At 40.8% G+C, this 567,140-nt stretch overlaps 47 protein-coding genes and 6 long non-coding RNA genes across 82 annotated transcripts in view; 22 read left to right on the forward strand and 31 right to left on the reverse strand.

Annotated features, from left to right (window-relative positions):
* Positions 1-10,425: 10,425 nt before the first annotated feature.
* On the reverse strand, positions 10,426-10,657 carry LOC116656065. Its single transcript, XR_004311079.1, has 2 exons — positions 10,608-10,657; positions 10,426-10,550 (listed from the first exon to the last, which is right to left on the reverse strand). It is a non-coding gene; the product is annotated as an uncharacterized LOC116656065 (long non-coding RNA).
* A 13,960-nt stretch (positions 10,658-24,617) lies between these two features.
* Positions 24,618-25,653, forward strand: LOC123257409 (salivary glue protein Sgs-3-like). Its single transcript, XM_044716350.1, has 2 exons — positions 24,618-24,772; positions 24,832-25,653. Exons 1-2 carry the CDS (start codon positions 24,745-24,747, stop codon positions 25,467-25,469), a joined length of 666 nt encoding a protein of 221 aa, XP_044572285.1. The 5' UTR covers positions 24,618-24,744; the 3' UTR covers positions 25,470-25,653.
* A 7,048-nt stretch (positions 25,654-32,701) lies between these two features.
* LOC6503386 lies at positions 32,702-35,491 on the reverse strand. Of its 2 annotated transcripts, none has more exons than XM_001965295.4 (4): positions 35,192-35,491; positions 34,313-34,853; positions 33,261-34,093; positions 32,702-33,194 (listed from the first exon to the last, which is right to left on the reverse strand). In XM_001965295.4, the coding sequence occupies exons 1-4, from the start codon at positions 35,421-35,423 to the stop codon at positions 32,827-32,829; spliced, it is 1,974 nt and encodes a 657-aa protein (XP_001965331.2). In that variant the 5' UTR covers positions 35,424-35,491; the 3' UTR covers positions 32,702-32,826. The 2 variants fall into 2 exon arrangements, with proteins under 2 accessions (XP_001965331.2, XP_014760386.1); XM_014904900.3 differs by having other exon boundaries at positions 32,702-33,200.
* A 1,382-nt stretch (positions 35,492-36,873) lies between these two features.
* On the reverse strand, positions 36,874-38,179 carry LOC26515181 (MAM domain-containing glycosylphosphatidylinositol anchor protein 1). 2 transcript variants are annotated; one of them, XM_014905184.3, is made up of 3 exons: positions 37,912-38,179; positions 37,302-37,836; positions 36,874-37,246 (listed from the first exon to the last, which is right to left on the reverse strand). In XM_014905184.3, exons 1-3 carry the CDS (start codon positions 38,129-38,131, stop codon positions 36,991-36,993), a joined length of 1,011 nt encoding a protein of 336 aa, XP_014760670.1. In that variant the 5' UTR covers positions 38,132-38,179; the 3' UTR covers positions 36,874-36,990. The 2 variants fall into 2 exon arrangements, with proteins under 2 accessions (XP_014760670.1, XP_014760669.1); XM_014905183.3 differs by having other exon boundaries at positions 36,874-37,243; positions 37,912-38,178.
* Positions 38,180-42,129: 3,950 nt separating this feature from the next.
* LOC6503385 (hemicentin-1) lies at positions 42,130-120,194 on the reverse strand. Of its 2 annotated transcripts, XM_032455494.2 has the most exons (10): positions 119,982-120,194; positions 118,638-119,152; positions 82,009-82,210; positions 77,067-77,327; positions 76,801-76,997; positions 58,408-60,594; positions 57,350-57,853; positions 50,774-51,142; positions 44,974-45,020; positions 44,468-44,608 (listed from the first exon to the last, which is right to left on the reverse strand). In XM_032455494.2, the coding sequence occupies exons 2-9, from the start codon at positions 118,699-118,701 to the stop codon at positions 44,992-44,994; spliced, it is 3,813 nt and encodes a 1,270-aa protein (XP_032311385.1). In that variant the 5' UTR covers positions 118,702-119,152; positions 119,982-120,194; the 3' UTR covers positions 44,468-44,608; positions 44,974-44,991. The 2 variants fall into 2 exon arrangements, with proteins under 2 accessions (XP_001965332.2, XP_032311385.1); XM_001965296.4 differs by lacking the exon at positions 44,974-45,020 and having other exon boundaries at positions 42,130-44,608.
* Positions 120,195-150,982: 30,788 nt separating this feature from the next.
* Positions 150,983-151,739, reverse strand: LOC116656053. The gene is made up of 2 exons (XR_004311070.1): positions 151,391-151,739; positions 150,983-151,328 (listed from the first exon to the last, which is right to left on the reverse strand). It is a non-coding gene; the product is annotated as an uncharacterized LOC116656053 (long non-coding RNA).
* A 14,133-nt stretch (positions 151,740-165,872) lies between these two features.
* On the reverse strand, positions 165,873-166,447 carry LOC26515059 (nuclear transcription factor Y subunit beta). Its single transcript, XM_014905181.2, has one exon. The coding sequence runs from the start codon at positions 166,366-166,368 to the stop codon at positions 166,012-166,014; it is 357 nt and encodes a 118-aa protein (XP_014760667.1). The 5' UTR covers positions 166,369-166,447; the 3' UTR covers positions 165,873-166,011.
* Positions 166,448-170,240: 3,793 nt separating this feature from the next.
* On the reverse strand, positions 170,241-170,577 carry LOC26513821. Its single transcript, XM_014905142.3, has one exon. It carries the CDS (start codon positions 170,496-170,498, stop codon positions 170,295-170,297), a length of 204 nt encoding a protein of 67 aa, XP_014760628.1. The 5' UTR covers positions 170,499-170,577; the 3' UTR covers positions 170,241-170,294.
* Positions 170,578-171,538: 961 nt separating this feature from the next.
* LOC6503382 (forkhead box protein G1) lies at positions 171,539-172,397 on the reverse strand. The gene has a single exon (XM_001965297.4). The coding sequence runs from the start codon at positions 172,007-172,009 to the stop codon at positions 171,692-171,694; it is 318 nt and encodes a 105-aa protein (XP_001965333.1). The 5' UTR covers positions 172,010-172,397; the 3' UTR covers positions 171,539-171,691.
* Positions 172,398-172,550: 153 nt separating this feature from the next.
* LOC6503381 lies at positions 172,551-173,225 on the reverse strand. The gene has a single exon (XM_001965298.4). The coding sequence runs from the start codon at positions 173,111-173,113 to the stop codon at positions 172,820-172,822; it is 294 nt and encodes a 97-aa protein (XP_001965334.1). The 5' UTR covers positions 173,114-173,225; the 3' UTR covers positions 172,551-172,819.
* A 440-nt stretch (positions 173,226-173,665) lies between these two features.
* Positions 173,666-174,122, reverse strand: LOC6503379 (leucine-rich repeat extensin-like protein 3). The gene has a single exon (XM_001965299.4). The coding sequence runs from the start codon at positions 174,007-174,009 to the stop codon at positions 173,755-173,757; it is 255 nt and encodes an 84-aa protein (XP_001965335.1). The 5' UTR covers positions 174,010-174,122; the 3' UTR covers positions 173,666-173,754.
* A 12,782-nt stretch (positions 174,123-186,904) lies between these two features.
* LOC6507231 (hemicentin-2) lies at positions 186,905-282,570 on the forward strand. 6 transcript variants are annotated; one of them, XM_032455316.2, is made up of 10 exons: positions 186,905-187,172; positions 189,018-189,567; positions 232,356-232,557; positions 250,156-250,416; positions 250,677-250,873; positions 261,313-263,568; positions 263,702-264,400; positions 265,895-266,281; positions 270,399-270,764; positions 279,882-282,570. In XM_032455316.2, the coding sequence occupies exons 2-10, from the start codon at positions 189,477-189,479 to the stop codon at positions 279,908-279,910; spliced, it is 4,488 nt and encodes a 1,495-aa protein (XP_032311207.1). In that variant the 5' UTR covers positions 186,905-187,172; positions 189,018-189,476; the 3' UTR covers positions 279,911-282,570. The 6 variants fall into 6 exon arrangements, with proteins under 6 accessions (XP_032311207.1, XP_044572286.1, XP_032311208.1 ...); XM_044716351.1 differs by having other exon boundaries at positions 186,905-187,093; XM_044716352.1 differs by having other exon boundaries at positions 186,907-187,019.
* Positions 202,405-202,923, forward strand: LOC116656050. Its single transcript, XR_004311066.2, has 2 exons — positions 202,405-202,508; positions 202,566-202,923. It is a non-coding gene; the product is annotated as an uncharacterized LOC116656050 (long non-coding RNA).
* On the forward strand, positions 266,893-270,032 carry LOC6507242 (putative folylpolyglutamate synthase). The gene has a single exon (XM_032455318.1). The coding sequence runs from the start codon at positions 267,121-267,123 to the stop codon at positions 269,755-269,757; it is 2,637 nt and encodes an 878-aa protein (XP_032311209.1). The 5' UTR covers positions 266,893-267,120; the 3' UTR covers positions 269,758-270,032.
* A 113-nt stretch (positions 282,571-282,683) lies between the features above and the next one.
* LOC6507263 (protein cappuccino) lies at positions 282,684-314,772 on the forward strand. Of its 7 annotated transcripts, none has more exons than XM_014905122.3 (10): positions 282,684-282,911; positions 292,819-293,257; positions 296,882-297,268; positions 299,497-300,306; positions 302,468-302,980; positions 308,191-308,366; positions 312,057-312,975; positions 313,032-314,024; positions 314,090-314,393; positions 314,461-314,772. In XM_014905122.3, exons 1-10 carry the CDS (start codon positions 282,684-282,686, stop codon positions 314,570-314,572), a joined length of 4,881 nt encoding a protein of 1,626 aa, XP_014760608.2. In that variant the 3' UTR covers positions 314,573-314,772. The 7 variants fall into 7 exon arrangements, with proteins under 7 accessions (XP_014760608.2, XP_032311210.1, XP_032311213.1 ...); XM_032455319.2 differs by having other exon boundaries at positions 299,722-300,306; XM_014905125.3 differs by lacking the exons at positions 282,684-282,911; positions 292,819-293,257 and adding an exon at positions 296,574-296,672 and having other exon boundaries at positions 296,727-297,268.
* Positions 314,773-314,907: 135 nt separating this feature from the next.
* LOC6507274 (probable RNA-binding protein EIF1AD) lies at positions 314,908-315,760 on the forward strand. The gene is made up of 2 exons (XM_001965304.4): positions 314,908-315,180; positions 315,250-315,760. Exons 1-2 carry the CDS (start codon positions 315,012-315,014, stop codon positions 315,567-315,569), a joined length of 489 nt encoding a protein of 162 aa, XP_001965340.1. The 5' UTR covers positions 314,908-315,011; the 3' UTR covers positions 315,570-315,760.
* Positions 315,761-315,970: 210 nt separating this feature from the next.
* Positions 315,971-319,497, reverse strand: LOC6503378 (centrosomal protein of 97 kDa). The gene is made up of 8 exons (XM_001965305.4): positions 319,173-319,497; positions 318,683-318,846; positions 318,168-318,625; positions 317,750-318,108; positions 317,423-317,689; positions 317,187-317,363; positions 316,632-317,085; positions 315,971-316,571 (listed from the first exon to the last, which is right to left on the reverse strand). The coding sequence occupies exons 1-8, from the start codon at positions 319,177-319,179 to the stop codon at positions 316,013-316,015; spliced, it is 2,445 nt and encodes an 814-aa protein (XP_001965341.1). The 5' UTR covers positions 319,180-319,497; the 3' UTR covers positions 315,971-316,012.
* A 169-nt stretch (positions 319,498-319,666) lies between these two features.
* Positions 319,667-321,649, reverse strand: LOC6503376. Of its 2 annotated transcripts, none has more exons than XM_032455230.2 (4): positions 321,468-321,649; positions 321,224-321,409; positions 320,984-321,169; positions 319,667-320,927 (listed from the first exon to the last, which is right to left on the reverse strand). In XM_032455230.2, the coding sequence occupies exons 1-4, from the start codon at positions 321,531-321,533 to the stop codon at positions 319,749-319,751; spliced, it is 1,617 nt and encodes a 538-aa protein (XP_032311121.1). In that variant the 5' UTR covers positions 321,534-321,649; the 3' UTR covers positions 319,667-319,748. The 2 variants fall into 2 exon arrangements, with proteins under 2 accessions (XP_032311121.1, XP_001965342.2); XM_001965306.4 differs by having other exon boundaries at positions 321,224-321,412.
* Positions 321,650-321,665: 16 nt separating this feature from the next.
* LOC6503375 lies at positions 321,666-324,841 on the reverse strand. Its single transcript, XM_001965307.4, has 4 exons — positions 324,681-324,841; positions 324,514-324,605; positions 323,492-323,780; positions 321,666-323,429 (listed from the first exon to the last, which is right to left on the reverse strand). Exons 1-4 carry the CDS (start codon positions 324,686-324,688, stop codon positions 321,740-321,742), a joined length of 2,079 nt encoding a protein of 692 aa, XP_001965343.1. The 5' UTR covers positions 324,689-324,841; the 3' UTR covers positions 321,666-321,739.
* A 470-nt stretch (positions 324,842-325,311) lies between these two features.
* Positions 325,312-335,114, forward strand: LOC6507285. Its single transcript, XM_001965308.4, has 6 exons — positions 325,312-326,185; positions 333,519-334,035; positions 334,102-334,296; positions 334,362-334,493; positions 334,559-334,817; positions 334,877-335,114. The coding sequence occupies exons 2-6, from the start codon at positions 333,691-333,693 to the stop codon at positions 335,065-335,067; spliced, it is 1,122 nt and encodes a 373-aa protein (XP_001965344.1). The 5' UTR covers positions 325,312-326,185; positions 333,519-333,690; the 3' UTR covers positions 335,068-335,114.
* Positions 335,115-335,650: 536 nt separating this feature from the next.
* On the reverse strand, positions 335,651-339,871 carry LOC6503372 (39S ribosomal protein L13, mitochondrial). Of its 4 annotated transcripts, XM_014904898.3 has the most exons (7): positions 339,728-339,869; positions 339,542-339,665; positions 337,730-337,956; positions 337,525-337,673; positions 336,719-337,457; positions 336,321-336,649; positions 335,651-336,260 (listed from the first exon to the last, which is right to left on the reverse strand). In XM_014904898.3, exons 1-7 carry the CDS (start codon positions 339,749-339,751, stop codon positions 335,798-335,800), a joined length of 2,055 nt encoding a protein of 684 aa, XP_014760384.1. In that variant the 5' UTR covers positions 339,752-339,869; the 3' UTR covers positions 335,651-335,797. The 4 variants fall into 4 exon arrangements, with proteins under 4 accessions (XP_014760384.1, XP_014760385.1, XP_001965345.1 ...); XM_014904899.3 differs by lacking the exons at positions 339,542-339,665; positions 339,728-339,869 and adding an exon at positions 338,129-338,207; XM_001965309.4 differs by lacking the exons at positions 339,542-339,665; positions 339,728-339,869 and adding an exon at positions 338,049-338,168.
* A 790-nt stretch (positions 339,872-340,661) lies between these two features.
* Positions 340,662-340,932, forward strand: LOC116656071. Its single transcript, XR_004311084.1, has 2 exons — positions 340,662-340,770; positions 340,891-340,932. It is a non-coding gene; the product is annotated as an uncharacterized LOC116656071 (long non-coding RNA).
* Positions 340,933-341,088: 156 nt separating this feature from the next.
* LOC6507296 (aprataxin and PNK-like factor) lies at positions 341,089-341,659 on the forward strand (the record flags this gene model as incomplete). Its single annotated transcript, XM_032455455.2, has 3 exons — positions 341,089-341,138; positions 341,197-341,360; positions 341,417-341,659. Coding segments are annotated over 3 exons (444 nt in total), but the record flags the coding sequence as incomplete, so codon positions are not given.
* Positions 341,660-342,406: 747 nt separating this feature from the next.
* Positions 342,407-345,184, reverse strand: LOC6503369 (cytoplasmic aconitate hydratase-like). Its single transcript, XM_032455332.2, is given in 8 exon segments — positions 342,407-343,259; positions 343,321-343,334; positions 343,336-343,928; positions 343,984-344,104; positions 344,137-344,440; positions 344,443-344,857; positions 344,913-345,106; positions 345,160-345,184. Coding segments are annotated over 8 exon segments (2,463 nt in total). The 5' UTR covers positions 345,170-345,184; the 3' UTR covers positions 342,407-342,447.
* A 464-nt stretch (positions 345,185-345,648) lies between these two features.
* On the reverse strand, positions 345,649-347,488 carry LOC116656022. The gene is made up of 3 exons (XM_032455143.1): positions 347,456-347,488; positions 345,750-346,422; positions 345,649-345,688 (listed from the first exon to the last, which is right to left on the reverse strand). Exons 1-3 carry the CDS (start codon positions 347,486-347,488, stop codon positions 345,684-345,686), a joined length of 711 nt encoding a protein of 236 aa, XP_032311034.1. The 3' UTR covers positions 345,649-345,683.
* A 335-nt stretch (positions 347,489-347,823) lies between these two features.
* On the forward strand, positions 347,824-349,265 carry LOC123256978. Its single transcript, XM_044716354.1, has 6 exons — positions 347,824-348,040; positions 348,105-348,194; positions 348,256-348,612; positions 348,670-348,923; positions 348,982-349,074; positions 349,193-349,265. Exons 1-5 carry the CDS (start codon positions 347,849-347,851, stop codon positions 349,067-349,069), a joined length of 981 nt encoding a protein of 326 aa, XP_044572289.1. The 5' UTR covers positions 347,824-347,848; the 3' UTR covers positions 349,070-349,074; positions 349,193-349,265.
* Positions 349,134-349,794, forward strand: LOC6507307 (the record flags this gene model as incomplete). The annotated part of the gene is made up of 2 exons (XM_032455144.2): positions 349,134-349,192; positions 349,264-349,794. Coding segments are annotated over 2 exons (483 nt in total), but the record flags the coding sequence as incomplete, so codon positions are not given.
* LOC6502747 (zinc finger protein 91) lies at positions 349,788-353,676 on the reverse strand. The gene is made up of 8 exons (XM_014904885.3): positions 353,560-353,676; positions 352,929-353,500; positions 352,837-352,857; positions 352,748-352,780; positions 352,548-352,690; positions 352,336-352,486; positions 352,176-352,279; positions 349,788-351,788 (listed from the first exon to the last, which is right to left on the reverse strand). The coding sequence occupies exons 1-8, from the start codon at positions 353,658-353,660 to the stop codon at positions 350,925-350,927; spliced, it is 1,989 nt and encodes a 662-aa protein (XP_014760371.2). The 5' UTR covers positions 353,661-353,676; the 3' UTR covers positions 349,788-350,924.
* A 381-nt stretch (positions 353,677-354,057) lies between these two features.
* Positions 354,058-359,085, forward strand: LOC6507328 (intraflagellar transport protein 140 homolog). Its single transcript, XM_001965319.4, has 5 exons — positions 354,058-354,260; positions 354,334-354,932; positions 354,994-355,154; positions 355,217-358,492; positions 358,549-359,085. Exons 1-5 carry the CDS (start codon positions 354,114-354,116, stop codon positions 358,887-358,889), a joined length of 4,524 nt encoding a protein of 1,507 aa, XP_001965355.3. The 5' UTR covers positions 354,058-354,113; the 3' UTR covers positions 358,890-359,085.
* A 1,454-nt stretch (positions 359,086-360,539) lies between these two features.
* Positions 360,540-367,184, forward strand: LOC6507338 (DNA-binding protein D-ETS-6). 2 transcript variants are annotated; one of them, XM_001965320.4, is made up of 3 exons: positions 360,540-362,071; positions 365,873-366,113; positions 366,207-367,184. In XM_001965320.4, exons 1-3 carry the CDS (start codon positions 361,303-361,305, stop codon positions 366,742-366,744), a joined length of 1,548 nt encoding a protein of 515 aa, XP_001965356.2. In that variant the 5' UTR covers positions 360,540-361,302; the 3' UTR covers positions 366,745-367,184. The 2 variants fall into 2 exon arrangements, with proteins under 2 accessions (XP_001965356.2, XP_014760612.1); XM_014905126.3 differs by lacking the exon at positions 360,540-362,071 and adding an exon at positions 362,092-364,726.
* LOC6503363 (acetylcholine receptor subunit beta-like 2) lies at positions 367,083-369,088 on the reverse strand. The gene is made up of 4 exons (XM_001965321.4): positions 368,832-369,088; positions 368,577-368,770; positions 367,746-368,385; positions 367,083-367,684 (listed from the first exon to the last, which is right to left on the reverse strand). Exons 1-4 carry the CDS (start codon positions 368,935-368,937, stop codon positions 367,287-367,289), a joined length of 1,338 nt encoding a protein of 445 aa, XP_001965357.2. The 5' UTR covers positions 368,938-369,088; the 3' UTR covers positions 367,083-367,286.
* A 671-nt stretch (positions 369,089-369,759) lies between these two features.
* On the forward strand, positions 369,760-371,840 carry LOC6507349 (minor histocompatibility antigen H13). Its single transcript, XM_001965322.4, has 3 exons — positions 369,760-370,091; positions 370,162-371,012; positions 371,339-371,840. Exons 1-3 carry the CDS (start codon positions 369,882-369,884, stop codon positions 371,445-371,447), a joined length of 1,170 nt encoding a protein of 389 aa, XP_001965358.1. The 5' UTR covers positions 369,760-369,881; the 3' UTR covers positions 371,448-371,840.
* A 309-nt stretch (positions 371,841-372,149) lies between these two features.
* Positions 372,150-373,516, forward strand: LOC6507360 (SUMO-conjugating enzyme UBC9-B). Its single transcript, XM_001965323.4, has 2 exons — positions 372,150-372,328; positions 372,415-373,516. The coding sequence occupies exon 2, from the start codon at positions 372,465-372,467 to the stop codon at positions 372,942-372,944; it is 480 nt and encodes a 159-aa protein (XP_001965359.1). The 5' UTR covers positions 372,150-372,328; positions 372,415-372,464; the 3' UTR covers positions 372,945-373,516.
* Positions 373,517-374,012: 496 nt separating this feature from the next.
* Positions 374,013-433,860, reverse strand: LOC6503362 (zinc finger protein ush). 4 transcript variants are annotated; one of them, XM_032455549.2, is made up of 8 exons: positions 433,279-433,860; positions 390,741-390,785; positions 377,706-378,673; positions 377,219-377,628; positions 376,890-377,156; positions 375,358-376,786; positions 375,152-375,291; positions 374,013-375,093 (listed from the first exon to the last, which is right to left on the reverse strand). In XM_032455549.2, the coding sequence occupies exons 1-8, from the start codon at positions 433,319-433,321 to the stop codon at positions 374,655-374,657; spliced, it is 3,741 nt and encodes a 1,246-aa protein (XP_032311440.1). In that variant the 5' UTR covers positions 433,322-433,860; the 3' UTR covers positions 374,013-374,654. The 4 variants fall into 4 exon arrangements, with proteins under 4 accessions (XP_032311440.1, XP_032311439.1, XP_032311442.1 ...); XM_032455548.2 differs by having other exon boundaries at positions 377,219-377,631; XM_032455551.2 differs by lacking the exon at positions 433,279-433,860 and adding an exon at positions 392,126-393,518.
* Positions 433,861-434,111: 251 nt separating this feature from the next.
* On the reverse strand, positions 434,112-440,722 carry LOC123257410. 2 transcript variants are annotated; one of them, XR_006507464.1, is made up of 3 exons: positions 437,301-440,722; positions 436,391-436,516; positions 434,112-435,632 (listed from the first exon to the last, which is right to left on the reverse strand). It is a non-coding gene; the product is annotated as an uncharacterized LOC123257410 (long non-coding RNA). The 2 variants fall into 2 exon arrangements; XR_006507463.1 differs by lacking the exon at positions 437,301-440,722 and adding an exon at positions 436,620-436,785.
* Positions 440,723-449,367: 8,645 nt separating this feature from the next.
* LOC6507962 (Krueppel-like factor 11) lies at positions 449,368-452,996 on the forward strand. The gene is made up of 2 exons (XM_001965326.4): positions 449,368-449,714; positions 451,059-452,996. Exons 1-2 carry the CDS (start codon positions 449,646-449,648, stop codon positions 452,265-452,267), a joined length of 1,278 nt encoding a protein of 425 aa, XP_001965362.1. The 5' UTR covers positions 449,368-449,645; the 3' UTR covers positions 452,268-452,996.
* A 14-nt stretch (positions 452,997-453,010) lies between these two features.
* Positions 453,011-457,406, reverse strand: LOC6503360 (mediator of RNA polymerase II transcription subunit 15). Its single transcript, XM_001965327.3, has 6 exons — positions 457,235-457,406; positions 457,149-457,176; positions 456,360-457,082; positions 455,565-456,300; positions 453,770-453,912; positions 453,011-453,704 (listed from the first exon to the last, which is right to left on the reverse strand). Exons 1-6 carry the CDS (start codon positions 457,288-457,290, stop codon positions 453,135-453,137), a joined length of 2,256 nt encoding a protein of 751 aa, XP_001965363.1. The 5' UTR covers positions 457,291-457,406; the 3' UTR covers positions 453,011-453,134.
* Positions 454,003-455,237, reverse strand: LOC116656010. The gene is made up of 3 exons (XR_004311040.2): positions 455,113-455,237; positions 454,369-455,054; positions 454,003-454,307 (listed from the first exon to the last, which is right to left on the reverse strand). It is a non-coding gene; the product is annotated as an uncharacterized LOC116656010 (long non-coding RNA).
* Positions 457,407-458,112: 706 nt separating the features above from the next.
* On the forward strand, positions 458,113-473,993 carry LOC6507392. Of its 2 annotated transcripts, none has more exons than XM_001965328.4 (2): positions 458,113-459,115; positions 469,209-473,993. In XM_001965328.4, the coding sequence occupies exon 2, from the start codon at positions 469,217-469,219 to the stop codon at positions 473,747-473,749; it is 4,533 nt and encodes a 1,510-aa protein (XP_001965364.2). In that variant the 5' UTR covers positions 458,113-459,115; positions 469,209-469,216; the 3' UTR covers positions 473,750-473,993. The 2 variants fall into 2 exon arrangements, with proteins under 2 accessions (XP_001965364.2, XP_044572290.1); XM_044716355.1 differs by lacking the exon at positions 458,113-459,115 and adding an exon at positions 467,901-468,674.
* A 1,973-nt stretch (positions 473,994-475,966) lies between these two features.
* LOC6503359 lies at positions 475,967-479,565 on the reverse strand. Of its 4 annotated transcripts, none has more exons than XM_014904894.3 (8): positions 479,134-479,563; positions 478,729-478,866; positions 478,488-478,667; positions 478,076-478,266; positions 477,910-478,001; positions 477,430-477,819; positions 477,210-477,372; positions 475,967-477,131 (listed from the first exon to the last, which is right to left on the reverse strand). In XM_014904894.3, exons 1-8 carry the CDS (start codon positions 479,158-479,160, stop codon positions 476,297-476,299), a joined length of 2,016 nt encoding a protein of 671 aa, XP_014760380.1. In that variant the 5' UTR covers positions 479,161-479,563; the 3' UTR covers positions 475,967-476,296. The 4 variants fall into 4 exon arrangements, with proteins under 4 accessions (XP_014760380.1, XP_014760382.1, XP_014760381.1 ...); XM_014904896.3 differs by having other exon boundaries at positions 477,430-477,837; XM_014904895.3 differs by having other exon boundaries at positions 475,967-477,144; positions 477,430-478,001; positions 479,134-479,565.
* A 118-nt stretch (positions 479,566-479,683) lies between these two features.
* On the reverse strand, positions 479,684-481,268 carry LOC6503358 (dnaJ homolog shv). Its single transcript, XM_001965330.4, has 2 exons — positions 480,096-481,268; positions 479,684-480,029 (listed from the first exon to the last, which is right to left on the reverse strand). Exons 1-2 carry the CDS (start codon positions 481,105-481,107, stop codon positions 479,974-479,976), a joined length of 1,068 nt encoding a protein of 355 aa, XP_001965366.1. The 5' UTR covers positions 481,108-481,268; the 3' UTR covers positions 479,684-479,973.
* Positions 481,269-481,520: 252 nt separating this feature from the next.
* On the forward strand, positions 481,521-485,978 carry LOC6507403 (protein croquemort). 3 transcript variants are annotated; one of them, XM_014905128.3, is made up of 6 exons: positions 481,521-481,740; positions 481,796-481,935; positions 483,484-483,680; positions 483,847-484,955; positions 485,021-485,111; positions 485,175-485,978. In XM_014905128.3, exons 3-6 carry the CDS (start codon positions 483,552-483,554, stop codon positions 485,328-485,330), a joined length of 1,485 nt encoding a protein of 494 aa, XP_014760614.1. In that variant the 5' UTR covers positions 481,521-481,740; positions 481,796-481,935; positions 483,484-483,551; the 3' UTR covers positions 485,331-485,978. The 3 variants fall into 3 exon arrangements, with proteins under 3 accessions (XP_014760614.1, XP_014760613.1, XP_001965367.1); XM_014905127.3 differs by having other exon boundaries at positions 481,801-481,935; XM_001965331.4 differs by lacking the exons at positions 481,521-481,740; positions 481,796-481,935 and adding an exon at positions 483,075-483,131.
* Positions 485,979-486,613: 635 nt separating this feature from the next.
* On the reverse strand, positions 486,614-506,329 carry LOC6503357 (protein expanded). The gene is made up of 6 exons (XM_001965332.4): positions 505,078-506,329; positions 497,126-497,262; positions 496,919-497,064; positions 491,286-491,365; positions 487,789-491,215; positions 486,614-487,725 (listed from the first exon to the last, which is right to left on the reverse strand). Exons 2-6 carry the CDS (start codon positions 497,215-497,217, stop codon positions 487,115-487,117), a joined length of 4,356 nt encoding a protein of 1,451 aa, XP_001965368.1. The 5' UTR covers positions 497,218-497,262; positions 505,078-506,329; the 3' UTR covers positions 486,614-487,114.
* An 8,100-nt stretch (positions 506,330-514,429) lies between these two features.
* LOC6503354 (tetratricopeptide repeat protein 8) lies at positions 514,430-517,086 on the reverse strand. The gene is made up of 4 exons (XM_001965333.4): positions 516,945-517,086; positions 516,022-516,470; positions 514,860-515,893; positions 514,430-514,800 (listed from the first exon to the last, which is right to left on the reverse strand). The coding sequence occupies exons 2-4, from the start codon at positions 516,467-516,469 to the stop codon at positions 514,582-514,584; spliced, it is 1,701 nt and encodes a 566-aa protein (XP_001965369.1). The 5' UTR covers position 516,470; positions 516,945-517,086; the 3' UTR covers positions 514,430-514,581.
* A 303-nt stretch (positions 517,087-517,389) lies between these two features.
* LOC6503351 (ADP-ribosylation factor-like protein 16) lies at positions 517,390-518,210 on the reverse strand. Its single transcript, XM_001965335.3, has one exon. The coding sequence runs from the start codon at positions 518,151-518,153 to the stop codon at positions 517,566-517,568; it is 588 nt and encodes a 195-aa protein (XP_001965371.1). The 5' UTR covers positions 518,154-518,210; the 3' UTR covers positions 517,390-517,565.
* A 497-nt stretch (positions 518,211-518,707) lies between these two features.
* On the forward strand, positions 518,708-519,261 carry LOC6507414. The gene has a single exon (XM_001965336.4). It carries the CDS (start codon positions 518,793-518,795, stop codon positions 519,210-519,212), a length of 420 nt encoding a protein of 139 aa, XP_001965372.1. The 5' UTR covers positions 518,708-518,792; the 3' UTR covers positions 519,213-519,261.
* Positions 519,262-520,110: 849 nt separating this feature from the next.
* On the reverse strand, positions 520,111-520,941 carry LOC6503349 (60S acidic ribosomal protein P1). Its single transcript, XM_001965337.4, has 2 exons — positions 520,703-520,941; positions 520,111-520,547 (listed from the first exon to the last, which is right to left on the reverse strand). The coding sequence occupies exons 1-2, from the start codon at positions 520,772-520,774 to the stop codon at positions 520,275-520,277; spliced, it is 345 nt and encodes a 114-aa protein (XP_001965373.1). The 5' UTR covers positions 520,775-520,941; the 3' UTR covers positions 520,111-520,274.
* Positions 520,942-521,114: 173 nt separating this feature from the next.
* On the forward strand, positions 521,115-522,474 carry LOC6507425 (ribonuclease H2 subunit A). The gene has a single exon (XM_001965338.4). It carries the CDS (start codon positions 521,189-521,191, stop codon positions 522,230-522,232), a length of 1,044 nt encoding a protein of 347 aa, XP_001965374.1. The 5' UTR covers positions 521,115-521,188; the 3' UTR covers positions 522,233-522,474.
* A 4-nt stretch (positions 522,475-522,478) lies between these two features.
* On the reverse strand, positions 522,479-525,810 carry LOC6503347 (F-box-like/WD repeat-containing protein ebi). The gene is made up of 3 exons (XM_001965339.4): positions 525,386-525,810; positions 524,120-525,312; positions 522,479-524,060 (listed from the first exon to the last, which is right to left on the reverse strand). Exons 1-3 carry the CDS (start codon positions 525,441-525,443, stop codon positions 523,215-523,217), a joined length of 2,097 nt encoding a protein of 698 aa, XP_001965375.1. The 5' UTR covers positions 525,444-525,810; the 3' UTR covers positions 522,479-523,214.
* A 502-nt stretch (positions 525,811-526,312) lies between these two features.
* On the forward strand, positions 526,313-532,971 carry LOC6507436 (AP-2 complex subunit alpha). Its single transcript, XM_001965340.4, has 9 exons — positions 526,313-526,709; positions 527,369-527,636; positions 528,295-528,506; positions 528,564-529,019; positions 529,079-529,668; positions 529,729-530,656; positions 530,721-531,004; positions 531,066-531,270; positions 531,331-532,971. The coding sequence occupies exons 2-9, from the start codon at positions 527,573-527,575 to the stop codon at positions 531,406-531,408; spliced, it is 2,817 nt and encodes a 938-aa protein (XP_001965376.1). The 5' UTR covers positions 526,313-526,709; positions 527,369-527,572; the 3' UTR covers positions 531,409-532,971.
* Positions 532,972-533,772: 801 nt separating this feature from the next.
* Positions 533,773-537,446, reverse strand: LOC6503344 (DNA-directed RNA polymerase I subunit RPA2). The gene is made up of 3 exons (XM_001965341.4): positions 537,254-537,446; positions 535,700-537,199; positions 533,773-535,640 (listed from the first exon to the last, which is right to left on the reverse strand). The coding sequence occupies exons 1-3, from the start codon at positions 537,341-537,343 to the stop codon at positions 533,841-533,843; spliced, it is 3,390 nt and encodes a 1,129-aa protein (XP_001965377.1). The 5' UTR covers positions 537,344-537,446; the 3' UTR covers positions 533,773-533,840.
* Positions 537,447-539,689: 2,243 nt separating this feature from the next.
* On the forward strand, positions 539,690-545,615 carry LOC6507445 (ciliary rootlet coiled-coil protein 2). Its single transcript, XM_001965342.4, has 5 exons — positions 539,690-540,925; positions 540,987-541,204; positions 541,261-541,405; positions 541,463-542,149; positions 543,267-545,615. The coding sequence occupies exons 1-5, from the start codon at positions 540,290-540,292 to the stop codon at positions 545,475-545,477; spliced, it is 3,897 nt and encodes a 1,298-aa protein (XP_001965378.2). The 5' UTR covers positions 539,690-540,289; the 3' UTR covers positions 545,478-545,615.
* A 12,578-nt stretch (positions 545,616-558,193) lies between these two features.
* Positions 558,194-567,140, reverse strand: part of LOC6503343 (homeobox protein aristaless) — a 10,746-nt gene continuing 1,799 nt past the window's right edge. Inside the window, exons 2-5 of the mRNA XM_001965343.4 lie at positions 561,126-561,499; positions 560,250-560,295; positions 559,400-559,668; positions 558,194-558,934 (exon numbers count right to left, since the gene is read on the reverse strand). Of these exons, the coding sequence (XP_001965379.1) occupies positions 558,367-558,934; positions 559,400-559,668; positions 560,250-560,295; positions 561,126-561,460 (1,218 nt within the window). The 5' untranslated portion in view covers positions 561,461-561,499 and the 3' untranslated portion in view covers positions 558,194-558,366. The remainder of the gene's footprint in view (positions 558,935-559,399; positions 559,669-560,249; positions 560,296-561,125; positions 561,500-567,140) is intronic.

Below are 567,140 nucleotides of genomic sequence, written 5' to 3' on the forward strand. Positions count from 1 at the left end.
TAAATATTTAACAAATTATGCGATTTTAATGAGCTGGAAAAGTGCAAATCACTGGAGGCTTTTTCCACCGCCACCTGTCTCCTTTAATATTATGTTTTTTTTTTTGTTTTTAACCATTTTTCTGAGAGTTGGGATATTGGTGTGGTAGATACACCATATAACACAATACACATTAATTGAAAATGCGGTGCGTTGGGTATGTGTGGCAGCGGTTGAAATCAATTCAAGGTTTGATTGTGGAAACCATAATGGATGGAAACAATCAGAGAAAAAATGGTTGCCACCCTTGACACATTTTGCCATCCAATTGGCATGCTACTTGATTAAAACAAAACAGTCTAAAATACTAGAAATAAGATACATTTTGACTAAAGTTTTAACCTTTTGAAATCTAGTTTATATAGCATTTCAAAATACAAATTCCTTTATAATTGGCCAAATGAACATTTATTCCCGTAGGGTTAAACATGATGACCCCCACTGAAATGTTTGCCAACTTTTCTGATTTCGGGGAATCCGAAATTCGGGGCTTCCGAAATGAACAGTTTTTGGGGGTGGGGTCACTGGGGGGACAGCGATTGCCAGTCTCAATTGTTGTCAGACATTTTCATGCGAGCTCATAACATTTTATGCACAAAATAAATTTGCATGTTGCACTTTTGAATAATCGCACGCCGTTGACAAACAACTGGCTGCCAAAATCGTTCGCCTGGAAATGTAGACCCTCAATCTGGGGACCCCTTCTAGTGTTTTCGCCTCCAAATCCCCTGGAGGGTAAAATCCAGAGAGGAGTTTTCCTGGCTGGTCGCCAGTTGGCATAAAGAAGCAACTTTGCGTCTCTAAAAGGAGTTGATGCACTATGAAAAATTTGTATTTGAGGGATAGTGAGATAAAAAATAGATAATACATGATTGTGATGAGAATTGTAGCATACTTTTTAGCGCATTTCAACATAAAAACATATTGAACCAGAAAATATTGAATAAATTCGAAATAATATAACTTTAGAAACCACTTTACTTCTATATTAATATTTTATATTTTGAAAATTTTTTTATTGTGCATAAAAGTTGGTTTAGGAGCAGTATCTTTTACCCCGAAGCGGCCAAACCAGACACGTAAATTTGGGACAGACAACAACAATACGAACAACAAGAGAGACAACGATGAGGACAACTACGAGGTCTACGACAATGACAACGACAACGACAACATCCTTGCATGAATGAAGTCGAGTTGAATCTGCAGCAGCCCCAAATGAAATGCCATTAATTTGGAAAATGAATGCGGTTGCGTTGGCTTTTCGACTGACTCACTGGCTGAATGAATGGCTGACTGAATGACTGAGTGAGTGACTGACTGACTGACTGACGGACTGACTGAATGGCAGAATGACAGCCAGAGACACCGAAACTAAACCAGACAGATTCAAACAGACAGCCGCTCAGACGAGCACTCCACTTCACAGCAATTACCCGACAAGTGTAGGCAAATTTGAATTCGACTCAGCTACTCAAATGGTGTGGCCAAAGGCAACAACTGGGGAAATCTTTAGTTAGTCAAATATTATTTTTTGGTTAGCTGAGCTGAGAATGGGGCCACTTTTAAATTTAGTTTCACAGGAATTAGATTTTCTCCGGCAACCAATGGGAAATTGTTCTTTTTATACCCTTGCAGAGGGTATTATAATTTTGGTCAAAAGTGTGCAACGCAGTGAAGGAGACATCTCCGACCCTATAAAGTATATATATTCTTGATCAGGATCACCTCCTGAGTCGATATGAGCATGTCCGTCTGTCCGTCTGTCCGTCTGTCCGTTTCTACGCAAACTAGTCTCTCAGTTTTAAAGCTATCGAGTTGAAACTTTGCACACACCCTTCTTTCCTTTGCAGGCAGTATATAAGTCGGAACGGCCGGGATCGGTCGACTATATCCTATAGCTGCCATATAACTGATTGATCGGAAATGCCATAACTTTGGTGTTTTTTAAGTTAGAGGGTTGGGACTTTCCACACATTTTATATTTGACCAAAAAATCTTGTGTGCAAAATTTCATAAGGATCGGCCGACTATATCCTATAGCTGTCATAGAACGATCGAAATTGGCATAACTTTGGTGTTTTTTAAGTTAGAAAGATGGGATTTGGTACAGATTACTTGGTACAGATGGGATTACTGGCAAAATAATTCGATATGCCAAATTTCATAAGGATCGGCCAACTATATACGATCCGCTACATATCTAATAATATAAGATGCGTGGCGCCACCTAGCGGACTGCGACTGAACTGCAAGGGTATATAAACTTCGGCTCCGCTCGAAGTTAGCTTTCCTTTCTTGTTAAAGAATATAAATTGTATCACAGCTGAGGATTCTAGATTCTTTGACATAATTCTCTTAACCCTATGTTACCATAATTTTTGATTTGATTAGTGCTAGCACTAAATTGGTAGTTCCTGTGTCATCTTAGCCATATTTCAGGCTGCCTTCACTCAACTTCGCCCCAAATTCTGAAGTGGCCTGAAGCCACTTGGCAGTCGGGGGTGTTTTGCCAGGGGTCATCTATCAAGCAAGTGCTGCAAGTGCTATATAATATTTCTGTCATTATGCTTAATTATCTGGTTCCTGGGCAATGCTTCAACGTTGACCTGACCGCTGACACGCCCCCTGCCCAGCCCCACCCCTTTGCGTGGTGTTGTTGGCGGGCTTCAATGTGAAATTAGTTGAGGCAGGGCAGGGCAGGGCAGGGCAGGTCACTTCACTTCATTTTAGTTCTTTTCCCAAAAGATTGAGGTTGAGGTCCGGGGACACATCGCGTGTTGTGTGTTGCAGGCGGGTCATAAATGAAATCTGCTGCCACTTTGTCGCCCATTGTTTAATAATGAAATTAAATCGCTTTAGCCCAGAAACACACACACAATGCACAAAAAATATTAATAGTAATAACTATATGGGGAATATAATACACTAAGAATAATAAAAGTTTTGTTTTTTGTTTTACGTTGAAATATGAATAATGTAAGGTAGGAAAAAAGTCTATGAAATTAATCCTCATAAATTAAATAAAGGGCTTAATTTTTATTGTTTTTATTTTTTCTTAGGGATTTTATTCTACTCTACATAAGGTATATGAGAAAGTTTAAAGCTTTATAGCTGCAGTTGCTACACTTTTTATATACATTTTTTAAATAAATAAGCTTTAAGTGAAGTATGTTTGTATCTTTAAAAAAAAAAAAGCCAAATGTAAATTTTTAATATAAATTTAAATGTAATTGCCATAAAAAGAGACCCTATTTTGAACAGTTTACTTGAGTTTCGGGTTGGAGAGTGTACTAGCCCCAAACCAAAGCCTAGTCAACCCCATCCGCTTCTCACTTGTCAGCGCTCTCGTTGACGCTTGACAAATGGCTTTGGGTGGGGAGGCACCTCAACCGGGGGCACCTCCTGCCCATCCACCCATTGCTCCCCTATTTCTTCTTTTGATTTACTGCCACATTTTGTACACACACATAGTATATGTATTTTTTTGCCTTTGTTTGCTCAGAAACAGAATGAGAAGCCGGAGCGAACTTAGACTAATTCACAACGAAATGGATGTAAAAAAGTGAAATGTGTTGAGGTTGGCTAAGTGAAATGTCAGGCAATTGTTCAACGTCCAGCGGTGTAACCTCAAACTGGCCCGAATTGCATGCGATGGAAGAGTTATGTGTGTTATTACCGCCTTTTATTATTTTGTCTTGTGTCTAAAAAGCCAAAATGATTGATACCCTGTCTGATGATAAACCAAAAAAAAAATAAATATATTGTACAATTAAACACTGATTATGGATGCTTCTAGCAGATAGTATCCTTTGTATCCTTTAATTATTATAAAGTCTCAGTTTACACATTCCACATCACTTTTTTAAAAGAGTTTTAACTTCTTGTGGAGAACTGGCTATAATTTGAAGTTTTAATTAATATTCTCTATTAACATAAACATTCAAAAATACTTTTTTCCCCTCAAGTGGAGTTTTCTGGATATATCCTGTAAAGAGTATTCGCGTGTTAGCCTGTCGTTCAGTTATTCCCGTTGCGTGTTTAACATTTTTTTTGTTGCCTGTTGTGGTCTCTGGAAGTTGTATTTTTATTTTTTATTTAATTTGTTCCCTTATTTTAACTGATAATTTGCGCGCTTGTTGATTTGGCAGCTAATTACATAGTTGTTGCACTTTACGTTTTTACATTCAACAATTTTATAATTTTACGAGTTATTTGTGTTTAATTTAATGTGCAATTTGTTGGCCGGCAAATGACCCTCGGGGCGGTGAGTGTGTTTGTGTGTTGTGTGTGAGGAGGAACTAAAATGGGGAAAAATGTGGAGAAAGCGGGGGAGAAAGTAAGCCAAAGGGCAACTCTTATTGGCCATTGGCTGTTGTGTCAAGTGCTTAAAGTGCCCGAAACAGTTGCTGCTGCCGCACTGTGACATAAAATAACAATTACGCAATTAATTGCAGCATTTCAATAATATTTAATGAAGCGTAAACAAAATGAAATGGCAGCGGGGTAATGCCGGGTCCAACATGGCAAAATAATTGCAAATGACAAAAGTGGAAAACAAATTTCGCATATTACTATTGTATGTACTGTATTATGGATAGGCCAACATGCATATTATTATTCCGTACCTATATAAATTTATTTAAATGTTATTTTTAATTTATGCGCCTTGTTCGCTGTATCATAAGTGAAATTATGTGGACAGTAAGTAAAAATTGGCGCGTGAATCATATAATTTTATGGCAATTAAATGCTTATCTTATTTCCATTTGTGTTTTGCCCAGCTTAATTTTAAACATTTTTTGTATTCTGATTAAAGTCTATTATGTTTCAAGAGTATAAACGTTTAAGTTTCGTAGCTTAAATGATTGAATATTGATTTAAGGTTTGTAAATGATTCACTATTTCGCTGTTCGAATGCTGGCTCATGGAAATGAAAAGGAGCGCCACGGTGGAGAGTCCTTTTGCTTTATTTCCACTCCTGCTGCTGGCGGTGGTCACATAAATCTCAGCCACTTAATAGACGACTGCATAATTTAACAGATAAACAAACAGGACGACTCGGCAGAATGCATGTGCCAATGAATGGAAACAGCCGTCGAAAGAGAGCACAACTAGTCCAAAGAAAGAGACCGCTATAGAAACATACAAAATGGTAGGAAAAAAACAAAGAAAATGGAAAATCCGGCTAAAAAAAGGAAATCCTCGCCGGCAGGAGAGCCGAAAGCAAAAGCTAATTGCCAAATACTAAATTACCCATTCAGCAGTAAAAACATTTCAGCCTTAAGAGCGAAAGAAAGGGAAAGATATTGTGGGACAGAGTGAGGTAGAGCTGATAGAAAGAGAGGGAAAGCCGTTGAAAGCCCCGAAAATGTGGTGTAAAACGTGGCTGGAAAGGACACCAGCCAGCCAGTGGGCAAATGCTGGGCAAATATATTTCGAATTTGCTGTCAATGCGAAAAAAATACTCCACTAAGGCACACATAATTTTTCCACAGTTGAAGAAAAGTTTTAAGATATAATATATTATTTAAATAAAATCTTAAGCCTATCAGTTATAAAGAAGATAGTTTTATCTTTTATTGCTTGGTGAAAATATTGAATAATCTTTCTAAAAACACCTAATAATATTTATTACAGTGCACCATACATAAAGAGTGAATCCTGTCGAATGAGCCCAACGAGCAGGGCGTGGTATTTGGAGTGGGATGGGCCTGGATTTGCTGATATGGAGTAAACGGCAGTAACAGCAGAAAGTGGCCAAAAGAAATGGCACCAAAAAAGGGGACACATGGGACCCAAAAAGTCAAAAAAGGGGATGTAGGCGGAGGATGGACTCGGAGTGTTAGAGGAGGAAGTGTTAAGCGTGTCGATGGTTGACCAAGCGAATGCGCTGCTTGGTTTGGGCCAAGAAATTAGCCAGAGATTTTGGTACTATTGGCCGATACTTGTCGAGTGGCTCGAAGGGATGGCCAAATATGTGCTCATTGATATCGATGTTTTATGACTTTTTTATGGGCAGTTGGAGGGGCTTTTCATGGTGAACATAAAAACTTGACACTATCAGAATGATGTGGGTTTTTGTGTGTGTTGGCCAGCGAATTGAATCAAATATATTTGGTTACTATTAATAATACACATAAAATGTACATAATCATGATATTAAACAATTCCCAATACCGAAGTATTGATTAAATGGGCTTTGTTGTGGTTCGGTTGGCAAGTAAACATTAGTTTGACAAATTATTTTATGGTTTTCATTGATTTAACCACTAAACAACTAGTATATGTTTCCGATTTTATGATAGTTTTTTATTAAAAGATTTATAACCAATTTTTAAGAGGATAGCCCAACTGACTTTTATAGCTGATAGGCACTTGGAAAAGAGTAGAGATTTGGGGGATAATCGTACCATCGATGGTCGTATAAGTAAGTACGTACTTACATCTGAAAGTAGTTCAAAGTGTAGTTTTCAAATGTAAAATTATAAGCAATGGCTATGCTATTTCGGTCATATCCGTTCATTTCACTCCCCCGGTTAGCCCTCCGCCAGCCTTCCAGCATTGCCTTAATGTGTTCGCCCTCGCTTTTCAGCCTCTCGCCCCCTGCCAGCCCATACAATCATCATTCCCCTTTTGCACTCGGCTCGTCGCTTCCGTTTGTCAACGAGTTCCGGAAATGATGATAAAAAATGGCTGCTGCAGTTGCAGCTGCTGTTCGGCCTTCTGTCTCTTTCGCACTTGCCTCCCACTATTTAGTTCAGGGTGTGTGTGTATGTTTATGACATGTGTGTGTTGGTAAGCATTAGTGTGAGAAAGTAAGTGCACTGAGAAGAAATAAGTTTTTAAAAAAAAAATGATTTTGTTCTTGAAAGTGATTGTATTTTTAAGATCTGTAATAACTATTATGTTTCTTAAAAATGTATCTAAAAAAACTATAAATACTATAGAAACTGCTCAGAATTTTTCTTCATGTGCATCTCTGTGGGTTTGACTTACTAGCTCTTCTTGAAAACTGCAGCTGGGGCCTCAGCTAAAATTTCATTGCACTCGACTGCTGCGACTACTTAGCACAAGTGAGCCCCCGAAGGCAACTGGAATTTCATGGAGGATGGGAGCGTATGGACCTGGCTTAAACTTAAACATTCCCATTGCTTTTTTCTCTGGTGCCATTGAGGCAAATTCTGTTAGAGGGCTTAGAGAGAAAAGGGGACCAGGCCAAGACAGCTGCTCATTTCCGCACGCTCAGCGACGATGACTTGGCAATGGAAAGAAGGAAGGATGAAAAAAAAATGAGGATGGTGTTGCAAGTAGGTTCCGAGGGGGTTGCATAATAAGCAACTAAGACAGCTTAGAATTGTGGTCATGCAGCAGCCACAGTAAGAAATTCGCTCAAAACGCTTTACTTTTGGCTTATACAGATGGGAAAAATAATAAAACAAATGGGAAATGGAAATAAGTCAATAAGAGAGAATTTTTAAACTAATCTTAGGATGTTAATTCATAAAATGTATTCTAAAACTTTCAGTTTAATTTTTCAAATATTAAATATAACAAAAATGTTTATTTTCCTGACCACTGCTATATTTAAGCCTTCAGCAACAATTTTGCCTTGGCTTTTGCCCATGACAGGCACTTTCGAAAGCATGCCTCTGCCTCAGATCTCGCATCCTCGGCTGCCACAATAAATGTAAAGTGCTGCCAAGTGTCGGCTGAGTCCATGGCCCCCCCTCTATCTTGCCCCTTTGCCTGGCTCTGGTCCACCCACACATGCATAGATTATTACCTGCCACTTGCCACTTGGCACCTTTTTTTATATATTTTTTTTCTGCTCACTCTCTCCAACAACTTTGAAGGAGTTTTCTTCGACATTTTTCCCTTGCCTTTCGACCAAAAAGCTGCCAACACATGTTGAAAAGTTTTCGCTTCGTTTTTCCATTTTATTTTTTTCTATTTTCTTTTTTTTTGGATTTTGTGTGCGACATGAAAATGCTTTGAATCCATTCAGCAGACAGTAAAAAGGGGAAAAGAAGCCAGGGGGATTGGGGATGGGGAAATTAAATTTGGCAGCTGCTGCCATTTTTCGTGGTACAAACTCTGACTAATTGACATGTTGCATGTTGCGACTCGGTAGCCAAGTGAAAAGGTGTTGACTCCGATTCCAATTGTCTGTATTTAAACATTTCTTAGCATTTCAATTTCAACTCTCTCTCTCTCTATGGCAACCGCATTCGGAGTTGGGGGCAGGGCCAGGAGCGTGATGGGTTGCAGCACAGATTTGGCTTGAATGCCATGTTAATTACAAAACTAGGCAACACAACTAAGGCAAGAGCTTTTATTTTGCACTGAAATAAAATGTAAGGGCATTTAATTAAGTTAATTTTTGGCAGAATAATTTTAAAAATGAAATTACATTTAAAATGTGTCCTAAAATAAAAACTTTTGTAATTTTTTTAAGCTAGTTTTTAAGCTATACTATGTCTTATATTTTATAAACTTTGTCAAGCTTCAATATTATTTTTATTTAAACAGTATTTTTTGTGGTGCACTACCAGTTGAGCGCTGTGCCTCAGCATTAGCCGATTACTAAGTGGAAATACAATGCACTCGGTCTCTTACCCACAGACAATACTCAGCCACAACCTCCGCACATCCTGGAACCAGGATCCAAGAGGATTGAGTATCCAGAGCCCCGAACCAAGCACTCAACACCCGGAATAATGTTTTGGGCTTCCCAAAACACTTCCAACAACATTGGTTTCAATTGCTTTTCAAGGCAAGACCGAGAGTGTTTATTTACTAAAATTTCTCTGGCTTGCTTACAAAACACTCTTTTATTTAATTGAAATTCAGTAGAATTTTTGTAATGATTCTGGTTTTGGTTTTAATTAAATTCTTTCTATAAGAACTGTTTATTATAACTATTTATTATTCTTCTCAAGTTGTTTTCGTTAAATATGTGTAAAATCCGGTTCTCATTGATTTTCTTGTAATTTGTAATTCTTGCTTTGATTGCCAGGATTCTCCACTCCTTTAAACGACTTTTAACCACCTTTTGATAGACCAAGAACAGGACAAAAGCTGTAGACGTGAACAAGGACATGAACATGAAGAGCAAACAACGTGGAACTGCAAAGGCTAAAGGCTCAACACCTGCCACAGTCTTTAGCTGGAAATCCTTAAAGCGCCCGGGAACTTTTGCAATGTCCTGCGGGTTATTTATGTCCACAGCTTGACTTAATGACCTTCAGGGGGTCGAAGTGGGTTCGGTTGATAGTGCAGCCGAGAAATGGGAGAAAAACAGAAAAAAGGGGAAGACAAAGCGAGCGGTTAAGTCAAAAGGCGTTGAAGGCACTTTATGAGCCAGCGAGAATTCTGGTGAAGGAAGTGAGGGGGATATGGAATTTCCCATATCCTGAATCCTGATTCAGGACTCTGGTCAGTTTCTGTGGACTGCGGACAATCACTGAGCAAATCCCTGAGCCATTGGAATCAATAAAACTTAACGGCTTCGGACGGCGGACGACGGACGTCGGAGGACGATGCCAACGATTGATGTGCCATAAAAGTCGCAATTGAAGCGCACGCCCGCAGTGAACGGCTTCGGTTGACCATCTGGAAAAGTGTGTGTGTGCGTGAGAGGGGGGTAAGTGGGTTTAAGAGCTGGGAAAGCCCTCGGAAAACTACGGTCCTGACCGCTCCACCAGACAGACAAACAGATGAGCCGCCGGATTGGGGCTTGGGAAACTCAATCGGAAGAGGTCCGGACGGAAGTGCGTCATCATAAAAAGCTTTCACGGCTCCTGACTTGCGCCAACTGCTTATTGTGGCGCATAATTTATCATTTAACTGCCTTAATAGTTCCGCTATATTGAAAATTGTCCAGGACAGACTAGTCGAAATGGGTTCCTGGGGGTTGATGGGACCATAAATTGCGCACTAACTAAGAGCCAGACAGTTGGATTGATTGTTTGTAGAATGGGGATCGTTTTGGTCATCTCAATACTGAGTTAAAATATTGACAGACATTTTTATTATAATTCTTCATTGTTTCAGGTTACGAAAATAATAAATACTGTATTATTTGACACCTATTTATAATAGTAATCAAAAATTATGAAGAAAATTAGTTATTTAACCGTAAAATCAATTTAAAATTTCTCGCATTAAAAGCATACATTAAAATTTCAACTTCAAGTTTGTTTAATTAAGTAAAAGATATAGAAAAAGGATCTCTACCGGAGTTAGGTAAGAACTGATAAAAATCTATCATTAAGAAACTGTGCTGTACAGGAATTCTTACAAGGAAATCCACCCCTCCAATGAAGCTTAAAGATAGCTTTCTTTTCTTTTTTTTATATAATTAATTAAATTAATAAATCGGAATCGATTTAGTAAGTCAATTTATTGATTTTCCACTTCATGAACTATGTTATAAATCAATTTTTAGCCACCCCAGTTGGTTGGTGGACGTGTCCACCAGTTTCCACCAACCAATATAAAGAAAATAGCTATAAAAATTAGATTAATTACATACATTTTCAACTAAAAAAATTATCAAAATGTACCTGCTGAGAACCAAAGTATACTCATTGTTTCAGATCACGAAAATAATAAATACTGCATTATTCGACACCTATTTTTATATGCAATTAGATATTAAGAAAAACAGTACCGTAAAATCAATTTTAAATTTTTCGCATTAAAAGCGTGAATTGACATTTCAACTTCAAGTTTGTTTAATTAAATAAAAGATATAATAAAACGATCTCCACCACTTTTTTTATATTATTAATTAAATTAACAAATCGGAATCGGTTTAGTAAGTCAATTTATTGATTTTCTATTTCATGAACTATGCTATAAATAATTTTTTAACTAACCCCATAACCCCAATTTTTTGGGGGAACTTGGGGGAACTAACCAATAGTTTCCACCAAACATTAACAAGAAAATAGCTATAAAAAGTAGATTATTAACATATTTTTTCAACTAAAAAATGATCAAAATGTACCTGCTGAGACCCAATGTATACTCATTTTCAGATCAGGATATTAATAAACAATGTATTTTTTGGACACCATTTTATAACAGTAATCAGATATTTAGGAAATTCGTTTTACAACAGAAAATTAAATTAATTATTTATCGCATTAAAAGCGTACAAAGTTTTTAAATTTAGTTAATTTTTCAACTGTATATTTAATAAAAAAATGAAAGAAAAACCTTATGGTAAATCGTCTATATAAGGAGGATAAAGAATCGATCAATAAATCGCACCAAAAGTATTCTTTTAAACATATTTATAATATAATCATATAACCGTAACACCAATTTATAATTTCGCGCATTAATTTGCTAATACTGTCTCGTTCGTCACACTTTTGACTAATGGCCCAGCCAGTGTAGATTGTCACACATGTATTTTATATAACTCTATTGTGGTGGCCCAACCCGACAAATTCACCTGCCAATCCGTCGCAGTTTCTCCTTTGCGCCACTTTTCGATATTTATGATTTTGGCCACAAGATGACTCTACTTCTTGGGAATCATTGATTTTTTCTGGTCAGCCAACGGAAAATTCTCTTTTTTTGTGTCATCTCGGGCCACATAGGACAGGGAAACTGTTTTTGGGTGAAATGGTGTTGTGTAATCTACGAGCAGGCGACAAGTCAATTTCGGTTGACTCCCCAGTTTGTTATTATGGCAGTTGACGAAATTTATGAACTACACATCCGTTTTGCTTTTCTGTTGCAACATCCGTTTTGGCCCCAACTTCAGCATCGACATGGTGTTGGGTATTATTTTTCGCAGTCGGTGTTTTATTCTTTGAAATGAATATATGACTGGAGATTGTGTGGGCTAAGTTTAGGGACAAGCATTATATATAGAGAACTTATAACACAGCATATATACAAGTACATAGTATCTATTAGATACGTACAATTTTATGTTATAATTATTAAATATTTATACTTTTAAAAGAACAAAAAACTAAGGGTTAGCAGGAACTAGCCTCTAGCTTTTTGCTTTTTGGTTAGTTGAACAAAAAATCACTACTGCCCTGAAAATCACACAATGAACCTGAAATTTAGGCAACAATTTTAGCCACAGGCAGCGGAAAAGGAGCATGACACACGAGACAGCCTCAAGGACATACGCACACATACATTGATAAAAAGAAAGCAGCTGCGTATGTGTGCGTACGTGTGCATCCCATTTGATTGCCGAGATTTACGACATAACAATTTATGGAATGACGGAATGATTTCCTGTGTTTTTTACGATTCAAGTCGAGAGAGATGGAACTCCAACTTCAAAGGAATCTTATTTTCTAATAGATTTTATAAATGAGAAAAAGTAAGAGAAAAAGATACAAAAATAAATGAATTAATTACAGATATATTTATGCATTGTTTTGGTAATAAGTATAACATTTTTAAGTATAATTAAGAATTTAAATAGGAAAGATAAAATATTTTCAGTGTAGTTGGAAGCCCATGCGTTCGTTATATCACGCCTTTGCAATATCATTTCAATCAATTTTGAGTCAAGAATTTCTTTTCCGCAGTTCTCTTGCTTGGATTCAGTTTTGGGAATCGAATAAAATTAAAACGTCAGCGGCGTTCCAGATACGGAATGTATTTCCCCTGTCTGTGTGCAGGAGTGTGTGTTTTTGTGGGTGTCTGTGCGGCTGTGGGAGTATAATGATATACATGCCACGTATGCAAGTCAGGGTCGTGCCTAGTCCACTATTGCCCAGCCATGTTCCAGCCGCCTCTTTTTTTTTTTTTGTTGGCCCGATTGAAAGCAGGAAGTTCAATCGAATTTCAACGGAAATTGCCGACATTTCATGAGGTGTGAAATGATTTTATTACATCATTACGTGCAGGGAGAGGCTCAGTGCCGTTTGGAAACCCCTTTTGCACTGCCCTAGTTCGTTTTTTTCTCTTTAGCTTTTTAGCCCTCTCACTAACACTCACACTATCACCAACACCAACACTAACCCCAAAGCCAAAAGGAAATCTCTGCTTTGTAGCAATATAGCATACTTTCTGGCGCTGCGTTGCATGTCGACATTTAATTATGGCCACGTAGTGTCCGCGGAGTGTTGCAAATTTTGCACACACATGTACGTATATTTAAAGCCACCACATCCAGGGCAAGGGCACACACAGACTCATTTGAGAAAGGCTTGTGGCAAGTACATAGTACAGTGGGAATTGCCTGGGCAAGAAATTATAAAGAGTTTATTGCAGGGTCTTTTAATATACTTTCCCTTCAAAAAGCTAAAAGTGTTAACAAGTTCAATATATTTTATGGAATTTTATTGAAGATTAAACAAGCTAAACTTCAACCTTACATCTGAAAGCCATTTATTTCAATTTCTAAAATTCTATTTGCCTTTTGCCTTTAAGTAAATTTCATTTACAATATTTTCCCATTCTATGCAATCAATCTCCATTGGAATTTTCTCCACCTTCACGGTTGAATCAATTTCAGTTTTCTATATTCAATTAACAATGTTTCGCTTTTTCTGGAATTTGCTTTTACGGTTCATGAATACATATAGCGCACATTCTGGTAAAAATATAGAAACAAAATTCGCAAAATAAAGACCAGTTGGGCGAAAATATATATACTATATACGCTCTGCTTGCTCCGAATATTGACACAAGCGAGTTTAGATCGAGTATATTTCGGCGAAACTGCTGGAATTCAGTATCTTTATATAATACTTTTTACGTAGTCTGCACTTTGCCATTGTTTTTCTGGTCAACAAAGTTGCGGGCCTTTGAAATTCACGATGGAAAATAAACCTGTATTTAGCCAAGGATTGAGTTCTGAGCAATTTTCAAACCACTAGAGAGTGGGTTAGAGTCAGAGTGGGTAATTTCACCCATTTTCGGCACTCAATCAAGTTGATTGCACGCCGCTGCTGTTGCAACTAAATGAGGCACGAACTGCGGCAAATCCAAAATCACAAACACCGAACAGCCCTTGCCTGAATTGGGAAATCCCAGTGCCACATTATTCACACGTTCGGCTCAACAAGATTCTGGCATTATTTTTCGAGGGCCAAAGGCCCGTTGAACACCATTCACTTTTGCAATTAGAGCGTAATTATTTAATAAACCGAATGTGTGGGTTTTGCGTGAGTGTTTGGCAACGTGTGGCTTTCGATAAGTGTGCTGCGATTCAATGGATCGAATATAAGGAAAAGTGGCAACGCAAATAATATTATATATGCGACTAAATGTGACCAGTCAGTCGGACAGAGCTCCGGAAATGGCTGTCATTTGCATGAGGGTCCTTGCAAGCCAAGAGGGACCTTGTTCGTCCTGTTCGGTCAGCATTAGTTGTCGTCCTCACATGTAATTATCGTAAAATGAAATCAGGTCTCGGTTTCATTCCCAGAGTGGGACAGAACTGTCTCCCGGGGACAGCAAAGGGAAACAGCATTTCTAAGTTTAATTATCTTAAATTTAATTTTAGGTTAGAGTAGAATTATGTGCAGACTAAGTCTTGTTGCTAGTATTTTTTAAGAGCCATATCATGACTTTATTTTAACTATAAGGAATGATTAAAAAGGATATACATATGTGTATTGAAAATGGCACTCAAGGTAAAAGCTTCATCCCGTTGCTGGGGTAATGCAGTTTCGATTTTCCTTTCACCGGATAAGGCATACGGATCGGGAAATGCAACCCCTGATTGGCATCCCATTATCTGAATCTCCGCGAGCATCTCCATTACACTCGAATTTCGAGGTGGCATTGGACTCCTTCATTATCCTGATTCCTGATTTCTGATTCCCGATGCCTGAATCCTATATGTTTGAGTATGTAAGAGAATTGCGTATTTGGGTAAATTGTTAAAGGTCGCAGATGGGCATGTGTGGTTGAGTGCCAGTGTGTGTGTGTGTGCTTGCAACGCAAAGGGGCGTGGCAGGCTGAGCCCCTGAGGGCTGCCAGCCAAGTCTCATGTGCATAATTCAAGTTGTTGCACATGCCACACATGCGAGACACTCGAGAGTCCCGACCAAGAGTCCTGGCCTGCCAGGATGCTAAGTGTCCTTTGGCAGGCGCAAGATGAAAGCAAAAGGCGGCTGAAATTAAATTAAAATGAAATGCATGCAAAGTGCCACGGCGACAACAAAAATAACAGCAGCTACAGAACAGCATCCCAGGTCTCGAGTCCTTATATTCATACTCGTCCTTCGTCCTTCGTTCCTAGTCTTTTTTTTAATGCACTGTTGTCAAAAGGGGTAATTAAAATATATTATTTTGAGTTTGATGGTGTAAAGTGTTTAAAAATTTTAACAGCTTTTGTAATATTTTGAATATAATTTGATAATTATTTAATTAGGATTAAAAAGACTTTGTAGCATTATAGGATAATTGAATTTGTTATTTAGTTATGATACAGTTTTTATAAAATATTTATAATGCATTTTTATATAAAATTATTTTGTTATTATTTTCTTTCTGTATTTGAAAGTAGGTCCTGAGTGTGTACTTTAAGCTAGCAATTAAATTGCAGGACGAGTCGCCCGGGAATTGAAGAAGAGAGAAGAGACTGAAGTTGGCGAGGCGGATGGCGGGTATATGCATATGCATTGCAATTAAGCAATCAATGGCATAATTATCGACACATGAGAGTCACTCGATTTATTAACACGCCCCAAGCAACGTGCAACGTGATGCTGCACCAACATAAAGCGTACACGTTGCCGAACGGCAATCGACAATCGATTGGCAACTTGTTCAATTTAAATGTTCAATAAACAAAGGCCACAAAAGTCGGAGGATGGTGCGAAGTGCAGGAGTGTGTGGGGCGGACAGGTCCTGTCGGTGGGATTTAAGAAGCCTTTTGCCGTCCTGGGCCATTCAGCCGCCGCAGGCCAGACAAAAACTGTCGCGACGTGAATGCGGCCAAAGAAATTCTGGATAAGTGGTCCACTGTGGAAGAAGGGAAGCCAAAAAGTCCAGCAGACTTTTAGTGCAATGTCCTTTTGGTAAAGTGATGCCTTAAAATGCCACAAAACGTTATACAATTTGATGAATATTTTATATGAAAAAGAGGCTATTAAATCTGATGAATTGTTAGATAAGTTCTTCTATAGCTTCTTTAAAAGTATTTATTTTGCTCTTTTTACATATCATAAATGCACAAATGATCAATAAAATTAAAACCCTAAAAGGGATGACAACTGAGAATCTATAGCCAAGCAAACTCCAGCTTAAAATACAATTCAAACTTAAAGCCGCTTCCTGTTAACAATCCTGTTTTGATAAATGTTTCCACCATGGTCACTTATTCAGGATTACTGGGGCATTAGGAACCTCCCCAAGTGCCATATTAAAGGATCAAAAATATCCAGCCAGCTGTTGGAATTGAATTCAAGTTTAATGCTTTTATGGCTTGGTTCTTATCTGTGCTAATTACTAGAAAAAAATACATAGAAAGCGAACTGTCGCAGGGACTTGACCCAAAAAAGATGAAGCGGCAGCGATTGATTTTCTCAACAGTTTTTAGTTAAAAGGGAAAAGGCAAAAGGAGTTTCCGACTCACCCCCTTAAACCCCGTAGAAAAGCCATAAATGATGACAATAAAAATGAATATAGCGATGGAAAAAGAGAATATAGAAGAAAAAAAGGGCAGCCACGCGTTGCAGCTTAGCTGGGGACCAAGAGCTTTCAATTTGATGACAATTCCGTAGATGATTTGACGGTTGCCTCAGCATTTGGCATTTTTTAATATGATGCTGCTGGTAGTTGAGCTCAGTTTCTGGGGTTATAAAATGCCAGACATCCCTACCCCCCATTTCATATCCAACAATAACAATATCCTGGTCTGGTACAAGTTTCAACCCCCCTTCAAATGTGCATTCTGCAACCCTCTTCCTATTTTTTTGTCAAGCGGCTTTTATTTCATATTATTTTTGTATTCTTAATCGTATAAATCGTCAAGTATGCGTAATAATCTAATCGTCATAATTCCTATTTTGCCGGGAAATCTCAGCATGAAAATGCGAATATTTTCTACATTCATTTTTCAGAATTTCTCCCCTCGAGTGGATACCAACCGAGTGTCCTTAGCCTTAGCCTACTTATGACTTGCGTTCTGGGCCAGAATTGAATTATTCGCCCATTTTGTATTTTGCATTTTGCAAATTTTTAAATGCTTTTGATGACATTTTTATTTATACGTTGACTACATGTGTTGTGTCTTATGTGTGTGGTTACTGGTTTGTTTGTGTGTTTGCCTGGGGGTGCCCCTTATTTATGTGCCCGGATTTCTTGCCCGGCTTTTCCCCGCTTAAGAGTCTTAAGTGCCATCTGGGGAAATCATTGCGAGAATTTTCTCGAGGTCGGGGTCTAAGTGGAAAACGCCACTCTGGGATTTCGAGGGGAGTATCTTGTGTTTTTAAAAATGCATTTCTTGCTTTAGGGACTGTAGATGAGTGTTTATGGATAGTAAACTGGTTATAAAATTTAGATTTCAGAATGGTAATTAAATTTACAAATTTCTTTCCCGATTGCCATTTCAATGATTGTCCAGAAACTAATTCCCTCTAAAATGCACAAATTAATATCTATGTTGGTCGGTAATCAAATTTAAAGCATTTTCGCATAATTCAGTATCCTGCACATGACTCTGTCTCTTTTGTTCCTGTTGGGCCTCGTAGATTATTCATCCTTTGTTTAAACAGCAAATTATTTCTTTGCCATGCTTTATAATTAATTGCAAATCGTTCGATTTGCAACGCTAATTGCAACTTTGTATCCATTTTGCCCGCGAGCTTGTAGCTGAATTTTAACTGGTACGAGGGGTATGAGGTTTGGTTACATTCCTATGCTTGTTGTTGTTTGGCTTTCTCAGTAACAAAGTAAATGAAATTTAGAGCATCAAATGTGCAGCCCTCTGGGCAAATAAACGGGTAACGAGATACCCCTTTTATTATTTCGTAACCCATTCAAAAATACTCGTATCTACTCGTATCGTAACTCAATGGAATACTTTTGCCTGTCACTGTATTTGAGTTGCACAGACTTGTTGACTTTGTTGCTCCCAGCTAATTGAAAACAATTGCAATACATCGGAATAGGAGTTATATAATACCTTAATTAATAAAATATTTTCCTTAATACATGTATTATTCCTCCTTTAAATGACTTTATTATGGCTTAAATTTTGGACAAGTCCAATTTATTTATTTTTAAATTTTAAACCGCAGAATAGTTTCTGGGTCAAACAATTTTCAGCGGCGTGCTGATTTTGACTCATAATTAACGCAAAAGTTTGGCAAATTGGCAAATAGGACAGTGGACAGCAGGGACATCAGCCATGTCCAAGACAGACACGTGGCATGCATGACAATTGCCTTTGTTGTGTCACTGTATTGGTGCAATGGGGGCAAGTTTGTGTCATGCCGATGGCATTTTACAGGACAAAGAGTTGGGGCCCCGGAAAGCGGAGCGGAACAACGGCGGGGCAGGTGTTTTCTCATTGCGGTTTAGTGATTGCAAAATGGGATGAAAAATAAATATTCCAATTAAGCATCGCAAACACAAAAGACCAATGTTGTGGATAGTGGGTTTTGTTGCCTTTCAGCGGAGAAGTGTGCATACAAATCATCATCCAAAATAGACAATATGGCAAAGGCAAAAATTCAATTAATATGCTAAATGTAAATTGATATTCTGCTTTGCATTTACATTGTCATGATTACTTTTATTTGTGTTTGTTTTTCCTTTTCGAGTTTTTTTTTTTAATCATTATCATTATGTGGTTGAACATGGCCAAAAACAGGACAATGGCTATGATGAATATAATTCGCTCATAAGCTATATATTGTATGGATATGATGTGTATGGGCTACAAAAAAAGTCAACAACAATTGAAACTTCAATAGCAACATCAACAACAAATATCTGTTGAAATTCTGCTGAAGTTGCACCATCCCCTGAGCTGCATTGCATTTTAATAGAATTAAGCTAATTGCCATATAAAAGCCGCTTGCCCCGGAACGAGGCACAAAATGCAGAATTCCAATGCGAACGAAATCAAATGAAACGGGCAAACTGATTGAAAACTGATTGAAATTCGGTAATGTGAATGGCGAAAATTCGCCATATTTTTGGGCCTTGGATGTTCTGCAAAGGAATTTCGGAAAAGCGTTTGAGGGAAAAATATTGCCAATGGAATCTCTATACTTGTAATTTTAATAATTTTTCCTGTTTATAGCTTTGATATAAATATTCACGATTTAAATACAAAAACGGTTTAACGGAACTCCCCCACCACAAGAATTATTCCATGTATGGACCAAGCTGAGCTAAGCTTAAAAAAAGAAGGCCATTTTCTTTCAGTCAATGCCATTTTCCTGTATGCCACTCACCCTTTACCCACTGGATCCTGTATGCTATCTAAATTTTATTGAAAGCAAATATTTTTGCAAATTACATTTTGAAGGCTGAACCGGAAAAGACGCGGCTCCAATAGCCAAATTCTCATTTCGCTGGCCAGAGTAGAAATGAGAAATGGATGGCCCGAGATATGGATAGAAGAGTCAGAGATCCAGGGGCAGAAGCAATTTGTTTGATTAATTTGAACAGCAGGGAACGAGTGAGATAAAGCTTGGAGCCTGAAGGATAAGAAAGAGGATGACGAGGTGGTGGGACCTTCATTATGTAAATTGTATGCGAAATTTAAATAATCATCTGCAATTTAAATGCACAACAACACTTTTGAGTGGAGAGGCTCGACAATTAATCGTTGGGAAGCCCACTGCCCGCCGCCCGATGGCACCCCGTCTATTATCTTCATAAAATATGCCAAATGTGCGCCTTATGTTCATTTTCTATTTTAAGACAGATAATATATATCGCCTGGCTGTTGGCATTAACTGCCAACGCAAATTTATATGTCTGTGTGCTGGCCATAAATAATTATTCATATTTGTACGAAATACACACAAAATTTAATTAAAAAATTGTTTGGCTCGAAACCGAGTTGGAATGATCATCTTCATTTTCATTTTCATTGGCATATAATATTCTCCATTGTTTTTAGACATTTCCTTACACTTGTTTCCGCCCCCACTCTACACTATTTATTTGTTAACAAAAAAGGGAGAAGGGGCGGAAGAAATGCCACTGCCATTTTGGTTCATAATAAAATTAAAACGAAATGAAACGAGATGAAAAAGTAATAAAGTCCTTATGGAAAATGCCAGCCAAGATGGCCAAAAGCTTCTGTTTTTGTTTCAGTTATTGCTTCAAGTTCTCCTTCTGTTTTTGGCTTTTGCTTACATTCCTGTTTCTGCCATGTTGGATAGACGAGAGGTTGGCAGGATAATGATAAATAAGGGGGGCGTGATGGCCGAAGGACGAGGGACCAGCCAACCCTTCAATGAACACCCAGCAAATATTATTAAAACGATACCGAGGATATTCGAATTAATGAAATTTGAGTTTAGGCAGAACATGATATGGTATGATATGATCCATTATATGATACTAGAACGATAGTAGATTTGATTTCTGATTCTACACCAAAATTTTTGGAAATTCCTGCTTAAAAGGATATTATTAAGGTCTATATTGCATAGAAAATATCTCTCCAACACCCATTAATAATTGTTTGTTGCTAGTTGATGCGGCACTGGCTTCTGCTTGTCTTTCGGCTTTTGTGCACAAATTTTTGAAATGCCGAACTAAGGACTTGTAAGCGTGTCCGTCACTCTCAGTCATTTTTTGTTGATTCCGTCTGAGCTTCTGGGGGATTTCCCCCCTTTTTGTTGCCAGGATTGAGTGAGGATTTTAGACGGGTCTACTCTGGGTGCCCAGCTCTTGGGTTTGGGTTTGGGTTTAGGTTACGGTCTGTCTGCTTCTGCCTGCGCATAATTAAGCCGGAATCGCACTCCATTGTGAAATATACTTGGCCATTGCATTTAAGTGTTTTGCTCGTAAAAGATACGAAATGAGTGCTGGAGTATAAACTGAATTGGTATGGGAGGCCAGACAGTGAATTCATTAAACCATTAGACAGACTTCGGCCCCAATGAAGGCGATTAACGAAAGATGCTTTCCGGCACTGGGCTGGGCCTGGGACTGGCTCCCTTCCGAACTCCTCAAATCAAACGGAAATCAAAACCCAAACAAGTAAATCAACCAAATCCAAAGCAACAGACAGCCTTTGGTATGCCTTCACAGACTGCCAAAGAGGGCGGACAGTTGAAAATGGGGGCGTAACCTACACACACACATACGCACAGCATGCGTCATCGGAAAATTGTTGCAATTACGTCGTAGTAAGCATCCAACAAAGTTTGGAAAGAGAAAAAAGGGGAAGTCGGTCCCGGAATTTCCATAAACACAATGGCGAAATGATGCCCTCAGACCATTGAAATTGAAATCGCCCCCGGTTGCGAGGCTGTCAGAGATTCGATGGTTAGGAGAGCATTCGCATCACAGTATACACTGATAGAAGAGGAATATATTTTAATGAAGTTATCATAGGGTCTAAAGGGTTTATTAAAAAATTGGTACGTTTAAGGATCGTTTAAAAAGGAACAAAGATGCCAAGTGAATAGACTATTTTTAACTATTTTTAAAATTTAACTAAAATGTTTTAAGTACTAAATATTTAAATATTTTTCAAAATGTTTTTTACAGTACAGTTTGACATTCAATGGCTATGGCAGAAAAGTGCCTATCCGATGGCTCTTGTTGCTACGGTAAATATGGGCGTCTGCCACCCCTCCTGATTTTGGTGGCAGGGTGGAAAAGGGGGCGTGCCAAGGGGTGCATATATTTGCGTGATTTACGAGCCGTCTCATATAGGCCAACGAATGTGATGACGATGGCTGTGGCCAAAAGCCGGGATCAAAAAGATCTCATGACAGACGGACGTGACACGAAAATAATGCATAGAAATGCCCGAAAGATATAGCTTGTCATGTGGCCAAATCATGAGATTATTAAAAGTGGGTGAAATATGCATAATATATATGTTTCCTTATGTTGCATATTTTTAAAATTAAAAATACATTTTTCCAGTGATACTCCTACTAGCAGACTTTTAAAAATACTATTCAGTTTATGAATTATTTTGACCATTTCCATCCCATACATTAAGTTCTAACTTCTTGATAAGTGTGGGGATAAATTTTTCACATAAAAATAAAAAGTTGGACGAAGCTCTAGAACCATCGGGCAATCCCCGAAAAATTGTTTTCTTTGTTTGCTGTTTTATTTCCGTGGCAATGTGATTGGCCCATCTCTATTTGCGTTATGGTTTGACACACAATGGCACAATGTTGTCAACGCAATCAGCAGCCCACAGCAGTTGTTGCTACTCATGTTGTTGTTCGCCTACTTGCTACCCGGCCCTGTCCTGTCCTGCCCTGTCCTGCCACGCCCCCTAGCTCCCCAAGCTAGTTGGAAAGCCAAGAGTGTATAGGGGGCAAGTGGACAGAGGATAGTCGAAGGCGAAGCTTCCGAGGTGAATGAATGCGTCATGCTGGATGGGTGGTGTTCTGTTCCCATTGTGGGCGGTTTGGATGGTTTGGGTCTGGGTGGTGCAAGTGGGTTACGAGTTTCAAATTGAATTGTTGGCAACACGTGACCAGGCGGACGCCTGTCGAGCCAGCCCCTGTCAATAAAGTCAGAGTGAATGACAGGCTTACAAACAGTCTACAAGTGGCAACTGCGGCCCATTGCCTCTCACATCGCCTTGATGAATGGCATATTAAAAACCCTATAACAAAATGCTTTCGCTTTTTTTGTGGTTTGTTTTTTTTTTTGCGCTGTGTGTGTCTTTGCCTTGTTTCCAGTTGAGTTTTGAGGGTTTGGTTTTTGGGTTTTTGTCCCGGGGTTGACCGACCAGCGAAACGCAAAATGTAATTTGCGTAAAATGAGTGCGAAATTCTGCGGATTGAGAGCTCAGCTAGTTGATGTCTGGTTGAGTTAAGGGCCAGCGGTTTGCAATTCTCACCAAATTGTTTGCATTGAGGGAAAATTTTCAAAAATTTGATTTTCAAAATGACTTTATTTTGATTATGGCTATAGTTTGGCTATTGAGGCTATAAGTTTTTTAAATGAATGAATGAGAAAAATATATGTTTATATTCTTTAAGAACTATCATTGTTTAAAACTTGAAATAGATGGTATGAACGAATATTATTCGAAACCAGTCCAAATGATAGTGTTTCTTAAACAAAAATCTTTTTTGTTAAAAGAAAAAATAGTGGCTTTTCAACAAAAATCTCTTTTTTTAGGTTTCATAGTAAACTCTTTGATTTTTAGTTACTTTCTAGTTAAGAAGCTCAAAAGAAAGGATCCATTATTTTATTTTTTTAAACAAAAATTTCAAATACAAATGAGGAGCCTCTGATTTTTCTGTGTGTGCACTCACCCTGCACACATTTGTCGAGTGCCTGGCGCAATCAATTCCCAAATCGCATTATGCCCCTGCCAGAAGTGAGGAGGAGACCAGTTTCCCGGCCAGAGCTTCGTCTCGGGCAAATTGCTTGGTGGCTTTTCCTAGCAGCCAAGCTAGGAAAATCGGTGGATGGTGGTATCGAGGGGAAAGGCTGGTGGATGGTGCTGTATCAAAAGTAGGAGGACCGCACCATCGGCATCCTTCACAGCATTTGGCATTTTATGTGCGTCAACATCAGCAAGTCGCCAAGTGCATTGCGTGCCAAATAGTTTACGTGTCAGTGGCGACAAGAGATCGCCTTCCTTCTGGTGGTTTGGCGGATGGTTTCGGGGGTGCCTTAGATGGCTGGGGGCGGATTCGAGTGGTGCAATTGCCACAGCGATGTTGTGGCATTTGAGGTAGTGACTGCCTCTGCTCCTGGCAGATGCATCCTAGTCTCCTACTTTATGGCATTTTGTTGCCCAGCCAGTCATCTGTATTTTGCATTGTCCACACGCCAATTTCATTCAGCATGCAAATGCGAAATATCGAAGGCTTGAGTCCTTTTTGGACATTGTTGTTGTGGCTCCAGTGCCACAAAATCGTAGGCGAATGGCTAAAAGCACTTTGTTGCAGCTGCAAACAGCGAAATTGCAGAAATGAAATGGAAGTTGCAGCCATAGCAATTATGATTATTTGATTAGTTTGTTTCCAGCCACAAATTGAAGATAAAGTTAGGGGGGTTAGTTATAGCCCATTGTAAAGTTTCGTTACAAGAATTTCAATCTAAGGGCTTCAAATAAATCAGCCTTATTGAGGTGCTATTTATAATCATCTTATAATTTAATTGGATGATTTTCGTAATTGTGTTAAATAAATGTGCTTTAATAATTGCCAATATTTCTCCCAAATAATGTATATATATAACTTTCCCTGTTTAAGCACATTTTTGAGGTGAAATTTCAGGTGGGTTTCGTTGCTATGCTATTGTGAAAACATCTCTCCAAACAGAATAACCCTAAATATAGTCTTTGGGCTTCCATATGGTACACGCGATACCCAAAATAAATAAACAGACTAGACCTTGAACTGGAGCAGACTTTGCGGATCGTATGGATATCGTTTATTAAAATTTTAATCGTCAAGGGTTTTGTTTACTTAATGCAGGTTATTATTTTTAACTACTGTATTTTTTGTTTGTTAAGTTGACTATAAAACGGGATTGCACCACCAAGAAAAGCATCAGTCAGTGGTTAAGCGATCTGAAGAAAACATGAAGTTCACTCTAGGAATTGCTATCGGTAAAATGATCGTGGTATTAAAATTCCCTTCTTGTTTGCTAAACATCTACTTCCAACAGCTTGCGTTTTGGTGATCTCTTGCTCGGGATCCCCAACATATAACTGTGGATGCCCCCCCACTACTCAACCACCCTGCGAGCCTCCAACAACCACTCCAAGACCCTGCGAGCCTCCAACAACCACTCCAGTTCCCTGTGAGCCTCCAACCACCACCACTACTCGTAGACCAACAACAACAACAACAACCACAACAACTCGTAGACCAACAACAACAACAACAACTACAACAACTCGTAGACCAACAACAACAACCACAACTACTCGTAGACCAACAACGACTACAACAACCACAACTACTCGTAAACCAACTACTACTACCACTACTACTACTACTACTACCACTACTACTACTCCCAAACCAACAACAACCACGCGTAGGACAACAACAACCACTCGTAGGACGACAACTCCAAAAACAACTCGAACGACAACTCGGAAGACCACTAAGAGACCCACTCAGAAACCAACAACCACCAAGAAGCCCGGCTCTTGCGGTTGCCCAGTTTGTGGACCCGGTGGTACACCCTGCGAAGGTTGCGGATCTCGTAAAACTGTATGCGTTGAACTTAAGGAACTGATCGAGAAACTGGAGAAAAAGATTAAAAAATGTGTCTGCGGAATACCTGATTGGGTGTAAAGTCTTAACATGCAGGAGGAAGTCTCCACAAAGGAACAGGAAACTCCAGGAGCTTGAGAGAGAAAAGGATATTCTGAACTAGGAAAATGAACTGATCACCGAAACGTATTTTAATATTTGTTATATTGTTGTTAAATAAAATATTTCATTGCTGCATTAAATTTCGAAAAATATGTCATTCAGATTTATATTGTGAGTTATTTTAAGCAACAACTTCCAGCAATATTCCTGACATCAACCCACAAGAACCTACCAAGATGCATCATCGTCGAATGTCACATCATCGTCGTCATCATCATTGACATCTATTCCCCGACATTTGCGAGCCCTTCTCTCTCGGCCCGTCCATATCCATCTCTATTCATTCCTGTCGCCTTTCTGTAAGCGTGCACGTTTTATAATTCATTTGCAGTTCCTTCAACAATTTCGTGAATATTTCATTTGGTTTCGTGTGGAACAATTTTTACAGCTCGTTTGTCACTTTTCCACCTAGAGTTCCCTATATTCTAAACCCAGTGCCATCCGGTGGCCCACAATCCGCATGGAGAACTGCATGAATAATGCAGTGATCCGATCTGTGGGTGGAAATCTGTCAGAGATACACCTTCACTCAAACCTATTCAAATATATGCATACTTATGCATCCGTCAGATACATTTGAATTGACTTCGGTTTAGCGAATGACAAGAAGCAAAGGCGATTAGCTAATTGACTAATGCTAATAGTATTCATTACGGTTAACGAGCCGAAGGACAATGACTGCATGGTCAGGTGCATTGTCCTTTCATAATCTATCAATTAATTACGATTTCCGGCATGATTCTAGGAATAGACCATGTCAGTTGGCATTGATTTTAATGGATACTAAGGCCAATTTTTTGGAACTGCCCCCACCTTGGCAACCTAATCCTACCTATGAGATAACCATGTACTTACAAAGTGACCAACATTTTTGACTTGTTTCCTTATTGGGCTACCTGGCCATAAAGGCAGGAGTATCCAATCATCTGAAGATTATTTCTCTGCAATGGACAAACCTGTGATTTCAGATCCAATCAGAGTTGCACATGCAGTTGCTGCAACAGTTGCAGTTGCACTTGTAGTTGCACAATTCCACATTCAGTCAGTCTATCGAATTGAGCCTCTTTCAAGATTTTTGGCCTGTCCGTTGTCGCCTTTTAGGAAACGTTTTTATCCCCACTTCTAATGTACTACACTTTAAGAAATAAGTATTAGGATGTGGTAAGACTCCCTTTTTTTTAGTAAGATTGAAAAGCTTCTATATATTTTCTCAGTTTAAAAGATAATTTTAATAAAATATCTTAGACTACGCCTTTTTAAAACTTTTAACATTGAAGTGTTGGCTAAACACAAAGTTTTCCATGGCTTCTACTTTTATACGTCCCAGAGTTATCGTCCACTTTTTTTTGGCCTCCTCACTTGGCCAAGTCTTCACCTATGGTTAGGAGGTTTTGGGCCTCATGTTTTATGCATGTGACGGTAAAATTTGCTGGCGGCGCTAGCGGGCCAAAAACCTCGAACAAATGTCGATGACTGTCAACGCAAGTTCGATGCCGAGACAATGTAACTCAAAACTAGACACAATGTTGCAAGTTTCAGGGGCGGGAACAAGCCCGTTGCCTTGTGCAACAGAAACTGCAATGACGGAACGATTATGCCAATGGCAGGGCCATGTCTAAAGCAAACGATTTGTCACAGTGGCAATGCAGTTTCGTTGCGTTGAGTTTGCTGTTTCGGGGAAGCTGGTCGGGTTTTATTGCCAGTAAACTGAGGTAGTGTGGGCTGCCGGACCGCAAACAGTTTACCCCAAAATGTGGCACAACCAGAAGTTTCACAATGGGAGTTGAGTGGCTGCCAAGGGATCTTACACTACGACAAACAAAAAAAATTTAATATAAAAGGCTGTATTAAAAAATTAAATAAATAACAAACATGTTTACACAAGTTGTGGCTCTAAAAATAATAATATCGTATCAATAAAAAATAAACATTAATTTTTTATAAATTATATTCAAGTTTAAATAAATATCATTTAAGGAGAAATTAAATATTGAATTTGTTAACTACAATTATCTTATAAAATGAATATATTTTTTAACATACTTTTACTTATAATTAGCCGCAATTATTTTTTGTCAGTGCTTGTCAAACCATTTTGTGGGTGAACTTCTGTTGAGTGGCCAACCCGCTTCGATTTCAAAACTCCAGCTGTGACAACTGCAGGGGGATTCCCATTTTCTATCTCGTATATCCCCAGCCCTCTGATCGTGCAACTCCCAGCTCCTTTTTCCAGCTACTCGAACATGACACCAAGTCCAAAGTCGTCGTTGGCTGTTCATCCTTTTCATCCCGTTCTCGTCCTCCCCAACCCCGGACATGTCCTTGCCTTTTGCCCAGCTGCAAGTGACAGTAATTGTTTTATTGACATTGATTGACATGGCAAAGTGAGAGTGGAATGGGGCTTCCACGGCGGTAAGGGAGCAACATCCAGCAGCCGAATCAGCAGCCAAGTCAGGCCAAAGACAAACTGCAATGCCAAATGCGAATTTCAAACCGAAATTTTTGCATCTCTCCACCCCAAACTCTGTGTGTGAAGCTCAAAAATGAGCAAAAGATTTCAATTTCATTTTGATGGATCGCATTTTCCATACCATTCTAGTGTACTTTTTGGCTTTTCCTTTCTCCATTTTCCAATTCTCCCCTCGCTCTATATATAGTTTTTGTTTTTTTTTTTGGCCATTGTTTACCCTTGTAAGCTGCTGATTAAACCTTGCAATGGTGCAGCTTCTTTTGGCTTTTCTTTTCGCCCGCCATTCTCCTTCAGATTTTCCCGCGAGTTTTTCCGGCAACAGCTGCTGGTCGGAGAAAAACAATACATCAATTTCTGGGTGCGCCCGGCACAATGAATGTTGTGTGCCATTGTAAGAAAGACAATTGTTTGATTTTCGATATGTTTTTCAAAAAGTGCACTGTGGGATAAAAATGGGATAAGGGATTATGTTAGTTATAATATAATGGCATATAATTTATAATGAAAATCGTATTACTATTATTACTATTTGTTACTTATTATTACTATTTAAGTTAACTGATTTTATTAAACTTTTTATTAAACAAAATGTAGTAAACAAATAATATTCGGTATCTTATAAACTATTTGCTTTAAAAATTCCTTGAAAAGAGCCCAAATTTCTTCAAGTTCTTCCTGGCCATAAGATTTTGGCAATTCTGCTTTCGCTGCACTTTTCTCTCAACTGCGGATGCAAGAACGGATGCGGATTAGTCATTGAAGGACTATAAAGAACATCAATACCGAACCAGACCTTCAAAGTTATTGAAGTCAGCCTCTTTCCATATATTTCGCCTTTTCATTTCCATTTGTTGTCATGGCAGCTATTTTCGTCCCTGTCCTTTTTCGTCCTCCCTCAAGGATTCACTTGCCTTGCCGGTTGTTCATATTAATTATGAAAGCGCATTTGGTGAACAAGAAATTTATTTTGGCTTATATTTCGATTTGGATTTTGTTTTTCCTGCTACTTTGCGATTTCCTTTGCCGTTTGTCGGAGCTCTCGGGGGAGCGAGGTCAAATTGGATGTGAAATGTGATGCTTAATTAGTTTTCGTGCTGCTGCCAACAATTACAAGGACGATGATCCTGATCCCGATGATGACGCTTATAATTCCTTTGGAAATAATGAAAATAAACCAATGACGTTTGCTTCTGTATCCTTATCCTTCGTTACATACCTTTTTTTCGGTTGGCCCTATAAGAGGATTGCCAAAAATTGCCAAAAAGGTTTTTATTGATTCCATAGAAAATTAATACTTTCTCTTACATTTTTGTTTCGTATTTATTTTTGGCTTTTGTTTTAATTGAATATTTATGCAACCACTGGAGGCTTTTCGAGTTGGATTTGAATTTTTCTTTTTTAGTTACTAAAGAAATTCATTTCTGTCTTTGTTTTTGCCACCCACATTCACCTTTTTTTCTCTTGTGTGTGGTTGTTGTGTGTTATTTAAATGTATAGTTCCTTGTGCAAAAATACTCCCTGACACACACAAGAAGTGCAAAAAGAGATCTGCAGTCGACAACAACTTTGGTGAACTGATAACGGACGGCAACAGGAAATGTCGAGACCAGGCCAACAACAACCACAGAATATCCTGGCGGGTGTTAGGGGAAAAGGACTAAAATGTGTTGCATTTTGGTCAAGCTTCAGCAAGAAATAAAAATTTTGTGTACAAAATGAAAAAATTTGAAAAAATAATAAGAAATAAGAGGTATAGTGCTTTCAAATCGACTATTATCATTAAATTTAAATAGTTTTTTTTTAGGAAATCAACAATTGACCTTTATACAATATTTTTTCCTGTGTAGCAACTCTCAGTGCCAACGATAAAGTTGCAGTCTGGCCCGCCATAACTTGAGTGCATAAATCTTGGCCAGGTTTTGTATGTTGGCTTAAACATCCCAGCCACCCCAGCAGTACCCCAGCAAGCCCCTCCCTGGCGGCCGTACACAAGGTGACATCTTTGGAGACTGGCACATTAAAGTAGCCCCAAAAACTTCACTCCACACCAAAAACTGACCAATGTCCAGACACTGCATAATAAATTGCAACCGTAGTGTTATAAATATTCTGCTGCCCTCGAGTCCTAGAGTACTGCATGCGCTCCGCTCTTGCCCGTTGGCTTCAGATTGGGATCTTAGGCAACAATTTCGCACATGTCCTTTGGATGGAGATTAAAATGGCAAAACTGAAATGCTGACACAGCTGATAGAAATGAGAAAACAATAAAAACGTAATGCAGAGACATTTTTATGTTGGCATTTGGTTGAAAGTAAAGAATGTTGAACACTCTATAAGATTTTATTTCAGAATAAGAGATTGAAGTTTCAAATATGGAATATATGTAAGGAATTTTTCTTCTATGAGAAATATTTTAATACAAGTATTATTATATTTAAAATGTGTGTTAAATTTTTATTAAGTAATAGAACTATCTTCGGGTGAACCCTCTACTAAAAAGTGTTAAATGGAAAACAATAATAATGCAGTAGCTGTCGCTTTTCTTTGCAACACTCCACCCTCAGTTGTCCACCTTGGTCAGTGGACAAGCCCATTTGGCTTGAAGGGGCGGAGGGAGCTTGCCACCGTGCCACCAAATATGCGGCGACAACAATAAATTAATGCGATTTATTGCCGCGATAAGAACGGGACAGTGAAATGCCTAGGGACTTGAAATCGGTGGAAAGGGACAATAAGGAGAATGGGAGGGGTGTCGAGGGTGCGTCTCCTTTCTGCAACGTGTGTGGGCCTGGTCGGAATGTGATAGATAAGCTAGGGGGGTGTTGGCCCTCAAGCCAGGCCGGCCATTTCGCCAAACCCACATTTCAGGCCTCTTCGGATGGCATGCAAAAATTTGTCCCTTGAAAATTTACGATGCAGCAGTACAAAAAATAAAATGGAATACGCAACTCAACCCTAAGCCCAGTGGCATCTTTAGACCATCCCACCCTTAGATAAGCCAACTTACTTACCATTTAATTAGAGCCTCAATGGGCATTAGGGTAAAAATGCGGCAAAAGCAACTTCAGGCACGCCTCCTGTCTGGCATATCAAAATGCCTTTTTAATTAAAACCCAAAAAAGGCGCAAAGTAAGAGCAGTCCGGGAAAACCCGGAAAATTTTTAGCCGCCAAATGATGTGTGAGAAGTCGATAGAGAACGACGGCGACGGGCGGGCGTTAAATCACAATCGCAAACAGGAAGTGCCTCGGAAAAATATAAAATTTGTTGGGGGTTGTGGAAAAACAACCGAGAAGGGTGTCGGCCGGAAAAACTCGAAAAGGAATCAGGAAGGGGGCGCAATGCAAAACGCTGCGGAAAATCTTGTGTGAAAATTTGTTGAGCGTGCAAACTAGCAATTTCAGTGGCCGGGGTCTTCGGTCTGGGACCCGTCTGGTCCAGAGGCAATAATTGCATGAAATGCCCAGTTATTTCAGCTGAGAGCAGCACAAATCTTTCTTACACTGGGAGAAAAAATAAACTCAAAAATTACTCATAGTGAAAAGACTTATAAAAAGGTGAAAAAGGGATTTATGAAAACTATTTAAAACGCATAAAAGAAATGTTGTGAGACAAATGTTTTTTCCTTAAAAAAATAATAAATATATTTATTATTTATATATATTATTAATATATATAATATATATTACATATATAATTAATTACATAACATCTACTATTATTATTAAGTTTTAGAAAGTAAAGCAACTAACTAAATTCTGAATGTTTCAATTTTAAGCAAAACTTGTAAGAAAACATTTTAATAATTTTCCCTTTAAACTCTAACACAGTTAATCATTTCATTATTATTTTCTTAAAGTGTATATAGAAGGGCTGAGATAGAGGTCGCTGGTGGCTGGTTACTGCTAACTGGTCCCGTGCCAGACGCTAAGCTGCCACTAAATCACAACCAAAAGCCGCTGTTAAAACACGAGCCTGCCCCCAGAAAGCTCGGCTGGTGGTTACTTGGCTGGGCTTGGATTTTTGGGTTCACGGGTCTTGGGTTTCCTTTTTTTTTTTTTGTTTTTTTTTCCCAATAGCCTGGAATCGGTGGTTGCAACAGCCGTTGGCAGGACACGTGCAACATTCAGATACCGAGGGCTGGCTGACTGATAGCAGCCACAGCATCTACAGGAGGAAAAAGGGGAAAACCACCAGGACCAAGTCCTGAGACAGGAGCAGGACTAGGAGAAAGAGCCCGAGGGCAAGTCGAGTAACTGACACTCCCCACAAGATTTGATTAGAGAAAGCGGAGATCGGGGTATATTTCTTCCTACATTCGATGCCCCTTAAACGTGCACAAAAATGATTCAATCCCATGGGGAGAAGTTCTCGAGTCTATCCGGAAATAATATATTCGATTCTGGTGGCTTTGCACCTGTTTTTCTTTTGCGTATTCAATTTTCTAGATGCTCAGCTCCTGCTTCCCTTAAATAAACACAATAAGACCTAATTTGATTGGGTTATTCATAGTTACACTGAAGGGATATATTTTTTAGAAGACCATTGATTACAAAAAAAAGGGTCAATTGCAATACCTTTTTACTCAATAATTTAATCATGAGATTATTTATTTTTGCATCGAAAATAGCTTGAATATCATAGATCCCTAATGTTAATGGATTTGAAATTAAAGAGTAATCTATTATTTATAAATTAAGAGTATTTTTAGCTTTATTTTATGTTGTATAACAAATCTTAATTCTAGATCTCTTTAGTGATTAAAAAATGTAATCAAATATATTGGTTCGATGCTATCGAAATGAAATTATAGTTCGGAAACATTACGAATATCCACACCCATTTCGTCTAATCTTGTATCATCCTCAGAGTTCTCATTATCGGAGCTGCATAGTGGTTCTTGCAGAGAATTCCTTTGACGTTGTCCGAGCAATGTTGTTGGTTTTCTTATCCTATCGAATGCCTTCTTGAAGCTAACTGCCTTCTCGTTGTGATATCCACTGATTGGGTTCGACCATCGCTTTATGAGATTTATCAGAACCACCACCAGCACAACGCCGATCAGTAGGAACAGCATGACTAATGCGGGATTGGGTATATTCTCCTTCACATCCATATGCCCAGCAATGTCGTCGGGATCTACTTTCCAGGTTATTCGATTGTTTGGTATAGTAACTGTAACTTAAATAATTTAATTTTTTAATAATTTTAAATAAGAAATTTCAAGAAAAAAAAACGTACTTTTAACGGGTGCGGTTGTTGTGGTGTTTATTTTAATTATTGTTGTTTTGTCTGTTGTCGTTGTTGTACTTGTAGTTGTTGGTGTGTTTTTCGCTCTTGTTGGTGGTGTTGTAGAAGTTGTAGTTGGTTTTTTTGTGGTTGTTGTGGTAGTTTTCTGTGTGGTTGTTGTTGTTGTGGTGGGTTTTTGAGTGGATGTTGTTGTCGTTGTTGTAGTTGGTGTTGTAGTCCTTTTAGTGGTTGTTGTTGTTGTCGTCGTAGTAGTTGGTGTAGTAGTCCTTTTTGTGCTTGTTGTTGTTTTCCTAGTTGTAGTTGTAGTCCTTTTAGTGGTTGTTGTTGTTCTCCTAGTTGTAGTTGTAGGATTTGGTGTTGTGGATGTCGTTGTTGTGGTTGTTGGAGTAGTTGGTTCTGCTGCTTCCGGAGTCGTATCGGTTAAAACACACTGCTCAAAATAATCGGGACAACAATTTTCGTATGCCAAACATTCTTCGCTGCAGCCACATCCTTTAATGTAGTTGCCATCCGGTCCAACGTGATCCATACCCGGAAGCATAATCTGGCCACACCGCTTGGTGCAGTTCATCATGTCATACACCACCGGTTGTTCACTAATTTCCGGCACTGGAGCCGGTGGCTCCGTTGTGGTGGTGATGTCACCCATCCCGCAATCCTGACCCGTCATCAACTTTACATCATCGATGGCAATGTCTCCGAAACGAGTTATGGCGTCCGTGGCGGTGAAAATAACCTCAAAGTCGGATTCCATTTCATCAATGGTGATTGTGTGCTCTATCCACTCCCTTCCCTGTGAGCCAGAAATCTCAAACTTGGAATATCTGTAAATAAATATATATATTTTTTTTATATAATATTTTTTACATTCATTACTTTCATATCCAAATGAATACATATTACGTAATATCCGCCCGTATTGTTATGTGACGATATTCTTTATGCAACAATTTATGAATATTATTAAAAAGATAAGTACTTTTGAAATCATTATCTTGGTGAATTCCAAAGACTTATCCCACATCCGCTGGGATGAAACTTACTTGGCCTTGAATTTGTTCCACATGTCTTTTGTGGATATGGTCACTGGCTTGACGGAGACCACCAGACTGCCCACTCCCGCTCCATACATGAAGTAGTGGAACCGGAAACAGCAGGCAGTCTTCAGACTAAGAGACCTGGAATAGACCGGCGATATGAAGTGGTAGCTACCGTATGCGCCAGTCTGTGTCTCCATGCGCATGTAGTGTCCGCCGGAGGTGTTACGGAAGGTGTGATCATGATGGGGACCAGTTCGTAGGGAGTGGAAATCGTTCACAGTGCTAATACGTTTCCATGGTTGCCGGAAACCCACCTCCGCCTCCCAACCGCACTGATCCTCGCTCTCAAAGTCGCATGAATGATCCTTGGTGTGGTTACTTGTCAGACATTTGCCCAACTGGGTGTTCCATGACTCTCCGTCGCAAAAGGCCACACGATTCCCTACCACGACATATCCATCTTTGCACACGATCATGGCTCTCTGGCCGTCAGAAGAGAGGAGTTCCCCGTTTTCCGGTTTTTCCAATTGCGAACATCCTTCCTCTAAAAACACAACATTTTATTATTTCCAGAACATTCCAGGTCATGCGAAATAATATATTCTTTTTATAGGATTTTAAGAATCACAAAATTACGCACTACTTTAAAATGGTTTTTCTTTTAACAATTATTATTCAATGAGATAACAGATTTGCATTTATGGCAGCAAAAAATTATCATGTTTATTTATCACTCATTAACTCAACTATTTATAGAATGTCTATATATTTGTTCTTTTTATTTGAACCACTTTTTAGTATAAATTTGATGTTGTTTGTTGTTTATTTATCCGATTGCAACATTATTTTATGTGATTACTGCGATTATTATACGGAACTTACTAGCACAAAATGGTCGTTCTCCCTGTAAACGACCTATTCGATCACAAATGCCAACTGAAAGTCCTTTCAGTGTATAGCCCCGATTACACCTGAATCGTATAACATTCCTTGGTCGCATTAATATGGATCCATGTTCCAAAACAAATGATCTTTCACACACCCCTCGGGCGCCTAAAGCTTGGTAAAAATTTAATGTACAAACTATAGTCAGAAAAATTTTAAAAAATTCCATAGCTGCTAGGGAAGCCGCCTTTGAGGTCTTGTACTTATATCTCACATGTATTAAAAACAACTGAGTGGAAAAGAAACTGGAATTTATCAAGCAACTCCCAGTTGAATGACAATTTATTCACTCTTTCCGCTTGAAGATAAGACCGAGTTTGTTCATACATTTTAGCTAAGAGAACAACAGAATCTCTCATTTACTGAGAGCGGAATTTGATAAATTCAGTAATTCTTTTAATTTTATTAATATTTTTTAAAAGAATTTTTCTTGATTTCTCTGGTATCTACAAGCTCTGCTAAAGAATCACAAATATTGCTATTTGTACGGCAATAATTTCTAATATTTTAAATAATTTAATTTAATAAGGACTGAAACAATTAAAAAACTATTTTACTTGCAAAAAAAAATATAATATTTTCTTGTATAAATAAAAAAAAAATTATAATATACTATATATATAGAAAATTATATATAATATCATCGGATAATCGAATTTCATACCTTTCCAAACTCGGAGAACTAAGTTCCATAATTGTACATCAAAACCTGGCCAACTAAAATCTGACCCGATTTTCGAAAGTTTTCAAAGGGGTAACATCATGACTTTGGCCAAAATCGACCGACAAATTTTAGTTCCTAATTTTCATGATATTTTAATGCAGATTAGCGGCAATTAGAACCCTGATTCATGAATGGTATTCCTCTTTTAAATACGACACGAAATGGCTTAAATATTGGCTAAAAATGTGTCACAAAAGTTTCCATATTAGCCATTCTACCTAAACGTGGTCCAGGAGGCTGTCTGCATCCAATTATTTCGGGGAAATCGCCATATTATTGTCAATAATTATCGGATAATCGAATGCCATACCTTTCCAAGCTCAGAGCACCGAGTACCATGATTCTACATCACAACCTGGCCAACTAAAATTTGACCCGATTTTTGAAAACTTTCATGATTTTGGCCAAAGTCGGCCCAAAAATTGTAGATCTCAATTGTCATGATATTTTAATGCAGATTGGCGGCAATTAGAACCCTGATTCATGAATTTTATTCCTTTCTCAAATACGACACCAAATGATTTAAATATTGGCTAAAATGGGACTCAAAAGATCCCATTTTAGTCATCCTATCTTAACTTGGTCAGCAGGGCTCTGCGCATCATTTTTTCGTGAAAGTTTTCATATTTTCTTCAATTTTTTATCAAAACATGACCAGCTAAAATCTGACTTAACTTTTCAAAAAGTCCTACGTGGTCATCTGGGCTCTCTCTTGGGACATCTATTTTTATCCGATCGATTAATAAATCAACGAATGTTACATCTTTCCGATATTAGATCTTTTATTATCTGCCGATCTGAAATTAAGCCTGAAAAACTGAAGTCAGTCCCGATTTTCTAACGGGGTAACCGACGCGTTTGATGTGAGTTAGTTTTTATTAAAAAGTTTCAATGGTAACAGCAATAGTATATATTGTTTATTCATGTGGATAGGAATATAAGGTTAACGATAATAAAGTAAAATGAAATCACTGCGAAATACTTCTTTTGAGAAAATTCATTGTCGATACACTCAATAGTCTGCTGAATTTTCGTTACTGTCATCATCAGTACATTCGATTGAATTTTTTTTCAAATTACTAAACATATCCCAACAATCATTACCAGTCAATAGTGTCACATTATCAATGGCCATATCCCATAATTTTAAACCAGAGTTTTCAGCCGTGATGGTGACTTGAAAATCATATTTCAACTCTGGAATTATAGCAGCATCCTGAACCCACTCTCCTATTTTTGGATTCGAAAACTTCCATATGCGAGACCTGCTAATTAAATTTTTTATTTAGAATATAAATTTTAACTAAAAGTGTTTACACTTACGGGATTGAGCGTACTACAACTTTATTTTCAATCTTGGGAACCAGTTTCACATGCATCTCCAATTGAGGAGAATACCCATGGTTATGTCCACAAATAAAGTACTGAAAACCGAAACAGCAACTGGACTCAGCGCTAAGTGATCTGGGATAAATGGGAGATGTCAGTACAGAGGTCGATCTTGTATCAGTCTCCGGTTCCACACGCATAAAGTGTCCTTTCTCAAGATTGACGAATTTTTTGGAAGAGGACTTGGAAGGGAAGTATTCCTTATTGCTGACCCTCTTCCAAGGGTAGGAGGAGGCAACCTCAGACGTTGTCCAACCACACAAATCTTCAGTCTCAAAGCCACAAGAATAGTCTGTTCGATTGGGTTTTTGACAATATCCAAGCTCATTGCTCCATTGAGTCCCATTACAGTAGGCTACCCCATATCCAAACAAAACATAATTATCCTTACACTTGGCTACCGCTTTCAAACCATCATAAATGCTTAGTATGCCGTTTGACGGTTGATTAGGCGTTTTACATCCAGCCTCTGAAATAGAGTAATAATATGTATTTTGAGGTTGATTTTAACTATAACCTGTACAGCAAATTTTTCCATTCTTACTGCTACAGAAGGGCATTATCCCTCTCAAAACTCCATCAAAATTTGCAGTGAATATAGGTCTTCCTTGCAGTTTATATCCTTTATGGCATTGGAAAAGCACATGATTCCCTTGCCGGACCGTTGTATTTCCATTCGGAAAATCAGGATAATTTATACAGGCTCCATTGATAAGCGGCGAATCAAACCAGGATAATAGGAATACAATCCATAAGAACTTCATCGCTTCGCCAATTTTCAATGTGAGCCGGAGAAAAACTCAGTTAAAACTGAGAAACTAAATGGAATTTTCTTAATCAGCTGCCTTTTATTTCTGAAAAAGCCAGCGGATGCTCTGATAATGTAAGCTCAAAAACAAACATTGCTTTGAATAACTCATTAGTCATAAATATAAAAACATTTCATCCTTTCGAATTTTTTCTACACTTTTATAAAGAACTCAACTAAATTCTTAAGAAAAAATTATAAAAGATTGTTTGCTTTTTGTATGTTTAATATTAAATAATAAAATCCATATTCTATATTCCAAATCAAATTCATAATCTATATCAAATCGCACATCAAAGTCCTCCGAATCCAGCAAATGGCCTGGAACGAAATTATTTGTACATTTGTGATTTAAAAATGTTTGTATTCCAGAAGTGTTATTCATGCGGTATAATTTTGGAACAGTAACTATTTATTTTCGTCCTATGATACAGATAATCCCGCTAAACCATTCCGAACTATGTTTTTAACAAAAATGGGTCACATAGCTCGGGTTATCTCAATGACTGATAAAATCATCGTTCAGTCCCATCGTCCGATTAATCTAGGATTGCAATTTCATCCAGCTTAGTGGGTTGCGATTCAAATGCAATTATGCACATCTCCTGTTTGCCATAGATTTCTCAGAGAGATGGAACTAAATGGTAGCAGCTTCTTCCTGTCGCCTGCCAGCTTAAATTATGGCTTCTTCCCCTGGAAAATACGGAGGAGGGAGTCCGCTCTTCCCCAGCTTCTCAACCCTTGATAGCGACAGACCTTTTCCTATCGCTGGCATCGCAGTGATTTATGTTTACTTCCGCTTAAGTCTCAAACAACTCGCAATCACGGCGTCCTTTCGCCCGCTTTAGCCTGGGCCGCCGTGTCGAGATAATCAGTCAATATTGACAACTACTTATTGGCACTTCCGATGAGGGGTGAGTGGGGGCCGGGCCACGTGACCGGGGATCAGAAGTTGCCACGTGTCCGGCAACTGCAACGGAAAGTGTAGCGAATACCCAGTCTCCGGATTCTCCACTGCCAATTCAAATTTCATTCATAATTACAATCAGCAATGCGACGAATAAGAGGTCGGAAACTGGAACATTCAAGGGATGTTTCTCATCTCTACGCTATTTTTATCAAATAGAAATTTTCATACACATGAAAAAATAAATTGTACAAAACTAGGCACTAAAAAAAGTGCAGATTTTTATTTTCATAAGTATCCATACAATGGTATAGAGATAATAACCTTGTAGAGCACATAATTTTGAAACGTGTATCTATAGTATTTTTATGGCACCCTCTTTCCCTGAGAAAAATTTCTGATAAGTTTTCGGCTGTTTAAATATTTGCTCATTATTATTATTATTCTTTTATTTGTGGTGCTCGCTACAGTTGCCGGTGGTTTTGAAACTCCAATATTTGCGCTCAAATTACGCTAACACAAGCCCAACCACCATAGTTGCCTGGCAATGAGTCCTGATTCGTTTATCAGGATCCAAGGCAGTTAAATTGCTGCCCAGGATTAGTTGGTAATGAGCAGCTGTTGTCAGGGGATGTCCGCCGATAAGGAAACTGGTTGAAGGGCAATTTTCTAAATAAAGGTTCACAACCTTCACGGAAATGGAAAATAAAATAGCCCCAAATTCACATTTAAATTTTTAATTAATTTAAGGAAAACTTGTTAGAGCAGATAACTAATAAATGAATAAAATTTATTTAATAAATTTAATGATCGAAGTTAGAAAATCCAGTGCACTTATCCCCAATACCCTGACTCTTCAGCTGCCACATCAAAATTGGATTTGGTTGCAACTTTCTCTTCGAACTTTCGTTGGCGAAATTCGCGCCAAAAACTGCCACACACGTTCGAGTTAACACGATTAATGGAGGCGCCTTCGCATCTGTGGGATATTAGATGTGTGAAGTTAGGCCCAACAGGCCAAACAGACAAAAGTTGGCTTTCCCCAGAAGTTAAGGGCAGGCTGACAGGCTGGAGGGAACTTCAAAGATTACGTCGATAATTAATAAAATTAAACACAAAAGCACTCGACGAGCTGGTGGGATGTCTGCCTCTCCATTGCCAATTTTCCCGGCCGTAAAGCAACCGCAGACGGGCAAGGGATTCCGGAATTTGCCTCCGGGCCTCTGACTTCGATGCTGTCGGAACCGTGCAACATTAGGCTGCCACAGGCGTGCCAAGTCGCTCCCTGGTCAGCTTCTGGTCGCATTAATTACAAACCAATAACCGCAGAATCCACACAAACAGAATGAGGGATGAGTTTATGTTAGGGGCCAGGGCCGTATTGGGGCAGTGCAGCTACTTGAACAGTGGAGAGGGATCCATAGGGTTATAAGTCTCTGTTTAATAATAATAGCAAAAACAAGAAATAAAATATTGAAATAAAATTGTAATGAGCTTGTTTTTAATTTAAGGTCTACAGGTGTTATGCCAAAAACAACGCCTGTGTACACCTGAAAATGATTAAAACCATACCATGAGGTGGCATCTTATTATACATAATAATACGAATATAAGGTGGACTACTCATCGTGTCTTTAATTTGCGATAATTTATGAAACTCATTATGGCCTCAGGCGTGCCCTCGACCGCAATCGAGGGATTCACTTCCGCGGCGATCTCTTGAAAAAGTTCCCCACCACTGAATGGTAGTCCGAAAGTTTTCGCGTAATTTCATTTAAAGTCCTCGAAAGTTGTTAGTGCGCTCGCCAAGTTGCAATTGTTGGTTCGGATGAGGCATCAAGTTTGTGGTTGTGCCCCTGTCCTTTGGTTACGTTTGGTTTGCCTAGAATGCCATGCCATGATTCCAGGGTGCCTGGAGTTGTTGGGTACCTGGGTTTCCGGGTTTCTGCCTAATGGCAGGCGTTCTCGCTCATTATCCTGCTGATTTTTAGCACGAGCGAATTTTCACCTACACACACATAAATGTGGCATAAATCCAATTAGACAACACCGGCAGCGCTTTAATTGACGGCGGTTGGCGCCTACGTGCTGGATGAGCACCACCCTCGCCCAGGGATGGGTTAATAGTGGGTGGTGATGGTTATGGTGGTGGTGGTGCTGGGGCCAAGCGGACTAAATGAATTTCCATATGCTGCTTTTGTTTTTCGCACTGAGATATGAATGGCGGCTCGGTTCTCACGGCGTCTCTTTGAATTTATTTAGGACGTCTGGCAGGTCCTGGTGCTCCTGTACTCTGACCTACATTTTTATGCAATTATATACTGTATTTGAACATAAATTCTAGAATTTTTAAACTAAAACTCCCTACTTTTATTTAAAACACTTTCTTACCTTTATCTTTTCATTTACTATAGCTTTTGGAATTCCTCTTTTTACCATAATTTATTGATTGTCGTTGTATTTTTTAATCCACTTATCCCCCTGTTAATCATTTCCATTTGATTTCGAGCTGATGGCTTTTCCAAAGGAGTTTTTCTTTCAACCCCCAGCCCTCTCCCTGTCAGCGGTTGGCGTTTCTTACGCAAAACTGCAGCAGTGACACGAACAGGAAGCGAAAATGTGGGCTGGCTTGGGTGTTGGAGGTGGTCCTGCGCTTGGCACTAAATTAAAATGTCAGTGTCGTGTTACTTCCGGCGCCAGCAGGGTTGCCCGCCAGAGTTGCCAGAGTGCTGCGTCGACGGCACTGCCACTTAAGTCAAATTGCATGCTATAAATTTGGTGCCAATCAACTTAAACATGGCACATTATGCAATGCCCGCAGCTGCTGTTGCTTCTTCCTGACTTCTTTGCCGGAGTTACCACCCAGCACCCATCCACCACCCACTTACCACCCAATGCCATTCAGCTACCACCCGTTTAACCAATTTCCCGAAGATTCGGAAAAAATCAAAACGCCGTATATATTTAATTTAAATTCATCTCTTTTTTTTTGATGTTTTGCTTTATTTTACCTTTCTTTTTAAAACTGAATAAAAAAATATTTTATGTTTTGTTTTTTGTGAACGCACATGAGTGTCAATGGGTGTTTTTTTTTTGTTTTTTGTGGGCGAATGAGTGAGTGTTTGGCTGTGTGTTGTATGGATGGTATATGCATAAATATTTTAGCTAATGTTTTTTCATTTCGTGTTGTGTGGTGGCAATTTGTTGAATTGAATGAAATCAGAAATGCATACAAAATAGTTAACAAAGTGTTTTATTGTTTGAACAGACCGCCCGAGGGCATCAAATTCTGTCTCTGCTGCTTCGTATCCCCATACTGTTTTGCTCAACATTTTTCATATTTTCTTTTTTTTTGTTATATCGCTCGTGTTTTGTGTGCCACTGCCACTGCTGTCAGTCAAATTGCAAAAAATATATATAAATATTTTTGCTAAATAAAAAATGTTGCTTTGATTTGCACTTTTTTGTGTTTTGTTTTGAAATATATTTTTTTAATGGATTTCGTTTCGTTTTGGGGGGGGGTTTGGGGTTTTCAAATGAAAATTTATGCTTTACTTATTTACAAATAATAAGTAGATGTATATGTACGTGTATATATATATATATATATATATATAATGTATATTCGCTTATCTGATTTAAATTGTATAATTTATATAATAAAGATTCTCATTTTCGTATTTTTTTCTTACTTGCTCATTATGGTTTTATTTTGTTCATTTAACGAGATTTTCTTTTCTATTCTTAAGATTTCTTAATTCGTTTTTTGCTTTTATTTTAATTTAATTTTGTTTTTTTTGCAAGCTGTTCCGCTCTTTATATTTTGTGGCATTTTGCTCTTAAACACTTGCTTACTACTTAAATTCATTTTGAAATTGTTTAAAATTAACTACAATTTAATTTAAGTTGCCGCTGCTGCTTATTTACTTTGCAATTCAAGTAAATATATACAAATTACACATGTATTTACATTTAAATCTTAGCTAAAAAATGTTCCGCTTCGCATTTTCTCTTCTTCTGGATGTGTGTGTGTGTGTGCCATTGTCAAAAAGTTGCAAAAAACACAGAGCTGATAAAGGGTTAAAAAACCCAACGCAATGCACAAACAAAACATTTATAATTTAAATCAATGGGTTAACATAACTTAATCAATCGTTTTCTGAATGACTTAACACTAATTACAAATTACTCGATTATTACAATTAAAATTTTGAATTTTCAACACAAAGCTCGATCAAACAAATGGAAAACAGAACAAACGTTTATCGTTAGGTGGTAAAAAATTTTGTAAATTAAATTAAAGTTTTTCGATTGGAGGAATTGGTTTTTGTTTGCTTTTCGCTGTACTATTTTTTAATTATTTGTAATAATTTTTTAAAGTTGTCTGTGTTTTAGTTTTGTATCATAGTATAACTTACTTAAAGCCACATTTTCTTTTTTTCTCTTCAGATATATTTAAAAATGTAAAATTAAGTTAAGGTAAGTTTTGTTTTCTTAATTTTTTTTGTGGCAGGTCGTACTGTTTATGTTTGTTTTCTTTTTCTTTTTTATTATTTTTTTTATATTTTATTTATTTTTTTTTTTGGACTGTGCTAGGGCGGTTATTGCGAAAAATATTGGCTATATCGGGTAAGATATAGCCCGGGGCCCTATTGAGAAGATCGCACAGAACCAGCAAGAATCACTTAAGAGTTAATCAACCTTAGCCTATGTGAAGTGTGAGATTTGTTTTTGAAATTCCGCTCCTTTCAACATTTGATGCCTTAAAGTTTAAAGTTCGTTTGTTGCAACTGGGACCTAGATGACCTTTTAATATAACCTACGTTTTTAGCCCTATGGTACCTGGTAAATCGTAACATTTAGTGCTTGTCCAGTGATGCTTTATCCGTGTGTATCTTGTGTTTATTTATCATTCAGTTTTTGTCAGTTGTGTTTGTGTCAACAAAGTGCTGAACTAGAGCGATGATAGATCGGAACTCTAATGCCTAGGGTATATGGTATCTATGCGAATATCTCGTTCGTTGCCAATAAAACTCAACACACGTTCGTTCGTCGTCTAAACCTCAAACCTAAGCCTACATCAAATTAATATTTATATTAAAAAAAAGTATTCAAAATGGCCACTTTTTAAAAAATCTCCTCCTGCCGCTTCCGGTCGAGAAGGTGGCAGGAAGTCAAGGTAAATAAAAAAAAACAAAATATTAGATCCAGAAACGATGAATGATTACACAGATGATGAAGTGATTCATAATCGATGATAATGATAATGGAATTTAGTGTGTGAGAGTGGTAGAATATTGGGTGTGTGCTGATCCGATAACTTCTCATTTCGAACTAGAATTTCCTAGACAATAATTTCGCGTATGACGCGACGGTTCCTGGCATTCGGCGTTGTCGAATATTCGCCCTCGAAGCTGTCGTCGTAGCTCAAGGACATGTGCTGCTGGGGCGGCAGGACCTCGTCCTGTTCCATGTGCTCCATGTTGTAGGGATTGGGCAGGCCGCTTACGTCGTGATATGGTGAATCTACACAAAATAGAAACAGAGACAGAGACAGAGTATGAGGAAAATTGTTTAAATTAGTTTACCAAAATGGGCGAAAAAGCGGCAAAGTCATGCTAAAACAATTAAAAACAAAATGCTAATCAAAACAAACACACGGCGAGTGTTTCCTAAGGGGGTGGGTGGCATACATATATTTTGGATGGAAGTGCTTTTATGGATGGTACATGTTTCTGTGGCTTGTGGTCGGTGCTTAGGCTCAACAAAATTAAAGCAAACTTAAAACTGAAAAAACTGAGGACCAGACAACTCAAAAAATTCTGCATCATCACAGTAATGGAATTTTTTTTTTTTAATTTTTAACTTTGTCCTTGTTGACTTTAACTTACTTCAGCCTGCGCGCTCCGTTAGAGCGTAACATCCTGTATAATGTCCGCTATTTGATTTACAATTTTAATTTTTTTTTTTTTATATTTTCAGATAAGACATGTGTGAGAATAATAATAGAGAGAAATAGCCAAAAGTTAGGGAATATTTTGCCAGCACTTAAAAATTGTCTAATGCTTAAGGTTTAGCTTAAAATGAAATCAAACACACGCTTACACTCACACTCATCCTTCACACTCATATCAATCAATTTCGCAATTTGACAAACGCTTGCTGAACGATTTATAGAAGCTTTTGGCAATTTAATTATCATTCGTTTGATTGAACGCATTTAACTGCACCCATCATTGTAGTTTATCGAAGCCTTAAATTGTCAGCTTAACCAGGGTGGAGATTTTTTTGCGGCCCCAAAAGCAATTGTTTTAATTTACCAGTTGATTGCTCTCACTAACGAGAACCAATTCCGGCGCAGATTGCTGCAATTGCAGCTGCAACTGTGCTGTCCAAAATCCATCCCACTACAAATTGTAAACGAATTAGAGGCATTTTCTGGCATTTGGTTTGGGTTGGTTTGAATGGGTGGCGGGGGGCATCTGCCCCTTGTAAACAGGACATTAATTTATAATCAAAGGACAGACGTTCTGCCCCGCACTCGGCACTCGGCACTCGCCACTTTGGCAAACATCTTTGTCTGCTACAAATTGTTGCATATTTAAGCGCATCCCATCGTCCATCGCCCATACCCGTTCCTCACCTCCATCTCCACTTTCAAGCCATGTCCGCAGCTCTTTTGGCCATGCAAATCCGGCAAAGGATTCAACACTAACAACCTTCCTCTCACACTTTTTCTCCAGCTTTTAGTTCCTTTTTTTTCCTTTGACTAGCTTTGCTATGCTTTGGATTGCTTTGTGTGCCAAATCGTTGGAAAATTTATTGGAATTTGAATTTCAAAATAAAAAAAAATACAAAAAACAAGGATGGGCAAACGAAATCGCTGCATCAAATGCTTTTTTGGCCAAATACCAATGTGGGAATGTCTCACTCCGGGAACTCTCTTTAGCGTGTTACTGCACGGCAAATAAAATATGATGTTTATGACAAAAAAAAAGGATATTATCTTTATCACAGGCATCTAATCATGTATTACTATTTATAGATTTTCAGTTAAATCTCTTCAAAATTTTTTAAATTGTTGACACTTGTCTTAAGTGCTCTGAACTCAACCATTTATTTCTTGCCCTGTTCACAAATGTAAAACGTAAATCCTTTTTAACAACTGCTCTTTAACATATTCGGTCCCGTTGGCAACCATCTCAGCCCTCCATCTCCACCTCATCCTTCTGTATTTTTTCCAGGACCAGGATTCTTGGTCGTGTGAAAAATTCCAAAGCGCGTTTGTCGCCGTCGCTCTAACGCCTTTTCCCTGTGCCTTTCCACTTGCCACTCGCCACTCTACTTTGGCATCTGCATAAACTTGACCCAAAAAGTAGAAAAAAGGGAAAGCCAGCCAGCCGGGAAGATGGGGAGAAAAGCCAGGAGGAAAGCTGAAAAAGCCAATCCTTTTTTCCAACTATTTCCTTTCGTAGATTTTCAACTGTTCGAAGATTTGGCTCCTGTTTGGGTTCCTGGTCGCATTTTATGGCCAATACGTGAGCTGAGGATATTATGCGCATAACTTTATTGTGCCACGCCTCCACCTCCGCCTCCCATACACATACTAGTTTTCCTTTTTGCCTCGATGCCTGCTAGTGGTTTTTCATGCTGTTTTTCAATTTCCACTCAGAGTCTCAGTCGACTCTCAACAACTTAATCGTTTTTGCGTTAAGCATACGCACTGTTGGTCGCCACTTTCCACTTGCCTTTTTTTCCCCTCCCCGAGTTGTCTTAGGATGCAAATTTTCTCAGTGTCTGTGTGTGTTTCTCTTCTAGCTTTTTTTTGTTTTAGCTAACCCTTTCGTTTTCTGTTATTCTCTGGCTCTGGTTTTTTTTTGTTTTTTTGTTATGCTAAGCTCGTAATAACCCATTCTTTTTTTTAGTAAATTTTCGGAATACGTCGAAAGTAAACAAATTGCAGATGAGTTTATCCCACCAACACAAGCACAGTGAACAGAGACTCCCAGGCAGAGAGCAGAAGGGGTTAAAAAATATATAGAGAAGCCAAAGCGCTTATCATTTGTTGCCTTTTGGCCACTGGCTTTCTACCATCTCCCAGCTCCACTTCACAAATCCACTTAGTGTGTGTTTAGTGCTGTGGAGTGTGTTTCTCCTGGCTATGTTTTTTTTTTCTTCTTGGTTCTGGAAGCTCCTTTCGTTGTTGCAAAAATCCTGACTCATGTGATTTATGTGATTCCCTATTGCCAGCCGCCTTCGCATTCGCCTTCATCCTTTGCAAGCATTTGGAATCCTGCCAGCCAGAGGATAGTGGAGAAAGCGCAGCCAGAACACGATTCTTATGGCACTTTGAATAAGTTTTCTTGGCATTTACTGCTTAGCATAAAAGCAAACTGCATTGTAAGCTTTTCAATGAGAAGCAAACCTCCTCAACATAAACAAATTTTCCGAGATTTGAATAAGATAGTTTACAAGGGAAATGGCCAAGGTATTAAGCTCTATTTTCCGCAATAGCATTAAAGAAATTAATCAATTAGAAACCGATAGCAGGGATCCTTGCTGACTTTCACTTAATCCCTTAAATTGAAAGTTCTCCCTTTTCGGACCGACCCATATCCGAGCTTCAATTATGCTCTCGTCTGGAGGCATATGTCGCGGGTGTATGAATGCTTCTGATATTAATCAATATCGTTTATGTATATTCATGAAGTAGCAATTTGAATAATCTGCTAAAAGCTCAGGATAATCCTCGTCTTGTTCTTCATCTTGTGGCTGCCTTTCTCTCTTTTCGACCCCCCATTCCCTAATGATGAATTAAAGCCATTTTCTGGCTGGCAGTGTGTGGGTGTGTTTGACAAAAGACCAAACAAAAGCGCTCAGCCAACTGACACAAAAGTCTGCATAATCAATCAGTCAGTATGTCTACTGCTCCCTCATACCCTTTCCTATATCCTCATATATCCCCTCATATGCTTTATTCTGTGTGTAACCTTCTTTGCATGTTAACAGATGAGGAAAAAATTTGCTTACGCAGCTTTTGGCCGCAGACTTCCTTCCGGCCATGGCCAGCACCTCAGCTATCCCATCCCTCCTCTCTGGTCTGATTGCTCACTCACTATATGCAGTGCAAAAAATTCACTACCTTTTTTTTGGTAGAATTATTTAAGGTTTGAAAGTATTTAATACCATTGTTTTTCTCTCAGTGATTGGATGCATTTTGCATAGCACAGAAGTCAGCTGAGGTTTGGCTGGCAGGGAGAGAGCAGCGCAGGCAGGGAGTGAGCGATGAGGGGTCTCAAATGTGAGTTTGGCAAGTGTAAAAGCTTTTAAACATACAAACACCGACAGTTGCAGGCACACACATACACACACACACACACTGACACATACTTATACACACAGAAGGCCACACACATTCAGTTGCAGTTGCAAGCTGTGCTTAAGCTGACATCAATGTAATGAAGATGTATTTGCATATTGTAGCACTGTCAATCTGCTGGGTTTCCCCCCACTCTGCCACCTCCCCCTTTGCAACATTAACCCACTCCAGACCACCCTGCCCCCAGCCCCCAGCCCCTGCCCCTCCATTTTGCTGGCCTCGCTTTTAGTTTGCTTTGCTTTTGATGGCACTCGAGGGGATGTATCTTCCATCTTGTAGCTCGTAGCTGGTGCTGTTTGGTGTGCAGCTTCTTCGATATTTTTGTTTCATTTTATTGACATGACCGAATAGTTGCAGCATCCACGCCTCGCCTTTGGCTTGTACAGCTGTTGTTATGCTGCTAGTTTTTGGGATTTCAAGTTGCAATCATTTTTTTTTCAGCACTTTTTTTCGGCTGACTGTTTTTTGGGTGTGTGTTTTTGTTTCGCCTGGGTGTTGTGCATTTCTTAGTTGTTGCTAGGAACCGAGTAAAAAACCAGTAGTGTATGGGCTTGCCTTTTTTTCTCTCTACAATTTTTTGTTGTCTTGCTTTTAGTTTCAGTAAAAAAAAAAAATTGGAGGAAAGAAAATATGAGGAGGGGTAGGAAACAGCCTCCAGTGCTTTTTTTCGCTTTCCCTTTTTTTATTGCATTTTATATGCACGCACCAAAGCGCAAAGAAAGATGAAACACACATAACGAAAACAGAGAGAAGAAAAAAAAAATGCCAGCTAACAATATTCAGGCAAAACAACAAAAACAACAACAACAGTACCATACTGCGAGTGAGTCCTGCGAGTCCTGGGCAATAAAACCCCAAAAACAACAACCAGCTACCAAAAATGTATTTTTTTTTGCGGGTTTTGGTGCTCATAAAGCGTAAAGATAACAGACACACACACACATACAAAGCTCATAGTTGTGGCCAACACCAACAGACTCATACAAACGTAAAGGAATATTACGCATACGACCCATGGGCGCTTTACAGTCACCGCTGCTGCTGTTGATCCAACTCAAAACTCTCACTGTGGCTGTTCATCTTGGGGTCTGTTCGGTTCGGTTCGGTTCGCTTTTTATTATTTAATATTTTAAAACACTTGCGGTGTTATTGGCATTACAATAACAACGACAAACAAACACCAGCGGTTCCACAACAAAAACAATATGAAAAGTTCAGGAATAACACACATATACCGAAGAGTCAATACGCTTGTTTAATTCATTTCGAATATATTCAAAGAGAATATGTTTTCACATTTTAAAATGTATTGAAGAATATTTAAAAATAGAACTCATTTATTTTTTAAATATTTCTTAAAAGAAAGAAGCCATTTCCTAAATAGTTTTAAAATATTTAAGCAACTTATCAGAGTGTATATAAATAATAAAACACACATAACAACATGGGCCATGCGGCAAAAATGGATTCCGCAAAAATTCGAATACACACACACAGTCGATGCGAAAAGTATACAGACAGACAGAAATACATAGACAATCCCAAAAACAAGCTGTGGATGCCAAAGGGCACAAACTTCCTTCTCCCTGCCGTTTTTCTGGCGTTCTTGTTGATTTCGTTGCGGTTTGTGTTGTGTGCTCCAGTGAACTTAAAGCAAACTCGGCAAATACTTTAAGCCAAGCCGGAATGTTCGAACAGCATATTGCCTCAAAATATTATTTATTTGCGACATGTTTTTGTAGCTGGACTGGTCCTGGTCCTGACCCCGGACTGTGTTTATAATTAGCATGGCAAAAAGGGCGCAGAAACATTTTAGATTTCAGCATTTCAGTGCTTAACTTGTCATAACTGAAAGCGAGCCAAAGCCCAAAATGCCAACAGAAATGTTGGGGCCCAAACTTTTTTTTTTCTTTTGACATAGGCCGCTTCCAAAGACAGGACCTTACTCTTTTTCCCGAAAGTTCTAGGACATGATAGCACCACAGCTTAATGTGTCAGAAAATAGAAACTTTGGGTTCTCTCACTCGCTTCTCGGTGCGTTCGCCAAAGTTTATCAATCAAAATGAGGCAAACTTCCTCCAACAAATCCTCTCTTCGCAATCTATGTGTAATTTTCGACATCTTTGGCATCCTTCTTGAAACATTTTGATGAAATTTGTTTACAAGCATTATTTCATTAGAGGTAGTATTAGTAGTGGAATCTGCTAAGAAATTGATTGATTCTCTCATTTTTAAACACTTTATCACACTCACACTTGCACTCCAAACTATCCTTAATCTTTAAAATATTAATCCTTTTAAAAATAACTCACCTAAATGCTGGTCGACTCGCTTCTTGGGCTTCTGCACAGATGCATAGGGATCGCTGCAGTAGTCCTGCCGGGACGGATTCTGGCTGTTGCGCAAATTGTGGTATTCGTCGCCCACCTGGCTGGGCGTGGCAGTGAGATGGGGATAGGGGGCGTAGTCATCGACCGCCCCATAGCCGCCGTGGGTCAGCGGATCATAACCGTAGGCGGGCTGCTGTTCCACATATTGGTTCATTGGCGCCTGGACGAGACTCTGCTGGGCACCCACGGCCGCCGCCGACATTTTCACCTGCCACAAGGAGTCCTGCGAGTTGACACTTCCGCCGTTGTTCGAGTTCGAGTAGTTGTTTTCCATGTAGCCCATATTCACCCCTGTAATAACAGTGCAGAAAAAAAAACACAAACATGAACAGAATGGCGGATGATGAATGTGCCCCAGTAATTGTCAAGTGGCTTAAAGGGGCCTTAAATAAAAATATCAAAAATATATATTCCAGAGTCAAGAGACTGTCATGGCAAAGTCCTGTATCCTGACCTGTCCTGTGTAACAGAAAACAGTGACTATTTGGCCTATGGCCAAGCAGAAACTTTCGCTTGTTGGCAGTAAAATAAAATTTAATTAAAATTAGGCCAAACTTTCGGCTCCACAACAAAGTTTCGGGCCGGATTTTTATTGATTAACACATAAAAATGACAGAGGCATTAAACGAATTTATTAACTGGCCAAGGAACGCGCCCTCGTTCAGACAAGGCGTAATTAATAGTTCATCACATTGCGCATACGCCGCGTGCGCCACTTAAAATCTATCCGAGCGCCATAAACCCCGTTGGAACACAGAATTTCACTTCTTTGTCCCTCACTCCATATGCCCTTCAACTTTTTGACAAATTTTTATGGGGTACCGGAGTACGGAGGACTCTTTGTCCTTCGCTTCTGCCTTTGATGAGGAGCAGCTGGTGTTCCTATTCTTCCCACTCCGGTGTCCTGCTTCCTGCCATGACTTTGGCATTTTCATTCATGGTTCCTCCGTCTGCTTGTTGGTGCGTGCTGGCTGCCTGGACGCATTTATTATTATTTTTATATCGTGATAAATCACTCATAAATATTAAACGCACGCTTGCCGCCACACAAAAACTTTTTGAATTTTGACTTCCCAATCAGCCTGCACAAAAATGGGCATTCGAAAATATAATTTCATGCCTTTGGAAGGATTTGTCAGGAAGAAGTTTAAAATAAATGTAAAAATTAATTCCCCAAATCCCATAAACAATTAAATATAAACAGAACTTGGGCAAAAAGCATTGCCTATTTTTCAGTGCAATGGCTCTTGTCACGCATGAAAAAGTAGGCAATAAAATGGTTCGATTTTAGTGAATTTCCACAGATTGAGTTCCACTCTAGACAGTCCTATATATAGGTACTATACTATACTATATAGTATTCCATATCCCTTCCCTGAGAAATGCGAACTTTTATGACAAGTTTTGGCTTACTACTCGCGTGTTGGCAGCTGGAACTGGAAACTGCGACTTGGGCTTAGGGTTCGAGTTTAGGGCTACGATTTTATGCCTCGTTTTGGTGGGCGTGATAATTTTTATGATTAGCCATAAAACTAAAACAGTAATAATATTAACTTCATTTACATTTCATGCGACCAACTTGGCTCTGGCAATTTGCATATTTGCTTTGGTAATTTTATGCCTCAACATTCTGCTTCTGCTTCTCACTCTCATTGTTATTATTATTATTATATATTTTTTTTCGAATTGCAATGCTACGATGAGAAGCGAAACTTTTCAATTTGATAAGCATCAAATCTTTTGTCAGCGAACAACTTTTGATTGCTCAAGTTTGCCAAATATTTGACCGAAATAACAAAATATACCTCCATAACCACTCCCACTCCCATGGCCATGATGATGAAAATTTTAATGCATTTCCATTGTCTGGAGAGAAACATTTTTGTCCCAGACAACCCGATTTCTGGTTCTGATTCTTATATTTATTTCGCCTTTTTTGAAGCAATTAAAGTTTGTCAAAGTTTTGTGCATTGATTTGAGCAAATAACAACAACAGTTGCGGCATAGTTCTGGGCCCAGTCACGCCCAGCCCAGTCCTCCGCCTCCACAAAACAGCTTATTAAACCACCGACCTCCCACTACCCCTTTTCTAGTACAGTTTGCGTTGGAAAATCTTTTCATGTAAAAGTGCTGGGGCTGGTGCTGGTGGAAAGTTTTCCCTCTAATTCACTCGACAAACTTTTCAACCGGAAGCGCTTACAATTATGCAACATTTTTGTGCAACAGCAGCAGTGGCAGTGGCAGTAGAAGCCGTAGAAGGAGTAGCAGCAGGCAGGCAGGCAGACGCACAATAAAAACAGTTTCAAATGCCATTAACGGTTAACTAAATAGCAGGGCAGCCTGCCGGGGTTAAGGGGCATAACTTGTGATGGCTGGGCGGCTGCCTCACTTCTGCTCCCAGTTACTTGGCTTCCACTCGAGGCAACTCATCTCAACTGAACTCGAGCCCAGTTCGGTGTTTGGGGTGTTAATGGCGCCGACAGGGTTGAACCTCATCTGGGCTTTAATGTATGCACGGAGAAAAAAAAAGGATGGGGATTGAGGTCTTATTTGTTATAAGGATAAACTGTTTCAAAGGCTGTCTTAACAGAATATCTTATGGAAATCTCCCTCTCTGGTATCTCTGGTATTATATTTTTTCCAATTTGTATTTCTTTTCTGTGTAATTATTTCTCTCTCTGCATATAACCCTACAACCTCTGGTGCTGCTCCTTCGCCTGCCTTGTTGCACTTTTAATTAGCGACGCGACGCGACTCGAAGTCCCTGGGCCGGAGAATCGCAGAGTCTGCTTGGCGTTTGCCCTAAATGCGCTTAAACTTGGCAGGCACAACAAGGGCCAGAGCTATTTTTTGGGGCATCTGCGACGAGTGCAGGGAAAGTGTGATCCTATAGCCTGAGTTCCTGAACTTGCCGTGTTGCACTTTTCCGCTACCACTCTCCCTGCCACTTGCTCCTACTGCTACTACTGCCTTTCTTTTGGCATTTCCCTTTCGCCGAAGTTGGCCCAAATGTTGAAAGCACTCACAGCTTCAGTTTCTTAGGTTTGGTTTTTCTTTTTTTTTGGATTTTTTGGTAATGAATGAAAAGCCTGCGGGGCGACAAGAGTGAAGTGAAGTAACTTTGTTAAGGAAACTCTCACAGGAGTTCTTCGTGTTGTTCCTGATCAGCTGGGCATGACAGAATTTTTAGTTTAAGAAAGGAAAAAAAAGTTGAAAGGTCTTAAACAAAGAAAAGTTCACTAGCTACCAGGCCAGGCTCAGACTCAGGCCAAGGGTATTGATGATTTTCATAATACCGTAAAGGGGTTTTCCCTTTCATTTTCCAGCATGTTTTTACTGTTTCTGCAACAGTGTTTAGATTTAAGCCAATTAGTTTGGTCAACTGCAAAAAAAAAGACAGAGAGAAAGAAAAAAAAAAAGCCAGCAAATTGGAACTCATAGATAGTGTCTTCGGAATGTTGTTGGTGTGTGGTTTAGTTTGGTTTTGGTTTTTGGTTTGCTTTTTGGGTTTGGGTTGGGTCAGTTGGCCTGGTCAGTTTGTCAGCTGGGCCAAGGCAGCCAAGCCTTTTTTAACAGCTTTAGACCCCTCCTTTCGGTCCTCTTTCTCTTTTATTTGAAAGAAAAACATGTCCAAGGGGTTGATGTTCCAGAAGACAAACATTAAACAAAGGGCGCCAATAAAAAGTCTTCCATTTTATACAAAAAATATTAAATAAAATATATAGAGCATGAATATAAATATTATTCCTAAAAAAAAACCATAAAAAATCATGTTGGCATTTAGGAATATTTTTTCAAGTGTCATAGCCCGCTCTTCAGTTTTTTTGGATAGCGTTTTTGGGGCGCTGGAAAACTATTTTGCGGCTATTTGCTTTTTCGGGGGCCGAAGCCCCAAACTGAATTGCATAGAAAAGAGCTGGAGCTGGTATGGTATTCCTATGGCAACACCCACCGAACCCCCGAACCAACCAGAAGAATCCCATCTAAACCAAAACCCAACTAAACCAGACCAGAGTTGAACATGGCAGACATTTGTTGGCCCGTCGCGCGGGTTCATGGCTTTATTTATTTAGCGCATAAATTTTGCCAAGCGCGAGATTCCTTCTGTTCTTCTTTTTTTTCTATTTTTTTGTTGTTAGCCCGCCCCCCCCCCCCCCCCCCTTAACCATTTATTCCACATTTTTATTTTCCATTTCTCTATTTTGGACGGTTGGTTGACTTTTCGGTGTATGCGACGACATTTGTTTGCATTTATTTGGTTTTCTAAATTCAGCTCCTTGTTCTGTTATGTTGGAACATGTCCTGGCGTCCTTATTGTCCCTGCCGTCTAGCCGTGGGCGTATTTTGTGGCCTCAGCCTCCTTGGACTTGATCCTGGAGACGGCAGAGAGTGCAACAAACTCTAACAAACTAAAATTTAATAACTATTTAAGAAAGGATTAAAATTGAAAGGATTATACTGCAACCCTAATTTCCCTTCTAGCTCTGTTTTTTCACCTTTGCCTTTATTGGCGGCACTTTCCCGCCACTCACTTGATTGTTTTTATTGTTGTCGCCGGTTTACATGCAAAGTTCATTAGGTTTTTGGCCTAGACCAGGAGCAGGAGCAGTCGAGAGTTGGTTCGTTGGGGTGGGGCTCCCAGTGGTGGCCCAAGCTGGGTGGCCGTTAACGAGCCCGAAAAGTGCAGGCAACTGAAACAATGAACCGCCTGCACCGCTGGCCCCCAGAAACTCTCAGTAGCAGACAGAAGTGTAAACGAAAGGAGCTTTACATGGCAAAAAAAAAGGATAATTTTAAAAGGATATATTAGAGGAAATATATAGAAACAAAAAGTAACTAAAATATTTAGCTGCTTTTGTCTCCTTTACAAACAAATCCTTTAATTTCAAACTCTTAAATTTTAAATAATAAATTTTGTCAGTGCAAAACATAGCCAGGACGAAAGCATCTGGCTAAGGACATTTCGGTGTGGCCTCGTGTGTTTCGACTCTTCGCTTGTGGCTGCCTGCTCCTTAAGCGGCAATTAGCGCTCACAATGACTGGGCTAGAGAGGGGGGGGGAGGGAAAAAAGGAGTTTCCTCTTTTGGTCCTGCAATTGCCCTCCTCCTCCTGCTGCTGCAATCTTTATTATTCATGGCACTTTCACTTGGCAAATTAGCTGTTACTGCAACTCCCACTTCGTGCAACTTCCCCCTTTTTCCACCGAAATCGTTTTTAAATGCAATTAAATGGCAATGTTTTCCCCCCACCCCCACCCCCAAGTCTTAACCCCCTAAAGGCCCTGACTAAGCGCCTTAAAATTTTAATTGGCCTTCGAAAACAATTGAAACTCGAAATTGCCAAAGCACAGGACACAGAAGCAACAAAAAGGAAACTCTGGAAAATCAAAAATAGCTGCCAATTTGGAGGCTAAAACCAAATAGAAATTACAAATTCCCAATGTCCAGTTATGGGTGAGAGGATACTCCTATTACCGTCCATGTCCTTTGCTTAAAGGGAATTTTTAATTTGGACATCATTACGAACCCACCACCCCCTCGCAGGACACCATGATGGGGCGCGATTGTGTGGGCGAGTGGGCAAGGATAATAAAAAAAAAAAAGAAGAAACCGAAAACAGTAAACGAAAAGCAGTACAACAATTAATAATGAATTGTATGGTGAATTGTGTGAAACCGCAAAGGGATCAGAGATGGGGGAGGAGTCGTCCTTTTTGAACAGAAAGCTCTTCAGTTTACGCATTCATTTTGTGTGTGTGTGGCACATACCCTGAGCACCAGAGACATGCGGCTGGGGGTGCGGCTGAATGGAATCAGAATGGCGGGGTCATCCCACCGCAGGCAGGGGTGGCGTCGAAAGGACCTCTCAGGATGAATGGACGGACGATGTGCGCGACAGCACGGCAACAACAATCGAAAATGGAAAGTATATTACAAAATACTACAAATCCAGTAACGTTTAGAAAAAAAATTGCTGTTTCAACAAATTTACAACGGAAGTGGAAAGTGCTTTCCTTTCGTCCTTTCTTCTCCTGCCTGCCCCACCAGGTGCGTGGGTGGGCGGATGGGAAGAAAAAAAATAAAAATAGAAAGCGCGCTTGATGAATGTTCGCCTCCACCATCGATTTGCACTCAACTCCATTTTGCACTTTTCCTCCCATTTTCAGGGGGCCGCATAATTTTGCAACACCACTTGCCCCACCACCCCCCCTCTCTTCCTCTAAATGGTGGCAGGGATTTCATTTTGTGCGGAAGTGTACGTATTTGTGCGACTGTGCTGGTCCTGCCGACAATGAAAAATCACCGCAGGTGGAAGCCCTGCTCCTCTACCTCTCGACCAGCAACACAAAAAATTGAAGAAAAAAAATCGTAAAGGACCAAAAGGACATGTCCCAACCGGAAGTATTTCTCACTTTGGTTTTCAGTCTTTCAGTTATCCTTTTTCGGCACCTTTTTGGAGGGCTGCTTTGAAAATTTTGGAAAGGGGTTCTGGTACTTACATTCGTTTCCTGGCATCGGGGGCAGCATGCCATTGACTCCGACGCCACTGCCGCCGATTCCTCCCACGCCGACACCTCCGCCCACGCCCATGCCGCTGACCACACTACCGCCCACGCCCACTCCCACACCACCGCCTCCCAGACCAACGCCGACCACTCCGCTGCCCGGGTGATAGCTGTAGCCGTTCTGGGCGGCATACAGGGCCGTCTTCTGCTCCTCCATGCTGAGGGCGAGATCCATCGAGTGCTCCAGGGCCTTGTTGTCCAGACCGGAGGCGGGGTAGTACGGGGGCGGGGCCTGGTTCTGCTGGGCGGCCACAATGGAGGGGCGCACCGAGTCCATTTCGTAGTCCTTGGCGGCGGCGCTCTTCTTCGACTGGTTCTTCTTGCAGCGGCAGAACATCAGGATCAGGCCGGCGAACAGGGCGAACACGATGCAGGACACGATGATGGCAATCAGAGTGGGCGTGGCCACACTGCTCTCCGCAATGAAAGGACCTCCAACTAGAAGAGGGAAAAATAATAATTAGAATATAGTTCGAAGAAGATTATCATTATTTTTCAAATAAATAATTTCCATAATTTTTAAAATCTTATCCTTTCTCCCCCATCTTGAAGTCCACTTTTCAGTGCAATCCTTGACCATAAAGAGATGAAATGGAGCCATGAAAAATGCATTGCAAGGAGTTGAAGTGGATGGATGGATGGTTGGAGGGATGAATGGATAGAGGGATGGATGGTTGGATGAATGGCAGCATCGCTGTTTGAAAGATGGGTGGTAAACAGCGAAGAGACCGCCGCTGCCGCTGCCGCGACCACTGCCACAGGACGCAGGATGCAGGATACAAGGAACTGGATGAGTGATTGATTGTCCGCCAGGCTGCTGGTCATTCAAGTGGTGCAATTGCTCGTAATGGCTTTGCATATAATGGAAATCATCCTGCGAGCATTCCAGACATCCTTCTCTCCCTCCCAGCCAATCACTTCCCACTTCTCTCTCTTTAACTCCCAGAACTTTAACTCCCAGGATCTTCCGATTAATTTTAGTTTCTACTCACCCTCGGCATCGGTGTAGCCTCCGCAGTGCTCCATGTTCGACCTCAAGCACAGCTTGACCCGCACGGTGGGCTTGTTCTCGTCCTCCAGGGCCAGCGAGTTCAGGCTGTTGTCCTCGTCGTCGGGATTGGGCAGACCCAGGGCACGGCTTCCGGTCTGTCGGTTCAGTCCGTTCAGTCGATCGATTTCCTGATCCTTGTGGGTGGGTCCGTTTCCGGACAGCTGCAGTTGGTCGAGCGTGGCCACCACTTCCCAGGACGCCATCGGAGTGTTGGCATTCACCAGGGACTCCACAACGGCCACCAGGGACAGGCAGGTGGCGCCCACATCGATGCCCAGGATGCGAGTACTCGGCTGATAGGTGACCTGCAACGGTGGCGGAATCCTGCTGACCTTCGTTGTGACCAAGATCTCATTGGAGTAGGGTGATCCGCTCTTGGGATTCAGCGCCTTGACCTTGAAGGCGTAGCTCTGGTGCTGCTCCAGCGAGGTGACCTTGCAGGGAATGTCGCGCTGGCAGTCCACCTCCACCCAGTCGGAGTTCGAGTTGGCCAGAGTGGCGCAGTCCGGGATCAGTTGCTCCTCGCGGGGCATGGCCACCCGCCGGTAGCTGACGAAGAACTTGGTCTTGCTGAGGCCGCCATCGAATCCGGGGTCCCAGCTGAGGGTGACGTAGTTGTGGCCCACATCGATGGCCCGGAGGTTGGTGGGCTTCTCCGGCGGTCCCTTCTGCTGCAGCCGAATGGGCGCCCGAATTGTGTCCAGGGAGTTAACCACTCGGCAGGTGTACTCTCCGTAGTCAGAGTGGGTCAGCGAGTTGATCTTCAGGACGGAGGTGTAGATGTCGTTGTTGTCGGTGGTGGTGCTGATCTCGTAGTGTCCGTCCGAGGACATGGTCAGGGGCGATGGATTGTTGCCGAACTGCCACTGGAACTCCGGCTTCGGGTAGGCCTGAACTTTGCAGACCACCTCGGCGGTCTCCCGGATGTCGAATGCCACCTTGTTGTACTGATGGAGGACAATGGGCTCGTGCTCGATCCTCAGCTGCATGGAGGAGTTGGCCGAGTTGACTTCGTTCTGGTAGAGACAGGTGTACAAGCCACGATCGCCGGGCACCAGGGCGTTGCCATTCGGACGGGCCTTGCCGCGGAACTTCAGCTGGCTCTGAACGGTGACCATGCCGTTGAGGCCCTGGTCGGGATTGGTCTGGACTTCGTACAGGTTCTGGTCGGGCTGGATCTCCACGCCGTCCTTCAGCCACTTCACGCTCGGCGCTGGCTTTCCTTTGGCGCTGCAGGTCACCGTGTAGTCGGTGTCTCCCACGCGGCGGGTCATGTGCTGCTGCAACTTGGCGAGGAACTGGGGGGGCTGGTGGATCTCCAGGACAATGGTGGCCATCATACCGATGCCCAGTTCATTCACAGCATGGCAGTGGTATTTGCCCTCGTTGCCCAAGTGAGCCTTGGGGATGGAGTACTGGGGTCCCTGGGCCAGGATCTTCTGGGTGCTGGAGAACTCGCCGTCCATGTCGCGGAACCATCTGTACTGCGGCACCGGCCATCCCGGCGGGTTGGCCGAGCAGGTGAGGGTAACGCCATTGCCCACATGCACCACAGGGCGGTTGGGGGTGATGTAAGCCTGACCCGGACGATGTCGCACCAGCAGGGCCACCGTGGAGTTACCAACACGCTCGCTCCTCTCCTGGCCCTGGCTGTGCATCCAGTTCACGGCCCGGCAGACGTACGTTCCGGCATGTTCCGCCCTCACGGAATTCAGGGTGAGCACATCGCCGCTGTAGCGGAAGTCCGGGGCGCCCTCCTTTAGCCATTCAATGGTCACGGGCGAGGGATTGGCGGTCACATTGCATCGAATAGTGACGGTCTCGCCCTCCTCCGCCTCGCGGGTCTTCGACTCGATGACCACCGTCGGCGGGTAGAGAATGTCCAGGATGAGCTCCTGCTCCCCGGTCTTGCCCAGGCCATTGTCCGCACTGCAGGTATACTTGCCGGCATCCTGCACCGACACTCGGTGGATGGTGTGGACCAGCGAGGAGCTGATGAAGCGACCGTTTCTCGTCCATCGGACATTCGGCACCTTGGGCTTGGCATCCACGTTACACTCCAGCTTGGCAGTCCGGTCACGTTCCACCCGCAAAGGATTCTCGGGTCCGACCTCAACGCGGGGATAATCTGGAGATGGGAGAAGCGGAGAAGAAAAACATGGAAAATTAGTCTAGTCACAGAGCGAATCAAAGCAAAACCGCTAAAAAAAAAACAGCAAGACTGCAAAGAAAAATTAATAAACACGCAGCATTTTTGGCATAATCAGGCGGCATAATCCAAAACTTCTAATTGAATTAATCAGTGGAAGATGGGGCCCGAGAGCTTGGCATGATTAGGCTGCCAGCACGCCGTCTGATTAGACACGAAATTTGTCAATTATTAATTAAACTAATGAAGTGTCTGAAGGTCGGTCGTAGGGTCATTAGCAGAAGGAGAGTTAATTTTCGGATGAAAGAGCTTCGAACCGCGTAGGAGTGGATGTTTTTTTTTTTTAAATAATTTTAGAAGAAGTTCGAGGAACTGGAATTAGTTTTAATTAGAAAACAAAAAGAACCCTTCAGGTGCTACTACTTCATCATCAACTTCAATTCCTGTTTTTAAAAGGAAAGAAATTCATCCAAGACTTAATTTTTTTGTGGCTTGGAGACTGCAAGTCATAGTCTGACATTAGTGGCCTCTTATGCACCGCAAATGGCGTGAAATTATGTCCGTTCGCCAGCACCATCCTCCTCCTCCAGCCTTCAAGTTTCTGGAAGCCACAACCACTTTGTAATTAACTGCCCCCTGGATAAGTGTCGCCAGCTGCCTAATGACTTTGCTCATAAACTCACAGTCCCCGACCATTGACAGCCACGAGAAGTATAAGAACTTTAGTTGCCGCAATCTCGAGAAACTGGAGCAACTCCGTCTGTCCCTCTACCCCCATACCTATACCTATACCCTTTCCATTACACAATCTCCTTCTGCAAATTATAGTAAATTGCGTGATTCTCTCTCGGCTGCCTTTTATAAAAGGTCTGTGCGGGTTCAGGTGTCTCAATTGTACACTAGAAGAAAAAACTAAAAGTTAGTTTGCTTGAAAGTTCTATAAAAAATGATTCCTGTCTTTAATATTTTTTTAAGCCTCTCTTGACAACTTACTTTAGTCAAATTTCTCCATAAAACCACTCATTTATTTCTCTAATATTTTCTATACTTTTATTTCTTCTTGTGTAGCTGTAGATTGAAGCCAAAGTCTCAGTCTTTTACTTGAGTCTTTTGCGTGTTTATGTGCGTGTAATTACATTTGATTGTCTGGCTTTGTTGCCGGCGACCATTAAAGCATTGTTTGGTTAGAAATCAAGACCTCCTTCTGTTCCATTTTGTTTCGTTCTGTTCTGGCCATATACTTCAGTTTTGTATAGTTTTCAGTTTCAGTTACCATAACTGCTACTGCCGAGCGGCCGTGTGGCCTTTGTTTGCGTTTCAAGTTGCTTGCCCGCTAAATGGCTTCAAATTGGCTTAATTGTCACTTTGCGAACATGTTTTACACATTTGGGCCAGGCCAGACCCGGTCGGGTTGTTCTGCATTGCATTCCTGCCATTTCGCCCCCACCACCGACCAGTATCGTGGAGTAGTGACCTAAAAATAGGCCCTTCATTCCCTTGATTACTTTAAAATGAAGCCGGGCAAACAGTAGTAGTCTTGGAGTGTAGTGAAGTTCCCTCAATTATTTGCCTCACAGCCGACGCTTCGTGTTCATAAATAATCAAAAGAGCCCACGAAGAAGAAGGGCAACAATTTTATGCGTGTTTTGCATATAAATTTCTTGCTCAACGCTCTCGGACACGGTCCTTAAATTATGTACGCAAATAATTGAATTAGTTTGCAGGATCTCACAAAAAAAATAAGTAAAGGGAGGGCGATGGAGGAGGACCTCTGGAAATCGTGTTAGAAATATTTTTCCAATCAATTGCCAAATTGTTGCCAGGTTTCCCACTCACTCTCCAGCAATTACTCCAGTATCCTGTACCAGTCCCTGTCCCAGTCCCAGGTCCTGTCCCCAACCATTCGCTTGGAAAATACTATTAACAAACACAAAGACCTTCGCTGAACAAAAAATTGAAGGAAAAAATAAATGGAAGGAAAATCTTTCTGGGGTTTAGATGCCCACGCAGAAGGGAAATGTTAAAAAAAAAAATAAAAAATTTAGTGTAGATCTGGGCATGTGAAGCAATTTATATGACTAATCCGAGAGGGCAGCATTTCATTTAGAATTTTCACTTTCACCTAACTCGATTTTCGGAGCGACAAGGTCTAATGCAATTTATCGAGGGATTTCCTCACCAATTAGTATTCCGAGCAACTAAACTGGTACTTTACTTTAAAATACATTTTCTTTTACTTGAAAGATTAAATTTGAGATGGAATTCAAAGCCATTTAAGCAGAAAAAAAAATAACTATCAAAGGAGATATAAAATTAGGAGAAATAAAAGCCAAAGAGCAGTTGGCTAATATTAATTTTAATTTTAATTACCAAAGAGCAAGGAGGAAAAAAGCGAAAGGCGGGCGGGCTAGGCCAGAGCACAAAATCCATTAAAAATAATCGACTGAGCTTTAACTCCCTGAATGGTCGTTGCTTAACTTGGCTAAATCCAATTTTGATGTGTGGGAGGCTGCCAGGGAAGTGGGCAGAAGTTGGGAGGAAGCCGCCAAACACGCGCTGAGCCACAGGCCACAGAAGCCAAGACAGCAAGGCAGAAGCGATTTGATATGAGCAACAAGCGCAAAACCAAAACGAAAACCCGAATGAACAACTCGTCCTTGTGCCTCCTCCACCGCCACACCGCCACACACCATTCCAGGCATGGCACGCGAAATTGGCAGGCCAGAAAACATTTGGCCCGAGGTCCAAGATAAATGATAAGGCGCCTAAAAGACTTATCCACCCTCCCCCCAGCTAGATAGCTCCCACTCCTCCTCGGGCCTTTCTATTCGTAACTAATGAACGTTAAGTTTAAAAAGATACACAAATTTTCCAGCAGCCATCCATAAATTTTGTGAAAAGGAGAAATGGGGGAATAGATATAGTCCCTGGCCTTGCAATTAATGCCTAAATTGGATTTTGAAAACTGGCCAGAAGACTGATTTAAAATAACCATTAGCCAATCGAAAATGAGTTTATAGTGTTTCCTTTTCCCAATCAGAGTCTTATCAACTGGCATCTCTACTCCTTTCTTTCACTTATCTCCTGAATGGTCTCTGAATCCTTTCTCCCTTGGCTGTGGCTGTGGCTGTGGCATCTTCAAGTTTATGTTGCCATGATTTTCATCATCTACTAAATGTTTTTCTTTGGCCTTTCAAGTTTTTCTTGTTTGCAAGCTGCTGCTACATATGGACGTGGTGGCACAGCTTCCACCAACTTCTCTCCAGCATCGGCTCCTTGGACTTGCTATTCTCATCGTTGCCATCTCTCCGGCCAGATGGTTTGCTTTTGTAACTTGTTAGTTTTCTTTAGTGGCCCTACACACGGGTTTCTCCACATCAGACACAGCTGTGGTCATAATAATGGCTTTAATTTTAATTCTATTCTATATATTTTTAACTTGATTTTTCACTAAAATGATACTCTGATTGAAGATTTCCTTTTTAACATATTTAATTACATATTTTTTTTAATTTTCTATTATTTTATCTCTGTGTACCTTGGCAAACACACTCCTCTAGATATACGCTTGTTCCCTGTCTTGTTTTGCTATTAAGTCAAGAATTTTTATAGCATTTAGTTGGAAAAGCTCCACATACTTCTGCCCACTGCCCTCTTACAGTTCTTAGTTCCAGATCCCATTCCCTCTTCAAGTGGAGATACGTACGCATAACTCGTGCCTGCTGTCAGCGCGTTTGAGCTATGAGCTCTTGTGGCTTCTGCTTTGGCTTTTTATTAGTTTCTTGTTTGGTTTTGCCCCTGCCTCATGCCTCTTGCCACATGCCCCTGCTAGAGTCACAGCTATTGCCATTTCTATTCCTTGGCCCGTGAGTGGTTTTCGGGTCTGATGTGTGCTTCTGTGTGTGTGTGTGTGTGTATGTGTGTGTGGAGACCAAAGTGACCAGGAGCAGTACCGACCATTTCTGGCTAACTAGTTACTAAATTGAGCGCATAAACTAAAACAACTGCGGCCCACAGTTCTGGACATGGGAAGAACAAAAAAAAAAATAGAAAAACAAGAATTGGAATAGGAATAGCAATGGCCAAGACTGAGGAAACTAGTTGGCCACTGCTCATAAATTACAGGAAGACATATTCAACGGAGACAAATAAACAACCATCCCCGGACCAGTCCAGTCCTTCCTTGAATTCATCCTCATACCCGGACTAGCGGACAGTATTTAGCATCCACATTAAGTCTGGTAACAAGAAAATCATTTAATTGAACAGCTCTAACCAGTTTGAGGGAAGACAAGGTAGGTAGAGATACTCAGAAGCTGTGAATATACATGGCTTGAGATACTTGAAGATGTGTCCATAAAAACCAGATAAAGGAAGCTGACAGCATTAAGAGAGCGATGACAATTAGTGTGGAAGAAATAAAATATAATCATAAAAAACTAAAGCCCAAGACTTCCCTACCATGCACTTGCTTCCAGAAACGCTCTATTGGATCTCATCCATTCGAACGTGCCTAAAACCCAGCCAGAACATATATATCTAGAATCTGGAGATCCATAAAACCGAAACTGAAAAACGTGCCTGAAACGAGCAAGGCATAAAAAAGTAAAACTTTCATATGTTATCCAAAGTGGAAAACACTTTAAAGCGATCACGAACTGGATCAAAGAGAAGCAACAAACCAGAAAAGATTTTAAGATACAATACCGAGTACTATGAAATTTTTGAGGCAAAAATTTAAGGCTTTGTTGTTTCAGGTTTTTGTGTCATTTTCTGTGAAAGAAAATCTGTAGAGTTTCTGGGAGCAGCAGTGTCTCATCCTCATCCTCAAATGAATTCACAAATGAAATGTGCAAAAAGCTTTTTAGACAAAAAAATAACCAAGAGCAATAAGAGAGCAAGCAAAACCAACTGATAAACGGACAAATGTTAATTGTACTAAAAATTTTATTGGCCACACATGCAGATACTAGATACAGAGGTTCTATACATATACTAGATATTCTGTACAAAATACATATGTATCTGACAATGGTTGGCCATAAAACGGAATCAAATTGTGCCGACCAAAGCAAATGTTTGGTCAAAAGCACAGAGACCAAGAGGCCCAGAGACCAGAGACCAGAATGCCACACAAAAATTGTTGAGAAAAATGAAGCAAAAGATTTAATAAATGTTACCGCATATATACGATATGAAGAATGTATTTTATGGACATCATAGCCCTGTGCTCTATTGATATACTGCCCCTGGAGTTGTGCTGCAAATGAATGTGTAAACAAACAGATGTATCTGTGCAACGGCTAGATACAAATGAACAAACACAACATAATTGGACCTGACTGACTCCTCCCCCTCCATCTTATAATATTCTCATCTGTCCAGTTTTCAGTTTATTTTTATGGCACACAATTTGTGGCAAATCAATGAAAAGTTTCCCTCCTCCTCCGGCTCCTTCTAATTTTATGGGCCTCCACATGTTTCGGGGCATAAACAATTCCGGGATCTTCTTCACCTCTGAGGAAAACAGACGCCGCTGCAATCAAAGCTGCCCCAAATTAATTTAAAAGGCTGTGTGTGTGGCGGGGGAGTGGGGGTTCTGAAAAAGTTCCTTCGCTATTTAAACAACACAAATTTTTGTAAATTGTCTGGTTGGAATTTTAATGGTAAACAGCAGAGAGAAAAAAAAAATGGGAGAGCTGGAAAGGGAGGAGGCTAGAGGCTGCTTTAAATAGGCAGCAAAATTATTGACAAAGTTTTTCCAGCCACACACATGGAGATTTTTTGGGAGCCCGGCCTAGGAGCGCCCACAAACGATGTCATTAGTGCTGGCGGGGCCGTGGCAGAAATGGCAGTTAGCCGGGCCAAAAGTAACAGTAACAGTCGTGCGCCGGGCCAAAAACTTTTTGCTTTTATTTATTTACTTGACGCGCAACGCAGAACAGACGAGCTGAGCCAAAAAATAGGTTCCGAAATGAGGGCGAGAAGAAAGTAAACAAAAGTTCTGGATGGGCTGGCAGAATGTTAGAGGCTCTACGGGGATTTGGGGGACTTTGGATGCTCTAGTTGGCCATCAAATTGTTTCCAGGAATATTTAAATAAAATGGTTATTAAATTATATTATCTAGCCCTAAGCTGAAGGACTTTAAAACTTTAAGAATATATCTTGAAAAAGTTTAGGGATAAGATCTAGGGAACTAGATCTGCCTGCTTTGTTTATTGTAGCCGGGAATTAGACGTAGGAGTAAGATGGAATTACTTGCGAAAAAGTAAAACAAATAGGGGAGAGTTCAGGATACAATTCAGGATACAGCCGAGCCGAGAAAAAGCAAAGCCAAAGTACAAGTTTCAGCTGGAACGTGCTGGGCGGCAAATAAAAAAGTGAAACAAGAGAGGAACCCCATCGGGTGATAACCTTGCCCCATAATAAACCCAATTCCCCGACTTTTCTATGCTTTTCTCTAAAAAAAAAAGAAGGAGGAGCTGGCATTGTCCTGGTACTGGACTGGCACGACATTGCCCTGTCTTTTGACCTAAATAATTAAATTCATTTGGGAGGCGACCAAAAGACAAGGCTAGCACCAGCCGAGAGGCGAAACTTTACGAAAAAAGAGGCGAAACTTTGCTTTTAATATTGTCCTTGAAGCTGAGAATGTCCTGCAGGAGCAGCAGCAGCAACTGCCATGCATTTAATTTTATGTAAAATTAATTTTCAGCTTCTAGTGCAACTCCTTTTTGCCACCCGCAGACACAATTTCATTGCATTTGTAAATATTTAGTTAATTTGAACAGATTCCAACTTTCTTTGTCATCGCAAAAATCTCAGAAGAAATTGCATTAGAAGGGAAATGGAAATTTGTGAGCCATTTGATGTAGAAGAAATTGTAGCTGTCAGTTCCACTTGTCCCTTAATTTCCTTGAAAGGTGTTTTTGAATGGCTAATATACATCTCACACATGTCGGAGAGTTTCATGGAAAAGTAATAGTCTGGCCGGAAGCTGAGGCTGAGTGAGAGGCGGACGTCTGGTTGCCAGGACATCATGTCGGATTTGAATGGTTTCCCTGGGAAACTAAACTGTGACGCAAATGGACATTGAATCGAACTAAAGAGGTCCTCTTCCGCCCTAATTAAGCCACGTGTTGGCTAAGCTGTGGCTGGCCTTTGTTTCAGGATATTAGACTTGAAGAATAATATTTCAATATTTCAGGTGAGCCACGCACTTTTATTTAAATTTTAGTGTGACGCAGCTGCCACTATGCCATGGCATTACTCAGGATACTCCATCGTGGGTCCAGAACTTAACCCTCAGGGGACAAAAACACACTGAATGTTGCTACTGCTTCTGCTACTGCCACTGCTGTTGCTGTTGCAATGCCTGTGTTTTTGTTATCGCAGGCTAGCTGGAAAAGCCAAAGTCGCCACATTGCTGCCCGGAGCACCGTCAGCTGCTACTATTCCTGCTAGTGAATGGAAGCTGCACTAAATGTAAACAATACAATCCTCTGCCTCAGCTACGGCCCTCGACCCTCGACCCAGCCCCTATATGCCACCATTTGTTGCCCCTTCAGGCTCCAAGCCCGCCCCCTCGCCAAAGGGGGCAGCTAGCAGCAGGCCAAATGTAAATACAATTTTTAAATTAACTGGCAGTGAATGCCACGTGTTTATGCAGTGAAGAAAATCATAATCAAGTAAGTCAAAATATTTATTATTATGAACATCAAAGGAGCTAAGAGTTAGGGAAGTTTATCTTTCAGAAGTTTATTATTTTCTAACTCCAAACTATTTTCTTTAATATTTGATTAAATAACTTGTAATCTTTGAATTTTTTTGCCTGTAAATTCTTGATTTTTTCCAAGCTGTTTCTTTTCCGCTCAGCTTCAGTTCACTTTCAGTTCAGTTTCAGTTGAGTTTCAGTTCAACTGAGAACTGAGAACTCGGTGCAGTTTTCGTTTTCACTTCCAACTGCTATGCTGTACTGGCTGGCTGGCTGGCTGGCTGGCTGGCTGAAAGAAGCATCTGCTACTGCCGCATTTGCTGCAGGAAATGTATCTACATATGTAAACGTGCAATATTCAAGATTGTTGTTCATATTGCTGCCAATTGTTGTTGTTTTAGTTGTTGTTTTTTTATCCAGCAGCATGTGGCACTATAGCGTAGCAGTTGTTGTTATTGTTATTGGCTGTGTGGCATGGTTGGCTTTTATAAGTTGTTCCATTTGTTCAGCACTTTGCGTACTTTTCTTGCCATGCGTTTTTCATTTTTATTATTTTCGTATTCCATTTTGCAGTTTCTTGAGCTCTTTTCTGCACTGGTTTTTCCTATTTTCCCTAACCATTGTCGATGGTTTGTTCAGCCACATTTGTTGGCTTTATTTGCCAGCAGATTTTTCATACTTTCTTCGAACCTCTTTCTCTCCCTTCGAGCAAAAGGAATTCCATACACGCGACCACAAAAGTAAGGACCTCCTGGCTCCAACTCGGCTGGGCTGTCAATTGTAATGCACTCTAACAACTTTCGCGCGGGTATTATCCTTCGAACTACTACACACTCGTATGATAATGATGATTTATGAGGCACCTAACTCTCTAACTCATGACAGAACTTGGCCAAAATTTATGGTAGTTTTTTGAGGGCATATGGATAACATATTCACTTTTAAAGAGCATCTGCAGTTCGGATACTATTCCTCTCCTATTGGCAGCTTGCCTCAAGCAACATGTGTGCCCCAAAAACTTTACTACTCCAGTGTTATGCCACATTCCTTGTTTGCAACTCTTTTACGGCCATAATAAATTTATATGTGGACATTGATATGCCTGTAAATATTTTCCACTCTTTCCCGACCTCCCAAATGGCACTACAACAAGTACAATTTTAAATTTGATTTTCAGTTTTCAGACAAAATTAGATTTGTGGAATTGGAAAAAATGCAGAAACCTCGAAAAAACTTTTTATTAGCTAACAAAATGTTTGAGGTGAACTCGGGCTGTACGAAAAATGTAATTAAAACCTAATTGACAAAATGTAAAATTTTATTTTAAACCCGAAAAAAGGTAGGTCCTGAGGGCTATTGATGGAAATCATGTTTGGGAAGGTGGATAGTTCTTTATTTTTACAAAACAAAACCATTCCAAACAATAAACCCATCAAACAGGACAGGAGATACAGAAAAAAAACTAAATCTGTCTACAATTTTCCGGTTGAGTTTCGTTGCATGGTTTTCAATTGAAAACGGAAATAACTCTGATTCATTTTTTGTTTCTGTTTTTTTTGGCCAAAAACTTTTGCCAACTGGCCAACAGAAGGGCTTAAATTGAGTTTTTGGTAAGGTTTAGGCTTTAATTCTATCATTTTTAGATAGTTTTCTGTTTCTGATATTAAAGTTAAAAAATTGAAGATTTTTTTTTTTTTTTTGGGAGTGCCTAAAATTTGCATGCTGATCAGCATTTGGATTCGGTTTTGGGTCCCACTGCTCAATTCATTAGTCAGTCAGTGGAAAAATATTTGGACGGCAGCTGCAGCTGCAGGAGAACTGCACAAATGCCATGGATTCCAGGCCCAGGCACCCCCCCACATCACATCATTCTCTGGAGCTGGTACTGGGAAGCTTTGAACTCTGGTGCGTTTGGCAAAAGTCAAATTTGGCACGAAAATTTTGTAAATAAAATTTTTGGTGCGGCTTCTGCAAATTTGCACACATTGCGCAAATTGCATGGCATTCTCCAGCTCTCTGGAAGCCAAGGATATAGGGCTAGAGTGACACAAGATGCAGGAGGGCTTTTAAAAAAATATATATATAAAATTCTTAACATTTCTTTAGGGTGTTTGAGCTTACATTTTCAGCAAAATAATTAATTAAAATAATTTAAAATGTAAGCCCTTTTTGAACTGCCCTGGTCTGTACTGTAAAAGCCAAACAAATGTGCAAAATTAGCATTTAGACATTTGACATTTTGGAATATTATTGACATGTTTAGGTGACGTGCCTGGGAGGAGCTTCCTGTTTTAACCATAAACAGGTTTCATTGAATCGCAAAATTTACTTTAATTAGCAGCAGATCCCTAATGATCATTAGGTGGGGAGTGGGGTGTTGGCTTTAGACTCCAATATATAGAAACAATGCCGAGTCATTGTCCGCCCGGCTGTTGTTGGAACCCCTTGAACCCCTAGGAACTGGGCGACAAGCGACGCGTGCTGTTTGCATTGTTGACATCATCCACATCCACATCCACATCATCATCATCATCCACATCGGACAACAACAATAGGCTCCTAGATATGGATATGTGATGACTGGGGAAAAGGGTAGTATATCGCCATCATCATGACTAACAATGCAAAGTTTGTTTTGGCCGTTTGGCCATATCATCGAAATAAGGGAGACAGAAGCCCGCAGCTAAACAGTTCCAGGATATTTGTGAAAATTGAAATTGCCTAGAGGTCTGAAGCATTACCTCCTTACTTAATTTTTAAACATTTAAATCATTTTCATTGGAATCTTGTCTCCGATTTCTGCTTCTGCAATCGGAGACAACAAACCGCACACGCCTGCAACCTTAGCCAACTTCTTAACCCTTAACCCCCCCCCGGCCAAGTCAGCCCAAGAATTTAACCCCCAAGTCCTAAACAGAAACCAAAAACCGAAAACGAAAACGAAAACCCTAAAGCCAAAGTGACCTCAACGAGGAAAAGCGATAGAGAAATGGAAATGAAGCGTCAAAATTTGAGGCGGCATTTTGGGTTTTCCTTTTCTGTTTCTATTTTTTTTTCTGTACTTTTGAGGCAGAGTTTTTGAGGATGTTTAAGGACATAAGCGTGTGTTTCAGGAAAATTCCCTTACACCCTGCTGTGTGTGTGTTTTCCTCGTTTTCCTCGAACGGGAGGCGAATGTACGATTATTTGTGGAGAAGCCTTTTTTGTTTCTGCTCATCGAGGGGGAGTCGACATAATGTGACCAAATGTGTAGCCAAACAATAAATGAAAATTGTGTGCAATTGTCGTGCCTTTCATGCCAGCCAGCTCTTTGTCTCTCTCACTCGAAGTATCCTCAGTTTGGGGCATGCCACTCAGCCTCAGCCCCAGCCCCTCTCTGATTGCTCGTTTTTTTTTTTTTTTGCCATTGTTGAGCCAGTTCCAGGGGCATTTTGAGTTGGCTGCGTGTCTCGCAATGCGCTCGTTATCCTTTTTATTTGAAGTTTGCTTAATGCCAAGTAAATAGTACCCAACATCCCACATGTCCTGATCCGGTGCCGCCCCCGCTACTGCCGCAGCCATATAGCCATATCCTTTCCCCGGTTTTTGGTTCGGTTTTTCGCCTTGTTTTCCTGCCGCATTGTTTCATCTTTCGTCCTGGCCGCAAATGGCAGATGTTATCCTGTGGCTGTTTTTCCAACTGCTCCTTCTTTTCGTGGCTTGTTGCAGACGACGGACGAGGACGACCTTTCCGCCCTCTCAACCGCCCCTGAACGGCTCTCAACCCCACTCGACTCTACTCCTCCATTTATTGACGCTAAGTTGGCAGTTACCTATGACCCCTCGGACCCCAGAGTGTAGGGGACTATCCAGATCCTAGACTCCAGATCCCCAACCTCCGGACTTATCTGGCGCATTATCATCATCATCTTCAATTTAATGCGTCGACGATGCCACTCGACAATCTCTTTTTGTCTTTGCGGCACTTCCTGCCAAAGGACATGTTTGCGTTTATTTCGTGTGTTATTTTTTTTTTCTTCCATCCTTCTGGCCTTAGCTAGATGGTCCTATGCTCTATGTGTAATGCCACTTTATATGCCGCAGTTGATGCCTTTAGAGGCTTTTGTGTTTACGCCATGTTAAGCCTTGAATCCTTGAATGCCACAGCTACAGCCGCCGCCGCAGTAGCAGCATCCTTAGACCAGACTCCTCTTCCTGTTGTGCCTCAATGCCCTCGTCCATTTATATTTGTACATTTGAAATAAAAGTTTCAATTACTTTTAGATTTCAAATGTAAATGAGTTTCTTTCAAGGGAGATCCTCTCACAAACCGCATGTATACTTTAATAACTATTTACTTTTAAATAAAATTGTTGAATAATTTTAACTTTTAACTTCCTAATTACTTTTCTCTCTGTGTGCTGTTGGCAGTGCATGTGTATTGGCATTTACTTGCTTGATTTTCGCGTTGTCCCGCCTATTTGCCTGTGACAATCTACCAATCTGCTGCCGCCCAACCTCCCGATTCCGATGCTCTCCCCCTTCGAGTCGCCATTATCCATTATCTGGCCGGGGGAGAACTGAACTCCAACTCCACCCACCCGGGGTGTTAAGGCCCAAACAGAGAACAAGGTCGTTTCCCGCTTTTTCCATATGCCGCATTTACATTTAACATTTCCATTTCCATCTGAGGACGTGCTTCGGTTCGGTTCAGTTCAGTTCGCTTCGTTTTGGTTTGGGTCTGGTCCTGGGCCTTCCTGGGTCTTCCTCTCGGCTTTGCTTTTCCTTTGGCTTTTTTATGCATGATCTCATCGCTGACTGGCAGGTCATGTGACAGGCTTACTCCTCGCTGGGCCCAGCTCCTCTTGGGCTCCCCCAACTGAAAGCTGCCTCTTCTCGGGGGGGCCAGACAAAAGTTAATTGCCTGACATTAAACTATGGAAAATGATGGACCCTCGGGAGTGAGGAAAAATAAAAACAAAGCAATGGAGGAGGCAAGTGGTACTTGGGAGAGTGGAAGCCATGCGGCGAGTATCTCTTAATTATGATTTTTTAAAAAGAATCTTCATTAAGGCATCTCTCCGCTTACTTTAAACGGAGAAGCTTTTTAAAAAGGATGTAGTTTGCAGAATTGATTTAAAAAATGATTCAAAGAGAGGACTGACACATTCCAAAGGATATCAAGCCCTGATAGGCCTCCATTTTCTAATCCATTTGTCCCTTTCAGGATACCAATAAAATTTCCAGCTCCACGAGGCTCCTCTCCCTGTTAAGCCGCCAACAAACTTAAGCTGTTTTCGTGCCGGGGACAAAGATTTGACAGCAGAAACAAAAAAACATATACACTCGCATATATATTAAGCCCAAGCTAGATTTTTCCCTCTGCCTTGTCAGCTTAGAATCAAAAACAAAAGCCTGAATCCTGGCACTGGTGCTGGTGCTGAGCACCTGTCTGTTGTCTGCCTACTTTCCTGACTTTTTCCAGGTGGAAATCGGAAAACCTCGCCAGAGCACCGCTCCTCCGAAATTCACCCTGTCCTTCAGATCCGATTGGCTTCATCAGACCGGGTGGGCTACCCCTCGGGCCGAAGGCAATACATTACAGACCCCGGCCAGATTAAACTTGACTTCGTCCTTTTTGCCTTTCTGCTCTGGCTCTGGTAAAATTTGAAATTATTGCCATCGTTGATTTTTCGTGGCAATTTTGTCATTTTGCGGTTATTAGCGCGACAATTTCCACTGCTTTTCCAGCTCTTCTGCGATTTATGGCCGGCCATTTGGCAATGAGTTATTACTGGAGATTAGGCCAAGAACGTGGCTCTCATTTTCTGATTAATTTGTAGGTGTCAATGGGCCAGGCCAGGGCCGACTGGGCAGAAAACAGAGGGAAAAGTGAATTTTTATTGCCAAACGTAAATCAAAGTGAGAAAGGATAGCTACCAGCTACTAGCTATACCAGTAGAGGCTTTGCTGCTCATCCCTTGGCTGATTTCAATTAAATTGCTTTTGATTTAATTTCAGAGCTCAACTGTTGGCTAAACAAACAAAACGAGAAAAGGTTCCATCTCTCAACTGTCTGGCACTGGCACAGAGAGAAAAAGGATACTATACTTCTAAAGAAAATCCTTTTCCTTTGAATAGTTTTCATTTATTTTGTGTTGTGTAGGTCCTTAGTGCTCCCTTGGCACCTTGGGGCTTCTTGGGTCTATATTTGCCCCTGTGGATTTCTGGGTTGCAGCAACCGCAAAATGCCTGAAGGCTGAAGGCAAAAAGGAAGAGGTCAGGACACACAGGACACAGACGAGACACGGACACAGGATATCATTTCCCTGTTTGATCTACTCCGGGTTCTGCTACGGAGCTTGTTTAAAAACGCATTACTGACGGGGCCAAGGAAGGAAGGAAAGGAAACCCATCGGGAAACCGGAGGTAAGAGACTCTCGCTGAAAGGGACACAGTCCGACCGCAATTGGAAAATCCTTAGCCACAATCAGAGTTCACATATCCTTTCGTCCGACTACCGTCTGGATGTCTTCCTTTTCCGTATTTTTCCAGCAATTACTGTGGTTCCTGTGTCTAGTCCTCTTTCTAGCTAGAATTTATTTGAAAACTAAGCCCAAATAAATCCAAATGCTGGCAATTAATAAGCGTTTACAATTGAAAATCCCTTCCAAAAATGTACTTTGTGGTTTCATGACCTCTCCTCTCTTGTTATATTTCTCCTAATTAAACATTTTTGCGTTTGCCGATTGAATAAACACATTAGATAAACATTATGTATTTGAAGCCTCAATCTATTGAAATTTATTTAATGTGGCTTACATGCAAATTAGGGCGTTTGAAGGTGTGGCCCTGAGGCAACTAATTAAACCACAGTGACCTATATTTTAAACATGTTTAGTTTTTAGTTTTTTTTTTCTAGTATTTGATATACGCACGATTGGCTCCAATCTATATTAAGTGGGCGTGGCTGTTTGAAGTGCATAGTAAATGCGTTACCAATCGAAGAGGCGGTTAATTAGCGTTGGGTCAACTATCTAGTATTTGCTTTTTAGCTTTTTGTTGGCATTAGTCAGTTGGTAGGTGGCGGGCATTACTCATACGCCATGAGGGCTGTAGCCAGAGCTCTTCTTTTTAACTTTAAATCTTTAAATTTTAATATTATATTTTATTAATATTTCCCTAGCTCTAGTAGCTCTGAAAGCTCTGTTCTTTTCTATCAATTGGCATGCAAATCGCAATTAGTGCTGCATTCTGCCCACTCGTCTAATTCCAGTCCAAATACAAACACTCTGAGGCTCTAATACTTGTACCCTGGCCATTAGAGCCACGTTTGTGTGTTGTGTTTTTGAATTAATTACACAGTTAATAGCCATGGCTAAAGGTACCAGCCAGGCTATAAAGTTGAGGCCAAACAGGGAGAAAATAAAATTAAATTTAATAACTAAGAGGTTTGACTTTCTAGAGGCTCTGTCTTTTCTTTCTCATTTTATTCATATTAATTATTAATTTAATATTTTTATCTAGTCTTCCCATTCAATATCTTTTCATTAAAATTTATTTTTCTCAGTGCTTGGATGTAGGTATAGGTCGAAACACTCGATTGCTTCGCCATGAAAGGCACCGGGGCAATATTTCACTTTATTTGCCTTTTGATTAGCCCTAATAGCCAGCGTTAACAGCTAGCAGGTCACAGACTAACACACACTGCCACACACTGTGGCACGCACACACACGTTGCCACTAATACAGGACCACTTGTTGCAACAACAACAACAACAACAACGACGACGACGAGTGGCACATAAATTTCTATTCTAATTACTTGCGTTCAGTCAGCAGCAGGTCAGCATTCGTATTCACATTCACATTCACATTCGTGTTTGTAATTTATGTGCTTTTGGCTTTGTTGGCTTTTTAAAAAAGATATATGCGATTAAGCGATAGAGTCGGTGTTGGTAGTCGGATAGTTTAGTTGCACAGTTGCATCTAAATAGTTTTCTGGCGGGCCGAAATGTGTCATGAGGCAGGGCAAGCAGGGGTTAAACGGCGACTGTTCATTGTCTCCTCCTTCCTTCATTATGCTAATGTTCAGATGGTGTTGCATTATTCTCGTAATTGTAATTGCCACAGAGCATGCAAATAAAGCGATTCCAATTTGGGGGGCAGCGGATGGAGATGGAGAAGGTCAGCTTGGCCGACCGTCGGGACGGATGGATGGATGACTCCATCTGGAATAGGAAACTTCAGACTCTCCCATCGTTTGGGGCCGAAAGTTTCTAATTAGCGATGGTCAAGCGTTGTTATTTATGGGAATATTTCTTCATAATAGAGAGAGGGTGTGTTTTATGAGTAATTATTAATGATTCTCAAGTGGACGACGCTGTTACTCATAGCCAAGATAGGGGGATCTTTATGGAGCTATAAGGTCCATGTTTCCTTCTGATTATGCCAAAAATAGTGAAGTTTAAGTAAGAATTCTTGTACTCACAGTTAACATTCAAAGTGGCAGTGGCTTCTAGACGCTTTCCCTCGTTCATGGCCCGATTTCTGACCACACACTTGTACTTGGCTCCATCGTCCTCCCGGCGGGGAGTTATCGTCAAGGTGGCATTGGTGGGCTGATCCTTGGTGCCGCCCCTCAACACAGTGGCTGGCAGAGGGGAATTGGAACCATCGCGATACCAACTAAAGGGGGTTTTTAAATATTTAATTACAAATTAAACAATAATTATTAAAAAGAGATTTAAAACCTACGTTATGGTGGGATCTGGGGAGCCGCCAATACTGCTGCAGGTCAGCTCCAAAGGCTTGTCTTCGGTGGCCACGGCAATGTTTCCGGGCGAGATCACGGGTGGATGGGGTGGAGTCAGTACTGTGAGATTGTGGAACTCCTGATGGACATCTGCTCCGGTTCCCTTGGCCTTGATGCGGCACTCGAAGCGTCCATTGTCCCGATTGTACGAGACATTCTTGATCTGGAGATCGTAGATACCGCGCTCCGGATGAAAGTCAAGTCTGAAAAGTAAGAAAGAAAGAAAAGTCAAATCATTTGATCTCTTCGATTGAGAAATGTTCAAAGGCAAAATGGAGAAAACTTTGGTTAATCAATTTTCCAGCTTTCTCGTCAATTTTTCGTTTTTCCTTTTTGGCCAGAAATCAATTTATTTTTATTTGAAAAGTTGCAACCCCAAGCCCCTGCCCCTGCCCCTGCCGCTCTGCTCCTCCAGTTGCCATCACTAATTGTGCTAATATTGGATTTTGCCACTCTTGTCCTTGATTCGTTTCCTGTTTCCTGCCCGCAGGTGGCCAAACTTTAAACGCTCGCAATATAAATAAATACGAAATACGAAATGGTAATATTTGACGACAAGTAGGTTGGAGGGCTGGTTCGCAGCCAGGCGGCATTCGAGGTACAACATAAATAAAATCACGGAATAAATGTTTGCATATTTTTCCTAGACAATTTCCAATAAGGACCCGGGTCCTGGCACCTCAGACTGGCTTGCTCCTCTAGCCAAGTGAAAGGTAAACAGCAAAAAAGTAAAGTAATTTTCCAGAAACACCTCTGTTTGCCTTATTGTTATTGTTATGTGTTGGACTATTAGGCTCTTAGGGGTTCTTATGGCGTAATTGCTTCGGCTCTAAAACCGAATTAATTGCAAAAAAAATCTTTATAATTGGAAAATCGAAGATAGCCCCTGACTTTCCAGACACTCTCCAGTTATTTGATTTGTTGTTTGAGCAAATAAATAGATTCCCAGCTAACAAACAGAAAACAAAAATTGGGATTCTAGTGTTTGTTTAAACTATTCTATCAGTGGGTGGTTCGACGGAAAATTAAATTTATCTTCTCGTAATTTGTGTGTGACATTTTTGATTTAATGTTCGGGGGGAGACAGACAAACTTTTGGATTTATGGGAATTGATTTTGTTAAATGCCTTTTCAGTCAATTTTCTGTTTTCGAATTCGTTCGATTTCCATATTTCATTTAATTGAATTGCCTCGAGTGTGTGCTCAAAGCTTTTAATAAAATTCTTTAATGCTCACATATGTTATTCGTCAACGGATGTTAATCTATAAGTTTGATTAAAAATCGGAAAGCTTTCTTAAATCTTAAAGATTGGCAATTTTTTTGGCTTCTGTCAGGCCATCACTTCTCCCCTCCCCCCAGTTGGCTTCATTTTGTCAATGTCTTAATATTTCAAGGCCACTTTAGTGTCCTCTTTTCGCTCGCAGCGATTTTTCACAATTTCTCAATAGGAGCTCTGGCTGCTGATGATTATTTGGCAGTCTTTTCGTCATCCTCGTTGTCCTGGACAACTACTGAAAATTGATGCCGCCCGAATGCGCTTCGTCGGATCCGTGGCTGGTCAGTCAGCAGTTTATTAGATTGGCAAACAAGATGCCCTCTCATCTCATCTCCCACTTGCCATCGAAAAGTGAGAGGTGGAAACTTCTGGCAAGCTCATTTGTCAATCTGCAAGTGGACCGTTGACTGACGACAGAACTGAATTGCTGAATTGGTGGGAGTATTGCGCATTTGCCTTCGACTTTGAGACTTCTCTTACTTCTGGAGGATAGAGTCTAGACTGTTTTATGATTCCAAAAGGACAGGATTAGAGCTAGGACTATAGTGAGTTAAGACACTCCTATGCTAATTGCAGAAATCTTTTTCTTAAAATCTCTAAAAGGCTAACAATTATAGTATAATCTCAAATCGCCTTAGGGAGTCGGGAATAAATATTTCAAGAGTGAGAAAAATTGAATTAAATTATTAAGAGCTCCTGGATGTCCTTGCTAATCAATGCAAATTTTGTTAATTGTTTAAAACTTCAGTTCTATCTCTGTAGTCGACAGCAAATTGACGGAATTCTCCACAGACCTGTCTCCTCTCGCCGCGAGTCCTTGCTAGTTGAAATTCTTTTTTTATTAAAAAGAGGTTTTTTTTTCTATTTGCATCTGCTTCCTGTCCCTGGCTCCTTCGTATCCCTCTCTATTTTGGGGACATGTCTCTGGCGACTTGCTCATTTGCAGCTGGGATGGGAGGGAATTCTCAGGACACGTGCTCGGTGGAGGCACGGTGGAAAAAAAAGTGCAAATTATAAAAACTGCTGGCAAAGCGCAGTCATCGTCATAGTCGCCCCTCTGGGGAATCCCCCACAGTCGCATCTTTCGCGGCTTAAATGAGCAGGTTGGGGGGTTGGAGGGGACTTGTCCTTGAGCTCCATCCAAAAAGGACTCGAGGGGAATAAGTAAAAAGCCCCCTGGCCACCTTGTTGTGCACAAATTTCAAGTTTATCCACAGCAGGTCTTGGTTTTATTTTTTATCCTCTATTTTCTATTTTCTTTCTGGAATTGCAATTTCTGATTTGTTGTTGTCCCCAATTCAGGATTCTTTCCTCCAGGCAAGTTTCAAAAAAGTTCTTTCTTTTTTTGTTGACAGTTTTTTTTATGGGAGGACAAGGGAATAAATTTAAACGGCCGCCAATTATTTGGCTGAGAAGGAAAACAAGGAGGCTGCCCGCAGAAAATTAGGATAATTTTTGGAGGAAATTTTGGAACAAAAATATACATTGTTTAACTAAAATTGAAAATAAAATTGTAAAGATGCCTTGTCCTGATTTACAATACACTGTCGCCCCCAAAGTATGCAATCGAATCTCGGTTCGTCCTTAAATCTCCCCACAAGTGAAATCCGGAATGCGAGAGATTGCCGATCCCTGGCCCCTGGCCCCTGAATCCGGAATCCTGAATCCTCGGCAATTGCGTTGACTTCTAAATGCCGCACTCATTGTTTCTCAATCTCTGAAAGAGGAGCAGCAGCAGAGCATTCCCCCGATGTCTCGTTAAATTAAGTGTTCAGCGAAATATTAGCCGTGAGCTTTCTTTTCTTTTTTTCTGTGTTTTTTTTTTGTCTTTCCACCCGTCGCGACATTTTGGCCCAAAAAAAAAATGGTGTAATTTCTTTTTTTTTCAGTCTTTTTTTTTTGTATTTTGGCATTGCCAGCAAATTTGCAGTAATTTCACTTTTGCTGCCGCACAGATGGGTCACAGATAGATATAGCCATGACCAAGGGGCAGGGGTAGGGGCAGGAATAGGGGCGTGGCAGGAGGTTGGAGGTACTATCTCAGCCTTCATTATGTGGCCGGTTTGGCTCGCTTCTGTTTCTCCTTGGGCCATGTGTCCTGGTGGCCTGGTCTTGGTATTGGTCCTGCCAGTGTGTTTTGGTTTGTGTCCTTGTTGCTTGCCTTGTTGTTGTTGTTATCCCTTATCCTTGTTAGCTTTCGGCACAAATTGCAGTAAAAATATATTTTACAATTTGCCTGGGCCGGCAGGCAGCCCGATTTCTTGGGCCCCTCATTGCCTCTTGAGGCTCTCCTTTTCTATTTGTTGATTTGCTTTTATTATCCTTACACACATGGAGGCATAAAGTGCACAAGGATAACAAAATATTCATATATTTCTTTTTATATTTATATATTTAAGTTATATGAATGATTTTATCATCAGTTATTTTAAGATATCTTTAAGATATATTTCTTATTTATTTAATTAAATATAGTTTCGATATTTTTCTCTCTCTGCATCCATAAAATGTATATATGGGACATATAGAATAAGAAGAAGCTGGCTTGCGGCCATTTTATTTGGCAGCCTGCAAGCGGATTGAAACGAAACGGGAATGAAACGGAAGCGCAACGAATTGGAATGGGAATGGGAATGGGAGGAATAACGGGCTGCACTTTCTGGCACGGCACAGTTGGCACTTAAAATTTATGCCTTGCCACATAAAGAAACATAAAGAAAGCCCTGCACCAGTAGCCGAACATTAAAAAGCAGGCGGCCAACAGGAAACGGAAGTCGCAGGCACCAAGGAAATAAAAATACAATTGAAAATGGGTGGCCATGCCATGGTCGCGACGGGTAATGAAAATGAAACATAAACACAAACACCAATAGGAGGCAAGAGGAGGGCCATGTGTGTATGTTACATGTGCTTGTGGGTGGCGGCTCATAATTGTCTCAACATGCAACACGCGGCGTTGACATTAAGGATTAAGTTAGTGATAGCACATTAGTGATGGGGCAACTAGTGCAGAGTCGTGAGTCACGAGGAGGACAAAAAATGGCAATATTTGCTTTAAAAAACACTTTAATTTCCATAATAATAATCCCACTTCGAGTCCTTGTTAATCGCATTTAATTCCAGGACCATTTTGGACTTGAACTCTCAGTTGCCTGGTATTTGTTTAAATTGCCAAGAACTTGATTTTAATTAAGTTGCCAGCCCAGTCAGTCACATGCATAAATCGCATTATCCAGGTCGGCTGAAATGGGTTTTGACCTGGACGGAGGGAGGAGTGGCAGAGGATGGGGGAGTGTGAAACATTTAATTAACTTAACAAATGGCTGCCAACTGCTGCTGTTGCTGCTACTGCTTCTGCTTTTGGCTGCCAGGATAAACTGTACTTGGTCAGGGAAGGATAACAGTTAATGCCAAAAGAGAAAAGGACACCGAGGGACTACTACCCATGCCACTGCCAGACATTTCACTTTACGACCTACACACAACCATAAACGATATCAGCTTTATTGACAGCATTTAACATCCCTCAAAGCTGGCCCATTCCCGCAATTATCATGGCCATTGGCGGCCCAGGTTGGGACTGGGATTTGATGTCCATTAGACTCACCTATAGCCGGAACTCAACTGGACATCGCCGATGGCCACGTTATCGAACTGGGCGGGATTCGCAATCGAACGGGTCCAGAAAAAGGAGAAATCGTTCGAATCATACTTGTCATTAAAACGACACTTCAGGGTGAGGTCGGCATTCTCGCGTGTGTCGATCGACTCGTCGGCCAGGATCACGGAGGAGCTCAGGGCTGTCAGAGCTGAAAGGATAAAAAATAAATACAAAAATTAATAATCTGAATATTTTACATGAAACACTCCCTCTTCAGTTAACAATAACAGACAGGAAGGAAACTTTTCAAAGGAAAAGTGTCACATCCCTAAACCACCACACAATGCATTTATATTTTACTTTTATGATCCTTAAATAATAAAAAAAAATCATAACTTTTTACTTTGCTTACTACTTCCCCCCCTTTTTCAAAAGAAAAGAGAACCAAAGAACCTTTTCAGTTTTCATGAAATTTTCATCATCCGTTTCTCCCTCCCAAGAAATCGGTTTAAAAATAATACAAAAAAAAAAGGAGGAAAAAGTAAGAAAGTGTAACAAAAACAAAGGACAATTTTTGTTTAATTCTTAATAAGGCATTATTGTGGGTGTGTGTGTGGTGAGTGAGGTATATGGAGGTATAGGAGTGTGCCTCAACAACTCAACGCGAATCAGCTCGAATGCTTCCAGCAAACTTGTCAAGAAAAAAGGACAAAAAATGGATAGGAGAAAAAAAATGGAAACAATTTCAAGTAACTTTTTCATATGCTTAGAAAGGCACACACACTCCCACACTCTCCTTGACAAAGTTTGGAGATACATTGCCTACCTTTAAGCGCACCTTGAACACAAGCGTATCCCAAGGATTCGGTTCAGCTACGGTTTTTTTTTTGGGGACTCTTGGCGCATTACTCTTACTTTGGTGCGTAAATTTCGAGTGGAATTTATAGCCGCTTTATATTTGGCATCAAATATGCATGAGGCGGCGTTTAAGCCACTCCACATAGGAGCAGAGACAAAAAAAAAGAGTGTGTTCGAGGGGCAATAAATTTGTGTATTTGTGCCGAAGACCCAGACTGGGCCGTAGTAAGTCTGGGCCAAGTTTAAAGCTATTATTTGGCATTTGCATTAGAACCGAGCCAGGCCGAGCCAATAGTCGTTAAAATCGCAAAGTTATGCGACGCAGCAGCGGCCCATGAAAATCGCATTAAAATTAATTTGGCACTCGTCTGAAGGCTCTTCGAATCTAATCCGAAGGATAAAGGGGATCCGCGACGTCGTCCAACTCTCCAGGACGACGTCACACGTCAAGGTGGCAACTCTGCCAGCCGAAAAGGCATCACTTCTCATTTTCCGGGGCCTTGGCCCACGAGTTCTATCTGGTTTGGGCCGGGAATTTATGTCAAAAGTTTCGTTTCTTGTTATTCCTTTTTGCAGAGAAACAGAAAGAGTCCTGCGAGGCGGGCACTGTGCCCATTTCATTCATTTATTTGGGCTGTCTCTGTCTGGCATTAAAGTTACTTTTGTGGAGCTTTTGGCCTGGTTGTCAACGCATTTCTTGACTGCTTAACGGGGAGGGAGGAGCAGGAGGAGGAGAAGAACCAGGACCAGGACCAGAAAGGAAGAGTTAGTGCTGTCCATTTTCGCAGGATGCGTTTCTAATTAAAAACTTTAGATGAGCACAACGGCGGATAGGATGCAGAAGGACGCGGAGGTTCAGCTCGCTGCACTTAGGCAAATTGCCAGATGTTGTCCTGTCCTGTCCCCTTTTTTTCTTCCTTTTCACGAAAATGCATCTGTCATTAAGTAACTTTCACAAGTCCCTTCAATAATTCCGATTCCAATGAGTTAAGGCCAGAGAACTGCATGTTGGCGGAATGGAGTTTACATTCGATTCCTGATTAAGTGCGACGTTTAAGGATTCGATTCTCGCCTCCTCCTCCAATGTCGGACATTAAGAATTCAGGAAATGTTAAGAGCAATTAATGGGGCGTTCGGTGAAAAGGCAATGGCCAACCCATCCCAACCAACCAACGGCAGCCACTTGCAACTAATTAAATTATCGTTACAGAGAACACTTTCTGGGAGAAAGCTAAAAGAAAAATTCCTTATAATTGCTGGAAATTAAAAATAATATGCAGGCCAAGAAGGAGCGATGGTCGGCCAAAGCGAAGGGCTGCAAAAATTCAATTTCCGTTCAGGAAAAATATTCCCTTTTTGTTTCGCCAGATTTTCAACTAAAAGCTAATGGAGCCAGAGGGCAATGGACAGAAGACAGCGAAAGATATGAAAGAAATCAACTTTTTATTTATGTTTCTAATGGCAATTAAGGTATTAATTTTGCTTGTTTTTAACTTAAAAGTGAAGATAAATAAGCCAAGTTGAACGACAGTACCTACTACCATTTCTAGTGCATTTGGTCAATGGCCTCCCGCCGCTTCTGGCCAAGACACACACACTTTCTGGCCATTGTAGGTGACTACTAGCCGACACCTTCTGAATAGCAGAGCAAGAACAGAGTGAAGCTTCCACACAATACGCAATTATGACGTGGGAATTATATTAAAATGGAAACAATGACAGACAAAAGGGCAAAGGCTGGGAAACTGGCAAGTGACTGGGACTGGAACTGGGAGATAGGGAGCCTATCCCAAGCTGTGAGCTGTTTTGTGGCTGCCTCAAGGGAAACCCGAGAAGCCCAAGAAGGCTAGGAAAATAGGGAGAAAGAGACAGCACTGTGGTAGTCAGAAAGAGACAGAGACTGGGGAGAATTTGCTCTTGTTAATTGCATGTTCTGCATATCACTTATAAATGCAACAACGCCCACACAACCACCGACCCAACAGCCTTCTCTGAGGAAACTTCACACTTGCACAGGCACCTACATACCTTGCCTCACATGTCAGTTTCACACGACCAACAAAGAGATAGAGACAGGGAGATGGACATAGAGAGAGAGACAGCAACAGATGTGGTGGAGAAGCTCTGCAGACTTTGGAAAAGTTCGCCATAATTGGATTTTCAGAGTTAATTACCAGCATTGAATTTGGCCATAAAATGTAAGAAATACCTACGTTCTAACACTAGGGTAGCTCCCACTCTTTCACTCATTATCTCTCCTTCTCTTTCGCTCTAATAGCTGTCTCTTTCACGCACTTAATTACAATGTACTGCGAGTTGGCATAGATTTTTGATTTTAATTGGAAACAAAGTTTCCTTTAAGTTAGTCCATGTTTTAGTTGGAAATTAGATACAGAAGACTCTATTTTTTATTATTTTTTATGATAATTATTTCTTAAATATTGATTTATTATTTAAGATTAGTTTTTATGATTGCTAATGCCACACAGGAAGTCTGTCCCAAAGGACAAACTGCTGCAGAGTTATGCATAATGTGTACAGGACACAGCGAAGAGATGCCAAAGGATAAAGGACCAGGGACCAAGGACCAAACAACAGCAGGAGCTTAGGAATTATGTCTTATTATTTTGCCTGCAGCCTGTGGGCCAGGCCAAGAACAATAGCAAATCACACACACACAGTCCAAAGGACTAAATGCAGGACTCGAACTCCAACTCCAACTCCGACTCCTGGGTTGTTGTCCTGGCACTGCACCAAAGTCGCAATCTCAACGCTTGCTATTCTGTTCTACCCATCTTAGCCCATCCTTTCAGAGCCTTTAATGTCTTTATGTTGGGCTGGCCGACAAATCCTTGCACTTGCCAACAAAAAGGATACTCTACACTTCTTCAAAAATCTATCCTCAGAGATGGTTTGTAGTATTTCTCTCAGTGATCTCATCTTCGGCCCTTCGCTTAGTCCTTGCCAACTGCTGCTGAATCCTTTTGGCCGAGAGCAGAGTCGATAAAAACTGCAACTGCTCCAGCTCCGCGCCCATAAAATGCAACATAATTTTCTTATGACTCACACAGATAGAGGACGACCAGCAGGACGAAAAATCAAACCAAACGATTCCAAAAAGGTGGGAGGAGGTGTTAAGGGCGGGCAGCTGGGATGGGAAGGACTTCTGGCTGCTGTTACAATGAATGTTATCTGTTTTAAACGGCGCTCCCGTTTATCCTTGGCAGGAAGGGCAAAAACAAAAGCAAAATCCAACAGTCTGAGACAGCAAAAGTCAACGAAACGGAAGAAGATTGCAATTTAAAGCCCAGTGGCAGGGGGCAGAGAGAGGTGGCAGGTATGGGTTAAGGTGCGGCAAACTGGTTTTTTGTGTGTCTGCAAGACGGAGAAATATATTGATGGCCAAGTTGTAAGCTCCTGGGCCAAGAATACGGCCAAGAAGCTCCTCCCGGAGTGGCACAAAATCACAAATGTTAAGAAGCAAGATGTGTGCGGGGGCGGCACTGAGGGGGTTAAGAGCGTAAAGAAAACGAGAAACGTGACAACATTTAAGTGGCACACTTAACCCACTAGAGGAGTAAGGGGTTAACCTATCATAGTTTATAATAATTAATTTTAATAAATAAATAAATCAAGAAATCAAGAACTGATCTCCCACATTGACAACCTTCATGAATAAATTATAAGAAATGGTAAAAAAAACCACAACCACTGTAGGGTTAAGTTGCATGTTGCAGCTGTCTTTTTAGCCAGAAGGAGGAGGGGCAGGTTGCCACCAGCAGATGTGGACACCTATATCTACCTGCACTTCTTGTACCGTTATTTCATTACAACTTTTGCATGACAATGCGGAAAAGTGGCAGCAACGGAAGAGGAGGCATGTGGCAACATAAGAAGATGATGCGATGCAATGCGTGTCGAAGAAACAAGAATCTCTCTTTTTTTTTTGGAAGACAGAAAGAAAGAGGGGCAAGAGCTTCCCACTAAAGTCGAGGAGACTTTCGGTGAGATACAAGTTGTATCTGCAAGTCGTGTGTCTCACACAGCAGATACTACACGCAAAAAAAAGATATAAACATATAGTATATAAACTAAAAAAATAAAAAAAGGTAGGAAACTTTTTCTGCAAAAGCATTTATGCGTTTTTATGCAGCGGGCCCCAAATTGCTTTGGCCAAAGTGGAAAAACCAGTTCGAGTTGCAACTTTGGCTGCAAGATACTCACACACGACTACAAGGGGCACCAGGCACCAGGCACCACTCTTAACCCTCTGTGGTGCGAATGTGTGTGGTTAACATGGCTTAAGAAACTTTTTTCCTTCTTCCCAAAAAAACAGAAAAAAATATACAAAAATATAAGCAACAACAGATAAGTTGCAACTTTCGAAAGTTCCACAAGAACTGAAATGTTTTCGTAGCTCTCTTATTCTTGTTTTTTGTTTTTTTTTTTCTTGTTTACAAGTAGGAGCACCCCCTCATGTCCTTCCTTTGCCTTTTTTTTTTTTTTTGGCATACATTTCCGCAAAAAGAAGTCGAATGAAAATGCAATTTTCAAAAGCAAAACAAACACTTGTTGATTTGCAACAGCGGATGCAGGCAGTGTGGCATGGGCGGGGTGGGTGGTGGGTGTTGGGTGGCACAACCGAACTGGTGTTGAAATATTAATAAATAAGCTTGCCAACTTTGGCAATTTTCGCCAGCTAGCACCCACTCCCTCTCCCCCTTCCTTGCCACTTGACAAACCGCACCAAAAATCCAGGGCCAAAGGCAGCCAAAATTTTTCTTACTGCCACAAAAAGTTGCACATGCATGGCGCACTCTCTTTCACTCACTCACTCTTTTAACCCTCTGCCGACCAAATCAAAAGCGGGCCAAGTGCGCCAAACTTTTCGAGGCACACTCGAAAAAGCGCAGAAGAGTGAAAAGCTAAAGAAGCGGGACGGAACCAAGAATTTTCCTTTTTCGCTGTTGACTTTTCGGGTCAGAGGGGGGCAGTGAGGGCGTATCACTTTATCAACACTGGGGAAAATTCAATTTCACTTGCCCATATGCCACAGGGGGCTACGATGCTGGATGGTGGCTCCCAATGGGGGCGTGGCACTTATCATATTCGCGCAAACTTTTGGCATTGCAAAGTTCAACACTTCAGCAGGTGGAGTTTATTAAAAATGCATTCGAAAATGAAGCGCAAAATGGGTAAAAAAAAATTCCAACAGAGCGAGAAATATAAAGTTTAAATCTTGAAGATTTCAAAGTTTGGATTAAGGACTCTCTTTGAGTTGGTTTTTTAGTTTAGTTTTTTTGGAAAAAACTGTTGTTTGTTGCTGTGCACTTCATAAATTGCCTCCAGCATTGGTGACCACTTTATCACTTGCCACTCCCCAGATACACTTCCACAAAATCACAAAAAAAAAAAAAAAAAAAAAAATAGGACAGAAATGTTGGAAAAGAAAACGAATCAGCAGCTGGCGAAGAAATAGAACAAGTCGAAGTAGTTTCGGTTGAACTGGAAAATACCCCAGGGCAATCTGCAAGATACTTTTGTATCTTTTGTACTGCCGTGCTACTGTGGGAATCCGCTCCTGCTCCTCCTTGCCACAACCCATCTCCCCCTGAGGTTGTTCACTGGTAATGACCAGAGCACGTTTTGTTTTCCGGAGGAGAAGGTGGCTCGGACTTGGAGGAAGCTTGGAGTGCTCGGCCTGTAAAGAAATATCTTCGGCAATATTTGAACATTTACGCTTCATCGATTGCAGTCCGCAGGTAGCGAAGCAACTACATCTGGAGTGCAAAACGTATCTGGAAGATAGATAAGAGAGTGCACAAGGTAGCTACTAGCTGGCCAAGTTTGCTGGCCAAACAAATAAACCACCAGAAGAGCCAAGCTGGGCTGGTGGGGAAAGAAACTTTTGTTTACCCAAGTGCAGGCGAGGAAAACGATAAAAAGTCAGAGAGAAGGAAAAGCCATCGCTTGACCAACTCGAATCCAAGTTGTTGACAGTAAGGGAGGGGTCTGATGATGAACATTTTCTCATTATCGCCTGAGATTCAGGACACTTTTCCAAAAGCTAATTAAAATAATTCACATTTTCACAAAAAAAAACAAGAAGAAGTGATTGATTTCTGAGAGGAATAATGGACTGTCAGCTGTTGGTTGGGAAACTCTTATTGTCACAGCCATAATCATAAACAAATAAGGTGAGTTGAGAGTCCTGTGACATGTTTGCTTTGTATTTTGTATTTATTCCCCCCTTATTTATGATCCCCCCTTGTGATTCAATTAAAAATCATCCTTGCATGCCATAAATATTTTTTAAATGCCAAAAAAACAAAAAAAAAAGCAAGAACAGATGAGCGACAAATAAAACCTGTTCCATCTCTCCTTTCACCAAAAAAAATAAAAATAAAAAAAACGGAAGGGGATCTGGGAGGAAGCATCCTTCTAAGCACACAGGAAACAGGAAAGGAAGGCAGTGAGGAAAAATCACTGGCAATTTGCATAAGATACAATTGAGTGAGTGTCGTTTCTTTATATTTTTTCTCATCATTTTTTTTTTTTCTTCCTTCCAGCTTCTGAGTCCTTGCCTCTTGAAGCTCGTGTAATGAATTATCATATTTCATGTGGAAACAACAGCAGCAGCAGCAATGTTTGTATTCAAATTTGTGAGCCAGGCCTTCAACAAAAAAGGGGGGGACACCACTAAACTACACCCGCAAGAAGAAATGCCGCAAAGTATGCCATAAAAATATATATCCAATCCACACACAAGCCAGAAGCTTGGAAGGAAGAAAGGAGAGCCATGCTCACCAAACGCATAATTCATGAAAAATATACAGCTGCGGTCAAATATTAAGGGGGGAGTGACATAAATTTCCTCAAAAATGATTGCCTGCCAGATTGTATTTTGAAGTCCTCGAGCCTTAGAACCCCCTTACTTTAATCAGAACTATTGTAACTCGCACTATTTCCGTGATAACTAGAATTTTAAGCAGACTACCCGATTGAGTCCAAGTCGGAATCTGCTCCAGAGTCCTTGTTGATTCGGGTCGAGACAAGGACTTAGCAGCTTTGGCTTTAGAAATGGGGATTTCCCACCCACTCTTTTCCACCCACAACAGCTGTTCTCCCACTTTTTATCGCCCGCCGGCATCCACAGACTGAGAAATGACACTAGAAATATGTCAGTTGAGCTTCGCTCATCCTTTGTTCCTCCCCCCCTCCCCATCTCTTTCTAAGGACACTGCCGCCCTCTGCCTCTCTCTATAAACAATGTCCTGTGTCCATACCATGTTGTGGTAGTTGTCTCTGAGTATTTCATTCATTTGTTTTGCGGTTCTCGGCAAGAGCTTAGTGTAAAGTTGTTCGCGTTTGTGGCGCCCTCTATATATCTGCATCTCTATTTTTTGTATCTCACTTCTGGCTTTTTTTTGCCTTTTTTTTCTGTAGAGCGTAGTGTAAATTTAATTTTCAGCCAGCATGGCATGCAACGCCCACATACAACTCCCTTTTTTTTTCTCCTGACCCGCATACATTTTTTATTTTATGTTTTTTTTTTGGATTTTGCGAGCAAGTTCTCCCGACTTGAGTTTGGTTACTGACCAGCCCCCCCTCCACTGCCCTGCCCCGCTTCGGCATTACACGCTTGTTACTCATGCAACTTGGTTTTGGCCGCCATTCACCTCCGTGTTTTTGATTCCAACTCTCGACCCGGCGCTGGCGCAACAAATCCAGTTCATGCCGCCGCGTAGAGAGTCTGACAAAAGAATTGGCGGCCGGCATGGAGCAGCTGCATGCCCCTTTAAAAAGTGGCATGGCGGTGAGTGGGTGGAGCCAGGTTTTGGGCCACAAAAAACCGCAGCAGTTCATTTGGCCAAACGCCTTTCGGTTGTCGATTACATAACCGACAAAAAATATATCCCCCCCTTACTTTTATGGAAAAAGTTTTCCGTAATTTAAGAGTCTTATTTTTTGGGGAACAAAGTTTCTTCCACCTCATCAGGACTCTTTACAAATTAAAGCCAAACTAATAAATAATGCCAAACTAATACTAAATTCCGAAACAATCATAACCAAAAATAAAGAAAAAAAATATGAAAACTGGCCAAGAATCCGAAACAAGTTGGGGGGAAAAAAAAGAGGAAAAGTTCTGGCAAAGCAACTGGGCCACATTTCTTGGCCCGGAGAATCCCTCTGAGTTTCTCAGAGTTCTTCGTTCTACACGCTCGCTTTGCCAATCTCGGCAAGTTGATTATTTTTTAAAGCATATTTCAGGAAAAAAAAAATCTCACTCCTCCCCTCGAAGCAAGCTCCTTTCATGCTCTTTTTGGCATTTCCCTTCCAGTTGCTTTGCGTTTTGCGAGTCTCGGCGCTAAGTTGGCGCTAAATTAAAAACTTTCGCATTACATATATTGCCACGAGAGGATCAGAGTCGTAGCTAGGAGCTTGGAGCTTGGAGCTAGGAGTCAGGGTCCCCAGGAAATGCATCCCATCTCTCTGTTGCATTTTTCGCTCAACAAAAAGTTTTGTTCGCTGTTTTTCTCAACTTTTGCCGCTGTTTCTGCTGCTACTATAGCTTGTAAAACCAATTCCGAGGAAAATGAAAGTAATTTTTCCCATTTAGCATTAAAATATACATATAATAAAAGTCAGGGTAGGTGGCCAGAGGGAATACTACAACTGCTACTGCCACTGCTTCTGGGGGAGAAGATAAAAAAAGGCAAAAGCACCCAACAGCAGGAGGAAACTTCAACAGTTGCTGACAGCAACAAAATGTTTGCCATTTAAAATTGCAATGCAATAATACTAAAAATCATCATAAAAACGCAAGCAGAGAAGCGCAAAGGAAAAAGCGAGCTAGAAAAAGCAACAAAACGAGCAACATGATGGAATAGACGGGCAACAAAGCATGACAACGTGGCGTATACGCAATATGACTCGCGGATGCTTCAAGTTTTTGGTGAAAAACAAAAAAAACTTCAACTGCTGGTGTTCTGCAATTAATTAATGGCACATGACACAAGACGTGCTACTAAAATATATTTAAGTTTTCAACTTTTCTTGGAAATAGTATAGAATTTTCTTTTAAATGACTGTCATTTGTCAAGAAACCCTCTCGAAATGGTTCAATAAAGGAAGTTTATGGCGTGACATCTTTTCACGCAAATGTCTGGCTGGCTATCTGGGGCCATTAAGACCCGCTTACCTTTCGGATTGGCTATTAATATTATCTATATGGCCCGCCGAACCAAAAGTGCCAACAATAAATTAAAAACAAAATACCAAAGCCCAAAAATTAGAACTTCTCGATAGCCTGGATAGCCCTCCTATCTGGGGGCTTAAAATCCCCAATTTTCTGTTCAAGTCCCGCTATGGCGACACTCAATAAACCAACGATGGACATTCCATAAGAAAGAGACAGCCATAGCTAGCTGCGAAAGAGACAGATAGAGAAAAGTAGAGCAAATGCATGACAACATTTTCGGTAGTTGGTGTCGCTCTTTTTTGGCAGCTTTTGCAGTTTGCGTTGAAGCGCTTTTCCACCGTAGAAATAAATAAAAAAAAAATAGAAAATGTATAAAAAAAAAAAAACTCTACCGGGCGACAATAAATTTTCCAACTGTTTTTATACACGACGTGTTCTTGTTGTTTTTCCTGCTTTTGTTGTTGTGCGTCAAGTGACCCACATTATTTTTGGGTTCTCTGAATTCCTTTTTTTTAAACATTTGTTTTTTTTTTTTGGTTGGGCTGGGATTTTGACAAGGGTTACTAGCACACTGACAACAACCGCAGCAACAGCAAAAACAACATGCAACAAAATATCTGGGAAAACGACAGAAAATTGTAACAAAAATCAAACAAGCAGGATTGCATTCTTCCTGGCTTTCAACTTGGCCCTGGGTCAAGCCGATCCAGTTGGGGAATATAAAGTTTCGAACAATCAGTAGAGTCATGATTGGTAGGGGATTTCTTGGGAGAGACATCCACCTCCTCCCTGGCTGGTCTTGGAATCTTGTAACTAATACCCCTACCATATCTCAGTTTTAAGACCCATTTACACTTCTATTAATTGCTACTCCCAGGCGAGGCAGTTTAACAATTGAATTTGGTTTCAACCATTTGGCTAAATCTGTTTTTAAGCCCTTTCATATATGGAGGGCTTTTAGGTTTTTATGCTCTCGTCGCGGTCACAATCCGGTATGGGACTTAAAGCCACTAGATTTTTTTGCATTTTAATTGCCATTTGCGGCACTTAAAAGCCCGAAAGCAAATGGGGAAATGGCCATTGTCGGGAATGGGTCCTCTGTTGCTCCTGTTTTTTGCTCAAGAGCTCCTCCGTTTGCACCTGTTTAAATGGCCAAGTTAGTTGTGCAGCTAATTAAGTCAAGTTTATGCAAGGAAAGGAGGGCATCTCTGTCCCCTCTTGCTGTTCGCACGTTCTCACCTGGTCATCTCCTGGTCAGTTTTTCCTTTTTTTCTCTCCATCTGGTTGTGGCGTTTAATGCCTGTCTTTTTTTCTGTCTCTGAACCCCGTGAAAAACCCTCATTCGCCCTCTCATTTACCACCCAAAGGTGGCAGGGCAGCCTCCTTCTGGTGCTCTAATGAGACTGGGGCAACCAGACCGCATTGACAATGATGGATTTTCTCGGGTTAATCAATACGAAATGAGTCGAAAAGGGGTGGCGAGGAAAACAAGGAATAGCAGCTCTAATGTGGCCAAAGGACACGCCTCCCCAACCCAGCTAAGTACTCTTTTTTGTTTTATTAGCAACCGTGATGGCACCTGAACATCCACGCCATTAAGAGCAGTTCCAGCTTAACTTTTAAGCAAAAAACTCTTCAAAACTGCCATGACAACTAGTCCATTTCTAACTCAAATAGCAGAGTTTGTTAAATACGATTCAAATAAAATATTTATAGACTTGACAAAGTCAGTCCAAGACAGCAGTGATTCGAGAAAGAGTTATGTGTGAAACAGAATCTCTGCGAAGGCCTGAGAACTTCTTCTTTTAACATACGGATTGGCCATAAATAAATTGAAAGAGACATTTAAATTTGCATATTGCTTTTGCTTAATTTTAATTGAAATTCATTTACATTTAAGCCAGCAATTATGTGGATTTTCCCAAGCAAAACAATTTGTAAATGATGCATAAGATAAAAAGCCAGCAGAGCCAGCAGAGCCAGCAGAGCCAGCAGAGCCAGCAGAGCCAGCAGAGCTAACGAAAAAAGTGCCATGGAAATCTTGGAAAATTTGCATAAATTAAAACAAAAGACATGGACAGAAGCAAAAGCAAAAGACTACGGATGAGTAATGCAAATGAATGACAACTTTATCTTCATCAACGATGCTCTCTCTCCTGGACCAACAATTATGAAACTTTAATCTGGTTTTGTTGCCAAGCTCCTGAGAGGCTTAGACATCCCTGCATAACTGCTAAGGAAATTAGTGAAAAATCCTTTACGCACTTTGAGCAAATTGTTTATCTGTCGGACATGTTATTGCACCGCACAGACACTTTAAAGATATGTAATCCCATAATCGAAGCAATTTATAGAGGGGGCAGAAGTGGGAAAATGTGTTTAAATAAATTGCATAAGCGACTGAGAGATAGACACACACTCTCAGACACTCTCCATCTAAATATCCGATGTAATGCAATCAAAAAACTTTGCTAAGCGCATTATGGACGAGCGGAGGAGACTGACCATGGATATCTGCTCATTGTGCATGAAGTTTACACGCTTTTCGCTTTACATCTCTGGCTCACCTGCTGCTATTGCCACATCGTGTGGCATATACATACATATACTTTTCCGCCCATTTCTTCACGGCCAGCTGGACTGGAAGTGAACTTGCAATATCTAACAACCATGTTTGGTAATAATGTTTAAATATTAGACAACTTTCACAAATTACTTGCTTCGGTTTAATGAGAAACACAAACAAAATAAATCAATTACTTTGGGTTTTTTAAAGGCAAAAATATAGTCTGAGAGAACCATCTGACAAATAGCTTAAAAATGCCACTTTTGCATAATTTAATTTTTGATTTATTTTCAGCAATTACCGGGGCCCAGAAGCCATCGCGGAAAACGTAATTGTGCATGCGAGAATTGTGCGGCCAAAAGTCAATTTAGTGTAAAATTTGAAGCCTTTTTTGTTGTGCCGAAAATGGCCTAAAAAAAAGAAGTTGAAACATGTGTTCCAAGATAAAAAAACAAAATGTTGCGCGAAATTTATGCATACGACATACAGGGGCTGTGTGTAATTTATCCAACCGCAATGTTTTCCGCAAAACTCAAACAGAAATTATGTGAGCCAGAAAAGAAAACAAAAAGCGCTCGACCAGAATCTGTATCTGTATCTGAATAGAATCGAAGTAGTAGCAAGATACAAAGTATCTGCAAGAACGCTATACGCAATAAGAACGGAAATTTGTAAATAAACAAAAATACCGGCTCTTGATAAGCAGATTTTGTGTAAACATTTGGGTTAAAGTTCAGCAAGAATTTGTGCTTTTTGGAGAGTAGGGGGACTAGTAGAGGAAATCTACGTCAATGCGGATCGTAATTAAAAAACTGGGGGGAAAAAAAACAGGAAGCTGTAAAACGTGAGGTCCATTTTTTGCTAAAACAAAAGAGAGACTAAAGTGCTTGCAACATGCAACAAATTGCAGGCAGCACGCAGCAAAATGATAAACAAGTAGAGCAGGAGGGGGAGAGGGGGGAGGATCTGGGAAAAGCAGACTGACTACTTGGACTACCGAAATTCCTGAAATAAAAAAAACAAGACGAGACAAAGGGCAAGCCACGTGCCAAAATGTATTGCATACTTTGTGGCGCAGACAACAACATGTTGCCAGGAACAAACGCCATGCTTCGCTTATACCCACCATCGCCCATCACTCAGGCATGCTGCAAAAGGATCTACACTTTAAAAAATATAAATTAAAAATTTAATAAATAATAATTATAGTTAATACTATTTTAGCTCTTTTCAACTTCAAAGTTTGCAATAATTCGTCTCCCTTTTTTAAATAATTTTCTAAAAATATCTTATTTTTAACATCTAACTATTTTTCTTTGTGCACTTGGGGCTGTGGCAGGGTTGTCATCATCAACAAAGTAATCATGCATCGTCGTCTGGCGTTAAAAGTTTTCCCAGCTGCCAGTTTTTACTTTTTTTTTTTTCTTCAAACTACAGTATACCCTCCTGTGTGTGTATATTTTTTTTACTTCCACTTTCTTGTGCCATCACTTTTTTCTGCACTGCTGCTGTGCAAAATTTTATTATTAAAATGCAAAATTGAAAATGGCAGCAACGTGCCGGCGACAGAGTCGAGTCTGCCAGGGAAGAGGCAAGTTTAGACCGAAATGTGTATGGGGCATGCGAGTGATGCAACGGATGAGGCAGGCTCTTCAAGCTGCTTTGATATTAAGAAGGCAAAAGGAGCACACTAAGCATCTGCTTTCCTTCCTTTGTTGATTCAATTTAAGTTCTACTCGAAGCTATAAACAAAATTGATTTTTGTCAAGCTTGCCACAAAGTGTGTCTTGTGCTGCTTACGCCTCATCCCACGTTGTAATCCCAATCAAAGGCATCAGGAATCAAAGCTTACCTGAAAGATAAAGAAAAAGGACTTGTAAGTAAATGGTATTATTTGGATATTATTTATTCTATTTTTTCTGAATTTAATTAAAAGATTAGAGAGCCTGAGAGGAATGTGATTGCAATGTGAATGTGATGCCTAAAAGAGGTTTTTAAAATAAAATATTTTATGAAAAATAAAAATCAAAGAAACTATAAAGAAACAAATAGAAAACTTATATTTTCCTGGGCTGGGGTGTCTGTCTTCCGATGACAAAAACTTGATAAACTGGAACAAAGAAATCAACAGAAAAAGACTCCACCACCGAGGGAAACTGCAACTGCAAAGTGCAACTGCAACTGCTGATGAGGCCGATAAGGAGGACGATCCTATCTAACTTGCAATAAATATTTATGTGAAACCCGAGAGACCACAAATCATTTGAGAGATTCTCACCCGATGTCCCTCCTCGCCTACCAATTAAAAAACAATTTCCGGCCCGAAGAGAACCAAACTCGAACTCTAAACTCAAATTAAAATCAAAAATAAATTTTCGAAAAAAAGGGCCAAAGTAGATCACGATTTCGGGGAATACTAAGTAAGTACGAGGTCGTGGAGGGGGAAAGGAAATAGGCCCTAAATAGGCCACTATTAAAAAAAGAAACAAAAAACTACATAAGAGGCAGGTGTTTCTTTTTTGGGAAGAAGTTTAAGGAATTTAAAACTCACACCAACAATTTTTAAAACATATCTGGCATGCACCTTTAAAATAATGATTATGAGGCAAGTGCAACAAGTTGCAGTTAAAATTTATACACACGTATAATACATGTATTAAATACATTAATTAAATTAGCATAATCGCTTAAAGTGGCTTAAAAAGAGTGGTCTGGGAAAGAGTCCCAACCACTTCCATAACTTTTTTAATATTCCCTTTAAGAAGTGAAATCTGTTGCCTTTTAGGAAATAATACTTCTTCTTGTTGATGTTTAAACCCTTTTTTTGAAATTAACGGTCATCCTAAAGGATTTCTTGTTATTCGACCTCCCTTTTGAAGCTCTTTCTGGCCGGGTAGTTGCCAACAAGGCTCAAAACCCTCAAAAATAATGCACGAGGCAAATATTTGGCAACCGGTCGCGATATCCAATAAAAATAAAAAAAAAAAAAAAATATATGAAGATGATGATGAAGAGTTCCTGGAAGGGCGTAACCTATAAGGCTCCAATCCTTTTCTTTTCTTACTCCACTTCCCTCCTTTTAACCACTTTAAGCTGAGGCAAGAAAAATGAAGAAAAAAACAAAATTCCAATGGCAGATGTTTTGCGAAAAAAAAAAAAACTTAATTACACTTTAGATTGGCACTTTAAAGCTGAGATTGAAGGCCGAAACGGAGACAAGGAAGCGGAGAATCAAAAGCGGAAGGTGGGGAAGTATCTCGAAGTGGAGTAGCAGCTGCTGTTGCTTTTTTAACAAAAAAAAAAGGAATATATAAAAAAAAAAAGCAGGTAAGAAAGCTGCAATGGAAAATGCAACTGCCTCAGATGCTGAAGCTAAAGATGCTGCTGCAGATGCTGCTATTGCTGTTGCTGCTGCTGTTGCTGCTGCTGCTATTGCTGCTGCTGCTGTTGCTGCTGCTGCTATTGCTGCTGCTGCTGATGCTGTTGCTGCTGCTGCTGTTGCTGTTGCTGCTGATGCTGCAACATCAACGAATCTTAATAAACGCCGGCGACAACAGCAGCAGGCAACAACAATGTGTATGTTTGTCTCCTTTGCTGGCATTTTTTTCGAAATTTTTTTTTCAATTTTGTATTTTATTTCTTTTTGGCTTGAACGTTTTTTTAGGTCAACGAAATGCCAACAGAGATAGAGAGGAAGAGGAAGAGGCAGCAGGCAGCAGCAGCAGGCAGATGATGATGCGAGCAAACATAAATAAAAAAGGGAGTCCGGTGGGGGGATGGGTATGGGGGTATGGGGCAGCTGGAAACAGGTAGGTAGAGGAAGAGGAAGAGTCAACAAAAGTCAAGTCATGGACCACGTTTGTAGATACTTCTTCCTCTCTTATAGTTGTTGTTACTTTATCTATTGTTGTTTTAGTCTGTTGCTCGTCTATAAATCGACTAAAGAATAGAACAGAAAGTCAAAAGAAAATAGAGAAAGAAAGAGGAGAAGAAAGAGGATAGGAGCAATGATAAAGAAACGATAAAGTCATTTGCATAGCTCCACTACAACAACAACAACAAGATACACCAAAGATGGTGGGGCAAGAAGCTTCAGAGCCACACACCTACTACTCCAAGAGTCAGTCAGAAAAAAAAAAGAAAAAAATTCTTTAAAAATAAGGCCCGTTCAGCGCGATAACCTTTCGAAAAAATCAAATTAGAAAAAGAAGAAAAAGCACAAAAGGCCAACAATAAAATTTAATCAAAAACTGGGATAGTTGAAATTAGAAAAATATAAAATAGAAAAAAAAACCAAGAGAGGAAGAAGCTACAATAAATAAACCCCACAAGACACCTGCTTTCTAGAGGAAGTAAAAGTTAAGGAAATTGAAGGAAAAAATAAATTAAAAAATGCAAATTAAAAATGTTCCTTTAAAGGGTGTCTTTAAAGATATTTAAGTTTGAATTAAATTTAAATATATATTTTATACCCTTTATTGAAAGTTAAGATACTTAAAAAGGGAATAGCTTAGCCCCATCTTGGCTTAGAACTTCTTCTGCCCATCCATTTTTCGATTAATCCATCATAATCATCTCTTAAAAGAAGCCCCAGCCTTCCAGCCTCCACCTCCAACTCCACTTCTAATAGCCCCTTAATAATTCGAGTCTATGTATATACTATATAGTAGCATATATCTTAATATCTTTGTAAGAATGTCTGTATATTTTCCAGTTTCCCATCAAAACCCATCACACAAATCGTCCGAGAGCCGTCACAACACATGGCACGCCATTGCCCCACTCAGCATTATTATTTCTCCACTTTTTTGTATTATTTCGGGTTTTGTTTTTCTTTATTTTTTTGCCTTTTTTATGACGTTTCATCTTACAAGCGATGTGCATGGTTTTTGAAGATTATATTTTATATTTTAATGGCCTGGCAAGAGTTTCAAGAGAGCGGGGTATTACGAAACATGTTTATTGGAAGCACATAGCACATGGAATTATAAATTTTTTGTATTTGTAGAATAATATTTTATTAACAATTATTATAATTTGTTGTATAAATAAAGGGATTTACGATTCAAAGGCCTGTTCGGCCATTCAACAGGTTGTTAAAATCCAAATAAAACTCAGTTCTTTGTTGTCAGGTGTTGAATAACCTTATTTCTTGCATTTTTTATTGTTTGTATTTCTTTTTTGTTTGATTTTTTTATTTTTTGAGCTATTATGAAACCTCGCAGAGTATTATCTCTCTAGCCAATGTCTCAAAATTTGATATTTAATGCTCACATCTACATATTAGAGCTCACATACATATGAAATGCAAGCCACTGAGCAGAGCAGGTGTAACCAAAAAACATCATTAACAAAAAAAAAAAAAAATGAAGAAAAAAAGAAGACAAAAAAGGTAAAAAAGAAAAAAATAATACTCTAAGACGCTTAAAGTTAATTAGTCATTTTATGGGAGCTCTTCTGAGAGATATTTTTGGTCATCGGAGGGGCCTCTAATGGGTATTTTATAGAATTATGTAAATACAGGCAATTCCGATTCTGACCTGCTGCTGATAGGCATTTGATAGGTCACCCCGTCGAAGAAGAACTCCCTTTGCGATGCTAATTACATACGCCTTAAAGTCCCCACACAGAAGCCAGAACAGAAAACGAGAAAAAAATGGAAATAAATTTATAATTTATGGGAGAATTTATTTTGAAGAACTCGACTCGACTCGACTTCGGCCCGGAGAATTAGTTACAAATTAGAAAATAATGTGGCTTGTGGGCTTCGCGTTTTTCCTTCAATGTTCTGCTGTCGTGTCCATCACTTTTTCCCACGAACAAAAAAGAGCCAAGGAAGAGCCCAAAAGGAAATGGAGTATCCTTGAGTGAGAGACAGACACTTTGTTATGGCACCTAACAAATCCTGGGATCCTTGGGCTACCTGGGATTTTCCTCTCATAGGTTTTCCTTTTTCTCCATCATTTGCGGAGCCTGCGGCTTCATTTTCCTGCTTATCCTTGGCTCAGCATCCTTGTCGCTCCATTTGCGTTTAGATTTTGTCGCATTCGCATCCTGCCAGTTCAAGGAAAATGGGTGTCTTTTTTTTATTTTTAAACTATTTATTAAATAATTTTTTTTATTTTAAAATTTTTTTTTAGGAAAATTAAACAAGAAAAGATATTTCTTTCCATTCCTTTGCTTTAAATACTTCCTGGCTTCTTTCCTTCCTGCCTCTAGAACTGCAGCACCTGCCTGCCTGGTTCTCTAGCAAGGACTCTCTCTCCCTCCACAGGACCCTCTCCTGCTGCTCTAATTTCGCTTGTCCTTTTGTACAAATAGAGGGGAAACATAGCCACAGGCTCCTGCTCGGCAATTTCCACGCGTGGCGTCCGTTTCCCTCCCGTTCTAGTTGTGTTGCATCTTCTGTGTGGCGGCTGCCACTGCTACCTTGCTTCGTCCTGTGTGGCATCCTGGCAAATTCTGCGGATCCTTTGCTTTTAATAATTAAAATATCCGGGGCCAGCACCAAAATGATTTAAAGTGTCAACGCCAAACAGCCGGCCAGGCGAGGCAACAGAAGCTCATCTCCACACCGACTTTCGCAGGAAATCTTGCAACCTTTTCCTTCGTATCCTGCTGCTCCTTTTTCTCCCCTTTGTAGCTCTTTGGGGGTCTTCTCACCGTTTAGTTTGTTGCCGCCTTAACGCCTTTTTAATTATTTTTCACTTTGCCAAATGAAAATTGTGACGGCCAGCGAAAGTGAGAACGAGAGCTTGGACTGGAGGGGGATTTGCGTCCTGGAATCCTTCGTGTCGTGTCCAGTTAAGCACTGCCTTTTAGCTGTCATCAGATGCAGTTTCCGCAGCAACAAAAGTAGCAAACTTTAGTTAATTTCGGCTAAGTGCCAGGACAGAGGGTTTCCCCATCCTCTGGACCACTTTTCCAACCATTTTTCGTGCTCTCTTCACTTTTTAACCTCCCAGCCTGAGGTGTTTTTTAATATTTGAATGCACTTTCATGAAGTCCCCCCCTTTGTAGCTTCTCTCACGCACCCATATGTGGAGCGGCGTGGCTCGTCCTTCTGCCTCCTGGCTCCTGGCTCACATCCTTTCGCTATTTTCCTCTTATTATGCATGACGCGCACATGAAAAGCGAGAGAAAAGTTTTTCTTTTCTTTTGGCAGACAGTCACGCCCCCTATCCCCGCTACCCCTATTTTTGGCACCCACCTGAACAAATTTCTCGACTTGACACGATTTTTTTCCACCAAACATCCCCAGTCACCCACTCCCATCTCCCGTATTTTAAAAATCTTAAAGCAACTCTAGTTCTCTTTTTCATTTTTGCCATTTTAGAGTTTTTCCTCCTAACCCATTTTTTGGTTTAATTAAACGCCAAATAATATAAAAGAAAATAGTGAAAAGTATCTCGCTTTTTTGGCCAACACCAACACCAGGAAGGTGCCAGGAAGCGAAACAGAAGAAGTCTCTTTAATGTCTGACTCATTACCTTGTGTGTGACTTGAAATGCTGTTTTTTAAAGCAGAAAGTTTCTTTTCGGGGCTTACCCGGAGAATATTTCGCAATTTTGTGAGTCATACGGCACGGAAATGAATGCCCGGGTTTTATATTTTAATTATAAAGTATAATAATATTATGTGTGTCGTCTAAAGTTGGTCACAAGTGACTAAGATGGTTTGGAATTATTTGCTTTTGGAAATAGTGGTTTTTTTTTGGGGTTTGGTTTAAAGTTTGGTCGAAAAAGTAGGCTTTCCTTAGGGCCAAAAAATTAAATTTCTAGAAAAGCTGACTAGGCTGGGCAAGTCTTTTATTATTACATGAGATCGAGCATGAAATTAGAAGATTATGAAAACTATGAGTCAAGAGAAGAGTGTGTCAGAGGGCTATGGATACTAGGCATTACTTATAGTTCCTATGAGGAATACCTCTATGGATCTCTTTCGGAAATAATATTTCGACTTTTTATAAATTTTTCCCTTTTAACTCCTTTCAAAAGAATCTATTAAAATAAAGCCCCTGCCTTTCTGCTACTTAAATATATATTTTTTACTTTATTTTATTTCATTTCCCATTTTATTTAATATATTTTTTCTCCCATCTGCGGCACTTGCGGATGCTTTATGGTTGAAATTCGATAAGCCAGGGAAAAATGCAATTTTTTGTTGGTATCTCTGCTTGTTACCAGTATTTTTTTGCCAGTTTTTCTTCATTTTTTTATATCTTTTGTACGTTTTTTTTGAGTATTTTTCAGATAGTATATCGTGATGGCTGTAATTGTGTTTGTGTGTCAACCTGTCGGCAGTTACTCACACGCTGAAAGAGATGCACTTGCCGCAAGATTAGAGGAGTTGGAAAACTTTACGCTTTTGTATTATTGTTGCAAGTAGGAGACTAGCAGTGGTAGTGGAAGATAAAAGTTCATCTGCTTTGTGTTTAATGACATTTGTAGACAATCATGTGAAATGCTGACAACAACAGCAAACAGAAACCCAGAAACAACAGTCATCTAACTCTCTTTTTACTTTCCAGCGTGTGAGAAAATGAAATTTTAAAGCATTTTCTTAGAGACTTTTCTCAAGCCTCCTATGAAGTTTCAAAAACTGCAGTTTAGACTTTCAAAAAATCATTGTTTTTTGTATCTTAAATGATTGATTCAAGCCAGGACTTCATGTTGTGCTACAAGGACACAGTCTCTAGGCCATGTTGCCTTATCAAAACATCCTTTTTGGTGGCAAGAATATTTTGTGTGTGTGCCACATTTGTTTGTCTGTTTGCTGCAACAACAGTTGGGGAAAAAGGTTGAAATATGACGGGAAAATGGTTAGGCATTTGGAAAGGATATCCAGAGGGCGGCGGCAGGACACTGAGAGTGGAGTGGCATCAAATTGGCAGTCCTACCAAAACGAGTGCAAAACACAACAGCAGCTGAACCAAAAAAAAAAAAAAAAAAAAGAAAATTTTACGCGACACGCATTCCGAAAAATGCATTTATGAAGGAATGTAGAGGGGGGGAGTGACAGAAGGGGGAGTGGCATAAGGGGCAGTGGCAGTGGCAACCGTGGTCCTTGTGAAATTTTGTATGAAATTGTGGTTTTGCGGTCGGGTGCTCGGTGCTCCTCCGACAAACCACCACCCTCTTTACTTTGAGAGCATTGAATGTTGGCAGCCATTTTGAAGTGGCATCCTTTTAGCCCACTTACCACCCACTTGCAACCACCCCCTCGGCCCCGTTCCCTCCCACTCCCTCCTCAACAAATGGATGCATGTTCGTTGACAGCAACGATTTTTGCCATAATTATTATGATGATGCTTCGCCATAATCACATTTGATACTCTTTTTTTTTTTTCTTCCCCTCTTTCTTGGTTACACTTGATTAGGATTTATTTATGTTTTTCCCATTTTTTTTTTTCTTGCCAATTCTTGCCACAGCTGCTGAAAGCTACTTAGCAGACAGAGAGGCACTACAACTTTTACTTTTTTTTTTCGCTTTTGTAACAAAATATTTTTAGTTGCAAGTTTGCTTACTCCCATTCAGTAGTTATTTTAGTTGGCACTTTCTATTTCTGTTTATGCGCCAAAGTGAAAATGTAAAATACGATTGTTCATAAATCAGGGAAATTCGTCGCCGCATCATCGTTAATTTAACAAAAATTTAACAAAATGAAGTGGAAAAACTTACAATAAAGTCGCAAAGACCTTTCACGAGATCTATTATTTTTTAATCCATGGGACTTACCTAAAATGAAACAAAAAAAACGTATTTAATTAGTTAATATGTTGGAGAAATTGGATTGGCTAAAATATTTCATCATTTATTAAAAGATTAATAGCTTAAAGTTTATATAATTCAATAAATGGTTAATTAATGGAAATAATTTGTAAAAGAAAGGTTTATAGTATGCAAGGTAACACTGGCAGTGATGGAAGCTTATTAAGAGTGTGACCAAGTTAAGGGAAGTGAAAAAACCAAAGCAAAAAAAGAAGCTGGTCTCTCGAAGTCCTAAAGCTTCAAAGAAATGTGGCATTAGGACGACTTTTGAGTCTCAAACAGTAGTTAAAGCTTCTTAGCAAATCAATATAATCTGATTGTTTTATTAAAACTATTTTCAAATTATTCAAAAAATTCTATAGCTTTCTAAGTGAGCTTATGAATAATTTTTTAGAAGCAAATACCTTTAGCTTCAAGTAAATGTCATCTTAAATGAGTAATTATGAATCATAATGAGGTAGGGTAACACTGTAATGTGGCAGAAGAACACCAATAATGAGACCATGTTAAGAGAAGACAAGAAACGACAACAAAAGGCACTAAAGGATTGTAATAAAAACCCTACAAGTACTCCACCTTTATGATTTAATGATTCAAACTGATTGGAAAACTATTAACTATTCATTTAGAAATTTCACAGCTTTGTAGCTGACCTTATGCATCTCTTAAAGAGCAAATACAAGTTAAATGTCATCAGAAATGAATAATTATGAAGTCATCGCATTTATCTCACGGTGAATGAATTAAGAACCAGCACGTTTAGAGCTCTGGCGTGTGTCTTTACGGAATTATACGAGTATCTTGAAAGACGAAAAATGGCACCCTCAGATTTTAGAACCAATTACGAATTACAGAGAGATGCCTGTCCCCAAAAAAAACACCAAAAACCAATTTACCAACAATTTTTGCCCAAAATCTATTGAAGCTACGGGCGGCTGAGGAAGCGAAACTTTATAAATAGCCAAGAAAAACAATGCAACAGGAAGGTGGGGGCAGGAGGAAGAGAGGGATGTGTTGCACATTGCATCCCACTACACCCCCTCGCCCATCTGATCTGTGGTACATTCCTCAATCAATTTCGTTGGCTTCCTCTGGCGTCTCGTTCGGTTTTCTTATTTACTTTGCATTAATTAAACATGCCCTGCCACCTACTCAGAGGGATCTCTGCCGCCTTCTTTCCCCTCCGCCCAATCTCATCAGCTCGGTGTAGATTTTTCAATCCCCCCTTCCTGCCACACTGGGAGAAAGTCTTGCAAATATTCATATAATTCATGTGGCAGGAAGCTATAGTCTATAGTCTTAGTTCTCAGTGCACCAGCAGCATCTGCGGCAATCTTCGGTTTATATTTAAATGTCTGTGTGGCAGGGACGCACGTGCAGCAGAGCCATCTGCCCCACTCTCCTTCGCCAGCATTCAACATTCGTCTCTGTCAAGTGGCAGTGCATCAGGCTGCCACCCCCAGCCCCCAGCCCCTAGCCCCCTCTCTCTCTCTTTCCATGCCACGTTGCAGTTTGTCATTGTAGCAATTTCAATGTTGCGCTTGTCAATTTTGCTGTTTCTCATACTCCCTCTCTCGCTCAGAGCTCCCCAGCTAATATTGCCACCCAGCCCCACTTGCCACACACCTCCTTTAGGCTGCCACTGATGCTTTTTCCAGTTATTTCCCCCCACCACCACTAGCCCCACCAGCAACATCAGAAAAGCCACTTAAAGTAAGAGGCAGCAACACAAATTGCAAGTTGCAGGTTGCAGGTTGCAAGTTGCTTCTTGATTTTATTTCTTTCTACCTTTTTTGAATAAGAAATATGCATACTGGTTCTATACTTTCTAAGAAGTTTTGATATAAACCGAGTTATAAGCCACCTATTTTGCAATTCGGTCTAGATCTTCTGCTGACTCTTCAAAAAGATGCGATTCATTGCCGCATTCTACATAGCTCCCCCATTCTACAGACACTTTAATTTCAATGTCGCCGCAATTCAGAAAAAGAAGAAAAAGAAATACTTCGAAGGGGAAGAAAGCGGGTCTCTTCATCTCTGTCCAAGTGAGGGAAATAAATAGTTTTGTTTTGACACTCTTAAGGCGGGGATGTCAGCGACGCATCTGCAGATTCTTCTGTTCCATATCTTCTCCCAGTGTCTTCTGTCCAGTCGCCCAGCTGGAGGCCACCACAATAATTCCTTTGACAAGTGGACTTGGCCACTGGTGGCACTTGGAAGGCAAAAGCTGAGACAGAATGGTTCGAAACTAAGCTACCCTAACTAGCACTTATAGTTTATTATTTTTTTAAATTAAATTTTAATCAAATTTAATCTTTCTTTTTCCCTAAATAATACAAATTTTTTTTTGGCTTAGAAGACACTCTTTAAAAAGCTAAAGAAAAGCAAGTATTAGCCCATTTTGGCCCACTGTTTTGGGGCAGCTGTTGGAGGGCTTTGGCTTTTCCCCACTTTCTGATTGTTATTTTTTCCCCTGTCTTGTTTCAGCTGTCTAGGTTTTGTGTTTTTTTTTTCTGTTTTTTTTTCTATTTTTTTTTGCGGTTTATAGGCGTTATGATTGGGTGTGTTTGTGTTTCTTTTCGAGTGGGCGTGGCTGGCGCAACAAGTTGACAATTTAGCTGGATTCTATTTCCTCTTTTGTGTGTCTCCACTGGCTAATGAGTTTTTAAGTGTCACAGAAGAAAGGGGGAGACAAGAGAAGAGTCTTCAGTCTCTAGTCTCCAGTCTTCTCGCAATGCTTCGTTGATAAACTCGCAAACTGACTAAGCAGAACCAGCAACAACTACCGTTTTCTCACTGATTCTTACAACACCTATTCTCTTCCTCCTCCTCCTCTTCCAAGCTTGTGACATTCTTTTTACCGTTATAAATCAAGCGCAAGTCACGTAGTATTCTTAAGCTTTTCAGATTACAACGGAATGTTGCAAGAGACCCCCCACCACTGTTAAGAAATGTTAAGTTGCTGTTAAGTGAAGCAACATGTTGCCAAGACAGATAGTTTCTTAAAAATTAATTTCTTAGTTAAAGAATTAAGGTAAAAATATAAAAAAAATATAAAATAAATAAATAAAAATAAAATATATAAACTAAAATATAAAATAAGACTGTTAAGACTGTACTGAAATGTTAAGTTGCTATAAAGTGAAGCAAGGCAGATGTTGCCAAGGCAGATAGTTTCTTAAAAATTAATTTCTTAGTTTAAAAATTAAGGTAAAAATATAAGAAAAATCTAAAATAAATCGTTAGATGTTACTTGTATTTTTTTAAGTGTAGTCTTGCAACTGCCCCCAATTTTCACACCTTTTCCCCGCTTTTCTGCTTAGACAGCTGCACTACAGGTTCTCCCCATGGGTGTCGGTCGGTCGGTCGGTCGGTCGGTGTTTTGTAATAAACCCCATTTACACCGACAATTTTATGCTTTTGTTTATTGTTTGCTTTCTCTCCCATCAGCCAGGCAGCCAGGCAGCTCCAGGGATCGAGTTCATTTGAAATTTGTAACGAATGAAGCGCAGAAGGCGAGCGAGCGAGCTCCAAGCTGGAAACCAAGAAGTGGGCCACATATAATTAGAAGGTGAGGCACGTCAGTTTACAATTGTTTAGAGCTCCCCCTCTCTCTCTTTGCTTAAATATTTATAAATTTTTTAGCTTTAAATAAACAATTTTAGTGGCTAGTATACTTCCGAAATTGTTTATTATTTCTGCCACTTTACGGCTTACAATAAACAAAAATTAAGCAACAATGAATTAATTAGCAAACTAGTGCCACATTTTTTATGCTTTGTTGTAAAAAATATATAGCTATTTTGGGATTTAATTTAAAATTTATTAAAACTATAAGTCAAATAAATTTTGTATTATCTAATATCTGTTATTCCCCCAAAATAATGACCATTTTATTCTTTAATTTCATTTCCTTCCAACTCTTTCAATTAAAGCTTCGAAACATGCATTTAAAATTCATTAAAAATTCATGAAAATCCTTAAAGTCAACGGCAAATATGCAAATAGTTTTTGGCTTAATAAAAAATTGAAAATGAAAAGAATTGGTATAAATAATTGCCGAATATTTTCTTTGCGCCATTTGAAGCTCACATAATTGAATTATTTCTGTCTCTTTTATTTTTCAAAAAATAATTCCATAACATTTTTTGCTCTAATTAAACAAGCAAATAAATAAACATTAAATGCAAATAATATTGAAATCTATATTCGATAAGGGGGGATCTATGTAAGAGGCAAATAAAAATGTATAAATTATTAGCCAGCAAACAGGGCGAAAATAAATTAATTTGCTTATGTCTGGCATTAAAAAGACTAAAGCCAAAGCCCACATAGCGTCGCTTTCAAAGTCAATTCATTGAAATTTATCTGGTCTATTAAATATTTATGTAAACACTGACGAACTGGCCAGGACATCCAGGCGGGAGGACATCCAGGCAGGAGCCACCCCGCAGCTCCGACTGACAACCGCATCAAATTGTGCAAAATTAATTAAAATGCATTTCATTTACGAAGTTTTAAATGACGAGCTTATAATTCGCAAATGGAAATACCCTAAAAAAAAGGGTCATAATTGGTTTCTAGTATTAAAAATTATAAAAAAAGATGAAAAAAATAGTAATTTTTGTTTTAAAAATATTTTAAAACTCTATCTAAAATAATTGTTTGTTAAAATTCTAACTAAAGTTAGTAGCTAAGGGAACTCTAGTATGAGAAAGTATTACCACTCCTTCTGGAAATGACAAATTAATTGAAATTAATTCATGTTTAATAAGCTCTCTCCTCAAAAAATGAAAAGAAAAAAAAAATAAAACAGCTTTAAGGTAAATTTTATTTTTTAATTTGCCAGATATTTTTCACTGACATTTGATACTTTTTTTTTACTTTATTTTATATTATATCCGCTGCCTTAACCATTTTTCAATTATGTGCAAAATTAATGACAACCGTTTTGGTGGCAGGTTCTCCTCCATCGTGCCCCCTTTTTGATTGATTTTGTGGCACTATTAAGCGTATTTTACTCGAAATGTCTCTGGGGCACGCAACAGCGATTTTCTATTCTCCTGCCGACACATTACGGCCTTGAAGTGTTAAGGATTTTGCTGGTTAGCAAAAGGGGGGGATAGCCTTTCCACCCTCTTGTTTTCGATTTGAAAAGCCAGACAAAGACATATTCCAAAGGAGCGCCGTTCTATCGATGACTGCCAGAAAAGGGGGGGTGCCATTTTCCTAATGGCAATTGACATAATTACGCAAAGTAGTTCCTCTCCTTCCAGGACGCGGCAGCCAGGTGGGGAAAAGTTTCTCAACTTAGATTAGACCTGCCCCAAAAAAAACCTTTTTCAAAGCCCTCTGCCCTCTACCCTGTCCCTCTTCGAAAATGGAAATTAGGCTTTAAAATTACCCTGGAGGCGTCTTTAAAATTTATTGCTGCCTAAGCAGAAACTGAAAATCGCTTCTACCACCACTGCCAACCCCTAGCTATCCCTGCCTTGAGGTAAGTGTAATGAAATTTACTTACAAAACAGCCAAAAAAAAGGAGAAAAAAATATAAAAAGGAAAATAAGGCAAGAAAACACAACCTAGAAGTTCTAAGCAGAGTTATGTCTGCTGTGGAGCCAGAGGGGAAAATGTTTGAGGCCCGAAAACGAGCGCAAAGTGGGTGGTCGGTGGTGGATAAAAAAAAACTGTTTGACTTTCCGTTTGTTTGTCCTTGAATTTTAGCTTTCTATAGCCGCAAAGCCAACCCAAAAATTTACCCAATAAAATAAGAGGGGGGACTAACTCCCAGTGTAGTAACTCCCTACCCCAAGATATTATTACAAGCACATTTTCATTGCCAGACAAAGGAGAAGTCGCATTGGCGCCAAAAAAAAAAGAAAAGAAATTCTGGGCATACATTTTTACTTGAAATTGATTTTCCAGCCTCCCTGCCAGTCTCTCAAGCTTCTCAATTGAATTCATTGCGTTTTATTTGCCTTGCGTATTTTATTTAATTTTTTTGTTAAGAACCTGACACTTGACAAGAAATTAGAAGAGGGAGGCAGGTGATTAGCGAGTGGAAATGAATTAAATAAAAGAGCTTTTCTTCAAGAGTGTTTCTGAGAAGTCTTCTAACCATTTTGATCTTTAAACCCGGCTTAACAACAATTAATGCTTCCATAATTCATTTTTAATTTATTGAAGCCGCTTCCCACTCACACTCACCCTTCCATTTAATTTCTTTCCAACTTCCGCGTCTTGAGGCAAAAATATTCATTTAACCCCCAAGATGAACTCTCCTCCTCCCCTCCCCTTTTGATTAAAGAAATTTTAAAGTTTTTAATTAAAAGCACATTGCTCCGTGTTTCCATTAGCAATTCAAAAACTTATCAAGTGGACTGAGATGGCCAGAGTTTGGTTTTTATTCCATTCATAGACTTTTATTGCAATTTCATGCGCTTCAATGAAACTCAATAACAATATACGCTTTTTTTTAACCACCCACTCTCACTCTCACTGCTCCCTCCGCTCTGAAAATAAAAACAATTTAATAAAAAATATTTTAAGAGGAGTGTTGGCCAAAAGGGATGATCAGCCGAGTGCAGTGCGTATTAAAAAATAAATACAGACGACAAACAATGGGAGGAAAAAAAACACAGCCTATGATGATTAAAAATGGAAATAATCAAATTTTTGCACTTTTTTACACTTTCAGTTCCTGCAACCTGCCAGCAGTCCTTTCTCTCCTTTATTTATTCACTTTTTGTTATTATTTCCAGTTTGATCCCGAAACGAAATCAATTTCGCACAACGGCCGATAAAAAATGGTTTAAAAAATATATTTCCACTTCACTACGAAATTAATAAAACACTTTTCTGTTAAGCCAAAAAGTGCGGGGGGGTTGCCAAAGAATTTATTATTTGCTCAAAAATATTTCAACAAATGAGCATTACGAATCGAAAGGAATCGGGGGTTGCAAGAAGGATGGGATGTCCTTTGGAACAGGGAGGACAGACAGCCGGATTGCAAATGAGTTTTTTACACTTGAGACGAAATTAAAACTTCAGCTGCGGCCGAAAGACAAAAAGGACACACATCCACCCCCAGGACTCCCCCCCACTTAGTCCTGCCATTGAGCAAATGAAATGGAATGTTTGATTAGAAAAATATTTTGCATAGCGTGGAGTTTCAGTAACATTCGTTTCAGTGTTTCACTTTTTAGTCCTTTCATTGTTCCGGTAATGGGCGTGTCATCCTGCAACCCCCGAAGGACGATTTAAATGCGTTTTACAAAAAAAAAGGAAAGAAAATCTTTTCACAGTTCATTTTGTTTAATTTTTTACAATGTTGCTTTGCATTTTTTGAAGACAGGCAGTCTGAGGGAGGGAAAGGGACACCCCCAGGACCTCCTTATCCTTTCAGATGCACACAACCCTAAAAAAGTGAATTGATATGCTTGAGAAACCCTGGAATGGATTGGATTGAGCCAAAAAGGGGATTGCATTTAAGGATATAGAGGTGGCTTGCAAGGATAAGGGATGCACTGATTTCAAAGTCTTTCACTTTTTTTTCAGCAAGGGTTGTGCCTCGGGCTGGTGTTGGGAAAAGTTTATACACTTTCCACAGCCTTTGTTGTCCTTTTCCCTGCTGGGACTGGAATTCGAGTGCTAAACGATCATAATGAGGGTCTTAGAGGGTTAAAGGGAGAGAGAGTCATGCCTTCCGGCTGTGACTGCGATATTGAAACATTCGGTTGTGGTCTAATTAATCTATTTAGGCGGAAAAGTAGAGTTTTTCCGAATGGGGTTACTAAGGAAATATTTGTCAGAAAATTAGAAAATGACAAATGGGTATAAGGAGACATAGATGTGGAAGTTAAACGCAATTAGGGGTTAAGGATTTCCGGTTTTGTGATTAAAGATATGAGTTCTATCTTAGCAGAGCAGTTAACAACTAAAGAAAAGTCTAATCTCAACTTGACCAACTTCTTCCCTTTTGAGCCAGAACCTTCTTCAACCTAAACCCTTTTTCTCTTCACTCCTTAACCCTTTTTAAAGCCCCATTTCCCACTTAACCCGCTAACTCCAATCAAGAGGCAAAACAAGAAGTAGTAGCTGCCAGCCATAAATACATCAGCGAAACATGAAACGTGCAAAAGCGGTCGAAATGAGCTTGAAACAGATACTCCAGCTCCCAGATACAGATACGCAGATACAACAGATATGTTTGCCCAGTTAGAGATACTCCGATAGCGTTTCAGATACAGATACAGATAGAGATACGGGGGTACATGCAAAAGCAATCAGTGTATTGGCCACAACGATTTTTGACATGTTACGCATACAAATTAGAGCAGACTGCCCCAGACTCTTGCCTCAAAAACGCAAAACGCAATCCCCAATAAAGAAGCCAACAAAAGGCAAAAAAAAAGAGAAGAAAAGGAGAAGCTAAAGCAAAAAATCAGCAAACAGAAGCCCCACGAAAGCATGAGACCCACGACTCTCGCTTTGAGTGGGCAGTTGAGGCAGTTGAAGAAAGAATTATATAAAAATAAAATAAAAGCGGGCTTCGAAAAAAAAGAGCTTGGCAAAAAAAGCTTGGAAGAAAGTGCTGAAAGGGGGAGAGATTGCTGGGGGAAATTCTAAAAAAAAGAGTCATACCAAAGAGCCAGCTTTTCAAAACGAATATAAAGTGCTCTTTAGGAGATAGAGTTCTTTTTTTGACTATTTTTGTAATAATAAATAATTAACTATTACCTTTTAAGCTTAAATATCAAAAGAGTATCTAGAATATAGCTAAACCCCTTCCTAAGGTCAGTGGAATCAGGAGAGCCAGAAAAGCCAGCTGTCAATTACTTTATAATTTTAAATATTAAAAAATACACTTTTAAGATAGCCACCAAAAGAGTATCTAGAATAGAACCAAAACCCTTCCTAAGGTAGCTCCAAAGTCGCCCACAAATCACCCACTTGATGACGGCCAGCAATCAGGAGAGCCAGCAGAGCAAAAACTAAAATCATCATCAAGTACCAACAACACAATCCATGCTAATGATCTGAAGCTGTCTTGAAGACAAATTCCTCGATTCCGATTCCGAAACCAATTCCAGTAGCCAGTATTCAGAGCCAGGTGAGTGTGGGCGATAGGCCCCTTCTCCGGTGAGGTGCGGCCGGCAGGTGAGGCGTGACAGTCGCTGTGGCGGAGTTGGTCAAGAAATGCCATCACGTCAGGCGCGACCCCCTGGCGACTGGCTGGCGATTTTACAGCGATTTTAAAAGCGCAAAAAAAACGCATTTGGAATGCAAAAAAGAAAAAAAAATTAAAATAAACAATAAATAAAAATTAATTATTCACAAGCTGTTGAGTCAGTAGCTGTTTTTTTCTAAGTCTTCCAGAGAACTGACTCTTTCTAGCTCATAATGCATTTTTTTTTTATAAAAAAAAATGTCACTTTTCCGTCATAATTAAAATTCAAAAGTAGTTCCCAATCACTATACTTCTTCTCTTCGTAAAAATATTTACAAAAATGTAATTTTTTTCCCGCAAACATCATCAAAGCAAAGACACAAATTGGTTTCGTGACGAAAAAAACCATAAAAATCATTGACATTCGAATAAAAAAAAATATATAAAGTGGCAGAAGCTTAAAAAACAGCAGCTGATCATTTTAGAAAAATATTTATTTTGTGCCAATGCTGGCGAAAATTTTTCTGTAACCAAAACCAATGACGAGGTCGTTCAGGGGTTAACTAAAAAAAAATAATAATAAAAATCGCGCTAACTTCGTCATCAGTCAGCGGAATGTTATTGAATTTTTATTGTATTCGAGTCGCTATCTCTGGCAGTCGTGTGTTTGTGTGAGAAACATCATTTAAATGTTGAGGAATTCTTGTATCTTTTTTTTTGGGCTATGTATGGAAGTTGTTTAAACAGCTGCGAGTTTAAAAATCCAACAGCGCCACCGCCACGCCACCCACCTCCGAAATGAAGAGGGGAGTTTTGGGCTCCCAGTGCAGTGCATAAACACGACTACAAATATGCGAAGCGAGAGATATAAATTCTGGGCAAGAGAGTTATAAATTCCATATGCCAAAGCATCAGGGCGCTAAGCAAAAAATGCGTATACGGGTTGCATTTTTTATACCAAACAATGGGGGGATCCAAAAGCTATCCCTTTAAACAAAAAAACTATTGAAAAATAACTATAGAAATGCCTGAAAAATTATTTTTTTTGTTCAGAAATATTAAGAAATAATTTCTTAAGCTCTTTGTTATTTTATTTTATTTTATTTTAGTTAAGAATATCAATATTTCCACAACAGACACTAAGAGTAGTGAGTGGGAAGCTAAATAAACCAATTTATTGTATCCAGAGACCCCCTTTGCAGTGCCTCTGGCTGTCGCTTTATCCTTTCCGCCTCCACCACCATCCCGATCCTTTGCAATCCCAACTTTGATTTTGCAAATGCAAATTTTTGAAATATATATCTGCGAGATACATATATATCTCAGTGTCTTTGCTGCAGCTGTTGCTAACACCCACTTGCCACACAGAGGCATCCTGGCACCCAGCTCCTGGCTCTCTCCTCTCTCCCCTCTTTCTCTTATCCTGACTCCTTTGGCCGCCTTTTTCCGCACACGTCGCTGAATTTTGCACGTAAAAAATGTTTGAAACAAACAAAATATTTGTTTAATTTATTTTAATTTCAAAGTTGCAGCAGTTGCAGATATTTTTTGGGTGGAGGAAGCACCGCAGGCTGCTTTGCGTTTTTCTGACTGCGTCAGTATCAGTGTGTGTGTGTGTGTGTGTGTAGTGTTAGTGTGTGTGTCAGTGTGTGTGTGGAGAAGGATATGCCAGGCACACAAAAACAACAGAGACAATAACAACTCCGGAAAAGTGAGAAAAACTAAGCCACAATCATAATTCACGCGCTAAAAACACGAACACTAGAGAACAGGGAGAAAGGTAGTGGGAGAGAAAGAGGAGAAAGGAGCAAAGGAGATAGGAGAAGGGATAGAGGAGGGAGAAAAAAAAACAACAAAAAAAGGAGAAATTTTAGGAGCCAGGCACTTGGAAAAGCCAGGAAATGAAATGAATGTGGAAAACTCAAAGGGAAAACTGGCGGTGGCGGCGGAGGGAAAAGGGAGAAAGGTACGGAGAAAGAGGGAAAGAGAGAGAGAGAGAGAGAGAGAAGAAGAAAAGCAGGTAGACGAGCGGCTAAAGGCATAAATAAAACAAAGCTGCAAACGAATATAAAACCAAAGGCAAGAAAATAAACATAAAAACCCCGAAGAAATTGTGACAGGGCAATGAGTGCGACAAGGACAGGGTCGGGGAGTGCAACAAGTGCAAGAGAGACAGGTAGAACTGGTAGAGCCTTTCAAGTGCTCCTTAGGCAATATCCTGCGTTTCTCCCGAAACATTTCATTGCACACACATACAGGATATTCCAAGGAAAACTCTGCCAAATTGGTAGGCACTTCAAGGATCAACAGGAAGAGAACTGATGGGAGCAACAAGGAGTGCTTAAGTGAGGACAGGACATAATGTCCTTCCAAAAATAGAAGATGTAAGAGAGACCAGATGTGTGGAAAGTGAGAACGAAGATGGAGTACAGTACAGTTTTTTTATTTAAGATGAAATAAAAAAAAGTATTATAAGATAATCATTAACATATTTGATTTAAACAGAAAAGGACATAATATCCTTTCAAAAATGAAGTATGTAAATGTGACCAGACTTTTAAAAGGTGAGAACTAAAATGGCGTACCTTTGGCACAGTTATTGTTTTTATTAGAAAATAAGAAAGATAAAGGAACTCATTAAACTATTTGATTTAAAATGGAAAGGAGAGAAATATTCTTCCTTATTGATTTAAAAAATAAAGTATGTAAATGTGAACAGACCTCTTTAAACTCAAGACTTGTATCAGTTATTTATTATCTTAAATCATATAAGATTCTTACCAAGTCACTAACCTATTTAATATAAAAAAGCAGAAATCGTAATTAATATTTCTGTTCATTTTCCCCTAGCTCCTAATTATTTCCCTCCCAAACTGACCAGATCTGGCAGACTTTTCCTATTCCTTGCTAATCTTTTAATGTGTTTTTAATGCCATGTCGGCGGACACCTAACACCCCACTGGCCCCTCCACTCTGTCATCAAATCTAATAATGCCCCAGAGTTGAGCAATTTTCCCCAGAAGCCCCCAGAGGCCAAAAAATAAAAAATAAAAAACTCCATAGAGAGTTCATTGATTTCTGATTCTTGTGACTTTTGATTCTTTGTGGCGTTGACAGTTGGGGCCGAGGAGCGGGCTGGCTAAACTTTTACGATTACAGGGCACAAGAACGCGTGTCAAAGGCCCAATTAAGATGTCAGATCAACACGTTTTATTTATTAAATGATTACACACACAGAGCATAAACAGAAAGAGGGAAGCGCCATAAAGTTAATGGTCCCATACACTTTCTATATAGTGAGGGGAGAAGCTAAAAAGCTAGGGGGTGGCTCGCACTAATCACTGACAAATTAATAAAAGTGCCGAGTGGTTGAAGGAGTTGCTCCCCTTTTAAGTTCCCTTGACCGATTTGCCCGATCGAGTGGATATAATTCACAATTAAATGTTCCACCTTCCCCTCACAACTAAATATATATTTTTCCGCGGAGGGGATTTCGATTCTTAAAGGTTCTTTTTATTAAAAAAGTAAAAAAAAGTATTTCGTAAGCAAAGTTATATAAGAGAGTGAGGGGAAAAAAATAAGTTTCTTGGAGCGTGCCAAACTAAAGTTTTCTGATATCCCATGTCCCCTTGCGTTTCACGTCCACCTTTTCTGATATTTGTTCCACTTTGACACAGTAAGTAGTCTTTAATATCAGCTGGTACAGTGGAACTTGGCTTATGACTATTATTTTCATTTAAAACTAGAGGGTTTTGTAATAAAAATAAAGGGAATATTATACAATCTATTGTATTTGATTTGTAACTTAAGGTCTTTTAAGACATTGTCAACCTAACTTTTTCCACACTTTCTTTCTAGGACCTCTTAATTGTAGCTCTAGAGTTCTAATAATTCTAACAAAAATAAAGGGTTTTTGTAATAAAAAAAAAGGTAAAATAAAAGAGGTATTGAATTTAGATTCAAAGTTTTTGAACTTAATATCGTAAATCTAAGACGAAAATGTACTTATTCCACAGTTTCTTTTAAGGACTCTTAAATGTAGTTTTCAGGGTGAAAATATTCAAAAACTAAGGGGTTTTTCTATAAAAAAAAATACAATAAAAATTATTTTATATGACTTAGAACTCAATATTTATAAATCTAAGATCTGAAAACCTCCTTACTTCCACAGTTTCTTCCAGGGACTCTAAACTGCAGCTCTAGGGTTATAATAACCATAAAATATAGGTGTTTTTTAATAAAAAAAAGGTAAAATAATACAACTATTCCATTTTATTTAGAACTTATTATCTTTTAAGTTTCTGAGATCTAAGACCTTTTAAGTTTAAGCCAACTTACTTATTCCACAGGTTTATTTAAAGAGCTCCATGGTGGTAATAATCAAAAACTAAAAGGTTTTCTTAATCAAAAAAGAGTTATAGTCTATTTTATTTGATTTAGAGCCAAATATCTTAAATGTGTGATCTGAAAACCCCCTTATTTACTCCCCAGTTTCTTCTAACGACTCTCCACTGTACCTACAGTGGCGTTTTAATATCTGAAACTCTTGCTGGAACTAACAGTAAATGCTGCCAATTGACAGGAGCCGAAGTGAAAAGGATGTGGCGGATAGTGGACGGATAGTGGGGCAAGGCAAGGAGGCCGGCTGCCAGATAAAAAACTTTATGCTGACGTCAAGAAGCAACAACAAACAAAAAACTAAAGTGACGTTGCAAGGTGACAACAGCAAAAGGCGACAGGAAGAGGCTACCATGGATGGATCTTCCAAGGGGGAAAAGGGAGCTAGCCAAGAACCTAGGGGAGCTAGGAGAGTTTCTGGGATAAAGTTTTAATTGATTTGTGACATTAGATGTCAAGAATGCTTATAAGCAAAGAGATAACCCCCAATTAAGCTGAAATCTTATAGATTGGGGATTAAAAATAGTTATTATTTGAACTTGTTTCTTAAAAAATCTCATTAATTATTTAATTTCTTAGAACTCTAGTATTATCTGGGGTTTTTTTTTTGAGAACCTTAACCTTAGCTTATCGGGGGGAAAATACCCCTAAAAAGGTATCCTCTAACTCACCTATCAGAAAAAAGTGGCAAATATTTAGCGCGACAGCCGCTACCTCTCTTGTTCTTCGCCTCATTTTGTTGTTGTTTTCAGGATATTTGATTTTTGATTTTTGTTCCTTTCTTCTTTCTTCTTGTTGTTGTTGTTGCTGTTTAGCTTATTATCGCAACTTCCGTTTAGGTTTTTTGGCCAAAAAACTGCAGTTGACGTTGTCTTTTCGCTAAAAACTTTAGCTATTACTTGGTTGTCTCCTTCTCTTCGTATCTCCTTTCTCCTTTCTTTGTCAATGATGATAACGGTAGTTTGCACTCCACACACACACACACAGACACAGCTTTCTCCTTCGCAGCTCCTCTAGCTGGTCGTGTTGTTGTTGTGGATGCAACGCTCCATTGCGTTGTTTAATTGTTTTTGTTTTTGTTTTTTATCACCACATAAAATATTTTTTTTATTTTTTTAAGCACATGTGAGTTTTTTTTAATTTATTCGGAAGGGGTTTTCCGCAAAACAAGAAGAAGACGAACGAACTGAAAATTTGTAGAGTTTTTTTTGAGAATTAGTAGGTATTCCAGAATAAGGGGTTTCAAAGGGGTTTGAAATTTATTTTAATTATAATAGTTTAATTTGTACACTTTTTCAGTTCACTTTTTAGTTTTTCCTTTAAAAAAAAGGTATTTTTTTCAATATTTTACACTTTTTTCTAATTTTAAGCTGTTTTCCAACATTGGTATCTCCTTTTTCACAGTTATAATTGCCTCAATATGCAGTTCTTGTTGTTGTTGTTTCTTTTTTTTTGTAATTTTTCAAGAGTTGCAGCAACAACTTTGTTGTTGTTTTTGGAACAGGTAAGAAAAGCGCTTGAAAGGTTTCCAAGAAACTCGAACCAAGCCAAATGCACAGAGAGAGGGAGAGACACACACACACACACAGATACCGTACACACCTCAGAAGAAACCTGTTTGACAGGTAAAGGTGTGCAAGAGCAAATGAGATGGCGCGAGGGGCGATCGAGAGACCGAGAAGAGATCGAGGATCTCTATAAAGAAGAGGGAAAGAGCGAGAGGGGGGGATTGGAGCGAAAAAGACGCCAACTAATGAAGCCTGAACCGGCGCCGACGTCGACGGAGACGTCGACCGATGACGCAGCTGCCACTTTTAAGATGCTGTTTTATTTTATTTTCTCTCTTAGCTCCTTTTTCTTCAAGTTTTAAACTTTTATTTTTTTTTAAGATTTTTTTTTTTTAAGATTTCTTATCAAGATTTGTGGTTCTTATCGTTTCTGATTTGCTTTCTTAGATCCAGTTTTGATTTCTTCACACACACACACATGCACTCTCAGGCCGCTTCTTTTTATACCTTAATTTAAGTATTTTTTGTTTTCAGATAATCCCAATATTCTGAAATGATTTTCTGGCTTCTGTTTTTTGTTGTCACACGCGAAAATGGGCGAAAATGTAGCGAAAATCGACCGGAAAACGCGACGGCGACGCGCACTGCTTTTGGTTCGAAACAACGCTCTACAGTGCTCGCACTCGAATGTAGGGTATCTTGGTCATTTCTAGCTGCTACCCTGCCTCGCAACTCGAACATGTTCGCTTCTAACTCGAACTAGCAACACGAAGACCATTTCGTAGCTATTCGGCTGCCAAAGAGAGAGTTTCGAACTCGTTCGGCTATTCTCTGAGATGGTTTTACACTGAAAAATATGCAAGGAATAAAGGTGTCTTTTGAAAGTAGAAGAGAGCTATGGGATATAGTCTTTTGATTCTATACGAGACTACAAGAGATAGACAGGATTGTCGACAAAATATAATGTTTTAAATGAAAAATCGATTAGAAATATATATTTATGTCTATAAATTTTCATATGTTTTGTTTAAAATTCAAATAAAATATTAAAGAAAAATAACAGAAAGCATCATTTTCTGATGCCTAATATTAGGCTATTTATTTTAATTCTTTAGTTTATAATTTTAGAAAATTAAACCTTAAAACAAAATAGAAACATATTTTAAATCAAAATTTATAGACATTTTTTAGTAATTTTAATTTTAATTATTTAAATAAAAGATATATAGACAAAAAGATATATGTATATCCTTATTATTATATATTTTATATAAATTTTTAAAATTATTTTTCTCATTTATTTTAAAACGTATCTCAAAGATGCTGTTATTTTCTTCGCTCTCCTTGGAGCTTAACATTTTCGAACTGGGAGAGCGACAGCGCATGGCTCTCGCAACTCTGCCAGCAACATGTTGCGTTTTTGGGGCGATTTTCGAAAACGCTAGCGTTTTGCGAGCGATTCGCTGAAACTTGTTTTTGTGGACAAGAAAAACCAGTTGGCCAACACGAAGTAACCAAAACCAGCAACAAGTTGACAGTCGAAGCGATCAAGCAGTGCCGTGAGCTGGCCCAGAAGAAAGAGTCAGAACGATAAGAGGGGAACGAGCGAGCGACAGGGAGGGAGACAGGAGACATGCAACAAGTTTGAGCCAAGAAACTTCGTTAAGTTTAAGCCATTATAGCCATCTCTTTCGCGCCCCCTTGAAATCGCTGTTAACGATCTACTTTTAACCAGTTTTTCTGGGGGGTGGGGGGGGGGGGGGGGGAGTTGGGGCTGTTGGGGTTATGGTCTTGTAGAGTCTTCAAGCTCTTGAGTCGAGTTTCGATTCTTGGATTCTCTTTTTCGCGGTTTTTGTCGCCTGGGTTTCTGTTTGCTTTGGCTGCTGTTTCTTCGGGTAGGTGTACCCCCTTCCCCTCTCTTCACCACCACTCCCCAACTACCTTACCCCCCACCTGGCCGGGCCATCATTTGTAACCTGTTTCTTCAAGAAACTTGTTCTTGGCTCGACAAAAAGCTCTTGGCTATGAAACTTTTCACCATAAACCTTTTTTTTCGTATTCCTTTTTTTCTTAAATTTCTATACATGAGACCCAACCCAAACTCTTTGAAACGATAACATTTTTTTAGACTTTATTTTTGTTTCTTTTGAAAATAGGATGTCAAAGTCCTTTTTGGCAAAGTCCTACATCCCTTTGAACCTTTGAGAACAACTATACTCACTGGCTATCCAAAATTCTTCACTATCTTTCCATAAAAATCGAAAAAGTAATGTAAAGTTAAGATTGAGAATCAATCAAAAATAAATTTTGAAAATATTTCAAGAAAAATCGGATATTCAACTACCAAGATATCAATAGTATTCCCAATTTTGAGAACTCAATAGCTTAAGGTATCGGATAGAAATTGGAAAAGATATAGCCTTCGCTGTAAGTTATGTTAGCTCTTCAATAATTGAATGAGATTTCATCTTCATTTTCAAGGGTTTATATAACAGGGAAAAATCACCTGAAAAGGGTAGGATTTAAAAAAAAAAAATTGTTTACTACTTCTTGAACTTGGTTGTAGGTGGTATCAATGCAACACTCTTTTAAAGAAACTCTCCCACCAAAAGAAGAAACTCTCCCACCAAAAGAAAAAGTCACAGTTGCCTAAAACACTTGCCTAAAATAAATCAATTTCTAGTTCGCCGTTTAAATTAAATTTTAAACTAAATATGCTAAATAAGGATAACCCTACCAGGAGAACAAAATACCTTATTTTGGCTTGCCACTTTCTTAACCCTTTGGTCACACAACATTCATAAAACCTATGGAGCTAAGTAGGCTTTGACCTTCCAAAGGTTGAGGGCCTAAATTGCTTCAGAAATATTATTCAGTCACCACTCGGCTGCAGCACAGAGCAGTTCTATTTATTTATTTAGTTTTTTATTTATTCTTTAATTTATTTTTTCATTTCTTGCCCCTCAAACATTTTATTTTTGGACGAGGCAGTTACTTCTTCAAAATATTAAATTATTTTAAAATTCAAAACAATTTCTATGATTCGCTTCCAAGTCGTCGTCCTCCTGGTCAGCTTCCATAATTTCTTAACTTCATTTTTTTTGTTACTTATTTAATTTAATTTTATATTTACTATTTTAAATTAAATTTTAATATATTTTATATATTTTTTTAAATATATGTAAATAATTTAAATATTTACATCTTAATGAGTTCCTATTTTCCTGGACTCTAAGGATCCCTTGCTGAATATTATCCATCCATATTCAGGCTCTTATTTTCTTATTTAATATTTATTTTTTTAAATAATATTTTAATATTTTTATTTCTTTTTTAAATAATTATAAAAGCTTGTTTTTATTTTATATTCCAATTAAATTCTCCGAAGGGCAATTGTTCTTTTTTCTAAGGGCTTTTTGCATTTTCTTGTGGTCGTTGTATATTATTATCTTCTTATTTTCTTATTTAATTTATTATAAATTATTACAATTTATTTACTATATCACCTGGTAATTTAACTTCATTTACATACTTCCTAATGAGTTCCTATTTTAATACTTTATATCCCAAAAACTGTCCAAGGCAATCGATCTACTTAATTGTCCTTGGTTTGGTCCTTTGGCTTATATTCTTCTCTTTCACCATCTTCCAACTCTTATTTATTCTTATTTTCTTATTTTATTATTTTTTTTATGACACGATACTTTCTGGTATCGCCCTTTCTCCAATGTTTCATATTATTTATTGAAATAATTTACATTCTTTTTTTTTATTTTTGATTCAAAATACACTCTACTTCTTGGTACTTGATACTTCATCCTCATATTCCTCATTGTTTTCCACTGTTATTTCATTATTCTCCTTTATTTATTTCAAATTATTTTAATTTGTTTAACTTTATAATACCTGGACTCCCAAGATATATCGTAATTTTCTTATTTACTTTCTATTTATATTAAATTTTACCCTTTGATTTACTTTATTTTACTTGAAATAAATTATAAACATATTGATGAGTTCTTATTTTAATGTTTTGTATTCCAACCGATTTATTCCTTGGAATCTTGATGTCGTCCATTGTCCTTGATTTGGTCCTTATTTTATTCTTTGTTTTTAATTGCTTGACTCGAGATTTTTTTTGTCCTGGGTTTTATATTCTTTCCCTTCACCATCCTGGTTCGTCTTCTTATTTTCTTCTTTTATTTTTTTTTTATTTTATCATCATATGCCAGGGGGCATATAAAGGGTTTAAGGTCATCGCCCTCTGGGGTGGCTCATATTGCCTCCCACCAGACCCACCAGAAAATTTTACAACAAAGGAGAAAAAAAGTATTTGTTTCCAGATTTTTATGCAGAATAATACAGAATCGATCTACAATAGATTTAAGTCTTAAGGCGCCCTGGAAGTCTGTTGAAAAACAACAATTTAAAGGCTCTATTCAAATTATCTACAAATGAATATTATAAAAAAAAAAATCTTTATTATTATTAAATTTAATAAAAAAAAATTTTTGTAACAAGTGCTTGTGATTTATGTCTAAAATATGTCTGTTGGGACGGAAATTGCCATAAGGCAGCTTGGAGAACTCTTGGTATAGAGTATTCCGGATTGGATGCAAATTTGCAAAGATATATCGTGTTTTCCCATTTATTTTTGACTAATTTTGAAGAGGATCTACCAGAAAAGAGTTACAAAAATAATTTATTCTTCGATATTGATGCAAAATAATAGAGAATTCAATCTTCAAATCGTTAAGCTATTCTGTTTTAGAATCGAAAGTTTAATAATTTTTTTTGGTATCAGTCTGAAAATAAACTTTCTAAATAGTTTATTAAATAGTTCTCCACTTTAATGTCAATTACTTAAAGAACAAAATTATTTATTCTACATTTCTAATTTATTATTCTACATACTTTCTACATATAATAAAAATGAATAAAAATCATAACTTTCAATCAATAAGAAGCAGTGGTCTGGGATATTAGAAGAAACTTCTTCATTTGTATTTTCTGCATTTTTTAGTTTCCCATTGACGCGCTCTGCATAACAAATTCATAAATTTCCAAGCAGCCCAAGAATGGTAAATAATTTTCAAACAGATTTTCTGCTCATTCTACAGCATTTTCTTGTTCTTTCACTTCGGGGCCTCCTCAATGTTTATTGAATTTTTGATTTAGGCCCGGAGGCGTTGTCGCCGTTTTTAGTGGCCCCCTTAGTCCCCTGTCTATATAATAAAACTCCGGACATGTCCCGCTACTAAAGACGCATACAAATGACCTCTGGGAGGTGCTCCCCGGTACCCATTGCCCTCAGGTGAAAATTCTTACCAGACACACCATACCCATCCTCCTTCGCAACTTGTAAGTAATTCCACCGACTTCCAAATACACGCAAAATCCAGCTTAATTATCTTTATCCCGTGGTTATTGTTGCTGGCTGGGTCTTTTATAATTGCGTTAATTTTACAATCTTACGCATCCATAAATATTTATTCTAACGATTTCCATGCATATTAATCGCAACAGGAAATGGAGCTTGGGTCGGGGAGCTCCTGAACTGGATGGGAAATTACTTATGAAAATAATTGGTTGGAGGGAAAAAATAGTAGAATGGAAAGGATTAGTCTCTTAAGTCTTGAATTCTATCATTTTAATCCTTTTTCTAGAAAGTGGAATATTGAATTACTCTTCTAAGAACCTCTTCTCATTAAAGCTGACTTCTTAAACACTTGATCTCCTGATTGAAAATCAAACTCCAACGGTCGAAAATAAGCCAGACACAAAAGAAATCAAGACAAAAATAATATCAGAAGCTGCTGAAGATTAAGAAGAAGGAGGTTGGAGCTCGAATTGAAGTTGATTTTGGAGGTTCAGGTCAAGAAGAAACAAGAAAGGAAAGCTAACTTCGGGCGGAGCCGAAGTTTATATACCCTTGCAGTTCAGTCGCAGTCCGATAGGTGGCGCCACGCATCTATATTATTAGATATACAGCGGATCGTATATAGTCGGCCGATCCTTATGAAATTTGGCATATCGAATTATTTTGACCAAAGAAGCATACATTGAAAATCCCATCCTTCTAACTTGAAAAACAACGAAGTTATGCCATTTCCGATCAATCAGTTATATGGCAGCTATAGGATATAGTCGACCGATCTTTATGAAATTTGGCAGATCGTATAAGTTGGATCAATTAAGAATCCATAGAAAGTCCCAACCTTCTAACTTGAAAAACAACGAAGTTATGCCATTTCCGATCAATCAGTTATATGGCAGCTATAGGATATAGTCGACCGATCCCGGCCGTTCCGACTTATGTACTACCTGCAAAGGAAAGAAGGGTGTGTGCAAAGTTTCAACTCGATAGCTTTAAAACTGAGAGACTAGTTTGCGTAGAAACAGACAGACAGACGGACAGACAGACAGACGGACAGACAGACAGACGGACAGACGGACAGACGGACAGACGGACATGCTTATATCGACTCAGGAGGTGATCCTGATCAAGAATATATATACTTTATAGGGTTGGAGATGTCTCCTTCACTGCGTTGCACACTTTTGACCAAAATTATAATACCCTCTGCAAGGGTATAAAAAGAAACCGAAACTGACGGCGGATGAAATTAAAAAATCAAAACATGATCTTGGGTTTGATTTTGAGAGGAGACTACTCGAATTACAAGGGGATTAAGAGGAAAAATAAGAATAACAGAGAACTAAGGCATTTTATAAATAAATAATTTAAGAAGTGTTATAAAAATTAAAGCTAACTTGTTTGTAAGTTATTTTAAAAATGCACTAAATATTATTAAATAAAGAATAACCCCCAACAACCCCTGAAGAATTCTGTGTTTTTTTTAGCCCTCATTGCAAGGCATTGCACTGTAGGACCAGAATGCAGGTAGAAATTGTAAAAACAAAATAAGAAAATACAAAAGAAAACACCACTGAAAAAGAACAATATGAATATAAAGGAGTTCCTCCACCTTTTCCACTTCTCTGATACCTTTTCTTACCTCGACTTCTTTGGATGGCTGGGATGGGTCTTACCTTAATTTCAGGCTTCTCTTTTTAGCTGATTTTCTTGTGTGTTGTGAGTTGCAACTCACGCAACAACGCAACCGAAGATTGGTAAGATGGAAACCACTAAGAATCAACATCAAATTGGTAAAAGGTGCGAAAGAGACAGGTGGGGCGAGGTCAGAAAGAGAGAGGGCCATACCAGTCGCCTGTCAGTCAAGTTCAAGACACATTGGACGCCACAATGGACGAAGCCGAAGGAGACAACGCACAGACAGATCGACGAGCACACACAGATACGCAGATACACAATCTCACAGATACAAAGATACCAAAAACACAAACTTGGCCAGCACATACTAACCACGCGCTAAACGCTTTGGCTATGACTTTCGGCCAGTTAGAGGGAAAACTCTGTAAAAGGAAAAAGAGTTAAGACCGCCAGAGGCCAATGAGCCACACTTAGGAATAATATACTATAAGATTACATTTTTATTAATAATATTTAAAATCTTAAAAGATATAAGCTTGAATGTGTCCTTTTTCTTAATATATATTTTTTAAAATAATTATAATTTCTTGTTAATTTTTTGTACAATGTATCTTTGTGGCTAGTCCATTGTCTTTGCCTGCTGACTATTGCTCTTGTCGTCTGCCTTGGCCATTTTGCTTCGGCCAAGTTAATTATGGGTTGAGGTTTACGAACCCAACTCCGACAGCAGCTGCCAAAAGAAGAAGAAACTGCACATCGTATGTGGCCAAATGAAAGGGGTACTAGGGGTAATAGGGGGTAAGGGTTGTTGGCCAAATTGCAATCTCTATGAAAATTGGTTCAGCCTGCGGTTGGAAATCGGAACCATATGCCGGACATTCGGACATCAAACTACTGTGAATAAATTAAATATTTATAATTCATTTAAAAGGATTTTAAAATATTTAATTTTGAAATTTTGTTAAAGAAACATGATAGGGCCTAAGTCTAAATGATTTTCATACTTTTAAGACACTATCAGACAAATAAATAATTTATTAAAAATAATAAAACCATGTCCTTGTTATCCATTTAAAATAATTCCTAAAATTTAATATTCCTTCTTAAAGTTAATACTGTAATATTTGTACCAGAGACCTTCGTCCAGGAATCAAATTCTATATAATTGCTTCGTGTGTGTTTCTGTTGCTTAAATTCTTTTGTTGTAATTCGATTCGTGCAGCGTTCTGTGGAAAGAACAGAAAAAAAACTAGAAGGAAGGAAGGGCACTTGAGGGATGCATCTTAATGGTGGGGTGGGCTGCTGCTCATTCGCTTCGATTAGAACGCAATTTTCTGGCTACCTCCTTGGGCCCTCTATGTTGTTGCTTGGATGGGAGTGGAGTGATTTGAAATTGCTCCATAAGGAACTCAATGGGAATTAAAATGTTTGTTTTTTTTTTCTTCTCTGATTGTGCTTATGGCATGAGGTTGGAGGAAGAAAACGCTGGCGGAACAATAAGAAAACAACACACAAGCTCACAACAGTAACAGTATTCTTTTGGGGCCCACTGTGTCCGCCACTTGAGTTCCCGATTTGGATTTTTGGTATCGGATTCTGAGTTTTATTTTCTCTGCTAGCCAGCCAGCACAACCTGAAAAATATAGCTACAAAAAAATCTCCCCTTTGTGGCACTCATCACTTCCCCGTTTCTCCGCATTTCCTAATTTAATTTCCAATTGCACATAATCCGTTTTCGGGCCTTTCAAGTATTTGTCATAAAATTTGATGCGTAAATAATAAAAACGTAATAGGAAAAAATTCTATTGCTGTAATTGCCAGTGGGGTAGAAACGGGTATAAAGAAAGGTACATACATATATTTTATTGTCATATTTTTTCTTTTGTCTAAAAATATAAAGCCAAATAAAAATAGGGAAAAAGTTGCTAAAAGCTTTCTCAAAAAATATTTAAAAAATAGACGATTTAACTAAATAAAGTGATTGAAAAGTTGTTAGCTTCTTGTATCCGAATATCCGACACTTTCATCCGAGCAACCAACAAATTTCCGCCCTTGCAGCGCAACTTGATGCATTGATGGAACTCATAGCCAGTTAATCCATTAGATGCATTGCATATTTCATTTGACATTTGCGAAACACAATTTGCCAGGCAATTTCCTCTTATATAGTATGGAATAGCAGCTCCAAGGCACTAGGGGGCCAGGGGCTGTGAAATAAACTGAGAACGGGAGTAGATCAATGTCTGGTTGCAGCCACAAAATAGTTGTATTATTAGATTGAAGAGGGGAGTGGCAAGGGGTGTAGCGGCGACTGAAGAGTCATTTAAAAAAAAAAAAAAGAAAAAAACAAACAACAAAATAATAATAAAAAAAAAAACTAAAATTGTAAACAAATACAATCGATATACATATCGGCTTTGTAAATTGGGTTTTTTTTTACCGATAGTTAAAGCGAAGCTTTACTTCGGGAGTTGCCAAATTGTTAAGGCGCGGGATCAGCTGCAGCAGGGAGGCTTAGGAAAGCTGCAATATCAGCTGTTCTGCATTTCCGGTAACCTAAATGGAATGTAGGTTGTTCCATGCTCGGTCTTTTCTTTCGAAACCACCCAGAAGTGCAGACGCCCAAATAGTATCTCTCTGCAAGTGTAAATTTTATCAGCGCAAGAGCAGCGCAAGTGCAGTGTTCATTTTTTTTATTTATCAACTACCAAGTAAGTTGCAGATCATGCGTATGTTTTTTTTATTTACATGCATACGCTTATCTAGATTTGCAACGGTGATAAGGGCAGCCTAAGCCTGTGTTTGTGGGTTTTTTTTGTTTTTGTTTCGCGGCTTTATAAAAGCGCGACCTCGTGGCGGCCTTATCAAAATTTATCAGGTGAATATGAAATATGTTTTCTAATACCTCCAGGGTACTTATTGTGGCCGTTTTAAAAATTCAGGCGGTCCACCTCAAAGCACCCCGGGAGCGCTCCTGGTGGAGGCTCCCAGTTCAGGAGCGGCTTAACCTCGATCGGGTAATCCGTCTCCCCCCCTCATCTTCACCACCATCTTCATCATCATCCTCATCTCCTAATACATTGGTGCCGGGAAATTAACACTCAGTGGCCGGAAAATTAACCGTAGGGATGGTGTAAAGAGGATTTGCAGACCCAACGAATTCAAGACCCGTTAAGTGAAAGGCCGTTGACCCCACCAGCCATGGAATAAGGAGCAAAAGAGAAATTATTAAAACCGCTAGCCCAGCCGCCCAGCTCCAAACTCGTGGCGATCATTTTTTTTCTCTCTTTTCTCATCTACATTTCATCCCCCAATTCACATGCGTTATAAAAATGTTTTAATTTTATTTTCTTTTAGTCAATAGTTTTAGTTATAAATTTAAATTTAAATTAATTACAGGCTTTTAGTGAAGTGGAAAAAAAACGGAATTGGAAAATATGAAGATAATATTTAATTTTTTTTAAACTTTCGCGAACAAAATGGTTGTCAGTTTAATTTTAAATCGTTTAATTTTAATCCTCGTGCGAAAATAAGGTTGTTTTAAAATTCTATGGTGTGCAAAAGCCTCATTACACTCATTTACAGCAACCCAAAGCAGAGATCGATCTTTCGCCGATGGATTTACAGTGAGTGGTCTATTTACCTTTTACATATACACTGTAAAAAAAATTTTTTGAGTCCCACTGAATTTTAATATTATATTTAATCCATTCCTCCTTCATCTTAACATAAAAAAAAATAACAAGAGCACGAATTTCATTTAAATGATTTAACTGATGACTAATGAATACCCTATCCTAATGAATTTTAAATATTATCATTTTTTTCTAATACCTTTATTTTGAAATTTATTTATCCCTAAAAAAAAAAAACCGATATTTACTCATGCCAAATTTTATTATATTATATATAAACCCATATCTCTTTAAACATTTACATTATTTATTTCTCTCTTTCGCCATTGATTATTTGAATCTTACATGGCTACTATACAATCTATCTTATATGCTACTTAAGAAATGCCTAACCAATGAGACCCTAAACGCTTGTTTATCTGAGCCCCACTTAGTTCGGAGGCTAGGCGGCAAAGTATTAAAAAATGATAATGCTCTATCAATAGGCTCATTCAAAAGGTAATTGGCCCTACGACAAGCAATCCGAAAGGGAGCAAACGAGCGAAGATCCCTCTGGGGCACATTGAAGTTTATAAGCTCCAATAACATGGGGCAATCAATGCTGCTAATTACTAAGTTATTAATGAAAGTTAAAGCTGCCACAGTGCGCCGATCCTCAAGTGTACATATGTGGAGGAGAAGGCACCGGCTGTGATATGAGGGTAGAGGATCCACAAACCTTAAAGGGAGAAGTGCAAATTTTAAAAATTTTTTCTGCAACCGCTCAACTCTATTTGAACTTATTTTATTTGCGGGGCTCCAAATAATAGAGGCATATTCCAGCCTCGACCGGACGAATGCGGCGTAAACACTAAGCTTCGCGTACGGGCTCTTGAATTGGTCTGTGTGCCGCTTCCCAAAACCCAACATGGCATACGCCTTAGGCATTATAAAGTCTAAATGGCTGGAAAATTTAAAATTTGAGTCGAAAAGGACGCCAAGATCAACCACCTCCTCCTTGAGCTGCAGGTCATGGTTGCCAATTGCATAGGAGGTACATAAGTCTAGCGCCCTCTTACTGTAACGAATGAAATGACATTTAGCTAAATTTAGAGGAAGGAGATTGAGGGCGCACCAAGAAGAGACTCGGCGCAAATCATCCTGCAGTAGATAGCTATCCCTAATGCAGCTAATGGCCTTAAACACTTTAAGGTCATCCGCGTATAACAAAAAGTCCGAATAAAGAAAGCAAGAGGAGATGTCGTTGATGAAAATGATGAATAGGAGCGGCCCCAAAGAACTACCTTGCGGGAGGCCAGATGAGGCAATAAAGGGACTCGAGGTGGCATCACCAATGGGAACGTGGCATGGTCGGTCTGCCAAATAAGACTCCAACCAACTTAACATGGAGGAGTGAACACCTAATCTGAACAATTTAGCAAGTAGGGCTGCATGGCAAACTTTATCAAAGGCTTTAGAGAAGTCCGTATAAACAGCATCAACCTGACATCGGCGTTCAAAGGCTTCCAGGCAATGCTTAGAGAAAACCACTAAGTTGGTTGTGGTGGATCGCCCAGGCAGGAATCCATGTTGATTGTAAGAAATAAAGTTACGAATCAAAAAAGTTAGCTTTTTGGTGACAATACGCTCAAGTAACTTGGCAATATTACATATCTTGGCGATAGGCCTATAGTTAGTGACGTCTGCCCTGCTGCCACCTTTATGAATGGGCGAGATCGAGGTTATTTTCCATCGTGAAGCAAACTTACCCGAAGATAATGATAAAGTGAACAGAAGTTGCAGAGGTGTGGTTAAGGATGCAATACACTTCCTAATGAAGAATGGGGAGATACCATCTAAATCAGGTGTATGCGACTCATTAAAATGACTAGAGGCCTCAACAATGTCACAATCTAGAATGTCCAAGCATCCAACCTCAAGAAAAGGCAAAATTTTTTGAAGTACCTCCCGCTCATCCCAAGAGACCTTCGGCTCAAGGTTTGAGGCAAAATATTTCGCAAAAAGCTCAGAAATGCCCTTATCGGAGTTAGCTGCCAGACCACCATAAGACATGGCAGAAGGTATATCAGAGGATGATTTTTTCCCATTCACAAACCGCCAAAACGCTTTAGGGTTGGATATGAGGCTCGCTTCAACATCAGTAATATATTGGTTGTATAGAAATTTATTAAGGAATTCAAACTCCCGCTTATATTGCCGGTACAACTCACCAGCCATTAGTTCCCCTGTCTTTAGAAATCGCTTATAAAATTTATCCCTTCTATTCTTTAAGTTTTTTAGACCCTCAGTATACCAAGGCAGCTTGAACGACCTTCGAACCCTAACGGAGGCATTATTGTCGATAATATTGAAAAGAGCAATCAGAAACTTAGTATAACAATCATCAATCGTGCCATCCGAAAAAAGGGAAACCCAATCAAAACTTACAATAGCGTTATTAATAAGTGAAAGGTTAGACTCATTAAAGTGATAATAAGAAATAGGTGAGGGGGAAGGCAAAAAACTATAAAATTCGATGTGTATCAACAATGGCTTATGGTGCATATCACACGGACTTAATGGTACATTACAAATTTCTACTTTACTATGAACTACATTACTTAAAAATATCAGATCCAGAATTTTCGATAAATCGTTATAAATATTATTTACTTGGGAGAGGCCCATGCTAAAAATATCATCCAACACAACAATTTCATGCGATTGGTGAACATTGCTGGGTAACATGCCAACGGACTCCGGGTCCCAAGTCCAAACAATAGAGCTCAAGTTGAAGTCGCCAGCAACCATCAGAGCCATAGGGTCCTCCATGCTACCATAGACACTGGCGATATTTTCCATATGAGCTTGATAAGTACTGAATGCGCTGTTTGGCGGGATATACGATGCAATGATGATGAAAGGGCCCTGAATGCCCTGGATTGAGACGGCTAGCTGGTCCAGTATAGGGTCGCCAACCTTAAGGCTAACCACCGTGGCCAACATGGATCGGCGGATAGCAATAATCACACCACCTCCTCGCTCACAATGGGTGCTGGATGAATCACGGTCTTTTCTAAATACTTGAAACATTTTGGGTTCAAAGAACTCGGAGGAACTAAAGTTGCTATTGAGCCATGTTTCAACGAGGACGATTACATCAAAGTCACAGACTGAAGAGTTTAAAAGCACCATGCGGGATTTGGTCCGCATTCCAGATATATTTTGGAAGAAAACTCTTAAGCTCTTATTAGAGCCCAAGGCAGCACGATCCATGCAATCCACTGACGGAATTGGGCGGGAGTGTGGTATATGTGAAGGCACTGGCAGGGTCCTGATGCTAGAGGCCACATATCCCAAACGCATAGCTTCCAAGATAGCCAACGTGGACACACATAAATTTTCATTAATCTCCAGATTGGACATATGAATGTCCAGTCGCCCAACGAATCCAGTGGCAGGTACAGCTAACGATATAGAGCTCATAGAGTTTTGAGCATCCACGCGTAGCGATGCTCTACGCTCCAGACCATGATGTAAACAAACATTTCCTCCAGACGCCGAAAAGTGAGCACGAGTGGTCAGTCTCACAGTGGACCACCCATCCAAGAAAGATAAGATAAACAGAGAGGGGCTCACAATAAGACGATAACGAACCATTTGTTGTTGCTGGAGGTCCACAAGCGAAGATAATATGCAAACAGCCCACCTTGGGATCAGCTGTTGTTGTTGGAGCAAATAGTGCATTGGGAGCAGAATAACGTAGGAAGTGACATCAACAGTATCCATAACTGCCAGCGCCGAATGTTGTTGGCGGCTCAGGAGAGGGATAATATGATGACCGGTCGAAGAGTATGAAGAGGGAAAAATTTTATAAATCTTACTTATAAGCTTTCCTCCCGTATTATTAGACTATTTGTTTATGCAAGCAAACAATTAGGAATAATGTCGAACACCTCTTTAGCCTTAGCCAAATTTTTATTAGTTTTAAATTGAATTAAATCTGTTTTATAATGAATTGAAAACCTCCTGTTTGAACTGAGCTGATGACTCCACGGTTGTAGGGTGTGAAAGGGGTCACTAAAGCAATGCTTTATCGGACTGTGACCAAAGGTAGGGTGGGCAGTACGCGAGCCTATTTACATCTATGGCATCGCAAACTTTCTACTTCTCTCCTCTCTCTCTCTTTCTAACTCCATCTCTTCCGCGTCGAATTAATTCTTCCGCTCTTCCGGTTTAGCATCTATCTGTCTATCTTGTCGCCTGCACGCTCAATTCTGGACTTTATTTAATATTAAATGTGGCCGTGTTAGGATTTGTACGAAGCAAGATCTCCATCCCCAAAGCCGACGAGCTAGAGCCGGACTCTATAGCGTGCCCTCGCAAGTACGAATCCTTCCTAATCAGCTCAGAATACCGTTACACGCTACAGTTATAATTAATTAATTATTAAATAAAGAAAGGTGGCGCCCAACATGTGTGGCCTTAGTGGAACTGTTTTTTTTCATTAAGACTCCAGGATAAATTAATTCGATTTTTCAACCTTCTTTTTCTTTCTTTCTCAAAATTTCTCTTTGTGTATTAAATTTTTTTGGAAAGCAGTTAAATGATTATTAGTGTTCGTCACTGACCAGGATTTAAAAAAACAAACGAGAAATTTTTCTAAATTTGGCAGAAAGGTCCACAATGTGTTGGAACCTGAGGAAAACAGATATCGCGAGCTTAGGGTCGAGTTCTGGCCCGGGCTAAGACACAGTGTCACCAATCTATCAATCTCTATCATTCTAAAAGCGAAATGAATTTCACCGTACGGAATGTGGTGGTACTACTCCAGAGTAATGCCCCATCCAGAAGTTCATAAGCGTAGAATCCTTTTGGGATTACTTGAGGCTTCCGTTATGGTCTTTTGGAATACATATGAATCTGTCGGAAACAGGTCGATGGCCAAGACCAAACTAGAAACTGGGAGAAGTAATCTCTCTAGTCCTTGAAAGAAAGGAGTAATGACTTTACTACTTCTAACTAACTATCTACTTTTATTTTCCTGAGAAGTCGAAGAAAACAAATACCGTACAATACGTGTGACATCTAGCATCAGTTCAAACACTCTTTTGATTAGATTTTTTTTTCTCTTTTGTTGGTTTAGTTGCTGAAGGCAACGTATCCTTAAGTAAAATATTTGGTTTGTTAGCAACAAGCTGAGCAGCGAGATTTTGATAATTCTTTTTTATTCCTTTTGTTGATACCTTCGTTGTGGAAAAGTTAAGATTTTTGGGAAGATGGGGATAGACCGGTCTCCAGATAAAGGAGCTGCAAACAGTTCCAATTCCTGTTGTCCGATTTGTAACGCCGAGGTAAACGCTGCCGAGGTCTACGTAACGGCATGCCAGCATGAGTTTCATAGGAAGTGCATAGAAGCTCACTGGAAGAAGAGTTTACAATGTCCGGTTTGCAAGGCGGTATGCAGACCCAAAGGAGTTAAAGTAACGGAGGATCCGGAAAGACGAACTCGAAGTCAATCCAGGAATCAGCCCATCCCCGATAACGTCGGGAGACTAACGACAGACGACATAGCTACTACTTCAGGGTCCAATCCCATTAGCAGCAATGAAAGCAGCATTTCGGCGAACGCCACAACGCTACTAGCTATGGAGCGGAGATTGCTGGAGTCACTTTCAGGAAAGATGGCCGAGTTAATCCAAAACTCAGTAGCTGACGTTTTGACCAGGACATTAGCAACTCAGAATCACAGTTCGGGAATGAGTCACCCGTGTTTACCTCCATCAGAAGAAAGTCTGCAAAACAGGATAGACCTAGAAAATAGCAGAATACCTGGGAGAGATCACACATTAAGTCCGCGTTCCCAAAATTCTCAGGGAAGCAATACGTCAGATTTGTTGAACCGCCCAGATAAGGTAGTGCATATCCTCAACGGGTGGAAAATTAAATATTCCGGAAAAGGAGTGTCTGTGGACAACTTCATATATAGAGTGGAAGCACTGACTAGGGAGACTTTAGGAAATAACTATACGGTACTTTGCAGAAATGCAAGCGTTCTTTTTGAGGGCAAGGCCAATGAATTTTATTGGCGATATCATAAAGCCTATGGCGAAGTCCAATGGGACAGTTTCTGTTCAGCTTTGCGGCTTCAGTTTCGTCAGGTTAGGGATGACGGCGACACTGAAGAAATTATAAGAAATACCAAACAAAAACCCAACGAATCGTTTGATTCATTTTACGACACCGTGTCAGGTCTGGTCGATCAGTTGGATCACCCGTGGACACAGCAGAAGCTAGTGAGAGTTATCAAAAATAATCTTCGTCCCGAGATAAGGCATGAGATTTTAAATCTCGATATCCAAACAGTCAGCGAGCTAAGAGGAGTTTGTCGCAGACGCGAAGCTTTTATGGATGAGGTAAAGAGATCTCAAGGATACTCTCGAAGCACGCCTTTCAAACGCGATATCTCTGAGTTTGGTGAAGGTTACGATGTTCCGGAAACGGAGCAATCCGATGATGAAGCAGGAATAGAAGCTTTCTCCCTGTTGTGCTGGAATTGCCGCAAGGAAGGTCATAGGTATCAGGATTGTATATCGGATAGGAGAGTTTTTTGTTACGGTTGTGGAGCACCGAATACTTACAAACCAAACTGTAGTAAGTGTTCAAAAAACTTCCAAGCCGGCACGTCGAAGTCGCAGTTCAGACCGAAAGCTCCGAGTGCCGTAAGAAGTCAGGCCACAATGACCGAGAAATAGAAGAGGTAGTGTTGGCAACCTCAACCCCTTCCATCGACAAGCAGTGCACTGATCCAGGTCCTTTGCTTCACAGCAAAATACTGAGGTTACAGGAGGAGAATATTTCAGGATTGTATCACAACCCAAACTTTAAAATGCAGCGGTCCCGAAGTTCAAGGCGGATAAGTCAGTTTTGGGGGCGAGTAAAGGAGGTTAAACAGGGCCTTCAGTACATTAATTCCTTGCCAGCAGGATCAAGCGATCCGCGACCTTTTGTACCAGTCAAGTTTCTGAATCGTACTGTCTATGGATTATTAGATTCAGGAGCATCAATTAGTTGTGTTGGTGGTAATTTAGCTGAGGAAGTAAAAACTAGCATTAAATATAAAGTATTCGCATGTAGTGCCTCAACAGCTGATGGAAGAGCGCAGCAGATCATAGGATATTGTAAAGTTGAAGTAGAATACGGGGAAGTTAAAAAGTTAATGAAAATTTATATAGTACCCTCTTTAAAACAAGATTTATATTTAGGGATTGATTTTTGGAAACTCTACGATTTATTACCCCGAAAGTTAATGATATCTGAACTAGGGTCAACAGAAGTAAACCCAAAGCTCAACGTTGATCAGCATATTTTGTCTGAAGTGGATAAGGCCAAGTTGATGAATGTCATCAATTGTTTTCCGTCGTTCGCGCAAGAAGGACTGGGTAGGACGAATTTAATAACCCATACCATCGAGGTGGGTAAGGCTAAACCCATCAAGCAAAGACACTTTCCAGTTTCACCCGCGGTGGAAAAGGCCATGTACTCCGAAATTGACAGGATGTTAGAGTTAGGCGTTATAGAAGAGTCGGAAAGCTCTTGGTCATCCCCTATCGTTATGGTTACTAAACCAGGAAAAGTTCGAATTTGTCTGGACTGCAGAAAAGTCAACAGTTTTACAGAAAAGGATGCATATCCTCTTCCTCAGATTAGCGGTATTTTAAGTCGATTGCCGAACGCGGAATATATATCGAGCCTCGATTTAAAGGACGCGTATTGGCAGGTGCCTTTAGATGTCGCTTCTCGGGACAAAACAGCGTTTACGGTACCGGGAAGACCTCTCTATCAATTTAAAGTAATGCCATTCGGGCTTTGCAATGCTACAAGTACCATGTCTCGACTCATGGATAAAGTAGTACCAGCACACCTCAGGAACGAAGTTTTCGTCTATCTCGACGATTTGTTGATAGTTTCTTCAAGCTTTGACAGGCATCTTGAAGTCCTGAGGGAAATAGCTTTGCAAATTAGACGAGCCGGGTTAACTATTAACATTGGGAAAAGTCATTTTTGCATGCACCGGGTACGATATTTGGGGCATATCATTGGAGACGGTGGTATACGTACAGACCCCGAAAAGGTGGCAGCAATCACCAATTTTCCTGTTCCGAAAAGTTTGCGGAATTTAAGGAGCTTTATGGGACTATGTGGGTGGTATCGCAAATTTGTGCCAAATTTTGCGACTCTTGCTGCTCCGTTAACTGACTTGATGACAACCAAACGTAAGTTCAGTTTGACCGACGAAGCGCTGAAAGCCTTCGAGGATCTAAAACGATCATTATCCGAAGCGCCCGTTTTGTGTAGTCCCGATTTCGAAAAACCTTTCGAGATACACTGTGACGCCAGTAAGACAGGGGTAGGAGCAGTGTTAGTACAAGTATCTGAGGAAGGAGACGAGCGACCTATTTGCTTTATTTCAAAGAAGTTGAATAAGGCGCAACGGAACTATACAGTAACGGAACAAGAATGTTTGGCTGCAATAGTGGCACTAAAGAATTTTAGGGCCTATGTCGAAGGTCAGATCTTTAAAATTATTACAGATCATGCCTCATTAAAATGGCTGATGTCCAATCAGGATTTGAGTACACGGTTGGCTCGATGGGCGTTATCATTGCAAAGGTACAAATTCAAGATTGAACATCGTAAGGGATCCCTCAATCTGGTTCCCGACGTGTTGTCTCGGGTTAATGAAGAAGTGATAGCCGCGTTGGACTTGCGAGACGGACTACTTTTGGATTTGAGCTCGGAGCATTTTAGATCGGGGGAATACACAGATTTAGTGAATAAAGTGAAGGCGAACGAAACTAATTTTCCTGACCTTAAGACTGAGGGAGGTTTCGTTTATCGTAAGGCCGAACACCTAACAGGAGATCGCATGCACGACGAATTCGCGTGGAAACTTTGGGTTCCAAAGGAGTTAGTTCCCGAAATACTAGCGAAAGCACACGACAGTCCTTTGTCGTCTCATGGGGGCATCCATAAGACCATCGAAAGAGTTAGGCGTTACTATTTTTGGCCTGGGCTAGTGCCTGATGTAAAGGCTTATGTGAATGCTTGCGAGGTATGCAGGACCACAAAGCCATCAAATTGCGTTTTACGACCGCCCTTAGGGAAAGCTCCAGAAAGCCATCGATTTTTCCAACGGTTATTTATGGATTTTCTCGGGCCTTATCCTAGATCAAGAAGCGGCCATGTGGGTATTTTCATTGTCTTGGACCATTTTTCGAAATACGTTTTCCTGAAACCTGTTAGGAAAATTGACACAAGTACTGTGGTTAAATATTTGGAAGAAGAATTGTTCTTAACGTATGGAGTGCCAGAAACCGTAGTGTCCGACAATGGCTCTCAGTTTCGTTCCCATGCGTTTGGCAAATTATTGGAACAGTATCGCGTAACTCACACCTTTACCGCGGTACATTCTCCCCAAGCCAACGCTTCCGAACGCGTAAATCGATCGGTGATATCGGCGATAAGAGCATACATACGGCCTGATCAGAGGGATTGGGACGAAAATTTAAGCAAAATATGCTGCTCGTTGAGATCAGCAATGCATTCAAGTTTAGGGACCTCGCCTTACTATATGGTGTTCGGGCAACACATGATCACTTCCGGGACCACGTATTCTTTGTTAAGAAAGTTAAATTTGTTAGACGATCGAGCGCTGAAGTTAGACCGTCAGGATTCTTTGGAAGTTGCACGAGACAATGCGAGTCGGCTAATGCAGAGAAAGTACGACGAAAACGAGAAGAGTTACAATTTGCGGTCTCGGAACGTGACTTTTAAGGAAGGACAAGAAGTGTATCGGAGAAATTTTAGGCAGAGCTGTTTCCAGTCTGGCTACAACGCTAAATTTGGACCGTCCTTTGTTAAGTGTAGGGTTCGAAGGAAGCTGGGAAGCGTGTATTACGAACTAGAGGATTTGCAAGGGAAATTGATAGGCACTTATCACGCGAAGGACATAAAACAATAGCGCCTCTTCACTCGGGATCAGTCTAGGGTACCAGGATTAGAATACCCTAGCCTGAATGTTTCGGGGGGGCTTTGTAGCGGCGACTGAAGAGTCATTTAAAAAAAAAAAAAAGAAAAAAACAAACAACAAAATAATAATAAAAAAAAAAACTAAAATTGTAAACAAATACAATCGATATACATATCGGCTTTGTAAATTGGGTTTTTTTTTACCGATAGTTAAAGCGAAGCTTTACTTCGGGAGTTGCCAAATTGTTAAGGCGCGGGATCAGCTGCAGCAGGGAGGCTTAGGAAAGCTGCAATATCAGCTGTTCTGCATTTCCGGTAACCTAAATGGAATGTAGGTTGTTCCATGCTCGGTCTTTTCTTTCGAAACCACCCAGAAGTGCAGACGCCCAAATAGTATCTCTCTGCAAGTGTAAATTTTATCAGCGCAAGAGCAGCGCAAGTGCAGTGTTCATTTTTTTTATTTATCAACTACCAAGTAAGTTGCAGATCATGCGTATGTTTTTTTTATTTACATGCATACGCTTATCTAGATTTGCAACGGTGATAAGGGCAGCCTAAGCCTGTGTTTGTGGGTTTTTTTTGTTTTTGTTTCGCGGCTTTATAAAAGCGCGACCTCGTGGCGGCCTTATCAAAATTTATCAGGTGAATATGAAATATGTTTTCTAATACCTCCAGGGTACTTATTGTGGCCGTTTTAAAAATTCAGGCGGTCCACCTCAAAGCACCCCGGGAGCGCTCCTGGTGGAGGCTCCCAGTTCAGGAGCGGCTTAACCTCGATCGGGTAATCCGTCTCCCCCCCTCATCTTCACCACCATCTTCATCATCATCCTCATCTCCTAATACATTGGTGCCGGGAAATTAACACTCAGTGGCCGGAAAATTAACCGTAGGGATGGTGTAAAGAGGATTTGCAGACCCAACGAATTCAAGACCCGTTAAGTGAAAGGCCGTTGACCCCACCAGCCATGGAATAAGGAGCAAAAGAGAAATTATTAAAACCGCTAGCCCAGCCGCCCAGCTCCAAACTCGTGGCGATCATTTTTTTTCTCTCTTTTCTCATCTACATTTCATCCCCCAATTCACATGCGTTATAAAAATGTTTTAATTTTATTTTCTTTTAGTCAATAGTTTTAGTTATAAATTTAAATTTAAATTAATTACAGGCTTTTAGTGAAGTGGAAAAAAAACGGAATTGGAAAATATGAAGATAATATTTAATTTTTTTTAAACTTTCGCGAACAAAATGGTTGTCAGTTTAATTTTAAATCGTTTAATTTTAATCCTCGTGCGAAAATAAGGTTGTTTTAAAATTCTATGGTGTGCAAAAGCCTCATTACACTCATTTACAGCAACCCAAAGCAGAGATCGATCTTTCGCCGATGGATTTACAGTGAGTGGTCTATTTACCTTTTACATATACACTGTAAAAAAAATTTTTTGAGTCCCACTGAATTTTAATATTATATTTAATCCATTCCTCCTTCATCTTAACATAAAAAAAAATAACAAGAGCACGAATTTCATTTAAATGATTTAACTGATGACTAATGAATACCCTATCCTAATGAATTTTAAATATTATCATTTTTTTCTAATACCTTTATTTTGAAATTTATTTATCCCTAAAAAAAAAAAACCGATATTTACTCATGCCAAATTTTATTATATTATATATAAACCCATATCTCTTTAAACATTTACATTAATTTATATTGTTTTATAAATCTTACTTATAAGCTTTCCTCCCGTATTATTAGACTATTTGTTTATGCAAGCAAACAATTAGGAATAATGTCGAACACCTCTTTAGCCTTAGCCAAATTTTTATTAGTTTTAAATTGAATTAAATCTGTTTTATAATGAATTGAAAACCTCCTGTTTGAACTGAGCTGATGACTCCACGGTTGTAGGGTGTGAAAGGGGTCACTAAAGCAATGCTTTATCGGACTGTGACCAAAGGTAGGGTGGGCAGTACGCGAGCCTATTTACATCTATGGCATCGCAAACTTTCTACTTCTCTCCTCTCTCTCTCTTTCTAACTCCATCTCTTCCGCGTCGAATTAATTCTTCCGCTCTTCCGGTTTAGCATCTATCTGTCTATCTTGTCGCCTGCACGCTCAATTCTGGACTTTATTTAATATTAAATGTGGCCGTGTTAGGATTTGTACGAAGCAAGATCTCCATCCCCAAAGCCGACGAGCTAGAGCCGGACTCTATAGCGTGCCCTCGCAAGTACGAATCCTTCCTAATCAGCTCAGAATACCGTTACACGCTACAGGGGCCAAAGTAATCCAAGTATAGAACAAAATTTAGACTGAATTTTCGATTACAATAAACCCCAAAGTATCTATAGTTTGGTAAACTATGAGATGATTTTGGGAAAATGAGTTTTCAAATCTATGATTGGCTACAGGAAGTTACTTCCTTCGGACTAACAAGGGTCATTGGTCGGAAACAAAGGAATACGAATTAAAGTTGAATGCCACAGACCATCGGACATGTTTTATGAACCTCTTGAACCACTGCCCACCTGCCGGCCGCCCTTTTAAATTACCTTTGCCCCTGAAACGGGGGAATTACAGTGTAAACCCCGAAGAAGTTTCACAGGAAAATGTGCCGCAGACCGCCCACTCACATGCAAAAATTGCTCATTTCCACACAGTGGTTAAGGAAAATGCCCGGGAAAGTCGGGTGGGTCGTGGGTGGGGGTGCGGTCAGTGCTGGCCTTGTGCAAATTGGCCCGCTTCGAGTTGCTAATTGTGGCCCTCAACCGCCGAAAAAGAAGTGAGCCAAAAACCGAAATACTCCCACCTCCTCACAATCGACTCTCACAATTATCCAAATGCAGGGGTAGAGTGGGGTGTAGGGTGGTGGGGAAAAATGCGGGAAAACTAGCCGGGGCGTGGCACACACTCATATCAGTTCTTCGTTCAACACAAGAACAATTTGCTAATTGCAACAAGGAAACGGGAAGTGATCCGCAAAAAAAAAAACCAAACAGAAAACAAAAGAAGCGGCAAGAAAATTCAGAATGCGAAATGCCAATTGGGGGTAGACTTTGGGTCAACAATGGGTTAACACGAAACACGTCGGCGTCTCTGGAAATTAATAATTTCGGTGGCTTAATTCTGCACATTTTACGTGAACGAAATGCCCAAGCAGTTGGACAAACAATTCCGAATTTCGGACAAGAACTCAAGGTAAACGAATTGGAAATGGAAATGGAGTTGGAAATGGGGGATATGGATTCAGACTCAGATGCCTTGGTCAGCTTTTTTTTTGGGATTTGTCAGCATATTGGACACCGGAGAGAGATGTATTGTTGGGGTGTATGTGTAGGTAGTCCGGGTTGCATAATTGGATTGCCTCCGATCCGGCCCAGAAAAGTGCAACTCCAGCTGCAAGTGCTGCTTGCTGTTGCAAACGGGCGCTTAATTAGTAGCAAGTGCCACAATCGAATTTCAGGCCCAACGATTGAGTTTTCAAAACAAAAACCCAAAATTTCAGGACAATGTATCAACAGTAGTGTCCATCTTCTAGCTGGGCATTACCTGGGCTCGATTTTGCTTTGAAAAGTGCTGGAAAGTGGTAGCCAACTTGGCCCTAAAGTTGGTTAATTTCGGTGAAGAGATTGGCTTGTCCTAGTCAGGGATACTTCCTCTAGAAATACTCTTTGAAACTTAAAAGGTGTTCTAAGGTAACCTGAAATATTAATATCCTTTAAGGAAAATATTAAGAGATTATAATACTATGACGTATATTTTATACAAAGTTTAAAGTGGTTTCTTAAGGCTATTATTAAATATTAGCATATACTTGTATATTTTTAAATCTAAAGAGTATTAAGGAAAAACTGCTATTTAAGGCTATAATATAATCACAATTTTTCAATATATATTTTATAGAATTTATTTAAGATCTTTGTAGAGCACATCTAAGATGTCCTTTGACCTCCTCTGCAGCCCTCATTTTAAGTTCCCAAAATCAGTTTAGGCCTGAAAGCCTTTATCGTATCATTCATGGGCTTTGGTCAACTCTGTTAGCCTTGGCCAAGATTTTTCAGGAGATGAAGGGGCAACTGCATAAGTAACTTGCCACAATGTGTTTGTCTCTCTTAGTTTGTACCAGGCATTCGCAATTATTTATTTGTCGCTGGCTTTATTTTTTTCCTTTTTTTTGCGGCGCACCTATGCCAAATTAATTACCAATGCGACAGGCCAACATGTGAGGAAAACAGGGAATTCAATGAAGGTAGGTTACACTGAAAAATATATATAATATTTAATATTCAAAATTAATTAAGAGATAATTTAAATTAAATAATATTAAAGAGCTATCTTATAATCAAATAATTTTTAAGAAGAGATACTTAAAATCTATTAAATAAATGTATTTTTCAGTGGCAGACGCACACACGCCATTATATTACCGTTATGGGACGCATGCAACGTGTTGCAGGCAAAGAAGCAGCCGCATCTGAGCCACCAAATTGAGTTGGGGGGCAATTGTTGCAACTCGTTTTTGGCCAACGGCGCAGACGAACGAAAATGCAGCCAAAGGAGCTGGAGTTGGAGCTGGAGCTGGTAGCTGGAGGGGAAATGATGGCCGGGGAAGGCCGATGCTGGCGGAGGAAAATAAGTCCCGTTAGCTGACCCCATATGTGTGTGTGTGGACAACTGGCCAAGTTGGCGCAAAATTAAGGGGGGGGCCTGCATGGGACAAGCGGCTGATATGAGACTCGTTATTGATACATCAAGAGTTGGCCAAATTGCCAGCCGCGATATCGCAGATCGCACAAATTGAGGCAGCCATTGAGGAGCGTTCGGCGTGAAAGTGGCAAAAAGGCATGAAAATTTGCGGCATGTGGGGCATTTCCAATAATCATGCTGCAGATGAGCTCGCTGGCTTCTGTGGCACAAACAGAAGCATGCCAAAAGCCAGTGAAAAATTCACGATTTCCTTCAAAATGAGAGCTTTGAAATTGTTTCCACACAATTATTGCATATTTTTTTAAGCAAAAGCAATGAAAGTGTTTCATTAATCGCCAAAAAAATGGGGAAAAGGAAAAGCATTAAAATTAATTTAATGATTGTTAATATATAATTTGCTTTTAAATATAGTTTTAGTGAAGTGCTTATTATAAATATATTAAGTAATATTTTAACAAGGTAGTATTGTACTTAAAATTTCAAGTTTCTATCAAAAAGTCGCCAGTCATTTGACATTTCTTAGACTGACCAAAGTTGGTAGTATTTTTGTAGAGTGACCAAAGTTGCAATTATTAATAAAACATTTTAATAGATTATTTTGCACTTGTAGATATACACTTTGTATATATAATATAGAGTTATTTATTTTTTATAACAAACAAAAACCGACACTCATTTGCTTAAAACATTGGACAATTCTCAGACTGACCACAGTTGTTAGTGTTTTTTTAGAGTGACCCAAGTTGAAATAATTTAATACAACCCTAAAGATTACCCAGTCGTGCCTGGCGCTCGCCAAACGCGCATCTCGCGGTAGGAAATGGGAGTGCGCGGCGCACTCCCATCTGCGGAAAACCATCATTCCGATTTACATTGGCGTGGCCGCTTTTCTCACCCAGCGGAGCGAGTATCAATATGCTTGGCGATCGGAAAAAGAAGGCGGTTCTCCCCTACCCGCAAGCTTACCGGCTAGGGGAGATCGGCGCGAAATCTCACCCAGGGATTTTCTGGTTGAAAAAAATGTCCCTTGCTTTTTGCTTTGCTTTTGGTTTTTGTTTTTGTTTTTCCCAACCATGCCCATTGATTTTTACTAAATTCGAAATGCGTTGTGTGTCATATTTATTTATTATTAATTATATTTATTATTTATTAATCTTAAACAAATAAAACTGAAAAGATATAAAAAGAAATAACAAAAAGCTGAAAATAAATTAAAAAGAAAAACAAATTATTTAAGATTCATACAAATAAAAATATTGAGACGTCCACATTTCTAGTACAGCCAGAACTGAAAATATTTGTTTAATGAAATAACGTTTATTCATCATTATCAACACAATAAAATATAAATAATTGAATGAACGGAGCAGTAAACTTACCATTTCACAATAATAAACCAATGCGACTCACTATGAACAACCCTATGTGACCGTTTCGATTTAGGTTGATTTAGCATAAAAACGCTGCACAAAACGCACACTAATTACGCGGGATTATTTTTTTGCTGCCCTCAGTTAATGTAAAAAAAAAAATTCCTTATATAAATAATATTTTTCATTAAATATTGAGCTATGTTTAAATTATGTACTTCAATAAAATTATTATAGAACATAAATTGGTAAACTTAAATAATATACGTTGAATTGTTCATGAAATAATTTTTTCTAAGTTAAAAGTCCCACGCATAAATTTTTCTAAGTCCCAAGCGAGACGAAAATTTTCTAAGTCCAGTTTTTTGAGAGCGAAATCTATGTTGAGAGAACAAATTCCCTCTCTCAACTCGGGGTGGGTGAGAACAAGGTACGAAAGATGCCTGCCGGAATGCACCGAAACGCTGCTAGCACCGAAAAGTCCGACTGGGTATTTTCTTTAAAAAGTGTTGCCTCGTTAAGATTCTTCCACTTTGTCAACTAATATAGAATAGTAATTCTGTGCTAATTACCTAACTCCTACTTAAAACTGATTGACTTGCTGGCTCCATTTAAGGCTTTAAGAGGAGTACTGGCGACTTTGTAGCGTTGACTTTTATCATTTTATCTCCTGCTACCTTTTATCATTTCTCTGTTTTTTTTCGCCGCATTCCCTTTGAGTCAATGACTCCCTTTGGAGGCGGCCAACCCGATTGCTGTCATGCTTCGCCTCGGTCACCCTCGCAAACATCAGTTTGCTTACTTAAGGAAGACCGTCAACTGTTTTTTCATGGTTGCAATTAATTGGTCTTCAGGTTGCCAGGACAACCCCTTGAAGCACCTCAGGCAATCATCGACCTCCTCCTCAGCTGTCCCCTTCAAAATTTGTTATTTTTGCCTTTGGAGCTATAGTTAGTAGCTCGGCCTCTTCGCCGATTGTTTGTTCACCTGATGACCCTTTTTGGTATTTGGAAATAGCCAACCACTGTTTTTGTTTATAGAAATTTGATTTTGTTTATTGTTGGTGGCGAAGAGAAGCCAAAGCGAGGAAAACCGCAATTGAAATAGTTGCTGCACTGAAAACTGTGCTTTAATTAAATTTGTAAAAAGTTTTGACTTTAGAGTGACCAAAGTCGTATTTTATGCAAAGCGCAGAGTTGTCTTCCTAATTTTTTTGCTTTAATATTTCTTAGTGGTAAGGCTATTTGTAGTTCCCACACTTTGTGAAATTGATATTTTATATGATTTATTTTCGGTGTGGTCTAGATTTCGGCCACCCACCCTCTTTTAACCCCCCAGTCAGGCCAACGCTGTTGTGTTAACAGATATTTTCTCTCAGCTTTGTTGATGACTGCAATAATGATGAGGACGATTCCCTGGGACTCCCCTGGGTTAAGTTATATGTCTTCCGACCCTCGCATCCTTAACCCTCCCATGACACCCTCTTAACCCACCAACCTGACTGGCAAGAAGTCAGCGAAGCGGTACGAAAACGTCGTCCAGCTCAACAAGTTTCCTTTGGGTTTCACCGGTACAACCTTTAACCCTCCACCCTCCGCCTGCACCTGCTGCCAGGGAAAACCCACCCCCTCGTCCCCACCCCGCGGTGCTTATACAGCTGTTCTTTTCTCGAGGGGGAAGCCGAGAGGCGGGGTGATGGGCGAAACCCTCTCGAACTGTGGGAACTTCTCAATTGTTTATGGTTAATAACACGGTGCGACAGTGAAAAAACACTTGTGAAACGAGATAGTGTAGGTTGTTAATCTGGTCGAAGAGAACTCCAAAATATTTTTTTTATATTTTTGGAACCCTCCAATTTTTATTTATTTAAAAAAAACCGTTTTTCAGGACCTTTTTGCGCTTAAAAATTCCTGAACGCGTTTTTTTCAACCGATTTCAAAATTTTTGGTGTTTTTCAATAGTTAAATGTTGTAGCTTTTGAAAAAAAACTATATCTTCGATTTTGGTGAACAAAAAGGACAACATTTTTACACCTGAAACTGAAGTTTTTGACTTTTAATCGTGTTTTTCGGATTTTGATGCCAGTTTTTCGGTATAACTTACAAAAATTCGGCCATTTTTGATACATGTCAATGTTGCCTCATTCATTCTGAATAAAACGAGACAAATTTCATCAAAAAATTATGAAAATTGTTGAAGTTATAACGCTTTTCCCAAAAAAAGTCAATTCAACCTTGCGTACGCTCCGGAGTTACAGTGTGTTAAGAAAGGAATATGCTCTTCTTCTTATAGTGCTCCCATGGTTTTATTGACTTTTTTTGGGAAAAGCGTTATAACTTCAACAATTTGTATTATTTTTTAATAAAATTTGTCTCGTTTTATTCAGTATTAATGAGACAATATTAATATGTGGCATAAATGACAGAATTTTTGTCAGAAGAAAGCAATATATTCTTATTTTTATACACATTGTTCCTCCGAAGCGCTCGCTAGGTTGAGTTGACTTTTGTTGGGAAAAGCGTTATAACTTCACCAATTTTCATAATTTTTTGATGAAATTTGTCTCGTTTTATTCAGAATGAATGAGGCAACATTGACATGTATCAAAAATGGCCGAATTTTTGTAAGTTATACCGAAAAACTGGCATCAAAATCCGAAAAACACGATTAAAAGTCGAAAACTTCAGTTTCAGGTGTAAAAATTTTGTCCTTTTTGTTCACCAAAATCGAAGATATAGTTTTTTTTCAAAAGCTACAACATTTAACTATTGAAAAACACCGAAAATTTTGAAATCGGTTGAAAAAAACGCGTTCAGGAATTTTTAAGCGCAAACAGGTCCTGAAAAACGGTTTTTTTTAAATAAATAAAAATTGGAGGGTTCCAAAAATATAAAAAAAATATTTTGGAGTTCTCTTCGACCAGATTAACAACCTACACTATCTCGTTTCCCAAGTGTATTTCGTTTTTTTTTTTTTGTCGCACAGTGTAATTGCTCTTGTTGGCTTCTCTTCACCTCGGGGACAGACAACAATCGAGGGGTTAAGACACCGAAGTGTGGAGAACGAGGGGGTGCAGTGGGGGCGAGGGGTGGTCGATTGGTTGTGCAATTGTGCGTGACTTATTACGATGTGTAAGTGCATGTGGGTGTGACTTCATTTGCGGTTCAATTGTGAACTGAAGAAGCTACAAACAAATGGCAGGACTTGATTTTGTCCAATGAAAATCAATGAACATCCTAGCCAGGATAGGGGATCACTGATTTCCACTATTTTTGGTTTCAAAAATCACTAAAGAAAGGCTATATGTACTTTTAATGAATAACTAAACTAGTATTCACTATCAGGTTTTATTTAAATTTTATTCAATTAATTATGTTTTGTTTTAACATTTAAAAAATTAAAATAAGAAAATAGGTGCATAAACAGAACAAGATGGAGGACCAGAAGTTCCAAAAATATTTGAATAAGAAGTATGTAACATAAAAGAATAAACATAATTTTTAATACATTTAAGTAAGAAAAGAAGAGCCTGAACATTGATGGATAAGATTCAGCAAGGGATCTTGAGAGTCCAGGTAAGTTAAATCGATTGGAATAAAAAACATAAAAATAAGAGCTCATTAAAATAAATGTAAATTATTTATATTTGATCTAAATTTTAAAATAAATATAAAATATAGTAAAATTGAATTTAAAAAAATTAAATATAGGAAAATATCCGTTCGGACGAGCGGAAAATTTTTAGATCCCAAAGCATTAAAAGTTAAATTAAATAATTAACAAAAATAAATATGAAATATAGTAAAATTGAAATTTAAAAAAAGTATATATCAGAAAATATCCGTTTGGACGAGCGGAAAATCTTTAGAGTCCAACTCATTAAATGTTTAAATTAAATAAAATAAGTAAGAAAAAAATTAATTTAAGAAATTATGGAAGCTGACCAGGAGGACGACGACTTGGAAGCGAATCTTAGAAATTATTTTGAATTTTAAAATAATTAAATATTTCGATGAAGTAACTGCCTCGTCCAAAAATAAAATGTTTGAGGGGCAACAAATGAAAAAAATAAAAAAAAAATGATTAAATAAATAGAACTGCTCTGTGCTGCAGCCGATTGGTAACTGAAAAATATTTTTGAAGCAATTTAGGCCCTCAACCTTTATAAGGTCAAAGCCTACTTAGCTCCATAAGTTTTCAGAATGTTGTGTGACCAAAGGGCTAAGAAAATGGCTAGCCAAAAGAAGGTATTTTATTTTCTTGGGGTACTACCACTTTTTCTGTCATTTATACGATTTTTGAAAATTTATATTTAGTGATATATTTTTGATGGCCAACTAAACCAGTCTTTGCCTTCTGGTTTATTTGATATTTGATTAATTATTTTTCTGGCTGCTGCATTTTCATCAAAAATCGATTTGGTGGCAATATTCCACGCCTTAGTTGCCACTTAAAACTGGCGCTACCAAATAAAAAAATATTTACCAAAAAGATCAAACAAAAACATGAGAAAACTGAGAAAAAGGTGTGTGATGGCCGAAAAAGGCGTCAACCTGATTTTGGGTCATGGATTAAGGCAAAGTATTATTTATACGAAAATGCCCAAAGGTGGAAAGCTATATTTTTGATTGATTGAACTCCAAATATTAGTGATTAACCTAGTTGGAAAATTTCTTGAGGGCAGTGTTTGATAGATTTAATATTTGATAAATTTTTGACAAATCAAATGCCCCCTAAGTTAAAACGCAAAGAAAATGATTCAAAAAACTTCAATTTTTAGACATTTATTTATTTTTCTTTGTTTAATAAAGCAAGTTAAGGGTCAGTGATCCGATTCTATAATTTTTATTGACAATCAAATAGTATCCAGGTCTTCAATGTCATTAAAAATCCATCTAGGCGTCCCGAAACCTGCAACAAGTAAATGATTCGGGATTGGATCAAGAAACACGCAACTGCCATTAGTTTGCGGCTCTTCAAGAAACTCTTGACTGCTTGGCGACCCGAGTTGAACTTCCCTTTCAAAAGGGGGCACACATACAATTATCAGCATGATATTGTCTAAAGGAGGAAAATTTGTAGACCAATAATTATTTTCCCACTATTTTCCAGGTCTGCGGCGAGGGAAAAATATAATTAATAACATGAAAAATACATAATGAAATCATTATCTTACCGTAATGTGAAATGATTATCGTATGTGTGTGAAGTGCTCAACAATGGATGGAAAGAGATGGCCATTGCAAGAAAGAAAGAGAGGGGCGATACTGACTTTCAACGCGCTTCGAGAGACCGGAAGTCTGCGTTGGTTAGGTCAGGTTTTTGTATCTTATGCAAAGCATTCCGCTCTCAAGTGCATCTGAAGCGGAACGGCGATGCACCCTCTATCACCTCTTCTTTTTCCTGGGAGGCCCTTCTCACTCTCCGGCCCTAATCCAGTCTCTTTCGCTGCCCACAGGTGGCCAGGTTCTGTCCCCTGACGAGTGACTGACCCGCAGTTATGTCAGAGGGCCCAAAGGCCATTTGGCTTCTAGACTTATGAATTTGTGTAACGCCATATTAGACTATTTTGAGAGCGTCTCAATGTTTTTAAAAATTATAGAACATTTTGAGAGTCCACAGAGGCGGAAAATAAAACCAAGGACTAAGACCAGAACATAGATCGACTTGGTTTGTAAATTATTTAACAAAAAAATAAATAAAAACTGAATAAAATAAAATAAATATAAGGAAATAAGGGAACAATGGAACTAAAAAATCCAGAGTCTTGGTAATTTAAAAATAAAGAAGCAAATAATAATCGGTTGCCCTGGAGCGAATGTATTTGAAAAATAAAATATAAAAATAAGTAGAATTAAATGTAGAAAATTGAAATAAGAAGTCGAACAGACAGAAGAAGACAAGATTCCTGGTATATGAATATAAATTAAAAAATAAAATAAGAGTTTAAATATGGATTCAGGATTGTGAAGAGGAAGAATATAGAACCCATGAAAAATCAGGATATTCATTAAGAGGTATTTTAAGTAGACATAAATATAGAATATAAAATCATAAAAAAATAAGAAAATAAGTACTCAAAAATAGATGCAGGATGGTGAAGGGGAAGAATATAGAACCCATGAAAATTCAGGGTACTCATTAAGATGTAATTTAAGTAGACATAAATAAAGAATATAAAATAATAAAAAATAAGAAAATAAGTACTCAAATATAGATGCAGGATGGTGAAGGGGAAGAATATATCACCAGGGCCAAACCAAGGGCAAGGAGATATAACGATTGCTCTTCGCAATAAATAATAAAGAATTAAAAAATAAAATAAGTATCTGATTACGGATGGAAGACAGTCACCGAAGGATCTAAGATTCGATTAGAATAAGAACCCATTATTTTAAAATTGAATAAAAAAAAATTAAATAATATAAGAATTCCCGTTTAGACGAGCGGAAAATCTTTAGAGTCCAGGTTATATAATAAATAAAAAGTGTGAAAAAAAATAAATTCATTTAAGAAATTATGGATGATGACCAGGAGGAAAAAGAGGGACGACGATTTGGGGGCGAATTTTGAGCAATTAATATGAATATTAAAATAATTTAAGAGTACCCAAAATAAATAAAAATTAAAGAATAAATAAAAAAAAAAATTTAATAAATAGAACTGCTCTGTGCTGCAGCCGAGTGGTGACTGAATAATATTTCGCAAGCAATTTAGGCCCTCAACTTTTCGAAGGTCAAAGCCTACTTGGCTCCATAGGTACGTGTGTGACCAACGGGCTAAGAAAGTGGCTATCCAAAAGAAAGTATTTTATTTCCCTGGCTTTTTCTAGAGTATTACGGTTGTCCACATTTATCCTATTCTGATTCAAAATTGTTGGGTTCTTTGGACTCAGCGGCCAGCGAAGCGGAAGTTGATTTATTTTAGGCGACTGGCGGCTTCTATTTTTCGTGGGAGACTCTTCAGAAGAGTGTTGCATTGTTACCACCTACACCGCGTACAAGAAGCAGAAGTAATAAAGAAAAATTGTTGAGGCATAACGCTGCTTGGGACATAATTCTTACCCTTTTCAGGTGATTCATCCCCTTTTCGGTAAACTCATCAGAATGAAGAAGTGTCTGTGATAATTAGCAACTGTTGAAGTCTTTGTGGAAGTGATACTGAAGATTGGCGGACAAAATATGAAGTGTTCAGAGATTTAACTGGCTTAGGACCAGGTGGATAGTCGCCACTCACTTTCATTAGATTCCCCACTCTCCTAGATTTTCCTTATTTTTTTCCGTTGCATTTCACTCCCATTTTCAATTCATTTAGCTTCGTTTGTTGCTATTATTTTCTTTTTTTTTTGTACCCACTGCTCCATTATACTCTCCTCTCTGGTTGTTACTTCCTTCTTCTATTTTTTATAAGCATTTTTCAATCGCATTTCGATGCGCATTTTCATTTGGGGTCAAGAAAAATCCATTAGCAGTCAGTGGAAGTTAAATAGAATCCATTAGCTCTTGCCGCCAGTTCCTGCCCACGCACCCCCTTCTTTCCTTTTACTTTATATATGTTTTTTTTTTATATTTCATTCTGGGGAAAATTGTAATAAAAACTCCAGAGAATCTCGAGAGGGGAAAAACCCGTAAAAGGAGAGGCTGCTGAAAAGCTTCACACACGCAATGTCCAAATCTCAGATGTCTTTGTCGAAGGAGTTGAATTTTTCTGTTGAGAAAGCAATTAAATTTCATCAGATTTGGGCCAGGTATCGCCCCGATTTTGTGGGTGAAAGAATAGCTTATATTTTGGCCTTCCATCCATCAGCTTGTGGATTTGGAATTAAATTTATGGCATCCAATTGTATTGTTTGTCTTTGGATTATATTTTGGGGGAAAAACGATCATATCTGGATTAGTATTATTTTAATAGGTTTATGTATAGTTCAGGCGCCGTTGCTATTTTTAGGATTTTATTATTTAATGGATTGTATCTAATGGATAATTAATATTTTCAAGTTTTTTTATTTTCAATAGAAGAAGTATCTCAATAATTCACGAATTTGTTCCCATTATATTGCAACTTTGCAAGTAGAAAAGTTAATGTTCTTAGCCTTGTTGTGCTCGTGGCCGGAAGCGTCTGTCCATTAACCCCTTGGGCTGACTACCGTGCCTTTAACCCCTCTCTATCCTTTTGGCCGCGCCGTACTATCTGCCTTTGAGTGTATGTCTTGCCATTTTCCTGCGAGCATTTCCCCTCTGACCCCGCTGACATGCTAAAGAAAATCTATTAACCTCCAGTGACATATAGCCAACTCACCCTTGAGCACTCTGCACGCACATAGATGTCCCAACACACACACATATACTCCCTCTAATGTGACACAATGCATATTTATGGCCCCATTTGTGCAAACTGTCGATAGTCAGTTGGCCAAAGGCAGGTGGTCGGGTCGGGGCATAAAGGGGATAGTCAGTGCCGGGTAAACTATGGATAATCATAAAGAATCTAAAGCTGCTTCATCGATATTTACTGTTGGAGAAGGTAAATTTAATATAGTTATTGTATTTAATCAGCAAGATAACTTTAAAAGTCATAAATAGAGTGGCAGTTCAGGTATTTTGTTGACTTTTTACTTGGCTCTGAAAAGTATGCTATATTATTTTCTTTAGCAAAGTTCGGAACCCATTCATGGAAATATAGCGGATCTTTAAAGTTAAATAATTTCTAACATATAATTATCGATCAAAAAATTATAAATAAATAATATCCCTAACAATAAACACAGAAAAAATTTAAAATCATCTGCTAGTACCATTCAGAGGCATAAAGAAAAAATCAAAGACCATGATAAGTTGAAGGAAAAGACAGGAAAAATAAAGCTTCCCATAGGCTATTTAGTGGAAGACTGGAGGAACTGAAGTGCGTTTAATGGCTCCTTTTTTCGGCCATTTTTTTATTTGTTTGTTGCCTTCACGCGAAGGAGAGCCGGAAAAAAAAACGAAAGCAATTGCGAGAGCTTACTGAGGAAAGCGCAATATGTGCGCACTCATTGCCCAGCTGTCACCTATGGGGCGAGGGACGACAAGGACGAGCGGAGGGATAGCTTGCAGCTTGGCATTTAACGCATTGTCCTTTTAGCCATATTGATGATGATGCCAAATGACACCGAATGGCAATGGTGGGCAAGACAACGCCACCGTGGCTTCCAGCTAGGATTTTCACTATCACTTGCATGGTGTCCAGCTCGTCCAAGGACCGACTGCCTTCTCTTCTAGGCAAAAGTGCACTGAGAGAAAATTACAAACTTATACAAAAATAAGTTTGAAGAAAAAGTAGAAAAGTAGTTCACTTGTATGCCTCTAAGACCATATTATTAGATGGAATTTTTTGTATTATCTTTAAATTATTTCTTTCAGTGTTGTGTAGTTTTCCCTCTCACTATATCCCTACGTCTGATCCGCCGCCATCTCATGCGTTGTCGTCGCAGTTGTTTTCATGTTGTGTCTGCCATTATTTCGTGGATTTTTGGCTGCTTTAGCATTTCACTTTGATAGTCCTTGTCCTGTGGCCGTACATATGCGGACTCCAAGCAAAGTGGGCGGAGGTCCTCCCCGCCCCACCCTGGCCGCGTCCTTTGTCCTTTTCCGATTCTTGGCTCGGGTCCTTTCATGGCAGCTTTCTCGCTTTATCTGCTGGCAGTCATAAGTTTTGCTTTGCTTTCCATTTTTATTTCATTCTCCAGATCGGCCCCGCCCCCATTTCTATTTTACCGCCCACCCTCCCCTTCCCCCCGCGGTAACTCATCAACGCGCATATGTTCGCTATTCGGGTTTTCTTGATATATATACGTATATGATTTTTTTTTGGTGTCCTTGCTCCTTGCTCAGAAGTCCTTTTGGAATCCTCTGCACTCATCGAGTAAGAAATTTATTTTTATTTGTTAGATCCTTGCTCAGCTTGACTTTTTCCTGTTGCTGTTTCCGTTTGTTGTAAATTTTAGTGGATTATCCTGCCGATTCCGTCTGCTGCTTCCTCCTTGCCTTCGCTCCTCGCTCCTCGTCGTTATCCTTCCATTTATTTGGTAAATTTATTCAAACTTCACTAAACACAATCAATTTACGAATTATTATTATGCCATGGAATATTCTTTGTGACGCAGTGTAAGAGAACTTTTCTGATATCCTTTGGGGGGAGGAAGGATACTTCAGAAAAAGGGCATGATGTTTGGATACTATATTTTAAGAGATTCTCTTTTTATATTGTTTTTAGATCAAGTTTATATTATTTAGAGATTATTTCCCACTTGATTGATTTTTCACTCGATTGAAAGTCTTTTTTTAAGCATAATAATTTATTTAAAAATTTATTAAATTACTAAAATATAAAGTACATTTAATGGGTATCCTATAAAACGATATAAAATTTCATCAACTTTCTCAGCTGGCATTTGTTGGCCTTCCTTTGATTTCCTTGTCGTCATTTGTTGGCGAGTCCTTTTTTCGCATTTATTGCATTTGTTACGCAGGATGGCCCCACTTTTCCTTCTCTTCCTTGGCCACCCCATCACTCCCCCCTCTTGAAAGCACTTACCGCTTATGATCTGCTTAGCCTGACCGGCCACGCCTCCATCCTCCGCCCTGTATCCTTCCCCTCCTCTGCAACTCCTTCCTTCCGGATTCGGCTCATTTGCCGGCCGCCTCTTAGCTTTATGTTTATGATTTCCATTTCCATTTCATGTGTGGGCGTGGCTCCCTGTAATTACCACTTAAAGGCCACCCACAAGACGACAAGAAGGAGGCCCAGAGAGTGGGGGAGAGCCAGCAGAAGGAGTGAAAAAATGAGGAAGAACAATGGTTGTTGGACGATTGTTGTATTTTATTTTTGCTTCTGTTGTGCCTGATGTTGTTGTCGGGGTGGCGGGGGTGTAATCATAATAAATAATAAATGAATGAATTTTATTGCTTAATGGATTGCAGTTACACTCGGCGGAGTTGAAGTTCTGCCCAGGGTCCTCTTTCATTAGCATTAGTCACACTTTATTTATGAATTATGATACTCTACGCGGGTTAAACGGCTTACGCCGGCATATTGAATTAGTAAAAGGATTTGGCCAAGTCATTGTGGCCGAAAAGGTTTGTGGTAAAAAAGGTTTTCTTGTTCAGGTAAAAAATCTCATAAATATTCGTTGAAAGGATTGGTTAAGTGTTGCTTTCTTCAAAAGTGACTTTACATTTATTTAAATTAGATATTCAGTCTTTGACTAACCATCTTACCATTTTAAATCATTTATATCCATTTTTTAAATATTTTATTAATTATAGTATATCCCTTAGTCGTATTGGGACTAACCCCTCGAACATTTATGAATTTATTTCGGTGGTCAACTGGCGACACACTCAGATGGCCGCCCTCGTTCCGCCTCTGAAATTTGAGTAATAATGATTCATTGCCTATTAGCAGTTAATTAGACTTAAAAGGCGCCCATCGAAGGGATTAGGGCTCGGATGGCTGTACCCCTAGCTAATGAAAAACTATACCATCCGAGTCGGCTTTGAACTCGTTTCGAGCCATTACGAGAATGGGCCCTCAAGCGGACTAGCTGCAATTAGGTAAGCCCCCGAAGAAATCTTGGCCAGAATTTCGCATCGAGGTGGTCATGGTCCATTGAGGCAATTACCAAAATTTTCGTTATGTTTTCGCCAAAGGGAATTAATAGTCTCCAGGAAGGACAGCCCCCCATATAAATAACTAATATCTGTTTATGATTATTGCAGTCTGCCACTCAATTGGATTAGCATTTCGCATTGTTGTCTGTCTCCGTCTCCGTCTCCGTCTGTGTCTGTGTTTTTCTTTCCTTCCTTCTTGTTGTTTCTGGGCAAGTCCTTTTTATCCTTTTGGCCCCGAGGCAGAGAGAGAGTTGTCATTGGGTTTTATGTCTAGCAAACGCCGCCGTTGTCATAGCCATTAGGCCAATATTGATATGGTCTATGGGTATTATTTAAAGCCACCCCAAAATGCGGCCCAAACAAAAGCCATTCGCCCCCAGCTCCCATGCAAGCCAGGTTTAAAGGCAAATCGTTGTCAGTGAGGTGTCGTGTTGGTTCAAATGCCCTGGGCCTGGGAAATCCTTGACATGCCGCCTTGGCAGTTGAAGTTTACGATAAATGCCAGTGTATCCGCATCCTTGACGGTTAGTTCGAGCCTTTTCCCTCTAATGCGCTCTAAATATTTTCCAATCTGTGGCCCAAGGGGAGCGCTTCCAGACATCGGAAAATTCGTTTAGAAGTAAACTTATGCTTGGCTTGTATTGGCTGGCACTCCCTATCCCTCTTCCCTATATCCTTGCCCCGAAAAATCAAGGAGAGGAGCATATAAAGGATTGAAAGCCGAAGGGATCACCGTGGAGACATGGTCTCAATTGCTTGCCAGGCACGTTCCTAAATTCAGCCAAATTGACAAACAAAAACCCTTCGCTTAGCTGCACTGAGCGAAATAATTAGATGGACTTTCAGAATACATTTTTAGCATTTATACTGCAGGATACATAGTATAATATTATTTCTTCGAGTGTAATCAAAATCAGGCTCATCAAGTGCGTGTGTTTTTGGGGTAAGCATTTAAGGTGGAAGCGAAATGCCAAATCCAAACACAATTTCCAACAAATATGGATTGGATTCACTTACAGCGGCAATCGCTCAGCTCAGACCACCCCCTCTGTTTAAGCCCCCTCTTCGCAAATTGCTTGCCCAGGGGCGTAGTAGAGAGGAGGGGCCGGAAGTAGAACAGGGGAATGCATGGATCATTGCCCTGGCAGGGAAATGCGCGGCGGTAGTCGCTGCTCGCTAATTGACTTAGCCTGCCATAATGCTTTTTAGCCATGTTTTAGCGTCATCATGTTAACTGGACGCCAGCACATACATGGCCATAACACACATGGCCAGCACACAAATTCACGCTACCACACACACACACACACAGGGTCGTCAAATGTTTGCCATTGCACGAGAATGGCTTGTAATTGCAATCTAGTTTGGGCTTTGGTCGCGATTTGACAGACTTTTTAGATTTTAACTATTTTTAGTATAAAATATATAAACTATAGAATATATAATTTATTTTTAGAAAATTAAAAATTAGCTCTATAAAGGTTAAATAAATTAATATAACTTTAAATAGTAGTTTGGTTTAAAACTATTTTAATCCCTAGTTCTATTGCTTCTTCCAACTTCATTTCAATTAGCTTTCTACATTTATTTTTTAAATTTTTTATTGCCATTAAGTTTCCAAGTTCCACGCTTTGGGCCCAATTGTTGTTTACACGCACACTAGCATACCACACACACACATAGTACACCCACGCAGATAGAATGTCCTCGGCAAACTCGCGAGTTCATTGCATTTTTAGGGCCTACACTTTGGGCCTGGTCGACTGCACAGTTAAGTAGCCAAAGCGATGGACACGAAGCGGAAGTGCACTTTCCAAAAATTAAATGTTTAATAATTATGGTAATTAATTTTTATAAAATAATCATATTTATTCCGACAGTACTGGGTATCATGTAGTAGCTCTAAAAACAGTTTCTATGGAATGTATTTTTTCTCAGTGCCTTAGCGAGTTGTAGTTGCAGCTGCTGTCGCTGTTGTTGTTTGGTTTTCTGGTTTGTTTCGTTGCGAAAACTTTGTTAACTTCAACTGACCCAGCTCCTAGCCCATTGGCTCCAAAACAGCCCCCTCCCAGCATTACGCTCCAGCAGTCCCACCCTTTTTTTCCAACCCACTCGACTTGGTGGACAGTATTTGGCAAAACATTTGTTGTTGCTGCCGGGGGATCGAGTCAATTGAATTTAAGTGGCTGCAACAACAGGCAACAGCAGCAACAGCAACAGAAACAGCAACAAAGTCAATGACATCTCCCGGCCACTTTTGTGGTCCTCAAATATGTTGCATAGTTATTGGCCAACTCAACTAACGCTCGCAATATTTCGCATTTCTCCTACTCCTTGCGTTTCAATTTTTGTTTTTATTTATTTTTTTTTTTTGACATGGTTTTAGGTTTAGGTTGCCTGATATTTTTTTTTTTTTGGATTTTACTTTGTGAAGCATCATCAATTTTCATTGTAACGCGATTAGTTTGCGAGGGACTGGAAACGGATATGAGACAGCGAGGCTAACTTCATTTTTCCAACCAAAAACGCTGATGACCATAAATGCCAAAAGCAAAAGCAACCAGGGACTCGCCAGGGACTTTATAAATGATGAGTACAGTCGAAATAAAATAATCTTTGGGGGGCTGTGTTGTAATTTGCAGAAATACTATGGATGGTTGGTAGTAATAAGCCGAGTTTGGAAAGAAATTAGAATAAGGAGAGAATATTTAATATTTTTTTAAAAGATTTTAGTATGTTTTTAAACCATAATTTTATGATTGAGAATTTTTATTAATGAATCCTCATTATTAATACTATTTTCTTTTAGTGTCTTAATATATCCGAATCATATTTCGTACAGTGTTTAATACTCTTCCCTCTGCCCACAACCCTCTTGTTTGCCAAAAATGCCTAAACAAAAATTCCAGGCATCTGTGTTATGTTCACGGCGTATCATTTTTCTATGGGCCATGTGTAATTTATGCTCCATTTGTTTGAGGGGCCTCTTGCTGTTGCTCTTGTTGCTTTACTTTCACATTTTTCGCCTATTTATTGTGTGGCCATTTCTATATAATCTCTATGGTCCTCTATTGTTTGCTGGTTGGGAGGCTGGGCACCATGATAGACACATGCTCTTTTGATTTATGAATGCAAACGAGCTACCGAACAACATGATCTGAAATAGAAACAGAAGCAGAAACAGTAAACGCCATTGGGGGGCATGCAACACAACACAATCAGAATGATTCTTTCTTTTTGCCGCCATTGAAATCGTTATTCTTGTTCAGCAGCAGCCGCCACACGCATTTAAAGCAATTAGCCTAAAAGTGTGTTACCTTTAATTTCATTAAGTTCTATAGCTATCACTTAGGATATACCCTGTCTAAGATGAAGTGGCATGTGTTCTTAGGGCGTTATGGTTGTTTTAGGTTTAAAACTTTCACCAAAATATAGCAATTATTATAATAAACTTTTTAACAAAATTCTATACCATATTCCCTTTACTTCATTAACTTTTTCCTTTGATATTTCGCAACTTTGTTGCCAAGGCATTGTACAATAGTCGGGCAGTAGTGCAAAAAGTGCAACTCAATCAGGCGGCGGTCGAGTGCTCCGAGTCAAGCCGTTGTAGCCGCAGTTCTAATGAAGCAATTTTCGTTAAAAGCAGTCACCGCAGTTACCCTCCTTACTTTCCCTTCTTTCTCCTTACTTTCCATCACAGAACCCTTAACGTGCCCGCAATAGTGTGTGTGGGGATTCGTTTTCAACATTTTTAGTTGCTTCGGCGCGTGTTTGTTTCAAAAAAGCTCAAATTGCGAGTGCCAGGAACAAAATCCGTTGGCCAAAAGAAAAGGAATTACAGCTGACTCTGGCACTGACTTTTCGCAATTATCCAGAGCTCCAAAATCCCCGCCCTTCTGCCATTGAGAGCCACCTCCACCCTCCACTCTATACCATTCTTGGCTACGTGCGAATTTATTGATAGCGATATTTTGTTACTAGGAAGGGGAAAGGATGGAGGGCAGCTGGTTGGGGGCAAGGGGATGTGTGCTAAGTGCATTTTACATTTCCGGTCAATGGCGCTAACCTCACGAAATCTGCAGGATTTGCTTTCATTTTATTTCACTCTCACTCTAAAACACTGACAGAATCTATGACTTTTTAAACAGAAAGGTACGATATTTTGGAATGTAGTTTTCAAATATCATAATAAAAAAAACTTACTTTAAACTTTATATAATATTTAATAAAAATATATATAACTAACTATAATTTATTTAATTTTTTTTCCAGTTAAACCTCTTCTCACTTTAGTCTGATTACATTTCTTATTATATTCGAACAGTTTTCGCTTTGCTTTTCATTTGCCATTTGCGTCACGCGCCCCCTTCGACCCTTCGCCTTGCTATTTTGGCCCTCCGGGGCAGGCTATTGAGACCTCAACGATCCTAGGATGCTACGTGCCCCGGCGACCAAGGGTTAAGGGGCATATAAAAGAAAGCGAAAGAGACACTTCGAAGTGTCGACACTTTCGAACTTTTGCAGCTACTTTCTATTTTATTTTATTTTTTTTTTGTGGCCTCTGCAATTGCTGCGTAATTTTTATTAGCTCTGAATGAGCATCTCAAGTGGCGCTCTATTTATCTTGAAAAAAAGCAAAAAATGTAAAAAACAAACCCCACACCTAGTCTCATTTCCAAATTGCCAACATAAATTTATTTGTTTGGCAAAACAATTTGGCTCTCAGGGAGCCCCCTCTTAGTTCACTTTGATGCGTGTCTCGTTTTACATTTTTTGACAATTTCATTGTCATTGTTCCGTGGCTGTTTTTTATTCCGGAATGATAATTTTTGGCGCGTGTGAGAGGTGGGAGTCACGTCATATGACAAAAGGGGGCGTGGCAGTGGCAGTAGCAGTAGCAGTAGCAGAGAAATGCTTTTATGCCCAAATAACAAGCCATAAACATTTGCCATTGCCATTTGCCCATTTTCGCGCGCGTTTTAAAAAAAGACAATATGTATAAAAAAAAATATATATATAAAGGGGGGTAACAGTGTAACAAATAAAAAATGATAAAGAATTTTATTGCTCACACGCAAGAAACAAACAAAACGATAGAAGCCGAAAAGCAAATAAAGTAAATGGCTTTGTCGCATTAGAATGCAACCCCTCTATTACTTTACTACAAATGGCTGGCAGTTTGATATTTTGATTGTCTTCCCCGTCCCTGCCTCAGGTATTTTCAGTATTTTTGGCATTTGATTAGTTGACACATAAAATGTGTCATTCCCTTGTAAAAGGGATATTTAAATCCTGAAGCCTCAATCCCGTCTCAATCCCCCCCATCTCGTGTGGCTTGGCTAAATATAAAAGTGCCTCACAAAGCTGATTTTGTTTGCCTTTTAGCCAGGGATATACATATTATAGCCTGTCGAAAAATGTATCTCAAATCTGTTTACAGTTCTGAGGTGAAGTCAGTACGAAACAAACTTTTTAAATGTATAAAATATTGGCCACTAACTGAATGTTGTCGTGTTAACCCTCTCAACAACAGGTTAACAGGGTTGCATTAATTAAAAACTAGATCCCAACAGCTCAATGATAGTAATGTTTTCCAACATAATTGTCCTTTGGGAAGTCAATTTCGAAAATTGGTAATTTACACTAGTTATAATGGATACACAGCTTCGTATTCCCCTGTTGGAATTGCCAAATATGTTGATGGGTTAATTTCTGGTCAAAGCCGAGCTACTGCTCCTCCCGATTCTGTTGGTCGAGTAGCTCACCATAAATTAAGCATATGGATATGTGCCCAGCTATAGTTATCCCTTCTCTACACACACATATTCAGTTGAGGGGCACATGTCTGACCAAACATTTTGTATATGGTACAATTTCTAAATGGAATTTAATTTCCGGATTAGAATAGACATTTCGTGCAAGCTGAGGAATGGAGTAATGCACAGGACAAACTGAACTATGAAGAGTGTCCAGAGTCTGGAGTCTGGACTCTGGAGTGCTTTTCTACCACAGTACCAAGCCAAAACTATTATATCCTGGCAACAGGACACACAAAGAAAAAATTATATTGTTCAAGTAAACATGAAAATTGAATATAAAATTAATCTCAAAACTATCTTAATATAAAAAAATGATTTTTTTCATTTTTACTTTTATATTTTATACTGTAACTATTTTTTAGCTTTTAATTTACATATTTCATGTGTAGTCTAGTCTTGTTCTTTTCAGATTTTTCAATGCCTCAATGAACAATCACAACAAAAGTTGTTCATGTGTGTGCCTTAGAGAGGCGGAAATTTGTGGGCGTGGTCAGTAAAATGTTCTAAATCTAGCCACCTTCCTTTTAGCTTCTTTAGTTCTCTTTTTTCGGTTTTTGTTTAAAATTTTCCAACAATTTTCACAACAGCTTCTATATGTTGAGAGTGTGGATGATCCTGATTGAATCTGTTAGAAAATGAGAATGCCTGACAAGGATGAGGAGGAGGGAATCAGTCACCTTTGTGGGCTTGATTTAAGCCCGACTGGAGTTATTAATGTAATTTGATTTTGCCATCAGCAGCCAAGCCAGACAAGAGCCAATGATGTTTTTGAGGGACCAAAAATGGTAATAATGATATTGTTTATGAACCGAATGATGAGGACTGACATTGCAGGCCAGTTAAAAGTTAAAAATGACTCCCAGCCGGGGAGCATAGCTTCCTTTGAAAAGGAGTAAATTTTTTAATAGAGTGTAAATTACCGGAAACACAATTAAAAATGTTCCAGGCTAAAATATCCCAGAACCAGTAGACAAAAGCTCACATAAACAAAGGGCCAAGGCGAACCTGGAGCAGGCGAAGGGTTAAGGGGTTTCGAGTAAATTGAAAGGATCCAGGGGCTGGGGTTCAAATAAAGGGAAATCATTTGAGGCTAACTGCAGGCTTCTCAATCACAAAACGTGGGTGGGTGGTGGCTTAGCCACCTAGTAAGGAGCTGAGCTACTTAACAACCCTTTCCCGTTGGCCCAGCCCTCTAAGTCGTTTCGGAATTTTCCAAGACGCTAAACAGTCGACAATGACGTTGAGACGTTGGGCCCAGGGCGGGCTAAAAATTGTCGGAAACACCTTGGTTTTTTGACTGCCTCTAAGACTCCCCTTTTCCTCCATTTTCCCCAAGCTAAGCACTTTCCCACCCATGGCTATTGTTGTTGGCCGGCGCATAATATGCTCATTGTTTATAAAACAAGACTGAAAACAGGTCGCCGCCGTCGCCGGTGAAGCAAATGTTAAACGGAAAACATCAGTGCTGGGTGGCAGGGGTGTTAAATTAGGGAAAGGGAGTAGCTTATATGGGTTAATAGTTTGGTTAAATGTATGGGTAGTCATGGAATTTCGGTCAAAGATTGGGAAGACAGAAAAATATCAAGTAATAATATAATATGTTTTCTTTGCTACCTCAGATGTGCTGAAAATTTAATATTTAACCTGTTTTAAAAATGAGTAAACGTATAAAGCAGCTGTGAAATAAATTAGTGACTAGAAGGGAAAAATGAAAATAGCAAAGGCAAGATAAAAAAGTTAAAGGGAGAAGCCAGCAAAGTTTAATATGAAATATTATGTGGAGAAAAGTTTCATGAAGCTGCTATAAAGCTAGTTATAAACCTCTGTAAGGTGGAAACAGTGCGCTAACGTCTTGTATTAGAATTTGTAATACCCTTTTGGATATGTTCTCCATAAATAAAGTACTAACTCAAATAATTCATAATAAACTAGTCCTTTAATAACTATATGTTTGAAATAATGAGTTGAAGAAAGATATGTAAAAACTACTTTAGGGTATTCTAGAGAATCCTAGGTCTTAAATGTAGGTCTTAACCTGCTTGGTGTAACTACTAGATACAATTTATTTTAATTGCACAAAGTAGTTGGCCACCTTGCTTGGCTGCAGCAGCGGGACCAATTAATTCTTATTTAACTCGGTCTCAGTCGGGATTTCGGTCAGTGACAACTTTTAGTTGGTTTGGTCGTGTTTCCTTAAACGATTTTTATTAGATTCTCTCATAACAAATGATCGGTGGGCGTCCTTTAGGTTTACACTTCTTAAAGCAAAGAAAATTTATGAATTCCTTTACCTTAACTGTATTTATTTTTATTGAATATAATTTACACTAGTTAGAGACCGCCTGTTCGTATTTTGGAGGAAGTGCGGAGACCGTTTCCTGTTGTTGGTGGAACTGTTGTTGCGGTTGGTACTGTTGTTGCTGTTGGTACTGTTGTTGCTGTTGGTACTGCTGTTGTTGTTGGAGTTGCTGTTGCTGTTGCCAATCCATCACTGGTTGGCCAGAAACCACAGTGCCACAGGTTTTCCTTGGCCCACACCCGGAAGGGGGAGCCTGTACCACCACCACTCCACTAGACATCATGCGGCGGCATCGACGGCACGGACGTCCCCAAGCCCAAGGACTAGTAAGGTAAAAGAGCCCTCGACGGTGGTTACATTCAAGTTTTATATTAACGTCGCCCATTTTTGTTCGATATTATTGTGTGGTCTTCGTTTAATAAGTTCGCAACGTCAACTGGCCAGGTTGAACGCAGGTCTCTGGTATTTATTATGTGATAGTTTCACATTTCACATGGAGTGCGATAAGTAAATCCTCAAGAGCTCTTTATCTATGCAGTGATTGATAAACATTTTGACGCTTTTTTGATAATATTTTACAAGGGATGGCTACCCACAATATATACATACATACACTTTTGTCTGTTTGGCTCACGTCATTGAATCATTGGGGGGTTTTGCCAAAAGGGGTTGCCTGAAGATCAAAGACAAAAGTGTGACTCACTCTGTGAAATTGGAACCTAGATGGAGATCATTGATAAGCGATATAGATTTCAATATACTTTTCATATCACTGAATAGGATTTTTTTATTAATCTGATTAATTATTTTAATAAATTTTGAGAGTGTTAATTGTAGTTACGAGTCTTGGATAAGATTAGAAAGCAATAAAAATACAAATGGTTGCGTTGATAAATATTTATTTAGTTTTATATACGTATATTTGATGTTTATATTTAAGCTTTTGTCAGATTATAACTTAAATAGTCACTACTGCAGGGACTACTCGGGAAGTATTGGTAATTTGTAATTGTGGTTGCGGGGACTTCCACTTGAGCGGGAACTGCCACTTGAGCGGGCACCACTATTATATTCCTGGTCCTGCGGTTTCGCCAACCGTACAAAAGTCCCTGGCGACGGTGCTGGTATTGAATATTGACATTAATATTGTTCATTTTGTTGAAGTTCTTCCCCACTCTGCTACAGCTTTGTGACTGGAAATAATAATAATTTTCTCCACTTCTTTGTTCCTATTTATATGATTTTTTTAAGAGCGATACTGATATCTTTTAATACCTCAAACCATGACTCACAAGATATATGAATTTCGTTAAAAGGTTTAATTAGTTGACTCACTCGGGTTCAAACACACAAACAGTAGAAAACAAATAAAGTTTGCTGGGGTTACCAAACAGATAAAATAAAATGCATATCTTGAAGCACATAAATTCTTATCGGGTTTCTCAATTATGATTGATGTAAAAAATACAAAAAAAAAATTGTAAATGTTTTGTTAGCATCTCTTTAAAATATAAAAAACCATACAAATGATATAAACATTAAAAAAATGAAATATTTTGATAAAAGTATAGGTAGTGTGTTTTGTTAGAGTGGATCCACTCTCCATCAATTTGCATCAAAACCTGAAAACAAATTATTTTTCACTTTTTTTGCCAAAATTTCTGGGGATTACCTTTAAAAACGTGGCAGAAGGCTAAATATCTGCCAATTTTCATCCGATCCTTGAGCGGAATGTCTTACACAATTTGCGAACCTTTAATCTGCATCAAAATATGGATACAAATTATTTTTTCAGTTTTGTTTGTTTTTAATTTTATAAATCAGCAATATAACTGTACAATATAATCCGAAATGTAGTTGCCAAGGTGTATAAGCTTACAAAGCTTGTAAATCAACTGAATATTCCTATAATTGTGAAATGAAAACGTGTTTTTTTTTAAATTCTAAATTTGAAAATGAAAACAATGATTTTTCTGCAGCCTACTTTTAAGGGCACTATGAAAACCTTTAGCAATGAAGAGTAAAATTTTACCGTTTTTTTGGATATAAAAACATTGCTGAAGATAATTTTATTTGGCAGCAATTCAATTAAAAAATTTTTAAAAATTAATTAAAAAAAAGCGCCCTCCTCCTCGATTCTCAAAGGTTGCACTTAAGCAAGCCAGAAAAGTAAAAATAATAATTTTTTGTTTTTGTAAATTTTGTTAATTTCGTTTTTTCTTCTTGCAATTGTTCTTGTTATAGTTGTTGTATAACACGTTGTTGTTGTAATTTTCGTTATTGTATTAATTTATGTTGAAATTTTATTTTTAACAAATTTTTTTTTTTAAAACAATGCGTGGCAAGGAACACGTGTCTCTGCCAAATAGACTCTTTTTACAAGAGCCTTAAAGTGGCGAATAAAGCAGGCGTTGCGTGTTTGAAGACAAGAAGACCCATGCAGGTGGTGAAGAGAACGACGACAAGGACACGATCACAGCCGGCATAGGAGGCGCCCACCATGAAAATGGCCGCACCAAGGGATGCGACGACAGCTGTCTGTAGCATGGGAAAGTCTGCAAGAAAGAGTAAGTTTTATACAGGATATCCACAAAAAGCCGTGATAATGAACCCATCGACCCCATTGTGACTCCCCCGAAGAAGGACACCCAACGGAAGGTTACCCATGATGACCACCTGATCACCACCGAACACCTACGGCCGGAGCCAGGCGGCCAGAGACCCATGAAGACACGAGTCTCGATTAGCCAGACGGAGCCTCCCATGTAAGAATAAAATATTTTTTCCAAATTTTGTAAAATTTTCTGGGGTATTCCCTTCAAAATTTTGAAAAATGCATGGAAGGACAATATGGCACCCAGCGATAGCCATATCTTTGCCGATTTTCATTCAATTCTTAAGTGGAATACCTTAAACGATTTGTAGATCGATTCTCCCCTAATCTGGGTTAAAATCTGGGAACAAATTTTTTTTCACTTTTTTCTCAAATTTTGTGATATTTCCTTCAATAATGTTGGAAAATGCATTAGAGCCCAGTACCACCCACCGCGAAGGCTATATCTCCGCCAATTTTCATCCGGTCATAGAGCGGAATACCTTAATCGATTTGTGGATCGATTCTCCACTTATCTGCGATCAAATCTGGACAAAAAATTACTTGTTCACTTTTTTCTCAAATTTTATGATATGTTCCCTGAAGAATGTTGGAAAATGCATTGGAGCCCATTACGCCCCACTGCGAAGGCTATATGTCTGCCAATTTGAATCCGATCCTTAAGCGGAATGTCCTAAACGATTTGTGGATCAATTCTCCATCAATCTGAATTAAAACCTGGAAACAAATTATTTTTTCAGTTTTTTCCAAAAAAAATCTGGAGATCCCCAAGTTTAGTGGGGGTCCCGTTCAAAAACGGAAAAGATGGTTTTTTTGCGTAATTGGTGAGTCACTTTCGAAATTGAAAGTTAAATAAAGTTGATTAAAATAAACATGTACCCAGATTTAAATTTTATTTTAACAATAGTTATGTGAACAAAAAATGCATTTACGAAATTATGGAAGGTGACCAGGAGGACTGGTCAGTATATGTGTTGGAATAAATAGCAATCCAGCTGGAATGCAAAATAGAAGACAACTGTAGCTAAGAAAGCGACCTCTGACAACCAAAACAATGAGACCCAAGTATGTATTTGAAATATAAAACATAAAAATAAGAGAACTCAACATATATGTAAAGTAACAAAAAAAAAGTAAATATTAGAAATACGGATCATTTCAAAACATTTAGAGTTGCAAAAAAAAATTAAACAATAAATAAAAAAAAAATAAATAAATAGAACTGCTGTGTGCTGGAGACGATTGGTAACTGAAAAATAAATTGCAAGCAATTCAGGCCCTCAACCTTTAGAATGCCTAAGTCTACTTAGCTGTATGGTTTGAGGAATGGTGTGGGACCAACCCGCTAAGAAAATAGCTATCCAAAAGAAACTATTTTATTTCTCTGGGATTTTCTAAAGTAGGTTGTGCACACTTCACCTATTTCGATTCAAAATTCTTTGGTTCTTCGAACCAGGTGCCAGCGATGTGAAAGTTGATTTATTTCAGGCGACTGTTGGCTTCTTTTTGTGGGAAAAGCTTCAGAAGAAGGACGTTGCTTGGGACAAAATTCGTACCCTTTTCAGGTGATTCAGGCTAAAGCCTCCGCTTTCACCGACTCTTTATGAATATTGTGGATGTATATTTATTTCAAAAACGTTTTCTAATTTTTAAATGCTCTTTATTTGATGTGAAGACCATGTTAATATTATATTGTTCTAGTATGAAGATACTACGATTGGGACCGTGGTTGTGGTGTTTGTAGTAGTAGCTGTTGCTGTGGTGGGGACCACCACAATACTTCGGGACATCATCCTTTGACACCTGCGGCAAGGACGTCCCCAAGCCCAGGGACGCGCTACGTAGAGTAGTCCTCGACGATGGTGGCATTCGCAGGTAACATTAATGTTTACATCAGACATGGTTTTTAAATTTTGAATGTTGCTTTTAGTATTTCCAATGGAAGACTGCTGGCGAAGTGGCGCTTTTCCATTTATTTATTTCAGTTTATAATGCCAGCCCCACTGCGATAACGAAATCCTCCATTATATTGTTATCACTTATTAAATTAATCAAATTTTGTGTGTTTGCTCTCGTGATTCATTTTTCACCAGGGCTAGTAAGAATCAATACCCGAACACTGAAGGCTGATTCATTAGAGTCCTAGCTTTTTGGGGTTGCCCTGAGATTTCATTTGTTTGTTAGTCATAAAATGCTATAAGCCAATTTATTAAATAAATACATTTGCTTTTACTCCAATTAAATACAATTCCCTACATACTTCTACTATTTATTCAATTATTAGTTCCACAAGAATTTAAAATCCAATTAACGGAACGAGAAACAATAGACTAGAGAAAGGATTATGAATTTTTGTTAAATAAATTTAATTAATAAATAGATTTAACATGTCCAAATGCATCAATCACGCATCAATCGAAAATGAAACATTTTATAAATTAAAAAACAATTAAACGAAAATTCCGTTGACCCATTGTTTATAGCAATTGCCAGCAGTTACGTGTCTCTGTTTATTAACAACTAAGTGCTAGAAAATAAATGGATTTATTCAACGAAAAAACAGACATGAAATGGAATTGAAAAGCCTTTAATAAAATGCACTTTATAAACATAAAAGACAATCAAGGATTAATTTGAAGAGAATTTACAAATGAAGTGATGGAAAATAAAATTTGTCAATCACAAGGGTTGAGCAATTATAATTCCCTTACTTCAAATGTAAAGCCCTTTTTTATATAAGCTAATTTTGTCTTTTTTTATACTTGAGTCAATTATGCCCGTCAAAGTTTAGATATATTTTTTCACTTTGGTTTCCAAAAGCTTCAACAAAGGGACAATGTCGTTAGAGTGAACTTTTATTAATAAATACAGTTTGAACAATTTTTTTTTTAATTATATATTTTAAATTCAATTTTAAATTCAATCATTATAATCAACAGAGTTTTTAATAAATAATTGGATATATTTTTCAAGACTTTATGTTGTTTTTAAGGAAATATACATTTCTTGGTTTAAATTAAACTTATAATTTTAATTATTTCTTTTGCAGACTTTGGTGATGGTTCACTCTTCCGAACTATCCCTGGGGCCACGTCTACCACCTGGGTGGAGGAGGCTGCTGAACAATGATGACCTCCTCAGTCGGGGGCGGACGACGACCTCCGATCTGGAACTCGATGAAAGGACGACTGGGGCGCATCACATCCACTTCGACGATTGGTGGCGGCGGTGGCTGGTACACCTGGGCCGGCTGGATGACCTCTACAACCTGGGGCTGGGGAGGGTAGCGGCGGCCCACATCGATCTCGATCACTGGCCGCGGAATCCTCGGGGGTACAATATCCACCTCCACAATGGGTCTGCCATGGTGGTGGTGATGGTGATGATGACGTTCCTCCTCGTAGTATGGCATCCTTTTTGGTATGTTTTCGCCTTTGTCGCTTTTTAAAAACTGAATTTATTTTCGCACTCGCCTAACTATTTAAGGAAGTTTTTATCGCTAATTGGGGGAATTTTTTGCGTTTATCTATGTATGTTTTGCACAGAAGCTCAGTTAATTATCTTGTCAGGTGGACTTAATGTCATGCCCGATAAAAAATAAGTATTGATAAGCCATTTCCACCTAAAGGGGAGGAGTTGTGAAGTCAAATGAGCTTTGTATTCTGGCCTGAATCATAGAACTTTAACTCAAGGGGAAGGACATATTTCGGACGGGTAGTAACAATGATTGATGATTCAAAAAAAGAAATAAATATCGATGCATACATAAATGATAAAAGACACAAAACGTTGTAGACTTTACAGATAGTTTTAGAAGAAATAGATGTTAACATTATAGACCTTTTAGAAGTCCAAGCTTTTCTTTCGTATAAACTCAAGATCCCTAGGATATTAGCGATTATTTCTTAAAGTAAAAACTTGCCGCCAAAATTAGAAATCAACACAAACATCCCTTGGTTTTATTGATAGATTACTACCGTATTTATTTATACAAAATTATCAGAAACCATTGTCTTTCTTATCAGTAGGAACCGTATCGCCTGCACCTTTTTGTTTTGTTTTGTCATTGACAAAAAATTAACTTTAAGGCAACAAGACTTTTTCGTTATCTTTCGTTTTGGTAACACTTTGGTAACATCGAAAAAACATTTGTTTTTGGGATTGGAACATTGTTTTCGTTGGGTTTGTATGTGAGGATCGTTTTTCCTGATGAAATTTGGCTTTACCATTGCGAATATGGATTGTAGGGCTGGGGATACTGCTGGTACTGGTACTGTTGGGGATAGTATCCCGCATTGGTGGCCACTGTCACTCCTCCGTAGGGCTGGGGCATCACCACCTGGGTGCCCGGGGCATAGGTGGCCGCCGGGCTTACGTATACAATCTCGGCGGGCCCGGGCGGAGGCGGCGGCGGATAGAATGCGCCACCCCAATTGGGAACCACATCAATCTCGATATTTGGACGACCATGGTAATGGCCAGCAGGATAGCCACATGGATTTTCATAGTACCGCATAGCTGAGCAACTCCCGGATCGAATCCACGTATCCTCAACCTCACCACCCAGCAAACTTTTTGATACTGGAAACCCAAACCCGAAATATTTTTCGCACGAACCGCTCTGGAAGTTCGGACGCCATCAATCAGGGTTTATGGGCATTATTCCAGTGGTTAGTGGCTAAGATAAGGTTCACTTAGTCACCCAACTGGCACAGTCTGATAACAATATAATGGTTGGACATTTGTGAACCAACAAGTGAATTGTATTGATCGGGTTCTAGCTATTTGTTTACCACACTATCTCATCTGCAGGTTATCAGTGGTTTTCTCTCAGATAAGCATGAAATGTAGAATATTACAGATGTACATTTTATTTTGGAGTGTAGCTGAAGGTCTGATTTTTATTTCTTTTAAGGTCAGAATAAGAAACATTTTCTTCCTGATTAAACAGGTGTTTTGATAAGAGGGTGGGAGTAATTAAGATAATCTTAAGCTTTTAATTATGAACACTTTATAAAGCCAATTAGAATTAATTTAGTACCGTTGGAAGAAAAATTGTCACACAATGTTTAATTTTTAATATTTTATTTATTTTGCATTTTGTTTATAAACTATACATGTCTATACATAAATTCTTTTGCTTTAGATGAAAGACTTCTAGTACTGTGGATTGTGGTAGTGGCTGCTGCCAGGTGGTGGCGGCGGTGGCTGTTGGTAGTACGCTGGTGGTGGCGGTGGCGCCTGTTGCACCACCATAACTGGTGGTGGGGGCGGCGGTGCTTGCTGGACGACCACCACTTGTGGTGGTGGACGGTGGTGACGGCGCGGCCATGGTGGTGCAATCTGGACCTTAATGACGGGACCGCGACGGTGAGGTGGTCCTCCGCAGTGATCATGGGGTGGTGGTGGCATGACGGATTAATATAATTTGCCAAAAATAATTCCAAGCACGTCCAAATATGTCGACTAAATGTTAGTTACTGAACTTACCAAGTGCGCCAGACATAAGCTCCGCAATTTAATAAAACTCATCATAAAAAAGCTCTGATAAAAATTACTCATACGCAGTGTGTACTTTCAACAAAATGAATGGCTAGGGGATTAACCGTGAAAAGTATCGATAAAGTGAAAAACAATGATCGATATTTAGCGGGTTAATAAATTCTCCCTTATGTACAACTTTTTTTAATGAAAGTTTTTTTTTAATTCAGCGCATGAATAATTTAAATTAAGGTTGTTGAAACTTTAATATTAATTTACCCAAAAAGAACGAAATACGTTTAGACAATATTGTAAAAATCATAAAATAAACGAATCTTTAAATATTTGCATTAAATTAAATTCCCTGATTCCTTAATGGTTTTAAAGGAATGTCCTGTAGAATTTTCGCAAATATTTTTCATCATTTCAGCCAGCCTTGATATTTTCCTTGGCTTGTAAATATTTTGTAAACATTGGCACGTCTATTATGTAAAGTTTGCATATTTTATTTTGCCCGAAGCGGCAAAATATTGGCAGATATTAAATACATGATAATTTACCAGGTCTCTTACTGGCTCAACAACTTGAGCAAACAAATGCGGTTATTTTCGATTTATGCCTGGTCATAACAAGACTTCTTGGGCTTTTAGGCTTTTCATAATTGCTGCATTTTGTAAAAAACATTCGCACCACTCTAGTGTCATTATGATCAAAGCCAAGAGGGGGTGCAGCGGGTGCCAGAAGCCACAGGCCAAAGGGTTAAGGGTGTTGTGCGTTGGGGACTGGGGCTAGGGGGTAGGCGGTAGGGGACCAAAAAGTTAAACATGCACAAAGTGGCAAACGAGTTTCGTGGAAAGTTTTCAACTGCCGCAAAAGAAGGAAATGAGTGCCGCATAACTCGTATCATATCGACAGAGATTTGCGGGGTGGAGGCGGCTTGTGGCACCATGGAAAGGGGTGTGGCAGCCAACTTGACAGCGCGTATCCAGTGTAATGAATCAGTTTCTTTTGGCTTTGGCCTGTGCCTACTCTTTTTAGCTATTTTACACTTTATTTTGAAGGTAAGTTCACTTTTTTATGAGAAGTATAAATTAATAATATTAAAAAGTAAAATACAATGGATAGATGAATTTTGATGGTATATAAGTAACAGTTTTTATAACTTACATTCTATTTTTTTACTAAAATAAACAAGCATTTTTTAAATATACATACCTATATAAGATATTAATTATACATAGATAATTAATTTGTAGAAAATTACATTTAAACCCGTTAAAGAGTATTCTTAAATAGGTTTCTTACTTTCTTACTTTTTCTCCAACTGCTTATGCATATTTTAGGAAATGAATTGCAAGCGGAACCGCCAAGATAAAACGCCTGCGAGTGGAGTCAAGACGGCATCAGAATCAGAAGTGGAATCAGAATCACAAACTGAAGCCCCAACCAGCGAATCGATAACTGTCAAAAAATAAGCCGGCAAGCAACACGCAAGACAGGCGTAGAAGAAATAAGGGGGTTGGGGATCTTAAAGGAGTGTGTGGCATGGGGGCTGGGATAGCAAAAGGGGTGATGGTAGTAGCGGTGGTTCCAGCGGTGGCGGCGTTTCACAATTTAAATATTTATGACGCTGCGCTTGGTGCACAAGAAACGGAAGGAACCAGGAACCAGGCACACGGCATAGCCAAAAAACCGTAACCGTAAACCTAACCGAGAAACCAAGAACATCAGCTATTCCGAAATTTTGCAATCCATGTTAATCCACTGAGAAAAAATTATAATAGATTAAGCAAATAAATATATATTAAATAAAGACGGAAATGAACAGAAGGATTTAGAAATAATGAATGACTCTGGAGGTTCAGTGAGTAACTAATATTAAATATATATATATTTTTTCCAGTGCAGCTACCGAAACGAATACAGACATCTTTAGCGGCGGCGTCAGAAAACGCATTTCCTGCTCATGACATGACATGCAGTGCTGGTAGAGAAACGCGTAATACAGGACTTTCTGGGGGGAAAATGGGGACAATCGGTAGAAGGACCTGTGTTGGGGGAAAATCGAGCTCCACTGAAATGGTTTACCCAAAAAAGGAATCATTGCCTTTGTCGACATATCATGGAAGTGCCTCGTATCTGAAAAGTGTTATTCGTGGAGAACATTTTCGAGAACATTTTATTGAGCTACAGTTTTTAAGCTTTAGCTGTCTGTGACTTTATGATTGATAGAGTTGTAAACCTGAAGTTGAAAGAGTCGGAAAAGGATGTTGGCGAAGCCTTGACAGCTTTGACTTTTGGCCTTATTGGTTGAAAAATTAAAATTTGTTTATGAAACCAAAAATGTTGGCTATAGAATATAGTCATACACAAGAAATTAAAAATGGAAATTGTATACTATTTTTTACAAAAAAATATTTAAAATAGAAAGTAGCATTAATTGGCTACAGTTTGAGAGTCACTCACAGTTTCTTTTTGTTGCATTCTTGTCAACTTTTAATTGAAAATTGCGGTTTACAGTTGCACAAACATTGAGTTGCACCGCCTCTGTCTCTGTCTCTGTGTCTGCCTCTGTTTTTGCCCCGCCTACTGTCCCGTTATCAGCCGCCGCCCACAAGCCCATTAAGGAACTTGTTAATTTGCATTTTCCATTTCCATTTGCATGAAATTTGTTTCTGTTCGTCTGGGGCAAAAATTAACCAAAGAAACAAAATCCAAACGGAAGATGAAAAGTAAAAACTTGTGCCTCAAATGAGCTGCCTGCGGTTTACAATCCAACCGAGTCCTCCGAGTCACTCAGCTCCCTACCCCCTACATATCAACGACCTTGTTGTGTTGCCCCTACCCCCACACATATACACACACACACACACACATACGAGAGTGTTTGTTCATGTCCCTGACACGTTCCTTTCTCTGGCCCTTTTGTGACACTCTTGGCAATTTCCGGCTTTCACTTTCTTATGCCGTTTTATAATTGGTTTTCACTTATTGTCACAAACACAACAAATGCTCCCAAATTACATAAATGCTCTCAACACACATACACACACTTGCCCACTCTGACCCACTCTCCTCCTTTTCTCCCGAAACAGGCACCCAAATATTGGTTAAACATTTCTGGGGAGGTCCTTCGAATCGGAAGGATAAAATGTTGAACACAAAATGTTTGCCAAATATTTTTCGACTTTGTTGCGTAAGATGAAATGACCAAAGACATGGGGTAGGGTAGGAGAGGGGTACTCCTCTGACCACGCCCCCCACCCAGCTATACACCCCAGGATTCTATTCGAGTGGAAAAAGCATCGTCTGTCCACTCGAGTGTGCAATTAGGTGAAAATAAGTGGTTCAACAAACGCCTCGGAGTATGCAATCATTTAAATTTCACTTCATTTGTCCTTTTCATGAGTCGGGCCTTCCATTAGCCTGCTTCCATCTCTGGGAAAAATCATGGAAAGACTGATACTGAATAGACTACTTTCTGACGAGAACGTCACCTGTGTGATTCCGGATTTCCAGTTCGGCTTTCGCCTTCAGCACGGAACTCCTGAGCAACTACACAGGGTTGTCAACTTTGGCTTAGAAGCATTAGAGAGGAAGGAGTATGCAGTTGCTGCCTTTCTGGATATTCAACAGGCTTTTGACAGAGTGTGGCACCCTGGGCTTCTGTATAAAGCCAAAAGTATATTTACACCGCAAATGTTCCAGCTTGTAAAAAGCTTTCTGGAAGATCGAACTTTCCATGTATCTGTAGATGGATATATGTCGTCCATTAAACCGATTTCTGCTGGAGTTCCCCAAGGTAGCGTCCTTGGCCCTACTTTATACTCCATTTATACTTCGGATATGCCTACCCAAACTCCAATTACGGAAGTGAACGAAAATGATGTTTTAATTGCGACATATGCTGATGACACTGCTGTTCTAACTAAAAGTACCAGTATCTTGGCGGCTACTTTTGCTTTGCAAGAATATCTAGATGCGTTTCACCAATGGGCTATGAACTGGAACATCCGAATAAATGCGGAAAAATGTGCTAATGTTACATTTACTAATCGAAGAAGTACCTGCCCTGGAGTCAATCTTAATGGAAGTCCAATAAGAGCTTTCCCTGCATATAAATACCTTGGTGTCACCCTGGATAAAAAACTTACTTTTGGCAGACATATAACATGTATTCAAAATTCTTTTAAAAACAAAGTTGCTCTGATGGCCTGGTTACTTGCTCCACGCAATAAGCTTACGCTAGGATGCAAGGTTCAAATTTACAAATCTATTTTAGCGCCAAGCCTTTTCTACGGGCTACAGATTTATGGTATCGCTGCAAAAACCCATCTAAATAAAATCCGGGTTTTGCAAGCAAAAACCCTTAGAAGGATCTCTGGAGCTCCGTGGTTCATCCGAACAAGAGACATTGAACGCGATCTCAACGTGCCCAAAATCGGAGACAAGCTGCAAAAGCTTTCTCAAAAATATATGCAACGATTGAATGATCACCCCAACAGCCTTGCCAATAGACTTGGCACCGCAGCTATTAACAATGCTGATCCACGAACAAGAGTCAGGAGAAGATTAAAAAGATTTCACCCTCAAGACCTACCAGACCGGATCTTGACATAAAATTTTCACCAAACACATTTTATTTCTTTCCTGTAATCATATCTTGCCCTAAGCACCGCTTAGACATAGTTTTTGTTTTTAATTTTGATAAGACGATTAGATTAAGCTGCCATTTGGGTAGCAGTGCGCTAATCATGAGAATAAAATTTCTACATATATAAAAGTATGAGTCGGGCCTTGCTTTTTATTTTACACTTGAAAGAAAATCTAGAAAAATCAGACTGTATTTAAACTGAAACTTAAGTAGGTAGATATTTTAAGACCAGTATCTGTTGTAGAAGTAGTTTCTTTGTGTTACAATTGTCAAGTATTTTAAGAAATATTTGAATATTTATTTTTTCAGTGTATGGACTCCATGATTCCTCTGGTGCCTCTTGTGAAATTACAGCACCCAAACGAAATTATTTTGATTTATATGCAGGCAGGCACCTGCCCATTCAACTTCTCTTCTTTTTTTTCCTTCCGCTGCTTAGATTTTTTTTTCTTGACCTGTTGTTGGTTTGTTTAAGTAATGTTTTTTTGTTGCTTTTTTTTTTTTTTGGAAGGACCAGCCATAGCTCTTGGATTTGTCTAAACTAAACGCTTTGATTTGCGAAACTCCCCAACGCTCTCCGGATGTCAACAAAAAGGGAATTTGAAATGCAAATTTAATTTGAGACAAGACGCGACTCAGGGCAAGTCCAAGAGGACTTCTTAGACTCCCTTCGACCGATGGCTCCTTGCTTTAATTGCCTAAAGAAAAGGACGACAGTCCCATCGCCGGATGGGGGAAATATATATATAGGAAAATAGAGGAAATTCGAGACTTGGATCGAGGGGAGCTGTCAGCTCAGCGCCTGCTTTGCCTGTTAATTTTGCGCCAAATCAGCAACAACTTTGATTTCGATTTTATGCCATGTGCATAAAATTTTTGCGCTGACTCGAAAGTTCGCACAAGTGTGGGTGGGAGTGTGTGGGTGGTCTGCTTGATTTTGGCATAGGGAAAATCAAAACCCTAGCCGAGTGTTTGGCCTGATTGAAATGTTGGCAACTATTGCGCCAAGTACTCACAAGTTTATTGGCAAATTGATGAAGTGTGTTCGCCTTTGCATGCGCATGTGTTTTCCACAGCCTGCAAAACAATTTTCCCATTTTTCCCCCAGACCCCAACCCAGGTCCCATCAACCCACTCCCAACACAGCCATCCTCTCGGCAATCATTGCATGCCGCGTGCAATTTGGCGGCGCTGATATGCAAATTAAGTTGTTGCACTAAACGACGTGCCGGGAAACAGGGAAAACCATGGGGCGGCGCAGGGATAGGAAACTGGGAATGGGCTGCTGGTTTGGCTGAGGTGCCTTGGTTTCTCCTGTTTTGGCTCATTTGTATTACAATTCGTCACACAGAAATCCACATGTGAGCGAAAAGTTTGCCTGGTTATGAGCAGCAATGCAATGCATTTTCTATGAATTTTTGTGTAAACGAGATGGGAGTGAAAAGTAACTTAAAGGCTAGCATTTCCAGTCAAAAAGTTGTTTAAAAACTTTTCTGGATTGAAAAATTTCACATGCAATATTCCAGAAGGGTCTAATAATATTCTTATGATATGTATTACAGACTTCAGACCTTTATCCAACCTGTAGTTTAGTCCTTCCTATCAATGAGCCATAAAATATCCTGGCCACACTCTCAATCGCCACTCAAATCACAATTGAAACACCTGAAGGCACCTCTCGCATTTAGATGATTTGTTGCATGTACACAAGATTGCGATGGTATATATGTATGCCATAGCGCCGTTCGTGTCAAGATTTATGGAGAAGTTGGTGGAAGGCAGTTAGATTTACATCCACAACATTCCTGCATAAATTGTGCATAATCGGGGAAACATGAAAAAGGAAAATGTGAACAGCAAGCGCGCACTTCATTAGCTCCATAGCTCCATAACTTGACAGCAAATTGTGCGAAAATAGAAAAACATTAAAACCCTAAACCCTTCAACCCTTTAATACCCTCTATAATAAAGTTTCAATTTTGGCGTAGATTAATCTCCAAAAACGTTGAAAAGGAAATGTACATGTTAGTGATGGTTATTTAAACGCCTGCGGGCGAATACAAGAAAGGCAATGGGGGTAAAAGGGTTGTCGGTTGTCATGTCCATCATGTCGTATGCGTAATATTGTTTCCCAATACAACGGAAACGCCAAACACACACAAATCACGAATTGCAAATCGTCATCCGCCATCTACAAATCGAAAATCACAATTTGCAAATCACAATTGCCAATTGCCAAAATTGGAATGCATAACGAAATTATCCAGAGGGCTTACAGGATTGCAGAGAGCTGACAGGGAGAATGGGGATTTGTGGGGGGTGATAGGCTCACATGACCTTGCCAACTGTCAAATTATATGCTGAACGGCGCTTAGCGGCAACGGAAATGCGTATTACGGGCTTTTGGCCATCGCTTCCAGATCGGACAATTTTAGTTAAAAGCCCTGTAGCCGCCTCTCATCCCAACCAAAAATTTTTGATGTTGGGTAGCAGAGTGAGATGGCCACAGTTGGGTAGGAAAGAGAAGGGGAGAAATAGTTGGCCAAGAGAGGACAATTGGCCTGGCTGATTGGGTCGTTGGGTCACTGCGTATGGCTGCAATTTTAATTAAAATTTATTGATTTACAGTTGAATAAATGCACATTGCAATCGAATTGTGTATTTGAGTGTCGGTGGGGCAGCTATGGACTTCTCCACTGGTGGCTTGACAAATTAAATAACTTGTTTTTTTTTTCGATCAAGCACTTTTTGTTGGTAGTATAGCTCAAGAAAATTGTATAGAAAAGTTAATTGTTAGACAAGGCATATTGAATATAATGGTGTATAGGATTTCCATCTACCATCTCTCACAGCTGAATGATTCATTTGCTCTCCTCTTTATTTTCTGGTTTTAATAATACATTTTCCACTTTTAATTAAAGTTTTAGTTGTTCAACCATTTTTCCCATAGAAACTTTCGCCCAGAAACAGAATGCAAGCCAAACGCAAGGATAAACACCGCACAGAAAAGAAGGCTTGCGTTGTCCTGACTTTGGGACTGGATTTTGGCCAAGGATTTGGCTCGGGATTTGGTGGCATGGCAGTACGTTCGTGCCATGTGGAATGTCATTAACAGGTGAAAGTTTTCGCCATAGCACACATCATTTCATAGCCGAGTAGTGAGTGGTAAGGAGTGAGTTTTTAGGCAAAACAACCCAAAGAGTAAACTCGCAGAACACAATTACAATTGCGGTTCATTTGACAGTTTCCATTTAGTTTCCCAGCCTGCGGATGGCACTTCTACCAAATCCCCTCCCTCCCATGGATGGAGGAAAATCTGAGAAAGGAAACAAGCGGCAGACGAGAGCTGTTGCATAATTAACGGCAACAAAGTGTTAAGGAGTGCATCTAGCAAATGTTAACTGCCCCCAAACAACAGGCCGAGAGGGGTTAAGGAGGACCATGAATGGACAAAACTTGCCACTGTAAATCAGGCCAGAGAACAAAAGGCCTCTTCGTTAAGGAATTTTCCTTTTTTCCCATGTTGCAAGTTGAAACTTCAAACAATGCAACTGTGGATGAAAAAGGTTTGGTGTTAAAAAAGGGATTTAAGGGTAAGATTTTTAAAATTATATATTTATTATTAAATAATTGAAATGTAAAATGATTAATTTTCACAGCTAAAGTTTTCCTCTTACTTCTAGCCTATATTATTTCCACATCTGTTGATTTTCTGGCAATTTCCAGGCCCATCCCCTGGAGAGAAATTTCCTGCTTAATTACAATAAAATATTTAAAACTTAAACTCGAATGAGCTCATTTACTACAGCTTCCTGGCAAGAACTTGGCTTTTATGGCCACCCCGCAAACACATATCCTTGGGTAATTTGATAGTTATGACTGCTCCCCGGGGGCCCCGGGGAAAGGAGTATTCCTTCACTCAAGGCATCAATATGGCGGAAAAGCCTAAAACAAAACTCTCTCGCGCTGGAGGCCTGCGGTATTTCGTTCGCATGAATATTTAGTTGCATAATGTGGCCACGCCCTCGAAACAGTTTAATTTGTGCGACAAGCACACAAACAAAACAAAACAAAAACAAAAACAAAAGAAAATGCTAATTTTATTGACATCCAAAACTCAAGAAGCCGACGCGGAAATTAAAATCGCGTAGGAGTCCTGCCTAGCAGGATTAGAAAAGTGGGTGGGGAACCGCCTAGGGGCGGGACACGCCCAGTCATTAACACATTTGTGGAGGAAAGAACTTCCCCCGAAATTTCTGCCCCTTTTCGACGGCTGCTAATTAACACGTTTTGAATTGTGAATTTTGAAATGTGTTTAAGGCAACAGTCAGAGGCGGGTAGGGAGTGACAGAATAATGGCAGCGGGTGTAAGAATAACAAAACAATATGCAAAAAGGATTTGGTGTTAGGGATAACAAATTGAGGTGACAGGGAGAACGAGAGGGGAAGTACCCTTTCAAGGGTATCCAAAGGCTATATCTATAAAATGGAAATAAATATAAGATAATATATTTTAAAGGTATTTTACGAATTTTTTTTTATTCTGAAACTCTAAATAATAAATAAATTAAAAATTAAATAATATGCTAGATAATTATGCGGTAGATTCTGTTAATAAATATATTAAGAGTTCTTTTAAAATCAAATAGTCCAAGAAGGGGTATTCTTATGTCCATAAATATTTTCTTAACTTTTCTTAATAAGTACCGCTTATTCCCTTTAATTCCCTGATCCCCAGACAAGTCCTTCCCAACTCTCCGAAGAGCCGACCCAATCCAATCGTCTCAAACTGTCTGAGATGGGCGCAACCTTGAAGGTGTCAAAATAACATATTTCGCCTTTTCCCCGTTTTCTAACCTATTTCCGCCCCCCACGCTCCCGCCTTTTTACCGCCCTTTTTTGCGGCCCCCAGTGAGCCGGTGAGGTGGGCGTGGTACTTGTTAGGCACCAAATAAAATTAAAACGCGCATAAATTATATGGGCACAATACAAAACGTTGACGACGCTGATGATGATGAGGCCTCCTTGAATATATTAACACATTTGCCACGTTTCGTTTGGTTTTCTCCGCATTTTGCTACTTATTTTCCCTTTTTCCTTCCAAAAAGTTTTGGTTCATTTGGAACACGGAAAATAATTTGGTATAAAAAATAAATTTAAAATAACCAACAAGTTTAAAGTTTAAGCGCCAAAGATCATTAAAAAGCCTATGTTGGTGTATGATCATTTCTTCAGTGCCTCAGATATATTCACTTTGCTTCAATTATAAAATATTGAATAAAATTTCCAAGAATAATTTATATAAAATATAATTATCTTAAAATAAAAATAAATGTATATATTTTTCACTGTATAGCATACTTTTTTGGGCTTTTAAGCGCCTGCATAATTGCTCAATAGTGCGATGGAAAAGTGGGCGCAGCGTTTTTGTTTAAGCAATTAAGTGCGAATTGGTCGGTGGGGCTGAAAACGGGTGGCCAATGTGGGCGTGGCTGCTCTGATTTATGTGCCACACCACCTACAATGCCCGCTCACGCCACTACCCCCATTCCACTCCACTGCCGTGTAGTGTTCATGTCATTTCACATTTGATTAACTGTAGTTGCCGGCGTTGTTTTATGTTGCTTTCGTTCCTCCTGCAGCTGCAACCAAAAGTATTTCGCTACAATTTTAATTCCATCTGCAGTGCAGATCCCTCAGCTCGCTTAATTTGCTTGCTGCCACGCCGCATACCCCTCCACTACCGGCGAACCGCCCACGCATCTTACGTGCATCACATGCCAAGCAGCTGACTGGCTGCATGTCTGTGCATCCTCAAGCGTCTATGTGTGCGTATGTAAGTGTGTGCAAATTAATTAAAAATGTTTAAACCGCCGCCGGTTCGGCAGCTGCTTGTCTACACGCCTCCCCCCACCCAAATCCCACTCCACACCACCGGTGAAAAAAATAACAAACTAAAGACGGAGGCTAACTTTTGTTGAGGCGTATGAGAACAATGGCCTGAAAAATGCATTAAAAAATATATTTTAAGCTTTATATGGAAATTAATGAGTTGAAGTATGGAGGCTCAAACTTTTGATTTATAAATTCAATAAGTCCTTAAGTATTCCCAACTACATAGGTAGTTTAATAGTCCTACCTATATCTTAAAAATACAAAATCACATGAAGAAGTTAATAGATTTCCCCTAAACAGTTTTCCACATAAAAATGTTAGACAAAACACGAGTTGTTAGCTGCTTTTCGGCTACCTTTGACTTTCTTTGACAATCGGCTCTAAAAGTGTTGACATATTTTTTATGTATTTTTATTATATGCGTATTTTATGGACCTCTTTCAAAGTTCAAAGTGTTGTCGCATTGCTGGCTTTTTATTTAAATCGAAAAAAAAATAAACTTTTTTCCAACTCTGCCACAATCCTCTTTTCACTTGACATTTGAGTGGGGCGAATAGTGAAAGTATCGAAGTGGTTGGATGGGTGGGATGAATCCAAAGTTCCAGACAAGTGGTGGATTATTCCCGTGTTTTGCTCCAACTCCTGGACTCTACCAGGACAGGTGTTTCATGTTTGGCATTGGCATGCAAATAAAAGATGGTCTACGTAGAGATACAGTGGTTACTACCTTAAGGATACTACATTTATTTAATTTTTATTAAAACTAACAGAATATATTCTATTTTCTGATTTATACAAAAAACTCCTTAAATTTTAATATTTTTTAATATATTAGTTTAAAAATGTCTCCACTGTTGCTCCTCCAACTGACTGCTTTTATGACAACTCAATTTTGGAATACACTTTAGTTTGCCAGCCTCGACCATGACTGGTTGCTGCCACCCCTTGTACCTCTGACCCCTTCGTTCGAATGTACAGACAACCAAACCTGATCTACAAGCAAAGTTGAGGAGTTTTCGTGGCCAACACACAAAACGCATAAATTTATGTCAAACATTTGTGAGGCGCCTCCACTTTCTTGTGCCCCCCACCCTTTGCCCAACTCCATCTAGGAGCGACAAACAAATTTATTTGGACTTTTCAACAACTTTTTTTTGGGTATCTGTATGTGTGTGCGGGGCAAGGTACTCATTCCTAAGTTTGAATATTCTTTTTATGGCCCACGAGACATTTCCAAAGGGAACAGCATTTTCATCAGCCTGAGGGTGGGCCATAAACTACTCGGAAACAGTGGCTGGGAGTTGAATTTGAGCCACTCTTGTTGATTGCGCGGAATTTCGTGAGGCGCCTAAAAAACATAGTTTCATGCCAGACAATAAAATATATATTTTATGAAACAAAAAGCCTACATCAGGGGCTTGGTGTACATTTCGGCTGCAGCCTTTAGGCCCAACTGTTGATTCATTTTGGCCAAAAAGCCGAATGCACTTTGGGATGCACAAGCCAACATGTTGCCAAAGGAGAGCGGAACGGAGTGGAATCGAAACAGACTCGCTCTCTCCGGAGTTAGCCAGGATTGGGGCATTAACTTGGCCAAAACCGAGTGGCGACGAAATCGGGTCCCCAAAACAAAATTTCGCAGACTCGGGTGTTTATGCTCATAAACAACCAACTTCGAGTGACCCCGAAGCATAAATAAGCCAAAATGGGGAGAGGGCTATAACGACAGGGAAATTTATTAGGATGGATTGTAATTAATTAATATTAAATAATAAATAATAAACAGGGAGTTTAAAGGTTTATTTCTCTGTCTGAATAGATATGTTATTATGTTATGGATTTAATTTAAATATTAATTAAATTTTTTAATTGTTTTCTTTAGAGTTCAAGCTTAAGTTTACATTAGTTCCTTGCCATTCTTTTAATATTTTCAAGATTAAATCTCAAAAGAAAATAAATAGATAAAACCAAGTCGTTATCGGCAAACTTTAAGCGCAAGAAGGCCTAGGACAATCCGAGGACCTCTCCTTCTCTAGAATCCCTAACCTACCACAAAGGACTTGAAGCAGAACTCGTTCTCTATCTCCCTTGTCTTTCTCTCCCTTGGCAACATGTTGCAAAGACTTTCTCACGGCGCAGTCGCCCCAAAAAGTTGTGTTTTGTCAGCCGAAAGGCTGGACTTCGTTCTGAAGCTGCCTCGGTTCGTGGCACCCGACCTTTACTGTACTCGTTGGCCAGATTCCGTCGTCGTGGCGTTCAACTTCGTTCTTAAGCTAGAACAAAACTGAAATTGCACTTAGTTGGTAAGAAGCGTTCTGCGGCAACGGGCGGCAAAGCGGAAAAGTCGGAAAAGCCGAGCGTAACCGAGATAGAAAATCCTAAGAAACCCAAAGTACTATTAAAAAAAAAAATATAAAAAAACAATTCTAAAAACCGAAGAAACATTCGCGTGTGTGTGGTGTGCGAGTGAGTGTGTTGCAAGTGCAAGTGCATTGCAGTTGCAAGTGGAAATTGCGGACAGGCGGAAACCGCGCTTCGCTTCCATGTGCGTTTGTAATTATGCAAATTGCCGGGCAACTCTTTCGACAAATGGCACTCAAGTGCAACTGTTGCCCCTTTTTTATAACCGAGTTGCGAGACCTGTGACCTTGCACCCCTCCTCCTGCATCCTCTTGCATCTGCCACAACCTACTACCCATTCAATGTTATGCCGCATGCATATTCATGCCGCCAAAAGCCACGAAACTGGGCCAAAACTAGTGCAACAAAAATAAAATAGAAAAAAAAGGAATAGGGAGAAACCCCAAAGGGGGCCAACAAACAGTGACAAACAATTTCTGCTCAATTTAAAGCCGCCGCTGCGAAAGTTGTGCTCCACTTACCTCAAGCCAAGTCGCATTCGCTCATCTGTCAAATCCGTATAATTTCCTCTGGTTCACTTTTTTTCGCTTCCACTTTCCGCTTGTGTGTCAGCAACTTGTTGTCCTTGGTCCTTGGGCCTTGGTCCGTGGACCTAGAACCCAGTACTAAATCCAAATCCAAGTCAGATTCAGAGTCAGACTAGCAGGCTGTGCAAATAAAATGCAAATAAATTATTTTTATTATTCCACTGTGACAGCTGATTTCGGGTCTTTCTTCGGGCGGGCGTTTTTGAAAAGGCGCATTCCTTGTGCTTATTTCTCGGCCATTGTTGTGCCTGCTGGTATTTTTATGTCCTCAAAAGTGGTTTAGCTTAGAGTTTAGTTGGGTACTTTTTTATGGGAATGCATAAGCAGCAAATTATGAGTTTTGTGTGGCGTCACACCGTTAAATTGGTTGAGTTATGCATATTTATTTTATAACTTTTATTTAAACTCCAAGCATTGAAATAAAATCTGAGCTACCCAAGTCCCAACCAGAACATCTTAAATCGAAATTAAATTGATGATTCAACAAGATCTGACAAGGAACATTAATAACTTGCTGAAAATATAAAAGAAACCGGGATTCTAAGAACATGTAGGCACTTTCCTATAACAATTCAGGCTACATTAGAAAATGTAATTCAAGCTAAAAATAAAATGCTCCACAAAATCAAACCATTAATAACTTATAATTACTCAGCATTTAGTTGAGAGGGTAGCTGGGAAGCATGGCTAAGATTTCCATTAACAAAATCGGGAGTAAAATGCCTCGGCTTTGTTTCCCTCGACTCGGTTTTAAATAAATAGCTCGGCAATTGCTGAGGCTTGGCCAAAACAGACCCATTAACCATTCTGCCGGAACGGAACCATTCTATCTCACCTGGGGATGAGTGTGTCCTGCCTAAACTGGCAGGATTGGCAGGACAGAACAAGCCAGCCAGACCAAAATGGTAAAATGAGGTGGTAATAAGTTTGGAGCACGCAAGCGATGGGGCAATTTTCGAGCGGAGCAGAGCCGAGCCGAGCCATTTGACTGACATGCTGCCCGCTCATAAGTCGTTGGGCATTGTAAACATGAATAAGACATTAGCAACAGTTTACATGTGTAGAAAAGCCAACTGACTGGCACAATTCCATTTGCAGGATCCATCTCTTTGACCTCAAACAGACACCCGCACCCACACAGCCCCCCCCCACTCACTCCCTCTCGCACTCACACGGTTGGCTGGAAATTATTATTATTTGGGAAATATGTTAATTTAATGCCTAGGCATGGCTTCACTAGAACTGAGAGCCGAGAGCCTGAGAGCTGGGAGCCCACTCGTCTGTTGTTCTTCTGGGTCTCAAATTGAAATGTCTGAGGCTTTAAATATTCATTGCCTACTTCTAGGCGCCTTACATGTGCATTTTGCATGAGCCTATCTTTCGATCCGGCGCTTTGTGTGAATGTGTGTCGCATTTAATTTAATTGAAACATTTAATTACAGATGCCCTTGCATCCCAACCGGTGAATATTTCAAAAAGGCCTGCTCGGAAAATCAATTTTATCGTGAGCCTTTAATCTGGCCAGCAATATTATACTTAACAAAAAACAATTAAAGCCAAAATTAACAATAAAATAATAAGGGAGAAAAACCAAAGAAAGAAAAAAACAACGACGAACGATTAAAACCACAAAATAATCACGGAATTCGATACGAACCGAAAAAAATGGGTCTCGGGATAATCGTCGGCGTGCCGTATTCCATCAAATTTGCATGGCCGCTGCACTGACATTAAAATGCAATTTACGCCGGGACTCAGTTTCTGTCAAACTGTTGCCTCTTTAACGGATTAATATTTCCGTAAATATCAATCGGCAAGCAACAGCTGCCACAGTCGACTGACAAGGACAGCTCCAAAAACATTAAACAGAAACCAGCTGAAAAAAAAAACAGAAAAACTGAATGAAAGGAGGGAAAAAGAGTTGGAAACGAACTGAAAATACATCGGCAACAACACAGTCAAACATGTCGACCATTAAGCTGCTCATTATCGGTAAGTTTTATCTCACAATTAAACAGAAACAAAAGTGCAAAAAACATTAATGGTGGCGGAGGCTTGAAATCACAACAAAGGCATCGGCTGCTGTGGCTTACTCAGTTTTCATTTCTTTTTTTCGTTTTGTTGGCCTTGCAGAATTATTTTGTTAACCCCTCAGCGGAGAGCATTCTTTTGACTTTAAAACTTTAAAATATGAACTTAAAACACAACAAGAGGGTATTGTATTTACGTTCATACTGAGGAATTAAACCTTAATTGGAACCATATTCCCTACATGTATGCATTTCCAACAGATTCCGTCGATTGCATTCCTTCCGCCTGGCTGGCTTTCCTTTACCTTTTCTCCCGCCCCTTCCATGCTCCGTTTTCTTTACCACTTGTTATCTGCCCCTTCTGGCGGTTTTCATTTTTATGTTCGCTCTGGGAAATTTCACAATGCCGCAAAAGGCGTTTACGTGGAGCCCCCGCCCCATCCGTGGTGGAAGGGGGAAAGCCAGGCAGTGACCATAAACAAAAGACACCACCCACTCATCAACAACATCATGGACATCATCCTCTGCCATGCCGAAAAAAAAAAATGAGAATTTTCGGTTAACAATTCATTTCCGCGCTTTGGGCTTCATAAATTGCTTTTATTAGGCAGCCGCAACGAAAAGTAAAAAATTACCAAGCCGGGGAGACTGCGAATATGGGCAATAAGAATATACTTCAAGTTTTGTTACAAAACAAAATAAAATGAATCAAATTAAGAGGTTAAAGTAGAGGGGGCGGCATAACTCATGCACATAGAAAAAATGCATAAAACAAAGTAATTAATAAAATGAATTTAATTTAAATTTCATCAGCAATGCAAAGCTCTATTGTTGAACTACCATACTGAAAGAATAAATAAATAATATAAGCATACATAATATATTTTTCATTCAATAAAATTCGCAATTTAAGGAGAAATAATGGAAAATTATTAAAGCTATAGGTTTTTAATAGAAAATATTGCTTTAGGAGTTCCTTAAAGGCATTTAAGTTTATTTACTTTTTCCCAGTGTAATCAAGCCCTTGAGGCAGTGACAAGTTGTGAAGCAAAGCTGACCCCGACGCTTTTTTTTTGTATTGGACCACCAAAAAGTACCAAGAACTGAAAGTTGTTGACAGCCCGTCCTCGGCACGCAGGCAATAAAATTCAATATTTCATTAAAACGCACGTTACGCATACGCAGCGTGGCACGAGCCGCAGTAATCCCATACCTACACCAACACCCACACCCAGACGACACACACACAGAGACACATAGGCTCGAAAAGCAAACCAAACTGAACGAAATGAAACGAAACGGAAAAAGGCAACCGCAGACTGCGTGATTTTGTTGTTTTTATCACACGCAGGTCCAACGTTCAAATCGGATTTCGTGTTATTAGCACTGGACTGGCCGGCCGCTCCCCTCTCACCGAGATCGCTTTCCGCTTTTCCTCTATGAATTTCCCTACACAACAAGAAAATCTCTTCAATAAGAGATGGCCTATGGCCTCAACCGCCATTTTGGCACCAACCCTAATAAGTAGGCAACACATTTTATATTTCCTTCAAAAATGCATTCCTTCTTAAATAATTCAGATTTTTAAGCTACAATAAACAATAAAACAATAAAAAGTTTATAAAAAGGCTTGATAAGATTTCTTTCTCTGTTTACCTAGGATTCTGATATGGCAGACAGAGCAAACGTCGACTGAGAGTACTCGATTTTTCGCCCTCGAATTGAGTCGTTTGTCGCTGTGGCTTTCTCCCTGACATTCCACCGGCTGTTGTGGCCTCTCTTTCTTCACATTCTAGTCCCGTCTCTTTTCCTTCAGCCATTGCCCGTTAACTGTTGGGTTTGGCTTCGGGGTGGCCTATGGTTTTTGGTTAGGCGGCTGCGACGCTGACAGATTATTTGCTTTATTATTCATAAGAACTATAGTGAGCCGGGGTCATGGGGCACTGCTGTAATTCATTGTGTTTCCGTGGGTAACAAAGGGTAGATTGTTACGATTCCATCACAATAACGAAATTGCAATTGCACTGGAATTGAAAGTGGAATGAGTGGTTTTAAAGAGGAAAACAATTCTAAAAGAGACCTCTAACAACTTCAGTTTTTACTTTTGAAAATAAATTTATCTGCAAAAGGATCTGTTGAAATTTAAGCAAGACGATTATTATAAAACTCATCCCCTCTAATTAATTTAATGCCACAAATCCACATAATTCTCTAATGCCTTATGTAATTAACATATCCATCGCTATGGGCGGCCATGGGCCTAATGACCCCTAGAGGGAGACTCGGTCTCGGGGCTGCCAATAAAAATATTTGAATGTATAATCCCCTTAGAGCGTCTTTTACAGGGTGTTGGGCTAGTCCAAGCTTTGTTCGGCTGTTTGGGGCCTTGAAGTTGAGTCCTGATTATAATATAGCTGCTTATTTGGATTTATTAATTGCGTCCTGGCATTGTGCGTAGCAAGTAAATTAATTAGCAAATACTTGCTTTAATAATCATTTTAATGGAATTTGTAATTTAATGCGCCTAACGAGAGAGTTTTATGTGGAGATTACGAAAGCTACTCCCCCTCCTTATTGATTTTCCCGGTAATGAAATAGCCCCCATCTCCGCCTTCGGCCTCCAGTACCAGCCCCAGTTCTCCTTCTCGATATCTCTGTGTGTGCGTTTGTAATGTTTAACTGTCTGACAAGTCACCGCATGACCAGACCACAATTTGTTTAAGCGGCTTTAAATATTTCAACATGGCAAGTTGCCAATCGAGCTCTGAAATGGCTCACAGGGGGTCAGGGGTCACTCAACTCCGTTTGTTAAACTGGCCAGTCAATCACTTTATAGAACTTTTTATAGCGCGACATTAATTGATGGCCGGTGATGGTGTAGGGTGATACTCCTCCAAGCACTCAAAGAAAACAAATAATTTACAAATAAATGTTATATTTTATTTTTGTTAAAATAGTAACTATATAACCTTTTAAATTATGTGCTTCATTTTGCATCTAGAGTGTAATTTTATAAAACAATAAATAAATAGTAAACTGAATTATTATTCATTTCAGTAATTGAAAAACTTGTATTGTTTTAAGCTTGTTTTTTTATAATTATGCATTTGTAGACAGCATTTTTCCTGAGTGCGTATAAAACCTAAATACGCATCGTAAAAGCCAATTGAAATTGTTTTTATTTGCGAGTGCTTGGCAATAATTATTTGCGTGCCAGGCGAGTTTTCCTGGACTCTCGTTCGCTTTTTACGATTTGATATGCTAAATAGCCGAAAAGTTGGTAATAAATTTTTAAAGCTTTCAATTATAAGGACGATAAGCTGCACGTAGCGGGTCGACTTCTCCTACTTCTTCTTTCCAAAAAAAAAAGTTACTGGAGTTTTGGGAAATATATTTTCCAGGACGTTGCACACAACGCTGCTGAAAAGCTTTAAAGTGAAAACCCAGACACTCACAAACAGACAAACTGAAATTGCATAAATTTGCAAAAAGCAAACGAGGGAGCGGTGGGGCGTTTACGTTGGAGTTTGCCCGATAAACGATGCAAATGCTTAAAGACTTGTCATATCACTGTCATAGAAGAACCTTTCGACTCCCCAGGACCCAGAAGTGGGTGTGTGTTCGTATCTGCATTTGGGCGCTTTGCTTGTGTGTGTTATCTTTTAATTAAACATGAAAGTGAGTTGGCGAGCAAATTTGCTCAAACACACTGCAAACAAACAAACAAGCAAACAAACCGCCTGTGGCTTAGTGGCGGCCAAACACACACTAACACACACACACCCAGAGAGCATTAAAAAATAAAGCAAAACAAGCCAAAGAAACGAAATGAAAGAAAACTGGTTGAAAAAGCAGAGCTTAAGAATATTTTTCCACATTCGGGGCGAAAGGTGAGTGTCAACGATTTTGAGACCTGCTTCTGACAGTTGGAAAAAGTCAGCAGGAGCTTATTGCAATTTTTGGTTGGTTATTTTCATGTTGTGGCTTTAAGGTTGAAAAATGAGTACATTTAAATGAAGTTTAAGTTTCCTCACCGCCGCTTCCCAAGCACATTAAAGCCACTGCTATGAAGTTAAGCCTTTCCAACCAATTTAGACAAATTTCTGTTTGCTCAGTATGGAAGAACCCAAGCGAAGAATCAACCCACACACAGGACGAAAAAGACCGGAGACACTGTGTTCTCTGTGTGTGTACCTTCAGCCATAAGTCCACGCCGTAAAACCACATTAAGAGGAGCAGAGATATAACCCACTTGTAGACCCCCCCTTCCGCTATGCCCATTCCACTTCCCACAGGATAAAACCGCTCTGGCAAAAGGCGGAGAAACTTTATGCCCCGGCATCGTTTTAAGCGCCACTAGCGGCTGCTGGAGGAAACTCAAACAGCAAACGCAGACAGCATCCGACATGTGTGACAAGACAATGGCATTAGTTGCATAGAACAGTAACAGTAACGGTAACAGCTTTTCCACCCACCATAAGTTATGAAAGTTATTTCAAAATTTATAAGATTTTTCTACCTGACGGCGAATGACATCAGTTGCACACACAGAGCACGTCTTCGTTTCTGGGGCAATAAAAACGTGGCAAAGTCCTAAAAACAAACAGCATACGCATATCTAATTGGAGCCATCCTAACCACTGCAAACGAATTCCCCCTCAGAATCTCTTTCTCTCTGCGAATTCGGAATGACTTTTTACACAGGCGCTTAACCAACTTCAAGCAAAAAATAAAAAAAAAATTCTAAAAATAAATAAAGGAATGGTAGAAATCAAAGGCAGAGCCTTACAAAACCGCAGACACAATCAGAAGAAAATGTCCTTTGGGTGTAAAATCGATTAAGGCTGCGAAATAGGGAGGGGGGGACAAAGCGGAAGTCAATCAGCAGGCAGGGAGCATTTTGCCAGACATCGGGGAATTACACATGCTCAGCATTACAGGTACGTGTAGGTTTGCGAAAGTGGCTGGCTAATAAGCCACCATCAGCTCAAAGATTCCCAGATCTCGGATCTCAGTTTTGTGGAACAGGACGACATTAATACAAGGGAAGGAAAAAATTGAATAGGAGATGTTAAGACGATAGGATACCACTTTGTTTATAATGGTCTGTGATACGAAAATTATTGTAGAAACCAAATTAAGTAAAAATAGAAGCGCAAAAACCACACCTTTTAGCTCCCTTGCTATTACCAAAAAGGGCTTCTCTGTCCTTATTATAGCCAGACCCTAATCATCCGGCAAAAACCACATAATTTAATAACACCACAGAAAATTATTATACCCTCTCATCAAGGGTATCAAATAAAGAACGGATGTGTTTGGCATTAGCAAAAGAATTTCCCTGGTGTTTGCTCCGAAGCGATGGAAATGTAGATGGCGCAGTGGTTGGAGGAGTCCTGGCCCTGTGGATGGAGGGAGGCAGGCAGCCAGACACCGATGATGAAGGGTGGATGGATGGGGGAGACAGAGAGATGGTTGTACGGTGTATATGCTTGGTTTACTGTAATTGCACGACAAAGTAAGCGCGTAACTGCATATTTACATATCACTCAGCGCTGTTGACGACAACTCGATGAGAAGCAACGAGGGGGGCGAAGGGATGGCGTGGGAGTGTGGCGAAAGAATGAATTAAAATAAATTAAAGCATGCTTTCAGGCGCTCGCTCGCGCACATGTAAATAATGCAACGCAATTTTTCTCACGCATCCACTGGAGACTACAGAGAAACCGGAGTATTCCGAGGAAAGATCTGACAATGACTGTTTTCCATTCCCCACCCATAACTCCCCTTCTTGGCGACTTTGAGTCCTGATTGATATGTCCGTCCTCCCTGGAGGATCTTATCTTCTCAAGGTGTTGAATCATTTAAGACGTCGCAGCCATCTCAGCCATCTCACTTTGATTGCACCACCCAAGGATGCCGTTGATGAAGGATATGCCCCAAAGTGGCAATAACAACACAAACAACGTCAGCTAGATGCCTGGAACGCACTCGAGTTATTACGGCTCCTTGAGGCATTCCATACTACGGCATGTAGCACTCTACTCACTCTGTCTATCTGCCTGGTCTATCCTTCGTCTCATTCCGCAGGCAAATCAATTAGATACCTGAATCTGTCGAATGCCTAAAGAAAAGTCTTAGGGCGTTTTTGCAAGCGAGAAGGATAAATCACCCAAAGGTTATAATAGCTTCCGGCCATCTTGCAAGGATAACTGTTTGGCAAATAGAATATTAACAATTTAATAGTGGTCCTTAGAACTTTACCATCCAATTCGCAAACAAGTTAATTAGAAAGAAACAAGCAAAAAACAACAAACATTCCACGAGTTACTTAAAAAGGAAATCCAACGATACTCCCACCCATGTAGCTTTGTAAGATAACACGTGCTTGTACTTCTATACCATTCGTATCGTACAAGTTTTTCCGCTCTGAATGGAGACCATAAATTATGTGGAAAACTATTGCCAAAGCGAAAAGGAAAGCCCTAAACAAAAAAAATAAAACAAGTAAAACAAGACCAAAGAATTCAGAATTTCAACGGAACAGAGTTGCAGAACCTTGGTTACCTTTGTCCACTCGTTATCCGTTCTTTGTCCATGCCATTCCCGGCCTGTGTCAGCTATTTCCAACGAAACCCCTAGATACGCCAACCCAACAACTGTCAACTGTACTGTGCTTGGCCATGTCTTACTTACGCATTCCGCACTGTACTGCTGGCCACTCAACCCACTATCTTTTAGCTCGTTGCTTGTTAATCCACATACAAATATTGCGCATACGCCCCGTGAAGCTGAATGAAAACACAGAGCGGCACTTTCCAAAAAAAAATTAATAAAAAATAAAAATAAATTAAAGAAATATTTTTAATAAAATATTGTAGTTTCTTTTTTATAATATTTTATTCTTTATGGTATACAAAATAAAGTCATATGACTACCTTAGTTTGTCTATAACTTCTAGATAGATTTTTGTAGTTTCTTATTTTTTTTAGTGCATCACGACTTAAAACTATGTAGGTGAGGTTTGTTTTGCCTGGTTTTTTTATGTGCTCCCTCTCGCCTTTGTTTTATTAACCCAATAACTAAATGGAGACTAACCTCCCTGAGCACCCCCTCTGCGCCTTTCACGCTTTTCCGCGCATCAGCCTTAGGAAAAGTTAAAGTCGAAAATGTGTGGAATGCGGGTCGCCTGTCTTTTCATTTTGTTTGTGCCTGTGTGTACGGTCCACTTGTCAACTGCAGTGGCTACTGAAGAACCCCCACACCTTTTTAATTCACGAAACCCTTTGGCCATCCGCTTCTCCGCTTTTTTTCATGGCTACTTATCTAACACCTTTGACTCCATTACGCCTCGTCCTTGAGACGACAGGACGCTTATCTGTCATGGCAACCCATCAGAGTATGGCTGGCCGGGATTTTAATTAGCGCCAGCTGCACCATCAGAAGCTGGAAAAGCAGAAGCTGTAGCAGAAGCAGCTTTGTCGTGATATTGGTAGGATGTCCATTCCAGGATGTCCTGCATGTCCCAGCACCATACCGTTTTGCCTGCTCGCTGGTTCGGCAAAACGTTTTGGCCCCCGACTTTTTTCCTTCCCCTTCCAGCCCCAGCAACGTTGACACGCTCTTGTCGCTCATTATCCTTTATGAATTTTTCATAAATGCAAAAGTAGCAGGAGCAGCAACAAAAATTATACAAAAAAAAAAAAATATATAGAACGGAGAGAAAATCCAACGCGAGATGCTGAGGAAACTTACAGAAATTGAAATTCTTTTTTTTTTTTTCGTTGAGGGGGAAGGATAATTTCTTAACACGTGCCGGGCAAGCTAATGCCACAAAAGGCAGAAAGGCGAAGCCAACCCAAATTAGATTTAAGCAACTCCATTGAAGTGCGGCGAGAGCAGGCCGGAGGGAATCTCCTTAACCTTAGCATTTCCAAAAGTCGCCTCAAGGATCTTTTTGCCTTTTTCCCCCTCGACTCGCTAAGCAGTTCGCTCTTCTTGCCACGTGGCAGTGCATTTTTTATTACAATTTCGCACTTTTGCAGCTCTTTTCTTCCATGGGGGACTGCCAGGGGTTACAAAATGTCGGAAAGCAGGAGAGCCAAGGGGTCAGGTGCTTGTTGCACCTTGTTGCAGGCTCCTTTGTATTTGTTCACGCAATGGTTTCTTTGGTTTCTCATTGTGTGTCAAGGATAGCGAAGGTTTTAACATTTTTTTCACAAACTGAATGCTGAAATATTTTGAATTCATTTTGATTTCATATAAATATTTTTGATTCCCTGACCAGGCTTGTTTAACAAATAATTTTACTGTTGAACTTTTTCAATTAATTGTTCCCTTTCCCGTTGCAAATTCTTCGTTTCCGACTCCTGAATGATTTCCCCATTAACTCGTCCTTTAAGTGCCTTCTTATCATTTCGAAACTGTCTAATTGCTTTTCCACTCATTAATTGTTTCCCACAGCACCTTCTAATTTTCAGGGTATCTCTAAGTGGCCATCTCTCCGAGGACCTTTTCACCATTTAGCCTGCCAACTGCACAGATTTGTTTTCCATTCGGCCGGAGCTCTGCATAATTTCTGTTTGTGCAAATTGCAGCGCTTACGCTCCTTGTTTCTCTTATTTTATATTTTATTTTTTTTTTTGGTGTGTGCCATGGCTGTTGTTCTGCTCTCAATTAGAATGGGCCAGGCAACAGTTTGTCCTCAACCTTTTCGCCGGCGCCCCCTTCAGCAATTGTCTTTCTCTTGTAAGTTGGATGCTAAATCTGCGGCAACTTCTTCGTGTTGTGCCAGGAAAATGAGGAATACGATGAGGTGGTTGCAGAGGTGGGTAAGAAGGGCTTGGTGGAAAAAAAAACAAAAAACCGGGGGCCCAGTTGCACTTTTGTTTCGAGTCGCTGAGCCGTGCCCTGCACTTTCTCGACACTCGTAGGATCTCGACAGTTGGAGGCCCCAAGGCCCCAGACGGATGCTCCTTGCCATAACTAAAATCAGACACTCGCCGGCTTTTCTTTCCTTCAGGTTGAAGTCCTTCTCCTCTCAGGGTTTTCCCGTATTTCTGTTTCTCATTTTTCATCTGGCACTTGCACTCGGAGCTCTCATTCTCCATTCTCTCGCCTCTATTGTTTTATGCCAACCGCTCGAGTGGCACTTTCCACTTGCATATCGGCATATGCAGTGTGCAGGTTGCTCTTGTCGACTCTAATTGTTCTACCCTTTCGTGGGGGAAGTTCTAAGGCTATGTATTATTGTAGATTATAAACTAAGACTTCACTAAAGTCACAACAGAATTGAAATATTAAACATAAAATGTTTTAGAACATGGTTACATTAATTTATTGTATTTATTTTCTTCTTTATAGAAAATAATTATGAAATAAATTAGCTTATTTACTTAATATATAATCTCTTTTTTCTTATTGTCCTTAAAAATCATTTTAGAGTATAAAGAGATTCATGGGAAAATTATATATTTAAATGTTGTGTCTTTAGCTGCGAATTAGACAGTGAGCTTTCATTGCCACTGGCATTGTTTTGTTGTCTGTCGCTGACTGTTCTAGGGTTGTTGTCTAGGGTTGTCTCCACCTTTGCACCTTGGCGGTGGCTTCGTCTTCGACGTTTCATAATCGTCGTCCTTTTGCCATCGCGGTAAAGTTTAATTACAAAGGACAAAATGCAGCGCTTACCTGCGTCGAACAGGGGGCGGACGGACCTGTGCACTAGAAGCCTGGCTTTGTGGCAAATCCCCTCCATCTCCCCGCTTCCCTTCGCGGGACTTCCCCCCTTTTAATTTCTCAGCAGCGACTTCCTGCAACGATGACAGCAGGCAGCCTTCGCTTCGCACTTTCGCTTCAAAAGTTTTTCTCATCATAAAATCCTGCGCCAAAGGCTCTTTGACAGTTTTAGAAGGCGCGCGTTTTTAATCAGTCGCATGAGTCTCTCGCCTCGCTACACTTTACAACACTTTGCCCCCACTTTGTGGCATTCAGTGTTCGGTGTAGGATGCTCGGTGTTTGGGGTTCCGTCTTTGCAGCTTGCTATCCTATGGCTTCCGAGGGAATTTCAAGGCTTTGTGTGAGATTTGTGGTTTATTATTCAATATTTGAGATTCAATTTGCTTTGGTAATTTTTGGGCAGTTAGGGATAGTATTGGATAACGCTTATTAAAGCCAGTTAACGATATTCATAGCTACTCATGTCTAAAGTTCCAGAACAAATTGGGTACTCTAACAGAAAAAAGATTATTAATTAATTAATAAAGACTTTTCTTAAATGCAAAACACTTTTCATTTCTCAGACATCTCTATCAAGCTCTCGACCACAACACAGAAATTTCAATTAACTTGCCTGGCAATTGAAATCTGAAACTTATTACTTACCAAATACTTGTTTAATAATTTACCAACACCTCAGTAGCCGACGATTTCCACTCTTTGCATAAAGTTCATTGCTTAATTACTTAAATATCATAATTACAATTGGATTAAATTATTCAAATACTTGAACAGGACAATGGATGGTAGCTATCCAAAGAAAATGTATCTGGCAAGAGTCTGTCAGACTGCCCTGGGCATACAATATTTATGGATTAATTATTTAAATTGCCACTGTTTACACGACACATACTTCTTTGCCGGGCAAACAAACTGGAAAATTTCGAGCTTAGTTGAATTGAATCAATTCCATCAGACGACGACAGACAACAGTGCCAACAAATGGCATTGATGAGCTATAAGTATGTCAACATCAATTGCAATCATATAATAAACACACTCACGCCATGTCCTTGCCCGTGTGCTGTAAACATTTGTTGAATTCCTTTTTTAATAAATTTTAAATAAACATTGAGCTCGGGCAGGCGAGCGAGTCGCGCCAAAGTATCACAAATATTTGCATTAGATGCGATACTTTTTCCGCTCTGAGATGGGTCGTCGATTCGTAGTACCACCCCACCACATTTTGCCGGCGATTTGCTACATCGGTTATGGTATTATGTCCTGAACAACTTCTGTTTGCTTTATAAATTATTGACACTTTATTGACAAGCGTGGAACAATGGCGCATCAACTTCATTATGCCTCTCAACGCACAGTGGGCCAATGAGCCCGCCGTCAATTGACTGTCGGATAAAGTGTGTACATGGCACATAGTATACGTATAAATACCTTCCCAATCAGTGGAAAATGAGCACTTTTTAAGCCATCACGCACAATTGGCCAATTTATAAATTATAAAAAAAATAATAAAAATACCTAACGGAATGTGTGCATAAAATATTAAAGTGCAACTAATAAATAATAAATGTCACAATCAGACAGCACAAAAAATTAAATACCCATACCTTCGAACCTCGAACAAAAATGATAATATGAATTAAGTCCATTTGACACCTTTTGTTGGCGTAAAAATCTTTTTTGCTTCACTTTGGCACGTCGCACGTGGTGGTGGTAAAAAAATGAAATTAAGTGCAATATAAAGTTATTTATTTGCATAAATAATTAAATAATTTGTGTGAGTGCTGCGGAGCTCGGTGGCAACGTTCGATGGTTGCCTAACAAATTGATTCTGGAGGGCATTCAAGTGGAAACAGCCTCATCGACTGACTGAGCAGCTGAAATTCAAATGAAAACATCGACGGCGCCCTGGGAATTGATTGATTACCAAACTGGTTGCCGGTTGCCCAGGGGATCAAGGGATTGCTGCTAAGCAGTATTTTAAATTTTAAATTGTGGCAACTAAAATTATTAAAGCACTACTAAGTTTTAGTTCTAAAATAGTTTTTGTCATGTGCCATCGAAATTTGGCAGCACGTTTATGATTAGTAATCGTATTAAAACTAAAATATTGAATAATTAAAACTGGTGTCCTTGTGGCTTTTTGAGTATTGGAATTGCCCCAAAAATGCATATACCACTTAATGGAATTTAAAATGTATGCCAACTTAATTTAGAATTTAAATGCATTATTTTAATAATTTTATGCCTGAGCAAATATGTATTTATTTCATTTTAATTAAATCTCGGTTCTCGAAAACAATTTGCTGTTCATTTTTTTTGGCGATCGGGGAGCTGGAAAGTTGGTAAAAAGAGCACAACTCTTATCAATCAATTCAGGCGGCTAATTGCACAAATTTTATATTCCATATTAATTTACATATCATATAAATTAATTCGTGCACTTCACCTCCGTCCACCGTCTACCACCACCACACTCCAAATCAATGGGGAATTTATTCATGAAGTTGTCATGGAAATAGAGCATCGAATAAAGTGACATAAGCCGGTCGATCGGAAATGGGATATGGGTATGGTATATGGTGTATGAGAATGGCAATGGAATGCTGTCCCTTCATTTTTATAAACCTTTTTGTTTATGGGTATGGGGTTTATACCATTTAATTTTTATTTACTCTCCCACACTCTGCAGATCCGCTCATCACTTTTGTTTGCTTTTATTTGTTGCCATTGGGAAATTCGTGCGACAATTGATTTATATCAATTTCCATGAAGCGTTTCACTTATGTAACGTGTAACGTATAACGTATAACGTGCATGATTAAGCACACAAAGGCATGGGCATAAAAAATGAGTTAAATCTGTTTGCATTAATTAAAAGCACAGATGATGTTGACGAACTGTATTTGTGGTAATGACTTTGGCATGTTTATCACACAATTTGTGCAACAAAAAAATCCAGTTAAAAGGTGAAAGCCTGCCAAAATCCCATCAAACTGTAGCCAGTCGAAAATATAGCTTCAGTTCCATTACCAATTTCAGTCTCATTTCCATCATCATTGCCGCCGACAACTTTTCCCCAATAATTCATCCAAACAAAGCAGCCGGCGGAACAGAAATAACAGAAATACAAAACAAGCAAGAAAAGTGGGAAAACGTCAATAATGCGTAAATAAAACACAATTTGTCTCAATAAATTTTCAATTAACGTTGAAACATTTCCAGCTTGGCGAAAAGCCACAGACAGGCAACATTTTTAGCTGCGGCCCCCTTATGCCCCATGCCCCCACGAAAAATGGGCTCGGGGTAGGCGCTTGTCTAGCTGATTGACAAGAAACGAATCAAAATTGAAATATAAATGAAGCAGCATTCGACGCCCGTTCGAAATCCCGTCCGAAAGGGAAAATCCGGCAAGGAAGTGTCGAGGAGAGGGGGATTTTCCAAAGCGAGCCAAAAATTCGCTGCGCTGGAAAGTATGCAATATAAATTGTAGTCCATCACAAAAAAGGGAGGGAAACCGAAACGAGAAAGGACGAAGCAAACGGATGGGCTTGATGGAATAAATAAAACTAAAAATTGAAAACATGGTCTAAATTTATGACTAGAAGGGGATGCTCTAAAATGTAGAGTATTTTGGAAATCAAGGGATATAGGACTATTAGAAAATTTAGACTTTAAAGCAAGAATTCAGTTTAGGGTTTTCAAATAATTTGTGAATTGGTTTTTACAAATTTTTTTAAATTTTAAAAACTTGTATACCTTGATACTTTTTCTTATATACCCAAAACTATGGTTAGGGAATGAAAACTAAACAAGTTTTTGGCGTTTTGTCAAAAATCAAATTACAAGTCCATGCTCAAAATACAAATTTTTTGCATGGAGCGCACCAAAAATCGGGTCCAGTTGATTCAGAAGGGGTGTATACAAAAAAAAAATTCACAAAAATAAATAAATAAACAAAACAAATAAAATGGTTTGGGTTTGAGAGGAATGTCCTCGAAAATCTGCCAAAAACTTTAGCAATTTATGGCTGCAACGGGAATCGCTGCAATTGACAGGCTGTCTGCTCTTAAACTCTTTGCCACTCACTCCAAAGAGTTCCTTTGCGGAGCAGATCAACAGGATATAATGAACATTATGCCCTGGCGAAAATGTCAATGTACAGAAGCTAAATGAGTGGATAAAAACCCGGGGGGCATGAGTTTTTTGGACGGAATATATCGTAGTGAGGCAGGGAGCTATGTTAGACAAGGGTGGGAGTGAAGTAGAGTGGAGTGTTTCATCATTCAGTTAGCCAAACAATAAGGAGCCAGGATGCGGGGACTTGGCAGGAACTCTGCTGCAATCAACATAATCGTCGAGCAGGAAAGAGCCGTCGACCAACAGCGGGCCATGACAATTTCAAATGAATGTTAAATACCAGCAAGAGGGGGAAGTCGAAGGGGGCTCCTGGCTGGCTGTCCTGAGCGGTTGCAACACAAAACAGAAACAAACGAGCGACGACAAACATAACAAAACAGCGGAAACAACAACAGGAGCAGACTGAAAAAAGGAATTAGTGGCATTACATTTTATTCGACAAGGGATATACCTTGGAGTCTTGTATTTTATGGAATATTTCATAATATTGACTCAAAAGATATTTAAAAAATATTTAGTAAGTGGATTTTGACTTTTAGTTTAAGATTGAAATTATTACACAATAGTAAGGTATATATTATGGTTTAAAATATTAAAATTTTTTATTGAAAAAATATTTGACAGAGGCTTTGAACATTTCATATATTTTTCAACTTTCGTGCCTACTATCCTTAAATATACATAAATACAATATGCCCTTCTTTCTCATAAGTGCCCGGTATAAAAATGTAAAAACAAGCAAAACAAGTCAACATTTCTGCCAGCAGCGACAGCGGTAACAAAAGCCTTGCCACATGCTGCGACGGCGAGCCGCCAACAACAGCAAAAACAACAAAAACATCAGCAACAATAGCATAAACAGTAGCAACAACAAAGTTGCATAAAAGCGCAAAAGGCAACGCACAAAAGGACAACATGCAGTATACAAAAACAGGACATCGTCATCTGTTTGTCTCCATCTCAGTCTGTCTGTCTGTCTGTGTATTGCCGCCAGCCGTCGGCCACCCTCCCGCCCCATGACGTCATCAGTGGCAGCATTGTTCTGCAACTCTTGCCACAGAATGCAATATTTAATTGCCGCACGTTGTTGCCGACATAGGGACGGCGTGAGAGGAAGCTGAGGCAGAGGACCAGCAACTCCTTCAGCATCAGAAACTAACCTGACTGAGCGCCCGAAAACCGCTGCAGTTTCCGTCCAAAAGCTAATTAAGCTAAAAGTCAACGCTGTCCACCGAACTTCCTCACCTCGTTTCACCCGAATCACTATATATACTATATATATATAGAGTGAAGTCCAGCCAAAGTTTGCAGCGCGCCAAAACGGACGACATTCATTTAAAATTAATTAAAAGAAAATTCGCTCAACTGTAAAACGAAAAGACAAAAGCAAAAAAATAAAGTACGAAAAAAATATGAAGAAAACGAGGTAAAGGGAAGAAATAAAAATTGAAGGATTTTCCTCCTGTTTTTTCAATTTTTTTTTATATCCTGGCTGGCGTTGTTGTTGAAGGATCGAAGTTTAAATGCTCTCCAAAAATAGTGAATGGCGGGGAGACGGAAACTTACTTTGTGGAGGCGAAGTCAAAGGATATTGTGTGTGGGATGCTTGAGACGCTTTGAAGATGTATTTATAGACAAACAAATAGGTAATTATCAAAAGGAATGGACTCTAAGGAGCTTTTAATGTCAATGGGAGAAAAATTTATTAATGTCTCTGTAATATTATTACCTTTGAAAGTCACAAAAGCCAATATAGCTTATTTACTGATGACAAATTTCCAGGGAAAGCCTATACTTAATGTAATCGACGGGCAGTCATTTGAATAAAATCACTTTGCCCCGCTGGAAAGGGCATGCAAATCTGCATTGTTTCTTATTAAATGACCGAAATGAAAATCTGTACAAACGATTTCCCAGCCAAGGACTTGCTGTCATGGAAAATGTTGTGCAATTAATGTTTATTAGCATTCGGTCGGCTGCTGGTCGCCATGAGCCTCGATTTTATTTATTTCTTGTTGGACTGCATCGGCCGGATGCTTTTAAGTATCTGTAAGTGCGACGACTTCCCTTACTTTTTATTTACAAATGCATTGCGAATTTCAGACACGAGTCTCGACGGAAGTCTAGACAACAGAGACTCACTGACTGAAAGCTAAGAATTGGAGGGTGGGGGTCAGTGTCACTCTCGTTTATTTGCAATTTTCGGATAGAAAATATTGTCTTGTTTTCTTTGAATTTCCGGCATTTTATTCGCATGTGGTGGATCGCACACATCACCCATAAATTATGACCTCCGAGACTTAAGACCCACCCTCATATCCGGCTTACGGACAAATTGGCAATGAAATCTCTCCGGCTCTTAATTATTATTGTGCTGCAGGCTTAAGCATCCAAAATCCAATCCAATCAGATTCCATAGTCTTTTGTTTGCATTCAATTTCCTTTTAATTTCTCGGTTCAACCTAAAACAATTTCCATCTCCCAAAATGCCAAAATCCCCAACAATCGAAAACAAAGTGTTTATGCCTGCACCCCGAAAATTGTTCAATTCGATGGAGGATGGATATTTAATTGAGTTTAAAATTACAAGCAAGAAATGTGAACAAAAATATCCAAATACCCAGTGTCTGCTTCACTTTCAAAAAAACAAAAAATTGAGTAAATTTTTCCACTTCCAGTCACGCTTTGAATTCTACGTCTTCGGTCGTAAAATTGAAAGTGATCCTTGGCAAATATTTGCTAGCCGTGTTTCTACTGTATGTGTGCTCCTGTTCTGGGTGGTTTTGCCATTGTCCTCCCTTGACTGTTGGCATGTGGCTAAAGTATCTGTCTGTGTCAGAAATAATTAAATCAGACACACGAGGCACACACAAAACTCGCACAGATAAACAAGCAAATTACGTGAGTTCTGTAGATATGTGAGAGTTCCCAAAATAAGTAATTAACGAATTCAAAATGCTCTTCATCAGATGTATTAAAGAAGGATATAAATAAGGACAAGCAATATTTTACTGAGAGTAATGACAATTTGACTTATTAATAACAAATAATATTATTTGCATTATATTAATGGAATTTACTAAATGTTGAAAGACTTTGGCTTGTCAAATGCCAACGCTCATAAAACAAATGCACTGAAATATGATAGCTGATAGTGTATTAAATTTCAACAGAATACATAATTTATTTTACAAAAAGTTTAATAATAAACCCATCATTTTATTTAGACTCGTATAGAATTTGTTTGCTTAATATTCCCGCTGTCAATATTAAAAATAGAAATACATTCTCATATTTTCAAAGATACTTTTTGGATTATGAGCCTCTTAAATGTGTTTAATTTGTGACCCATTTCTGTGGAAACAATCCGATTAATGTATGAATGTGTCTGCTTTCTGGTGCTTTTGCTTTTAGCATCTCCACAGAGTTTCACCAAAAAATTACCTCAGTAAAATGAATCTCTTGGGTGCTGCCAGCCTTCCAAAAAAAAAAAACAAAGAAAAAAAAACCTGAGAATTTCTGGGAATACATTTGGCAGGCCGCCTTCACTACATTTTCCGCATTTCCCTCACCTGTCCGCTGGGAAGGCTGAAACACTCAGCCGTCAGGAGGAAACGGACAGCAACACCTAGGAAACTGCATACAATTAACAGCACTACCTGGTGCTTGAGCCCCCGAACTTCCACTGCCTTTGCCCCATCCTACCTCTATTTGTATCTGTATCTGCATCTGTATCTACAGATGTACACGAGTAGGTGTATCTTTTGTTGTATTCGGTGCCTTGGCATTCTAATTTGCATTTTTGCAACCTCCCTTCGCCTTGGCAGCCTCAATTGAATTTTGACGCGTCCGATTCTGGCTATCTGTTCCGTTCTGTTCAGTTCAGTTGAGTTCGTCCTGCCTTTAGGTCCTTCGGTTACTGACGACATTATCTGCAGCTCTCGCTTTTTTTATGGTGTGCCATGGTATGCATGTTTTATGCATGTGCCAGCGCCTGGGACGGGGCACAGATACAGATGCAGATGCAGATACAGAGATACAGATACAAAAGCCAGGAGAGCAGAGCCAAAAAGCTTCGAGCTTCTTTTAGGATGCAACAAAAAATTGATGATGATGGAGCTGTGATGGCGTCAGGTGCACTTTAAAAAAATGTTATAACTTTTTATTTAATCTTCGCTTGTTACGGAGTTTTTGTGAAATTTTAAATATTTTCAGAGTCCCTTTATAAAAAATAGAAATTTTTATCTGTTCATGAATGAGTGGAAAGCTACTTAAAAATAGTTTTTACTTTTTCTGAAATAAAATCTCGAAAAAAAATGTTTGTTTTATTTTTTTAAACACTGACTGTTTTTTTCCAGCATCACTTCCAACTCTTCGGTGGCAAATATCTGTTACCGCCTTTCAACACTTTCACGATTTTTCGCCACAGCTTTGGCGCTAGAAAAGGCGATTTTCTTGTAGCGGACAGATATGCCAACATGTATGAAGGATTCTTTTTTCTTCTCCCAAGAATCCTAGATTTTTCGTGGAACTTTGCTTACAACTTTACTTATTTTCTTCGCTAAGGCTCGCTTCAAGCCAGCTCATTTTTCTCATGGTTTTTCTTTCTGTTCGTTTTGAATTTTTCTGTTTAACTATTGTTTTAGTTTTTTTTGGTTGTATTTTTTCATCGTTGGCATTAAGCAAATTTTTCTTTGGTTTTTCCTGTTTTTGGTTTCTAGCAACCCACTCTCAGTGGCCTTTTTTTGGCCAATTATGTTTTTCTGCTCGAGGTTTTGTTTTGCTTTTTTCCTCTAATGCCTGATTTCTATTTTTATTCCCTCTTTCTATTTTCAAGATTCTTGTATTCTGTTGTTTTTTTGATTGACATTTGACGTTTAAATGCCAAATTAGCCGGCATTTTGTTTTGAGGGTATTTGTTTAGTCTGATTTGTTGGCTTTAAGATTTGCTTGAATTCCTAGGAGAATATTTCGGAAAATGCTAGAATGCAAGGCCATCATTTTTAGTCCAAAGTTAGTCATTTTCAATCTATGGCATAATATAATATTAAATTTTTAATTTCGGTTAAATAAAATACGTCATTCTACTATTTCACGCTCTTTTAATTTTCTGAATTTTCCACCCAAGAGTCCCACATAAAAAAATTAGCACCAAATTTATGCGGGCAGCCTCGAAAATGTTTAAATATCAATAAAAGAACCGCAGAAAGTTACACACTCAACTCAGGTGTGTGCCGGGCTTGTGTGCAGTTAACGAAACAGAAAATGAAGCTCGGGATGCCCATGGATGGGTTATGAGGGTTTTAGAGCCACTGACGCAGCCAGAAAGTTCAACTACATAAACAAGTCACGTGTGTGCAACGTGTGCGAAGTGCAACGAAATGAAACGTTGGGGGGCAACACGGGGGGATGGAATGAAGATGGGTGCCGGGAGAGGGGTATCACCTGCAGACGTTTATGTGGCACTCGAAACCGGCGCCGTTTTTGTTTCCATCTACCAACTTCGTCCTTTGGAATCTTTTGGGTTTCCTCTGCACAGAGAAAAAAATTAACTTTGAGCTAAAAAATATTTTTTAATATTTATATTATTTCTTAAGTGAATATATAATTTATAGAATAATTATTTTTCAGCTTTTTTAAATAATCATAAATATTATTCCACTAGCAAAAGTTTTTCGATCTACTTCTTTATCTTGAGTACTTTTCAGAAATAATTCAGCTTAAGTCTCCCATTTTATTACTCCTTTCTCGCCGTGTTGAAACGCAACTCTGGTGTAGTCCTTCTTCCTTTTTGGTGCATATTTCACACCATGTGGCAACGCTCGCAAGAAGTTCCAGGCCTTCCACTGCCACTTCCATTTCCACCTGCTGCGAAGCGAAGCGAAATAACCACAATGGCTGCGGGAGAGACCTGGTGTTGGGTGGGGGAGTGGGGGGGGAAATAAAAAAAAGCTCACCCCTTTAGCCACCCACCCACCTGCATACACATACACCCGAAAAGATTTACTACTTCTAGTACACTTCGCTCCAACATATTCCCCCCCGAGTGCCAACTCCCCAGAAGGATTCTCCCAGCTGGCAGTAAAATAGTAACTGACGGCATGCAAATTTGTTTGCATTCGCCCCTCAACGGGTGCCTGCAAGAAGCCCAAGAAACTCGAGGAGAAGATGAGGAAGAATGCAGCATTGGCAGCGAAAATGGCAAACGGTAACCTGCTGGCTGGGCTTTTATTATTATGGCCACAGTGGATGCTCGAGAGGAGCAACTTATTCCAAAACTTATCAGATTTTCGATGAGATTCCTAAAATATATCCCAAATATTTCACCTTTTTTTGGACAAAACAATAGTTAAAATCAAAAATTCCAATTAAAAATTTTACTCTTGATTTCATATATATATTTATTTCATATTTTATCATATATCATGTATCATAATTTATAATATTTTTTATTTAATTAATTTTCACATATTCCTTTTCATTTTTAGTCCTTACTGTGTCCTAAACCAGAAACACCATTGCCATGTAGCGTCTACCATGTTGTTGTCGCATAAATTTTGCGGCTTCTTAAGTCGCAAGCAATAAAATAATATTAGCTGCATAGTCTATATGACTCTCCATATACCCGCCCCACTAGGCGGTCGCCACCCACCCGGCAACCTTGCTCCAGGACGAGCCCAAAAAAGTATGCAACACGACAATGCAGCACTGGCAATGATTGCACTTGGCAGGAGCAGAAGTTCTTGTTGTTCTTGCTGTGACACGGTGGGGCGGGAAGAAGGGGGTCTTGGGATGAGGTAACAAGGAAGTAGAAGGATATGGGTCCGCAGTCAAGACAAACGCATTTGTCGTATAATTTATGACAGCAACAGGAACTTTGTTGCTGATGAAGGTTACGGAAAATGCATCAGGCACTGCAGAAAAAGATTTATTTGATTTTTTTTAATAAAAGTTAAGTTTTTTTATGATTATATTATATTTTATTTTCTTATTTTGTTTTTAAAAAATTAATATATTTTATTTTGAAACTTATGATTAATATTTCCTGTGTATAAATACGATGAAGAAACTGCCAAGAAAAGTCATCTTAGATATATAACCGGATATAGTGTGATGTGTGAAATGCGATTTTGGATGTTGCCTCTTGAGAGTGTTGCATGTTATTTACGAGCAGCAAGCCATGGCAATCAAATTGCCAAAAACTGCATGTCAAACCATAGCTCATGCACTTTCCCAGTGGCCATAAAACTGCTGGTCAAGTGTTTTCCGCTTTCGGCCATCGCAATCAAAAAGAAAGGCCTATAAAACCCATTTTATAGCAACGAGGCCACAGCCAATAGCCATATAAGTCTTAGAAAGCTACGATAAAAATTTAATGGGACTAATGTGTGACTTGGTGGTCATTGGAGGGTTAACGATTCCGATTGAGAGTCCCATAAAAACAATCGTAAATCAATCATTGCGATTGACGAAATAATTTAAAAGTGCTGCGATGGGCACAAGTTTGATTTCTTCAATTGCAATTGATTAAAAGATGAAATGGATGAAGCCACCCAAGGGGACACTGAATGATTGTTTTTACTTTTAAAAGTCATAGTAATTTTTCAATATTAATTACCTTTTTATAAAAAAAAACTTTAGTTTCGCTTTTCACAGAGTTTTGCCAGCCCTTGAGGCGACCAGAAACAAATCCTTATAAATGTCCCCATCAGTTGCAACAGCTATCGTTATCCTTGCCCCGTTTCCCCGCGAAATTGGCCACCAAACTGTTTCACAGGTAACTGTCAAGCCGCAATCAACATTAGCTCAGATGTCCAACTATTTCCCGCCTCTTGCTAACTTTTCCCGCCCCATCAGACCCCATCCTGGGAGTACCGTACCCCTCCAGCATTTTAGCCCCGAGCTGTCACAGCAGCCAGCTCTTTTGCCAAACTGTCATTATGGGCTCGAAGATAAACGACTCTCTGGCAAATTTTTCTTTTTCCCTGTGTCCTTTTTCCACTGTCTGCAGAACGAGGACGAAGGCAGGACGGAAGGCTCCTGTGGAATGGAATGAGGTGGAGGTGGTGCTGCCATTGACTTTTCATATGGCCGCGGTAGGAACAATTTAAAGTTTTGGCTATTAGTCGGACGACAGGAGAGTGGGGCGTGGGATGTGAGGAGGAAAAATGCCTGAAAATAGTTTCAAGTTGGCAAAAGTTTCAATAGTAACACAAAAAAAAAATATATACCGAGGAGAACCTGGAAAAATTGTGGGGGAAAACAAGAGCAGCATCGATTGACATTGCAATGAATGCTGCAACTCTTTCGGTTCCCACCCGAAGGCTTGTCATCAATCTGGGGGCCCAAAGTTTCACTCAGCTTGTGTCTGCTGTCTTTCCACCTTGCACTGCAGGAAATGGTATTATTTTTAATTAAAATTTTGTAATTTTTAATTCATAAAATTGTGTTTAAACATAGAACTTGCTACTAGTTTATGTTTAATCCTTTCTGATTGTAAATCATATAATTGAATCTATTTTCTTGATATTTATTATTCTTTTGAATTGAATTATGATCTATGGAACTTCCACAAATAATGCATATTTTTCCGCACTGCACTTTAGTGCATTTTTCATTTTTTGCCAAAACAATTTTTGTTTATAGCATGTCAACGCCTAATGACGCGGCCATTTTTCATGCAGAAATATTTTGAAAAAGGCCTGGTCGGGTCAGCTATCATTCCCCCGGCCTCTCTGACCCGCTCGACTAGCCTCTTTTTTCCTTAGACACTCCATAGTCGAGCCATCCTAACACTTGCACTCACATATGGCTGGGGCAGGAAACGTTTAGTTGCAAGATAAATTACCCGGCCAGCTGGATAAAGGGGGCGTGGCCAGAAAGGGGCACAGGCACGTGTCTACCATAGGGAGGAGGGAGGAGGCGCACTACTGACTAAACTGATTTCATGCAATTTGGCTCGCAGCGTTCGCCAAAAGTTGCAACTGGCAATCGTAAATTGTTCGCTACCAACATTCGTACTTCCTGGCACAGTTTTTCCAGTTTTCGAGGATGGAAAATTTAACGGGCGCAGCTAAAGAAAAGAACAGGAGTAGGGAGGTAAGGGAGGTGGAGGCGAAAAATCAGAACATAAGTGAAAACTTTGGCCAATTAATGGCATCATTGAATTTCCACTTGACTTTTTCTTTTTTGCCCGCAGACCGCCCACATGCCTCCCCCGAAACACACACATGCACATGGTTTTTTTTTTTTTTTGATTTCATTCTTTTTATGTAGCTGCCAAACTGGACGATGACTGGCCAAAGGGAGTTCAATTTTATATATCCTTGGAAAGTGTGGAAAAGCAGCGGCTCCTGGCTTCTGGCTCCTGGATCCTCTCCTCCATCCAGATATGTGTGAAAAGTTTGCTGGTGAAAAATGGCCCTTCGCATAGATCTTCTAGTGGAAAGTGTGGCCGAGAGTCCAAGCGTCTGAGTTTGAGCTGGGATAAAAGTGATAAATGAATTTTGCACAAAAGTAATTAAAAAGTAAAGTAACTACCATCGTGTGTTGTCTGCCGGTGATGAGGGAGGGTCTGGTCGAGGGCTAAGGGACTTTATCTAAAACTTTGCCATCAAAGAAATCTAATAAGATGTTTTAATAGTTAACTTTTTTTCTTTTTCGGCACATCAAAATAAACCAAATTTGAGCAAAAGATTGATGATGAAGACATTTTAAAAGTCGAGGACTACGTTTAATTTTTGGTGTGACTTAAAAACAAGTGGGGAAGGCCTTTTATGACCTGTAGTACCTTTAATCATTTATTCTAAAGAGAACCTAGGAAGCTTTTTTCCAAAAATAAAATACTGTGGTATCCAATCTGTGTTTAAAGATTCTAAAAAAATATTTACATTCGTATGCTGAGGAATATTCCTGCAACTAAACTAAACTTGGACGGATAGGTCCCTTTGCCCAATTTCAATTTAAATTGATGATGTTGATGTTGATGCTCGGACCACTTCACACACACACACACCTCCCACCACCACCCACAGAGTGCTGAAAAATGCGTTAGGCGGCAAATGGAAAATGAAAATCATTTACTTATTAAATCCTTTAGGCAAACATTAATTTCCAACCACAGAAACAAAAAGCGCCAAGCTAACCCCGAAAACAAGCAAACAAACAAAAGGGAGGGCGGTGCTCTGGAGGGGCGTTCCAAAGTGCTTTTCACCAGGTGGAATGGTAGGGGGGAGGTGTGCTGGTGGGGGAAAATCGTGGGAGAGTCAGACAAAAGCGCAAATTAACAGTTTGATTTTCGCCCCACGCTAAACAAAAACGCAACGGAAAATCAACAAAACGAACGCCGGCCAAATCGATTTGAGTGGCACAGAGGAAAGCTGGGCAGTCGTGGGTTAAGGATGGGATAAAGACGGTGTGCGGGCGGTGGCGCTAAGGGGGAATTGGGGTCTGTTTTAGAAGGGGCTACCCGCTTTTCGGGGCTAGCACTTTGTGGAAATCAACGAAACAAAATCAAAGCTCTATTGAATTTTCTACTAAATGGCATTTTGAAAGCAGCCAAACAACAGCGGCCCAAAGAAAAGGGGGGCTGGGGATGGGTTGGCACGGGGGGAAAAAAAAAACAAAAACAGAGCAAAGAGCAAGGGCTGAAGGTTGTCCTTCCTGGTCCTCCCACCTTTCTCACCTATCGAGAAGTCATAGAAAAGTGCACGGAAAATGTTACAAAATGCCAACAAGTTCAAAATGCTTTGACATGTGCCAAAAGGGTTTCACCCAAAAAAAAAAAAAGAAAGTAAAAATAAATAAACAAGAAAAAAACTCGAATATAAATAAATATGCACTTAGAGAACATTTTAAAGGAGTTAAAACATTACAGAAAATGAGATATTACTTCTAAGGATAAGACCTTGCAAGGAAACTTATAGAAGACAACCTTTTGTTGCCTTCTTTTAGGCTTCAAAAAGTCCTTTTCCATTCCTACTCTAGTTCCGGGTATAAATTAAAAATAAATTAAAAAAATTGAATAATATTTATGTGGGAAAATCCTTTGCCTGTTTCTTCAAGTGCACTTTTATAGAAAAAAGGATAACCAGGCATGGAAAGCCGGGAAAACTCAGCTAGAAAATATTTTGCCACAACACTTTTTGGGTCCCAACATTTTGACCGCACACACACACACACACAACCTCATAAAGCAGAAACAGAAAAACCCATACATACATACATATGTGGCAGAGGTGTCATGTGTCAGCGGCATAATCACACCCTTTTGCCAGAGACTCACCTTTGACAGGTGAAAGGGGAACGCTGTGGTACCTACATGCTATATGGGTGAGGGGCATTTTGTTTTGGATATAGCATTAAAAGAGGGACACCTTCTCGACCTTTGTCAACGTGTTCAACGGCGTTCAGACAGCGTTTAGTTTTGACACACTGAAAACTGTTGAGGTAGCCAACGGGTTAAGGGGTGGATGGGTGGCCCAGAAAAGGGTTGAACACGGGGTTAATGGGGCCCAACAGGGGGCAGAGAGTCAATGGGTCAACTTGAACGGTATTCTTTTATTCAAAAGCGCGTAACAGAAATTGGAAAAGGGAAATAATTTCCATAAATGTGTCGTTGAGTGGGGGCTTTTAAAAAACTATAAGCAAAAGTCATTTAAAACTGGGCCAACAACTTTGAAGCAAAAAAAGTGAATGGGGTAAATTATTGCGAATATATATACCGCATATCCAATTATTTTTCATGTGCTTTTCAATTAACTTGAATTTTTAAACAACTATCTTTGCCCTTACTGCTACGAATTCAATTTCCTCCATCTTTGTGATATTAAAAAATTATTCCAATGCTGCATAAAATCCACATAATGGCCACGAAAATTGATTTTAGAATGACTCGACAAGCGGAAGCGGAAATGTCATATTCTATATGCATATATGCCAAATATAAAAAGCATTTAAATGTATACGTCTGTATATATAACATATATATCAGTGCACTCTCGAATTCTGTCGTGACCGAAAATAATGGACCACGTTTCCTACAAAATTTGTTTGCGTGCCAATTTTTGGCTCCACGTTGCCAACGCAAAAAGAGCAAACGACAGGGAAAAGCCAGGGAAAATTCGGAAAAAACTGTGCCAATCATTACATTTATTGCGAGCACATTCAATATTGAATGAATGGCCCGCATGGATTTTCTATTTGAAATTAACAATTCAATTTCATTTGCATTTCAATGGCAAAATGTGGGAGACAAGTCGGAGTGCCTGTCCACCGACAGGCCGACAATGGGCGGCGTCGGTTAAAGGGGGCGTGGCTGGGAACTTTGTCCGAAAGTAGGGCTTTTGTTACAACCTCGAAATTTATTTAACACTACAAAAATTGCCAGCAAAAGAATGGTAAAAGCCTATAAATTGAACATAAGTGATGCAATGCAAGTTCCATAAAAAGGCGAAGAATTTATTTCTGACAGAATCTGAATCTGTGAATTCAATTCAGTTTTTTTCTGTAGACTGTGAAATAATTTTTTAAAAAGAATTGCATGGCTGAAAACATTATTAAAGAATGTGCTTTAAAATAGTTTAATTTTTCCGCCTGTGACTGAAAGGCTGTGACTGATATGCTTCCAATTCAACTCCTATTTACCCTTTAATAGCAACAGAATCCATCTTCCGGCCATCCTTTTCAATTTACCTCTATTAAAAGCACAAATACATTTAAACGAAATGGGATTGTTCAGCATTTTGGAACCACACTTTGAAATAAAATATGCAAATAGAATGCACACAGCAGCATTCGAATGCGTTTATTAATAGATGCCAATAGAGCGAACTATGCATTTTTTATGCATTGAAAATTCGAAAAACACTTTATTTGTCAATGGATTTGGCACTCTCGTGTCAGAATATTTACAAACATCGAATTGGCGAGATAGGCAATTTTTCAATCTGGTCGCAAAACCAACTGGCTAAGCTAAATTGCAAATCACACAATGAAGATAGGTTTTGTTCCATTTTTTTTTTACCAATTACTGTTGGTATAATTTATGCGGAGCTCAGTTTAGCAGCTATTGGGCGGAGAGGTTGGTAAATAATTAATTGGCTAAAACACGCTTACAAATCTAGCCGCAATTATTCATTAAAGAAATGGTGGGTTGTAGGACAATAAGCGTGCCCTTGTCGCAATAAAGGAATAATGGAAGTAAAAGTTTACCCATATCTCGACCAATTTACTATTTATCTGATACGGAAATAGTCTACCATTCTGAGATCAACGCATCTTCTTTCAATCCTTGTTTCAAATATTGCTAAAATACAATTTGGAAATTATTCGATATTTTTTCAAATAATCAATTTTTAACATAATCTGGTTTCCCCATATTCCTACTTGGCCCCCTTCCGATGGCCATAGCTCTCTGGAAATGGTGTACCATTCTGAGATCAGCGCATCGAGTACCTCCTCTCCTTGTTTAAAATTTAGATTAAATACCATTTTTAAATTTTTCGAATTTTTTCAAGGGGTGAGTGAAATAATGTGGTCTCCCAATTTCCCCACTTGGCCCCCTTCCAATAGCCATAGCTCAGCTAATATATAACGCTATAGAGTTCTTCCTAATCACTGCACTTATTTTCCATCAAAATGTAAATGCCAAAACCAGCCAGAATTGAAAAGTTCGGCAAAACAAAAATGGGGGAAAATTAGAAGGGGTTAGAATAAATAAATGGTTAGGAGGCCTTTCAACTCATTTATGAATTTTCATCATTTTCATCCGCCGGACTCTGGGTGGGGGGGGCGAAACTTTTGCCATGTTTTGATGTGTTATTTGTAATGCCTTTTGGCTTTTTTGTTTATTGTTACAACAAGAAGTATAACTACGGTACGAGTGGAAAAGAAAGAATGCCACAATTTTCCAACTTCAGTTTGCATTTTCCGAGTGATTTTATGAAGCGCATAATTACGCAAATTAGCATAAATGAGTACGAAAGAATTTTTCAACTCTTTTCCGGCTGTCGGTTTATGGGGTATTGATAAAAAATGAATCACTCTATTAGTAGAGACTTTACTAGGGGTTTTTAAAATAAAGTTTTATTTAAATTGCTTAAAATAAATAAAAAGGGTAAGCAAAGAAAGTTTTATTTTTTTTTTTATTTAAATTTGAATTAAATGTCAGAGAGTTTAAGAGTACTGCCAGGCTGTGCAAGTACTTTTTTATTTGTTGGCTATAAATTATTTTTGCAAATTTCATTTAATGTATATAAAAATAAAGAATTAAAAGCTAAGGAGCAAAGAGTAGAGCCGGAGAGCTGATGAGAGGCCTTGTGGCAGTGCCAAGTGTTTGCCAAGCCGAAAAGCAAAACATTAAAATAACTCGACGCACAAAAAATAATGCCCCCATCCTCGAGACCGAACTCTTTCCCCCAAAACATCCCAGTAACCGAAGCAAAAAGTCATTTCAAATGTTAATGAGCTCGTGTAAATAGACAAACAATGCCAAAGAGGATTGCCATGATGGCGGAAGGGGGTTTAATTTTTGTAAAGACCAAGTGCCTTCCCAGAAAGTAGTTAAAATTTTTCCAAGTGAAATTTCAAAATGAAAATGTAGACGACATTCGAGCCAGAAGGGGGTAAGAAAAGAGAGTTGCATTTTATGGCCAACGCCATCAAATTTGCATGCTAAGCAAGTGACAGAGATAGCAGTGGCCAAAATAGAAAGAGCCAGAGCACTAGAGAATGAGCATTTCTGGGATAAGAGCCTGGTCTTGAAGTGGATTATAAACCGAAATCTTTATCCGCCAAGAAAGCGAAATAACTTTGGAAGATTCTCTCGTGGAAGTTCTTGAGTGTCTTTCCAAAAAGCTAAAACAAGCTGCTAAAAAAGAAATCGGCGCTCTAAGATAAATAAAGCACCATAAGTTTAATGGCCTGGCTAAAAGTCATTAGGAAGTAAGTTTTTCACAAAATATCTATTGTTTAATAGACAGATTACTTAAAGTACCAACACATCCAAGACCCCTTTAAGTTCCAGATAAAATCCTTTTTCTTCTGAAAAGTAGATTATGTAAGTTCATTGTTCCGCATCCAATTATTAGCTTTTGTCTCTTCTTTCCCGATGATTTCTGATTCACCATAAGTCCAAATGATTTGCTCGACTCCAGAATGCAAAGCTCACAAAGCGTAGTAAACCATTTTCCGCTCACCCTTCTCGTATTCGAAAATCAATCCCCACCTTGATGTCTCACATAAATCATTAAGGCGGCTGTGGCGTTAATTGTTTGGCCAACGTCCAGGTCCTGGACGAGCCAGAGCTAGAGCCAGAGGATGAGGAGGAGAGAAGAAAGTGGCGAAGGGCAAAATGGAGAGCAAGCCACTAAGGAGGACTCCTGTCAAAGGGACATTATTGATGGGGTCGAAGGACAGGACAGCTCTGGCATAAATGATTTGATTTTGGCTCCGGCTGTGACTGTCATTGCTACTATTGATGCACTGTGAAAAAAAATACGATAGAAATATGACTACTGTACTAACTATATACATATTTCTAGTAGATGAAAGTGTCTAGTTACTTTTACTAACCTACATGCTCACTTTCGCGTGTACTCTTCTTGACAAACACACGTGGCGTATGCGTAATATTTTTGTTCCTAATGGTCCTGCGAGGGAATCACTACTTTGGGGAATGATGATGAAGGAGGCAATGCATTTGTAGATGGTAACCAAGTGTAAGTAAACATCCGACTTGGTCAAATAGGGCTCCGCCAGCGGATATTGTTTTTGTCGCTGTTGTCGCATAATTCAATATTCGATGTCAATTGAAGGCGATGGTGCTGTTGTTGGCAGTAAAGTGGCCGGAGTGTGAGTTTGCTTGTCTAATTAAATTGACACATTGACAAGTTCGTGCTCATTAGCCAAAAGACATAAACAACAACCGAGTCATGTACTAGCTTGTTCCCCGATTAGGCACCAGCACACCTCGGCTAGTTTTGTTTAGTTTATAGATTTGCGTTTATTTATGATATCGGGAAACAAAACCTCGGCCACCCAAAAACGGGGGGCGTGGCCGAGCACGCAACACACACGTTAATAGGCCACACGCCATAAATCATCGAAAGGAGCCGAGGAGGCGGTGCGGTCCGATGGTCAGTGGGTTCACAGGTCATAGTATCAGTATATCAATGCTCCACACCCTCTCCCCGGTTGGGTGTAAAAACTAAAACAGCAAACTTGGCTCGAATTATTTATATAAAAAATGGCCGAACCACGTAACGCGTGATTTATTTACTAAACGTGCAACAAAGCGAAAAAAAACCTCAGCAGAAATTACAAGTGCCGCAAAGGAATTGAGGAAAAAGCGAGGTACACCGAGAGAAAAATGGATATCCGTATTCCAAGCAATGGTTAGATATTGCTTAATATTTTTTCTCTGTGCTGGAATGAAATCGGGCTAAGGTTATGCCATAAGATCCCGGGCATTGTCTGTGTTCCTTGTTCATAAATAATATTTCTAAGCCGGCCAAACATGCACACCAACATATGTTATGAGTTTGCTTGTCTTGGGGGGTCTTGGGGGGCGAGTATCTATAGAACCCCCATATATCTGGTTCTTTATGGTGTGGTCGTTGTGTGGGGTGAACCGGCAAACGCATTTGTCACAGTTGAACGCCGTTAACCGTTAACAGAGTAACAACAAAAAAAACATGGGAACAGAACAGAAAAATGGCCAAGAAGCACCTTAATCAGTTCAGGAAGAATCAACAGAGGCACGTGGATCTGAAGTTTTTCGTGGCTAGTTTCGTGGCTATAATCTGAGGAGCTAGCGAGGGAGTTGGCTGGCCAATCAGCCAACTTCACTTGATTGGCCGAAAGCATTCCAAAGGCTCCCACGATGATGAAATCAGGCAATCAATCCAACAAATATTTGACTTCTAAACAAACTCAGCCACTGCTTATTGATAAAACTTAAATGGATTTAAGTTGGTATATAATGGCTTATTTACCTGCCATAAATTAAGAATATAAAGCCATTTCTGGCGCGCCATAAATAGTTTCCAGTGGTAGCAGGTCTTGGCCAAATCATCATTTATGGTAGCATCTGTTTGAGAATCTGCCCCCGACCACCGCCATTCATTATCTTTCGCTAATTGAGTCATCTGGCACTGGCTTATCTATCATCTTATTTGTGCGGGCAATTTGGCCAGCGCCTACCGACAAATATCGTTTGAGTAATATCAGCCTTGGTACTGTGGGTTATGGCACCGCCTTCAATCATGCTCAGGAAATGAGTTCATCCTTACCCACTCCTCTATAAGTCCTGGCCTGTCGGCCCGAAATACCCTCAAGTATATATACATATATAGGATGTACTAGGCACGCATCATGTCAGCCATTATTTATCTTTTACTCCTTTCAAAAAAGGAGGCACATGCGAGTCCTTTTCTCTGTTACCCTGCCTCAATATTTTCCCTACTTTCAACTCGGCATGTTGCTTTCTATTTTTTTTTTCTGGTTCCTGGTTGTTGTGTTGTGTTGTGTTGTGTGTATTTTTGGCACAAATTTTCTTTCCGTTTCCTATGGCGAGTTTTTATGACAGCTACGCGAAAAACAGTTGAACACAATCGCCAAAAAAAAACCAAAAAAAATATAAGGAAAATGTTTGAAAAAAATCTAAACCAGAAAAAAATGAGAAAACGGAGAAAATTCCGCTCGTGCACACAGCTTGAAACAGCATTTTCCTTCCCTACCATTAGTTTGGTTTTTGTGTGGGATTTTGGTCCTTGTTCTTAACCACTTCCTGTTACCAGAAACGGCCAAGGTTCTTGAACTTCCTTAGGCTCAGATTTTGCGCTTGATTTATGGTTTCAACTCTAATTGTTTGAGAGTCTTAGATTGTTGCAAAAATATTTACATTTTGAATGCATTTTAGTTTGTCGGTCAAAATGACGCCTCGTTCGTCGTAAAAATATATATATTTTTTCGAGCCGGCCATGTGGTCATGTGTCATTTTGGTCATTTGTTTTGGACAAACCCCCAGTCGAATGGGCCCGGCTCTTTGCAATCCAGTTAGCCCCCTTTGCTCGCCGCCATCCCTCTTGGAGGCCCATCTGCACTGAAGTGCATTCAAACGTAAACGAGCTGCATTGGCCGCAAAACAAAGCGGCCAACAACCAAAAAAAAAAACAAAAAAAATTCGGAATGCGCTAGAGAACAGGAGAGAGAGAGAATTAGAGGAGAAAAAAGTAAAAAGCTTAAAACCCTAAAACACAAAAATTGCGGCCGAGGCAATATCAACAGCAGCAGAGAGCAGGGGCACTGACAAAAATACTTTTTATTTAATATATATTAAACTAAAATAAATTTATTATATTTCAATTTTATTCTATATAGCTTGCCAATAATTTATAAATTTATTGAAATATTATCTTTGACTTGCAATGTTAAATTTTTCTTGTTTTCCTGCTTAAAAAAAAAAAAACAAACTGAACCGCAAAACTCCACTCAAGTTGTGGACTAAACTTTAGTGACACTCTCCTACCCCCCACTATTTGGGGTTCATCTCTTTTCGCCACACACAGCGCACCCTCTCCCCCTTTTGTCCATTTAGTCGACAAATATGTTCAACATGCCACAGCTTCGTCCTGGCCCATTGTGTTCCTGATCCTGATCACTGCGCTGTACATTTTAACGCTGGCTTCGCTCTTTTTTTTGGGGAGGGGGTTTTGTTTTTTTGTTCTGGTAGGGGTATGCAAGGTTTTCAATGGAAATGCAACGTTTGGGGGCACACCCAGCTTAATTCCTGTTTATTCATGGTGGCCTACGGATAGATCGAACGAGTTTTAAAGGAAATGGAGTTTTTTTTTTTGGAAGAAGGAAGGCTAAGATAGGATTTTCGGAAATGTAAGTTTCTTAAAAGAAGAGCTTTGGGTGTTAAAAACCACTCTTCAAAATGCTTAGATCTCAAATCAATATGCCTATCTTTAATCAACTTAGTCTAATACTCCCTTAATACTCTTCCTGATTTAAGGATATCCTTTGGTTCCATCATTTTTATTTCCCCCATTTCACTTTTGTTTACTCTTGTCTTGAATCTTTCTTGGCCGATTCGTGTTATTTTAGTTTTGGTTTAACTTTAAATGAATTTCTATTATTTTTGTGTTTATTTGCGCTTTGCAGCTGCTTGCCCCTTTTACCGGCATTTTCCCTCGCGAGACTCTTCTCTCCCGTCTAAGTTTTCTTATCGCTGCTTGCCTTTTCATTCCGGCACTCATTGCTCTCCTTGGCCGCCATTGTTTTCTCTTGTTTCCGCTTTTCCGCTTTTCAGGATGTTGTTGCTTTTGTTGTTTACTACTGCACACAACTAAATTGGTATATCCGTTTTTATTAAGCAACATTTCCGGTTTCTCTCCAGTGTTTTCGGCTGCACTGGAAGATCCAAAAGTAGTGGGAAGTGGCGGGCGGGACTGGCAGGACTGGCGGGGTGGTAAGTTGGAAAAGCGTGGCGGAAAAGCGGAAAAAGGAGGGATCCACTCTCAGCCAGTGACAATTTTTCATGCTGTTGTCAGTTTTTTTTTCTTTCTTTAGCCTGAAATCTTAGCCCCTCCGCTACCCTCCCAGTTCGTTAGTTTCCAGGAGCCATGTGTGTACACTGTATGTATGTGCCTGTGTGTGTACTTGTATCTCCTTTATTTGTCCGACTTGTATCTCTGCTTTTTCTTCGTTTCGGTTTTTGTTTCATTTTTGCAGCAAGGGGGCAAAAAAAATGGAACTCATTACGTATACGCAACGTGGCGTGTCACGTAATTTACGCTTGGCTGGCATCGGGCAATTGATTTGTGTTCTACAACTGATTGCCCCACTGCCCTCGAGGCTAATATTGCCACCAGTTCCTCCCAAACTGTGGCCACATCCTATATTTTTTTTGCAGTGTGGCTCGTTATAATGCATGCATTCAAATTTAATTTTGTCGGCGTGGAAAAAAACGGATAATACAAAGAAAAAGGTTCAGGTTGTAAATGCTCAACGCTTATCTCAATGAAAATCCTTAAGGACCTCATAAATATTTACACTCAAAGAAAATTAAACCACTTTTCTAAAAGCTTAGAGTCTTGAGCTTTAAAACCCATTTAACAAATGAATAGTTTAAAAATGTAGGCATATTTTAACTTAATAATTCATTAGATTTTCTTTAAACTTATTATTAAAATTACCCTTTTCTTCCTGTGTACTGATGTGTGAATAAAATGCTAGCCTTTTTCGAGCCTTGTGGTCAAAAATGCTTAGCCGCATTTAAACTTCTGCCAACCCAGTCTCCTTTCTATTCCGTATCCCTCTGGGTCTGTGTCAAGGCGCAAGATAGTTTCAAAAGTGATTTGGGTACACTTTTGGGACTTGGTTTTTGCCCAAAAGCACCTCCTTGCCCCTCCTTTCCTCAGAAGCTCTCTGGTCAACGGCATATTAAATTAAAGCGTCTGGTCTTTGTCCTTTTTTTCGGTTGGGGCGAATTGCCCAAGTGTCAGTTGCAAGTGTCAAAGGTGCTTCTGTTTTTAAATTATCCTCAGAGCAACGAAAAACATGACAACAAATTTGTGGGAATATGCGTTTAGCCACAGAAAATTCTATCTTTTTTTTTTTGGAGATAAGCGTCCTGTCCGCTCGGGTCTCTCAAAAAATATGGAACAGGGCAAATTATGCAGAAAACAGAAAATATGAAAATAAAATTTGGAATAAAAACAAGGGTCGAGAGCTAGACTGAAAACTGAAATGGTCCAACTCTCGCTTGTAAAGTGAATCTGTTAAAAGATTATTCTAATGGAAAACTCATAACAAATACTGAGGAATGGATAGAAGGATGCTGAGCTGGCCAAAAAGGACTAGAGATATTCCTTTGGCCAGAATGGTGCAACAGAAGTTGAATAAATTTTAAGATTTGATGGCCAAAATAAACCTATTAGGGAATTTATTAAAAGTTTAAAAATTATCCAAAAGAAAATATGTTAAAAATTGAATTTAATTATTTTTTAAGAGACAATCCTGGAAAATAATGCTTGTATTATGGGCTTTTATTGCTTTTTAATTAAATAACATTCCTTAATTGATTTAAAAACCTCAGAGTAATTGAAAAGCCGGGAAAATGGCTTTGATTTGTTGAGCTCTTGGCCATGGAAAGCAGAGTGCAACAAAGAAAATGCTCAATTAGTCGCGCTCTTACCGATATGAGAATTTTCGCAGCAGAGGGAAAATGCATGCCACACACCAAAACACTAACAAACACACACACACAGAGTGGCCTAATTAAAAAGCATAATTTAATTAAGAGGCGTCAGCTGGTGCTTGACAAAAACAAAAAGCGGCGCCGAGTGGAGGCCAAAACCTTGTGGCATATGCCACAAAACAAGGACTGAAAAGTCAGCTCTCTTTCTACGCCATTCAACTGTTTTCTCTCTCCTTCGTGTAAATGCCATCATAAATTGTGTGCAGCAAGTGCTGCAACTACAACTACTGCAACAACGGCAACTGATGTTGTTGCAGGTTCATGTTCGAATAGTGAGGAGCAGCACAAAAGTGTGCAACATGAACATGATAAACATTCAGCACGACTGACTGACTGCATGCAACTGCAAACGTTCGGAATATTTAGCATTATTTAATTTCCAACAAATTAAGTTTAATGTTTTACAACTTAACCGCATGATTTATGCAGTCCGATTCCGAGTGTCCGCCCCACTCAATCACTGCACTTCATTGCGGCTTCCTTTGACAATTTTCGCACAAATTATGCCAAATTAATGGCACAGCATAGCTGCAGAAAATATAGAGGAATGCTGGCCAAATGATGACAATTGAAACGGACCCTGCAAATTGCATTATGCAAGAAATGGAGGTCAAGTGCCATAGTTGTGCTAGACTCAAATGCTAGTTGTTTGCTACACTTATGACACAGCTTGCCCAGGAAATGTTTTGGAATTCTAATTAAATTTATCATTTCTCTTAAATATTTCTCTATGATGTCAAAATATTCGAGTTATTCCTTCAATTTCCTAACAATAAAGGTGCCTCATCAATTAAGACACCTCAGAATTCCGTATTCTGAACTCGATCTGCGCATAAATTTGTCTGGCAAACTGCATTAGCATTTTCAGATATGCCATCCATCCCACAGACACTCAAATCGTCGGGTATGTGCGGTCACCATAGGCATATTCGCCGGCATATTCTTGGTTTCTGTTTGTGCCTCTTGCAACAGCGGCCCTTTCCTATCCCCTGACCCCCTGCTGTTGCCTTAAACATCGTCCATCTGTGCGTGCCTTATTGACTTGACTTGGCTTTCAACGCAGCAGCCACAAAGTCAATTCTCTGAATGGATCCACAGTCTCTTAGCCGGCGGATATGAGAGTGCTAGCTATAGTTTAAAGAGGAGGGGTGTTCCTTGCACAGGAAAAAATAAAAATTTTAAAAATAAATTATGCTTTAAAAAGATTTAATTTATAGATTTTGTTTTAATAACAAGAGAGCCTTATGAGTCTCATCTGTTCTACCAGTTTCCTTTAAAGTTTAGTTTAAAATTATTGTTTTAAGATACTTTCAGTCCCCACTCGATGTAAGCACTTTCATATTAGCAAGTATAAAATATCAGTAATGAATAGTTTTCGGTTACTACATATTCCTTGAAGAAATCTGATATCGAATATTTTTGTTTTTGTGGAAAATAGAGGCATATGTACTCCTGTTCACTTTCAGCATAAATGAAGTTCCATTCGCAATGCGACGTTGATTTTTCATTTCAATTTCTTGCCATTCGAGTTCCTTGCCTGTCGTCTCTATTGCGACATCCCTTGGTGGCCCCTTTTGGCTTAAATACCCCTCATGCCCCCATGCCGCCATCATTGTTATCCCCATTCTGAAAATGTTTACTTTGCACTGGTCGCATATAAAACGATGGGGTATGGCAGTAGAACTGCTTGGTAGTCAGTCATGGGATCCAAATGGCTCAGTATAGGTAGAGCAGATGATAACCCAAACTCAGACCCTTATTCCTCTCCTCTTAGTCCTTAGTCCTGTGATAGTGTGCGCCAGTGTGTGTGTGGGTGTTTGTGTGCGTTTGGGTTTTAGTTGGCTCGGTTTGCTTTAACTGTTGTTGATACGGTTTCCGTTTGTCTAAAGCTCCATGCGGCACTTAAGTGAACTTTAAACACTTTTATTAATGGCATATTATGTAATATACGTGCCCTGGATGGCGGCGGCTTCCTTTCTCTTTCCCTCCTCTCTCGCTCCATCTCCCTCAGGCCTTATCGCGTCGTCTCTCTCTAAGTGGATAGGCAACTTTCTGCCAACATTACTAGCTGCAAATGTTTTAATTAAAGTGAAATTGGGTATTCTGAGTGGCACACAAGTCCTTACATCTTCGTTCCCTTTTCTCTTTTGCTCCTCCCGCTCCTTTTATCCTTCTAGCGTCCTGCTCTGGCCTGGCTCTTTCCCTTTTTGCCACCAAATCCGCTGCAATCTCAACTGGCAGCGTTTTAGCCAGATGTTACGCATACGCAGCGTAAAAACTTTTCCCATGCCACCATTTCCTACCACCAGCCATAAGCCATGGAGATGAGGAAATCATATTTTCATTTCAGGCACATTAGCTGCGAAATGTGATTGGAGTGGCAGATGGAGTGCTAAAATATTAAGAATATTTTAATATTTAAGAGGGTTAATAAATAATGATACTTGTGCTATGAAGCTATTCTTCCAATTTTTTAATATTATTAATATTTATAGGAGATTGTATAAAAGTTTTCACTTTATTTATAGAAAAATCCACAACAATGTCTATAATACCACTAAGAGCATCACTACTAGCATGTTATAATTGGCCTCCCCCTTTACCATATTCCATTTCCGGTCTCGACCATTGCTTAGTCATCAGAGTCAGTCGGATTTGCACTTTCCACTTACCATTTACAACCCATTTTCCATCCCATTTTCCAACTTATACTGCAGTCTGAAGCTAAGCAAATACCTGCTTCTGGCTCATATTACGCATACGAAACGCTTGCAGTTAATTTGCAAAACGTTTCATATTGTCGACCTCTTAATGAGATGTCTCAGTGGCTGGAGACTCTTAAAAAATGGGAGAGTGTGTTATTAAATTTCAGTTGGCTCTTTTGTTGGCGTGTTTGCTCTTTTTTCGATTCACTGGCGAACCGATTGCCATTCATTTCATTTCCCTGTATCGCTTATTATGGCTTATGTGTGGCAAATATTTGTCGCACAAGCAGAAGCTTCGCCTGATTGTCAGCGAGATCATGTTGCAGTGGCAGTTGCAGTTTCTGGAGATGCAGCTGCAGTGTGTTGTTAAGCGTATGAACAGCCATATGTTCAACGCAAGGAGATGTTTGTATTTATATACATATATGTGTGTACTCCTTTAGCCAGTTCTTATCCTGCCGACAAAGGCTCTTCCCAGTCGCTTTGAGAGCGGCACTAAAGACTTATGGCATTAGGGCATAGCAGCAACAGAAGCAACACCACCAACAGCAACATCAACAACCGCAACAACTTAGCGCATGTCAGCAACACATTACATGGAACACAGAGCCAGTCATAAACTTGAATGTGCCAACAAGGATGTGGTCAGAAAGGGGTATTGAGTGTAAATCGGAAAGTCAAGAAAACCCCATAACCCAAAACGGTTTATTTCAAATAAATTTTAGTAAACACTTTCCCAAAAATCCATTACGAAATTGCTTCGCAAAAGTGAACCTAAAAACTATTACTCTCAACCCGAATCTTTAAAGACGATGATAAGTGCAATTCTTAGCTGTCTCAAATCCCAAAAACCCGCCCAGATTCCAAGTAACTTATACAAGATTTAATCCCCTTTCAAGTCTAAAGCTACGACCATGACAAAAATACACTCAAATACGCATATATGTAGTTGATTTTCAGACGGCAATTGCTATTGTTGTAATTGTTATGAGTAAAAATTACAAACAGATGCGGGGGGCTTTGGCGGGAGCTATAGGAGCCAAGAAACTTCAGCAACTCCGAGGTTAAAAAGTAATATATTTTGCAACAACAATGCCAGGCGGCGAGACTACATATTATATTTATGCCACACACCCACACACTGCCACAGAGCAACAACAATGGCTGTTGTTAAAAGCAGAAATTCGCATTAAGCTGAAAGAAAAGCAAAAGCTGGACAAAGCCGAAGGAATATTTTGGATAGAGGGTGGAGATGTGAGCCAGGGGTTGTCTCAACATCAAGGAAAGCCACAAGCAAACGAGCCGAGCAGCTTGTTTTAAGTGTAATACACACACAAGCATACACATGAGCACACATTAGATGCATTGCTCGGAAAAACATTTTCCTCCACATATCCCCTCACTTGGTTGCTTGATGTCGGCGTTGTAGCATGAAATCTGTTTTAAAAACTCTAGACAACACACTGCATGCTAGACACACAATGCCCCCGAATGCTATAACTCTTCGCTACGCACTGAGAAGTCTTCCACACTTTATGCGAAATAAATAATTACAAACAAGTCAAGCAGACACCGCCAGAAAATGATGTGGAAGTGTTGGATGTTCTATGAGTGTTAAGTAAGGGGTTTTTGGTGGCAAAGGATATACCGGAATAGCTTCTGGGGAAATGGTTACCAGAGTGCATTACACTTTGGTTGCATAGTTGACCTCACTGGGGGGAATAAGACATTCGGAATGACTTCTGAGATAATTACAATGCATCTTAAATTTTATTCGAACTAATTTTCTTTATTTTCAACGCTATCCTCTGCAAAAACCAAAAACATTTCAACTTCATTAAAATTCCAAATCATTCCTTTGACTTCCTTAACTATTTGTGTTTATAAAGCCAAGGCGTCGTCGACCCAAAACAAAGTCAAACTCACAACATACGCAACAAAAAAATTACCACAGCCATCCAAACTAAAAAAAAAAACTGAAATAAAACCAAAACAAGTGGAAAAAAGTTGCAATTTTTTTTACAAATGTGTGAGTAAAGTTTTTTGTTGTTTGCTTTGGGGTTTTGTTTTGGTTGCATTTGGCCAGACTTGACTTTTGCTTTGGCATCTTTTTGGCCCAAATGAACCCCCATTCACCCCCCAGCCCCTTGAAAAGTGCTAGTGAGATGTGTGCACTTGCATTTATGAATGTTTAAGCATTTCGGAGCTGAACTCAACTCAACTGAACGGAATGGAGATAAAGTTTTCAGTTGTCGTGCCGGAGCGAAGAGGGAACAATTGAAAAATTCATAAAGCCGCCAGGAAAAGCGAGACGAAGTAAAACTTTTACCGAAACTCTAATGATGGCTAATTATTACAAAATACACAAAGACCCATACCCACACACACACCCACACACAGTCTATCCATACATATATGAAAGGGGGAGAGAAAATAAGTTTTACCCAAAAATGGCTGGCAAACTGTGATGGAAAACTTTTGTATGCAAACAAAGTTAATTTACATTTTAAAATCCATCAGATTGCAAAAGCTTGTTTAAATAATTGCAAAATACAGCGTCTGCCTTACGGTCAGAGAAAATTACTAAAAAAATAAATACAATTTTGGGAAGTGCCGGAATAAAAACTTGAACACATTTCATAGTCCGTTTTTCCTCGAGGTCTCGCCCCGAAAAAAAGTGTTTTTCTTTTGACTTGCTTATGGTAATATCCACACCCACGCCCCCTCCAGCAGTCTGTCTGTTCCAAAATCAACTTATATAACCCAAATGAAATCTATATGGCAGTATACTGATATATGCATATCCATTTCATGCTTACGTATGCACAAATAGGGCGTGAGGGGGCGTGGTCACTGCAATCGAGCCAAAGCCCTATGGGGAAAAGTGAGCTTGTATTCATAATTATTTGCATGGAAATATGTAAATCGGTAGCTAAAGCAAATGTTAAACATGATTTGGCCTCCACTGGTGTTGATTTTGCTGAAATTTCAAATTGCCTTCAATGATCGAACTGGGATTTTTACATCTAATTGATTTGATTTGGATTGTAAATGCCACTGATTAGAACTTGTTGGAAATTTGTGTGCCAAGTGGTGTGATTAAACCAAATAGCAGGTGACCTGTGAGTAATAGTTTTGAGGGCTTACTCGTATTTTATATGCATAGCCCCCATTTATAATTTTAAATATATGTATATTAAAGAATTATGGACAAAGCTTTATTAGTAATTATATTTATCTGTCAAAAAAGGCTGCCAAGAAAATCAACAAAACCCCCTCCATTAAAAAAATAAATAAACCTACAAGACCGCCAAGGTTTTTTATTTTATTTATAAATATTTTATTTATAAATATTTCAAGCGTTTTTTTATCTGCCAATGAACACAAATTGTTAATTACAGCATCTGTAAGCGGGCCAGGCCGAAATCCTATACATCATTCAATTAAAAAAGATGTAAACAGAAAAGGGGATGCAGTTGCCGAAAATCAAAAAAAGAGTAGCATACATTTGAGCGATGGCAGCTCAATTTAAAATTCAACCACATACAGTGCATTGAGTTTGTTTATATATGTTTTATATATTCCGAAAATCTCAACACAATAAAGCTGTTGCTTTGGCCATCCTTTTGTTTATTTTTTCGAGCTGTATAATATACGGGGATATATCGGGAAAAAACGAAGCGTAACAGTGGAGAGCTTGTGAAAAATATCCACAAAATATACACATTCTGAAATGGTTGGGAATTGCACAAAAAACAGATTTGCTTCTCCAACAAAATACATGAAAATTGAGCAGAGTAAAAAAACAAGGAGCGCTCAGAATATAAAAAGCAGAAACACAGGAAAAACTAAAATTCAGGCAGACAAATTAAAACTAAGCGCTGCATGAGCAAACAACCTCCCTTAACCACTACCCTTCCTACTACCCCGTATCCACTCGATCCAATGGCGTCCACTCGACCATTTGCTCCATTTAGCTGTACACACACTCTCAAGCCCCGCACACTCACACACAAACACACACACACACTCCCACTAACGCGAAATATAGAAACTAAACGGTGCACCGTTCTTAGTTTTATTTGACCGGTGCCTCTCAAACTGTTAAGCGACCACAATACGGCAAGTAAGAGCTTCAAAGTTTCATTTTCCCTCTAACCGCAAAAAAATCTATGAAATTTTTGATTGGATCTGTTTCCGGGAAAAACTTATTTCGCTGTTTGTCTACCAATTATGCAAAAATACTTCCTACAAATGAACAACTTGCAACATCACTTCAACTTGTTTTTTACTTTTAGTGAAATTCGCTAAAAATGATAACAGAACACATCATTCCAAATCTGTTGGAAATCCTTTTCGGGAACACAAACCAATTTGAATGCAGTTGTCTCGCTTCCCTGTCCAATCTGTTATGTCTGGTGTTGCGCGTGAATTATTCATTTTTGTGGTATAGATTTACAATTTCCATGAGTTGTACAATACCAATATTTTTTTGTTTTCTTTTTTTTTTAAGCATTGTCGATTCTCTATTTTTTGTTGCAAATACTGTTCGTGATATTGATTTTCGTTTTCGCCCAGCTGCGTTAATAATACCGAACAAATAATATAAGTTTAGCAGCAGGTATATATCAGTGTTATTTTATGAATTTGTGCTGGATTTCGGCGGGTTTTGTACTTAATTAAATGAACGCGAATCTCTACGAATTTGCACAAGTTTATTAAATTGCAGTTACAGGTTAGCCGGAAGTACGTATAGAATGCAAGGGCTTTGTATTGAAGTAGTAGACCAAAAAATATATATTTGATGGGTTGAATTTTTGTAAAGGATTTGTTTGGCTGAGATTGGTATTTTCGAACAATTTTTTCACAAGTCTGTGCATTAAAAGGTCTCCCATTTCTTTCCAGGTCACCTATGGCTCTCCATTGGAATGATCTCCGGCGACGATTCGCTGGACACGCGTGAGGGCGTCGATCTGGTGCTCAAGTGCCGCTTCACCGAGCATTACGACTCGAGTGACTTTACCTTCTACTGGGCGCGCTGGACCTGCTGTCCCACATTGTTCGAGAACGTGGCCATCGGCGATGTGCAGCTCAATTCGAATTATCGGTAAGTGCCTCCGTATACATGTACAATGTACATCCTGGGCCGTGTGTTTGTGCAACGGGCTGATAAATCACAGACAGCCTCATAAATTCAACGCCTGATGCCTGATGGCTGTCAATGAGCAATGACAGCGAGGACGTTAAGGCTGCAGGTTAAAGGCTGCTCCCAGTGCGAGAGCCGAAAGGACATTTATTTAATTGCCAGGGCGCAAAGGATTGTTTTTCCGCGCGATAAAAGATGAAAGATGCGCCTTGAAACTCCCGTGCGTTCAACTGTTAAATTTATTAAAATTACCAACGACAACGAGTACAAGAACGACACGGTCGGCAATGTCGTCGCAACGTCATCGATGCCATTGTACATCATTAAATGTTCATCTGGCTGACGATAATTCATTACCCCCACCAATCGACCGGGTGGTGCAAACAAGTTGATGGCTTCCCATCTGGGAGCCCCCATTCCACTCACCCCACTTTTATTTCATCCTTCTGAGCCATCAGGCGCAGCTGTTGGCCCAGGATTTCTAGGCTGGAAAACAAAATTATTGTTATGCCATCATTGCGACAATGGGGGCAGACACAGATCGAGATCGGAGGATGAAAAGTGATTTGAAAAGTTACAAACGTTACTAATGAGAAGGGTATGCAAAAAATGTAGGAATAATAACCGAAAGTTCAGGCAACTAGATAGAAAGAAATTTACTTGGATACATATATTTTGCTGGCTAATTTCCATTCCTTATCCCATTGTCTTCGGATATTGGTAACACATTGCGTATACGCCAGGGTGGCTCCCACTTTTCGAAAAAGGGAACTGAGTGCGGATTGAATCCGAAAGTCCTTGGGTGGAAGTGGTGAACTTTTCAAACTGTTTGAATAAAGTGCGTTGCTCGGTTTTGCCGGCATATTTATTTATTAATCATAATAATCATTTTCCACAGTATTTTGAGCGTGAATAAACAACAACAAAGAGGCGCCGAAGAACACAACAAAAATAATAAAACATAAAGGGCCAAGAGGATGGGGGCAGGTCTGGGAAATATTCAATGCGGCGTATGCTGCAAATCGTTTGGAAAATTTCAACAGGCCATTCAAAATACACGCCAGACAAAGAACCTCTTACAAGGTGGGATGGGCGGCAGCCTACCAAATAGACCACCAGAGGACAAGTGTAATAAATAAATGATTCAAAAACATACTCTTGGATACATATACAAATTCAGATACAGATACAGATACCAAGGCATGTACTGCATGTTCCCGCTAAGTAGGAAAAGCCGCAGAACATGCAAATGCCAAAAACGTGTAAGAAGCAAACACGCCTGCCAAAAATACAACAAGAATTATTATAACAGAATTTTGCTAATCGCGCGTTAAACAATTTGCTTGATTTATGTAGTCCCTGAATCCAGACTAATGGTCCAAGTCCTTTGGGTGGGAAAAAGGAGGCTATGTTACATAAAAATATTTGGGGATGAATGGAACAGTGACGGCTTTAAAATTTTACACAAAAAAGAGACTTTTTCCATAGAATCTAAATCAGAAATCTTATAATCATCCTTGGACAAATTTTCTTAAAATAATAAAACAATTTCTCAAAGGAAACTCAAAAATCTCATCTGAAACCGAAGAGAACTCAGATTTCAAACCACAACCACTCAACTCACCCATTTCTTGTCTTTCTTAAAGAAAAAACCTTATGGTTAAAGGCTTTTTTTTTGCAAGAAAAGTCAAACTAACTGGCCATTAGGCAACATCCACTGCCTAGGGCAGTAGAAAGCCAACAAGTTCGAGTTGTTAAAAGGCCATCAGATTGCTTTTTATTTATTTTTTTTTTGCTCAGTTTTTCCACTGAACAGCCATACATTTAGTCATTGACAGGAGGCGGTGCACAAAAGGCAATTGTGATCCTTAAAAGGCGTGACCGACAGAACAAAAATCTTTACAATTTTTTATGCTCACAGCTTGAACTGGCAATGAATGGGAGAAATAGTGAAAAAAAGATGAAGGGTTTGCCTGTTTTGCATTGACATCGAAACAAAAGGCTAATTGGAATGTTAGACAAAAGGCAAGGCAGTTTTCCATACAACTCCACACTGCCTTCGAAAATTTTTCCCGGTAACGTTTCTTTTTCCTCTTTTGTGATCCAAGATTTTTCCGTTTTATGGAAAATAAAATAAAACAGAAAAATATTCTGTTATCCCAGGCAGAAGTTTCCCAGTTTCCCAAACGGTAGCAGCCGTGGCAGTAGCTGTAGCAGCAACACCAGAAAAAGATAAATTGTTTTTTAAATGAATTCAATAAAGCGTGCCATAACAAAATACAAAATACACAAATGGGAAACACAAAAGCAAGGCGACTTTTAAGGGAGATTTGAACATAAAACGCCTATACAGTCGGCATGGCTTATTTGCATTTCAATTTGCATAAGTGGAGAGCACCAAGGACCCACATCCACACACATCGGGATATATATTTCCATATCGGCCGATAGATGTCGCGACTGTGGGGATTCGCATCGGGTTTGGAAACAACACACGTGTTGCCGTTTCCAGACCCCAGTTCCCAGTTCCCAGCACTCAGGCCCTTAGTCCCCCTTTGAAAAAGTCAGCATTTGATCTGCGGATTTTGATGTATGTCTGCTGGCAAGGTAAAGGTTAAATGTTGACCCGCATAAAAAGGCAAAACTGGTAACATGAAACTGGTTACTGGGAGGGAAACACGGGTGGGAGAGATTAGAGGTTAGAGGGCTGTGGGTGGCAAAAGTCCATCCATTGATAACAACAAGCTACGTTTGCATAAATAGCAGAAATTATTGCCGCACATCCATCACCCGAAATGCGAAATGTGTCAGCTGAGTAGGGGCCCCTACAAAACCGAAAAACAAATAACAAAAACACCAAAAGGTGCCATCAACTAAGGGAAAATATCTCTATATATGTATTAAGATAAAAACTATATTTTAATAATAAAAAACAAAATTAAAAATATTATTACTTGAAATTATTATTATATTTTTAGGGAGATTAAAAATTAAATATTATTTCTGCCATAATCAATCACATAAATCCCTGTCCTTGGAAGAATCATCACTTTTTTTCTGATACATGAAAACCACAACAAAGTCACAGAAATGGCGCCCACTGGCAGCCATTGAGGTTGTAGAAAACCGAAATTAAAAATCGATAGACACCATGAGTTTCTTCTTTCTTTCTTTTAACATAAACAAATTTCTTTTAACACAATTGAAAAATGCCTCCTGATGTGGCGGAAGCTTTTCCGTTTTTTTTCGGCTTGTTCTTCATGCTTTTGATTTTTTATTGTTTGAAATTTTTTGCTATCTGTTCAGTGAAAAGCAAATTTCTGTTTTTTTTTTTTTGTCGATTTTTTGATTGTTTTCCACGCTCCAACAGCGAAATGTTTGCGGCACTTAAACAACAAGAGGCAGCCACTCAACACAACAGAACATAACAAAACACAAAATTCCAATATCATTCAACCAAACAGGCAGTCAGACGAAATAAAATGCGGGTTTGGGGGAACAAGCGAGGTTGTTAAGGTCATCAAAATGACAATTTTGGGGCGGGGAACCCCAAAAAAATAAAGGAAACGAGACGAAATAAAAAAAAGCCAAGTATCGGCCAGTGGTCAGGGCCAGAAAGCAAACCAATCCAATTCAATCCATCCATCATTTATTGGTCGGGTCCAACGTGATCTGAGCCCCGTTGATGGAGCTGGGCAATTTAGAAGTTTGATGGATTCCCAAAACTTATTAAAAATAAGCAGGTCAAGTGGTCAAGTGGTGGAGTGGACGGGTGAAATCAATTACTTTTAAATAAGAAATTTGCCAAAATTACAAAGACAAATTGGGGTTACTAGGAAGGCGCTATGATGTTACCCTCATTATTTACATTTCACTTCAATCAATTATAAAACTACCACTCTCAAAATAATGTTCAAAGCCCCGATAACCCTTGAGAACTTGCCACTCGATTTCCCAAATATTCGAAGCCCCTTTCAACGAAACACGTTTAATGATTTTCACTTTCCGCGGCGTATTAATTGACTTTACGACCTAGGACACAGATTTTGCAGATTTTCTAAATGCAATGCACAAACCCCAAAAGAGGCTTAGTTAGTGCCGCGCCATGTGGCGTGGCCATGCCCCAAGTGCGGTTCTTGCCCCATCCATTTGCCACATTTGCACATTTTCTGTTGGCGTTGCCGTTGCCATTGTCGTTGTTGTTTTGCCTTTGTTGTTTTCGTGCTCGTGGCGTTGCGTAAATTAATTTTAGTCGCTAAGCGTAATTTAAAGTTAGCTTAAGCCAGCAGACATTTACATAACCACACATACGGCACTACACTCAAAGAAAATATTGTTTTGGGAGTGATTTCACTCAAGGGGATCAAAATTATTTGAAATTTTAAAGGAAAACATTTTTGTTCAATTAAAATGAGATATTAAATCTCAGTTAAGAAGAGGCTCAAAATAATATTCTATTAGCTATTTATCTCAGTGTTGTGGAGCACACTTTTGGGGCATAAACAAGCATTGCAACACCAACAATAAACGGTCTTAAACTCGCCTCTGTTCCATGCAAATACGCACATGCGGTGGCGGTTGGCCAAGGGAAAAGGTCAGAGAAAACTGTACCAGGGGGGCAGAGATGGCGGAGAGGCAGTGGCAGTGGAGGTAGAGGACGGGTATGTGCCAAGTGGACGGAACCGAAGGTGTCCAACCGACCGCCCGCCGGTCATGTGAAGTTCATAAAACCGAAAACCGAAAGCTGGGAGAAGAAGAGACGAAGAGAGCCGGCGGGGAACCGAAAGCCGCCGCCGGAAGTTGTCCGCCGTACGAAGTGCGACTTGTCAACGTGTACTTCCGGCCGCCATTCTTCGCCGCAATAACCGCTCAAGGAGATGGCTGTGGCGAAGAAGAGGAGGGTGAAGCAGGTCCTGGGAACCAGTAGCAGGAGCAGGGCTCGTGGCCATGACACACAGGAAGCAGTTGGCCCGGCCGCCTACGCCGCACTCTCCTCTGTCCCTTTTTGTCTCTCAGTTGCCAAACTTTATGAATAATTCAGTTTAAATGTTCCTTGTTTTTTTTTCTTCATCCGCTTTTGGTGTTGTTGTTGTTGCCATTTGCTAACTTTCACTTGTCCGCATCGACCTTAAAGACTTTCAAGTGAAATTTATTAACAGAAATTAGAGGAATATAAATTACAGATTTCCATGAAGTAGAAAATGGGATTCGCTTTCCAATTCCTTAATTAAACAATTACCTAAAACTAAAATTAATTTATATTGAAACCAGGTATCAAAATGTTTGCCTCCATAAATACACACTCGTTAATTACAAATTGCATCAGTTACATCCGCAATTGTCAGAATTTGCTGGAAATTTGAATCGCAGCTTCGTGGGTATTTGAGCGCATTACGTATACGCAGCGTTGTGCGCTTGCAAATGAGACAAGTGGCATGAGAATGTGGCGCTCGGTGTCTGGCAAAGTTGATGTTGCTAAATTTGTTGTTTATTATTCGCTCGCTGTTATTGTTGCAAGCTCGTCGACAATGTCGCCGGCGGCAGAATCAGCAGCATCCTTTGGCATTCCTGGCTGCCATGATGTTGCTGCCGTGTTGTTTCTTGTTGTTTCGGAGATGTTCCATCGTAAGTGATTTGGAAACACCTGCTTAACATGTTGCCAGGTAGACGAAGACGACGGCACCTCATCGTCCCCAGCCATTCCCCAGCCTTTTAAGTTCACTTGCTTCCGCGCCGTCTCCCCCATTTTGGTGGCGGGCGACATTTATTAAGCTTGTTGTTGCCACCGTTGCCGTTTTGTGGCCGTCATAATACAGTTAAAATGGCGAGCGGCAACCCCGAAGGGAAGCCATTAACAGGCAGCTCCATGTCTTGTCTCCATCTTCCGGTTGCGCTGCTTCCCCATAAGCCCCATAAACTTTGTCAACTAACATAAATTTTATGTAATAATTTTTCTAATCAGAAAATGAATATGCGGCAACCTGTCTTGGGGCTTCTTGTTGATTTTCTTTTCAAGAAATTAAATGGGTAAAGTAGAACTCTTTTAAAAATTATGAATAAAAATTTACTCAAATTTTAGAGGCTCCACCATATTTATTATACGTAATTCTATACCCTCTAATTTATGATTTATTTAAAAACGCTTTAAAAAGTTTATCATCCTTAACGTTACGAGCTCGACAATGTGGCGACAGTGTATCTCAATTTTTAAGAGCTCATCTAAGGCAATCTTACAAGTTTTAAATATACTTTTAAATGCCGCAAAATGGCGTTCGTGCTCCGGCTCCTGTGGCTCCTGCTCCTACTCCTGCCTCTGCCCTGACGACTGCTTCTGCTGTTTGTCATTCGCCGTTAAAATCAATTTACGACAAAATAAACACACGCACTGTCCTGAAATTTGCCGGCTGGACTCCCCCCTTGGAAAACCTCTCAAAACCCGCCGCCGATCCCATCTGTCCTGTGTTTGCATTGCTGCGTTGTTTGTTTGTTTCCTGCTGGCGCTGTCACCAGCACCAGGATTCAGGATTCAGTATACAGTATACAGGATACAGGACTCCGGGTTCAGGACCCACAACTCAAAATGAGGAATCAGTGGCAGCGTCTGCTGCTGTCACCTTTAATGTAGAAATATTTTTTTTGCTCATTCTTTCCCATTGACAGACAATGAAGAGGGTTTTTCTGGGTGCTCTTCCCGGAAGCTTATCGAAAATTGGCTTAAGGATGTGTTGCGCTGGTCTTGGTCCTTGTCCTGGCACTGGTGCTGGTTCTTCCAATTTAATGGGTTGACCCAAGGCGAGGTTCCGGCATTTTAATGTCCACGACAACTTAAAGTCCACCCAGAGTATAGTTTATGGCCAAACTTTATGAGGGGTGAAGCTCATTAAGTGAGAATATCGGGCATTACCATCTATATAGAGTTGCAGCCATGGGTGGCGTGTGCGCTCATTAAAATCCAAAGCCCGGCACGGATTCCACGCTATCAAAGGACTGCAACTCACAAATTACATGGCTTGTGTGTTCGCTTCTTGAAAAAGATTTCTGGCGAAGCACGGTTTTCAGAATCCAAAATCAAATCAATTACATTGCTCGCTCTCTCATCAATAAGGAATGAAGCTTTCTTTAGCGATTACATCAATTTAAGCACTGTTTCCGACAGAGAATAAAAATTAAAGTTTAATGAGAATGTAACCAGACAGCCAAGGACTCAGCAACCACCGACTCTCCATCGTTTTCCAACTTTTCCCACAGACAGCTTAAGTTGTAACATAATTTTCGGGGGAATATTTGAGCTTTTCGCTGGTGCAGTAATTAAAAATTCAGCGCGCAAAATCAACAGGAGAAATCTGTTAACTGCTATCCCGGTAACCTGTTACCAATCAGGATCAGGGCTGGGCTGCCTGATGAGCAGGTGCTGGGACGTGTCCTCCCCCGCCACGAAGCGCTGAGGATGCTGAGGAGATGCTCGTGTTTCCCATTTTCAACCACCCCCGCCCGTCAGATCTGTCGGGGCAGAAAATAACAATGAATGCGGTGAGGACCTGGCTTAGCCTTGAGGATTGTGCCAAGGGGACTTTTGGCTTGGGGTTGGGGCTTCTCTCCGGCACCAGCTGTTGCCCAGCAACTCCTCATCACTTCGTCCCAAAGGCCCAGGACATTATTGTTCCCGCGAGGCCGCAGGCAACACAAAAAAAAGGAAACACATAGTTTCGTGACGCCCCCCACCGAAAAGTCGAACTTAGAAGGTTAACGGGCGTGGTGGGGTGAGGGTGAGGGAGTGCCAAGGGTTAAGGGCTTCCCCTGGATGACAACGCTTGTCGATGATGGCTATGGCGATGATGATTAGAACGGACGGCCGCCGAGGAGGCAACACGCAGTTGGGTCCTGTGGCCATTGCCTTAATTACGTGGAGATAAGAAACGCAAATATAAATATAGCAACGCCTCACAGTTGGCCAAGGTACAGTAAAGCATGATTAAGACGGAAATAAATTAACCTTGTCTCACTTGATGGCCAATAAAGCTGGTTAAAGTTTTCCTGACTTATTGGCCTTAAAGTTTAATTGAAAAATACATATACATATATAGATGAGAGGACGAAAATGAAACTTTTTCAAAACATTTATTTTATTTCCTAAAATTTCTAAACTAGTTTCAACTTGAAACATTTCCTCATCTAGTTTGGCTTTAATCTAGTTTTCGCAACTTTCACCCTTCACTGTACCAGGGGCCAGAACGAGAGACATTTGGCCTCCAAATGGGCTCAGGGGCTGGAGTTCAGGGGGAGTGGAGGCACAACTCAAAGTGGCAGTTGGCCCTGCGAAGCGGACGCAACAGCTGCGCTCACTAAACGCTCCGGCATAAACATAAAAAGTCTATGAAACTGTCATAAAGCAGGCAATAGAACCGAACGACCGGCGTGGGGTCTCTCCATGAAAATGGCGGCGCGACTTGGCCCCCAAAACTTGCCACGCCCACCCATCTAAAGCACCCGCCTCCCCGGGGGTGGCCTTGTCAGTGGCTAAAACTCATTTGTAAGGCGTTGCTCGTAAAAACCAGGAGGCGAAAAGAAAAAATTGCTCTAAAGAAATTAGACATCGAAATCATTTCACAGCCTGCGAGAATAAAATTTATAAAAGGAATTTTTTAAATTTAAGATTCCATTAGGTAGATGCCTTGGAACTTGAAAACAGGTGCTGGAATAATTGAAATAATGTATGCTATTTTTAGTTAAAAACTTAAATAATTTATGACTTTGTCAGCCAGAGACTTGACATTTTCAATAAAAATGTGATCAACACTGACTGGCATTTTTTTCCTCTCAGGAATTGGGCCTAAACTGTCGGCCATTAGAGCCTGGCCATTAAGACAAACTTGCGCCTAGAAGCGAGCTTTAAAATTCCTAAAAACCAAAAACAAAAGTCTGTAGGTTTCCGGGGAAACTGGGCAAGTAAAGTGTGTGCCAAAGTATTTTTCTGGTCTGCCAAAGTCAAAAATTATCTAACAACATTGCGGGGGGCGGAGCGTATAGCTGAGGGGGAAGTTGACTTAGGGAAGCTTAGCCATTTCATTTTTGGCCCTATTGTGTGTATGTGGGTGTGTATTGTGCACTGTGTACTGGGTATGTGTGTTAGGAAAAGATTATGCGCTTATAATGGGTCCGCAAGTTTTTCGACCCGGCCAAATCTCTACGAATTTGGCTTTTGAGCGCACATAAAATGTGTAAAGCGGAGGGGAGCGGGCGAGCGTTTTCCCAGAGCGCGTCCCGCTTTTGTTTGTATGTGTATTACACTGTGCAGCAAAATAGGAGAACCGGGAGCCCAGATAGGCGGAATGTTCAAACAACACACAAACACACAATTGCAAACAAAAGGCCCATAAATTAAACCAGAAACGAAGCGAGATATACTCTTATATGTGTGCGTGTGGAGCCTGGAATTTGAGGACGAGTCAGAGGGAGGCAGGGGCACACACACTCCCGCTTGTGTCGTAAAACGCAGCATAATGAAACATTATAGAAATCATAAAAATCAACATCATATTTATGCATATAAGGCGGGCCACATAACATGCGACTGTCAGACAGACAAAAGCCAGAAATTGCTGCACCAAAAAGCTAAATATGCAAAATAAAATGTGAGTAAAGAAAGTGAAAGAGGGGGGAAGAAACATAAAACAAGGGAACATGAGTTTAAGAAGAAAGTGGCACAAGGTAAGGCGAATAGAAAATGCTCTACGAAGTCAAAGAAAAGGATACAAATCTCATGTTCCATTCGCTTGATTTTATTGAAAATTATTATTCAGGTTTTATTAAATATGTTTTATAAATAGACTGTTAATGCATTGTACCAACTTTTAATAAAAAACAAAAAGACTTCCTCTTTGAATAACATTTTCTTATCCTTAAACTGATATACCCCTTTAGCAACCTAACACAGAATTATGCAAAGTAATACAAAGTGTCCCCGGCATACATTCGCCAAAGATCTGTTGGGGCAGCATGTTTTCCTCACACTTTCTACTCCGGGTCGTAAATAAGCTGGCGCGGAAGAAAATTAACAGGCAGAGTTCAAGGCTGCCGAGACATGCCGGAGAAAGTGGGCCAAAACGCGGGAGACTCATAAATTTCCTCCTCGCTGCAATTTTCGTTTACGCGTCTAGGCCACACACACACAGTTTTTAACTAAAGCCCAACGACAAGCTCTCCTAGAAAAAATTGATATTTTTTGCACACGGCTTCCAGCTGACCAGGATTCAGCTGTATGTGTATGACCTATCGCTGACCAAGTCCCCATCATATTAACATTTATTTTTCACAGTCATTTTGACTGCGGTGACAACACAGCAGAATATTTTTACAGCCATCGCTGCTGGTGCTGGTATTGCTTTGGCTCCAGATGCCACGGAAATAAAAAAGTGACATGCTCTGGTCCCCTCTGCTTGGAAAAAGGAGTAATGGAATAAAGGACATGGCTGAAATGGGAACAAACAAAAAAGTTTGGAAATGTCAACATCGAATAAGAAATGCTCTAACTTACTAGAAGAGATTTTAAAAATTGAACTTTACTTTAAAGCGAGCTACTAAACTACTATAGTTCTTTGATTTTTGATATTCCCATTGAAAAAATCCTACAGAAAATAGGAAATCACATATCTCAAAAAATGGCAAACAAGGGCTAGCCGCAAGCACAGCTGCAGTTGCCTTTTGGACCGCAAGAGCACCGAAAAAAATATCCCCAGCCCCGATGGCCATAAAAGCCAAACCCACCCACAGTTCGCCTATGCAGCTGTCAGTGGTTTGACTTTTGCTTAAAGCACCAGCCACCAGCCACCAGCCCCACCCGCCATTCATCCCCCTCCGAAAAACGCCTCTGGCCACGCCCCCTGCCACTGTCTCTGTCTCGGAGAAGAGAATCCTTAAAACCAAGTTATGATTTATGCACATTGCTCTGTGAAATCTATTGAGAAATCAGTGACAGTGGAGAAATATGCGAAGCTGGACAGCAGATGGCAGCTGCTTGTGGGGATTCTGGACATGGAATCCTGATGCATAGCTTTGCTTTTCCATGGCTAACCCCCCCACCCCTTCAACCCCTGCCCCAGAGCACTCTTTCTCACTCCAACGGGTCGGCTACTTAATATTGTCAATACGAAGAGTCATTGCGGCTTTTAAGCGCATACCCCTATTTTTTGTTCCTTTCTGCTTATGTGCCATGAATAAACATGGCCAGAGGAAATCTCAAACAAACAAATAACCACAGAAATTTTCTTGAAAAACCAGAGAACAAAACAAATGCCAGATCACTAAGCCACTCAACAGGCTTATGATGGAGCCACATATCACACAGTCTCCACGAAGAGCAATGGGAATATTTTGCCTCAGACATCCTTTGCCTCCTTTGACAATCACAATACAACTCTCTCACACACAATTCCAGTCACATTTGTCAAGTAATTGACTTTGATTTGGAATCCTGATTCTATGGCATATTCCCCAGAAAAATGTGCAAATTCCCAGGGACTAATGCCTGATATTTTGAATTCCATTATGGCCTAGAGTAGTAAAATCTGTAAAATGCATTTGACTTTATGCTGGTCTTTAATGCAACTAAAACAGATAATAAAGTTCAGATTTTGATAAACAGTCAGCTATCTAATAATTTTATTATTTTCCATTGGGGAGACCCTCATCACTTCGAGACACCAGAATTTGAATTTCAAGAATTCACCTGAGAAACACCTGACAGACAGACATATCAGCCATAAATTTGACCTTCGGTGGGAGACAGTTTCCCGTTGCCCTTATCAACACCTGGTGACAATGACACTAAAACCTTTCCCAAGGATAATATGTGAGATGCGAGAGGCCGGCTGTTGCCAAAGCTACTGCAACAGTTACTAATGCACTCGAAGAAAATATTACAAAAAATTTTAAAGATAGTTTTATAAATAAAATCAAATATATTTTTCAGCCTAACTTATTCAAGAATTTGTATTCTTTTGAGAGCTCTTATCTTCTAACTTTGTAATAATTTTCTCACAGTGTACATACTTTTGAGGACGTGTGTGTGCGTCCGCTTGACTGCCTTGACCTGTCATATCGCTGTCATTTGCACACGTTTACCGTTAACGTTAAAGAGCCCACCCATACATGCACACAAATGTATAAAGTGTGATTCACACAGAAAATGTCGTTATGGGGGGCGGAGCTAAAAGGGGGCGGGGCGTCCAGTGTAGCCAAGGCAACAACAAGCATCCAAAAAGGTAAATAGTTTAGTTGGCAAGGCCACACTGGATTACCACCCACTCCAACCTCTCCAAATAACATTTTTTTCGAGTGTATTTTAGACTTGAAAGTGCCACTTTATTTTTTATATTTATATTATTTTGATTATCTTTTTGCTAGTACTTTAAATTTTTTTTTAAACCTTTTTTTTCTCTGTGTAAGTGCCAACCGGGATGAATATCCAATCCGTTCTCTTTCGTTTGGACAGCAGATAAAGTCAACACAGATACTAACACACACACACAGATGCAGATAGACAGCATCAAATTGGCAATAAGCGGCCAGGTGAGGGGGCTAGTAGCTGCCGAGGTGGACATGACAACACTGGCTCGTTAAAGGCGCGACATGAAAGGGGGGCGTGGCAATGGATTCGGTGGCAGGTTGCCAGGCATTTATAGAAATTTTGCACAAGAGTTAGCGTCAATATTGCACACATAGGAGGGACATTGGGGCATGGAATGAATGCAACAACTGTGGAATGCTTTGAAGTTTTATAAATTTATTTTTTAAATATTTAATAACTTCAAAATTAAGCTTAAAAATCAAATAAATAAAAAGTTATGGTATTGTCAGAGTTATTCGTGTTTAAAATATACATGCCAGCCAATAAGCTTTGATGGATTTCAACTGTTTATCCTACACACAACTTCAAGGACCTCTTACCCCTATGATCCCCATATCCCTAGGATGTCCTTCCATACCCTCCCCCTTTGTAAATCCTCCCTCGCAGTCACATTTAGCATAGATGTCGCCTTTGCATAACAAATGTTAGCAACATGTTTCAATAATGAGCCCGTCCCACTGTACAGTAATACCCCTCCGGCAGCCACTGATGAGCTGCCATGGTGCACGATTGAGACATACGTTGCAACATTGGACACCAGCAACCACACCCCTACCCCCACCCCTCTTAGCTCATACCAGCCGCCCCTTAACTTCGACATTCACCCCTGTGGGCATCCCTTTTGGAAGGGCTTGGAAGGGCTTGGACAGCCTTTGAGTTTTGGAGCTGCACTGGGCACCAAATTAATCGTTTCCACTGTGCGGTTGCCATGGCCCCACCCACAATTACCCAACGCCTCCTTAAGCCAGCCCAGAGAAGGGGGCTGGCATGGGGGGGGGGGGGGGAGAGTGAGCGTCGAGTGTATGCGCCTCATTTGTTATGGCCATTTGCATAAATAAGTCACTGGCACTGCCAGTTGGGGCCAGTGTTGCTGGTGGCGGGGGGGGTCGTTTGGTGGGGCAGGGTGGTGCTACAACGGCTTTGTGGCTTTGAGGGGGGGGGGGAAGGGTCAATGGGTGACTCCCGTCCGTCATTTGACGGAGATTGTGTGAATAACTTGATGAACGTTCCGCTGGAGTGGCTGGGGGGGGCCTGTAAACTCAGTTCAGTTGTTCGCTGATTTGTTGGGCTGTTTTCATTTATTTATACTGACTTCTTTTTTTGGCTGCTGAACTTGTTAAAAAGTTGACAAATTCTGAGAGTTATAGTGCTCTTAGGGGATTACGGAATCACTGAAATGGTCGAGTGCTATGGAAGGACCAACCGCAGATAAGCTATGAACTAAAGTACTTTACTTTAGCTTTCCTTTACTTAAAAAATTGATTAAGAAGTATGGTTCTATTAGCTTTTCTTTCTTAAAATTAGTTTTATTAATCCTTAAAATCTACTTAGTCATCAGAATATCCGTTCTAGTGCTAATCTACCAACTAATAATAGTTCCTTTTCCAAGCCACCTTGTTTACTTTCCCCAAGAAGACAAAGTGAAAGTAAAAGTCCAAACAATAACAAACAAAAGCAGAAGGCGAAACAGTAAGCAAGGACAACCGTTTAATGGTCACAACAGTGGGGAAGGTCCTGCATCCTTCTTGTCTCCCTCATACTTTACACTCCCTACAACTTTCTCTTTCGCCTGCCATCGTCCTTTTTTTTCCTTTCAGTTTCAGGGATGCGTGACAATATGCCGTTTAATTATACGTCAGGATACCCACTTTCCCCTGCCCCAACCCACCGCCATGCCACACCGACGCCCCTCAGCCATTGTTTCTGCTTTTGTTGCTGTTGTTGTGATATCGCACACACATTTTAAAAGTCAATTATCCGCACATAACGCACATCGTTGAGGGGTGCTGGGGGTGTCAGGGGGCGGATAATGTGGCGGAGGAACTGAATCGGAGGGGTAGGAAGGGGGTGGAGCGGGGAAGGTTGGCAACCCATTGCATCCTTGCCACGCGTCAAATTTGGCGCGTTTACATTTTTTCCCCTCATCGGCTTCCTCAGTTTCAGTTCCATTTCTTAAAGGGGCACTTGAAAAAAACTTTAAAAAGGGACATTTTTTAATGAAAAGTAGCTTAAAAAATTTATTAAAATTATGAGAAAAAATTCTATTTATTTTTAAGAACAAATTAAGTAAATCTTCAGGAACATAACTATTTCTTCCATTGTTCACTTTTCTTTTAAATTTGATTTGTTTTTCCGAGTGCCTCAACTTTTCCGATAACTAAGAAACCGGGATGAAAGTTTATTACTTTCTCGGGACGACTCCTTGGCATGCGAAACTGTGGACAGCAGAAAGAAAGAAAGCGGAGAAAGTCAAAGGAAGCGCAGGCGGCGAAGGATGTCTCGGCAAATTGAATTACATGAGAGACATGAGACGGGGTAACGAAGAAAACGAGCCATAAGACTTCGATACTAAACCGATAATAACATAATCACCCCACGCCTCCCTCTTCAATAGGGGCAACTATAAAGTGAGCTTTAGTTACCGTTAACAAGCCATGTATCCTGCCACAGGACTCCGCCTCTTGCCTCCTTTAGATTATCCTTTATTTATTCCTTCTTGCTCGATTGATAGTGCGGTAAAAGTTTGTACATTGAGATGGCCAGTGGCTCTGTTACCTGTCTTTTCTTAAAAGTGGCAAGAAGTTTTCCAAAGATGCTTCTAGGATATCGAATTCTGAAAAATTATAGCCAATTAGGAGGGAAACTATTATATTTGTTTAATATAAAATTTGTAAATATATTAAATTTATTTTTTAATAAACTCCTTATACTCACAAGATCCATTCCCAATCCCAGAGACAAGTAGGTCAGGGTAATTGTTCAATACTTTCCACGTAATTGTGGGCCTATATGTGTATCTCTTTGTGTGTGTAACTGTGTATCTGTGTGTGGGTGTGTGGGCCATCTCGTTGGACTCATTGAGGCAAATAGGCTGTGCCGTGTAATTGGCAACAATTTGCATAACAATCCTGCGACTGTTTTGCATAAGTCCTGCGACGATGCAACATAATAACCGAAAGCAGAAGAACAAGGAGTAGGACCATGAAGCGTAGATGCTGGCAGGGAGAGGGTGCCGAGGGGTGTAGAAGGATGGGGAGGCACTTACGTACACATTAGAAATTCCTTCTTTTCGAGGCTGCAAGGACATCGCTGCCAGATGGAGGGGGAGAGAGAAAGGCCTCCTGGCAGAGGCAATTATGTGCTTCGCTTGAGCCGCACTCCACATATACGACTCCTTTTCACCGCCCCCCCCCGTCTCCTACTGCCCCATCCTTTCCCCCTCTCCGCTCCTCTCAAGTATCCTTTCAAGACAGCCTGCCTCGTAAAAGTCGCTGCCGGAAATGCAATGGCAAAAGCGGCAGCAGCGGCAGGAAAAAAATGGGAAAACCCAAATGAAATCTCTGCCAGTGCTACAAAATGCAACCGTTTCCTCCCAACTTGCATCCCTCTCTACTTCTTTTTAAACACACATACATACATACATACATATACCTCTTCTAGAAAGTTATCAAAATTGAAATTTTTTTACATTTTGTATTTTGTGAGCCCGAAAAGAACTTTGCATCCCACAGCACTGCCGCTGAAGAAGTTTATAAGATCCACTTTAATATTGTCGAGTGCTTGATTTCTGCCACGCCTCTGGCTCGGCAGCCGCCCACTTTGCCGCCCCATCACCAGTCGGCGAAAAAATCTCATCATCAGAAATTAAAACTTAAACACAAAAGCCAGGCCTAGGCAGCTGCCGGAAAAGAGTCTTCCATCCTGATGTTTTTTCTTTTCAACAATTATTAAAAAACAAGTAAAGGAAATGAGGAAAGATAAGTAGAGATCAAGGATAGAGGAGAGTTTAAAGACCAGAGGATACTCCTTAATTTGTCTTTAATTGTAAATATTAAGCTCCTTAATAGCTATAACAAAGAGTAAGAATTCTATTTTCAAATTTATCTATAATTTTTTAATTTAAAACCCAAGAACCTTATATACCCCTACCTCCAAAAAAAAGTAGGAAATGAAATGAAATATCCGCCGCAGCAATATGCAACAGTTTTGCAGCCATTATGCTTGATTGAGTTTTTCCATTTGGTCTTAGAAAGTCAATCCGCCATCCGGCCAACATCCTTATTCCTCACCCTCATCCTCATCCTTATTCTTGTCGTTATCCTCTTGCCGCCATCAAGCTACCGTTGCAGCCATCTTAAATTAATAAAAATGTTTTGCCCAAGACAGGACCCCCGGGCAGCCGAGTCCGGTCCCAGAATTGGGCTAATAAATTTACAAAAATGAGTTCGACGCTTAATTTGCCATGAGCATTTTTCATTTTATTTCGCACCGGACTTGGGAACATGGCTTTTAAGCCCCCGCCAAAATGGATTCGAGGGAAAACCCAACAAATACACGGTCATACACAGAAGCGGAGAACACGGAAAACAGAAGGCTACCGAATGAATGAAAATGAAAATGAAAATGAACAACAAGATGGGAGGCTGAAGTATGTGGCGGGTGGAGAGTTCTGGCGGGCGGAGTTGGAAAAGCTACTTAACGAAAACAAGTAAACAGGAATTTATTTTCCGGAATCCTCGAAAGCATTACTAACTGCACGATGCTCTTCTTTGGATTTGGCAAGTCCTTAAGAAAGTTATTTATTTTGAATTACAGACTAATCATTCTCCTTAAGGTTTCAATTACGTTTTCTCTTGAAATTTTGCTAACAAAACCACTACAAAGGTAGTGTAACCATCAGAGCATTAATTTCAGAGTAAAATCACATTTATATAAAGATAAATAAATATTGAAAAAAAATAAATATGTATGTAGGGCTTTTGTGTGTTCAGCTGCCTGTAAATCAACAAAAATACACAGGCAGTTAATTTGCATAAAGTAAAAGTTTTCCCCCCGGCCTTGTACTTAATAAATCGCTGGCAGTCAGTAGTCAGTATTCATTCCCTTTGGTCAGAACACACCATTTACTTTCCTTTTGATTCTCTCCATTCCAGCTTGGACTTTCGGCCCAGTCGTGGTATTTACGATTTGCAAATCAAGAACACCTCCTACAATCGGGATAATGGACGGTTCGAGTGCCGAATCAAGGCAAAGGGCACCGGGGCGGATGTCCATCAGGAGTTCTACAATCTGACAGTGCTGACGGCTCCCCACCCGCCGATGGTCACTCCCGGAAATTTGGCGGTGGCCACCGAGGAGAAGCCATTGGAATTGACGTGCAGCAGTATCGGAGGCTCCCCAGATCCCATGATAACGTAAGCAAGTCCACATATTCAACTTTTATGACAAGCTAGGGTTATCTTTTCGCCCTATATCCCATAGTTTGTTCTTCTCCAAACGAAGTCCTTTAAACTCTTTAACATTTTTTGTTGCTTTTCTTTTTGGGTTTGTGGCCAAAGTAAATCACTTAACGGGCGGTTGCCTTCATTAATAATGCTTTTGTAACTGTTACCATTTCTCTATTTCCTCTGTTTTTGGCACTAAATCGTGGCCATCGCTCTCGTATTTTTTGCAGCTGGTACCGCGAAGGCAGCACCGTGCCACTGCAGTCGTACGCCCTGAAGGGCGGATCGAAGAACCACTATACGAATGCCACCCTGCAGATTGTGCCCCGACGGGCCGACGATGGCGCCAAGTACAAGTGCGTTGTCTGGAACCGAGCCATGCCCGAGGGTCACACCCTAGAGACCAGTGTCTCTCTGAATGTCAACTGTGAGTAGTCGAGGGCGTTGAACACATTTTTTGGGTATTGGGGTTTTATAAAAAGCTTTAAATATTTTTAATACAAAATAAATTTGAATAAAGGTCATTAGAAATTAGAAAAACATACAACTTGTAGCATACTTTCCCTTACATTAATATTTAATCTTTTTAGTTTCTTAACTAAGTTTCAGTTTGAAAAGAAAACCACGTAATCCTTTAATAATTACCTCACCCAAACTCCATTTAAAAGCCGTTTATTCCTTGACCTCAAAAACTTGGTCAGCGCTAAGCCGACAAACAAAGTTATTTCCGATTCTCATTCTTCACTTCGGGCATATTTTTTTTTTTGGTTTTTGCAATTAAAGTTTTGGCAAGAGCGTTATGAGAACATATGTTGCCAATTCCGCACCGTTTGCTGTCGCATGATCAACGTGACCGAAAAGCCAAACACATGACACGAGACACATAAAGTGTCTGCCACCCAGAGGCGTCCGCCCCCCCACACAATGCCACTTGACTGTTAGTTATTGGGCCACAACAACTGAAATCAGCTGCAGCCCGACCGACCGGAGCATCAACTTGTCATATTAGTTGGCAACTTTACCCCACTCTTGCCCCCGCTAACCAGATCCGTAACATCATAACACATTTGATGCGGATATTAAATTTTCGGGACACATTTAAGGCAGAGAACGGAGCAACCAAAGCGGCCAAAGCGGCCAACGCGGCGTATGCGCAATCTACTTGTCACCGCGCGCTCTCACACTGCATTTAATAAAAATCACTAGCAATGACATGTTACGGAATCTGCATAAAATTTATGCAATCAAATAAAGTAACAAGCTACGGCAACTACTACAAGCAATAAAAGGCAAAAAAATATTGGGGGCAGGATGGGGCAGAAGAGGCAAGCTGAGCTTGCCACAAATATATTCATAGGAAAACATAAATTGCAGTCATTTTTATACACGCCGGATTTGTAGCCGCAAAAGCAGACAACAAGAACAGCTCATATGTGTTTATATATAAATGTCTCTTATAAATATATATGGTGTGTGTATGATTGCGTGTTTCTTTCTCGGCGTCGTCAACGTAACAAATATTTATAGTCTTTTTCATTTCGCAAAAAAAAAGAAAAGAAATGAACGTCAAGTTAAGAAAAGGAGAAAAGGATAGTTTTGTATGGGCCACAAAAATACTTATTAATAAGGGGTATGAATAAAAGATTCCCTAAGATTGCCTAAAACCTAATCCCACATAGATAACCTGTTAATTAAATACATTTCTTTTATTTAAGGATATAGATTTTATAAATATAGGGTACTCTACTGCCCTCCATAAAAAATACCAAGAAACAAACACAACAAACCACAGACAACAAACTGAATAAGAATAAATGACAACCGCCAAGTGGTTCTAGGGACATAGCATGGGAATGAGAGCCCTCCGAAAGTAGAACTCCTTTTATGGCTGCGGCAGGCGTGGTCGATGCAATTTTTCGGCGTGTGCCAGGAGTCCAGGTCCTGCTGCTGCTATTTATGATGCTCATTTAAAATCCATTAGCAGCAAGTCAGCCCGAGACCGGGCCACTGGCAGGCAACACCACCAAGCCGAACAATTTCTGGCTGCCACCTACCCTTCCCGCCGGCGGGTCAAAAGTGAAGCCTCCAAGGTGCATTCAGCCGCAAATGGGGCGGGCCATGCTGGAAGGGAATAGGGGGAGGCGCCGCAGGAGCCGTATGCTTCTGAAGCAGTAAAAGCCGCATCAACAAACTTTGCCCAGCGATTGGTGAGATGTTCGACAAGAACAATTGAATTTGCAGCGGCATTCCGGGCTTTCAGTTGGCTTCCAAATTTGAAATGCCTGCGGGCGGCACACGAAAGGCTCATATGGCTCACATGGCTCGCATGGCAAATGGCCAAAACACAGTTTGACAGTCATTGTTAGGCCTGCGGGCCATTGCAATTTCGAGGCCCAAATTGTGTTGCTGCCTTGGTAGGCTAATTTTGATGGAATTTGTTAAAAGCAACTATTTGCTTTGACTAATTGGCAATCAGAGTGGTTCAAGCAATTGGAAAATGCATAATTTGTTTTATTTTTGATGAGACTTGTAAAAGAAATGCATAAATGTTAATTGGTTCTTTATTTGGTTATATTTAAATTGTCATTTTTCCCACTAGCCATATGACAAGTATAACTTTCTGTCTTCAAATCTAATTGAATACAAATTATTTACGGTCACTTAATGAAAAACTATTAGAAATTTAATAGAGTATTTTAAATGTGAAAATAAATATCCAGTTCAACAACTAGCAGAATCTTATCTCATCATCAGAATCTGTTTTTTTGCGAAAATTTAAATCCATTTTTCACTCTTGAAGGGCACCCGTATTGTTGTTGATATCTCTATTTCCTCCAACTGTCAAAATTAGTTGGAAATCAGACATCATGTCCTAATTTTCTGCACCACCCTTGGCCCAAATAGGAAAACATTTCGATGGCCTGTAGTTTGACACGCACTGTACGACAGCTGCAGATGCATTGAGACGGATATGAATGCGGATTCGAGGAAAAGACGACGCTGTCTCATGACTGTGATTGTGATTGATAAGCAATTGATAGCGAAGCCATCCGAGGAAGAAAGTGGAGGTGGAAGGTGGAGGAGCACAAACAGAATGGGGACGGAAGTGGTGTATGGGAATGGGAATGGGAAACAGCAGCTGACAAATGGCAGGGCAATTTTTTAATTGAAAATGTTTGCATGGATTCTTGAAAGCGCTGCCAATGTCATTCGATTCATGGATGTGCCGAGTATGTGTCTCGTTCTTCTCTAACGAAGCTGTCTCTTTCTTGTCTGCTTCTTCACCCACATATATATACATATACATATATATATATATGGGAGATATAGAGGCAAACATATATATCTGTTTGCCGTCTCGGTTTGTTTATTTCACTCTCTGGCTGTTGCTGTGTGTGTGCATTGCGTGTTGTGCCTGCATTTGATTGATTTATGCCAGGGGCTACAAAAAAAAAACAAGAAACACAAATACAAAACTCAAAAAAATAAAACACAAAAATTGAGAGAGAAAAATGGGAAAAAATTGAGATGGAGAAAATATATATATTTTTGGAAAAATAAACTCCCAATGCGTCATGTTGTCATCGAGGCGACTTCTCCTCCGACCGTTGAGTGTTTTATAACGTGCGAAAATCCCCAAATGAAATTATTGAAAATGTCTCTCTCACACCCCTCTGGCCCGCAATTTCTGTGTTTTTCCTAGATGGAATAAAAAAGAATTCATATAAAGCCAGGGCGCTGCCTTTTTGGCGTTTTCGGTTAGGTGTGCTGGCAGGTAGGCAGGCAGGCAGGCAGCTTCGTGGGTGGCAAGGCCATCAAATTGCGCATACGCAACGTGGGCACGCATAGACAAAACACGAGGGCCAACAACGCCTTGTCAACTTGGCACAGTTTGCTGCACCTGTGAGAGGCACGTTCCACCTTGTATAACATTCCAAGCCTCCACCTACTCCCCGAATACGATGGGGTTTGGCAAATGCAATCTCCAGCCTGAAATTTCAAGCACCACCCCCCTTTTATGGAACACACACACACACAGGTGTGTCCTGCACGTGACTTTTGTTCAGTTGCATGCACCGCACGTAATAAACCTTTGCCATTCCATACATCCACATACTTCTTGAACGCGACAATCGCGGAATTTAAGAGGTATTAGCAGGGTAATCAAAAGTCGAACAGGTTTTGCGATATTGGAAAGGTTTCTTATAAATAAAATATTTCTTATAAACCATATTAGCTTAGTTTTTATTTGTTTATTTTTATCTGCCAGTTTCATGAAATTGAAATAATTAATATTTCAAAAATGGTCTTTAAGACAAACAACCATTCCACTACTCAAAAAAAATCTAAAAATTATTATACCTATATTTTATTAACAGTATCCTGCTGTCTGGATCTCTGATCCTTCCCGTCTATACCCATTTTTTTATTCCTTCCTTTGATTATTTTTTGTTCTTTTTTTGAGGAGTCCTTGGCCAAAAAGTCGCCGACGACGAAGACAAACAGCACTCATGTGTCATGGACCGCTGGAGTGGAAAGCAAACCCGTTGAAAAGACATTTCAATTTGAATAAAAAAGATGCTTTTTCCAAGAGTGGCGCAAGGCGGTGGTGCTACCAGGTGTGTGGCATGCAAATGCATCCTCAACTGCAACTCTCCGGGCCGTCGATGTCATTTGACAATAATGCGCATTAGCCAGAAGATTACCCAAGACAAACAGAACCGGAATTGGCAGTTGAAAATATTTCCGAATTTGTTTCCTCACGTCTGAAATATTTGCCAGTCACTTTTAATGTTTTATTCAATTGAAAATTATTTAAAAAATCTAGAATATAATTCTAGGTAATGAAAATAATTCTATTTGAAATCTAGATTATAGAACATCAATTTAAGTGAGTAATTTATGTCCCACTGAATTGCACATCTTCCAAAGACCCAACCTCACGTTTAAACAAACCACATTGCACAACCACTGGCCCTCCCAGCTCATACACCTCCACCTTGACTTGACGAGACAGGCGAACGTTTCCTGGAAATCGCAATCACATCTCGGAAAAGTCAGCACGTCTCGAGTTTCGGGCTCGAGCTCGGTCTGTTTCATGTTATGGCTTTGGCCAATATCATTCGAATACTTGGAGATTCGGCCAGGATTCGTTGCCTGTCCGTTTTGATTATGCCACTGCCGGCGCAAGCTGGAGTGAAAAAAAGGCCAAGAAGAGGCCAGAGAGCCATGAAACAAAAAAAAAAGCGTGAAACCAGCGACGATGTCTGTTGACTTGGCTACACGAAAACCTTTTTACACCAGGACGGGAACAGAAAGTCGGTCTAATGCTGCACACAATTGCAATTAGTGTCAGTGCCGGGGCAATGTCAGCCAACCGACTTCGGTTTTTGGTTGGGTTTTAGGTTGGCTTTTGGTCCTGGTTATTGGCCAGCTTCTTGGCCATTTGCATAACCACAAAAGGAATGCGGCAAGATGGCCAAGACAAACCGACATTTTTGGCTAGCAATTTTTGAGTTTTAAGTTGCCTCAACGAGCTTACTCCTTGTTACACTCGACAAAAGTTTCTTCCTGGCTAAGAATGGAACCATTTCATATTTAAGAACCTACCTCATTTTTCCTTAGTGTACACTTCAAGATAGCTCCCTCATAGCAATTTTTCTGTGCTTCGGCTCAGTTTTCTTAAGCTGATTTCAACTTTATCCCCTTCCTTTTTCGTCGGACTCTTTTGGCCAAGTTTAAAATTTCTGGCTTTTAACGGCATTTTAATGAATGCAGGAAGCAGCATTGTTGTAGTGGACCCAAGCTAGACTTTGGACTTTTGAGTGCTACTAGAGTAGAAGAACTCTCAACTTGAGACTTTTTTAGAGACCACCGGACTCAGTTGGCAGGTAAAGCAGGTAACACAGGATGACAAACCAACAGGAAAAGAAACTTTAAGCCGCTTTAAGCAGGAATTATAGAAACAAATGTTTCAGCAAAGGATTCTTCTGGTCGAGTGTTTTTCAGATGTCCTGGCTTCGGCTTAACAGCTTTTGTGACAAAAGCAAAATTAATTGCTTTGCCCAATTTCAATTAACTGCACTTTTTGGTTGACCCAACACAGCAACTTCATCATCATTGTCCCCGTCAGTGGGTAACCGCAAGTGCTCTACAGGACTCCTCCACATGTTTTTGTTTTCGCAGTACTCACTGTACGTCCAAAGCCAATTCAATTAATTTCCACCAGCCATATGGCACCTACGGACTAATGCACAAAGCGCAATCAAGTGCACAATGAAGTGACACCCTCAACACCCATCTCCCCTCCCCTCACCTCACTGACCCCTTTTTTTTTTTTTGTTGTGCTCAATGACCCCCTTTGCTGGGGTCCCGAAAATGTATGCTATAGTTTTTATAAGCCATCGATTGCCGGTGCCATAAAAGTTGGCCATTCAACTTGGCCCAGAGTGGATGGCAGTTGGAGGTTGGAGTTTGGTGGGAAATACGCGCAGCATAATGACTACACTCTGGCACATGTATCAGTTGATTTATTTTAAATCCGTCTGTATATTCTGGCCATATCGATGATGTGGCAGTTTTGCTTGGCTTTTGTTACAAAAACACAAATGCCAGTTGAATTGGCTTCAACTCCCAAACAATTGAGTTCTTTCTGCAGTTTTTCATTTAAAAAAACTAAAATGTTATTAAAGCTATTGGCCATATGTCATCTGGATTTAATGCCTTTTTCAAATATGCTTCACTGACTAACATTTTCTCCCCTTGAAGCTTCAGGAAAAAAGAAATCCCTGCTTCCATTAGGTTTCTTAATTTGAACACATTTCCACTGGCATTTCGATATTTATTTTTTCTCCGCTGAAAGACCAGAGGCATGAGAGTGTATCCTGACGGGGGAACAGGACTATAGCAGAGCAGGACTATAGTACAGGAGGTGGTTAGGTGTTGCCAGCATGCGCGCCGGAAGTCACGTGATGTGTTCACTGTGACACGTACGCGACAGCAGGCAAAGGAAGCAGCAGCAGCAGCAGCAGCAACAGCAGAAGAATCGGCGGCAGCTGCAACCCGCCCCCGCTCCTTTCACCTTTCCCCTCCTGCCTCGCCCCTCGCTTTTTCCCGTTTGCCGCCTTTGTCGTCTGTAACTTTTCAATTTGGACAAGATGGAAAGCTGGGGGTGGAAAATGTCAGCTGCATAAAGACGGCATATGCAGCTGAAGGCAAATTCACAGCGAGAAATATTAAAAATATATAATTTAATAAAATAAGATTATAAATATGATTGGCAAGAGATTAATAAATGATTATAGCTGTTTTAAATTAAATCCCAAAAGGGGATTTTTTCCTATTTTTTAATAAAATTTTAAACCCAAAGTAATGCCTCTACAAATTGTCACCATAATCTCTTAAAAGATACTCTCAAAAGAGAATATCTAAAATATATTTTTCACACACACATTTTCCTCTGTGTGCAGTTTGAGACTTATAGCCTGCGAAAAGCTTAAAGCCAAACAGCAAACTCGACTCATTAAAATAACTCCGAGCAGGTGTGTGTGATACATCCTGCCTGAAATGGCAAGGTACGGGAAACCATCCGGGCGAAGCAACACCAACAATTACAACAACAACACAAAAACCCTGAGTTTCGGCCCAGTTCCGGGTTAAATAATTAAATTTCCCTGCAAAAATGGCCAGCGGGCATAAGTTACGCCACGGCCAACGCGGCGTATGCGCAACGTTTCATTTTTATTTAACGCTGCCTAGCCGGAAGCCAGGATCTCGTCGACTCGGCTTGGGTTTTGGGTTGCGGGTACGTTTTGGTTTGAGTTGCGTTGCTTGGGACTGGACCAGGTGAATGCCAGGTGGGCAATGCACGTGGTGCAGTTGCCAAGCAGGTGGGGAAGGTTGCTGGTGCAGGAGGCGCATATTTCATGGCACTAATGTAGCTGGTCATAAAATCACAATGTGCAAGCCGAGCCAGTGGAGCAAACATCCATGGAAGGTGGTATTGGAAGGAGGCTTGGCGTGGCCGTGGGGGCGTGGCAGCATACATGTGAACAAGGTCCAGGCCAGGCAACTCATTTAAAAAATTTGCGCGTAAAAAAATGCAAGATGGTTCCTTCTAAAAACTCAACTGCAAATGCTCTTTCTTCTTTAAACAAAAAAGGACCAGAAAATTGCGCAAAAATAGAACTTAAAACTTGTTCCTAGAATTTGATGCAGATTGATAGAGAAATAATTCACAAATCATTTAAGATACTTCTCCCAAAAATCGGATGGAAATTGACCAAAATATAGCTTTGGCAGGGGGTCATAATTTCCTCCCCATGCACTTTCCACATTTCGAAGGGGATCCCCCAGAAATTGTGACAAAAAATCTAAAAAAAAGTTCACTTTTGATTTTGATGCAGATATAGCCTTCGCAGGGGGTCATAATGTCCTCCCCATCCACTTTCCACATTTGGAAGGGGTTCTCCCAGAAAATGTGACGAAAAATCTAAAAAGTATTTTGTTTCTAGATTTTGATGCAGATTGATGGAGAGTCAATCTAAAAATCATTTGAGATACTCCCCTATAGAATCGGAAGAAAAGATATCGCCAAGATATAGCCTTTGCGGAGAGAAATTTTATCCTCCCCATGGGATCTTCGAAAGTTAAATGTCAAAGTGGAAAGTTCTTTGGAATTTAAGTCTTAACATTTTTTTTTAGTTTTAAAGAATTTATAAATTCCTCACCAAGTTCCGATTTATTTGTTTGTCTTGTAAGTTTTAAGACGAACAAATTCCAATGAAAAATCGTTATTCTCAGCTCAAGAAATAGAAATTAATTTTTCGCTTTTCTCACACATTTCTGCTATTATTAAACTATGGAAAATAGGAAAAAAATGAAATGAAGGCGAGTGCCGTGGCAAATGTCAGGACAGCAAGAATTCTGGTGTAGGACTAACAGGACCTCGGGAGGGGCAAGAGTGATGGGCGTGGCAGCAACACCCCGACATCAGCGTGAAACTACATGGATGGCTGGGCATGAAAATGGCCAGGGGGCTTCCATCCCACAATAGTGGGTGAGACGGTGAGAAGGTGGGGTGGTGCAGAAGCACCATGTGTTGAAATGCAAACTTGATTTTTTCCATACCATCCTTCGTGGCTTCTGTTTTTCTGGTCTCCCTCGCCGGTCCGCTGACAAGCTCTGCTCATTAAATTTTATTTTATAATTACACACACCAGCAAACACACACACTGCCATACTCACGCACATTAGCACATACACAAATGTATTTGTATATGTACGGTGTGTGTGTGTGTGTGTTCATGGTCCCTCATTTAGGAGTTAGGCTTTAATGTTTTCGGGCAACGCGTAATTGGGTCCCGGATAACGCAGAATTTTTCTAGGAAACTGTTTTTTAGCATGGCCTTTTTTTGAAGGAAAAATTTAGATTACAAAGGCTGTAGCATTTATTTTTTAAAGATTAAAAAGAAAATAATATATTAAATATAGAAAATAGAAGATTATAGTTGAAGTATTTTTATTACGATTTTTTTGTAAAAGGCAAAACCACTTTTATAAAAGAATATTAAAATATATTCTTTATATTTTTTATATATAGTATTTTTTTTTGTATTTTTAAGTAAACTATTAGAATTCTGCAAATAACGTAGGCCCATTTACTTCGCTTTACGAATTAGAAAACCAACACAAACAATTGGCCAAAATGTTGGGCCGCCAACAACACATGTATCGGGCTATCAGGGCTGTAACTGCGAGGAAAATGGGAAATGGGGGAAAAGCCGTAAAGTGCTGGGGGTCAAAGGGGAGAGAGGAGAGGCCTGGAGGTCAGACTCGGTTCGGTTGGGCAGACGGTGATTAAACTAAAGTGTTCGAAAGTTAATTGGCGCAACAACAACAGCAACAATTATACTTAGCCACTATTATGCCTCACGCCTGACTGAACGCGCTTTTCCACCAGTTGGGGCGGCAAAAATGGAGGAAAATCGCGGTACTATAAGTAGTGGATGAGAGGAGGACTTGTGGGCGATGGGTGGTAAGCGGTGGGTTGTGGGTGTGAGTGGAGTGCCACCAATTCGATACGATGCGATACGGAACGAAACTGAAGGCACTTAAACCAAATGACCAACGCGTACAATGGTGAGTTAAACGACCAAAAGTCAGTGAAATCGAATCGAAGTACAGGCTAAGAGGTTTCCACCTCTTTAAATGGGAAAAGTTGGCCCATAAATGACAGATAATGGCAACCGAAAGAGGAAATCAAATAAAGTCTAGACAAGTTGTTAACAACCACATTTCAATTATGGGATTCTGTGACTTTTACTCCTCAAGTCTATTCTTAAAAGAGGTATTATTATTATTGAAAATATTTTCCTACAAAAATGATCCTTAAACCACTGTGCCTTGGTAATTTCTAGGCCCTGCTCCTCCAGTAAACATATATTGCTTTTTTCTTTGTACCACAAAATGGCATTATTTAAAAATGTCGATGGGTCACGCTGAACTCGTCAACGTCCTTCCCAGCTACAAACTGCTTTTTTTATAGTTTCTTTTTTTTTTTCGTTTTTGCGATTACTGTTCATGCTGCCGTCATTGGGTAATTGAAAACGGTTATTGACAAGTTAATGGGGCAGTGTAACAACCAGGAGTGGAATCTAAACTAGCTACTGTAATTGCCTATTTGTATGCTAACCCAAATGAACCGAAAAAAATAGATTTTCATTGGGTGAATAAATTTGGGATAATGGGTTATATGAGGCTTAAAATTGCCAGTACATGTTTCTATAGTTTTAAAGCAACTTATTGGGGGGTTGCCACTATAATCATTGTATTGTATTACTAACCAGATTACCCTTCTCTTTCCAGACTACCCTCGAGTGGAAGTTGGCCCCCAGAATCCCCTCCGTATAGAACGCGATCACGTGGCCAAATTGGAGTGCCGAGTGGATGCCAAGCCCATGGTCAGCAATGTGAGATGGTCGAGAAACGGGCAGTATGTGAGTGCCACGCCCACCCACACCATCTACAGGGTTAATCGCCACCATGCCGGAAAGTACACCTGCAGCGCTGATAATGGCTTGGGCAAGACGGGAGAAAAGGATATAGTACTGGATGTCCTGTACCCCCCGATTGTGGTAATCGAATCGAAGACCCACGAGGCCGAGGAAGGGGAAACTGTCTTGATTCGCTGCAATGTGACTGCCAATCCATCGCCCATAAATATTGAATGGCTGAAGGAGGGGGCCCCCGATTTCCGACACAATGGCGAGCTGTTGACCTTGGGCTCTGTGAGGGCAGAGCATGCCGGGAACTATATCTGCCGATCGGTGAACATAATGCAGCCTTTCAACTCAAAGAGGGTCGAGGGAGTGGGTAACTCCACGGTGGCCCTGCTGGTCCGCCATCGTCCTGGCCAGGCCTATATAACGCCCAACAAGCCAGTGGTTCATGTGGGTAATGGAGTGACCCTGACCTGCTCCGCCAATCCTCCCGGGTGGCCAGTGCCACAGTATAGATGGTTCCGCGACATTGACGGCGATATCGGAAACACTCAAAAAATCTTGGCCCAGGGTCCTCAGTACTCCATCCCAAAGGCGCACTTGGGCAGCGAGGGAAAGTACCACTGCCATGCCGTCAATGAGCTGGGAATCGGCAAGATAGCCACCATTATTTTGGAGGTGCACCAGCCACCGCAGTTCCTGGCCAAGCTGCAACAGCACATGACCCGCCGAGTGGGCGATGTGGACTACGCCGTGACCTGCAGTGCCAAAGGGAAGCCCACTCCCCAGATTCGATGGATCAAGGATGGCACAGAGATCCTGGCCACCAGGAAAATGTTCGACATACGCACCACCCCCACAGACGCCGGTGGTGGTGTAGTGGCGGTCCAGAGCATTCTTCGGTTCAGGGGCAAGGCCCGACCCAACGGGAATCAACTGCTTCCCAATGACAGAGGTCTCTACACCTGCCTCTATGAGAACGACGTCAACTCGGCCAACTCCTCCATGCATCTGAGGATCGAACACGAGCCAATAATCATCCATCAGTACAATAAGGTGGCCTACGACTTGAGGGAGTCCGCCGAAGTGGTTTGCCGGGTCCAGGCCTATCCGAAACCGGAGTTCCAGTGGCAATACGGCAACAATCCCTCACCCCTGACCATGTCCTCCGATGGCCACTACGAGATCAGCACCAGGATGGAGAACAATGACATTTACACCTCGATTTTGAGGATAGCCCACCTACAGCATTCCGATTATGGGGAATACATCTGCAGAGCCGTGAATCCCTTGGATAGCATCCGGGCACCCATTAGATTGCAGCCGAAGGGCTCGCCAGAAAAACCAACAAACCTGAAGATCCTGGAAGTGGGTCACAACTATGCCGTCCTGAACTGGATACCAGGCTTCAATGGTGGCTTCTCGAACACCAAATACTTGGTTAGCTATCGGAGAGTGGCCACCCCGAGGGAGCAGAGCCTGTCCGATTGCTCGGGCCATGGCTACATCCCCAGCTACCAGATAAGCAGCTCCTCCAGTAGCAACTCCAATCATGAATGGATCGAGTTCAACTGCTTCAAAGAGAATCCCTGCAAGCTGGCACCTCTGGACCAGCACCAGAGCTACATGTTCAAGGTCTATGCCCTGAATTCTAAGGGAACCTCTGCCTACTCCAACGAGGTGGTGGCCACCACGAAAGTCAGTAAAATTCCACCGCCCCTGCATGTCAGCTACGATCCCAACTCCCATGTCCTGGGCATCAATGTGGCAGCCACTTGCCTGTCCCTGATTGCCGTGGTCGAGTCGCTAGTAACGCGTGACGCAACTGTACCCATGTGGGAGATTGTGGAGACCCTGACGTTGCTGCCATCGGGAAGCGAGACCACATTCAAGGAGGCCGTCATCAATCACATGTCCCGACCGGCTCATTACACAACCGCCACATCGGGCCGGAGCTTGGGCATGGGAGGCGGTGGGACAGGAGGCGTGGCCGGTGGCTCCCATCACGGCGAGGATCGAACAATGGCGCTGGCGGAAACAGCAGGACCAGGACCCGTGGTTAGAGTGAAATTATGTCTGCGATCGAATCACGAGCACTGTGGGGCCTACGCCAATGCAGAAAGTGAGTACTATTTTTTAAATATTTTATAAATTAAATATTAATATTAATTTAAAAGAATAAGATCTTAAATCCCATAAATTTCAGACTTTCCTGATTATATCCTCATTATAACCTTTACACTTTATTCTTCCAGTTGGCAAGTCCTACATGCCGCACAACTCCTCCATGACGACCTCCGCCCTGGTGGCCATCATCATCGCCTCGATATCCTTCTGCATCTTTCTGGCACTTCTGTACGCCTTCTGTCGCTGTCGCAGGACACATGCTGCCAAAAAGGAGGCGGCCGGGGGGACAGGCACGGCCACGAACACCACGACACCCGGTGCCGCCGGAGGCAAGGAGTACGACCTTGATTTGGATGCCAGCCGGAGACCCTCGCTGACCCAGACTTCGGTGGGTGACCCGCAACAGCAGTCCCAGCAGCAGCCACCGCCCCCACCACCCTACTACCCCACCGGCACCCTCGACTCCAAGGAGACCGGGGGTGGCTGTGGCATGGAGCTCACCCTCACCGCCCTCCACGATCCCGACGAGCAGCTGAATATGCAACAGCAGCAGCACCACAGCAACCACGGCCAGTACCAACAACCCAAAGCCATTCTGGGAATTTACAGTGGTGCCGGGGCAGGACCTGGGGCAGGCGCTGGAACGGGAGGCGTGGGCAGCGGCGGTGCACACTCAAACGGCTATGGCTATCATGTGACAAGTGCCATCGGCGTGGACGGCGACAGCTATCAAGTGCTGCCCTCCGCCGCCAGCTCAGCAGCAGGATCCCACGGAATAGGACACGGACATGGACATGGACACGGCATCGGAACCGGAGCCGGAGAGTGTAAGTACAGTCACAGAGAGATATATTTATTTGATCCTGAAAGTTATATAAAAAAAAAGGATAAAAAATGATAGCCATTATTTGTAATTCGAAAAAGAACCAAAGTTTCAAGAAAGAGTTTTTTATTTAAATATATATTTCACAAAAAAATCAAATAATTTAATAGAAGCAGACATATATCAAGAGTTTCGGAACTTAATTAGTTGACAGTTAACTATCCAAAAAGAAACTACTTTTTCCGCTGAGTGTATTAGGATGAACCGATTCCGTGCCACCCAGGCGACAACTTATGAAGAGACGTGGCTCTGTGGCTTTCCGTCAGTGATGAGGGACTGTGGAGTGTGGGGTGGCACGGGGCGGTGGTTTTTGGGTTGAGGCCTTGAGGTTTCAAGGGGCGATGTGGCGATGGGGTGATGGGCGTGGTGTGTGTGTCTTGATTAAGCGACACATTTTTCGGCGCAGATTTATGGCGGCCATTTCGATGGTGAGACCATGTCTCCCCCGGATCCGGAATCCGGATTCCCGGATGCCCGTGCTGGACTCTTTGGCCGTAATTGCATTTCATGTCAATCTAGAACGCCACCTCCGTTCTCCACTTACCGAGCTACTCATGCAAATGCAGCGTGTTCCCTGTCCACTGCCACCACCCTCCCTGCACATCACTCTGCAGATTTTCACACAGATTTTCCCACCAATTGTCCATGGTGTTTTGGTGTCCGACCGTAAGCAGCTCGCCTTGGCAACCGAAATGACACCAATCGGCAACGGAAACGGAAATGGGTGCGGCTGAAAACTTGCCATCGTAATGCCAATTAATGAGAATTAAAGCGTTATCCTTCGGTAGCCTTTGGCCAAGACTTCCAGCACTGACCGATTTTAATTGGTTGCCATAAGAGTCTTAAGAGCCAATTCGAGTTTTTTACTAATTGGTTTTATTTTGTCACATTTCTTGGGAAAACTAAAAGTCTAAGACAATTTAAATTTCGTTATCGAATAAATGATAAATTTAATAAATAAATTAAAAGCAATTAAGTTATAAATCTTAAAGAAATAAAATATATAATTGGAATAATCCCCTCCTAAGCGGCGACCACTTCTCAGACTCTAATCCGATTTGGCCAAGAGGCTTAATGTTTCTTCCCATTCCGATTGAAATGTAAGAGTACTTTAGAGCACTTTAACTTTAGAGCAGGTTTAAATGATATGAGAAGGTACTTTCCATATTACCATTTTTAAAAATTAGTTTTAAATATTTAAACTGTCTTAAAATGTATAGTTAAACAATCTAACTCATTTTTCTGAGGTGCGAGAAGTAAGAATGCATTTTAATTGTGGGTTTCCGTGGGCTTTGTTGCCTTTTCTTTGCGTCTCTCTGGCAAGCGTCAACTTAATTACTATTTCTCTGCCCCCGCACTACCACTACCACTACCACACACACCCACATACTTGTACGCCACACACTCCTACACACATCGTTGGTGGTTGCAACCAAAGCAGGACCACTTGAGGCGACACCAGCAGCATGCAACATCGGCGGAACTGGCAGTGGCAGTAGCAACATTAACCCGAAGCAGCAACTTATAGCACGCGCCAATTTAACGAACCAACCCACCATTGCCAGCACCACCAACAACAAAATCTTTAGCAGCAGCAACAACAACAACGGTAACAGCAACAGCAACAGCAACCACTCCACCAACAACAACAACAGCTCCAGCTCCACCTCCACAACCACCTTGCAACGCATTCATCTGGCAAATAGAGAAAGGGAGAGGGTGACCGCAGCCACAGCGGGCACCACCACAGCTTTGGCAACCACCATCACAACAACTTCCCGTAACGCCAAAGCCGCAACAACAACAACAACACTAGCCATTACAGGTAACTCCAGCTAGAAGTGACAAAACTGCAAAACTAAAAACAGAAAACAGAAAACAGAAAAGCAAAAAGGAGAATCTTTCAATTTCGCACCACTACATGCAAGCAAATAAGTTGCAAGCAAAATGTTGCACCCACACCCACACCACCCTCGACACTCAAAATGTTGCACCACACAAAATGTTGTTTTCTACTCGCACTTGCTGTTCGTGCTTGCCACAAATTGTTGTTGCACTCCGAAATGGAAATAATTAAAATAAAATTAAGCGGATTATGGGGAAGGGTGGGCGTTTTGAAACGGATTTTATTTTATTTTCTGACTGAAGAAGAAAGAAAAACAAAAACTAAAATCCAAAAAATATATATCTATGTTAAAATTGTTTTATTTAGAAAATTTATATTTGATTAAGGGAGGGATAATCCTTTCGAAAAAGGACACTACACAAAACAGGAACTTATTTAAGTTCCAAAATAGTTGAAGTAATAGAAGATTCAAACAATAGTTAGTGTCTCGGAAACAAATCTTAAACTTGTTTGGTTTATTAATTAAGTTAGCATTTTTTTTATTGATAAATTTATTAAAAGAATATAAAATTTGTAAATTAAAACCTCTTTACCTTTCTGTCATGTGTCCGATTGACACGACACTTTCGGGTTTTTACAGCCTTAACAACCGATTTAAATTTCAACAAGTCTGACACAGAAAATTCCCTCGACAAAATCCATGATCTAAATTCAGACACTCTTGGCTATTCATTCAGCTGATTCCTCTCTACACAAAATCGCAGAAAATCAACTAAAAATCGTATTTTTCGTTTCAATTGTTGCCAAACGTTGTCGGAATGTATTCGCTGTTGCCGTTGATTGCCCGAAGACAAAAGCCGCGATTGCGGGGCAGTATTCAATGGTGGGTGCAGTCGAGTCAGACTTTCTTCAAAATGAGCTTCAAGTCGCCCCAGCCGAAGGCCACCAAGGGCACGATCAAGGAGCTGTCCAAGAAGCAGCCTCAGGTCCAGTCGCAGCCCCAGTCGCATGCCTCTCAGTCGCATTCCCCGGTATCACAGCCGCCATCCTCATCCCCACAGACCGCGCCACAGAAGGTGATGCCTCAAAAGGTTATGGCACAGAAAGTGATGCCACAGAAGGTGATGTCTCATAAAGTTATGCCACAGAAGGTTATGCCGCAGCAGGTTAAGCCACAGCAGATCACGCCACAACAGGTCAAGCCACAGCAAGTTATGCCACAGCAGAATATACCACAGCAGGCCAAGCCCCAGCAGATCACGCCACAACAGGTCAAGCCACAGCAGATCACGCCGCAGCAACCCATGCCACAGAAAACCATGCCACAGCAGACCATGCCACAGCAAGCCGTGCCACAGGCACTTGATCAGCCGGCAAATCCAGCGCCAGAGACCAAGAAGAACCTCATGGGCACCATCAACTCGGGTGTAGGGACCAAAATCCAACACCCATCCACCATAACACCCACTCCAAAGCCAACAATACCCAACATCGCCGATCAGCGGGCCAAGTGGATGGCGAAAGTCTCACCAGAAATGCAGAAGAAGGCCAAGCTGGCGGCCGCCAAGGGCAGTGCCCCGGCGAGTCCTGCGAAAATGACAAATCAAAACCATCCGAATACCGGTTTTGGTCAAAATTTTGGCGGGATGCCCCGGAATCAGAACCCCTGGCAGTCACAAAACCAGGCCAATAACCAGCCCCTGATAAAGGCAGAGCCGGACGAGTCTTTCAAGGGTGCCTCCTCGGAGGCGCAGCGCAAGTCGTGGATGAGCCGGATGCAGGGATCGCAGCAGAAGAAGCAGGCCCAGTGGCTGAAGGATATGCAGGCCAAGCAGCAGGCTGGCAAGGAGATGCATGCCCAGAAAATGCAACAAATGCAACAAAATAAGCCAAACGAGACACCATCGGCAGCTCCGACAAGCAACCAAAACGTAGCAGTGAGTACTGTGCCAGAACCGGAACCGGAAGAGAAGAGTCCCGAGCACCTGGCCTATTTGGATGCCATCAAGCAGTTGAATAGCTATCAGGTCCTGGAACCGGCTGCAGGACGTGCCACCTCCAAGGGCATTAAAACGGAATCGGATCCGATAATAGAACAGACACTGGAGTGCCTGGAGAAGACGGGCCTGAGGAGGGAGCAACTGAAAACCATACCCGTGATCCAAATAGCCGGCTCCAAGGGCCGGGGCTCAACCTGTGGCATCGTGGAGAGTATCCTGCGATGCCATGGCGTCAAAACGGGAGTCCTTTGCTCCCCCCACATGTTCCTAACCAGTGAACGGATCCGAATAGACGGCGAGCCCTTGGAGGAGATCAAGTTTACGGAGTTGTTTTGGAAAATCAACAACGAATTGGCGAATACGAAACCGACAGCCTCTTACAACAAACTAATGACTGTAATGGCCTTTCATGCCTTCCATCAGGCCCACGTGGATGTGATCATTGTGGAGGTGGGACAGCTGGGCGCCGGCGACGCCACCAATATCGCCTACCATGCCGAGACAATCGGCATTACTTCTCTGGGATGGGAGCAGAGCTCGAATCTGAGCAATTCCCTGCGGGACATTGCCTGGGCCAAGGCGTCCATCATGAAGCCCCATGCCAGCATCTATACCAGCGTCACTCAGGCGGAATGCTCGGAGGTCCTGGCCCAAAAGGCCAACCAGCTGGGGGTGCAGCTCCATCGGGTGCCCGCCTTCACCGACTACATGGAGGGCAATCTGAGCAACAAGCATCTGATGAACAAAGCCAACTATTCGATGCGTTTGAACGGATCACTGGGCATCCAACTGGCCTACGATTACCTGCGACGCTACAAGCCGGAATATGTTGTGGGCCTGGAGCACAATGCCACCTCCCTGACACCTGGCACCACTCGGGGCATCGAGTTATACGAACAGCCTGGTCAGTTCGATTTCATCAAGCATGATATGTTTAATGTCTATCTGGACAGTGCCGACACCTTCGAGTCCATGATGGCCTGCCGCGATTGGTTCTACACCAGGACACGTTCCAACCGCCAGCCGAAGATTCTGCTCTTCAACAAGATCAACGAGTTCAATGCCAAGGACCTCCTCACCATCATCCGGTGCAATCTGCGCTTCGAGGAGGCCTGCTTTGTGCCCAGTCCGAACTTTTTCGAGGGCGAAATCATAGCCGAGGAGGAGGGCAACCCGATGGTCTGGCACGGAATGGAGGAACTGCAGCGGGCCAAAAGAAATGCCGGAAATTGGCGCGCCTTGTGCGAGGAAAATGGTAAAAAGGACAACTCCCAGCTATCGATTTCGATCAATGCCTTCTTCGAGTATCTGCAGAACAAGTACGGCAAACAGAGCTACGGTATGAAGAACGAGTTGGATATTTTGGTTACCGGTTCCCGGCAGCTGGTGGCCGCCACCTTGGCCTGTGTCCGCCGCATGAAGGCCGTTCACGAGTGGAAGCCGGATAGGCGGTAATATAATCGATGTCCCATCGCGATAATGAAATTAAGATATTTGACTCGACAACCAGGCAGTTTGTTCCACAACTTGTGTTTTTCGACTTAAATTTCGTCGTGAAGGTTTTTGTTCATTTGTTTTCTTCCGAAATACAATTTACTCGAAAACGTGTCAAGAAGTTGGTTCGTCCTTTTACAAAACGCCCTTTGACCGAAACCTTAACAAGTTTAACGAATGCACGTGATGTAAATAATGTATTTCTGAGATCTATTAAAGAGGAATTATTAAAATTATTTAAGCTATTTGATTAGGGGGTTCTGCGATACATACTTTCATGCCAATATTTTGATTTTAATTATTTTATGTTATTAAAAATAAATGACACGGGTTGCATTGTTCCCACACACGTGAGCTGTTCCTGGACAGCTGCCTGATGGATATGACTGGGTAATACTGGCACTTATGTTCATGTTAGTTTGTGTATTTGTTTCTAATTATCCACCATGACTTTCAAGTTTTTTTCGCACTTCACTTCAAAGCACCTGAAGCACTTGGCACCCTTCTTCGCACAACTCTTTCTCTCTCAGCCTATTTAGACTTAGCGAGCCTTTAATTAAGACCGAAAATAAACAAAAACCAATGTGTGTGGCAATTTGCAGGGTCGAGCAACAATTCCAATGAGAACAACTACAGCAACGCCAGGGACATGTCGCAGGAGGCCTTGTGGCGCCTCCAATTGGCCGCCGGCCAGTCGCAGCAGATCTACGTGGAACGGCCGCCGTCGGCGTTCAGCGGCTTGGTGGACTACAGCGGCTACTCGCCGCACATCCAGACGGTGACCAGTTCCCTCAGCCAGCAGAGCTTCGTCGCCGGCGGGCCTGCCCCAGCGCAGCCCTTGGCGCCCCACGAAATGTTGCAAGCTGCCCAGCGGTACGGAACCCTGAGGAAGTCCGCCGGCAAGCAGCCACCTCTACCGCCGCAGAGAAAGGACCTGGGTCAGCAGCCGAAGCCACAGCAGCAAATGGGTAAGTTATTATTTTTATTAATTGGAAAGATTTCCAAAATCATTGCTTAGGCATTCCGAAGGCAGAAATTTCATCATGTCTTGGCGAGTTCTGGCAAGAAGCTCGGCCAAGAATGGAAAAATCCCCATGGGAAAAATAATCCATCCACAAATCTAATCGACATCCACACAAATCCATTGCCAGAAAATCCGAATCCGAATCGGTTGAGGCGACTGAGAAATCAGTTTGATTGATTATGCACTTAAGTGTTGGGAAATGTTTGGCTAAGAGTTTGTGCCGAGGCTCCTAGCCAGGGCCGGAGCTGTTCGGATAAATAAAATAGAATTTCCCCACTTTCGGGACAATGGCAGGCGCCCATCCACCCGGCCCTCCCAGCCTCGCTGCACAACATCCTTTCTCCGCAAGTGGATAACCCTTGTTCCGTATACCCCTTATCCCATCTACATACATACGTTTCGGTATAAAATTTGCATCTGTATATCCTTTTATGCAGCGCCAGGATGCAGCAGCACACCGAGATAAATGCACATAAAATAGTCAGCTCTAGGCTTCAGTTTCCCAGTCCCAGCTTCCTTGGGAACAAATCCTTCTCCCTCTCGTTCTGCTCCTTGAAAACAACAAATCGCTTGCAGCGACATGTATCGCTCCTGAAAACGGCAAAAAAAATAACAAATATAGCCGAAGCAAGTAGGAGAGGTATGGGGATAGCGAGCAAGCGAGCTGGCACTATTAAAAATCTAAAATGCAAGAGCTAAAAATATTTTACGAAATCAAAATCAAACAACGCTGCCAGCTGTAAGTGAACTGAATCGCTGAATGGTAACCGAACACCCCGCACTGAAAATAAAACACAAAAAAATATCCATAAGTAAATAAAATAAACAAAAATAAAGCTGGAAAACAGAAAAGTGTGGGAGGAGTTTGTTTTTAAAGGGACAACAAATATTTTTCTTCAAGCTCTTATTTATTTTTTCCACAGGCGGGTATTTCAGTCTTCTCTATTTATAGCTGTATCCAGAGAACTGCACGAATCACATTTTTTTTGTTCATACTCGAGTAATGATAGGTTACTCTGATTGATTTTAAAATTTGATTCATGTGAACAGAGCGATCCGAATGCTTCGTGTCAATGATTTGGAACAATTTTGAATCACTATCGCATCAATTGGGAATGATTTGTTTTGATTTGTTCAGAAGCAAAGCAATACCCGAAAATGATGTAAAATCATACACATATGATTGATTCTGATTCGCCTGCTGAGCTTAATGAGCTTTAATCTGGAGCCTTTTGAGGCTGTATCTGGAGCCTATATGAGGCTTAATATATTTATAAGGTTACGTGGAAATTTGGTTAAAAGCAACGCCATAAATAGGGTAATCAAAATTTGGTCAAGAGGATAATAAAATAATAAATAAATATTAAACAATTGGCTTTGTAACATAATCTTTCTCGGTGTGGAGCAACCTGACTTATAGCTATGCGCGTTTGAAAATGTCGCCAGTATGTTGGGCTGATTTTTAATTCCACCTTATTTCATTATTAATCAATTAATTTAAAACCATGTTTCGAGACTACCAAATCTTTAATTGAAACAAAATAATCGATTTTTTTGTACCATATAAAAATTTGTGCCATCACTACTTGTCACTCATTACTTTCAAATAGTATTCTCTAATAAAAATGGAAGAAACTAACGAAATAATTGAAAGAAAAATTGCGAGCGGAGCTTATACCCTCAGTGGCCAACGAAAAGGACGTAGTTCCCTGTGGAACATATTATCCGAAATAGTAAATGAAGCAGACGAAATTGTGCCAGGATTTGTTTTTTGCCGTACCTGTGCAGCTGTGCTTAAGTACAAAAACGGGCAAACATCTAATTTGCACAGGCATAAGTGCTGCAAGAATTTAAAAAAAAACAGTAACTTTTGCACAAATATCAGCTGAAGATAAGACTTTGGCCACAAAAATCTGTGCAAATTGGGTGGCAGAAGACTGTCGGCCATTAACTGTAGTCAAAGGAGGAGGGTTTAAGAAGATGGTTAAATTCTTAATACAGATTGGAGCGAGATACGGGGAGAATATTGATGTGGACGATCTTATTCCCGACCAAACAACAGTGTCACGAAATGTAACGAAGGCAGCACACGAGAAAAAAAAGGAGCTTTCAGAGGAAATTGAAGAAGTTGTGCGCAGTGGAGGAGCATCCGCGACTATTGACTTGTGGACTGACAACTACGTCCAACGAAATTTTTTGGGAGTTACCTTCCATTACATTTACAACCAAAAATTCCATGATGTTGTCATTGGTATGAAGTCAATGGATTTCCAAAAAACCACAAGCCAAAATGTGTACACAAAACTTAAATCGGTTTTCGACCAGTTCGGGGTCGACAACATAGAGCGCATCAAATTTGTAACCGATCGAGGGGCAAATATTATAAAGGCTCTCGAAAATAATACAAGAATTAATTGTAGCAGCCACCTGTTGTCTAATGCACTAGAAAAGTCATTTTCGGAAGCTGTGGATCTATCCGAAAATTTAGAAGCATGCAGAAAACTGACAAAATTTTTTAAAAAAGCAAACATGCAACATTTATTGAAAACCACCTTAAAAAGCCACTGCCAGACAAGGTGGAACTCTAACTATAGAATGGTAAAATCTATTTTGGAAAATTGGGCTGATATTAACCAAATTTTGGCAGCGAAAAATGAGTCGAACAGACTGCTTAAGATTAATTTGACCACTGTCAAGTCCTTGGTAGATCTTTGCGAAAACATTGAAATTGTTTTTAAAAAGCTGCAAGAAACACAATCCCCGTCACTTTGCTATGTAATACCGTCTATTACAAAATTAAAACAAATTTTACGCCCAAATGATGATGAAGCTGAGAACATAGAAAGCTTAAAAAAATACTTGGTAAAAAATGTTGAAAACATTTGGATGGAAAATTTATCAATTTACCATAGAGTAGCTTTTTTTTTGTACCCACCAGCTAATAATTTACAACCTTCGGATACAATTGAAATTATTAATTTTGTTGTATCATTAATCGGATCAAACTCAGTTCAAACGAACCTTAACGGAGTGGGAAGTCCTTCATCCACAGTTTCATTTGATTCATTTAATATAATATTCAACGAATTTGACAATGTTGTCGATCCTCAGCCCAGTTCCTCAAGTGATGCTTTTTTTTTTTCAAGACTTATTGGAGAAGACAACTCGTAAAAAGATAGAAACTTCCTATGAAGAGGTACTTCGATATTCAAGAGAATTAATTGATATGTCGCATAATTTTAATTTATTGGAGTGGTGGGAAAACAATAAAAAAATATTTCCCAACTTGTACAAAGTTGCGCTTCAAGTTCACTCTATACCAGCAAGCAGTGCAGCAGCAGAAAGATCATTCTCATTAGCAGGGAATATAGTTACAGAGAAACGTAACAGAATTGCGCCAGGCGGTGTTGACAGCATCATTTTTTTAAATTCCATTCAAAGAAATGATTTATAATGTCTTGTTATTAAAACGCACACATATATTTTAAAAATGATTTTTTTGTGTTATTATTTCATTATATGTATCTATTATATTATCTATTATTATTATCTATTATATTATCCGATCAATCAGTTATATGATAGCTAAAGGATATAGTCGGCCGATCCTTATGAAATTGGGCAGATCGGATTATTTTGCCAGATTCTATAGAGTGTCCCATCGTTCTAACTTAAAAATCAACAAAGTTATTGCATTTTCGATCAATCAGTTATATGGCAGCTATAGGATATAGTTGACCGATTCCGAAAGAAGCATGAGTGCAAAGTTTGAAGACGATAGCTTTAAAACTGAGAAACTAGTTTGCGTAGAAACAGGCTGCCAGACGGCAAACGGAAATTCCTATATTGACTCAGGAGGTAATCCTGATTAAGAATATATATACTTTATAGGGTCGGAGATGTCTCCTTCACTTGATCCTCCAATTTGATCAATTTTTTCTTGGGTGTACTGCGGAAACTGAGGGTGAAAGGTCGTATGACAGATCTGGACTATGGTTTATGGGAGCCTCAAGGCTAGGGTCTGCCTATTTATTACGTTATCAGCATTTTGGTGATTTTTGACCCCTTCATGCATTTTATTGTGAAGCATTGTGAAGAAATATTATGATAATATGAAACGTCATTATTTCGCTGAATCCCTGTCCCCTTAGTTGATAGAGAAGCTGAAATTCTGTCTATTCTATTTGTATATTAAAAAAATTAAAATAAACATTACTACAAGTCTCTGGTTTCAATCATACATTTTTACTCGAGTATACCTCAATGATTTAAATCATCTGCCTGGATCGTAGCCTACTTCAACAATCATTTTGTATCAAAGTCAGTCAATTATACCTGACGATTTTTTTGAAGCGATTTGATTCAAACCGAGCTAAACTATACGATACAAATCACATCAACTGATTTAAAGTTGACTTGTACTTGAATCGATTTGAAATGTTGTGACATATGATGTGATTTGATTTGATCTGTTTTTGTTAAAGATGATTTTATCATACTCAATCATACTCGTTGCAGCCTGTATCGTTTAATTTTATTTTGCTATTATTTTTGTAAAAAGACAGAAGATATTCCACATTTATGATTATAGAACTTTTCCCTGAAAGGATAATAGATTTTTCCGCCAACCCCCAAACCGCATGCGCCCCAATGGACCAGAAATTGAATGATTCTCCCCATTGTCGGCCGCAACATGCAACATAGAATGCATAAAAAGAAATGCGATTGCTGCTTGATGCCTTCTAGTAGGGTTTGGAATTTGCTTTCATTTGGATCCTGCGGTTTTTTAGTAAGCACTATCCCACTCACACACACTGGAACACGGGGCGTATGCGTGATTTTTGTTTTGTTATGCATAAAACACACGCCACGTTGCGCATACGCCCCATATGCCGGTTCATTTCTACTAAATGTTCCTTCAATTAGATAGACAGACAAAAGCGTAGAGAGACTGCGGTGATTGCGGTCTCTCCACAGGGTGGACCCAAACAATTGTTTTCCGCAAGTGGTGAAAGACTGGGGGAGTGCTGGGTGGGGTGGTCCTGGCCAGCTTTCAAATTTAGCCGTATACATTATGAACTGGTTCTAATCGGCTTAGGGAGGAGAAGCAGAAGCAGCTGCAGTGGCTGCAGCGAATGTAGAAGCAAAAACATTTCAATTAAAACAAAAGCCATGGCCAAAGACTTCACTTCCTCTTGGTCTACTGCTTCTCCGTCGCCCCTTGCAACGTGGCCAAAATCCCCGCATCTGCAGTAGTGGCGTGTGCCGCATTTTTGGCCACAAAGGAACAAAGCGGAACCGAAAACGAAAGAAGCTAACAAAATATGCCAACTCAAGATGATGGCCATCGAAAAGTTGACACAAAAACGAAGCCACAAATACTCTTAATGATCATTGATGAGAAAAAAATAATAATTTTAAAGTAGTTACTATTCTTTTATTTCTCTCAATAAGTTTGTAACAATTTAAGACTCTTAACAGTGGTGGGAAGTGACTATTCTTGACCTGTCAAATACATTTCTAAGACTCCCAAAATCCTTTCATTTCCATTCAGCAAATATGAAACCAAATGTAAATACCCTTTTAGCAAAAGGCCACAAAAAAAACGCAACGACAATCGGCGAGGGGATACAAAAAGGTAAAAGGGGCTAGCCATAGTGTCAGCCAAGGATTTCTGATGAAGACGAGACCGAGATCCTGACAGTTACTTCTTTGTTTTGTTTTGTTGTCTTTTTTTTTTTTTTGGTTCTTCTATTGTGCTGCTACCACTTTTTGGCGAGGACTTGGCTTGAACTGCAAGTGGAACTCGAGGGCCAGTTTAAAGCAATAAAAGGGGCAGACTTTTGTTAACCCTCTCAAGCCACTCCCACTCTGTCTGCCTTTTATACAGCCATCTCGTTTTGACTTTGATGACCGTTGAGAAACAACAATAGAAGGAATCAAACAACAACGAAAAAGAAAAGTATTTCGCTGTTGTTTCAATGCCAGAAATTACGCTGCAAAGTATGCAATGCTTTCCAGTTTGCGAGTTTCTCGATTTGCGCAATCCAATTGCCGATTTGCGGGATCTACAACAGGATCTGGCACTATCCTTGGTCCTCTATCCGTCAGTCCAAACAATCCGCCGTACCGAGCTTAGAGTCCAATGCCAAACAATACAAATCACGAAACGCGTTACGCAATTCCAAATATTTTTATTTCAAGTGTTTCACTCTATTCGCCATATCGAATTGCATCGCAGTGCACTCCGAAGCAGAAGCATTCGCAGTTTGCGTTTGGCTTGGATTTCAATTAGTGCTGTTCTTGGTATCATTTTCCCTCGGCTTCTGGTGTCGATGTTTGGCCAGAAATTCGGCCAAAAATTTAAACGATGTCTGACTGATTCAATTTCTATGTTCAGGTGGAAGTTGATTGCGAAATGCTCTCCAAGTGCATCGCTACTATTTAATGGAATAACTAAAGAGTTCATTGATAATTTATTAAAACAAAAAAAAGCCACTGCCGAGGGCCAATCAATACTTGCAACATTGAGTAACATCGGTTTTCCCAATCAGAGGGATAATCATAAATTTTTGGTTATCCATAAAATTTGTTGGTTTCTGGCTGGGTCGGTTTGTTTTTCCTGTTGATTAGATTTAGCTTTTTGTTTTCGGTTTCATCTCGCCTCTATAATTGCGTTTGATTATTTTTGTTTTTATTTTATTCCTGCGGCTTTTCGAAATGCAAACGAAGCGATACAAAAATTAACAATTGGAAGCATATTAACCGCATCAATTTCCGTAGAACAAAAGCAACAACCCGACCAGTACACAGATCATTAAACATACATTCGCACAGATATGAAAACACCCCCATATACACACATATATGTATATTTATGTGTGTTACTTTACCTACATTCCCCATACAACTTCAACATTATTTATTACGCCATGGGGCCAGGCCACAACTTTCGACAAATTTTTTGGCAAAACATTTTACGTAATAAATTTATTTTAATTACAACGCCAAAAGTGCGGCGGTGAGGTGATGAAAAAGCGAAAGAGATGGGGGGATGATGCCAAAAGAGATAGCATTACGGGATGTGGGTGGACGGCAGATGTTGTTGTTGTTGTTGCTGTTTGGGGTGCGGTTGGTAATGAATGCGCTTCAATTAAATGAAATATTCATAGGCATAAATACAAGAGCGAGCCAAAAGGCAGAGGGCGACACGGGCGCTCAGCAAGGAGGGTTCGGGTCGGTAGGAGGCACTGGAAATGAGCTGGGAGTGGGAGGTGGGAAGTGGGAAGTGGCCAGGTACACTACAGGCAGCATCCTGCCAGAGCAACGCACCTTATTGCAGACAAGCTTGTTTTATGAGCCAACAGAATTCAGGACTCTGGCAAAGGATACAAGGGGGTCAACATTAACAGAGTTTATATTGGACATTAACCTAATTGTTTTAGAAAGACGTACGGATACTCTGAAACATAAAATAATTTCAGATAATATGTTGCTTCCAGAAATAATAAGAACATTACTTAGCAAGTTACTTTAATATTTGAGAAATAAATGTTCAGAAATAGTCAAAATAAAAGCATAAATAAATTTGAGATATAACTGCTATAGTTTACCAAATATTCCACCTTCTAAAAACATAAAAATAAAATCCTTTCAATAATTTATTCGCAAACCATTTCAATAATTAAAGAAGCAATAAGCAACACATGCTCGATAGCTAATCAACTCTTTGTTCCCTCAAACCACTTCAAAAAAAGGTGGAAATTGAGGAAAAAAAATGCCGGAGAACTCATTGCCAGACCATTGGAGCCGTTTTGCAGCTTGTTAATTACGGCCTGGCCAAAATGGGTTACTATAAAGGCCAAGCGGAGATGAAAGCAGGAAAACGGCCGGAGTGGCCTGAGTGGGTGGATGGCGGGTAAATGGAAAATGGGGTACCTGATGGCCATTGACTCTGCTCCATTGTGAGCTGCGTGTAATGCATCTTTTCAAACAATTTACCAATTTGCGCGGTTGTCTGTCTTTCTGGTTTTGACCAACAGGCCCCGCCACTCATAAAATGTTTATTAGGTAATGAAACATAACAACAAGCGACCAACATAAAGCTCAAACGACCGTGTCACATTTTGTGAAAGAAAATTCTTTTTTGGCAGCTGGGGGAAAAAAAAAGAAAAATATAGCAGGAAAAGGAAAGCAGGACCAGGAAAAATCAGTTGCCAGGGTAAAGCTGATCGGGAAATGCATTTTACCCGAAAATAGCAAACAAAACTCCTGTGGCTTTTCCACAGATAAATATTCGCGACGCACATTGAAATTCATCAGAAACGTATTTTGTATCCAAAAGTATTTTATTGTGCTAGACGAGCTAGCGAGAATTTCCACAAACACTTGACTTGAAAAGCGACTGAGTGTGATTGTGTGTGGGGGAGTGTGGAAAATGCGGAAAATGTATTTATGCAAAAGTTGCAATTGTCAGAGGCAAGTCAAAGTGCATAAAGTGTCGCCTCAAATCAGCGAGAAAGGAGTGAGGTGACAAGTGGGTCGAAAGAGTCCGCGGATAGCAGCCAGATAGGGAGGGCCAGATCGCACCTTAGAGCATGTGAAGTGTTTTGGCAGTCGAATGGAGCTTAGTTCACCCACCACACATATATGCAGAGATATTGGAATTCAGCGAATATAATGCCGATAGAATTTAGATAAAAATATATATATATATATGGATATACAAAATGATACAGCCCATTCAGAGTCGCATTATGCTGATTGAATGCAAATGCATTTGGGGCGAGAGTGTGTATTTTTTTATAAATAAATGCATAAAATATAAATGCATTGAAAGCCAGGCAGGCGACTAGCATTTGTCTGACCCCGTTCCTCAATAAAAAATAAATATAAAATATAAAACAACTCGCATGCATATTTTGTGTACACAAATTAATAGCTTAGTGGGATATTCTCCACACACCAGCATTAATTAATTTAAATTGCATATTTTATCGTTATTTATTAATGAGCTTAAATCGCACTAAACGCAAATCGATTTTTGTCTCTCTCGTTGCAGCGGATATAATACAGGATTTGGCAAATTAAACTAATTGGCCGTTAAGAGAAACCGACATACATTTTGACATTAGCATTTAAGTAAGTCTACAACAAAAAAAGAACGAGTAATAAACACACAAGCATAAAAAATAGAATTTTTAAATGTTTAAGTGGCGTAAAAATGGCTAACAAAGCAAACATGAAAACCTAATTAAGTGGAAATTTACCTATTTCGACCAAAAAAAGAAATCCCCAAATCGCTGTAAATGTGAAAAGTCTACAAAAAGCATATAAATACAATTAAGAACTATTCCTAAAAGTTTACTAAAAATAACATTTTTATAAAAGCCACTGGTTTTCGTTTTTTTAAAAACACAACTCTTTACAATTTTAGTAAATTGAAAAGTCAAACCAGCAAACAGTCATCAAATGCCAAAAACTACACCACTTCATTTCCTATTTTAATCTTTTTTAGCAGCCAATATTTAATTTAAATTTAAATAATAATTTATTCGGCACTTTATGCCACGGCCACCATGGCCAGACCGACCACCAATGGCCAAAAATATTGAGGTCCATGGCGACAAACTGTAAAAACACGGCCATAATATTCTGGTCAAATCATTGTTAAACCAACAACCAAACACAAAAGCCACCTTTTGAGGTTTTCTATGCCTTTTTTAGTGCTGTTTGCAAAATATGCAAAATTCTGTTGATTTAAATCAAATAAAAGAGACAAAATGTTCGTTTAATTGCTTTTCGAGAGGACCATGGATGGCATGGCCATGGCCAATAAAAATAAACCCATCGACATGAATCGAATCGAAAAAGGGCTAAAAACAATGAAGGCTGAGGAGGGCTGAGGTGTAGAACTTTTCGACTCCTCATTAGCTTTTGTCTCCGTTGGGGCATTAAATTGAAACGAATATTTGTTTTCTCGGATCGACTAATTGCGCTGCTAATTTCAATTGTTCGCATTGTCGATGCTTATAATAATGCAAAAATTGTAATTACAAATTAACAATCGGTGAGCCAGTGTCCCTCGGTGACCTAAAATTAGATTGTGTAAATTTGCAAATTAATTTGACATCGCACAAAGCCCTCAGCGTTGCAGCGGAGCTCTATTCAGTTCACAGTTCACAGTTTCCACACAAAATCAGTGCACACAATATCAATTTATTTAGTGTGCATTTTGTAAATAGTAGACTCTTGCCCCCGACAGCCCACCCACACAACCCACTCGATGGAGTTATTAAATTGAAATTGTTGCAACCAACTTTAAACTGATGCTGCCAGTCAAAAGTCCAAGGGAGTTGCATTTACCCATTACACATATAGACTTGCAACTTAAAATATACAAATATATATTTATAAATAGACAAACAAAACCGCAAAATATGAAAAATAAAATAGCAAAAATATCTTTTAGCGTAAAAAGACGAAATCTTTGAATAAAATTATAATAGCTGGAAAAACGGAATAATCAACAAACGCAAAATGCAATTTAATTTCATTTTGTAGCTGCGGGGTATTCAAAATTGAGTGTGTTAGCCAAAATAAAGTAAGCTCCACAAAAGCGGCTAAAAAGAACTTAAACAAAGCATATTTTACAATTTTATTTGTCTTTTCAATCATTCATGAAGAGTAATTACCAAAAGAATCAACCGAATATTAAAGAGACTTCCCCCAGACTTCAGTGTAAAATATTTATTTATTTTCATGCTTCAAAACTTCAATGAAAATGGATATAAATTTCTTTAGTTCTTTCAGCATGTAGCCATAAAAGAAATTATTGTGGCATTTTGTTCTACACATGTTTTTTCTTTGTTTTCAATTTGAAACCCGAACTCTATACAATAGAGCCCACTTGCAATCGGTGATAAAGTATTGAAATAAAGCTAAAAAATGCAAAACATTTTGTTGCACAACAGGAGAACCCATGAAGCTGGAAATATCTTTAATCCAATAATTTTTCAACTATGTTATGAAATATTCAAGTAATAAATCCACGTAATTGAGGCATTTATTTTGATGTTTGGCAAACAAAGGCCAGCGGGAATATAAAAGCTTAGAAGTGAATTTCAGCGGAAGTATTTTTCGAGATGTTTGCGCAACATGTTTAGCTTAGAAATTTACTTCAACAAATTAACTTAAATTTTAACTTTCCCAATAGCAATAGAAACCATTTAAATGGAAAAATTATGATTAAGCAACTTGTAAATACTTCAAAACAGAGTAAACCAAAGAGAATAGAACATCTATGTTGAATTCAAGATTAAATATATTTAAAGAATGATAATTAATTATAATTGATAAGCTGGGATTTTGGCAAGTTATTCGTGTGGTTGTTGGTTTTACTCCCATCGACTCGAATAATTTCTCAAAAACCTATTTAAGATTAAGCCAAAAAAAGTATATTTAACCCAAAACCAAACAAGATCAAAATAACCTAGTCGATATTTGTAAGTCTAAGTCTTTAACTATGTTTAATGGTCCGTTTCTAAAAAAATACGTCTGTTTTATAATTTCCACTTCAAACTAAATGTAAACTATTAGAAAACTGTTCTTAAACGCCAGGCGTTGGAAACATTTCACTGAACTTTTTATTGCAAAACCGAAAAAGCTAATTTTAAATGTAACATCTAGATGGTAACGCTATACGATATATTATTATACAATGTAAAACAAAATATACGATAATTATAAAATGAATAAAATGACAAATTACATTACCATTGTGTCTTTCATTGAGTAGCCACTAACTTTCCTGACAAAATTCGTGTTGTTTCGTTTTGCTTTTTGTCAAATTTTTTCCGTCAAAATGTTATCAGACAGGATAGTTGAATACTATCCAGTGGTCTCCATTTTCATAACTGTTCTCATATTTCTGGCGATATTGCACTACAGCGATCGTGTTGCAACTATACTGCCAATACCCAGTTTAAAAACAACTGCAAAAAATAAATGTCCCACTAGTGCAGAAGAAACAGCAACAATGGCAACCGGAGGAATGAATAAAAAAAGGCGAAGGAGCGTGTCGGCCATGCAGGTAAATTGAAAAATGTTTGCAATTGTTTTTTTCAAGCACCTCCTTTTTTTGGAGGCACAATTAAGATGAAAATACCCTAACAAAAAAGCTTTCACTTTTCTAGGAAAGATAGGACTCAAAAATATAAATTTTAACAGATTCTTATAGGTTTTTTTGAGCTACCATTAAAAAGTAACCTTCAGTATATTTTCCCTTTTCAATTTTCCCTTTTTTGACATTTTTTTTCCTGAAGCGAAGAGCTGCCTGGCAACTCTGACCACCAGTGTTTCCACATGCATGTATGCGTGCCAGTCTGCAAGTGTGCGCTGCTGGCAAACCGCAAAATGGTGACATTGTGCAAATAAAAAACAATTTACGATAAACATCAAATTTCCACAAATTACCTTATATTTTACGTGAGTTGCGAAACAGATTGTAAAATACAAACACACTCACCCGCACACATACCCGTACAATGGCGAAAAAAAGAAAACCGCGATTCGCAGATTTTACACTGCGCTGAGCATTTGCCTCAATTTTTTTTTGTTTTTTTGGCCATTGTTTGTGCAGAAGGGGGGTAACACCGTGCCACGTCGGTGTGGAAATTTAGGGGCAGGGTGTGGAGCTGCCAGGCGACACTTTAAACGTGCCTCATGCCTTCACTTAAATTTCGAAATTTGCAATTATTTTTATTGCTCGCCATTTTGCTCGCCTCGTCTGAGGCTTCTTTTTTGCCACACCACCTGCCACACCACCTCACCTTCCTCCTCCACCCTTAAGTACTGTGCAGCTTTAGCCCCAAGGCAGTGGGTGGGGGGCCGGGAGGGCTGAGGGAATTGTAAGCCGGCTCGTAGGCCATTTGGAGTGCCCTTCATAAATTTTCACGTCGCAGGAACAGAAAAATTGTTCTGGATATAGAAAAATAAATATAAATGCTTGTTAGCCATATCACTCTAGATGGGACTAAGAGTGTGTGGGGGAAACGCATTAACTATAACTAGGAACATTTTAAAAAAATTGTAGGGAAATATCTAAGATATATATCTCTCTAAGACAGGAACTCAAGAAGCTAAAGTCTTAAAAACTAAAAATAGGTATTAGAGTTTCTAAAAAATGTATAAATCTCTTGGGGTAAATATACTACTTTTATGAAAGTAATAATTATATTTTTTATAGAAAGAAAAGCCTTTTAAGTTTGAAACACTTCAAAATACATAGTTCTTCCACATTATTGCACTTCTGCTCGGGCGAGCTGTAAGAATTTTCTCAGCTACCATAATTAAACTCTAGCTACAGGAAAACCCCTCTTGAAAATAAAAAAATTCTCAACCACTCAGAAACGCAGAAACACCCCAAGATTTCTCACAACTAAAGAAAAGTGGTACCCGTCTTGACGTTTGTCGGTCAGAAGGTGGGAACTCCTTAGCCCCGTTTACCATTCCGGGTAGCAGCTACCTGGTAGCCTAATTGATGTCGTCAGGTGTCGTGGCACCCTCATAAACAGGCCTCAAGAAACAAAAAAGTCGTAAAGACTCGTAGTTCAATGGCCCCATACTTGAGTTCTTGGCTTGGCCAGAGGGCCAATAATTAGGAGTGTCTATAAGCCAGGACTAAAAAATGATAAGCGGGCTGGAAAGTAGACAGCGAACATGGCTAACTCAAATAGACAGAGAAGAAACTTGGCCTTGACTCTGTTGACTTGCTGGCCAATGTAATTAGAGAGCATTAGGATTAGCCGGACTCTTCACAAGAAACAGCTAACGAAACAATACACTGAAAGATAATATATATTTATTTGAATAATGAAAATATTAGAAATAAAATAACCAAAATTATTTCTAACAAAACTAGTGTGAATTAAAGCTTAATATTTCAATTAAAAGTTTATCATGTTTTCTTTAAATATCCAATTTTTTCCTGTATACAATAAACAGAAGAATAAACCAACAAAAACTTAGCCCCCAGCATTTCTAAGGAGAGGAGCTGAAATTGTGGTAAACTTTTTGCTGTTTTGGCGTAAACAAAAATAAATCAATTTCTTGGTGCGTACAATTGTTGAGATAGTAGATAGGACCACAGACCAGAGTCCATAACGACAGGACAAGCCACCAGGATAAAAACAGGACCAAGACTATAGAGTCATGTCAATGGCCCGCGGCCATCACGAATGGAAATTGGGATATAGAGAGAAAAAGATTCGTTGTTCACCCGCATTTGCATTAAATTTTTCTACACAGATTCTAAGTAAAAAAAAAAATTGCCAAAAAAATTGTTAGCATTACATTTGCAGGGAATATGTAGAGCTACTTATCCTTGGGACCATGTTGATTGCATTGAAAAGAATTTGGTTGTTGTTTTTGAGCTTCAGGCCATGCTTAAATGTGTTAGCTTGGAGAGGATATTTTGGAAATATTCAGTTTTACCAAGAAGTGGTATGCTAGGAATATTAAAGTTTAAAGTTTATGTATATTGTACTTACTATAAAGCAAACAATCTTGGTCAAATAATTTTAAATAATTTAGTATTCATGTTACCTGCAATTTTAAGTTACACATGTCCTTGACTGCATTCCTAATTTGAAAACCAATGAATTGAGTGATATGTAGTTAACTCTTTGAAGAGCTTTCAGTGCAAAATGGCTTAAAACCCCGATAGCTATTCACCCCCTAACCATTAATTCTTATTCCCCGGATTCTTGTCGCTGGCTCTGCTGCTTTTGCATCGCATTCTCATTGACAAGTTTAATTGATGGGCGTCTGCGTCAGCGTCAGAGTCAGATGCCATGTGCATGGTCGGCGTCAGCTCTTAGCTCCAATTCGATTGAGTTTGGAGAAAAGGTGATGGCCAAGACACCACCCACGCACCACCCACCATCCAGCTACCAGCACCCACCGCCCCTCTGTACAGTACACCCTCGATTACCGGAATGGCGACGCGACAAAACCGCAGAATCTAATTTGGCACAAACCACCAAAGCAATTAAAGTTGCAGCACTGCAAACGGTGTCCAATACGAATGGATCGATCTGTCTCTTTTTCCATGTATGGGTATGTGGGTGTGTCTGTATGGGTGTGCTTTTGTGGAGGCGTGTTTGTGGGAGTGTGGGCGTGTCATTACGAGGGGATAAAAAGAACTATACCAGTCTGTATTTAAAATAGACTGCTAGTGGTTTAATAAGGTCTTGGGCCTTGGTCTAAAAAGTATACTATTCATAAGCTATTTTTTAATATTTTTTGGAACTATTCTTCAAACCAAAATTAAACCCAATGCAAAATATTAGTTCCACTTTTATTTAGAAAATGTTGAAAATGTGTTTTTGGTTACACGTGGCTACATTTTGGTAACCTGTCTCTGGTATATTTGGGCTAACATGTGGTTGTGGTGGATGGTGGGGTTCGTTAGGCCTGGGAAGAGCTATAATTTAAAATAATTTTCATTTTGTCGCAACACGTGAATATTTTTTTGTCGGTTAGTTTGGACGTACTCTCCACAAACGTGTGCGAAAATATGTGTTCGGAGGGGTCTCTGCAAAATTGCGGTCAAATTTCTAGTGATTTTTCGGGACACACGCAATTGGGATTTTGGTAGTCCATTTTGTAGTGCCCGGGGTTAGCCGTTGGATCTTGGTTAATGTTGATGTGGGCTTGTTTTAATGACGTTAAAAGTATCTTATAGACAAAATTATGCCATGAACTCTAATGACAAACTGCTTTTCCATCCAATACGTGAGCATGACCTGTTCCAATTTTCCTTCTCCCCGATGCTTTTTTGCCACAAATCCCAGCTGCACGTAACGTGTGCTCCTTTCATTAGGCTTTCGTTGGGGCTGTGCCACGCCCACACTGCACCAGGTCCAGTTTTTACCTCCCGTTGGCCAATTCCGTGCAATTTCACGCTATCATCTCCAGGGCAACTGCCACTGGCGCCATCTGTTGTCCGCTTTTTCAGGCTGCGTCGCTTCTTCCAACATGATCCCAATTGAATACACTTGAAAAAAAATAAACAAAGCTATAATTATAATTTTTTTTATAGAAAATAGCAGGTATTTTTTATTATTAAAGTTAGTTATTATTAAAGTTATTAAAGTTAGAAGTTCCTAATGGAAGTCCTTTTTTTATCCCTTATCATATATTATATTTCTTTCAGTGCTTAATCCAAATCGCTTTCTCATTGTCGCTTGGCCCAGATCGCATTGCTTTTTATTGACCATAACTGACTTTGTCGTCGGATCGAAGGGGGTTAGTGGGGCTTAAAGGGAGATGGCTGGATGGGTGGGTGGTGGTAGGATGGTGGGACCGTTTTAGCTGCCCCTGGAGCGTATTGGATGCTCCGGCCAGATGATGATTGTTCTTGTTGTTTGTGTTTCTCCAAGTTGCTATTGTTGCTATTTGTGCTGCGCTCAGACGTTGCTCATACGCCATGTTGCGGGCGACATTTTGCGCGATGCCAAAAAGAGCAGTTAGTGCAACATTGTTGTTGTCAATGCACCTGCGTGTGGCTAACAGGGGCTTACCATAAAGGGGGTTTCCTAAAAAACTATAGAATAACATTTAAAAATGAATTTTTTGATAAGGATAAGTGAGGACCTATATTTGATTGTTTTATGAATTTTCTGATTTCTATCTTTAGGATAAATGTTTTTTCCCCCTCCCACTACGCCCCAAAATGACTCAATTTATCCTGGCTTCGTTGGCAGCCTTACGTTGCCTTTTGGCATTAAACTTGTGCGTCAACGACACAAGTTTGCCGTCAAGTTTAGCTTTGATGATTCTGTTACCTGCAAGCCTTCTATATCTCTTTTTGCGTCCTTTTCCTGCCAAGTGTGTCTTTTGTTCGGAGTGTGTGTGAGTTGGTTGTGTCCCCAGCGTCTGGCAATTTGTCAAACAATGTGTCAAAATGCATTCCCAAGGCCTCAGCATGCACTCTCTCGCCGAGATGTCGTGTAAAATTAATTAAAATCCAACCCAGTCCCAAAGCCAAAGCCCGAACTGCAACATTTTGAGATGGAAAACTTTTCTCTGGATTTCCCCCACATGCATTAAGTCCAATTAAATTGGGAAATCTTTCATGAGCTAATTAAAAACGCTTTTCTCCAGTTCCGTTTCCCTTCGTTAGTCGCACAAATCTCATCTGAGTCGGCTAATGAGTTACGAAATGCATAAATCTAATCGGATTCTCGGACCCACGGCTACTTACGTCCGCCCGTCCTGCTGTCCGCTTGTCCGTTTGTCCGTCTGTCCGTTCATAAGTCTCCTTCTTATCCGAGTTGTGTAGCAGGCAGCAATAAACGGCTTATCAGCTGAGCAGCAGCAGCAACAACAACCATTTTCAAACAGCAATTGTAGCAGCAACAACAATCGCTCAATCACACACACCACACACACTCACACCCTCACATGATGACCCACAAAAAAATGTTGGATGGGTGGGGGATGTTTGGGGCACAATAAGAAATGTGCGAAAAGTCCGAAAAAATTAACGCCCCAGCGAAAACAAAAATAAAACCCCATAAAAAAAGCCAAGATAAAAAGTAATACGATTTAAATACCCTCACAAACAGTGGGCATTATAAATCGTATAGAAACTATTTTTTTTTCTTAATCCTAGTACAAAATATCACTTTCTTTATTTGTAATGTAAGATTTAATATAAAAATAAAAACAAAAATATATCTTTTTACTGAAAGAATCTGTGTTTGGAAAATGATTATGGAAACTAACACACGAATCGACTAATAACGAATTTTAGGTAGTCTATAAGTTTAATAATATTTTAATAAAAATTATAAAGTGTATTTCTTATTCGTTAACACCACATTAAACTGCCAATTATAAAAACTTTTTTAAATCCATTGAGTAAACATAAGACAAGCTCTATAAAGCTGACCAACTCCGGCCACAACAGTTAAAACAAACATCGTACGTTCGAATATAAAAATAAAGTATTAATTTATTGCATCATAGTTTAAGGGGGAATTCTTCCACCTATCTTAAAATTTATTCATTAAAATCACCGTTTAAGAGGGAATTCTTTCACCTATTTTTACATTTGAAAGACTGAAAGCCCCCCTTTTAATCATTCATTCAAGCAAATTAGCGAAATTTTATTTTTATTCAAATACTTAATGTTCGAAAGTCCGATTTTTATTCGCACTGCCCCAAAGGTTAAGAGGAGAGTACACGAATAATAAAATAAAATAAAAAGAGAGGTGAGCTTCATAAGCGCTTATACACTGAAAAAAATATATAAAAACATAAGTTTTTGTCTATTAACTATACATTATTGTACGTATTAAATGTGTATTTTTAAATACTATAATAACAATAATTCATGAGTATTACATAAGGATGATATTTTATACTAATACCATAATTACTTTTAAAATATTGAGTATATTCTTTTTGTGAAAAAATCCTTAAATATTAATTCTACTTTTAAAAAAATATTCTCTGTGTAAAATTGCACATAAACCACAGCCGAGCCATTGATGCTCAAAACCCCCCACAGAAGTTAGCCCGGAAAAGCTCATAAAATCACAATTGCAATTGCCCGGGGACCTGCTCCATTTGTATTTGTGTGGCGTACAACTGTGTATGCGTATTTATATCAGTGTGTGTTGGTCTGTATGTTTGTTGATTGTTCCTGGACAATGAGTCATGGCGACTGCCCGGTATCGTAACCCCAACATTAAGTCCCCCGATGGTCGATGCTAATGAGGCGCTCGATTCGATTTGCCAGACCAAGATGTGAGCTACAATTAGGGTTTCGGATCGGTATTGGAATCTATAAACGAGTTTCTCAACTAACGAGGACTAGCTGAATAAAGAAAATTCTGAATAATAGTTCAATTTTCCTCTTTTTCTTCTTAACTTTCATAAAAAAAAACTAAGATCTCTTGAATATGAGATGCACATTAAGTATACGCCTAGTAGTCTTCCTGATGAAAATCTTCCTGAATGAAATTTTGTTTAAAACATTTCTCTCCAGGTACATAACTGAAAACCTTATCATTTCTTCCACAAAAATAAAAACATTAAAATCCAATCTATATAAAAAATTCTAAACTGTTATCAGGCTTTTTACAGTTTGCTAAAAATAATCCGCAACTGCAAGTAAAAGGCGATTAAAAGTCTGATTAAATATTTGTTTTACTTTTTATACTATCTTTATAATTAAAAGTTCTTTATAAAAAGTATTAATAATAATTTGCAATAAAAACTATTCGAAAAAATGTTTTCTTTACCTTTATAAATCACGTATACGCACCATAGACAAATATTAAAAAATTTTAATAAATCTAAAAAATGTAAAATGTATTTTACAGGGCATGTGTTAGCCTTAGCAACCCTTTAAAAAAATAAAAAATATTGAAAGTCATAACAAACGCTCTCAGCTGTTATCTGACACAAGCTGCTCTCCGAATTTCGCGAACTCTATAACCGCTCTCTGCCATGGATTCGTCGGATTCACAGTTAGTGTGCCATCGATTTTTCCCGCTGTTGCTTCGGCGAGTGCCGCTCTCCCATTTTGTTGCCCTAGGACTGTGAGTCAGCTGTTGGCGCTCGGCTCTCTCCTCGTTAGTCCTGTCGGCTCTCTTGCGGGCATTCGGGCGCTTTGTTGTGACACTTCATCTGACAGCTGCAGTTGCAGTTTTTCCAGCTTTTCCTGCACTTTGCAATTAAATCACAAAAGTGCTAACAAATATTTTGTTGGGTGTCGGCCATGTGCAAGCCAAGTGCCAGAAATGCTAAACGGAAGCGGAAATTGCCAGATCCCAGAACTAATCAGCGAAATTCTGGCCATTAAGGCAGTGAAGTGAAACCAAAGTGCGGAAATAGGAGAACTCACGAACCTCGGGCATTAGCACGAAGAAAAAATAAAGCGTAAAGGGTGCAAAAAAATCAACCGAAAACACAATCAAAACATATGTATATGTATTATTAGTGAGCTGAGGGCCAGCCGCGCCCGATTTTCTTTTTTCCGTGAGGTGTTTGGAGGGCAGTGGAGAAAGCAACACCAGATTTGTCCAACAAATTGCACCGGAAGAAAGAGAGGCAGCTCTCCGCCTCCACACCTCTCTTTCTCTTTCAACAGTCAGGTGGGTATGTGTGTGTGTTTGTGGGCAGATTTGTTTCAGATGCGTAAGCTTTCGGCTTGCGTTTATAAACACAAGTGTTTTGTGCTTTGCTTTCACTTTCCTTCACACAAATTGCACAAAATTGCGCTTTTGACACAATTAAGAAAATGTGTTTCGCGTGGTTTCCTTTGCCAAACGCCCCCCCCTAGAAAAGAAAAACCAACTCACGTAGGGACCCTTCATGTTTCCTTTTCTTTATAATTGAATACTGATGAAGGACACATAGTATTTAAAGTCAGATTTCAGATTCTTAAACTCTACACCTACGTTTCGGTTTCTAATAATGTAATTTCAAACATTCTCAGAAAAAAAAAATAATTTTAATACCACAAAAATATAAACTTTAATCATATTTTTAAAATAATTAAGGGACCTTCACTTTTAAAGGTGTCCAAAATTTCTTTTCCGGCCTGATATCCTCTAAAATGAGGGGTGAGTTTTTTGTTTTTTTTTGTTTTTAAGTCCTGAAGTACAACGAAATGAGTCACGTGGGCGGACAACAGTCAGCAATTTATTGCCACCAATTAATTTTGGCCAACAATTTTTAACACCTCTCCCCGGGGCCCGTCGCCGTCCTCCTTCATTATTTCAATTAGCCGACCATTTTTCGAGGCCTAATAAAAACAAGGTGGTCCCTGTCCTCGGCCAATAAAAAATTTCTAATTTGTTTTTATTGTGATTTATGAGAGAGCCGTGAGCTCTTACAGTTCCGTGTTACTTGTTCTCTTAAATAGGCCGAAAAAAATAATAGATTAAAATTTTTATGATGTCATTGAACTTGATTGATATGACAATTTTTATCGTATAAGATAGTGAACCAAAGTCTTGGAAGTTGGGTGGATTTATAGTACATGAAAGGTATAAATTTTACTTCCATTATTTTTCCATATTCCAAACTTTAAAACCTTGAAAACTTTTGTAGAAATTTCACAACCAAACCCACCTAACAGACGTCCAACAAAGGATGAGCTCTCGAACCTTATTTATTTATTTTTGATTGCTGGAATATCCCTAAATCTCCCTCGAATGATCATTAAGCTTTGGAAATTTTCCGCAAAAGTTTTGACAAAAAGTAAAAGTTACAGTTTCAACAGAAAGTCTAAAGCAGTGAAGAGCAGAAGCTAGGAACAACAACGATTTCAGGATGAAAATTCAGTTGAAACTACATGGCCATCGGCCTTGAGCAATTGGCTATTGACGTGCCAGCAAAGGAATAAGCCCCAGAATAATTGCCACTACCACCTTAACCCATCCCCAGTATACAAACTTGCCTTTAGAAATCGAATGACTATGGTAGCAACTTTTTGTCAAACCACCCAGTCTTCTCCCATCTACTGTTTGATTCCCAAGTCAGACTTATTTCCCTTCAGGTGCCTCTGACAACTAATTCATTTCATATTTCCGAAACTATTTTTCAATAAAAAAGTTGTTTAGCCTTCGAGAAGGATAAAAAACTAGGATATAATTCCAAAATGAAATTGAAACTCCCTGAAAGATGTTCATAAAATTAAATATAATATTTCTAATGAAATGTAAATAGAATTAAAATTTTCACAAAACCGAATTACTCATCAATTATTGGTTAGAATTTTTATAAAAATCATCTTAATTCAATGAAATCTTTATTTTAAATCTGAAAATAATCTATTTAATTTTTTAAATCCATCACCAAACAATTTTGAAGAGTATTTTCAGAATAAATACCTGAGAAACATTTTTTTTAAAACCCCATGCAAACAATGCGACTGATTGAAAAGTTTTTTAATTGATTTTTGTAAACTTATTTTTCAGTACCGCAGCGCTGCCACTGCCACCAGAGACAACAACAACAAACCGAGGACCAAAAGGAGCAAAAGTTGCATCAACATGGGAAACTCACAAAATCGAGCGGCAAACAGCGATGAAAAGTCACCGCCAGGTGGCGGCAGTCTAGTGCGGATGGGGCTCGGCAGCAGCAGCAGCGGCGGCATAGCCCGGGAAGTGGGCGACATGGGTGGTGTGGGCGTGGCCCTGATTGAACGTCGAAGCAGTCGAGTGCGCGTCCTGAGCCGTTTTGTGGGACAGAAAAGGATTCGCGAGGCATTCCTGGCCTCACCAAAACCGAAAACCCAATCGGAGGGCAGTCTGGTGAGCAGGGATGGAAGCGGGGACTGGACCACAGCGGAAACGGAAGTGGAAACGGAAGCGGAGCAGGGACAATTGGATAACGGCGCCGAACAAATAGATTTTCGTAAGTTAATCCCCAAGATGCCCTAGAAATGCACAAAAAGAATTTAAATGCACATTTTCTGTATATATCCTTGAAGTTTTTAGTTTTTAAATGTATTAGATATTTTCTTTAAATGTAACTTCAAGGGTATATAAGTTTATTTCTTTACCAAAAATATTTGTTATATTTAAGCTATAAGAATACCCTCTTTGTGGAAACTTTCTTCTCGGTGTATCTTTTAGTTGTTATTTATATTGTTGATTCCTTGTTGGGGAACTTACTTTGCTTATTGTTGTTATTTTTTCAGACATTGCTGGTATGCATCAAATTCAGTTTGTTAGTTCGTTTTTCTATTTTTTTTTTTTTATCAAAAACTCCTCCCAACATCCTTGCTTGACCCTTGCATTTTTCAATATTCCAACTTTTTTGTTCCTTCGGATTTTCACTTTTTTTGTAGTTTTTTGTTTTTGGGGACTTTTGTTTTAATACTGAACTCTGCAACTTGAGACTACAGTGGGTTTCAAAACTATTAAAATCAAAGCAATAAACAATATTTAAAGCTACTTAGTTTTTAATAAACTTGATGAGACTGATAAAAAATTATAGTTTTTGTTTAATTTTAACTGATATTTAGTACTTGATTTAAAATTATTTTGAGACACTGTACATCAAACTCTCTTCAACTTGACTTTATTGCAATTAAAGCGGAGTTTAAATAAGAATTTTTCGGGCAACTTTTACAACAATGGACAAAAAAAAACCCCACAGAAGCGAACAAAAAATATAAACTTTTCATTGAAGTTTTTTATGAAATTTTCTACGCTCAGTGCGCTCCCCCTTTTTTTACCCCAACCGCTTGACTCTTCTGAAATTTTGAGCTTACTTGACTATTGTTGTTGTTGTTGCGATACTGTTGTTATTGTTGTGGCACCTTCGTCTGTTGCAAAATCCCACCCTAGAACCCCTCGACCCTCAATATACATATATCATCATCCCTCATCGAAGCCCTAGCCGTTTTTTTTACTGCTTGTAACTTATTGGCATTTTGCCTTGGAAAAATAATATTTTTTACTCTCCTGTCTTTTTTTTGCCAAAGTGAAATCAAAAATTTATAGATTTTAGTTATTCATGTGAAATCTTTAAGACGCCCACTTTAAAAATATTAAGCTGAACACAGACAGACCGAGACACACACACCAAAAAACAGAAGCTCAAAAGCGAGCACGTTCGCAGTCATAACTCAGCAACTGGGAAACTGAAAACAGGACGAACAAAAAAAAAAACTGGGAAAAATATATATACGTATAAAAAACAGAACCCAAAAACTGGGCGAAGAAACACAGAAGCATCAGAATGCGACCCACTTCAAAACTCACGACTGTCTATTAACAGCCATAAGAAAAACGCGTCGAGTTCAAAAGCTGCAGGCGTCTGACTTTTCCTCAATACTCATGCCTCAAAAAAAAGAAAAAATGGTTGAAAAGAAAAAATGGTTGAAAAGAAAAACAAGCGTTAAAAAAATCACTCAAACTGAATAAATATGATGGGTGATGGGAGTGGAAAAGGGTTACAATCCGCGAAAGTGAACTCTTAATGCTCTTGTTAGCGCTGGAAATAGTTTTGAATTTTGAATGGCAGGAGGATAAATGGCAGTGATGGGATACCATGAAGCCAGAATGAAGTTGATTGATCTATTTGCTTTTAAATTTTCCAAATATGATTGTTTAATTTATAAGAATGGTTAAGTAATGTGATTGTTGGCTTAAGTAATGGTTGGTAAAAGTTTAATGTATAAGACTATAAAGTTTATTACTATTTGCTATTTCAAGGATCATAATTTCTCTAAAAGCCAAGCATTTTTCACAGAACGTAGCTTTAGTTTTTTGCTCGCTGGTTGCTTACAAAAACGCGAAAAACGCGTTCAAGGCTGAGGCGCATATCAAAAAGCAATTCAGAAGCGAAAAAGAGATGCTTCATCATACCCAATGGTTTGATGGCTCCAAAGAATCACCCCTCCCAGTCCCTAACCTCTGCCCCTATGAAGTGCAAGAAGCTTTTTCGCCATTGCAGCGAGGCAAAGCCTAAAATCAAATCAACGAAAAATCCTAAACGTGCCGGTCCGGAGGGAAAAACGGGTAGAGGGAGAGGTTGTGGGTGGGCTTCATATCAAAAATTCCCTTTCAGCGATGAGAGATGATAGCTCCCGACTGTCCCGACTCCCTCTTCCTCCCGGCACTCCTCGCAATTCATTTACTCACACACACGCAGCTGTTTTTGGGGCCTTTTTCAATGCATAAATTCATAATTCATGGGGGCCAAGAATCAGCGCCTAAAGGAAAACGAAGGGTGTCATATAGGGTGGCCAGAGATCCCCAGTAAATCGCATAAGGCTCAGGGAAGGACATGCTCGACTTGCCAGTACTTCTTTTATGAAATGAACTTAAATTCTGCCCCTCTAGTTTGCTTAAAGAGTTACTTTTTCCCACTTTTAACACAGGTTTTAACACAACCTCTTGCAACTGAAATCGAATAATCACAAATACCCTCTGGCACTGGTAGAGCCATGATTTGGATCGAAAACCCCAAAGGGGCTGTTGGGAGGATGTGGGTGGGTGGCACCTCCAGGCATAACTGTGGAAGTCGGCTTACCGATTTTTTATTTTTTTTTTTTTGGATTTTTGGAACTGCAGCCTTTGGCGGAGTCAGGGCAACGTGCTCAATTAAGCACCCACACCCACGCACACACACCCACACCCACACCACTAATATGCCAACACACATACACTGTAATGCGAAAAAGTTTCTGGCATGGCACGTGGCTGGCCGCTAATATTTATGGCAATTAGTTTTAATAGTTTTGCTTGTACATTTCCATGTAAAGTTCAAAACTCACTCATCTATATAGCCCGCTGTCTCTTCCTATCTCTCTAAGCTCCTCTCTGTCGCTCTCATGCATGGAGATCCTTTTTTGCCTTCCTATATATATTTTTGTGTGTCTGTTTAAAATTAGTGTAGTTTTAACAATTGTTTAATGATGTTTTCAATTTGTTATGATGTTTGGAATAATTGAGAGCGTGAATACTAATATTTACAATCTAGTCCAAATTATGTTGCATACTTTTGGGAGCAATCTTCATGGAATTAAAGACCTACATTAAAATTGATTTAAACTGGTTTCTTTTTCTATTAATAAATTCAATAAAATCCCCCGAAATAGAATATTTTATAGGCCCTTAGGGGAATTAAATTTGTTATTGTTTCCACAATTAAATCCACTATTTAAAACGGCTTAAAATTGAGTTTCGCAGTAGCATTTATTGCAACTGTCATTTTTCGATTTTTCCTACAAAAATTGTCCTACAAAAATGTACAAAAAATTACAATAAAATGCGAGTATAAACGTTGAGATCTCAAGACAATAGCCATGTACACAATGGTAGGATATTAAACATTTCAAGAGTTTGTCAGACTTTTAATCTATTAAGTTCAGGACATATATGTACAAATGAAATAGAAAAAATGTCACCATCCGGGAAAACAACTTCAAGGCAACTACAATAGCTCAGATATATAGAAATATATAGTCAAAATATATAGCAATGCTGCGGTACAAAAGTATGCAACACAAATTAATTTTTTTCAAAGCCCCCGCCAAGCCGCCGCGTTTGAAAAAGCTGAAGTCCTTGCAACGGGAATTGGAACGGGAGGATCGTTGTAGTTTTAGCCAACTCTGTCACCTGACCATTGAATCCAAAGACGATCAGGACAATGCGTTAGAGACCGAGTCCTTGGGGATTCTGTCCATTCAGGAGCAACACCAGTCGTTGCCGGAACCCCCACCGACCACCAAGCAACCTCGAAAGAGACGCATTGCACCCCAACCCCCACCAAAGCCCCCACCGAAACCCAAGAAAAGATCTAACAAAATCGGGGAGGATAACCCCCAAACCGATGATCACTGTGCGTTTATTGAAAAGCTCTTTGCAGCAACATCTGAAAAAATGGCAACCGATGCAACCAATACTGTGGCGGGTAAGCTCTGACTTAGTCACCAAAAGTATAAAAACCACATGCGATTTTCTATGTCTACTGCGTCGTGGTCGCTGCAATTCTTTTTTTATGAGTATTAACATTATAGGGTATGTTAGTTTTCAAAGAAATATGTATGCCAGAAAGGGCTCTCCCTCTGTATCTATTCTAATAATTGCATTTTTTTACCTACTAAACAATGTACTATTTTTCTTTCCATTTTAAGAAATCTTTTGAGTTTAAAATGTATAATACATTAAAGAACCTTTGTAAAATACATATTCAATTTCTAATTCTGACACTTTCCATTTCTTATATTATTTTCTAGCATTAAAATATATAATACCAAAATAAAATTTTTGACTTGAATATTATTCAACCGCCATGAATATAAATATAGTCTCTTCTGAATGACTTAGGGTATCATGACTTCGACCCTTTGGAGTGATCCCCATGCCTCTCTGTTGTTCTGCTCTGCTTTCGTTCCATGTAATTCGAGCTTAAGACTCATAAAACTATATCCACATTATTCTCCCGTGGCGTTCACTTTTCTCTCATTCTCTCTCAATTTCTCTCAATGTAGTGCTCCCTCTCCGTGGTGGTGCGGCTTTCCAGCGGGTCTTTCCGCACTGTTGGGGCCCCGACAGCCAGACCAGACCAGACCAGACCCAAGTCCCCCTTCGGCAAACCAGTTGTTAGTAACTGAACTCGCTTCCGCGCAGATCGTTCCAAGTTTCAAAAATAAAAATATAAATTACAAATAAGAATTAAGGTGATTGTGAAAGAGTACTCTGTGAAAAGTGATGGGTTGTGTTTGAAGAAAAGTGACCCATGCCCAGAAAATCCCATTATTTGCTAATTTGCTCAACTTAAACAGAAATAACAACAACAGAAAGCGACCTCTACAGGTGTTATAGAAGTGTTCTTTTTCTCTCCTTTTTTTTTTGTTTAAAGGGGCATGGTGAAGTACCTTTTCCTTTGTTATCTGGACTCATCTTTGCCTTTGGACTTGGGGTTTTTGTTTCAATTTTCTTTAATTACCCATAGACAACAAATTAAACAATTTGTGGTGCGTGTTTAAATGGGAGAATAAAAAAAAAAGGGAAAAAGACTGACGCCAACGCTTATTTATTCGCCCCATCTCTCTCTCCACTCACTAGCCCCATCTCTTTTGTTTCCCTTTTGAAGTGGCCCAGAGCCAAAACCAGTTTGGAGTTCTGTTGTGTACGATTTTCTTTGTTTACTTTTTTCGGGGGATTTTCTCTAACCTTTCTCATTTTCATTTTCATTTTCATTTGTCCAGTAGAGAACACACCTATATTTCCCTGCTTTTCTTTTTCCAACCATTTCCCATATAGATTTTCATAATTCTGCGGCTCTTTGGGGCTTAGTTTTGGGTTTTTTTTTCGCTTTTTGGTTCCATTCGCTTTCCAGTTCTCTCGGAGAGAGTTTTTATCTTGGATCCACTCTCTGTTTCTTTCCAGTGGCGCCTTGTTTTTATTTACTTTTTTTTAATTAATATTTCTTACACATGTCGCATTTTTGTGAATGAGCCATCAGAGTCGCCAATAAATGGCAAATAAATCATTCAACGAACAGACTTCTTTTCAAAATAATTAAAAAGTGAGCTCATTGTTTTGGTTCTAGTTTTCGAAGTTTATTAAAAAATTTAATTAAATAGTCTCAAAACTTATAATAAATTATTCTGGAAACTATGGCTAATTTATTCAAAACTGCCTATTAGAATATTTTTGTTCATATTTTTTGTTTGTTTCTTACTCTTTTATACTTCATCTTATTTTTTACATTTTTTTTAAACATAGTTTTCTCAACTTTTCTAATTTTCTCACACTTTCAATAACTATTTAAAAATTTCAGTTGGCAGTCCTTTTTTTTCAAAATAATTTAAAAGTGAGCTCATTTGCTTTTAATTCTGAAAGATTATTAAAAAATTCAAATAAATAATCCCAAAATTAATAATAAATTATTCTGGAAATCTATGGCTAATTTATTTAAAACCGCTTATCAAAAAACCCATTTTTCTTAATTTTAGTTTGATAAAAAATGTTGAACCTCTTTATATTTCTTTTATTATTTTCAATATTTTTTAAAAATAGTTTTCTCAACCTTTCTCTCTAACTAATTTCCTCACTTTTTCTACAACTATTTTAAAAACCTTTCTGTTTCTTAACCTTGTGCTGCTGGCAATTAAAAAATACCTTCTTATGTAGACGACGTGATCAGTTTGGATTGCACCGACTCCCTTGAGTTCCACAACTGCAGCGGCGACGATTGTTGCTATGCCTCCAACGACACTCTGACCCATCGCCAGAGACAGAGGGAGCTTCACCATCATCATTCCAACTCGGTCCATCGCTCCGATCACCATCATACCATTCCCTACGACCAGAGATCCCTGTGCACAACCTGCTCAAGCAATGATTCCCTATTCACAGATCCCGTCCCGGAGATAGCCGAACCCAAACAGTATCTAAATGCGGCCAAGAACGACCACATCCGGATTCCACAATCGAAACGCGATCGTCCACTGAGCGAAATTAGTGTCACTTCGGTGGACACACTGTCGCCGATTACAGCCAGGGCGATCCTCGAGCTGAAGCGGCAATGTCTCAAGGATAAGTTGGACTGCTTGAGTGTAACACAAGTCACCTACTTCAGCATAGCCAATGACCTGCAGGAGGTGGAGGAAGCCCAGCCGGCCATATTGCTCAGCTCGGAACTATTGGTAGCACCGAATAGCCCGGCGGAGAGTTCGCCGGACGAACTAATGGCTTTGCAGTTGGGCAAGAAGCTGGCCCAAGTCCTGGGCAGTGGAACTGGCTCACCCTTGACCCCCGGTAATATGGAGGGTGGGATTCCAACCCCAGGGCCTGGAAATCGGGTGGACTCGCCGCTGGGAAATGGCGAATTATTCAATGTCTCGAAGGCGAAAAAGGTCGAGCTGCAGAATCTTTCATCCAGATTTACAGCAGCCGTCAGTCAAACACCACCGCCAGGTGTTGCAACCCCAAACGATTCAGGTGAGAATTATTATCATTTAATATATATCGTTTAGATCCTTAAAAATTCAGTCTACTGGTTTTCAAATTTAGTTTTTTAGACATTTAAATTAATTATACAAAAGAGGTTTACCCCTCTCTCTGCTTTCAAAATTTCTGGTCCTGTTTGTTGACCCACTTGTAGCCATATGTGTGCTCTACTGAGTGGTCCTTGAGTCCTTCCTTCAAAAAAAAAAAAAACGTGTAGGAAGAGAGATGTCTAAAAGCTTGTCCCTTTTTTGTGCGGATTGTTGCTTATTTTTCTCTGCGCCAATTTCAAAAGTAAACACGGGTCGCACCGGAGTGCTTGCCAAACTGTGGACTCGAGGGCTGCACCTTCCACATGTCCTTTCAAAAAATTCAAGAGTCTTGAGTCTCTTCAGAGGTGATGGCAAAAAAAGCAACTAAGTAAATCTTACAAAAAATTCACAGGACATTAAAAATTTAATGCTTATTAAAATTACTTAAATTTTTTCAATTATTAGAAACCTGATTTAATTACAAATTTTTCTTATTTCTTAAACATCTGTAAATAGCTTAATGAACTTGATACTTTTCTTGACCAACAAAAAGGACGATGGCAGGACCTTAACGCAAAGTTTTTTAATTAACTCATGTAGCAAGCCGTCTCTCAAATTTTCCCACCCACCTCCTCCCCAAAACCCTTTTTTTTCCCCGCCAACTGTCTTTGTTTTTCAAACTGATCCGATCAGCGGCGCCTTTGCCCGAAAAAAAATAAAAGTAAAAAGATCCGAGAATAATGCTTGTGGGAGAAAAAAAAATGTAACAAAAGCAAGCATGACCCAAAAGTAATTATTGGCACATTTATGCAAGGACTCGTTTCACTCCCACGCCCACGCCCCTCACATGATATTTTAAATATATAATTGGCCCCGGCTAAAGTGGCCCCAAAACTCCTCTTCAGGCCCCATCCAGACCATCCAGCCCATCCGGCCCACCGCCCACCAACTTCATCTAATTGCGTTCACCCAACTCGCTCAGCTCGATAAACAAAAGCAAACATGGTTCGCTGGTTTTTTCGGGCCTTTGGCTTGGGGTATATGGCATATCGCTCGCGATTACCCAGAAGAGCTGGAAAATAAAGCGCTAAAAAATACTACCGAAAACAAAAAACATTTGTAAAAACTTAAAAATTGCAAACACGTCTTCATTGTTTACAAAATGTTGGCCGGAAACAGGCGCTTCAGGCTCGGAGCTTCAGCTTCCTTTTCTGACTTTGTTCAATCCCCATTGTTGTTACTCCGCAGGGGAGTCTCCTGGAACAAACGATCCAACCAACCAGCCAGCCAAGCGGTTGGCACAAAAAAAAACGAAAGTTTAAATTTTAATTAAATCATGTTATATAGAATGATACACGCGGGAGTTTTCCGCCAAATCGAAGGCCTGTAGGCGAAATCGGAGGGTCCACGGAAGCCGGGGCCGCGTAACCACTTGGGTACACAGTCAATGATGATGGGCTGCGATAAGCGCTCCGCAGGGTCTACTCAATCGGAGTGAAGGGACCATAAAAAAGTGCCCCACACTCCTGAAGGAAGGGAGGTGGAGTCCTGATTGGCCAGGTCCTGCCGGGGGAAGGCCTTTTGGTGTAAGGTAATGGAAGATTTAATGCACTAGAAAAATTGTATGTTTATTTTCCCGGCAGCAGGCGCTGGGCCCATTTTTTATGCCCCTGTTGTACATGAATTTCGATTTTATGATTGTAAATCATTTAAATATTGACGTGATGGTCTTTAGCATATTCAAATTTTTAGGCCCCCCTCCGAAAAGTAAACAGAATTTTAATTTATCAAGTCATTCGATAAACACTCGAACTATTTTTAACTCTCAACAGGAGATACGAAAAAAATCAGATAGCAAATATTATTTCTTCTCAACCACCAGATATGATTAATGATTGGCAAATGTTTGCCCGAAAATTGTACAATTTAACCAGTAATTATGGGAAGTGAATTATGCGCCGCCTGAATACATTTATCTTCAATTTTTCACTTATTTAAGCAGCCAGGCAAAGTCGTGCCAAAAGCCCCAAAAGAACTCGGGTGGAGTAGTAGCTGTGAGAGAATTTCTATACAAATTTATCCGGCTAATGCCATTGCCTCGTCATTCATTCATTCATTCGCAGGAGCGCCAGGACTTTTGGGAAGTACTGCAGGAGCTGGGACGTCCTCGTCGCTGGAAACGCAATCAACTGTTATAATTTCGTTTAAATCATCTCAAACACCTGTGCAGTCTCAAACGAATTCTGCAGCACCGCCAGCAGTGGTACTCGCTACTGACAATGTCGAGGATGACACGGCGCCCCTGCCACTGCCACCGCCACCGCCGGGCTTTGGCACACCCACCACGCCCCTCTTGTCGAGCAATGTGCTAAAGAAGGTCGCCAGCTTCACGGTCGAAAAGTCTTCGGCGGGCAATAGCAGTAGCTCCAATTCGCAATCCAATCCCCCGATTCTGAGTGAGGAGACAACGCTTTTGGCCACGCCGACCTCGTCGCTGGCGGCAACCCTGCCGGAAATTCCGGGTGGCGTGGGCGCTGCCGGAGCAGGAACTGTAGTGGGGGCTGGAGCTGGTTCGCGACGCGGCTCATCTTATGTACCGGAAAAGTTAAGCTTCGCTGCATATGAAAAGTTCGAAGGTAAGTTTGCCGAAATATTCGTTGAGAAATACTCTAAGTAAGAGGTTATTAAGTCGATCTGAAGATTGACAAAAAATATATATAATTATTTAATAATAGATTCTACATTTAATAGATTTTGAAACGTATTTTATGATAATATTTTTATAGAGTATAAGTTTGTAGTGTTTTGTGACTTTTGAGACTTCAGTAAAAGGGATATCGGGTAGAGAAATCGGGCAAATCGGTGAAGAAATGGAATTTTAAGGGAGCAAGGAAATATAAAGGTAACCTCTGCGATTTCTGCGCATTTACTGTTTGCCTTTTGTGTCGTTTCTCGGGAAACATTTAATTTTATTTCCCTTTCCTTTTTCGCCCCCTTTCAGTTTTCACTTGATTTTCAAACATTTCCATTTCATTTTTCTTGGTAGTTCCACGTTTGATTGCGTTTGTTGTTTGCTTAAAGTTAACAATTAATTTGCCTGCTTCAGCTTCAGCTTCAGCGGACTTTCTTTTCACCTCCCAGCCCGTCGATAACTCGCTTGGCTCTTTTTCCCTGAAAATCAGTCAAGAAAAGCAAGCCAAATCAAGTTGAATGATTGCATAATTGGGAAATTTTGTATGTAAATAGAGGAGAAGGCAAAACTTGCGGGCTTAACATTTTCACTCAAGTGTTTGAAGTGCACACACACCCACATATACATCCTGTCTTTAATCTTCCCTCCTGTTGGATCCTTTTTGGATGAAAATGTGTAGCATACTTTCCGACCACGGCTCGGAATTCGTCTCCCAAGCTGAGATAGAAAATTCCCGGAATTTAATTTCTGTCTATGAATTAACATGCCAGACAAATATTTAATCTTTTATACTAAGCTACAGGGTTACTAATTTGTTAATTTAATACCAAAACATATCCAGCGAAAAATATCTTAGATTCTGGATAGATTCTTCAAGTTTCCCTCTAAGAAAATATTTATATTTTAAATGAAAATTTATAAATTTACTTTCTCCCGAATTGTGCGGTGCGTTTGAAATTGAAGCTTCTTTGTAAAACTATTTCCATTTAGCCAGAATTTCTTTTGCGCTCAAAACTTTCGCTTCAAAAGCTGTGCAAGAAGCATTTTCGGAGGCACAGTTTTTGACACATGCCACGCCCAGCTGCGAGGGGCGGCGGGTGGCTGAAAACGCTAATTGGTAAGCTCATCGTTGTCAGGCTTGGCTAACAACACCACTCCCCCGTCACATAACACCCGCCCCTGGCCATGCGGAGCCAGGATCCTGATCCTCCGTCATCATCATCATCAACCGCCCGTTGTCGTCTGCTGCAAATTAATGCAAACAAACATTTTAACGCCTCGCTGGACAAACAACCGAAGAAGCAGAGAAGCTGCAACAAGGGGGGGGCCTATGCCAAAAAAGTTGCAAGGGGGCTGGGGAGCATGGAGGCACAAACTCAGCTGGACACGCAATTTGATGCACTGGAAATTAAAAAGTACAAAGTCTAGGTCAGTTTCTACAGCGCAATATTTGCAAGCGATTGGCTAACAAACTCTAAGCTTTTAATGGTTTTTTAAAAGCCAGATACTTGAAAGACAAAGAAAATTAAGGTCTAGCCATGATTACAAGAAATGTAGATAAGACTTTAGACCATCAATAGATTGTAATTTGGACTTCGTGACTCACAATTCAAAGCTTATTCCATAAGTGGCAAGCCATTTTTAAGCTTACTTCATTGGCAGAAAACAAGGATAATTTTAACCAAAAACCCAAAAATTAACCAAAAATTAGACCTAATTTGCAGGTATTTTCTTTCAGTGGAGCTTACGCTTTTCGCGCTGTCACCGACATTGTCATTGTCTCTGAAGTGGCCATCAATTCTTCGTGGCTTTTCAGCAAGATGGGGCGACGGCGTGTACTTAAATTGGGAAGGGGGATGGCAGCTGCAGGGGGATAGTACTGGCCCGAGCAGGAATGAGGCGGGGCGGACAAGAGCAGAAGCTTTTTGTCGCGACTTTTCATCAGGCAACGTCCGGCACCGCTTTCGGACCAAAAATCTGATTTATATGCTCGACAACATCACGTTCGCCAGCTTCGCTTGGATGAAGAGATTCTGGCCAGGATGAGGACTAAAAGCAGCCAAAGGAGTACAGCGGAGGGGCGAACTGGGAGCACTCCAAGGAGATCTGGGTGCCACACCAAGTATAGACGACAATGTTGCCGGCCAAAGCGTAATGAAACAATATTTTTGGTAAGGGAAGAAGGTATGGTAGCTGCCACAAAATCCTACTTCCTATGCCCTTAAATACCCTGTAATCCTTTTGTATATTAGATGGATTATTAAGGGTATTTGAAATTTCAATTTTTTAAATTCAAGTATCAGTTTAGGAAGCTTAGATCTGAGTCCTTGAAAAGTAGTAATAGTCTTTGAAATTTTAGAATTTTGAAAATATTCTTCAGTATTTGGAGTTCGCTGAAGCTCCTCAGTCTTTCGAGTTCGTATCCATTCTCTTCTCAGTTTCTGTCCCCTATTGCTTCATCCAGAGTTCTGCTTTGTGGTTTTCGGCATCGTTTCATTCTCATCCGGTTTGTTTGTCGGAATGAAGAGGGCGAACGTCACTCTGCCGTTGATGAATGCAACGCATGCATGCGTGAGGCGCCAAAAACCGCTGCCATCCAATGCACTTCCCCTTCTAAACCGTCACAAAATGACTGTTTCACTGTGAGAAAAAATATAGGAAAATGTTTTGTTATGATACTATGATGGACAAATCCTAAACTTAATTTTTTTTGAGTGTACTGGTGTTGCATTCGCCTGGCAAGCAGTTATGCAAATTTGTTCTGCGTTCTCCGTGGCGCAGTTTTCATCAAAACCGTTTGCCACAACCTCGCTGCCGCGACGGCGCCACCAATAAAGGCCAAAAAAAGCAAAAAGCCGCAACAACAATAGGGGCAAAAACAACAAAGATTTCCACTACTGATGAGGCCAACGATGTCCAGCTAAGCTCCGCATCCTTCCGTTGTCCTCCTGCTGCTCTGCGGACTTAACCCCATTGCCACCATCGATATCATCCAATATGCCAATCCTTGCCAGCAGCTTTGCATGTGGTCCGTGAGTTAATGATCTTTTGAGCCAATGGAATGAGGTCACTCCGGCACGAACTGAGGAGTATACATATAGAGACATTTTCTTAAATCAAAGACAGTTTGAAGCTATTGCTTTATTATTTAACATATCATTTAAAGAGCTGAGTTAAGGACCTGTTACTTCCTTAAGATTTGAGTCACTCAATCTCTTTAAAGCCCTTTCTATCAATTTGATTTAATCTATCAACTGTCTCCATTATCAGACTCCACTATCACTCAGCTTTCGCCGCTATCTTACATGCGAAACACTCCACCCATCAAGACGGTTATTAAAAGTTTCGGCGATAAGGCCAACGAAAATCAAAACAAACCTATAGGAGAGTGTATTGAAAAAGGGGTTAGACTGGATCTGATTCTTAAATGAATCAGTCAGTTTTTGATGAAAGTTTGACGTAATAAGTAAGCATAAGATACGTCAGAGTTTAAAAAACTTTATAAAAATGATTTAACCTTTGAGAGAAATGAAAACATGAAGACAAAATTACCCATGACTGATAAACCAGACGACCTTGCCAGGGCCATCGAAGCTCTCCTGTTCTGAACTTAATAGTTCTAGTGCCTCTCTAGTTCTCTATCTCCACAGCTGCAGTGTTATCAGTTACACTTGAATAAATTTTATAAACTATAAGCTTTCATAAATTAAAGTCAATAAAGCGAAAAACCAATACTCATTCATTCACTATTAATTTGTTTTTAGATTAATAGCCTGTTCAAGTATTTTTTTTTCGGTGTAGGAAACTGACGTAGTGGGTTGTCATATATGTACGCTTTAGACATTGACAATGTACGACAAGTTTTAATTTTTTTTTTTTGCTCGAAACGAACAACGCGAAACCGATTCGACATTTTAGTATTTGAATTGATCGGAGAAGGTTCTATTGGGTCTCTCGATCTGGGAAAAAATCTACATATATTCCACATATGTATATGTCCGCTGGTTTAAGCAACGTCTGGTGCTCTTTGCTGGCCAAGCAGCCGTCGAGGAATTTTGAAATTAATATCGAAAAACCAGAACCACAGAATTTCTCTGCGAAATGGAATTTCGAAGACGACTTCTCTCCCGGCCAACTACCACCACATTACGTTCAGTTAATGTCATTGGCCGGAAAAAGGGCGCAGACTGCTCGGCTTTTGCTAAAAGAACGAGAAGAGGACCTGGCGCTGGAACAGGCCCAGGAGCCACCTGATGCCCTGTCCTGGGTCTGTGAGTCGGGGACCTGGTCGGGAATTAGCATCCTACGCATCCAACGGATGACCATTGACCTGCCCACGACTCGTGACCCAAAACATCTGCTCCTGCTGCTCCTGCGAACTGTTTCCCACTCAAACGCTGACAGCCAGCGTAAGTTTGTTTCTTCTTTTTTTATATATTTTTTTTTTTGGTTTTACTACAAAAAGTTTTTTATGACAGAGTCCGTTGACTGTGAGCTAAAGACTAGAGCGATTACAGAGAGGTTTTAAAATACGTATATTAATATTATGGTTGTGGTTTTAAAACTTACTAGATCGTTGAGTAAATATTTATTTTAGGCTCAAATATTTCATTTGATTAATGGAAATAGGATGTCTTTGTTAATGTGTATACCTTCCATGCCTTAATAAACTACAGTCTTACTATCTTTCTTATCAATACATTAGTCATGCGACTTAAAATTAGGTAGTTCAATGGCTAAACTGATTAGATGAGTAATAGAGGCGTACGCGAAAAAAACTTTGAGTAATAATATCATGAGATATAAATCCATATTGCCATTCATAAAAAAGTCTGAAATTCCTAGGGTATTTCTTCAGTTGCCCTATCGATTAGGATTATTCCATATATTCATTCAGCTTTCTGTCTGACTCCTGCCCCAGAAAATTATTTATTCCACAGATTTTTTTGTTGGGTTCTAAGTTTGGGAGTTGGCTTACCCCCGAGCGTCTCCCGCCCATAAATCTCTCAACTTAGTGGCTATAAGTTTTCTTTTATTTTTTTGGTTCTTCTGGCAATGGTTGGGAGGAGACACGAAGTGAATAAGTGGACCAGCTGTGATCAAAGTTATTTCACTCAGTTCAGTAACAACTGCTTTCCCTTTTTCGCCTTGCAGGTCAAATGCTGATGAAATGGATTATCTCAACGATGCAAAACAACCCGAAAAGTGCTCCCCACCAGGACTTCAACCAGGAACTCTTCTACTCGCTGGCGATGCAGTTCTGCAATAATCTCAAATATGTCGGCGTCCTCAAGCAGATCTCCAACGAGCATTTGGACGGCGGATTCAGCGTAAGTTCAATGTACTTCCATCCTTCCCGGAAATTGGTCATCTCCATTCGCAGAGAGTGGCAGAGGGTGCTAATAGGGTCCTAGTGGCAGGTCCTGGCGGATGTTGCCGCGGCGCCAACGGAAATGATGACAGCGCGTTGACTATCAAATCGGAGGGCAAAAAAAGGGAATAAAATCATGACGAAGAAGGGTTTTCGAGAAAGGGGTTTAGGGAGCTTAACTTAGTTTCAAGTCATTAGCGTCTGAGGAAAAACTATAGATAATGACTGTAGCCTTCTAATTGCACTGAGCTCTCAATCTGGAAGATTAAATTATTAAAAAATTTTAATTTTTTTATACACTAGCTACTTGCCATTATTGAATTAAATTCATCCATAGTGTCCAGACTCTCTCGGCACTTTGATTCTTTAACTTGTGACCTCTCTGCATAACATCACCCATACGCAGTGTTGTCCCTACTCGAAGTCCTTTTGCAAAAGTTGTGCAAAAACGAACCACAAAGTTGGGCCCGGAAATTAGCAATTCTATTGCATAAAAAAAATGACAAACCGAGAGTCAGAACTAAGAGTCGGACCCGGCCTTCGTTGCACTTTCATTTAACCGAGCTTCATGGCGCGGTTGTCCATCTAACCCCATGCCACGCCCACTAGCGAGGCAGTCCCTGCCTGCAAGTGTCAGAACTTGTTAAAACTTTACAGTCGGCAGCCGTCAACTATCAAAAGCCAACTTCTCTTGGCTGCATTAACAATTTTTCGCTTCTGCCGCCCGGCTATTGCTGTTGATTTTCTTGTTTTTATTGCCTTTAAAAATTATGAAACCAAAGTTGGCCATTGAGCAAAAGCGATGCACTGAAAAAAAAGGTATTAAAGTAAAATTTAAACTATACAGATTATGAACAAGTATTGCATAAAAAGAATTTTTAAAAGAAGACTTCCAATTAGTCTTTAAATCAAATATAAATCTTGATTTATTTCCTAGAAATAATTTATTACCATTTTGTTTCTGTGTAATTACTTCTAAAATATAATTTTTATATAATTAATTTGTTCCAAGTGCAGCTTGGCCATTCAAGCCCTTTTATGTGTCCACCAGTTAACTGCCATTTTGGCTTTTTGTCCACTCGTTTCTTTGGGCCAACTCTTTGGTCATCTTCATCTGTGCCGGGCCTAATGGACTCCATAATAGTTGGCCATATTGGGTACAGTTTAGCTTCGGCCGGTCCGGGCCGGGTCGAGGCATTAGCATTTAGCATTTAGCACTGCTCTTGACCAGAAAGCTAAATAAACAAATAGCCTGGGAAAAGGCGGAAAAGCTTTAATTGCCCGGCCAGCAAACAAAAAAAGGCCAAAAGATGAAGATGGCTAAGAAGAAGCTGTTCCGCTTCCATTTCGAGGGCTGTAAACCGAGACCCGGTTAAGTGTTATTAGACAGGCGACAGCAGGGACAACAATAACAAAAACAACAAAATTACCACAAGTTGCAACAACAACAAGAAGAGCAACAAGACCAAAATACAACAACCAAATACCACCGCAAATAATGAAGCACTAGATATAGCCCTCAAATTAGTTTAGGCCAAAAGTTTTAGCCACAGCAGCTTAACCTCAAATCCCTGAGAGAGCCAAACACACACTGACACCCACACCCATACCCATACCCCCATACACACATCCTGATGAATATAGGAAGAGAAAGAATAAAGAGGGGGGAGGAGAAGGCGGCGGGACAAGAGACACCGTTAAGTGATTTTCTATGTGATGATACTTGAGCTCAAGATTATGATATCACAAATTTCTTCAACTGGCTGCCAAGTAAAAGTCGAAGTCTGTGGGGTCGGAGGCATATATAGAGGACTGACGACGTCTCCGATGTCTCCGGAATGGTGTTCGAACTTTTTGGGCAACAGGCCAGCCCAGAGGAGGCATTGGGGCGTTTGGGGCTAGAAAAGGAGAGACACTGCCAAAGGTTCGTTGTTCGACTTTGACTTTAGCAAGTCCTGGATTTGAACAGTGGCTACTATATCATCAAAAAGGGTATTATTTAATAAATTATTATAGTCTGTTAGATATTATATTAAAATTAATTTTTATTTCAACAAAATCTTTTAGTTAAAAATATATATTTTCGCCTATAACTTTAATCCTTTTCAAAGACTCACTGTATCCTTTCTTATTTTCTTATTTATGCCTTAGTCCCTTCTGTTTCTTCATGTTATTGTTGCTGCAGCTCATTGAAAGTTTGTGCGTTTTTATTACTTTGAGTCGAAAGTTTTTCTCCATAGAACCCATTCCCCGCCACTCTACTATATATAGTATAGTATAGACTTGTGGGTCTGCCGGAACAAACGAAACTTTGATGCAGAAATGAGGAAACTGGATTTGAATGTGCAATGTAACTAAAAGTGCGTGAATGTTCGATTTGTTTTGGGAGTCTTTCAGCGCGTGTTCGATTGTTATTTTATTTTGTATATATATATACAGATACAAGTTTGTCAGGAGAAGCTATATCAAGTGGCTGATGGCATTAGATTAGATAGAAGTTGTTGCTGTTGGTAATTAAATGGGAATTAAGTGAAGGAACTTGGGCTGGAAGTTAAGGTTAAATGTGTCTGAGATGTGATGAAAATTACACTACAATTCACTCTCTTATTAGGATTTAGTGTTTATTTTCTTGACTAGGTTTTTAGGATTTTTTTGGGTGTGGGCTAAGGTGTGCTCTGGTTACTTGTGGCCTTCTTAAGTTTCTTTAAAATGTGCAAACAACATGCAAATCGTCGACACCACCAGCACCAGCTAGAAGTGCAAACACTTGCTGCAAATGGTGCAAAGTGCGATAAACTTGACTCGTTCGTCCCCCCAACCCATTTAACCCACTTTCCTCCCATACCCTATATACGCTTATATCCTTAGAGCTCATGTACCCCTGGCAGGGATATGTTCCGAGTGTGAGAGTGTGTGTTCATCTGCAAAATCAGCCATCGGGGCAAGCTGTTGCACTTGATTTGCATTTGTCAAGTTCTCAGTTCTTTGACTGATTAGCCTTTCTGCGTGCATGGGAGGATGGGGGTGTCTGTGGGTTGAAACGCAAAGTGAGCGCCACTTGTTAACGGCATAATTAAATTGCAATTTTAATTGCATTTGTCGCAGCGATGAGCGACAAGTATGTGTGGAACGTGGGGGTGGACGAGAGGCTGTCATATTTTTGATCTCTTAATTACAATTATCAGGGGAATTGTCTTTAATTTAAAATTCCAGCACTCTCAAGTAACAATTTTTATATTCAATATTCCACTTTTTATGCACTCACTATCCAGTCCACTTTTATTTTCCTTTACGATGTCACAGGACAGGAGAGGTGGTCCCAACAGTGGGACTGAAAAGTCAGCGACGACATGCACAATCAAAATCAAAAGAGTTCTCCACGAAGTACAGGGAAGAAAATAAAGCCAACTTAGGCCAGTGGGTGCTTTTAAGCTTTGTCGCTTGTGGCACGCTCGAGACCAAGTTGCAACCAATGCACTCTTGCCCCTTTTCTTTACTTAACTTTAAAAAAGGATGTATTTATTTTCATAGCACAGTTTCCCATAGCATCTTTTTATTACCCACTGGGTTAGTCAATTATAAGTCGTTGACTTTACTCTTCTTTACAAGAAAATGCCAAATTTAATATATATTTCTGTCCAATCCTCAGCCGTATGAGATGTACCAATGGACGCACACGGAGCAGCCGACAACATCACTGCCTCTGACCCCCGGGAAGCTGGATGCAGTGGCAGCTTGGCCATTTTCGAGTACGCCATCTGGTCTCCGAAACCTCGAGGCGATCTCTTTGAGCAACGCATCAGGTGCTCTGGGAGGGGCAGCAGCAGTGACAGCAGCATCAGCAGCAGCCGTGGCTGGCACAGAAACCACATCGGTATCGGATAATCAAAATACCCTGCAGCAGATACTGAAGAAGCGCCTGCTGAACTGCACCACTTTGGCGGAGGTTCATGCGGTGGTTAACGAACTGCTGAGCAGTGTGGATGAACCACCGCGGCGACCATCCAAGAGGTGTGTGAATCTCACGGATGTCCTGAATGCCAGTGAATCGACCGTTTATGAATACAACCGAACGGAAGTCAACCAAGGAAGTTTAGTGGATGCTGGTACACAAACGGAACTGGAAGATTCCGGGGAAGAGCTTATGAGCTGCAAAGGATCGTGCAAGTGTGGGGGGTTGCCGGTAGCGGATACAACCGAAAAGAATGGTCAGGATACGAAGGGCGATGGTGAGACTGGCGGGGAGAAATCGACAATTCCACAACCGCCTCCACCACCCCCACTTCCTCTGCACTTCCAACCGCCCCCCCCGCCACCGCCTCCACCACCTGCTTTTTCTTTAAACGCCCCGCCTCCACCACCACCACCCCCTCCGATGATGGGAGCTCCACCGCCTCCTCCTCCGCCACCGGGATGTGGCGCGGCACCGCCTCCACCTCCTCCAGCACCGGGTGCCTGCGGAGTGCCGCCCCCACCGCCTCCCATGGGCGCCTCGCCCTCCAAGTCACTGATCTCACCCGCCCCGCTTCCCGATCCCGCCGAAGGGAACTGGTTCCATCGCACAAACAGTGAGTTCAAACTTAAGATCTCATATTCTCAATTATTTTAAATAATATCTCCTTAGCCATGCGCAAGAGTGCTGTTAACCCGCCAAAGCCCATGCGTCCCTTATACTGGACCCGCATCGTGACTAGTGCCCCGCCAATCCCACGACCCCCGTCGGTGGCCAACTCTACCGACAGCACAGACAATAGTGGCAGCTCACCGGAAGAACCACCTGCTGTGGAATCTACCACCCCTCCCACCAAGGAAATTTGGACGGAAATCGAGGAAACCCCTCTGGACAATATCGATGAATTTACGGAACTTTTTTCCCGCCAAGCCATGGCACCGGTCAGCCGGCCCAAGGAGGCCAAGGTCAAGAGGGCGAAATCGATTAAAGTCCTCGACCAGGAGAGATCCCGCAATGTGGGAATCATTTGGAGGAGTCTGCACGTCCCGTCCAGCGAAATCGAACATGCAATATACCACATAGATACGTCAGTTGTCAGTTTGGAGGCACTGCAGCACATTAGCAATATTCAGGGCACCGATGCTGAACTGCAGATGATCAAGGAGGCCGCCGGAGGAGACATTCCGCTGGATCATCCAGAGCAGTTCCTGCTGGACATATCGCTAATCTCGATGGCCAAGGAGCGGATCTCGTGCATTGTCTTCCAGACAGAATTTGAGGAGTCGCTCACTCTATTGGTCCGTAAGCTGGAGACTATTTCCCAGCTGTCCAAGCAACTGATCGAAAGTGAAGACCTCAAACTGGTGTTTTCCATTATTTTGACTCTTGGTAATTATATGAACGGCGGCAACCGTCAGCGCGGCCAGGCGGATGGCTTCAATCTGGATATTCTCGGGAAGCTCAAGGATGTCAAGTCCAAGGATTCGCACACCACTTTGCTCCACTTCATAGTGCGCACGTACATTGAGCACAGGAGAAAGGAGGGAGTGCATCTTTTGGAGATCCGTCTGCCGATCCCAGAGCCAGCGGACGTGGAGAGAGCGGCTCAGATCGATTTCGATGTTGTGAACACACTTATTGATGAGCTCGACACTAAGTTTAAAGGTGAGCTTAACACAATATTGTTTTTTAAGCAAACTGTTTCCTAAAAAGAAATATCCTCCATTTAGATCACAAGAGAACCACAGCCAAAGTGCTGGCCGCCTCGCGTCCGGATATCCAGGAGCCCTTTAAGTCCAAAATGGAGGAGTTCGTTGCCGGAGCTCAAGAATCAATGGACAAACTTAAGCAGCTTCTCCAGGAGTGCCGCGACTTGTTCATGAAGACGATGAAGTTCTACCACTTCACTCCAAAAAGTGGTTCTGTGACCCTGGAGAAGTGCACTCCCGATCAATTTTTTGAGTACTGGACAAACTTCACTAACGATTTTAAAGATATTTGGAAGAAGATGATCACAGATCTCTTAAACGAATTGTAAGTTAATCTTAAATATATTTCTTATTTAATTATTATGGTATTAACTTTATTTTGGGATTTTTAGGATGAAGAAGTCGAAACAAATCGAGTCGCGTCGCAACGTCTCCACGAAAGTAGAAAAGTCCGGTCGAATTTCTTTGAAGGAGCGCATGCTTATGAGGCGCAGCAAAAACTGAATACCTAATCTAAGAAACACCACGATGATATATTTTTTAATTGTAGTTGCTTTTTATTCACACTATTGCTAAGGAAATTTCCCGTTAAATGGATTCATTCTCCGCTAATTGTTAAGTTACAAAATTGTATACAAAATTTGAATTACTTATATGCAAGCGTGGCGCTTAAAATAAATTGTCCTCATGCTGTTGTGATCGTATATTTTTTGATTTTATTCGAATCTATTGAAAACGAATTAATTTCAATTCAAATAAAGCGCCATATCTACAGGGATATTATAACAGACGTATATTAACAGTGACTGTTAATATTTAACAGTGACTTGTTAGCAGATGATTTTGGTCAACCGTGTTGAAATACCTCTGGTCTCACTAAATGGCAACGCAAATTATAAATATTTTGTAAATTTACGTATTTTTCTTAAATTAAGTGACAAAAATGCATCGATCACATCCGAGTATCAGTCGCCGCAAGCACCTCATAAAGGAGATGATGGAGGACGACTTTGCGCTGCCCACAGACCAACAGAAAATCGTGCGGGTTGTAAGTAGCCGCGGAAACAATCTCCACGAGGTGGAAGCGGCCACCAACGAGGAGAACTTCCTGGGTGAGTGTGGAAAAGGCCTAAGCCTTCTGCATAGACTATTTTAAAGTATAATTTAAACAATTCTTGCAGTCTCCATGCCCAACAAATTCCGGAAAAGTATGTGGGTGAAGCGAGGCGACTTCCTACTGATTGAACCCATCGAGGAGGGCGACAAAGTCAAGGCGGAAATCTGCAAGATCCTCACCACTGAGCATGTCAAGGAGTACACCAAAGCTGGAATCTGGCCAGAGAAGTTCACCAAGAAATCTGGCCAAGAAGAAACCTCCGCTCAAAACCAAGATGACTCCGATTTCGAAGACGATCTTCCGCCTAACACAAATCGACCCGTAATAAATCAAGAGTCCTCCGGGGAGGACGAGGATGACACATCCAGCAGCGATGAAGACTGACATTCCCCAATTTATTTAAACTTAGTTAAGGTTTTAAATTACTTTTGCGAATCGCTCAATGGTGCATCTCTCACAAATGTGGCATCGAAAATTGTTTGTTATTGCTGCTGCTGATGAAGAGTCGTAATTTAGTTCAGAAGAACATATTGTTCCTCTTTTTAAACATAATAAAAATAAATCAAAGAATTTAATCTCTCCGTTCTTAATCTTATCAAAAATGTAGTAATAACTGCGTTACAAAAATTGCGCTTTGTATTTAGTTAACCATTGGTTTTTATCGTTTTTTACCTTCTACAATTCAAAATATAACAAAAAAGTACGTTTTCCTTTGGTGACCACTAATTAAATTATTCCTGCTGCAGCTGAAAATTGTTGCAAAAGCTACATAAAAGCCTACACGATTAGTTTATAGCGTTTACTCCTCATTTATTTACTGAGATTTTTCATGCTTCGTTCTCGAGCTGAACAGCCTCATCGTTCTCCTTGAGTTCACCATCGGTCAGCTCCTCTATTTTCGATGAGGCAATTATTTCGTGCTTGGACTCCAGGGCCAAGGTTGAGGGACGAGCTTTGGTGAAAGGAAAATTGGTAACATCCTCGATCTGAGGAGTGTGAACGGCAATCAGGTCCGTCTGTGTGGAGCTGCAGTCGATTATCTCGGCCTGCTTCTTAATGGCATCCTGGGGCAGGTTGCACACCATGGTCAGGCAATTGACAATGGTTCCAATCGAGCTCTGCAGCGATTGAACCTGGTCCGTCAACAGAGTGCATCGCTTCGCCAGATCATTAACCACCGAGGCAGAGTTCTGATCAAGGCTCACGTTGCCAGAGCCGCCAATGGCGTCCTCGCCCTGGTCCACGGCTGGAGGCACGCCTTTGGGGTCCACTTGCATGGTGGACACCTTTTTCCACAGCGCATTGATGGCCTGCATCTGCAGTTGCTGGATCTTGCGCTCGTTCTCGAGCTGGGCCTTGGTCAGCAGCATGTCCTTGCTGAGTTGTCTTTAAGAAAAATTGAGATATTATATAAAATGTTATAATAATTCTTAGGTAATGACTCACTCTATGTATTCCTGAGTGCGACGTCGCTGTAGACGCTCAGCTATGTCCTGGTTGGTCTTCTTGCGGGTGTGATATCCGCGCCACATCTTTTGAATGGTTACAGCCGAGGACTCGGTAACATGTTCAATCAAGCGATCAGCACAGGTCTGGGTGGTGTCTTTGCAGTTGTCCAGCTGCTGCTGCTGTTGCACCTCTAGCTTCTGTTGCTGTTGCTGCTGCTGCTGCTTTTGGGCAGCCATCTTACGGATAGTTTTTAGTTTCTCAATGTTAATCTGGTCGCCGTCATCATCGGTACTGAAGCCCCCGGCATCCACCATTACTCCGGATGAATTTATCTTCTCCTGTTGAATTTTGTCGCCGCTCATTTTACTCGCCGATTTCCGGGGACTACTCGTCGGGCTTTGGTTCCTTTTCAGTTGCGGACTTCGCACCCGCGGCAAGTTAAGTTTGTTATCTGTAGTTTCGGTGTGTAAGAAAGTGTAAAAATATTTAGTTCTCAAGAGTATGTACCCAAGTATATGTTGTAAGGAGTAAAGATTGTATATAAGTGGCCACCTTTGTTCTTATTGATTTTGGATTTGTGGAGCTGTGAGTTGATAGCACTGACAGTCATCTTTTGGGCCACGGCGGCTGGACAGACATCCGGGCTCATGAGGGTCTCCGGAACGGGAACCATTTTCGAGGCAGCGGCCAGGGGACCACCCGTAGGAATTTGGCCAATAAAAGTTTGATCTACAGAAGAAGATTATTAGAATGAATATAATATTCATATTATATTATTATATTTCTACCGTTGTATGGATTCGGGGTAATATTCCTGGGCGTGGACTCTGTGGAGTTGTAGGTTTTGGTGGTGACACTGCTGGACATTCCACTGCCGGCTAGAGAGTACCCTTCACCTTCGTTTCTTATATTCTCGATTAACGAAATGCTCATTTGAAGGGAATTGTTTGCGGAGCCATTATCGCTGACAACACTGTTGTTGCAACTGCTGTTCCCATGATAGCTATTAACCATGGATTCAGGGGATCCTTGCCGACCACCACTCAAGCGAGAAACTGCAAGTAAATCCAGTCATAAAATAAAACCCAACACTTTAGAAAATAAATTAAACCCACATCTAGGCGACTGGATCCGACTCGTTGGCTTTTTCCGATGGGACGAGGGCGAAGTGCTGGCGGAGCTATTCACATTATCCATAATCTCCTCCTGCAATTGACGTTGGTGGTGCTGGGCTTTGCTTAGAATTAAGCGCAGTTTCCGATCGTTTTCGTTTTCCAGTGCTTTGCCCACCAGTGGGCACATGGAGCTGAGGTACTTGGCCAGAGCGTGCTGATCCCCCACACGAAACTGGCGGCCTCTACCCTGGCTATAAAGCCACTCCGCCTTGAGGCTCTCGATTGGATCCACCACATAGCCGTCAATGTACTTCAAGCTCATGCACCAGTTCAAAACAAACGGTCTGTAGTCAAAGCCCCTACGAAAATAGAAGGTAGTTAGATTTAAGTCCCAGATATTTCCATTACAGACACCTACTCCAAGCTGTTGCTCATGTTCACACAGGGATTCCCCGAAATGGATATGCTTAGCAGATTGTTCAAGTGGGACAGCGTGCAGATTTCGTTGAGGTCGTTGATTCCATTTCGGGCCAAGGTGAGGGTTTCCAAGGACGAGGGCAGATACTTATCGCACTGCTTGAGATGTGTCAGCCGGTTTCCATGCAAATATAGCTCCTTAAGATTTCGCAAATAGGATATATCTGAGATGCTGCCAATGCTATTGTCCGCCAAATTCAAAGTTTCCAAGTTCACATTCGTGTTGAGGTGTTCGATGGTCTTGATGGTGTTTCCCTCCAGATTTAGGACGCGCAGGTGGATGCACTCCTTCAAGCCGTCGATGGAGAGGATGCCGTTGAAGGATAGATTCAGTTCCCGGAGGCAGTGAAGCCGACAAACGCCATACATGCGCAGCAATTGATTTTTGGCAAGGGAGAGCTAAAAAATATATAGTTTTCTTATTGGTTCTTAATGGTTAGAGGCTATTTCAGTTACCGTTTCAACTTTGAGGTACGAATCTATGTTGTCGATCTTCTGCAGTTCGTTCTCGTCCAGGATGAGCTGGCGGATACTGTGCGCATCGTCCTGCTTGGGGACCTTTTTCAGTTTCTGCTTTGACAAGTTTAGAATGTGCTTATCCGCTTCCCCGCTCTCGTCGCCTTTAATTTTGAAAATAATTAATAATATCTCATTTTATACATTTTTTAAATTTTATTAATAAAAAAAGTCAAAGAACATGTTAGGAACTTTCCACTGTGTATCCTTTGTAACATTGCCATACAATTGATGACTTCATCGGGGGGGTCCCATCTTCCACAGGATACTGTTGAGGAGGGGGGAGTTAAGGCGCAGGTGCGTCCTTCCTTGAACAAATCCCCCACTCCCTAAAAGTAGACTGCAAATTCCCATGCAGTCGCCACAATATGTTTCCCTCGCATAAACAAAAACAAAATTAAAACAAAACTCCTTCGGATTGTTGTCTTACCGCTCATTGTGAGGATTTTATTAGCTGGCTAAGTTCCAGCACTGATTACAGCACCAATATTTAATCCTTTTTGTTACACCGAAGCAATTTAGCGTCCGTAGCGAAAAATCAATGGGCATGCGAGTCTTCCATGTAGCTTTCCGGTTGGCTGCCTGCAAGTTCCTCACTTCCTTTACTCTAACGTGTCCTTTATCCTCCCCGATTGTGGGTTATTCTTTTCAAAAATCCGCCTCTGCCATAGCCGAAAGTTAATTTTTTTCTGCGCTTATTGTTTGGCCGCTTAAATGCAAAATAAAAGAATGATGAATTATGCAGCACTAAAGATGGAAAAGTGCTGTGTAACGGCAAATGTTAAGGGCACTGTTAAGCGCATGTACATTAACATTATGTTAAGCGCGAAATTTAAAACTGTTTTACGGTATATTCAAAAACTTTGTGTCAAAAAACCATCTATAGTTTTTTAAATATTAATATATAAAACTTATATTTTTAGTTTTTATAATTTTGATAAACCTCCAATTTATTTTGTACAAAATATATATGACAAAAACATCGAAAATAATTCAGAAACTTTGCTTAATTCTTCGACTCTTTTTCGGCGGCCTCACGCCTATAGACTTCGCTGACCAACTTTGGAACCCTCTGCATATAATCCACGATCGACAATTCTTCCTGCAAGGTGTTCAAGTACATCCTTTGTATCCTTTGGATCACGGGGTTTATGACTTTGGAGCTCACTATATCATCGGCACTGACAGTGAAGTCAATTGGCTCAATACTAGAGGAAGTCTGGGTGGGATTGTCAACATGCGGTTGAGTCATGTTTACTTTGCCTGTATTTTTGGTGTTGGCGGCCCTGTAGGTTGCTCCGAATTCGTGGGGAATTTGTTTTTCATGGGCTGAAGTCTGGACTGCCCCTTTCTTTGAAAGTCCCGCCCTCATAGAAGCATCCAAGTCCTGCTGGACCTCTATTTGCGAGCGAACAATTTTCCTCAGATCCCCGCCACTTTTGGCACTGATCACGGTAACTTGAGAGGGCTTGGTGTTCTTGGTACTGGAGCCACTGGTACTGTGATGCAAACCGTCTGGGCTAGAGGGTTTCTGGCAGCGATACCGGATATTAACCGCATCGCAATGATACCGAACTGGCGATCCCTTGGTCGCCCTAGCCGTGGACACAAACCCATCGTTCTGAGACGTATCCTCTCTTGGGCTGCTATTCATCGGCGATATTCCCGCCCTTATGGAATGATCCAAAACCTGCTGGATTTTGATTTGCGAGCGAACTATCGATCTGAGGTCATCCCCATGCTGGGGACTAGTGGCTGTGTTCTGAGTCGGTCCAGATTTCTTCGAGTCCTTGATACTGGAATCACTGGTTTGGATCAGGTCATCCCTGGCAACCGTATACGGCTGCGACTGACGGTATCTTTCGTTGACCTCCTGGCAATGGGCTCGCGCCGAGTCGATAAAGTTGAAACTTTTCTTTTTGCGAGTCTTTACGGCGTAACGATTCAATGGAGTGTCCTTTTCAGCCTCATCATCGGCATGCTCGCTCTTACTGGAAGTGGTAGTTCCAAAAGCAGAATTTTTATAAATTATACAATCCGCCACATCCCCTCCTGCTCCACAGCCGCCATTATCGAAACTAGCCATCGGTTTCTGGACATTATTATCATATTGATAAGCGATCTTAGAGATTGGATTGCTTTTATACCTAGGACTGGTTGGATACTCTGCCCTTGAGTTGTATTGCTGGCAAGGATGCAAATGGATAATTAAAAAAAAAATAATAAAAAATAATTTCCTACCATCTGAGAGATATTATTTTGAGTGTAATGACTTCTCTGACAAGTCTTCTGCTTTTGTGGCATTTTAGTCCCATGATTATGAGGATAATAATTGGGTTCTTCATACTTGGAAAGATCAATATAGTGGCCGCTTCGTCGATTTGGTGGCAATTCCATTTGAACCCCCGATCGTCTGGCATTTCCTGGCTAATGAAAAGGAATCTTACTTATTTTTACCTTCACCAGCAGCTTACAATATACTATTTGCTCATTATCATTTAGCAATTTTTGATAATGGTTGTTTCTTTTAACTGGGGAATGTCCTTGATTTAATCCCGACCCACGATTATGAGGACATTTGCGATTTTCTTGGTACTTCGAATGATCCATAAACTGCGAATGATTATTTCCACTATTTTTCTTTGGTATATAGGTTCGGGAATTGACCTGCTACATAAAAACAAATAAATTTATAACTAATTTCTAATTTATAAAGAAAACGAACTGAAATATTATTGGATCCAAAGAAATGCTGTCGTAGCTCGCCGCGATAATCCATGTGCTTGTCCATCGAAGTACTCGTTTGCTGCCAATCTTTGGCAGGATCTTGTTTATAATAATCTCCTTGTGAAAAATATATCTGAAAATTGTAAGTAAAAGCTACGATTTGAAATAAAACAGACAGTTCAAAGCCATCTACTCATTATAGGTTGGATAAATAGTTTTTATTTCGTTTTCTGGATAAACATCCATGGATACATAACACTTTTGTTGCTGTCAGAGAGTGATCGTCTCCATGTATCGTTCAAAGGATCTGGTGATGATTGTGTGATCCGGTGCCAAATGGGTATCTGCCATTACGGCCAGTCTATACTTATCACCGAAACGGTGAAGATTCAAGGAAAGGCAAGTCTTTGATTGGGGTGGCCTAAACAGTAGGACGTCCTGCACCTTCTGGCCCCAGGCCGATTGAAACTCATCCGTGGCTCCGTAAATCTCGGTTATTGTGATCGGGAAATTGTACGAGAAGAAGTTTATAAATATTTTGGTCAGTACATGCGGCAAAAGGGAGGTGAGAAGACTATACTTTGTTTGTCCAATGGATGCTAAGTATATCATTATTTGTTGCATTCGAATTTTCTCGACGATTTCGTGGAGTTCCTTGGCATGATTTGTGTCGGGCTCCCTCAGAGGTAATTGCAAAAACACAACGCCCCCGATATTCTCCGATTTATCCCCACTGCGGCTGGTGAAGTATCCTTTATCTATAGTCCTGCAGGTCGTATTTAATAGATTTGGAACCCTGATTTCGCTGGAGAACGTCTCAAAGTAATCGTGCACGGCTCCGGCCAAGCAAGTCAAACTAAAGTCGGATTCCCTGAGATCATTATTGAACTTTTCCCGATTTCGCTCTCTTAGTTGAACGCCATTTAGGGAGCGACTAAAGGACACAATCTTCCTGCCTGCATAAGACTTCTTGTGCAAAATGTTCAACTCCTTGGTGGGCTGTTCTATCAACACTTCGTAAATATTTCTAGGAGCCTTGAACAGCTCCCAGAATATTTTGAAAAGCTCCAGTTGGGCATAAAGTAGCAGGGGGACGTACAAATGAAGTCTGGCGCAATAGGTTGAAGTGTATGAGGTTTGGCCCTTAAACAGGACATCACCAAAGGCTAGGAATTCGCAATAAAAGTGATATGGTAGGAGAAGAAAGTGATTGAGATTTAGCCGCCAGAGGAAACGAGTCCAAACTTTGGCCAAGTTGGTTGGCTGCAGGCTATTATAGATGGCACTCCTGGCCCCCATCCAGCTGAGATTTCTGTCTTCTACTTCCCGATTCAAAAGCAGTCTAATAGTCTGAATTCTGCCCATTTCATTCCTATAATGACCCGATCGGCGTTTGAGTTTTTGGAGCAGCGTACGACTCCGCCAGTAACCCAGGACTACGTTAACAATCACAATAATCAACAAGGATATGAGCTGGCTGAGATTTCTAACGGGGACACTGGAGCTGGAGCCATCAGGACCTTCGAGGGACTCGAATTCGTAAATAAACTGCTGCCATCGGCAAACAACCAGATGCACCAAATGATTAATAAGTCGACTGATATGTTCAGGTTTCCGCACAAAATGCGAGAGCTGCTGTTCCTGATTCGAGATCTCTCCCAAGCCATCATTCAGGGACATCAGAGTTTTCTTTTGGTTCTGCGGGTCCTTCAGCAGCAACATCTCACTCACGTGCAAGTCCTCCTCTTCGGCAATTATCAGGTGATGCAATTTAATCAGAATATAATAGGGTTGGGTGGGCTCCGAGTTGGGTATCACAATCACCTGCCATTGGGGCAGGTCGGAGGGTATGTACTTGGTGGCCAATTCGCTAACATAGTCCTGGATGTTCGATTCAGTGACAGGACGTCCTCGGTACTTGTGGGTGCTCAGCAGAACGTGATTATTGATGTTGAAGCCACTTGAAGGGGATTATTATTAATAATTTAAAATAATGAATATTTAAATACTTGATCAACTCACCTATTATCATTAACCCAAGCATAATTCCCCCAACAGGTTACTAGTTTTTGACGCAACTTTGGAAACCTCAAAGTTCCGGTCTTATCCCTCAGATCTGTTAAGTACTGGGAATACGATCGCTTGATCCTCTCAAAGTCACAATTTCCCTCAACCTGCAGAAGAAAATGAAAGATTCCGGCATTTTTTGGGGTGTCGATTAAAGTCCGGATCTTCTTGGACTTTGAGATTGTGAGGTTGGGATATTTGATGCTCAGAACATAGTTCGATAGCTCGTTGCCAAAGTGGGCACCTATAAGATTTAATAAATCTGGTTAATATTTCTTTCAAGTGTAAAAATGATTATAGGTGTTATAATAAAACCAATCTTCACATAAAGATTAAGAAACACATTCAAATATAATGACCAAAAAATTCCCATTAATTTGTGCTCATCAAAAATTTGATTTATAGATAAACTATATACATAGTTTATAGATTAATCAATTATAATATAAATATTTTTTATCATATTAATTTTTAAAAAATGTCTTGGGAGTAAACCTTTAAATCCTTTTTAATCTTGAACCTATATCCCCATTATCTCCCCAATTGCCGGGTACCAAGCAACGAAAAAATCGGCTTATCAATAGCAAAATTTTATGAGTAATTCAGTTGGTCAAGGTTCGCTTGTCCGCTCGTCTGGGTTCCGCGAAGGTACAACAGGTAATCTCTATTATTTATAAACAAAAAGCCTTATCAATAGAACTTTCTCCGAAGGTCTCTACCACACAGAGACAATGTATTGTGTTTCTCTCTCTCTTATATTGAGAAAACTCTTTTATGATCCTTTTGGATGAGTGAGAATGGGATCGGTTAATCAACCCATTTATTTATTTATATAGCCGGCCCCCTTTGAAGTTCTTGATTTATGTTGCTTATCGGTGAGGCAGCGCGTGTCGCGGATCGCTGATCAGCGATTATTGATCACCAATCACCTATATAAACGATCATCGATCACTGCTGGGGATATGTCGATTACTTACAGAGGAATGATAAGAGCAGCAGAGGAACCAGCATCAGGGCAACCACAAAGCAACCCAGGGTCTTCAAAAGTGACTTCAACTCTTGCCAAAAACTACAAATTTGTTTCCAAAACTCAATATTTTAAACCGTTCATTGTGACTCATTGAAAATTAATCACGAATCTCACCTTTCCATTTCAGTGGCTTTATGAAATCGAAATCCTAAGCTTTATTTAGTATAACTGCACTATATATGGTACGTATTTATATATATTTTCGATTCTGTGCTTTCGAATCTCCGGTGATACTGGACAGACGTTCGGTCCTATCGAAATGCGAAGCACAACTGATCATTTGAAATGGGGCTTCGGACGAGGCTTCGTATTATTGTGGAAACTTATCAGCAAATGGCCAGTGGTCGCTCTTCATGTGCACTGCAATAAAAAATTGATACGAAATAAAAGTCGTTATCAGGGCGATATATACAGAATATTAATTGTGAACATATTAAAAAAGGTGTAAAGTAAAAGGTTTTATTGTTTTGATAGACATTTCTTTGCGATAAAATTTTAGATTTAATTATAAAGAATAAAATATTAATAATTATTTTATAATTTATGTTTATCATTAAATTTATAAAATATATTTTAATTTCGAATTATTTACAGTGTATAGTGGCGCTTATTTTGAACTAGTTCCGAAAATGTCTTCCCTGCAAAGGATGTCCACGCAGCATTTCTCTCTCTGGCTTTCTCTTTCTCAGACTCTCGCTCTATCTCTCTATTTCTCTCGTCTCATTCTCAGTTCTCCCCTCAGTTTTTTGTGGGGTTTTTGGAGCTCAGTCGTTTTCTGGCTTTCAACGCTGTCGGTTGGCGATTTTTCCGTGCATTTTCCTTAGCCATTTTTCAGTGTTGGTGTCGCGTTGTTTCGACGTCCGAGCTTGCTGCTTTGCATTCGTACGCCCCCCCCTCGCCAGCCACGCCCCCTTCGCGCACATATGCGCATGTATACGTGTGTGTGTGCGTGTGGGCCCATGCTGAAAGGCAGTAGAAACAGTTGAAAAGGCAGCAGCAGCAGCAGCAGCAGCAGCAAAGGCAGTAAAAGCAGTGAAAGCAGCATGGCCCAAATGGCGAGACGCGGGGCAAGGGGGTGCCAAATGAAAAGCCCGTGGAAAGCCGTGCATACTGAGTAATGATTTTCGTGCGAGTGTGTGAAAATGAAAATTGTTGTTTGCTGCGCAAGCTAAATGAAAATGATCAAATAAATGCTTCGAAATAAGTGCGAAATGCTGAAACTAAAACGAAACTTCGAATAGGAAAAAAAAAAAATAATATCTATAGATGTACATATATTTTAAAACCAGGAAATCACATATAAAATGCCAGCTTCCTGCCACACACACACACCCATGCAATCCGCACACACACACAGTACCAAGAAAAACTGAAACCTAAATTTTGGTCCATGAATGAACTAACATTCACACTCACATCCACAGTCACATCCACCCATCACATCACACACACATGTGCAGCATTTAGAGGCCTATAAAAAAAGGCTATTTTCGAAAGATTTTTGCTGGCCAAAAAAAAAAAAATATAAAAGGAAATAGAAATAGAAATAGAAATAGGAACGTGCCGCGCATTTGGAGGAACAGAAAAAGATACATATATAGAGCGAGAAAATAAAAAAGGTGGGTCAAGTGTAAATTTATTTAACTAGTTGTATACACGAACACACCACCATTCCCCCTTGCCCTGGACTCGATGGGGAGATTGTCCTTTCGATTTCACCGCCCACCTTCATCGCAAAAATCATAGCATGCTTTTCAGCGTTTGCCCTTCGCTTGCCCCTGCTCCGCCAAAAACGTCCTTATATATCCTTATGTCTCTGTTATTGTAATTGCTATTTGTATTTTTGTTGTTGGCACTGCTGTTCGTAAATAAAAATAAATTATGGACAGTTGGCTCTAAAAATAACAGCAGAAATTACATGGAGCCAGGATCGCCCGACTCCTGCAGCAGCATAAATCATTATGTAGCCAAATGTCAATATAACACTTTGAGTCACACACACACAAGCACACATACAAATACAAACTCACACCGACTCCATGGATATCATAGAGAAGGATACTAGGAGAGCAAGGATGTTTGCGAGTGTGCAAGGTTCACGCTCTGAATTGGTTCAATTGAACCAAGTTCACTGCTAAATAAAAAATATATTATATTTTTAAAAGTCCTAGGAAGTCATTTAGCTCGAAGGAAAATATTGTTTTTAAATTATTTTTAAATTAATTATATTTTATGAATAAGGTACTTTGCAAGGCATTTCCTTAAAACTTATCCAAGATGTTAAAAATATCTTAACTTAAAGTAGGATATTGGATAAAGTCATCTTTAAGAAAATGCTAAAAAATCATGTTTCTCAGAAAGTTCTCAATACTATACAATTATTTTGAAGACCTTTTAGTTGTAATTACTGTAATTGTGGATAATTAATTAGCTAAAGTAATTCACACTTGGATTTATGGCAGCTCCTAATGAGCGATAATTGAGATAATTGAGAACAGAACTAGCCACGATCGATAGTAAGTTAATAACTACTAACTTATAGACCAAATAAATAACTAATAGACTTAAAGAAGTTTCTAACATAATAAAAATATTAAAAAACCATTTAATAAATAATATTTATATTTATTTATTTATTATAAAAAGTATAAGTAATTAAAAAATAAATTCAAAAACTCAGACCAAAAAATATTTTCTTGACCAGCTCAGTTTTCAATCTCTCAGACCCACACACACACACACTCACACACACACATGCAGTCATACACACACAGGAAGTGACAGCTAGGAAGCCCATAGAAAGAAGAAGAGAGGAGGTGCACAAGGAAGAGGAAGCAGATAGGAAACTTTGTCTGTGAAGAATTCAGTCTGCAGCTATTTCACTTCCTTAAAATCCTTCTGCAGCCACAACAATAACTTTTTTCTCGCCCCACTCTCTTTCTCACTCTCTCTCTCCGAGTTTTCTCTTTCGGCGTCATCTCTCTCTCTCCCCCTCTCACGCAGGCGCCTTCTGGCTTCCTCAACTCGTTCCTCGGACCTTCTCCAATTCTTTTTTTTTTTGTGTTTTTGGCCTGGCTCATTTGTTTATTTTTAGTTTGCTGTCATAGAACCTCATTTAAGGCCCACCCACTATCCACACACATGTGTGTACTTTTGGGGCGGTTGTATGTGGTTGCAATTAAATGGCCGTTAGACGCTCTGGGCCTTATTAATATTCCTACATATTTGCAAGTCTTCTAAGTTGGCAAAGACTTCTAATACCTTCGTCCCTCTTTTTCCCTTTGGCTGGAAATTTTTTAAAAATTAAACTGGTTCAAGGTCGTTGCTGCAACTAAACGAGGTTATTGCACCGCCCGTTTACTACCAAATTGAGGTGAGGGACTTGGAGGGTTGTAGGGTACAGTGAAGCAGCAATAAAACTAACCACCACCTGCCAATAAATCAATTTAAAAGAGACTTATTATAAATGATAAAAAAGTTATATAATTTTAATTTTTTAATTTTTTTTTTTGGCTTCTTATCGGATCTTATTGGAATATAAAATAAAAATCATAAAATTCGATTTATTGAGTTGTCCCTGTTGGTCTCCGAGTCGGTCAGCTTTTGGGGTCAGTTCGCATTTAATAGCTGTGTTTACGCAGCGGGGAAAAGCGGCCAAAGAAAATCCCACCAAAAGTGAAAACTCTGTGGCTCTGGGGGTAGAGAGGGGTAGTGGGTCTCTTGGCTTAGAGGACCCCTCGCGTGCTGCAACGTCCATGAAATGACGAGGCCATCTTGCCTCTTTTTTTTATGAAGCTCACGTGTCAGGGGACGCCCCAAAACTCCAGGTAAAAGTGTGTTTTTTTTTTGGATTGGGGAAATGGGTTTCGTTTCAGGAATCGCGCATAAACACATGATATCCTTAGAACACAACATACACACACATACACACATGCTCGCATTTATAAACGCTCTGAGGCCCAGCTGGCTAAGTATCCCTGTAGGAGCTTACGTAATCCCGAAACGTGAGCCTTAATCACTTTCTGGCCAGGTGATGGAGATGGGGGCGCCACGAGGAGGCAACCTGAAGTGGAGTTTATGCTGAGTTTAGCATAAGAGGATCAAGAGCTGCCCCTAAAAGGGGAATCCTTTTTTCCAGGCACTGAACAGGCACCTTTTAATTGAAATTTAAGCCCGCGAAGCCAAAACTTTCTGTTTTTAATTGATTTAAAAGTTTTTGCGTGATAAGTAAGATAGTCAACTTTATTTCCGAAGCTTTTGTTTTACTTTTAAACTGAAAGATAGTAAACAACAAAAAGAACATGTTTTAATGGAAAACATTTCAATCCCCCAGCTGTCACTCATATCCTGGTGTTTGTAAAAACAAAATGAAAGCAAAAGATGAAATCTTTACAAACATAATTTAATAACCGGTGACATCTTTCCTATTTTCAACTAAATAAAATTCGAAAATACGTTGGAGCTGTGCCTCGTTTTGTTCGCATTGGGAATTCCGAACACTCTCGCCCGGCAAACATTTCATTTCTCCTGTGATTTGGCGTGCCATTACCGTTAGTCACGTGCTCGCACCACCGAATCCTCGAATCTCCGACCCACCAACCCATCGAACCGCCGCCGAATCACCACCGCCCCATTCCGGCCCAGACCCATTCATATTCCCACTCCATTTTGGATTCCCTCGGGTCGGGACCCGCATTCGGGACTCGTTGTCCTTTTTTCTTTATGTGGCCTGGCAGCCAGGCGCTGCCTTAATTATCCTGGCATTGGTAATTATGCGACACAAAGCAGAACAGAGGACGAGAATACACAAACATTAAACAGTATTTTAAAGAGGAGACAGGGACTAGGACTAGATATTAAAATGTGGTGTTAGTCACCCAGAAAAATGAGTTTTTTTGTCTTAAATGTATAATATAGAATTTAAAAAAATCTAATATTCAATAATAAGCTTAGCTTACCCGAAAATTTAATATATATATTTAACAACTACTTATTTTTTTCTGTGCCTGTAAAAATTCCTGGCAACAGAACGCAAAGAGCCGGGGAGGTGTAGCGATCCGGAAACGGAAGTAGAAAGGTACCAGGTGCCAGGTACCTCTCGCCTTTCCACCTCCTGCCTCCATCCCCCTCCATCGCCTCCCTGCCTCCTGATGAAATATTCATTTGTAATCGATAATTCCGCAAAAGAGCAAACATAGAGAAACATGCGGCGGCATAATAAGTAGGAAAAAGGTCCTGGGTCTCAGGACCCGCTGAATTTTCCATCCAATCCCCTTGCCAATGTCCTGCATTTTCCAGCCGCATTGAGTGCCGCCACGAATTGAGGACGAGAGTCACTTTGTCTGCATTCAGCAACAACACCCCAAAATATATAGCCAAAATGGCACGAAAAAAGTTCCAATAATTTTTGTCTAGAATTTATTCTGGTCCGTAACTGTCCGACATTCCCTCTATATCAGTCTTTATTCCTACAGCTCACTCTGCACTTGGCCGATAAGTTTCTGCGAAAGAATTGGCGGGGTCAGTTTTATTATTCAGTCAATAAATTTGAACAGGAGAACTTGCTTGTGGCGGGTCAGTTTCAAACGCATAAATTTGGGTTACCTGTGCAAGAGACTTAACTATGTTGGATCGATATGGGTATGTGTTCAGAAGAGCTTAGAATTTTCCATAAACTTTATTAAAAAATTAATAGTGGAATTTTGTTTAAGACATTAAGAGGAAAAACTCATAAATTGGATATGAGAGAATATGGAGTATTCCCCTCCATTTCCCTCAGAGAAATGTCCATAATTTGACTTATATTTCTCCGATCGATAAATGTTATACCTTCCCGATCTTGGATCTTTGAGTACTATCAATTTTCGTCAAAACCTGGCCAACTAAAATCTGACCCCGATTTTCGAAAATTTTCAAAGGGGTAACATCACAATTTTTACAAAAAATCGAGAAAATTTTTGTCTCCGGTAATTTGATACAGATCGAAGCGGACTAGAGTCCTGATTTGTAAGTGGTACACTTTTTTCAAATCCGATGTAAATTGGCTAAGATATTGGCTGAAATGTTCCCGAAAAATTCCCTTTTTGTCCAAATGCCATCAACATGGTCTAAACAGGATAACGCGTTGATTTATTTCAGAAAATTATTCATAACTTTCTTAATATTTTATTGGCTAAAAAGTGCAAGAAAAGTTCACATTTTGGAAAATGCCATCATCTCAGGGCTTTCACTTGGCCTATTTCAATTCTGATTATATTCCATTTATAAAAATGATAAGTGGCTTAACTCTGAGCATCCACATTGGATTTACGATACAAATAAGTGCACTACACTTCCCCAGGACCAGAACCACTTCCCATATTTTACACTTCACCGCATCTCAACCAATTCCACAACATTGAGAAATCATTATGGTAATCTATATTAAAACCAAATTGCCAGGACGAAAGCGAACAGGCCCGACGGCCATCAACGAACCCCATTAAAAATTCTATTAAAAGTTATTTACGGCAACTTTGGTCCATTGAATGCGACAAAAGTTGCACATCGTCATGTGTGTATGTGTCTGTGGCTGTATTTTACCAGAAGGTACTCAACTCAAACAAAAAGCAACAAGAACCCAAAAGCATTGTCTATGCACGTTCATAAATAAGAAATGCAGCCGAGCCAACGTCGTTCACGTCGAATGTCCAACCCTTGAGCCCGGCTCCCTGTCCATGCTCCTCCTCCTCCGCCAGCCGTGGTGCCCCGAGGCAGTGCTACACAGCTCCTATCAAGCCTAAACGCCAATTCCAATCCCCTTCATTGACAATAAATTTGCATACACAGCACTTGCACTTCCTGTGGACAAAAAACCGGGGGCTCCTCAACCCCAACCCCTATAGGAGGTGGAGCCCTACAGGAAGCCAAGTAGGTTTATATGCAGATCAGCATAATTGATTTCAAATTGTGCACCGCGAAAAAAAAAACAATTATAAAATCTCATAAATAATTACCCTCTCAAAAACGTATTTATATTTAAATTAATTTGCCAAATCATATAATTACTATTATTATATTATTTAAACGGATAAAATCTGTTCATGAAAATTGAATAATAAATGCATAAATTGAATTTTAATGGCCAGAAATCGAATCAGTATTCATAATTCATTTATTGCCGTGTGCATGTTAAAAATGGAATAAAAAGGGGGGAATATATATTCATCGAGAGACTACAGGTGAAGGGTTTAATGCCTTTGAATCGATGCAGAAGTGGATAAGATAGAGCAGGTCCTCTTCTGCAAAGATGTGCTGACAAGGACACTCATTAGGCACTCGAGCATCGGGAGATTATGTGCAATGATAATAGGCAGAGATAAGGGCGTTGGAATAAAGGGGGGCACTGGGAGGACTACTGGGAGGACTTCTAAGGCTAAGGCAGAGGATGATTCTCATTCTGGTTCTGAAAAAGCCAGACCGGAGGCTGAGGACATTCGGGCGCTAAAACTAGAGCAAGGACAACACGAACACAGCGCCACCAACACAAAACTTCGCCAAAACTAGTAGAGAGTGTGTAGCGAAAGAGATGGGTGATACTCGGCTAGAAAGAGAGGCAACAAATTGTTACATTGCCTGTCCCGAGAGAAATGTATTTTCATATATACATACTATATGCATGTGCTATTTTGACCCCTCATCCTTATACCCCATCCCTTTCCATTTCCATTTCCGTTTTCCTGGCCAGCTGCAGTTCGGAGTCCTTGTGCTGCAGCACAAAACCAACAAAGTTGGAAAAAAAAAAAGCAGCAGGACAACTGACAACAAGGAGCATAAGCTACCTTCATCTGTGTCCTGATTATGACAGCTCAAGGAAAATGCCATCGGACAGCTGAAAATTGTTGAAATTCTCCCTGGAGTTGGGCTTTCATGTTGTTGCCACATTCACATACAACCGCATTTTATGTCCCTGCTAATTGCCAATGTGTGTGTGTGTGTGTGTGTGGGGAAAGTGCAATTTCATGGCATTCCATGGGAAAAACAGCCATTTGATGGGAAGGAAAATCAAAACGGGGGAGCCAAAGGGAAAAAGTGAAAATGAATACTGACGGGGGTAACTGGGTTCTGGGGTCTGCAGAGAAGCGGCGCACAAAACCAATTCGATTTAATTTCCAGTTGGCAGCCACATCATCGGGTAGGTGGGCTATCGATACAACAGATGCAATTAAAAATAATAAATGAAACCATGTGGCGAGAGGGTACCACCAGTCCTTGTTCTCCAGTGGGAGTTTCAGTGATTGATGTATGCGTTTTCCCATTTTCAGGCTTAAAATTCAAATTTAATCTAACATATTAGTTGTTATAGCTTCTAAACCTATATTATTTATAATTTGTATAAAAAGTTCCTTCTCTTTTATTATTCCTTAAATGAAAACCTTTGCCAGAAATGGTTGTCGTTTTACGCGACCACGGAAAGGCGTATTCAGATTGGTAGCACCCTGGGGGATTTCGCCTTGCCACGATTTGGTTGCGGCACACATGGCGTATGAGTGACAGCCGGGCAGCGGTGACGCCAAACTCGTCGACGACTCATATCAAATTACCGTTATGGTTATGCACAGGCGGGAGTCGGTTGGCAGAGAGTGTGGGAGTGTGGACGGAATGGTAGAAGGGCCTAGGATGTCTAATGAGCGTCGGGGGCGAGCTGCTTGGCAGTTATCAATTTCTATAGCATACCAAATGGGGCAGAAGGAGGACAGAAAAACGTTTCCAAGCGTTAAACATAAAATATATTGAGAGAAAGCTATAGAAGAAACACATACAACCATAAATGATAAAATTTAAGATGGGCAGAAATAAAAGGAATAATTTTATTAAACTTTTTACTGCTTACCATATAAGCCCCTGAAATAAATGGATTTTATAAATAGACCATACTTTTTCATCAAATTAATAATTATTTTTTCTCTGTAGATACTCGTATAATTAAAAGATAAAAATTAATAACGTAAACGAGGAGACAGGAATAAGGATACCAACAGAGAGAGAGAGAAAATAAGATAGAGAACGGAGAAAAGGAGGACGAGCAGTTATTGAAAGTTGAGGGGCAACCATCGGTGATGTGGGACACATCCCGGCACGGGCAATGCAACAACCCCAACGTTATATACCGTCTGTATCTGATCTATATGGCACGGACGAGATAGAACTGCTGCTGGACGAGATACGGGAGTTGGAGCTGGAGCCGGTCTGCTGTCAGCTGGACGATGAGCAGGACTTTGAGATAGCTGGCAGCAGGGCCGGCGAGCTCTCCCACTCGCATTCGCACTCGCTGTCCCTGGAATCCCCACTGGGCACCTGCACCTCCTGGGACTCGCATGCCAACTACAAGCAGAGGGGCGGCCACACCCCCCTGCCATGGGGCGTCGCCCTTCACTGTGATCCGCAACACTTGAAATCGCCTACAGGGATTGTGCGCATACTATTGGTGGTAAGATTAATTAAATATATATTAATATAGAACTATAATATATTATATAAATATCCTTTTTTTTAGTTATCCTCGGCCGCCTGTTTGGCCTGCGAATGCTCCGCGGGCACCGTACAGGTGGGCCTCTTTCTACTGCCACTCATCGGACGCCTGAGGCTGATGGTCTTCTGCGCGCTCTTCTCGCTCCTCATCACATGTCTCATGCTCTTTCTGGATATATCGCATATAGCCCTAATGTTCCCATTCAATTGGACAAAAGTGGTAGGTGACATTGCCATTGAATTTTAAATTTATTCATTAATATTTGATTTGGTTTTGTTGCGTAGAATACGTGGATGTACCTGAGTATTGGTTTGATATTTATTTTGAGCTCCACGCTGCTTGTCCACATGGTGCTCTATGCCGTAGAATACACATGGGTATCCAGGCATTCCAAGGACACACTCCTGGCCACAGGCGTAAGTTTATAAATATTTTTTCAACTAAGACATCATATGGTATTTATAAATATTTAAAATTTTAGATAATTGGCTACATGTGCGCCTTGGAGGCATTTCTTTTGTCGGGCATCGCATCCTGGCCGTGGACTCAGTACCGTCAGGTGCCCGACGATGCCAGCGAATTGTTTATCGAGGATCGCGAGATGACGCCGATGAGTCCCATTAACTGTAGCACCGATCTGCAGACGACGCCATATCACCATAATGGCAATGCAACATCATCGGATCTATATAACCAACAACAACAACAATCGTCCTATAATCAAAAGCCTTATATACCTGGTATACTAATCCAACTAATTTATGAATAAATAAATTAAATAATAAATATTATTTTATAGCCAAACGACCCAATGAGCTCAACAATCAGCGTCCAGCGTTGGGTCACACACAAACCGCACGGTCGAAACCCAATCAGCGCTACAGAGAGGGCTACCACTATCACACATCCCGCCAGAGTCCCACTTTCGTGCTGGGCAATGATCAGGGTGGTCCATCCACGTCCCGTTCCAATGATAATTCTAGTGCGTGATAGTTTTTAATTCCTCAGCCAGAAGATCAACGATGAGAACATTAAATCCAAAAATATTAAGATCTCAGCTATGAAATTGGATTCTAATTAATTGGCAGGACACGTTGAGACGCATTTGATGTCAGTGTAAGGAGCAAAATTGTTGATTAGTTTAAAAAATAAAAAAAAAATAAAACCAGAAGCAAAACTCGTCGGGATTTAAAGTTGAGACACCAAACGGAGAAAATATTTAAGCAGCCGAGCAAAGCAAACAATAATAAATTTAATAAATGGTGTGTGTCTGTGCAAAGTCGAAAAAAGAGAGAGAGAAATTTAATGAATTTAAATAAAAAGAAATTTGAAACGAAGATCAACCAGATCAACGCCCATTTGATTAGTTTTACGAACACCAAATATTTGAAATTGGTCAATGTTGAGCTATAACTATAAAAAAAAGGAAGATATTTAATTGGAATCAATACGGTATCATGGTAATGCGAAAAATTGCAAGCAAAATTTAAGATTAGACATTAAAATGAGCATGAAAATGGAAATCAACTTGTTATAAACGTAGTTTTGCTTATTTTTTAATAAAAACAAATAATTCAAGAAAATGAAAATTCATCAAAAAATATATTTTTTCGGTTCGGGTTCTTGGAAATCTAAATTCAACGTTATGATTTTTTACTTTTAAATGTACAATTTAATGCTTATGTTTCCAGTTTGTGAGAAATGCATTTCAGACTTAAATTTACTTCAATCCCAGATCCTTCTCGATGGTGTGCGAGCACACAGCCATCATCTGATCCTTGACACTGACGAAGTTGCGAACAGCCTCGGGTTTAGCTTCTGGCCAAGCGGCAAGGTCGCGGTAGATGGGGCGGCAGAACTTCATCCGGAAGTTGGAGTTGGCAAACGCGATGATCTCGTCCAGACGTTTGATCAAACGAGCCCGAATGATTAGACGGTTCAGGCGGAAGCGAACCTCGGCGTTCTTAGAGGCCTTCAAGTTATAGGTTGACTCTAGGAGCTCTATCTTTTTCTCGTTCAAATCAACAATATCCTTGCTCTCAATAAGTTTTCCCAGGAAATCAATCAGTTGATGGATGGAAATTGTCTTTTTGATGTCAGGAGTGCCATTCAGCTCAGCAACAGACTTGGTACTCCACAACTGGGCCAGTTCCTTGGTTACGTTGGCCAGGGATTCGTCGAATCTGAAAGGATATTTAGGATTTAATTTATAACAAAATATTACTTTGCCTATTTCCGCTTACTTGGGAATAATAGGCGGCATTCCTTCAGTGGTTAACCACAGATCCCAGTCAACAACTTCCAGCTTATCCTTCTTGTCCGTATCCTTAAAGTAGTCATACAAGGCACTCTTGAAATCATTGGTTTCAATCGATTTGTAGGCATATTTTTTCAAGTAATCGCGAAGGAAGGGCTCAAAAACAGATGGGCCACCGAACAAGTCTTCCAAATAGCGCAGGAAAGTAGAACCCTTGATATAAGGCACGGAGGAGAAGGCATCATCAGGTCCACAGTTGGACAGATCCACCACCAGCTTGGTCAGCTCAGGTGTCTTATTCAGTTGAGTACGAATCTGGATAGGATTTTTATTCAAAAATAAGGTATTACTATGGAAAAATATATACTCTGTATGGATACGTACGCATTCCTGCAAGTCAGTGAGGTTACTGAGCATCTTAAAGTCCAGCTCCTTAGCGCCCTGCATTCTTCCCACAATCTTGGACTCCACAAACACGGTGAACCCTTCATTCAGCCAGAAGTGCTCAAAGTTCTTGTTGGTCACGAGGTTTCCAGTCCAGCTGTGAGCAATCTCATGAGCCACCACATCGGCCAGCGACTTATCTCCGGCCAGGAGAGTTGGGGTAACAAAAGTCAGGCAGGGATTCTCCATGCCGCCGAAGGGAAACGAGGGAGGCATCACCAGCAGGTCGTACTGCTTCCAGACATAGGGGCCACACAAGTCAGAAGCCGTTTTCAGCATGACGGCTGTCTCAGAGAATTCCTCGGCACAGGCATCGACAATGGCCTCTTCCGCCCAAACGTTGGAGTTCTCTCCCAGAGGACGGGATACAAGCTTGCCAATGGCAATGGCCACCAGATAGGCCGGAATAGGCACATCCTGCTTAAACAGTGTCTTGCCAGGTTCCTTCTTTTGGATAATAGCGCTCATCAGAGCAGTTAGTTCATTGGGATGCTCAACAGTGGCATCGTAGGTGAACTTAACAGCCGGCGTATCCTGGCAGGGAATCACTGAACGAGCGTGAATCGCCTGGCACTGGGAGAACATGTAGGGATGCTCCTTTCCCAGAGTCTGGGCGGGACTAAGCCACTGCAATCCACTGGCGCTGCTGGACGTCTCATAATCAATGCGAACGTTGAGGCTAAAATGAAGTGTTTCCGATTATTTACGAGTGTCATAAAGATAAGATTCGTAATCGCAGAGCTTACCTTCCCTTAGCCGTTCCAGATGGCAACTCCAATGTTAGCTTCTGGCCAATATCGTCCACGGGATCGCTGATGAAAAAATTGATTGGGAGTTCACTGCCTCCGGCCAGCAACGTGGCATTGGTTACATTGATGTCACGCACATCCAGGATCTGAATTTCAGGATATTAATCGCTCTAGTCGACTGCTTGCTGTCTCTATTACTTACAATCTTCTCCAGATTCGTGGACAGCACATTGAACTTGTGGAGCACACTTCCTTGCAATTTTGTGGCGGCGAAGTCCACCTTCCAGTTGAGGACACTGTGCTCAGTGGTAATCAGATCTGGCTGCGAGTAGGAGCTAGGATCCACGGTACCCAAACGACCCATGTTGCGCTTCTGTATCTGGTAAATCGGTAGAGGACGAAGTGAACTGCAGAACCCGCGAGTGGAGACTGAAGAATAATAAACGAAAACAATAAATTTAATCTTTTTATAAAACCACACTCGCTATCGCTACAAGAAATAAAAGCAGATAAGTAAGAACCTTAACCAGCTGTTTGTGTTTTTCTAACTAAACAATTGAGTTCACCGATGATCGCACCAGACTATATAATATTCAAATACCTGGACCGTAGGCGGATAAAGAAGAGAGCAGTAGAAATAAATGATTAAATTGCAAACTCACTGACGCAGCCGGTAAACGAAAAGGGTTGTCGAGTTTTCCCAAGATTGCAAAACCCCCAAAAAAGTATTTATTTATTAAATTATTAAAACACAATAATAAAAACTATTATAATTTTTAATTTATATAAATTTTACTGACTTAAATTTGATACTATTTTTAAAAAAATTCAAAAAAAGAAAACTTTTATTTAGTGATGGTACTATTTGAGATGAAACTTAAGGGGGGATACAATTAAAAAGCAATGAAAAATTAATACAAATATATATCTGATTTTTCTATTCTTTCAATAAAAAATTAAAACAAATAAGTTAAGAAAGATTTGCCCAAATTAAAATATAAAATTCATTAAGAATAATGTCGAAAATCATAAAAAAATTGAAGTGTTCGAAAAAAAGAAAAATGCCAGATCCACATATCTGGTTCAAGATATAGACATAACAATCCCCCCATGAATATAGGCATATATGCATTTATCTCCATATAGTACTGATAGTATTTTTGTAGTTTCGTTTTTAGTAAAATAGTTATATTTCGCTTAATTAAACAACATATCAACGCAGAATGTAATCCTTCGGATAATCCATTATTTTTGGGAAGTTCTCCAGCGTTTCCTTATCTATGTGATCCAGTCGCTGGGGAACAGTGCGCGGGGTGCGGATTTGATTCGTAACATTCTGAATGATATCCTCCGGAACCTGGTCGTCTGCGAATAAATGCAGCCTCTGCATTGTATGTCTACGCTGAAGATTTCCTCGCATGGAGTTGTACACCGCCTTCTTCATTACCATCGTGGGATCCTTTTCGTGGAGCTGCCAGGCCAGAGTCCACGAAGCTCCGCCAGGATAACCAGTATGATGAAAGTAAACTCGCTTGACCCATTCATCGCCTGGCAGGGCGATTTCCCGAGTGTTAATCAGCACCACATGGTCTCCGCAGTCATCTGGAAAATTATATTTACGAGTTTTTAATTTGTTGGCCATTTCGAAAACTTGCTTATCCTAAAAGTAAGTACTGATCAGTTGAAGGTAAACGGATACTCAATGGTGTTTTGTTGCAGTCAAAATAAACCTCATTTTAATGTAATATTTATTGGGTTTAAAATATAAAAAACTACAACTTTCTTAGAGGAAATGAGTGGAATTTATTTTGACTGCAGTTATATGCTATAATATTTACCATTTATTCAGATCGAAGCAAATTATCACTTTTGTTTTGATTTTTTTAATACAGCAACAAAAACTTCGGAAAACACGCCGGTGATGTAATGACACAAGATGTGTCCAAAAACTCAAATTTCTTAACTTTTATAAGCAAAACCATTGCAATATAACTCTACTAAGGATAGTACTTACTCATGGGATGGTAAATGGGTTTATGTAGGCCCATTAAGTGAGTTTTAACCAATTTCGCCGACTCGAATGGATTCTGCCAGGTGCAATCATAAATGTGCCAAGTGCGTGCAAACGTTGCCCATTGCTAAATAGGGTGGAAAAATAGGATATTACATAAACGGTAGTATAGATAATGGGTCTACGTACCTGAACACGCTTGGCAATAGACATTTTGTTGAATGTTTAATAGAAAAATTTAACAAAAATCAACAACTATTTCTCGGCTGTGCCTGAGTTCTTCTTCTTCAACGTTGACAGAAAAATGTTAACAGCTGACTGCGCATAACAGCACAACCAATTCTGTTAAAAAATCCTTGCATAACAGAGGGAAATATTTTAAATATTCAATCAACATTTTTTTACACAAGTTTTTATTTATTAAATAAACCTTCAAAAATAAATTGAAATGTTTTTAATAAATTAGTAAGAGAAAAATGTTAATTAATTACGTTATTTGTTTGAATATAATTGCAAAAGAACCTTTTTTTAATTTAAGTGTAGTTTTCCACATAAATATCAAGAAAACTATTTGATAGTTGGCCAGGTTTTCACGAAAATTTACATCCGATTTGAATAAGGAGTACCATTTACAAATCAGGACTCCAATCCGCTTCGATCTGTATCCAAATATGGGAGACAAAAATTTCATCGATTTTTGGTAAAAATTTTTGGATGTTACCCCTTTAAAAATTTTCGAAAATCGGGGTCAGATTTCAGTTGGCCAGGTTTTGACGAAAATTGATAGTACACGAAGATCCAAGATCGGGATGGTATAACATTCATTAACCAGCAAAATATTATGGAAGTTATGAATACGTTTCTGAAATAAATCAACGCGTTATCCTTTTTAGGCCATGTTGATGGCATTTGCCAATTTTAGCCAATATCTTAGCCAATTTACATCCGATTTGAAAAAGGAGTACCATTTACAAATCAGGACTCTAACTCCATAACATTTTATAAAGCGAACAATTTTTCCATTCGTGTGGTACTGCTACAGATCAAAATTCAAATTTGGCGCCCTCTGTGCTCATCACAGGGTGACCACAGTTGAACGACATGAAATGAAGCTCCAGAAAATCGTAACGATGGAAATGAAGCTCCGGAAAATCGTAACGCTGCAAAAATGAAGCTCTGGAAAATCGTAACGAGAATATTACGAATTCCGTAATATTTTGCCGCGCAGAAATGTAAAAATGAACATTTAAAATTTTGAATTATTAAGCAATTAAAACGAGGCTTATTTTAGGGAAAAATAAGGAGTTTATTGTTTTAGATTTGAATTTTTATTACATACTATTATTTTGCAGAGGTGTCCATAAAAACGGAGTCAGAGTCGGGAGACCCCGTCCCCGGACCCCCTCAGTTGCTTCCACAAGTGGTCCTCCTGAAACAAAGATCAAAACGGAATCCTCTGCATCCACAATGGATTCTGTAAAAACGGAACATTCTGGTAGTGCAGATCCTTCAACAGGATCTGTACCCACTAATGGTCAATCAGCAGATGATTCATCCGTGTCCTCGAGCAGCACCAGGCCTTCCTGCCGCTTTGGTATTCGTTCGTGGTTCAAATTACTGAATTATATAATCTTGTTTACTAACCACAATCATTCTAGACGCAATCCAGTCCACAGAAGTTCAGAAGCTCATCCAGGAGATCCTGACTATCGACGACCCAACTTCCCGGAACCGCCTCTGGGCACCCCACCGTGTCCCTTCGGCAACGCTTGCTACCGCCGCAATCCCATTCACTTTCAGCAGCATTCACACCCTCCAGACTGTAAGTAGGACTCGCTTCGCTTCGACTTCAAGTGGACTAAAGTTCAGAAACTTCAGTCAATTCCGCCCAGAACATAAGCAACCGTCTCCGACAACGGAAAGCCAAGAAACCGCAGCAAGATTTTGCTTCAGAGGACGAGGAGGAGGAGGAGGATGAGGAGGATCCTTTCGCTGATGACAATGACCAAGATGCTGACTATCGTCCAGGCGGGGATATAGACGACGATGATGAGGAGGACGAACTAGAGTTCGACAGCCAGCGCATCAACAGCGAAGATTACGATTAAATAGGATCTGAAGTTCCATTTCATCCCATCTATTGGGTTTATTGTTAATCTATATTCTAGAATAAGTTGTTTCAAATACCAAATTACTTAGTTGTACCCCATTTGGCTGCCTCTCCGCCACGAACCTTCACATTGTAGCAGACATTCTCGGCTTTCAAAACGCTCTGCCGCATGGTAGTGATCTTGCGCCACAGCTCACGGGCACGCTGGCAGTTCAGGCTAATGTACCTGGAATTCGAAGGATGAGCCGATTTCTTCCAAGTGAGGGGGAGTAAAAGTGCTGCAGGGCCTTGCAGGTCTCCATGCATGCGTCCGTGTCACCGCTGCCCAGGGAGTTGATGCAGCGACGCATCAGTTCTCCCGTAAGATCGGAAAGACCAAGAATGTACTCGGTTGGGTCGACAAAGAATTGGAACTTCTTGAGGCTCTCTTCCGCCAGCGTGGCAAGTGCAGTATCCACTTCGTTTCCGTCTTCATCCTTGGGCTTGGGTGGCTCATCCTCGACGTACTGCATCACTGCTTGAAGGGCCTGCCAGTCCGACACGCACTTGACCTCGTTCTGCGAGTCCTGATACAACTTTCAAATTCCCCGCCAATATAAATTCAAACTTTTGTTTAATTAAATAGCACCCTAGAATTAAATTTAATTAGTTTTAAACTATTAAACAAATGTAAGCTTTTATATATTTAAAAAATCAACACCATTTATTCCCAAACAAAAACTCAAATATAATTTCTTTCTCAGAAATAAAAAATAACATTGAAATGCAAATGGAATAATATTTCTTAAAAATGCGTTAATTAATCCAGCATCTTGCGGATCATATAGTTAAGAATTCCACCGTTTTTAAAGTAGGTAATGTCCACCTCAGTGTCGAAGCGCAGCGTGGTGTCGAAAATATTGCCATCGGCCTCTACCTGAATGCGCTGGCCGGGCTTTAAGCCACTGGGCAGGTCGATATTGTAAGTCTCGCGGCCACTCAGCTTCAGGGTCTCGGCGCTCTGTCCTGGCAGGAACTGCAGCGGGATAATGCCCATGCCCACCAGGTTGGAGCGGTGAATGCGCTCGTAGGACTCCGCAATCACCGCCTTGATGCCCAGCAGGAACGGTCCCTTGGCGGCCCAGAGTCTGGAGCTGCCACTTCCATAGTCCTTGCCCACAAGCAGGACCAGAGGAGTTCCCTCGCTTCGGTACTTCTCCGCCGCATCGAAAATGTCCAACTCCTCGCCACTGGGCACGTGTATAGTGGTGGGTCCTGTTCTGGAGGCCAGCTTGTTGAAGAGACGAATGTTTGCGAAGGTTCCTCGCGCCATAACCGCATCGTTGCCCCGCCTTGATCCGTAGGAATTGAAGTCCCGCGGCGTGAGCCCACGCTCCGCCAAGTAGCGCGCTGCAGGAGATCTCCTGGCAATGGATCCCGCTGGAGAGATGTGATCGGTGGTCACCGAGTCGCCCAGCATGAGAAGGCAGCGTGCATTCGCAATTCCGCTCAGTTTGGGCAGTTCACGAGTCATGTCCTGGAAGAAGGGAGGACGTTTGATGTACGTGGATGCCTCGCTCCTCTCTGAAACCTGCAGCGTCTCCCAGTCCTGTGACCCCAGTTGTATTTTGCCTGGTTGTGTCGGAAAAGTGAGATATTATTAAAAAGTAATTAAAACAGTCTCAGTACTCACTGTAGACTTCCTGGCGGGCTAGCGAGGTAGTTGGCTCTCGTATTGGGGTGGATGCGTCCCTCGAAATTCCGGTTACCCGAAAGGACACCACAGCAAACCAATCCGTTCTTCTCGATGGTGTTCACAACATTTTCGTGCAGAGGACCAGAGTTTCCGATACAGGTCATGAATCCGTAGCCGACGATATCGAATCCCAGCTTCTCTAGGTAGGGAATCACTCCCGACTCCCTCAGATAATAGGTCACCACTCCCGAGCCAGGCGAGAGCGACGTCTTAATATAGGGAAGAATATTCAGGCCCTTCTCGACGGCTTTCTTGGCCAGTAAACCGGCCCCCAACATCACCGAGGGGTGGGAGGTGTTGGTGCATGATGTAATTGCAGCAATCACCACAGATCCATGCCCGATCTTGTAGCTCTTCCCATCGTCCCACTGGAACTCCCCGCTGGCTTTGAGAGCGTCCGGTGACACTGCGAATCCCTTGAATCCCACGGGACTGATCAGGCAGGACTTGAAATCTTCCAGCATGCCAGAGACTGAGACGCGGTCATGCGGACGCTTGGGTCCAGAAACGGAAGTAACCACCGTCGACAGATCCAGGGTGGCAGACTGCAAATGGAAGGTTTTTTAGAACTGAAGTATAAAGGCTTCTATTATGACCTACCTCAGTGTATACGGGATCCTGAGCTTCAAGAGAATAGTCCCGAAGTTGCTTTGTGGCCTTAAGATACTCCCGAATGACGTCGATTTTCTTCTCCGACCGATTTAAAGTTGATTATTTATGACTACTGTGCCTCTTACATTCAAAAATCAATACTCACTTGTCTGATCCATGTAGCTAAGGGTGTTCTCATCAATCGGGAAATAGCCGACGGTGGCTCCGTACTCCGGACACATGTTGCTTATTGTGGCTCGATCTGCTATACTTAGCTCCGCCACTCCGGGTCCGTAGAACTCGACGAACTTGCCAACTACGCCCAGCTGCCGCAAGTGCTTTGTGATGGTCAGAACTAGATCGGTGGAGGTGGCCAACGGGCCCAACTTTCCCTCCAGCTTGTAGCCAATAACCTCAGGCAGCAGCATGGAGATGGACTGACCCAGCATCACAGCTTCTGCTTCACGCCCCAGCCCAATACTCCCAAGCCATTGATCATTGTGGTGTGGGAGTCAGTGCCAACAACGCTGTCCGGGTATAGGATCTTCGAGCCATCGGCCTCATTGCTTTCGAAAACTACACGCGCCAAATATTCCAGGTTAACCTGATGCACTATGCCGGACCCAGGCGGCACAATCAGCATATTGTCGAAGGCTTTGGCCCCCCACTTGAGGAATGTAAAGCGCTCCTTGTTGCGCTCAAACTCCAGGGACTGGTTCTTGGACAGGGCGTCCGAGGTGCGTGCAAAGTCAACCTGCACGGAATGGTTGATGACCAGGTCGGCGGGACAGATGGGATTGATTTTCTCGGGGTTGCCGCCCAGCTGTCGGACAGCATCTCGCATGGCGGCGAAGTCCACCACGGCGGGAACACCAGTGAAGTCCTTAAAATATAAATGTTACCCACAAATGTACATCAGAGTGTTGTTACTCTCCCACCTGCAGAATAACACGCGCCGGCTTGAACAAAACCTCCACGTCATTGGCTCCTTGTTTTAGGCCAGGGGTCCATCCCAAAATGCTCTGCACATCTTTCTCTAGCACATGGAAGTTGTCGCAATTGCGCACCGCGGATTCCAGCAGTACGCGAATAGAAAACGGCAGGGAATCTGTGAAAAATCGAAGCAATAAATCTGTAAGGATTTTAAATCAGCTAAATATAATCACGTTTTTAAATAAAACCTACTGGAGGACATGACGGAGAAATAGGACAAAAACAAGGCACTCAGTGTGGCAAGACGCTTAAAGCTACTGAACGACAAAGTACACCGAAACAAATAAGTTTGTGGATTTTAAATTATTTTACACAACAAAATTAATTATATATAATTTAAATATATTTAATGAAGGGACGACAGAAATTTGTAAGGTAAGAGATTTTTAATAATACCATTTTCCAAATTTCGGCAAAAATATTTTGTTATATAGAGAATCGCTCCACAAGTCGTTTAAAGTATTCCGCTCAAGAATCGGATAAATATTGCCAGAGATATAGTCGATTCTCTATTGATTAAAATTTTGAAATATTAGGAATTAAAAAATACTTTGAAAAACAAATGTGGAAAATTAAACATTTTTATTTTAAAAATTTTAAATACTAATTTAATTAATTAAATAATAATTTAATAATAATAAAAATAATAAATAATAATAACAATAATAATTTTATTTAAAAAATCTTAAAATTACACCGCTCCTTATTATATCAGTCTAATCTGTAAAAAACAAATTGCATATTAATAAAAATTTAATTATTTATATGTTTTTTAAACTTACCAAAAATGCCGTCGAGGATCTCCTCAGAAGCACCATACAACTCCTCCGCCGTATCCTCCACGGCCCTCTCTTCATTTTTCTGTATTCGCCAACGCTGCCGCAAATCGGCCATCTCGCCAACAGCCTCATACAATGTATTGTTGCCCTTACATCGAAATTTTCGGTGCTGCCCAAGATTGGGCAGCGCTTTGATGAAAGGGCAGTATTGGCAGCCGTAAACTTTTGGTATTTTTGCGCACATTGCAAAGTGGGCCGAGTACTTCCGATTAGACGCGCATGGCAAGAAGCAAAGTGGGCACTGCAGTTTCTCATTTACCCACTTTGTGCCGTTGCCATCAAAATGGACTACCTCCTTCCATTTATGTTCGTACCGGGTGCGGTACAGTCTTTTCGGGTTCTTCTGCGCTCCGTCTTCCACCGGCTCCGGAGCTGCCAACACCGGATCCGGTGCTGCCAAGACCAGTTCCGGTGCCGCCAACACCAGTTCCGGTGCTGCCAACACCGGATCCGGTGCTGCCAAGACCAGTTCCGGTGCCGCCAACACCAGTTCCGGTGCTGCCAACACCGGATCCGGTGCTGCCAAGACCAGTTCCGGTGCCGCCAACACCGGCTCCGGTTCTGCCACCACTGGCCGCCTTCGATTGACAATCACCCGCCTTTTAGGGGCTACCCGCTGAATAATTGTTTTTTTGAAAATTTTCTGAAATTTTAGTAAAACAAGAAAAGGAAATAATAAAACAAGAAAGGAAAGCTAACTTCAGGCGGAGCCGAAGCTTATATACCCTTGCAGTTCAGTCGCAGTCCGCTAGGTGGCGCCACGCATCTTATATTATAGCGGATCGTTTATAGTCTGGTTATAGTCGTTAAACCTACATCGTTGAAAAGGTTTTTTAAATATCTATTTCACCTTCTTTAAGACAAAAAGTCTTAATATTACAAAAAAAAAAAAACACTCTAAAAATAAATTTAAATAAAAACAACTTCGGGCGGAGCCGAAGCTTAGATACCCCTGCAGTTGAGTCGCAGTCTGCTAGGTGGCGCCACGCATCTTATATTATAAGATATATAGCGGATCGTATATATTCGGCCGATCCTTATGAAAATTGGCAGATCAGATTGTTTTTCCCAAAGAGGAACCCCCATTGAAACTCCCAGCCTTCTAACTTGAAAAACAACGAAGTTATGGCATTTCCGATCGTTCTATTACAGCTATAGGATATAATCGACCGATCCCGGCCGTTCCGACTTACTGCCTGCATGCAAAATAAGGATGTGTGTAAAGTTTCAACTCGATAGCTTTAAAACTGAGAGACAAGTTTGCGTGGAAACAGACGGACGCACATGCTTATATCGACTCAGGAGGTGATCCTGATCAAGAATATATATACTTTATAGGGTCGGAGATGTCTCCTTCACTGCGTTGCACACTTTTGACCAAAATTATAATACCCTCTGGAACTAACTTAAAAAAACACCAAAATTATGCCAATTGCGATCCTTATATGACAGATATAGGATATAGTCGGCCGATCCTTATGAAATAAGATATTTTTGTCAAATATAACAGTTCGAAAAGTCTCAACTCTCTAACTTAAAAAACACCAAAGTTATGGCATTTCCGATCAAGCAGTTATATGGCAGCTATAGAATATAGTCGCCCGATCCCGGCCGTTCCGACTTATATACTACTTATTTTTTTTACTTACCACATTTGTAACTTGTCCATAATTTTTAAACATTTTGAAGATTATTATATATCGGACGTCAATTTGAAATTCTGTGTTGAAATGCAATTTCATTTCCATCCGTTTCCATGTGCATTTCGAACGAGCTTTCTAACGGGACCGTAGGAACTCAAGCTCAAGCAGCCAAAGGAGCAACCAGGGATGCAGCCTATTTGCATTAATTTATTTAAAAAATATTATTTTTAAATTGGGGTTGGTTTTTGGGGTTTAGTTGGATTTTTAAATATTATTTAATTTGTATTTCAATTATATTTAACAAAAGTTTTCGTGTCCCTGGTTGCAATTAAAAAGTGGAATCTATTCGAACAGCTGATTCTTTATTTACCATTCTTCATTTACCATTATTTACCCGCCATGGAGTTCGCACTTTATTTAAAAATGTTCGAAAATGATAATTTCTCCCACGCTTTTAAAGTATGGATGGAGAAGCGGAAATTGGATTTGGAGCAAGGAAAGGTGAACATGAGCAGTAACCTAAACTTCATCATCGAAGGCGATGAACCTTTTTTCATCGCTTTCGATGAGTTTCACATGAAACACATCAAAGTAAGCAATAATACAATAATAATATAATAATATAATAAATAATAATAACATTTTTATTTTTCAGAATGCGCCTGAAAGTTTCCATGGGTGGAAAATATTTGCAATTGCGGCGTCCAATTTAAATGGACACCTGCAAATCATTCATTTGAAAACTGTAAGTGTAATATGTACACAAATTAAATTAATTTATTAAAATAATTATTCTTTTTTTTCAGATGTCGAGTGGGATGGGGAAACTGGGTTCCGTCGCCATCAAAGATAGTGTGGAAGAAGTCGTAAATTTAATAAATAATTTGCGCTTAAAAAACAAATTGGCCGGCGCGGTGGCGGACAAATGTCCATCAAACCAGGAGGCAATAGCCTTCTTACAACAAAAACAAGTACCGGTCTTGTATGACCTACATCATTTTTGTGGTACTTTACTAAGATTAGGTCATGTTGATAACATTTTAATGCACCTCTATATTGATGTGTCATTTACGAAACATAATTTTGTTTCATTTTTTAAAAAATTTAAAAGTTTAGTCGAAGACACCGTCCCAAACGATTTGAAGGATCGATACATAGATGAGGCAAGTTTTAATAAAAATGTATTAAAAAATCATTTAATAATACTTTTAACTTTTCAGTTGCTCAGCTTGGAAGCCTTTGTGAGGAACGTGTTCCAGGTATATCCAGAAAGGAGCACGATTTTAAAATGGTTGAATTCGAACCATTTCGAAAGAGTGGGCGCTTTGCTAGTTAGCAAAACCCATGTCGGAATGGAAGAAGGATTCCTAAAGGATTCCAGCAAAACCCTTGCTGACCCACAAAAGGCCATTCAATTCGTGGCGACATTGGCCACTATCATAGTGCAGTTGATGCACAAAAATTTAAAAAACTCGTAAGCATTCATGTACATATTTTCTAAAATTTAAATAACTAATATATATAATTTGTAGGCGTGTTGGACTGTCACAGTTGTATTGCTCAGAGGAGGATACTATTGAATCCGAAGCAGGACCCTCGAAAAGAGCCAAAATGGATTAGTATTAGTAAATATCCATATACTATAAAATCTGTTCGAGTTTTAATTTTATACATAGTTTAATGATTCAACTTAAATACTAAATACCAATCGAATACCAGCATTGACAGGCTTATCATCCACAGGTATGTACATATGTCAAGTCATATCTACCGCATTTCCCGCTCTGCAAAGTTGGTAAACAAATGTCTTCCAGAAAGTCCTGCCCGAAGTATAAAGCCGATCTCACCGATAAGCTTAGCAATCTAACTAAATCAAAAAAAGAAACTTCAGCGGAACCTGCCAGTCCCCCCCCGGCACCAGCACCAATTTCGGAAACCAACGAACCCATCTCTGTGAATCTACTGGATAAACTGCTAGTGGAGGATGACAGTGATCGAAATGCTGGATCCACCTTGGTGGGCTACCTTAATGACTTGGATCAGTTAGCTACCTTTCCGGCGTCCGACGCAAACCGGTTGCAAAAAGACCTCCTCAAGGCTGAGACAGATTACCTGGAGGCCAAGTCCGAATACTTTACCAAGATGAACGAGATATCTGAGTTGAAACGCACGGTCACAATGTTGGAGGCGAAGAAGACCCAGCTGGAGATTGTAAAGCTGAGAGCTGAGTGCGAGTAGTTAAGCCAGCAATGTATTTTATGATTTTAAAGTGTTCTGGAAATCTGTTCCAGTTTTGATTTAACAAATAGTATAATGTTTCAACTTAAAATATACTTTTAAAAATTCATTTATTACTTTTTTATAAATCAAAATGAATGTATCTTATACATCACATAATTATGTACCTATTTTGTAGTATTCTGTTTCAGAATCGGATGCGTTTTGTGCGTCCCATTCATTTTTATAATTTTAAAGCAAATCCTCTAGAGAATTTGACAAAGAATGTAAAAACTTTATAAAGAAGGCGACTCATCAGAAAAAAGTATAATCAAGAATCAATATAAAGATCAATAAATATTTTTCGCTTAATTATCAGAGATTGCGAAACTCGAGAAAATAATCTAATGATGTACGGGTATTTATATACCTGTCCGAAAACAGTCTTGAAATGCACATTGACAGCGTTCACACGGGAGATCGATGTTTAAAATGTCCCGAGTGTCAGAGAAAATTCAAGAAACATTCGCATTTGCAACAACATATGGCGGTTCACAGATGTGTTTTTTAGAATTCGGACTGGAATCCTTTTTTTTTTTTTTAACACGAAAAATTGTTAAAGTCTTTTATATTGCTACCAGATCTATTATGTTTCTTAAGCCCAAAGCTATACATTAGTTTGGAATATATTATGTATCATTTTTATAATAGAATAAGAAAGACAGTAACTAAACTAAGCTGCTAAACTATTAAAAAAAAACTATACATTAAATTTGTATTGATGAATTATGTTTTTTTGTATACGTACTTTAATTTTGAAAGTTTATTTAATAAATAAAAAGTTGTGTAAAAAAATGTTGATTTAATATTTAAAATATTCCCCTCTGTTATGCAAGGATTTTTTAAAACAATTTGTTTTTTTAACACAAAAGGGGTAACATTACGAGTTTTACCAAAAATCGATGAAAATTTTGTCTCCCATATTTTGAAACAGGTCGAAGCGGATTGGAGTCCTGATTTGTAAATGGTACTCCTTTTTCAAATCGGATGTAAACTGGCTAAGATATTGGCTAAAATGTGTTTGAAAAATGCCATAAAATTTCTACTGCTTCTTAGTTTTAATTTTAATTATAAACATAATTTTTAGAAAATTAGTCAGCGCTTTTATAAATAATACATTTAAATAATACTCTGTTAAAAACGGAAATACATAAAAATAATCCCACATTTAATGCGCAAGTCAACAAAAGTTACAAAGTCATCCTTGCAGATCATCTTGCTTATGGATCCTGATGTGCCTGTTAAGAGTTTGTTTTTGCGTGAAAGATTTGGAACAATGTGAACATTTAAAGGGACGTTCGCCCGTGTGAGTCCGCATGTGCGTGGTGAGATCAAATTTCTTTTTAAAAAACTTCTGGCAAATGGTACAGCTATGAGATCTCTCGTCCGAGTGAATCCTCGAATGAACCTCCAACGTTTTCATTCTCTCAAAGGACTTTGGGCATTGGGAGCACTTGTAAGGTCTATCCTGTATGTGCGTTTTGGTGTGTTCCCTGAGAGCTGAACCATGCGAAAAAGTCTTCAGGCAACTTAAACATTGGTATGGTCGTTCTCCGGTGTGGGTAAAGATGTGATGGCGAAGATATGATTTCTTTGCAAATGCCTTCGAACACTCCGAGCACTTGAATGGTCTCTCTCCTGTGTGTGTTCGGACGTGGGCTTTAAGGTTGCACCTTTTGGCAAAAGCTTGTGGGCAGAAGGAGCACTGAAATGGTCGGTCGCCGGTATGTCTTAAAGTGTGGTCCCTTAGATGAGATTGGCGGCTGAAGGATTGTGAACAGTAGGTGCAATTAAAACGTTGCTTCTGATTAGGCATGGAAATGGTATGGTCCTCGATATTCTTGCAGGAAGTGGCCTCGTCCTCGATTTTGTCCTCGGCCTCCTCTTCCTCCTTTACAATGCAATCCGCCTCAAAACTAAATTCCATGCAAAGTTCTTCCTCTGCAAATTCATCGTCAAAAATAGGTTCGTTTTTAACTTGGAAAGAATATTTTGGTAGTGGCACATAGCACTGACTAAGATCCTTTGTCGTTTCCATCCTTTCTTCCTCGACAATGATTAGTTATTTCTCAGTCTTCGTTTTATCCTCTTAAGAGTACTTATTTTCCATTTGCTTAATTTTTTTATTAATTTAATTTTTAAAGTGAAGAAACTCCAAATGTTTTTACTTTTTAATAACATCTGTTTTGCTTCAAAATAAAATACTCTGGTCACCCTGTGGTCGGCACAGAGGGTGATTTTTGCAAATGGAAGGCTGTTAATTTTTGAAATCAAAAAAAGACAGTTTCTATTTACTTATAAAAAGGTAAAAATCTTTATTCTCCTTCATTTGTACTTAAAAAAATATTAATTAATTATTATAATTATAACGTATAAAGTATAGGAAATGTGAGGATAAATATATAAACCAAAAGTATAGTTATACATTTTTAGTCAAAATCTGTTTTTTTAGTTTTGTTTTGTTTTTGTAATATTCGTTTTTATACTTTTTGATTACCCTTCTTATTTCTAGCTCAAAGTCTTTGGTGGATTTTCCTTCTTTATGTGTAGCCGCTAAAAAAAAGAATTTAATTCAGTCATTAATCACATAATTGAAAAGTTACACTCACCCATTAAGGCGTTGTTTATGTGCACACACTCGATTAGTGAGGTTTTGCCATATTCGCCAGTATAATTTAAATTAATTATTACATTTTTAGACAAAATTTTTGGCAAATTTTTTAGACCTTCAGGATGGAGCATGTTTCTAAAGAGTTTAATCTAAAAAAAAAACTTTTAGAGAAAAGACATAAACCAAATATAAAAAATTAATTAAACCTACATATTTTGATGTATTTGATCCAATCTTTTCATTCATTTCCATCAATTTGGATTTATTTTCGATAGGGAATGCTCCAAATTCCTCTTGCAAAGAATTTTCTTCAATACATACATTAATTTTGTTATTTATAAGGTTTGAAATTCCTAAAAATAATGTAAAATTAAGTTTTCAAAGTATTTGCATGAACATGGCATACATACTTTCAATCTCAATTAGCTTTTTTTCCATGTTATCTACAAAAGAATAATATTTTTAGTTTTAAATAAAGCTTCTTTTGTATTTAACTTACCATTCATAAAATTCATTTGCTCTGAAAATATTAAACAGAAAAACAATCATCAATCATTATATGAAATAAAACAAAACCGATTGCAGACTCACTTTGAAGATCATTGAGTTTTTCATTCATTTCTTCACAGCACTTCTTTTTGGGGGGCTCGGTATCATGAGTTGCGATGTGTACTTTCAGCTGCGATTCGTCCTTACAGGTTTTTGAACAGTAGGGGCACTTTAAAGGTTCATTATCATTTATATTTTCTACTTGAAATGTATCAACCCCGTCTATAATGGGTTCGTTTTTTACGAGACAATTGGAGGGGCCAGGATCTTGAGCATCCAAAGGATCGGTGTCGCTCCAATCTACAACTTCATATGAGTCTCTTCGCGCATCGAGCAGATCCATATTTATATCATTGTTTAATCCGTTTTCAGAGGCAAATGTTTGGCGGCTCCTCTTGTAGGTTTCCTTCATCTTGAAGGCATTCTGTGTGTCCATCAAACAAGTTAGGCATATCGTATCGGGATACGGATCGTCCTTTGCAACTGGAAATCCAGTGCATTGCGAAATCATGTCGGCAACAGAAATCCCCGCATCCTGATTTCCCGCTCCATCGAATATGTTTACCATGACGCCGGTACTATTCTGACAAACTCGGCACACTTTTTTCGTGGCCCTAAAATAATAAACATTTTGTCTATTAGACTGCTATATTATTTAGGCAGGCATACGTACATTTTGTTTGTATTTATATATTTTATATTTTTGTTTGTATTTATTGAGAATAAATTGTAGGACGCTTCAATCAGCTGGTATACAGTGTTACCAGATGACATTTTGGACTTCCCCCTTAATTCTACTAAAAAATCCTACTTCCCGCTAAATTCAAAATTACCTGAAATAAAATTGTTTAATTTTAACATTGAAAAACATAAATTTCCAAATATTTTTCCCAAAAAACATCTAAATCTTGCGGAGGATCTAAAACATTGATACTCTTGTGACTCTGTTAATATTCTGTTAAGCGAAGGTTTCTATTGGTTTGCAAACTACTGCTCTTTTTACCCTTTTAAAATTTAATTATATAAGAATAGCTTAAAAATATGATAAAGTATTAAAAGTATTGGTATTATACCATTAAAAAACAAACCTGTTGAATTTTTTGGATGGGAAATAAAGGATTTCGGGGCTACCACATGGCAACCGTTACACATGGCAACCGTTGCCAAAGGATCGAATTTTCAGTTTGTTTTGGCTTTTGAGCCGCATTTGTGTAAAAGTTTTCCAGGATGACGCTTTATTTTGATACCAAAATCGAGTTCCTGGACTCGGATGCAGTTAGCACTATTAGTAGCTGGCATCCCAGCGAGCCACTGTTTGCGGTGGCCTCGTTTAGTCCAGAACGTGGTGGTTCTGTAACCATATTCGCAGATACTGTACGTAATTTCACAAGGAACACTACTTCCTTAGGTGAAATAATCCTTACAAAGTTTTGACCTTATCCTGCAGGGTGAACCCCAACGCGATGTAACCTACCCAGTGCATGCCACCTCCCAGGCCACAGCCTTGTGCTGGCATCCCGAGAAGGCACTACTGGCCAGCGGTTGGGAGCATGGTGACATCCATGTGTGGTTCGCCGGGCATCGGGAGTTTGCCAGCGTAAATGCGCCCCACAAGGCGGCCATCGTCCTGTTGCAGTTCAGTGAACAGGGCGGACGAATGGTCACCGCAGATGCCATGGGTCTGGTCACTGGTTGGCGTTGCGATGGCCAGTACCAGTTCCTGACCATGTTCTCCCACGATCTGCGGGAGGTGCTGCTCCTGATTTGCTTTCGACGCACTGTGGAGAGCGAAGTGCGCGAGGAGATGGCCAATCTGGCAAAGGCGGCAGTGGCCGGAGACGAGAATGCCTTGGACACTCTTACCAATTGGAGGCCCCGGACAGCGGCCCGAAGCATGTTCCCTTCAGGGTTGAGGGACAATCACTGTTTCTTTGCCTGCACCCAAGGCGGAGTGGTGTATTATATCAACCAGGGAGGCGCCTGTATCGAGGTCATGAAGTGCGGCTCCCAACCTCCCATTGTTCAGATGCTCTGGCATCCCAAAAAGTAAGAATATTTTATTAATTTTATTTTAAAAACATGCTTTTTAATGGTCAACACCTTTAAGGGATGCTGTCATCTGCCTGATGGAGGATCTGACTGTCACTCTGTTTCTGGTGGAATCCACAGGCATTCTAACAGAGTTGGATAGAGTCAAAATGAGTGGACGAGGTGGTGGTCGGCAAGGTGGCATTGCCTGGTCGGGAAACAGTCTGGCCATCATCACAGGTGGGTCTGGAAAGTAATTTCCAACAGAAAGTCTTCAGCCTATCATATGTCTTCCTGTCCAGGTGATCTGTTTGTTCGCATTTGGGATATCGAGCGGAGCGACAACTATCTCCTTAAAATGGACTTGCCCAGCGGCGCTCAGATAGGATCTTCGCAAACCAGTCTCAGCAACGGCACCATCTCCTCCTCGAACCAATTCTTCAGCCAGGACAGCACCGAAAGTAGCAGTGTGACCCGGAAAACCCCAAAGTACGGAAACATGAGCGGAGAAATTTTCACCTGTCTGGCCTACAGCTCCACGAATCAAACGCTGTGTGCGGGCACATCGCAGGGAAACCTGTACACTTGGAAGAGGAGCGGCAGCCGGATGGTGAGTGCTCCCGAAGACGCTTGGCAGCTAACCAATGTGTCCACTGTGAGAGGAGCTATCCGGAGCTGCGAGTGGGGCTTCAATGAGTTGGCCAAACCCTGCATGCTGGTTAACTGTCTGTCGAATGTTTTCATGCTGAAGGAGCAACCACTGCTGGCCTTCCACACCCGGGAGCTATGGGCAGTACAGCGTGCTGCGAAATCCGTACAACTCACGCACTGTAGTGGCAGGGAGACCACCGTGCTGTCGGAATTCGCTGTCACGGCCTTGGCTCTCAACGATCTGAGCCTGGTGATGAGTAATGGTCGCAGTATTTCGTCCTACAGCCTGCAGAGAGTTGAGAAAAGTCTGGACGAGTTCGACGAGATTCTGGAAGCAGTGGAAGGTCCACCGACCACCACTCCGACCACGGCTACTCCCTTGAGCGTAAAACTTCTCCAAACCTTTCCCGCGGAATGTTTGTCCCTGAGTTTGTACAACCAGAACATCTTTTGTTTGGCCAACAGTGACATAATGGTGTACTCCGTGGGAGGAGTGGTGCTGCATCGCATCCAGGCCAGCGATATTGAGGGAAAAATCATCGGGATGGACTTGAGTGGCTGCTACCTCTCGGTCTTCACCATGAACGGCTACGTGAAGGCCTACGACGTTTCACGACATGACCCCAAGCTACTGTTTCCCAGCAAATCCGGCCACGATATCTTCGACGACTTCGGAGAGTTCATTTCGGTGAAGTGCAACAGCCAGGGCAGTCACCTGGGAATGGTGATAGCCAGCAGCAACTTCACTCCCATATCTGTGTTGTATTGCTGGGACTTCGAGCGCAATAATCTTTTTGATTACGACCTGCCGGACGAAACGGCCATTGGTGCCAAGAAGGATAGCTCCTCCTCCAGCCTGCCAGTGCGAATTTTCTGGGACTCCGAGGAGCCGCGGCTGCTGGCCATGGAGGTGAGGTCCATGATACAGAAGAATCTGCCGCAGAAGAATCCCCAACAGCAGCCCAGTCACTACGTGCAGTCCAAGATACTGTTGCTCTTTTACTCGGAGCGTGGAAGCCTGAATGTCCTGGAAACCCAAAAGATGACCCCCGGGTCTCAGTTACTCAACCTGTGCATACCCAATGTTATTCGCCTGAAGATCAATGTGGTGGAGGAGCAGCCTCTCCAGGATTTCGTGGATCTTCAGCAGTGCGATGCTGCCACCAGAAAGCAGGTCCTGAACTTCAGTCTCTATGTGGCCGAGGGAAACATGGACCTGGCCTATCGCAGTATTCGTTCGATTCAGTCGAAGGTGATTTGGACGAACTTGGCCAAGATGTGTGTGCACACTAATCGGCTGGACGTGGCCAAGGTGTGCATGGGCCACCTGGAACAGGCACGGTCGGTACGTGCCCTGCGCCAGGCCATGGAAGACGATGATCTGGAAATCGAGGCCAAGGTGGCTGTGCTGGCCATCGAACTGGGCATGATTGAGGAGGCCAAGGATCTGTATCGGCGCTGCAAGCGGTATGATCTGCTCAACAAACTCTTACAGGCCACTGGTCACCTGGATGAGGCTCTGCAGCTGGCGGAGTCCGAAGATCGGATTCATCTGAAGCACACATACTACCAAAAGGCCCAGGAGCTACGGGAACGAGGCGACATCAAGGGAGCACTGGAGTATTTCGAGAAGACCCAGAATCCCTCCCAGAATATAACACAACTGCTGTTGGAGAATCCGGCCGCCATGAAGCGATATATTCAGACTACGACCGATCCAAAGCTGCTCAAGTGGTGGGGTCAGTACATCGAGAGTTCGGGGGACATGGATGCCGCCCTCGCTGTCTACCACAAGGCTGAGGATTGGTTCTCACAGGTGAAAATTCTCTGTTACCTGGGAAAGATCTCTAAGGCGGATTCCATCGCCAGGCAGTCGGGCGATAGGGCCGCTTGCTATCACCTGGCACGTCACTATGAGAATGTGGGAAAATTCCAGGAGGCCATCATGTTCTTTACGCGAGCCCAGACCTTCAGCAATGCCATTCGAATCTGCAAGGAGAACGACTTCCAGGAGGAGCTCTGGACGGTGGCCAGCTCCTCCCGGCAGAGGGACAAGGCCATTGCCGCCGCCTATTTCGAGGAATGCGGAAACTTCAAGCATGCCGTGGAGCTCTACCACCGAGCCGGGATGCTTCACAAGGCCCTCGAGATGGCCTTTGAGTCCCAGCAGCCGGAGATCCTCGAAATCATTGCCTCGGAGCTGGTCCCAGAGTCCGATGCGGAGCTAATTAACCGATGTGCCGACTTCTTCTGCAGCATCGAACAGTTTCAGAAGGCGGTCCAGCTTCTGGCCAAAACCCGGCACCTGGAAAGGGCCATGAATATCTGCCTGGAGAAAGGGGTGCCCGTGACGGAAGAGCTCTCCGAGATGCTCACTCCGGAGAAGGGAGAATTCGAGGAGGCGACGCGTGTCAACATCCTCACCCAGCTGGGTGAGCTGCTGCAGCAACAGGGCGACTACCACAGCGCCACCAAGAAGTTTACCCAGGCTGGGGACAAAATGCGAGCCATGAAGAGTCTCCTCAAGTCGGGCAACACGGACAAGATCATCTTCTTTGCCAACATGTCCCGGCAGAGGGAGGTCTACATCATGGCTGCCAATTATCTGCAGGCCTTGGACTGGCAATCGGATGCCACGATCCTGAAGCACATCGTCAGCTTCTACACGAAAGGCCAGGCCTTCGATTCGCTGGCCAACTTCTATGCCATTTGCGCCCAGATCGAAATCGAGGAGTTCCAGGACTATGGCAAGGCTCTGACCGCCATGCAGGAGGCCTCCAAGTGCCTGGAGAAGCTGAGCCACGCCCAGCACGCCTACAACAATCTGCAGCGAACGGTGGCGGATGTGAAGAGCATCCTGGAGATCCAGCAGGCGCTCAGGGACGGAGACCACCAGCACGCCATCGGTGCCTGTCGCAGTGTGTTGGGTAAGGAATTCCCAAGTTCCTTTAAAAATATTTCCTAAATTCTTCTCGTCCTTTAGTTAAGCCTGAACTGCCGCCCATTCGACACGCCCACATCCTGGCCATGCTCGTTCGCGCCCTGGTCTATGCCAAGCAGTATCCTGAAGCAGGAAGAGCTCTGAAGGAGCTGGCCGTAAAGGACAACTCGTGGAGCGCCTCGGGCCTCTTGGAGCGTCCTGTGGTCCAGAAAATCGCCAAGGAGTGTGACCTGGACTTTGACCTGATCTGGAACTCGGGCAGACAGGTGACTGCCTCCACGAGTGGCACGACAGCCACTAGAATGTCCAGCACCTCGGGCATGACAACAAGCTACGACGATGACGAGGCGGATGATGAGGAGATCACCGAGGAGCTGCATTAGGTGACTCAGGAACGTAGAGAACGCCCAAAACTAGTCATGGGCAAAATATTCATTTTTATAGCCGGGAAATAAAATCAGAAATCCATGTGGATGTCTTTAAATATTTAAATTTTAAATGTAGTGTAACTTACATGATGTAAGTTGTTACATCTTAAATTTAATGCAAAATAAAAGGTCTCACAATGACTTAATAAAATCCTCAATCAAAGGAACCCCCAGCTTCGAACTAAGATCTGTTACAAACTTCTCACTTATTCAATCCGAATGATAACGCAAAATGGTATAACGTCGTGACTACGGATAGTTCCCTCGTGGAAAGCACCCACTCTAGTCAAAGTTCAGATACCCGTAATCGGAATGAGCAATTCATATATAGTACCTATTTCGTCAGACTGCTCACAATAACACCACTAACCTATCTAACCTACAAGTCATTCTCAATTTTATGAATGAAACATACGGGAGGTATACGTAATGTACCTCTCTAGTAAAAGCTCCCGCTCTCGTTAGCGTCACAACAAAACACTACATCCCTATTGTATATTTATTTATTAACAAATATTTATAAAGAGAGAGCGATATGGATTTGGATGATTGTGGTTTTGTTCGGCGCCACCACGAGTGGGTATGGGTATGGGATAGGAGGTGGTAGGTGGCGGCATCGAATCAGCATGAATCACTTACGCCAAAAGCGTCTTCAGCTATGATTTCAGAAGCGTTTCCAGGAAACCGGAACAAAATTCAAACAATCATATAGCGTAATTGCAAGCTGATATGCTTTAAATTGGATACATATGCGAAGGGGGTAATGAGGTTGAAACTCAAACACAGGAAACAAAAATCCATTTTATAAGGAAATATTTTTAATCTTTTATAATGGATTACTTTCTAATAAATTTATATAAAAAACTATAGAGTTTTTCAAATTTTTAGATCATAATATTGTATTTTAATATTATATTTAAGATGATCTAATACAAATATTACAGTAGTAACCACTATATCTAACACCACTATCTGTATTATGCCTGAAAAGTCATTTCTTACCATTAATTTGTTTATTAACTCAATGAAAAATTAATTTTCTCTCAGTGCAAACAGAGCAATGCGACCTGTTGCCAAATATCGAAGAGATATTCAAACACTTATAGGCATTTAGGCCGGCTGCCGCCAACAGAAACCGACTCATTGCACTTTTCCGAGAAAAATGACGCGTCGGAAGGCTGAAAACAAACATCGGAGCGCCCCGAGAGAATGTGGTTAGTGGGCCTGGGAATCGATGAATGAATGAATTTTCGCTCAGTCCAGAAACGACCTTACCCCCACTTCCAACCCAGCCCATCGAAAGCCTGGGGAACTCCACCGACTGCCACCGACCATGCCGGCGATCGTCCGAGTGACTCATCCAGGCCGAGTAAGCCCAGTTCCACGACGTCATGCTTAAGGTTGTTATTTGCCGGCGATAAGCGGCGAAAGATTCCGAGAGCTTTCCAGAGCGAAAACTTTGGCTAGGCCGGTAGCCAAGTTGGCCGAGGAACCGGTTGTTTCTACGTGGTTCTCTCCCCCATCTAGCCAATTGATCACGGGGCACTGGGGAGCAAAAAGCTCATGGCTGGCGACTTCGTCATTGCTTTATCACACCGCTGGCCGGGAGGGTGATCGCTTAATTCGTCACTTGGCGTTCGACGCTGAATCGGTGCGGACGCAAAAAAATAGTATTGTTCTTTATACCCACTATCGATCAGAGATCAGGCCTCCTTAGCCAGGTCGGACTCGGTAATCGGTCAATAACGGTTATTAAAAATTTCCAATCTCTAATTTTCCGCGAGAGATTTCCACGATTCACGGTTTCGCGGCACGTGGAAAGTGATTCCGAGACTTTGGCCAGCAGGTGAAATACCTTGGTGAATCATCCGGGCTTGTTGTGGCCTCTCACATCCTAAATCCGCTTCGATTATCCGGTTGACGTCGGGATGTCAATAAAGTGCATTTCAAAGGAAACTCAAGTGACTTGAAGTGCTTAAAATAATAAAATACCAAAGATCTGCTGCTGAGATGCTGTTTAAATGTGAAGAAGGTGTTAAATAAAAAGCCTATAAACTAATAAAAAATATTAAAAACAACGGAAGCAGAATATTTTTATATTTAATGTGATTTTTAAGAAATAATAACAAATCTTTCGAATAAAATCGATTGTGAATTTAAAAGAAAAAGTTGTACTTGAAAGTAAAGCATATAAAGTTTGTTTTTACATTGTGATTTTAATCTTTATAGACCTTTATAGATTAAACTTTGTGACTAATATTTCTTAATAAATTATAAAATGAAAACACATAAAATTAATATAAAGCTCCCAAAAACTAAAAGCTGATAAAGAATCGTCAAGTGACCAAAAAAAAAGAATTAAGATTTAATGGCCATTCTTCAGAATTGCCTCCAAAGTCTCAGTCACATTCAGTTCCAACTCCAGACGATACAAAGTGTTTGGAGCCAACAGAGGCCACTTAATGCCATGCACCAGGATGTCCCGCACAAGAGCATCGGATGCGGCAACCAACTCCAACTGGAAGCGAAGGAGGCGAAGAAAAAAGGGGATGCACCTGAAGCCGATGGAGGAACCTCACCTAGCAGACAAAGACGCAGGAGGCGGAGAAGACGGTGTAGCAGTAGTTCCACTAGTGAATCATCCAGTGACTCATCCTCGGATTCATCTACTGACTCTGACACCTCGGAAGTCAGTAGTTCCTCCTCCTCCGCCTCCTCGAGCAGAAGTTGTCCAGCACCCGCCCTTAATATACCAGAGGCCGCGTCCCTGGACACGGTCACTCCCACTACCGCTTCTCAATCTCCCCACCCGCCTCCAGAACCAACCAGAAGGGAGTCCACCGACTCATATCGGAGCATCACACCAGTGGAGGTGCCGGTGGATCCGCATGCCTGGACCGCCGAGGACATTGCCAGCTGGGTGAAGTGGTCCACGCGGAAGTTCAAGCTGGATCCTGAGCCGGACATAACCAGGTTTCCCAAGGAGGGCCGAGAGCTCTGCGAACTGAGTCGAGCCGATTTCTGGGTCTGTGCCGGATCCAGGCGAGGCGGCACGCTCCTGGCCAAGCACTTTGCCCTCAGTTTGTATCATGCCACAGGACGCGAGACGAGTCCCATGCTGAATGACGACGAACCAAGTGAGTGAACTTGATCTTAGTAGTGATCTCAGTAGAACAATGACCTGTACTTGTTTCTTGCGATTAATAATGCAATTCATTCGCATACGTATTGTTTGAATTATAAACAATATTCGCAATAAAAGATAAGTGTATATTATCATCCGTTGTTTGTGAAGTCATTGCAGTAGTCCAATTTATACAAATTATAAAGATAAACTAGTAATTTACAAGACTTACCTGGAAATCAACTTACGCATTTACGTATTTCATGTTCTCATGAAATTGATACAAAGAAGGGTAATCCCCTTTAATAATTGATCATTTAATTATCAAGTGATTGCGATTTCTTGAATCAATTGGTTTGTCTTGAGTGTGAAATGAGTGTTATAAAGGATATATTCAAGTTTTCAACGCGATAAGGAGATATAACTCTAAAATGATGAAGAAACACTTGCCTCTACCTAGACAGTCTTTCCAGCTATATCCTTAAACACTTCTTCATATAAACCTGCTTAGTGTTTAGTTTTAGAAATAACTTTTCCCAAAAAGAAAAACTAATCTCGCTGCCCATAAATTTGAAGCGTCCAGTGGCCAGAGATTGAACTGCTTGGTAATTGGGTTCACGTGCAATTCCCAATGGAGCGATTCTCTTAGATTCAAGGAGCGTGCATGTGTGTGTGTGTGCGAGTCCTTTGTGGTCAGGACATCAATTGAATCCTTTCGACCTCTCTCCTTTCGAGAAGCCAAATGGCCACTGATTAAGATGCTGACTGGCCGATAGACGCGTTACTTATGTGTTTCATTGATTGTTTTTCCCACACTCCTCGCCCACTTAATTCTCCCCTTTTGGTTAATGTCCCGATAACGAAGAAAAGTGGCCAAAGGTGCGCCAGGATCTCCCCTCCAATCTTCCAGTGAAACAACCTTTTAATTACCGTTCCGCCAAGACAAACTTTCCAACTCCATAAACGTAAATCTCAGGGGGCGACAGCAGCAAAGTATGCATCACTTTTCCAGTTATTAACTGCTGATGATGACAACGGGGCGTGCGATGCGGAAAAGGGGGCGTGGCAGGACTTAACGGGCGGTCGCGTCAAGTGATGAACTTAATAATAAACGATGTAAATATGATAATTTCTCGCAGGATGTGGCATCTAATAATAAAATCAAAATAATCCCACGCCAGCGCCAAAAGTCGCCGAGTCAAGTTTAAGGACTCAACAAGGCGGGCGGATGACTATGTGACTGGGTGGGTGGATGGATGGTTGGGTGTGTGGTTGGTTGGTTGGTTTGTTGGCTTGTCAGTGACAACAGCTCTGCGGGTGGTCAGCTTCAGAATCCTCACTCCTGCCGACTGCCTCCTGCCGACTAGCGGGGGGAACACAGGAAAATATTCATTCGTCGCATCCTTCCTGTGGCAACAGCCACATCGGTTTGCTGGAAAGCTAAGGAAAGCCTTCTGATTTGGGTCTGGCATATGTTGGCCGTGGGCCTGGTGTATAGGTTACCCTGATCCCCGAGAGCGGGGCGACGTCGATTTAATTGATTTGTTTTTTATGCCAAAGAGGATTACGCGTCGTCGCCGTCACGCAGATTACAATTGTTGTTTTTTTTTGCTTCACTGTCTGAGTCCACGCCCCCTTTGAATGCGAGGTATTTTAAGGTGAAAAGGATATGATGTAGTCAAGGGCATATAACCTTATAGTTTGTATAGTTTTCCCTTGAAAAATAGAGTAAAAACAACGAAGGATAATCCTATTTCTAAATATAAGACATCCGATTTTCCTGATTTTGGAATTCCCTAAAATTTTCCCCACGCATTTTCTTGTTTTCTAATTTTAAAATAAACAAAAAATCATCTGACATTTTATAAATAAACGAATGATTTCTTATACTGGGTATTTTTCAGTCGAAAATCTCAGAAATCGTTAAGTCAGTTGTTTTTTTTGCGCTTGGGGGTGGTGGAGTTGGTGGTGGTTGAGTGGCTGCACGTGCCCTTTGACTTTTGTGACTTCTCCGGCAAATGCCGAAGCAGCGTTTACCACCAGCTGCGCAGGTGAGCCGTAGTCGCAGCCGTAGCCCAAGATGCCAGCCATCCGTCCGGTGATAAGGAGCGGATTCCGGCCAGCGTTTCCACATGAAAGTTCAGTTGCCAAATGGCCATCGCCCGAAGCAGTTCACACGCTCTCGTGAAAATACAAATGGAAAAACTAATAAAATAAATATAAAAATATAAAACTATGTGAAAAGTGAAAATGATAAGCTTAAAATACAGCCAGAAGTATTTTTTTAAATAGATAAAATACATAAATTTGAAACAAAAGCTAATCCAGAGGTATCAGGAATTATCCCAAGAATGTAGAACCAAATGCTTCAAAAACAGTTGCCAAAAAATAAATTCCAAATGAAAATATCTCAATAAAAATTTATAAAAAGACCTGAGAATTATTAAAAGACTATTCATCATGAGTGTCAGCGTGGATGTGGGCGTTATGTGGCGCCTTTCGGAGGATTTCAACCGGCGTTTCGGCCTCCGGATGCAGCCGGCGCCTACTGTCCCCCAGCATCCACATTCCCACCACGCCGCTGCGGCGGCGGCTGCCGTGCACCACCATCACTACCACCACCACCATCAGCACCACCAGCACGCTCACACCTCGATGATCTTCAATGGTAAGATCGCCGCCTTGTTGGCCAAAAAAAAATTCATAGGAATTTCCGCTGAGACACAAACTTGAATGAATGAATGAATGGACGAAGGCGGCGAAGAGATTTCTCAATGGTTGCTGGCATTTCCGGTGATCAGTGTTTCTGCGACTAGAAATGTGAATGGTTAGGCCACATGGTGCTGCTGGGGACTCTGGCTCTTGGCGGCGGCACTGCTTGATCTGGTCACCGGCCACTGGGATGAGTCATCCTCGTCAAGGCACTTTCGCGACTTTGGCCGCGGCACTTTGAGGGGATTTTCCCGCGTAGGTGAACGGAGCATATAGTGGGAATGTCCCAGTGCCGGATAGCCAAGCCTATTACCATACCAGAACAGGATTCCTTGTCCGAGGTGCAATTTTCTGAGAATAGTTATTTACAATTTATGATTAGCTGTTTATTCAGATCTTTGTTTTTTTGCAAGCAAAGTAAGGGGGGATTGTGTTTTTTGCGACTGAAGTTCCTGGTTCTCGTATAAATGTGAAAAAAAGTGTTTTGAAAAGATTTTCAATCTGAAATATTAATTTTTTTAACATTTTGGTAGAGTATTTTAGAAAAGGGTTCAACTATTTTAATAGTTTTTAGCTTAGTCCTGGAAAAGAGCTGTAAAAGACTGATCCTTTGTTAATTATTTTTATTTTGAACTTAAAATAATCCATATAAATAATAGTAGTATTTTTATTATTTTTTAACATTTTTAATATCAGAAAAAAATAATTATTTCTAAATATTGAAATAAACTCGATCAATAAAATATTGGCAAAAGTTTATTAATCTCTTCAACATATCTGGCCTTTGAAGTTCATTAAAATAAAGCCCTGATATACATTATCAGGTTTTCTTAAAGTGTGACAACGCCTGCAGGATTTATGTCCGCTTGCGGTTGATTTTCTGTGAATCCGGGCTGGCTTATGGCATTCAATTCCATTTGGCACTCATGCCACGTTGCCACTCATGTCTGCCATCCAGAAAACCTCGTCTGGCTGGGTTGGGTTTCATTCGCGATTCTCTCCCCCGGTTAGCTCTCCGCGTATCTCTTGCTTTGTATCTGTATCTGTATATCTGTATCTGTGGACTAATGGCTCCCCCCTTATGCTGCTTCTCTCATTCCAGATCCGTATCAGCTGCTGAACGCTGCCTCGCACCGATTGGTCGCCCAGGGCTCTGGGGGCCAGATACAGCTATGGCAGTTTCTGCTGGAGCTGCTCGCCGATTCGTCCAACGCCACCTGCATCAGTTGGGAGGGCCAATCGGGCGAGTTCCGGCTGACAGACCCGGACGAGGTGGCCAGGCGGTGGGGCGAGAGGAAGGCCAAGCCAAACATGAACTACGATAAGCTTAGTCGGGCACTCAGGTGAGTTTCTCCATCTCCATAGAATAAAATTTGTTTACAGAGATTATTATATTTTTGTTTAATATAAACTTAATATTTTTTTACAATTTTCAGGTACTACTACGATAAAAATATAATGACCAAGGTGCACGGCAAGCGGTATGCCTACAAGTTCGACTTCCACGGCCTAATGGCTGCCTGCCAGGCCCAGGCGCAGGGCGGAGATCCGGCCAGCAGTATGCTAGGTTCCTACAATCATCATGGCGGTGGAGGGATGCAGCTGGCCCGCCACCCACCGCCTCCGCTGCACCACCACCACCATCATCAGCATCAGCAGCCCCACCAGCATTCCCATCCGCATCATCAACTGGGACAGCCCCATTTCCTGCATCCGCACCACACCTCCCCGCCATCGACGAGCTCCAGTTTGGGATTCTCCTCACCCTCCACGGTGTCCTCGTTGCCATCGCCTGGGCAGGTCACTGTCTCCTCCTCAAACGCCGTCGCCGCCGCTGCCGTGTCCGGAGCATCCGGCTCTGGTGGTGCGACATTTTCGACACCATTCCAAGCTGGGACAACTGGGGAGGCGACCAGGACATCCTCAACGAGCAACTACGACCAGGGCACTCCCACCACAAATGCATTTAATTGAGCCCAGGGCAACCCCAATTTGTCCTTGGGGTTGTAAACTCCCGAATTTCGATGAAATAGAGGAGGAGGAGGTGGTGGTTACTGGGAGTGGGGGGACGAAGGATGCGCATGGACCACCCACTGCGCAGGGAGAGAGTGGTTGCGCAGAGTCCACCCATCCGACAAGGGTCAGACCTTTTGGCCGTAAAAAGGACATTTTCGCATAATTCCAGCTACTTTGGGTTAATTGAGGAATTGTGATAACCTGGAGCATCGCAGAGCAATATACTCGAGAACGAGAACGAGAAATAATTTGTTACTTCGCCTGTTATCCTTCGCTTTTAGTTGTAAGCCCATGCATTCGGTAGAGAATCCTTTATTTCCACAAAAAAGGTTCATCTTCATTATATAATTCTAAGTTTGCACAAAGAATAAAATACAGGTAATCATTAAAAAACTGAATTATAAGTGATTGAATGCTTCCATATCTTGAATAAGCTTCAAGTATTCCTTAAAATAAGATCTTACTCAAGATATAGAAGCATTACTTTTTTTAGTTACATCCTAAACAGCACAGATAATGGCCAAAGTCATGAAGGCCAGACTGAAGACCACGAAGAACACTCTATCCACCGCAGTGGCCAATAGAACCCAATCGAATTGGATCATCCGAGATACTGACACCTCATTGGGATTAATGTCCAGCGGATTGGTGGCATCGTCGTCGGCATCCTTGCCATTCTCGTAGAGGTGCTCGTCCATTTCCTTGGTCTGGTTGGAGTTTGGCTCCAGGCTGACGCAGAATTGCGAAAGGAGCAGCCAAGTTCCAAGCTTTCCATGTAAGAGTTTTTTAAGGACATCCGGTATGCGTCTCTTGTGCTTTGCAGTGGCCAAGTAAAGGACAGCAACTTCAATGATTGTGGAGAAGCTCAGGAACAGTAATGTGGTGCTATAGAAAAGGACTAGGAAGGGTATATAGGAGATATTATTATCCACTAACTAGTAACCTATCTTTTAACTCACCCACAAGCGGCGTTTTGTTGGCCACAATCGGAAGCAATTGGGCGAAGTACATCAGGAAGGCGGCTATCACGATGATGAGCAATCCGTTGATTAGGATCTTCTCGCCACCCATGTGAGGAGGCAACCAGAAGGCGGCTAATGCCAGGATAACAATACACGAGGCTGGAGTATAAATTATGGCTTTGTAAATGGAGGATTCGCGCTGTATCGTCAGGGTATACTCCATATAGCCGTAATAGTCCTGGCTGACAAACTTGGCCGAGGATTCGACGATCTCCCATTCGGTGGATGGAACCGAACTATCAATCTTCTTGGAGGAAGAAGTGTCGCCTTTCCCCATAAAGTTTACATCCGACTTGATATCCTTCAGGCCCCAGGATCCGATCTTTAGCTTGCAGGTTTGCTGATCGTGCGGCCAATTAATCATGTTGAGGTTGCAGTAAGCCACATATATGGCTGCTGGTGTCCACTGGAAATGGCCGTCGTGGGTTAGAACTACATGGTTATCATCTAGCTGTCCGCCATCGTTTCCGTCCATAAGCTGGATGTCCGGCTTCCAAACTTCTCTAGTCCTCAGAGCGATCTCAGTTATGTTATCATACTCCGATGGCTTCCACATTCGCATCTCATCCCTCCACCGCTATAAAATATAGGATTCTTTATAAATTATCTTGAATGGCTTTGGTGTTAGAAGTATTGGATTAGTTCCTTTGTTTCACTTGTAATTTAAATGGGAAAAACACTTTAATCTTTTTAAGAGTAACAATATAAAAAAGATTGTTGTCCCATGAAGCTTATCATTCAATAAAATTTCAATTTATGGAATCTTACTATGTTTTGCCAACAATGGACGTTCAGCTTGCCACTCATCTCTTCCACATCCAAATAGGTAATCGTTACACCCAATCCCACCGGTGTTGGGACTCCTTCGAATTGGGGCTGGATATTTTTGTTGTAGTTGAGGAAGAGCCCGGCATGAAGACGATCGATAGTCTTGACATTGCCAGTACTAGGATCCGTATCGGCTAGATGGAATACTTTCAAGTTATCATCGCATTTCACAATCAAGAATTTGAATAGACTCACAGTTGGCGCCTGGAACGGATGCGGTAACAAACAAAAAACATATTTGCAGTAGCCTCAGTAATTCATGACCGGAAATATGTGGGTTTATCTCCACTCTCGACATCATTTAAATATACTTATATCAGGTTAGAGGAATAAGTGCAGTGTTTGACTCTCGGAGTCCGGACAGAAACTGAATGCCGGTCCAACTTTAACACATGGCCTCCGGCTCCGATATCTCTATTTTCTCCGTTCTGTCAAGTGGAGATGGCGATAGCCTCCCATTCACTGGATAGAATGGGAATAAAATGATTCAAATTTTAAGACAGTTACATATTCATTTTTAATTAATCGAGTTGAAAATGTATCGAAATTTATGAAATCTAAGCTCTCTATGAATCAACTATCAAAACTTTTTCTTTTTTTTTTAAGTATTTAATTTAGCTGGTTAAAACTCTAGCGCAAAAATCAAAATTGAAAAGAAATTTAAACTGTAGCTTGTCAGAGCATTTTAAATGTATTCTTTAATACATTTGGCAGCTGTTTTTGAAAAGTGTGGATTAGTTTTTGAATAGAAAGAACCAGGTGAAAAGAAGTTATCAAATTGTTGGATTAAAAATAAAACGTTTTTATTTATAATGTAATAAATACATAAATATATATAATAAATGCTGGAATATATTTGGAAAATTAAAATTAAAAAATAAAACGTTTTTTGAAAAGGAAAGAGTGTTGCCAGATCGCTGGACTTTTGGCGCGTAAAACATATATTTTCTGGAATCATTTAAATTTTTTGTTCATTTTCAATTTAGTTATATGTTATCATAATACAGATTAGCTCATCAATTTTGGAATATCGGATATAAACCGAAAATTGTACTTAAAAATTCTGTTCTTCAAAAAACAGTGTGACCATTAGATAACGGTGCAAAAATGTCGCCGTTTCGGGGACGTCACACTGAGCCGAAAGATTGTTGACGTGTTGCTGCTGCGTGTCACTCAGCATTTTCATATTTCACCCCCACAGGCCGGATTTTGCATTTCAACGGGGAACGGGACTAGAACAGGAGCATGGCTGAGGAAGTGATTGGAACTGTGAAGGAGGCCATCAAGGGCATCCTAGAGAATGTGAGCGCGCCCAAGAACGAGTCGGCGCCGGTGGAGAAGAAGCCGTCCACTCCGGAGGGCATGGCGGTGGCCTACGGCAGCCTTGTGGTGATGGCCATGTTGCCTATTATCTTTGGTTCCATACGGTCCGTCAAGCTCCACAAACTGAAGAAGGTGGGGGTGTAGATTTCTCCAATCCCTGACCAATATCGTCTATAACTTTCCCTTTCACTTTCCATTGCAGTCCACGGGCGAAAAGGCTGACACGATGACCAAAAAAGATGCCATGTACTTCCCGCTGATAGCTTCGGCGGCACTGTTCGGTCTCTACCTGTTCTTCAAGGTCTTCCAGAAGGTGCACATCAACTACCTGCTCACTGGGTACTTCTTCGTTCTGGGCGTGATTGCGCTGGCGCACTTGTTAAGCCCGGTGATGAACTCCCTGATGCCGGCAGCTGTGCCCAAGGTACCCTTCCACATACTCTTCACCAAGGGTGAGGGTAAACACAAGGAGGACATCATCAACTATCGATTCTCCACCCACGACATCGTCTGCCTGGTGATCTCCTCCGTCATTGGTGTCTGGTACCTGCTGAAGAAGCACTGGATCGCCAACAACCTGTTCGGCTTGGCCTTCGCCATCAATGGCGTGGAGATGCTGCATTTGAACAACTTTGTCACCGGTGTGATCCTGCTCAGTGGACTGTTTTTCTACGATATCTTCTGGGTGTTTGGAACCAATGTGATGGTCACCGTGGCCAAGAGCTTCGAGGCGCCCATCAAGTTAGTCTTTCCCCAGGATCTGATCGAGCACGGTCTGAATGCCTCCAACTTTGCCATGCTGGGATTGGGAGACATCGTCATCCCCGGCATCTTCATCGCACTCCTCCTCCGTTTCGATGACAGCAAGAAGCGAAAGACTCGCATCTACTTCTACTCCACGTTGACGGCCTATTTCCTGGGTCTGCTGGCCACCATCTTTGTGATGCACGTATTCAAGCATGCCCAACCGGCGCTTCTCTACCTGGTGCCTGCCTGCATGGGTACTCCTCTGCTGGTGGCCCTCATCCGCGGCGAGCTGAAGGTGCTTTTTGCGTAAGTATATGCAGATATTAGAAAATATGAGAGGTTAAAAATTACTGAAAACTAAGTTCATGCTTATCATGTTTTAAATTAATAATTTCATTAATCGAACGACCGGTTATATTTTTGAACATGAACTTGTTTCTTCAATAAATATAAAAACAATCTTAAAAGCTCTGATATTCTATTTCAAGAAAGATCAAAACGGCTTAAACTAGTTGATACATAAGCACATTAATTTCTTATCATATCATAAGTGACCACTTTATCTGAGCTTTATAGATTTAAAATAATTGATTAAATAATTTAAATTATAACACCCTTTTTCCTCCTTCCAGCTACGAAGATCATCCTGAAGAGAAACCCGAAAAAGAGAAGAAGAAGGAAAAGGAAGAGGGAACCAGCTCGTCCAGCAGCAAAAAGAAGGAATCCAAGAAGGCCAAGTAGGACTAGGCGTTGGACTCTCTACCGAACAACATCTCCATTCTTTCCATCCAACCTGTCTTCTCCAGCTAGCCAAGAATCCTTTTTGTTATAACTTCTACTCCTCTTCCTGTCCCCCATTCTCCGTACCTCCGTACACCACCATACACTGCTATAAAAGACGAATCGCTTTTTTTGAGTTATTTACGTTCCTTGGCCAGGCACAACAAAAACCTTATTTAGTTATTCGATTAGGATACAACTGTAGAAAATTAATTTGTCAACTTTTTTACGCGATTTAAAGAAATTAATTGCTTAGACACCTATTAATTTATGTAACTCCCATGTTTGGGAGGAGTACATTTAAGAATGATGTTTAAATACAAATATATTCCAATTTTTGAGACACAGTGAAAAGTTCTCTAATAAATCTACTAATGGATCTCTAACTAAAATATTGGTTCATTGCAGAATATTATACTTTTGTGGCACAATAAACAATTTAAATAAAAAATAAAGTATTTTATAAATGACGTTCATGTGCTTTGTATTTCAAATGGAAAATATAGCTTCCAGGGGACGGAAGATAATTATTTTATTAATTTTATTTTTTCTGGGTTAAAAAAATTATTAAGCAAAAACTTAAATATTAAAAAATGTATTTTTTTTTTTTTAACCGTTACAGAATTGTATTTACCAACACTATAACCAAGAAACGGTCTTACCAATTACGGTAAGACTGTCGACAGTGTGACCCATTCCCCGAAGCAATTTTTAGCACTTTTTCAGAGAACAAGCGTTCCAACGAAAAATTGCGCTAGAATTTGCAAAAAAGTTGAAATAACTAAGCTGATCCTCTAAAGCTGTTGAAGTATTTACCATTTCAACGTTAAGCAACTGCCAAGGTAAGTGAAAATGCAATTCGTATGCAATGAAATGGAGAAACCGGGCCAAGAGCATTTCTTACCCACACACACATTTATCTCGACAGACGCGCGTGTACAGCAAACTGCAATTTGTAAAGTGGGAAAACGTTGAAAGATGTCTGGAATTGCTATCACACGCTTAGGCGAAGAGCGCAAGGCGTGGCGGAAGGATCATCCCTTCGGATTTGTGGCTCGTCCGGCCAAGAATCCCGATGGCACTCTCAACCTGATGATCTGGGAGTGCGCCATTCCCGGCAAGAAGTCGACACCATGGGAGGGAGGTTTGTACAAGCTGCGCATGATCTTTAAGGACGACTACCCCACCTCGCCACCCAAATGCAAGTTCGAACCACCTTTGTTCCACCCGAACGTCTATCCATCGGGCACCGTCTGCCTGTCACTGCTGGATGAGGAGAAGGACTGGCGTCCGGCCATTACCATTAAACAGATTCTGCTGGGCATTCAGGACCTGCTCAACGAGCCGAACATCAAGGATCCGGCTCAGGCGGAGGCATACACCATTTACTGCCAGAATCGTTTGGAGTACGAGAAGCGTGTGCGTGCCCAAGCTCGCGCCATGGCGGCCACCGAGTAATCCATAGCTGAAGCAGCTCCTCCCCACATAGACATTTAATGATCACCCCAGCTCACACACACCCACAAAAACCCACACACACAAAAAAAAAACAAAACATCTAGGCGGAGAGCGTTTTCGAGAACGCTTTTCATATCTTTTTACTTTTACTAAGTCGATGTAATGAAAAGGAACACTTAAAAACCTACGAACCAAATGCGATTGCGAACTTACTGCACACCAGAAACTATCAATTACGATAAAAGAAACAAGTTGTCGCATTTACAGCACTCTACCATTTCAACAAAATCTTTTATATGTTCTCTATGCATCAGCGAGGCTTCACCACTACACGGATGAGTGACTCATGCCGGAGAATTGGCTGCGTGGCATGTTGCTCTCCATTCCGGCTCCAGAGAACTTGATATGGGGAGATCGATCCCACGTTCACAGTGATTCCAGTAAACGAAGTTGCAACTATCTTATATCTTCTATTATTTTGATTAAATGTAACGAAATTTTTTTGTTGATTACATTAAGTACAAGCTAACGTATGTACTCCATGATTTCAATAAAAGTATATAAGATCTATATTTTGTTATTTTTAATCTAAAAGAGTTCCCTATGTCTTGTATAGGTTTTTTATTCAAGCCAAGAGTTGAAAATTAAGTTAAAGTGTAAATTAATCTTTTGTTTTTGAAACCAACTATTAGATTTCGAAATTTTTAAGGTTATTGAAACTGAAACACGTGATTTTGAAACTATAACGAAAGAATCTTGCACTGAAGGTAGAGTATAAAAACTTCGGCTTATCATATTACTAAAATATTGTATGTATTTGCTTTTTAAAAATCGATGAGGTCATAAAAGAACCCCCTTTTTTGTTTTTTTTCCAATTATTGAAACTAATTCCTTGTACTTTTTTAATCTTGATAAATTACTTGCTATCAATAATTGTGCTCCTATTTAATCACCCATTAATATATTACTTTTACATTTAATTTCCAACTCACCTTTGGGCTTTTTAGAGCTCCCATAATAAAATAAGGATTGGTTTTTGAGCAACACCTTGACTCGTACACCCATTTGTTGAATAAATTAATTACTTTTATTGTCGCACACACTTAATAAATAATGTACTCAGTTAAATTACACAGTTTTAATCAGTTTACAATATATATAATAATGGATCTAAATAGGATTACTTCTGCTCCTCCTGCTCCTGCTCTAGAACTCTCCACAATCCTCTCCGTCATCCTTGCAAACTTGTAGTTTCTTGCACTCGTTTTAGTTTCTCTCTAAGTGGTAAGCTTTGGCATGCATTATATGTCATGGTGCCCACTTCATGGGTATGCGTCTATATGTCTATATATTTAGATATTATTTTGTGTATTCTATATATGCGTGTATGGTGTATGTATATATCTACTGCTATCGATCGATAAGTCGTAGGAGTCAGTCCCCAAGTGGCATATTGGAAGTGGAGGGCAGCGACAGGGAGATTCTCCAAGAATACTGTCGTCGATTACAGGTTATAGATTACAGATTACGGGTTTAAGTATAGTTATAGTATAGTTGTAATAGTTTACAGGGTAATGTTGGCTAAGCTTAGGATTCGATTCGATTAGGTTCGGTTGCTCCAGCTCCAGCTCCAGCTCCTGCTGCGGCTCAGAAGCACTTGTAATACCATTCCAGCTGCTTCCGCTGCGCCTCCCAACGCAATTGGCTCTCTCAAATGGCCGCCTCCTGCAGGTTCTCCTTGTTCTTCTGCTGTCCGCCACCCACCATCCCCACACCCAAGCCCAGACCCACTGCTCCGCCGGCAGCTAGATGATTCGGACTTGGACTGTCGTTGGCCTCCGGTCGGTGGGGTTTGCTCTTGCAGTAGAACTGCTTGTGGGCCAGGTAGGTCTTCACATAATTGAAGGATATGTCGCAGACGGAACAGTACTTCTTCATTGCCTCGGCGGCGGCGGCAGCTGCAGCTGCTGCGGCTGCCACACTACTGTTGCCCAGGGGTGATGCCACAGGCGGGGGTGCCAGTGCCACATCTACCCCAATGTCCAGGGGTTCTGCTTTGATGTGTGGCGTGGGTATGGGTGAGTTGTTGTTCTCGTGAATCAGACTCAGCGTGGAAGGTGCATCCAGAGGCTCTGATTTAATGTGGAAACTAAAAAGGAAGGACTTGATTCATTTTTAACTCCAGAAATCCCAGCCAGACTTCCTACCTTGTGGCTTCGCCGTTGGAGCCATCATTCGAGTGCTGATTGGGTGTGGAGTTGGCAATGACCTCCTGTTCCCGGGTTTCGGGTGAAATCGAGGGGGAACTGATGGCCACATGGGGATGCAATAGTTTCATGTGACGTAGCTGGAAAAAAATAAATTTTAAATGAAAAAAAAGAAAGACCAGGAAAGAGATTCTAGCTTAACTCACCACATTGCCCTTGTAGGTGGAACCATAGTTGCAGTAATCGCAGTTGAACAGCTGCGGCGGATGCTCCATGGACTCTAGTGGTGGGGCTACTGCTCCCGCCGATACTGGCAACTCCTGGACCACACTGGCACTCTCCTCCTCGAAGATGCAGGTCATGTAGTGCTCCTCATTCACGTCGCTGGTCTTCTTGTCGAAATGCGTCCGGATGTGGGTGCGCATGCCCCGGAGAGTGTTGCCCTTGTATTGGCAGATGCTGCAACGGAAGGCCTTGACTGTTCCGTGCATCTCCATGTGCTTCCTGGCCAGAGCCGCCGTGGGACTGACCACTCCACAGACGGGGCACTTGTTGACGCTATTCGAGGCGCTCGGTTGGGAGTTGGAATTGGTGGGAACAGTCAGTGGATTGGAGGCGGGAGCTGGGCAGGGAAGTCCAATTTCATGAAGGGTTTTGCACTTTCCGCACTTCTCCTTGGTGATTGTCAGCTGGCCGGGATCTGTGGGTGTGCCAGCGGGAGCAGCAGCAGCTGCCCCACCCTTAGGGCAGTAGTAGTTCTGGTGCGCCCTCAAGTTGTCCAATGAGGTGTACTTGATGCCACAGGCGGCACAGATGAGTTGCTGATAGGCCACCGGAGAGGTCTCCACCGAAGCGGCAGCACCTACTCCTCCGCCCCCAGATCCACCAGCTCCGGCGGGATTAGAGGGGGAAACTGCTGATTTGGAATCACTATCGCCCGATCCTTCTTGGTTCCTGGCCGAGCAGTAGTGCTGCTTGTGGGCCAGATAGTTCTCGTACTTGCAGAACACTATATTGCACTCCTTGCACTTGGACACGCCCTGTTTCACATAGATCTGTGGGGGCTGGCCGCCGCCGGCTGCTCCTCCCCCGGTAGAGTTGTTGCCTGCCGTTTGAGCGGCGGGTACGGGTGGGAAGGCGGGTGAAGCGCCACTAGCTCCTCCGGCCACTGCTGCAGCCGCCGCAGCTGCTGCCAGTTTCAGGGCCAGTTCCGGATTGGTTTTGGCCAACAGGGATTCAGAAAGACCAAAGTCTGCCGGCAGCATTGCCGAGAGCATGTCCAAACGATGTGGCACTGCCACATTCAGGCCGGGTGGCGACATGGACGCAGCACTTCCTGCCCCCGAGCTCCTCGGGCTGATGGCTCGCCGTTTGGGTGAAGGACTCATCGAGGGACTGCTGGGCAGGGAAGGGGCACACACTATCTGCTCGGGAGTGACACTTCCTCCACCTCCTCCTCCTGCTCCGGCAGCCGCTGTATTTATGTTCTCCTTGCCTGAGATGCCTCCCCCCACGGCACCCAGTCCCAGGACTTCCTCCATGTCGAATAGCTGTTGCAACTGTCGCTGTCTGAGGCTCAAGGAGTTCAGGGAGATTGGGGAACGGCGTAGGGAAAGATCCAAAGGAGCAGACTCTCTAAAGGTGGGAAAGTGGGAAGAAAAAAAGAAGCACCTTTAGTACTTGGCATTTCTGCGGAAGGATCAAGGATAATCATTAGCTAGCTCATTACAAAACATACCGAGTGCCACCCGCTTCCTTGCGCTTCGGCTCCGGTGGACTGCTCTTGGGCTCTATGGGTTCTGCGGCGGATGAGGGTGCCGAGGGACGCTCTGGTTCCAGGCTGGGAATGGGCAGGTTGTGCAGACTAACGGTGGAGTTGTTTAACTGGCTGCCATTGCCGGCCAGGGCACTTCCCAGCAGGGCGGTGGCCAGGGGCTTGATGGTGCCATTCTCCACCGTGAAGCAGGTGGATTCCGGATTCACGATTCCCGAGGAGGGCGTTGGCCTGCAAAGATTAATACATCCTTAAGAATCACCCAGATTATGGTCTCATTTTCGAAGACTTACAATGGCCCTGGAATGATGCTGGCTGCCCGGATCAGGGAGCACGGAACAATGATGATTGGATGGGTGGGCAGTGCCAGAAACGGCTGAGGTGGTGGGGCTTGCAACGAGGCAGCTGCTGCTGCTGCCGCTGCTGCCGCCGCCGCCGCAGCAGCCACCATAGCCGGTGTGGGAGTCTTATTCCGGGCCTGGGGACTCAGTTTTCCGGGAGCAGCGGCCTGGGCAGACACCCCCACGGCAGAGGCTACCGATCCCGAGGCACTCGATCCTCCACCGCCTCCGGGAGATGCATCCGGCTTGGGGGTTAGCTGACCTTCTGTCCGGCGGGAGCTGCAGTAGTGCTGTTTGTGGGCCCGGTAGGTTTTTATGTTATTGAACCGGATATCACAGTCGCTGCAGTAGCGATCCGTTTGCTGCTGGAAGGGATTAGGGAAAATGGCGATTAATTAAGACTTCCATTGCTGGTACACAGCCTGAACACTTTACTCACTTGACTAGAGCTCTCCTCCAGGGAGTTGCTGGGCACACCGGCCGGCGGCAAGCCGTTCTGGACGAGATTCGGCAGACTGGCCACCACAAGGCTGGGAGTGGCCGGCGATGTCTGATGCATTCGCATGTGTCGGTTGAGGGACACCTTCTTGTCGGCACTGTAGGAGCACTGGGAACAGGCGTATTGCTTTCCAGTCCTGGCCATTTTGGCCGGTGGCTCTGAGGAGCCGCTTCCCGAACCGGATCCAGCCGCTCCAGATGGCGTTCCTGATGATTTGTCGCCGTTGCCCGCTGCCTGATCCTCCTCCGCGTCCTTGTTCCTGTGCGAACAGTAGTAGGCCTGATGGGCCTCCAAAGTGGAGGGAGAACTGAAGGCGATGCCGCAGGGCAGGCACATGAACCTAGCCGGCTTCAGCAGAGGCTCCACAATCTCTGGCTGGGATGGCGCCTCCGGCTTGATCAGCGGCGGAGGTGCCAGCAGACGCGGCTCTGTCAGATTCAGCTCCTTGGCATCCGGCTTAAGGGCGGGATCTGAGGCCAGGAGTGCGTTCAATCGCAGCTTGGGCAGTTTGGGAGCCACGGGTGAGGGTGAGGGGCATGGCGATGGCTCCGCCTCGGGCTCTGAGGGCGGAGTGCAGGGCTGCTCCAGTTTTGGAATCAAACGGGGGGACGAGGGGCTTCTCGGTGGTGTGCTGGGACTATTGGGTGGCAGGTTATCTGCCTCCTCCTCCTTGGCCGGCTGGGGTTCGTGATCCTGATCCATCATCTCAGTTTCCATCAAATCCTCGGCCTGCTCGGCATTAGTCTCTTCCGGCTGCTCGGACACAGAGTCCTCCTCCATCTCATTATTGTTATTATGGATGTTCTCGTGGTTATCAGAGGAATCGTCCATCTGATCTGATAGCTGATCTTCCAGCTGATGAAGCGGCTTCTCCTCGCCCAGCTCCTGTGCGGTTAAATCTTTGGAATCTGGAAAAGAAATGAAAAGTAACTATTAGTTTGAGGACACAGTTTATAAAAAGAAAGATCCTCTAATTGCTCATTCTAGAGAACCATCCTGGGAACAACAATCACATGGCAGGAACGACATTAAGACCCCAAATTGGTTTCCCAGAATCCTCCAGAATCCCTTATTGCCCCATTCCGGGCAAGATCTATGTGTCAGCCAGCTGCTTTGGCAATTATTATCGAACAAATTGTCAGGCTGGTCAGCGAGCTGTGAAAACAATGCGACAGGAGCCAGCGGGAGGGAAAAAGGAAATCGAATCCAGAGGAGCTATTTTATCCGGATTGCCCATCTCTTACGTGGAAAACGCTGGTGTTGTGGGGAGGGGGGAAGAGAAGGAAAAGCGCTTGCTTGGTGGCATCTTGGTGGTGACCACTGATGATTAGGAGGGCCCGCTCGAAGTTCGGGCCAGAATCCCCAACTGACATCTGATTTGTTTCGGTTTTGGCCAAGGCAAAATATTATAACGACCAGTGCGGCGATGCTGGCCGAGATTATGGCGGCGGGCAGACAGACAGTGCGGAGAGTGGACAAGCCAGTGGACGTGGACATGGACATGGACATGGCATGGAGATGGAGCTGCAGGATAAGAGCGGGCGCAGCTTGCAGTTTGCATCTCGCTTCGCCAGAATTTCGACATCTCGACTTGGCTTAACATTTGCTCTGCTCGTGCGGGCCGCAGTTTCCAAAAAGATTTTTTTTTGTTGCTTCCCAATCCTCCCAGACCGCCCACCTCCTTGCCCCAGCCCACTCCTCTCTCTTTTGGAGGCTGGTGAAGATGCGCGTTGACCTGTCAATTGCTGGCTATTGAAATGTCAGCACATCGAGAGCGGCAGGAGCTTGTTGTTCCACCGAGAAAGAATCTTCAAAAGGAAAACTATTTTAGTTTCCTTTTTTTTTAAGTCCTGCCGTGAAATTGTTACCCATTTTGCATTTAAGATTGAACTTCAAAGGCAATTAAATATATTTCTAATAATTTTTAACTTTATTTTCATTTCTAAATAATTTTTAATTCAAAATTAAGCTTATGACTGTTACCTTCATAAGCTAAGCTTTGAATTAAAAATCATTTCCTTAATATCATCCGTTTCTTATTTAAAAAAAAATAATATGGAATTAAAACATTCCTAAAATTATCAGTTATAACTATAAATATTTTTTTCATCAAGAAATCTGAAATCTTAAAAATTAAAAACAAAAAAATTTCTCACTGTGAAAATCAAGTTTGTCGCCTAAGTCTTTTGATTGCTTTGTGATTTCAGGCTTGGTTTTCTTTCTTGCCTTTTTTGATTTGAAGCTTTTTTCTTTGTTTTTTTGTTCATTGCTGCCACTGCAACAAATGTTGCAACTGTTGCCAAACTATTGACGGCCCGCCCTAATTGCCGCCGTCGATTTTTCACGAATTCACACAATTCTGCACGTGAGCAATCGGTTAGAAGAATCAGTTCACCCTTCTCAGTTCAGCCCCTCCCAGTTGCCGTCACTCCTTGACCCCGTCATTGCCACAAAAGGGCTCACTGCTGGCATTCCGAGGCATTCTGCTTATTTGTAAGATATTTATTGCCTTCGATTGGGTGGCGATAAGCCGCACACGTAAAGTGTTTTGTCCGGGCAGGGGATCGGATCGGGGGGTGCCAGGGATTCGGGGTTTCGGGAGGAGAGAGGAGAGAGGGTGAGATGGCCGAGCGCCGATAGACTCCGAACGGGAGACTAACAGCTAACAATGGCTTTGACTTAAGCTCCGATCTCCAGTCTACAGTCTACAGTCTCCCAGTCTTCCAGTCTCCCAGCTCGAAGCCCCCAGCGACAGCTGCCTCTGCTCCACCGCCGAGGATTAGCCCCAATGGTGATGGTGATGGTGCTGGTGCAGCAGATCTTCTCCGGCGATTGTCCCAAGCGAGTGCCATCACAACACCCTCTCCTTATTTTCATTGTCTTGTGCTGGTGGTGTCTTGCGAAATAAAAATCAAGAGGTTTCTACCCAGTTTTATTTTAAAATATATAAGTTAAAGCCACATCAGTTTTCTGATTTTTAAGCCAAAAAATAATAGTGCTAATTATCCTTTTGTTATTTAAAAATAAAGTTAACAACTTCCTCTTGTATAATAAGCTAAAAAATATTTTTTGAATAGTCATTTTAATACCCTTTAAGTGCGTGGCGGAATCCCAAGGCTACGCACTGGCATATGAAATCGATTTGGCATCTGGGAACATGCAGTGTCTTCGCTGAAACTGCGATCGCTCCGATCGTTTGTTTAGCCATTTCGTAACGTTACGCCGCCCCCTCTCCCTCTTCCATCCGGATGCCCACTGCCAGCTCACCTCTCCCCAGTCCCTCTCCTTAGTCCCCTTAGTCCATAGCCAACGCCAACAATTGTTTATCAATTTGTTAAATCAGCTCTCGACCGACGTCTTCGGCTTCAGGTCTCTTTTTGCCTCACTGTGTGGAAGTTGCGATCGATCCTCGCCGATAAGCGACACAACAAAAAACATACACACACACAGTATAGCAGAGGAGAGGAAGGAGGTTGGGGGGGTTAGCTGGCACTTTATCAGCCGGCAGATGATTGTTGCTGGTTTCTCACTTGGCCTCCGCAGCAGCGGCAGCAAAACTTTACTCGGTGGGCGTTGTTGGCAGCCATAAACAATCGAACAATTTGGCCAAGAAGGCCCCAAGATCCCGATTCCAATCCCAATCCCCAGTTCCAGCCCGATCTTGGCCAGCAGAGGAGCAAGGATCGACCCTTTGTTCATTTGTCGCTGGTTTTCAATCCGCAGACCGCCGTTGCTGCTAATCGTTTCGGGGTCAGTTAACCCGAAACCGCAAAAGCACAAAAAAAAATCCAAATCAAAGACAAAAAGGAAAGAAACCTCTAGAGATTGGATGATCTTGGTGTAGCCATAAGGAATAGCCGGAAAGTGTCTAGGATGGTCGCCAGAACGTCTGGCGGGATGAGCACATGGAGTTCATGCGGCACTGCGGGCGTATGCGTAATGAGCGGGTTAACAGGGCGGATGGGGAATATTTTTTTCTTTCTTTTTGGAAAATAATTCCTGGTTCCTGGAATATGATCTGAGGGGTATGGTAATTTATTTAAATTACTCTCTTATGGTGTGATTTAAGGGGGTTTATGATGCTTTGTTTATTATTTACTTTTGGTTACTTAATTTCTTTGAATTTCCACAGGTCCAAGTCCAAAATCTATAAGATTTTCTCAATATTTATGAAGTTTTGTATTAATAAAATATAGATATCAAATATATACTTAATAGCTTAAAAAAATTAAACCTTATTATAATTTGCCTTATTACCTTGTTATAATTAAATTGTTACTCATAGCCTAAGTAGGAACTGGAAACTTGATGATTTCTTAAAGTTTTCCCGCTCAAGACCACCTAAAAACACCTAGCTTATAGATCATCCTTAAAAACCCCCTAAGAACCACTTGTATTTAAACACTTTTCATAAAATATAATGGTTCTGCCCCGAAGCTCCCACAGTCTCATTAGTCACAGAAAAATTTTGGTAGAAGACTACTGCTCCACCGTCTTGAAACTCCTCCAGGGAGTATAATTAAACAAATTTCTGAAGACGCAATCGATGATCGGAGTTTTATTTTCTTTTTTTATTCCTTTTTTTTGGCAAAAGAAGTTGCAGAAATTGAAAAACGTGAGTGAGAAGTTTTAAAAGAAGACAGACAGAGATGGGGCGAGAATACAGCGAGTCTGCAGCTGCCAATTGTGATAAGAGAAATCTTCATTTTCGCGCGAAAATTTTGCCACCTTGCCTTGGGTTTCCGGGGGTCTGAAGTCTGGGGGATTTGGATCGGGATTGGAATTGGGATGGGATGGAGGAAGGAGGCAGGCCTGGAACCTGGCACGGGTAATCAACGCCATCAGCAGCTTCGGGTTTTAGGATGCAGCAAGGTCTCTGGGCCAACTCCGGGCTTATCAATTGTTATTAATCAAAGAAAAGAAAAAGAAAAGGCCCCTCTATAAGGCAAGGAATCGAATGCAAAGAGCGCAAAGTTCGCAAATTTCATTTCACTTCACACTTGGCCAAGAGGAGAACCAAGCCAGAGTGCCTGGATGGTGGTAACTAAGTTTCGGGAAGATCTCTTCCTTTTTTTTTGTGTGGATTTTTTTTTCGCCGGCCGTGTGTCCGTGTAAATAATCAACATTCTCATATCTTCAAGCTATTCGTGATTTGCTCTGCTCTGCTTCTCATTCCGGCGGCAGTCAGCACCTCTCTATGGGAACCCGGAGAGGAAATTCCTTCGATCCAGGGATAAGCGATTTTTGTTTCTTTAGCAAACCTCTTAACTTTATCCTTTTCCACAGCTCTCTCTACTCTTTTTGTTTTTTATTATTTTTAGCATGGAACAGAAGTTCGATTTTCAACCAAAAACTAATTTAGTTCACTTGGTTCAACAAAAGCTGCTGATGTCAATGGGAGGATGAGATTAAGTGGTTGCACACAGGAATAAGATTGCTAGGAAGGGGAAGTTGTCTCAACAACATGGGTTAAGAGGATAGTACTAAATTACTTAAAGGATATAATTGGTATAGAAATAGAAGAGTTTAAGATAGAGACTTTAAGATAAAGAAATTCATAAGAAAGTCTTATAATGTAAAGCTTAAAAGTAACTATAATTTTTAGCTTTATTTTCCATTAAACTTTAAACTATAATACCTATTATTCTGACCCCTATTGTGGGTGTGTGTCCTGGTATGTGTGTAGACCAACCTATGTGGCTTTGTATCTGCGATCTATAGAAACCGAAACACAAGCCACAGACAAAGACAGAGCCAGACAGAACGACAGACGATGGCTGGCAATTCTTCGAAATCGCCCAAGTCAAAGTCTCTTTTTTGATGTCTTAATTAAAAAACGTGCAAATGATACAAGGGCAGCGGGTTGCAACCCAGAAGGGGCAGGAGGTTGGTTGGTGTGTAGTGATCAGAGGGCGGGGGAGTTGATCGTCTGGGCCTCGGAACAGAGTTCAATGTTGAGCAATTGATGCAACTGTTGAGATGTGTTGCTCCTGTTGCTGTTGCTCTTTGGTTTTCGTTGCAGTTGCTATGTTGTTGCAGTTGCTGTTGCATGGCGAACTGATAAGCCAAAAGAGGGGGTTGGGAGTTGGGGGGGTTAGGGAAATTGTCGCAGTACTTGAAAATTTCGTGTGAGCACGCTCAGCGTCGATTGTTGCTCAGCCGGGCCGCTTGATCGCTTGATCAGCAGAAGCAGCAGCAGCAGCAACACAGGCCTTGCAACGAGCAACACCAATACAGTTGCATGCCTCTTTGGTGATCAATTGCAATCTTCGTTTCCTACAATACTGTTGCTGCTGCCTGTTGCTCCCACAATCTTATATGTTCGGCAAAGGAGTTGCTCCTGCTGCTGCTGCTGCTGCCGTGCCAGCAACTGTTGCACAAATTTAAATTGACCCAAGTGCAAGTTTGAATGTCGCTAATCTGCCATCGAACTGCGGACGAGTGTTGCTGGCGTTACCTGCAACATGTTGGCCATGTTGCCGGCCTGCCTCATAATTTGCGTTTATTAAACAAGCTTGGCATTTGCATAAATGTCGCTTTCCCCCGATAACCATCGTTCGTTCGATTGTGAACATGCAGCACCCAAAATGGCAGCATCAGTAGTTGCAGTTGCTGCAACTACATGTTGCAACAGCAACAGCAACAGCAACAACAGCATTTGCAATTGCTGTTAACAAATCACGCTTTTCGTTGATCAATCAAAACTGTGACAACTGCCCCCAACAAGTCACAATTCAATTCTGGAACTCCCAATTCCCAAACCACTTTGTGAGTCCTCCCTTTGGAGCCACGACCCGACAGCTGTAGAGCTATAGAGAGCTATGTTTTACTGTTACACTGGATTCGTGAGGGCGGCCAGCCACGCCCCCTCGACAGCCGCCCACTAGTCGCAGTCCAAAATCGTGTCTGCCATTGTGTTGACTTCATTGCTCTTTTTTTTTGTGTTTTCTCGGTGAGCTGATGACTTTTGATGTGTTCATCAACCAATCACGACAACTACAAGAAACATTTAAAAAAAAAGCTTAAAAAAAAGGGGGAAATGTAAGCCAAGAGGGGGATGGGGAGTGGGGGAGATCAAGGTACCAGGGCTTGGTATTTCACTTCAACAGTAAATTAAAGAGGCGCGAAAATTGCCTGCGAGCTGTGTGAATGGGAATGGGAATGAAATTCCCCAAAAAAACACAAGAACTGAACTGAAAGAAGGCCAAGAACAAAGGACCCCACAGCAAGAGTATATGATGAAGACTGGGTGCAGAAGGGGTGCAAGTTGGGGAAACAGGCGTCCAAGTTGCTAACAAGATGCGCGCAGTCAGCGACAACTGCAACAGCAACAGCAACAGCAGCAACAACAGGCAGTTAAGAAAACTACAAAGCCGAAAGGCCGCCACGCAGCAATTTCCAACTTTAAGTTGGAGCTCAGCTCCCAGCCAGTTTGGCTAAAAAAGCCACGCAACCCGGTGGCAGGCAATTGCCAGTACACAGAAAACAAAAAAATAGTTTAAATAATAATTGAAATAAAGTAATAAGAGACACTTTTAACTCTAAACTCTTTTAAGAATCACCTACTAAGCCACTCTTCTTCTCTCAGTGCACCTCCTGGACTGACTAACGAAGCGGCGAGTCGGACACATCATTACCTACCAATTAGGCCCCAAAAAGTGTGTGCATCTGTGTGGCGCAGGCTTTTGGCCAACTCCAGAGTAAACACCAGAGAGGAGAGGACTCCCAAGAAGGAGGAGAAGACGGCAAGGCAGGGCCGTAAAGGTAGCAAGACAAACACGAAGACTGCGGCCAAGGATGAGGATGATCTGAGGGCTCCGACGAGGCAGCAGCTCTTTTGGTGGCACAATAAACGTTTACAACGTTGCGAATGAGCTGGCTTGGGGTTGGCTTTCCAGTTTTTTTTATACTTTTTGCTTTTGGGGCAGAAAGAGGGGCAGAAAGTGACTGACAGGCAGCAAATAAGCCATAAATGCAGGCTGGCTGGCTGGCATCCAGCCAAGACAAACTGGGCTGCTACCTGTGTCGTCTACCTGGCTGGGATGATGAAGTGCAAAGTGCCTGCTAACAGCTTGTAATGAGCTCCTTAAAACAGTTGCCGTTTTATGGGAAGATCTGGAGCTGAAGCTGGTGGAGGATTATGGACCACCCAACCTCCTTAATACTCCAGTACACAGCACTGACTCGACTTGAATTCGATTTATGCGCTTCGATTGCTGATTGAATTTCGCACTGGATTTGTTGATTTCTACAAATAAGCCAACAAACAATCAGCAATCATGAGGCAGCAGCAGCAACATCGCCAGCAACATCAGCAATCAACAATCATTAAACAGCAATGACGAGGGTTATTCGTGCGTGAGTTAAGCAGTCGGCCAGAGGATGGCCAAAAGCCAAATGCAAACAGCCAAGAAGGGGGTGAAAAATGGGCTTAAGGGATGGTTTAAGAGATGGCACTAACAAAAGGGGTTAAAGGGACATCTAGATGACAGTCGATATTGACATGCAACTAATTGATTGACAGAAGTGTGTCCCAGATCATCTATAATTTCTCAATAAGGATTTGCAGGCATTACGCTCTAAAGGATGGGAAATTAAAATGGAAAGCATTACATGTTTATGAAAAAATATTAAAAGACTTACAAAGTAATGAGCCACAAATCCCTGGAAGACTCTAAGGTCAAGCTATAAGCTGCTCCTCCGCCAACGAATATTCAAATTTTATTTCAGAATTTTAACCCTTTTTGCTTCTCTAGAAGAATGATGATAAAAAGCCATATAATTCTAGCCATATACATAAAAAAATTACAGCATAAATCACACACGCTTACACTCACACCCTCAAACACACACACACACATGCACATTTATGAGCTCCACACACACACACACACATACAAATTTTGGTTGTTGTATTAAAAATAATATCGTCGTCTGGTCGACAAAGATAAGAAAATTTATCCAAAGGATTGCGCTTGGTGTTATGGCCAGGCCACCACAAAAGTGTGGCCAATCCAAGCTCCTGCCTCTCCATGCCCCCCTCTGCCCCTTGGTCTGCGCAACCGCAAGGATACAGTCCAAAAGAACACTCGACTCCTGCGACTCCTGCGACTCCTTCTCCTGCTCCGCCTTTGACTTGATGCGAGAATTTTATGACCAAAGCCCCCAAGTCGAACTCATCATCATCATCATCGTCGCCCCAATCCATGGTCGACTGGGGGAGGGTAAAGATTTGGGCAATGGAGGCAGGGGGAGAGGGTGCTGGGTGCCGCCGCAGGACCAGCAGTGGCGATCTGTGGCCAGCGATAAGGTAGGAAGACTTATATTTCATACCAAAGGGGTTTCATAAATTTAAAATATAAAAAATATATTAAAGTATTTTTAAGGACGTTTAAAATGATTAAAAAATATTTAATTTTCTAATAAAACTTTTTATAGTATTTTCTTTAAGTGTTTAATTTAGTTAACCCTTTTCACTTATTCTTAAAAAATACTACACTATTTTATTGGCAACACTTGACTTTCCTTCACTTCATAGTCACTAGTTTATGGTATCTTTTATGTTCAAAAATAAAAAAATAAATCCTCGGACCTGTTCAATTTCTTTTGAGGGCTTTATAGTGCTGCGGCCCACATGTCGTATGCTTGATATACGTTTTTTTTTCGAAAGGGAATAGTAGAAGGGGTCATGGGGGTAAGGGCTCTGTTGATTGAAAGCAACTGATAAGTCCAAAGGCCGTGTAATGTTTTTTTCTGTTTTTATATTTTATTTTTGTTTGTTGTTGTTTTTTTTTACTCTATTTGTTGTTGTTGTTGCAGTTACCCGCAACAATTGCAATGCGTCCCGCATGAACCACCAAAAAGCCACAAAAAAAAAAAGAGTAGATAGAGAAACTTTTGAGCTCTCCCCGCGGAGCTTAGACCTTGTCAAATGATTAATTACATGCCGAAAAGCTATCTAACAATTTGACTCGCTCTCCACGTGTATAAGTGTGTGTGTGTGTAGTATCTGTGTGTGGTAGATTGTCATTAAGCCAAAACAGCCACACAGAGGGAGACATAATAAAAAATTATGCCATAGATAAAATGCCATTAGAGAGAGAGACACACACACAGTGGGTTAGGGGGGCTATCAGGGTGGAGTGGCCAAGAGGAGAGGAGAGGTGGCGGGTCACCACTTAGCGCCATTAGAAGGCAGCCAACAGCAGCAGCAGCCAAGCCGAGCCGAGCCGGGCCGAGCAAACAACAAGAGGAGCAGCCAACCAAAAAGCCAGGCCAACAGCGCTGGAAAATGGCTAAAAGGGGCTGGCAGGGTGATAAGAGGGAGGGCCAGCTGGTGCTGCAAGTATGCAATTCTGCAAGATAAGCCGAAGCATTCATGAATTTCATAGATAAAAACCAAACACACTCACACTCACACAGACACAGCTAACAGACAGCCAGAGGCAGCCTTACACACAGATACAGATACGGGGGCAGACGCAGATACAGATACATGGACAGGCGCTCAGGGAGATGCGCTTACAGTACATTGCACACCAGCAACAACACTAACAATAATAGCACTAACAAAAGCAACAACTGAAGAGCGCCAAAAGTGAGCAGCATCATCATCATCATCATCCAGGAGCAGGAGCAGGAGCAGCAGGAGCCGGAGCAACTGAATCAGGAAAGGAAGACACCACCCTACAAACAAATGGCAAACAAGGGGCGGTGCTGGCCCAAGATAGTAAGTAAAAATGGAATAGAATATGTAATACCCTAGAGAAATAGTTAAAAAATTTTATTTTATATTTTTAATAAATAATCATTATTATGAATATTAAACAGACAGATATATTCCTTCTTTATAAGGCCTAGAACTAAGAAATATCAGACCTTCCTTAAAAGAAAATGTCAAATTTTTAAAACAAACTTTCTCTTTTAATAACTCTTTAACTCTTTTTTAATAAATAAAACCCTTAGATATAATCCTTAACCCTCGAAAAACATAAAACAGCCACCAAAAAGCTGATTAGGTTTTCGAGAAGAGTGACCTCGAACACAGCAGATCGACCACAACAGGGCCTAATCCAATCTGGGGGGAACCAGGCGAGCAAGGCAAGTGTGGCTATCTTTGGCCAAAAAAAAAAAAAACAAAAAAGTGGGGCAGGAACAAGGACAAGAAGGGGGGGCAGGACAGCGACAGTGGCAGGACAGGACAGGACAGGGCAGCTGGAATGCCGCACTTCTTTGGACCCCTTTTTGGCTGGTGCGGTTTGTGGGTTCGCTCGCTTGGCGTCGCCATGGAGTGTCAACAGCCAGATAAAGATTAGACAGACAAACGCCCACTTTTTAGGCGAACTGTTACGCCCACTGGCCACTCGACCACACTATCATGCCTCTCTCTCACTTGCCACAGTGTGTGTGTGTGTGTGTCTTGCCACTGACACAGCAGAAAAACGGCCACGTGGAAAGGACTGAGATTTGTGTTTTTTTTTGTGGGGGGGAAAGTCACCTCCCTTTGCTGCTCCAATTGCCTCCAGTTTCGGGGGATTATTAATGATGGATGCTCGAGATGGCAGAGAAATGGTGCGGAATGTCGAGCTATATAGTCTGGCCAAAAAATAATGGATAGAGGCGGGAGGCAGGAGGCAGGCGGCAGGAGCGGAGCTGCGGAAAGGGATTACAGATTAGACCCAACTGGGCCATGAATTCAGGGATAATCGGAAAATTCATAGCCCCTATCGGGAGAGTAGTTTCTAGCAATTAAAAATGATTTATTTTAAAGGTTAGATTTAAGATTTATTTTAATAATAATATTTAGTAAAGTACCAGTTAAAAATCAACCCTTTTTTGAGATAATTTTCGAAACTCGGGGTTTATGGCCACACTGTTTATCGAGTCGAAAAATTGAATTCATGAGGACAAGGTTTATTTTAATAATATTTAATAGTAATTTATTTCCATAATAAGATTTAAAAAAGTACTAGTAATAAAGTATCAACCCTTTTTCGATATAATTTTCGAATAATCCTTAGGGTTTATGGGCACATTCTTTATTGAATCGAAACATTCAAATCCCGAGTACCAGTCCGCTCCTGGTTTATTTTAATAATATTTAATAATATCTATAGTACTAATATTTAAAAGTACCATTAAAGTAGCAACCCTTTTTGAAGATAATTTTCGAATAAACTCTTAAAAACTTAACGATAATCCTTAGGGTTTATGGCCACACTCTTTATCGACTCGAAACATTCAATTCCGCTCCTAAAAGTCCGCTCCTGGATGAACCCCGAAGGGTTGGGGCCAGAGACATCGTCTCAATGACGTTGACATTGCTGATGATTATGAAGTGATATGAAATTGATGCCAATGATGATGCCGGGAGTGAAGTCAAAATATGCCACAAGGGGAGGGGTTTCGGAGGAAGGTTAACCAAAGGGGTTAGACTTGATAGAAGGATGGTTGGAAGGATGGTGGTGACCCGTTGTCATTTCCTGCGTTGTCCATCGAATTGAGGGTTGTGGTATTCTCGGCAAAGGATATTCGGTTAGAGGTGTCAAAATCCTAAAAACCACACCACAGGAGAAGGGTTAAGGACACTGTGCCAGTGCACTGATAAAAAATTGTATTAAATTAGAGCGGTTTCATCCCTCATTTTTTTGGGATTAAACTTTTATTGGCCGAGTAGACTCAGAGGGGTTAGCCCTCTACCCCATCCAGAAATTTATTATTGGGCATTAACGGGTTATGTCAGTCAGAGAAAGACAGCAATAGATAAGGAGAGAGAGACGGGGACAGTCGCCTGCTTCGTGCATCCAAACAGATAAGAATTTATTATTTTTTTTCGGTTTTTTGGCTTTTGGGCCATTTCGTTTAAGCTGGAGACTTATCGCGGATTGAACAGCGGACAAAAGGACATGCGGACAGGGGACAGGATGTAGGTGAGTCTGAAAAGGACTTTGCAGTCTAAAGGATATGAAGGCTTACCTCTGCTGTCGACGGTCATCTCTTCTGTGGTATCGGAACAATCACCTGGAAAATGGAGAAAAAATAAAAATAAATATTAATATTAATAATAATAAATTTCCAGCCAATTTTTAGATTTGAAAGTTTGTTTTTCTGATGACCTTAACAATAGTAGAGATACTTTCGTCTATTCGAAGTTAAATTTCACAGATACTAGGATACTTTCCGGGTAGAGACCTTAGCTAATGGCTGCAGATATTTATCGGCGATGGTTTCGAGCCAAATGGCTTTACTTTAAAAAGCGATAATAATTGCTGCGAGGGCCATAGCCACATTGTTTGCTTTTGTCCACCCATTCTCTGTTGGCCCAGTATCTGAGTATCTCAGTATCTTTGTATCTCAGCTCTGGGGCCGGACCAAATACGAGTTAACTACGCACAGTAGTTGACGGCGAGGCCGGTGTCCAAGACTTCACTCTACTGGCCCCTAGCCCCTCCTTTTTTATCCACACACTCACCACTAGTGTGTGCCTGTGTTGTTTTTCTCATTTTTGATTATATTTCGCTGATTATTCACTTCAAGGAATTATAATAACAATAATAACAACAATCCGCAGAATTCCTTCGTTTTTATTTCAACTCCTCGCCTCGCCTTGCCTCGTCTGGGGCACTCTGCGTCTTCTGCTTCCTCTTCTTTGCTCGCCACAGATTGCAGATAGCGAAACACACACACACTCACTAAAAGATACTCATACTCACAGATACAGATACATGTGAGCTGAACTGAGCTGAGCTGGCCGTGGAATGAATGTGAAGCCACACAGCGCAGATAGTCGACTGATAAGCAACTGAAAGCTGGCTGCCATGGACGCGAATGCGGACTTGGACTTGGACTACAGTGTCGGACATGTCGGACAGGCCTCCCAGACCCACAACAACGTGGGGCAACCCTTACCTGCCCTGCCTGCCTCCCTCTTGTCCCTAGCTGGTTGTGTGTGCTTTTTGGCCCAAAGTCCAAAAGCCAGACTTCAATAGGAATTGGCGGGATTTTTAAGTTGCAATTGTAGTACTCCCACACATGGTGGTTGTTTGAATATTATTTTTTTGAGTAATAGATAGTAGTTATGAGTACTAGACTAGGTTAGTTTTATTAAGGGGTTATACCTGGATCTATAACCTAGTTCGTAGAGAATAACAAAGCTTATCACTGGGGCTTCTGGGAACTGAAATGAATATTTAAGAATTCTGGAGAAGTGATGATTAAGCTGACACCTGATTCAGGTGCATTAGTTATCAAGATATAAGTGACGAAAGTGAGTTTCTACCTATAAGGTACGTAGTACCCTATTCCCTATTAAAAAAATAGATTTATTTTCTTGAAACCCCACTTTGTATTGCATTCTTTACCTCTAGAATTGCTGCTCAGCATTGTTGTTCTGTAATCCAGTATATTTTTATGACTTTTATGGATAATCCAGGTTTAGAGTAGATGTATCTCGTACTACACCTTCTTGTCACTTCATCACTTTTTTTTTGGTTTCTAAGCCGGCTGACTTGATTCTTGCAACTCTAAATCACTTGTTGGCCCATCACTTGTTTCCACCAAAATAATAAATAATAATTATTATTTTAAATAATTTTAAGTAGCGACAAATCGCTCACTATATCGCTATGCTCTATCTCTTTCTGATTTCAAATTTGCGGCCGCCGCGTTCTCTGTCTTTGTCTAGCACTGAAGCGAGTATACCGCTCGAGGTTGCTACTCGATCCGCGTTCCACAGCAAACTGAAAGCCGAAACTCGGGCCCCGCCGGCGGCAGGCGGTGAGTAATGAAATTTTCGTGTGCGCCACACCACACCACAACCACTCCGCTCCGCTCTGCTCTGTTCGGCGTCTCAGTGTATCTGTGTATCTGTGAGATACAACCGATACAGATACGGGAGGAGAGCCGCCCGAGCGATGACGACGATGACGATGACGAGGACGAGGCGGCCAGATACTCTCCGTCAGCTGATGTTTGTTGATGCCGGGATGTGTTCGATGTGGCGGACCAAGTTGTTTATCTTTCATTTTCTGCCCTATCTCTCTAGTGACTGGTCTGGCTTCGAGACTCGCATTCGCCGGATTCGTATTTGGATGGGATTCGTATCTGCATCCCGAGACTCTCAGACCCGGCACTGGTACTCTGCCACTACCAAGAGGGGGAAAATGGGACCGAGTCAGTGCCTGAAAACTGAAATAAGATATCGCCGCTCTGTCGCTCTGTCGCTCTGCTGCGGTCGACTTCCTTTGCTCGCTTCGAAATTATTCGAAACAAAACTGATAAAGCACTGATAAGAGCGCAGCGCGGCGAGCTGAGTTAGATAACATCGCAGTGGCACTGTGGCAGAGCCAGCCAACAACAACAACAACAACAACAACAACAACAACAACAGCAATAGCAAAAGCAACAAAATAAATAAAAACAAAACCTAAAAACGAACCAAGCAAAGCCGGCGAATGAGTTGAGTTGAGTTGGGCAGGCCAGGCCAGAACCAACCAACCAACCAGCAGCGAACGGATACTCAGATACAACAACAGCGCACACACTGCAGATACAGATACAAAGATACATCCAAAGAGGGTGTGTGCTGGTGTGTGCGCGAGGGAGATGCTTTTCAGCGATATCGCGTCTACGGCTAATGGAATTCTGATTATTGCTTAGTGATAAGCGTTTTGTGTTTAATTGTATCTGTGTATCTGTATCTGAATACACTGAGCGAATAGGTTTTGGAACAAATAAAAAAATATAAGATAGGATTGCTGAAATAATTACATATAATAATTTAATTGATAAAACATAAAAAAAGATATAAAAGATAGAATCTTCTAATAAATAGTATCTTGTAATATTAGTCATTTAATTAAATAACTCATTTTTATATTTAAAATTTCCTAAAAAAGCCTAAACAGTTTAAAGATACATCTTATCCATCAGATACATCCACTATATCCCCAACATCCCCCACTGTAGAACATCAAATTCCGGGATATTGCCTCAAAGACGGTTATCATTCACCTGCCCCAGTCGCAGCCGCATCCACATCCCACATCCCATATCCCATATCCCATAGCCCCCCAGTTTTGTATCTGCATCTCCATCATCGCTCTCCGTCATCTCCGTTCTGCAGTTTTTGGCTCACGGGGCTTTTGTTTAGCTTTTTTTTTTCTCCTTTTTTTTCCTCCGCTTTTCCTTACCCCAAGAGAGCTTATCACTGGTCGTAGATCTATTTTTATGTTGCTTTGGCTACTCTTTCGCCTCTCTTTCCCATCTCCATCCTCCGGTCTCTGATTCTTATCGGCGTTTGGTTTATTTCCATTTCCCTGGCAACTTTGCAGATGCAAAAACAACAACAACAACAAAAAATCTAAAAAAAAAAATAAATAAAAAATAAAATCGTTTTCTTTTTTTTTTCCCAGCGATTAAAATCTTCCAAGAGGCCTCTCTCTTTTCTTTTCTTTTCCTGTGCTCTCTTTGAAACGCCATCATCAGCTGTTGCCCCTGGATGTTGCGCATGCGTTGTGGCGCGTTAAATAATCACCCCTCCTCCCCGCAACACCATCCCATCGCAACCCCCACCATGCCACCCAACGAACATTATCCATCCTCCGGCTGTTGTTTTTGTTTGACGGCCTGCCTCTGCAACGATTATCTTGTTTGCCATTGTTGACTTTTAATTAGATTCATTAAACGTGCCGCTTGCCGGTTGCCGCTTGCCGCCAGCGCCCGCCTTGCAACCCCCTGGAACAAACAACCCCTTTGACCTATCGGCATTTCCGCACGACTTTTTAATACCCTGGAATGTTTTGGGGGATTAGAGGGGCTTATGGTTTTATTTCAATGAGGTATCTTGTGTTTTGGGAAACTAGTTCTTAAAGAATCACTTTTTTTCACTTTTAATTTCATGTTTTTAATTTTAAAATTTTTGGAAATATTTAGTTTTGAATAATAAAACTATTTCTTTGTATAAACAAGGGCTTTTAAAAAATGATGTGATTAGAGGAGCCATTGATTTTATTTCAATGGGGATTCTTGTGTTCAAGAATCACCTCTTTCATTCTTTTTGACTTTATGGTTTGGATTTTGAATTTTTTTTGTAAGTTTGGAGATGGGTTTTTTAAGAGGGGCCTATGATTTTATTCAGGAACCTTGTAATTTGGGAAAACAATTCTTCCATAAGTACTTCTTTAACTTCAATTTGAAATACTTTCGATTATGATACTACATTTTTTAAAACTTTGAATGTTTTGAAATGTGTTTTTTGAACAAATTTTTGAAATATTTATTTTTGAAAAAAAAATAATGAAATGAAATTTCTATTGAAAAATATATATGTATACAGTATTTTCCAAATATTTGTATTATTTGTCAGAAAAAAACTATAAATCAGTTCCTATAAAATACCAATTTTTTTTTATATTAGAAATTATATTTATAATTATAATTATAATTATATATTTAAAAGTATTCTTTTTTGAAATCCTAATAGGTACTAGTCTATTCGTTGTCTGTATTTCTTTATAAACCAACTTTAGCTCTCCTTAGCTCATTCATTTGTTAGAATATACATATATTTCCCATTTAGTGGGTGTTTTTTTTCAGTTTCTGGCTTATGCAGCGATAAACACTTCATGCGTGAATATCTGCAAAGGTTTTTTTTTTGATAAAGGCCCCCGTTGCGGTTGTTTCGGGTTGTTGTTGCTGCTGGTTGTTGGTAGTTGCCAGTTGCCAGTTGGTTGTTGTTGGTGGCTCGTTGTTGGGGTGATGAACTGCCAACACTTGCCAGATCCCCTTCCCCCAGACCGCTCCCCAGACCGCTCCCCAACTTTTCCATCTTTCTCTGGCAGCAAATGGCAATTGTTTTGCAATTATGTTGCCACAAGTCGGTACACACAGATACAGATACAAATGTATCTATGTGTGTCATTGTGGTTACGTGCTCATTTATTGACATAAATATGAACAAATGCGACAGATCAACGTCTGCTGATTAAAGTACATCGAAAAAGCGATTTTAAGAAAATCTGCTAAAAATACCAGCAAAAAAAAACTTAAACAGCAATACAAGTACAAGAGTACAAGTTACAGAGCAAAAAAATAGAGAGGCACGGGTTCGAAACCCCATAAAAAAATGTTAAGAAAAAATTATATAAATATTTTTTTTAAATAGAGACTTTTATGGAATAAGAAACTACATATTAAGAATCTTATTAAAATCTTTGAAAAAGATTAGTCATTTTAAAGGGAAAGTGAATTTAATTTTTATTAAAGAATGAGAATGATTTTGAAATATTAAATTCTTAATTGATAAATATTATTTAATCTACAAGGTCATTATAGTCTTAATTTATTTTATATTTTTTTAGAAGAATATTTATTTTTGTGTCTAAATTTCAGTGTTTTTTTGGTTGCAATTGCGAATGACGCAGCACTTGGAGGCTTCACCCCCGCTGTTACCCCTACACCAGACCAGGGCCGCTTCTGACCTCGATGGAACTGCTCCCTCTGACCCCCTCCTGCCACTGACTTGCCTGCCCCCTGCCTCCTGCCCCTTCCGCGCATTCGAAAAACTCCGCTGAGAGCGCAGATGCAAGCGGAGTGATAAGAGATCCTCACGCTGATAAAAAGCAAAAGCAAAAAAGCGGCAAGCAAGCAAACTCACACAGTTGTTGCTTATTTAATTTTTTTTTTTTGGTTATTTCTACTTCTACGTTTGGGGCTGGCTTTTGGGTTTGTTGCTTATTTCATTTCGTTCGCTTTTTTTTTTTTGGTAGATGCATCGTTAAGATTACAAACAGCCCAGTATTTGATGTTGTTGTTGTTGTTAGTGTTGTTGTTGCTGTTGCGATTGTGGCAACAACAATGAAAAAACATTTATCATGAAATAAATCTACTTTTTCTCTCTCTGTCTCACTTTTTTTTTTGCTTTGGGCCATAAACTCCAAAAGTGGCTATTGTAACCCGAAACTCGCACATTATTTTTTTGAGAGTGGCAATAGCTCTTATATAATCAATTTTTTTTAAATAAAAAAAAAATATATATAATATTTTAACCTTGAGTTGGACTATCTGTTTCCCCCTTTTATTTTCCAAAGCAGCAGGTGCCAACACTTCCTCCGACACACCCGCTTCTTTCCGTTTTACCCTTGGAGCCTGCATATTTATGAAGTCTGGCAGATAAGCGATGACTTCATTGTAGCGAAATTAAATCAATTAACATAAGCCAAGGTGGTAGTGGAAGTGCCAGTGGCAGTGGCAGTGCCTCCCCCTTATCGCTGTCTGCCACCTTGCCACCTTGCCACCACAGCTTTAAGTTAATTCCTCACTCTTTCGGTTTCTGGGCCCTAATCTAGCAATCAATCAAAGTGATTTAAATTTCATGCCGCGTATCTCCAGGCACCACCAACACACTTGCCACCACTGGGGGAGTGGGGCTCTGAACATAAATACTGATTTTCAGAAAATCACGATTAAGAACTCAACTCGCAGACAGACGACTGAAGTTTTGAGGAATTATCGCTGAGCCGGAGATAGGCCGCCAGTTGGCATAAGGGAGTGGGATTAGGATTATAAATGGGATGTGTCATAACTGATTTGGGCGATAGGTTTTATTTACCCTACTCTCGAGTGGGTCTACCCAAAATTCCAGGCCATTGTGTCCTTAAAAATAGAAAAGATAACAAGCTTGATAAGAATTATAATTTGAGATTTATTCCGGTAGAATAGCTGAGGTAATTGGGGGTTCATAGAGGTCTACTCTATAGAGATGACAGTATTTATAACAGAATAGTAACTATTATAATCTATATTAATAAACCCCTTTCTCCCACCAAGAGATGACTCATCTCTCCCGTAAAGATCATCATCAATCTTTTATGGCTCCTTAATAGTTGCCTCCGATCCTCCTAACTATTGAAGCCCAGTGGACTTTATTTTATTGACCTCCTTTTCCAGACCCGGGGTTTTGGAGTTTTTGTGGGTTTCTCGAGTTGGCTAAGTGGTCATAAAATATGCTTAATGCATCAGGAAGCCGCCTCTATGCGGGTGCCCCGAATACACTTCCCATTCCTGACTGCCTCACCGACCAGGCCATAGGCAGGCCATCGTAAAAATCCTTATCTGAGAGTTTCGGCTCCTCAGTCATCCCGTTGGTAAGTGCGAGATTAAAATATTGGATAAAAGCGGCAGCAGCAGAAATGCACGGCGATAACACAACAAAAAAAGTGGAAATGGAAATGGAGTTCAAGTTGGAAACGTGGCATTCCTGGGACGTTGTCGCTGACTCTTTCAGAAAAACAGAAAAAAAAAACAAAAAAAATATTTCTACGTTATCGCCATCGGCTGGCCCTGTTTTGAATACTGGCTCAGTTTCTTGGGTAAGTGAGTGATAAACACGAGTTATCGCATCAATTAGTTCGGCGTCAAGTTGACGTCGTTAAAGGCAGAGCCAAACAAAGCCCCGGGGCCGGGCCAGCTCTCCGACTCATTTTCGATTTTTGTGAAGGAGGCGACGCCGGGTCGGAGGCGAGCCAGGCATACGATTTGAGTCCGAAAGGCGAAAGTCAAGCCGGAATGCCATAAAACCTGTGGGTCTGAGTTCCAGCCGCAGTCAGAAAATCGCGGACTGTGTCCTTTTTTTGGCCAACAGATTTCTGGCTAACAGTGTTGCCAATAAATTGTGTCAAGCAATGGCTAGAAAATTTAGATTTTTAAAGGGCTAGTAGAGGTCTAAAATAAGAAGGTTTAAGAAGGATATCTACTGTCCTAAAAACCCTTACTAAACTCTATTTTTTTGGCCATAATTTGTGTTAAGAAATGGCTAAAAAATCAATATTTTTAAAGGGCTAGTAGAGGTCTAAATTAGGAAGGTTTAAGAAGGATATCTACTCTCCTATAATCCCTACTCTAAAAACTGTCTAAAAACCCTTGCTAAACTCTATTTTTTTGGCCATAATTTGTGTTAAGAAATGGCTAAAAAATCAATATTGTTAAAGAGACAGAATTTGGTTTAAATAGTAATAATAAATAATAAATTAAGGAATTGTTTAAGAAGGAAAGGATTGAAGATATATACTCTCCAATAATCTCTACTCTAAAAACTGTCTAAAAACCCTTAAAAACTCTCTTAATTTTAGCCAAAAAATACCCAAAAACCTGGCCATTTCTGTCATCACTCTTGGCCAAGAAAGAATGCCATATTTTAAGAAGCGGGCGCGACGTTGACAAAAGTCTCAATGATCCTATAACCGATATTAAGACAGCCTCGCCGCCGTCAAAGTGGCCTTCCCTGTCTCACCTGTATCTCACCTGTGCTACCATCTCATTCTCTCCCCTTTTTAGCCAAGTCGCCGTACGCAAATTGAGCCCGAAAGTGGCTTGTAAAACATTAAACGTTTCTGGTCCAGTCGCCAGCCATCAAATGAGCAAATGACGAGACCCCGAGGGCGTTGTAGGAGGGCCCGAGAACTCGGATTTTGTTCAGAGATTCAGGTAGAGATGCAGATACAGCACACGCCAAAGCCAAAGCTAATTGCCATCTATCTATCTCTTTCTCTGGGTGGTTCTGTCTGTCTCTTTCGGTATGTCCTGAGTCTGTCATCGGCTACCAGGAGTGCGTTGAAAGATCTTAAGTGGATAAAGATGACGATGACGATGACGGCAGTGGCGGCGACGACGATGTCAGTTATCACAGCCGGAAGTGCCATCATAAAAGGAAGGTGCAATAAAAATATTTTACACGCTTGCCATCTCTTTCGGTAGACTAAGCAACCCTACTAAGGCTGTCTTTGTTGCACAGCTCATTGGCATACCTCTTTTGAAGGTGGGCGCCGGCTTGATCGGCTCTCAAGTGGCAGGGAAGTGGCTGCCACAGAGACCCAGACTGTGACGAATTTGAAGATACCCCTCTTAATTATTAAAAAAAAAAGGAATAACCGCCTCTAAGGATAAAAGGATCTAAGGATATCATAGCTTATATATTATTAAATTTAAAAATCATATATCCTTTCAACTATCATCTTGAAAATCATATCCCCGAACAGCCACCAACCAGTCGCAATCTGAACCTTTCCCACTGATTCAATACCGGTTCCGATTTCAAGACACACATGCAGGACGAAGGCACACACAGGACATGTGAGATGTCGAGATTTCAGATGACAACGGGGAAGCCCACAACCACCACCACCAGGACGACGACTACGACGATGAAGGCCTCATCGGAAATGTTGCTCTATGCCATGTCCTTATCAGTTTGAATTCCTTCTTAGTTCTCAGTGCTTGAGTTGCTATTGTTGGCTGCTCCTGCTCCTGCTCCTGCTCCTGGGCCGGCTCCTTTTCCACTTCCTGTCACACACACACACACACACACACATGACTGTAGTACAAGGAGCAAGGACTCATCTCACTGCCTTGACTGACTCATGACCAAAAAGTGTTTCGGGGTCGCACCATAAAAATCATAACCGTTTATGTCCTGTCGTTCCTTGCTGGCCCCAAGGCTTCTTCTCTACTGACCAGGACTCATCATCATTGTCGTTGTGGTTGTCCTTCCCCGCCTCCAACCGAAACTTTTCGGCGAAAAGTTCTCCACTCAAATAAAAAAGCATTTGTCCTGCGTAGTTAATGTCCTGTCCAAGCCGGGGAGTTCAAGGTTCAACTTTTTGAGGATAATAACAATTTTCGCAAATTACAAATGACTTGTGAGGGGGAAGGACCTCGCCTGTTAGTGTTTATTATTATTTTTATTTCTATTTTATTTAGTTTTGTTGTTTTGTTGGACAATTAAGGTCAAGGAGGTAGGAAGAGTGTTATTTTCTTATATTCATTTTTTATTGCCTACTTTTTAGGGTTTATCTTTTAAATCCTTTTTAAACCTTCAGAAGCCTTTAACAAAAAAAAACCAAACCATAAGAACTATTTATTTATCCTTGATTGTAAAGAAGTCATGTTTATTTAAACAAACTCGGACACGCATCCACATAAATCGCTTATCCTTTATCCTGTTGCTCATTGTGCTGGTGTGAGAGTATGCGTCTGTGTGTTGGTGTCTGAGTGGATGATAAATCCTCGTGGCTCCATTGGACCGACTGCAGCTGGCTAAATGACAAACTGCAAGGAGGCAGGACCAAAAAACAAAACACCAGGGCACGCAGGACACGCAGGACAACACAGATGATAAGGAAAGTTGTCCTGGGCTTGGGTTGAAAGAACACCAAAAGACTCAAAGTGTTTGTCTCAGTGTAGCGAGCGAGCCATTAAATTGACAAAATACCAACACAGAAGAAGAGATGGGGCAAGAGAGAGGGGTCGGGAAAGGACAGCCGCAAAAAGGACATTCCTCAGAGTTGAGCGAGAAAAAGCGAGAGCGAGATAGGAGGCAGCGCCATATTTTATATTTTACATTCTTATCGCAAAACTCTCACTCAGCCATTCCGTTTGGGGCTGGAGGTTAAAAGAGTGGGTGGTGGCTGGTGGGTGGTGGGTGGTGGCGATGTCTGATGGTGGGGATGAGGGCCGATAGAGAGAAAGGGCCAAACGAGAGATAGAGACGGGGAGAGAGTACTGTGGCTGGAGAACTGATAACACCCGCGCTAATGGGACCAAACAATGCCGAATGGAGCAGCGCAGCATAACAGAAGCGATGCACACAACCACAGCAAGGACACACACACACAGCCATATAGACAACAAGGACATACACATTACAGAACAGATACAACAGCTACAACAATAAGCCCCATGTAGCCTCAGACCCAGTTCCAGAACCAGACCCAGACCCACCCAGAACTGGGCTGGCCCGTCTTATCTATGGCCATCAATCAGGCGAGCAGCGAGCGGCGATAAGCAAAAAGATTTTAAATGGAGTGCACGGAGCCAGCAGGAGCAGAGGGAGCAGGACAATACACTGAAAGAAAATCAGGCTTGCTTATTAAAATAATTTAAGTTTTTGAAACAAAAATTAGCAAAGTCTTAAAGATTGTTGCTCTTATTCCTTTATAAATTTATATTGTATAATATATTTATTTCCCATTACTTTCTCCAAGTGTTTTAGGGAGAGACTATGTCCCCCTTTGGTGGTGCCCCTGCTTGCGACCCTGATGTCGGGAGCGCATCTCTGGGCGGGAATTGAGTGGCCCAGGGTTTTGTCCTACGACTGCTGCCAGAGATAAGCGAAGCTCAAACTGAATGCAGACAAAAAAAAAAAATAATAAAAGGGAGGCAGGTGGTAGGTGGCAGGCTGGGCAGGTGGGGATAGTTCCTGGCCAGGTGCTGCCACCCCACCCCCCGTGAAATCTCTCCATCCTGATTCAGTGAATTTTCATTTTCTGCTCGCGGCCCACGAATATTTTCACTTGCCGTTGGTGGCGTTGTCGTTATCAGGACGGCCAGCTTTTGCTTCCGAGGATGTGAAAGGTGATGGGTAGGATGGGGGCGGAGGGTATAGCCCATGGGTGGAAGGATGTGGCAGGACACTGGAGGCAGTTGCTTATCACACATATACAGGAACAAGTGGGGCCAGTGAATTGGGTGGCGGATTGGTGTAAACTGTAGGCTAGGAGCAGTGGCAGGAGCAGCAGGAGCAGCAGGGCAGGAGCAACAATGACAACCAGTTGACAAGCCTTTAACCCTCCACACCCTATCCCCTCCCCTAGCTATTGTAATTAATCCCCTTTTTGCAGTGTTGGAAAATGCGCAATTTCGCATTGAATGAAATTGTTAAATGAAATGATTCGCCTCCATTCAAAGGCAACTCCTTTATGCACATTTACCAATTGATTACTGCCACGCCTACACTATCAGGCCACGCCCCCATTCCCCATTCCCCATTCTGGTTGTAGAGCCTTTACTTAATTAACTGAAGTGAAAATGGCGCCTGCATGGAACCTGATAAACAAACATTTTTCGGCCTCGATGCCAGGAGAGGAAAGCCATGGGATGGTAGGGTGGTAGGGTGGCAGCTCCCTGGATAGGGGGTAGTTTCCCTGCTTATCGCTATATTTGGAATGTGCCAAGCCATTCGAGGCTCGACATCCAGGCAGCAGCAGCAGCAGCGGTGCCGATAAGGAAACAGAAAGAGAAACAGAAACAAGGACTACAGCAGGACGAAAAAAAACAACAACAGAACAGGAGCAGGAAATACCAGCTATTCACCTCCACTATTTCTAGTTTTTTGGGGGGTTACTAGAGGGGTTCCAGGAGGTCCTAGTGTCCTGCAGGGTGCGTGTCCGATAACAAACACACACAACCAGCCCAGGTGTTGAAGGACTTTGGGGGTTATACAAAATTATACGAAAGGAACTTTAAACGTTATCAAATAATAAATGGGGGCGGTCATATTTTCACCTGTCAGTCAAAGAAATCTAGGCCTCTAAGGCTCCAAGGAGCTAATTAAAATAAGGATAATTAATTGGGACTATAAATATAAGGATCTCAAGGACAAAATCAATATAATAATCAATATATTTAGAAAACTAACTAACTATAACTATAACTCTATCACTTCCATCCTCACTTCTAATCCTTAACCCTCCACAACCCAACAAAAACAAAACTCTCCACCGCATATCCTTTTTATCCTTCTCACAGAGGCAGTGCCAGCTAGAGACACACACACACACCCTCTACTCCGCGAAGAGCGCTTGTGTGTGTTGACTGGTGTGTGGGCTAACAGGAGCTCAGGAATCGGGAGTTGCGCTGCAGATACATTTGTATCTTGCAGATGCCAAAGGCAAGCTGTGTGCGTAATTTTTGTGTGTTTTTTTTTTTGTTTTTGGCGCCTTTTGCTTCTTGCTTGTTGCTCTTGCCACGCGCCTCGCGTTCGAATGTTTGGGAAATACTTTGGTGACCCAGATTACGCAATCACGAGTGAGAGTGCGAGAGAGTAGGAGAGACAATAAGAGACAGGGAGATAGGTAAGAGAGGTAAGAGGTAAGAGGTAAGAGGTGATGCTGGGCAGCTGGAAGCTGGGAACACGTGTGTCGAGATATAAGCTCGCCTTGCTGTTCCGATATGAGCTCTGCATACCTTTGCCTCTATATGTTTTCAGCAGGAGAGCACCAGGGGGTTGGTCGGAGGGGGTTAAGATAAAGGGGGGGGACTCGATAACGATAACACACAAAAACGCACGTGCAACATTCGCGAATTCATAAACAACGTTCGTCCGGAGATTAGACGACCAGCTCAGCTGTGCCACCTTATCTCTGCCACTCGGCCTTATCACACACGAGCTGCAGCTGCACCAGCAACAGCACCAGAATTAAATTATGAGAAAAAAATAATGTTGGCCGAGCTGAGCAGCTGAAGCTTAAGGTAAATGGGATAATTAGATAAACAGCACATCGATTATAGGCACTGAGAGAAAAAAATTAAAGGGGTCAAAGTTAAAGGGGAGGTGGTCTGGAAGTTATTGTTCGATAAGAAAAAGAATAAGTTATATTAGAAATTAATAATTTCAAATTATATATCCACACTATACATTATCTACTCTATTATCTATTAATTTATTAAATTAAAAACCCTTCATAAAAACTCTCTAAATGAAAGAAAAAAGTATTCCCCGCTCTAATATTCCTTTCTTAAATTATTCCTCGCCAACTTATCTATTACGTATTAGTTTTATTCACTTAACATATCTTAACAATATTTTCTTAAAAAAAAAACCTTTTAAAACACTTCCAAAATTAAATAATAAAGTATTCTCCGCTTTAATGATTCTCTCAGTCCTCAGTAGCAAATTTTTTTCTTAAATTTTTCCTCTCCAATATCTATAGATTATAATGAGAATAATCTAATATATCTATTGGTTACTGATTTATTTCCCTAAAAAATCTAATAAACATTTCTTTAAAATATTTTCCATAAAAAAATACTTTAAAAACCTTAAAAAAAAAAAAATTAAAACATAAACTATTCTCCGCTCTAATATTTCTCTCAGTACCAGTACCACTACTTTTCCCTTCAATTTTCCTCGCCAACTTTTAATGATGATTGCCTCAGATTTGCCCTTTGGCCTCCCTCCCTCCCTACCTCTTGCACCGAGAAAAAAAACTATAAATGCATTGAAATAATAGATAATATCTACTCGTTAATTTTTCGACTACAAAATTGTGGTTTATTTTCGGGTCCCGTCGTTCGCCGTGGTGGCTGATGCCAATTCCTGATTAGTTCTGATGGATTCTTTGATGATAAGAATTGGCTTATTTTTCCGCTGACAGGCAGAGAAAAATCAACTTTTAATGACTGAATAATTAAGCAATCGATTGAAGAAAGCCTGCTGGGGATATGAATATTTTCTAAGTGGTCATTGAAATTTTTATTATGATTTCATTGCCGGATCATCTTTCTCTGGTAAGATCCTACATCCTCTTTGTCGGATCGCTTAGATCCAGTTACGATCCAACTAAGATCCATCCAAGTCTCGTTAGGGGCGCCATAAACCGGCATGGTTTCCAACTTAAATTCCGATACGAGAAACTCCAACAAAACTGAGAAGCTGCTGCGATTTCATTTACGACTTTCGGGCCATAACTTATGCACATATTTGTGACTTTATTTGGGGCCCAACTCCCCAGCTCCTCCTCGCTTTCGATTCGATTGGATTGGATTGGAATTGGGGTGTTGGATTACGTTCCAAAGGAGGGGGAAAAGGAGCAGTATCGAGTATCGCTTAATATTGATGAGGCTGCTGGGGCAGGGATAGGGGATTGCGAATGGTAATGGGAATGAAGTTGGCGCCCCATGACTAAATAACTAAATGTGCCATGCGAGCAAACAGAGTCATAAACTTCTGCTTTATGACCATGGCTCACACACGCACACCCAGACTTTTTCAAACATTTGAGACTCTGGTACAGGTGTAGTAGATACAGTAGAGCTTGAAATAATAGGGATTTCATAGAGATTATTATTAAAAATAAGAGATTATAGGAATGGTAATAGCTTTAAGATAGAGATGGAGCTTTTCAAATAAAATCTTAGCTCTTATTTAAGTAAAAAGTAATATTTAATTGCTATTTTTAAACATTAAAATCATGTAAAATTGTAAATAAATAGTATAATAGATTTAACTATTAAATATTTAGCTTAAAAACCTATCTAATTTTTATACAAATCGAATAGAACTCCTCTACCCTCCACCATAGTTACACCTGGGATACTCCTGGTATATAGAAAACCATATATCGTCTGTCTATCGGACAAGGAGCGCGCTTTGGGTATATCGACTATCGTTGGGTTAGGATCTCCTTTTTGGGGAGACCACCACCTCCTGGCTTGGCCACCTCCCTGCACCACCTCTATTCTTTACCAGGAAAGCCGAAACGAGTTATCGCTTAGTTGGCATCTCTCCCTGCCCCTGCCTCCTGCCTCTGCCTCTGCCCCTTATGCTACCAGCAGGATATTTGCCAATAAAAGCAAAAACGAAAACTTTTTATAGACACGCACACACACAGAGATAGACAGACACACACACAAACCAGACACACCATACACATGCCCACCATTTGGGCCAGAGCTTATCAATCAATCTTAATTAATCACAAGCAAAGATCGCATAAAACCAAAAGGAGCCAGGCATGGGGGGAGGAGGGTGTTGGGGGGGACTCAGGTGGGGGGTGGCAGGTTGTGGGCATGCCACACAGGTGCCCCAAACTGAAACCAATAGACAAAAAAAAAAAAAAGAAAACGAATAAACTTTCGTCATCGGCGGCAGCAAATCGATGAGCAAACAAAATCCATTTGTATTTGAAGCTTATTTTATTTAATAGATTTAATTTTATATTTAAAATTAAATAAGAGGATATAGGATTTAAAAAAATAATTAAAAAATATATATATAGTATTTAAAATAAGTATAAAAAACAGTTTCGAACTCCTTCACTTTTAAATTAAAACAAGAAAGGAAAGCTAACTTCGGGCGGAGCCGAAGTTGATATACCCTTGCAGTTCCGTCGCAGTCCGCTAGGTGGCGCCACGCATCTTATATTATTAGATATATAGAAGATCGTATATAGTCGGCCGATCCTTATGAAATTTGGCAAATCAGATTATTTTGTCCAAAATAGAATCTGTACCAAGTCCCATCTTTCTAACTTAAAAAACACCAAAGTTATGCCAATTCCGATCGTTGTATGACAGCTATAGGATATAGTCGGCCGATCCTTATGAAATTTTGTACACAAGATATTTTGGTCAAATATAACATGTGTGGAAAGTCCCAACCCTCTAACTTAAAAAACACCAAAGTTATGGCATTTCCGATCAATCAGTTATATGGCAGCTATAGGATATAGTCGACCGATCCCGGCCGTTCCGACTTATATACTGCCTGCAAAGGAAAGAAGGGTGTGTGCAAAGTTTCAACTCGATAGCTTTAAAACTGAGAGACTAGTTTGCGTAGAAACGGACAGACGGACAGACGGACAGACGGACATGCTCATATCGACTCAGGAGGTGATCCTGATCAAGAATATATATACTTTATAGGGTCGGAGATGTCTCCTTCACTGCGTTGCACACTTTTGACCAAAATTATAATACCCTCTGCAAGGGTATAAAGAGAGTCTGAATTAAAAAGCTGGAAATTTCAAAGTAGAAAGTAAAGGCTTGTTTTAAAAGTTAGTTTCCTATTTTTATTTAAATCCACACCTAAATATATTAAATATAATTGTTAATTATTTTTTTTTCAGTGCTTAATTTTGGTATTTTAAATATACAAACATTTTTGTAGTGTGTCTTATCTGGTTGCCGAGTGAAACAAAAGGCGAAACCAGCGAAACAACGACAGGTATTCCTGCCCTGTCTCTTCAGTATTTCTGCTCTTTCCTCTCCCTGCTCTCCCGGTGCCCTTCCTGCTTCATTACTTCCTCCACTGGTGCCACCACTTTCTGCCACACCTGCCCCAGTTTTCAGGGCGAGCCAAAAGCGAACGGACTTTTATCAATCGCCGCCGTCGCCGCCGCCGTCGCAGCGATAATGAAGACGCCAGCGCCATCAGTTTTTTTTTTTTTTTGGTAAAGGCACATTGGAATATCGGCGGATTTCCCCCTCTTCCTATATTTATATATATATATATTTCTTTCCCCCCCTTATCCGACTTGAAGCAAACTCCCCCGCCTCCTGCGGGACAGTTCCTCAAACAAAGCCGCCATCGGTCGTCGTCTTTTGTGGTTTTTTGCCTTCAAGCGCCACTCGAGCGCCACTTAGATGAGATGTCTTGATGTCTTAACCCCTACTCTCCAACTGGGGGCTTATCGCACCCCACAGTAATAGGGCAAGAGGCAAGAGGTAGAGAAGAGTAAATAATTTTCATTAAAATGATTTATGGATATGCAAAGCCCGCTGACCAAAAACCCAAGAAATGCGTTCGATTTTTTGTTTCGATAAATGTGGAATGGCATCTGTGGGCAGGTGACAAATGGTGGCATTTAGTTAAATCAGAGAAGGGGGTCGGTCTGGAGCAGGGTTCTATAACTTTTGCTCATAATTAATTACAATTTAGTTTATTAACCACGAAAGTTGCGTGGAGAGAAGGGAAAATTGATGCATCGCCGCTGATAAAGTTGACAAATTTTGCTTTTAAGCTCAAGCTAATGAGCAAATAAAAGGGGGTTGGGGAAGTGGGTAGAAGTGGAAGAAATGGAACGATAAAAGATACTATAAATACGGAGGAAGAGAGTGAGGAGGGGGTAGGGGATTTACAGACCATAAATGAGCAGAAAATGCCAACTCAGCTGTGACAACAAATCAAAAACCAAGAACCAAAAATAAGCGAAAAGGATCAAGGCCTCAGAGCTGAATCAGCAAAGTAAAGGCAAGAAAGTATCCCTTTTTCGGGTAGCTGGCAGATACTTGGTTGGGAGATTCTAGATTTCGTCTGCCGAAATATTAAAACATAATAATTTAGCTTATCAGAGTGGGGAGATCGCATTTAAAAGCGCGCTTCTAACCATAAACAAAGAGGTCTTAAGAGACACTAAGAATCGAATAAAAGGCAAAATAATGGAAAAGGACATGGCCAGGATAAGGCGATTAAATAGGCAGTCAAGTGTAAGAAGACAAAAAATAAATACTCTTTGGTAGAAAATAAATGAAACTTTAATATTCGATTTTTTTGTATTTAAAAATAGTTATAAGAACCCCTAAAATAGTCCCTAATCTTCTATTCTCCAAACAATATATGTATGTATATCCTTATCTCCAAGGCATCTCTCCCACTACCAGAATATGTATCTGTATCTGTATCTCACAAATGATTGCCACCGTGTTTGTGTTTTTGTTGAGATTCGCGACCGGCTTCGAACAGGCGCCCAGAACCGAGTCAGAAGTCGGGAAACCCCCAGACATAAACGGAGGAATACCGAAAAAAAATAATAAAAGGCAAACAAAGGCAAAAAGATGGAACAGGAGCTGGAAGAGGGTTACTTGGCCAGGGTGTGTGTGTGTGTATTTGTATCCGACTACCCGAGTATCTGTGAGTGTGAAGCACGCAAATAAAAACAGCCTCAAAGATAAACAAGAACATAAACACAGGCGAGGCCAAAAGCCGGCTAAAGAGAGAGAGACAGTTCCCCCAAAAAAAGAGAAAGAGAAAGATGAGAGAGATGGGGACAGGGACAAAGAGAGAGCAAGAGACAATCGGAAAGCATTAACAAACAAACAAAAAGACAAACAAACAAACAGGTAAACAAGCAAACAAACCAATTCCCATAAACAGAAGCAGCAAATATTCACTTTTTTCACCTGTTTGTGAGAAAAAAGAAAGTCCCCCTCCCAGAGGAAAAGGGACAACAATAAGTGTGAGTGAAATGGAAAATAGCCAAAACTTTGCCTTGAGCTTTGGGATTTCCCCACCACTCCCCCCACCCCTTTTAGGAATATTTCGTGCCACATTCTGATAACAGAAATTTTTAGTCCACGTCCAGCTGATAAATCATTAAGTGAGGCACCCCCTCTGGTCTGGGGGGCATACCATAATATAGATTATGCCACATCAGGACTTTTCCCAAAAAAAAAACAGCCAACTAAGCAAAATTATTTACAAGCTCACTCCCTTGGCTTTAAGACTTTCTTAATCACACTGTTCCGCTGTTATCCCTAAGCATGATTCATGACTTGATAAAATTTATATAAAATGCTAAAAAATGAAGCCAAATATAGTGAATAATCCTCAACGGCGTCACAAAGTATGTAGTTCTTCGTCTGCTCTGCTCTGCTCTGCTCAGAACCAACAAAATTTTATGAAACGTAAAACGGGCGATAAGAAAGCCGAGTCATAAAGGCACTGAAAAATTATTCAACTTGTTGCTCTGCAATTTTGAATTAAAAACAAAATTTAGGACTAATCAAATATTTAATCTTTCCAGAAGAACTTGAAACGATAAGAAATTTATTTAGAATATTATGAAGTAATTTAGTAGAATATTTTTATTATTTTTTAAAAAGATTTTGAGTTAAAGCCACTTTTTTTGATTTTAATATCCTTAGAATTCTCAAATGGTTCTAGCACTGACACCATTAAGAGGTTGAGATACTTTGGAAAAAAGTTTAGAAATAGTTTCTGTAAAATCTATACTAATTATGATTAATATATTAAAACATAAATATTTTTAATAATTAGTATTATTTTTTTCAGGTGCATCGATTGCATCCTTCTGGGGGAGAAGAAAACACACATACACACTAACATACCTACCCCAGATGTACAGATACAACAACAAGGAGGCAGAGATGCAGCAGCCAGGATGCAAGGCAGGAGTCAGAGTCGGCTATTATGCATTGTCATTACGAGTTGATTACGAAGTTTTAGGAACGAGGATGCATGCCGAAGGAGCAGCATGTTGCCGGGGCTCTATTGGTGTTGGATGTTGCCTGCCAGTTGGTGTTGCACAAGGCAGCATCAGCATCAGCAGCAGGCAAAAATGATACATTTTAATGCGAATCTTGATAGTGCCACAGAGATTGCTCCTCCTTGCAACAGAAAAAGCGAGAGCGAAGGAAACAAAACTTGAGGCACGAGAGGATCTCTTTCGGCAGAGCAGTCGGGGGGTGAAGGATGCACATGGTCTGGCAAATGCACACTGAGCGAGTAAGATAAGCGTTACCCCCCTTTGGATGCTGCTCATTCGGGTGACAGCTGAAGAAGTTGTAAGCAAAACTGAAGGTTTCCAGAAACGGGGCCTGGAGGTTGCAAGCTGGTAGAGAGGCAGGCACCGGCCCAGGCTAAGGAAATGTCTGCAATCACTTGAATATTGCATTAACAGGCACGTAAGGCACTCACACACACTGGCATTCACACTCGCACGTACAGATACAGATACAGAGGCATGATTCGCGCTATAAAGACGTCGAAAAGTTTTTAGTTGTCGGGCACCCTCGCCATCCACTCGAAAAGTTGCCAACACTGCGTATACGTAATGCGAAATTGCTCATACGCCACATGCCTCTATCTCAGTAGCTCAGTGGATGTGTGTGTGTGTGTCAAGTGTGTGTGTGTGCAACGTGATTTCCTGCAGGGAAGTAGGATGCAAAATGCTTGCAACTAACTGATAATTCGCACACCAGAAGCTGGGATTTAATTTTTGATAATTTTTGGGGGAAAATTTGGGGGAAAAAATAAAATATATATTTTTAATAGCTTACCAAATTAACAAAAATATTTAAAGGATTTTAGTCGTTAATATTTAAGAAATCACCAACCTGGAAAATAAATAAAAATAAATTCCATTAGCAATTAGTAATTTTTGATTTTTTGTTTTTTGTGTAATTATTATTATTATTCGCTAAATAACTAAAATACTAATCACATGATGAGATTCCGAGATTAGTGGTCTAGAGATTGGGGGCCAATATTTCGTGTTGAACAAAGTTGGAGCTGGAAATCATTAATTGGGATCTAGAGTGAAGCTCGTTACGTGGTACAACTAATTACACAAAAGGCAAACATAAATAAACAAATACATATGGAAATATCAATTCAAAACAACAGAATCAGAAACAGAAACAGAAGAGAAGAGAAAAAAATGAAAATTGGAAAAGTCACTGGATGGTTGGACATGATTGTTGAATGTTGTAATTACTCGATGATATCGGCAAACATTTTATTTAAATTCAATTTACATCAGCAAACAATTGCGAATTGTTGATCAAATTGCAATTTAGAAACGTAAATGCATAATTTTTAGTGGCTGCGGAATACACTGGGCCAACATACTGGACCCTCAAATAAAGCCCACTGATGTGTAAACTGAAAAACTTTGATAATATTGTCAACGTTTTCAATTTGCGCATAACACAAAAACAAATCCATTGCGGACCACGTCACCGCCAGGCAGCCACGCCCACACATTTTAGCCCGGCTAAAATGAATATACCAAAAAAAAAAACACCAAAGATGTGGAAAAAAAAGGGAAAAACAATGCGAGGCGCAACAGTTTTGTCCATCCCAGAGGCAGGAGGAGAGAGTGTGGCAAGAGTTCTGGTTTGGGGGCAGCTTCATTCGAGTTGTCAACAAGGAAACCCCCGACCAGCAGCCAACAGCAGGCAGGCAGGAAAATAAAAAGTGCGAAATGCAATATGGAATAAATGGAAATTTTTCCAACCTGTACAGGCAAAACACAAGCACCAGCACTCACACACACGGCACAAAATGTCGTCGCGATTTCAATTTAAATGCAATCGATGATAAAGAGAAATGACGGCGAGTGTTGCACAAAAAAAAAGGGGGAAAGGATGGTTGGAACGGAAGGATGAGGGTTTTGTTTTACATTCCCCTTGATTGATCTGAATCATAAATCCATGAATGGAATTTATGGGGAATACCAAAAATGTTCCACAATCTGAAAAATATGCTAATTTGGCGAAGGAGACCTCCTATATTCAATGATGCTTTCTTCAAATGTGGTATTTTTAATAGGGGAGAATAATTCTCTTAAAAAGAAATTCTTCTATAATTTGTTTACAAAAATTAATATATTAGTTAAAAAAATACATATTTTTTGAATACAAAATGTTTAAATGAAGTCTTTCAATAGAAGTCTAAATATTCTGAAATCTCAAATATTTTATTCAAAATGCATTCTTAAAATGTGGCATTTTTCATATAAAAGAATTATTTTTTTTAAAAAAGAAACTCTGTTATATATTTTTGAAAATTCTTATGCAAAGAAAATCCTTCCTTTACTTATAATCTTTAGAATTCTTAAAAACTCATTAAAAAGATTTTGAAAAACATACTTATAATATTTCATTGGAATATATTTTTAAAAGCCAATATTTTTAGCTCCAAATAAATTTTTATTTAAAAAAAAAGCTATCTTATAAATAAATAAATAAATATAATGACTTCTACTAAAAAATTTGTTTTTAATTTGTAATCCTTCTTCCAAAAAAGCTGTTCAAGTGGGAGTATGTAAGTATGGCCTTCCAGATAGTTGCCCCCCAATATAAGCCCTGATGTGCCTGGGCGATAATTGGCCAGAGCATCATCGCATCCCATCGCATCGTGGCCATCTCCCTCTCTTCTCGTGGAATGCCTGGCGGAGCCAAAGGCGAAAGGTGGAAAGAAAATGCAAATTGCCGGAGCAACAGAGTGACAGAGCCAGAAACTGGTTTCAGAACTGGAATCCAAGGACCAACCAGATATATCAGCTGTCCACCCATCCCCACTGTCCACTGCTCTCTCTCTCACTCCGTTGTCCAACACTGTTCACTGGAGCTCTTGTCTGATCGACGCACTTTACACTATCGCCTTTTGGAAATCAGCCGCTGTCTGCAACCATTTTGAATTCGCTCTCCACTCTCACACACTATCTAAAATGAGAAAAAAAAAAAAAACAACACTCACACACACAGAGAGAGTGTGGTGGGGAGTGAGGGCCTGATATCCGTAGACCTGAAAGCCAGCAGATGGAGGGCCTCGAGCTCGCCAGTTGGCGCTGATTGGTGGCCCAAGTCGAGTGCACCGCCCCAATCTGGTTTAACAGCCTCAGAGCCAGGGCCTCGTTGGCCAAAAAGCTCGCTGGATGGATGTGTTGGCTTTGGCTTTGGCTTTGAGCTGAACTTGGTCTGGGTTTGATTAGGTTTTTGCTTTATTTTTGTTGATTTTTTGTATCAACTATCGGGGGTTATCTAATAGGAGTCTCTCTAGTTTAGTTAAAATTAAATCATATCTCATATAAATATTTTATTTTAATTATTTTAAGCTTTTATTATATTATTTAATTTTTAATATAGAAGTTCTTCCATATCTTTCCTTTACTTTATTCCTTTTAGCTTTAAATTTCCTGTATGAATCCAAAAAAATACAATACAGGTTGAAGACCTGATAGCATGAAATAAAGTTGTTTTTATCATCTTTAAATAATTTTATTAAAAACATATAATATTTACACATGTCGCCCCAAAATAATGACCTTAAACAATGTTTTTTAAAATCATGTTTCCCATCTAATTCTGTCTAAACTAACAATTTCGAATTATCATTCGATTTTAATTAACTTTCAATAATAAAATCATCATCTATTGGCTATCTACGATCAACTAGGTCCCCCCTTTCATAGACGCCCCTGACTGCTTATCGTATATTAAAAATCAATTAATGCGATCATCAAAAACTGGTCCACTTAGAGCGCCGGCTGCTGGCCAAAAGCCTCACCGATGATGAGAAATTCCAAAAACAAAAAAACCTACAAAATATAACGAAAACAGATCCAGCGAGATCCAACGAGATTTCGGAACAGATAAGACGCCTCGATGACTTCATATGCCACAAAAAACCAAAATCACACCTCAGATGAATATAAAAATCGCCGAGCACTTAAACAGACATCATCTGCATATGGCCAGGGAGCGATCAGAGAGTGATCAGAGCGATTGTCTTTGTAGCTTTTTCGGCCGGGCTATAAATTATAAACCCCATCGGTTTGCTTTTTTTTTGGGTGTTGGAGATACTATATATGCCGGTAATTTTATCGTTCGCTTTCCAATCGCAAAAAAAAAACAATGAATCGTATCCGAATGGGATCAAAAAACGATTCAAACGAAGGCACGCGGCGTATACGCAATTTTTATCAGCGCACTCAAAAAAACCAAAAAAAAAATCACAAAAAATAAACAACAATCGAAGCTTAAATGACATTGTGTTTGGGTGTGTGTTGGTGAGGGGATTTCAATAAAATTAGAAATTTATGGAAATTGCCTTTTGGTTGAGATAACAAAATCCACAGACAGCACCGAAAGCCTCGACAACAAAAGCCGAAAAATTTAAAAGCTTAAAACTACAATTTGTCGTTAATGCGACACTCGGACAGCAGATTGGTATCTCTCAGGGGGGGGAGGGACAGTAGACAGCAGACACCGGACAGCTAATGCAAAAAAAAAGATATACGACTCTTAGATGGCATGAGATTTGCATAAAAATCAGCGTTTTTAACCCATTTCTATATTTGTTTTTCTCATTTTATCGTCCAACATCAAAAATAGCCGCAAAAATCACCAGTTGACGGAGAAAAGCCCGCCATCCAGATGCAATCTGAATGAATTTGGCCTGTCAGCATTCACAGAACGAGGAAAAACAGTGTAAATATCAACAAACATGAAAAATTAACATAACGTGAGGGTATGGAGATGAAGGAAATGAAATGCGACATAATAGAGGGTATGTCAGCGTTTTTTTGGAAGGGAAACTGCAAAACAGAACATCATCAGTCAGTGTCAGGACAGTTGGCGTTTTGTCAGCTTCCGTTTTATATTCCGCCATTTTACATTCCGCATTTTCTCATCACTTTCCAACACTTTTTTTTTTAAGTTGAAATGTAAAATGTAAATGGTGATGGGATATAAACTTTTTTCTCTTTTAAATGAGGAATATTTATTATAAAAAGTGGTTTTGTTACTTGTTAGAAGAGTATGAAGAAATTTTCTAATATTTTATTACAACAAATTATCAAAATACTATTATTTAATTAGCAAAGTGCATGAGAGCTGCTTTCGTCACTAAAACTGAAGAGCTCTTAGAGTTCTATCGTCATTAGTTTTGACTTTTTTATTACATTATTAGTAATTACTCTTCTTTAACCTTTTATTTATCTTTTAAAATTGAATTATATATTTTTTATATTATTTCTTAGAGTATCTCTAGAATGACCATTAATTTAAATGCAACATCTATTCTTGTTGTGTTTTATTTTCAGTTTTCTTGTGTTTTTTTATTGTACGGATTGTGGTGTGTGGTATCTCAAACTGCTATCTGCATTTTACTCGTTGCTTTGCGGTTTTTATGTCCGCCCACAAATTTATATGGACCGCGATAAGTGCGATATAACCAGTATATATGGTACATATACTACATGACCGATGTCTGGTACATCAAATCAAATAAGCAGGAAAGAGGTTTATCTGCCAGAAGGCTATATGATAGGGTGGTCTCTGGTATGAGTCTCTGGGCTAATAGTCCCAATTCGAAAGCCCGCATCAAAGCCAAAGCTACAAAAAAAACCACAAAAAATGTTGAATTAAAATGCGGCAACAAAATGGCGATGGTCTGCCCGGCACTGATTGCTGATTGGTACATGGCCTTATCAGTGAGGAATATCAACTGGAGTGATAAGATAAAGCCACAACAGTAACATTATATATATTGTGGAAGGAAAACAGACTAAACAGACTGCATTGCCGAGGACTAATGGCCAAAATGCACGCCACATTTTAATTAAAATATTAACATCTGAGAAAAAAAAATGTGAAATAATTGCCACAAAACACTAATCTCAGATGGTCTGACAATCAAATGAAATATTAGGAAAATATGATACTTTTTAAAGAACTAGTTCAGACCTAAAAGCAACCCAAGTTGCAATTATTTTAGTTTTGTGGCTAACCTTTCACCAAGCAAGAGAAAATAATCAAAAACTAACAATGCCAGCGAAGAAAACAGCTCGAAATCCAATCAAAATTCGAGGAGAGAGTGGCCCAAACTAAGCCGACTTCATCGCCATCTCCATTGTTGTGGCCTCACTGCCAAAAATGGCCAAAAATGGAAGTTGGCCACGAATATCCACGGCATCAATTTAATGTGGCAGAGTAGTATAGTGGAGGTGGGAGGCAAAACTCAAAGGCAAAATGATTTCAATGCAATTCGCACCTCATAAATCACGAAACGTGTCCAAGAAGAAGGCAGTTGCCGGGGTAGGGGACTGGCTGGCTAAGAGATTGCAGGAAATGCCAAGATGGGGGGGGGGGGACAGTGGGGATATGGCGATAGCAAGAGGTGGGTGTGGGGGTTATGGCCAAAAGGGTAGACAGGTAATGCGGTTTTGTAGGCGTCGTGTCTTGCTGCTGCTGCTGCTGCGGCTGCTGTTGCTTTTGATTCGATAGCGAACTTTGGGATGCAATTTGTTGCGCTAGAAGGAGGCACTAGGCTACAGGGTTATGGTTTAAGATTATAGGATATATAATAATTAAAATAAATATATAAATTATTAGAAATTATTATAAAATAAGAATGAATTACAACAAGATTATGAGATAAGTGTCATTAGAACTACAAGTTGTGAGAACTCTTAAGTAAAGAAAGTGTCTCATCCTCTCAAAAATTCTTCTAAATTTGTCTTATTTTAAATCTGTTATATATTTTTATTAGTTTTTTTAAGCTCTACATATTCTCCAGTAAACTTATTAGTTAGTTTTTAACCAATACCCACTATAATAATAATATATATACTAAAAATCACTCTTTTTTCTCCCAAACTAGTTTAGTAAAGAAAGGACTATTTCTTCCTTAAAACCACTATATCTTCTCATTATATATCATATTTTCAAGTCTTATATCTTCTCCAATAAGTTTTCTTTCAGATCTTATAGGCCCAGAACACTAATATCTCTTAAAAACACCCTTTCCCTGCCAACTAGTGCTGCCCAAATGGAGTCTCTTCAGCCATTGGCGTATTTGTAACACTTTGGTCGAGTTCCTGTAGCTCTTTCAGCTCTTCTGGTTCCTTGTGGAATGTGTGGCCATTAATTGAAAATACTTGCCTGAACCAAGGATGGGCCCAAAGACCAGCCAAGTGCCTGAGAGCCGGACTAAAATGAAAGATGGTGTCGAATCGTGCACACTCATACCAGCACACACTCACAAAACACACTCAAAGAAAAAAAAAAAAGAAAAAAAAAGAACTGTGGGACTATGATCCGCACCAATCACGATGGCATGCAAACGCCTCCAGGGGCGAGAAAGAGAATCGGGAATCGAGATGCGAGAATCGAGAAGGGAGAATCGAGAAGCGAGAATGGAGAACTCGTGCTCCTCTGGCGACTAACTACGTTGATGATCTGCGGCGATGATGCGGATGGGCCAGCAAGAGCTAAACGAGCCGTGAAAGTGTTATAATGGGCAGAGTGGGAATGGGATACCAACCAGAGCAGTATTACTACACAGAGAGAAATAATAAGTTAAGAATTTTAATATTATACTATACAATAATAGGTATTATAGTAGTTACTTTTACTCTCAGTGATTATTCCCCCATCCCATAACTTTGTGAAAATTGCCTTGTGTTTGCCTTGGTTGTTAGTTCTGGTGTTTGGGGCTGAGTTTGAACATTTTCTTCTACCTCCGCGGGGCTCCATTGATATCATAATCATAATCGTTAATAGACCACGCCCATATAGAAAATACATTAGCTTGGAGGAGATAATACCACGTGAACAAGCGACTCCCAAGCGAGAAGATGAAAATTGTGGTTAATTTTTTAAGTTGGATAGAGAGTGTTGGGGAGAAGAAAAATAAATCACAGGCAATTTTAATGCAAATCTAACACCAATCTGACCCGTCTCCTGTGGGGCGGCGAGAGCTTCGTGCAACTTCAACAGAAAATGTATCTACAAATTGTGTGGATCAACTGCAACTGCAAATGCTGACTCCTGACCCCCATGAACCAGCACGCTCGCTCTGCGCTTTTTGTGGCAATAACGTGGCCCAGACCAGACCAGGGCTCTAAACTATTTGGCCAAGAAGAAACAGCCAAAAAGCAATGCCAGACAAAATTAACACCTCTTTGCCCAGCTGCTGAGCAGTGGAGCTGCTGCACGAGCTGATTTTGCATTTCAGATGGACACTAAGCCAAAAAAAAAGGAGAAAAGGGAGGCAGAAGCCGGGCGATTCCCACTCGGAAGAAAAAAAAAGAGAGAAGCCTAATTGGCATGCTAAACAAGCTGCGTTCAACACGATCTACACCAACCTATCAGCAGCAGTCGTCGAACTCCAAAACGAACCCCAAAATACCAGGGAACAGTGGTCCTTAGAGGATAAAGTGGTAATTCAATTCAATTATTTTCTTAAAACATCTTCTAAGAAAAGCTTAGCTGACAATCTCTGGAGCTTGGCTTTACTTTTCTTAAAAATTTATGCTATAAAGCTATAATATTTCTTTAAATATTTAAAACCACTGTCCTGCATCACTCCTTCTATGGCTTGTTTGTTCAAATTGCATCGGAAATGGTGGAAAAGTGCGACATTAGTTTCACACGAACGCCCACACTGGGGAACTAGGATGAGGGACTGGCGAGTCGAGGGACTAAGAGGGCTTCTCAGAGGGAGGCAGACAGCTCCTCCGAAACAAATGTGGAAAAAATTGATCAAGTTTTCAAGATTTGGTCAAACCTTTTGTGGCCAACAGCTATTGAATAGCCAAGCAGGCAGCAGCAGCGTTTTTAAGAAGTGCTTCTTAGCCATCAAAAATAATAATAATATTTGATAATCTCCAAAGAAAAAGAACTTGAAAGTGATGTTCTTAGAAAACTTAATAAAAGGTGAGGGTAAGTACCCAGTATCTAATAGTTACTTTAGTAATACTTATTAAAGATCATTGAAACTCTCTAAAACCCTTTCTTAAGAACCTCTGAAACTCCAACACTTTCAACTTTGATGACTCAGACACTGATATGGAGAGAAGGCTTTCAATAAAAAAAAAAAAGAAATACAAAATGCATTCAAGGATGGGGCATGATATTACCTCTGGCCATGCGGGGCCCATCAAGCCCGGCGTCTGGCGACCACATTTGGGATAAAAACTCCAAGATACGCGCCGCCCGAAAACCTTTTTTTCAGCCACACACCACTGGCCACTCGCCACATTATGGCCAAGTTAAGATCGGGGCACAGACAGAGTCAGAGGCAGAGGAGTATATGGATATGGATGGCTTGGAACGTGGAGTGCCGTTATCGCTGCACTCACTCAGTCCAGTCAGTCAGTCTTGGGACCTAATCTACGGCGAGTTATCGGCCAAAAAGGAGCCAGAAGGTCGGTCGGGCTCGGTATGGCCAAGAGAGTATAGCGAGTATAGCGTCCTCGTCGCCAAGTGAATCATGCCACATGGGTCTCCACGGATTGGATAAGCCTCGGATGTCGCTGCACTTATAAAATAATTATAAGACAGAGAAAGGGGGGGGTCTTGGGGCGGTGGTGGGGTATCTCCCACCTGTCCCACCTGGCTAGAGTCGCAAAAGTGGTGGCCAGGAATGCGGGTCGGGTCGGGTCGGGTCGGGTCGGGTCGGGAGTCGGGAGTCGGGAGTTGGGTCTTTCGGGCTTTTTGTGTGGTCGAGTCGGGAATAATCGGACAAAATGCCTTTTGACTTTGACGTGCCAAACAAAAGTCGCGGCCTTATCGCTGACCTCGATCTCTACGCAACTTGCACTCTAAAAAAAAATTAAATTCATTAAGTAATTAATGTTTAAAAAAATTTAACAAAATATTCTAATTAGTTCTATCTATGCTAGTATAAAAAATATTTCCAAATAAATAATCTAAACTTTTCTTTCTTTATAATTTCAGTTTCTTTAATGGATTTACTTTCTGATTATAAATCAATTAAAATTAAAATTATCAACAAGTACAAGGGTTAATTAGTGGGTCGGCAATGTCATGCTTTTTAGGTTTCTAGATTATTATTATTATATATTTTTATATTTTTTTTCTGTGCAGCTTGACAACAAAATTCCGAAAACGAAAGCCAACGAGCCCGGCCGAATAATGACAGGCAATGAAAATCGAATGTAAAGCAAAAAAAAAAAGAAAAATCAAAACCAAAAACTGAAACCAAAATCAAATCAAATGCCAGAGCAATGTTCCACGTAAATCATAAATTGTACTATCTGGCGAGGAGATCTACAAACGGATGCTCCAAAGCGGGCCAAACATAATTAAGAAAACCGAAACCGAAACTGAAACAGAAATCGAAATCGAAACTCGCACTAAGAGATACCAGTACCCAGCAGATACCCCCAGCCACCAGTGGCGGGGGAACTGTAATGGTTATGGGGATGGGGGCATGTACGAGACGAGACGAGATGGATGGCCCAAATGGCAGCTCCAATCGTATCAGCCAGGTAGCATTCAAAGCAAATGGTATGCCGGTAGCTCTAGCTTGTCCAGATTCAACTGCGATATGCTAGCCGACATGATAACCGAGAAACTGGAGATGGTTTTTGGGAGCATTTCTACGGAATCTTAATTACTCTCTTAGATTTTTTTAGAAAAATATAATGTAAATAAATGGATTTTAGTTTTTAAGGTTAGATATTAATGGTGTTTTTTGGATGTATTATAGAAATATTTCATCTTTGGATGGTTTTTAGAGCAAATATGTTTAAAACCAATATTCTCAAAGTTACATAATCTGTTTTATTATCTTATACTTGATCAAAATCGAAGAAAATAGCTTAAAAAACGTATTTCGAAATCTATCCTTACCTTATAACAAGTATACCTTATAGCATTCAAGTTATAAGTCAGAAGACTTCTAAGAATCAAGACTTTGGATGGTTTATTATCACAAATGGGTTTAAAAAAACACTTGAAAAGTTGTCTTTTAAACATTTCAATATTCTGAAAGTTATATCATCTAGTTTATCATCCAAAACAACTTAACTTATAACATTAACTATTAACTTATATAATTTAAATTTTTTAACCATATAAGAGACTTCTAAGAATCAAAATTCAAATGACTTATGTATAAAGAGTAATATTTTTATGAAAACCCTATAAAATATAGAGTAATAATGAAGACAGCAGTTAGTGAACCCCAAGCTCCCTCGATAGAGACAAACCCCAAGCGAAGGAATCATTCAATGTCGGCGACAAAATATCTTTATTCATCTTGCTTAATTTCTTTTCAAATCAAAATCATATTTTGCCATCAGAGCCGGGCTGGCCAGAGAGGGCAGGAGCAGGGCAGGAGCCAGGAGGGTCGATGGTCGATGGCCTTATCAGTTGGCCAATAAATGACGCACAATGACAGCGCGGCATCAGAAGATTGAGATGGGGAGGCAGACTGGTCGCTCGGTCGGTTGGTTGTCGGTTGGGAATGATGCGCAAGATTGTCGGGAGAAGACAGAGGGAATCGACTTTGCTATCAACATTCTCATAAATCGATGGCCAGTGGACAATCAATTGTGGAGGGGGAGGGGAAGAGGGAGTACCCGGCAGGACCTTATCTAAATGCCATTTAAGAGAGGAAGAAGAAAAGTCAGAAAGCACAGGTGGATAAGCCACGCATTTTCTGAGCCCATAATTAAAATGTTTTAAATGGCCGAGAGAGAAATAAGTTAAGAGGTAGTCCAAGGCGGCCCAGACAGAACACGTTGTTAACATTTATTTAAACCCTCACTTACCCCCCTCTGTGTGGCAGCTCCCCCCGGCAATTATACTAAACTGAACAAACAGCAAAGCTGTAAACAAACACGCATCCATCAGCGCCAAGCCCTCTTGGACCAGTTGCACTTTTCTGGTTGCAAGTTGCAGGTTGCTGGTTACCGGCTGACGGCTGCTGGATGCTGGATGCTGGATGCAACAGGTATTACCACGCCACGCACTGGAAACCCGTTTATGCCACAAAAGTCAAGGCAGGACGACCAAAAAACAAGACACACCAAGTGGTACCTGGACTCCCTGCTCTCCTAATGGCGCCTGTTGCCATGTAAATTATGCTTCCTCGACACTTCCAGCCGGAGGTTGCTCTTACCAGGGCTTGTTTTTGGTCAGGTATGGTGAATATTTTATAAGATTTGCTTAAGAATTAAATATAAATAATTATTAAACATTTATTCTTAATTATTATCATGTGTTTTTTGGGTAAATGATTTTTAAAGTATAAAAATAATCTACAGATATGTATCTTTAGTTCTTAGATTTATGATCCGTTTTTGTAAGGATTTTTTTTTAAGAAAAGCTTAGTATCTAACCTCTTTTTAAAGAGTATTAACCTGTTTATCTTAACTTCATAAATATTAACCCTTTGACTGAAAAAAAACAATTATATTCCTGATTCTCGATTCCCAATTGGCTCCATCTTGGCGACGCATTCGATAGCTCTTTGAGATATTTTTTCGCGGGCTCTCTCCCTTGATCTCCCTCCACTGACCACCGACCAGTGTCCACTGTCTACTGTCCACTGTCCCTTGGCCCCTATATCTACCCTGTCCACGTGTGTCCCCCCTATCATCGTATCATAATGGAAGACGAGACTGTGAGGCTGGCATTTAGATAAGACTGGCGGCGGCGGCGGCAGCGGCGGCTGTCTCCTGCATCTGCATCTTGGCCAGAATGCAAGTTGTGGGCCATTGAGGTGATTAGGCTTAAAGTGCTCTCTGCAACTCTGGTCACTAATCCCAAAGCCAGTTATGCCAGGGGGGGACTCATCGCATTCTTTTGCGCCAAAAAGCAGGCGCCAAAATCACATGATTGAGCGAGAAATCCACATCAGCGATATGGAGGAGAGCAACGAAACAAAGCCCCAAACTAATGAGATTTTTGTTTTATATTTTTTTTTACAAATTCTTGTTTTTTTTTGGCAAAGTTTAGAGATAAGAATCGAAAGAATTATATTGTTTTTAGAGGAGACTGAGTGTGCCATGCACTACCCCCTTTAGGAAAAAATTCCCGAAAAATCAATCTGTAACATGAGTGATTCGTTTTTAATCTTTGATTTCGATTTATGTACAAGTTGTTTGCAGTTATAGCACTGAGAGAAAATATAAAAAAGAAATTTCAAAAATTATATTTTTCAAAACAAATTAATATTAAATTTTTTTCATTTAATTCTAGACTTTTTGAAGACGTTTTTGATGATTTATGTCTCTAAAAGTAAATAAATATTTATCCTATTTTTCTCTTAGTGTATTGCCTGTATTCTGGGCCAGCTTGGGGAACTGGAAAGTTGGAAGTTTATTGGGTTGGGCTCGAAGACAACCGAACCGAAAGATAAACGAACAAAATGGCCACCGCGCGACATGAAGGAGCTCCAAATGCTCGCGGCTATCGCTGCGTGGGATCGGCGCAAAGCTAATGGCATAAATAGATTTCATATTGCCCTCCATTTGCGCCACTGCCACTGCCCCCTCTTCACTCCCCCTTTTTCTACCATCTTAATTACACATAGACCGAGTGCGTTTGCCTCATTTTGATCAGCAAATAAAATCTAGAAATATATTTTTATGGATTTTTAATCGATTGCCGCACGTTGCCTAGTTAGCCTGCCTGGTTTTCGTTGTTTTTTTTTTTTTGTTCTGGCCTTTTGGGGGCCAACGATTCTATAGATGGTATCTGGTATTCTGCCATTTCAGTTAACATTCGATTGTGGTGGGTAAATAGAAGATATCCGGGAGGGAGTTGTCCCTAAGGATAGTGGCTATTCCGGAGCTAGCCCTTTCTGTTCCATAGCTTCCAGTTCATAGTCTTAGTAAGTATACTATTATATCTATATTAATTATAATTTTATTAGTAAATTTACTAAAGTATAGGCTTAGTAAAAAATATCTAAAATACCATTTAGCAACCACCCTTTATTTATTCTCAGTGCCATCGCTTAATTAGTTTGGATGGTTTCCCCATCGACTGAAGATGTCTATTGAGACATCCTAATTGTGGTTTATGCGTAGGTGGCTTCCCCACTTCCACCTCCTCCCTCTGAAAGTACAACTGCTTATCTCTAATGACAAATGTCTGCTTAAAAATCTTTTAATTGCACTTGTTTCGGGTTTTCTTCTCCTGCTCCTTGCCTGCCTTCTGATAAGCCAAATTAATCGCAGTACTTAAATTTTCATTTTGAAATTCCTCCATGTCTCTGCGGGTCTCTGTATTCGTAGGCCCGATTTTCGATACGATTTCGTTTTCGATGCCAACTCAAGTGCAGATGTCAGTCTCCGTTTCTCCACCTCCACCCGCCCGTGATATCTCCACTTCGCCACGGACATGTAAACTTAATCAATTTATCGCCTGGGGGACTGGAGGAGGTGTTCGGGGTGCTCGGGTCTAGATAGCCCGGCTGTACACTTTGTAATTAATAATTGATTGATGAGGCGAATAAGCAAAACTAAGACTCTAGCCACAGTGACAATCGGAGCTCCTCCAAGAAGCCAGCCAGAGGAGCTCCTCCAGAACAAATAAAGACGATGCGAGATCCAATCTCTGGAATTCTGCTGATTAATAAACATGGGGAGGGGAATTGGGGAGATATAAAAATAGGAAACTGATTTCTATCTCCTCCACATAGTATGACAGTTTTGAAAATCATCTGGAATGAGTTTTAAAGTCATGCTGGGGACATTCATAAAGGATACTTTGAGAAGCTATAGCTTCGAAGATAGACATCTGATCCTTGAGGGGAGTACCTTAAACGATTCGTAGATCGATTCTTCATAAATCTGAAGACAAATTATTTTTTCATATTTTTGTCAACTTTTATGGAGGGTTATGGAGGATGAAATGAATGGGAGACCAATATCACCAATTGCAAAAGCTATATCTTTGCCAATTTTTATCCGATTCTTGAGCGGAATACCTCAATCGAATTGTAGATCGATTCTCCACCACCTGCATCAAAATCTGGGAATAAAATATTTTTCAGATTTTTTGTCTCATTTTCTGGGGAGTCCCCTTCGAAATGTGTAAAGTGCATGGGGAGGACAATACGACCCCATGCGAAGGCTATATCTCGGCCATTATCCATCCGATCCTTAAGCGGAAATTTTAAAAGATTTGTAGAACCATTCTCCATTAATCTGCATTAAAATCTGGAAATGAAATATTTTTTCATTTTTTTTTAGATCCCTGATTGATTCCCTTCGAGATGTGGAGTGATGCATGGGAGGCCTATATGGTCCATTGGGAAGGCTATATCTTCGCCAATTTTCATCTTATCTCTGAAAGGAGTATTTTAAATGATTTGTAAATAGACTCTGCATAAATCGGGATCAAAATCAAAAAACACAATATTTTTTCATATTTTTGTAAAATGTTCCCCTTCAAAATGGGGGAGAATACATGGGAGCCCCATATGTCCCGCTCGAAAGGCCATATCTTTACCAATTTCCATCCGATCTTTAAAAGGAATACCTTTAACGATTTGTAGACAGATTCTTCATTAAATTGCATCAAAATCTGGGAACAAATTATTTTTTCACATTTTTTTTAAATTTTATGGAGGGTCCCCTTCAAAAATGTAGGCCTTCCAGTAAAACCCACCGCGAAGACAATATCTTGGCCAATTTTCATTCGATCTTTGAACGGAATACCTTAAACGATTTGTAGATCGATTCTTCATCAATATACATCAAAACCCACTAACGAAATATTTTTTAACATTTTTGTTGATTTTTCCAGAGGACCCTCTTAAAATGTTAGTTGAAACCGCGAGTCTACGATATGAGACACTGATGAGCCCATATTTTTTTCAATAATCCAACAATTCCTAAGCAGAACACCTCTAAAGATAAGAGTACCAATTCTCCATTAATCTTTGAAAAAAATCATTAAACAAGAGATGAAAAAAATGTGAAAAATCAAAAGTCATGTGTGATCTAGCAATCTGAGCTGAATCTCGGTGGCGGGCTTAATATTTTCAAGGTCTGCACTTTGACTGGCAATGGCCACCAGCAGATAATCGAAGGAAAGAAACAGAAAGCTACAGAGCCCATGGTACAGTACAGTACGTGAATATATATACATATATGTATGGTATGAGGCTTATATGTGGCGATGATGATTTGCAGTCTAATGCCCCTGGCCCGGGGCAGGCGAGGCCCGGATTGCCGGTCTTAATCAGAGATTGCAGATGGAAGCGACAACAACGAGGCATTTCGAGGAGCCACCAGATGGAGAAGGGGCTGTGGAGTAGGAGGAGGACAGAGGATCGATGGATGGATGGATGGACGGTCAGTTTGGTTGGTCAATTAAACGAATGCTGGGGCTGGGAGATCGCCGGGAATAGATAATAGGACCTCGGCATGAACTTTATTTCGAGAGATAAGACCCAGCGACTGGAGCTCCAATGATTGATAAAGAAAGGCCAAATCGAAAAAGAAATGAAACTAATTAAGTGGGTGGAAGTCCGACGGATGGAGGACTGAGAAGGAGAAGGAGCCAAAAGATTTCTATCTCCAAGCGTTTCTCTCCCCTTTTTTTTTTTGTTTGAAATTGAAAATCATTGGAAATCTGAAGTAGAAATCAAGAAAGCCAACACTAGACGGCATTCTTCTGCTGCGAATGTGATAACGATAACGATTAACATTATCGCTGACAACGCACAAGAACATCACATCATTCCGGGCCACTCGAAATTGGAAACCCAAGCCGCCAGATGAACGCGTAGCGATAAGGTGTCGAAATTTGAACTGAGATTTGTCGCTCAGATATCACTTTCGACGTCTTTGTAAGCCATCTCTTTCTACAAAATTGTAGCTGTCTCTCTTTTTTTTTAATAAATAAGTGAGTCTTGAGGTGAAAGGTATATATGTAGTTTTTCTAAAGATAATGATATAATCTCAGAAACTAGTAGTTTTTAAAACCAAAAAAAGGCCATATCTTTTGGTAGATTATATATTTTAATTTTTAAATATTTATTTTATTATAAAATATAGTAAAATAAAATATAGTAAACTAATCTTTACCCTGCTACCCTCTTTATTTAGTCTTTGTTTATAAGGCGAAATCTATTCGAAGATCGGTGGTCGATCAGTCGGTCGGTTAGTGGGCCGCCGCTGATAATAATGCCTTCGAATTTGCCTTTGGAACCTTCCCGTCCCTCAATACTATGCTGGAAATCAGTTCTATTTGTTATTTTTTTTCGGCCTCCGATGATTATCGTCTAAGATTCGTCGGTTTCCAGGCCCTGACAGAGATTTATGGTGTGTGTGTACTGTGGCTATCAACGCCCTCGGAGACAGTGGAGGATCCACGAACTCCGCGTATGATTTTGATTCCCCAGACTGATTCGATCTGATTTTGAATCGAAAAATTAATTAAATAATAGATTATAGGGGTTATGATAGACTTTATAGAGTAGTAGATATATATATTAAAGTACTATATATATTCTCATTGTTGGGGATATAAATCGGTATCCGACAAACCACATCGCATTGACGTTGTTATCTTTAGCTGAAAATCTCTCTTGAAATTGTTATGAACGAAAAAACACACAACACACAAAATTGTTGTTGTTACAATTGTTGTTTTTTTTATTATTGTTATTGTTGTTGTTGTTGTTATTGTTGTTGTTGGGCGAGTTCATTCTCTCATTTTTTGAAGCAAAGCGCGACAATCTTGCCATCAGATCTTTTGATAAAAAACAACCAAACCGAACAGAGACCCCGGAGCATTGTAGAAATCACACAACAACCGACAGCTGTTTTAAGCTTTTTTTTTAACTTTATTTATTTTTTTTTATTTTTATTTAACGAAGGGAATGTTTGGAAAATGACTACAAACCATTATCGCTGACCGGGCATCAAATTTCAAACTCATTTCGATTTCATTTCACGATTAAACCGAAAATAAACAAATGATTGGATACTGGGTATGGGTTAGAGATAGGAGGGACTTTATTATCGCAGGTGATTAGTCAACTGTAGGAAGTACTAATCAAGATCTAAACCGAGTTTCGTAACTGGGAAAGAGATATTATATCAGACTTCCTCTAAAACATATTTTTTTTTTGCTTTTTGCTTAAAGATTATTTTTAAAAACTCTCTATATCAGTTTCCAGTTCCGTTCCTCATTATTCCACTTGATTAATCACTGAAGGAATTTCCCCTTTCAGGCGATAAGAAAACAGCAGCAATATCTGAAATCAGAGTGACTAAGGCGATCGCCAGGCTATACCCCTTTGGTAGAATCCGCCCCTGCCCTCATTCATTCGCTTCACTTGATATGCAAATGTGGCGCTCTCCAAAAACAACGATAATAAAATAATAAAAAAAAATAATATATAAAAAAAACAAAAACAATTTGCAATTTGTAATGCCTGTTTGGGTGTTGCTTTCTTTTTTTTTATACATTTTTTTTTTTATATCTGGTGATATTTCCTGGTCCGATTTCCACAGCAAATCAACAAAAACAGAGACAAAGAGCCAGTTGGGGAGCCGGGGCTTATCGCAATTATTAAAATACAATGTCAAAATGGCCAAAGCTCGAGATTATCTTTGCCAATTGAATTGGAGAGTGGCGAGTGGCATGAGGGGAGGGTGGCATGAAAGAGTATATATCCAGAATGGCTGAAAAGGCCTTGGCTTGCAACCTGAGCCCTGGCTTTTATCGCTTTTTATCGTGGCAACTGCAACGGCAGCTCTTCGAAAGCCAATTGCAATTGCAATACGCAGTTAGCTCGGCTCCTCTTATCGCCTCACTGGCCCCTTCTAACCAGAACCCCGCTTATAGAATCCCCTAAGCACCCCCCAAGAGCAAAACCAAACCGCTTGACACGTACCGCCCCGATTTCAGATACGAGAGAGAATACTCCACTGAAATCAGAGTCCAGGGGAAATACTACTTATATTAACAACAAAAAAGTGAATTTTAACAAAACATTTAATATTCTACAGAAAAGATTAAGTTTAAAAATCAAATCATGATGACTAAGTAGTAGGGTTTGGGACTTAAGATCAACAATATTATAATATATAATAAAGCAATTGTTCTTTTGATTCTTATAAGTTATTATATCTTACTATATCTTACGTATTATTGTTCTATTTTATTATATTTGAATTATTAGAATACTATATTATTATTAGAGGTACTATCTATGTATCGCTTCCTAAAGATATATCTGGGATATAGGATCTGGGTATAGAACTATAACTCTTCCTTAGCAACTCCTAGACTTCCTATACTTTCTAGTACTTCCTTTAATACTGCTTTTTAACAGTAATCCTCTAACTTATTATTCTGAATAACGATTAAGCATATCAATAACCCTATCAATAAGTAAAATCCCTAACTATTTATTATATATTACTATAGAATCTATTCTCTATACTTTATACTAAATCCTAACACTATATAATTTTTACTTTATAATCTATACATTAAAATCTATTACTATTTAATCTAATTCCTGTCCCAAAAACTATCCAAAATTTATAACCAGAACCTTTAAAATACTCCAAATTTCGGTTTGGTCGCTGCCATATAATGTACGGCTTAAATAACCTGGAAAAGACTAATGAAAAATGATTAAAACTGTTCAAGCTATATGTTAATAGATTTTGTCTTTCTAGAAATTCTATTAAGCTCTATTTCTCTACCTTTTTTTCTCCATAAAATAATATATTTTCCCTCCTACTCCCAATTTCTTTCAGTGCTGACAGCAAATGAGTTCTGGGCCCGCTTGCAAACGTTTTAAAAATTCGAAACTCAGACTCGCGTCGACTTTTGGCTAAATTGTCACCCGCATGGGGAGGGCTATGACGATGGCGGTGTCGATGGCGATGTCGATGGCACTGAGCCGTTGATTGTCTTTCTTTTGCGGAACGACAATTAAAACAATAACAACTAGACTAGAGACAAGCGAAACAACCAGCAACCGACAACCAACAGCTGGCCATTAACATAAAATTAGTGATAAGCGTAATTAAAATTTATAAAAAAAAGAAGAAAAACACAAAAAATAAAATAAACGGAAAGGCAACCCAGAAAAGTGTTTATCTTTGTGAGACGACTGCACTCCCCCAGGTCTTGAAGCTCTACGAGAAGTATTGAGATAGAAATCAATGGCAGGTGGAGGAGTTTTTAAATATTTTATACTCTAAACAAGATATTAAAAATAAAAATAAATAAAATAAAAATATATATAAATATTATAGGTAAAATATGAAGCTATAAAAACAAAAGCTAAAAGAATAAACCCCATTTCTAGATAGTATCTAGTAGATACCCTTTTGTAGCGTATCTGAGAATTAAAGCCGAGGGCGTTGTCATCACGATTCCTACACTGCAATAGCAACAATAGCGACTTTGACTTGGACTACGATACAAATGCCAGTTATTGGAGCTTATGTAAAAAAAAAAGTTAAAAAAAAAAATATGGAAAAAAAAGTAGTGCCCAGAGAAGCTCGAACTACGCAATTGTTTTTGGTGTTGTTGTGCCTTCCACTGTTGCTGCAATTGTGATAAAAGTTTATCGAGTTTTGCTTCGAGTTTTCATTTTTTCTTGCCACCCATCCAGAGCACCACCCACACAACCACCCAACCACCACCCACTCAACCACCCTTTTTCACCCACTCCCTTGTAGAAAACAACGGGACAGAAAGTGAAGCAAGTGTTCTAGAGATAAATATGCAAAGCAGAATAGTTGGCCAAGAGCTGAGGGCTAGAGGGGGTGCAGGTGGATAGCTGCCGAGGGATAACCCACTGATAGTGCAGGTTCAACAACAACAACAACAGCAACATCAAAAACAACAACAACATACAACAGCTGCTTAGATAAAAATGCCCTAAATTATCAGAAACGCAAATGGAGAAGTTTCGCGTTATCCCCTCCATAGGGGCCAGGTCTATAAATATTTTCAAGTTTCTACTTTAATGTGTGTTTTCCATTAATTTAGGGTTGTAGTACTTTTAAGGTTATCAGATAATGTTAATTATATGTAAGGGGGAGTTTTAAAAAAAGTTAATATTTTAGAGTCTAAAATTTAGACTGAAAGGAAAGATAGTTATATAGTTATTGTAATAACTAAGGTTTTAGAAGCTCTTAGTAGAAAAATTGGTTCTAAAATGTCATTACTAATTTAATAGTAGTATTTTTATATCGATAATTATCGATTAATGAGAGTTTTAAGGCACTATCTTAGGATCTTCCAATCCTATCGAACTTTTATCGTCTTGGTAGACTTTTCTTTGTATCTTGTATCTTGAATCATCACCAGTCTAAAATTTAGATTAAAAGGAAAGATAACGATCGAAGTGTTTAGTAGCTTAAAGCATAACAAGACTATTAAAATATCACAAAAAATAGTATAATAGTATTTTAATATCGATAAATGATCGATTAATGAGAGTTTTAAGGCACTATCTTAGGATCATCCAATTCTATCGAACTAGTATCTTTTTCGTAGACTTCTCAGCTTTTCATTGTATCTTGTATCTTGAATCATCACCCGTTTCAATTACAATCGTTTTAAATATCCCATCCAAATGCCTCATGATCGTCATATTTCGCCCCCTCGGAGTGTATCTAGAGCCGGACTTATCGATTCTTGGCAACTTACTGTGGAAGTTCCATTTTCATGACTCGGACCGATATCGCTCGGCGACTGGGTGTTGTTGTTTTTTGGATTACTGGATTGGCTTGCTCTAGAGGGGGGGTTGGGGATAAGGGAAGTCTATAGTTTAGCCAAACTGAGGGGGGGTAATGGGTGGGGCAGCGGCAGAGTCAGCCAGCCGAGAAACGTGCTCGGAGTAGTAGCAGCGACTGCGATAAGGAGTCCAAAATGGCAGAATGGATAAAGCGGAAAGATGGGTGGTGCTGCTGGTGGTGGTGGTGGCTCTACTTTTTTTTGGGGGGTGAGTTTAAGGTGGCGACTCCCGAGGTGAAAATCGAAGGTGCGAGGTGGCGTCCAGTGTCGCAGGTCCGGCACGTTTTATCGATTTCGATTCCGAAATGCATTCATTGGGTGTCAAATGGTTCGGGGCCATAAATATATCAAATATCCCAACAACGAAATGTAATTAGTTAATATTCTCGACTCTCTTTTGAACAAAATATTCACAAAGGTGTGTCAGCGGCACGTACAACAGGTATCGATATCGATAACGAAGCTTGACAAAGACAGTGTTTTTTAATATTTTTTTATTTAAATGAGAAACAAGAGATTTCAAGTATTATTTTTTATAAAATTAAATTTAAGGCTATCAGCTTCTTCTCATAAAAATATATTTTTTTTGAAACTCCTAAATAATTTATTAATTATTTTTTATTTAATTATCTTTTAAAACCGTTCTTAATTGTTAAAATTTTATTTATTTTTTTTGGTTGCTTTTTCATGGCATAATTTATTATTTATTTACCCCTTCTTTGTTTTCTGTGTTTGCACATGTTTTGTTGTCCAAAAAAAACCGAGATCTGCTGACCAAGCCACTCTGAATGGGTCAAGTGGGAGAACCAGCCAGCCAGCAATCATTAAATTACAAGCCAAAATTTTGTGATTAAAAAAAGGGGGGGAACCAATAGGACTAAGAACTAACCTTTATTCAACGGCTTGGGATTGGACTGTTTGCGTCGTGACATTGCGGGTCCAACGGCGGAGGAGCTACTACGTCGGCATCAAATCTGCACCAGATCCAGATCCGTTTCCTTTATGGCGGACATTTACGCGCACACATACACACCAGAACACACACACACGAACACACACACACAAACACTGATCAGGCACCTCTACTACCGGAGGGGGGGCAAATATCAATAATGGGCTATGATCGCGATTATTTGTATTATTTATTATAACGCGGTGATTAAAAATACTTAATGAATTTTTAACGATCGGAGCGGCAAAAAACGCGCGCGATTTTGAAGCCAACGGGCCTGTAATCTCAACAATATCTGATTAGTAACAATTGTTGATTTTGCTCTTTCTCTCTCTGTGATACAATTATTATTAGAATTATTATTATTATTGTTGGTAATGTTGATTGGTTTGTTGTTGTTGGCTTTGGAGACGCGTGTTTTATTGCCAAAAAGCAAGCGAGTGCGAGGCGAGACGTCCGTTCGCTTGAAATCGTCAAATTTCTTTGTTCGGCGGCGATGTTCGCGGGTTCGAATTCGAGTTGTTTATTCGAGAAAGCTCTTCGGCCCCAAAAAGCTTTCGCTCTCGGGTGAAACCGAGAGCTCCAACCAGTGTTGTCATTTCAGACATTTTTTGGCTTTTAGCCATTTTGAAACAACAGGATGCGCTAGTAATAAAATCTAGTAATAAATCCTGTCATTCTGAATTTAAATACAATGTGAGATCTTACTGACTAATTTACTTGTTTTTTATAAATTAAAAGAGTATTATTTATAGCCTTTTTTAGCCAAGTTTATATTTTCGACAGCACTAGCTTTTAAGCCCATTGCTGAGAGAGACAAAGAGAGAATGAGCTCCACATAAGAGCTTTTCTAAAAAGGGGAGCCTTAAAGAGAACAAGAGAGCGAGTCAAAAGAGAGTGAGAGCCCGCAGCTCCCGCTTTTTTATTTTGTTTTGATTGGCTCTTCATCACCCCACACGCTTTGCACTCTGATAAGAATCAAAACAAAAACGCCGAAACATTTACGCACGTTTTCACACTTCCCCTTAGTATCTCCTTCGCCCTGTCTCCTTCACAGACTTGGCAGGCAATTATTTTTCCCTTTTTTTCATAAGTTTTAGTTCTTATATTAAACACTTTCATTATCTTTTATTTAATTAATTACTAATATAAACCACAAACTAGTTTCATTCATTAAAATACGAACCATTTTTTGGATGATCTAAAGCAGACAAAACCTCTCAAATTCATAGAATAATCCAGTAAGACACATTGTCTTTCGCATTTCTACACTTGATTTGTTATTTAATTAGCTATTTAAGCTTATTTGCTTAATTATTTATTGTTTTCTTCACTTTTTTAGCTTTTATTGTAGCAGCAATATGGGAGAAGGCGTTAGTCGAATGGCTGCAACGCCATTTTGAGCACAAATACCGTAAGAGAGTTTCCGCCACCCACCACATGATGGCGCTCTTACGAAAATCATAGCATACTTTTTAGCTTCGTTGCAGAGGGCGCCATACCACCCGCCTGATTCAAATATTTTGCTTGAAAACCATCAAAATTCTCTTTTCAACCTATTATTTCTTTTTAATCCCATTATTTATTTAAATAAATAATTGCGCTTGTGTCCACAGAATTTCATTTCCTGTCCTCGCTGCTCTTTTGCAGCCATTTTATTTAGCTGCACTTCCGGTACATTTGTTCCCGCCATGTTTTATTCTTCTTAACCTTTTTTTTCCAATTCCGTTTACCTTTTTGTCTTTTAATTTGCACCTATTGCCTGTTTTTAATGGCTAGTCCTTGTTTTTTTTCTTGTTGGCAGCTGCTTTGCATTGGACACTCATAGATTTTAAAAATTCCGACAGCACCGGAAATGAAAAGCTTCCGTTAGGATGCTGGAAACGCGTGCTGCGGGAGGGCTGGAGGGGGGTGGGGGGATGGTTGCTCTAAGGACGTCATGCAAATTGGGAAGCTGCAGGGCAATAAATATCAGAAACCAGTTAGCGGGGCTGTAATCCACGCTAACATATGGCCGAGTCGATTAGCCACGCGACCTCCACAGTATACCCCTTGCCCGGCTGCCCTTCATCCTTCAGCGGTCATTTGCGGTTGCTCCTTTTCAGCCCCCCACTCCTCCTATATGAGGCGACACCTCCCCCCTTTTTTTTCGTTAATCGCTAATGAAGTATACGCACCGTTGACCTTCGCAACGTTCATTTAACTTTTTCGGTGACTTTTTAGGCAATCCCTGATCGCTTTTTTGCTCTGTTCTCGGTTTCTCAATGCAATTCGGCAATCGCCCAAGAAACCTATAAATAAAAGGCAAAAAAAATAATAAAAAATTAAATAAAAAGGTAAAGAGACTAAAGGTCTTATCGAGAATAATCTAGACCTTTATGGCCTTTTTAAATAACATTTTGTAATTTTTGTGTTTTTACATTTTTAATTGAACTATTTATTAAAAAAAAAGTTATTTTAATTACAAGGTACTATAAGATACAGCTATTAAAAATATACAATTAAAGAAAATAAATATTTTTAAGACCAAATAGTCACTTTCAAAAATATTTCTAAGGAATTAAGTTCAAAAATATATCACCTTCATCTTCTTTAATGACAAAATAAATATATATATTTTTAAGACCTAATTTTATTATTTATTTTATAAAAGATCATAAAAGTCACTTTCAAAAATATTTCTGAAGTAAATTAAGTTAAAAAATATCACCTTCATCTTGTATTTTATCTTTTATGACAAAAACCAGCCCATAAATAGAATAATTAGTTTAAAAATAGCTCCATTAATAAAGTATTTAAGTATTTAGACCTAAATGGCCATCAATAATGATCTAATCGACGTTAGGTATTCATATTTTAGTAGCTACCGTATCTAATAAAGGGGGAATCCCATCGACAAAGTCAAAAAACGATGATACGACAGCAAATTGAAAGGAAATCAATCAGTTGTACAAACGTATGTATATCCACAATTGGTTGGCCTTTAGTGTTTCACCGAATTTTTTATTTTTTTTGGCAAACAAAAGAGCCTTGAAAATATATAATATACCTGATGTGTGTAGTAGCCGAGTCTTCTGTAACTCAGCATAGTGCATTACACCCCAATGGAGGAGGCGGCGACAAGGTAAACCGCTTCCAGGTCAAGCAACTTCTGGCGGCAAGGCCATGCCCGTGACTGAAATGGAAATGGAAATAAAAACAAAAAATAATATTAAACCGAATATCTGCCAAAAAAATTGGCGGGGGAAGTGAATATCATTGACCCAAGGTGCAGTTACCTTGCGGGTGCAATGATCCGATCCGTTTGTGATCGGATCGGAAATGATGTGCCTCCAACCCTGGGAACTGCAACTTACCGACCTTACCCTGAACAACTTAATTTATATAAATTATATATATGGGAAATGGGGGTCAATACACTGATTGTGAGTTAATGGAAAAAATTATAGGTTTTTGGATTTTAGCATGATGATAATTTTAGTAGTTTTTCTTTCTTTATTACATGTTTTTTAAGATTATTTTTATATAATAAATTCTTACAATGTTTAGCTATCTTTTAGTAGCTATCTTTTAAAAAAAAAACTAGGAACTTCCTTATCTAATCAATTAAAATTGTGCAAAAAGCTGTTTGAAAAGGGTCTAAGTATTGTGAAATTACATCAATTATTAATTTTCCTTTCAGATTCTTGTGAAATAGAAATAGAAACTGAGACTTGAAGCTTAGAGACTAGATAGCTTAGTAAGATGAGAGACTATTAAATAGAAATTAAAATACAATTGCTTTTCTTTGACTTATAAAGAAGAAATAGTAGTAGAAGTAGTATTAGTAGTAGTTATAGTAGTAGGCTACTTAGTAAGCTATAACTCTTTTTTTTTTTCTCTGCACACTTTTACCAATAACCTTGTTGCTGTTCTCTTCAGCTCTCTCTCTTCACTCGATTGGTAATTAAATCTCTTACGTTCAATTGACTCTCTTTTCTCTTCTCACTGCTTTTCTGATGTTGATCCACTCCCAAGATCAGCTCGGCTGGGCTCCTTGCATAAATTAAAACAGCTGATGAAATTTGCCAAGTCTGTCGCATAAGCGAGCCAAAAAAAAACAAAAAAAAACCAAACAAACTGTTTCCCAAGAGGAGATGAAATTATTCACTTATTTTTATAAAAAGCTTCTTTGTTTTCATTTTTTTTCTTTCTTCCTTTTCTTCCTTTGCATTTGCCCACAAATTTCTTGTGCCGTTATAAAGCAGAGCCGTCGACGCAGCTGCCACCGCCCACAAAACTCAATGCATTCGATCAAAGTCCAATTTTGGCCACCATCCCACCCCCTTTTTCACTAATTTCACGACTAACCATGGATATTTTTAGTTTCTACAAATGCAATTTTGTACTTTGTACCCTCACTCTCTCTCTCTCTCGCTCTCACTAAATAGTCCCTGCTAATTGGGAGGCCGCCATTGCGGTAGGTTCGTCCCATGCTGCGTATACGTAATGTCGAAACTCAAGTGACCATGGACGGGTTTTAAATATACATATATCTATATCTAGACACCCCCAGCACCTAATAATTGATGAATGTGAACAGAAATAAACACAAATTGCAAGTGAATTGTGTTTAAAGGGAATTAAAATGAGGGAACTGGGTCTTAAAATAACTTATTAGAAAAGATGATGGGAATTTTATTCAAAGAAAAAAAAACTTACATAACAGCTATAAAATTAAGATTGTTTAAGATTTCTATATCATATATTTTAATGAGATTTAAAAACCTCTTCTATAATAAAACCTTTAAAAACACACCTTATCACATCAAAATAACAATATAATTTATTAAAAACATTTTAAAGACAATAACAAGTTTTGTTTTCAGTTCATTTCGATTTAGAACCGCATCCAAGAACCTCACAAATAAGTCCATATATCACCTCCAATAAAAGTCAGGCCGTAAAACAGGAAATCACGACTAATTAATGACAATAATTAATCTTATTTAGTGATCTACAAATACCAATTAAATGCTAAAGATTCATTCATAAATGAGATCTATTATTTTAAATCATTCGCCACTGATTGACCTGATTCTTCGAGTAATGGACATTCCCAGCCTCTCTGACCTCTCACCTCTTAACATAATAATATTTTTTTTTGTGGCACATTGGTCCATTTTTAGGATCTGGCTTATCTGCTGGAATTATTTATAGAAATCGGAGCACACTGGACGATGATGGAATGATGGAATGTGTTGTGCACTTCAGCGATTACTGGGCTGATAGATACCATGGTATGGGTATGGGTATTTCGGTTATTCGACACTTCAACCTCCAAGTGGAACTCGTAAGACGGATTTACGAAGTCGGACTGGCGAACTTTGCTCTGCCTCCTTCACTCATTCAGGGTCACCTTCCGCCGAGTCACCTTCACCTTCTGCACATCGATCATTCGCCCCACGCATGTTTTTTTTGCTTTTTGATTTTTAATTTTTGCACCAATCGCACCTTTAGGTGGACCCTAAAGATAGGGTGTCAGAAAGAGCGGCAAATCTAGGGAGAGAAAGAGAGGTAAGATAGCTAGAGTGATTCAAGTGACATCGTTCCAAAGTTCAAACCCGCCTCAGACATGCTTCAGTAGTTGATGATCAGGCGGCGAAAGCATTGCAGATTTCTTATTGTTATTCTATTTCCCAGTAGTTAGTCTATAAAGGGTATTAAGTATTCCAATAAGCCTACCAATTTTTGGCCTAAACGAGGATATAATATATCATGTTTGGGTAGTAAAAAATATCTCTTAAGGAGACTCCTATATACTACTACTTATAGCCCTTAAACTTTACTTTCTTTATATTTTTTAAGATTATTATTCTTATATTAAAATAAGCTCTTAAACAGTTTCTTAATTTTTAGAAAACTAAACCTAAGTAGTCTATAGAAGTTTTAGGATTTTTATTCTATTTTATTTTCCTATAAATATTAAATATCCCTCTTCAACGGGTACTGGTTAGTCCTTTCACTGACTACCATAACTAAATGACTTTATTTACTTGATTTTTTTTTTGTTATTATTGTGGAAGATCTGACCGGCCTGCTTTATATATTATTATTTTTTTACTCATCCAGCCATTGCATTCGAGGGCTTTCATTTTATTTTGTATTTTGAATGCATATACTTTTTGTGACTTGACTTGGTTCAACGTTTCATGAATATTGCTCGTTGACCTTAAATGCAATTTTTGTATTTTTTTTTTTTTTTTGCAGGCAACTCGTGTTTTGATGTTCACTTCCGTCGTTGTCCTTGCTAAAGTGCAAAAGCCTCCAAGCGACAAGTTAAAATAACAAAAAAAAATACAAAATAATTTAAAGCAACAAAAATTGAATACAAATAAAGTATAACTCACATGCCCCGTTTCGAATTTTGGTTTTCGATTTTGGGGATGCGATCACCTCATCTCATCTCATCTCCGATTGCCGATTTATGACCTCAGCCACACGATCAATAATTTGCAAAAATATGTTAATTATTTCTTTTGGATCCTGAGGTGCTGCGAAGCCGCTTCTTAGAGCTACGATTCAGAGTCCGATTCTAATACTATACGGATACCGGGGCGCCTAGCTTTTGATTATTTGAAAAAAAAAAACGCGTCGCGATTTCTAAAAATAAATACAAAATGTGGACAAGCGAAATACATTTTTTTTATTTCGCGCTCGTGCTTCGATTAGCCATCAACACAATCGGTTGAAGAAAAAATGTGCTAAATACCCAAATCATTGTCCACGCCGGCTGGTCATGTCCATGGATCACTTTGGGAGGGAATCTGTAGAGTGATAATTGTGGAAAATGTTTCTTAAGCTTTTCCCCAAAAATCACTTTATTTTTCTTGGGTCTAAATAAATTTGTTTACAAATAAAGTTGATGGAAATTTTTATATAATAAGAGGGATGAGTTATGAATTGTATTTCCTTGAAAAGTTTCCGTAGTTTCTATAAAACTTTTTAAACTATAATGCCCCCAAAAAAAGGTCAACTACCGCCCCTGCTTCTTGCAACAATGCTGCATGTTAAAAATACAAGTTACAGAGAAATTTCCATTTTAAATTAAATTTATGATGAGAATACCGAGTGCTGTAAAAGAATACATTCCGGGGAACTGAAAAGGCCATTCAATCAATGCGTGGCTGCGTGTAATCGCTTCTGATAAGCACCCAGACTTGAGACGCCCCTCCCCGTTTGGCACTGGCGCCCCGCCACGCCCTCTTTAGCCGCCCCTCCTTCGCAACAAAGTCAACAACAAGAAACGCGCCCACTTAAACAAACAAACAAACGCAACAATGTCAATAGGGGCGTCAGGAAATGGGGAGTCAAGTGACCAGAAAAAGAGAGTATTACGAAATAATTACTTTTTTGTTAAAAATATATTTTTTAAATATACATTAAACCTTGTTTATAATTCTAATATTATTATTTTAGTCCAAAATATATCTTACTATTTTAGAAACCCCTTTTTTTCAGTGCAAACTACCTAAGTACTTGGGCAATTTCCATTGTTTTTCGCTCAACGAGCCTCCTTTTCTTTATGTTTGTATATTGACTTTGCAGAAGGGTAGGGTACTACGACGTACTATATACCCTTCAAGGGCAGTCCATTAATCGGCTATACTTTTTTTTTGTCGCCTATCAGCCTATTCCCTCCCCGTGTAAAGCCCCCTTGGAGATTTCGCACATGGATCGCAAAAAAATAAATAAAAGAAGCGTGGAGAAACCGAAACAGAAACCAACGCCCCATAAACAAGGTCCGGGCTACGTCATGCCACGGGTTTCTGCTTAGATAAACAACCGAACCGATTCGGAACCGATTCACGCCCGATTTACACCCGATTCTCTCACTTGCGGTTGCGATGGTCACGTTGCCGGCGAATGCCACAATGACTTTGATAAACAGAAACGGAAATGGTGCCTAGCATGAGATCTAAGTATGTAAATAGGGATGACTCTCTACGTAGAGGTGGATCAACTTCCTCTAAAGGTTGCATAATACATAATACTATTATGGTACTTGATTACTTTTGAGGGTTATAGATTTGAGGGTTATGGATTTAAGGGGTATTCGAAAGCCTTTAAAAGAGAAAGCACTTCATAGATTGTATAATTTTTGATAATGGAAAAAGTGAAAACTTTGAAATATTATGAAGAATATTCTATAATATGATATGATATAGTATTTCAAGATTGTCAGTCATTATATGATTATAAAAATAACTTAAAATAAATAAATAATCCTTAGAAAATATTAGAAGAATATGATGAAAAGATATAGTATTTCAAGACTGGTATTTCAAGTAAAATATAATATAGTATGATATAATATAGGATGATAAAAAATTCCTTTAAAATATTTAAAAAAAACATGATGAGAACTTATAGTATTTTTAGATTGGAAGTATAAAATCCTAATAAAATGATTTAATATTAAGATCGTTGCAAAATATGATTACTTAATTTATAGTATAGTCTAGTATATAGTATAGTATAGTAGTTATACTAGTAGTACTACTATTGTATAATATATTTATAGTATAATAGTGCAATATATAAACTATAATACTAACACTATACTGTATAGTACAGAAAAACCTGGTTAACCTTATGAGTAATAATGACTACATCCTCAAAGATAGTATTTCACAATTTGGCAAAATAAAACCCTTTTAAAAAAATTAATTAATATACTTTTAATAAAATTATTCACAGTTTTTAGTAATATGATGTTTTATCATGAATATAATTACATTTCAATGATTTTAAAATATAATTACTTAAAGTATAGAATAGTAAATAGTATAGTATAATAATATATTTATGCCATATATATTTATGGTACAGTAGTTCAATATATTCTCTATTAAACTAATACTATATCGATTAGTACTAAATAAAACTGACTAACCTTATGAGTAATAATGATCACATACTCAAAAATAATTTTTCATTCTTTGGCAATAAGAACCCCCTTAAGAAAATAACTAAATAAACTTTAAAAGTATAGAATAGTACCTAGTATTGTATAGTATATGATATAGTAGAGTATAGTAGAGTAAAAGATAGAGTATATCTAAAATATTAATACTCTACTATATAGTATTGAATAAACGTGATTAAAATTATTAATAACAATCATTAAACCATAAAAAATAATATTTTATAATTTGGCAATATAGAACCCCCTTGAAACATAACTAAATAAACCCTTAACCCCCTGTATACCCCTTCTATTCACACAGTTGAACACCGCAGGAATTGCGCAGAAAATAAAAAACAGAATAACAACTAAATGATTTGCACTTTTGGACTGTTTGCTGACAAATATGTTATTTTCTTTACATCAGGTGGCCGGCATTAGCCGGAAGTAATGATAATCCCGATCGACACACCCAAGCCATGAAATTCATTCGATTCATTCACATTCTGATCACAAATCTATCTCGAAGATCAGCCTTGCAGATGACGAGGAATCGAACCGAATCACCTGCAATTCGCGGTGATTCTCCAATCTCATGTCTTGACCCCGAACCGAAACAGTCCAGAGCCAGTACCAGTCCAGCCCCCCCGCCGCTTTGTTGATAAACCTTCATTGACGGCAGATCCCACCCCTCTTGGCCAACAAAAAAAAAAAATGATAAGAGCCATTTGGGGGCTGATAAGAGCCACGCCTCTCACTCATGTTGTGACTGACTAACGGACAGCAAACAGCGGACAATGGACAGAGGACAGAAATTCTACAGAGTATATAGTATAGACCATGCGGTGGCCAGCTGGGAATTGCAGGCTTATCAGTCGCCCCTGTTATCAGACTCGAACCGAACCCCCCCCCCCTATTGTAGGGTTGATCCAAAAATGGATGAAGCCCCTGAGACCCGACTCTGTCCGGGGGAGATGTCCGATCCATTCCATTCCGTCGCATTATGAATAACGCAATTATTATTATTCTTGGGGCCCGGTGTTCACGTTGACTTCACGTGGCCCCAATCAGACGCCCCAGCGACCTCGTCAACATCGGATCGGAATTGAAATCGGAATCTACGTCGGCGGCGTCGGCATACAAAAAGTGAAATAAAAAAAAATAAACGGGTCTATCAGTGGCCCCCAGCCTCTAGAGTCTAGACCCCTGGGCCCCCCTCAGTATACTTATTCTAGATTTATTTCTATTTGTACCAAAGACACATATTTGTACGCGGTACTCGTCGGCTCTCAAGGGAATATCGTTCACGAATGAATGTTTGTTCGGGGAATACACCTGTTACTCGCGAGAATGAAAAAATTTTAAGAATATGATTACTCCAGAGAGGTAGCTGACTGCGTACTTTGAAATAGAGTTCAAGTTCTCTTAAGGTCTGAAGTCTCGTAGATAAATAGACAATCCGGTTAGATTATCACAAATAAGCCTTCATAAGCCTCTAAATTAGTTTACCGACTTTTTTATCGAGTTCTCTTAGTAACACAGGCTAGTCAGGGATAGTTTAGGGTTATTTGGATAAAGTCTGGAAAGATTAAGATAAGATTAAGATTAAATACTGCAAAAAAAAATAATAAAAATCTATAGAAAAGGGGTGATTTTTAAGAAAGTTATAAGATATCTAAGAGGTTTGAAGATATAGGATTTTTTGGATCCGAACTTTATTTATAATTTGTGAATAAAATATTTTATATATTCAAATATATTTGGATAAAGTCTGAAAGGATTTGAAATATGTAGTTCTTAGAAAAAAAAAAAAAAGAATCTATAAAAAAAAGGTGATTTTTAAGCAATTTATAAGACTACTAAATTAGTAGAAATTTATATGTCTACTAAGTTTTAGAGATAAAGGATCTATTGGATCTTAACTTTATTTATAGTTTTAGTAAAAAAAATTGTATATGTATATCCAAATATACTTGGATAAGAACTAATGCAAAATAAAAAAAATCTATAGAAAAGAGATAATTTTTAAGGTATTACGTTTAAATACTGCAAGAAACATAAAAATGTATGGAAAAGAGATGATTTTCAAGAAAGTTTTAAGATATATTTTAAGTTTTAAGGATAGAGAATCATAGGATTTCAGTAGGATTTAAAAAAAATGTATTTATAAGAACTAGAAAACTTTGTTGTTTAATATTTTAAATAATTTTTGAATACAAATTCTCCCGGAAATGTATTATTCTTGGGTATCTCTTAGTCGGAAATCTTTAGCCCATTCCTCTGCCTTTTTTTTTTTTTGCTCCATATATTATTGTATGGGTATATTTTCAACTTTATAATGATGTTATTTGTTGATTCCCCCATCGTACGATGCTGATGAACTGCCATCGAGGCGTTCGAGGCGTTCACCTGAACCGGTTCAGGGACGTTCCTTATCCTGTCTCCCCACCCCTCTCTTTTCACACTCCTGGGCTCCCAGGGACGACAACTTTCAAGTTCAGATGGAACATTTTGGCAGCCAACTGGGCAGGAACTGGGCCAAGGTCGAGAACAGAGAATGGAATGAGAATAAATGGCAGAAAAGCCAGAAAAAAGAGAGGTGGACCAGAAAGTAGAAACCATTGGGGAAGACCCCAATTCCGATTCGGATTGAAGGTCGCCCCTTGCATTGTTTTTATTCTGTTTACAATAGCTGCCTGTCTCTTTTCCGCCCCGACCATCAGGGTCGAAGATTTGTAAACTTTGTGGTTCTCACCATGGTTCACCCGCCCCCCTTTACAACCACCCCTCCACCGCCGTTCTGTTTATTTTTTTTTTTAGATTTCAGTTTTTGGAGCAACGCGTTGGCAATCACGTAGGCAGAGACGTCGACCGAGGCAGCGACGCCGGCAGAGGCAGAACGCATCACATGTGAGGGGATTAGAGGACACACACACATGACGAGGGGGGCTTAAGGGGTCTAAGATCTATAAGATCGCTCATAGAACTATCTGACAGATAAACACGAGAGAATCTTTTTAGAAACAGAGTTCGTTAAGAGAAGTTGTTAACTTTTAAAAACTTCTCTTTAAATTAAAAAAAGGCAATAAATTAAGTTTATCAAAATATAATCCATAAAAGAATCCCGAGTTAGTCTAACTAACTAATAAGTTTATTTAATTAACGCTAATCCAAATTAACAAAATATAAAAAAAAAAATAAAACAAAAATCGGGAATTATTAATTAAAATAGGATTCGTATTTTGCTGCCCATTCAGTCAGTGAATCGGGATTATTTGATTAGTGACCATGTGATTAAAATCGAATATAAAGTCAATGAAAATAGTCCAAAATATAATAAGAAAATCTTAATTAAATTTAAAGCTCTATTTATATAAGGGTCTCGAGTCAATCATGTGAGCCACTCCTTCGCCACAAATATTTGAAAATATTGACAATTTTTATTAACTTTGTCTGTCAGAAGAGTCCCCCTTTATTTACGAAGATGATCTGCCACTTTTGGGATAAAATAAAAAAATTATTATTCATTATGATGAAATTTAAGAAAAAAGCTCTGATAAAAATAAAAAGTTTCTTATAAAGATTACAAGGGATATTGCAAAAGGGAAATTTTCTCTAGAAAGGTACTTGTAAGTTGAGGTGTTCCCCTTCCTTGAAACCCATGATGACCCATTTTTCGAAAACCCCTCAAAAAACCATTACAGTTAGCATGTTTACATGTTTACAGTTATCCATGCTAACTGAAAATATCATCTTTAAGCTGATCTCGGCTTAGGAGATGCCAAGAATGGTAAGAAAAAAAATTAAAAAGAAGAGGGGCCTGCAGCTTGGGGAGTCACGAGTTGGGCTTATGACGTCATGGAGACTTTTGGTCGATCTTGGCGCGTTTTTTCTATTTTTTTTTTTTAGGTGGATAGAAGAATTTTAAAGGGGGGTTTTTCCCATTGCCAAGAAAAATGAAAATAAGCAACAAACATAGAAACAAATTTTTGGGGAAATGTTTAAGAAAGTGAACTTGAAAGAGGAAATGGCTGAAAATGGGAAGTGACTGAAATGGGGAAAATAGGAAAATGGGAAAATCGGAGGTGGGACGTCACATTTGAGGGCCCCCGGTTGCTGTGGCAAATTATAGACCCAGTTGCCAATGACTTTTGCTCGGACCGTGGTGTGCCATTCGCCACATACATGATTCGAATATGAATAATGTGACTTTTTTCCGACGAGGCCACTGACGTCAGGTTCCACCTGTGATTGACGTTTTCGACCAACGCCTCCTCCAATGCTGGCTGTCTGTCTGCCTGGGAAACAGAATATGAAAGATTTTTTTCGGCCCGGTTTCTGGGAAGCCTAATAATGAAGGGCGTTGGATGGAGCCTTGAACCCGGCAAAAAAAAGCTTACGCCAACGTCACGCTTCTTACGCTCTGACCTTTGACTTTGCTTTGGTTTTGGCCTTTTGGGAGCGCAACAGGAGCCAGGCCAGTGCCGCGTGGGTGTGACGTCATCATAAGAGCCAACTAGTGGGCTACGTAATGTCAGATGCCAGAAACAGAATGCGCAAACTCGCTCAGCGGAAAGGTTACGGGCCCTCTTTAAAAAACACTTTAAAAAAAAAGAGTAATATTTTTATTGGTAGTAGAACTGAAGAAATATTATTAAAAAAAAAATATAGAACACCTGGACTGGTCAGATCTCCCATTCCCAAGCTCTATATATTTTTCTCTCTTATCAGTATTTTTTTTCAGAGTGCCCCGGCGGCAGCGGCCTACGTGCAACGTAGAATGTGCGTGGGTACACGTGAGTGTTATTCTCAGAGACCGGAATCTGGGATTTTGCGTACCAGGGGGGCGGCAATGGATGTGGGCGGCAGCGTGGGCGTGAGCTACCTACGCAAACGAATGCAAGTCAAGCGAACCGAAGCCGGGGGTGAACTTGAACTCGCCGGGGAGCCGAGATGTGTGTCTAATTTTGGATTTAACCCGCGGCTGTTGATTAAATTGAAACGTTAGCAAATGCACATAAATTCCCCCCTTAAGGGGGGCCTTCAATAAACTCAACTGCGTCGCAGTTTGCATTCAAAAACAAGGACAAGAGTGGAGAGAGGGGCAAAGCACGGGACAGTAAGTGGGTGGTGGATGGGTGGGGTGCGGTAACGGTACATCGGCCCATTTACACGCCCACATTTGCCCGACAGAGAGAGAGTGAGAAAGAGAAAGAGAAAGAGAGAGATTGGAGGCCATCGGTGCTTCAGTTCCGCGCAAAAAATTTACACACGAATTCCGTTTCCAATAACAATCACGAAGCGAGAAACAAAAACAAAAAGCGCAAGTACTGCAAACACCCACACGCACACCATCACAGTCATACATATACACAGTCACACCGATAGGCACGCCACAGACTGCCTCGCCTCGTCATTGCCATCTCGCTCGCACTGCCCAGCCGACGAAGCCAAAGTATCAACAACTGTTCACGTGAACATCATGAGGTCAACGCGTGATACCAGACGGACCCACACAGACACTCACTCACACTCCCAGGCAGGCACCCAGGCAAGCGTGTTTAGCCAGTAAGAAGGTTATTTGTCAACGGGTCGAATACTTGATACCATGCCAAAAAAATTCTTAGCCTACTTATATGGTGCAAAAAGTAATAGTGCAAAAAAAAGCTTCTCACAAATGTATTTTATTAATAAAAAATACATAAAAAATAAAATAAAAATAATAATAAAAAATATAAATTAACCTCCTTAACCTTAATCATACCCCTGCGATACCCTCTATGGCGTGAACAGTCACTCGCCCCACAAGTCTGGTATGGGGTATGGCGTGCTAGTTATCCGCTCCCCCTCGTTTCGTTTCTTGTTTTTGTTGTTGCGCAAGAGAGAGCCGCAATAGTCACAGCTGTTTTTGGGGGCTCTCTCACTCTCTGAGACCCCCCTCTCTTATTGTGGTGTGCTGCTGCTGCTGGTTGCACGAGCCCCTTTTTGCTTTGAAAACTGTTATAGGCGGCTGTCAGATAGCATTGCCAGGTGCTAATAACTGCTGCACCTGAGCCGATTAACTGAATTACAGTCTTCCAAGCTTGAATTAATTATTACATGGCGTTAGTATAACACTCTTAGTATAAAATGGCTGTCCTTTTCCCATGACTCATCTCCGTTATCTCTTGAATTCTCGGGACTGGCAATGCCTTTCGCTCAACTGTTGAGTTCTCCCCCACAGTCCCCCACTGTCTTTTTTTTTCGAAAAACTTGCGTCCATTAATGAAATTTTGAACCAGACTCAAAGGCAGACTTTCAGACATTAGATTTCAAACTTAATGCAAATATATGCGACTGGGCCTGGTTTTTTTCAATATCTGTTATGAGGGGCGTCTGCCCAGGTTTAGACCAGCTTTATAGATATACATTTTTTTTGGTCTTTTTTGTTTTTTGGCTTGTTTGTTGTTCTCCATTCGATTAATCACAGAGACTTCCGTGGCAACAACTGCGTCAGCTTTTCAGTCACGGCTTTGGGGTGTGTCGGTGTAAGACTTTGCGTGCCAGCGTGTGTGTGTGTGTGTGTGTGGTTGTGTGCTGTGCACGCGGCTTGTGCATGGACAGCTATGAATAGACAGCCCCCAATGGAATGGCATGGAATCTTCCGCCCCCTCCCCTCTAATGCTATCTCTCTCTCGCTCTCTCTTACTCTTCAGTTATCCCCAAAAAACAAGTCTCGGCGGTAAACAGCTGATGACGTCCATGCGTCGGTTACGTGCTCCACCACCACCACCACCACCTCTCTTTTACCATCACTAACAGAGAAAGAGAGAGAGAGAGGCATAGAGAGAGAGGAGACCTGACCTTTTTAAGTACAGAACTGGGGGGCAGCTACACTTCTGCTGCCCACGTTTCTGCTGGCTGATGTTCGTACGGGCCGCTTCGTCCGGGTTTCATTGCACTGGTTGCTCCACCGATGACGACTATCGTCCCTCAATACACACACGCACACCCACTTACAAGTGATTACGTCGGAGGCGGCGGCTCCACCACACACACACCAACACACACACTCGACTGCGACGTCGACAGCGGCAGCTCTGCTGGGAGCTGAATGCCTTTGCCTTTTTCATTCGTCTCTTGAGTTCTGATCACAACGGTTCGCCTCCGCTCCGGAAAATATTATAAAAGAAAAGTCTAAAACGGCAAAAAAAGCGCAGCAGCAGTGCGAAATCATTAACCAAGTGAAAAAAAAATAAAGTAACAGAAACTGGGATTAAGCCAAGTGATAAGCCAGAGTGCAAAACAAACACAAAATAAACACAACAACAAACAAGAAAGGATAGTGCAGTTAAAAGTGCAGCAGAAAAGCCACAAAATGGATATGGATACCCTTCTACCATCACCGCCAGCAACGCCCCCGCTACGGGATAACAAGTTGGAAAATGTAAGTGACCTACAAAAGGCTATATCCGTTGGATATATATTAGTGGTGGTGGTGGGTGGGGATATATAGTGATTAGTGAGTGCATTCAAGGCAGTGGAAAATCTCAAATGAAATCGGCCATACACTCGTTCTCGCTTCCACTTGCCGCATTTCTAAAAACAAAAGTGTTCCATCCTGCTCTGACTCATTGTCAGCTATGTGATCACGCAGCCAGCACGCGTTCACGTGAACACCGCATGGACAGTGGATGATTGGCGAGTGGAAGCGAGAGGGGAGCACCCTGAACATTGGACTTGGCACCAGCAGAAAAAGCAAAAACAAATACCCCATCGCTAGTTGGTAGGGGGGACTCAGAGAGAAAAAGAGAGAGCGCCACAAGAAGACTAAGAGAGCGTAGCGCCAATATTGTTTGAGAGCGAAGGTGAGTTGCCATTTGGCGACTAAGAAAGGTAGAGGGGGGACAAGAGGGAGTGATGGGCAAACAGGCCAAGCCCCAACTCATAAAAATATGTCACATTGCTTTGACGGGCTTCTCTTTACTTTTTTTTACCCGTTTTTTTGTACAAACTTATCTGGCCGAGAAAGAAACAAACAACGTGCCGAGCCCATAAAAAGATTTCGACGTCGCCACACGAGCCAAGTCCCCCTTGGGCCCCCACCCACCTTTTCAGGTACCTGACGCACGTCATAATAATACTTCTAGTGAGTTTGCATTTTTCGTTGCCTGCTTTTGGGCGGCACTTGTGAGTTTCTTTGGGGGATTTCAGTTTATTCAGGTTTTAAACACGGAAAATAAAGAAAATGTAAAAAGTAGTATTAGTTAAAGTGTGTTAAAAATAATGAAAAAATATATACTTTAAATACCTGTTAAAAAATTCAATTATTTACATTAAAATCAAGCTCAAAAAGAGTAATTTATAAGCAAAAGGTGTTCAATGCGACACTGAATGCGTAATAAATTAAAGCAAAGTTGGTAGAAAGTCCGAATTTAATTACTCATCTCGCCTCAACCGAAACGGCCTTTCAAAAAGTTCAAAAAACCGCCAAAAAAAAACACATCTCCTTGGAGGAGCGTTGAACCCCAAACGGGGGGGTCTGGACCGGAGCTGGGTGAAGGTTAACGGTGAACGGCCTTTCCAGCCCCATCGGCCGTCGACGGTCGGCGGTTGGCGGTCGGCGTAATTAGCGACAAGTTACTCTGGGTCAGAGTTCTGGTCTGGGGGAAAAGTGAATGGGATCGGGAATGTGAATGCACTCTTTAAGACCTCCACCCCTCCCCTCTCCCCTCCTTTATGCCAATAAACTTTTACTAATCAACGCTTTCTTCTTCTTCTATTTGAACAGGTGGCCAAGGACGAGCAACAGGTGAACCAGAACCTTCTGAAGGCCAAGCTCAAGCTGGTGGCCCAGAAGAATCAAAAGAATGGCGGCATCATTACACCCAATCCCTCGGATACGGAAGATGAGGAGGTTCCCAGCAAGAAAATGCGCCTGGAACAGCCGGCCACGACCATGACACCACCACCAGATCAGAAAGCCGAGGAGGATCAGAGCAAAACCCCGGAGAGGGTCAGTGTCATTATGCGGGTGAACAGTTCGGGAGCCGTGTGCTCCAGCAACCAGGATGAAAACAGCTCCTCCAGCACCAGTTCCAGCTCCAGCGACACCACCTGCTGCAGTTCCTCCACAAATGCCACCGCCAGTACAACCACAATCGCTCCCGCCGTCGAGGATGACTACCCCGAGGCCAATGTCTGGCGCAATCTCAAGTTCAAGATGAACAGGAAGCGGGCAGCGGAAGTGGCGTTACCACCAGTACCAGTACAAAAGCCCCAGGAGATCCCGGCACCAGCGGAAAAGCTGGAACCGGAGGAGAAGGAAATCAAGCCAATTCTGCCCCCCATCTATGTGGCTCCCGTCGCCAGTCCCGCCAGCCAGCTCCTCCTGCTCAGCACAGTGGCCGCCCAGCAATCACCCACGCCCATACCGCTTTCCAGCGCCGAGGATAAGCAGGCACCCCGGATCACTGCTGCCCAGGCGGCAGCCACCAGGAGTCGCATCTACGAGTGCAGTTTCCCCGACTGCGGCAAGAACTACTTCAAGAGCAGCCACCTGAAAGCCCACCAAAGAGTGCACACCGGCGAGCGGCCCTTCATCTGCAAGTGGGAGAACTGTGACAAGCGGTTCTCCAGGTCGGATGAGCTCTCCCGGCACAAGCGCACCCACACCGGCGAGAAGAAGTTCCAGTGCGGCGTCTGCCAGAAGAAGTTCATGCGCAGCGACCACTTGTCGAAGCACGTGAAGCGCCACAACAAGGACAAGGCCAATGGGGTGAACCGTCACGTCTCCCTCACCAGCAGCAGCAGCAGCAGCTCCTCCTCCTCCGCCATGGCCACCTCCCTCTGCGATGCTACACTCCACTTGCGGGCGATAGCCCCGGCATCCACCTCGCCCAGCCTCCAACAGGTGTACTCCGCCCAGGATCTGCTTAGACTCCAACAGCAAGCCAGTAGTTTTGGTTTCGGTAGCACTCTGCTGCAGGTGCAGCGATGAGAAGGTCCTAGGAGATGACACCCCGAGGAGAGGAGCAGCTGCCCCCCAGAACCAATCTCAGCCCGACAGTATCGCCAGCTAAGCGGAAACGGAAACCCCCAGCACCAAAATCAGAATCAGATTTCAATCGAGAATATGAACAGAATAGTTAAGAATTAGAAATCCTATAACTAAGTAGGTGGATGAGTAGTGGGATGGAGAGTCCATCGTCCAAGAATTTTATTGCTGATTTTAGTCAAGAGTTTTTCGCACTGTGCAGCTGGTGTGTAGACATTAAGCTTAGTTAAGAGCTAGATCTTGTCATTATATTTTTTTCGTGCATATATCTTTAAATTCAATAGGCCATTGCCCCCACCCACCCATCCACTGGGGCGACTGGGGGCGAAGCCAACTATATTTCTTTCCAAGGGCACCAAGAGCACATCCTAGCTTAGCGATCCTCTTCAGATTTAGATTCAAACTCTGACTATACCTAGTGCTTGTAAATAGAATAATACTAGAGACGCGTTCTGCGTCCAAAATCTGTGATATTTAAGTTTTCTTAACTATTTTCTATTGTAACATAGGTTATTGCTCGTAATTCTCTAAATATTAAACACACAAACAATTGTATTTATTGCTAAATGTGGAAAAAAAAAGAGAAAAACAAAATCAAGAAAAGAAAAAATAATTGAATCCACAGAAGATTCAAATCTCAACAGAAGAAAATATACATATTTTCAAAAATAATTACAATTCGAATGTTTTTAATTGGAGGATCTTTGCTTGCATTTATTTTAAATTAAAGGATATAAGATTCATATCTTAAGGATAACTTGCACCCTCTCTTTTGGATAGAGGATAAGAATATAAGAGTATCTCTGGCAACTACATGCCCATTAAGGTCGTCAGTTCGCAGACATCCCTTGGCTTCGAGTGGGGCGAGCACGCCTGCCGCACAGCCATCTCCCAGGTGTCCAGCAGGTGCGATAGGGAGTAGTTCTTCGGCAGCTTGGACATGCGTGCGGTGAGTGCCTGCTGTACAGTTTGGAGGAAAGGAGTAGCCGAGTACTCTTGCTCCGTGAGGGAACAGTCCGGCGCCTGCCACGGATACTCCTCCGGCACACTGACACTAACGGGCGGGACACTCGGCAGTCGCTTGTCGTCCAAGCAGCAAATCAAACGAATCGCCTTGTTGTTCACCTGCGAAGTGGTGTCCAGTTTAATCTTAAACTTGGTATCCAGCCGGGCGATCTCGCCCTGAAGCACATGTGGCACATCCTGTTCGAAAGGGGAGGACTTCTCCTCGATCCGTGGTCGCTTGGCAGGCACTGGCGCTGCTATATCTGTGCCGAAGAGCAGCTCCAAGGTGGGCCGGAAAGTGCGATGCAGAGTGTGGTTCGCCACTGGGCTTTGGAGTGTTGTATTTATGACCTCCAGTAGGGGATTGGAAGATTTCTAATAGGAATATAAGATGAGAGTTTAAAAAACTATTAGCAAGAAGAAATTAATATCCTTTTTACCCCAAACTGTTGACCCGAATACGAAATCAAATCCATTCTCTCCAGAGCCTTTTCGCATTTCAGAAGAGTTTCCAGGGGGACACGCTGGGTGGGATTGCAGAGGATCTCCAGCAGCTTGCTCATTTTTGTCATTTTTTCCACATCTGAAATGGTTCAAAACAAATTTTCCAAAGAGTTTTTAAATAAAATTGATTTTATTATAAGATTTAAACAAAAATAAAATAAGGAAACAATTATTTAAATGATACTTTTTATTTCATTATTCACACGAAATTGATTTTGTTTCGGATTGAAACCTTTCACAGATCACTATATATAGTATAGTATAAGATGATTTTTCAATAATAATATTGAAGAACAATTATTTCCTTTAATTAGGCACATTTTGCGAGACAATCTTCTTTTGTTCTAAAGAAATTCCCAATGCCTCTACATGGTCCATGGGTAGGAACACATCTTTTGGTATGGGAAAAATAAGTATAGCCATGGTCAAGCATAGCACAACGCCCCTCATAAGCTGGCAATTTCTCGCAAATTGCTAAAAAAAAAAAAGGGAAATATTTAATTTTTACACCCACTACTTTCCTCTCAATACTTACGATCCTTTAAACCAAAGGACATCCCAACAAGGGACAATACAAACAGGAATATTAAAGCCAACTTCATTTTAGTAATGACGGAATGGAAAATAAAACCTCACTTATAAATGGTTTTTTAATAAATTAAATATCCATAACTAAATATTTCCGATTTGGCATATTACTTCTATTATTTTTTATACAATTTTTGAAATATAATCTCATTAGATTTGGTCATTTAACAGTTTAAATTAATATTTTGGCGTAATGAGAAATTAAACAATATATCCCTACCCATATCCATATCTGCGCCAATTTTTTAACCGATTATTGAGCGGAATACCTTAAAGATTTTAATTTTAAATGAATAATTAATTGTTTCACTCAATAATTTTTACATTTTACCACTCATTATTGAGCAGAAATTATTTTTTTAGATTATTTCTCCATTAATTGCACAAAAATCTACAAATTTAAATTATTTAATCTTTTTCCTGTGGCAAATAATAATGTAAAAATATAGTTATACATTATTTTCTTTAATTATTCACATTTGGACACACAATCTTTAATTTTCCTAAAGAAATTCCCACTGGCCTTACATTGTCCTTCCGTAGGAACACAGGTTTTAGTAAAATAAGAAAAAGTAAAGCCCCGCTGCAAAATGGGACACTTTCCCTCATAAACTGGCAATTCGCTGCAGATTCCTAAGAAAATGGAAACAAAATTAGTTCTTACACCTACGACTTTCCTCTCAGTACCTACGATTCTTTACACTAAAGGACACCCCCACGAAGGACAGTACAGAAAGGACTATTAAAGCCAACTTCATTGTAGAAATGAAGGGATTCCAATGACGGGATGGAAAATAAAACCTCACTTACAAATAAATTAAGTTTTTATTAAATTAAGTTTCCAAATTAAATATCCATAACTAAATCATTTCGCTATGGAATCCCCCATCCCTTAAAACATATGGGATATCCCTACTCTTATCCATATCTCTCTCAATTTTCTAAAGGGTCTCTTAAAAAATAATGAAAAATAGATGGGCGGCTAATATGACACTTGATCCGGAATATCTTCAATGACATTCTCTAATATTTTGCATCAAAATCCTGCACTTTTAAAATTCCCCAATCTTTGTAACAATTTCTAAGACTATGAGTTTGAAAAGATCTTAAGAAATAAATCACTTTTTTCATAAAAGTACTCACTTGTGCCATCGTTGCTGATCTTGGCCAGCATCCGCTTCAGTGGCTCAATGTACTTGGTCAGTTGCTTATACTTTTCGCGGTACATGGCCTCCTCCTGGGGATTAAAGGGACTGTTCCCGGTCACCTGGCCGGGTGTGTTGATGGAGGCACTCGGCGACTGCTGGCGGATGTTCCTCTGAGGATTCTGCATTTGCATCATCTGCGGACTGGACTGTGGCACCAGGGCCGGACTGGGTATCATCTGGGGAGTGGGCATCTGGGGTGTGGGAGGCTGTTGGGTGGGCGTTTGGTTGCCAACGCCCAGCTGCTGTTGCTGCTGCTGCTGCATTTGCTGGAGCTGGACCTGCTGCTGCTGTTGCTGCAGTTGTTGGGCATCCGCCGGCGAGGGGCTGGACCTCATGAACGGCTGGCCCGGCTGCTGACCTCCGACTCCGATACCTCCTCGATTTCCGGGGAACATCTGACCACCCTGACCCATCGCCATGTTAGGCTTTTGCTGTAGGTTTGGAGGCATATTCACGCCCATGCCACCCATGGGATTGATGCCACCTTGCTGCACGGCATTGGGCGGCAGACCTGCTCCGCCCACTTGCTGCTGTCCCGCAGGGCCGCCGACTACGTTGTGCTGACCCTGTTGCATGTTGGGGGGCATACCCTGCATACCCTGACCGGGCATTCCCTGCGGTCCGCCCATTCCATTGCCCTGGCCCATGCGCATCATCGGATTCATGCCCATCTGCCGGAGGAAAAGAGAAGCTATAAGGAGATTCAAGGACTTAAGAGATATACACTCACTGCCATCTGGTTCTGCTGAATCTGTTGCATGGGCGGCATCGGTTGCATGGCATTCACGTTGATGGGATTGTTTTGCATTTGATTTGGCACGGGACCAGCTGCTCCTGGGGCAGTATTTGCACCACCTGCCCCGACGACGGCGGGACCACTGTTCGGACCCGGGCCCACCATCTGGTTGGGCATGCCGCCCATCTGTTGGCCAGCATTGCCGACGATTTGGCCCTGATTCGGGGCACCGCCAGCACCCATTACGTTCATCACTCCGGGATTATTGCCGCCCTGCATCTGCTGTTGCATCATCTGTTGGGCACCACCGACGGGCATCTGGCCACGGATATTGGGCATGGGTTGCATCTGCTGCTGTCCCGGGCGCTGTTGGTTCAGGGATTGCAGCAGATTCGAGGCGGTGCCGGGACCACCTGGTACCGGAGCACCACCAGCACCCATGGGCATCACTTGAGGATTCCGGTTACCCTGGCTGGCCAAGTTCTGCAAGGCGTTCAGTGGATCCTGCATCATGTTCTGGCCACCGCCCATTTCAGCATTAGGTGGTGGTCCGCCTTGTTGCTGCTGCTGCTGTTGTTGTTGTTGCAGCTGCTGAGACTTCCTGGACATGTCCTTGTAATGCATAAACAACTTGGCCACCAGTCCCAGGTACTCGTCCTTGGTACGCGATTTGCGAAAGATATGGTTCTCCATAACGCTGGCATTCTTAGTCTGGTCCTGATAACGAAATGAATAGTATTACTTATATTGTGAAATTTATTTCGTGGGAAAATAAAAATTTACCTGAGCATTTGGGGGCAACAGTTCGTGGCTGAAAAACAAAAGAAAATTAATTAAAGCAAGCCTGCTACGCTTTTCGAGGCACTTACATCTTGGAGATGACGTTCTGCCGGAACTTCTGACTTTGCCAATCTTGATCAGCCATCTTGAATAATAATTAAACCACTATTTTTATTTCAAAATAATTATTTTTGTGAAAATTTGAGTGCAGTTGCGGCGATAGTCAACAGTTTTTCAAAATTAGTGTGACCAAGTAGAAGAGGCGGCAAAAATACCATGCGTTAACTTCTGTTAAAAATATTTAACAGAATCACCCTGTTATGTTACAAGTTTTTAAATTCTCTGTTAAGTTTGTAATAAATATATCACTTTATTTAAAAGATTTCACTCATTGGACTCACATTTTAGTTTTATAACGATTATTATTTGTTTATTTAATTATTACCACATTCTAAAATTTACCGCTTAAAAGAATTTCTCACTATTGGCTATTTTTGCTTAACGGTACATATGGTTCATGTGCTTTAATTAGCACCCTTTTGATTGTTTTGGTTCTTAACATTTACGCTACCATTACTGTTTACCAATATAACTACAACAAAGGCCACGGCAACCCCCCACCAGACCAACCACCTGTGTGACACTCTTCCGCCCTCTCCATTGCACTAACACACACACACATACAGTCTTTTCACAAAAATGAGAGCACTACACTGGCAATAATAATTGAAGATTTTGATACTTTCTTTTATAATAATACAAATATATATGTATATTAAAATTTACAGATTTAAAGCCTAGAATAAAATATGGAAATAAATTGTATTTATTTTTATTAATTTAAGAATTTTTCGTACAAGCTGTTAGTTACTCTCCCATTTCTTTCTTTCTCTCTCTCTTTATTTATCTGTGTGTGTGTGTGTCTCTCTCTGGCGCGTGCTGAGCGCAATTAGCACTCATCCGCCGTGTGTGCTTTACCGTTGCTCCCATGTTCGGAATCGCATTTTTTTCGTCGAAGAGAGCGGACGTGCTGCTCTAGGCTGGCGCATCGCATCACCGTGTTTTCGATTTTCGATTACGTTCTGGCGCGTCGACCGACGTCGTGTGTTTTTTGTTTAATTTATTTTGTTCAGTTGTTGCGTTGTTATTAACTTTTTTTGTATTTTACTACCACTACGTTTCACTTGTACAATTTTCTGTTCTCTGCAGTTTGCGCGCGGGCCTTTTTGTGTGTTTTTTAGTTATTTTTTTTTCGCTTCTGCCACCTGTACAAGTGTGCTGGGGAAGATAGTTCGAAAATAGAGCGATTTTTTTCTTAAAGTCGTTGCCGGCTTTTGCTGACGTTCCTCAATTCTACATTATTCCGTATCTAATTCTTGCAAATAAAAAAATAATAACTAAAATTCATAAGAAATAATAATAAAGACTAAAGAGTGTGGAGCGAGAAGAAGAAGTGCAAGTACAAGTCGCTTTTTATCAGCAGATATCGCGTATACGACGCGTGTTACCTTGAAGGTGAAAAGGAAAATTGTGCCACCCACTCCCCCCCCAAGTGATTCTGTGTGTGTGTGTGTAGCCGAATATTAAGTAAATTACAACAACAACAACATCAAAAACAATAATGGTATAACAAGCAAGCACATCACTTACTATTAAATTATATTACAAGTTACATGCTGGGGGCAGAACACAAAACAAAAAAAAAATCACAAAAACAAAAAAATATAAAAAACCAAAAACAAAATAATCAAGCGAAACAAGGCAAAAAAAAAAAAAGAATACACAACAAAAAACAAAAACAAACAATAACAACGGCAGAGACAGCGAAAAGAACGTTTAAGTGAGCAGCAGCTGCGACGTTGAAGTCAACGTCGACTGAAGCAGCGACAGAAGGTGCAACAGAAAAAACTACAACAACAAAAGCAACAACAACAGCTTAAATAGCAACAAAATGTCGAAAAACTTTTGAGGTTCGTATATATGTGTGAGTGTGTGTTTGTATGTAAAATATCTGTGTAAGTATGTCGAGTACGCGTGTGTGGTTTATTTGCTGCTTCAGTGCATATGCTTGCCCCTCCCCCCCATATTACCCACCCATATTCGCTGAGTGCGGCTTATACCGCCAACGTCGCTGCCGCTGCCGCTGCTGCTGCTGCTGCTACTGCCGCAGCCAACGCTGACGGCGGCGACTTGGGTGCTCTACTTTTTTCTCTTCTTTGGCATTTTTGTTTTGCGGCAAAAGCAATAACAACAAAGTCGATTACAACGACAACGATAACGGCAGCCCCCAAAAAGCGCCACACAGACAGCAAAAAAGAATAATAATATTAATTAAAAGTGATGCGATAGCAGGGTTACCCTCTAAGAGAGCAGAGCAGGAAGGAGAAGCCAAGAAGTATTGCCTACTTTTAAAGGATTTTTTTAAAAGGATTTTAAAAAGGAATTTTCCAAAAATTAACAGTTTTAAGAAGTTTTTTGAAGTTTAAAAGGCAAGACATAGTCTTAAATTACTAGATTTTTAAGTTTTTAGTTTAAAATTAAGTGAAATGAGAGAGTAAGGAAGTAAGAGAGCAGAGCAGGAAGAATAAGTCTAGAAGCAGCCAAGAAGTAGGCAAGGATTTTTTATAAAAAGGATTTAAAAAAGGAATTTTCAAAAAATTATTAGTTTTAAGAAGTTTTTAAAGTTTAAAAGGCAACTTATAGCATTATAGATTGAGTTTTTTAGTTTTTAGTTTAAAATTGAACAAATTCTTAAACAATATTACTTAATTAAAAGAATCATTTCTTCTAAAAAGTGAAAGTAAACTGCATTAAGGCCTACCTATCCCATTAAGAAAAAAAAAGAAAGTTACCAAGTCTCTTGTTTTAAACTATTATCTCTACAAATTATAGGTTTTCATTGTATGTAGTACCACCCCCCAATAATTCCCCCAACCAAGTGGGTATTTATTAAACCGTAGATCCCCTCCCTCCCACCTCTGCAGGGTATTACATCAACAACAATAAAAGTGTGTTGACATTTTTTTTTCTTTATTTTTTTTTGTTTTTTTTTTTTGCCTTTTACGTCTGTTTTGCTCTATACGTTATGGAGCAGAGGGCGATGTTGAGGTCCAAAGTAGAAGCTAAAGCTAAAAAGCAGAAGCTCTAGTCTCTGGCGGGATACGTGTTTAAATTATCAAGCCGAGCTTGTCAACGCCGCACGCACGGAACATCAAGACTACTACTGACACACATACGTGTTTGCATGCTAATGTCCGTATGTAGTACTTATATACATCACATATATAGACATATAGACCGAGTGGTATCTGTGGGATTGAAGTGAGTTTGCCGGCTGGCACTTGGATCGCTTTTGAATACCGACTTTGGGATTCATAGAGAAATGAATGACTGACAAGCGGCCGAGTCGAGCCGAGCCTATTGATTTTCAATCAATATATTGTCGCGGACATATATGTATATATGTCTACTACAGTTGGGGTCATACTAATAGCATTGCCTCGTTTAAAGTTCGAAGCTTAATGTGACTGTTTGTCATTAATCCCGGTATACTATTCGAAATAATAACAAAACATTAGTCAAAATAATCGCCACTTCCAGTTAGATAAATAAAATAGCAACGAACTCTACGCCATTACCGATAAGATAAACATTAGAACTTGATTACCATATTATATTTTTGCATGAGCCCACCTGTCGTATACTTAATATTTTTTTTTTATTTTTCTTGAATGAAAACTGAAGACTAAAGTTCAAATAACTTTGCTTCTTAGTTTATAATTATTATTATTATTTTTTTTGTAATGTACATTAGCAAGTTCAGTGTCAAACTACAGAGAGTTTTGTTTATTTTCGAGTTAGGAAGATAAGATAGATGTTTAAATTAAATTATGATGTTTAATTTTTGCACTCGGCAGACAGAAAAAGTGCGTTTGGCGTTTAGAGTTTGGCCTTTTTTTTGCTATTTTTTTTTTTGTTGGTGTCAGGTAACCTCATTTACTTTTTTTTTTATTGTGTTTTCAAATGAAAAGACTCGCTTTTTATGGCTGCATCTGTTTGCTCCTAATATTTCCGCCGCAATTACTTATTTGTATTTCCACGATGACACCCAGGTTTCTTATTTTTTCTATTTTTTTTCTTACTATCTGCCTGAGCTGTTGTTCGATTTTTCTTGAATTTGTTTTGCATTTGAATGTCGGGGAATCGGGAATTGCTATAGCTTCTTCTGTCGTCTTTCTTCGCATTTCACCTTTGGAAGCGACACTCTCCACGCATATACTACTACTGATGGTATAGGGTAGGTAGGTATAAAGACCTATACCAGAGGTACATATGCAAAATATTCAACGGCCAAGCGAAGCCAAGCGACTGTGGCTGTCACAGTGACGGGACGGGGACGGTGACGGTGACGGTGACTGAGCTGCCGGCGTTGCTGCCTCTGCCGGCGTAATCGTCACCGTCGCTGCTTTTTATTATCATTTGATTGCGTTGCCTTTATGATTGCCGTTGTTGCTGTTTGTCGCCTATTTTATTTTTCCTTTTTTACTCGCTTTTTTTTCTAGCATTCTGCTTTTTGCCGTTTGCTGCTCATTGTTTATTTCAATTCTCTTTTTCTCCTGCTGTTTGATGCACAAAGAAAAAATCTAAAAACTAAACACTAAAATATATATTTTTTTTAAAAACAATTTATTAGTTTAAATATGTTTTTAAAGTGTCTTTTTAAGCCAGAAAGACAATAAATATAAATTAGAGGATTATTTTGACTAAAAAGCATGCTTTGCCTTGCTTTTTCCTTCAAAAAATAACTCTTTCAATGAATATTCTTTAAATTTGTGTATAAAAACTAAAAAGATTAGCCAGTTTAATTTTTTAAATATTAGCTTATGTATTTTAAAAGGGTCTTTCAAGTCTAGGAGACAAAAAAAGACTATAAAGAAATGTTACAACACTATTTTAATAGAAAAGCATGCTTTGCCTTGCTTTTTCGTTTAATATTTTTTGTTGAATATTCTTTTTTATTAAATACTCTCCCAATTGATGTATAAAAACTAAGGAGTCTGGCCAGTTTTAATATTAAAATATTAGTTTATGTATTTTAAAAGGGACTTTCAAGTCAGAAAAAGTCAAAATACTAGAAAAGCATGCTTTGTATAGCTCTTTGCTTAAAAACAGGCTCTTTTTATTGAATATACTTTAAAATTTTGATACAATCTAAAAAGGAATGCTAACTTTAATAATAATTTAGTAGTTTATGTAATTTAAAAGCGTTTCTTCAAGCCGGAAAGACAATAAACAAAAAGTGCGACAGAAAAGCATGCTTTGCCTTGGTTTTTTTCTTTTAAAAATAAGTTTTTTATTAAATTTAGTCCCAAATTTTAATACAATCTAAAGAAGATTACCAACTTTAATAAATCTAAACGAAAATAAAGTATTTTTTTGAAGATTGTAGATTTCAAACTAAACTAAAAAGGCCGTGCTTTTTTTTTTTGCAATTTTCTGCAATGTGTGACAAAGTGTGAACCTGTCACGGTCTCTAATTCAATTTATTTAAATTAAATTCACTTATTTAACATTTAAATCCTTGTTTTATTTTATCCCGGTGCAGAGCGCACTGATTCTCCAACCGCAAAGCCAGAGCCAGAGCCCAGATTCGTTTTTGTTGCTCGTTTTGCTTGTTTACTGAATTTACTTAACTTGTTTTTGCGGTCGATGGTTTGGCCCTATTTGAGCAACTCTCACTGGCATAGGCTCTGGAGTTTTCTAGGGTCTGTCACCTCCAACAACAATAGCAACAATACCAACAACCATAATGACAACAACTGTCGTAATAGTACTGAGTACTCGATGCACTTTTCCAATCATTTCGGTTACTGTTGCTATTTGTCACGCATCGTCATCGAAAAACCAATCTTGTTGTTGTTGTTTTGGTTGTTGTTTGGAGGAAAAGCCAGAAACTACAACTTAAGGGAAATTGTGGAGGAAAATTGAGGAAAAAATAATAAAAAAAAAAAAAAAAAAAAAAGAGTAGCAAACAGCTTGAACGCTAATGGGAGCATGGAGCTGTCATGTTTGCTTATGAGCGGCGGCTTCATTTCCGCCCCTTTCAGGACTCGAAATAGCCCAGGCTTTCAGCCAGGATATGAAGCATATATGAGGGCGATATAGGGAGGGGGGCCGGGGCTGGAGTGATGTGTAATGTGGGAACTAGACCTGTCACATGTCCGGAAAATGCTTCGGGAGCGGCTGCCCTGCCAGTCTTGCCTTTAATTGGACTCTATGATTGGGGTATACCGGTAACTAGAACACTACTAAAAAGGGCCAATCTATTTATTATTTATCAAAAGAAATGAGTAGAGGGAGGTGTTCTTTAGGTATATTTTTGAAATTTCTAGAATCCTCTACAAGAAATTGAAGATCTTAACGATTTTTGACCAATTTTGAACCAGAAATGGACGATTTGAACCATGAAACAATTGAACGAAAAGCAAGAAATATTAATGACGAAAGAAACTACTAGTTCTTAGCCATTTTCTAGGCCTTAAGACTTTAGATAATATATAATTTTAAAAATTTCTAGAATTCCCTTAATGAAATAGAAGATCTAAACCATTTTTGAACAATTAAACAATTGAACTAAAAGCAATAAATATTCGTGACGAAAGAAACTTGACAAAAAGTATGAATAATTATGCTTTTTTTGTCTTTTTCCTTGCTATTTTCTAGGCCTTAAGACTTGGAATAATCAAATAATTTACATTTTAATTAAAATAGATACAAAAATAGATAGAAAATGATTTTTTTTCCAAGGAATAAAAGGGTGGCATTGCAGTCGCTTTTCCATATGCCGCCACAATCCTTTCGCTCTATTTTCGTGCCCATTTTCTTCTCACCACGGCAACCACTTGTTTTCCCAAGCACAACAACAACAGACACACTCACACACACACAGAGACACTCACTCACACTTACACCCACACTTACATGCACTTAGGAAAATTCTCAAAGACTCACACAACGATAGACTCGCCTATTTATTGACTGCCATTGTCCGTCTCTGTCGCCATTTTCTCAGGGCTTGCTCCTCGGGCTTTTCCTTGCTGGCTTTCCTTTCCTGCGTCGGCGCAGGCTGCGCCGCCAGCGTCTCAGTCAATGTCAGCTTCGGCGTCGCATTCCTCGGCAGCAGAGCAGCCTCAACAGATGAAAAAGTTTTTGCTGGAACGTCGCACGCGCTGTCACGCCTCCTTCTCGTAAAAATAACTGCTGCAGTCCTCAAAGTTTCATAATTAAAACAAAGCCAGCCAGCCCCCCCCCCTTAGTGTGTGAGGGAATCCCTACAACAAATACAAATTGAAATAAAATACAAAAAAAAAAGGGAAAAACAAAAATAAATAAAAATACAGAAACGCAGAAGCGCGCAAATGGGGTGTTTGGTGTGTCAGTGTTAGCCCGCGTTTTTTCCAATTCCCAACATATGGCAGCGTAATTCCGGGCATTTTTGGTAAGAATTTTCATTAAAAATGGGCCCAGATGCATTTAAGAATCATAAATCATAGTAGGCTTTAAATTTGGCCAACTTTTTTGATGTTATTGTAAGTTGGCCACATTTTTGTTTGGCTAGCAGATTGAGGCACAAAGTTTAGTCAGTTGGAGTCGACCTCTCCAACCGAGAACATCTTGGGTTCTGCTTTCCTTCTTTATTTTTTTAATTTATTTATTTTTTTCCAATAAAATTAAATGGCCAAAAAATAATATTATTTATTAAATATTAATAATATTATTATTTTGTGACCGTTCGACCCTTAGACTTGGCGGAATATATGTCTTGAATTTAAAGTCTTCATCTTGGGTTCTTCTTTCCATCTTTATTGTTTTTATTCTTGGGGAAAATATACTTTTGTGGTTCTGATTTTATTTTTTAATTTTTTTTTTTTCCTTTTCGAGCAATTGATCTGCCAGAAAAGCTTTGAACTCCTGCTCCTGAGTAGGAGCTCCAACCGACCAGCGGCTGGGATTCTTCTTTCCTTATATTTTATTATATTTTTTAATTTATTTTATTTTTGTGGTACTCCTTGACAAAAAATAATATATAATTTCATGGGCATAATCCTTGAGACCAACGCTTGAGTTGGTTTTATTTTATCTGGAAATTATTTTGCATTCGATTTTAGTTTGAGTTTCAATTGCTGGGGGCTTCGAATCCTTGAGAACAACGCTTGCCTCGTTGAAGCACCTCTCGAAGTTCTTCACTATTTTTTTTTTGTGGTTCTCATTTATTTAATTTTTTTATTTTTTATATTCGATGGATTAGTCGTCAGTTTGTATCCAGGAGGAGTTCTGCGATCTCTCTGATCACTTATATCCCCTCATTTATTTCCGGCTGGTCCGGGCTTCACGCCTAATTAGACTAAAAGCCCCCCGAAAAAATCGAAGATGCTATATTTCCGATTATACCGATTAATGGTCGAATGGCTCTGGCCGGACCATCAATATTTTTTCGCTTTGGAGGCAAAAGTGAATTATTATAATGAACACCAAAACAGACACTCGCCGGACATTGTGAGCTTCGCTTGTTTCATTTTAATTTTATTTCGTGACCGGAGTCCTTTCACTTCGCTCTTACTTCTTTGCTTATATATTTTATTTTTTTTTTTATTTGCTGTGAATCATGTGGCTGCCGCCGGACAACAGTTGTCCTTATGGCTGGTCCTGCCCTTGGTCATCCCAGGTGGTCGTCAATGGCCTTTGGATGGAACTACCATCGCCAGGATTCTTCGACCATCGCATCAAGGCGAAGAAGGGTATGGTTACTACTTTTATTCTTTTATTTTTTTTTATTTTACAATTTAAATCCTCTATTTTCCTTTTTCTCAATCTTGGCTTCTAAAGATCCCGTTAACTAGAATCACCTTAATGGCTTGGGTACTTATATAAGATATTAATTATTTTATTTTTTAAACCTACTTTTGTGGTTCTGATTTGCTTTTATTTTATTTTTTTATCTAAACAAAAAAAAAACAAGTCTTGGGACCTAAGTCAAAACCAAGAGTCGCGTGTGTCCTTATAAACTTATTTACTTTTTTATTTTTGAAAAATCTTTTTGGGGCTCTGATTTGTTTTTTATTTTATTTTTTTTTTTTATTCTAAAAAAACAAGTCTTGGGTCTAAGTCAAAACCAAGAGTCGCGTGAGTCCTTATAAACTTATTTTTTATTTTTGAAAAATCTTTTTGGGGCTCTGATTTGTTTATTTTATTTTTATTTTTTAATTCTAAAAAAACAAGTCTTTGGACCTAAGTCAAAACCACGAGTCGCGTGTGTCCTTATAAACTTATTTACTTTTTTATTTTTGAAAATTCTTTTTGGGGCTCTGATTTTTATTTTATTTTTTTTTTATTCTAAAAAAACAAGTCTTGGGTCTAAGTCAAGACCACAGGTCGCGTGAGTGCTTATATGTATAGTTCCTTATACATTTATTTTTTTATTTTGTATTTTTGTGGTTCTGATTTGCTCCTATTTTATTTTTTAATTTTAAAAAGAAATGTCCTGGAACCTAAGTCAAAACCACGAGTCGCGTGTGTCCTTATATATTTATTTATTCTTTTATTTATTAAACATCCTTTTGTGGTTCTGATTTTTTATTTTATGTAATTTTTTTTATTTTAAAAAGACAAGTGGTGGGACATAAGTCAAGACCACGTGTCGCGTGAGTGATTGTATAAGCACTTTTATTTTTTAAAACTATTCTTATGGTTCTGATTTTTTTTTATTATAAAAATACAAATAAGGCATACTTAAGTGATTCTGATTTAATTTTTTTTTTATTTTATTTTTTTTAATACAATCAATGTTAAAAGGACTTTATAAAAATACTTTCTAAAGCTTTTGTAACCAAGTGTTGCCAGAGCTGGCAAAATAAGCTAGATTTTGAGAGAAAAAAGTAAAAAATATGCTGAAAAACAAGCTAGCTATACCCCAAAAGCTAGAGAAATAAAAATAAATATTTACATTTTAATTTAGAGAAATAATCTCTTAGATTATATCTTGCAAGATCTAATTTAGATTAGTTAGATCTAGCCTGAAAAAAGCTAATTGGGCAACCCCACGGAGTGAAGTTAGAAGTTGAGCATGCGTGCAAGAGGTTCGACCCCTGTATGGAATAACTTTATAATACTTTATAACTTTATAATACTTTATAACTTTATAATACTTTATAACTTTATAATACTTTAAAACTTTATAATATAATATTTTTTATTTTTAAATTGTATTTTGATATCTGCCAAAACTGGATAAACTTTTTGTTAAACAGTTTTTATGAAAACCTAAATATTAAATTATTAAATCACAAGCCAATATATATCGAAAGTGATATGTTGATAAATAAAAGTTTTCTTCGATCTCCAGCACCGTTTTCTACTTTCAAACTTGATATAAAATTAGATTCCAAATCTCACATTTTTTTTTAAATTTCTTGCCATTTCATTACGTTTACGTATAACGTATTCTATTTATTTTGTATAAATTTAATCTTGGCTCAAGATTAAAGTTCATAGACGTCCGCTATTAAAATTTCTTATCATTTAAATAATGTCTTGGGATTTCTTAAATCCGGCACGACTGCTGATCTGTTTAGTATTACCAAGAAGCTCCTTGGTGGAAGGCATCTTTCCGTGCCAAGTACTGAGGGTGAGCTGTACACCTGTCCAGTCTATTGGCTTCTCGTAATTATTGGTTTTTTCCAGTGTTCCCCGGAGCTGTCCCAGTTTGCGGTGGGCGTTGACATTGAGTGGGCGTAGATGGGGTGGTTGGATTGTTATTTTTTTGTTGTTTGTGTTTGTGTTAGTGGCTGTTGCTCTTTGCATTGTCCATCCCGGTCAGCGAGTATTGGTGCGGAGGGTCAATCATTAATATTTCATGAACATTCCACATTTCCATTTCACAAAGCCGAGTCGCGGGTCTCTCATTTTCTACACAGGAATAAAAAGTTGTTAATTAAAATTATTGTTTTGGGAGAAAGTTTTTTGAAAACTACAAACAAACTATTTTCATTTGAAACTTAATGGAACTTTTTTTAAATAAAAATATTTTAATAATTTTATTTCATAATTTTGTGCTCTCTGTATAAGTTTCCAACCCCTTATCGCTCAATGATCCCCAGCCCCTCCTTCGACTGCATTTAGACATCAAAAACCCCACTGACACACTTGCCAGGACAACGAAGGACCTGCGTGCCGCTGAAGACCACATTTAATGACCAACAAAAGCGAAATTGTTGCGGGGGTGTATGTCTATGTCTGTATGTATGTACATGGCGGGGCTTTCCATTTTTCATTTAAATGCCAGGGAATAATTGCTTTTTCCTGTTGGCGGTATGTGGGGTCTTGCTGGGAAAAGTGTCGGGGAGACACAGGGGTGGTCCAACAATTGTGAATGCAATTTGAAAATGCTGCCAAGTGAACAGAGAACGGAAGTCCTCAAAAAAGGAACTGTACGGGATGAAGGTGGAAATAACCTTGACGCAGTTAAAGGCGGTATGTTAGTGGTAGAGTTTTTTTTTTTTTTTAACAAAAAAGGGAATATTTAATCATGTTTTCTTACTCATTAAGTATACTTACAAGAAGCATATTTGGCTTTCAATAAATGATCAGGGTATTTTCGTTAATTGCTATCGTTTTTAACATCAAATAGTTGGTTCTTTTGAATTGTAAACCATAATTATGATTGAATATGTGACTATTAGCTGTTCTATTAAAGCTGTTCTATAAAGGTTTTGAGTTAAAAATATTTATGATATAATTTTTAAATAAATATGAGGTCTAACCCACTTCTTTATGGCGTCCTCCCCTGTAATGTTTTCCAAAGATAGCCACTTTTTCATATCGTATTCCCATAAAATTGATTGATTGGCTTAATTTCCTAATTATATTTGATCTAAAAATGAAAACTTGCCCTTTAGGGAATTTATAAAAAGTTCAAAATAAGTCTTATTACAAAAATAAAAGCTTAAACACGTCAATAACTCCAAATATAACTTAATAATAATAATTTTAATTTTCCATTTCCAGCCAGAAAAATGCAAGCGGCCATGGACACGGCCGCCATGGCCATCTCTGTGGGTGCACCCGGATCCGGCTCGGTTTCCGGCTCCAGTTCCGGCCCCGGCAGCAGCAGCAGCAGTGGGAGCAGCAGCAGCGGCTATGGCAGTGCCACAACCACGCCCACCGGTGCTGGTCACTACGAGGCGTCGCCCACTTCGATGCCCATGGCCACGATAGCCACGGTGGCTCCGTTCTACAGCGAAGCCCTGACCTCGCTGGATGCCCAGCAGCGGCAGCAACACCAGCAACAGCAGCAGCAACAGAATCCGGGTCATTTCTATCACCAGAACTACGGATACGGAAGCTCCATGCCCCTGGATCCGGCCTACAACTATACGGCGCCGTCCTACAATGCCTACAGTGCGCCATCTAGCGGCGGCTTGGGGCAACAGTTGTCCGGGAACTCGTACGCCGTGAGTGCCGGTCGCTACGAAAAGTTGGCGCCCAGCTCGGGGGCCAAGTACATGGGGAATACGATCGGAGGAAGTGGGGGTGGTGCAAAGCCCCAGGCCACGGCCACGCCCTTTTACGCCCAACCTCTGTCCGGCGGAATAAGCAGCACCGGAGGCTACATGTCACAATCGAGTTCCATGTACGATCCGTACACAAAATACAAAATGCCCGCCCAAGCCACGCCCCAAACGCAACTGCCGTCGATGATGATGCCGGGTAGCCAGGCGGCTACAGCTCCGGGTCCTACTGCTGGCCAGCTGTACGGACACCTGGGCAGCCAGAAGCAATCGATGCAGATGGTCCAGCAGCCCCAGCAGCAATCCCAACAGCCACCGGCCGGGCAGCTAACCCAACTGGAGGCCAACTATGCGGCCATCAAGCCAAGCAGAAGCTACCAGGGGATGCCATCATCAGCGATCTATGGCGGAGGAGCTGGTGGCAATACCGGATCAATGAGCAACACTCTGGCGGGGACAACGTCGGCGCAGTACTACGACAAGTACGGAATGCCAGTGTCCATGTACTCGCCGAACGGCGGACTCCCCATGTACACTACGCCGGAGCTGGCGGCGGATACGGCGTACAGAAAATCGGGCAACTGGGGCATGGACTACAACACGCCGAACTGCAGGTCCTTGGCGCCAGTACCGCCGGTGGCCAATAGCTCGTACCATCACACGCATCCCGGGCAAGGATCTGGTCACGGACATGGACCTGGTCATGGCCCAACGGCTGCTGCTCCGAGCGACATATTCTACAGCTCCACGAAGTACGACAAGTACGGGAGTTCCGGAGTGACTGGCTATCCCAGCAATCCGTATGCGGGTACTGCAATCTCCCAACCCTACGCCGGAAGGAACTTATGGTCCGGGGCGGAGAACCCACCGCCAGCCCCGAATCCGCGCCAGAACTGCTGCGTCCAGGGCTATCCGCTGACCCAGCAGAGCTGCTACTACCCGAGAAGCAATGGCTACGGCTATGCCACACCCGGCAGTGCCGTCCCGCCCCAAACCCAGCCGCAATATCCTGTGGGCAGTGGTGGCGCCACCGCTCCCCCACCCATGAAGCTCAAGCATCCCACGGACATGTATGTGGGTCATGGATCCCCTTACGACACGAATCCTACGCAGCTCGGCTATGGCTACAATCCGCAATCCATGCCCGGAGCAGGCTCCTCCAATAGCATGAGCAGCCAGAGATACGTTCCGGCGCCTCTGGGGCTGGGGATGAGCATGAGCATGGGCATGGATCCGGGCAGTGCCGGGGGCTACTACAACGATCTCAACCTGAACAGCCTGGACAGCTACGGGCCGCCGCAGATGCCACCGCAGCAGACGTTGCGATCGCAGCCGTATCCGCCGGATTACCGCAAGAGATCCGCCATGGTGGCCTCCAACTCGAGCATTTCGGCGGGGAATCCGTGCTATTTGGGTCAGGGGTCCGGCAACGGAGTGCCAATGGGTGGTCCGCTCACCAATCCCATGGACAGCCATGTGATGGACAACTACGTGGGCTACAACCTCCATGCCAGCGCCTCCGCCAACCTAAGCTTCAGTGTCGAGGCCACAAAGGGATCCGCGAACGCCCAGACCAACAACATTCGGGACTTCCTCTCCACCTGGAAGGTGGACGACGAGGACGAGGCCGCGGCCGGGGTGGCTGAGCTGGTGGAGGCCCCAGCCGTGGCTGTGGTGGCACCCACCGTTCCCAGCAACCAGAACTTCATGTACGAATCTCTGCCGCCCACGGGACCACAAGCCACTGCCGTGGCCGTGGACCACCAGGGCATCAATCTGCCGGACATCATCATCGACATTGGAAAGGCCAGTGGCGGCCCGGTGGAGGACTCCTTTGGCAGCTTCGATGTGGAGAAGGAGCTGGATGAGCTGCGGCTCAAGACCAGTGTCTCCGAGCAGCCGGTCCACGACAGCAGTAGCGACGCCCTGGCCGAGATTCTCCGCCAGCCCGAGACGGCAGCTCCTCTTGTGGTGGAGCAGCCGTTGCCCTCTCTACCAATGCCAAGTCCCATCCTCAACAACAACGAAGCCTTCGTGAATCCTCCCACAGCGCTAGACTTTGACCAGAACAACAGTTCCAACTCGAATGAATCCAACTTTGCCAAGGAGTACGAGACCTTCATCCACAAAATCGATGGATCGGAAAGGGAGATCGAGGGGGCTGATGGCCAGGACCGGGAGAATCCCAAGCGGTTCAAGTTCTACAAGAGAAAGCGAAGGATCACAGAGCCGGCACAGGAGGATCTGGCGAAGGAGCAACAGGTGGGGGAAGCTAACAAAACCACGCAGAAAGTGTCCCTCTCTCCTAAGAAGCTGCTGGCCAAGAAGCGACGCAATCGCATCAAGATGTTGCAGATTCTGGAGTTCGAGAGTCCAAGGATCAAGTATGTGCATTACTTCAAGTCCCTGAAGCGGCTGAGGAAGCGATATGCCTCGAGTAGGACCAGAGAGCTCCGGGCCATCCTCACGAAGAAGCAGCTGACGAGAACCAAGGAACGCCGCCTGCCGCTCATCAAGCGCCTGATAAAGAAGTACGAGTCTGGCCCGGCATCTGGTGTCCATAATCCCCAGAGTCTCAAGGGCCTGAGTGTCACCGCCCTGAACTCCTCCGAATTCAGGAGCAGTCTGATAACCGGAGCGAACCGGGAAACCGTCATCAAGAGTGTCCACAGCTACAAAGACAAGACGGAGGCAGTGCATCATGACCAGCATTTGGATGAGCCCCCAAGATCAGTGGAGCAGCAGTGCTTCTTCAAGGGATTCGATGATACGGAGAACACAAATTTGTCGCCGAAGATCAAGTTGAGAGCCGATGAGGAGATGAGTGAGAAGGACATGACAGAAGTTCAGAAGCCCTCTGAACCAGCAGGGGAGGAAGTGTCTCCCAACAAGGATGAGCAGATCCATGCCTGGCTGAGAAACCAGGATGCCCCCAAACAGCCTGCAGAGCCAGCCAAAACCCTGACCAGCATAGTTCTCTCCTCGTCCTCGTCGTCATCTTCGAGCTCCAGTTCCAGCAGCTCCAGTTCGGGCAATGACGACTCCTCCAGTTCGAGTAGCCAGGACGGAGAAGCCTCCTCGAGCAGCAGCAGTAGCTCCAGTAGCAGCAGCAGCTCGGGAAGCTCTGTGGCGGGAGAGGAAAGCGATTTCAACGAGCTGGCTGCCCTGGAGAAGGAGCTCTCCCAGTCACAAAAAGGAGAGCCCAAAGCGGAGCCATTGCCCATGGACACAACAGAGAAGGTGGACCCATCGGGGTCACAAACCGAACCGGAGGAGGTCTCCAACCAGGATATTGCCAAGCTGAAGCAGATCCTGGAGAGCGATGGCGAGGAGGTGGCTTCGATCAGCTCCGCCGGCGCCCGAGTACCGAAGCTAAGTGACCTTAGTAAGATTGCCTTAAATAGTTCCTTAAAACCCAGAGAGTTAGTCGTAAGTCGAGACGGAGCATCCGAAGGATCTCCGCGAGTGAAAGAGCCCGCTCATCGAGAACTGAGCGTTGAGGAGGCGCTGGCGGAGATGTATCAGCAGATTGGAGTGGCCTCCGATCCGGAGGATTTCGAGGGCAAGGATGGCGGGGACGAGGGCGATGAGCCCAATCCGAACGGGCAGGACGTCCTGCTCATCAATCTGGCCGAGATCTTCGACTCCAGCAGCGATCTCTATGTGGTGCAGTGCGACATGAACGAGAATATCCTGGGCGTGGTGACCAGCGGCGATGAGGACCAGGAGATGCCCGGCCCGGATCAGTTGAATCTCGTCCAGGTTAATCCCGAGGAGGAGGAGCAGGTGAACACCCTGCAACTGATCCAGTTGCTAGCGGAACCCCAGCCAGAATTCGAGACACCGCTGATACATCACGAGGAGATCGTCCACCCGGAGGCGGATGGGGAGGAGAATCGGAATCCCCGCCAGTTGCTCAAATATCTTCACGGCAAGTATGTCCAGAGCCGTGTCAGTCGCTACTACCATGCCAATCGGGTGCTGAGGAAGTACCGGCGCCAAAGGGCTCGTCCTTCCCGACGAAGGCGGTCCAAATAGGAGTCTATCAGCTTCTACCAAAGATTAATACCGATCCCCATGGACAGGATCGAAGGCGTGCCTAATTTGGATACTAATTTAGAGAACCACATCCACGTAGAAATGATTTTTTTTACGACACTTTACTACAGAATCTCAAGACTTTTTTTCTAATATTTGGATTTGTTTTAGAAAAAGGAAAATAATATAATATAATATACTATATAGTTGATGTTTTAGGGAAAATAATAATTTTTAAAGTTTACACTTAGTATATGAATAATATGAATATTTATATATTTTAGATATTTGTGCAATATTTTTACATGGAAACTGTCGTGCTTATCTGGAATGCGCGAATTCGAATCTCTCAATGGGTTAAGCCTGAGTAAGCAGAGTTATGGACGGGTTGAGTTTTATTTAATATTTTTTATTTTATTTTGTGGGCTGGTTGGGTCAATTTTAGGGGAGATGGAGGGAGTTTCGGACAGACAGACAGACTCGCGTGCAATTAACGAGATATATGCGAGCACATACTTTATCGGCTAATGTATCAGCGTTTTAGTCGCTCGGGCGAGTCGGGCAATTTTAAAACGCTTTTCGCCAAAGGTCAGACCTCTGATTGAGATACATTCGCGGTAAAAAAATATATCGGAGGAGCTTGCGTGTTAACCTCCAACCAGAATGACCCCCCCCCCCTTAGACCACTTCTACACTTTTTATTTTTTAAAATATTTGCCACCAAATGCAGCTTAGACCAAAAATTACTAAAAAAAAAAAATAAATAATGAGAAAAATAAATAAAATTATAATTAATATATATGATCTGTTAGTAGTTGAAGACTTTGTTAGTGCAATTCTTGTGTTAGGTTCCTAGAGCAATTTTTTTGTTGCAGAACTATCCCCGGGATAGGAGTAGAGCTTTAAGTCGCACCGCCGCCCCCCACATTGGTTCCGTTTCATAAGAATCAAGTACAGTCTTTTAAGGAAATCTGAGGAAAAGGCCTTTTGTTTATAAAGCATTTCGAATCTGGATGCTAATCGAATTGGATTTGGTTTCCACCCACAAGAATTTTCAACGGTAGACTTTTGCGAAATGCGGATGCGGATGGAATACAATTCAAGGGCACATCGTTGCTGATTTAGTTTAGTTTTGATGGAAGACCATAAACTTGGAGTAATCTTATCTTATAATCGAGACCACCTAGATGTCTTTACACCACCCCTTTAAATCTCTCCATTCCCCGTAACGTAACACATTCCAAAGGACCAAACAAAAAAACAATTTTATTAAAATTTTCAAATCAAAATAATAATTATACTAAAGTAATGTCTAATGTTTAGCAAAACTTCTGAATGTACGCTCTTTGTTTGTAATCTTTTATTCGAAAACTAAATCATACGCTTAATTTTAGTACAAACAGCAAGAGCTAGCCCACTAAATGTAGTTCTAGTGATTAGCAGTAACAATAATATTTAATAAATATTATTTATTATTAAAAGAACGTGTAAATAAATGCCACTTCACCACCACTACCCTACTATCCTATTATCCTACTATCCTCTAATCCCTCACATCCTTCTTATATATCCTAGCTATATAATTGTATATCCAATAACAAATAATGGTTTTCGATGTACTAGTAAATTAGTCCTAAGATTTGTGACTTTATCAATGTGAGTGTCTTTAAACGAAACAACCAAAAATAAAAAATACAAAACAAACAAACAAAAAACATACAAAACGATATACGAAATCCTAAAAAGAGAATAATAAATGTTTTATGTAAATGTTAATTGCGAAGCGTGTTGGCTTTAATGATCTCTGAATGGTTTTATGGTCTTCCAAGTATAACTTGGCTAAAAAAAAAGTAAGTAAAAAGGTTAATTTGCATATTTGTTGTTCTTATTTTAACATTACAGGGTAGTTTCTTGTGTCAGAATGGATATTTTTAGAAGACTTGGACTATGAATAATTTTATTACTATTTAGGATGGGAGCTTCCTTTTGGAATTATTTAGGTCAATAGGCATTAAGCTTTTCAAAAATTAATTCTAATATATATATTTTTTATATTTCCTGAAAAATAAAACAAAAAACAGTCCTGAACCCCAAACCGCTTCAAAAATAAATAATTTCTTAAATACTTCCTTTATAATTTCTGTTTCTGCTTTCTTTTTAACTACAAAATTAACCATGAAATTATAAATTAAACCTTAAATAAAAACAAAATGATGGTTTTCTATTGTACAGAAATATTGCAATTTATTTTGTAGAATTAAAAAAAGAACAGCACAGTTCACAAATCTAGAATTTGCAGGCTAAAAAGTAAAAAACCAACTTGTGGGCTTAGGTTGGCGGCCAGTCCTCCATCTCCTTCCGGATATAGCCTCTCTCTCTCACTGCTCTCACACTATATAATATACTATATATCCTCCGGATCAAATGATTGATCTCTAGCTTTGGTTTCGTTTCATGTGTTTTTTTTTTTTTTTGGTCTCTCCGACTTTCTTCTTAATGACTCTTCCCTCCGCGAAGGCTTCTTAGGAGCTTCTAGGATCGACTTCTCTACTCGAAGTACCTCTTCTTGAGGTCCGGCGGATAGGTCACATAGATGTAGTGCTCGTTCTGACCGAGACCCGCCTCCTGTTGCACGATCTCGTGCGTGGAGGCGGAGGCACGTAGGGATTGCTGCGAGGAGCCCACATGGCGATGCCTCGTGTCCAGTGGACGCGGATGCGTATTATAGTGCCTCTGGGGCTCCGTGACTCCCGTTACCGTTACGGAACCACTGCTACTGGTGGTCATGGATCGTGCCGCCGAGCTACTTGTATAATCGCGTCGGTCTAAAATGTCCTGTGGGTAGGCCAGGCTCGTCGAGTGACGGTGCTGCAGGTGGGGATGCTGACCCACCGGGTGAGGCCGATGGTGCAACGGCGTGTTGGCGTTGGAGGAGCTGCTGCGCACGGCCCCTTGGGTGGGTGTGCCCACAGGAACCGGTCCCACTCCCACTCCCACTCCCGATCCCGCCACTTGACGCTGATCGGCGATGTAATGCCGTGGACTGTGCCGCAGATATTGCACCTGTTCCGGATACAAATCCCGGACGTTCTGTTGCTGCTGTTGCACTTGTTGCTGTTGCTGTTGCTGCTGCTGTTGGTAATAGAATTGCTGCTCCTGGAGCAACTGCTGCTGCTGCTGCTGTTGTTGTTGTTGTTGTTGAGAAGCTATCCCGCCGGCGTCCAGGTCGAGGTCGTGACGCGTGGCATAATCCACATGGTAATGATGACCCACTCCTGCTCCGGGCATGTAAATGCTCCCGCCGCCTCCGATACCGGAACTGTGACTGCCCTGATGCTGTCCGTAGTGGTAGTGATTCGCACTGATTGTCGTCTCTTCGGAGCTGAAATAGATGACTTGGGTTCGATCAATCTCAATGGGCCTGGCACACGCCGCCCGGCCAACACCCACACACACTTACTCGAACAGTATCCAGATGATGTAGTAGCAGAAGCATATCCCCGTGGAGAGTACAAAGATCAGGATGATGATGAGGCCCCAGGGAAAGGCGCGCGGCTCCAGAGGTCCGTCCTCCCAGTAGCGATCGCAGGTTAGGTACCAGCACACCGCCTTGTTCATTTCCTCTGAAAGGACACTAAATTAATCTAATCCTCCTCAAGGATGTAGGGAGCGATACCCACCTTCCATTTCCTTGAAAGCCTGATCCGTCATGGACAGCAAAAGTCCTCCGATGCAACTCCTGAGCAGCATTTCGCAACGGGTCTTCAGTTTGCTCAGCTCCTCCGGCTTGCAGTTGGCCCGGGCCTTGTTGCCATTGCCATTGGCGCCGGAGCCCTCTTCCGCTTTGGCCGGATCCGTCGCCTGACCACTGCCCTCCGCCTGACCACTTCCCGAGCCGTCCTCCGCTCCCTCCTCATCCTCGTCATCTTCTGTGTCGTTCTGCTTTCTGGAGTCCTGCGACGGTGTACCGCCGGCCTTCAGATGCGCCTTGCCCAGCTCCTTGAGCTTGTGGAGCAGCTTCTCGCCCGCGGACTTGGGCCTGGCCGCCGAACCGTCCTCCGGGGATGCATCTAGGCGAAGCGGATTGGCTGTGGTGGTGGTTGCACGCTCTCGGGTATGGTGGTAGTGGGAATGGGTATGTGGATGTGGGGTACGCTCACCTGCCGGCGACTGATCCTGACCTGGCTTGGAGTCTGGCGGTAATTGACGGTTTTGTACTTTGGCGGCACGCGAGGCACCCAATGTGGAAGTTCTGTTTGAGGATTTCCCAAAAAAAAAATAATATTAGAAATTAATTGGCTATAAGGACGACCATCAATTACCCACCTTGGTATTAAGCTCAAGTAGGCGGCATTCGCTTTGGCCAAGGCGGAATTTTGTCCCAAGGAATCGCCCCAGACCTCGATGTCCGTGACGATGTGCTGGTCGCCGAATTTCAGGCTCGAGGCATCCTCCGTCTCGAAGACCTCGCAGCGCATGATGTCGCAGAAGTCGGCCAGGCAAACGGCATCCTCCGCCTAAAGATTTGGTCACAAAATATAATAATTAATTATTATTTATTAAAAAATATTAAGGTTATTATGAGGGCTTCCAAAAAATATTGAAGTCTAAGAGATAAGAATTCTAGGTCCAACCTTTCAAGATAACCCAAAAAAATGATAGATTTCTGTCTTGAAAGTATTTAATAAAATTTAATAATTTAATAGTTAAATAAAAAATATAAAAAATGAATCCTCACCTCATTTATAATATGCTTGTGGCGTGTGTCGAAATGCAGATCCAGATGCTTCTCCTGATAGAAGCTCTTCCCACATCTCCGACACGTCCACTGTGTGGGTCGATCCCGCTGCTTGGCATCCTGTCTGGGGGCAAAAACATCCCGGAAAGGATGCAGCGGACACTCCAATGGTAGCTTCACCTAATAATAAAGATAATAAAATATTAATTTATATAATAATGAACAAAAAGAGTGACAATACCTGATGCTTGTCCAGAATTGGTGTCCATTTGGAGCGCACTATTTTGCGCACCAGCCGGCTGTTATCTCGGGAACAGAGCAACCTCAGCACATTCGTCGGCGGCCATGGTATCAGGAGCAGAAAGTAGACCAGTGCAATCTGAAAGGATATTTTAATTTGCCATAAAAAGAATGAAACTCCAGGAACTCCAACACGCAACTTGCCGGCTGGGAGGAAGTTGACCCAAAACCACCCTCCCTGTTTTCTTTTTTTTTTGTTTTTTTTTGGGTCACTTCAAGTTAAAGGGAGAACCAGCAGAAAATCGATACGTAAAATGACTTCGCGGAAGCGAAGGAAGTCAAAGGACTCGCTCATCCCCCCCCCCCCCAGGACCTCAGGACCCATCATCCCCAACCCGGGACTTACCTCGAAATGATGATATTTAGGCGACATTCATACTATGTATTTGTTGTCGCTTTTGTTTTTTTTGTTTTTTTTTTTAGGACTTTTGGTACGATTGCTTTGGCTTATTTGTGATTTAAATCCCTTGGAATGCTTTTTTTTCCTCGTTTCTAGGTTATGTTCTATTTTTATTTGTTACTCCAGCTAACGGTACTATTTCAAAGATGGTGGCGGGGTGGAGAATATTTATAAGGCAGTAGAGTTAAGATAGTTGAAAGTAATTCCAGTGATTTGCCGTTTGCAATTTCGGTTTCTAACTATCTGTAGAAAAATAAAGGTAGGAATGAGCTTATTCTACGACCGCACTGGTGAAAATTTTGACGCTCTCTGAAACAGAATTCGCCACTTCCTGTGCCGCTCTCTCACCAGCTCACTCTCTCTCTCTCCTTTCAAACTCTCCCTTTTACCGTTATCCTGCGCCATCTATCGACAGCTGTTCGAGTGACAGAGTTGCATTTCGATAAAGGACCTTCATTTTTTAAATTCTGATAAATAAAAATAAGTTTTTTAAAACTATAATTTAAATCAGTTGCTTTATTTTGTGGTAGTTTTTTTTTTCTTTTTTCGCAATCCCTTAAGTGTCTGGAATTGCAAATAGCGCTCTGGTTTTTTTTTTGCATCCTTTTCTATTTTACAAAATTCTAAACTAAAATTAAATTGTTTTATCGCACAACTTTTTGGAACAAAGTCATCTGCTGAATTGGGGGCGTTTTCCGGGTCCATATCGAACCGGAAATCGCCCTAGCTAGGCATATTAAAATACTAGGGTACAGCCGGCGAGCGCTCTGGGGCGATGGGGGCAGTTCACAGTCCATTGTAGATGCGATTGATGGATGTTTGGTCGAGTATTTTCTTTAGCGCTGAAATTAAAAAATAATTCATTAGTTAATGAACCAAAAATTGTATTAAAGAGAAGTAGCACTTACCTTCCTTGTCCTCCTCGGTGAGGTCCTTCTTGGGGAACTCCACATCGAAAGTGATGTACAGATTGCCCGTCAGGTTGTTGTTTTCAAAGTTTGGCATTCCTTCGCCCTTCTTGCGAATACGAGCACCCGGCCATGTTATCTTCTCACGGGTAACGGGCACTATGTGTCCGTCCAGGTGCTTGATCTCCATGGTGAAGCCCACGAGGGCGTCCTGCAGGCTAATGGTGACATTTGTGAACAAATCGTCGTCCTTGCGAAGGAAACGTGGATGCGGCATTTGTTGCACGCGCACTATAAGATCTCCCGGCTCGCCATCAATATGGGGCTCACCCTCGGCCACGAATCGAGTCTCCTGGCCATCAACCATGCCCTGCTCCACCTCGATTTCCAGAGTACGTTCCTCGTTGACCAACTTGACGTTGGGGCATTCATCGCACACCGTCTGCTGGATCATCTGGAAGCGTCCCGGTCCCAGATTACGGGTGACCATCTCCTGGCGGCAGTTACACTTGCGAGTGCCGGAGGCGGGCTTCATCACCGGCTTGTTGCGCACAATCTCCACAAAGTTGCCGGAGTACAGCTCCTCGAGGGAGACGTACATGTTCATAACTATGTCAGCACCACGGGGCGTGTCCTGCTGGTGGGGATCACCGTTGCCGAAGTGGAAGCCAAAGTCGCCAAAGAAGCTGGCGAAAGGATCGCCGCCATGATCCATCATTCCCTCCTTCTTCAGGCACTCCTCGCCGCACCGGTCGTAGGTCTTTCGCTTGTCGGCATTGGACAGGACCTCGTAGGCTGCTCCAAGGTCCTGGAACTTGGTGGAGGCATCCGGATCGTCCTTGTTCTTATCTGGATGCAATTCCTTGGCCAGGCGACGGTACGCCTTCTTTATTTCATTTGTGTTGGCATTTCGCTTAACGTTCAGAATTTTGTAGAAGTCTCTGCCGGCCAGCGCCTCGTCCACCAGCAACAGGGCCAATTGGGCCAGTATCACAAACTTGATCAGCTGCATATTATCCTTGAGTTGGCTTATCCTTTGTTTAGTGCCAGAAAACCATGCTTTTTTGTCGGGAGGGAAACTAAAAAACTAAAATGCTGGCAAAAATTTTGTCGTTGCTACGCTTATTTGTGTGTGTGCGTCGTGGGCTGCGCTGATTGGCTGCCACCGGCTAGCCAGTGTTGCCACCTGGCACCTAACAGTGACAGCTGATGTTAACAGTTGCTATTGTGAATGAATATGGTATATGGATTTTATTTTAGCAATCAGTTTTGGGTTTAAAAGTGTTTATTTGTTTATAAAGATTAAAAAAAAAATAATTAATTGCTAATTTGTAATATTATTAAGAAATATTACTATTAAAAATATATTATATAGTTAAATATTTAACAGACCTGTTAGAACTTAACAGGTTTCTGTTATTCTCCCAAGTCTGGTCACACTCTGTTTATAGATAAGCAAAATAAAAACGAAAACAAATAGTTTAATCTAATTAACCAGACCACCGCTCGCAGTCAGCGGCAGTTTCAGCTTTGTCGGCATTTCTCAGCCACCGAGGCTGGTTTACCTTTAATACCAAAGTGCCTTTGCCATTGGGGAATTAGTTTCCCTATATTTTTAGAACTGCTCCTACGCTTCAGTTCCCAGGTGAAATTATTTAAATTTAATTAAATATTGTCATTAGAATCCTTTCTTTTTGCAGAATAGATTGATAATCAAGCTGGTTAGATGGTCAGGTGAAAGGTCAACTTGGAAAATCGCTGTAAAAATTGCAAAATAAAAGTCAAGGTTGCGATATCCAGTGCAACGCAGTTCCAGTGCATTTGTGTGTGAAATAAAAAGGTGAGTAATTCCTCACTTATTATGTTTGTTGCTAATAAAGCTTAATAATTTCCCTTTGATGATGTCAACAGTTTGAGCTCGGATTGCGAATCAAGATCCGAAGTTCAGGGTTAAAAAACCCAAGCGTATCATACCTCACGTCCCTTCATTGGTCGGTACAGTCAGGCTGCCCTAAAACGTCCAAAAAGCTAATAAAAATAAACTTTCCAATAACTTTTTATAGAGGAATATAGAGGAAATTCCATAATTGGTTGTTCAGTATAGTCTATAATGCTTTAAAGTAATTAAATAGCAAAAAATGTTAAAAATAGGTCATTAATATTGCTCCAAAGTTAGATATAAAATACTTATCTTCTCATAAAAATGTAGACTTCTTTATATATAGAATTGTTTTTGTACTTTCCGGGCTTCCAATTGTTATCAGCCTCCGAACAAAGAAAACTGCATAGCCCAGCAATCACTCATTAAAACAAGGCTGACTCAGAACTGAATACTGAAAACAAAGAAATCTTCACCCATATTTAATGATATTTAATATTATAGACTTTTCGATAAAAAGTAAGGCCCCGTTTCTATTTAAATTGCAATATAGTAGCTATTGGCATTTAGCGATTATTGTTGGCTCAAAACACACTTGTCTGCCGGGTTAATCGGGCTTGTCAGTATCTCTCCTGTCCTGGCTTATCTTATCCGTATTGGGCCATAAATAGGAACCCCTCGAGCGCGTTTATTCGAACCAAAGATCTTGGTCAAGAGTAAACAACGCACGTTTATAGTTTGATAACTATATTGGCCCACTTATCTTATGTTTCAAACTGTCAATTATAGAAATTCCATTGATGGAGCAATATGATTTATTAAAAAAAAAGAGTAAGATTACTTACTTCATTCATGAAACTCGTTACAAAAATATTATCGGGAGATATATTTATATTGTTTTTTATCTGAGAGAGAGTTTCAAGTTTTTTGAACTCGAAAAGAACCTGGATTTTCCTGAAATTTTCGTATAGAAACAGCCTATTTATCAGGACTGAGGTACTAGATTATCAAAATCCGTAGATTAGTTGCCGTATAAAGTAGTAAACCTCAAGTAGCTCCATTTAAAGACCCAGTAAAAAATCGATGGCAAAACAGTATTGCCCTGGCAGCGGACGCATGCGGATGCGATAATTTCAATAGTTTCTCTCTCCTAAAGTGTAAGTTCTCTTATTTTTTTGCCACCTTACCGGGAGGAAAGTGCTACTCAACTAGACTCCAGATCTACGGATGTCTGCACTTGAAGTGGCGTGTCGTCCGGTAATCTTCCCGAGCTGTCAAGTCAGTTGCAACGGACATAGCCGTCGGATTAATCTTTTTCTTTTTTTTTTGGTTTGTCGAAACCCTCAAGCTGCGACAAAAAACAGCGATAAGTGATGTATAATTAGCTACTCGGCAGGGAGCCAGTATGTCAGGGTGTATTATAGGAAATGTTGAATAAAAATTCCTCGATAACCATATCAGTTTATTGTCCTTTTGATTATGCAACTCTGATTCTTTCCCTTATTTCAGATGCCCAGCAGTGCTTAGGAGAAGCCATTTGAATCCCTGAATCTTCCGATATCCATTATCCAACCACCATGTGCTGCAAGTGTTGCGGGGCAACTCAACGCAAGATCTGGGTCTTTGGCCTGGGATCACTTTTTATGGTACTCGGCATTCTCACAGTAGTCTTCTGGCCAGGTCTGGCGGATCATTTGGTGGAGGATGTAAGTATTAAGAACCAACAGCTATAATTTTTTAATCTTCTCTCCAAATATAATCCTTAGATAATTCATTTATTAGCTGAGAGATTAGATTATGAAATGCAGTTGATTTATAGACTGGCCTTTGCTTTCAAAAAACACAAACTAATGATTTCTTTTTCGATTCTAGGGCCTCACCCTGAAACCAGGCACCGATGCCTACGACAGCTGGTTGGAGGCTCCTATTCCCATTTACCTGAGCTTCTACATGTTCAATTGGACGAATCCTGAAGAGATTCGCAATCCCAATGTCAAGCCCAACTTTGTGGAGATGGGCCCGTACACATTCCTGGAGAAGCACAAGAAGGAAAACTACACCTTCTATGAAAATGCCACAGTGGCTTACTATGAGAGACGCACCTGGTTCTTCGATCCGGACCGATCCAATGGCACATTAGACGATCTGGTGACAGCCGCCCATGCTATTACCGCCACCGTGGCGGATGAGATGCGACACCAGCGGAAAATTGTCAAGAAGATCATCAACTTTATGTTTAACACCGAGGGTGGAGAGCTGTATGTTACCAAGCCGGTGGGAGAATGGATCTTCGATGGCTACCAGGACAACCTCACCGACTTCCTCAACCTGTTCAACACCAGTGCGATTGATATTCCCTATAAGCGCTTCGGCTGGCTGGCAGATCGAAATGAATCGTTGACCTACGACGGTCTCTTCACCATCCACACGGGCACCGATGACATCTCCAACTTGGGCCGACTGACTCACTGGAATGGCAAACCGGAAACTGGATTCTACGATATGCCCTGCGGTGTAGTCAACGGCACCACCGGCGATGTCTTCCCGCCCAAGATGAACGTCAATGATGAGATTACTATCTTTGCCACCGACGCCTGCAGATTCATGAACCTGCGACCACAGGGAACGTTTGAGAATCATGGACTGACAGCCACGAAGTGGGTGGGCACAGACGAGACCCTGGACTCGGGTGAGAACTTCCCCAACCAGGCGTGCTTCTGTGATCCGGAGAGGTTCGGTGACGAGTGTCCCAAATCAGGAGTGGTGGAGTGCAAGGCGTGTCGCGACAAGGCGCCCATCTACTCCTCGTTCCCCCATTTCTATTTGGCGGATCAGTCGTACATCGATGCGGTGGAAGGCATGAAGCCGGAGAAGGAGAAACACGAATTCTTCCTAGCCGTGGAGCCAACTACGGGTGTGCCTGTTCAGGTTCATGGTCGCATTCAGATAAACATGATGATTGAACCGGATGATGATTTTGAGTGAGTTATTTGAATTCCTTACCCTCCAAGGCTTCTATTAAATGATATTTTTGTTTAAATTCCAGCATCTATCGCGGCGTGCCAAAGGTTCTGATGCCCATGTTCTGGTTCGACCAGTACGCGGAGCTCTCCTCCGAACTGGCCTCCAAGGCCAAGGTAAGCTTTAACTTAAAAACTTAAATCTAATATTATTTTAATAATGATTCTTCCTCCCTGCAGTTGGCCATCAACCTGTCCAGCTATGGAGTCATCTTTGGCTACTCCTTGGTGGGCTTTGCCAGTATTTTCATCATCACAGGCGTCGTCCTGACGCTAACCAAGAAGTGGGTGTGTGAACCCCAAGAGGATGAACAAATGATAAACACCATAGACTAGGTGGATCATTGTTATGAGTAGTTTTTTTATTAAGCAAAGCCAAAGTGCCAGGACACGAGTTAACCTTCCTAGTTCAATCGGATAGTCGTCGCGTTATATAATATGTAAGAGATGCATTCGTCTTGCATTTTGTGATAGCCCAAAAATAATCCAAAAATAATCTTAACCCACAAAACCGTCTATGGTACGTGCAATATTAACACTTCCCACGAGATTATAATTGTACTATTTTATGTACTTTTCAATTTTCATTTTATTTTTCAAAGATAATTTTTTTTACACAACTCAAGGACTTTTTACTTATCGTATACAATTGTTGGATGCTTTCAACGATTTGCTTTTCTTTTCTTTTCATTTTTTGTTTTTTTTTTAATATAAATGCATTAATTCAATGTTACAATGTTTTTTTTTTTGTTGTTTGTAAATGAATAAATTAAAGAGTAAATTATATATGTACGTGTATATATAATATATATATGTTTATTTATATATATTTTTGTATATGTAAGATATATGGCAAAAAATTTAACATTTTCTCAAAGATCACATTCCTCAATTTAGCCATAGACTTTTAGTCGAGAAAAATCTACGCAAATATTTGTGACATTCATTAAAAAAAACTCGAAATCATTTTTGCACGCACACTCACATAATTTGTTTGTCTCGCGGGGGGGGTTAATTAAACATCATCGAACAAAAAAAATCAAAAAATTAAAAACATTGGATAATAATCAAAAATAAAAAACAAAATCGCAAAACTTTCTCTCGCTTATCTCTACGGTGGGGGGAGTAATGGGAATATAAATTTTAATAATTTTTTGTTTTTTTTTTAAGGGGCGGGCAAGTCTAGGCACTCTTGAAATTCTTTAGTTCCCTTCGACCAGCAACCGTATCGGGTAGAAAAATATGGTTTACCGTTTCGTAACCGTTTCCCAAACCGATACACTTGCCGGCCCGATTCGTTGTGTGTGTGTGAGGGGCATTATTGCCGTACGTTTCTACAAAAAAAATTTGCATAGTTATTTGTTCTTATTGATGACTAAAATAAAGTTGTAAAAATAGAATGTTAAGTTTAAATAAAAAAATCAATCACAGTTGTTTTGGGCGGAAGTAGTTAGTTCATATTTGTTGTTAAGTATTCGCATTGGTGGTTCCAAACTAGGTTCTTCTCATCTTGCAGCTAAAGACTATATAAAGTTCTATGATTTAGTTTAGGTTTTTGTTGGTTGTCTATTAAGTAGTGGTCGTATTTTATACTTGAGTATTGTTGCTTCCCGTTTTTGTTTTTGTTCTTCGTCCTGCAACGTCCTGAAAACGTCCTTCAAACGTTCTGCTTCTCATCAGTTCTCTCTAGGTTGGCTCCTGTGTCACCTGTGTGTCTTACCTGTTACCAATTCCCTTAAGTGACTAGACTGGGTTCTGATTAATTTAATGCGTTTGCTGTTGTTCTCTTGAGGTGATTTTTTTTCTTTTCTAAGCTGTTTCTTGATTTGTAAACCTGTCCTTTCTGGCTGTCCTGCAAAGAGTCCTGTCCCCCCCTTCCAAAACTAGCGAATTATTTGCTTACTTTCCGAAAAAACACTGTGATCGAAATCATTATTTTTCTTTACAACTTTAACCGATCTATGCAAATATTTGCGAGAACGCCAAACAAAATGAGTCACAAAACACAATTAGGGGGCACATCGAACAGCTATCGAACTAGAGAGAAGAGTGTCCGTCGTCCATTTTACATTTTCCACTTCCGTTTCCTGTTTCCTTTTCTTTTTTTTTTTTGCGATTTTTTAACCGGTCTTGTGCTGCTGTTGCTGCTTCATCATAACCGCCGGTTCCATTACATAGTTATTGGCCTCGGCCAGCTGTTGGACCGGCAGGGGCGGCAGCTTGTCCTGCGGATGCCGGTGACTCACTGTGGTGGATCCTTTGCGGGACTTGCTGAGGGTGCCACTGCCAGGCGAACTATTGCTGCTATTCGTGGTGGAATGACCGGGCTGGGAGGCCGAGCTGGAACTGGCCAGTGGCATGGGCATCTCCTGGCCTGTCTTCGGGTTCACCATCGTCTGTTTCAGCAGGGAGCGATCGTTGCAGAGCGCCGAGATGAGTGGCAGGTCCAGGTGCTTGCTCTTCTCCCGAAGGAGAGCGATATCCAGGGCCTGGGCCTGGGCATGAGCCTGGGCCTGTGATCCGGCGGCGGCCATGGAGGCCTGCAGCTGAGCCAGGATGCTGTTGCTTCCGCGGCTCAGTCCGAGACCCATGTCCGGCCTGGGACGCTCTCCCGCCCACTGGGCGCCACTGGAGGTCTTGATCAGCGGCGAGTTGGCGCTGTGGGGATTCAGAGTGGGCGGTTTCCGAGGCGGCAGAAGGCAGGTGGTGCCAGGACTCGGCTTCGAGGGAACTGGAAAGCGAAAAGGATAAAGGATTAGTAGGGGAATTCAATTTTTTGAGAAGGATGTCTTACTTGGTGGGGGTTTTTCACTGGGCGCCGGCATGGGCGGCTTCTTGAGTCGCCTGTTGACGTAGGGGGGTGGTGGTGGGGGCGGCAGACGCCTCCCCTTGGGCAGCGAGTCGAGCGAATTCAGAATATTGTCGTCTGATCGCGATCGTGCAAACATCGAGGAGGACGAAGAGCCGGAAGGTCCTGTTCCGGAGGCTGCCGCCGCCGATGCCGCCGCCGCCAGAGCCGCTGGATGAAGGGGCGGCGGTGGGGGTGGCTCGTACGAGGAGCAGAGACTGGCCATCGAGGGCGAATATAAGGGAGAGTAGCCAGCGGCATGTCCTGGCAACTGGACATACGTATCCGATAGGTTCTGGGTGGAGGCGTAGCGTGAATGCGTGGACAGGGCCAGTGGGAGGTAAGGCGTGCTCCGGTATATCGCCGGCGACACCTGCATGGCCAGATACGGGTGATGGGGCGGCGGTGGTGCCGCCTGGGCCATGGCTGCCAGTAGGGAACCCTGCTTGGCGTCCAGATACTCCTGTTGGCTGACTGCCGGATCCTGGATGGGGTAGATGACATAGTCCACATCACTGTACAGCTGCTGCTGGTACAACTCCAGCTGCTTCCGGGCCAGTTCACGGCCGTATAGGTGCCCCGCCAAGTGCGGATGATTCGATGGCGGAGGAGGCGGTGGTTGGCGAGGCAAACTTGGTGGTGGTGGGGGCAGGAACTGCCTGGGCTTGATCACCGGCAACAGGACACACGACGGATGGGTCTGGTGGTGCAACGAAGCCGTACTCTTGTGCAGCCCGTAAGGAACTATGGGTATGCCGATGGCAGCGGATCCGGAATGCCTGTGATGGGCCGGCGGCACATGGTGGTGAGGGTGGTGATGCAACGAGGCCTGGGAGCCGCCAGCGTAGTTGGAGTTGTGCAGGGACTGTTGGCTCAACTGGTGACTGCACACGGAGCCACTGGAGGAGGCCGCCGAGGAGCAGTGGTGTGGCGCCGCATAGCTGGGCTTGGCTCCGTCCGGAATCAGGCTGGTGTGGGCCTTCAGTATACTAATCTGTGGTCGGGTGGTGATAAACCTGGCCGTGACCTCCTCGGACTTCAGGGAACTCATTGATCCGGCGATACTGGGTGCCGGGTTGGCCGACGAGCTCACGGATATCAGGGAGGTGGGCCTTGGTTTGCTGGAACTGGGATACGGTGGAGGATCTCGTCGTCGTAGAGCGGGAACCGCCGGCGGGGGTTGGACTGGGAGTGCCGGAACAGGAGCACTGACCTCTGGCTTCGGAGGCACCACAGCAATGGGCTTGGGCACCACCGGCTTGGCTATCGGCGGACCACACAACCCTGTCTTCTCGTGACGGGCCGTGTACGGTGGCGGTGGTGCTGGTGGCAGTTCCTGGTGCTCCTCCTTCTCCGTCTCCAGGGTCACATAGTCGCAGTCCGAGTGGAGGCTGCTCGACACCGTCTTCCGGCTGGGATAGGTGCCGCGACCCACTATCAGATTGGTCAGCTCATCGGCGGAGAGCAGGGAGTGCTTGTTGTCCGTGGGATCACTGCCATCGCCCCGAAAGGAGCTGCCCGTGCTGATATTCGAATCCGAACGAAGTCGGAACTCGGTTCTCTGCTTTTCTCTGCTTCCGTCTCCACTCTCCGGGTGCTGTACATGACTATCCTCCAGTTTCGAGGGCTGGAACATTCCGTAGTGGGAACTCTTCTCCGATTCCGCCATCTCCGATGACTGGCCGGTTAGCTCGCTGCTGTGCATGGTGTACACCCCGGAGGTTTCGGTGGGCGGAGCTCCATGGGCCAGGGTATACACTCCCGATACTCCCGACACACTTTCAGTTTCTTCCCTGAAGTCCTCGGGATTCGTTTCGCTCAGCGCGGAGTTCTGGGCGGTGTGACTGAAGCCCAGCTCCAGGCTGGAGGAAGTGGAGTGCACGGGCACGGGTGCGGTGGATCCACCAGCACCTGTATTGGCCGGCGAGGTGACCACCACAGTGCTGCAGGTGGAGGAGCACTGGGAGCCAATGTTGTGCTGCGAACTGGGCGAGTCTGTGGTGGTTGTTGAGGAGTCGTTGGCATTTCCTGATCCTCCCAACGCAGTGCCACTTCCTCCTCCGCCGATGGAGCTTCTCGGGACTATTATCGAGTTGCTCAGGGAGCTGTTGGCATTATTTACCTCCGCTGGTCTCACACTCAACGCCGCCAGTTGCTCCTCCAGATCCTTGAGCGACATCTGGCCCACACTCGAGGTCTGTCGACTGACACTGGGCCTGTCCAGGAGATGGGCCAACGCCAGGCTCTCCGTCGAGGGGGCGGCCAGTGGAGCAGGTGGAGTATTGATCATGATCTCCAGCTCATCCTCCGAGTGAACCCGATCACTGACTATCCCAGATGTGGTATTGGAACTGGTACTGGAGATGACGGAGATGCGCTGCTCGTTCTTCGACTTGTATGGCAGCAGGAGACTCCGGGAACAGGCGTAGCTGGCATGGAGTCTCTGCGACTCAGCCGCCTCCTCCTCCTCCCGCTTGGACACCTCCTTGAGCCGGGCTGCCAGCTTCATGCTCCACTGATGAGTGTCCTTGCAGAGGGTCAGCAGGAGCTTGTTCTTCTCGTCAGAGGCTGCGTAGAGGGTGATCCTGCTCTCTCCACTCCGGATCTCGAACTTTTTCCGTTCAAACGATAGCTTCGTGATATTTGGCCAAAGGAATGTGGTGGGTTCGGTGGCGGAGGATGTGGGAGTAGAGCTGCTGGGGTCCCCGCCCAGGATCTTGATACCTTTCGCATAGACCACGAACCAAGCACTGCCGGAACCCGGTTCGCTCTTGGCCAGCCTCATCCTGTAGGTGTGGGCGTTTATGGTTTCGTGGAGGCTGCAGGCCTGCTGGATGTACAACAGCTCCGCCATTGAGGTGGCCATGCCGAGGTGCTCCCGGTGACACGCCCTCATCGCACTCCGCGCCCACGGAGTGTGCAGTCCACCCGGCAGATAGTCCTCGATCCTGAAGTAGTCGGCTCCGTTCGGCGGCAAAGTCGGAGGAGGTGGTGCCGTCGTATCCCGCTTCGATGTGGATGCCACATAGGTGGAGAGTCGCAGCATCCTCTCATTGGCACGCTTACTGATCTTCGGCAGCGTGGTGGTGGAACTCAGTCCTCCACCGCCGCCCGACGATGAAGCCTCTTCGCCCGAATCGTCCTTGCCACCGGGCGGGGCATCGCCCAGATCCGCTTGCAGGGCCAAGCCGGCTAGGAAGACCAGGGCCTGCTCGGCCTGCTCCTTGGGCAGGTCGCGCTGCAGGATGTTGTGGCGCAGCTGCAGGTAGTAGTTGTGGCGGGACGTCTCATCTTTCAGCATGAACGGACTCTCGATGTAGAACTGCACACGGAAGTGTAGCTCCAGGAGGGGTCGTCCATTGGCATCCAGGCCCTAAAAATGAGTGACAAATTAGTAGAGGATCTAAGACTTTAAGGACTAGGTCCAAGGATTTGAAACTCACGTGGGTGTGCGAGGATCGCCAGCTCTTCGGGCCGTATTTGGAGAGCTTGCTCTCGGGATCTGCGAACATGTACTCGCCATCTGGAATTGAAATTAAAAAATTATTAAGTTAGATATAATATGATAAAGTATTATTATCTAAAAATAAATATACTATTTAGCAAACTTAATATTAAAATTTAATATCAAATACTATCTATAGTTTCAAACACTTTTCTGCTCTAGAAGAGTCTTAAAATTGGAATCTTTAAGCTTCTTTCGTCTTTAACTTCCTCTAAAAAAATAAAAATAAACAAGCTTTCATTAACAAAAAATTAAATAAAAACCCTTAAACCTCAACTATATTTTCAGGTTTCTTTCTATATCGGTTGTCAGGTTGAATTCCATCTTCTGACGAATTTCCGGTTGCGATTTTTTTTAAAGGGAACTCTTTTTTTGGCGCGCAGCCGCCAAGGTCGCTAATCAAAATTTTAAATGAACTTTCGGCTAAATGGAAGATGGTTTCCTCATCCTTCGGCTCCACCAGCCCCAAGCTCCAGCTGCCCCTGGGCCCCACAAAAGGGTAGAATCAGGCTCAAATCGGATCAGAGCTCTGAGCTCAGAGCTCAGACTTGTGTCAGTTTGTCAGGCAATAAACAAGCAACCCATTGACATCGACAAGAGTCCAAGAGTCGGAGTCAGGCTGTCAGTGGCCCGTTGCCAGTTCGGAGATGTACCAGTGCCAGTTTTTTAAAGATATGTGCCGGTCTTCGGTCTTCGGTCTCCGGTCTCCCCATTTCGTCCCATCATCACTGGCACCGATGAAGGGCCCAAGGGCATGTCGAGATGCTCGAGAAGGAAAAAAAACAACAACGAAATCAACACACACTTCATCGAACGAAAAATTTGAATTCCTGCATACGAAATGAAGAGCAGCAAGATGAAAAATAATAATTATGAAAAAAACAAAAAAATAATCAAGAGGAGGGGCAGCAACAGCAGCAGCAGCAACATCAGCAACATGAAGCAGCAACAGCAACAGCAGCAGCAGCAGCAACAATATCATAATAATCATCGGCGGCCGAATAAGTGCCTATCAATGACGACGTCGTGGAGTTGGAGCTGGAGCTGGAGCTGTAGCTGGAGCTGGAGTGGAAGTGGCAACAAGTGGTGGCACTGGAGTCCACATACACTGGAAGAAAAGTTATTTCAAAATCTATAAAGATCTAAGACTGAAGGGTCCAGAGTCTAGACAATCAGAACTTCTAGTATGTTTTTAATAAAGATTTAGGACCTCTCAGAAAAAGATATTTCTCTCAGTGTCGAGACAAAGTCAGGGCGAGAGCAAGTATTGCATACCAAGCCCAAAACGCAGCGTCGAAAAAAAAAAACGCTGAAGAGAAAGAGTAGAAAAAAAAACAGGTAGAAAGACAGGTAACCAAGCAGCAGCATTGGAGGAAAAAGAGGCAGCTGAAACCCAAGTCGTTCAGCTCCGAACTCCGAAACTCTGAAACTCAAAAGCGATTTCTTTTCGCATTCAAATTTCACTCCAAGGATGGAATGTGTTCTTCAATGCAGGATGGAATCCCACTGCTCCTCCTCCTCCTCCATCTCCCTTTTTTGTTTCTTGTCTTTAGGTTCTAAGAGCAGGTGTGAAGGCCAAAAAAAAAAAAATAAATAAATAAAAGAGTTGGGGTTGGAGTTTGGAAAAGGTAGCCCAGCCATACTGATGGCCTGATGGATCCTCACGCAATCGCTGCGTTCCATTGCATCCATCTCTCCCCCGCCACTACCACCGCGAACGTCATCGGTCCCGATCCCGATCCCGATCCCAGAGGCAGAAACCTAATAATTAACATATTTTCCATCGCATTCCTCAGCGCTCACAATTAACACGCACGCACACGGGACGAGGGGGCATGGGTAGGGGTGGCATGAGGCTGGGGCAGGGGCATGGACAGGGGGCAGCAGAGGCAGCAAAATAAATCTTCAATTTGAAACACATGCAACACAAATTACAGCCTCAAACCAGAGGCAGAGCAGGCAAAGGCTCATCAAGCCGAGGAATTCCATCCCGAAGTCGAGGTAAATGGAGGTGATCTCCACGAAAAGGGGGGCGGGGGCCAGAGCATAGTTGGGTTAGGAATTGAGGGGGTGGGGCAGAGCAGGGCATGGCCAAGCCGGGCAAGGCAGGAGGGTCTATACAGATGGAGTTGGAGAAAGACAGAGTCAGAGACAGCTGCGCCCAATGTCATGGCCTGGCATTCTTCAGATTCAGATTTATTTTCCAAAAGGTTTCAGTTCGAGTTTGAGTGGCCATAATAACAAAAAAAAGAAAAATCAACAAACTATAAAAAAGAGAAAGACTAAGCAGTACCCTGGAATTTGTTAGGATATAGGCAATAGAGTTATAGACTTGAGTACTTGATGCTTGAAGATTTTCATTCTAGAAACTTGAAGATTTTCATAATATTATATAAATTTTCTTATAAATTTTTTACAAATGTTTAAAGATATTATTAATTGATTTTTGATATATATTAATAGAATATCTGATATAATATTAGAAGATATTAGAATAAAATAATATTAGAACAAAGATATTAAAATAAATTTCAAAAATAATGCAAAAAATATATAATCTTCAAAGATATACAAAAAATAAATAGGTTTCCCCAATAAAAGACCAATTTCCTAAAACCAACTAACTAAAATAAAATGGTCACACTCTGATTACAGGGTATCACCAGGTCGGTCAGCCTTAATCGTATAAGTGTGTGTGCCTGTATCGAAACAGGCTGAAGGAAAAAGAGAACAAACGAACGAACAAGCGAACGGACGAAAAAAAAAAACATAAAACCAAAAGAATTTTAATTTCCGATGTTATCAGATGCACGCAGCCCGAAGAGGAGAATCCGCAGCTGAAAAGAATAGAGGGCAAGGGAGGAGGTGCGACTGTAGCAAGGGGCATGGGACAGGGGCAGGGGCAAGGGGATGACGGTTGCAAGGCCGAGTGTCCAACTTCGAGGAGACCAAAGATTGAAGACGAACCAGCACCAACGCCATATAATAATGATTATGAGCCATTAACATTAAATGGAAAAGAAAATGCTGGTCTACAGATTACAGCTACAAAGGGGGCGGGGCCATCACAGAGATGGCAGTCCAGCAGAGTGGCAGTGGCAAGTTGGTGGGGGGCTGAACTGGGAATCGAAAAGGTTGATTCCTCCACATCGACATGGAATGCGGCAAAGGAATGCCAGAAATGCGACAGCCTCGAAATAACACCAAAACGGATGGAGATGGAGTTGGAGTTGGAGATGGAGGAGTTGCTGGAGCATGTCTTGACCACTGGCGGGATGACAATGTTGCCAAATTGCCAACGGGCCAAAGTGCCACTTAAAGTGCATCATCGATTGGCCATTTTTGGCCAAGGAGCCTTCTGCTTTCAGTCTTCTTGGCTCTGAAATTTGCATAAAGATGAAATTTATTGACGCTGCCCGGCCATAAAATTGAAATTCATTTTCAGTCCCATCAGTGAACTCAGACGGGACATCATTTTGGCCGCCTTTTTGTATCTTTTCTTTATTTTTGCCCCTTTTCTTTGGTTTTTAAGGTTTTAAGGGTCAAGCCAAAAATCAAAAGACTCAAGAAACGAACTTGAAACAGAACAGACAGAGGATGTTAGGATAGTTTTGAATCGTTTAATAAATAATTATATTCAAAGATTATTAAGTAAAAATAAATAAGTTTTAAGATGGTTATTTTAGTTTATAAGTCAATGTCTACTTTTAAATTTGTAATTTTTAATAAAATAAGAAGTTTAAAGGCTTTCTTTTAAAGAAAAACTTTGGAACTATTTCTGAATATGGGAATAATTTTAATTTCTAAGGATTAATTTTTTTTAATACTTTTTTTTTTTATTTTGGCAAAAAAAAATGTGGCGTGAAATGCTGGTCAAGAGAATGCGGGAATCCAAGAACCGGGGACAGACCAGAAACCAGGCAAAAGCAACCGCATGCCACTCATGCAACACAGACACACACACACTTGCAACATCAACTGACATTGGCTGGAATCCTTGGTCAGAAAAAAAAATACACAAAAAAAAAATGAGAAAAAAGAACCAAAACACACACACATAGCCAGAATGCAAACTGCCAATTTCATAGTTGAGCCAACAGAAGAATCCTCTGAATCTTCTTCTCCGCCTCTTCAACTGCTTCTTCTTCCGCCTCTTCTTCTGCATCGTCTGCTATTTCTTCTGCTTGTTCTTCTTGTATGAGGCGAGGACGTTGGCATGCCCAACCCAAGCCCCAAGCCCGGCTCTTCTCCAGCTCTTCCCAACCTCTCTTGTCCCCCAGATTCAGTTAATGCCACGGCTCCAACTTAAAGCTCCAGCAGCGATTCCAGCTTCAAACTGCATACCAAATTCTTTTGCTGAAGATGTTGAGGCAACTTCCCCCTCCCCCCCTACACTCACTCTCCAACCCTGCCCCCTGCCATCGGCACCCGCCTTCCTGTGGTGCCTCTGCTCCCTTGACTGCCACGAAATTGATGCCAACCAGATTCGAAAATTTACGTGTTGTATTCTTGGGCAATTGCTCTAACAGCGTATAGGAAATTTTAAAGAGTAACAAGGACTATTTGAAAATTTTTTAAATTAAAAAGAAATATTAGATTTTTATATTTAAATATTTAGTTTAAAGATAGTGCTAAAATTAATTCGAAAGACAACTTTTTTGGAAGTTCTTATTAAAGAATAGGACTAAAGATTCTTATGAGGTTTTGGGAATCTATATAAAATAAAAATATCTAAAAAAAAATACTATTCTTTTTTATTAGAAAAATATCCTTATTTCTATTAAAAACTTAAAAAAAGGGCACTTAAAATTCGTTTTTGTTGTAAAAGTGAATTTCTTGCTCCTTTCTCGTTTGAACCTCCTCTATCCAATATTTGTGTGTATTTGTGGGCCTTTGGAGAACACATACACTATATATTCTCCTCTATACATATATATTCTCCTCTGCAAGTTTCAGTTCAGGCTTCTCCAACTCCATCTCCATCCTCGAAACTCCCAACTTCAAACTCCAGCCATCCTCCTTGGCTGTCGTTCGATTCGTTTGTGTTAATGCAACGCGCGACGGCTACCTGAATTACTGAACACGCGTCTTGTGTCTGCTACCCTGCCCCTTGCATCTTACCCCATTGCCTCATGCCTTCTTTACTGAACCTCAAACTCCATCTCCACCAGAGTTTTCCTGGGACCCCTCTGTGTATTCCTGAAATTGTTTGTTCGCCATGAAGGCAGGCGACGCGTTCCCTCGTCTTTTTTGTTCATTTTATGTGCCATTTTTTTGTGTGTTGGTATTTTTATGTGTTTTGGCAGAATGGAGGATCGTGGATCGAGAATGGAGGATGGCGGATGGCGGTTGGCGGATGGCGGATGGAGGCTGATGCCTCTTCTACTTCTGATGCTGCTGCTGCTGATGATGATGATGAGCAGCTTTTAGAGAAGACTGGTTTATGTTTATTAGTTGTATTTTTCATGCCTTATCGCTGGCATTTGGCTACTCTGCAACTCGGACACATTTTTTTTGCTATTTTCTTTTTTTTTGTTTTTTTTGGGAAGAAAGCTTAAGTGGTAGACTCACCTATGAGCACAGCCAGACCAAAGAGTTCGGTGTCCAGCATCCCTTGCGTGGCAAAGTGTAGACATGTCTGCGTGTAGACCTCTCGAACTCGACTCTTGGCATCGACTAGGAAGTACAATGTTTTCGGCTGCTGCTGCCCCAGAAGTCTGTAAATCGATACAATCGATTATGTAACAAGATAGTGATTGGAGAAAGCAATTTACAAACCTCAGGGCCAGGAATCGCGAGCCTGGTGACAGTTGCTCGGCGGAGGACGCGCATACTTCCAATGGCGCGCTGACGGTACAAAATGCTCGCATGCTGCATCATTTTCCGTATACAGCGCGCGCGTTCGAAATGCGTTGCTAAAAAATATAAAAAAAATACATGTTTATATATTTAAGTTTTTAAAAAAAAAATCACTCTTACAGCTAGCCAATATTTCTCATTAAAATTACTTTGGAATTGCCACAAAAATATAATCTTTGAAAGAAGGAACCTCCAATAGTTTCTAAAATCGGAACCCCCATATTATAAATGGATGTAAAAAATAACTCTTAAAACTATTATAATTTAAGTAAATTTCCAGAAAAACCAAATTTTTTCACGAGGCTCCCTCTGGAAATCTTTCTACAAAAATCTTAAAGTGCCCAAGTTTAAACCCTTCTTGTAATTGATACCAAATTTAATTGGTTTTTTGATATCTATGCTCTAAATTTTTAGTGTCAGCCAGCTCCCAAGATGGGGCCATATAATGCCGAACTGAAATTTCATCGCATTCCGGTAATAAATTCACCGCAGTGCAGGCGTCACATTTCTAACCGCATTTCTGGCTCATCAAATGGCGATAAGGCGCGCTGCCTCCAAGATCGAATCGGTTAGGCACCATTCTTTCCGAAGCAACCAAATTGATGCCGCTGGAGCCGCCCCAGACGATGGCGCCCGCCTCTTTTGGGCCTCAACGCTGCCGACTGTCGGACCGTCCAACATCGAACATCGACCATCGACCAACGAACAATTTCACCAATCAATAACGAAAGACTTAGGCGACAAACTTGATTAGCGGCCAGGCGACTCGTTGGAGTTGGAGATTCCAAACCTCATAGTGCGTGCGTGGCAGCCAAACTCCCGCTTCCCCATATTATTCCCCCCCCACCCCACACTACCTCCCCCCCCTCAATGCGTTGTGCATAAAATTATTAAAATTCAGTTAAAGAAAGTTCCAAAAGACAGAAAGAGAGAGAGCGAGACTGGCCTCGTGATGAAAGAAAAGTATTTTATGCATAAATTAAAATCAAATCGAATCAAATCAACTTTTTTTCTTATTTTTTTTTTTATTTTTATTTTTGTATAAAGCGCCGGCAGCGGCGACTATGGTTTCTACCAACTTGGTGGAGACGCATAAATTTCAATATTGGCGCATTTTCTGTGTCTAATAAATTTCAACGTCCAATAAATTTATTCAGAGTCAAGTCGAGACTCGGACTCAAGAGGCTCTAAAGAAAGATTGAGGTAGAGGGGGACTGGGACTGGGACTGGGATAGAGACAGATACAGAGACAGAGGCTGGCAGAACCGCCCTGACTTATAAATATATGATCGGTCCGATCCAAGGTATTCGCCCCTACTACTCCCCTTCCTGTTCATTTCGAACTCCAAAAGTGATCATCAATCAAAGCGCGCATTTGACATAAATTAGAAACCAAAAAAAAAAAAAAAAGAATATCTGGGAACATAGAAAACAAAACTCTGCTCCTCCTATTCCACCTCACCAACCATTCCCCAATCTTATAAGCCTCTCAAAAAAATAGAAATAGCTTTTGAAAAGCAATTATATCTAAGCCGATTTCCATGAGCACCTTGGACCAGGGCTAAGGTAATCTGGAGAACAGGCTCAGTGCCAGACTTAATGCCAGATCACCGATGATTACGAAACGAGAATTGGAATTCCAGAGGGCCCTAATGTGCTGTGATTGACTTATTACTCTGGAATTTATATATTTTTAAATGATAACCTTTTTTTTATTGGAGACTGGGACTGTAAATTCCACTCCACACTCATTAAAATAATCATTCACCTCATAAATCACACTCTATAAGAACTATAATTAGTATCCTTAACAAGTCATCATGAATAAATAAACTTCCACTCCCGGTAGTCTAATTTGAAATTAATAATATGCCTAGTTGAGCAATAAAAGGAAGCCATAAATGGGGCTATAACTAGAGGCTTTCTAGCCATTTAGATAACAATAAAAGGAAGCCTATTAGCCATCCAAGATTGCCTTCAAGAAGGAAACTATCTAAATAATCAATATGTATAGTTTCTCCGGAAGCAGAAACAGTGCAGCATAATTGTTTTCATTCATTTGTTGCAATTGGTGAAAATGTTGAAAAGAAAGAAAGCCAAGCTGGAATTTCACACAATGCCAGGTTATTATGCAATATTCATACCAAATGCCAAAAAGAAAATAAAATAAATAAAATATATTGCTGAATGTCTGGCAGCTGCGATCACGATTTTTTTTTCTTCAATTTTTGTTTGTGTTTTTTATTTTAAAATTCATATCTGGTTGGACAGAGGAGGGTATGAGTCAACGGAAGCAGAAAGCATTTTTTTTTTAATTTGAAATGCAAACAAATTAAAGGCATTTAACAATTTCAATCATAGCATATTATCCGCATTCCGTTGGCTAATGAGAGCGGGAAACGAAGAAAGCCGTGGCGACGCTAATTATCAAAGTAAACATCACGGAGGGGATAGCAGGCGGCGATAGCCTGGCAATTAAAAATAATAATAAAAAAAAAAAAAAAGAAATAATAAAAAAAAGTAGTAAGAGAAGTGGAGCTGAGCGGGGGCACCCAAGAGACACGCTAATCAGCAATTAGCAAATGGCAATAAATATTTTGTTTATGATAAAGCGGGGCAAGTGCCTGAGTGGGTCGTTTCTGTGCGAGTTTTTTTTTTTTAATTTTTTTTTTTTGGAATGCAGACGTCTACGGAAATAAAATACGTAGAAATTATTGTTAAGAAAAAAGGGGCTGCGGTGGGGGCTATAAAATCCCACGGGCTCTGCCGCGACTAAAACTCAATTAAATGGCGCAAGCGCCAGCAGCGAAATACTTTTCTGCTAGCTAAGCGAATGCCAGACACTAGGGTGGAGGGGGGAGTGGCAGGGAAGGGGGGTACTGGGGTAACGAGGTGGCGAGGTGGAGAATTAAAACAGAAACAGAGACATTGCGCATACGCCACGTTGTGCTGCGACAGCATTTCAAAAAGGCAAGCACTGAGAAAAGTAAGTAGAGTTTAAGGCAGAAAGTGAAATAAGAAAAGGGGGGTTAGCAGATTTAACTTAATTTAAGGGGAAAATAATAGTATTTATTATCTAATATTTTTTACAATTTTTATTTATTTTATTTTAAGTTTCCAGTCTTGCTATGCCCTTGTCTAGTGCCTTAAACATAAAAAACATCCCTTAAAGATAAGTAATTTATTTTAAAATTTATTTTATTTTTTCAGTGCACCTCTTTAAACCCCCTGTTGCCTCCTGCTCCCCCTGGCCAACTGCACATGCCAATGCACTGAGCTCATTCGGGGCGTGTGTTTGTCAACCGAGTTCCAACAATCGCCAAAGTCGAACGATCGATCGATCGATTCGTTGATCGACGGGGTGCAGCAAAAAGGGGCAGGAGACCACTGGAAGTGGAACCTAGAGCCAAGACTATGATAAAAAAAAAACAAAAATAATAAAAAAGAACGCTTCAACCGCATGTGCAGGCCGCATTGAAATGCTGAACGAATCAGAAACGGAATCAGAAATTGAAAATATCCATATGGATTTCAGCGCGGAATGCGAGTGCGAGTGCGCATTGATCGGAGAGGTCCAATAAACAAGGCAACGTAAACGATCATAAAATCGAGCAGCGTGGAATGCGAATACGAATCGAATCGAATTTAATTGAATCAATAGACTTTATGGGAATCTCAATCTAAGATTCTTAAAGATGATCACTAATAGTGGGATGTACAATAAATAATTTTAGCTTTCAAGGGATAATGTAGTATGATTCTATGTGACTAACTTACTAATCACAGATTCTTTTAAAGTTTCAAGCTCTAAAAATAGTTTCGAAAAAACCAGAATCCTCTTGAGGTAGCCCTCATTTTGTAGACTCTTCAAGAGAAACCCCTGAACAACCCACACAAAAAATCAATAGATTCTTTGCCATTCTTCTTAGGCTTGTAAGTCCCGGGTTAAGTGGCTCTCAAACTGGATTCACATTCTATGGAAAGTGTTTCGAGTGCTCTCGGATTCCGATTCTCAGACTCAGCCTCAGACCAACTAATGAATGGCGATCGAATTGGCGAGTTGCGATCGGCGAGCGGTAACTTTTGACGTGGAATATTTCGCTCATGAGGTTGCTGACTGGTCTGGCTGAGTGGCCGGGCCGGGACCGGCCTGAAAAACCGGAGCTAATTCTACCAAGTGTACATACGTGCGCCTGGGCCTTTTAATTACCAATAGAGAACTCTGACAAACAACAACAAGTTAACCTGGCTAACTGGCGTCAATGGGACGGCCAGAAATAGTTTAGTTTTGATCGCAGCTTTAGTTTGATGGCATTTTCACACGCTGGCCGGGTCTGGGCCTGGCATGGCTTGGCCAACAGGGCGGATGCGCGTCATTGGGAACGGGAACGGGAATGGGAACCGCTGGCAAGTGCCATTTTACAATTCCGAATTCCGAGGTCCAAATTCCGAAGCTCCGAATTCGTAAAAGGGGTGTGGCTGCTGTCACGCAAATGAGTTTAACCTTAGTCGATTTCCGAAATGCACACAGAGAAAAAATGTCACCAGAGGTGTTACAAAAAATATGAATTGGAAAAAAAAAAACATAAAATAGGCCATAATTTAATGATTTTTAGTTAATGAGTTTAGTTTTTTTTAGTTTAGTTAGTTTTTAATATTTTTTAAGGGGGTCTCAACTTAAATAACTATAGTAATCTTTTAAAAATGAACTAAAATAATATGTTTGGAAGCTTGAAAATTATGAAATTTATTTAAAAACTTTATCATCAGTTATGAATCTTTAATTGACCTTTAAAATACTTAAAAAATTATACATTTATAATTTACTAATCCATAAAAAATTTAAATGACATTATAATAATCATATTTTTTTGGTAATTTTTCCCCTGTGTGTGGGATTTATGATACCGCTTGGTTATGAGCCATCCAAACGGCAAATAACTTGTCGTTTTCTTGCCAAATGCCAAAAAAAAAAAGAGAAAAAATCATAATAATAAAAAACTCTAAAAAAAATAAAAAATAAAAGGAGAAAACAGAAATGCGACGATGAAGAGGCGACAGACAGAAACAAAACCAAACAGCGGCAAATGCCGAATTCCGAATTCCGAAATTCCACTTGTTGTGCCAGTTATGGCCAAACAATTTGGTGTCTTTGAAAATGCGCGAAATGTCCCCCGAGCTTGTGGCTCTCTGGTAATGACTGTAAAAATAATGATTATGACGATGATGAGCCACTGACAGGGCGGAGTGGGCCAAGAAACACAAAATAAAGAAAAAGAAAACAGCTAACACACACGTTGTTGTCGCTACAGTTGGCTGGTTTGGCTTTGGCTTTGGCACAACTACCGCACCACAACACCACTTTGCACCACAATCGCACCACACCTAACTGGGTGGAGGTGGTAGGTGGTAGGTGGAAGCGGCTGGTGGAGGAGGCGATGGCCTCCGCAATGAGAGCAGCAGGCAGCCACAAAAAAAAAAAAAATAAAATAAAAATGGAAAAAAAAGCCACAGACAACGTGTGCCGCATGCCAAATCGAAGGCGTGCGAAACTATGCCCGCCAACATACCCTAGAAAATTTTACTGGGCCTGCTGCAGGGTATTTTGGAACCATGGATGGCAAGACACATTCCTATTATAAAGGTTACAAAAAATATCAAAGAAACTAAAGACTAAAGGCTACTGTTTATAGCTAGGCTCTACATCTAAAACATAGAGATCTTTAATCTTAAGTTTTATATTAATATTTTCGGAATATGTTAAATTGAATTGTTTAAACTTTTTTTAAGAAACAATAGACTTTTTTGAAAACCTGTTATCATAACTTATTATACAATAGTTTCTATTTGGCAGAGATGAAGCTCTCAAAATATCAAACATCGATTATTAATTGTCTATTTTGAAGTTTATAGCCGGCATTTTTTATAATTTTGTATTCAAAAAGTACAAAAAAAAAGCGAAATTAAGATGTTAGATGTTAGATTATTGATTCATTGTTGAACTTAAATTTTAAAAAACAATAAATGCTACTAAAGAAGCTATTTTAGAGAGCAAAATAAAACAATTTAAAGTTAATTTGAAAAAGGTATTTCTTATTCCTTATTTCTTAAATCTTGTTTAGCTCTTCCCACACTGTCTGCTTGTTTTTTAAATGAAAATTGCCTTCAAGACTTCATTCAACTCATTATTTATTTATTTAGGCTTTTTGAGAATTCGCCTAAAGGTCATCCATAAGTCTAGCCAGATCCATTAAGCCGGCAAACGAAGCCAGGCCAAGCCATGGCATATCTCTATCTTCAGCCTCGACTTGACTCGACTCGATGATTGTCATTCAAAATTTGTTTAATTTGTTGAACATTTTAATTGCTTGAATTGTTCAAAACAACAGCCATAGAGACACTTATGTCTGTGTACATACGCATATTGACTGCGTGCAGGAATTTTTTGGGTTTACGAAATTATTATTTTAAGTATTTATTATCATTGCTGGTCGGCTGTTGTCAGTTTCAATGCAAAGCCATCCAGTCAGACAGCCTAGCTGGCCCAGGGCCTGAGGTCAAGTGGTTGGGGGGGATAATATAGAGATGTCAGTGTTTAATCGAAAACCACAAGATACATACAACAGATACATTTGTGTCTACACACGGCATGAGATATAGATACGTCTGGGTAGAGATACAGTTACCCATTATAACCATATAACGCCTGGTGGCAGAATCGTTTAAACGATTAGCGATTAACGCTAACCGCTTTAAAAGCGTGTGTTTCCACTCATTTGTTTATCTTCTGGCAGCTGATTTACATTCGAGATGTCTGATTTTCAGTCATGATTTCTTTCTTTCTTTCTTTATTTTTTATTTACTCCGATTTCGATTCCAATTGCTGTTTTTGTTCCAATTACAGATTGAAATTGTACTCCCGGGAACAAACAAGAGAGCGCACCACCCACCCACCCATTACCGCCATCCCGATGGGGGTCTTCAATTTCCACTTAATTGTTCCGCTGTCGATCGTTTAAGAGCCACATGCCTGCTACTCCCGGCCCCCTCTATTATGGCCTGGCCCGATAAGCGGGGCACTTAACCAACTTAGAACTAGAACCCATCGCCGATCTAACCCGGTTGGGAATTAGAAAAATCAATGGAGTGGGTACCGAACTGCCGGCGAAATTGAAACTCTAGGCCGAAAAGTGGATCAGAATTCAAGGAAACTAAACCAAAAAAAACAATCTTAAATGACAACCAAATACTCTTTATTTTAAACTATAATAGCTCTTTTATAAGAAAAGTTCACTTGAACTGGCAACAGTTTTTTTTTAGAATTTTAGAGATAATACTATCTTTTGGGGAAACATTTGTCGGAACTGAGATACTATTTCTGGCATAATAGAACAGAAATAGAGGTTCCATTTTCAAAGATTATGATATTTTGGAATTTTTATAGAACTCTAGATCTACAATTTCACTAAAAACTATAATATTTTAGAACTTTTTAAATTAAAAAGTTAATTTTTTAATTAAAAATAGAACTACATCCCTTGGTAGAGTATAAATTTTGACAGATATTTGATATACTATTGGCAGAAATGGGTTAATTGCACAATATGCTGGATTTTTGACTTTTAGAAAAGAAAAAAATATAAAAAAAAAGTAAAAAGGCTTAAAAAACAGAAACAAAAACAATCCATGGACGTTGGCGATTTTATGGTTCCGAGAGATAAGAAATTCGCTGGCATTTGTTTTGTTTGCTTTTTGCTTTATGAGTCGCCCCTTTTGGGGAGTCATTAAAATTCCAGGGAAATGGGGCCCATAAGGGTCCTCTACTCCTCCCTCTTTCTAGCCTCCTTGCTTTATCCTTTTCAGCTTCTTACCTTAGGCAGCCGCTGCAGTGATCGGCATTGTTGTTGGTGTTGTATCTGCTGGTTCGCGTAATCCACAAAAATTGACTTTTCTTCGATTGATTTTCACTGAATATTTTTTTTTTTAATATTTTTTTAAACACTTTTTGAATAAATCTATCGATTGGCTATCGAAAAATGCCTAACAGTAAAATTTCGTTTCGTTTGCTGTGGTTGTAATTTTTTCTTTATTTTTTTTTTTGTATCTTATTTTTTGTTGATGTTGTATCTGCTGCTGGGTTGGTTTTGTTGTTGTTGTTGTTGTCTGACCTCTTGACGACGCACGCCGCGACTGCGCAGTCAGCAGCGAACAGGCCGCATTCCAGCGCTGTTGCCGAAGAGCCGAATGTGGGGGGGTGGGGATGGTGGAGAGCACACTACGTTTTAATCAAAATTCACTCACACCAACAATAGAGTGTGTGTGTGTGTGTTCGATCTCTCTGCCTTACACTCTCTTGAGCTCTCTCTCGCCGTGTGTTGGCCTACGGTTGTTTGTTGTTGCGCGAAAGAATGCCGTTTGCTGGGTTGTTGTTGTTGCTGCCGTTGTTGTTTTCTTCAGTTGTTGTAGCTAGTTGTTGTTGCCATCCGCGGGTAGCTCGATTTTTTTTTTGTATTTATTTTTTTTTTTTGTTGTATTTTTTTGACCAGCGCTAACTTTTTTTTGGAGTTGGTTTTTTTGAGTTGATTTTTTTTTTTAGTGGATTTTAGGCGACTGGGACTTGATTTCTGGCTGGGAAAAGGCTATTCGCAGTCAGTTGCAGTTATTTTCGCGGTATCGGGACACGTTTTCCCCCATGAACGAAGAACGAATAACGAAAATCATTCATACACTGGCTACACACCGAAACACACACCAACAAAAATCACTCCACATTCTTTTTGCAAACACTCGTTATATATATTTATTTTTTATTTTTTTAATTTTAAAAACACTCTGAACAACAGATTGTAATCTGAATCTTAATCTGAATCTGAATCCAAATTCAAAATCGAAACGCGCTGGTTTTTTTTGTTGTTTGTGAAAACCGAACTCCACTCTGAGCTACAGTATCTATGTGTGTGCGCCCTGCAGCTGTATCTGTATCCGTATCTGCAGCAGCAACAGCGGGAGCTTGGGAGCAGCGCAACGGTTCGAAATCGGAATCGGAATCGGAATGGATCCGCTCGGATCAGAGTTGGATCCCAAACGCGACTCTACCACAAAATGAGCGTTCCGAGCTTCTGTATCTCTATCTGTATCCGTATCTGCAGTCACTTAACAGACTGTTAACAGCGAGCTCAGTGGCTGTTAGGTGCTCATTCGATAAGTTCGCTCTCTCAATGTTAACTAACATTTCGTTCAATTGACGACGATCGTTAAAAGTATCTCCAAATAATAATGCTCTCTTTTTGGCTCTCATTTTACACTTGAAATAAAAGGGTGTAGAAGAGTAAAAAAGTTTGGTAATAGGTCTTGAAATAAATTATTATTTTAATAATTTTAAAAATTAATTACTAATTAAAATATATTTTATTTACCATTTTTTTTATTGAAAAAACTTAAAATCGAGATTACAAAACTAAACGAAGTCTGAACTTAACGAGCCCCCAAAAAATGAGAGAGAGAGAGCCTGCACTTGTGCCTTAAGTGGGTGCCAGTGTATGTGTGAGTGTGTGTATCTCCCACTGAGATTTGAGATTGGAATGCGTGATAGTGGCAGAGAGAGAGCAACAGAGCCGGAGAGCGGGTTCAGGCCAGGTTGGAATGGCTGCAAAGAATTTGGCTACGTTAAAGAAAAACAACAAAAAAACTAAAAAGAAAAAAAAAAAGAAAAACACAAAAAAAAATTATAACTCTCGCACACAGTTACAGTTACATCTACAGCCCCTATCTCAAATAAAAAAATAAATAAACCAAAAAGAAAAGAAAAACATTCGCCAAGGCACACACATCCACCAGATACTACAAAAAAATCAGCAACAACAACAACAGCGCCACGAAAAATGTAAATAGCAATAAAAGAAAAACAAACTTCAAAGGAGAATCCCAGTAGCTGACTGCTGTGTCTCAGTGTGAGTGTCTTTCCCATATGTGTGTATCTGTGTGTGTGTGGAATTCCAATGGCTTATCTCGGGAGAAGATGAAGGCGAATGGAGTGGGTTATAGTGGGGGAGGAGGGGCGGGGGAGTCACTGGAATGTGGAAACCTTCAAGAAAGGATTCATAAGATACATATATGTATCTTTTTTAAAAGGATATCTTAGAAATAAAATATTAAAAAAAAAGTTAAAAACCTAAAAGAGTTATGAGATATAATAGTTTTTATTCTTATCTTTTATAAAAAATATAATTTTAGAATTGAAAATCAAGGATCAGGGTAGTTTTTTATTTAATATTTCAAATTATTAGAATCTGATAAGATAGTAGGTTCTATGATTGAGTTTCCAAGTCCTCAAAGGACATACAAAAAATGTCCTCTCTCAAGACCTTCAAAAAAAAAAGAACATCTAGTAAAGTATCTAAGCCTTTTTCTTACAATCTTAAAATAAACTCCCTGGACGGTATCCCAAAGATAAAGTTAAGAAATGTGAAAGGGTTGGGGCAGACCCCGGCTTAGGGTGGGGGGTGATGGGAGAGAAAGAGAAGGAGAAGAACCCCAGGGGCAGACCGCTGGCCATTTGTATGAGCACCTCTGCCAGCGTCTCTGCTGCTGCCTCTGCCGCGACCGGCGTCCTCTGCTGCTACGATATCGTCACTTGGGCGCATTCCTCAGCATAATATGAGCTTGATTTGCTGGATTCTTTTTGCCTCGCTCGCTCTCCCCAAGCCACGCTTGAAATTATTTTTTTTTTTCGAGGGTTTTGTTTTCCTTGTTTCTCTCCTTTTTCTCCTTGGGCACCCCAAGCCCCCCACCACTCCACCACCACTGCCACTGCCACCACCTAGAAGCTGCTGCTACAAATATGCGGCATACACACGCCCCACCTCTCGACCATGGGGCGGGGGGAGAGTTGGGGCAACAGGCAATGGGAATAGCCAGGAGAGAGTCTTTAACAAAAGTCGGAGAGTCGAGAACCCAGGCACCGGAGAATCGAGAATCAAGAGAGGTCGTCTTGGCCATGGTCATAACTTGTTGGTGAATGGGGGGGGTGGGAGAGCTGGGGTGGGGGAGAAGCAGGTGATAGATGGAAAGAGGGAAACGAAGGGGGCGGGCCAACAGGAGAGGCGGGGAACCGATGGGAACTCTCTGACCAAGGCCTTCGATTTTTTCGAGTGTATTTGCTTAAGTTTTAAGATTTAATTAAAAGTGTTATTAAAGGTTTTTATTGTCAAGTTTATTTTGTAAAAAAATAATAAAATATAATAATAAAAAATTCATAATTTAAGCAGTTTTTCTGTACTTTTCTAGGCCTAAATAAACTTAAGACGCTGCCATAGAATGTACGGCATATATGTATATGTAAATATTCTGTAAAATAGCTGTTTATTCTAAGCCTCTCATTCTGTAATTCTAATAATAAAAAATAAAAATAAATAATTAATAATTTAAGTTTTTTCTTTCAATTTTTCTAATTATTCTAAAAAATTTAAAACGCTGCCATAGAATGTACGGCAAAAAGAGCTACGAAACGGGGGCTAAGATCTTCTAAATTATTCATTTTTTTTAGTTATCAGGACATTTTTTCAAATAATATAATTCTAAAGTATTATAATAGTATGTATAATATTTTAAAAACTTTTCTAAGCCTTAAATTTGTAGGACCCATGGCTGTAAAAACCAACTAGAACACCCTTATTATCTAATAATCCCTTATATCTCTTGAAACTTTATTATTATTTAATTTAGAGTGTCAATATCTTCGACTTCTTGGATTTAAAGGCTTTTCATTCGTTGTTTTTTTTTTATGATTTTTATACAATAATATATTTATTTTTCTTGGTGTTGGTTATTCTTTCGTCTTTGGTCCGATCGCTGGTTCTCTAAGACCGGTTGTTGTTGCTGGTGTTTCTGTAAGCTGCCTTTTGGGCGCTACGTTCTTGGCCAACGTTGGTATGCACACACACACACACATTATGTATCTGTATCTGTGAGATAGGTTGTGGAGCCTGGCTGGTCGAGGCCGAAGTTTCGACCGCACCACAAAAGAGCAAAAATAAAAAAAAAGCAAAAAAATATATAAAAAAAAAAAATAAAGAATCAAGAAGAATTTTTTATGCAATTCCTTGAAGTCGATTTCAGTCTCCAGTCTCCGGGTCCAGAATTGGCGCGCAATTCTGGAGGTTTTTTTTTATGATTTTTTTTTGGGCTGGAGGAGCAGCTGCCATTGATCCTCTTTCTATTCAAAATTCCTATGGTTTTTTAAGGTTTTTTTATTGTTTTTTTTTTAAAGGCATTTTTTTGTTTGGTTTTTTTTTGGCCAAAGTTAAAAGTCGTTGGCGAATGATGATATGGCGAGTAGGCCTGGTAGGAATATATATTGAATAAGTCGGCATATGACGCGGATACCCAGTTGGAGATTGTTGTTGTTGGGCTGTTGCTATTGTTGTTGGTTGTTGGGGTCTATAGCTATTGTTGTTGTTATTGGTTGGGGTGTTTTTCGTTACGCTTCATTGCTGCTGTCGATGTCGATGTCGATCCGGCCCGGCCGTCGATATCGCTGATTGTCGCATACTTTCTACCCTTTTACTAATTGGGGAATTCAAACTATTCGAAACTATTTAAAGTCTGGGTTATTTGGTTATTCCCTATTCTAATCGGTTATATAACTAATTGGGGAATTCTACCTTTCAAAGAATATTCAAATTTATTAACTAATTCTATTTTAAGACTAGAATTAATTGAATTATTTTAGTTGATTATATTTATTGATAAGAAAGTGTCTTGGTAATGATATTTATTGACAATTTCTAAGAACTACCTGCACTTGAATTAGAATTATTCTTTTATTTCCTATTTTTTTAGCTTTATCTTAAGTCTTAAGTTGTATAAGAATTTTCCTGGAAAGAACCTTATCGATCCAATCCACTGATCAAGAGTATCGGAACCTTCGTTGAGTCGTTCAATAAAGTTTCCGTTTCAATTCGTTTGCTCGATTCGATTCGATTTGCTTTGTTTTTTTTTTTTTTGTTCTTTGTATTTTTTTTTATTATGGCCAAAAATATTTGTGCTGGCCACGATAATGTTAATGGAGATGCCCCCTCCGCAACCCCCTGTGCTAACCCCCTTTCTCCAAAGTCGTGTTCTGCCCATCATCATTCCTTCTGTCGAGGTATTTTTATTACTTTTGTTACACTAACTTACTTCCTATTCAGATCGCTGGCATTTAAGCTTTACTTTTTTTTTTGTTGTTGTTGTTCTTTTTTTTTATGGTCTCTGAATGTAAATAAAAAAAAATAAGAGAAGGGGGTGGTGGAGAGGGGAAGCGGGGGTGGGTCACCTGAATGGGCGTCATTCCACAGTTGATTGGCTTGGCTCGGACCGAGAGTTCGAATACTTCAACTCTGACCTTTGACTGGCGGGGTGTAGAGTTTGTTTTTTTATTTTTATTTTTATGGAGAATGTGGAATGTCAGGCACTACTCAGAAAATAAAGGTAATTTTTTTTTATTAAACTTAGAAGTAATTTTATTTGATTTTTATCTTTTTCTTAGATTCCAGAATTAGATCTTAGAATTTCTTAGATGTTTTTATATATATATTTTTAACTCTCCCTAATTTCTCTCTGTGTATTTTGGTTCCCCCCAAGTTATAGTCAGATCCAATCGAATCTCATAGCAGAGTCTAATCTGCCTACCCTACTTTCACTCCATTTCCAGTCGGCATCGAGACTCTGTGGCATCTCATTCGATTCGATTCAATTTATTCGAACCGAACTTGGATCTCTCTTTCTCTTTCTCCCCACTCTCTATCTATCTCTCTCTTAGTTTTAGTTGGGGGACTAAACTGCAATGAAATTTCAAGCTTCCAATCGATTTTGCGGCTGCTGTTGCTTGGGATTTGCCTTTTTTGGGCCTTGGAATGTTGCATGTTGCTGCCTCTGTGTTGCTGTTGTTGCTGCTGTTGTTCCTTGCTAAACCCCCGAAGCAACATCAACAGCAGTAGCAGGCAACAATGTGTTCTAAATAAATTCCAGTGAAATGAAATTCAGGGAGCAGGGAAGGGAGCCAAAGAGGAGCAGCAGATGTATGTATGTATCTTTCAGATACAAATTCTGTACGCTGAGGAGCGCAACGTGATTGCAATCTTTAGCATCGTCATCATCATCATCAGCAGCACCACCAGAGGCAGCAACATTTAAACAAAATTTAAGGTGTTTTTTAGGCAAATGTATAATATTTTTACTTAAATTTTATAGAAAAAAAAATATATTTTAAATAATAAAGTATTTTTTACTAAATAAGTTTAAGATATCTTAGCTTTTTATGTATCCCTTACAAGATACCCTGTAAATACCATTTGGCAGCAAGAAGGAGCGCAACACGAGGCACGAGGTTGCAAGGCCCCCAAGGCCCCAAAAAAAAAAAAAAGGAAGACACACACACACACACATACACCAAGGCGGCAGAGGACGCCAACGTCAACGTCGCGCGTGCGCAACTCGAACGGATGTTTACACTCACAAAAAATTAATATAATAATAGTTTTCAATAAAATTAGAAACTTTAAAGACAGAAAAAAAAAAATAAAACAATTATTAATAATTGTAAATATAGTCGAATTAAATATTATATTTTTTATAAATAATATTAACCTTCTCTCAGTGCATTTGTTTTGCCTGTTTATGTTGAGTTACCTGTTTTGGTCTTTCTGCAGCCTTTCTTCCTTTGCTGGAGATTTCTTCCCCCTTGGAAGTGGTGGAGAGGGGGATGGCCGTTGCAAAAATCGAAAAAATCAACCAAGGTCCGTACAGTAGCAGCTCGGTTTGTGCTTCTCTTTTTTTTATGCTTTTAATGAGCTTTTATATGGGCTGCAAGGATCGATTTTAAAAAAGGTATTCCGGTGGAGGAGCGAAGGGATGGCCCGGATGGCATCCCACCGAAGCAACCAACCAAATGCATCTCCATGTCAGCATCCCAAGAAGACGATGATGATGATGATGATTTTTACTTCTTGCGGTCTGCCCCCTCCTCCTTCTCCTCCAGGATTCTAAAGCCATCAATGGGATTGGCGGGTAAAGTATTTGGTTCCCATGGGTTAAGATTGGGGGGTGGGGGAGGGTAATGATTATTATGGTAACACAGTTTTGGGCAAAAATAGAAACAACCACAGGGACAAAAAAAAACACTTGTCAAAATAACAGACTATGGGATATGAGAGTTAAAAAACAATATAGAGTTAAAGACTAAAAAAAAAGGGGTTTAAAGATAATTATTTAACAGGTTATTTATTATTTAAGATTAATTAATAATAGATATATATTTTTTTTTGAATATTTAGAGCCAAAAATTAAACCTATTGTTAGTTAAAATTAGAAACTCTGAAGGGGTTAACTACTTCCTCTGAAGAAACCATACTCTAATAAAGGGGTTAAGTAATATAATATATAAAATATAATAATATCCTTTATATAGAGTCTATAAATTATATATAAGACCACCAGATCTTCCTAAATCTTATAAATTAAATAATTATAAATATGTGTTCAACTGGAATTTATTTTTAATTTGTAACAACATTTCTCTAAAATTTCTAGCTAAAGAATTTTTTGTGACTTGAAACTTGAAAGCACTTTCCGATCCAGATCTTAAAATGGGAAGGGGTCTAGGGGTATCTGGAGCCACGGCGAAATACCTTTCCCGTCGCGAGTCGCGACAGCTCACGGCTCAATCTGCAGCTGTCAGGTGTGGCCGGGCTAATTGAGAGTCGCGTTACGAGATCATCTTGACACTTTGGTCGGGATTTGGTTGGAGGGGCAACAGCGAACCAGCAAACCAGCAAACCAGCAATCGGTGGCAACCGGGAGAAGGCAGCAACATGGCAACTGGCAACATGGCAACAAGTTGAAAGCCCGGCACCTGCCGCCGGACGAGGCAAATCCGCTGGTGATTAACTAATCACAAGGAAAAGTGACTGTTTTGGGGTAAGGGAAAGGGGAAATTTGCGCTCATGTCTGTGATAAAAAATAAAAAATAAAAAAAAAATACTAAAAACCCGTCAAGTACTCGCAAATGCTGACGCATTCTTGGCCCAAAAGGCTGATAAGCGAATTCAATGCCAAGAAAAGAAAACGAAACTCTCCTCGAAACGGAAACGAGCAAATACAAGATACAGATAAAGATACACCTAGATGTCTAGATACACAGATACAAGTTCATTTTCAGACAAATATAATGTAAAGTTTCTAGGATTTGTAGGATATTAACTTTTAAACTATTTTGTTAATTATTAAAAAAGATCAAACAAAACATACAATAACTTGGCCTTAAAAATTGATAATGCCATTTTATGAGATTAATTTGCATTTTTTAAGAGTTGTTTTCAATAAGCACATCTATAATTCATGGAATTAATGGTTTTTCCGACTGTGTGAACTGTAAGTTGAATAATTTTTGTGGTTTTTTTTGGCACAACTGGAATTCGACTGAAAGAGAGGCCCTCTTTCGAGTGTTATTCAAATTTCGATTAGCATCTTGGCCCCCAAGACCGTGGGAGCTGTAATCCCCGGCTAAATAGAACTGTGGCCTCAACCCACCCTGTCAGTTCTCCCCCTCTCCAGTTCTAGGCTGATAAATATTTGGCTTTTGGATGCCAGCCCGATGAGTTCAACGACGTAGATCTTGTTGTTGCGGCGGCCGCTCATTTAATTTTCAAACATTTATTAACAAATATTTGGCGCTTATCATTTGTTCAAGTCAAACAGCCCGAAGAGTCAGAATAGCCAGAGCCAGAGCTTGGGGACACTCCCAACCAGAAGCAACCAGATGATCATCTGCAACCATCTAGTGGGTGTGGGAGGAGGAGGAGGAGAAGGAGGAGTATATGCCGCCGCATCACCAGATTTGCTGACCCGAACACCTGACAAATGGCCAAATATGCTAATGTAGACTCCGATTCTCTGTTGAATTTTTTTTTTGCACAACATCTGAGTCTGCTAATTAAAAAGAGGTTTCCAGTCTGGGGGTCTCACTCTAAAGTATTTTGCAACCACAACACGCCCACATGAATCATGAATTAGTTTCAGACCGAAAACGAGAGTCATTCATGAAGTACAATTGTCAAGTACCTGGCTCTGGATCTCGAGTGCCAGCAATTCCTCACTCGACACTCAAATTTGATTAAAAAATTGCCAAAAAAAAATCAACAAATGTGGAATTATTGTATTAGCTTCAACCGAAAAAAATACATATCATTCCTGGACAAATAAACATTAAAATTCTTTCGTTTTACGGGGGGGTTTTAAATCATTTTTTAAGGCAAAAGTCTTAAGATCCAACAGAATTTTTGTTAAAAAAATATAAAAATTAATAACAAATAGTTCAAATTTTAGTTACTAGAAGATTATAACTTATAGTGGACATCCATGTACTGAAGATTGGTAATGACCTCCTCTGCCTCAGGCATCACATCCTTGGCGGCATTCAGATAGGACTTGGCCCCCAGAATATCACCATTTTGGGCTGCCAGTACCGCCAGATTGTTCAGAGCAGCTCCATTCTGGGCATCCGAGGTGAGGCAGAGCTGCAGGCACCTCTTGGCCAAGTTGAAGTCCCCAGAGGTCTTGAAAAGGATATCAATTATAGCTATGTTAGTTCCCATAAGAGAGAAAGAGTCCTTACCACCGCCACAAAGCTAAGATTATACCAGACATCGGCCCTTTGTTCTGGCTGGGAGGATGTGGCCAGTGCTCTCTGGAAACAGGGTAGCACCAAGTCTATCTGTCCTCCATACAAGCAGCACAAGGCTATGTTGCAGTAGAGCTCCGGAGAATGGGCTCCGAGGGACAGAATACGGCGGTAGTACATGAGAGCCATTTCCGGATTGTTGTCATAGAAGTATCCCACGGCGATGCTGGCCAAGGACTCTATATTAATCGGCTGCAGCTTGGCCACCAACCTGTAGAGTTGTAGGCTCTCCTCCTGCTGCTCCATGGCCTGGTGGATCCGGGCCTGTTCCAGGCGGTAGATGACATCAAAGGGTCGCTGATCCGCAGCCTCGCTAATCAGAACCAGAGCCCTTTCCGGTTGCTTCAATCTCTGATACAACCTGGAGAGAAGCAAATAGGTATCCGGATGCGGAAAGCTGGCGAGGGATTGCTGGAGAAACGGTTCCGCTTTGCGGGGATAATGAAGAGCCAGGAGGCATCGCCCCATCTGCTGTGGCCACCACCAGGAGGCTGAGTTCTTGGACTGCCGTTGGACCTCCAGGACCGCCTGGCACAGCGAATGGGCCTTCTGGACGTCCGCCTCGTGGTAGAATAGGAACTGGAACAGAGCCTTAACCAGGGTCTCTCGTTCCGCGTAGATTGTGGGATTCAGCCGGGATGCCTGGTACAACTTGGCCGTGGCATCGCCCACATTGAAGGCCGCGGCGGAGGTGGCTCTCACCCGGGATGCAGTGCCGCAACGGGAGGCGGGGCGAGCCCCGCCCATCGATGATCCCGGCCGGCTGAGACTGGTGCCGGGACGAGCCACTGCCGCTGATCCTGGCCTGGAGCTATTCAGTCGCCCATCACTGGAGTGGGCCACTCCGGATCCCCGGCTGCGCTGCTGCCTCTGTTGGCTGGTGAGGGGGCGTGGCTGAAAGGCGGTCTTAATGCTGCTGCCAGGACGAGCTGCGGTGGCAATCCGCTCGAATTCCACTTCCTCAATGGCTGGAAACAAAAACAAATAAATATAAATCTGTATAAAATATATGTTTCTTTTTAAACCTTAATTAAAATAAAAAATAAAAGACATTCCACAAAAATTTAATTACTACTCCTGGAGGCCATCGACTCACCTTCATCCCCGTTCTCGTCCACCTCCAAGTCGTCCAGGTAGACACGCTGGGTTAGGGCACGCATCTTTAATTGCCACACGCCCTCCATCAGCCAAGTGGGCATCATGATGGATGCTCCCGAATCCGCTCCAGCACCAGCTCCCGTTCCGGCTCCTGCTCCTGCTCCAATTCTTGGCCTGGGGCCAATGCGTTGCAAATTGCTACCGAATCTGCTGCGGTTTTCGTGTTCCGCCTGCTGCTGGTGGAGCTTCTGCTTTTGGTTCTGCGCCTTTTCCTCCTCCTCCTCCTGGCTGTGCTCGCTCTCTTTGGTGGCAAACAGTTGGACATGGCCATCGTGACCGGCCTGCAGGAGGGCGTTGCACAATTCGGCACATCTCTCGTAGGACCGACGTCGGTACAGGGACACCGCCCTAAAGTAGTCCAGTTCCAGTGTCGCCAGCGTTGTCATCCTTCCAAAAATATTAATATTATTATTTATAATATTATTTTAAAAATATAAACATAAATAAAGCCCTCCTTTTTTCCCCAAGTGCTTTCTGTATCTGTGTCCAATTCAAGTGTCTGAATTCCTGAGCTTGGTTTCTTTTTTTTTTTTTTTTTTGTTTTTGGGTTCTTGTGCTGCTGCGATGGAATTTTAAAACCGGATGCGTGTCATTCCTCTGCCACATGCCCCTGCCCCATGCCACCCTCGAAAATGCAAGAGGCCATCAGGAATGTGGCTGCTGCTTCCTGCGGTTCTTCTCCTTTTGGCTCACCTTTCTTTGGTTTTGGTTTCTTTGGTTCCCAGTACCCTGTACCCAGTTCCCAATTCTCAATTCCCAGCTCCCAGTCGCCAGTCACCAGGCATCTTGTCTTAGTTCTTCGGCTCGTCTGCATGCCATCTAATTTTTCTATGCCCATAATTTGTACCTCGACCCGCCTACCTCTTCTCCTTGGGACTTAATTTGTGGATTCCTGCGGCAGCGGCACTTTTCTGTCTCGACTCGACTCGACTCGAATCAACTGGCAGGTATATTGGAAACCATATGGATATGAAAGGGTCTACGTCTTCCGGTTCGAGGCCATGTCGATTGCCATGGAGACCGAGAGCCGGGCCAAAACATTAATTGGCTTGTGTATTGCGCCTGTCCGGGGGGGAAGTCACCCTGTCGGCCTCAGCCAGCCGGCCACCCTGTTCGTTTACCTGGAATTCTAAATCTAATTCGAGTTCTAATCATTAATTTTTAATAGTCGTGTGGGTAATATAAGTACCATAACTATCAAGTCAATACAATCTCCCCGGAAGTAACCTAAAATTACAAAAATTCCATAGCCATAGGAAAGAATTATTTAAAGTAAAGGTAATTCTAAAAGGATTATTAAGATTTTTTATTAATTTTATTAAGATTTTTAGCGAAGAAATTATAAATAAAAAAAAAACTATTTTTATTCAGAAATCTCTTAAGAAAATCTCTTAAAAAAAAATTACATTTTAAAAACAATTATTAAAACATTTTGATTTAAAATTTACTTTAAAAATTTATAAATAAAAAAAAACAATCATTTTATGGCCTCTGTAGCCAATCATAAATGGGATCTAGTCCTACTTTGGTCACAGCACTGGCCTCCACAATGGTCACCTGCTGGCGAATCTGCTTCTGCAACTTGGACATCTGGAGCATCAAGAGGGCCTCATTCCTCATCTGACGGTAGGAGTAGTCCATCTTGGCCAGGACCAGCAGGATCTTCACTTTCTGTAACCGGGGTTCGGTAAGAATCGAATAAAAAAGTACTCCCGCGGCGGAAATCTGGCAGAGATTGGATGTGTCCACCACGTAGATCAGTTTCTTTACATCCTCGAAATACTGTCGCCATAAGGGCGCCATGCTGCCTCCAATTTCCAGGATTTGAATGGATTTTGGTAAGTTTTTTCCGCCATGGGGTATATTGGCGCCTTGGGCGGATCCATCGGCTGGCGGGGGCTTGGGTTTGTCGCTATTTGGAGACTTGGTGGGAAAATGGATGCGATATATTCCCGTTCCGATGGTGGGCATGGAGTAACTGGTCTCATCGATGGAATCGGGATCCTGTAGAGCTTTCAGAAGATGAGTTTTTCCGGCTCTTTTAGGGCCCAAACAGATGCAAGATGTCATTTCCCTATTTACTCGGCCTATTTATTGATAAAATACGAGTTGCCTTGGAAACAAGAAATAAAAGTTAAAATTGAGGAAATTAAGTATATTTTTTTTATTTTTTAAATCTAAAACAATTATAACAAAGAAGTTCTATAATTTCTAAATTGTTTTTCTCTTTAGACACAGTAATGTGTAAAAAAATAAAAACGAAGCTTAAATTATAAAAAAAAAAAAGTATGTAAAAAATCTCTCTAAAAAATCAATCAATTGTATAAAATAAAATAAATAATAATAAAATAAAATAAATAATTGTTTTTAATTTTAAGAAATAAGTGAAAATTTTAAAGCCTAAACTTGAACTAAAGCTACTTTCAAGTAAACGATTTCAAAAATGTGAATTTTTGTATAAAAAAGTGTTATAGAGAAATGCGTAAAAGAATAAATAGAAAATATATTCAAAAGCTTACAAAAGAGTTATAAATAAAAGTTTAAATTTTCTTCGTTATGCGAATTTGGGCGATTTCCAACCCTAAAAACCTAGCGCCACCTAGGATATCGATAAGTACCGATATTTTTAAAGCCTCATGGTCACATTGATTGCTGTCTCATGCTGTAAACAAATTGCAATCCCTTTAAAATTTAAAATTTTACACAAAAATGACCCCAGATACAACCAGGGACATTGGATTCGACAGACAATTCGCTGTAGAGGTGAACGGAGTTCCCACGGAAATAGTATTCCACGGCTTTGCCAACAAATGGTTTTTGGTAATCACTCAGTTGGGAAAGATTCCCGGCATTTTTAACGTAACCTTCGATGTGCGAAAGGACGAGCGCATCCTGCCGCTCCTGCACGGACCCGTGACCAACCCCGAGTTCCACGTGTCGGTGGGTATAAATATGACTTGCTGTCTGGGTCTGGACACGGACGAGATTCGCAGCGCCATCCAGTTTCTGGTAAACCGGACGGGTCTCAACAAGTGCCCCTCGGAATTTGTGATCGGACTTGGCCTGAAGACTATCGACGGGCCCAATCTGCGCTCCCTGGCCAAAGTACTCGAGGAAGTGGTCTTTTAGTTTTAAATTCTTGTTATTTATCGACTTAATAAAAACTGTATGACAGGAATTATACAAAGTCTGTTCTATGTGCGATATTTTATTAAAAAGTTCTGTAGAACAACCACCCTATAAACAAGCCATTATAATATAAGATAATACTTGTTTTACCTAATAAGAATGGTATACAAATTTGGCTATAAGTGGCCTGAACAGAAATCTATTATAACATTATAATCTGTACAAAAATCTGTAGATCTATGCCAACAAAAATACTGCCAGCACACTGGCATATATAGTCTCTGTGTTAGTTTGTTTCATAGATCATGTAGATGATCTATAAACTCCGATTGTTAATTAGAGAATATGTACAATATCTACAATTTTGAAACTAAAATCATGTCCAAAAAGTGTCTAATTAAATTTGGCTAATAGGAAAACTGAGAGCCTAGACAAAATATATAATTTTCATTACATTTCGAGGGTAATCACTTCCTTGTTAGGAGTTATTCTGGAGAGAAACTGAGGATTATATATACATATATATTTTATATATATATTTCAAAAGTCCTTATTTAAACATGTGTATTTTTTAAACCATTAGCTACCCCTTTAGTTTTTTAAGAGTTTTTTTACTAACCCATTTGATTTACAAACTGGGCATTATAATTTACTTTTCAAATCTTTTATGAGTGTTTTGAAAACTATTCATTTTTTAGATAGATTTTCTTAAAATGTAGAACGTAGCCTCTACTTTACTATTCCATTTGGTATTCCATTACAAACTGGGCATTATAGATTCGTTTTCAATTCTCAAATCTCAGTTACCACGACCAATGGTGTCTTCACCCAATATTTTTCCAATTATTTGCAAAAATTCACAGATACACCATAGGGATAAATGAAACTATCACTTTTGTTTATTTTTTTTAGCAAACGTTTTCTATATTTTCTCGATTTAGGTACATTAAAACGTGTACACAGATCGGAAAAAGTCGAAAACACGTCCACCGGAGGATTAGAGCACAAACACAACAGTTGTCAGGTCGGTATGCGGGTTCTGGGACCTCCTTCGGAGAATGCTTAATCGAACAGACCGAAGCCCATGTCATCGTCAGACTGGTCGGATTCCTCCTCCTTCTTCTTCTCTTCCTTCTTGGCCTCGGCAGCGGGAGCAGCACCACCAGCAGCGGCAGCAGGAGCAGCTCCAGCAGCGGGGGCGGCACCAACACCGGATCCGATGCTTGTGATCAGGTCCTTGACGTTGATTCCCTCCAGGGCCTTGGCGAACAGACCGGGCCAGTAGGGCTCCACCTCGACATTGGCGGCCTTCAGCAGGGTGTTGATTTTCTCACCCTAAAATGGTTGGGAAACAAAAAATATTATATTTCATTTAAATAATACATTTAACCCTTTTGCGGATCTGTCAAATCATTCAAAAAGATGGAACATTTCCTTCGATTTTTAAAGATTAGGCTTTCCGACAAAAAGTCATAGGAGTTGGGGCTTACAGTGACGGCGACGTCATCGTCGACCAGGATGAGGGAGGCGTAGACGCAGGCGAGCTCGGCTTTGGTAGACATATCGAAGTGCTGTGACTAATTAATTATTGTGCAAGTTGCCAAAAATTAATTTGTTTATAAAAAATGGCCTTAGCTCGGGCGAGAACAAGCACGCTGGTCGAAATCTTAAACCGGAAAGAGCTGTAGAAGGTTGCCAGACAGCAGATATCACCACCGGTGTTATCGGTGTTTAATTAAATATCGATAATTTTTTTTATCAGCTCTGAAATATGTCGTATCGTAGTTAAAATATATTTATTTTAAATTAAGTTAATCCAGGTTATTATACTCCAAAAAATATATAATTAATCACTGATTAATAATCAGGCATAAACAATTATGTATATTTTATTTAAGTTTATCAGGTAGTGGTTGCCTGTATCTTATGCACTACGGTCACACTATTAAAAGGTAAACATAACAGAGCGCGCGAAAATGTCGGACAACGAAGATATGGAAATCAAGCAGGAAAATGAAACTATTGAGGATATAGACGAGAAGGAAGACAAGCTGGAGGAGGAAGACATTACGGAGACCAATAAAATCACCTCTCTCAAGACTCTGGGACCATTTATTGCCTCAAAAGAGAACAGCAAGAACACAGTTTACCTGAGCGATGTACCCGCTGTCTGCAAGGATAAACCCTGTATGTTGGGCGTTGACGAGGCGGGGCGTGGTCCTGTCCTGGGGCCAATGGTCTATGGCATCGCCTACTGTCCACTGGAGAGCAAGAAAGCCCTTGAAGATCTCGGCTGTGCCGATTCCAAGCAGTTGACCGAGGAGAAGCGTGATATCATATTCAACGATATAAACACAAAGGACTACGCCACCAGCTGTATTGGCTGGGCCGTCGAAATTATTTCACCCAACACCATCAGCACCAGCATGTACCGGCGTTCCAAGTGCTCCCTGAACGAGGTATCCATGGACTCGGCCATGGGCTTGATCCAGCAGGCGATTGATGCCGGGGTGAATATATCGGAGGTATACGTGGACACAGTGGGTCCTCCGGAGAAGTACCAAGAGAAGCTTCTCAAGCGTTTCCCCACCTTCAAGATAACAGTGGCGAAAAAAGCCGATTCCACGTACCCCATCGTTTCGGCTGCTAGTATCTGCGCCAAAGTCACACGCGATCACGCCTTGAAGGTTTGGAACTTCCCCGAGGGCTTGGTCATTAAGGATAATGCCTTTGGTAGTGGTTATCCCGGTGATCCGGTCACCAAACGCTTCCTGGCTGAGCACATTGATGTTGTTTTTGGATTCCCTCGATTAGTCCGATTCAGTTGGTCCACGGCGGAGAACGCCCTAGCCGACAAAGCTTTTGACATGGAGTTCGATGAACCGGATACGGAGAAGCCCAAGTACGCAGGAACCAAGCTCACAAAGTTCTTCAAGGGCACCACCAAATCGGGAGAGGTCATCCGCGAAGAGTGCCGCTTTTTCAAGCAACGACATCTGGCAAACGTCATCGATTTTTAAGTTTTCTATAATATTTTTTCTATAAAGTTTATTATTTTAATAATATATTAAATAATTAGATAAAAAGTATAGATTGTTACGATCGTTTGGAGGGTTATTAGTATCAATCATTTTCTGGATCTAATAATTTAAAACATATGTATTACTTAACATATTAATCAACCACTGAGATCCTAGAATTCCATTTCCTAGCTCCGAAAATGTCCAAATCTCAATTAAAGTACAACCCAAGTAAAAACTCATTCATAATTTTTAGCTTTAATGGATCTTGCTGTTGGTTTTGTGTTTTCGCCATTCTCGTGTTATTTATAATCCTTAGGGTTACGTTCGTTTTACAGACTACTTGGGGATGCAGTTACACTGTTCTGAATGTATGCGTGAATCGGTCCGATCTGATCTGAATCCTTATTCCCTCCGCCACTGGCGGATACGGACGGAGGGAGGGTGTGTAATTCTTAGTTGCTTCGGGGTGACATCATCGATCGACACAATAACAAAATGCATTAAGTTATACTAAACGATTTCTGTATAAAAAAGGGTATTCTTAAAAACATAGAGACTTAAAACTAATTTTTAAAAAGAAGCGAGTCACGTTCCAAAGGTCACAAGGGGAAGCACAACCAAGTTTTGCCCCCTAAACGAGTCCTTGGAACTGCTCATTGGTTATATGACTCAGGACTAAGCGTACGAAAAAGACAGGGGACAAATAAATTGGGGGTTGGGGAATCTGGGGAATAGAATCTTAAAAAGCTAATTAGAACTTAAAGCAGTTACAAATACAGATTGCAGGGGCGGGATAGCTTAAAATGACATTATATACGGCCGAGCTCCCAAATCCAAGCTGATTGAATTTCAGAGAAACAGAATAGATCAAAACTTCACGGAAAATTTCCAAAATCAGAACTTCCACTTCTTCCAGTGAAGACGACGAGCAAGTCTTCTCTTAAAAGACGAAACTCTGCTGCAGCTGCACTGCCGGAGATCAGAACTTTCGCAGATCCAGGACAAACACACTGCCATCAGATGCACTAGCTCCCACTTTGGTGCCCTTAGAGTTCCAGCAAACCTCAAAGATGCCGCCGGTGCCCTTATAGCTATGCACCAGTTGTCCCGTCTGCGTGCTCCAAATGTGCACGCACTTGTCAAAGCTACCAGAGGCAAGATGCTTTCCGTCCGGACTGAACGCCACCGAGTATACCGGTTCCGTGTGCTTGGTCAACGTATGGATGCAGCTGCCCCGCTCTACGTCCCACAGTCTCACCGTCGAATCGAACGAGGCCGAGGCGAGGATCAGGTTGGTGTTGGGATTGTTAGTTCCCGGGCCCGTGGGCGACCACTTTATCGTGTAGATCTCCTTGGAGTGAGCCTGTAAATCGTGACAGCATCGATCTCTGTTCATGCTCCAGATTTTCAGGGTCATGTCGTCGGAACAGGAGGCCAGCAGTTGACCTTGAGGACACCACTTGATGGCGTTCACCTCGTTCGTGTGGCCCTTGAAGGTCTTAATTGGTTCGTTTACTCCCAGCCGACATACATGGATGCGCTGATCAGTACTGCAGGATGCGAAGGCCTGATTGGTCTGCCAATCCACATCCAAGGCCGGAGCGTTGTGGAAAGCGAATTGCTGAGTGCATTGTCCGGTAGAAGCGTCCCATATGATCGTCGTTTTGTCCACTCCGGCGGAGAGAATGTAGTTACCGCTCTTGTTCCACTTCAACGCAAAGATTGGACCCTTGTGCTGGCCCAGCGTGGAGGCCAGCCGACCGTCCGTCTTCCAGATCCGGGCGTAGCCATCATAACTACCCGTAGCGAGTAGAGAACCATCGCACTTTAAAGAGATTTCAAAGATTAGCACTAAAATTCATTATTATTAAGGATGATACTTACATTCCAGTCCAGAGAGGTGACGTCCTTGTTGCTGGGCACCTCGGCACCACCCTTTTGGATGCAGTGTCGCAGCACCAGCTGATTGGAGTTGCTGTTTGCGTCGGACATATCCCAGATTCGGGCAGTGCTGTCGCCCGAGCCACTGGCCAACAGATCCCGGCTCGGATTCCAGGCGCAAATGAACACCTCACTCTCGTGGCCGCGCAACACGCGGGCCTTGGATTCGGGTATCTCGATACTTTCGTCAATTTCCATGGGCACAAGGGGAGTTCCGGTGCCGCCGCTGCCAGTGGACGAGGAGATGGTCCCACTGGGTGCCGTGTTTTGGGCTGTATTGGAACCAGCTTGTACGTTATTGCCCTGCGCTCCCACTCGAATGGTAACAGCGCCTCCGACCGCTTTCGTTCCTGCTGCATTGCCTCCAGCTGCCGCTGCATCCGGGTTGGAGGTGGAGACGTTCCCGCCTGTGGGTATTACCCCGCTGGAAGGCTGCTCCCCGCTACTAGACGTACTGCTGTTTCCATTTGTGGAAGTGGAGGAGGCTCCATCATCGGCGCTGGTGGAATTAGCGTTGCCGGCATTGCCTCCGCTGGAGCTACCTGGTTCGTTTGAGTTTGGCGCCTTTTTCTGACCTGCTCCTGCCGCGGTGGCCGTGGCATCTCCGCCAGCTGTTGTACTGCTGCTGTTGCCTCCTCCGCTGGCGGGATTTGAACCGGATCCGTTGTTTCCAGAGCTATTGCTACCCGCATTGGTTCCAGAGTTGCCACTGGAGTCTACCTCAACGGTGGTCTGATCGGTGGGCGTGCTGGTTCCTGTGGTGCTGCCGGCGCCTGTTTTGTTCCCTGCCCCAGCTCCCGCTACTCCAGTTCCGGGCTCCACTTTAATCTCGGTCTTAGTGTTGCTGTTGTTTCCTCCGGCAGGAGCTGAGGAGTCCACTGATCCCGGTTTTCCCGGCTCTGTTTTGACAACCGGCTTCAGGGGTTTAACCTCCGGCATCACGGCGTCAATGAGGGAGAGTCCCTCGACCGGTCGAGCCATCTCACCATCCTCCCCGACGCTCCACTCCACCTCTGTGTAAAGTAATCCTTTCTGCAGGATGGTAAGCAGGGCAGCTGGCGGCACCAGAGCTCCATTGATATTGCTCTGTGATATATGCGACTCGATGCCGAACACATAGGCCGAATGCAGGAAGCCTGCGAAAACAGAAAAAGACAAAAAGGCTAAGGGGGTGCTCCTCCGGGAGGTATATATGTAGCATTTACTAACCTGACTCCTGCAGATATCGGTAAACTAGAAAGTTCACCTCGTCGCTGGAAAAACTCATGGCTCCCGCTCTCCCGATGGTGACTTGCTAGCCAATCTTTCAATGCCAATAATTATGTTTTTGCGGTAATCGAGACACATGAACTTCTGCTGCGTAACACATGCGTCTCATCTAGCACGCTCTCGTTGGGGCTTCCGCTCTCTATCTCTCTCTGCTCCTCCGGTCGGATCTAGAGCTTCTCCTGGTCACCGATTGTCGTTATGCTTATCCTGTCCTTAATGGTGCTATATTTTCCAGTTAGCCGCCAGATGCGAGAGCATTCTACATATTTTTCCACAAATAAAAAACCAGCGCAAAAAAATGGCGGAGTTTGTCCAGGGTGTCGTGCGTTTAGGGTGGCGCTAAGCGGCATTTTGTGTGCAGGCAGTGTGACGTCACAAAATTATTGGTATATGGTAAAATATGTATCAAGTTTTAAATATGTTAATGATTTTTTAAAACAAACTAATTTTTTTTAAGTTATAATTTTTGTGGCTCATTATATTATCTATTTAAGAAATCTGGTTTTCGATACTAAATATTTTGAATAGCTTATATTTTAATTAAAAGTTAAAAAATCTTTGTCTTATTGTATAAAATTTAAGATAATTAAAACTTAAATTAAATTTATGTAGTTTCATCATCTTAAAACATTTAAACTTACGAAGAGATAGAGATGTATCCCTGGAACCGCTAGGCACTCTACGTTGGGCACACAATATATTTTTATTTGTCTTTTCTTATTCTTTTTTAAAGACCAGGTAGAATATCTGCATGAAAATAAAATGTTGATCAAGGAAACAGAAATATATATATATTTTGTAAAGCCTCATAAAAGGTATACCCTCTATAAGGTTTCCGCCAATTCTTGGTCCTTGGTTATCCAGATGTGATGTGGTTTCGGCCACACTAATCCCGCCACTCGCGCCCACTAGATGGCTCCACTCACTGGCAGCGAGAGAGAAGAAAAATCAATAGAAATTTTCATTTTAGTGGAACTGCTCTGCATTCGGCAAAAGTTAATAACAAATCGCGGCGATCAGCGAGGCGAAGCGCCCAGGCAGGTGGAGTTACATAAAGTTCGTTACCGCCAAGCGACCCACACATTCCGAAGCCAACACCCCGCATCGCCTTGGGCCAAATAAAAAAAAAAAAGGGAGGCCAAGAGACGCTCCGCGAAACTCCGATCTCCTCCTCCTCCTCGTCGTCCGCCTAAGAAATTCCAAAGCGAGCTCCAACGATTTTCCCCACGGCTTCTGCTGCTGCTGCTCTAAAATAATCAGAAAAGTAAGCTTCCCCAAATATACGCCCATTAATGTTTTGTTTCGGGGGGCATCGCAAGTATTTTTTTTTATTAGCGAACGAAACGCCTTCGTCATCCAGCAGAGAAAAAAAAAAAAGTGACGTGACATGAAAGCCAGAAAAGAAAAGAACGAGCGCACAAAGAGTGAAATAAAAAACAGAACATAAAACGAAACAGAAGCCGGTGGTCGTCCGAAAAATAATGCACAAGTGCACAAATCGCCAAATCGTCCATAGTCGAGAGCGAATAAAAGCAACAAAAGTCGCGAGCGAGGTCAGAAAATCTTTATCAGCGTTCAGACGCTGCCAAGTTGCAAATAAATCGGTTGCCAAAAGTGCGGGGGAGTACCTTCCACCCAGTCCCAGTGCAACCCACCCCCCTTCACCACCCATACCCAAAATGTCAAAGTTCGTTTAATAATAAACGTAGAGATTAACTTAGATGGCTATTTTATATTTTATTTTTATCTACTGGGACATCCTCCCATTCAAAAAATGACTCTTATCTTAAAAAGTAAAGATAGAATTAAATAAAATCACAAAACTTGACTTAAAATAATTAAATAAAACAAATATCAACACTATATTTCTAACACATTTAATTAAATATTTAAATAATTAGAAAAATGTATCTACCATTTTAGGGCGAGAAAGCGAGACTCTGGTCAGAGAAGGTCCGGAAGCGGCAAGAGAGACAAGGCGGCACATACCGAGCAAATACTATATATCTCCGATCCGACGTCGAGTTCGAGCGATAAGAGCGCCTCGAGACTCGACCGCCTCCCATCGAACATTTTCTTGCGACCCCAGTTTGCATAAAACCAGCGAAAATTAACAAGCTAACTACAATGGCGCCGGTGCGGGGGGATGGCATGAGAGGCCTGGCCGTCTTTATATCGGATATAAGGAATTGTAAGTGCTGGGGATCTTTCTTGGGTAACCAAACTGTCATTAAACTCAATTGAACGAGAGGGCCGAGTACCGAGGGCAGCGAAGAGATTTTTCCATAGGGGCGGAATCAGCGCTGTTTCTTTATAAATTACCAGGAGAACCCACAGAACACAGCACTCATAACAATAACTCGGACGGGCCTACAGTAGGCAATCGATATGGATAATATGTATATATTTTGAGTACAAAATCTACCAAGATAGAGCTCTTTAAACTACTAACATCTCAATAGTTTAGTAAAGTGAATAATATTAAATTTGTTAAAAATAATAACTTATCTATATCCCACTGTTGTGCCCAAAAATGTAGACAATTGTTTACTTGACGCTTCACTCTGCCTGTGTATTGTGTGGCATTATCGTCGCCAGTAACACTAGTTACTGGTTGTGTGCGACTGGTTTGTGACCAGCATATCAGCGGATCGGTGACTGGTACTAATTGGCGCCTATGTGACCGACCATGGAGAGCGTAGCCGGCAGCTGCTGCTCTCCCAGAAACGGAAAAGAAAGCGAAGCTTCCGTTGACGAATTTTTTCTACTATTTTATTGTGAATTTCCTCCCATGACCTTGACCCATTTTCAATTGTAGTTAATATTTGACGAATTCTTTTCCTTCCCAGGTAAAAGTAAAGAGGCGGAGGTGAAGCGCATCAACAAGGAGCTGGCCAACATTAGGAGCAAGTTCAAAGGAGACAAAACCCTAGATGGTTATCAAAAGAAGAAATATGTCTGTAAGCTGCTCTTTATATTTCTACTGGGTCACGACATCGACTTTGGCCATATGGAGGCGGTTAACTTGCTGTCCTCCAATAAATACTCAGAGAAGCAGATTGTAAGTGTCCCCAGTCAAGGACTTTCAATCCATTTAATAACAATACTTTCATTCCAGGGCTACCTGTTCATTTCGGTGCTGGTGAACACGAATAGCGATCTGATCCGACTGATCATCCAGTCGATCAAGAATGATCTGCAGTCGCGTAATCCGGTGCACGTGAATCTGGCACTGCAGTGCATCGCCAATATTGGTAGTCGGGACATGGCCGAATCGTTCTCGAACGAAATTCCCAAGCTGCTCGTCTCGGGCGACACCATGGACGTGGTGAAGCAATCGGCGGCGCTGTGTCTGTTGCGTTTGTTCCGCTCCTCGCCGGATATTATACCCGGCGGTGAGTGGACTTCGCGCATCATTCACTTGTTGAATGATCAGCATATGGGCGTGGTCACAGCAGCCACCTCGCTGATCGACGCCTTGGTGAAGCGCAATCCGGACGAGTACAAGGGATGCGTAAATCTGGCCGTCTCTCGCCTATCCAGGATAGTTACGGCAAGCTATACTGATTTGCAGGTAAGATATTTGGATATATATCTTAAGGACTTAACTTAAAAGAGTTTTAAATTCTTCAGGACTATACTTACTACTTTGTTCCGGCACCGTGGCTGTCTGTGAAGCTTCTTAGGCTCTTGCAGAACTACAACCCCGTGACCGAGGAGGCGGGTGTTCGGGCTCGGTTGAACGAAACCTTGGAAACGATCCTTAACAAGGCCCAGGAGCCGCCAAAGAGCAAGAAAGTGCAGCATTCGAATGCCAAGAACGCCGTACTCTTCGAAGCCATCAACTTGATCATTCACAGCGACAGTGAGCCGAATCTATTGGTGCGCGCCTGCAACCAGCTGGGTCAGTTCCTCAGCAATCGGGAAACCAACTTGCGCTATCTGGCTCTCGAATCCATGTGCCACCTGGCTACCTCGGAGTTCTCGCATGAGGAGGTGAAGAAGCACCAAGAAGTCGTTATTCTCTCGATGAAGATGGAGAAGGATGTGTCGGTCCGTCAGATGGCGGTGGATCTATTGTACGCCATGTGCGATCGTGGCAATGCCGAGGAAATTGTTCAAGAGATGCTCAACTATCTGGAGACGGCCGACTATTCCATTCGCGAGGAGATGGTCCTCAAGGTGGCCATTCTCGCTGAGAAGTACGCCACGGATTACACATGGTAAGTAGTGGTTAGGAGGCTTCTTAGACAATCTCTAACCCTTTGTTTCATTCGATCTAGGTATGTGGATGTAATCCTTAACTTGATCCGTATCGCTGGCGACTATGTGTCGGAGGAGGTGTGGTACCGTGTTATCCAGATAGTTATCAACCGCGAGGAGGTACAGGGCTATGCTGCCAAGACAGTGTTTGAAGCCCTTCAAGCGCCAGCTTGCCACGAGAACATGGTCAAAGTCGGTGGCTATATTCTCGGAGAGTTTGGAAACCTGATCGCCGGCGATTCTCGTTCAGCGCCGTTGGTGCAATTCAAGCTGCTGCACTCGAAATACCATCTGTGCTCGCCGATGACGCGGGCACTGCTGCTCTCGACCTATATCAAGTTCATTAATCTGTTCCCGGAGATTCGTACTAACATCCAGGACGTGTTCCGGCAACACAGCAATCTTCGGTCCGCTGATGCGGAACTTCAACAGCGAGCCAGCGAGTATCTGCAGCTGAGCATTGTGGCATCGACGGATGTGCTGGCCACCGTACTGGAGGAGATGCCATCGTTCCCGGAGCGTGAGAGTTCGATTCTAGCGGTGCTGAAGAAGAAGAAGCCTGGCCGGGTGCCAGAGAACGAGATTCGGGAATCGAAGAGCCCAGCACCGCCATCAGTGGCACAGAATCAGAACAATGCCCACGTGAACAACTCGCACAGCAAGCTGAACAACAGCAATGCGAACACTGATCTCCTTGGGCTGAGCACACCACCATCGAATAATATCGGGAGCAATAGCAACAGCACCCTCATCGACGTCCTTGGTGACATCTATGGCAATAGCAACAATAACTCCAACGCTGTCTACAACACCAAAAAGTTTCTCTTCAAAAACAATGGAGTTCTGTTCGAGAACGAGATGCTGCAGATCGGTGTGAAGAGCGAGTTCCGTCAGAATTTGGGTCGTTTGGGGTTATTCTATGGCAACAAGACTCAGGTTCCGCTAACGGTGAGTTTGAATTATTTATTTTAAATATTTTATAATAATTATTAACCACCAATGTCCATTACAGAACTTCAATCCCGTACTGCAGTGGTCCGCTGAAGATGCGCTCAAGCTGAATGTGCAGATGAAGGCGGTCGAGCCGACCCTGGAGGCCGGCGCCCAGATCCAGCAGTTGCTCACAGCCGAGTGCATCGAAGATTATGCCGATGCGCCCACCATCGAGATCAGTTTCCGCTACAACGGCACCCAGCAAAAGTTCAGCATCAAGTTGCCGTTGAGCGTTAATAAGTTCTTTGAACCAACCGAAATGAATGCAGAATCCTTCTTTGCCCGATGGAAGAATCTCAGCGGGTATATTCAGATAATTCGAATGTGTTTTATTCCTCAATTACCATAATAATCTCTCTTTTAGGGAGCAACAACGGGCACAGAAAGTGTTCAAGGCTGGCCAGCCGCTGGATCTGCCTGGTGCCCGCAACAAGCTGATGGGCTTCGGCATGCAGTTGCTGGATCAGGTCGATCCCAATCCAGACAACATGGTATGTGCGGGCATCATACACACGCAATCCCAGCAGGTAGGGTGTTTGCTGCGATTGGAGCCGAATAAGCAAGCTCAGGTGAGTTTCAATTTATTCCTAATTGGAATAATAAAATATATAAACTGATATATTTTGCAGATGTTCCGGCTGACGATTCGGGCAAGCAAAGAGACAGTGACCCGGGAGATATGTGACCTGTTGTCGGATCAGTTCTAAGCCACAATCATGGACGGCGGGGAAGGGAGTTGGGGTCGAGTTGGGGCTACGAATGCCACTAAGCCACGGCGGCAACCACTTTATAATGCACAATCCCAATCAGCTAGATAAATATCAGAGCAGAACGGTCCCTTTAGTTATTGCCAGCGCCGCTCCCATCTCTTAATACACGTACCTTTCGTATCATCTCCAGGAGCAACGGAGAGAGCTTTACCAACCTGTCTGTCTATCTGTCCTGATTCCAGATCCAGATATCTGATTCCTGTCTTACGTTTATATATTTGAATAATACTTTGTTTTTGTAATCCCTACCCCCCCACTTTCCCTACACTATCCAATTTCAATCCCCGTATCACCTCTACACCCGAATCCGTATCAGAATTCTTTGTAAATGTTAAGCTCAAAAAGTTCATAGTAGTGCGAAGCGAAGAGAACATAATTAGATTATGTTTAAATGTATGACAAATTATATATTGTTGCATCATTTCGAGGCAGTAGCAATTGGATATTATATACCTATTAACACAGATATACATTCATACAAACCACATACATATACCTAGTATATACGTCGTTGTAATAAAAAACAGAAAACCAATACAAAAATCTAAGAAAAAAGGGATAAACTTTGCTTGCAAGCAAAACTATTAAACTGCATGCAAATGACAACAACAAGAAAATATGCGAATCGTTATCTAAATATTTATACATATATTGATTATTGCAATTGCATCCAAAACGAAATTCATGTTTAGTGTTTTTTGATTGTGATCCTGTGATCCTGTGATCCTGTGACCCCGATCCTGATCATTACAACAAAATAGACAAATAACTAGAGGATGGATCATCAAAAATTTACTCTTTTTTGATTAATCATTGTTGAGAAAACTTGAAAAATTAAAAAAATATGAAAATTTAATAGAGAAAAAATGAAGGGAAAAAAATCATTCAATATAATTATTAATATAATTATTAATAGCAGAATTTCTCAATTGATCCTGCGTATTATTTCGTTTCGTATGTGTACCATAGATAAAGCTGAGGATATAAACTAAATGTTGTGCCGCTTCCTTGGAAGGGGAATCGATCTATATCGATCTTATATAGCACCAAGTATTATCTTAGCCGATTGCATCAGCAGTAGCGAGCCATACAGAATCTGCTGGGAATCATGAATAATAACCTCGATGGCGGCTCGAGGCGATGGCAGCCGATTATGAACAAAGAATTGTAAACTAAAATATACATTATATAGATACTGATACCGAATACCGATTTACCGATACTGAAAATTACTGGTCGTCGTTTCGTATATACTTATTATCACTCAAAACTCTCAATATCTTTCGTATCCATGTCGTCAGTTTGGAAGTGCAATAGTTAATTGTTACAAAAATTCCACAAAAATTCCATTAAAACACAAAAATACACTGAGACAAAAACAAGATTGACATCAGAATGGAGAAAACACAACTACATATAGCAAATGCAGGAATTTAACTGTAAACGTAAATAAATATGTATTTAAATAAACAAATAAATAAAGAATGGTTTAAATTTCAAGGGCCGATGTTGAATGTGAACCAGTAAGCCAAGTTTTTTTCCAAAAATTATAATTATTTGACATTTCTCTATTTCAGACTTACTCAATTTGAACCATGGAGAGATACACAATCCAACATGTTAAAGTCATCCAGATTTATTAGGAAAATGGGCTTTCAAATCAAAATGAATATGGTGCACTTCCTGATTTTTTGGTCAGTTTGATCGTCCAAATGTCCGTACAATCGCAAAAATCGTGGAAAAATTCTAGCAAAGATGTGAGAACACCAGTCGTGCTTAACAATTGCACATTTCACGCTCGTGGTTGATGAACATTATGGATAAAGATTTTCATTTACACCCTTATAAGGTGCAATTGGCTCAAAAACTAAAGCCTTTTGACCAATCCAAACCTCGTGAATGGCTCTTTTGCGCAACAAATTCAATGGCCGTGTTATCTCACGTAATGGCGATGTCAATTGGCAGCCAAGATTTGACACCATTGGACTTTTTTCTTTGGGATTATTTGAGAGAAAAGGTGTAAGTCGGTAAGCCAGCAATAATTCAAGAGCTCAAGGATGAGATTAGTCGGCACATTAACACCATAGAACCTCCATTATTTCTCAGGGTCATCGAGAACTTGGACCATCGGATGGAGGTGCCGATTTGGTTCCATACATAATTGAATAATACCAATATATCATAATACCAATAATAAATTACAATAATTTCCTAAATAGTTTGTGTTTTATTCAAAATCAACATCGGCCCTTGAAATTTAACCACCCTTTCATAAATTAAAATAATCCAGAAGAGTTAAAATTTTTGTATAATTTTTTAACTTTATTTTAAAAAGAGTAAAATAACTAACAGTGTAATCTAGAAACCAATTAAATCTCGTTCAGCTTGAACCTGGCATTGATATTGACCGAACTCAGTTCGGTGACCAGGAACTTGAAGGAGAATGGGATCTCTATCATGGAGACGGCACTGCTGTCCCCGCACAGACGACACGTCTTCGGATGGGCCGAGAGTCCTCCCGTCTCGTTCCGCTTCACGATCTGCTGCAGTGGCGCCAGGATCGAGCCACACTTGTGGCACACCAGCGTGTGCGTCTTGTCCGAGTTGTGGAACAATCGATCCTGCAGCAGGAACGCAGCTCCATGGGAGATTAGAGCATCGCGTTCCATCTCTCCGAATCTCACGCCACCACCGCGCTTCCGGCCCTTGATCGGCTGATGGGTGCGGGCTTCCACGGCACCCGTGGACCGCACCTGCCACTTGTCGAACACCATGTGCCGGAGTCGTTGGTAGTGGACCACTCCGAAGAATATATCGGCCGTCATCTCCCGACCATCCACCCCCGAATACAGCCTCTCAGTTCCATAGTAGTTGTACCCGCCAGCCTCTAGCATCTTTCCGAAGTAATCGATGGCCGTGTTCTCCTCGGAAAAGCGGAATGGCGTGGCATCATACACATTCCCGTGCATGGCTGCACTCTTGCCCGCCATCGTTTCGATCATCATCGCAATTGTCATACGGGAGGGGAAACCGTGAGGATTAAAGACAATATCCGGAATCAAGCCAGATTCCGTAAAGGGCAGGTCCTCGGCGGGGTACTTCTGCGAGCAGATGCCCTTCTGGCCAGCTCTTGAGGCGAACTTGTCGCCAATGGTCGCCGGTCGAGGAACTCGCAACGTTATGGCCACCATCTTCTTAACAGAGACATCGAAACTTCCCAACTGCCGGATGCTGTCCACAAAACAGTCCTCCTTTTCGTCCATTTTCACCACCTTGTAGGTGGCAACCTCGCCATCAAAGTAGCAATACAAAGGGTTTCCGTAACTTAGCTTAGACCCGGGATGCGGTAATCCGTCTGTATCGAGGTACTTCACCAGTTCTGGCATGTGCGGATGGCGGCAGAAGTAGCTGCTCTTCTTGTCCAGCGACACAAACTTGGTCTTGTAAATGCTTCCATAAGCGAATCCCCTTTCGTAGGCCGCCTTGTTGATGATCATGGCATCCTCCATGTCGTAGCCAGTGTAGGAAATGACCGCCACTATGGCATTGGTGCCCATCGCAAAGTCGTCCAGCTTAATGTTGTCGTAGTGCACAGGTCGGAATAGAGGCGTCCCTGGCGTCTGGAGGCGGTACAGTTTGTTGGCCGCCTGCTTTGGCCAGTTCAGGCACGGAGTTCCCATGGTCTGCTTACCCATCTGGCACTGGTACATGTTACGGGGCGACTGATTGTAGTCGGGCATAGGAATCAAGTTGGCCAGGTTGCTCATGAAGTGCGTTTTGGCCAGCTCCAAGTGAGTGGTGAAGTCCGGATACATCTCCTTAGGGTCGATTGCAATCTCCATATACAACTGCTCCAGGGTTCCAATATATTCCACTTTCTTCCACTTTAGGTTCCAAACGGGCCGCATCATCCGGGCAGGACCTGTGGCCAGAAACAGTCCGGGAAACTGTCCATTCTTCTTGAACGGAATGAAGCCGATTTCCATCATCTGGGGAAGACTGCCGAAAATCTTTCCATGGCGCAGCTCCTCGACTATTTTTGTTGCATCCGATTGGTGGATGTGACCCAAGTGCCTTCCATCAAGGAAGACCACGTAGAGCTTGGCGTCGGGATCTCGGCGATTGGACAGGGGGAGCATGCCCATCTCTATTAGTTTTGAGGGAATGGCCTGAAAACGGAGAGTAGAATGAGTAAAAATGGCATCTCAGAAAGATAACATGGACTCACCTTCACTAGCTCCGGATCTGGACGCTTGGAAATCTCACAGGTTAGGGTCAAATGATTGAGGAGACCGCAGGGCGTGCCGTCAGGCGTGTGAACGGGACAAATGAATCCCCAAGCATCGGGTAGCAGTTGGCGTGCTTCTGTGGTTCGCATCGTGGTGAAGTAGGAACCTCGATGTATGGCCCGGAAATGGGACATGTAGCGCATCCGGTTGATGTTCTCGGCCATGATGACCAGGCCACTGTTTTGCATTAGGCCCAGACCAGTGCGGCTGACAATGTTGCCCGTGGCCAGAAAGGACTCCATGGAACGACCCACTCCGCCCGCCTGGCGCATGCACTGCGTCATCAAAGCACTGTTCACAAGGGAGTCCGGAGTGGTCAATTTTTTCTGAAGGCAGCGACGCACTTGCATCATCCAAGTCTCTATGCGTTCGCCAATGTATTTCTGATAGAGGATCCCCGGGACGAGAACCTCCTGCATCATAGCCGAGTCCACGTTTTCCACTTTCTGCTTGCCCTGCGCGCACTGGAACAGTTTCTGCACCATAAACACAATCAGCTGGAATTTATCCTCATAGCTGTCCAGATGAACCATGATTCTCTCTTTCAGAATGAAATCAGTCACATCCTCGTCGGGCTGCCATTCGGGAACCTCGGGAAACCGGGACCGGAAGAGGTTGCCAATGAAGCTCCTGCACTGCGAGTGGGTGTATACATTTTCGTTCTGGACTTCTCTCAGCATGCTCTGCACGCAGGACAAGTAGTACTGATCGGATTCGTAGCCCTGGATGAGGCGATTGTATATCTCCTCGTCCGTGTAGTCCATGAGGCACTTGAGGATCAAGCAGACAGGAACGTACGACAGCCTTTTCACATGCGAGAACATGAACTTGGCAGTGCCATTGTTCAGGTAGTGGAGAACATTGTTGAAGGAGGTCTCATCCTCGCGGACGGTTTGCACCAGCACACCAATGTCGCTGAAGTTCTGGCCTCGATCCTTCCAGGAAGAGCGCTTGATGCAAATGGGATGGTTCCTCCTGGTCATGATCAACATTCGGACAATCTTTTCGTTGCCACGAATCACAAAGATTCCGCCCCACTCGGAGTCGTGTTCGCCATGCTTCACCATTTCCTTGGGGGATGCCTTGCCGAGATTACACGCCTTGGAACGCAACATAATGGGCACTTCTCCGAGGTCAGCATTGATTGGGGCACTGGGTACTCCATTGACACTGTAACCCAATCTCACGGAGCACATTCCCGAGTACGAGGCATGCAGCTGCCTGGAGTCAGTGGGGTACACTTGCCTTGTTCGCACATCAATCACATCCTGAGGAACCTGTGGCTTCGATATCCAAATGGCCTCCACTTTCAGTGAGATTTGTTCGCCGGCAGGACTCTGCCAATGGGCGGGTACCATATGCTTCGCCACAAGGTCCAGTCCCGCTGTGAGCATCTCGTCGAAGGAGTCCACATGTGGTGCACCCAAATTGGCTAAATGCTAAAAACATAATTGTTGAGTGGCGCAAAGGGACAAGTAAATTTTGTTACTCACCCTGTTTAGTTTCTTGGGTATTTGCTTGAATTCCGGTCGAGAATTTGTCAGCACCGGAGTGGTCTTCATCTGTTTCATCTCCTCCAGCATTTTGTCATCTGTTTCTTTCACAAAATCCGCTTAAAATAAATAAAAACGAAGAACTTGTGTTGCACGTGTTTAAAATGCTGAAACCCAAGTTGCCACCCTTTTTAAAATGAACTAGCTCATGGGTACTGGATCCTAAACAATTTTAAATAAATAAACAATATGTATTAAAAATACAATAAACTATTATTTGCGTTATGTTTTATTTTACTAATAGTATTGGTCTTAATTATTCTTAAATAGTTTTGAATTATTATGAACTATTTTTGAAACATAAATCTAGTTCCAAAATAAAAAGTTACTCAGCACAATTTACTAGCGTTGCCACCTAGGTTTCTAAACTTGGCGCGAACATCTCTTATCAATGAAATTTTGAATTTTCTCCAATTTGGGAGTGATTTAAGTGCATTTTAAGTAAAAAGACGGCTCCAAAAGTTGAAGATAATGACGTGGAAGCAACTTCAAATGTATTCGTGCATTATTTGCATAGTTATCGGGGTACGTGTCATTTGCATGTAGGACAGCTCCTGCGGAAATGAGACTTTGGCACCGGATGTGTCAACGTGTTGCTGTCTCCCTAATCAAGTTGTTGCATTGTTATGCTGTATATAAGTCAAAAACCACCCTTAAATCCACCCACACATCCTGCTTGTCTGCTAAAATACTTGCCCCAAAAATATATGCAACATTGTTTGGATTTAAAGAGTGTTTAGATATTTGAAGTTTAACAATTTTGAATAAAAGGAACTACATAAAGAAGAGCTTTAGTTTTTAAAGATTTTTTGAATTTTATAGATTATCTTACCGTGTAATTAGAAAATCCTATTTTTTTATATTATCCTTGAGGCTTGCCTTAACTTTGTCTTTGGGTTTTAAGTTTCTCTAATTAACCGCAGGCTTTCAAAAGCTGTCTCCTTACTGAAGGAGTTCAACTGAAGATTCCTTTTTGTCTATTAACTTAAGAATATTTTGAAGTTTAATCTTCAGAATCGTTAGGACTCCCTGCCTCTGATTGAGCATAGACAGTAAAATATCCTTCTATTAACTTCAAAAAATGTACCTTAGATTTCAGTTATTTTCTATTCCTTAATTACTTAAAAGAAATTATAATTCAAAATATAAAAAGGACTTTGTGGAGCAGCTTTTGCAAGGCGTTTTGAGTTCTTAATCTGAACCCAGTCGCTCCGGTTTATTATTCCATTATAATCAACACAATGCACATTTTCTTGCCACTTTTTTGGGGCCTTGTGTCCTTGGCTAGTCTCCTTGCAACTTTTGCAGCACATTTTCCTGGATGCAATCTCTGAAAAAGTTGAGGGGGCGGCTGGTCCAAACTTTTGCCAGGCGTTGTAAGTTTTTAGACTCATTTTTGTTGTTTTCAGTTTCAGCAAACAACAGAGAGCGCCAACTGAAGAACTGAAACTGAGAGAGAAGCACATCGGCAAATTGCATTGTTGATTTTCATTTTCAAGCCTGAGCTACGTTTCTTCCTGACAATGGCAATGGCGATGGCGACACTTTGCCTTCCTTCGTCCTGCAACATCCGGTTCACCTCTTTCGAAATACGCACCCCCCCTTTTTTTTGGTTCTGCTCAGAATCGTTGCTGCGTGCTTCCCCCTTTTCAAATGCGCACAAAAAGCCAGTACAAAAATCAGCAACCAAATGCATTTTCATTTAAAAGTTTTCCACCGAATTTGCTCTTTGATTCGGATCCAGACCCCGGTTTTCCACTTAACACAAATTTGTTGATAAAGATATTATTAGAAGTGATAATGCAAGTGGGTCCAGAAGAATAAAAATAATGGTTAGAATGATTAAAAAATATGGGTTGGGTTTATCAAAGATAGAATTAAAGATTCTGGACCATTTAACATTAAATGTGGCAAGAAATGTATAATTAATTATCCCTTCTGTCCCTTCTAAGGACTGTGTGTCTTGTAGATGTCACCTATCCATCATTGGTCCTTGAATGTTGATTGCGAAATTCATTGTCTTGCCGTGCGATTTGACAAGTGTTTTGTTTTCTTTTCATTAAATCCATTAGTCATAATTAAAGTGACGCGTGGATCTAAAATTAAACACCTTCATGTGACAGATTCGGCTAATTAAAATGCATAAAATCTTAGAACAATAATTAAGAAATTTTTGTTTGCGGGAAGAGACATGAGTTTTCCGAGAAGACTTTCACAAAAGTCCCAGACCCAGACCCTCAGAATAATTAGTTTTCCCTATAAACATGTACTTACACCATTTTCACGGAGATTCCTTCCCTGAGAGACTGAAAAATTAAAAAAAAACTGAAAAAATAAGAGAGCGGGACAATAGTGGGTTAAAAATAGCCAAAATCTATTCGACGTGTTCTCAGTTTTTCTCGAGCTGGCCAAGCGAAAAGTTCCGTTCGACCGTCGAACGGATAGAAATTAGAATCGAAAAATTTTCCAACATTTCGAATACATATAGATTTTTATCATATGTATACTAGATAGTTAAATATTACTTTATTTTTAAGTTAATAATCAAGTGAATGTGTCAGAGTTCCTCAAAGAAATATTAAAATTTAAAGAAAATTAACCGAAAATCCTTGGCTGAAAAGTAAAAGTCAATAGAAAATTGCGAAATCGAAAAACTCGTGTGGGATCGAACACAGACATCAGTACATAGATATAGACACCAATATTTTGTGTGTGTATATATTGGTCTCGTATCAATTGGAAGTGATCTGTAGAACGGTGGACCGTTGGGTCGTCTTCGTTCTTTGTGCTGACGAAGAGCTTCTTTTTTCTCGCAAAAGAAAAGTCGCATTAAAGCGTATCGTAAATAAAAACGCTTGCCAGGCGCAGACCATCAACACAGTAATCTTCGTCATTTTGCATTCGGTAAATAGATCGCCACAACCGCATACCACAGATTTTCGCCTTTGTTCTGACTCGATTGGGAGATAAAAAAAAATGGGTAATACCGAGTCCACAGAGTCGGCAGATGAAACGCAGAAGCGGAGGCATTCGGAAGCAGGAGGAGCACAAAGTGACGAGCCCTGGTGGAATGACATCGAACATGAGAATCTGATTCTGGAACAGGCCCCCCAGGAAATAGCAACCAAACCGGAGGTGGTACCGCCGAAAATTGTTGGAAAAATTCAAGAAATTCCAGTCTTGGATGCAGCTGCTAAAATGGAAGACAAAGAACAGAGTCTCGAGGAGTTCAAGGAGGAGCTGCGTCAGAAAAGAGAAGCTCGTCAAAATGCTGTTCAGGATTTGAGAGACGAAGTGGCCAACCTGAAAAGGCAACTGGCCAAGGAGAAGGCCGAAAATCGTCGCCTGCGAAAGGAAGAAGGGGGGGAGGATCAGCTTGAAGAGACTCCAGAAGATCCCAACATGGATCCAGATGACGAGAATCCCACTGCCAGAAGTCGTCATGCCAATATAGAACTGGCCAATGCCCAGTTGGCCCTGCAACAGGCTCAGGCCGAGAATCTGACCCTTCGGGGAGAGGTGGAAGTGGTTCAGCGCCAGGTGGGAACACTCAAGGAGGTCATAACCTGTTGCAAACAAATGTTGAGTGTCAAGGAAGAGCAGTGTGCTCAGGTAAGCAGTAAAATCTATTGCCATTTCTATAAATTAATTTTATTTTTATTTAAAAAACTAGCTCAAGATGAAGCTCACCCAAATTGAAAACTCCTTCAGCGAGCGCGAGATGAAAATCATGTCGAACAACTTGAGGCAGGAGTACGAACGTCAGTTGGTGAACATCCGGCAGTTGAGGCAGCTTTACGAGGAACGTCAGCGAGTAGCTGCAGCGGAGTATGAGAATCTGCAGCGTTTGATTTCGATCAAGAAGGACGAGCTCATAGCCGAACAGGAGAAGTAGGTCCTCAAACCTATCTTTCAGTGCATATTTTAATTTCTATTCTTTAATTTAGAACCAAAAACTTAGAGGAACGCAACCAAACCCTTTTGAAGGAGGTGGAGACGGCCAATGATGAGCTGGCCAAGTTGAAAGAGGAGTGCCATGAACACACCTTTGAGAAGCGACTCCTCAGCGAGCAAGTCGGTTCTATTAACATGGTATGGATACATTTTTAATTTAACAATTAAAAACTAAATCTAATCTCCCACTTACAGCTCTTCAGTCAACTAATCATGGGTTTCAATGGCAAGAGCAACCTGGACATCGATCGCCTGAATCAAATGCTGGAGGAGAACCGGCAGCTTCTTAATCAGATGACCCAGGCCGAAGGCAGCTGCAGCGATGGCGCCACTCTGCCCAAGTTGCTCTTCGAACTTGTGGAACAGGCCACCGGCCATGGGGATTCCCCTGACGAATCTTCGGACAAGAGCCGTAGTGCCACACCCACACCCACGAACACACCCATGGCCGCAAACGAGGACACCACGGACAGTTGTAAACCAGAAACGGCCGCTACTGTCGGAACAGGAACAGAAGGAGAAGGAGGAGCTGTGGGAGCCGTAGCAGGAGTCATCAAAAAGTACAGAAAGAGGAGCTCTGGAGGTGCTGGAGCTGCGGGTGGCACTGCGGCTTCGTTAAAAAGCCATGAGCCCGAAATTATGGGAAAAGTTGCCTCGGCCCAAGAAATCATTGGCAACTTGCCAAAAGTTTGGAAAGTGTTGATGGAGCTCTTGAGCCACCACAAAATCGAGCGCGTGCAGTTCGAGGAGCTGCCATCCAGCAGCGGCGGTGTGCCATCCTCAACGTCAGTTTCTGGAAGGGATGCTGGTGTTGCTGTTGGTGGAGATACCCACCGCAAGCCACCGGAGCTAAGCGTCAGCAAGACCTACATTAAGCTGAAGGTGAGCCCAAGTCTTGGTTGATACACTGAGAAAATATATGAATGTCTTTCTATATAAATAAGGTCTATAAAATTGCATATTTTAGGGTTTTTTTTTAAATATTTTCATTAAGAAGGAGGTCTCTTATTTAAGTTAATTTAGATAGAATACCATTTTTTATTTATTTAAAAGATGTTCCATTTCAAAGGAACAATTTAGAAGCCTTAATAATTTTAGGACGCTTAAAGTTTTTTATTTATTTTATTTATTCTACTAACAATTTATTTTTTTTTCCAAAATTTCTTGGGCATCCTTCGCTTCTACTTTTCAAGAGCTGCGGACAATCAGGCTTGTTAGTTGTCGTATCCGGTTTGCTGATGAAGTGCAGCCTGCCTGCCAGACTGTGCCACCCCCACAGTCTTCGTGCCCCATCTGCCTCTTCCGCCCCACTTTCAGCCCATTTCCGTGCTTCGTCTGTGGCTGTTGCAAAGTTTTGCATTATTCACTTAAGCGCTTTATTTAGTCGAGTGCCGAGCCAGTCGGCCAAGTACGCCGAGCAGCTTCATTATTGCTGACGTCCTGCCGAGTATCGAGTATAAGCAGGGGGGTGGTGGTCCTTGCACCAAGGTCCTTGCATCCCAGTCCGTCGTTGTGCACATAATTGAATTTATCGGTCAGTTGCCGTTGGCATAAAACATGTTGCATGTTGCAGCTTCCAAACTGGTCAAGTAGAAATTTTTTGTCTCTGGTATATTAGGGATTCCCGACATATTTGGATCAAAGTTCAAGTTTTCTAGACTACTGAGCTTTAAATTTGATGACTTTATGGAAAAATTTTAATGGGTACAAGCCGTTTGTTAGCAAATTCCTCTTAATGCTTCAATTATTTTGTCATCTATGAATAAGATTAATTTAAAAAGATAGCAACCTTTCTTTACTATTTTATTTTTAAAAGAGTATTAAATAATCCATTCCTAGAATTTATTTTGCACATAATTTTGGTAAAAACTTCAAAGTCTAATTGATTGAAAAGTTACTTCGATGAAGCACTTTAAAAGTTTACCCCAGACTTGTGGAAGTTATTGTTGCTTAAGTATTACCTACAGAGTAATTTACCCCCTTATCTATTCCCTTCCAGGATCTTATCCTCGAGAAGAAGTCACTGGTGAAGGAAACCACCCGTCTGAAGACGCTCAACAGCCATTTGGACTATCGGCTCAATGAGCAGGAGAAGCGCTTGAGCGCGGTGAGCTTGGAGTTGACGAAGACATGGCACCTGGTGGGCAAGATGCAGCGCCAGCACCGCCAACTCCACACCCAGGAGCAGATCCTGCGTTACCAACTGCAGCAAAAGAGGCGCCTCTTAAGCGAGTTAAAGGATGAGCTGGAATACTGCCGGAGGAAGTGGGCACTTGCCCGGGCCAAGAACGACGAAAGCCAGGAGCAGTGCGACGAATGGCGCAGGGAGTTCGCCAGGAGGAAGCTGGAGGATGCCAATCATTCGGCGGAGAGTGGTTACAGCGATTCGGGACCGCAGTCGGATGAGGAAAGGGAAGTGGTGGCAGTCGCAGAAGAGCCCACACCTTCAACTTCAGCTTGTCGGCGGAAGTTGCTCCGGGACCAATTCGAGCACACACGCAGGATAAAGAGGATGCAAAGTACATCGCCAGGACGACAAGCCTTGGCCGGGCAAGATGATGATACCGAGGAGATTGTCTTGCGCTGGAACAGTGCTCCACCGACATGCGGATGGAGAGAGGTGGAGACAGAACCTACAGAACCACCCGAAGAGTCACCAGATGAGGAGTCAGAAGAGGATGGGGCACAGGGTGGCATACCAAAGATTCCCCACAGTTCCAGGAGCCGGCAGAGAGGAGCTATGCTCTCTGAATCTTCAGAGTCCGCAAGTGGCACAGCCAGTCGCATCCAAAGGCTTGAGGAACAGTGCAAATCCCTAATCCAACAGGTCCTGGAAACCTCTGGTAACCGTGAACGGCTGGAGATTCAGCTGTGCCAGTTCCAGGACGAAATCTCACCAGCCCAGCATGCTGTTCCCTTGGACGAGTTCATCAATCGGAAGCGATTGGAGCGGATGACAAGGGCCAGTTCGGCTCCAGCCACTGGAACCTTAACACCCAGGGAAGAGGAATACACCAGACGGCGGTCGGAGAGACTGGGACGTCTGGAGGAGGAATCCCGTCAACTGATGTCTAGAATTCGACGCACCGCGGATAGGGGTCATTACCTAAAGAAGTCCTTGGACAGGATTCGCAGAGCTCCCAGTCGAGAGGGTAGCTTTGAAAGCAACACAGAAGAGGAGGCACCGACTCCCACCCCTGTACCGACTTCAGAACCCACTCCGTCTTCCGATACAGTTAACGATGAATCCTCACCAGCTCCTTCGCCACTGACCGCCGCCGAGGAGGCTTATACGTCCCGGCGAGCAGCTAGACTCCAACGGCTGGAACAGGAGGGTCGTCAGTTGTTGACCCAATTGACCAGGAATACGGAAAGGGGCGACTCATTGGCCACCAAGCTGGAGACTCTACACGAACAACATAATTCGGAGAGGCAGCCAGAAAGACCCCAAACATCGGCACAAATCTCACAAACCGTGGAACAGCGACTGGAGGACATTGAACGGGTCTCGGCCCATCGAGCCGAACGTCTCCGTCTGCTGGAAGTTCAGGGGAATGAGTTAATAGCCAGGTTGAGTTCCACTTCCGAAAGGGGCACCGCCATGATCAACAGGATAGCGGAAAGGGAAGCCATTCGTCGCCAAGAGGCGGAACTTGTGGAGCAAACGTTGCCGACGGAAGAGGTCACCAGTTCGGTGAGCCCCATAGCCTGTACCAGGATTGTGGGTGAGCCGGAGGACAACGGGGATGAAGCCGCCTGCTGTGTGACTGTGACCACCACTTCTAGCCGATTGGCCACTCAACAACAATCCACGGGAGCCATTCCCAAGACAACAACGACTTCGAGAAGCAAGCCTCAAGCTCATCTCTGTGCTGCCACTCGTCAGGATGATGCGGTGAAAAAGCGATCCTCCGGTCGGGAAGTCTCCAAGGAAGAGGCTCCCGAAACTCTTGAGGATATGGTCCAGCGACTAAGAGCTCTACCTTTTCCAGAGAAATCCAAGGAGAACTCTATTGAGAGGAAAGAGGATGGTACAGAGAAAGATCAGTTGGCAGAATCTAATTTAAACGATTTAGAAGAAAAGGATCTAGAGGACCAGAAAGAATCTAAAAGTTATGAGCTTGAAGATTGTCCTAAAATGAAAGAAGAAGAGGATCGGGAAAAGAATAAGGAGAAGGATATTAATGATGATGTAGTTGAAGAAAACTAAAAGATGTTCACTAGAATAAACACGATAACGAATACTCGCTGAAAAAACTGCTAGGACCAGATAAACAAATCAATATATGTATGTCAGCTGCACAAAAGCACAAAAATAATAAATATATACTATCTATTTTATTGGGAAGATTAAAAAGTCAATTTATTTAAAATTTATTTATAATTATTTTCAGAAGTTCAAGACCTTTATTTATAAAGAAGTAGAATTCCTATAGAAAGAACATATCCTTTATAAATTTATTCGCTTCTCTTTGTCGGTTGCCTTAGAGCCTCATTATTTTAAACCGAGAAAAAGGAATCGTAATCCTTTCTATTCGACACCCCCTCCGGCACTCATGCATATATCACTAATCAGCAAAGAAAGTGGAACTGTCTGTTTGTGTCCTTGGCGTTACCTCCTGCTCCCTCCAGCCCATCTTAGCCTTCCCCCGAAGGAGCCAACAAGGACCGGTTCGCCTTTCCGGGGGACTTATGTGCTCTCTTAGCCACGCACGCAGCCATGACATTGCACGGAAAATGGGAAAACGGAATAAGGAAAACGGGTACTGCCACTGACATGTGCGGGTGGTTGGGTGGCAAGGACGTGGCCATTGGGTGGCAATGGGCGGCGCATTATCTCCGCATATGCAAGTAAAAATGCCAGCGTCCGCTAACAAGTTGGCGACATCGTCACCCGAGTCCTCCGTATCCTTCGAATCCTCCGTACTGACTCCCTCATATCCCGACAGCGCAGCTTTATGCAAATGTTTTGCCCCCTCAACTCAAGGCGTGTAAACAGCAATTGTGGGTGGACTGGGTGGCAGGGGTGGTGAGTGCGGTGTGGGTGGCGGCGAGTGGGTGGTGGCTCTGCTCAGGCATAAAGACAACATCGCCTCATATGCTTTTAAAGCGAACAGAGATTGTACATTAACTTATCCGCTGTCTTCCGCCCAACAGCAAACTGTCAACAACGGGAAGTTCTCAATCTGGCTAGCCAGATAATTCCCAGCCACACCAGACAGGGTAACAGTTACAAAGGACATGTAAAAGTGCTGTTAGAAGCTTCCCGTGTCCTGCGCTTTTAGGTGACTGTTAAAAGTTCATTATGTTTCTTAACAGCTGGGCAAGCTGCCCCTTTTAAAAATGAATACTTCCAGGATGTTGGGGTAGTATTTTTAACAGATCTGAACAATTTACATTTATTTGATGGTTAGGAGGTTTAAACTTATTATTAAGTTTTTAAACTTATTATTAAGTTTAAACTTATTATTAATTTTATTTTAAAACTGTTCTATAATAAACTTTTATCCTTCCAAAGTGTATATAATCCTAACTAGTTGATTATAGTTTTTAAAACATATTTTTAATACACTGTTTGAATGTAGGTTGCTAAGGGGAAATATAGCCTACTTTAAAATACATTTTACAGTTTAAAAGCAAACAAGTTTGAAGGGCAAGAGATGTCCTTTAACGCTTCCAGGAAACCTGTTTGAAAGCCCCTCCAACTTGAACAAGTTAGCAGCGTATAAGAGATGTCGCCATCTACCGGATACCAAGTAAGGCTGCAAAAAATGTTAAATTAGCTTTTCTAAGCTTTTTTGCTAGCTTTAATATTTAAATATGTGAAATATTTAAAAAATATTTAACCCTTTAGTAACTGAGAAACATTAATAATTATTTAGACGTGCGCATCACTTTTTTAAACGTTCTTGAAGTTCTAATTGCCAAAGTTAACGCCCCTTTGTGGTTTGAACAATTTGGAGCTAAAAAAGTATACAAATTGTTGCACCGTTAACTGGTCAATCCGATCATCTGGGACTGCTGGCCTGCAACTGGAAACGTCAAATTAATAAACTGCCGGACGTACCACAAGCTGTGAAAAAGCAATCTTTGTCTGCATGCCAGGCTCTTGGGCCGCCGAGTATTTTCCAGCTTGTTAGTCCAGCTCTGGACCCCCTTCGGGCCCGCCTCTGGCCGCCCCCTCTTTTTGGTAGGGTTTTCGAGCCTTTCAAGATTTATGCAGTTCGCGCGGATGTCGGAGAACCGAGGAAGCGCCGCTCCATTTCAAAATCTGAAACCAAACAGAAAAGATCCAACGTCAAGATCCACTAAAAAAAAAATCGTTTTTAATAGAGAGTGTCTGAAATTAATGGAATTCATATCACAGATAAATTAAAATAATTTTTCCTCATTTAACACATTTTTGGGTTGATTTTTTAAAGGATTAAATAGCCTTATACCTATTTTTCAAATTTTTTAAAAGAGCCACAATAATTTGTTGTATTTTACCAAAAAATCTTTATATTATATCTTTCATTTATTTATATTTAATTTTACTTTCTATTTTATAAGGTATTTTATTTATATTTTTAATACATTTAAAACCTAATTTATTAATTTTTTTTATCAGTGTTTAGTTGAAGAGTAATCTAATTTATTAAAAGTGCAGCCCCTGGCAGGCTGAAAGCCAAAAATTAAAAAAAAAAAAGAACAGAAATCCAGAGCGAGAGAGCAAGTCTCGTTTGGGTTTTGATTTACGCTGAAATAAATTAAAATATCATAAAAAGGAAATTAAAATTCACTCGCACAACAAAGCCGGACTCCGACTTCAACTCCAATCCCGGCTCCGACTCCGACTCCAACCCCGAGTCGATTTCCAGGCCCGACTGGGGGCTCTTAGCTAATTTCTGAACAAGTAAAAATACAAATAAATATTTTAATGTGTGATTTACGACAATGGCTCGCACAGGGGGTCGACTTCGGCTTCAAAGTTGTTTATTTTTTAAGCTGCAACTCCGACTCTGACTCCGATCTTCAGATGGAGTTGGAGTTGTGGTGTTGGTGGCGTCTTGGGCTGCGTTTTGATTGGATTTCTGCGCTTCTGGCGCTCGTTGGAGTGCCAAGCCCGATTTCCAGCCCAAGTCCCACATTGAAATACAATTTAAGCGCCTTTAATGAACTGGCTATGGAAGGGACTCAAAGGAATAATCCTCAAGAGGTATATGTTTTAAGGAATTATAAAAAATAATCATATTAATTTGTTTTTCAAATTTATAAAATTTATAAATAAAAGCCATATAGTTTGAGAACAATAAAATATTAAAATCCGTTTTACAAACCCATCCAGCTTTTTGGATTTTAATAATTTTAAAATAATTTTTATGGGACATAGAGAATTGTTATTGGCACATCAACTGGACAAATTTAATGATCGCATCGCATCGTATCGTATCGAAACGAATTAAATCGAGTTGGGTTGCATTAATGGCCGACAATCAATTTCAGATTTATGCCAGTCCCCCCCGAGCGCTTCAACATTTTGCATACGAAAACGAGAGAAGCTCGTAAAATATCAGACATCGAATCTTGGCCAGCCCCCGACAAAGGGGGGCAGCCCGAAAATGGCCTGCAATTAATTAAAAAACCATTGACATTCATAAAAAGTAAATTGTGGCAACAGGCAAGCGGAAGCAAACATAATGTCCCACTATTATGGAATTCATCAAACAATTTTACAGCACACCTCCCCAGATCCTGGGCCACAGAGGGATACCATACCGGTATTGGTACCAGGCGATCGAGTGCCAGGCGATGAGTATTTATTAACAGCGAATCGATCGCCGCTTCGATCCCGAAAACACCTGCCAGGCACAAAATTTCCAAATAGAGATGAGTGCGTGATGGACAGGGACTACAAGTTTTTTAACAATAATATTCTAAAAAATTATATATGAAAAAAAAATTATTCAATAGTGAAACTAGCTAGAAATAAAAAAAGCTCACAAAAAATTTAAAATATGTTTATAAAAAATACACGTTGTCACCTTTAAACAAAAATGTAATGGCAGAAAGATGCCGATGATGATGCTGTTGATGATGATGGTCTTTTGGGGCTGGTGATGCCTCTGATGGAGATGGTGATGGCCAAGACATTGGTAGGGATGACTTGGAGGTTGGTAGATGCAGGAGCCCCGAGCCGGTAACGAGCGCGAAATAATGCGCGAAATGTAGAGCAGAGAAATGGACTTTATCGGACGGGACTCGGCTGGCCTGTGACTGAGACCGGGACTGGAGGACCCAGGAACCCTGGATCCATCAACGGTGGCGACTGACAGAATTATAATCAATTAGTGGAGCGGCCGCGTGAGCGCATAAAATTATATATTCCACGGCAACGGGGAACTGCGACGGCTGGTCGAACAAAATTCGTGTAACGCGTAGTGCAATTTACTTTAAATTAAAATAAATTCAATTACGAGAACATGAAAATCCATTACGCAAATTATTGTCATTAAATGTGCAATTTGGTTGGCCAGCGTTTATGAAATTTTTTGATTAAATTTCTGACGCTTCGCTCAAAGCCATTAAGCCACCAAAACAGAAGGCCCAAAGTAGACTCCAGACGAAAGACTCAGGCAACGAACTTGCACATGTCCGCCCATATGGAGAAAGAGATGGAAACAGAGCCGGCTAATTAATTAATTATAATCCCAGCGATTAGCATAGATTTCCTCGCTCTTCTTTTTTGGATCCCCGAACCGCCACAGCAGCTTTCATTCATAGATCTTGGGTGCCCAGTTTTGGCCAAGTCACACGCCACTAAAAACGGGTTAGACTTGCTAAACGATTCGTTAGATAAGATATATGTTTATATGTATATATACATATACGTAAGTGATCGCATATGGTCAGCTCATTCACTCGCTCATTTGGTGCTTAGTTAGTTAGTAAGTTATTTAGTTGGTAAGTCAGTGACTGACTGACGCGTCTGATGGAAACAAGCCGCCGAGTGTCGCACTCAATTTGTTTAAGCAAGGCGCAAGTCACTCCGCTAATCAGTCTTTGATTTTTAGGGGACTTCACTTACGAATTTGGGGTAACTCCTAATACCGGACATGAGCATAACTAATTGCGTAGTGAAAAAAATGCCTATTCGAAAAAAAGAAATGGTTTTGGTTACATCCAAATCTCTGGATCTTCAATTGGATTTGGATTTAGTCTTCCCAATGGACCATATAGGCCTCCCATGCATCACTCCACATTTTGAATGGGGAATCTTGACAAAAAAATGAAAAAATATTTCATTCCCAGATTTTGATGCAGATTAATGGAGAATCTTTCTACAAATCGTTTAAGATGCCCCGCTCAAGGATCGGATGAAAATTGGCCAAGATATAGCCATCCCAATGGACTATATAGGCCTCCGAAGCATCACTCCACATTTTGAAGGGGATCCATCAGGGATTTTGACAAAAAAATAAATAAATATTTCATTCCCAGATTTTGATGCAGATTAATGGAGAATCTTTCTACAAATCGTTTAAGATACCCCGCTCAAGGCTCGGATGAAAATTGGCCAAGATATATATATATATATATATATATATATATATATAGCCTTCCCAATGGACCATATAGGCCTCCCAAGCATCACTCCACATTTTGAAGGGGATCCATCAGGGATTTTGACAAAAAAATAAAAAAAATATTTCATTCCCATATTTTGATGCAGATTAATGGAGAATCTTTCTACAAATCTTTTAAAATACCCCGCTCGAGGATCGGATTAAAATTGGCCAAGATATAGCCTTCCCAATGGACTATATAGGCCTCCCAAGCATCACTCCACATTTTGAAGGGATTGTGACAAAAAAATTAAAAAAATATTTCATTCCCAGATTTTGATGCAGATTAATGGAGAATCTTTCTATAAATCGTTTAAGATACCCCGCTCAAGGATCGGATGAAAATTGGCCAAGATATAGCCATCCCAATGGACTATATAGGCCTCACAAGCATCACTCCACATTTTGAAGGGATTGTGACAAAAAAATTAAAAAAATATTTCATTCCCAGATTTTGATGCAGATTAATGGAGAATCTTTCTATAAATCGTTTAAGATACCCCGCTCAAGGATCGGATGAAAATTGGCCAAGATATAGCCTTCCCAATGGACCATATAGGCCTCCCAAGCATCACTCCACATTTTGAAGGGGATCCATCAGGGATTTTGACAAAAAAATAAAAAAAATATTTCATTCCCATATTTTGATGCAGATTAATGGAGAATCTTTCTACAAATCTTTTAAAATACCCCGCTCGAGGATCGGATTAAAATTGGCCAAGATATAGCCTTCCCAATGGACTATATAGGCCTCCCAAGCATCACTCCACATTTTGAAGGGATTGTGACAAAAAAATTAAAAAAATATTTCATTCCCAGATTTTGATGCAGATTAATGGAGAATCTTTCTATAAATCGTTTAAGATACCCCGCTCAAGGATCGGATGAAAATTGGCCAAGATATAGCCATCCCAATGGACTATATAGGCCTCACAAGCATCACTCCACATTTTGAAGGGATTGTGACAAAAAAATTAAAAAAATATTTCATTCCCAGATTTTGATGCAGATTAATGGAGAATCTTTCTATAAATCGTTTAAGATACCCCGCTCAAGGATCGGATGAAAATTGGCCAAGATATAGCCTTCCCAATGGACAATATAGGCCTCCCAAGCATCACTCCACATTTTGAAGGGGATCCATCAAGAATTTTGACAGAAAATTGAAAAAATATTTCATTCCCAGATTTTGATGCAGATTAATGGAGAATCTTTCTACAAATCGTTTAAGATGCCCCGCTCAAGGATCGGATGAAAATTGGCCAAGATATAGCCTTCCCAATGGACTATATAGGCCTCCCAAGCATCACTCCACATTTTGAAGGGATTGTGACAAAAAAATTAAAAAAATATTTCATTCCCAGATTTTGATGCAGATTAATGGAGAATCTTTCTACAAATCGTTTAAGATACCCCGCTCAAGGATCGGATGAAAATTGGCCAAGATATAGCCTTCCCAATGGACCATATAGGCCTCCCAAGCATTACTCCACATTTTAAAGGGATCCATCAGGGACCCAATAGGACAATTAGCCAAGATGTAGACGACCCAATGGACCATAGATATCAAGATATAGCCTTCCCAGTTCTTCCCATGCATTATTCCGCTATTATTATAATTATTATTATTAAATCTTTTAAGGTACTCTTATTGAGGATACTAAGAAAATTGGCTAAGATTGTCAATGGTATAGATTATTTTGTAATATAGTATAATTTTTATAAAAGTTTCTTAAGATACATACTTAAAACTTACATTTATTTTTAAGTTATTCCTATTTCCATATATTTGCTGGACAAAGAAAGATCCTTCTACAATTTTTATTTACCCAATTTGGTTTTTACCTTTTTTCTGGTCACTCACTCGGTTGCTAAATGATTGCTGGGCCAGCTGCAGAGCTCCGGTTGAAAATTGCTAGACCAAACAAAAACCAAACTACTTAGCCGCACACTCGCCGCATCGGTAATTGAAAATCGATAATCTCTTTGAACCAGTTTGGTCTGCTGATCCCCTCTCCTGGCCTCCTAGCCCCTTCTGGCTAACTTGTGGATCCTCCAGCCATGTTGGCTTTTGTGCAGATATTTTTTTTTTTTGCAAAACCGCAAATCGTCTGCAAATTGTAACCGCAGATGGAGGTGAATTTCGGTAAGGGGATCGTGGAGGAGGCAATTGCGATTGATTTTAGCACGCTTAATGGTTATTGGTTTAGCTATGGCTGGATCAGGAACTTCACTCTGCCATGATGATGCCCTCCTTCTCCTCCTCCACCTCTCCTTGGATGGTAATAATCCTCTCCTGTTGCTGCTGCTGCCACACCATAAATTACAAATAATTCGATTTACACAAGATTTTCACTCTTAATGGCCGAAAATGGCCCCGGCCGTGAAAATAATGATGAAAACAAACAAAACTTAATAAGATTTTAAGCGAACTGCTGCGGGTAATTGCCCATCATCCCCTCGGACGGCTGGCCTGATTGAATAATCAGACAAATAGCAGAGGAATATGGCTTGAAAATGTGACCAATTCCTTGGCCAGAGGTCCAGAAACCTCGAGTCACCTCGTTGCCACATTTGCCACATTAAGCCATTAAATTTCGGCTGCCTCTGCTCTCGCTCTTGTCACCCAGATGCCACAAATGCCCGACTAAATGGCAAATTAGTGACTCGAATGGGGCTAAAAAGGTAGGCAGGACAGTTTCCTTTTTTTTGTTTCTTATAGGAGAGGGGGCACACCCAACTATGTCACAAAAAGGACACTGAAGAAAAAAGGCAAGAGATATCTTTGGGAAAGACATTTCTTATTCTCACAAGACTCTATATAGAAAACTACTATTATAGTTAATATTTTAATCTAACTTTAATTATAATAGGAAATCTATATTTTTGTCAGTGTTCTGTGGCAGCTGCTGGCTGCGTCCTATTTAATTTCACATACATATTTTTATTATGCTGCTACCGCTTTTCAGATTTTTGCACCGTCGCATGCCGCGGATGCCACGCCGGATGGCAATTTTAATTTGTGGCAAACTCGAATTATAATTCACATTGCAGCATGGCTGTTGGCCAAGTTAATTACTCCCGTTGCAATTATCGAAAGGCCATAGTATATCGGGTTTTTGTTTTGATCTCCAATCTTGGATTGGAGTTTCTCGTTTTCTATCTTGAAGTCTAAACGCCTGTTTTCTAGTTTCGGCAGATTCAGCTGATTAGCCTAATCTAATCTTACACGGTGCAACACCTACGACCAAAAAATGGTTTAATCAGCTCATTATCGATCCTAATGCCAGCTGCGTGGGTCTCCAGTCCCAAATCGAACTGGAATATATGCTAATGCGTCTAAGCGATCGGATCTCTTACACATGTTGCTGGCAGATAAGCTAAGGAGGCGTAGATAATGCCCGGCTAGAGACTTTTATGTTTATTTAATTAGCGCATTCATTTCGATTCAACTCGACTCGACTTGATTCGATTTGATTCGAATTATGAATTCACAGCCCGCATGGGAATGGGTTAGTAGGATGTTACACATAAAGGTCTATACTATATATAGGGTGAAATTTAAAATAGTTATTACTTGAATTTATTATTATTAAATCCCTTATTTAATCCAGTAATAACTCTTTTGGATATCCAAGCCCTTACTTGTAGCCATAGCCTCTCTTGTAAATCTGTAAAGTCACCTTGCGTGCCTGCAATGTCTCGTGTTAAGTTGTTGTTGCTTCTGCTGCTGCTGTTCGGGCTACCAATTGCAGGTTGGAACAGCAGCCTCTCCTGGGGATCGGGGATCTTGGAATCGTGTGGCAGCCATACATATGTGTCCACACACATCCATGCCAGACACACATGCTCTATGCTCAGCTCCACTGACATGTCGATAAGGATCAATGTTTAGCTGGGCTACGTTTCAATATCGAGTTGTACTGGCGGCACACGCTGCCATGATTTGGGGCGGGTCTATAAAAAAAAAGTATCGGGGAGGCAGTGGGGCTCCAAGTCTCCAAGCTCCAAGATTTTTACTTACAGCAACTTCGGTAGTCGATTGCCGTTTCTGTTGCTCTTTAAGTGTAAGTTTTTGTTTTTTTTTGAGCCCATATCCAAGCCATGATGAGTCATCATTTATATGGATAATGTCCACTTTATATAGCTTTCCCGATTCCCCACACAGACACACACGTATTGAGTTCGTTCCTCTTGGGTTTCATTCTCTTTTTGGGTGGCTTCGAGTGCTTTGACTTTTGCTTGTCAATGCGCGACGTCTTTGATAACTAATTGCCACGGCGCCAAATGTTTCTCATTTTGTCTTCTTATACTTTTCTTTTCTTCCTTTTTTTTCCTGTTTTGTTTTTTTTCCTTGTTTCTGTTCATTTACTGCCCTTTGGTAGTAATAAAAGTCACATCATTACCGTTTTGTCGCCGCTTTTTTGAAGCATGAGTCCTACACTAATGATTTATGTTTATTCGAAAATAAAAAAACTATTACCTTAAAAAAATATATAAAAATTAAATAAACATAAAACTAATTACAAGTACAAGGAAAAATTGCAATTAGGATACAAAAGTTAGTCACATCTTATTTATTTTAAGTCTTAAAGTCATACTATACCCCTTGGAAATAAAAGAAAGCCTAGAAATAATACGAATAATATGATATTCCATTAATAAAAATCAAAATTAGAAACTCAAAACTTACATGATATTTCATAAAAAATAACATCTTAAAAATATCTCTGGGTAAACTTATCTTTCAACAAGGTGATTCAAAGATAATCTGATACATTTCTGCCCAACATCAAATATCTGAGATTATCTCATCATTGATCCCACACTACATACAACTTGCCCGAATATACATATATGCATATATGTAACTGGATTTCTGATTTCATTCACATTTGATCAGTTTTTATGTTTCTCACCCCTTTGCCGCGCCCTTCCCCTTTTCTATCCCTTCGTGTGCGTCACATACAGCATAAAGTTCGTTGCCTAAGTCTTTTGTTTGTCTGAATGAATTTATAATTTCCGGATTTTGCTTCCCATCACTTGCTATAAAAATAAACAGATGTTTGGCTATGATTTTATAGGCAATTTCATGATATATTTATATACACACAGATATTGATATTTTTCAGGGCCAAACAGATTTGGTTTTACGTTCAATTCCGAATAAATTGAATTAAGATTTCTGCGAAATTTCATTAGCATTTAACTGTGTTTTGGTTTCGGTTTCAGATACTCCATTCTCTGGTTGTGGTTACTAGCTTTTCAAAAATTGCAAACATTTTCGTTTTCCATTTTCATTTTCATTTCCATTTCCATTTGTTGTTGCCAGGATTAATCAAAGTGGCGCTAATTAGTTTGAGTCGTTTGGATAATTGCAAATTAAACGCAAACTTAATTGCGCCGACACACGAAACACACACACACAGCTCACTGGCACACACACGGGCAATTACATTATCCAGCAGATACAAAAAAAGCTACAACAAAGCTGCATTTTGTCTCGCAAGGCAACAAAATAATACATACACGAAGAAAGAAAAAAGAAAATGAGCAGCAAAAAAATTTCTTGAATTAAATATTATATTATGTATTTAGTTGTTGTTGGACAGTTGCTTCTGGTGTTGTTTTTGTTGCTACTGCTCACTAGTCGTGGAATTAGCAATTAAGTTCGCGTTGTAGTTAAATTGAATTAAAACTATACAAAAAAGCGCTTTAATCGAATGTTTCTGTGCAAATTTGCTAACAAATTAAATGCACTAACTAAAATAGAATAAAGATGTTAGACAAATAGCTGGCGTGCACTGGCAAAAAAACCTATAAGCTATATAATTAACTTAATTGAGTGGTAATTAAATGCAAACAAACCTGGTTAACGTTTAAATCAGTTAGGATGTATTACTAAAAGTTAACAAAGGGTAGGTAAAAAAATAAAATTTATTAAGTGTTATTAAGAAATTAAAAATATTTTAATATTTTTAAAATTGTAATTAATTTTTCATCCAAATATACTGTTGTGCAATCGCTAAAGTCAGAAAAAAAACAAATAACTAATCTAATAGCATATCAAATCGAAGGTGGAGTAATTAAAATGCAGTCTCTTAATGTCACCGTTAATTAGCCCCCTTAATTAATGATTATTAATATGGTTGTTCTACCTCCTCCCTGCCTCCCTTTGCCCCAAAAGCCGAAGCCATATACTTATACCGCCAGCCCCTCACCTCTTGGCTTGATTATTATGCAAATTAATTGTTTGGATCTCGCGGTTGGGTTCTCTTTTCTCGATTTTTTTTCTCCTGCATTTGACGAACTCATTGAAATGCATAAAATGTTTTCAGTCTCGAAACAGGGGCCAGAGGAATGAAATTATACAGGCCCAAGGAGGGACCGTCGGTTAAACATGATTATCACAGTTCCACCTCATCGCAATTATCAGGCCATGTGAGGAGGAGCCCTGTCCGAGACTTTTACTCTCCGATCTCCGGTCTTTTTTTGGATCGATTATTGGGCCCACAGAAAGAAAAAAATGAGCGTCTGACCAAAAAATCTGGTAATGGAATTAGGCAACTTCGTGTTTTATAAATGTTATCATAAATATTCCATTTTATTAATTACCGCGCATAATTCACCAACAAAATCGAAGAGACTGGGCGACTTAGAGACATACAGACAAAGAAATCGCCAAAGATTCCAATGTTACTCCTCTCTCTTCGAATTTGACTTTGATTCCGTCTCGTCGAGTCTCATTAACATATTTAATTTGTTTCTAATTTATTCATAAATTTATATTTGTGGCACCCTCCTCTTGTTTTTGTTTTTGACCAAGACTCCTTTCTTCTCCTCATTCCGCTCCGGCCCCTTCACTCGCTGATTTATGGGAAGACCACTGATTAATGGCAGCTCCGGCTCCGGTCTTTAGTCTCCAGTGTTTTGGGGCTTGGTCTCCAGTCTCCGGTACGCCGGTACTCCCAGAAATCCGACTGGTCCGACTGGGGGCTGTGAATCAGTTCTCGGTTACAAATTCTCTTTCATTTTTCCCTAAGTAGGTGTTGTTACGCACATTATAGTGGGGCTTTTGTCCATTAGGCCGCGGCTTATGGCTAATTTGTGGGAATTACCAATACAATACAAAGAGATGATCAAGAGCTCTGTGTTTCATTGGTCTATGCCAGGTGTGAGGTATAATGGGGTATATTAGTTTGATTAGTTATACTGAATGGTTTTATGTTTGACTGAGAATTCTGGGGGAAAGAGGCAGTTATAATTTGAAGAATTCTACCATTCTTTGTCTTGCCTTCTTAAAATATATATCCAGAAGTAGTATGATGCAATATAGAATTTATTTTATTTTTTGAATTTATTGAAAATTCTTTGTTAAATACACACAATTGAATAATTTATGGGCTTAGACCTACAGTGAACCAGTAAAGATTTTGCACTTGAATTTGGAATATCCGCCTTGAACTCCTTTCCTGTCATTGGTTTCTCCGTCGGCTAGCTGACCACATCGTTGCCATGTCCGTTTTGTCGCAGCAGTTCCAGCTTCAGTTCGTGCTCCCGCGCTTTCAGACGCAGTGCAGCAATGGAGGAGGTTCGACGATCCTCGGGCGGTGTTGCAGCTCGGGGAGGCGGGGGCAGAGACACCACTGGCGGGGGCGGCGGCGGCAACTGGCGCTGAGGCGAGTGGGCCAGGGTTAGAGCCACGGGAGCGGTCTGGGTGGGTGATCCGCAAGGCGCCTGGTGGGTCAAGGCGATCCCCACCAGCTGTTGGGGCGACAATTGAGCCGGCTGCACTCCCAACTGGGGAGGCGGCGGTGGCGCCACTTGGGGCGGTGGCGGATGGATGCTCGGGTGCTGGGAGGCGTGGCCGGAGGCGGGGGAAGTGGGCGGCGAGGCGAGCAAATGGTTGGGCGAGTGCAGGTCCGGGGATCCCACCAGTAGAGCTGGTGGTTTTCCAAGGGGCGGACCCCTGGGCACCGCCGTCATATTGGCCAGCAGCGATTGAAAGGAGCTGGAGGGATACATTCCGGCCATTCCAGGTGGCAGCATGTGGGGAGGAGCCCTGGAATTATTTAAAGAAATGATTTTATTTTCAAAATTAAAGTATTCATGTTTTTTTAAATATAAAATTTAAATATAAAAATATATATATAATAAATATAAAAAAATATAAAATGTTTTATAAACTGGTTATTTTAAGTAGGCTTTGACTTTAACTTTAGGCTGAAAACTGCCTAAAAAGCTCTGTAAATCAAAAATGACAATCTTCAGCTCACGATTTTAAAGTTTAAATATTAATTTTTGCTTAATTCAATGTTTTTATTAAAGGATTTATGAATTCAAAAGACAATTTGGAGACAATAAAGCCTATTAAACCTAACCTTGAACTGCCAAGCTGCCAATGACATTCCATTTTATTTGTTGTGAGAAAGATATAGCTTTTGTCTCTAACATACTATACATAGTCTAAATTAAAGTAATAGGATAGAATTCCTTCTTTAAACTTAATCCTCCTGGGATTACTTACCTCTGGAATTGGTTAAAGTAGCCCGACGGAATCATGGGGGCGGCGGAGAGGTGCGGATAGCGGAAGGCGGCCAGGTTGGCGGCGTGTTGGGCGTCGAAGGGCTTGCGCAGCTGGAAGCCCAGGTGGGTGAAGGGATTGGGCGGTAGGGCGGCCCCCACCACCGTCTGCATGCTGGCGGCGCCGGTTGGCAGGTAGGGATTGTACGGATGCGACTGGGGTCCGACCTTCTCCTGCTTGCGCCACTTGGCGCGCCGATTCTGAAACCAGACCTGGAAAAAAAGGATGATGGGAACCATGAGTTATGCGCCGCTGGCAGGCTACTGTATCCCAGTATCCAGGGTGGAGTGTACCTATCCCTGCTCCGATGTCCGGTCTCCACTCCCGAACCATCATCCAATTAATGGGCGTTGTTATTGAAAACGCCCCTTTAATTAGTTTTTAACATAACAATCTGAATACGGTGCCCGATGCTACTGATTGCGCCAGTCCTCCAGTCGAATAGGAGTCCCCAGTCGGAATGGATATAGGCAAATAATGTTGTTTAGCATGAGCAGTAATTAAAAAGAAGCGGCTGCAGCGACTTCCCGGCCATAAACTGACCGGGCATGTAATGACTGGCACTAAAACAGAATTAAATGAATTTCTCCTATCCTCTTTTAGAGATCCTCTAGTCCCTTCCCGCGTCTATCCGTCCATCTGGCTGTCAGTCTCTAGCTTTTTCTCGATTTCATTAGTAGCGACATGCTCCATTATTTTTCAATTTTCAACATTGTTGGCTGCACGTGGGCCACGCGAATTAACCGCAAATCTGTGCATCCTCAAGAGCCCTGAATTCTCCTCTGGGTCTTACCTGAATGCGCGCCTCGGTTAATCCAATTTTCATCGCCAGCTCCTCTCTGAAAGCAGATGAAAAAGAAGCCACTGTTAGTTTCGTAAAAAAATGCAATTGTTTAGGGCAGATAATCAATTGGAATGGTAAAGAATCCGTCCAGATAAAGACCAGTATCTAGGCCAGTCTTTGAAGAATAGTGCCTTTCTACACGCTTCTCAATTTTCTGACCTCAGATCACCTCTTAAAGCTTTTTTATTAAAAATTAATTGAAGCCTATAGTATAATCAAAGGTGATTTGATTTATTTGCTTAATTAATTGCAAAGCTAAGCATTTAAATAAGCCCGCAGCCTAATGAATTGTAAACTGTTGTGATACTGGAATAAAAGTTGATCTAATTGTAGCTGCCATTGACTCTGTGAGCTTGTATTTTTTGTTTCGATTTTTGTTTAAGCTTCGTGCGGTCTCAATTAGCGTTCACTTTGGTTCCTCGTCTGAGAAGTGACTGACTTTTAATTTATGGCAATTACTGTAGCTGTCTTTCAGCCACATTGCTGCATGCTAATTGCGATCGTTAGAGTTTCTTAGGGCGAGGAGTATCCAGACTCCTCGGTTTCGGTTTTATGGCCATCATCACAGAGGGGGCGATCGGGTTCGAACTCTGGTCCGAATAAGATCGATCGATCCACTCAGGGGGGGTCGTCGTAGTCATCGTAGTGGTCGTCATAAGCATTATTATTATCATCTGAACGCTCTCATTTTAGTCGTATCGTAAAACCGAGAATCAACTTTCGAGCCTTTTGTCGCGCCTCGATGAGCGATTTATGCAAATTTCTTTTCTTCTGGGCCAGCCTGGCCGAACAGGGCATTATCGCACTTTGTCATATGTTACTCACCTCGTAAACACGTCGGGGTAATGGGTCCGGGAGAAGGCCTTCTCCAGCTCCTCGAGCTGAAAGCTGGTGAAGGTTGTACGATAGCGCCGCTGCTTCCGCTTCGGGGCATACTCGTCCGCCTCGCCGTCACTGTTCCCGTCCGAGATGGGGCTATTGGTGCCGCCACTGGCTCCGCTCGCTGCACTGGCTGCACCACTGCCAGAAACCGAAACAGTTAGCGCCGCACCGGCCGCCGATGATCCGGGGGCACGATCCACCAGGGCGACGGCATCCGGGTGCGCTAGCTTGGCTTCTTGCGGTAGTTCCTCCAGCTTGATCTCCTCCGATATGCCCATAATCCAAAAGGGGGCACTCTCAATCCTTGAAGGCAGCAGCTGTAACAATATGATTTAAAATTTAATTAACAATACAATAGTTAGTTGTAAGATATTAAAAGTTATTGTTTAATGTTTAACGTTAAAAAAAGAGGCAGAGTTGGCTAGTTAGACGCGCATTAGAAGCTCATAATTCAATAAACGCTAAACGTACAATTATCGTGCACTTTATTATACCAATTTCCGTAATTTGCCATCTAGCCATGACCAAGTCATCGGCTGGGTCGGGACTCGCCACTCGAGGTTAGCTGCGGTTACACTGGCCAACTCGGTTACGGTCTGGGGTTCAGTGGGAGAAGGTCTGCGAAGGTGTGGCGGAATTTGTTGTGGGAAGTTAGTCAAGAACCTTGACAATAGGACTATAGTTGTATTATTTCCAAGATAGTCCCCTGTCTTCTAAGAATATTCATCTTTTTGTATGATATTTATTTTTTATACAAACTAAATAAACTACAACCAGAAGCAGTCTGTCAATAAATCAACATATCCATCAACCCTCTGCTGCAGAAACTCGTTAAAGATTTATCACAATACACGCCAATAAAACGTTAATTTATTTCTGTTTCCCAAAGGGGGCTTGCTTTAGCACCAAATCCCGACAGCTTAGTGTTACTATCTTATGGATTAGTTAACTCTTCTGCGGTCGCTAAGCGTGCCTTATGGCCTTGCAGCCACTGGAGATGGAGAGAGATTCATCTGGGGGTCTCATCTCCGGCCTGAGGTTTCCACTCAATGCCTGCTTTGATGCAAATCGATGACCACAGCATGGGGCAGTGGCAGGGGCAGCTGTCCGTCAGCTGATCTCTTCCATCAACACGTTCCAAGAGCGATGAGTTGGGTTTATTTTACTTTTTCCAGCAAACATCCGACAGTAAGACAGTAGACAGCAGCCACACCAGCTTTCATGTGCAGATCGTTTGGAATTTTAATTAAATTGGGCGGCACCTTCATTTTCATCATCATCAACTCAACGGCCGGGGCGAGTGAGTGCAGCCGGTTTTTGGTCTTCTATCAGATCAAATTAATATCAGGTGCCAGTCTTTGGGTTGGCTTCCTCTTTACTTTTCCTCCAGTTCTGCGGAGGTTGGGAGTTTGGCAAATTCATGTTTTGCTAATTAATATACGACGTCGTTTAATGACAACTAAATGGTTAATGCGCCGGCCGGCCGGTGTAAACTTCCATGCTGCAAGACCTTCGTCGATGTCAGGAACATCCTAAGACATCCAGGGTCCGGGTCCGGATCGGGGTCCCATGCCCAAAAAGCACACACATAGCCCCGGCTTGATTGATGGCCGTCGTGGCTGCTTTCGGCCGCCGCCGTTCGTTTGACATCTCTACATATATCAAAATTGTCCAAATACCTTGTTAAATGGCAAATTAGTGTGGCTCTGATTGATTTAGTTGCATTCTTGTTGCGCGGAATGAAGTTGCAAGCGGCAAATAATCGAAGACAGTCAGCAGAAACAGTACACATGAAGAAATTATTAAGACATGTAGTTTGAAGCCTTGGCAGTCATGGGAAGATAACTTGGGGAAATTTCTGTAAGTGCACTTCAACTGGTTCATGAGGTTGTCCAATGTCATTCCTTCTCCAGCTCCTGCAGTGGCATCTTTCTTCACCATCATCGCGGGACTACTACTCATACCTCAAAACTAAGACTCATTGTCAGTTCATAACTCATTTCTTGGCTCGATCATAACTTTCGTTATGAGTTGGACTGTCAGTTGCCAATGTTGTCGACGAATTCCGCGCATTGACAGCTGACAAACTTAATTTGCGGGCCGCAAATTAATAAATTAGTTGTACGAATTGCAATTATGCAGCCCCCTGTTCACTCACTCCTCTTCTCTGATTATTATTATTTTTTTTTTTGAGTTCATTATAGGAGCCGCACTGATTAATTCATTGCATGCGAATCCAAAGACGAATCCCAATACAAACTGTGAGCAGCTTAGAGCCATGGAATTATGTGGGGAATGTGTGCCGTTTGGCTTTGTTGTGTTGCCGCCTTATAATTGTATCCGCGTTACGACTTTATTATTGCCATTCGAGCTGATGGAGGAACAGGAGGACCAAGAGTCGGAATCCTACACTGATTGACGTTTCGTTGGGTAATTAAAAGGCAGAGAGTCAGAGTCAGAGCCAGAGACTGGAGCCTAGTTCACTGGAAACTGTCAAGTTTTGACGTCTGCCTACCGATTTGGCCAGCTCACTGGCATGGCTTCATTTAGCCATTTGGCTGCCACTGTGGCAACTAATCAAGTTAACGCTGCACTTGCTTTGCCCAAATGCAGTTACTTGTCGTCTCTCCAGGAAGCCACGTTTAGCAATGGAAACACCCAAGGGAGGAGGCGGAGGAGGAGCTGGCTGGATGGTTGGGGTATTCCTCTCGAGCGGGGGCGATTTCGTGGCTAACATTTTGACACAACTTAGTCCCTGTATGCTAATCAGGCCGAGCGCCAGCTCAAATGTCTCAGATCTCAGACTCTCCAACTCCACCTCCGTTAACGTCTGCATCTCTGATTCTCAGTTCCAGTCCGAGTCTGAGTCTGAGTCCCATGTCTGAGTCCAAGTCCGAGTTTTGAGTTGCAGTCGGAGTCTGGCAACTTGTTTGCGGTTGCTTGTTCCGTTTAGAGATAAGCTCCATTAGTGTCTGGGGAAATATTTAAGAGCAACATTGTAGGTTGTGTGGGTTTCCTAACCCAGCCCAGTCATAAAGGCACTGAGGGAAAAGGGTTATTTCATTTGTTCTTAGATTCTTTGTAGAAATAGGTCTTAAAACACAATTCTTCAAGGGAAAAAATCAATACAGTATTTAAGAAAATTAAATTATCTTCACTCTTTGAATAGGATACGTTACAAAAATTATTAAACTTTTTAAACAAAACCCTAAACATTTCTTACAGTGCAATACATATGGAAAATTAAGAAATTAATTCGTAATACAGGACAAGTGTACTGTGGTACTTCTATTCGGTTGTCCACTGTCCGCTTGGCCAGTGTCCGTTTGTCCGTTGTCGTCACTTCTGTCATCTCGATAAGCATCAATGTTTCTGCCCTGCCTGGCTGGCTCCACAACTCAAATCCCCAACAGCTCTCCTGTGCAGTCGAAGACTCGTCTTCGTCTTCTTGCTGGGCTCCTTCATGTTTGGTGTCGTTTTTATGGTTGCACTTTTGTGTTTTTAGCTCCTCCAGCTCCAGCTTTAGCTCCGAGTCCAGCTCCCGATCACTCGGATCGCCGGATCGCCCTGCGATTCTCCGAGCTGTCTGGGGACTGTTGTGCTGGCATATTTCATTAAAAGCCGGACGGCGAGAGGGACGGCATCAGGTAGAACAGCAAACAGAAGCTCTTTTCTGGCATTTTGTTAATGCGTCTCCGTCTCGGGGATCTCTTCTGGCCCACAGTCTTTCGGTTTTCAGGCTCCAGTTTTCCAGTCTTGAGTCTGGGCCAGTATCTGGGCTGCTTATTTATGGGTTTACATTAGGCTAAACCACTTTAGTCACACTTTGATGATCGGCATTGTAATTTCCCCAAGTCCCCCTATCTCCTGGCTCCTCTGCTGGATAATGGCAAGCATTTTGGGTGGCTTAACATTTGGCCCCTGGGCCGAAAGCTCACTCAATCCGATGCCCGATTACCATGTGGTGGTCCTCCACAACACTCCACACACTTGATCGATTGTCTGCGCGACATTCGGAACTCTCCGTCCCTAATAGTCTCGCGGGTGATAAGGTCAATTATTAATTTTTGAGTCACCCAGCCGAATGCATAAAACCGATATCGAAAGCAGCTGAGTCTTTATCCCATTTTTAAGCTGCACCTGAGCCGAAGTCGGATTTTGGATTCGGTGTTCAGAGTTCACCTTCCAGTTGTTGGTTGTTTGTTTCTTGGCGCCGTCTTTTTGGCCAGGTGCGATAAGGCAGCATTCTTGTTTCTGGCCAGGCGCCGTCTCTGTCTCCATCTCAGGCCCCTGCCATTGACTCTACCTCTGCCTCTACCTTTGTTTTTATTTTTATTTTTATTCTTGGCTATACGTTATGGACCTCTAATGCACACACTCCCAATTATAATTAGTTTATTCATATCCTGTGTCGAAGCTGCTGCCTCATTTGTTGTTCTTGGGGCCAATCTTAATTCAATTTACTGGCTATCAGTTTGTGTTTTAAAACGAATATGGAGATGCTCTTACTTTACCTTCTTCTATACTACCATATACTACCATAGAATTATGCTATTGTTTATAATATTTTTTGATTGTTTTTGAAGGATGGAAAGTACTTAAGAAGAAGTATTATATATTCTAAAATATTTTGTAGAATCTAAGATTATATTCTACAATTTACTCTATATTATACATTTTTAAGAAACAGATCTTGTATTAGGTTTAGTTTAGAACATTTCCCAATCCTGTTAGGGTATTTCAATTTCATTTTATTGCCTCGTATCTTCACCTGTGGCCACCCTAATGGAGGAGATTGCTGGACGGTAGCCCTAAGGTAGTAGTCGCAGGTTCAACTTGTGAGTCAGTCCCGGGTCCCGCAACCCAGATGTCTGTCTTCCGATCCGTCCGTCCGTCCACTCTGAATGGTGATGCTGAGGTTGTAGCTACAACCTTAGCCTGATGCCTGATGCCTGATGCCGAGATGCAAGGCCAATTACTCATAAAATGCATGTTAAAAACAGCAGTTGCTGGGTCTGTCCAGGGAGGAGGATCTGGGGGGGATTAAGGTGGATTGTTGGACAACTGTTGTCCGACGCCATCTCCATCTTCAGTTCGAGCTGCAGCTCCATTCTGCCCTTTGTCATTGTCTTGTGCGGTTTGATAAGCGAATCCGAGGCAGACGCTGGGCAATTTGAAGTCGAGACGTTGATTTCTCATGTTTGCATGTTCCATTTGCTGGAGTGGGGTAAGGGAATTAATGAAGCACATCTCAATGGAAGCTGGTTGAAAGAGGTTGGGAACTGGCGCCAAAAAACAACGAATTGCGACGATTGGTGTGTGGCAATCACTTATTAACCATCGAAATTCCGGTGCCCCCTTCAAAAGGCAGCGCCCACAAATTGGGAGTTGTCAAACAATCAAATCAGAGAGTTCATGTTCTCAGATAACTGCCAAAATAAGGGAAAATACTTTTGTTTGTATCTACGAGATACGCCAGGCAGTATCTTAAACAGTATCTGGCAACAAGTTTTAATTGTTTGTTGCAGTAATTGAATTGAACTAGTCGGGGCGCGTAAGAACATATTTTAATTTTGGAAACCTACTAGCTGCTCCCACCACCCATAAAAAATAGTAAGGCCAATCATATCTCACTATCTCCTTGGCAAGATACTATCTTAGAGATACACAGACCCCAAAGCTAGTTATTTGCGTCACCCGAAAGTCACATGGCTATAATTATTAATTAAATCAGTCGGTCCAAGTACTCGATTATCGCTAGGAACTGGAACTCCCAGATCTCACTGACTTCTTGCCTTCTTTGTTGTGGGTCTATCTAGACCAAAATATCTGTCTATATTTGTGTTTTTGGTTACTCCAAACTCGAGGCCCTTGTCCACGTCAAGAAGTGAAGTGGTCAGGGGGCTTTTGACAAGATTATCGACGTGTGATACCCCCGTCCAGTTAATTTCATTTATT

Source organism: Drosophila ananassae, chromosome 3R (genome assembly GCF_017639315.1).
Source record: "Drosophila ananassae strain 14024-0371.13 chromosome 3R, ASM1763931v2, whole genome shotgun sequence".
Classification (NCBI taxonomy): Eukaryota; Metazoa; Arthropoda; class Insecta; order Diptera; family Drosophilidae; genus Drosophila; species Drosophila ananassae.

Excerpts from the sequence above, each read along its gene's own strand:
- LOC6503382 (XM_001965297.4), bottom strand. The coding sequence starts at position 172,009 with ATGCCATACTACGAGGAGGAACGTCATCATCACCATCACCACCACCAT.
- LOC6507392 (XM_044716355.1), top strand. The coding sequence starts at position 468,515 with ATGTGGGGTCTTGCTGGGAAAAGTGTCGGGGAGACACAGGGGTGGTCC. Across the intron at positions 468,675-469,208 it reads CCTTGACGCAGTTAAAGGCG|CCAGAAAAATGCAAGCGGCC; the intron begins GTATGTTAGTGG and ends TTCCATTTCCAG.
- LOC6507263 (XM_014905122.3), top strand. The coding sequence starts at position 282,684 with ATGTTATCAGACAGGATAGTTGAATACTATCCAGTGGTCTCCATTTTC. Across the intron at positions 297,269-299,496 it reads TGCAACCAATACTGTGGCGG|ACGACGTGATCAGTTTGGAT; the intron begins GTAAGCTCTGAC and ends CTTCTTATGTAG. Across the intron at positions 314,025-314,089 it reads GCTCGACACTAAGTTTAAAG|ATCACAAGAGAACCACAGCC; the intron begins GTGAGCTTAACA and ends TCCTCCATTTAG.
- LOC6507360 (XM_001965323.4), top strand. The coding sequence starts at position 372,465 with ATGTCTGGAATTGCTATCACACGCTTAGGCGAAGAGCGCAAGGCGTGG.
- LOC26515059 (XM_014905181.2), bottom strand. The coding sequence starts at position 166,368 with ATGGGCGACGTTAATATAAAACTTGAATGTAACCACCGTCGAGGGCTC.
- LOC6507285 (XM_001965308.4), top strand. The coding sequence starts at position 333,691 with ATGCAACAACCCCAACGTTATATACCGTCTGTATCTGATCTATATGGC. Across the intron at positions 334,297-334,361 it reads CATTCAATTGGACAAAAGTG|AATACGTGGATGTACCTGAG; the intron begins GTAGGTGACATT and ends TTTGTTGCGTAG. Across the intron at positions 334,818-334,876 it reads TCAAAAGCCTTATATACCTG|CCAAACGACCCAATGAGCTC; the intron begins GTATACTAATCC and ends ATTATTTTATAG.
- LOC6503385 (XM_001965296.4), bottom strand. The coding sequence starts at position 118,701 with ATGAGGCGAAGAACAAGAGAGGTAGCGGCTGTCGCGCTAAATATTTGC. Across the intron at positions 77,328-82,008 it reads CAGTTGAGTTCCGGCTATAG|ACTTGACTTTCATCCGGAGC; the intron begins GTGAGTCTAATG and ends CTTACTTTTCAG. Across the intron at positions 51,143-57,349 it reads CCCGATGCCAGGAAACGAAT|GGGTGAATATGGGCTACATG; the intron begins GTAAGTACCAGA and ends CTGTTATTACAG.
- LOC123257409 (XM_044716350.1), top strand. The coding sequence starts at position 24,745 with ATGAAGTTCACTCTAGGAATTGCTATCG. Across the intron at positions 24,773-24,831 it reads CACTCTAGGAATTGCTATCG|CTTGCGTTTTGGTGATCTCT; the intron begins GTAAAATGATCG and ends TACTTCCAACAG.
- LOC6507231 (XM_032455316.2), top strand. The coding sequence starts at position 189,477 with ATGAAAGGAGGGAAAAAGAGTTGGAAACGAACTGAAAATACATCGGCA. Across the intron at positions 250,874-261,312 it reads TGTCTCTCTGAATGTCAACT|ACTACCCTCGAGTGGAAGTT; the intron begins GTGAGTAGTCGA and ends TTCTCTTTCCAG. Across the intron at positions 264,401-265,894 it reads CGGAACCGGAGCCGGAGAGT|CAGGACCACTTGAGGCGACA; the intron begins GTAAGTACAGTC and ends TTGCAACCAAAG.
- LOC6503386 (XM_014904900.3), bottom strand. The coding sequence starts at position 35,423 with ATGGAATTTTTTAAAATTTTTCTGACTATAGTTTGTACATTAAATTTT. Across the intron at positions 34,854-35,191 it reads AGAACGACCATTTTGTGCTA|AGGAAGGATGTTCGCAATTG; the intron begins GTAAGTTCCGTA and ends TTGTGTTTTTAG. Across the intron at positions 33,201-33,260 it reads AACAACCGCACCCGTTAAAA|TTACAGTTACTATACCAAAC; the intron begins GTACGTTTTTTT and ends AAATTATTTAAG.
- LOC6507274 (XM_001965304.4), top strand. The coding sequence starts at position 315,012 with ATGCATCGATCACATCCGAGTATCAGTCGCCGCAAGCACCTCATAAAG. Across the intron at positions 315,181-315,249 it reads CAACGAGGAGAACTTCCTGG|TCTCCATGCCCAACAAATTC; the intron begins GTGAGTGTGGAA and ends CAATTCTTGCAG.
- LOC6503360 (XM_001965327.3), bottom strand. The coding sequence starts at position 457,290 with ATGGCTGATCAAGATTGGCAAAGTCAGAAGTTCCGGCAGAACGTCATC. Across the intron at positions 456,301-456,359 it reads TTCAGCAGAACCAGATGGCA|ATGGGCATGAATCCGATGAT; the intron begins GTGAGTGTATAT and ends TTCCTCCGGCAG. Across the intron at positions 453,913-455,564 it reads GATCAGCAACGATGGCACAA|ATGTGGAAAAAATGACAAAA; the intron begins GTGAGTACTTTT and ends GAACCATTTCAG.
- LOC6503344 (XM_001965341.4), bottom strand. The coding sequence starts at position 537,343 with ATGCTGGAGGAGATGAAACAGATGAAGACCACTCCGGTGCTGACAAAT. Across the intron at positions 537,200-537,253 it reads TACCCAAGAAACTAAACAGG|CATTTAGCCAATTTGGGTGC; the intron begins GTGAGTAACAAA and ends TTATGTTTTTAG. Across the intron at positions 535,641-535,699 it reads CAGATCCGGAGCTAGTGAAG|GCCATTCCCTCAAAACTAAT; the intron begins GTGAGTCCATGT and ends CTCCGTTTTCAG.
- LOC6507962 (XM_001965326.4), top strand. The coding sequence starts at position 449,646 with ATGGATATGGATACCCTTCTACCATCACCGCCAGCAACGCCCCCGCTA. Across the intron at positions 449,715-451,058 it reads GGGATAACAAGTTGGAAAAT|GTGGCCAAGGACGAGCAACA; the intron begins GTAAGTGACCTA and ends CTATTTGAACAG.
- LOC6503379 (XM_001965299.4), bottom strand. The coding sequence starts at position 174,009 with ATGCCACCACCACCCCATGATCACTGCGGAGGACCACCTCACCGTCGC.
- LOC6503376 (XM_001965306.4), bottom strand. The coding sequence starts at position 321,533 with ATGGACAAGCACATGGATTATCGCGGCGAGCTACGACAGCATTTCTTT. Across the intron at positions 321,170-321,223 it reads TAAATGATAATGAGCAAATA|CCAGGAAATGCCAGACGATC; the intron begins GTATATTGTAAG and ends CCTTTTCATTAG. Across the intron at positions 320,928-320,983 it reads AAAATAATATCTCTCAGATG|CAATACAACTCAAGGGCAGA; the intron begins GTAGGAAATTAT and ends CATCCTTGCCAG.
- LOC6503378 (XM_001965305.4), bottom strand. Across the intron at positions 317,364-317,422 it reads TACCCCGAATCCATACAACG|ATCAAACTTTTATTGGCCAA; the intron begins GTAGAAATATAA and ends CTTCTTCTGTAG. Across the intron at positions 316,572-316,631 it reads CGCACTCAGGAATACATAGA|ACAACTCAGCAAGGACATGC; the intron begins GTGAGTCATTAC and ends TTTTTCTTAAAG.
- LOC6507242 (XM_032455318.1), top strand. The coding sequence starts at position 267,121 with ATGTATTCGCTGTTGCCGTTGATTGCCCGAAGACAAAAGCCGCGATTG.
- LOC6503362 (XM_032455548.2), bottom strand. The coding sequence starts at position 433,321 with ATGTCACGACGCAAACAGTCCAATCCCAAGCCGTTGAATAAAG. Across the intron at positions 390,786-433,278 it reads TCCCAAGCCGTTGAATAAAG|GTGATTGTTCCGATACCACA; the intron begins GTTAGTTCTTAG and ends TCCATTTTCCAG. Across the intron at positions 375,094-375,151 it reads TCCAACGGCGAAGCCACAAG|TTTCCACATTAAATCAGAGC; the intron begins GTAGGAAGTCTG and ends CTTCCTTTTTAG.
- LOC6507425 (XM_001965338.4), top strand. The coding sequence starts at position 521,189 with ATGTCGGACAACGAAGATATGGAAATCAAGCAGGAAAATGAAACTATT.
- LOC6503354 (XM_001965333.4), bottom strand. The coding sequence starts at position 516,469 with ATGACAACGCTGGCGACACTGGAACTGGACTACTTTAGGGCGGTGTCC. Across the intron at positions 515,894-516,021 it reads GGACGAGAACGGGGATGAAG|CCATTGAGGAAGTGGAATTC; the intron begins GTGAGTCGATGG and ends TTTTGTTTCCAG. Across the intron at positions 514,801-514,859 it reads ATCTTAGCTTTGTGGCGGTG|ACCTCTGGGGACTTCAACTT; the intron begins GTAAGGACTCTT and ends ATCCTTTTCAAG.
- LOC6503359 (XM_001965329.4), bottom strand. The coding sequence starts at position 479,160 with ATGTCGCCTAAATATCATCATTTCGAG. Across the intron at positions 478,002-478,075 it reads TACTTGAGCTTAATACCAAG|AACTTCCACATTGGGTGCCT; the intron begins GTGGGTAATTGA and ends ATCCTCAAACAG. Across the intron at positions 477,373-477,429 it reads GGCTTTCAAGGAAATGGAAG|AGGAAATGAACAAGGCGGTG; the intron begins GTGGGTATCGCT and ends GTGTCCTTTCAG.
- LOC6507338 (XM_001965320.4), top strand. The coding sequence starts at position 361,303 with ATGGCCATTCTTCAGAATTGCCTCCAAAGTCTCAGTCACATTCAGTTC. Across the intron at positions 362,072-365,872 it reads GCTGAATGACGACGAACCAA|ATCCGTATCAGCTGCTGAAC; the intron begins GTGAGTGAACTT and ends CTCTCATTCCAG. Across the intron at positions 366,114-366,206 it reads AAGCTTAGTCGGGCACTCAG|GTACTACTACGATAAAAATA; the intron begins GTGAGTTTCTCC and ends TACAATTTTCAG.
- LOC6507328 (XM_001965319.4), top strand. The coding sequence starts at position 354,114 with ATGACGCTTTATTTTGATACCAAAATCGAGTTCCTGGACTCGGATGCA. Across the intron at positions 354,933-354,993 it reads ATGCTCTGGCATCCCAAAAA|GGATGCTGTCATCTGCCTGA; the intron begins GTAAGAATATTT and ends AACACCTTTAAG. Across the intron at positions 355,155-355,216 it reads CAGTCTGGCCATCATCACAG|GTGATCTGTTTGTTCGCATT; the intron begins GTGGGTCTGGAA and ends CTTCCTGTCCAG.
- LOC6502747 (XM_014904885.3), bottom strand. The coding sequence starts at position 353,660 with ATGTCATCTGGTAACACTGTATACCAGCTGATTGAAGCGTCCTACAAT. Across the intron at positions 352,781-352,836 it reads GCAAATGAATTTTATGAATG|ATAACATGGAAAAAAAGCTA; the intron begins GTAAGTTAAATA and ends ATTCTTTTGTAG. Across the intron at positions 352,487-352,547 it reads GATCAAATACATCAAAATAT|ATTAAACTCTTTAGAAACAT; the intron begins GTAGGTTTAATT and ends TTTTTTTTTTAG.
- LOC123256978 (XM_044716354.1), top strand. The coding sequence starts at position 347,849 with ATGGAGTTCGCACTTTATTTAAAAATGTTCGAAAATGATAATTTCTCC. Across the intron at positions 348,195-348,255 it reads AAATCATTCATTTGAAAACT|ATGTCGAGTGGGATGGGGAA; the intron begins GTAAGTGTAATA and ends CTTTTTTTTCAG. Across the intron at positions 348,613-348,669 it reads AGGATCGATACATAGATGAG|TTGCTCAGCTTGGAAGCCTT; the intron begins GCAAGTTTTAAT and ends TTAACTTTTCAG.
- LOC6507445 (XM_001965342.4), top strand. The coding sequence starts at position 540,290 with ATGGGTAATACCGAGTCCACAGAGTCGGCAGATGAAACGCAGAAGCGG. Across the intron at positions 541,205-541,260 it reads CTCATAGCCGAACAGGAGAA|AACCAAAAACTTAGAGGAAC; the intron begins GTAGGTCCTCAA and ends TCTTTAATTTAG. Across the intron at positions 541,406-541,462 it reads AAGTCGGTTCTATTAACATG|CTCTTCAGTCAACTAATCAT; the intron begins GTATGGATACAT and ends TCCCACTTACAG.
- LOC6503357 (XM_001965332.4), bottom strand. The coding sequence starts at position 497,217 with ATGCGAGCATTTTGTACCGTCAGCGCGCCATTGGAAGTATGCGCGTCC. Across the intron at positions 497,065-497,125 it reads TCGCGATTCCTGGCCCTGAG|ACTTCTGGGGCAGCAGCAGC; the intron begins GTTTGTAAATTG and ends ATCGATTTACAG. Across the intron at positions 487,726-487,788 it reads CAGTGAAAAACCCCCACCAA|TTCCCTCGAAGCCGAGTCCT; the intron begins GTAAGACATCCT and ends TTCGCTTTCCAG.
- LOC6507349 (XM_001965322.4), top strand. The coding sequence starts at position 369,882 with ATGGCTGAGGAAGTGATTGGAACTGTGAAGGAGGCCATCAAGGGCATC. Across the intron at positions 370,092-370,161 it reads AGCTCCACAAACTGAAGAAG|TCCACGGGCGAAAAGGCTGA; the intron begins GTGGGGGTGTAG and ends TTTCCATTGCAG. Across the intron at positions 371,013-371,338 it reads GAGCTGAAGGTGCTTTTTGC|CTACGAAGATCATCCTGAAG; the intron begins GTAAGTATATGC and ends TCCTCCTTCCAG.
- LOC6503349 (XM_001965337.4), bottom strand. The coding sequence starts at position 520,774 with ATGTCTACCAAAGCCGAGCTCGCCTGCGTCTACGCCTCCCTCATCCTG. Across the intron at positions 520,548-520,702 it reads ACGATGACGTCGCCGTCACT|GGTGAGAAAATCAACACCCT; the intron begins GTAAGCCCCAAC and ends CAACCATTTTAG.
- LOC26513821 (XM_014905142.3), bottom strand. The coding sequence starts at position 170,498 with ATGTCTGATGTAAACATTAATGTTACCTGCGAATGCCACCATCGTCGA.
- LOC6503375 (XM_001965307.4), bottom strand. Across the intron at positions 323,781-324,513 it reads GCTGCTCTTATCATTCCTCT|GTGCCCACTTTGGCAACGAG; the intron begins GTAAGTAATCGA and ends TAAATCTTATAG. Across the intron at positions 323,430-323,491 it reads GCTTGGGTTAATGATAATAG|TGGCTTCAACATCAATAATC; the intron begins GTGAGTTGATCA and ends ATCCCCTTCAAG.
- LOC6503363 (XM_001965321.4), bottom strand. The coding sequence starts at position 368,937 with ATGATGTCGAGAGTGGAGATAAACCCACATATTTCCGGTCATGAATTA. Across the intron at positions 368,771-368,831 it reads ATCCGTTCCAGGCGCCAACT|CCGATACGGATCCTAGTACT; the intron begins GTGAGTCTATTC and ends TATTCCATCTAG. Across the intron at positions 368,386-368,576 it reads TCCATTGTTGGCAAAACATA|CGGTGGAGGGATGAGATGCG; the intron begins GTAAGATTCCAT and ends TATATTTTATAG.
- LOC6503351 (XM_001965335.3), bottom strand. The coding sequence starts at position 518,153 with ATGACATCTTGCATCTGTTTGGGCCCTAAAAGAGCCGGAAAAACTCAT.
- LOC6507414 (XM_001965336.4), top strand. The coding sequence starts at position 518,793 with ATGACCCCAGATACAACCAGGGACATTGGATTCGACAGACAATTCGCT.
- LOC6503381 (XM_001965298.4), bottom strand. The coding sequence starts at position 173,113 with ATGCGGTACTATGAAAATCCATGTGGCTATCCTGCTGGCCATTACCAT.
- LOC6503358 (XM_001965330.4), bottom strand. The coding sequence starts at position 481,107 with ATGCAGCTGATCAAGTTTGTGATACTGGCCCAATTGGCCCTGTTGCTG. Across the intron at positions 480,030-480,095 it reads CACCGAGGAGGACAAGGAAG|CGCTAAAGAAAATACTCGAC; the intron begins GTAAGTGCTACT and ends TTTTAATTTCAG.
- LOC116656022 (XM_032455143.1), bottom strand. The coding sequence starts at position 347,488 with ATGTTTAAAAATTATGGACAAGTTACAAATGTG. Across the intron at positions 346,423-347,455 it reads ATGGACAAGTTACAAATGTG|CGGGTAGCCCCTAAAAGGCG; the intron begins GTAAGTAAAAAA and ends ACAATTATTCAG.
- LOC6507403 (XM_014905128.3), top strand. The coding sequence starts at position 483,552 with ATGTGCTGCAAGTGTTGCGGGGCAACTCAACGCAAGATCTGGGTCTTT. Across the intron at positions 483,681-483,846 it reads CGGATCATTTGGTGGAGGAT|GGCCTCACCCTGAAACCAGG; the intron begins GTAAGTATTAAG and ends TTTCGATTCTAG. Across the intron at positions 485,112-485,174 it reads AACTGGCCTCCAAGGCCAAG|TTGGCCATCAACCTGTCCAG; the intron begins GTAAGCTTTAAC and ends TCCTCCCTGCAG.
- LOC6503372 (XM_014904898.3), bottom strand. The coding sequence starts at position 339,751 with ATGTCTATTGCCAAGCGTGTTCAG. Across the intron at positions 336,650-336,718 it reads TCACTGACTTGCAGGAATGC|ATTCGTACTCAACTGAATAA; the intron begins GTACGTATCCAT and ends AATCCTATCCAG. Across the intron at positions 336,261-336,320 it reads ATGCCGCCTATTATTCCCAA|ATTCGACGAATCCCTGGCCA; the intron begins GTAAGCGGAAAT and ends ATATCCTTTCAG.
- LOC6507436 (XM_001965340.4), top strand. The coding sequence starts at position 527,573 with ATGGCGCCGGTGCGGGGGGATGGCATGAGAGGCCTGGCCGTCTTTATA. Across the intron at positions 528,507-528,563 it reads AATACTCAGAGAAGCAGATT|GGCTACCTGTTCATTTCGGT; the intron begins GTAAGTGTCCCC and ends CTTTCATTCCAG. Across the intron at positions 529,669-529,728 it reads TACGCCACGGATTACACATG|GTATGTGGATGTAATCCTTA; the intron begins GTAAGTAGTGGT and ends CATTCGATCTAG.
- LOC26515181 (XM_014905184.3), bottom strand. The coding sequence starts at position 38,131 with ATGAAGTTCTTATGGATTGTATTCCTATTATCCTGGTTTGATTCGCCG. Across the intron at positions 37,837-37,911 it reads GATAATGCCCTTCTGTAGCA|AGGCTGGATGTAAAACGCCT; the intron begins GTAAGAATGGAA and ends ACTCTATTTCAG. Across the intron at positions 37,247-37,301 it reads GTTGTAGTACGCTCAATCCC|CAGGTCTCGCATATGGAAGT; the intron begins GTAAGTGTAAAC and ends AAATTTAATTAG.
- LOC6503347 (XM_001965339.4), bottom strand. The coding sequence starts at position 525,443 with ATGAGTTTTTCCAGCGACGAGGTGAACTTTCTAGTTTACCGATATCTG. Across the intron at positions 525,313-525,385 it reads CCGATATCTGCAGGAGTCAG|GCTTCCTGCATTCGGCCTAT; the intron begins GTTAGTAAATGC and ends CTGTTTTCGCAG. Across the intron at positions 524,061-524,119 it reads TCACCTCTCTGGACTGGAAT|TGCGATGGTTCTCTACTCGC; the intron begins GTAAGTATCATC and ends ATCTCTTTAAAG.